General features: G+C 41.7%; 17 protein-coding genes, 2 long non-coding RNA genes and 1 pseudogene across 39 annotated transcripts; 13 read left to right on the top strand and 7 right to left on the bottom strand.

Moving 5' to 3' along the window:
* Nucleotides 1-15229: 15229 nt before the first annotated feature.
* On the bottom strand, nucleotides 15230-16534 carry LOC139630365 (uncharacterized). Its single transcript, XR_011693151.1, has 3 exons — nucleotides 16288-16534; nucleotides 15803-15911; nucleotides 15230-15690 (listed from the first exon to the last, which is right to left on the bottom strand). It is a non-coding gene; the product is annotated as an uncharacterized lncRNA (long non-coding RNA).
* Nucleotides 16535-53940: 37406 nt separating this feature from the next.
* On the top strand, nucleotides 53941-142027 carry LOC139631255 (plasma membrane calcium-transporting ATPase 1-like). Of its 5 annotated transcripts, none has more exons than XM_071495310.1 (22): nucleotides 53941-54677; nucleotides 85976-86206; nucleotides 97157-97354; nucleotides 97553-97810; nucleotides 98641-98766; nucleotides 99390-99515; nucleotides 102247-102282; nucleotides 108744-108917; nucleotides 111470-111684; nucleotides 111851-112093; nucleotides 112943-113184; nucleotides 113287-113524; nucleotides 116532-116711; nucleotides 117936-118023; nucleotides 118216-118322; nucleotides 120781-120972; nucleotides 123872-124085; nucleotides 124213-124424; nucleotides 124562-124669; nucleotides 126066-126248; nucleotides 130158-130368; nucleotides 133744-133879. In XM_071495310.1, exons 2-22 carry the CDS (start codon nucleotides 86011-86013, stop codon nucleotides 133746-133748), a joined length of 3552 nt encoding a protein of 1183 aa, XP_071351411.1. In that variant the 5' UTR covers nucleotides 53941-54677; nucleotides 85976-86010; the 3' UTR covers nucleotides 133749-133879. The 5 variants fall into 5 exon arrangements, with proteins under 5 accessions (XP_071351411.1, XP_071351412.1, XP_071351408.1 ...); XM_071495311.1 differs by having other exon boundaries at nucleotides 53942-54677; nucleotides 130158-130247; nucleotides 133744-142027; XM_071495307.1 differs by lacking the exon at nucleotides 130158-130368 and having other exon boundaries at nucleotides 53946-54677; nucleotides 133744-142027.
* A 5453-nt stretch (nucleotides 142028-147480) lies between these two features.
* Nucleotides 147481-151916, top strand: pth4 (parathyroid hormone 4). Of its 2 annotated transcripts, XM_071495313.1 has the most exons (3): nucleotides 147481-147568; nucleotides 149008-149096; nucleotides 149675-151916. In XM_071495313.1, exons 2-3 carry the CDS (start codon nucleotides 149011-149013, stop codon nucleotides 149943-149945), a joined length of 357 nt encoding a protein of 118 aa, XP_071351414.1. In that variant the 5' UTR covers nucleotides 147481-147568; nucleotides 149008-149010; the 3' UTR covers nucleotides 149946-151916. The 2 variants fall into 2 exon arrangements, with proteins under 2 accessions (XP_071351414.1, XP_071351413.1); XM_071495312.1 differs by lacking the exon at nucleotides 147481-147568 and having other exon boundaries at nucleotides 148946-149096.
* LOC139630006 (uncharacterized) lies at nucleotides 151323-153982 on the top strand (annotated as a pseudogene).
* A 418-nt stretch (nucleotides 153983-154400) lies between these two features.
* On the top strand, nucleotides 154401-166056 carry cept1b (choline/ethanolamine phosphotransferase 1b). 2 transcript variants are annotated; one of them, XM_071493556.1, is made up of 10 exons: nucleotides 154401-154598; nucleotides 156325-156627; nucleotides 157013-157187; nucleotides 159279-159426; nucleotides 159534-159675; nucleotides 161854-161938; nucleotides 162265-162396; nucleotides 162637-162795; nucleotides 163247-163372; nucleotides 163876-166056. In XM_071493556.1, the coding sequence occupies exons 2-10, from the start codon at nucleotides 156437-156439 to the stop codon at nucleotides 163996-163998; spliced, it is 1281 nt and encodes a 426-aa protein (XP_071349657.1). In that variant the 5' UTR covers nucleotides 154401-154598; nucleotides 156325-156436; the 3' UTR covers nucleotides 163999-166056. The 2 variants fall into 2 exon arrangements, with proteins under 2 accessions (XP_071349657.1, XP_071349658.1); XM_071493557.1 differs by lacking the exon at nucleotides 161854-161938 and adding an exon at nucleotides 160669-160753.
* A 2828-nt stretch (nucleotides 166057-168884) lies between these two features.
* On the top strand, nucleotides 168885-175041 carry dram2b (DNA-damage regulated autophagy modulator 2b). Of its 2 annotated transcripts, none has more exons than XM_071493559.1 (8): nucleotides 168885-169076; nucleotides 170488-170685; nucleotides 170931-170998; nucleotides 171661-171803; nucleotides 171898-172075; nucleotides 172415-172497; nucleotides 172636-172728; nucleotides 173200-175041. In XM_071493559.1, exons 2-8 carry the CDS (start codon nucleotides 170555-170557, stop codon nucleotides 173332-173334), a joined length of 831 nt encoding a protein of 276 aa, XP_071349660.1. In that variant the 5' UTR covers nucleotides 168885-169076; nucleotides 170488-170554; the 3' UTR covers nucleotides 173335-175041. The 2 variants fall into 2 exon arrangements, with proteins under 2 accessions (XP_071349660.1, XP_071349661.1); XM_071493560.1 differs by having other exon boundaries at nucleotides 168974-169080; nucleotides 170506-170685; nucleotides 173200-173472.
* A 1676-nt stretch (nucleotides 175042-176717) lies between these two features.
* On the bottom strand, nucleotides 176718-183773 carry cunh6orf89 (chromosome unknown C6orf89 homolog). 2 transcript variants are annotated; one of them, XM_071494582.1, is made up of 8 exons: nucleotides 183618-183773; nucleotides 181999-182229; nucleotides 181412-181577; nucleotides 180654-180802; nucleotides 179983-180134; nucleotides 179757-179892; nucleotides 179453-179576; nucleotides 176718-178768 (listed from the first exon to the last, which is right to left on the bottom strand). In XM_071494582.1, exons 2-8 carry the CDS (start codon nucleotides 182185-182187, stop codon nucleotides 178686-178688), a joined length of 999 nt encoding a protein of 332 aa, XP_071350683.1. In that variant the 5' UTR covers nucleotides 182188-182229; nucleotides 183618-183773; the 3' UTR covers nucleotides 176718-178685. The 2 variants fall into 2 exon arrangements, with proteins under 2 accessions (XP_071350683.1, XP_071350684.1); XM_071494583.1 differs by having other exon boundaries at nucleotides 183712-183773.
* A 1835-nt stretch (nucleotides 183774-185608) lies between these two features.
* nfs1 (NFS1 cysteine desulfurase) lies at nucleotides 185609-193466 on the top strand. The gene is made up of 13 exons (XM_071495063.1): nucleotides 185609-185949; nucleotides 187504-187580; nucleotides 187704-187820; nucleotides 188107-188190; nucleotides 188860-189012; nucleotides 189205-189298; nucleotides 189445-189579; nucleotides 189690-189847; nucleotides 190040-190145; nucleotides 190329-190410; nucleotides 190679-190762; nucleotides 191051-191140; nucleotides 191290-193466. The coding sequence occupies exons 1-13, from the start codon at nucleotides 185844-185846 to the stop codon at nucleotides 191351-191353; spliced, it is 1350 nt and encodes a 449-aa protein (XP_071351164.1). The 5' UTR covers nucleotides 185609-185843; the 3' UTR covers nucleotides 191354-193466.
* Nucleotides 193467-194946: 1480 nt separating this feature from the next.
* cpne1 (copine I) lies at nucleotides 194947-221148 on the top strand. Of its 4 annotated transcripts, none has more exons than XM_071495061.1 (16): nucleotides 194947-195066; nucleotides 212076-212204; nucleotides 212309-212488; nucleotides 212921-212995; nucleotides 213183-213254; nucleotides 213624-213707; nucleotides 214494-214583; nucleotides 214693-214791; nucleotides 214875-214961; nucleotides 215357-215416; nucleotides 215709-215842; nucleotides 216425-216479; nucleotides 216685-216739; nucleotides 217295-217428; nucleotides 217512-217748; nucleotides 218707-221148. In XM_071495061.1, exons 2-16 carry the CDS (start codon nucleotides 212076-212078, stop codon nucleotides 218821-218823), a joined length of 1608 nt encoding a protein of 535 aa, XP_071351162.1. In that variant the 5' UTR covers nucleotides 194947-195066; the 3' UTR covers nucleotides 218824-221148. The 4 variants fall into 4 exon arrangements, with proteins under 4 accessions (XP_071351162.1, XP_071351160.1, XP_071351161.1 ...); XM_071495062.1 differs by lacking the exon at nucleotides 194947-195066 and adding an exon at nucleotides 209674-209955; XM_071495060.1 differs by lacking the exons at nucleotides 212076-212204; nucleotides 212309-212488; nucleotides 212921-212995; ... (10 more) ...; nucleotides 217512-217748; nucleotides 218707-221148 and adding exons at nucleotides 199128-199196; nucleotides 200397-204344 and having other exon boundaries at nucleotides 194963-195066.
* Nucleotides 221149-223440: 2292 nt separating this feature from the next.
* Nucleotides 223441-225109, top strand: LOC139631193 (uncharacterized). The gene is made up of 4 exons (XR_011693323.1): nucleotides 223441-223735; nucleotides 224246-224462; nucleotides 224582-224747; nucleotides 224866-225109. It is a non-coding gene; the product is annotated as an uncharacterized lncRNA (long non-coding RNA).
* A 1629-nt stretch (nucleotides 225110-226738) lies between these two features.
* On the top strand, nucleotides 226739-256087 carry fer1l4 (fer-1 like family member 4). The gene is made up of 49 exons (XM_071495158.1): nucleotides 226739-226954; nucleotides 229069-229124; nucleotides 231452-231540; nucleotides 231642-231741; nucleotides 232675-232769; nucleotides 233547-233591; nucleotides 234045-234209; nucleotides 234339-234399; nucleotides 234774-234905; nucleotides 235100-235162; nucleotides 235271-235355; nucleotides 235436-235604; nucleotides 235718-235898; nucleotides 236551-236737; nucleotides 237162-237241; nucleotides 237633-237758; nucleotides 237848-237914; nucleotides 238619-238722; nucleotides 239390-239498; nucleotides 240585-240813; nucleotides 241204-241336; nucleotides 241436-241536; nucleotides 241697-241784; nucleotides 241861-241977; nucleotides 242090-242242; nucleotides 242723-242918; nucleotides 243118-243242; nucleotides 243700-243834; nucleotides 244029-244202; nucleotides 244796-244906; nucleotides 245074-245235; nucleotides 245353-245527; nucleotides 246373-246482; nucleotides 246609-246725; nucleotides 247224-247263; nucleotides 247719-247819; nucleotides 248318-248452; nucleotides 248539-248658; nucleotides 248947-249074; nucleotides 249165-249335; nucleotides 250212-250366; nucleotides 250562-250743; nucleotides 250851-250936; nucleotides 251025-251123; nucleotides 251274-251391; nucleotides 252089-252212; nucleotides 252959-253266; nucleotides 253794-253894; nucleotides 254129-256087. The coding sequence occupies exons 1-49, from the start codon at nucleotides 226876-226878 to the stop codon at nucleotides 254307-254309; spliced, it is 6168 nt and encodes a 2055-aa protein (XP_071351259.1). The 5' UTR covers nucleotides 226739-226875; the 3' UTR covers nucleotides 254310-256087.
* Nucleotides 256088-256212: 125 nt separating this feature from the next.
* Nucleotides 256213-280639, top strand: unm_sa1614 (un-named sa1614). Its single transcript, XM_071495159.1, has 28 exons — nucleotides 256213-257388; nucleotides 259062-259134; nucleotides 259215-259360; nucleotides 260369-260443; nucleotides 260707-260756; nucleotides 261027-261156; nucleotides 263591-263676; nucleotides 263789-263864; nucleotides 264496-264576; nucleotides 264707-264804; nucleotides 264931-265000; nucleotides 265213-265300; nucleotides 265415-265463; nucleotides 265598-265770; nucleotides 267157-267290; nucleotides 268047-268138; nucleotides 268227-268413; nucleotides 268737-268822; nucleotides 269264-269379; nucleotides 270005-270072; nucleotides 270174-270281; nucleotides 271081-271366; nucleotides 272464-272631; nucleotides 272750-272813; nucleotides 274359-274402; nucleotides 275421-275575; nucleotides 276211-276336; nucleotides 277458-280639. The coding sequence occupies exons 1-28, from the start codon at nucleotides 257263-257265 to the stop codon at nucleotides 277530-277532; spliced, it is 3030 nt and encodes a 1009-aa protein (XP_071351260.1). The 5' UTR covers nucleotides 256213-257262; the 3' UTR covers nucleotides 277533-280639.
* Nucleotides 280640-281221: 582 nt separating this feature from the next.
* On the bottom strand, nucleotides 281222-301336 carry st3gal8 (ST3 beta-galactoside alpha-2,3-sialyltransferase 8). 4 transcript variants are annotated; one of them, XM_071495164.1, is made up of 9 exons: nucleotides 301221-301336; nucleotides 287282-287648; nucleotides 286561-286690; nucleotides 286336-286474; nucleotides 284487-284680; nucleotides 284226-284405; nucleotides 283837-283882; nucleotides 282718-282837; nucleotides 281222-282356 (listed from the first exon to the last, which is right to left on the bottom strand). In XM_071495164.1, the coding sequence occupies exons 2-9, from the start codon at nucleotides 287430-287432 to the stop codon at nucleotides 282189-282191; spliced, it is 1128 nt and encodes a 375-aa protein (XP_071351265.1). In that variant the 5' UTR covers nucleotides 287433-287648; nucleotides 301221-301336; the 3' UTR covers nucleotides 281222-282188. The 4 variants fall into 4 exon arrangements, with proteins under 4 accessions (XP_071351265.1, XP_071351264.1, XP_071351262.1 ...); XM_071495163.1 differs by lacking the exon at nucleotides 301221-301336 and adding an exon at nucleotides 300824-300992; XM_071495161.1 differs by lacking the exon at nucleotides 301221-301336 and adding an exon at nucleotides 297726-297855.
* Nucleotides 301337-301850: 514 nt separating this feature from the next.
* LOC139631171 (protein SSUH2 homolog) lies at nucleotides 301851-317724 on the bottom strand. The gene is made up of 12 exons (XM_071495165.1): nucleotides 317597-317724; nucleotides 313095-313175; nucleotides 312940-313015; nucleotides 312622-312751; nucleotides 311000-311060; nucleotides 309657-309778; nucleotides 308542-308604; nucleotides 308238-308317; nucleotides 307859-307951; nucleotides 305859-305964; nucleotides 305488-305595; nucleotides 301851-304371 (listed from the first exon to the last, which is right to left on the bottom strand). Exons 1-12 carry the CDS (start codon nucleotides 317607-317609, stop codon nucleotides 304234-304236), a joined length of 1071 nt encoding a protein of 356 aa, XP_071351266.1. The 5' UTR covers nucleotides 317610-317724; the 3' UTR covers nucleotides 301851-304233.
* A 5063-nt stretch (nucleotides 317725-322787) lies between these two features.
* rem1 (RAS (RAD and GEM)-like GTP-binding 1) lies at nucleotides 322788-331250 on the bottom strand. Its single transcript, XM_071495155.1, has 5 exons — nucleotides 330909-331250; nucleotides 327451-327851; nucleotides 325146-325228; nucleotides 324809-325016; nucleotides 322788-324485 (listed from the first exon to the last, which is right to left on the bottom strand). Exons 2-5 carry the CDS (start codon nucleotides 327815-327817, stop codon nucleotides 324208-324210), a joined length of 936 nt encoding a protein of 311 aa, XP_071351256.1. The 5' UTR covers nucleotides 327818-327851; nucleotides 330909-331250; the 3' UTR covers nucleotides 322788-324207.
* Nucleotides 331251-340723: 9473 nt separating this feature from the next.
* Nucleotides 340724-346478, bottom strand: pnp4a (purine nucleoside phosphorylase 4a). Its single transcript, XM_071495225.1, has 7 exons — nucleotides 346213-346478; nucleotides 345171-345334; nucleotides 344271-344374; nucleotides 342936-343111; nucleotides 342494-342684; nucleotides 341661-341740; nucleotides 340724-341297 (listed from the first exon to the last, which is right to left on the bottom strand). The coding sequence occupies exons 1-7, from the start codon at nucleotides 346458-346460 to the stop codon at nucleotides 341145-341147; spliced, it is 1116 nt and encodes a 371-aa protein (XP_071351326.1). The 5' UTR covers nucleotides 346461-346478; the 3' UTR covers nucleotides 340724-341144.
* A 19928-nt stretch (nucleotides 346479-366406) lies between these two features.
* On the top strand, nucleotides 366407-374110 carry trib3 (tribbles pseudokinase 3). Of its 5 annotated transcripts, none has more exons than XM_071493811.1 (5): nucleotides 366407-366595; nucleotides 366749-366965; nucleotides 369660-369938; nucleotides 370116-370408; nucleotides 370959-374110. In XM_071493811.1, the coding sequence occupies exons 3-5, from the start codon at nucleotides 369672-369674 to the stop codon at nucleotides 371446-371448; spliced, it is 1050 nt and encodes a 349-aa protein (XP_071349912.1). In that variant the 5' UTR covers nucleotides 366407-366595; nucleotides 366749-366965; nucleotides 369660-369671; the 3' UTR covers nucleotides 371449-374110. The 5 variants fall into 5 exon arrangements, with proteins under 5 accessions (XP_071349912.1, XP_071349910.1, XP_071349911.1 ...); XM_071493809.1 differs by having other exon boundaries at nucleotides 366722-366965; XM_071493810.1 differs by having other exon boundaries at nucleotides 366407-366664.
* Nucleotides 374111-375610: 1500 nt separating this feature from the next.
* On the bottom strand, nucleotides 375611-389944 carry atrip (ATR interacting protein). Of its 2 annotated transcripts, none has more exons than XM_071493805.1 (18): nucleotides 389621-389944; nucleotides 388432-388766; nucleotides 387229-387311; nucleotides 385917-386087; nucleotides 385722-385831; nucleotides 384623-384789; nucleotides 384212-384313; nucleotides 382913-383018; nucleotides 382152-382316; nucleotides 380969-381233; nucleotides 380322-380375; nucleotides 379956-380134; nucleotides 378521-378657; nucleotides 378248-378339; nucleotides 377063-377149; nucleotides 376891-376969; nucleotides 376586-376807; nucleotides 375611-376168 (listed from the first exon to the last, which is right to left on the bottom strand). In XM_071493805.1, exons 2-18 carry the CDS (start codon nucleotides 388763-388765, stop codon nucleotides 376095-376097), a joined length of 2427 nt encoding a protein of 808 aa, XP_071349906.1. In that variant the 5' UTR covers nucleotide 388766; nucleotides 389621-389944; the 3' UTR covers nucleotides 375611-376094. The 2 variants fall into 2 exon arrangements, with proteins under 2 accessions (XP_071349906.1, XP_071349907.1); XM_071493806.1 differs by having other exon boundaries at nucleotides 384212-384310.
* A 3980-nt stretch (nucleotides 389945-393924) lies between these two features.
* Nucleotides 393925-407256, top strand: LOC139631045 (uncharacterized). Its single transcript, XM_071494986.1, has 6 exons — nucleotides 393925-394343; nucleotides 396380-396603; nucleotides 397747-397849; nucleotides 398462-398557; nucleotides 399175-399689; nucleotides 400784-407256. The coding sequence occupies exons 1-6, from the start codon at nucleotides 394302-394304 to the stop codon at nucleotides 402219-402221; spliced, it is 2418 nt and encodes an 805-aa protein (XP_071351087.1). The 5' UTR covers nucleotides 393925-394301; the 3' UTR covers nucleotides 402222-407256.
* A 4647-nt stretch (nucleotides 407257-411903) lies between these two features.
* LOC139630238 (V-set domain containing T-cell activation inhibitor 1-like) lies at nucleotides 411904-419661 on the top strand. 2 transcript variants are annotated; one of them, XM_071493483.1, is made up of 6 exons: nucleotides 411904-412242; nucleotides 413718-414056; nucleotides 415421-415456; nucleotides 417865-418143; nucleotides 418309-418443; nucleotides 419196-419661. In XM_071493483.1, exons 1-6 carry the CDS (start codon nucleotides 412170-412172, stop codon nucleotides 419258-419260), a joined length of 927 nt encoding a protein of 308 aa, XP_071349584.1. In that variant the 5' UTR covers nucleotides 411904-412169; the 3' UTR covers nucleotides 419261-419661. The 2 variants fall into 2 exon arrangements, with proteins under 2 accessions (XP_071349584.1, XP_071349587.1); XM_071493486.1 differs by lacking the exon at nucleotides 415421-415456.
* Nucleotides 419662-421786: the final 2125 nt, after the last annotated feature.

Genomic DNA, 421786 nt, shown 5'->3' with positions numbered 1-421786 from the left:
TGGGCTTCTTGTGTTTGACCCTCACTGTGTCGATGTCCAGGCCGAGCTCTGTGTGCTGTGACAGTTGTTTTATGAAACTCGTCTCGTTCTGCGTCCAGTCTCAGCGGGCTCAGGAAATACGCAGCACAATATCTGTTTCCAGCAGCCATTACCAAGACGACAGCTCAGTGCTAATCAGAAATGCTAACAGAGTTCTGTCCACAAATGAAACGCTCTGTGGACTTGATGCGGAGCCAGCACGAGGCATCAGATCACTGGCCGGTTGCTTAGGACCACGAAGAGACCAGGGGCCTCCTGCTGATTCTATATCAATATTAGAGGTATTAAAGGTAGATGCCATGATCTTATTGTTGTATCTTTTATTAGTGTCCAAGAAAATGCCTTCACATCTTATGATATTTTGAGATTTGGGGAAACCAGGGTTAATTCTAGCAGCTGGTTTCATTTTAGATCTGGTAATTTTAAACTAACCAGCTCCATCCACTGCTGAACTTAACTCACTGACACAGATATGAGCTGTGTCTCAGTCCTTTCAGCTCAGACTCAGTGAGAAAACCAATAATGTTTAAGAATATTAAATGAAAGTTTATCAATGAACAAACTAAATTGCATATATTTGAAACACAGAATAGATTATAGATTTAGAATCATTAAAAACGTTTCTGATTCCCAGACATGACAAGATAAAAGTTCACATTATTGCAAGATGAGTAAAATTTCCACATTCTGGAAATAAAGTTAGAACAAGGTTATTCTTGGTTAAAAAAATAATGTAGATGATAGCTGGATACATTAGCCATCTTCAGTCCAACACATACAGACTCAGAGATTCATCTCAACGCTTTTCTTCACTACATTTATTTTACGACTTAGTTTCTAGTAAATGTTGCAGATTAACGTTTTACTGTGCAAAATACCCCAGGATCCAGAGATGTATTTGCCCAGATATTTCAAACCATGACCCTAATATGATGAAATCTGGACTGGACTCGCTCTGATCACAGCATTGTAAGATGTCAGGTCAAAAAAATCTCCACATATGTTCCAGATATGATCTTGATTCTCGAGGGAACCTACAATGGATATCTCTGGACTCTTTAGGTTCTCGTTCAGTGTTTTACACACAAAAAACTATCAGCAAATAAAATATTATGCATATGTTAAAAGACCCAGCAGTATATTAAGTAATTCAACTTTGCTTCATTTCAAACACCTACAGCACTAAAATGCAGCTTACACATCGATCCATCAGTGATCGGATGAAATGATAAGATAAATAACTCTCTGAAGGGGCCGTTCTCCCTCATGAGTTTCATGTTTGACAGGTTAACATCATAATTGCTGCTCAGGCCTGTTCGTTTCATTGAGTCTGCCACCCTGTCCTGGTCTCCAGCCAGGTCTCCCATTCAGTTTGAATGATTCACATCCTGCCCACCACACCTTCACCTGCCAACACACCTGCCCATGATTTCCCCAGTCGACACACCAGCATATACACCTGCCCCTTCTCAGGGGTCACATTGTCAGAAGCTGCTACTGGTCTTTGTGCCTCAGCCACTTCTACCTGGACCTGTGTCTGTGCCCTGCCTGCACCTTTTCCCTGCTCCTCTGTAACCTGTGGATCTTTGGTCACTTCTGTTTGGTTCTGCTGCTTTAGGCTGCTGCTAAGTGTTGATCTCATCATTATTATCACTGATCTGTCGTCTGAATGTCTGGTTATCTGCATTCAGGTCCTTTTCACTGCTGCCTCAAACGCACTTTGTGATATTTATGTACATTTTGCTGAAAATACAAAACTTAACTCTGAGAGAGTCGTATTACTTGAGTGCATCTTCAAACCAATGGACGACAGAAGACTCGGTCCATCCCTGCTTGATGCTGGAGTCCTGCAGAGACTGTCGGGCTCTCAGTCTCTCATCAGGACCAGTGGTTCCGGATGCCTCCGTGTCCTCTGTCACCAGAACACAGAAGAGGTCCAGTTTTTTCACTTCCCTGTGAGACGACAGGCGGTGGAAGCTGACTGGAGCCCCAGCAGCAGGCTGGGGGGTGGCCTGACCAGACCATTTCCTCATTGAGCTCTTTAAGAGGACATGGGAAACATCAGTGAAGCCTACAAATAAACTGTGGGGGTCCCTTTCAGTCCTGAGCAAACAGAGCTTTCATTAACTTGGCAACACTCAGGGAGGGAAAGAAGCCAACGTCAAACAAAGGTTTAACCCAAGTTTGTTGATATGTCTGATTCTACCAGGGTTCAAATCACCTAAATCAGTTCCAATACTTCTAATTTCTAAAAGCTGCTAAGTGTCAGGATTTCTCTGGTGAATACAGCGTTATTAAAAGCTACTGGTAAATATATTTTTATTACCACAAAAAGATTTTTTAATGGTCTCTTTTACTTACTTAATATCTTTAATTACACTGATGTCATGTAAATCACAGGACAGGTTTGTGTTGCAGATAATTACTGTTTGTTTTGAATTGATCCTATTGATTCTCAGAATAAGACAAAGTATTGGTAGCTTTGATACTCTGGTATTGATCTGCCCACATCAGGATAAACAGGTATTTATGTGTTTATGTATGTACTGAAGCTGACAACAGGTATATTAATGTTAAAACCACTTCATCACTGTAAAACAAATAAAGTGTAATGATGCTTTGATGTGAGAAGTTCATGTTCAACATTGTCATGAGTTTATTGTGAGTTGCATGTCTTTCTTCAGCCACATGAGGCCAGTGCTGCTCTGTCAGAGGAGCGGACGTGATTCCTCCAGCTGTGCTGAAAATCCAGTCCAGTTATTACTTTGATTTAGACAGAAGACAAGTATAAGAGTAGAACATGAACAATCACTGCAACTGAATTTTTTGTTACGTGTATGTAAATTAAATTTCGGGCTTAAACAATATAAATATATTTTTTAAAACAAATGACAAAGTCTTATAATATTTCTGATAAAAAAATCAGTCACTGTCTTGTTTAAGATGCTGAAAAAAATCCTGAAACAAGCTGATTTATATAGAAACAGATTTTTGTTTTTTATTTCTTAAAAAAATTATTTTTAAATATATATATAAGATGGAAGTTTGTGCATCTCTCTAAAACATACAGTTCTGCCTCGATGAAGGTTAGATGTTCAGTTTTTGTTGAAACAGTTTCAGAGGTGTAGTTTGAGGCTGCAGTTTCTGTTGCTGTCTTGTGTTAAACTGTTTCTGGTGTTAGTGTTTTTTTTTTACTTTTACACATGAATGTCTCTCAGCTTTTCATTCAGACCTTTTGAAAGATGTTTTATTTTGAATTTCTCTGTAAAACATCTGCAGTTTCCTGATGGTCTGATACTTGTCATGAAGCAAGAATATATTTTTATTACAGACATTACTGCAGTGGATTTTCCATCAGGGAGTCCTAAACACTGTGTGTGTGTGTGTGTGTGTGTGTGTGTGTGTGTGTGTGTGTGTGTGTGTGTGTCTTGGCTCTAAAGACTGGATGTTTATACAGGAGGCCGACAGCCTCCTAACAAAGACCAGCTCACAACGTCCATATTTAGACTGTTAGCAGGTCAGACAGCTTCGCTTGTTTATGACTACGAGACTCAACACACAACCCAGCATTTCTTACCCGCATATGGAGTGTGTGTGTGTGTGTGTGTGTGTGTGTGTGTGTGTGTGTTGGCACAATCAGACAATGGGAACAAACTGTTGTAGGTTTCAGATTAGATTAGATTTGTTTCAGATTTCCGTTTGGTCAAACCTCCAGTGATAAACTTTAGGCCCATACGATGTCCTCACATGTACCAAAAACAAACGTGTGTTTGCTGTTTACTGAGATCTTCGTGAGAACCAGCTGGAGCTCTGACAGAAGGTGAAGTGGATTTTAGAGTTGGTGCAACTGCGTGTACAGAGATTCAATTAGATGTGAATTTGTCTTTGTCCAGAGCAAATAGGTGCTAAAAACACAAATTAATAACAATTTAATTAATGGATTTTGTAATTTCAACTGTTGTTCTTTCTCTTACTTTGATCATGCTTTACATTTTGGGGAATTCCCATGATTCCCATAATTTGGAATCTTTGGGGGAAACAAACAGGAAGCATGATTTTGCCTTGGAGTCAGTTAGCTGTGAGCTACAACTTGAGCCTTGTTTTATTTTTTAGCCCTGATTTTTCTTTGCAATGTACCACTGGATGTACAGACAGAGATCACCAGCTTACTGTGAGGATGAGGAGAAGTTAAAGTTACGAGGAGTTTTTAAGCAGATTCATGTGACGGACATTAGAGATAATCATATCCCAGAGATGTGTTTGTTACACTGCCGTGTGTCACAGCTGATGATGATGATGATGATGATGATGACCATGTTGATAAGCAGATCACATCACTGGGACAAACTTCAATAACTAACACACCAGTATTCCCCTCTCCACCTGCTTCACAGCTCTACCTCCACACCCAGCCTCCTCCTCAACTCGCTCGTCAGAGAGTTTGTAAATCTCAGGTTTAAGCAGCACTAACTCCATTAGTGAGCAGAGTAACGGAGGCGGGAGGAGGTGATATTGTGTGCACTCAGGTTTGCTTCTTTTCCATTAGCTCAGCTAAGGTGTTAACTTTGGTAACTTTACCTAGAAACTGCAGCTTTTGCAGAAATTGCAGTGCGATTGCTGCTTCTGCACAAGCTGAACTTTAACTGTGTGGCTGCCTTGAATTTGTATGAAGAAGAAGATGAAGTAAGACGAAGAGAAAGAAGAAAAGGGATGAAGAATACCAACTCCACTGTAAATCCAGATTCACTCACTCAACTTAAAGGTTTATTGGAAACAACCTCAACACAAAACTTGTTTACATGCAAACGACTGTGGAGGCAGTGGAAACCATGAGGCCATGGCTGCTGCACGACAAGACCCATCACAACAGAACCAACCTCAACACAGACCAGATATGTGAACTGCTGGACCTCTGCCTAAACATCACCCACCCCCAGTACAACGGGGGGGTCTACAGACAAAAGCATGGCGGTGCTGTGGGCTCCCCAGTCTCTCCTTGAGGTTGACCTCCACATGGAAGAAGCAGAGAGCAGGGTCCTGAACTGTTTCAGAAAAAACAGCACCGAGCCACTGGATGAGAGATGTGGACGACACAGGGGTCAAAACTCAAACCCAGGAACTGCGAGTCTTCACAGAACGCATCGACTCAGCGGACAGAAACAAGAGGATGTCAGAAAAAACTGTTTGGCCTTTTTTAAACTGTGCCATACACAGTGAAGACGGCAGGAGCCTCCACCTCGGAGTACACAGGAAACCCCCCCCCCAAAGACCAGTACCTGCTCTTTGACTCTCACCACCCACTGGAACACGGAGCTGACCATGTTCCAACAGGCCCAAGAGCAGGAACACAAACACCTGAAGGACTAGAGGCTGGGGGTCGGCCTGGGGGCGAGCTGCAGGCTAGATGCTGGGGGCAGCGGCGAGCTTGACCCCCCTCAGCCTGGCGCCCGAGGTATAAGCTAGCTGCTGGGGGAGCCCTGCGGCCTGAGCCCTGAACTCTCACAGACTTTACTGACGTCACCTGTTGTTAACACAAGCTCAACATTTTCACGTTTTATTCTACAACATAAAATATGTCAGTAAATACCCCGGACGTGGTTTCTTTAAGGTTTTACATCTCTTAAAAAACAACTGGCTTCATGAGACCTCAGAGGTTGTCAGGGATGTTCAATGTCATCATGAAATCTAATCTAATCTAATCTGCCAGTAGAAAAATCCCACTGGCTCTTTGTTGAGAGAACCAGGGTGATGCTGATTTCCAGGCTGGCGACAGAAATATGTCACCCCTGCAGTCTGCAGCCTCCACTCTCTCTGCACTCTGTTCAAACAGTGCAGCTACTGGTTCTGCTGAAGCTTTTAAACAGTGTCATAAAGCTGGAAAACTCAAAGCAGACTCATTTACAAATATAATTTGGCTCTAAATACATTTTTATCATGCAGGAAATAAAAGAGGTGCAGCACAGGTTTACTGTGGATGAAATGGAAATTTCATTTATCCTGGTTCATGCAGGCTAAATATTGTTTCACTGTCTGCATACTAACAACGTATTTAGAGCTGAATTACATTTATAAACTGATCTGTTTTGAGTCGTCCTGCTTTCTGAAGAGGTTCTGCTCATTAAAAAACTGATGAAATGAACATTAACTGTTTCATTTTTTTAACTTCAAAATTCAAAACTGAACATTGAACGTGAGAAAGTTCATTTTAATCTGTGTGAGCTTGCACAAAACTGTCTGTAACACATGTCTGAGCACTGCAGCTGCTGCATGACTGCTGTGTGCTGCACTGTACGCGACTTGTTTCTGGAAGCAGTAATCACAGGACTGTAGCGCTCGGCTGCACATCGCTACAGCTACAACAACGTGTGTGTGTTCGCGGAGGATAATGGCTCATGTTCTTGTTTTTGATTTGCAGGAATCAAACTGAGCAGCTGCTGTGAATCAGTGTCCAAACCTCCACAGAGCAGAGTCTCTCTCTCTCTCTCTCTCTCTCTCTGTCTGTCTGTCTTTCATTCATTCTGTCTGTCTCTCTACCTTTCTGTTTGAAGCTGAGCTGTATTTAATTCCCAGTTTCCCTCCCCCTCAGAGACTCAACACTCCATCCCATCCTGTCCTTCCCTTTGTTTCTCTCTCTTCCTCCTACACCTTCTCCCCCTCTTTCATTCCATCTCTCATCATCCGCCGCCTTCAGCTAACCAGCCTCCCAGCAGAGAATTATGAATAGAATTCAAATCAGTTGAGCTTTACTGTCTCCCACCCCCTCTCTACCTGCCCCCTCCACGTCTCTCTGTCTCTGCTTTCTAACTTTCTCCAACTGTTTCGTATTGATTATAGCCGTGACCTCACACCCACACCGCTCAGCCTCCTATACATTAACCCTTTCCTTCTCTTTCTGTCCTGTCTGCTTCCAGCGTCTCACTGAGCCTCGACCTCAGCCAGTGATTCACAAAAAACACCAGCCTGTGACTAAACGTGGTGATGAAGCTGAAGCGAAGGTGATGCTTTCTGAACGTCTGTGAGAATTATGAGGAGTCCAGCAGAACTGTGGTTAAAACTTCTTTAGAAATACACATCTTCACTTTCTTTTTTAAAGTCTGTCCTACAGCTGTAGTTTGGTTCATTTGGTCTTGATGATGATTTGCTGACTGTGTATAAAACTGGACGTAGACTCCGGGTCTGAAAAGTGAAGTCAGTGCTAAAGAGCCTTAAACCTTCATTCTATCTACTGACCATCAGGGGCGACTCCACTGGCTGTAAACAGAGTCTGATTGTATTGAAGTCTATGTGAAAATGTTTCTACTTCTCACTGATTTATCACCTCAGGAAACGTTTTCCTGATGAGTTTATGTCTCAGTCTCTAGTTTCAAGTCTTCTTCAACACAACATGATGTTCATTTTTTAAATGATGGTCCATTTAGAGGAAAATAGACCATAAAGCAGGGGATACATTAGGGCGGGGCTACTGTGTGATTGACAGACTGTACCACACAATCAGGACAGAGCAGGTCAGCTCCACCCTCACTCCTCCTCAGCTCCACCTTCTCCTCCAGATGTGGTTTCTTGTGTCAAACCAGGATGTTTTCATCAGTGACCGGCTACAGCAGCGTGATGACGTTATGTAGCTCGCTGTGGCTGAGATCATGAATGTGGCTAACTGCCAGCTTTGCTGTGGAGGATATCACAGCAGTGTTAGCGTGGGCTGATGGTTGTGGTCTGTTGTTGACTCCTGTACACAAGGTAACTTTATTCAGTTGTGTTTCTTGACGTGTGTTTACTGGCTGCTTCCCCTGAGATTCGTTAACCTTTCCGACTGAGAATGTGAAGGGTCGAGGCTGTGGCTGAACGGAGGCCTGAGGTGCGGCTGACGAAGCCTTTGTTTTGCTCTGAGATCCTGGCGGTCTAGAGGGACGTCTGGATCGTCTACAGAACCTTTAACAACTTTTATTACGTCAATAGAAAATTTAAAACAACTGTGTTCCCACAAAACGCTGTTGATCAGCTGTTGTTTCCTGACATGTCGACATCCTGAAGATGGTTTTACAGTAACACTTGAAACTGCACTGACTTCAGTGGAGTCTTTAATGTGTTTTTTTTATTTAATCTGCAACCACTGAACCAAGCGCTGTGTAGCAGCACTGTGCATTTTAATCATCAAACAAACTCCAACCAGAGCAACTCTGAAGAAAATTCTGTTCTTCAGTCTAGTTTCTAGTTTGTGTTTCTGTTCCTTCTGTTGAACCAAAGAACCAAATTTCTATCTTGTGTGTTGTTTCTTCCAAAACTTCATCAAATCTGTGTCTGTTTAATGACATCACACCATTGTTCCTCCACCTACCTCCTCCACATCTTATTTAGTGAATTATCTGAGTCAGCTGAGCCCCATTGTCTGACAGCAGGAGAATATGTGGATGAGAACAACTATATTGTGAATTCTGCTGCATTAAAACATAGAATAAGAGGCTGAATCGAGGTGTGACAGTTTGTCTCCCTTCGTTTTACTGCCAAACACAAAAAATAGTTTTTGGATATAAACTGAAACAGTTGAAATGCATCATTAACAATTCATTTTAAGTCATTAAGGGTGGGGGGTGACATGTTTGAAGCTTCCAGTGGGGAGTTTAACAGAAAAGGTTTGAGAGCTGACTATGCTTCATACAGACTAGTTCACATGAGATGAGATCCAATCACATCTGAAGTCAAAGTGTCTCTACCTGGTCTGACTGTCTGCAGTGAACGGTGGGCTGAAAATCCTGCAATCAGAGGCGGGGCAGGACCGTGAATCATACAAATGAGAACAGCTGTGCACAGTTTCAGACTCTCCTTTAAGATATTCATGGTGTAACTTTCACATTTCTGCAAATCCGGCCAATCGCTGCATGAAGTGGAACCGACCGTTTCAGAAAGTTACAGAAATTGACTCATGTCTTGATACTGAGCTGAGAGGACATTTCAGCAAAATGATGTGGTATAACAAAATCAGACTGTACCTTTATGGAAAAAATGATTAATTCCTCCATGTGGAGGCTGATCTGCTAGATTTAGAAGAACAGCCACCAGTTAATCAGTGTCACAGCTTGAGCACCATGGCTGCAGCACAGAGCTGGTTATATAATGTGTAACTGTGGGATTCCCAGACGCTCTGCCTCCTCCACTCGGCAGTCTGATGAGAGGAGGGGGGCTGCAGAATGGATGACAGCAGAGGGAGGAGGGTATTGATGTTTGGGATCGTGATCATGAGTGTGGAGGGCTCAGGTTGGCCACCAGCTCCTCCACTCTTCAATAATCCAATAATTACAGGCAGCATCTTGACGGGGATCCCTCTGTAGCTGTAGCCAGGCTGAATGCAAGTCACGTCCATATTGTACCACATTGTTCTATTTGTACTGAGTCTGAGCGCACAGTGTCAAAAATGTAGATACAAGACGTGCAACAGATTGAATGGCAACACGTCTCTCCGGGGAAGAGTGTCCCTGTTACTCTGCAAAGCCACAGGACACGTTGACAGTTTTCTTTGGGACTATTTTTTCAGTGCGAACTAAGCTCCCAGAACACAGTCGACAGTGTTCTGTGTGAATATAGTAGCTGTCAGGTGCTTCCTCCAGACTCAAGCCCACTGCCACAGTGTGCTGAGTCAGACGTCTTCTGCTGAACCTGCTGTACCATGACAACTTGTTTCTGTCTTGAAGGCATGAAATCTGCACAAGCGCTCATTGTTGCTAATGGAGAGAAACACAACAATGTGTCAGCAAAAGCCAGGGAAGGACGAGACTGCTCGCAAATGAAAACTATCAGAAATCATCCTTGGAAATGTTTTAATATATTCAGCACATTTGTTAAAGCTGAAGGCTTCTGGATATTCAATGCGTTTTGATGAGTAACTGGATGTAAACACAAACGCCACAAAGTACTTTTAAGTCTGGTTTTATCCTCTTTATTTCTTCAACGATCCCATGAAAAGACCCAATCCAGCAAAGTGTTAGACCAGGAGCTCACTGGATGTGTGGTGTGTGCGTGGAGGTTGCAGAACGTCTTGGTTTTCATTTCGGCGCCCACGTTAACAGGTTAGAGCGACGCATGTCTGCGTCTCGTGATCTGAAGAATCCGCGTCTCACCTATTTTTCACGCGTGAACTGACAACTTCCACTATAGTCTGTGTTTAGCCTGAAACTGAATCTATCACAGACATGAAAAAAATATATTTATTAATTTTTTTTTACCAGTTTTAGCAGTTGCATGTGGAGACAGTGGCATTTCAGTGACATTTTCTGTCAGAATAAATCAGAAATGAATTTATAATGGGAAGAAATCCAACATCCGTGCAGCCTGCGAACCCTCTGTAGAAAGACAGAGCTGGTGGTAACGACGCACACGCAATCCAGGCAGTGCGTTCCCATCGAAACACCGTCTCTCAAAACTTTCTGACCTGCCTACCGTGTCTGAGGTGTGTAGATCCAAACACATTCATTTTTAATGAAGACATAAAAATGCCTCACAAATATTTAGTTCAAATTTTTTCTTTAAAAAAGGCTCCGAAGTTTTCTGAAACACTCGGGCACTGTAGTTTCCAACAAATGTTACTCAAACTTAAAGAACTAATGCATTTGTTGGAACTATTTTCACCAGTGGATTAATACACATTTGATAGATGATTTCATTGTACTGAAGGAACAGGTTACCCAGTGCAAAGTTGTAGCTCTGTGATGTGATTGTTTTTTGACAACAATGGAGCTCGATGGTGCAGAGGAATAAGATATAACTTTGTATACAGAGACACTTCCTGTTAGTTGGATCAGGTCATTGTTGGTTTTGTTCTCTTCATGGGAAGAATACAGAATAGAACCGGAAATGTACTTTAAAGTTAAAATTAGGTTGGAGCCATGTTTGGGGTTGTACAGTAGTTACGAGGATTGTGTGCATATAAACATACATACTGCATGTTGAGTCCCTCCGTCTCTCAGAAATAGCAGGTTTGGTCAAATATGCATGGCTATAAGAGCAAAACCTTATATGACTTATACATTATTCACACAGTGACATCGGTTTCTCACAGAAGCCCAGAGCAGTTTAAAAATGACCGAACTCCCTGCTTGGTTTTCTGCAGCTCGTCTTCACTGTGATCCACAACATGTGACTCTACAAAGCTGTATAGGGCAGCCTTTTGTTTTCCCTCCACATTTTTACATTTTCCTCCATAATTTAACACAGACTGACGACAGGCTGGCAGCTCCAGTGGAAAGCAAAGTGCAAAACAGCAAAACAATTTCTGATTCGCTCTATTCTCAGAAATCTGAGGAAAACTGAGCACATCGAGTACTTTTTCAAAAACAGTAAGAACTTTTCTAATAACTATGTTTTGCACCTACAGCTGAACAATTACTGTATAATTTTACCCAGCGGTTAAATGTGACACAAACTGTACTTGGGAGTTACATGTTGTTTACTTTAGTCCTTGTATTTTATTTGTCTATACTTTAATTGCTCCACATTTCAGAGGGAAATATTGTACTTTAATCTCAGACTTATCAGACGTTTATCTGACAGCTGCAGTTAATTGTTACTTTGCAGATAAAGATTTCACATAAAACAAACATGAAAACATGCGTCTTTATAGATTAAACTACCCAGCAGTAAATGGACTGTTCATACAATGACTCTTCTAGTCTTATCGACCACACAAAGCATTTACAATACTCCCCACATTCACCCATTCATACACACACTCATCCACTGATGGAACAACCATCAGCCATCCTGCCCAAAACACTTTGACATGTGGACGACAGGAGCTGAAATCCTTCCATTCGTCCATTTATTCATCTGACAGGAGAATCGAACGCTCTGGTTCGTGGACGACTCGCTGTAAAGGCCTCTGGTGTATTTTAAATCAGCTCCATCTTTACCAACTGCAACAGGAAAAAAAATCTACATTCATGTTTTTGTAACAATAATCCAATAATATATCTATATAACAAATACTTTTATTTTTGAGACTTCAAGTACATTTTTCTAGTAATACTTCTGTACTGCTCAGATTTCTGAGGCAGGACTTTTACTTGTGAATTTCTGCTGTTGTATTTTTATTTTTACTTACTGTAAATAAAAGAGCTGAATTCTTCTTCCACCACAGTTTATAACGTGTTATCAGACACAGCCTGAGGACACCGAGCTGATTTGTTGGTGAATTTTATCACTGACTAAACGATCTCACCTCAAGGTCGAAGCTGTTCCGGAGCTTTCAGTGGTATCTTGAGATCTTCCTCCGTCCTGCTGTGATGGTTGTAGATGTTTAAATTTACATTTTTCTGAGGAGTTAATTTTGCAAACAGCAGAAAATGGAAATTTGAACGTCTACAGTTCAATGAAAACTGCACAAGCTCCATCTGCTGAGGAAGATCATGTGATACGATGCAAAGCTCCTGAACAGCTACTAAATGGACCTCAGGTGAGCCGTGTCTTTCTCACATTCTCACAGATCCCTTCAGTCCCAAATGAGGGTTTTAAGGATAAGAATCTTCTTCTTGTGTCAAGAGGATATTACAAACCTGTCTCCTACAAATTATATTTCTGCACAACTGAATAACAACTGCAGATACGTTTTGTAGGAAATGTTTTTTGAAAGAAGGGTTTGAAGCGACGACTGTCACACCAGAGACCAGGCTTCACTTCCTGAGTCCTGTCTGTGGTTTAGGCAACAGAGACACTTCGGTTAAGATCAGAAAGATGGTAAATGTGAGTAAACATGTTTTGTGTGAAGTCACTGTGAACTCTTATTAAGGTTCTGATTTAAGGTTCTATATTAAACCAGATCAGGATCTTTCCTGAAGCTGCACCGGTCAGAACTGCTGTAAGAGTCTAACAGATTTTTCTGATTCATTCAGTATCAACATATTAACAACTTACCAAATTAACATTATCATTACATTTTACATATTACACTATATATTATCACATTCAGTTGTATATAAATGTACTCTCTAGGGTTGTTTGCAGATTATCTCGAGCTCTTTGAAGGTTTGGCCCAAAGTGAGAAGCTTCTAAAACATATTCACTCTGCAACGATGGCGTCATCCCCGAGATCTAAAACTCAAAGACAGATATACAAGAGAACTCACACAGGAAGCCGTAAGAAACACAATAAGACGAGGATATTACCACAAAGCTGCCCCCCACCCCTCTCCAGTTTGACCTCCTTCCCCTCTTTCATCTCCATCTTCTCGGCTCTCCCTCTCTCCCTGATGACCCGTTTCCCTCTCTCTCTCTCTGCCTCTCTCACTCTCTCTCTCTCTCTCTCTCTGCCCTGCTGACTGATATAGCAGCTCGGTGCATTTTACTGGTCCATGGACAGACCATAAACTGTGGATTTACAGCCTCCTTCCCCTCCTCCCCTCTTGCTGTTTGTCTCAGTGTGAATGGACGTCAGGAGCTGGTAGAATATTTACAGCAGCCTTTAGAGTCTCAGCCTGCAAGAAAACAAACCGACTGAAGCTCGATTCTGAACATGTGTCAGGAAAAGAAAGAAAAGATCTAGGTTTTTATTTTTTCTATCTATCTATACATTCATCCATCCAATTAACTACCCACCCACCTTTCTGCCATCCATTCACCCATTTATGTATGCCGATATCTATCGATCCATTCATTTATTCATCATCCATCCATTCCTCCATCCAATCATCAGTCCCACCAATACATGTATCTATTAATTTATCCATCTATTTATGCATCCATCCATCCATGGATACTGTGCATACATTGATCCACTTATTTAACCCCGCATCCACCCATCCATCTGTCATCCAACTATCTATGAATCCTCCATCTATCCATTTATGTATTTGTCTATCCTTCCATTCATCCATTTATTCATGTGTTCATCCAACTATCCATCAGTGTGATGTATCCATTCATTCATCCACCCATTTAACACCTATTCACCTATTTATTCTGTCCATCATCCATTCATTTAACCATCCGTCCACCTGCCCACCCATTTATGTATCTATCCCTCCTTTATTCACATTTACTGTAACGTCCATCCATTCACGTATCACTCTGTCCATTTTAACCCATCTGTACATTCACTCATTTACTTATCCTGAAACTGTCACTTCCATTAAGGATCCATCCATTCATCCATCCATTTACCACCCATCCATCGATACACTAACCCATCAAACGATCTATCATCCTTATATAAGGTGGTGTTACCGTATAATATTATATAACAAACACACTGTATTCAGACTGAATACACACGTTTGGAAACAAAGACGTTGTCACAGTGAGACTCAGACACACAAACAGCAGCTGATGGACACAGCAGCTCTGAGTGTTTCTCTCCTGGGAGCTGTTTCCTCTCTACACCATGAATCAATGTGGATTATAGGAGCTCAGCCCTGACACATGCAGCAGCGTGCAGGGCTGATCGCATGACCGTGTGTTCTAACTATGTGTGTGTGTGTGTGTGTTTGGGGGAGGGTGGGTAAAAAGTGACTGCAGCACTTTGCTGAAGCTAAATGCTGCAATGGACACATAAATAAGTACTGCACCATTCTGTTGGTAGCACACACACACACACACACACACACTGGCAGGAATCCCCTCTGTGCAACACGTCCACAGTTCACTGAAGTGGTGGTGGGATGTGGACGGTGGTGTTGGGTCAGCGATGTGAAGGCTGACTGTTGCTCTGCAGCCTGTCAACAGGCAGCTCAAACAGCAGCAGTGAAACTCCATCAGTGACAGAAACTGGTCTTTTATGGCTGAAAATGGCCGAGTGTGATTGAATTTCAGCGCCACCCTCGCAGCCGAATCCCAAACTACGTGAGAGAATTTATGCTCTGCTCAGCTGCACAGCCGCGCTGTGTGACAAACTACTAAGTGACTTCAGATTTGTTGTCATGGCAACGTTACTGTAAGACTGTCTGCAAACAGTGTTACCTTTTTTTCCCATTTTTTACATTTGTGGCAGTGTTACTCACTTGTTAGCCTCTTGTTAGCTTCATGCAGCTCACCAAGCTTTATCCTGCAGCTCACATGGCAACAAATAATTATATGATAATGTGGCCAGAACAGATATATCACTCCTAAGACAATGAAATAAAACACTATAAAATATTTATAACAGCTACAGTACTCATACACAGGGAAGTAAACACCCAGCATCCTCACTGACTGTGGTGTTGCTGGGATCATTTAAATAATAAATATTGTGGGACTATAGGATAATGTGGAGTGATGATTTGAAATTAAAATAATCCAAAAGCCCATTCACTTGAATTCACTATAAAAAACACAATCATTTTATGTAAATTATATTATATTTTACTGAACTAAATAATGCCACTGAATTAAAGAGGGGGAAACTGTCACCAACATGGCAACAATCACATGTGCAGTGCAGTTACTTGTCTGGCTACAGCAGGGCCTCGTGAGAGCGAACATGAAGTGTACAAACAATAAAAGTGGATTTCTAATTGAACAAAGTCTCAGTGGAGAGAAACAAAGCCGTGTGGTGAGTGAGGACAACGAAGAGTCAGAGCAGCTGAAGATGACAATGAAGATGAAGATGACGATGAAGACGCTGCAGAGGGGACGAGCAGGAAGCCTGCAGGTGGTCAGAGTCAGAACAGATTACAGGCCTCTGTCCTACTGAAAAACATGACAAACCAAAGAATGGATGATGCTTCTACTGTCACAGGATTTTACTTTTAAATCATAAACAACAAATGTACTATGACAGCAACAGATTTTGAAAACTAACATGCAGAGGTCCACCAGGTGTTGTGTGGACTGGTGAGCAGTGCTCATCATGGTAGAGGGAATGAGGAGTCTGGCTGATGGTGGAGCGGAGCAGGTGGAGGATCCCGAACCTGAGGAGGACATAGAATTAGACAACGTAGAAACAAACATGACGATGTAGAAATACTAAACAAGAAAGAACTGGCCTTAGTTTTAGCACCACGATGGCAAACTGAACAATCTGGCTAGGAAATGTTTGGGTTTCAGCTGCGCAGCATAGGGAGGAAGGAGGAAGATCAGATAGCCACACCCAGCAGACGAACACAGACACACACCCACACACACACACACACGCAGACCTACAATAAGAGAAGCAAACTGGGGACAAACATGACACAGTAGGAAGAGGAAACAGTGGGAAAACTGAGTCATTCCCTGAGGAGAGGCGCAGCCTAACCATGACATCAGGTTAGTGTCAGCTGTTTTTATCTGCTCAGCACGACTCACTGGTTTTGTGTTAATGAAGAGAACAACAGTGGCCTGGTTTGTCAGGACAACAGGACGACGATAGGTCAGGCTGAGGGTGCATTTCACTGCTGCTGGAGTCCAAAGCTGGTGTGAACTTTAAATTCAAACAGATCGTTACAGATTAAATACTGAATTGTTTCCCATCTTCCATCTTCTTCCACATTATTTTACTAAATTTCAGGCTTATTTGCTCATTAAAGGAATAATTCAACATTTTTGGGAAATACTCTTATTCTCTTGACATGGTTAGCCTAGCTTAGCATAAAGACTGGAAGCAGAGGGAACATTTGGCTCTTCTTGAAGTGAGAAACACACCTACGAACACCTCTAAAGCTTAACCTGTTCTATCCTGTTTGTGTACACTAATGTGTGTATTAACGTGCACGTTCATGCTTTCATCTCTTGGGAGTTGAAAATGCTGCTGAAAGAACATTAGAGCAAATGTGGCGTCCTTCAGTAAGATAAACAGGAAATCCAACTATTACGTGTGACAGAAAATATTTCAGGTGATGAAGAGGTGGAGAGGAGGAGGAAGAGGAGAGAGAGTCACTCACCACATCACATTTAACATTTTAATTTTTCATGTGGAGCAGATGGAACTGAATTTACAAAAATGTTTTTCATATCACTGGGGGATACAGAAGATACAGAAGATACAGAATACACAAGAATTTGCCATATAGATTATCTCACACACACACACACACACACACACACAGACACACACACAGTGGAAGCCCTGGGAAAGCCCTGCCCTGATCCATCTAACAGCAGCGTCAGCAGATTTCAGTCGTGCTCTTTGTTGTGACCTGAGAGCAGCTGAAGGATTCGCTCTCACAGCCTGAAGAGTCATTTAGACAAAGGAAGGAGCAGCAACAACAAACTCCACTAAGGTGTGAAGTGTGTGAATGAGCCACTTATCCAGCAGAAGCACAGGAACAGAACAGTGATCACATTTAAAACTGCACAGTTACTGAGCTGAACACAGTCCTGACTCCAGCGCAGCCGACTGCAGCACATGGTGTAAAAACTGGCTTTGTTATTATTTATCACCTGTTTTAAAGAAGCAAACTGATCATTTCTGGGGCAAAGTTCTTAGTCTGACACATATTTGGTTGTATTTAGGTTGTACAATGGTTTTACTTTGAAACTTGTCCAGTCTGGTCTATGCAGTTAAAGTTATTTTCTTCATTAATCAATGAAAAGCTTGATCTATAAAATGTCAGAAAATGGTAAAGTCCAAAGTGACATCTCCAAATTCCTTGTTTCATTTAATCGTCTCCAAGGTGATCTGACAAATCTATCAGACACCCAGAAATCCTGACAATATTCACAATTAAAAAGCTGAAGCCAATGAATTTGTATAATTTTCCCAATGACTGAAATGATTAATGATTATTTTATATAGTAGATAATTAATTTTTTGTTCCGACTTACTGATTTGAGCTGAACTATTTGTTTCAGCTCTGGTGGTTATACTCCAAGTTTTGTATTTGTTTTTTCTTTTGCCAATTTTTTTTGTTTGTTTGTTTTTTGAGATTAACCATATATATCTGTTAGACAATGAAACCACTTGGTAAAGGTTAGGAAAAGAATGTGGTCTTGGTAAATAGCACATATACTGTAAACACACATTTTTGGAAATCAGGGCATCTTGTTGCAGCAGAGGCAGAGAGAATAGAAAGACTGTCGAGACAACTTCAGCAGAAAATCCTGGCAATACGTTTAGGTTGTTATACATTATAGGTTGTTTTCCTGGAAAGAATCATTTAGTTTGGTACAAACGTCGAAATAGAGACACAGTTCTGAGACTGTTATTTTAGTGAGTTCAGTGTGTTGTGTTAAGTTTATTATGACCTCTGCTCCATTTAAACACCAGTGAATATTACTCATTCGTTTATTATTAGAAAATTCATTATCCATATATGCTGAATTGTATTTTTTTTGTTAAACATTTGGGATGTTTAACTCACCTGCTGTCCTCCCAACAAAAACCTCAAGGTGCTAGTTTAGCATTTGGAAATAACCGGAAATGTTCCAACTGATTGCTTCTCTTCTACCTATGATTACTACTAATTTACACAGTTCTCTCCAGGAAGCTTCTTATCAGAGATTATTAGGAAACCAAAGTGGAATTCACAGACCTGTGAAGTAAAGCTTAATCAAAAGAGTCTCAGCTGAGTGTAGGATTGAATTCACTTTTTAATCCTTGAAGGGAATGTGTTCAAACTAAAACAGGATGTTAAGTTGCTCTTTAATGAATCCTCAGCCAATCAAATCATCACAAACTGAACTGGGGAGGGAAATGAGGGTGGATCCTGCTCTGTGTGTTAAAGGAGCAACAAATGAATGTGAAACTAAATCACCTGATTCTCAGCATCCACATCAATCCCCTGTTGTTTCCACTCATGTAGATACGACTTTGACTTAAGAGAGGGAGAGAGAGGAGCGACGAATGAAATGTGCCCCGCTGCTGGAAGAGTTATGGCTGCCAGTCAGCATTTCATCGCGGGCTGGAGTCAATGAGCAGAGAGGGAAACACACATCAACACACACACACACACACATTTCCAAGACCCTACATATTAAATATTTCCTCTCTCAGACCGGGTTTGGGATCAGCCTCTTCATTCCTGTTGACAACACGTTTATCAGCATGTGTCAATCCGTGGTGATGTTTCTGCAGAGTTATGCTTTGCTGGCGTGATCGCTCCCCTGTGGTCTATGACAGCACCAATATCATCACATCTACCGAAGCGTTACCAATTTAGCCGGTGACCTTGTATCTGCTCAGTAAAACTCCTCCCCTGGTGGTGGTAAAGAAGATCCTCAGCTCATTCGTCTCCCGGGGTCAATTTCTACATGAAGGTGATGACGTCTTCAGATATGAAGCTTCTTCATTTCCTCTGTGTTTGTTTCTCACACTTTTCTCTCATATCTGCTTCATCTGTAGAATCAGTAAATAAAACTCAGCCTGCAGATTTAGGCCTTCAGGGGATTCACACTCTAAATTGTGTAAATGCTTCGAAATGAAACAATTACTACTAAATTTGAATGTTTTTAACAAATGCTAACATGAAACATTAGTCAGCTCATGTTCTGTTGTATTTGGTGATTTTGTGTTTGTCATTGAAGTAACTGCAACATTAAACAATACCAAAAAAAATTCACCCAAATCAAACACGAGAGGGGCTAATCTTTCAGCTTTATTCCAGCAGATATCTCATAATGTCAGACTCAGTCTCACATGGTTGTGCAGCGCTAACAGCAGTGTTAGCTTCTCCACCTGGTTAGCATCACCTGCACTTTGTGGAGCACAACCAGGATGTATTTCTCCGATCGTTTAGCTCAGCATCTCCTTCATGTCTAACGCTCCACAAGAAAGGATATTGAGTTTGTTTTTCTCCTGACAGAAAACATATGTGAGGCTGCAGTGACACCCTCGTCCACTAGGTGTCTCCTGAAATAGCGTTTCTACGGCAGCAGACGTACGAGACCTTGGTTGCCATGGCTACAATAATAACAATCATGGCTTGGTTAGGTTCAGGCACAAAACTACTTGGTTAGGTTTAGGAAAACATCGTAATTTAGGTTATAATAACCACTTCCTTAACATTAGATGATCTTTGTTGTCATAGTTACAAAAAACAACAATGAGCAGTCTACTGTCACATGGGAATCGAACACCGCTCTCCTGGGTCATATTCATCCATCCACCCCAACCTCCTCCTGACGTGGACTTTGTCGCTCTATAAACTACGTCACCGCACTTTTCCCTTTGCTCCTGTCATCATCACTACGACCACTAGATGTCGCCTAGCAACAGAACCTAACTATGGGTCAATACCGTGCAGCATAAATGACCTATGGGCTCGTTTTTTACAGGACGGGCTCGGTGATAGATACCAGCTTTTCCTGTTTCCAAAATGGTTGCTAGGGTGTTTCTGGTAGTTTTTAGGGTGTTACAAGGTTTGATTGTTGAACTGCTCTTTCTCCAATAGGAGATTTTTTTGTATTTAGATAATTAAAATCAATAATGGGAAATAATAGAAGTTCTGTCAATATTTCATTTCAACAATAGATAAAATCAGAATTCAAGAATTCAGGGATAGACTGGAGATTTTTTTCACAACATTTTAGTGAGAGCTGAGAAACTCAAACCTGTTGTAGCTAAACCAATGTATACAGTGTATTTGCAATTTAGCCAATAATACCACAGCATTACAGTTACAATAAGGTCAACGAGGTCCTCTCAGTGTATTCTTATTTTAGAACAACAGACTAAATGGTGAGCCTGTGAATATTCTCATTTGTCCAGGTCATAGTATCTCAAAGGAGTTTTAAATTGAAAGCAGCTGGACTTGGTTATTTGTCTAGGAAGACGTTTCACCTCTCATCCAAGAGGCTTCATCAGTTCTTTCTCGCACCTGACCAGGCTGGGACTGGTCCAACTATCTGGTGTGGAGACCCAGGTATTTAACCTGTGGGAGGGGCTTTCACAAGACTGATGATGTCACTGGTTCCCTTTGTGCTCCATGTGCCAGCGACAGTCGTTAGAGTGACTGTCTTGGTGGAGAGTTGGTTTCGACTTCGTTAGGGCGCTATAGGGCTATAGTCGACAGGTTCAGATTGTTATTATAAGTGTCTGACAACATTATAGAAAGGATTTCTACACTGATGGGCCTTTTTGTTACAGAGTAAGATCTCTATTTTACCAGAAATGACCATTTTATCACATAGTGATACAAAAAAACGAACCTGGGAAAATAAGACCTTGATTTAAAAATGTCTGTGTTATCTTTCAAAGACTAATGATGAGCACAATTTGTTAAGTCAAGATAAAGAGATAAAGTTGTGACCTTGAGGTTGCATATCAGAATAACAGCCACTAACCCTTCTGAGGTTTTTATTTTATAAGTGATTAGTTTCAGTCACTTTGAAGGTTGTGCACTTCATGGTTTCTCTCCCCTCCTGCTTCTCTGCGCTGCTCTTTCCCTCAGTATTTTGTCTCTGTCACTAGAAAACATTCATTGCTGGTCATCTATTATTTAACAGCCTCAACATTTAATTATAAATGACGGTGTCCCTTTGGGAGTGCTAATGAATCCCCTCTCTCACAGCATATTCCCACCGGCTAATGTCGTTTTCCTGTCAGTCAAACTGTGTGCCCGCCCACCTAGAGTTAAAAAGCCTGGAATTATTATTATCATTGCTTATAATCCGTTAATAGTTTACTTACATAAAAAGTTGAGTGTAGTTAAAACGAATTAGCTTGTTTTCCGGGCCCATACTGCTGTGAGTTACCGTATAAAACTTCAGAGTCTTTGAACGTGGTTTCTAGTTATCCTAGAAAGCTGTTTTAAAAGCTGTTTTCCATGCATTCCTCATCACCCTTTGCTTTACTTCATGCAACTTAAGCACATGTTCTTTTGATGTAAAATCAATGTCCCTTTCAGTTTTATGTGTTTTTTTAAAGTTATTTTGGGGCATTTTTATGCCTTAATTTGACGGGACAGTGTAAAGACAGGAAATACAGGGACAGAGAGAAGGGGAATGACATCAAACCATGTGGCACCATAACCATCGGGTCACTTTGTTTTATGTGGTTTGAATGTAATAGACAACTGAGGATGAGAAAACTCAAAATGCTTCCATGTTTTTCACCCAACCATGTAGATGAGAATATCCATATTGGACAATTCTGCAAAACCCTGATTTGTGTTTTTAAATTCTTGTTATCTTCAGTATCATATACAGTATCATACAGCTTGTGAGTGGGAAACTAAAATAATTTGTTAAACTTAAAGACCTTTATTTTCCACCTTTCCAGATAAAGGACACACTACACTGAACATAGACAGTGTACGTAAATCATCAGGTGTAGAATCATCCAGTATGGACGTCACTCTCAGGATGCTGGGTTGAGAACGTTTCATAACCACAAATTCTTAAACAGAATCCAGATTTCAAACAATGGCTGAGTCTGAAATCACCAGACCTCTTGTTTTCTGTATTTTTTATTGCTGTTAAGCTACAATCCATGAAACTCGACAGATCTGCTGATGTTTCATAACCAAGGCCCATCAGGAAAGGGAGGGCTTGCGTCCACTGGGCAGCTTTTAATATGAAATATCTGCAGGAAGTGAAGAATTTCATAAAGCTTATCCATGACCTAAAAGACAAATAAACAAACAGTGAATTAAATCAGTATCAATGTGAGTGTGACATGAGTGTTGATAGAATAAATACTGGAAATGTGTAAGTAACAGAAAATTGGAACAGGAGCAGGTGAGAAAAGAGGGAGGCTTTTTACTGAAATATGAGGAAACCTATCTACTTATTAAACCGCTGAATAAGATTAGGTTTTCTCTGCAGTTCAGGTAAATAATTTAATTTAATTTACTGCAGTAATTCACTGTATTTATGTGGAATTTAAACAGTTTAGCTGCTAGAAAATGTGATTCAGAGTTTCATTAAATCTAATTTCTGTATTTATAAAGTCAAAACCTAACACCAGATTTAATTTGGGCTTCATTAGCAGCCATGAAAGTCTCCTCTCTGATGCAACTTCATGATTCAAGGCAGTGTGAACTGAAGTCTGAAGAGTTTTACATAAAAAATGTAACTTTAATATATCTGCAGCCATAGGAGGTATGATGGCATACTGAATACGTATGTCTGGAAGGGCCTTTTCTTCTATCTTTTCTTTATGCTGTTTTACAGCTTTTTCCGTCTTTTCACCCTCCTCTATTCCTCCCTCCTTCCTCACCCCCTCATCTCCCTTGATCTCTCTTTAGTCTCTCCTTTTCTTCATCCAGAGAGAATCATTAAAGCTCAGATATGATGGTTGGGATACATCAGAAGGAAGCTGTACCCCCACGTTCGGCAGCTTCACCTCTTCTTTTCAACTCTTCCTCTGCCTTTTCTAATCTCATTAACATTTGACATCTACATTCCCTCCTCATCCTCCGTCACCGAGCAGCTTTCTGCACCGTCCCATCTCACTCTCTGCGGATGAGCATGTGGGTTCATGAATCAAACAAAAACCTCAACAAACCTTTAAATCTAACAAGAATCACTGCATTGATTTTCACTAAGATTCCAGAAGAGAGTAAAACATACAAGTGCAGAAAGTTTTGAGCCTTTTCTAAGCTACAGCTACAGCTACAGCTACGGCTACAGCTATGCTGCATATTCAGTGATACAACATCAGAGTCTGAGATTATACATTGTACTGTTCCATCCATCCCTCCATCCATCCATCCTTCCATCCAGAGCTTTATCCATCCATCCATCCATCCATCCATCCTTCCATCCAGAGCTTTATCCATCCATCCATCCATCAATCCATCCATCCATCCATCCATCCATCCATCCATCCATCCATCCAGCCATCCATCCAGAGCTTTATCCATCCATCCATCCAGAGCTTTATCCATCCATCCATCCATCCATAAACATGGATATCATATTTCCATGAATCTACAGTTTTCCAGTGTTTAAACATCTGGTTCGATTTCTGCAGTGGTTTAATTATCGCCACCAACTGTGTATCTGGATACACCCATACAGCTGTGTAGAATATCGTAGTGGATGGACTCATGCATTAAGTCACATTTTCTTTCATTAATTTGGATGGAGACTCGAGTGGTGAGAGAGAGAGAGAGAGAGAGAGAGAGAGAGAGAGAGAGCAACGGCACAGGTTCAGGACCAGCTTCACCCTCCCATCCCTGCCCCCGTCCTCTTGTCATTCACATTGTCTCCCAGTTTCACTCTCAGTCTTCACAGAGCTCTTCATCTTCTTCCTCATTCTCATTCTGCTTCCTGCTTTGTCCCGTCATCTCTCTCTCTCTCTCTGTCACTGTCTATCTTTGTCTCTCACCCAGGCCTGCTCTCTCGTCCTCCCCTGCCTCTCTCTGTCTCTGACAGCTAATCAATAAGCAGGCAGCCGTGGAGAAGAGGCTTCGGCTGCATGGATTTCCAATGGGACTGTCGACCCAGTGATGGGGAGTGGGTGGGCAGTGCCCGAGTGTGCCACAGAGTACAAAATGTACCACGCTGTGTGTGCACATACACTCTCACACACACCCACAGTGTGTCAGGATCACTGACAACACACAAACACACACACACTTGAGAGGTTGTGTGACAGTGTGATGATTATTATGATATATTGTCTGTGTGTGTTAATGTTAGATGTGCAGCTACGTGATTTAAACCTGTTGTTTACAATCAGAGTTGGGGATTAAAGAACCCTCAGCTTGTATTTATCAAACTACTATGAATTACTAATAAGGAAGCTCTGACAGCCTAACGAGGGAGTAAAAAGTTGCTGATTAAGACACATTTATCAGGTGACCTGTTATAACTGATTTGATATATGTTCACAGTTGTTTACCACCAGAAAGCTAAGGGAGCCACACAGGTATTTCTTCTGCCAGCACCTGATCCCAGTGGAAGAAACCAACAGTGGTCAAGGTTTCATTTGTGCTGGAACATAGAAATGATGAATCTGGAGCTGAGTTACAAATATAAAGTCTCTTAACTGTGTTTTTTTATTATCATCAAACCTTCATCACCATCACTATGAATGACAGAACTCAATAAACAGGCTCAGTTTGTACATTAGAGAAAGTGTCATTTGCAGCTGCTCATGCAGAGATGCATCCTTGTTTTAAAATAAATTCAAGTGAGAGTTTGACTAAAGCAGAAACTGAAACAAAGTAGAGTCTAAATCAGTCAGTTCCCTCAGCTGAACATGTAGTGACATTCAGATGCACCTGAAAACACATCAGGAGGCTCTAGTGTCAGTGACACGGGTGAATATCACTGAGCCATGGTTCCAAAATAAGGTAACTGTGGTTTTTACAGTAACAAGGTCAACACGACGCACAACATGTCGGCTGATTTCCGGTGTAACCTAATTTCACTGAGTAATGTATGATGTATTAACTGATTAGTTTAGAGCCAAAACGGACCTTTATTTACGACATTAACAGTCTGTGTGGAGGCTGCACTGTTCATTTGAGCCTCGTTAGTGAAGCTTTTGACAGAAATAATGACACTGTGATGATCTAGCTCTTCTTACAGATGTGCAAACCAGCTGTGACTGAGTCAGTTTGTTTCCATTTCACCTGCTGGACATTCACACAGACCGAGCTGCAGCAGCTGCAGTCAATTAAAACTAATCAGTGAGCTGAGCGACGAGGACGATGCTGTTCCTGCAGGTTCTGCTCTTTTCTTTGTTGTTTTACTCCCCAGAGGAAAGAATCGTTCAGAAATAAGATCTCCTCTTTGTCTAGCCTATTTCTCCTCGACACAACTGAGCCCAATTTAAGATCAGTATAAGATTTTGACCATTTTTCTGTTGTATTTCTTCATCTCAGCTTCAAAGAACTGAAGATTTTGAAGTCTTTGTTTTTTTCTCTCACTGTTCTGATCTGAAATAATCAGACAACAGTAAGAATCAAAAGAAAACTCGGATTTAAATGAGCCTGCACAGCACCTGTTATTGTGATTTTGCTCACATGAAGGCCTGTGAGCACAACAGAAGATCTCCTGCTCTTCTTGTGTTTCTCCTGTTATTCTCAAACTGGACAGAATTGATTTCTCTGATCTTGATCTCTTCTTTTGTTCTTTATTTTTCTCCAAACAAGAGCTTATTTATTTCTGTGAGACAAAGAAAAGACAGACACATGTTCCTCTGGGTCAGTGTGAATGTGCAGTGCTTTACCTGCAGCGAACGGTGAGTGACTGATATTAAGTGACAGAATTATCAGGTTTTACTTGTCGTTTCACTGTTTAATGAGCCTGTGTCACTGATTAGCATCTTGTAATTCTGACTCCTTTACTGTGATCACAACTGAGATGTTATAGTTCAGTCATGTGGTGGTTTGGCTTCTGTCTGCTGAATGTTTAGATGCAGTTAATGGCTGAAACTGAAGCTTATTTCAGTCTCTAAGTAATTACACAGCACAGTCTTTGAATTTCCCCTCATGTAGAGGCACGTGCATGAAAATGTAGTTAAAGAGACTCTGTATGAAAAGAGTATGATCATATGTTATATTTCTGTCTGCTCTAACATAAGCTGCAAATGCTAGCACAGCTAGCTAACACGCCTAATTCCTATAGTATTAACCAATCATTAGAAAAATCCACCTTCAAGGCCAGAACATCTACTGTGAGTTTAGGCTAATGTTAGCAGCTCTGACTTGATAAAACAGATCACAAGTTAAACCAGACTTACTTCTGTAAATCTTGTTTACTGAAGTCTAACCCTTCGAAACCGGTCCGTCCACACTGCCAGGCCCAACAGCCCCTCAGGTTTCAAGTTTTACTGTGTGCTCAGACAGATCGTCAGGTCAGGTGAGGCTTCGAGGCGGGTAAAGGAAAGACAGACAGACACAAACTGGGTCTGACTGACGTGAATTCACACAAAGATCTGGATCTGGCTGCATGAGTTCAAAGCATTTTCACCTTTAGCAAACAGAGCTGTGCATATCCTGGGGCCTCGAGGGTGTAAAGAGAGGGAAAAAGGAGAGAGACTGGAAGCAGGGAAATAGAGTTTCAGGTGAGTTCAGTCAGAGATTCAACCCCCCAACACACACCACACACCACACACACACACACACACACACACTCTCTGACCAGCTCAGCAGCTGTAATCCTGTACGCACTGTGCATGTATGAATCTGTTGTCTGCTTCAGGTTGAATATTTTTTGAGATGTCAAAATACAGATCTCTCACTCTCTCATGTGCTTATAGTCCAGAAATATCAGGGCCAACAGAAACAGAGTGCACCCGGACCACTGTGGTTAAATATCAGAGTGAACTGCCGGTGCACCACAGCCTGTGGTTACTTTTATTAATAAAAGGCACCATACACGGATTTTCTCAAAGTCCATCAGTCTGCTGCTCATTGATAAACTTGTTTAACTAATTTAGTTTTACTGGACATTAGATTATTCACAGCAGGGATACGGGACTTATTGCAGCATTTATCTTCAAATACAGGATGATCCTGTGTTATGCGGAACAGGTGGCAGCCTCAGTGGAAACCTAAAGGTCGCCTACAAGCGGTGCATACCATGAACTATAATCCTGCTTACAACAACAGTTACAGTGACTGCACAGAGACCCTGACAGCCTTTTTAGACCAGGGGCTTTTGTCTGGGACTTGAGGGTGTATGTGTAGGGCTATTAATATCATTATAGTTCAGTCTGTGAAAGACATCCACAGAGGCATGGATTTAATGAGTCTGTGAGGGAAAGACACTATAAACTAATGATTTAACTTCCAACATTTGGGGATTTCACACTAATCAGGAGCATTAATGGACTCAATATGTTGGATGTAGAGGGAGATAAGATACAAGAGCAGGGACACACAGTTCTGTGTCGAGGGCAGTGACGACATGATAATGATTTGTTGTGGCACTCAGATTTAACAGGCGTGTTACCAGGCAGACGAGGCAGGATGTGGATCAGCTGCCCCTGGGAGACCTGAGCGGGAGGAGGTGGACTCGAGGTCATCCTTCACTGCGTGTAAGTCGTCGACGTGACGCGTCGCTGTGGCTGAACGTAAGAAGATGCTGAGTCAGCTCCTGAGCGTTTCAGTGCGGCGCTCAGGCCTGCAGAGCCCGATAGAGGTCGAAGGCTGTCTGATGTTCAACATGTCAACACCTTCGTCGTATTTCTGTAAGTGTGATGAAGCAGCTCACAGCTCTGTCTCACAGCTGACGGTGCTCTTCAAAAATACCCAGAAGTCAAAGACAAACAGGATTTGCTGTCGTAGAAGCAGCAGAAAGTGGGCGAGAAAATAATTTCTGCCGTTTGTGGGATTCTTCTTTTGTACAACTCTTTATCACCGAGATGACAAAGTAAAACACAAGTGTTGCTCGACCAGATGTTGCACACAAAGTGTTGGTGCTCATTAACACAACGAGAGGACGCTGAAGTCAGTTTGGGTGATGTGGAGGTTTTTGCACCGTGTTACTATGTGCAACTTTTAATCTGAGTGGAAAGTTGATGTGGAAAACGTTTGCTTGGATATTAAGAGAAGAACTCTGTGCACTTCAGAGCTGCAAGATGAACATGTGGTCAGAGAAAATGGAGTAAGTTGTGGTGGTTGTGACTCTCAGATCGACTTAATTACACAGGACCCACTTTCTTTGTTTCCTTGTTTGCATTTTTGTGGTGACATTTACGATAACACGAGACTTTAACAAATGCATCTGGAGATGATCAAACAGTGTAAATGTAAGTCTTCATTTCAGTCATTGCTTCAATGATCCAAATTTCCAGTTCCAGTTTTGTATTGATACTCTCAGAACTTCTTATTTAAATGATAAGTAAACAAGAACCAACAAAGCATCAGATGCAAACCTTCAGAATTTGACAGTCCTTGTTGCCAGCTGGGTTTATTTTTATGCCAGCGCAGGACAGGTGAACTGACATTTGCCTCAGACGCACTGAGGTTATTTCCTCCACTTCCTCCACCTCCGCCTGCTCGGAGCAGGTTGACAGCTTAGCACGCAAAAAAATACCTGTGGCCTCTATGTTGAGGGATGATGTGATGTCACTGGAAAGCCACAGTTTTGTGCCACCAGCTGAAGGCGGTTGCAGAATAACCTTCAAACTTTTTGGTCATGAATAATTATTCAGTATAGTTCTACTGTTCAGTCCAGAACTGTACTGTCCAGTTCCCTCATGGTGTCTCCACCATAAAACACCTGCAGGATAATCAGACAGTTTGATTAGAGAGTATGTGACGAGTATCAACCTGACCAACACAGGATCTTTAAGGCTGATGCTGATTTTGATACTTAAGGATTTTAAGGATTTACTGACATTTAATTTTTAAACAGATACACATGACATAAAAAAACTTCTGTGGTGAACTGGCCTCATGCAAATAAAATGGACTAAAACTGATTTGACCTGACTTGGCACAGCTCAAGCATCTTTTTTTTTGGCTTACAATTTCTTTGACTTTATTAATTTAAATCGGCCGATAAACGCAGAATTATTTATCTGTAATTAGGTTAAATCAGCTGATAAAATAAAAATGCTGATATATCTCTCTACTACCAACCTGGTCTATTCTCCAACTAAAAATCTATGATAAATACTGTGTACTACTTATGAGGAATAAAGTTATGTATGTATAATGTGAATAGTAATGGACCAAGTATTGACCCCTGTGGCACCTCATTAATGAAGGAACTGATGATTCAGCTTCAACTGTCCTGAGTTCAATCAGGAGAGACTGATAAGAGACCAAAAGAGTTTGAGAAATGAAATTTATTGTGAAAACGACCAACAGGTTTAAGGTCCAGGAATCTTTTAGATACAGGTGGTGGAGATGAGGAGTGGAGGTCAAGGATGGGAATGTCTTGATGAAGGGGAGACTGTTGTTTCTTAAATAGCGATGATGTGATGATGATGAAGGAAACTCTGCTGACGCCGTCTTGCTTGTATATAAAGAGGTTTATTACAAAGAAGTCCAGCATCAAATCAAGCACCATGGATTGCCTGAGAGAGGAGTCAGAGCCAATATGAATCTCCTCTGAATAACTGCTCTAACTACACACTTATAGAGGTTGAAGCTGAGACAAGATATATGGTCCATATCTAAATGGACCTCATTTCCTAAGACAAAGAAGCACTCATCTCCCATGTCCTTTTGACCTAGGGCCCCTAACTGAATGTACCAGACCCAGGAAGTCACATAACATATGGACACTACAAGTCTACTGTGGTTGGATTGGAGGAAGATGAGAATAAGTGGGTGGAGCTTATAGATATCAGGAAATGGTGTTTGTGAGTTAGAAGTCATGTTCGAGGATATAGTCTTCCTGACTTTCACTAAGCTTCATTTCCCCCAGTAACAACACTAAATGCTCAAAGTATTGAGGTTCAGTACTCAGCACTGATCATCGTCGTGTTGTCTGCTCTGTTCATCTCGGTCCTGACGTGGCTGTAATGAGCTCTGCTGCCTGTAGGAGGCGCCAGCAGGACTTCAGACTGGTCCTGCTGAGGCTTCACCTGACTCACTGCCCACAGGAGATGTTGCAGTGAATGAGACCCTGTAAAGTGAAAATGAATGCTGTTCAGTCTAGAAAGCTCACACACACACACACACACACACACACACACAGATACTGTCAGACTCTTGACAAACTTCCTTGTTGCTGCAGAGTGTAGATGGGCTTTCTCCAGGCTTCACTCTGCTGCCAGTTCCTCAGGCTGGAGATGGATCTGTGGGCGTCATCGATCGCAGCAGCATCATTACCCACACTGAGCAACATGTTCGCCAAAGGTCAACAAAGGTCACAGATTCAGCTGTGAACCCTGAATACTTTCTCTTTTTATTGACTTCAGCTCTTCTCTCTCACTGTTTCCAGTTTGTAGATTGTAAAATCTCGTGTTGTACTATCAGCAGCAGTCAGAGAGGAAATGACTCTGGAAATCTGGCTCACAGTATTGATAGATTAATGATCAAAAGGTCATTTAGCTACAACAACACACAGACTGTTTTGACTTTAACGCAGAGCTGTAGTACTTGTTACCAGTCACAGTCTCCAGACCAGTCTGGAGATATTATCTTGGCCCTGTGGATGTTTCGACTTGGACCTGTCTCCTGGGACTTGTCTCAGCCTTTATGGGTTTAACTTGGATGTGACTGTTTTTGTGTCACCTACCTTTATTGATTTTGAACATTGAACATCACTTTTCCAGAGTAGATTTTGTAGATATCTTTCAAGTCTTCATGGAAGAACTTCTCCTCTCTCTCCCTCTCAGCCCCTCCCCCATGAACTGATAACCATCAGCTTTCATGACAACAACAACACTGGTTAAGTCCCTAAAACATATAAACTTATATCAATACCTTTATATGTATATTTACATACATTTAAAAAATGTACAGTCTCATTTGGTAAGTGCCAAATTTTAGAAATTTGTTTGTTCTGTCTCAGTTTGATTCTGACTCCAGTCTTGTGGGTGTTTGAACCTGCACCTGTCTCGGCCTCAGGTCTTTTGGACCCGACCTCAGATGTTCAGTCTGACTCGATGACTTGGACGTGTCTCTGTAACATTGGTTTTCTCACTTGCACTTGTCTCGGTGTTGTAGTTGTAGTTGACTTTGACTTGTTCCAGTCTCATGAATCTTTTACCTCTGACTTGTTTCTGCTTTGGATTTGTCTTGGTCTCATGGGTATTTTGATTATGACTCGATGTTTAGGATGTGCCTTGGTCTTATCTCTTCCTTACCACAAAAAAAAAAAAAAAAATTCCCAGAAGAATAAAGGTCAAGAGCCACACAAAAATAAGGACAGATGGACGATAGCAGATTTTTGGCACGCCTCTTCCATTGTTTTTAAAATACAAAACAATAAATCAAACTGTAAAATGTGTGTTTTAGCTTCTTTCATCTGATGAGTCTTGACTGTTGCAGCTTTATAAAAACCTACTGAATACTTTAAATGCACTGAAGACTGTCGAACACTTTCCTCCTCTCTGCCGTTACTGCACCAGCATAAAAAGGTTGACTTGGAAAGGAAAAAAAAACATGTGTTAGGATTGGTAGACAGACTTATTCATATGCATATGCTATTATACAGCTGATGCTAAATCCCAGTGGCAAAACATTGAATATATTTTTTTTATATGTATTTTTATTTTTGAGCAGAGCTTTGATAAATTCTTCCTCAGCAGCAGTGAACTCTGTTGGAGAGCAGCTCCGGGCTGTGAAGAGGCAGCATCATGCGGATGGCTGTGGACTCCTGAGACGGTGAAAAGCAAGTGGCTGCAGAGACCGTCGGGCAAAATGTTGTTCGTAAACAAGCAAACAGCATAATCAGGCCAGCTCCCGGGGTCTGCACAAAGCAAAAGTGTTGGGGTGTTTGCAAAGTGTAAGATAATTATTCATTATTCCCTGGAAGCAGGTGAGTGTGTTTAACTGAATCCTCAGAAAAACAGGATTCACTTATGAAACACAGAAGTGGAAAACTGGTGTTTGGTAAAAATAATAAAATCTCTCTATTATCTGAGGAGAGGGAGCAGCAGAATAAAAATCACATAACTGTAGTGGTGTAAATAGAAGACTGAAGTCTGAACTCGGCATATTTCTGTACTGACAGAACAAACAGCTACTTATTTACAAGTCCTGCATTTATTTCATCAGTAGAATTTAAGTCCAACGTTCACTCTGTTTTAGCTCTGATTTTGGTCTCTACCGACTACTGAGGAAAAATCTGGCTCTTCAGCTGCTAAATGCTCCACACAAGGTGTTTGGAGCAGAGCAGGTAGTGAACTTTGCCCCTGAAGACTACGGTGGCCCTGAGAGCTCAATGCTCAACTGTCTCAGAGTTTTCACTTGATGCAAAGTTACTGTAGAAATATGGAGTATAGTTGCTGTGAGACTGTGCCCGTCCTGTGGTTTCTGCTCAGAACAAACAGGCTGAAGAATCGTGACTCTGTTATTTTGGACATTTCATAGATGAAGTGATCAGTTGAAGACATTCACAGAGAAAATCAGGACTCGTCTTCTGTTTGGGTCAAAGCCCAGAAACTGTTTAACACACTGAGTCATGCTGGGTCAGATTTTTACCTCTTTCCTAACATTTAATTAAATTTTCAGCAGTGATTAAGTCCCATCACTGTTTATGTGTACGGCTCGTTACACTGAAGGGGCACATTTAATCTGTGAATGAGAGGCTGACAAACAGTCCCAGTCTAAAGATAGAGAGGAATTTGGGTGATTGAGGGACGTTTGGACCCGAAAACAAAAACCAGAGTGTTGGAGCATTCTGTGACAGGAAGAAACACATGGTTGTGATTTAATTTCCATTTGTCACAGGGCTTTTTTCCATGTTTATAAAATACTTAAATATTTCTAGTTATCCTCGTCATTTAAAAAAAATGTATGGATGTGACAGCATCTGTTCCCCCTCACGCTGTTGGTGAGAGAGGAGCCAGGGTTTGAACCCCCCCCCCCCCCCCCTTCTCTCTCTTTACTGGTTACACAACTATTTCTGTCACTTTCCTGTGCTTTTCTGCAGCGACTGTGCAAAATGTGCCACGTTATCTCCATTTTTATGGGAAGATATTGAGACGATTGATTGAGACGATATGAAAAGCATGAAACAGGATGACCACACCTTGTCTCGTGCTTCAGCTGTGTCTTTTTTAACATTTAGAGCTTGTTGTTGAATACATTCAGTGTCTGTTCCAAAGCACATTTCTTTGCAAAACATTAGACCACAAAGTCGAAAGACTGCCAAATGAAAAATGCAGTGGATCTCAGGCAACAGGTTTAACAGGGTTAGGAAAACCCACAGAGCCGCAATCAGACTTTGTGATGCATCCACGGTTGAGTAGTTAACTATACCAGCATGATGGCAGAGGTGAAAGTTTACCTTGACGGTGTCTGAGCAGGTGTTTCAGGTACCTGTGAGACCTGAAGTTTGGCTCGTGGCCTTGATCAGGGTCATCACAAAACACATTACATTAACATTTAAATAGAATAATCATGAGAGAGAACAACTATTAACAAGCCAATCATAGGTATAAACATACGTATCTGCCAGCGGAGCTTTGGCAAAGATGGATTTGGCCCATGTTCATGTGGCTTTTGGCCAATTGTCTGAGGCTGGTCCAGAGACGACATGGGTGCCACCATATTTAGGTCATAGCCTGAGAAGTGCACGTAAAAGATGGTTCCAAAGATTTTTGAATGTGCTGGAGCTTTGATCTCTTCAGACCTATGATAGACTTAGAAATATGATACAGGAAGTCCAGTTTGATTGACAGACCCGTGACTTTGAAGGCTTATCAGGCGTCACAACACTGCACAGTCAACCACAGCACTTTGAGAAAGGATCTACAACTCTGGAAAGCTATTACAGTGGCAATATTTTTATCTCTCATTGTGACAAGCACAAGGTCAAAATAGAAATAGAAATATTATTTGTTACAAAAAATACCAGCTGGAATGGGCTTTGGCTGGTATTGGACTGGCCACTTCAACACCTTGGCTGATAATATCACAACCTGCTCTGCTACTGGGGTGAAGGACACTGAAAAAAGTGTTTGGTGGCAAATACAAATGATTGGTACTCAATAAAAAGTCTCAGTTTGAGTTTCATATGCAAAGCTTTTAATGTGAAAATGGAGCAGCTGTGAGTGATCGCTTCACGAATGACGAGTTAACAGAGCTGATACAGTCCTGATGACAGACGCTTTCTGATCAACTTGGATCAACAGGTCAATTGTGATCAATGACCAAGTGTCTCTGAATGGAGATCAGTTTGTGACGTAGTTTGACAATGAAGGACTTCAGCGTACATGTGTGTCCAGGAGAAACCGATGCATTTACACCTTCTCACCATCTGACTCTCAAACAGCTGATTCTCTTTCTGTCATCAAAACTTTAGGTTTAATATCAGACTGATTTCTGGAGATACATGAAGGGGCTAAATGTGGTCTGAGATCAGATCAGATCAGATCAGATCAGTTCAGATCAGATCAGATCAGATCAGATCAGATCAGATCAGTTCAGATCAGTTCAGATCAGATCAGATCAGATCAGTTCAGATCAGATCAGATCAGATCAGATCAGATCAGTTCAGATCAGTTCAGATCAGATCAGATCAGATCAGTTCAGATCAGATCAGATCAGATCAGATCAGTTCAGATCAGTTCAGATCAGATCAGATCAGATCAGATCAGCAGCAGCTCCTCTGGTGAGTCTGTGTCTGTCGTCGATCAGTTTGTCTTTAACTCTGAAACTCTGATCGTCTTTATGTAACCACACAGCTTTGTGTTGTTGCCATGGCGTCAATATCTGACACTCTGCTGCAGCGCCTACATGATTTAGGTGGCACAGTCACATCTGACACACACACACACACACACACACACACACACACACAGTATAACTGAAGTGTGTGTGTCTGTGAGGGAGGAAAGACAGAAAACAGTATCTTGTATCTTCTGCTTCTGTGAGCTGGCTGCATGTTAGATGGTTTACATGTGTACAGTAAATGTAGAAAAACACACACACACACACACACACACACACTGTGCTCTTGGTTTTATTAGCCTGTTTATTGCAGGTTGTTGTTGTACTCGGGTCAGTTGAGAAAGGAGCACAGTTTTAGCTGAGCGCTAACAGCTCAGTTTCAGAGTTACTGTCATCAAGCGAACGATTAAAGAGTTTTTTTGTCCTCCACTTTTGTCTCCTATCAAAATGATGGTGGCTGGTGACCAGCTATATGCTGTTTTAATGGACTGTGTTGCTATGGAAACACCTTGTTCACTTAGTGCCGGCCTTTGACAGCAGATTTACAAACATGTATAAAGTTGATGCATCTGTTTGAAACAGTAAAATGATCAACAGCGTACGTTCCCCACTGTCCTGTCACCACCAGTCAGATCTTCTTCTTACTCATTTAAAGTTCAACCTGATGTTATTCCAATGCTATTAACTTTATGAAAGAGTTTACTGTTATTTTTTTCATATCAGACATAGTGATCCAGAAATTCTCGATGAGCAGGTTTGGTCTTTTTTATTTTCAGAAAAACACAAAGGTTAACCTTCGTGCTGATCATGTGGAGCAGCAGAAGCTGAACTGTTCACTGCTCCTATTTTAAACACAGCTGCAAGATGGAAGAAGTTATTTCAGATGCGTCTGGTTCTGGAAGTAAAAGTCTCATTCATTTTCTCATAGACACTGTCTGTCACCGAGCCCAAAAGTCTGTCACATACACGCTAACGAATGAGGGGGAGAAAAAAGAAGAAAACGATGATGCGACTTGCAGCGGCGTTCTGATTTCAGCAGCTGTGGTGATGTGTTTATTTACAGATGAAACAACAAAGCGTTTTGAATTTACAGCTCTAATTTGCGCCTCTGGCTTCTTCACCGTAGCAACAGCTCATGAGTATTTTAGTATCTAAAGCCAACAGGCGAACAGACAGAGAAATCATGATTTCTCAGAAATAAAGTTGATGCAGAGTGGAAATGAACAGCTGGAACCAGTGGCTCCTTCCTCTCTTCCACGACTCAGTTCTCTGCTTCCAAACTGGTTTTTACAAACAGGTGATATTCAGGTGATCGAGCTGCTCAGCCCACTCAGGGTTTCATCCATCACCGTTCTCTCTCCCACGTCTTCTGTGGAGTCACGACAGAATACCAGGACAGAGCTGACCCTCCTCATCACTTCCTGTCTGCTGCTGAGGTGCAAACTACTGAGCACACGATGGCTGGAGTCTCACCAGTCGCACCGTGGAGACTCCAGAGGACCTCCATCTCCTGAGCAGCTGGAGTCTGACCTGTTATGTGCAGGACGTTAGTGTCGTCAGTCTGGTCCAGGCTGTTGTTGTGGTGAACACCTCGGGACTTGTATGACTGAACAACCTCTGTGTGCACTGCCCACATGTTCACTGCTGGAATCAGACTGTTTAATAATAATAATAATAATAATACATTTCATTTTCTTTTAAACTCCCTGTTTCTAAACAGGTTTTGTCACATGAAATGTTGATCTCATCATCAAATGCTGACAAAAAATCTTCATTGTCATTTTTAATGAGCAGTGCTGGGTAAACTACTAATAAATTACTTATTACCCATAACTCATACTGTCAACACACTAACATGCTAAGCTAAGGTAGTTAGCATGCTTACATTTAGCTCACATCCCTGCTGTGCATTAGTGCAGCCTCACAGAGCTGCTCATACATCCACAGACTCTCAGTCTTGTTTTTAAAGGCGGTGCTGGAGTTCTGGTTTTTCAGCGTCTGTTTTTATTTTCCATTTGCCATGATTTGTGATTTTAAAAATTCAAAAGTTTTTGTTTTTGTTTCCTTTTTCTCAGACATAGATTAGCTGGTTAACACAAACAGGAAACAGGATGTTTGACAGCATATTTTAATCAGATTAATGTGGATCCAGATGTTAGTGTTTGTTTTTTACAAAATGAAAAAGTAATCACATTACTAATTACTCATCAGCAAAAGGTGTTACATTACATTTATAAAATCAGATTTTGCAGCAGAAAAGTGTCTCTCATTTGACAGCTCTGTATCTAAACCTTCTGTGCTCTGATGCCAGCGGCATCACGTCACCGTCATCTAACTGCAGCTTCAGCAGGAAATGAATAAAACGTCTCCTGGTCTGGTTCCTGGTTGGCTGCAGACAAACCAGGAACCAGTGAGGAGCAGACTGTGTTCACTGTGACATCAGTGAGTGAAATCAGCCGTTACACTGGTTTGGTCATTAAACAATAAAAGAACATGCAACATGAAGACACACAAACACATGCAGTAACCAACAACACTCCAGTGACTGAGCTCTGTCTTATCTGCAGCTCCGGATCTGACATCATTAACAGAGCAGCTTCTCTGAACACGTCTGTTAATTAATGCACTCTGCTCCTGAGATGTTGGGAATGTGTAATTAGAAACTACCATCTGTGTTGGAGGTCCTGAGGTCAGTCACACGAGATAAGCATTTGACATGATTATCTGCAAACTGCAGGCTGCCTTGTTTTGTACTGGTTCCCATTATAACCAGCTTTATCCTGTTAGTGTGGGAGACTCTCAGTGGACTGCTATGACATGCACGATGAGCGTCCCAGGGGGTAGCGAAGCTAATCTGCTAGCATGTTTACGCCCAGCTGCCCACCACTGGCTGTGCATATGACAATATTATCAAAATCATAGTGGTTTGACAATATTTTTGTGTTTTCTTTTAAAAAACTGTCAAAGCCTGAAGTTTCAGGCCCGGTTGGCTCCAGTGTGTTTTACTTCCCGTTCCTCTGCTTGGTGAAGACAGTTTGTCGTCCTGCTGGCTGTGGAACAGTTTGGCTCAAAGGTCACGGAGGGTGATAGCTAGGTGGTAAAAATAACAGGCGTAAATTATAATAAAATGAAGACGTGTAGAAAACGGTGTAATGTAGTGTAATGTGTAAACCTGTGAGGGACCAGTGGTGAATAAAGGAGACGTCTCCTTCTCTGACAGGACATCAGCTCCTGAGGTCAGAGGTCAGAGTCAACTTGGACTGAATGAATGAAAACTATAAACTTACACATCTTGCATTTTGGTTGCAGACCGAGGGAGACGGGACCTTCTCTGTTCGGGCCCCCACCGTCAGAACAACCTCCACTGTCTCACTCTTCAGCCTCTTTTAAATCCTGTTTAAAGACATATTTTCACAGGCGTTGCCTTCTCAGAGCTCAGGGTCTGAATCTACCCTTAACTTCTTAAATCTACTGTTTTACATTTTATATCATATTTATATATTTATAAAATTATACACACATATATATATATTATACATTTTATAAATGTATATTTATATTCATATTACATTCTCCTGTTTCTTATTTTATGGCTTTATCATTTAAAAAATGTTTTACCTCATTTTTCTGTACCTCACTGTTGCACTTTTCTCTTATATCTCCTCCTCAATGTCGTAAAAGCCTTTGAACTGCTTTGAAATCTGTTTCAAAACAGTTTATTTTATCGTTTTTATTGTTTGTCCTCAATTTTGTCTTGTCCTGTAAAGAACTTTGTAACTGTGTTTTGAGAGGTGCTATATAAATATAGCTTATTATTCTAATTATTTTATTATCATTATCTATTGTGGAGTCTCAGTAATTAGTTTAACTGAACTACAGCACTGAATCTGTCCAAACTTGAACAACAGCAGGAATATTATTCACATGACTATGGGGCTTTTTCCACAAGAGGAAATTAACCCTTAACTTAACATGTAGCCGTTGTCACTGGTTCTGTTTTATTCTTATTATTTATTTTCCCAGAAATATTTAAGTGACAGTTATTTTCAAAGTCAGGTAATGTTTCTAGTGGTGAGCTGTTTTTATCCACTGCAGGTGCCGTCCTTTCTATCAGTTCAATCCAACTTTGTCTCAGAGAAATGACATTTATATACAAATAACGTGCTACCGTGAGAGAAGGGCTGAAAATGTAAATGTTGTGACCAGATTATGTTTTGTCTTAATGTAATGATGAAATATTCCCAAATCCTCTGATACTGAACGAAGCAGTTAAAGACAGCATATTTATTTTCTGCAAAAATATTGTGGTTTAGTTTAATGCAGGAAAAGTTCAGACACAACATGTTTATTTACATTTAACCAAAACCATGATTGAACCAAAGCCTAAACCCAACCTACTGTTTACTACTGTTAATAAATGTACAGCTTCATTTATTCATTGAGTCTAACTGGGAAAACAGTTTAATTGTATAAGAATATAATTTCTAGACTGGGTTGAATTAATCACACTGATGTTCAAAAGTCATTAGATGTAAACATGAGAAAAAATCTATATTTCTATATTTGTGCTACTCAGCTCTTCCTCTGCATATTTAAAAGGCTCCATTCATGTCTTTAAAGCTCAATAATATTCAGTATATAAGCAAAATATCAGTCAAGGGAAAAGGCCTGAAAGAGTCTTTATAGCACTAAACTATCCAACACAAAGTGGAGCAGACACGGTCAGTTAATATTAAATCATGGTGTCATTTCCAGCTTTACGTGACGTTCACAGGATTTGGACCCGTCAGAGTTTGATCCTCCACCTCAGCAGAAATCTACTGAAAAGGACACATTGGAAACATCTGGAATGTGCACATATGTATTAGTTTTTATAGCTTATTGATTTCCCCTTCCCACTGAGCAGCACAGTATCCGATACCTGCCCAGCAGCAGCTCTGAGCCTCTGATTACAGGTTGGGTCAAGTCATATATTAACAGGGTGGGTTGGGTCCAGAAGTGATGCGGAGATAATTGTGGGTTTGTGCTTGTTTGATTTGTGTTGAGTTTTGTGGGTGTGGATCAGGAACAGGTTTACAAACTGGACCTGTGCTGGCTGGGAGATAAAAATGTCATCATACTTCAGAACTGGTTTTAAAATGTTTTCAATGACTTGTTTTGTTTGGGGCATAAAGGCGGGCAGAGCCTATGAGGCTGTGGCTATTTCCTGGATACAGGAGTCTATGCAGCAGTGCAGAGGTGGAATATGCCAAAGATTTATTTGTTCGTTTTTGCTTCAGTCCCCATAGCCGCTGGGTGCAGTTACATTTTTGAGGAGGTGCAGGTCGGCTCTGGTGGAGGTTGCGGTGCAGCTACAGACGCTCCTGGACTCTGTTGCTACGCTGCAACCTCATAACACACAGGTTTAAATCCAGCTCAACACTCAGACTGAAGCTGCTGGAATCTGTGCTTTAGCAAGAAGAAAACATCCTGAACAGCTGAACTGGTTCTGCTGAGGAACAGACTGTGTGCAGGTTAACTGTGTGTGTGCTCAGGTGTGTGTGTGTGTGTGTGTGTGTGTGTGTGTGCAGTGCTCACACTGTGTGGGTTGCTAACTGTATGTGTGTGTCACTTATTGCGTGGGCTGAATGTCAAATGAATACATCTCATTGACATGTACAAAGTGCTATTTCTTCTACTGCTGCAATATATGAACTGTACTACATGGTCATAGTGTGACGCAGTGTATGTGTGTGTGTGTGTGTGTGTGTGTGTGTGTGTGTGGGAGCTGAGGTTGTGCTGCTGTTTGAAGTGAGCGATGGGGTGCAGCGCTGCAGCTGCTGTTTGCATGCTAATGCTGCGGCAGAGCTGGAGGACGTGGGAGAGGAGGGGAAAAGGCCAGAACCCGCCCACACACACACACACACACACACACACACACACACACAATCACAACCTGCCATTTCACACTTCTCCTGGTGGAGAATCAGAGAACAGGCTGGATGTGTTGATGTGTTGCTGCCTCACTGCAGAGCATCAAGAGGATCAAACACACAAACACATCAACACTTCGCTGGACCACAGCGTCTGCTGCACAAGAGGAAATGGAGTTTCTGAGTTTCTTCAACCTCTTGATAAACGTCTAACTGAAGACTTTCCTCCTGGAGGTCCCAGATCTGTGAGGTGAGGTATTAATAATAAGAATAAGAATAAGAAGAAATCTGACAAAAACAGATCACCTGCTGCTCCAAACAGCAATAAGTAAAATCTACTCCAACAAGGACGAAGCTTCACAATTCAAGAAAGACCTTCACGTCCAAGGAACTCCACCAACAGAAAATATGGCGACTACCATCATGGCCAGTAACTGCAGAAACCTGGGAGGACATGGTCATGTACAAGAGGAGACACAGAGTCTCACAACCAGATCCTATCGTCATTGCATCATCAACGATGGAACAGACCCACAATGCAGGATCGATGGAAAGTACCAAGAAACCGTTGACCACATTGTTCTGAAGCCCAGGAACTCAAAGAGGTTCATGCTCATCAACATAACAATACCATCCCGGAGAAATACCCCTGTGGGAGTCACAGAGGAGCTGACCTACAGAGACCTGCAGAGACTGAGTTAACACCAGTGAGTGGAAAAGTTCACCAACCACATCCCGGGCAACATCAACATCCACATACTACAGAGAGCACAAGTCACATCTTCCCTAAAGCTCCTCTGGGCCGTGGTTCTGACCCAACTCTACAGGATGTAAAACAGGAAGCACAATAGAAAACATAACAATAATAAAAATAACTATAATACAGCATTCTCAAGATATAACCTCAAGAGGTACATGGTTTAATAGAATGTAAATAAATGAGATAAACTGAAATAGACTTTCAGTTTTAGCCTGTTATCATGTCTGACTGTGAGGTTTCTGCAGTGAGGCTCAGCGGTCAGAGTCTGAGTGTGAGGAAATTTTATCCTCATCATTAGTTTCCACTTCTGTTTTCACCTGAAACACAGTGAAATGTCAGCTGCAGTCGGAAAACAGAACGTCAGCTCATCAAAACATCAGTGAGTGGTTAAAGGACTTTTATTGAGTTTGTAGTGTGAACCTGAAATGCTGATGAAAAAGATCTGTGTGCGTACAACAGGAACACACTGAGACCTGTTGTTGTTCTGTTTCATTTCCTGGTCAGCAGCGGGTCTCTGAACATGATGGTAGTGTTGCTTTTCACAAGGGGACAGTGAATTTGAGCGACCGGCACGGTGTTTGAAATAGGATCATAATGTTTTTGTTTGCACAGAGTCTTTGTTATGTACTGTGTGTATTCACCTTTATCTGATGGTTTTTGTTGTGATGCCGACCTCAGTCTGAGCTCATTGCTCACATCAGTCCCTGAATGGGGCTCAGCAGATGGTCGTTCGATCCCCGGCTCCGCTAGTCCACGTTCTTGGTCAAGATACTGAAACCCAGTGTGTCATCGATGTGGGTAAGGGTGTGTGTGTGTGTGTGTGTGTGGCTAGTAGTGTAAAAGTGTCATGAAATGTGCTATGTAAGTGCTGTCCATATAAATGAGCTGTGGGTCAGTGGAGAGACGATGACAACATCTCCCTTCATTAAATAGACACAGTTCACTGGATGCAGCTGTAACCACACAGAACATGAGGACACCTGTACATCAGTGTAGCTGGGCGAGAAGTTGGAGCGCCGGAGGTCAGCAAAACAAATGGTTTTTATACCTACAGTCAGTTACCAGTTTATATATATACATACACCTAACTCCCACTATGACAGCTCTGCAGTAAATTCTGTATTGTTCAGTTTTTGTTTTAAACAGTTTTAAAGGTGTTGGAGTGAAGATCATGAGGTTGTTGCAGGGCTGTTGTTGTAATTTTAGCTCGGTGTACCTACTAAACTCTGCTGGTGTTATACAGTATGTGTTTGCACTCACCATATATCCAGTAATGTAGGTCTGTTGTGTAATGGATACCTTTGCCAGTTCATTAGAGAAATGCCTGAAGTGTTCAGCTCAGCTCTCATAAAGAGGAAGGAGGAAACTTTTAACAAATTACTGCTCTGTATGAATTTGCTGACATCGTGACTCTGTTGAGAAGTGTAGATATTTCATTTAACAGTTTACAAACTGGTAACAAAACATGGAACAGTTCACTGTGCAAACAAACCAGTGAATCACTGTGCTGCGATAGCGGTGTCTGAGCCAAACCAGTGCATATATGATGATCCTATCCAGACACATACGTTCAAATTATTATGGAAATTAAGGAAATACAACTGAAGACTCAAGGGTTTAATAACAACAGACACACAACAGTTTTGTTTTAAAGACAGATGATTTAAAACAATGTGTGTGTGTCTGTATGACCGACCATCCTGTCCATACAGTAAACAGCAGCACAGTCCATCATGTATCCATCCAACACAACAAGTCAACGGGTTACTTAACTAGCAGACTGACTGTGTGAATTGACTCTGTGTGGGACAGTAAACGTGACGGCTGAAATTACTTCAGGAAATCAATTTGTCATGTTTTGAAGCTGTAAAAACTCCAGACTTTATTTGATTTTTGTTGGTTTTCTTTGGTAATGAGGGTCTACGACAGTCAAAAGTCCTGCAGAGACAGGAGTGTATTTATAGTCTTTAGCTGTATATAGGCTGTATCTGAGTATATGATGGGCTGTTGAAGGGAAAGCATCCCCTCTGAGTTAAGAGCTGGAGCTGCTGATGAAAAGTTAATGGTACCAGTAAGCAGCCCCTCCCCCCTGGGCAGCAGTAATGACGGGGTTGACTCCATGTCAGGGACCGCCAACAGAGCTGCAGGCCGGGAGGGAAGCCTCACTGTAACTGCCCAGGGCGGGGACTCCCCTGCCTGGGTGTCCATCAGCTGACAGCTGGCTGCGGGAGGCGTGGCACTCAGGATGATGGGAGATTCTCTGAGCAGGTGACAGGGATCGATGTTCGATCTGAAGCAACGCCGCCTCATATAGATTCTCTCCTGACCTTTCACCTTGGCTGTCGAAGGCCATATTTCTTCTTCGTCAACTGCAGGAACAGCTGAGGCCGTGATCAAGGCGCACACATTTGAATTTTCAATAAAATAATAACAAATTTCTGAGAGTGAGCTCAGTCAGAACAGTGATGTTCTGTGATGAACTGTGAGTTGGAGACTGTCCTGTAACTGTCTCATCCGACCCATAGTGACGTTTTATTCTTAGGTGACCTCCAGCAGCTGTGGTAGTTATGGCGGGAGCAAAGGAGGAAGTCAGGTGACGTAGTATAAGGAGCATGTCTGTGCCAGGAGGAGGGATCGGGTGGAAAAACACAGGAGAAACAGATGTTTTGTTTATCCACAGCCAGTGAAGATCCTCAGACCTCAGGGAAGAACTAACTCTAACCCAAACCAGGATATTTTCCTAAAACTGAAGTAGGTTTTATGCCTAAACATAACCATAAACAGTCCACAACCTTGACAGCCTGTTGATTATTGTTACCACGACGACCTGCTGGTACTCTCCTACAGGTTGTATCTGGGGGTGGGGACAGACGAGCTGTCAGCATCAGATGTTTGACCAGAGCTGCAACCAAAACAGTTTTAATCAGATTTAAGAAAAACAGAAGTGTCGTCTTCATTCATTAACTGTTTTATATATATGAATATTTGTAACTAATCTGAGAATTTGTCAATGAATACAAATAAAATAAAGTAAATAAGGTTTACTGTAATAATTTTGTGTGTGGGGGGACATAAAATACAGGAAAAGTTATTTTATTTTGAAAAAAAGGGGTAGTTCTAAATATAAAAATATAAACTGGAATGGACAGGGTGGAAACAAACCAACAGGTTATCAACATAATCTAAACCACTTCATCTGGAGGTGAACCTGAAAGGGACGACACACAGTAAATGCAGCGGGTCAAAGCTGAAGCAGGAAGTGGGTCTGTTTGGGCGGGGACAATATTGATTAAAATATTCCTGCAAAGGTAGTTATGCTCAAGTTCTGAAACTGTTTTATTAAAGTTCATAATTATTTATAGATGTTACTTCATTCTATATGGGAACACTGTGATTTATTTTCATGAATAAAAGCTGATTAGCATTCTTACTGTGCATACTGCATATTAGCATCTGGTTGATGCAGCCTCACTGAGCCACTGGAATGACCGTTGGCTCTTAGTCTTGTATAAAGGATCATTTCTCCTGCTCCATAGTAAAACGGTGGTGACGGATCTATGATAATCAACAGCACAGCAGCCAAACCCTCAAAATACCTGGAACTTGGTATCATCTATGTGTCGCGTTTGCCTAAATTTAGCTCCAGAGAACAGTGGAAACAAAAGTTAGGATGCGTGGAAAAGGTCTGAGCCTCATCACTCACATTCATATCTGCAGGTAACAAATGAAAATCCTATCACAGACATCAGACATCAGTTTACTGGACTCTGGTTTGTTCATACTGCTGATGATAAAAGCCTCACTCTGTGTAACTGAGCCTGTTGGGTTCCTTCACATATAGAACTGAATCTGTGTATATCACTATCATGTTAGCAGGAGGCTCAGGAGAAAAAACAGAAAAGCCTTTGTGATAAAAATAATACAGATTACGTGAGAAGGTAGCCATGGATACAACATCCAGTCACCCTTGTCAGTGCATATATGGAGAGATTTATGTGTTTCCACCTCAAGTAGTTGTCTAAATGCTGTGCTGTGTTGTCAGATAGCTGCAGTGTAGGTGGATCCTGACCCCAGGAAGTCACAGCAGTTACATAAGCCTGATGGATTTGAATCACAGCCTCCATTTCATAATTAACATTAACACTGAAAAGTTTCTCTGGAAAACTGCGCTGCATTCCAGCAGGGCTGCTGTTCAGCGATGTCACGATCAAATCAATGATTTCGAATGGTTCCTGCTCTTCAGCATTTCCACAATAAACTCCCACATACGAGACACAGTAGTAAAAGCCTCCAGTTGAAGAGTAAATATGATATTTTAAAAGTTAGACATTAAAATGCAACATTAAAAGACAATTCCGTTTTTTTCTTTTACAACCAGAGTTTTGGTTTCATCATTCTTCACTCATCCACCGTATCCAGTCAACTCCACCATTCACTCATCCACTCATCAGAAACACTCAGGAGTTCTTCAGTGAGCAGAGCTCGGACACTGTGAATCACCATCACTGACAGGAAGTGCATGGCATACACACAACTTTTCACCCCGTTGAAGGAGTCTTTGATGATACTGTAGTCCATTTACTTCCAAGAATTAGGAGACTGGAATAATAACAGGAACTAATAATGACGAGCCTGCTTTAATTGCTGAAGCCACCAGAGATTAGAATAATTACCTGAGTCCTTCAGTTCAGTTGTTATTTTATCTCTCAGCAGAGCGATTTCAAAACAGTTCTGGCTCATCATAAAGTCATATTGACGCGTACATGGGATCAAAAGCTCTTGACTTGAAAAGAAAGCCATGAGTCCACGCTGTCCATGACATGAGCTCAGTTTATTAAGACCCCCTCAGACCCTCCTCAGGCAAAATCCACACAGACACACAGCACCATGCGAGCAGCACCGTACGTATAAAGGCCTACAGGCTTTCACTGGGGAAATACCTGCCAATCAGAAGACACCAGTGACAGATTAAGGTAAATGAGCTCCTCAGATACAAAAATGAACATCTGTTAACTATGAAATCACTGTTCACACATGGTGATAGTTTACACTGATTGTGATCATCTGACTGTCTTCAGTTCAGTAGTCTGTTGCGGTTGTTCAGTTCACTGCAACACTCAACTTGTAAAGACCTGTTTATGAAGTTAATACAACATCGGCTGCAGAATTATGATCATGATTATGTCCGTGGAGTTTATGGTCTTTCAGTTAGCATTTAACCTGGAGGTAGTGTAGGTGCATCAGTGCTGAGCTGACGGTGGCAGTTCACTCTGTTAAGTTTTAAGACTCTGAGTTAAAGATTGTTTCATACATGAGTCCAACAGGGCAGAAACAGAATCAGACAATCAAACCTGTTCAAAGCCGCAGTTTATCCAGATCAGCTAAATCACTCTCTTTAAGGTGAAACTGAAAGAGAGCGCACCCAGAACTGAACAGAACAGCTGTTAGTGCACAGGGACAGCATGAAGAGTGTCTGAGAGCAGATTCTACACAAACAGCTGAGCTGAGCCAAACTGTGTTGTAACAGCTTAAAAACATGTTCAGCATCAGAGGAAATGTGCACATTTGAGTGTTAAATGATGAGTCAGTCCCGGGTCTGTGGATGAAGCACAGAGCTGGAGTTTGGCAGCTGGTCTGATTCCAACTACCTCAGTCAACATCATGCACTATTTTGCATGTGTGACATCATTACTTGCATCCATGTGTGATTTCAGAAGTTGGCTCAAACTAGTTTTATCATTAGCAAATATTAGTCAAGGTACTGTCATCTTCGTGCGTCTGAATCGACCTGTAATTTCAAAAACTCTAAATGATGCCTTTCATAGAGGCTGTGAGTATCTTTAACAGAGAGGATCCAGACTCTTCTGAAGCTGTTGTCCATTTATCTCATTAAAAAAAGCCAAAAAGAAGAGAGTTCCCACAGGCAAACGATGGGGATCAGTGATTGGTCGCGCACTGGTGCGCACGTTCACAGCTGATTCATGTTTCTGTTTGGCTGCTGATTGGTCGACTTATGTTACTTGCTGCTCTCTCCCACTCACTGAACACAGTCAGTTCAGAAAACTGCAGGATGAGAGCACATTCACTCAGGAGTGTTGGCACCTTTCTGCAAGCAGCACAAGCTGATGACTGACCAATGGGGCTCTGTATTTGTCGCAAGGCTTTTACAGAAGATGCTGAAGGAGTTTTAAAAGTTGACAACACTGCACATGGTGCACACACATTTTTATTGCATCTTAATTTTTGTAGCATGTCTGATTTATCCATACAGAGATAGTACTTGTGGGTCTAGCATCTGCCCTGCAGAGAGGAGGACAGAATGAATAATGGGCCACAAATTTCCAGGTGGCATCAGAGGTTGTCAAAAAAAAAACTGCAGGTGAGTCACTGCCCAGCCTGATCAGCCTGTCCAATCCACTGTAGGTCAAAGCTGAACCAGGAAGTCACTGTTGGGGTGTTACATGAAAACCCAGGTTTATCCTCTGAACAAGTGACACATTAAAAAAAGAATCCATCCAACAGTTATCAACACATTTAAATTCTAAACCAATGTGTTCAGAGCCACGCGGCTAAAAATAAAACAGAAAAAATAAAGTCAGGTTACCATGAAACACAGCTGCTCAGCGCTGCAGTGACTCTGAGCTGCAGGTGGAATCAGTCTCTGGTATCTGTGAAACTGCAGGGCAGAATCACCAATAACACATCACACAATGATGTATGACGCTATTACGCTGCAGACAACAAGATCAGTCAGCGGCACGCTTCAGTCTGTGCTGCTCCAAGCTTTCAACAAATACTGCGCACAATGGTTACTACCATCAACACCTTTCTTTAAAGAAATCGTTAATGCAAGACTAATGACAGCCTGATGAGGATGTTGGTGGTTTTGAAGGATGAGTGAAAGCTGCAAGTTTCATTTCCACTGAAGGAAGGAACTGAAAGCAACTAATGTAAAAGCAGAAAAGTGTAAAAAAAGACCGGATGAGGCAAACAGAGCCATGCAAGACTTTAATGGGACTGGTAACATTCACTGGTTAAATCAGCAATCACTGGGTGACAAGTGGTCCAGGAAAGTGGTCTGGGTTCCTGTCTGCTTTTTCATTACAGTCACTCACAAAACATCCATCTCAGAAAATGGATATGAAACCCAGCGATGTTGTGGCTACTGTGGCTGCCAAAAAGACATTTTGGGTGAGGTTCAAGTAACCAGTCTCCTCTGCACTGTGTGTGTGTGTGTGTGTGTGTGTGTGTGTGTGTGTGAGAGAGAGAGAGAGAGAGAGAGAGAGAGAGAGAGAGAGAGAGAGCGCTCCTGCTGTCTTTGCAGCCATGAACAGAAAGGTAACTTTTTTGCCCTGAACTGAGTCTCTCAGGACGTTTTCCCTCCAAGGCTCTGGAAGACCTCCAGCAAATAAATGAATGCTTTAGATGGTTTATGCTCTGGGTTGTGGGCTCTGTTCACAAAACATCAGTGGGTTAAAATTTGCAATCTGGTAAAGAAACTCCCAGTAGCCAGGTTAGTCCCAGGTAAGGTTTTATTGTAAACAGTGTCCTTGTTCTGATGATGTGACAGGAACTTTGCTCTCACCACAGGGGTGAGCTGCCAGGTCAGCTTGTTGACAAACCGTCCTGTTCACCTGCACACATCCGTTCGTTTTCATGTGTGAGGCTGAGGGCTGCTGGGTTACACTTAGCTGTGCTCAACCAGAGGACGTTTGCTTCTGTCATCATCATGTAAGAATAATAAAGAAAACTCAGTAAGATGGCCAATTAAAGCACCATGTAAAGCACCCTGAGGCAGATTTGCCATTTGTGAAATTGAGCCATGTAAATAAAACTGGATTGACTTAGTCCATAATCAGAACGGCCACAGTCATGAGACTAAGATGCTGTAGTTCTCTTTCAAGATGTTAGGTGGGATTCAAAAAGCATTTAAGCACCAAGACCAAGACCAGCTCCAGGTGTGGGCTGGGTTCTGATCACTGGTTACTTTTAGATCTGGTTCATGTTCAGCGAAATACCCAGATTCATTAAACTGTTGCCAACAAATGTCTTATTAAAGATTTTTTCTCTCCTTGGTCTTTGTGCAAAACATTCAGGTAACATTCAGGTAACATTAGCAGCTCCACACTCGTCTCTCATGTGTAGTCTTCCTCTTTCCAGGTCTTGGTGGACCTGTACCGACGGCACCTGGATGTTGCTTAACGTCGTCCTGGATCTTCAGACTGTTTCCACTTTATCCAACATCATCATTACTATTTTCCATAAAGTAATTTTACTGTTGTTTCTGTCTATTCTGTACACACATCTGTCCATTGTGGAGGAGGAATTCCTCCTGTGTTGCTCCTCCTGAGGTTTGTTATAAGATATGTTGAAAGGGTTTTTTAGAGGAGTTATGGTGTAAGGATACAGGGCGGTGTATGCTGTATAGACTGTGAAGCTGTTCAAGGCGAATGTGCTTTAGTTTTGTTGATTCTGTCGTGGTTTAAACTCAAACGTTTGGTGTCTCGTTAACTTGATCTGTGAGAAACCCTTATCTCTACTCAGCCAAAGTTTTAGTTATTTAAAACTTTTATTACTTGGAAATGTTGAGAGCTAAATCTAATTAGATTCGATTAGAGGATTCCAACGATAAATTGCTGTTGAACACCAGCCCGACTTCAAAGTCTGTGAAAAGTTAGAACAAGTGCAGGAGACGGCTGAGTGATTAAGACCTGCTCACAGTGAAGTGAGTCTGCTGCTGCTAACGCGCTTCATTCTGTCAGTGTTTTAGAAGATTATTAAAAGACTTTTGGAAAGGTTTCAGCTTTATTTTCACGGTGGTGGAGTTAGTACGTATGAAACGACTTCATCAGCAAATCCAGTAACATTAGAGATGAACGTTTGCTGAATTCTTCTACTATGACACTGCAAAATGCAGCCATGCAGCACAGGGGGAACTGGAGTATCTGCAAGAAATCACTACAATAGATAAATAAAAATAAAGCAGATTTCATGCAATAGATGGAACATAAAAAACAAACTGTCATCCAAATGTCTCCTCTTTAATTTTATCACGTCAAGTTTACATTAATTATGAGTTTTGGTGGACGTCCCTGTGTCTCTGTATTATCCTCGTCCTCACAGATGCTTGGCTCCGTGGACAGTGTCTCTTCAGATTAAATGCGCAGCTCCTCACCTGCCTGTCCTGTCTCAGACTGACTCTGCAGAATGTATTGACATTAGATACACAGGTATGTTGTGACAACAGTATGTTCGCGGGGGGTGGGGGCGTGGGGGGGGTCAGTGAATCTTGACACAGCACATTCCTCTGATCTGATTCACAGGAGGGTGGTGGGAGGGTTTCTCACCAAAACTGAAAAGTTACGTGACTGTAAAGAGAATCCAGACACACCATCTACAAACCTGCTCCCCTCATTTATTCGTTCCCTCCATCTTTTCAGTTTGACTAAAATATCACTGACTGTACAACTTCCAGCATCCAGATAAGAGACGACCTGACAGTTGATGAAAGTGTTCACAAGCTCATCTAGTTGTTTTGAATTGTTACCATACACTCACCTCTATTGGCTATACAAACAGCAGCGAATGCTTTACTGACTGGTTTTATCTTGTGTTTTGTATCTCATTTAGTGTCCTAACCACCCCCACCCCCCATGCTGCATTTTGATTTATCCTTAGGAGTCAGTCATCATTACATTCTGCTAAAAGACTCTTGAATTTAACTGCAGTCAAATGTAAAGGGAAGAAAAGACTGTGCAACAAACTGCACAGATGCAACATGTTAAACTGGGTATAATCAATGTGTTTATACTAACAATGAATCACATGACCATTTCCATGTGAAAGGGGTTTAATCACAGTGATGCACTCACAGAGCAGTATCACCCAAGTCTGCAGCTCTACAGAGCTTTTTAGCCCCTTTTACTTCACAATTTTGGTTTCATGGAACATATATGGTGCAGTGTCAGTGTTTCCAGCTGCAGCAAACAGCTGTTTTCAGCTAAAACGCTCTGATAAACCCACTGCACACGACCTGCTCAGCACCAAACAGCAGACAGACACAATCAGACACTAGCTGGTGAAGAAAGTCGAACATTTAGAGTTGGTGGAGACCAAACCGGAGCCAGAAAAGTAGACTGAATATTGGCTTTTCATTCATCGAGCGACCATAAACATGACTCCAAATGAATGTTGTTCTATTTGTGAATAGGTGACTAACTGACCTGTTTGCTAACAGGTTCACTATATCAACTTTATATGATGATACTATGTCAGCGTTGTGTTCATAACTTGTTTCCACTGCCCTCAAGTGGCTGCAGAATCAGTTAATGCAGTTTTAGGTATCACAATATTTCTATTAGTAGAACTAAATTATTTTATTAGCAGAGTTAGTGCAGTAATAATATAGTAAACTTTTTTGCCAGACTATTATTATTAACCCCTTTAATTCTTTCAGTCATAGTTGCTCTTTAAGACTTCAGTGTTTCCCTCTCACTTCGGAAACCAACTCATAAACATAATTTCTAGAAGAGAGAGTTGAACAGTGAAGTAAGTTAATATCTCATATAATCACTGCAGATACGATATACTACAAAGATCCTGTTTCGTGTATACAGTTACTGTGGAGTCTTTGGATGCAGCGCTGGTGGAGGAAGGTGACTGATGGCGACTTTAGGAACAGAGAACCAGTAGCTGTGCTTCATCTGCAGTCAGTGTTTTATTGAAAGTGGAGCAGTGCTGTGCTGTTAAATGGCAGCTTTAACCACCTCTCTGCCTCTCTGTCATTAGCATAGCGTAGGAGGCAGAGCTGATTGAGTGGCCAGTTGGCAGTTACAGAGAAATTTCTTTTCAGATTCTTTGTTCATGTTCCTGTGTTTGCACCAGAAAAATTCACCACACATAAACACAAACAGTGTACAGCTCCATATATATAACAATGTGATCTTTACATAACTGCACATATATACCAGATGGTCAGAGGCTTTAATTATATCAGAGGAGACGTTTTACAGATTTTCACCTGAACATGTCCATCATTACCCATGATGCCTTTGAAAGGACGAGCATCTGTTCCTCCTTGAAGGTTAAATACCTATCTGGACACATGATACAATAACAGCTCACTGCACAGATTCTTTGAGATTCAGTTCAAATCAAGCCCAGATTCAGGTTTAGACTTTTTAAATCAGACATAAAGCAGTGGTCCCCACCCCGACTCCTCCAGGGGCACAGTATAAATCTGTGATAACAGGAGGAGAAAAAATATATAATTCAGCTCCTCAAAATACTCTTCAGGTTGACTTTTGAGCATCTTTTTTACCCGTCTCAAAAAATACTTCAGATGAATTTTTAAATATTTTTTTTAATTTCTGTCTTGAAGTATTAGAACTTTATCCTTGAAATAGACTTTTATTTTGGAATTTTACAACTTTATTCATGTAATGTGACTTTGATCTTGAGATATCGCAGCTTTATAGGCCTACTTGAAATATTACTATTTTTATCTTGAAATATTACAACTTTATTCTGAAAATATTGTGTAATTATTCTTAAATTGTTGTTTTTTATATTTGAAAAATTACAAATTTGTCAAAATACTGTGACTTTTATCTCAAAATTATTTTACTATATTCTCGAAATATTACAACTTTCATCTAGAAATTGCAATTTTACTCTCAGAATATGAGGATTTTCTCTTGAAATATGACCCATTGTACATGTAATATCTGGACATATCCTAGATTTTTTTTTTTTTAAACAAAATATAACCCCCCCCCCAAGAAAAATATATATGATCACCTTTTTGATGAAATGTTAAAGCTTTTCTTTTGAAATAGTAAGGCTATAGTGCATATATTTTATGAAAATATTGTTTACTCTTTCAAAATATAACAAGTTCATTCTCAAAATACCACAGCCTTTTATTGTGGGGCTTATTCTAGAAATATTAACACTTTTTTAAATCAAAATATTGCAACTCTTTCCTGGTAATAGGCTAATGCGACTGTTTTTCTTGAAATATGAGAACTTTATTCTTGAGATTATAACTTAACGCCCCTGTTGATATTGTATCTTGGAAAAAATAACGTGCAATAACTGAAATGAGAGCATCTCATCACTGGATTTCTCTGCCTCCATGCATTGCTGCAGAATAGATCCAGATGTGGATCTGGAGGATGCTCCCTCTCAGGTTTCCAGGGCCGCAGCCAGGACCCTCTCCCCCGGCCTGATGTTGTCCATAGCTCGGCTCGGTGTCAGCTTCATTACCTCATTAATTCACGGAGCCACCTTAAAACGAGGATCATCCCGGGCTGGTTCCTCCCCCCTCCCTCCCTCTCTCACGGTCTCCAGCGCCGGATCACCTCCCTCTCTCAGTCCCCAGCTCACCAGGGAAAGGCGCCGGTCCGGACCTCGGGTCTCTTCTGCGGTCCTGCGTGAACGTGTCGGACCCCCCCTCACCCCTTCTCCCCCAGTCCCACCCACCGCTCTGCAACACACACACACACACACACACACACACACAGCCAGCGCTCATTTACTGGATCTGCTCTTTGTTTTCAGAGCATTTCCCTCCCCTGCTGTTTATTCCAGCAGAAAGGGGGCTTTTTTCCCTTCTGGCGGACTCTGGGTCTGGGCTCTCCTCCTCTGGGCCGCCGCTGCAGGGACCGGAGCCGCCGCTCCAGCCGGTGTTGTTAGTGTCAAATAAACTGGTTTAAACGCCGGAACAAAGGGACGCTGAAGCTTTTCCTCCCCCCCCCGGTGTGTCAGCCCTTTTCACCACTGCAGTTGTCAACTTGGAGCCCTGGCGGGAGATGGACAAACCCCTCTGAAGTGAAGCCGCCTCACCGACACCACCGCGGGACGCGCTCTGGACGAGGACCCGGAGCGGAGGTAAGCGCCGGTTCTCTCGGTCTTTTTAAACTTTACTGGCCGTGAGTCCGCTTTCTTCCTCTCCACTTGTGGCTCAAAGAGCAGGAACACGTTGCGGTGTGTTGGCCAGCGACCCGTGAAGTGGGATTTAACCGTGTTTTCCGCGGGTCTGTCGCGGTGTCCGCACCGCCGAGCATCCGGGTACCGCCGCCGTCGCTCCACCTTGACACCCGCTCATTAGCAACTACAGGCGAATTTGGGATTTTCCACAGGTGTGAAGGCACAACCATCCTGCCCAGGGACACCGCAACCTCTGTTATATTGTGTTCTGTGATATATATCTCAACGGCGTCTCCGGCCCCCCCACCCCCAGGCACGTCTTTTTTACCCGGTCCTTCTCGTCAAATGTCCCGACAGTTAGCTAGGTTACTGCCCCAGGATCCATTCAGAAAATGTGGACGTTAAACGGTGACTTATCGCTGTCTGACGGAGCAAACCCGCCGTTAAAGCGCGCGGTGTGGCACTGCGGGACGAAACACACCTGTAATTAATCGAATATCACTTATTTCTGACACCATAACAACTTTTCAGACTCGGTACGCAGCACGGAGACAAGCAAGGAGACAGTGAGTGCGTATCAGTTGTTTTAAGTTGTTGTTTTATTGAAATGAGATATTTTACGTGTATTGGAAGCATGCCGAATTCAAGAGCTGTTTCTATTGATTCTGAACAGGTTTTTGTGATGTGTTAAATCCTCGTGTTAACGACCTGACGGGGAAATTGATTTAAAATAGTGAGATTCTGAATGGCGCTGTTGTGGCGGGTCTCCCCGGGCGACGGCACGGCACGTATCGACTGTTGCAGTGGCTGCGCGGCAGGAATCAGACCGTATGCGGATGTTTCCGACCGTATGGAAACAGTTTGCTCATGGTCTCATTTTGATTTCCGAGTGATATTTCCCTCGGTAACCAAAACAACCCACTGCCGGCAGTAAAAGACTCGGTCTCTGAGAACTTGATAATGAGAACATGTGTTTTTCTCGGCGGACACTGGTTGCTGCGGCCGCGGCTCCGCGCTCACATGAGGCCGCCTCCGGAATGACTGGTGTCCCGCTCTGTTGTCATGAATGCGGCGCCTTCAGGGCGAGCTTGCTCGGCTTGTTGGAGTGGTTTCCCCACATTTAGCACACACTTTGTAAATAGTACTTCTGCTTTCCAGGCTGTCATAATGACGGGCACTGGTGAGAAACGAGGGCGGGGGTTTTATTTTTCTTTTGTTTTAATTAGCTCGCAATGAACCGTCCTTACGTCATTTGCTGAGATGGGCGGATGAGCAGGAGCAGCTCCACTTCTTTTTCCTCCTCTCCTCTCATTTCATCCACCCCCCCCCCCTCTCTATCTGGGTGTGTCCTGCCTTATTGCGTTAGGAAGGAGGGGGGATCCCGCATCTTGGCTCATGGTGACTCCTCCTCAGCTTGTGACCTCTAAACGAGGGCATTGCTTCTCCTGTTTTCCAGTGCAGCTATTTCACCTCACAGAAGCCCTGTAGAAAGGAAATCTGTAGAAAGGAAAACTTTGATGCCCGTTTAGAGAAGTAGGTTGAATTTCAGATGATAGTGAGGGGAGCGATGGCACAGCGACTGTGTTGTTTACTGGATCCTTCACAGAAAATGTCTACATTTGATCAAATATGCTTGTTTTTCACCAATGAATTCATGGTATTTCACCAGCTGTGGGACCACAGGTCTATAATTTGCTACCAAATCTTGCAAATTGCGTTATATCCACTTAAAATTAAAGGGGGAAAACACGTGATTTGTGATGCATTGATCTGATTTCTAGGATTTGTGTGGATGCTGAAACCAGACGGTGGCACATAACAACACAGTTTCATAAACAGTCTGATTATAATTACAACAAAGCTCTTGCACACCACAATATTTTACTGATTTTGGATCAAAAACTCTCAATGAACAAGTTCCACTCCTCAGTTCTTCATCACAATAAATTCATGGATTTGAATAAAGTCAGTGCAGCTGATCATCGATGAACAGAATGCTTTGGGTTTCTTCACAAGACAGTGTATTAAAATTTGCACAGTCCCATGACCGCTGCTCAGGACTTCCCTCATGAAATGGTTCAGCTGAGGTGGCCTGCCACTCAGACCCTGATGCATCTTGTCTTGCGATATAATTAGTTAATAGATGACGGCCTGAACAGCAGCTACACTAATGGCATTTGCTGTGTGAAATGGCACCTCTGCTCTTGTTCCCTGAAGGTTAACTGTTTCATTTTAATGAAAGTATATTTATTTTTTATGACGTTAGCAGGGGTGGTCCTGACTTGAGGTGAAGTGGTCTATGGCTGATTTTTTTCAAGCAAACATGTCAAACATTTAGCAGACATTCATCTTCTCCAGAGTGAGGATTCCCTGCGTTTCTCAGTTTTATATCACTGTAAACTGAATGGCTTTGGGTTGTGGATTGTTGGTCAAATAATACAAGACGTTAATTTAATGACATCACCTTGAGCTCTGGTTAAACTGACTGACATTTTTGATTACGCAGTTAAATGAGAAAGTAATGACCACAATAATTGATCATAAAAATAACTATCTCAGATAAAGCTAGAATTATTCCTCTGTTGAGATACACATACACGTCTTTGTGATAAGAACGTGTGGCGTGGACCTGCGTGTCAAGCAAATGGACTGGTTGATCCAGCATTGTGTTTGTGCACTGATCAGTCCAAATTCTTTGTGTTTGTTTCACAGATGTTAAGGCTTGTTTACACTTTAACTGAGGTGAAATTGATTTGTGTTCTTGACATTGTTGTTCACTAAACACGACACTGCCTCCCAGTGGACACGTATGTGATACCGTTAATCCATATCATATAACATCCACGAACGTGCTTGAACCCATGTATGCTTACTAACCTACGAGTTGTAACAAAAAACCAGTAAGTGAACGGTGCCACAGAGCTTTTCAAATTAAAGGAGGAAACACCTCAAACTTATCTAAGCACCTCAAAGACAGGCATCAGGACCTGTACGCAGAATTATGGGTGAGCGACGTCATCTTGTTTAGGTTAACAAAGCGACAGCTCATAGCGTGAGCTGGGTGCTCACAACATTTCATTACTGTTCAGCCTGTCAAAATATAACGCTGACATTATAATGAATATTTTCACACCACTGGTCTGTCACCATGTTAGTCAATTTAAACAACTGCTTGCACACCAACTATATGGAGGTGTGCGCATGTTTGTGTGTGTGTTAGCACACCGTACAGCAGCCTCTGTTGATTTCTGTTCTGTTCGGTTCCGAGAATCATGGAATATCTTCGGTATTGGCATCGACTACCAAATTTCTCGTGTCGTGAAATCACTCACAGGAAGTGCTGGATTTCATTATTTGTAGTGAAGCAATAATTGAGAAAAGCAGCATGGGAGTCCTGGACATTATTAGTGAATGAAAAGCAGTATTAGTGTTGAAAAGAGGGCGGTAAGTATGACATGTTATACTCAACTATAACTGCTGTGAAAGTGCATTTCGTACTGAATTTTCCACGTGAACCATGTTGTTGGCTACAGGTGATTCCACTCCTGAATCTTTTTACCAAACCTGTATTTGCTCATACTGGCCACACCCTAGCTGTTATTTGAGACTCTGCCATCATTTGAATACCAGTATTTCTATGAAAAGTTTACACAATAGAAGTCTCTCCTCTGATAGACTGGCAACCTGTCCAGGTGAACTGCCTTGTTCAGGATAATGGATAGGCATAGATCGTAAATGGATGGATGGAGCCAGCTATGGTCTGCAAATGAAATCGTCTAATGAATAATGTCTGAAAATATTATGCCTCAATCTCCTCCCAGATGAGGACACGGTCAGGTTTACCTGCAGACAGACGAGTGCCCTGTTTGTGTCTGAAGCTGCTGCTGAGGTCCTGATGACCACAGGAAGAGGCAGGTGCTGACTCAGTGTGCCTGTCCTCCTAACGTCCTGCAGGAGGCTCGGCTCCCTTCAGCAGCAAAAAGAAGAATCTATTTGATATTCTATTGTGAATTATTCTCAGAAATCAATCAGATTATTTACTGAAGAAGCTCTTTGTGATCACAGGTGTCACTCTCACCTCTGTTATTTGTTACCAACACTCCAGGCGGTGTTACTGGAGAGATAATAAAGTGTTGAGTTGTATTATTATGTATTATTTCTTTTAGAGTTTTCAATAATGTTAAAGAGATAATAGCTCCAAATATTTGTTTTTTTCACAGTAACAGCCAGGGCCATGAACAACTTAAGTCATTAAATGATCATTAGAATTGGAGGGGTTGGACCTGACTGGAGTTTGTTTGATATGACCAGCTGGACAAATGTTTCTGCATCGACGTGAAGTTAGCAGAGATTTTGATGCATAAGTGGTTTTCAGTGGAAGTGGGTCTGAAATGTTGACACCACAGACCAACTGCAAACAAGTGTGTTACTGTGATGTCAGTGGTTCAGACCTTCAGACCCCAGATGGAGTCCAAACCATCTGGGGCTTGATTTGCAGATTAAAATGATCAGTTTCTTCTCCCACTGCTGAACTCTGAACGTGAGTCTTCTGTCAGTCTGTGACTGTTCAACTGTTTAGTGATGATACTCATGCTGCTTTTTACAGTCTATTAAATTGTGAAAATGAAAATAAATAGTTTTTGATTTGATGAAGCCATCAGCAACCATGTGCAAAACCCCAAAAATATAATAGAAACCTGTCTTGTTTTATTTTGACTCTCTTAGATGCACTTGAGCAAACTGATCTTTTATTGCACTCAGGTTTTATGCTTTTGCCTTGATACTTTTATGTTCTGTCTGACAGTTTTATACACTAGTCCTGACAAAACAATATTTCATCTTTTTACAGCTGACAAACTTGAACTTGAGATTTTCTATCTGTAGTGAGTGAACACTATCCGTGCTGTTATTCAGCTAACTGCAGAACCACCTGAATCAGGGGTAGGTTGATGGGATGAAATCCTCCATCACATACAGTGGGATCCAAAAGTCTGTACAGGTGTCATTTTATACAGTGATATCAGTAAGAGCTAAAAGTGGTAAATGATTGAAAGGGAATTAATTTTCAACAATTATAACAACAGCAACAACAATATATACAATTTATACAGTTATATTATAGTACATTTTGTGCGAACTTGAAACCAAATAACCAGGCAGTATTTATCGATGGTTTTTGCAATGAATTTGCAAAAAACATTTCATCACCACTTCATCAAATAAATGCAAAAATCCAGTAAATACAGTTTGGACTTTTACAACTAGAGATATTAAAAGAATTGATACCTTGGTATAAACAATACGGCACAATCTCTCACAGCTGACAAATTTACACAATCTCACTGTAAATGTCGCCATATTTGCCAACCCTAGTCTGTTCCAGTCCAGTCCTTCACCTACAGAGCCTCAATCTCCTTTAACGGGCAGAGTACATTCACAACTGAGACCTAAGAAACCGACCAAACACACTGTCTGTTGCACGGTGTGGACGGAGGTTTTTAAAATTCAGTGAAACCCCTCTGCAGACGGAATCCCTGCCTGTGAACCAGATCCAGCAGCGCACACTTTGTCTCTTATGTAAGTCCACATCAATTATTAATGGATGCAGTGCAGCTGCGAGAAGCTCAGTCCTATATTTAAGATATGGATGGTCCCTGCTCAGCAGAGCCTCAGTATTCATGGTCGTAATAGAGTTGTTGGCCTTTATAATTATTTCATAATTCTACTGGCAGGAAAGAGTTTACTCCACTGTAATGGAGAACTACTGAAACACACCTGTGTGATGCTTTTATTATTAATTCAGTTTTTCATTTCACCGGTAAAGTCTCAATCTCTTTCAAGTCTCCTGGAAAAAATGAGTTACAGACAAACACCAAGTCAGATAACACGATGTGCCTCAAATGAGAATTAAACAGAATTGTAGCTATTAAAATATGAAACACAATGACTGTGAACATTTCAACATCATATCACATAGTTGATGCTTATCGTAACTGTAACTAATTATGATAATTATCAGCTAATTCTGTTCATTGATCGATGAATCCTTGAACTGTTAGTGGTAGACTGCAGGCTCATGTAAGGGTTTGTGTAATATTTGTGTCAAACACAGGCTTTTATTTGAAACAGGCCCATTTTGGAGACGGGTTGTTATTTCTGATCTCCAGTATTTTATAAATATATTTCATCATACTTGAGTTAGAGGCCTCTCTGTTTCCGATTTCCTGTTTTAATTTGGTATTAATGCAAACTCAACACTTTCTTTGTGTTGACCATTGCACAAAAACACAGTCATGTCCTACTCAGCACTCAGCTGAAACACTTTCTCTGTTAACAGTAATACCGGCCGACAGGCTGAAGGTTGCAGCCCAACCCGAGGCTGAATGGTTTGACAAATTTGGGCTGGTCCATCTTTCACATCTCACATGCACCAGCAGAACGTGCAGCACATGCAAATATCAGACCTGTTCAGTGCCCTCCAATGTATGTTAAAGTGCAGGTAACCATAGCAACAGTACTGATGCTTCTGGCTCTATTAGCAGTTAACTGACTGATGAAACTAACCGACCCGTGGTTTAAAGCCGACAACAGATAAGCCTCAGAGCGTGGTGGTGGATTCAGACAGAGCTGACCACTGGTCCTCTGGCCAGTGGAAATGGTAGAACAGACGAGCCTGTGAATATTCTCATTTGTCCAGGTCATAGTATCTCAAAGGAGTTTTAAATCGAAAGCAACTGGACTTGGTCATTTGTCTAGGAAGACGTTTCACCTCTCATTCAAGAGGCTTCATCAGTTCTTTCTCGCACCTGACCAGGCTGGGACTGGTCCGGACCAGTCCCAGCCTGGTCAGGTGCGCTTTCGATTTAAAACTCCTTTGAGGTAAAAGAGACAGTAATATACTCTAAGATGTCCACATAGAGACGATAATGGACTCCGATCATGGTGTTATCTGCCTCCTCAGTGGACACGACTGTCATGTGAACACTTCATTGCTGTGGGTCCACTCTGCACCTGCCTTTTAGAAATATCCACACAGACGTCGTGGAGGCGTCAAAAGGATTGATGATTGTAACTGGACCATCTGACAGTGTCCTCCTGACACATGCTTACATAACACCTCTGTGTGTGTGTGTGTGTGTGTGTGTGTGTGTGTGTGTGTGTGTGTGTGTGTGTGTGTGTGTGTGGTGGTTGGCAGGTGTTTTGTAGGTGGAAATGTGGGAGTTAGTGTGTGACAGACAGGAAGGTCTGAGCTGCATGGCGGACATTTAGCAACAGTATCTTCCTCAACGCTGTTGAAAAAAGATGAACTGAATCAAAGAGTCTCTCTCTGATCAAATCTAGTGAGGTTCACTGTTCATCATTTACAAGCAACTAAACGTATTAATAACTAAAATTACTGAGTTTTGATCTGTAATCACCTTGTTGGCTGAGACCATTCACATTACAGTTTTTATTTGTGGCCTAACCTGTACCTCTAACCTGAAAACGAGATGTACAGCACTAGAAATGAAATATTGATTGAATATGTATCGATCAAAAATCTTTAGGCCCTAATTCACAACAGTGACATTGTAAATGAAAACTGATATCATTGCTTAAAAGCTTGACTGCGGGATTCTCCTGAAATTGATGTGATGCAACAACACCACTCATGGTTACAGTGGTGTTACAGCGTGGTTTCTTTCGGAGTACAGACACCAGCTGCAGAGAACCTGTTAACCACCAGTTTAACTTTACCCGTTATTTCATTATAATTAACTGTGCAGTGCTGATCAAATCTGCTGCCAGTGACAGGGAAAGTGACCCTCACCACTGGCTGAAGCTGAGAAGCTGTTTGGTGCATTGCTCTTTGCTAATAAAATAGTGAGTAAAGGTAAAAGGTTTGATAAAGGATTAGCATATTTTATATATATTAGCAGATATTTTTGGGAACTGGAGAGTGACTGCAAACTTAAACTGGCTTTCAGAGCTCAGCCCTGTGTATGGAATATTTCCTGTAACTGCCAACAGAGCCCAGCTCATCACTGAGATACATGATTCAGTCAAATACAAAAATAGTCAAGTAAGTACAATCAACCAAAGTTACAATTTACAGCAGGTCAAGAAACAAACACAGGAAGAGGAGAGAAATACTATGAATAAAGTCATTAGATAGTCTTTGTTGTGTTGGCTCAATATGTTTGCTGCATTAATCACAGTCTGAGGACTCTGGACTGTGAGCCAACTGATGAGTTTAATATCTGGTTAGATGTCATTGGTATTTGGAGACGTTCTTGGTCTAATTATGAAGCATTTAGACTATTTACTGAAAATGATGAGCTTATATTTAGGACAGAAAGTAATTTGCAATGTCTGTAATTGGACACATTCAGTTTATTGTCCGGTCCTCCCCTCTGTTTGGATTCAGTGGTGCTGAACTTGGTGAAGATATGTTTTTATCAGTCTCTATTGTTAACTACCCTGATGATGGGACCTCATTTCCATTTCTCTTCATTATTCAGTCTGACAGGGGGTTCAGATTAGCTGTGTTCAGTTTGAAAGAGGCTGTTATTAAGAAATATGTCCATTCTGTAATTTAATGTACAACAACCTGTTACAGCTGCAAACGTCTCACAGCTACATGTAATTAAGTTCTACCACAGGAAGATGACGTTTTCAACCCCACCCACAAAAGACAGCAGCAGACCTGCTGGAAACACTAAAAGAAAATCAGATGTAGACAATAACAGGAGGTCTGGACCCGGGCTGCTGTTCACCAGCCTGTACGCCTCGGCTGGTATTTTGACACCGATGAAGGTCGAAGCAGCATGTACTGTTTTGTTTACCACATTCAAATGAAGCTTAACTCTGATTACGTGACATGATCTGGTTAAGTTCTCGGGTGTGAAAAAGAACATGAAGCCCAACTAGAGCTGTCAATTTAAGGGGAAATAATTATTCATTTTCAATAACAAACCATATAAAAGTAAGGCATGTTCTCGAAGGTGGCTCCCGGCTTCATGCATCCTCCAGCTATGATATGTGCCCAAGATACATATTGAGGTCATAAGAATAAAGTACATCAATGACCAACAGACTAAACGATGATTAAAAGATTAAACATGAAAACAATAAGAAATAAATAAAAAATAAGAATAACACCAGTAGACTAAATAATGACAGGGTTATAATGATGATCCATATTACAAAAGAATGTGAAAAATAAAACAATAAAAATATAACGCTGGAAAGAGTTGAGAACAATCTGAACTAACATTGACCTCTGAATTATCAGTATCTCAGTCTGTTGAGCTGCAGTCACGTACATCTACCATATTTACTGATGATCTGAAATTCAAAAGCACGATTTCTGGAATTTGTGTCTGTTTAGCTCCTTTTTCTGCCGTCGTGCTCTAACTTTAACTTTTCTCACCTCTGAAAGGTGAAGGAGCTGCTATGACACACTCAGAGGTGTGTGTGTGTGTGTGTGTGTGTGTGTGTGTGTGTGTGTGTGTGTGTGTGTGTGTGTGTGTGTGTGTGTGTGTGTGTGTGTGTGTGTGTGTGTGTGTGTGTGTGTTAATCCTGATGAAGCTGTCGGTGCAGAGAGGTGTTGAAGCTTGTTGTGAATGTGATGAGATGCAGTGAGCTGTGTGTGTGTGTGTGTGTGTGTGTGTGTGTGTGTGTGTGTGTGTGTGTGTGTTTAAAGCTGTATACTAACAGACACAGATATGTCTAAGTGGGAACGTTACATGTGAGTGTATTTGGTTTTACAGTGTTGTTGCGTATCAACTCTCGCTGTGAGGCTCAGTAATGATTGGTGTGCTGAGTTTTATCAGCTGATATTTAGTCTCTACAGATTGATCTGTCTGTGATTGATCTGCTGATGAGCCCCAATAATCCTTTACGTGACTGTTTTAAAAATATGTACTTATGTATTGTGTTAAAATGCAAATCTGAACGAACATCTAAATAATTTGTCGCTATGCTCATTGTCTGTACTACCTGTTATCTCCTCATGTTGAACAAAGTATAGATTTATCATAAATATTAATACACGAGAAGTACATTTTATATATTTATATATATATCATCATATACAATTGAGAAACATTTTATGGATAAAATAACCAGATGTCTGTTTTAGGTGAGTCAGACTAGAATCTGAGATACCAAAGACTGTGCTTTCATACAGCGAGCTGTTCAGATGGATTTATGCTTCTGCATTACACAGTGTAGTTTTGGAGCTGATGTAAGTAGCTGCTGTAGCTGATGTGGCCCCTTTTTGAAATTGTAACTACAAATTGGGGCCACAGAGATACCACTGAGAACCCAAAGAACTGTGACTGGCTGTGTTTTCAGGTTCTGGCAGAGATTGGTCAGAAATTGGTTGTGAATACAACATGAGCTTTGTTGGAAAATGGCTCATTTAACAAAGGCTTCTTCACTGCAAACCTTATGCTCACCACTCTCAATCACAGTGAACAAAACCATGTAAATACGGCGACTGCCTGGAACAGTCTTATTATTGAAACATGGCCGCCTTCCTCATATCTCAAAGGGAACACCACTATAACTACTGTGGGGAATAGAATGAAATGGACTCATCACATACGATGTAGCTGTTCAGTGTTTTGTTGGTCGTATCTGTGGGTGAAGTCCAATGTTGATCTGTAAATCAGACTAAATTAAACCTTAGTGTCAAGTTTAAATCCAGCTTAACATTTCCACCTCACCACATTGATTAGCTGGCGGGAGAGTAAAACTCTGCGTGGCCTCCTTGGATCCTGCGAATGACCTGTGCCCTTCGCTGCAGACTGTTGTTGTTGCCCTGCAGTAATCTTATCACACGGCCAAGGGAGAGGGCGGCTACCTCGCTGGCACCGCTACTGTCATGTTTACTTCAGAGGATGTTCAACTTTAGATAACTGATTCAGCTCCAGGACTGACCAGTGTTAATGCAGACCGTGAATGCTGGCAGCTCACTTGGCATCCCTCTGCAGCGTTGTAACAGCTGATAAAGATAAGAGAGTAAAGAGCGGGATGCTGCAGTGTATCAGAGAGCTTTCTACCAACAAGCTGCCAGAGCTGAAACACACACGACAGAGCTGCAAGTGAACGGACCCAGTGGGTCATTATTTCATCACTGTCTGAACTTTATAAACACTTGAAATTGTTTTAATCTCATTTGAATTCTGTCTCTCTCTCTTTCTCTTTCTCTCTTTGTGTATGCATGTTGTGTTTCATGTTGAACATTCATCTCTTTTCTGTGATCACTCCTTTAAAGCACTAAATGCTCGACAGATTGTCCTCAAAGTTAGTTTGTCAATGATCATCACAAACAGCCTGTATGTACAGGTGTGCCCCCGCCCCCACCTGTACTTGATGGAGACTGTCTGTGGTCCACATGTTGGCATTCATGTCCAAACTGAAGAAGATCTGGAGATGAACATCTTTCCTCATCATATTAAGATTACATGCAGTTTTATATCAATACATATTATTGTTATATTTGGAATTGGGAAAGTGTTTACTGAGAAAATAATTAATAATCAAGCAAATTAAAAGCTAATGTATTGAAACATTGTCACATTAATGTAAAAATTGTATAAAAATCACCACAAATGATCATCGATTTATAAGACTGTGTACAAGGACCTAGAGAGAGATATTAAAGGGAGAGATACCACAGTGTGAAATGCATTTTGGGTAAATTGACATATTACCCAATCATATGACATCCTGGAAAATGTGAGAAATTGCTGACTATTTCTTTTATATTATTGAAGTCAGAGACAGAGAAGATTGTAAAACATCAGTGATTTGAACACATCAAAAACAAAGATTTGTGTCCAACAGCAAAACCAAGTTCCACTAACACCTGTATGTGATCGTCTTTACAGTCTGTCACTCTTAGGTGTACTTATAGACTGTAGGGGGAGGTGTGTGTGTGTGTGTGTTTGCACTTGTTTGCGTCAGTGAGCGTGTCCTCCCAGAGACGGTCAGAACAAGGCGGTGGTCAGAGGAGGATGTGAGCAGATGGAGGGCGGATAGAGAGCCAACAGGAAGTGGAGGCTTGATGGTTTCCTCATGTTGTGTTGGCAACAGTTAGGATTTCACTTCCCTGTACTCACACAGCCAACAGGTGCTGTGAGTGTGTTTCTGTGTGTGTGTGTGTGTGTGTGTCACAGTCCAGTCCAGCTCTTCCTCTCCTCATTTATTATATTTCATACTTTTTCACCTCAAAGGAAAATCAGGACCTTGAGAAGAGTTAAAAGGCCAGTTTTGGTTTGGGGCTAAAAGCAGCAGAGGTGGAGTCAGGAAGGTCAAACTACATACACACAGAACCGATTCTCATTTCCGTCCAGCTATTATTTACAGATGTTAAGGTCCACTGTACTTTTTGTGAAAACATGAGTGGAACACAAGATAAGTTTATTCAGTTTTGGTCAGAATCCATTCTGACATTAGTCCTGTTGCTTTATTTAGAAGTTGTAATGCTGTTGAGGTGTTTGGTATAAACACAGCATTATTCTGTGTCATGTGCCTGGTCTTAAGAACTCCTGGCTGATAGCATCCTGACACATTGTGAATAACTTTGTTATAGAGAAGCAACTGTTTAAACCATCACCTAGCAACTGCATTGATAAAGAGATGATGATATATTGATTGTACATTGATGATACACAACTACAGATCCGACCGAAACGCTGTGTGAAATTCAGGCCACGGTGTCATAAAATCTGCCTTACCCACCACAAACCTCCAAGCGGCACATACGCTGACAGTTTCAGACAGGAACAGTCCACTGTTTCTCCCACTGGCCCCAGCTCCTCCAGGTAGCTAGAGTCATAAACTGTGTTATTTACGGGGAGATGGGTCCATACAGCGTTTTGGAAAATACTAAATTCAGTTGGATGATGTTGACTACCAGGCATTTTAGTGAAAATATCTTCCTCCTTGGAGACTGGTCACCCAGTGCATCACTGCCCATGTTTAGTGTTGTAGATGAGCCAGACATGATCGTCTTGGGCATTTCTCCTTCATTACCTAAAAATAAAAATGAAGGGAATATTTTATTTTAATTATTAATTTTTTATCCTCCAGTTACTTAGTGATACAGTTGAAGCTCTGATTCAATCTTCTCTTCAGGACTTAATCAATATGAATAATATCCTATATCATCAAATCTACTTATAATGGTAGCTGTATTGTATTGTTGATAATATATCTGCATAGTTTTTGTATCGGCTGGATCATTTATCTAGATATGTACTGAAGAGGACAGGAGACACACCCTTAAGGCTGACTCATTTCAAATACATTTTTGCAATGTTATGTATTATTCAGGGAACCTCCCCACCCCCATGAGTAGAAACCTTGTAACATAAAACACTTATAAAATAATTCCATATAAGCCAGTTATTTATTTATGTAAGCAGTTTGAGTATTGTTTAGGCTGCGTATCCAAGGCCACATTTTCCTACATATTTTTAAAACATTTCCAAAAGTGGTCACGAGATGAGATGAGTCAGGATCTGAGCAGTTGTGAGGGGAAACCCTGCTGACGTTCAGTCCTGGTTCCTGTTCAGACTGCAGACGCTGCAAAGAGTCTCTGCTGCGGTTTGTTTTCTGTCCTGACAGCAGGGAAGTCTGAGACACACACTCTCTCTCTGTGTCCCAGGTCTCAGTCCTGCTCAGATCTCATTCCTGGTGCTGGTCCTGCTCTGTGATCTGTGCAGGGGGAGCGGGCTCAGTGGAATGCAGTGTTTGTGTTGTAGATGCTGGGCGTGGCCCTGGTTGGCCGTGGTGGCTGAACAGTCAGCAAGCAGCCATTCATCACGGTGTGTATACATGGAAACACACAGCTCAGCTCAGATCTGAACACACACCCTGCCAAGACACTCTAAACTGGGACGAGATGAAAACTGTTAAAACATAAAAAACATCAGAGAGGAACAGGAACCTGCTCACTCCTCTGCTGTTTGGCTAAATCTCAGCCTTTTGAACAGAAATTGGTTTCTCGACTGTCAGCTTGAGTTTGTTGAGCTCTAAATGTCATTATTACTCAGTGACCTCTGACTCCGAAGTCCAGAATCAGACGTGCAGCTTTGTTCCTCTGACCTGTCGTTCTGTTTCAGTCTCAGTTCAGTCAGGGAGCCTTTGGCCTCGCCTCTGTGAGATCATGTGCTCAATGAAACTGAAGTGGCTTTTCATTTCAAAGTTCACCAGAAAAACATGAGCAGGAGAGGGTGGAGGAGAGGCGCATCAGAGCTGTGTGTGTGTGTGTGTGTGTGTGTGTGTGTCCATGCTGTATGGTTTCACACACCACATGTGTTCATGTGACTTTGAACGTGTCATCGTTGTGTTCTGCTTTTAACACCATCTGAAATGTCCAGAAGAAAATGGCGACTGTAGCTCAAGTGGCAAAACAGGTCGTGGATAAATGTCGGGGTTGGTGGTTTGATCTCCAGCTCCTCATGTCGAGGTGTTGAAGTGTCTCTATCTGCAACAAACTCCATTCATATACACTAATACTACTACTCCCCTGTTGTTTAATGGCAGTGCAGTTGGCAGGAGGTGGTTAGGATGGGTGGCGCATGTACGGGGTGCACAACTGTCACATCACAGACAGGTTTCACATCCAGAGTCTCACCAAACCTTACCGATTATCGGAATCATTATTTCTTTTAACCAGTGAAATAAATTAATAAAAAATGCAGCCGCCTGTCCAGCCGTTGAGCTGTGCTGCATTAAACAGAGGTGACTCGGTTATTAAGTCTACCCTTCATTGATATAAATGGAGTGGTCAAAATAATAGAAACACCTGGATGCCACGTTGGTTTGTGTTTTCATATCAGTCATCAGTCACCTTAATTACTAATAATCAGTATCAGAATCGGCCTTGAAAAAAACCCTATCAGTCGATCCCTAGTGTCTACGCTGCACTGAAGTAAATTCATTTGTTCATGTGAAGCGATTTTTTTAAACAGTTCTTTAAACCATGAGATGTGTTCCCTTGCACACTCCGACGTGCTGTCTTTATGTTGAACTTGCTGCTGATTCTGAAACTGAGTCAAAAAGTGATGACTGACTGTTTCCTGTCACCTCCTCACTTCACATTCCTCCCGTGAATACGGGCCTGTCACACACTCGGCTGCTCTCTGATTGGACTGCGAGATACACTCCTCCCTGCCGTTTACATGAATGGCAGCTTGTGTTTGCTGCATTCATGCATTCTCTCAGTTATTTTTCATAAAACTCAGGAATGTTTGGTGTCACATTGTCCAACTGGTTTTCAGCCCAACAAACAGCAGACTGTGAAGCTTTTTTTCCACTCTGCTCTCAGTCACAAGATGCTCCTCCAACAGTCATCTGAGGATGAATAATGTCTCTCTCTCTCTGCTCAGGGCTGGAACAGGCTGATGGCTGTTGGGGTTATTTTTCTGCTGAAAAATGTACAAATGCTGTGCACAACGGAGCTGATTAGGCCTCCACAATGTAGTGGTTGACTAAAGTTGTTGACTAGATTAGGTTTTTTGGTTCTGTTATATTATAAAACAACATGCTCATGAACATTTATGTATTTTCTTTTACAGGAACTTAACCTGTCCTGCACCTGTAACTGTACTTTTAGGGGTACGCACGTCTTCCTTCCATCTTTCTACTGTATTTAACAAACTGGGACATCATTAAAATGCAGCAGCAGTACAGACCATCCCAGTTGTTCCCGAACAACAGGGCGTTGTGACCAAGGCTGAATAAATGCATGTAGTAAGCAGCCGCTTCCTGGCCCTGGGATTTAAAGCACTGACCACAATGTCCCTAATTAGAGTCTGACCGGGGTTCTCTGTTATATGTCAGTCCCCATCTCTCTGTCTGTAAAGGCATAAAATACTTGTTTTTCTTTTCCTAGCATTGCAAAAAGCTGCTCTGATTAACACCTGTGAGGTGAACACACAATGTGATCGATCAGTCAATCACCCGCTGAGCTGAATCATCATCTCATGATTGATTTAGTTCTGAGATGATGTTGTTTGCCTCAGTAAATGTGTGGCCTTTCTGCCAGCTTACCGGCTGTCTGCAGATATTAGACTGATCAAGAAACACAAACAGCAGGAACAGATGAATTTCTGTGCTGAGTTTTCTGCTCTACCTGTGCTGAAACTTATTATTAAACTAGTTCTCCGTGCTCTACTTCATCTCAGCATCTGGTGCTGATCGTCCATAGCTGCACGTGGTAACCTGGATGTTGTGATTATGCATAACTACGACAGCCTTGCATGTGTTGCAGGTGTTTTATGATTCTCGCTCCACTGTCTTGCACACAAAGTGGACGTGAGGTAACAAGCAACAAGGATCCCAGGCCACGCTAACGCTACCAACCAGTGCCAAATGCCATCAGCCCCTGAAAGTATCTGGAACTTGGATTAACTATCATGTTCTCAGCAGAGCGAAAAATTAGTTCCAGGAGCTCATCCTCAAAGTGGACGAAGGCCAGTGGAAAAAAAATCAGATTCAGAGAAAATAGGTAAATGTTACCAGACGTTTTCAAACTGGAGAGCTGAAGGGGATGATGTGATGCAAAGATCCTGCGTGAGGTGAAAGGGGATCAGTATGAAAGTAATCCATTGACAGCTGCCTGTACATCCATGGGTGCTTTTTAAACAGGAACTGCTAATCGCTATTGGCATATCCTAATGGTGCCAACTTCAATAAGCCTGTGCAGCGGAGCTCTGAGAGAGAGGTTCCACTGCTGAGGTTGTGTTTTCTGCCTGAATCTCAGTTGCACTTCTGGACTGTGAGGACATTAAAGTAAAAGATGCTTGTGTGTGCAGTGTGAAGCTGTAGCAGAATCAATCAATTAGATGGACTCTCCATCCTCTTCCAGGACTCTCCTGAGATAGAGCCAGACGGACTGTACGGATAAATAATGGTCCTCATAACGACTTCCAGACCTTTCTAACTGGCACCTTTATTTATTCCTGTGATTGACAGGAAAAATGTTGATTTAAGTACATTTCTTACAGCCTGTACTGAATATGTGCAGCCTTTCCTCTGACTCTGTGTTTGTGCCGTTTCCTGCATTGCTCTGCAGCCACCGCCATCATTGTTTAGTCCAGTCCCACAGAAAACAACCTGCTGCTGTCTGACTGCTAGTTACCAGCAACACTGTCACCTGAATATCACTAACAGATAGTTGGAGTGGACAGTGGAGAGAGTTTCACAAAGATGGATGTACCACAGTGTGAGTTCCACTCAAGTGTCTGTTCAGTTCACAGTGGCTCAGCCTCCGTGTAGCGTCAGAAATGTTCTGAATACAGTTCCACAGCTGGCTCCATGAGGAGTCTACAGGAAGAAAACTGCATTTTTTTATTGATTGATTCATTGACTTTAGTTCCCTGCACGCAGCAGCTCTTCATGTCCACAATGAAACTAAAGGTCCATCATTGCAGGGGATAAATTCACAGCATATCAGCAGGAGAGCTGACCAGCTGCCTGTGGAGATTACACTAACTCAAACTTTACGCTGAGATCTTTAGGAGGACACATTTTATACGACTATTTAAACCCTGTTTTCAAACTCATGAACAAAACCGTGAGCCGTTCAGCAGAAAACAGTCAATCATTCAAACATCTTCTCTCTGCTCACTCCTCCGTTGTTCTCGCTCTTCTGACACTTTAATGGAAGATCGATGTGGTTTTTAATGCTTCGGGGCTTCAGTGTTTTCGACCTCTTCAGACTATTTCTCTTCTCCATGTTGTGCAAAAAATCCCTACTTTGTTCTCCATCTCCGTGATAAACATGGAGGTTACAGCTGCTGAGAAAATATGTTTCTTTATGTTCTGTATTTATGTCGGTGCCTGATGTGGCGTCTTTAATGAAACATGACTAACTTCAGTGTTTCCTGCAGGAAACAGATCAGCACAGGTGGAGAAGTTTTTCCTGACAGATTTCTACAGTTGTCTTGACTTTTCTCAAGTTTTGATATTATGGTTTGTGAAGGTGTTACTGGAGGAATTAATTTGACTTTATTTCTGCTGCTGTAAAACAATGAGGGAAACCCTGTATATATATATGTTTAAGTAGCTGTTGTCTGGTTTACTGGCTCTTTCAGTTTCAGAATTCATGCTGATGACAGCAGTTCAGACTTGGACAGACAGTTACGGTTCCTCGGCACTGAATATATGAGAAGACCTTTGTGTCAATAAAGTTTTGTGAAGAGGAGAGATGATCATGTCTGTTGGCTCAGCTGCAGTAACACCTGTGACCTGTAGGCTGTTAGGTGCAGCTGGTGGAGGCTGTGCACAGAGTGGAGCTTGTGTTTCTGTGAGAGTTTACACTCAGCTAATAAATGACAAATTACAAAGATGGGACTGAAAGCAAGAGTGAAGTGTTGGGCTGAACAATTAATCGAAATATTATCAAAATCGCAATGTGGAAAAGTGCAATATCCAAATTAGATGAGCTGCATTTTTTTGATTGGCAAAAAAATAAAGGTGGGAGAGTCCAGCCTACAAATCACATTCTGCAGATGTAAGGGAACATGCTTGTTTGGTACACACTCCAACAAAATCAAATCATCATCATTTTTGTATTTATTCTCAGTGATAATGGAAAAATGACCTTTCCAACTGAAATCATGACTCATATCACAATATCTGCCAAAAGAATTGCAATATGATTTTTTTTTTTTTTTTTTAATGCATATTTTTTCAGCCCCAGTGTGGAACATAAAACAAAGGGGAAGGAAAGAAACAATTGCTGCCCAAACAACTTAACACTTCCCTCTTGATAAGCAGCAAAAACACAGTGACTTTAGATCTGAGCTGCTGCAGCAGTCGACCACTGGATCAGAACAGGAACCTGCTCCCAGTGCTCCCAGTGCTCCCAGGACACTGGGTCTGGGGGCTTCTGGTCTTTGAATATGTTTAGGAAGTGAGACTAAAACAGGGCGTTCAGAGTCCAGTGGTTGAGATCAGCTGCTTCCATCAGCTGGTTAAGAACTGTACTTCCATGTTTATATGTAAAGCAGCTCACTGAGTCACACAGAAGATCACTTACATATTCATTCTCATTCAGTCATGTGCATATGTGCAGATCCTGACTCTGTTCGAACTGAACCATTTCACAGATGTTGACCCAAACAAGTTGTTTGTCTTTTTTAGTGTTGTTTTTCAGAGAGACATTTACACCATGTAACAATAAAATTCTCAAATCCACATTTATAATTTAGGGCAGCAGACACCACTGACATATGATGCACTGTAAAACACACACGCTGCGTTTGACTAAAAGAAACAGAAACATGATGTTAGACTGAATAATGAAGAGAAACTCAATGATTATTAGGATATTTTTACTGCTTCTGCATATTGGGATTTTCCAATCTGCACCAAATGATTGCTGATCAATTAATTAGGTGATCAATAGTGAATTTGTTGGCAGCTATTTTGATAATCAATTATATTTAGAAGCAAAAAAGCCTAAACTCCGTTGGTTTTTACATAAGACTTTTAAAGTTGTGACATTGGACTTTGGGAAACTGTGATGAACATGTGTCACAATTTTCTTACAGACCAAAGGATTTCTCCACTGATTGAGAAAATAATGAGATTAATTAATCTTTATTTGCTGCTCTGTTCCCTTCATGTATTCAGAGGTGAACTGTAAGTGCAGCTGTAGTTTTGGGAGTAAACCTGAATCAGATCCAAAATAACCTGTCGGATAAACAAATGAAGCTTCTGATGTTGTCATCTGATCTCTGCTGTAATATAATGTCACAAACTCAGGTGTGTTGTCTCTTTATGGTGTCATGTCGGGCTGTTTGCAGCCCTGCACTGTCATATTTTTAGCATCGTCTTCTTCGTGTTCTTCTTCTTCACTTACATCACGAGGGAAATGCTGGTGCGTCCCACCTGATGTGTCCTGTTTATCAACGAGCTGCAGACAGGAGCTGATATGCAGCATGTCAGAGACACGCTCCATGTCTGGTTGGCGTGCCTTGGCTGTTTGTCACACACTTCTGGTTATCTGCTTTGTGGTATTCGTAAAGGAGAGACCTGTCCATTCCTCTGTGGTTGTAATGTGAGGCCATTTCAGGCTCATTTTTACAGACACAACAAGCCTCTCTCAGTTAGTCCAAATTGAAATCCACATTCAGACGAGAATGTTTCACCAACAGAAGTGATGGTGCTCTGACCACTTCATTTGATGTGTAATATAACGTTCCCTGACTCAGGTAGAACAATGCCGACTGTTAAAATCTACTGCAAATCCTTCAGCACCTGAACCTAAAGAATGTGTACCACATCAGCTTTCAAGCAAAAATTACATTGCATTCAGTTCCAAGAAAGGATCTTGTGGTATGACCTCCCCCCAAACTGGCTGGGTATTGGAGAGCCTTGGTGCATGTAATATTTCAGTCTGATTGATGAGGTGGGGCCAATTCACAACCAGCAGGAACTACGTCGCTCACTGTTCCTCACAGAAATGAATGGGGACCCAAACCTGCGGCCACAGTGTGTTTTAGGCTACAGGAGCTTTGTTCAAATTAATTTGAAAGAATCACGTTAATTTAAATTTATACGAGTCAAATTAAAAAAATGAACATTCAAAGAACAGAAGTGAAATGGGCCAGTACTGATGGGGCTGTGTTAATGTGACCGACTGGTTTAGCCAACACACAGTAACTGTCATGACTCAGGACTGATGCTCAGTCTAAACTCCTTTGACTGAAGCCACACAAGGTTTTTAGTTTGGGGCTCCACCTGTTAGTTTCCAGCCCTGAGGAGGTCAGCTGGCTCCAACCCCAGCTGCAGGTACTGTGCCCTGCACCATATCAAAGGCAGGACGGCCCACCCCCGCAGCCCTGTGGAGCTCGTTAGCTGTTGGAGCTAATTGGGAGGGTCTTTATTGCACAGATGCTGACGCACTTCAAAGGAGTTCCCCTTCAAAGAGCACACAGGTCAGAGCGGGAATCGGAGGAGGAACATTAATATATTTATGATTTCATGTTAAATACTTTGACTCTGAGGTATTTCCTTATAGAACGCACTGAAGAACTGATCAACCAGGAGAGAGCGGCCTTTCAAAATGTTACTTTTGTTAAAGAGACAATAGACAAATTGTATGTTTTAACTTCTCATGATGAAGTAAATGTTGACTGCAGTGTGTAACGTTATCGTGACCGTCGGTATTTAGACTGGTTCCCTATGAGCTTGGCTTTCACTACGCAGTACTCTACCACAGGGTATGACATTTCTTGGAAGAATTAGGGCTCAGATGAGGGCACAAAGGAAGATGACTGCCACTGTGCAGCCAGAACAGAGAGAGGATAATGTTTTTGGGTTCCTCGGTAGCTTGGCAGTCGGTAGCGGTCGGCGGCTGAAAGCCCTGGAAGAACAAGCTGCCCATGTAATAAGAATGTTGTTTTCAAAATGGCAGGATATTTTTGTGAAAATCAAATCGTCTTTTCATCTTGCAGACGATGGATCGGACCTGTGGGTGAGCCACATGGACCTTACTGTTTGATGAAAAGCGCAAACATTAAAGGGACATGGCTCCAAATCTTTCAGCTTTAAGTGTTTTTGAATTTGCAGCCTGTTTCCCTTCATCTGCTGCAACAATCGAGGCTTTTATCAGACTGTTCCTGATACACACTCACACCTGGGGACTGACCAGCACCCAGTCTGATGTGTCCACATACACACACACACACACACACACAGGCTGCTGGAGATCTTGTCCTCTGTATGTGGGTTATGATGAGTGAGGATCAGGAGTCTCCAGTGATGAACAGGCTGAGCTCCGCAGCTTCAGTAAACAGGATTATTGAATCTCTGGACGCTCTCCAGATGTTGCTGCTTTGTTTGGTTCAGATCCTTCTTCTTCCATGTGCCGCTGTTTGGTCCAACAAAGATATGAAGGACATGTCCTTCCCTCCACTTGTTTGTCTCACTGCCTTCACTGCATCCACTCACTTCATCTAATGACACACACACACACACACACACACACACACACACACACACACAGACACAGCTAGGGATGGGTTCTGATTGGCAGATCCATTTTGTATCTGGGTTCGAGTTGGTAAAATATTCAGATTCGTTAATTTTCTGCAGCCAACAAATCCCGTATTGACTCTTTCCTTCATGTTGACTGTGTTTACCTCTGACACCACAGGCATCAGCGACAGATCTGGTGGACTGGACTTAAATGTTCCAAGTCAATGAAACATCCGCAAAATATAATATTTGTGGGGGAGTGTTCACTACAAAGGAGAGAAACAACAAGTCCTTTCTGTGAATTTCTGCTGTCCAACATGTTCAAGTGCTCGGCCTCAGCCTTCGGCTTTAATATTATTTTCACTGTGTTGTGTTTAATTTATCTTTGTTCTCTGCTCTGTTCAGCTTCAACACAGTGAGGTGCAAACACAGATTTCCCTCTCAGCAGCAGGAAAGATGAGTGAGGGGTGGGCTCACGAATATCGCAGCAGTGGTAAAATATACGGTGAAAGATCTACAACCCTTAAACACAGCAAAGCTGCAGTTTTTATTAGTCTCAAATTGGTAAACAAGAAGAAGCTGGAGTCTTAAATTTCATCATCTCCGTGTTTTGTAACACAAAAAGTTGAAACTTGTTTTGTTACTGTCCTGAGAGAATTGAAAAAGCACTCAGATGTCATCCCCCCCACTAAAGAAACTATTTTTAAAAATCTGATAAAGGACTCAGACGGAGTCTGAACTGGACTGAGATCAATAAAAAGCAATCAAACCTCATCCCTATACACAGCCTGTGTGGCTTATTGTCAGTATTATCACACAAGATCTTTACATCTCTGCACTCGGGCTGATGTTTCCGTCATCAATTAATCTCTTGGTTACTTTCTCCAATAATTGATTAATCATTTAGAAAATCCTTCAAGTGTCTTGTTCCGTCCAACCAAAGCCAAAGATGTTGAGTTTATTCTATAGAAGACGAAGAAAACCAGCAGCAGTGACATTCCTGACACTCGTTTAAAAACGATGCAAAATCACTGGAAGGAAGTGATGTTTTCCCAATCTTTTCATCTCTACTCTACTCACTGAATCTTATTACAATAAAATATTTAAATCTGGTTTCACTAAAAACAGGGAGCAAAGATTTTGATGCATCATTTCTCCAAAGCGTTCAGTCCAAAGAGAGTCGGCCTGGTAGCATCACACAGAGAGTGTTCTACATTGATTTTCTGCACAAGTGTGTGTGTTGATACGTCTCTTGTGTTGGTCCATGTGGTCGTGAAGTTTGGGTTTAGATGGGTGAAATGGATTGATAAAACATTCGGGGTGTTGTCTGAAAATGAAAACTAACTTCTGTGAAAAGACATAAAAACTCGGTGGTGACACACATGAGAAACCACAGGATTTGGGCCACCTGGCTTTCCATAGTTTGATGCTTTCCTGCGGAGAAGGAAGGACTACAGACAAGACAGTCAAGTAATCAGATGCACTGCACACACACACACACAGACACACACACACACAGCAGCAGATACACTGTGGGGCCTCGGTCAGGTTGTCTAAACTGTCCAGTCATCCAGTCAGTCAGGAATCCCAGGAATGAGCTTTCTGCAGGGAGCCACAGTGTCGCCTGTGTCACTGCAGAGATTAAATTCAGTTTCCACAGGTTTATCAGTCCACACAGCCTCCGACCACCTGGGTGGAAACACACTTTGCCCCATGGAGAGCTGATAGTGTGCCAGAGGCAGGCTCAGTGTTTTTTGACAAATCTGAAAGCGTACTGCAGCATTTTGGGCAAAAGGAAATATTCCAGCAAACTCCTTCTGTTTTTTTGTTGTCATAACATTTAGTGAACATTTCTGTAGTTAACTGGGGAGACCCCTCCCCCCTCTTCTTACGGACAGCAGAGAGCTGCCGTGACGTAGTGTTTTTATCAGCTCAGAGTTCAGGGTTTCTCAGTAAGCTGGGGTGGAGCCTCACTTGAAAGTGACCAGAGAGGGTTAAAAGAGTTCGAGTGCAGGTTGAAGTGAATGAGGAGACGAATGGGAAACACCTGACCTGTTTCCTGTGATGATGAGTCATTTACCAAGTGGTGCGTCTGTGGGTGTGTGGGTCTTATCTGTGTGCAAAACTGTGTTATGACCCCTGGTAATTGTCCATACTGTGTCATCATCTGAGAGCATTAACATACGGTGAACTGACACAAACAGCTGTGTGTGTGTGTGTTTGTGTCTGTGTGTCTGTGTGTAAACGTCCCAGAGATGATTCCTGGATAGTCCAGGCTTTGAGCTGTGTGTTTGTGTGGGTGTGTGATGCTCCACAGTGAGCCCAGACCTCTGCCTCGTCTCTCTGCAGTGTGGGGATTTCCTTTTTCCACTCTGGTCACATGACTGCAGATATGGGTGTGGTCTCCTGCATTCCTGGCCTCACTCTTTCTCTCTCAATCTCTTGTTACTCTGTCTGGCATGCTGCGACACTCTCTCCCTCAAACACACACACACACACACACACACACACACACACACATCGCTGTCTAGACCAGACCCGTATCGCCTCGGACTCGGCTGTTTGACGTGCCCTGCATGTGGAAATGTCTGTGTGAAGTCAATGTGACATGATTCAATGGGATTGTGTGTGTGTGTGTGTGTGTGTGAGAGTGTGTTAATGTGTGTGTGTGTGTGAGATCTGTTGCTGGGTGCAACAGGAAAAAAGTTCCTCTCTGTGTGGAGGGAGTGGCCAGCACTGTGTGTGTGTGTGTGTGTGTGTGTGTGTGTGTGTGTGTGTGTGTGTGTGTGTGGAGGAGGGCTGCTGCTTTAGTATGCAGAGCAGGTGTGTCTGCAGAGGCAGAGAGGAGGAAGAGGAGGGAGGATAACAGCAGCTGAACAGAGGGACACTCTGATGGAGGATAAAAAGAGAAGAATCAAACCTTTTTATGACCTGAAACTAATTGTGTGTGTGTGTGTGTGTGTGTGTGTGAGAGAGAGAGAGAGAGACATTTTGAATTCCCGTCAAATATTTTTTATCTGTACAGTCAGAGACAGAAACTGCAGCTGGACTGTGTTTTTTAAATCTAAGAGCTGATAAAAATATTCTTAAGTTGAATGTGGGGACTTCCTGACAAACTGAATTGTGGGGAAAAAAGTACCAGCACATGTAAACATTTCTGAAGCTGAAGCTGATGAATTGACCCGACTCATTCAGTTTGTGCAGAGCTGACCTCTGATTCAGGAAATAAGGTTTGCTCATATTCTTGTCTTGTAACTGCATGTTGCAATAATCCAAGCAGGAGAGGAGGAGGGAAGCTGATTGGCTGCAGTGAGTGTAAGGACAGAGATTAGCGACAGTTAAGTGTTTGATAAAAAGCTATATAATTTACAGCTGTGTGGAATGATGATGTTGGCTTGCCAGCACAGCACAGTGTGTCTATAACTCCCACGCTATTTCCTGCCACCCGCCCCGGTTTGGCCACACTGCACAAGTAAATTTCCTCTGGCAGCTTTAGGTCTCACTGCAGCTTAACTCTGCACAAACTGCTGGTTAATGGCTCTGACAGTGAGGATCCCATGTACCTACCAAAATAAAACTGATGAGCATTTTTATTTGGACTGGAACTAAACATAGATTGATCATCATTCTGCTCTTGAACTGTTGTTAAACTTTGATTTGCATTAGAGTCAATAATAAAGTATCAAACAGTTTTAAGTTGCAGGAGTGGAAATATGTGAATATGTTGAATTATATTGATGCTTGTATATTTATCTCTAAGTTCACTTTAAGAAAATAATAAGAAACTGAACTGACCTGATCTTTCCTCGGACATTTGCTCAATCGTGGTCAATGACCTTTGACCTCCTCCCAGCACATGCTATGAATTGTTTTGGTCTGGTGTTCAAAGACAGCTGTTAGTTTCATCTGTGTCTGTATCATGTGTTCACTCAGGCTCTTGCTCAGGCTCCTCACTGTTTTGCACCCAAGTCTTATAATAGTAGAGAAACTGGACACTGGAAAAAAAAACACATTTTATTGACATTTTTCTGCCTTTTTAACAAAAGAAAAATTTATTTCAAAATGTTTTAATGAAATGTTTTACATTAAAAGGTGAACTCAGTCCGCTGTGTTAATGTACATCTGATTTCCTAATAATAACGACTTGCTGATGGTAGTCAGTGTGAGTCATTCGGCTCCTTGGGTTTGTTTAGTTTACCCAAATATAATCCTGACAAGTGCGCAGTGCACTCTGCCAAAAAACACATCATGTCCTCACTGAGATGGATTATTTTTGTAAACTGTTTGAATGTGAACAGACGTGCCTACATGTTTATGTTTTCAGGTGTTTTTCAAAATCTTCTCTGTCTGCAATTAAAGAAAAACAGAAAAAAAGTGAAACCTCTTCCTTGACGTCTCCAGCAGCCTTTGCTCCACAGTTCATTAAACACTTTAGTCGTAAATATGGGAATCTTTCCATCTCCAGCAGTCATGTTGACACAGGGAGAGACAGGCTGCGTGTAGTTCTGTAGGTATGGAAAACAACATGTCTGTAAACCACACAGATAATCTGAGCGTGTGTTATCAGCCCTGTAAGACTGTAGTGTGTCCACAGACAGACCCAGACACATCTGGTCCACAACTGTCTCACACACACACACACACACACAGAGGCCTATCATATCTCACACACACATAAGCTGAGTGGCTGGCAACATGGTGGCTGCAGCATAATTTCATCTGGAGTCAATAACAAACAGATAAGATGGACAAAGAACAGACACGGTGTCTCTGTCTCACACACACACACACACACACACACACACACACACACACACACACACACACACACTGGCTGCAAAGATCATCTATATATATAGAGACAGCTAAAAGTCCTGACATCACTTCCTGTCGAGCTCTCGTTGAGTTTTTTTTTTCCTGGCTTAGTTCAGTCTGCAGCAAAGCTCAGATGCAGAGATATAATCAATAATTATCAAATGGAAAGTTCCAGTTTCACCTCTCTCCTTTCGTCCACAGGTACTGGGTGTGGGTGAAACTGTTGCTAGGAAACACCTATAGCATCATCCAATCCAATCAACCACAGTCAAGACTGAAGTATTTAGACACTTAGTGCATATTCAACACATTTAATCTGAATGAAATTAATGGAAACTACATTAAAGTGCCAAGTCTCAGCTTTAATTTGAGGATCAATATAGAAAGAACCATGTGGACAATACAGCTCTTTAAACACAAAGTGCACAATTTAAAGAATTCAAAAGCAAAAGATACACATGAAGTCAAACCAAATTGTCATATTTATTTTGTGGAGTCAGTGTCTGTGTGATGTCTTTGACCCAAAGAGGTTGGCAGCCACTCTGTGTCCTCCCTGGAGCTGCACTGCAGACGCCTGCAGCTGGAGGATATTCCACCTCTTCACCTTGAACAGCTCTTTGCTTGCTTTGGCTGTATGTGAAAGATTGTTGTCCTGTGATCACAGCCCAGTCATCGTGTGGTTGTACCTGCTCCGTCAGACTCACCTGTCGGACTGACTCACTGTTGAAGCTTCAGCTTCTTTCATCTGGGTTTTTGGTTTTTCATTCACTTCATTCAATTTTTCATTTCATTCATCTCATTCAGTGCTCGGCTGTTGCTGAGATCTGATGAACGCATCATCATTGTGGTGATATGTTGCGTGTCTTTTCAATCACTTTCCTTCTCTCTCTCTCTCTCTCTCTCTCTCTCTCTCTCTCTCTCTCTCTCTCTCTCTCTCTCACACTCTCACACTCTCACACTCTCACACACTCACACACTCACACACTCACACACACACACACACACACACACATCTGTATATGTAATGCTATGTGTTAAACAAAGTGCTAAGTGACAGTGTGGAGTAGCTGGTGATGTGTGTGTGTGTGTGTGTGTGTGTGTGTGTGTGTGTGTGTGTGTGTGTTATCACTGTGTCATTATCTTACGTTAATCAAACACTTGCTCATTAAAGCATCAGCCACACACACACTCAGCTACATGACAAGCAGGAAAAGGGGAATATGTGTGTATTAACTGTGCGTGTGTGTGTGTCAGCAGGTGTGTCATTAAGGTCTAAAAAAAGAACGCTTACCTTTAGACTGAAGTGGGTGTGGTGCTGTGGTTAACAAATGATAAAGGTGTGTGTGTGTGTGTGTGTGTGTGTGTGTGTGTGTGTGCCAATGGAAAATCTTAATTCTCTGATTATTGTGGCCAATAATATCATAGTAAACGTCATCATCATGGATCAGGATCATAAAACTTTCCTGAAATATACGATCTAACATAAAACCATGATCACCATGATTTTACAAACCATGAGCTGCATATTGAAGCTTTGCAGGTTACAGCCGTTAACTGGAAATTACTTCAAATGCACAGTTTGTCTTTTACATCCTATGAGACTCAGTATTTAGGTCTGTAGACTCTTACATTGTTTTCTATTCCAGGTAAAAATATCACAGCTTTAACATTTTTTATTGTCTCTCTGTTGCAGGAGTTGTATTTATGTCTGACTCTTGCATACAACAGTATGTACGACTTTTACACACAGCCTGTACAACCACTCACCTGCCTGCGCACAACCTCACCATTACCACCCACAGGCCAGAGTTAAAGCTGACCTGTGAGGCATAGCAGTGTGTGTGTGTGTGTGTGTGTGTGTGTGTGTGTGTGTGTGTGTGTGTGGATACAGGGAGTTTCCTCTTTATCACTCATGTAAAATGCATGCTCTCTCTCAGTAAAGGTCACAGCTCAGCACAGATAAAGTAGCTGCACCTCAGCAGGTTGACAAGCAGATATAAGCACAGTAACTCATGGCCAGAGGAGTTGGATCGAGACAGACAGACCTGGTTCTCTGCTCCTGCAGCGACTGCTCTGTGTTTGTTTGACTGGTAAAAAAGCCTCTGTTGTGACTAATGGCAGGAGCAATGTGCTGTGTAAACAGTTCCCTGTGGAAACAGTGGTAATCGAGGTATTAGAAATTGGTGGTGGTGGTGTTTCCATTAGAGTGTTTGACTGTGGTTTATACTGGGACATCTCTGGTCTGGTATCTGTGGCATCCCTCCTGGCCCTCACATGCATTTTCTCCCTGTGCTGACTAACTCCAGCACTGGTCACTTTTGGCAAATATTGCCTCTTTCTTTTCTTCTGCCTGAAGCTGAGTCAGAGGTCAGACCACAGTAACCAGGGTTTTCTTCACACAGAAAGTCACTTCCTTATGTAATCAGCATTGTGATTGTTTCCCTGAGTTTATATAGTGGCATTTAGAGAAGTGAGTCTGTCTCAGGGGTTATGACTCAGTTTTCCAAAGTGGAAAAAAAAAGTGAAGAGTGAAAAGAATTTTAATCCAAAAAAAGGAAAACAAATCAGAGTTTGAAGCGAAGCCAGGAAACTGCTATTTTACCTGAGATTACACAAACTAAAACTGCTATTAATACTTCTCTGGAAACTTAATGCTGTCTGAAAAATATTATTATTTCCATGGATCAGGCCGCACTAACTGATTTAATCTGAATAGATCATGTACAATTATCTACCTATTTGGTCTGTTGTAATGAAATAGTTGCCAATTTCCTCTTTGTTGAACCTGTTTAATTAAGTAACCTCTTTATCTGTAATTAGCATGTTTCATCACAATGATATCACGAATGACTTGTGTAATAAAGTACAACAAACATTAATGTGATGAGGTCTGTAGGCATTTCATTTCATTTCATTTCTCTCTTGTTTTATTGCAATAATGACTCGACTTCTGGTCTGGGAACAGACGGATAATTACTGAACCCGGAGAGAGGGCATCTGTCCTGATCTGTTTCATATAACACACAGATACTCACACTTGCTGACGGAGCTCTCTGTGAAACATCTAAAAGATTGTTTGGAACAGAAAACGAAGAGAAACTGAAGAAACTCGGAGGTGAACAGACACAAAAAGAAGATTTGGGTTCAAGTTTATCTGAACAGCAGTGTTTCTGTTTCCACCTCAACACAGCTTCACACAGGAGGCAACAGTAATGTAAGAAAACTGTCTAAATCAAAACTAATCCTCAGTCAAACATGATAATTATGAGAAGAATCAGAAGTTGCTCAGTCTTTTTTCTGACCTAGTGTGGATTTATGAATGTTTATGGATGAAGGACACTACTGTAAAGAACCTAGAAATTAAACAGTTGTGGAGTAATTTTCTGTCGAGTGATTAATTGTCACACTGTCGGCAGCTCATCACTTTCTCTTTTCTTCCCTGTCTGTGGATGGACGTGGCTGTGCTGCTGTCTCAGCTTGTACAGGTGTAGAAGTGATGCAGCCTGAGAGAAAACAGGAAACACTTCTCTGACTTCAGATCATTAAACTCATTAAATCAATGACACCGTGGTGACGCTGCTCGCTCCCTAAGTGTCCTGTCATGTCTGAAGGAGGCTGTAGGGAAGTCTCTTTGTCTGACTGACAGAAAGTCACACTCACTGTGTGATGAAGCCAGTGATGTGACTGATTCGATGAGCTTCAGATTCATTTGCTCTCTAAAATCCCCCCCCCCCAGTAAAGAACCACTGACCGAGGCAAGAGCCTGTGTCACCTCCTCCACAAACCACCACTCAGGAGAATCCTGCTCAGAGATGCATCAGCAGCACTTCTCTTACTGTGTGTGTGTGTGTGTGTGTGTGTGTGTGTGTGTGTGTGTGTGTGTGTGTGTGTGTGTGTGTGTGTGTGTGTGTGTGTTTGTCCATGACAAAACACTAAACAGTGAAAAATGGAGGGCAGCCTTTGATGTGCACTTACATAATCTGTGGTGATGGGCTGGAATGCAACACTTTGGACACGCACTCTTGACTCCATCTCTCTCTCTCTCTCTCTCTCTTTCACACACACACACACACACACACACACACACACACACACACACACACACACACACACACACACACACACGATAGCAACCGTGTTTTCAGCCCTGACCCCTGGTTCTTCATCAGCAGGACGTGAATGAATCCAGTTTCTTTCAGTCTTCGTCATCGTGTTTCTCATCTTGTTTTGATTTGTTATCACTAGAATTGAATGTGTTGCTCAGTGTTATACAGTTTTTACAGTTTCTCATTTGCTTCCAGTAATGAATTCAAAGGCCAGCTCCTGTGTTCAGCCTTTATTAGAAGCGTGTTTAGCTCGCTGTGTGTCTGTGCACGTACATGCACAGTAAGGCCAGAGGTGAGGGTCTGCAGGTTTACTCAGTTCTAGGTCACATGAGGTTCTGGTTTTTCTTTCAGGGATTTCTCTGTGAACTTCTGTGAAGAGGACCAACATGGCCAACAACACGGCAGACCACCCTCCGGGGAATTCGGTTGCCGAGGGCAACCATGACGGGGACTTTGGGATGGCCATGACGGATCTGAGGAGCCTGATGGAGCTGCGGAGCGCCGAGGCTGTCAACAAGATCCGGGACACGTACGGAGACGTGCAGGGCATCTGCCGCCGCCTGAAAACATCACCTATAGAAGGTCAGACATGGTCAACACAACTAACAGGACTGAACTTATGTGTTAAATTCCTGGGTTAATAAGGGTCAAAAATGCAGTTTATCACCAGGGAAGAACTGATCTGGAGCAGTTTAGATTCCATTTTTGGGAAAAAACATTAAAATTAAAAGTTCTAATGTTTGTATATTAAAAAAAGTCAAACATACATTTTTGACCTATGATCAGAGTTCTGTCAGATCTCTACCCTGACAGGGTCTGGCCTGTACAACCTGTTTAATTATTATTCACTGTTTTTGCTGAATCATATTGTTTTTGTGTCTGTGGCCCAGCACAGGACCACAGCCTTAGGGTTGGGAACCTCTGTTCTGAAGGATAAATCATTTAAACAAGATATTAATCAAAATGATTGTGGATGATTTAAATCATCATTCAGGAAGCTGTTAATTTGAATTTTATTCAGTTCAATAATTTGCAATAATAAACCAAAGATTATATCCGCCCTGGGGCCCCCAGACCCTCAGGGACTCCTAAAATCCAAGTCACTCTGCCTTCCCTTGCTTATTAAAAATCTAGCTTCCTCTCCTGAACTAAGATCAAACAGAACATTTTTACTCTGCGCCTCCAAAAGATTTTTTTCACTGCATCATTGCACAACAACAGCAACAGGCTCTGAAATCAAGCCTTGTCTCAAAAGGACCGAGCTGCAAACCTGACTGATGTGGAAATAAGTGTGTGATGGAAAAGCAGAGGAGCTGGAGGAGGATCTGGACCCTGGCTCCAGCTCCTCTACTGCCAAAATCAGTGTGATCAACTTATTGTTTAGGTTTAGTGTGGGTCCAGAAAAGTGTCTGTACTGATAACCAAGAGAAATCACTCAACTATTCAACGAGTTGGTGAGTCAGAGTAGATTTGGAAAACTCAGCCGAACACACAGATCAAGAGGTGTCAGCGTGTGAGTCATGAAACTGCAATAATTGATACAAACAGGCAACATTTCTGGTTGACACGCTTATTATTATTTTGTGGTGAATGATGATCAGTTTGGATTTCAGTCGATTCATGAGGCCAGAAAATGGCCGACAAGCTGCTGTTTGTTATTTCTCTCTGCCTGTCTCATCTTTTGATCCGTGTGTGTGTGTGCGTGTGCGTGTGCGTGTGCGTGTGTGTGTGTGTGTGTGTGTGTTTTCAGCCATTGGTCCATTCCAGGATTGAAATTAGTTCCAGCCCGTTCCCCTAATGGCTCCATAGATCATTGCTCTGTTCCATTTAGTAATCAGAGGACAGCTGTAGTCGCGTCCTCCACACAAGAAATTACTCACTTTAATGAAGAAAGCGTAATTATATTTTCAGTGTAGAGAGAGGGGGGCGGGCAGGGGGGGTAAACCTAAATACAAAATTGAGGGCAAACACACAACGATTGACTGTTACAGTTAACTAGGGTGAACTGGTGTCCGTCCAGTTTCAGGACAGATACTGTTTGCCGTCTGTTTATTGTCAGTAATGTGATGTAATGTCCTACATCAGCTTACTCACATTTAACATGACGGCAGTGATTCAGTCACTTGTATAAAGCAGCTCAGCATTAAAATATAGAGCAGCAGACTTTAAGATGTCTATTTATGCTGCGTTCATGCAGCGTCAGCAGAAAAACTCCGACTCATTCACACGTTATTCTGAGGTGTTCAGATCAAGAGCTAATGTTGAAGTCACGATTGAGAAGTAGCCTCCAGTAGCTGCTATTGTCGGGTCACATGTAGAATTGCAATGATTGGTTGATCAATCAATGGTTTATCGGAATAAAATTAATGGACGACTATTTATGAACATTTGCTGGTTCTAGGTTCTCTAATGAAAAGATCTGCTTTTTCTTTCTTTTCCTTATGACAATAAACTTCATATCTTTTGGGTTTTAGACTGTTGATTGGTCAAAACAGGTCCTTTAAAACAATATTAAAATGATTCTTATTACATTGGATTAATATTGGAAAGGCCACAGCAGCAGATGGTGGGTTTGCAGCTGTAATAACCGACATCAGCTCTGTTTCCTGTGAGAGTCTCGTGCACACTGAGGTGAACTGTCACTAACAATAAAAACAACTACATAGACTTATAATTACAGAATATAAATACATTGAAAGGCTGCTGCTGAAAAAATGTTGACCATAGATAATGAGAAACTTGAGGATTATAACCTGTTGTGTGCCAGTGCAGATCAGTGCTGTGTCTCTGCGACAGAAGGAAAACCTGCAGGACCCCTGAGTTTCACACAGAGGTTACCTGTTTCTCACCTTAGTCTCATTTCTCACATCAATCCGGTTTGTTTTGTGTCACTGATACGTTTCTCACGTCCAGGAACACAACAGAAAACCTGCCCGGCTGTCTGATAGCCGGACGACAGTTCGCTAACCCGATTAGCTCAGTAACAGAGATGTTTTGTTAGCAGTTAGAGACCTCACGCAGTTTCATTTAATTCTGTTTGCCTTTGATAATGAGATGTTTCTTCTTCAGCTGCTCTTACTTTCAGTCTGTAAAATCAGCTTCTGATTGGACATAGAGATGACTGTCATTGACGAGTTCAAACTGACCACACACACACACACACACACACACGTCTCAGCTGTAGCTGTGTGTCCTGCTGGTTAATGTGTATTGATGAATCAGTCTGTTGCCGCTCTGGAGGTCATTGATCGTCCTTCTCATCATTTTAAAAAATCAGTGTATTTCATGGTGAGAGGACTCGCTGCCTCTGAGCACGAGACACAGAGCTAGATGTAAACTTTATTTAAACGGGACCAGGGTAACAAAGACAAGGCTTCACAAAGAGACACATATGAACCTAAAAATAAACAACTACTTTAGGAAAATGCTAATGAACAGCGGCACGTTCTGTCAGGTGAGAAGAAGACAAGGTGATTTCTCTTTGAAGCTTTGCTTTTATTCCTTCCTGTAAAAGAGTTGGAGCTGAACCTGGCAAATGAAATTGATTTTAACAGACACTGACTGTGTCATCAGCTGATGATCAGATGTTCAGATTTTAGCTGATATCGGCCCCTCAGATCACAGCTACACAAAACATGTGATCAGACAAAACTGATCAGACAAATAGAGTTTCTGTTTCGGACGTAACTGACTGAACTATTTTCATTCATTATTAATTATTTGGGTTCATCAATAAAAGAACCCAATGACTCCCAACCAAAGGTTCTTGTGTTCTAGGAGGTTGTGTTAATCCTGTGTTTATTGTGATAATTTGTGTTTAGGAAGATAAATAGGACTACAAATTGTTTCAAGGCCGATCTGCAGCATATTGACTGCAGACATGATGACTGCACAGGACACGGCTCCAGTTTTAATGCCTGAACTCCAGCTCCTGCGATGTGTGAACACAAGTCAGCAAGAGACCAGAGTAATGGACAAATGTGTGATATTTACAGCTTCTGTCAAATGGTTGTATGAATATAAACCTGAGCAAATCTACCAAAGAAGAAACAAAACCTTAAAGGAGCTAGGTTCTGCTACATATCCACGTTAGCATTAACAGCTGTTTACTTACGAGTCTAGAAGAAATGTTACGTTACGTTCGGCATCAAACTTATTTTACCCCCGTAGACAGTATTGCTCCTGTTTTGTTTCCATTTCTATCTCCTTTTTTCTTTTACTGAAGTTACCATGCTAACCAGCTAACCCTGAAGATGTAGCGCTGCTCACAGGGCGTTTTATAACTTGCTGTTTCATAAATGCAATGATGACTGAAGCTGTTGCCAAGACTGGTAAATAAACAGCTAACGCTAAATAACAACAGCAAAACGTACAAATAGCTCCATTATTTGAGTTTTTTCAAAGGAGAATAAAACAGTTTTTGTACATAATTGTGGAAAAATCATATAAGCCCTCCTTTTTCTGTGGTGTGATGACATTTGAGATTTGAAAAAGAGGATATTTAGTTAACAATTATGTAAAACAGAAAAGCCTCACGCTGGAGAAGATGGGGTCAGAGGATGATTATTAAATTCTCACATATTGTCCAGCTTATATTAGAAATGGGTGTTTATTTCTAATTTCCCCTGTTCCCCAATGAATGCAAACTTCTTCCATGTTTTCCTGTTAACTTCACGATAATGTCCATTTCCACAGCACTGCAATGCTGACATTCAGCGGGCCTGAGAGGGGTTTCTCTTTGCCTCTTGCCTCCAAACAAAGCCAAGCTGCAATAAATGAAACTTAACACGTCCTCCAGACTTTTTAGATTAAACACCCAGGTTTCCCTTTGTAGGTGGGCTTTTAATATGGAAAAACATCAGGAAGTGTTGAGTTGTGTAGCTTAATTAGTCTGAAAACATGATTCCTGTTGAACAGAGAAACAGATTGTTGAGTATAAGGTGACTGATGTAAAGATGAGTTGCTGTGGAGACGGAGGTAACTCCTCCCTCCACCTTGCCTTTATCAGTGACTGGCTGTTATTTGAGACGCTGTCATCCTTTGAATTCCAGCTTTATATGAAAGTTTATAGTTGTTTCAGCACTAATTGTAACCATGCAGAGATCTCGAGCTGTGATTGGTCAGTTTGGGCTGCAGTGAGTTTCCACGGCCATGACTCTGCTCAGTCACAGTCACAGTGAAGACAGTTCACTTTTCACCGAGATATGTACTGAGCACGCGATTAATCTTCGGTCAGGGTTTAATCTGAGTTATACATAAATCAGTTCACACACTCACACTCACACATAAACACACACACACACAGTGCTAGTATTATCTAGGTTCAGAGGGTTCTGGGCCTGCTGGCATGTCAGATCTTTTCGAGCTCTGTGGCGTGAGAAGTCAGCAACCAGTCGAGATTCAGCTCGAGCTGCGTGACCCAAGTCCTATTCACTGCAACTGACACACACACACACACACACACACACACACACACACACACACAGCCTCAGGTCATCCAAGACTCTGCCAGTTGAAGCAGAATGCTCCTCTAAGCCATCACCAAGAGGGAGAAAGACTTCAAGACATGCGATGCTCTTCCTGTCTTTCTTTTTTTCTTTCTATCAGGTTTTTCATCCTTTCACATCTCTTATAATAAACTAAAATAAGCTGTTGTCTATAGTGTTTCTTGCCCATTGAAATTCTCTCTCCAGACTTTGAAAACAAATATAAAAATAACAGAGAAATAAAAATCTAAAATATACTCTGGAGCATTGTGTTGTCTGCAGGATTTCAGTTTAAAAAAAAAAAATAAAGTCTGAGGACTTATGAGGCTCAGTCATTGCATCATTCTGCAGCAGGGGATGTGAGTGTCTTTATTAAAGGCAGGTTTATTTCCTGTGGACCCCAGTCTGTGGACACTAAAGATAGAACATGCTCTCTGTGAGCCTGTGATTTAAACTCTTCTGTTAGGTCTGATTTTCCTTTATCAACCAAGATGCCTTTGTCTGTTCCTATGACAAAAAACAATAACATCCTATTCCACTTTATGACTATTAAAAATGAGGCTTTATCAGAGATGTTCCAGACAGCAGCAGTGGGTGAGTCTCAGTGATCACGTCAGCTGGCGTTTGAGGGCAGATGATGTTGAATCTTTATTGTAGGAGACACCATCTACTAACGTGAGTATGTAGTGTGTTCCAGCTGATAGCGTGTGGAAGTATGTACTAGATTAGCATGTATATCTTAGACATACTCGCATTGCATCTCTTCAGACTGCACAATGGCCGACACGTTGCAGCAGATTTACAAACAGGTGTTGGATAAACTGACCACACATTTGAAATCTACACGGTTACATTGCAGTACATGGAGTATGTATTAGGCAGTTTGTTAGTATGTGGTGAATTACTGACATTACTTAAAGGAAAAATGTCTTTCTGTTAGTGTCTGTTTACTCCCCCACCACACAAATCCAAGTTCTGTTTGTGGTTTTCAAATTCAGTTCACATTTCATTTTCTGAATTTGTGCCTCAGACTCTTGATAATCTTAAAATGGACCAGGAATTCTTTCTCCTGCAGGGAATAATGTTGATCCATAAGCTTCAGAGTAAGTGAAGTGTTTCTGCTCAAGATGAAACCTTTTTATTTCAGAGGGACGTGTCTTTGCCTTCATATATTTGGCCTTTGGGCAAACTTGCAACTGTTTGTGTCGACTCACATCTTTGCATTGATTTTATGTGCAGTCAGTTTGTTCCTGAAACTTTTTGCTTTGCTGTTGCCGGAACATAACTCAGCAGTTGGGTTTCATGCTTGAAATTGGCAACTGAAGCTCAAGCTGAAGAATAAACTTCACATCACACTGCAGACACAGAATCTATTTATTCATATGGTCTTGTATTGAGCAAAAAAATCTGCCAATGTTGCTTGACTAGAATCCTAGAAAACAGGATGGACAGAAAAACCTAAATTCAAGTAAATAGATCAACAAACTTGTTTGATAGGATTCTTGAATTGAGAAGTTGTACAAGTGTTTTTACTGTTAAAATAAGAAAAACAATCTTGTTCCTCTGCTGGGATATAATGTAAAACAGTGTTATGGCTTATTACTGGTTCAAATTAGCTCAATATTAGCTGGAATGTCTTATTAAGACATTATATATTATTATTATTATTATTTATTTCTTTTCAGACAAAAAATAAAACTACTTTTTGACTTTGAAATTCCTTTTTTACAGTGCACTTCTGTCTTATGTGTCTGTGTCACTCCAGCTGTGGGACGGCAGTGACAGAATAAAGCACTGCAGGGTGATGATAGGAAAGAAAAAGGGGCAAAGACAGAGCTGAAGTGCTGAGATGATGAAGGAAACTCCTCTCTCTTTGTAGTGGACATCAAAAAGTCTGAGCAATGAGACTGGACATTAATACACACTGCTGTAGTTGAATCTGTCAGAGGGAGATTGAATGAAAGTGAAAACTGTGCGTGGTAAAAGACGAAGCTGCGTGTTGGCTGATGAAGCTTTGTGAATTGGAAGAGACCTCTTTTTGGACCAATGAAGATCGTTTCTGCTGGAAGCTGAAAAGCATCAACATCTGTGACAGGCCAGTGTGCAGCAAACTGCTGGAACATCATCTCAGAGCTTTAATCTGCATCTCCAGGGGCACGTTCACCAACACAACAAGCTCCTGCCAGGCACCAGCTGAAACCCGCCTTCACAATCACAACATTTAACCAGGAAAAATAGACTCGTATCTATCAGGCCACCAGCGAAGAGGCTCTGTGATCCTTTGTTTCTTTATTTTAGTGTGTCAGGAGTTTTTGACATCAATGGCTGATCAGACCAAACTTTGAACTAAACATGGCTGATGACTTTGACAGGTGGTGTATTTTTAAAATCTCTGTGCACCAGCTCATCATGAAGCTGTTTCTGCTTCAGCTCTGAACCACAGAGATACTCAGTCAGACATGTGAGGAGGCTGTAGGTCGAATAAACTGAGGTATATTCACAGCACCGTGGTAATACAATAGCTTTTAAGTTTGTCTTATCTCATCTGCTCACCTTTATCTCACCTTGTCTCGTTTAATCTCACTTCACCTCAGTCTGTGTCCTCCAGCCTCACTTCACCTGCCTCCTTTTACCTCACCACACCTCATGTCACCTCCTCTCACTTTATCTGTTATAATATATTATTATATCTATTTATTCTTTATCTCACTCTGTCCCATATCTTCTCACCCAACAGTCCCTTTTACGTGCTCCAGAGCTGAAACGATGAGATGATTGACAAAAAATTCATCTTCAACAGTTTTGATTATCAATTTATTATGATTAAGTGTTGATTTAAAAAAAGTAAAAGATTCTCTAGTTTTCTACCATTTCATCACCTCTTCTCATCTTATCTATCACTTCATCTCATCTTTTCTCATCTCATCTCATCTCATCTCTTCTCCTGACGCCACACATCATTACACATCAGCTCGTATCTCCTCACATCAAACCACTGTATCTTATCTCATTTCATCTCATCTCATTTCAAATCACCTGATCTCTACTACGATCACTTTATCTCTGCTCTCATAACCCATCATCATCTCAGGTCACATCAGATGATCTCATATCACCTCGTCTCATCTCATCTCAAATAATCACTTCTCGATTGCCTCTCGATGATGTCTCTCATCTCATCTCCTTTCACATCACTGCTCATCATATCTTTGTCCGTCATTTCAGCTGGTCTCAGATCACCTCATCTAATCGTACATAATCTCATCTCTTATCTCCGTCAGACTCACCTTTCAGTTGTTAAATATTTCTGCCCTTGAAGCCACTAGTTAAGGTCATATGACATGAGAGATGAGGAAGCTAGTCCCGCTGTGTGGAGTGTGGATGCTCACTCCTCTGAAAGTAGATAAACCTTAAAATGGCAGAAACTATTATCCAGTTGTACCAGATAACTGCCTCCAAAAAAGGAGGCAGATGGAGAGAAGTCATGAGGAGGAAGGGGGGGGGGGGGAGAGAATAAGGAATAAGGGGCAATTATTAAAACATATAAAGACAGAAACATGTCTGAGCTCATGTTCGTGCTGACTTTCAGAGTCCTTCTCCGTGAGACATCCTGGCAGTGCGGTCTGTTGCCATTCAGATCACGTTCCACTGCACATCTGCCAACTCCACCAAGAATCCACAGCAGCCACGTTGATGCCCACTCGCTGCCATGCAGGGGAAGTCGCAGATTTTCAAGTTTAACTGAAAAAATACCAGATTCATTAAAAAGAAGCAGATGGTTTGAACTAACTGTCATTCAGACTTGTCCCTGTGTACCAGGAAGTCTCTGCGAAACAATACTGTTCACTAAAGTTAAAGTTAATGAGGTCCTGTGATGAGCAGATAAACACGACCTGCTGATTACCCTTCATTATTTAATGTAGCACAATAAATACACTGGAAATGGCCTTTTCAAAGTCAAGTTTTCACCCAGTGCAATAAAAACTAAAAGCACGGAGCTCTGAGGACGTAGCGCTGCTGGCCTCCTTCTCTGGAAGCGTTCGTGTCGACAGAGAAATCTTTTATTTTGATTGTCTTTATATGGAGAATGAATGAGCGCTTCGATGTGAGTCATGCTGGAAAATGACAGTCACAGCTCTGGAATCAATAACTCACACATATTGTTTGGTCTTCAGTGAGCAGAAGATTGTAAGAGATCTTTCTTCTCAGGGACAGGAAGCGAAACACCAGACACATTTTTCAGTGAACAGAACTAATCAATTAGCTGTAGACGTCTTGTGACCGATATTTAAAGAAGCCTGTAGACGAGGATAGTGCTACACTACAGTGCTCTTATCTCACTCCACTTATATGTATATGTCTAGTGTAGGGCGGCAACTAATGATTAATGATATTATTAATATTATTATTATGATTTCTAAATAAATCTTTTATCAGGGATCCTCGGCAGCTTCTTGTGAGCCAGCTGATCCAGACTGGCTCAGCCTGGTCAGGTGATGTTGTACTGACGTGGAACAGTTTGGCTCCGGTGAAGCAGCAGATTGTTTGTACAGTGGGGGGCGGGGTTCAGGTCAGTTCAGGCTGCCATGGTGGACTCATCACTAACACAAACACCCACCCATTGTCCTTAACCCAGGGGCGGGAACCCAGACAAGGGGCCACAGTATAAACCTGAAGGGTTGAAGGATGATTGACAGGAAGAGGAAACTTCTGATGTCTAAAATTATATTTATTTCTTTAGACTTCTCTCTCATACTTCAGCTCACCGGGCCTCTGAAAGTTATTAAAATGAAACCAGAATCTTTTCTCTTTGGTTGAGTGGATCACAACCAGCAGACAAACAGAGTCTGTGATGAGAGGATGTTGTGGAACCACTGCTGTATATGACAGACAAGTATCAGTGAAACCAAGAAAACTAAGCATCTACTTACTGTTGTTTACATCTCAAATCTGATGATGGGAATTATTTTTCCAACACTACTTTTCCTGCACCTAAACATACATTGGTTTGACCTTAAGTGTGTAAAATACTGTTTCTCCAGACAGAAAGGAGGAAAGGATGAACACTAAAATACATCATGTTTCTGGGTGGGACCAATCTGTTTTGATGAGGTGCCAAAAAAAAAAAAGATCTGTATATGGAAACACTGCAGTCTTTCCCTGCAACAAAAGTAGGTCATGATGCAAAACTTCTGTTCATCGAAACGTGTAAAATCTTTACTTTCCATAGCTGTGGTGCATTTTCTGCCCTCACCTTGTGTGTAGGTGCACAGCTGTATAACAAGCTAAACACACTCCCACTGAGGGTGGAGACAGGAGTTGGCCTTTTGATTCTTTATGAGAAGAACGAGTAAAAACAGTTGGACAACAAATTCAACAATAGTGATAAAAATATGAAAACAGTGAGATTAATAAACACGAGTCAGACTGAAAGAACTGTTCACAGTAACAAAAGGACTGTTAACAAGTCGTGGTCCTGATCAGCTCACGGCCTGTTAGCAGCCAAAGTTGGGAGGAGGTTCTAATATTTTCCGTCCCACAGGAGGCAAAATGCCCGTTAGTATGACACCTCCCAGCAGCACCCACTCCGACCTCGACAGTGAACATAAAGTAGAACTGCCACCTTTCTGTCAGAGATTATGAGCTTCATAAAGGAGGGGTCATGTCAGAGCTGCTGTGTTATGTTGTGCAGATGTGCATCATCAAGTGGCCAGTGAGTAAATACACACTGTGATTCTGTCAGCAGCAGCTTCCATCCACACACCTGAAACTCATTTGTGTCATATCTCGTGTTTGAGTTCGATGAAGGCTTCCAGCCAGATCAGGGTGGTGTCAGCTGTGCTTCATCTTTGAGTTTACCCAGAGGGCCTTGGGCTTTTCTTTCCAAAGAGCATTAGGTGTGACTGAAGTGCAACTTTTTTTTTGAACAAAATACTTTTTTTACTCTTTGTATGTAAAGCAAAGCCAGATTCCAGTTATTTCCTTTCTATAGTCAGGTTTTCTGTATTGATGGGAGTATTGACGTCTTGTCCTTTTGGGTCTGCAGGTCTGTCTGGTAATCCCGTCGATCTGGAGAAACGCCACAAGGCGTTTGGAAAAAACTTCATCCCCCCCAAGAAAGCCAAGACGTTCCTGCAGCTGGTGTGGGAGGCTCTCCAAGACGTCACGCTTATAATCCTGGAGATCGCTGCCATCATCTCGCTGGGCCTGTCCTTCTACCATCCACCAGGGGGTGACAGTGAAGGTGGGTGCAGTCAGACTTCTCACTGGCAGAAGAAAATTATTGCTCATGTTGAAATGTTTGTGATGAAAACATTGTTGCTAAAAGTATTTGAAGTGTTTGAAGAGTTTGAGTTTGACAGAGCTGCTCTGATCTGTTTGGACTTGATGTATTTATTTGGTAAAAGTGACTTTAATTCAACACGTCCTCGTCCTCTTGCAGCATGTGGCCAGGTCTCAGGGGGTGTGGAGGACGAGGGCGAGTCCCAGGCTGGCTGGATCGAGGGCGCCGCCATCCTGTTCTCTGTCATCATCGTGGTCCTGGTGACGGCCTTCAACGATTGGTCCAAGGAGAAGCAGTTCCGTGGACTGCAGAGTCGCATCGAGCAGGAGCAAAAGTTCACCGTCATCCGCAAAAGCCAGGTCATCCAGATCCCTGTGGCGGAGATCGTGGTGGGAGATATCGCACAGATCAAATACGGTACGAGGCTGCAGCCGCATGAATGAGACATCACACCTGTGACGTTAATAAAGTTTCGAGACAAACAGACACCTGAACATTTCAGCTGCATGTCACAGTAAAACATGTGTTTTTAAAACCATGGGCATTAATGTGCTGCTACGACACTGACTCCTCTGGGAAGGTTGTTACACAAACTCACTTCTTTGTTGACCTGGATTTTGTGCATTGGGGTCGTTATTATGCAGAAACAGGAAGGGGCCTTCCCCAAACTGCTGACACAAAGCTGGAAGCTCACTGTAGCTTAAAATATCATTGCATACCACTGCATTAAGATTTCCCTTCTTTGGAACTAGGGGTCCTAGACCAAACCAAGAAAAACAACCAGACACAAAACTATGTGGATAAGGCCATATAGTGTATGGCTGATGGGAAATCTTCACATACACACTCCAAGAAAGGCAGTTTTACATATCCTGCCTCCTTCATCTTGTTTAAACTCTGGTCTGAAGCATCAGTGACCAGAGTGTGCTGAGGATCTGTTTCACTGTCCTGACTCAATAACAGCTATAGAATGGGCAGATTCAGTTAAAGTCTCAATATTATTTTCTATTTTACAGTGGAACCTATTTAAAACATTAACAGGAGCTGAACAGTGGGTACTCAGTGTTTTTAATGTAATGTCCTGGTGTTCAGCCGTCAGAGTTTCAGGACTGAAGAAAAATCTCTGAACACTGAAGCTGAAGCTGAGAAATAAATTAAATATATAATGTATGTGTACATAAGATTGTATTCACTCCCCCGGGTGGATGGGAATAAGACCCGCTGACCTCTGACCTCTGTACTTGCAGGAGACCTGCTGCCTGCTGATGGGATCCTGATCCAAGGCAACGATCTGAAGATTGACGAGAGCTCTCTGACCGGAGAATCCGACCATGTCCGCAAGTCTCTGGAGAAAGACCCCATGCTGCTCTCCGGTGAGTGTTCAGTCACATGACACGGACCAGCACGGATGATTCTGGTCTGAAGTGATTTCACTAATAATTATTACCCTTGAACATAAACAAGTTTAATTCTTGTGAGGAAAGTCAAGGATCAAACATCAAATCTGTGAACAATCTCTGTGTCTGTTTTTCACCTCACAACTTGTAAAAGTTCGCTTGTAACCTTAAAACAATAATAATAACTGGAGTAAACAGAGTTTACAGGTAGAAGTTTAAATGTTCAGACCTTTACATTCAGTATCTGAAGTTACAGACCTTCATCAGGGTTTGCAGGTTCAAACCTAAATGTACAAAACTGCAGAACTAAGATCACGGGAACAAAACTCCAGTTTATGATGATCCGCAGCACCAGAGGTAACATGCTGTAGACTGGGTTGAAACCTTGTGGCCCTGAGATCAAACCTTGAGGAACTCCACAAGATGAAAACCTCAGCAAACTGTAACATCACTGAAACGCAACTTAAGTACTAACAAGTATTCAGTGATGCAGCTGAATAAAAAATTATACAGATAAAATCATGAATGATTTGATAAATGACAGTAACATATAAAACCCAGGTTTCAGTGGTGACTCGTTCCTTTGAATCTTTCCTCAGGAACCCACGTGATGGAGGGATCGGGCAGGATGGTGGTGTCAGCCGTCGGCCTCAACTCTCAAACCGGCATCATCTTTACTCTCCTGGGCGCCGGGGAGAACGACGAAGAGAAGAAGGTCAAGAAAAGTAAGACATGAGACAAAACCTGTAACATATGTCTCAGAAAACACGACTCAGGTCGAAGTGTTGAAGGTCGTACGAGGACAGTGTGTGAGGTGTTGGGAGGGAAGTTTGGTTAGACAGACGTCAGTCACCGTGTCAGCTCCTGAATATTTCTACTCTACTGTTTGAACAGCGCAGATTGGAAATATTTGCATGTTTATCAGCTGGTGTTGATTTGAAGTTTCTCCTGTCATACTGTCTGACTCCGTCAGCAGGTAGACCTCATCCAGTCTGGGCTGAGAACAGCAGCTGTTTGAAGGGTCTAACTGTAGCATCTCAGATTATTCAGCTTCAATCTGAACAGAAACCTGTTGTCAGTAAATAAATGAGACCATGGATGAGGTGACCTGTAGTTTTACACTGTGATCTCATCTGCACAAGTTCACAGGTCTTCACTAAACCCCTCCCCCAGACAGTGAATGACCAATCACAGCTTAGCAGCCATGATAAGGCAGATCTGTTAGTGTTTGAATTTCTCCTGTGTTCACTGTGTTTTATGAGAGGTTCTCTGCATCAAAAGAGTTTGTAGTGTGGTGTCACTGTAGTCAGCCTAAGCAGCTAACATTAGCTAAACAGCTGACAACCTGCAGTCGTGACCAAGGCTGAGTCTGACAGAATCGACCTGATCATACAGTAGCGATAAACAGCTGTTCTCTGCAAAACAAGCAAAACGTTGCTCCTGTATTTCCACGTCTTCTACATGAATCTTGAATCAGTCATGTCAAACAAGTGGAGACAGTTTTGAATCAACTCCAGAGAGTAACTAACTAACTAACTAGACAAATCTGCCAGTGACTTTTAAAAGTGAGAAGCTGTTTTTTTACCTTTGTCAGAAATCAAAGACTCATTGTTTTAAAAGCTTCATATTGTACATTTGGAGACATCACTGTGAACATTTCAGGCAGTTCACTGTGTGAACAGTGTTTCCACACACACCTTAAAAAGGTTTCAGCTGCTCCCCTGAATAGATACTACATCATGGTCTCATTTATTGGTGACAGTTTATGCCCATTATACTGAGGTATATGATGTAATGTTGGCTCCACATGTGAAACGTACCCGTTCCTGTTCACATACAGTTGCTTTTTGAAGTGGAACCCTTCAAAAGCCAGAGTCCAGATGATCCTCGTACTATCACAGAGCAGTTTGATGTAAACCAACAGGCTTCTGCAGTCGGTCTCTATTGCTTTTGATTTGCTTGTGATCATGCTAACCCCCTTTTACTCATGTCTTTTTCTTTAGTTTGTTTTTGTCTGATCATTTGTTTTATTTGCTGAAGTTTTATTTTGTCAGGCATTCATTGTGAACTGGCTGAATGTACCAGCTCAGCGGAGAGAGATGCTCACGTTTACATTTCGGTCACTAATTTTAAAAAAAACAAAGCAGTAATGAATTCCTAATGAGGAAAACCACAAGTCCTCAGATTCCTCACTGACATAATACAGTGATACCTCATTTTATAATAATAATCCTAAAACCAAGACTGAACCTTTAAAAAGCTGTTTGTAGGAGGGAGGACTGGACGAAATGGCCCCAACAACACTGTTGTGTGTCACACCCATTGGTTATCTTACAGGCATTCAGCCTCCAGTTTGTGCAAACACACACACACACACACACACACACACACACACACACACTTGCAGCACTTAAGTCTTAGTCATCAATCACAGAGCTGAAGAATTAAGAGTTTTGTGTGTGTGTGTGTGTGTGTGTGTGTGCGTGTGTGTGTGTGCATGTGTGTGTGTGTGTGTGTGTGTGTGTGTGGGTGTGTGTGGGTGTGTTCATGTTGGCTTTGACCTTGCCAAACCCTTCTTACCACATCAAGAGCAGAGAGCTCCATTTTAGGGCAACAGGAAGTTAATGTCCCTGTGGGGGGAAATGCACATTCACACTGTCACATGTCTGATCAATACACGATCACAAGGTGTTACAGACAGCTGCGAGGGATCAATAACAGATGTTTAGATCTGAGCATGTATGTTAACAACATCAGAGTTTAGATGTGTGCAGTGAAGAAACAAAACCAGACCCATCAGTTACAACCTGACCCCGCCCACACATCGTGCTCCAGTGTTCTCACGACCTGTGGTGAAGCTGGAAGAACTGTGCAGTTCAGAGCTGGTGTCAGTGGCTCATTCCAAATAAAATCAGACCTCAACCTGAAACATTCAACCTTTTGACAAACCACCTTTTGTCTTTATCAGAATCCGACAGTAGAGAGATGACAGGAAATGAAATGACAGACAGATGAGGAGAGGCGTTAAAGAAAGTTCCCTCCCAGCAACAAATCAGCAAGTAAACAAGACAAAGTGAAATATGATGCAAAGTTACAGACAGATGGGGACAAGTGAACACAGTTGTAAACACTGTCTTTGGTATTTAAGTTCATTATTTATCAGACAGTGATAACGTAAACACACTCAAACAGGAATCTTTCAATGGAATTTTATTAATTATTGATTAACTGATTAGCTTGGCTGTCAAACGTTGTGGCCGTTGGTTCTCCGCAGCAGGAAATCATGTGTCTCTCTCCTCTGATTGGTCCATTCCTGCTCACAACACACACACGACACACACACACCTGTGGGTTTTTATCAGTTTGAACTTTTGTGTTTTCCCTCAGTTTGATTTGATCTTATTTTTCCTTTGAGCCATCTTATCAGCATTCCGCCCTCTCTCTCTGTCCGAACAGGTAAAAAACAAGGACCCCCTGAAAATCGCAACAAAGGTAACCCCTCCATTCATCCATCTGTCCCTCTCTGTCCCTCCATCCTCCCTGTTACTCACCCCCTCCTCACCCTCCACCCAGCGGCAGGAGGGGAGGGTCCAGTCCATCTCTCTTTCTCTCTGCTGTAAAAAAAAAAAAAAAAAAAAGGGGGACGTTCTCTCGCCTTGCTTTACCTGTCAAAGGGTGCAACTCTCAACCTTCAGGTCTTTGACAGCCAATCAGTTGTCCACAGATGTCATGGCAACTGTCACAGGGTGACCATGGAGTTATAATTATGGCTCAATTCTGAGTGCATGGGACATACTGAGCCAGAAAAACTTTTTTTGCAAGTAGATGCATTATATTTTATATATTTTTCGAATTAAAACTGATGGAGAAAACAAAAATATCTTGTGCTCAATAAATGTATTTGCATGTTTGTCATTATCCACATTGATGCGCAACAATAGCCTCTCACTGTCTTTTACTCATCTGCTCTTTAATTAAGTTAGTTAACCTGGTGGTTACCAGCTACGCAGAAGGCTCTGAAATCATTCATGTAGGTCCATCAAAAAGCTTCAACTGTTCCGCTACGTTCAAATAAATCTAAAAAATTGTGCTGTGATGCATTTTTTTTAAAAGAACTGCCCGTTCTTTCATTTGTTCCATTTCCATTTCTGCCTTTATCTTCCGGTGGATGTTTCTGGCTATAGTGAATACAAGAGTCTCATCTTACTAAACATTTCCCAAGGTTTAGAATACATGTCCACATTCATGAGCCTCAATGCACCAAGAATATTAAAAATATTAAATATTAGAATATTATTATTAAAAAGATGATCCTCAGGCCTGAGGTCATAAGAAGTTCAGCTTTGCGTTCTGTGTGCTGCAGAAGCAGCTTGATGTGTCATGAAAAGGATTAAGAACTCTGATGCAGATAATTTATTCACATTATTTGCATCCTTCACAAAAAACAAAACATAAAAACAACACTGAAGCAGCTGATTTTTACTTTGTTGATCTGGAATTTGCTCTGTCTGTCCTTCATGCTGTACGTTATATGATAAAACCAGTAAGATATTTGTCAAAAATAACCGGTTCAAGTTCAGTATTATCAATGACTGCAAGGCATTGGCTACATAACTGGTAATGATCCAGTTCGCCAACTAGCCTCATTAGTTGCTGCTTTTCTGGAAGAAGTTCGGTAGCAAGCTACCAACACAACTTGATTGCAAGCTAATAAAATACACATTAAGTTTCAAGGTTCAACAAACTAGACCTGTAACTAAAACTGTAACTATTTTGTGTGCGAATGTGCCGAACAGATGTTGACAGAGATCAAATGAGTAAAACTGAATCTCAGAGGTTACAAGCAAATACATTTACTGATAAGAAAATATATAATATAATAATTTCTCTACAAAATATAATTCATATACTTGCAAATTTTCTTTTTCTGTCCTCAAAATGTTCTGTTGCACACTCAGAAATGAGACATGTATATCAGTCTAATCTAGCCTGACCTCTGAGGTGTCCTTGGTGTGTGACGCTGTGTTGACATCAAGTGCTCCTTTGGTGCCTTCAAATATTTAATATTTAATGGGTGTGTGTGTGTGTGTGTGTGTGTGTGGTAACGACGTCATCGCTCCAATCTCCAAACTCGACCAGCCAACCGTCCTCCATGTCCTGTGTGATCCAACACATGTCCAACTTCCTCTGCAAGCTGTCTCAACACACACACAGATTCATGCACACACATAGAGATAGAGCTCCCCTCCTCCCGACCTCCCATGGTTTGAGCATCTGCTGCAGGCAGAATGCTTTTTGATGTACACACACACACACACACACACACACACACACACACACACACACACACACACACTGCTCTCATCACAGTTTTCACACAGACAGTCAGAGCTGCAGTCACAGACGACCTCCACTAATAACACATCAAGATCAAAACATCTTCAGCCACATCTTCGTCTCTGTAGCTTTAGAGATCAACCAACTCTGCAGCTCCACTGAGCTTTTTAGCCTCTTTTAGCCCCTATCTTTGGTTTTATGGCAGATGAACTGTACGGCTCAGTTTCCAGCAGCAGGCAGCTGTTTTCACACGACTCCAAAGAGATGATGTTTCTTTGTTACTGCTGGATGCGGAAGCCGTTTGCACTTTGTAATTTTTTTGGGGCTGATGGAGCGGTTCTTTTGCCCCCTAGTGGTAGCGAAAATTGGGTAACAAACAATCACAGCCCCCCCTAGTTGGTGTTAAACACACCACAAGGTATTTCTGAGACTTTCAAAAGCTTCTACTTTGCTGTTTTTTCGATCACTGTAAAGCAACTGTTATTGAAACTCAACACTTCCTGCAGATGTTTCACTATAAAAGCCTATAAAGCCAATTAATTCTCTATCAATAGAGTCATTGATTAATCAACTGATTGCTTCAGTGCTTGGGGACAATTATGTCTTTTGAGCAAAAAAGTGTTTAAAGTGTAACATCTGTGTAGGAAGTTTAACTTTTAATGAAGTCATGTCATACTCACCACTTTGCTGCACCCACTTTATCTTTTTAACATTAATACTGTTTTCGTTCACTGATAAATTCCAGTTACTGCAGTGCTGAGGTAACGTCAGTGAAACTTGACACTTCCTGCAGATGTGTCACAATAAAAGTCGACGGGGCGACAGGGAGATTTGTCTCTGAAGCTGAGCTCATTGTATTTGAGAATTTATGGCGGATTTAAAATGCTACACGACCCGTTTTCCCACCACACGGTTATTTATTCTGTTCTAATGAATGCGACTTTCTGTCGACACCGGTGAGAAAAACAAACAGTGCCGTGATGTTTTTTGGCTGTTTCAGGGCTGTCAGTGTGTGTGGGAGTTGCACCCTTGCAGTATTAGTGGGCTGTGGGCTGTCGTCTGTTCTGTTTGTGTATCTTCAGTTTCTTTCTTTTTTTAAATTTTTTTTCGCCTTTGATTCCTCTCATTTCTCTGACTGTTGCCTCCTTGCAGGGTGTTGCTCAGGACTTCATGTTGTCTTGTAATCACTGTTTGACTCTCTCCCTCCTCTGTTATTTTTCTGTCTTGCTGAAGTCTCCTGCAGCCTCCACAGCTCTGCAGCCTCCTCTACCTCCTCCTGTCTCTCTCTGTCGTGGTTCTGCATCGCTGTCGTCTTTCGTTTTTTGGGGTGATCCTTTGAGTTTGTCTTCTGTTTGTTGACTTGCTTTCTTTTTGATTGTCAGACACCCCCTCCCCTCTGCCCGCCATGTGTTCTCCCATGGTTCAGTGCTGCGCCTGTTTACAGTTCTGTGGTTGGTCAGTGGGTCTCAGTCCTGTTCATGTGAAGCTGTGTCAGTTAGTTCTATGTTGTGGCTTGTCCTCAGAGTGGACCATGTGCATAAAGCTCCACAGCTTCCTGGTTTGACACCGACACATTCAGAATGTCTAAATGTCATGTTAAGGTCGAGCTGTCCTCAAATTACTTCTCTTTTAACGAAGTTCAGCGTTGGGAGCTTCTGATTATCAACCTAATGAAACTGAGCCCATGAGACTGACAGTGAAGGAGCTGTTTGGGATTTAAATGTCCAAACACGCATTTCTACACTTTAAAGATGCTCCCTTGCTTTGTGTGAACATCCCCAAATCTTTGAAGGTCCCTAAGCTCAGTGCGGATGTTTTCTACAAAATATCAAGAGCGAGCTGGGAGGAAATCTCTTTTTAGAGTCACTGAGCCTCGTGCAAGAACCTTATTTTATATTTTTATCCTACAGAGTTTGAACAAGTGTACAAACTTGTAAATTGCTAATTTTAACTTGATAAATGCCCATCAACAAGTGTATGTTAATGAGAATTGATCATCAGCATAATCAACACCTCCAAAAAGCTATAAAAGGCTACTATAAGTTTTATTCACAAACATCTCTCCGAAGAGTAAAAGGAACATCTTGACGCCACAGAGCTTGAAGTCCTGCTGCGAGAAATCAGCAGATGAAAACACACATTCAGCTGTAATGTTGGGGCTGAACCAAGAAAATGACAGGTATCACTGTAGCCGATAATCACAGAACCCAGAGAAGGATGAGTGGTACGACAAAAACAGTCTCACTCAAGCAAAGTATTTTATTCTCTGTAACATATTTAAACTCAGATTAAGGCGTCGTGATTCGTTTTGTAACTATAATATTTACACTGGTTTCCTCACCCTCCCCTGACACACCCGCTCTGAATTACTTCACTATGCAAGAATCCCCAGAATGATTATCACACCACACAAGTTGGAGTTACACAGGAAATGACAAGTCCATTTACAATGCATTAGCTTTATTAAACCAGTTTCATTCAAACAGTGACACAGGTTTTAGCGTCTTCATTAGCACCTCGTCCACGATCCCTGGAAACACCAACCAAAGAGTTCAAACATTTCCACTCACCTGTTAAATACATCTGTAAATGAAAAACCCCACAAACATAAAACTCAGCAGTCTGTTGATTTTCTCCTGCCACACCAACCTGGGAACAGTGTTTATACAATATATACATGGTGCAACACAACACAATGAGCCCAACTTTCAGCACAGGCCAAACCTTTCTTTTCGAATAGGCTGTATGCTTCTGTTGTTCCCTGGTGGAGAAAGACAGACTGTCTGCACGTGATTATTAATCATCCACAACTAAATCTGTGAGATTTAGACTCTGGTTCTTACATGAGGCTCAGGCAGTGAATTTATTTTAAAACGGTTGAATTTTAACTTTCTGCAGAAACGGCACGATATAGGAGTGTGTGCTTTCCACTCCCAAACTCTGCAGATCCTAACTCATTATTATTATTGACTTACTTTGCTTTTGCTGCTTCCAGTGAACGTTTCTCCAGCAGAAACTGGTACAGATTTGACAGAAACAGTCGTCTGCGCCGACCCAGCAGCCTTTATTATTTCACACCAGTCGATAATAAAAATGGAAGACGTTTTCCAACAGATGTGTTCCCCATTTCTTTTGAATTTTATTTAAATTTCATTAAACTTGCCTGGTTAGATTTTGGATAACCTGGGCAGAGTTTCTCAGCAGTGGACAGATGAAGTTTTTCTTGTCATTTAGAAACTTTTTACTGGTCATCCAGGAATCTAAACCTGCTTTATGTCCATGATCTGTTGGTATTGTTGGTTCCAGAAGTGATGTTGATATTGTTACCAGCAGTGACTCAGGAAAACACAGTTAGCTGATGGATGGAGTTTGAGTATTTGTGTATTATATTAATCAGACATTTCCAGTATTTAATGTGAATAACCCAACAAAGAAATTATGGGATTTGAAGATAAAATCATTCCAGGTTCAGTCAGTGTTGTCAGCTCAGTTGTTCATGAGGACAAACAGCACATCCAACCTGAGCGTGTCAGATTAACTGCAGATCTGTTCTGTTTCCATTCATCACCTGCTCACATTTCTTTGGTATGGAAATATGACAAACAGCAGTGGATGGAAAGAGTGCAGCTGAATTCAGTGTAAGCTCTTCAGCAGAGATCAAACAGATCAGAAAGCTGCACTTACAGCACCACAGTCCAAACAGGATCGCAGCTGATGAAGTGAAATGCAAATACACAGTTTGTTTATGCAAATGAGGAGCAGAGCTGCCGAGCAGGACGAGAAACCAGACGCCATGTCAGACTTCAGAGCGCAGCCTCGCTCCAACCTCTGAGCTCTGATGTGAAACAAACAGAGTGTGTGTGTGTGTGTGTGTGTGTGAGATTGACAGCCCCCCGTTAAATACTCTCTGTTGTACCTGCTGTTTTCTGTTCTGTCTGCTGCTCTTCATTATGACCTGCTGCTCCCAACTCGTCTGTGACACTCTCTTAAAGCTACCTGGACCTTTTCATGAATGTTCTGTGATCAAAAATGATGACATGCTGCTCTCTGCATTCAGCCAAAGGGTCACCATGTTAGTGATAAAGAGTCAGGGGTCTTTCTGATCTCTGAGATAACTCGTCTGGTCGTTTTCAGCTTTCCCTCCGACTGAATCTGTAACGTTTTCTCTGCCTCTCTACCCTTTATCCCCAAACCACTCCTGAACCCTCCTCCCTTCTTCATTTTGGTTTGTTTTGTAATTTGTTATTATTGATTTAATTCATTCACCTTTTATCGACCTGTCCTACCTTTCCTCATCCTCTACCCCCGAATCTTCTCCTCATCCTCATTCCAAAAAATCTATCTTCTATCTAAACATTGATCTTTTTCACTATGTTTTCTCCGTCCTATCTTCAATCTATCAAATAACTCCCTCTCATCCTCCTTCATCGTCTCCTCTTCATCACCACAAACCCTTTCTGACCTTAACCTCCTCCTCATCTCTCTTTACTCTCTGCCCCTGTTCTACCTTTCTACTCGCCCATTTGCCCCTTAAAAACCTGCCTCCTCCTCCTCCTCCTCCTCCTCCTCTTACCCTTCAACCACCACCGTATCCCTCCACACCCCTCCTCCTCCAGCCAAGACCCAGGACGGCATCGCCCTGGAGATACAGCCGCTGAAGAGCGAGGAGGCCGCCGAGTCGGACGAGAAGGAGGAGGTGAAACCGGTGAAGAAGGTCAATGTGACCAAGAAGGAGAAGTCAGTGCTGCAGGGCAAACTGACCAGACTGGCTGTACAGATTGGGAAAGCTGGTGAGGAGCGCACACACACACACACACACACACACAAAACATAAAACAGCTGGAACATAAATATGTGTCTCCTCATGAACATTTTATCGTGTTTAGCTTAGCTTAGCAACTCGAAAACTCAGAAACTGCTAGCCAAGCTTCATCAAGAGAAAAAAATTCACATTCCAACAAAACAAAATTCACGTCAACAATTGAATAAAAATAAATAAATAAATAAATAAATATTTTTAGGCAGTCTCTCTCCTGGTGCTCTACTCAGTTCTCATGAAAGTCACAAAACAAAATCACAGTGTGAAAGTCGGACCATCGGTTTCAGAAACTTACAGAAATGATCAGTCACGGATCCTCCAATCAGACTTCAGAAAGATGTGGTCCGACCATCAGGCAATCAGATTGGATGGTATAAAAACGAACCTGCAGCCATGCTACTGGCTACATGAGGCTGCGCTGCTTCAGCTGCGTGCTAACGTCAGCGTGCTATCATGCACACAGTCACAATGTTGACATCATCTTGTGTAACCTTCAACATCTGAGTTTAGATTTAACACCAAGTACAGCTGCAGATATTTGGTCATAAACCAAAGAAATATAATAACTGAAATTTTGACATGATGATGAAACATTAAGAGATCACTCGGCTACATTTCATGCCAATCAATTCAACAGCTGTCAAAATATTTCAGTGTGAAGTGACCGACATCGCCATCCACAGAGCCACACCCCGAGAACAGTCCAGTCCACAGCTGCCAAAAGTCCTTGTGTTTGATGACACCTGCTGGTCTGGGGACGCTGACGCCTCATGTAGGCGTGTACAGCGACATGTGCGTTAATGGTGAAGGTTGTCAGAGCGAAGCCGCCATGAGCAGCAGCTGTCGTTGCTCTGTGTGTCTCCTCAGCAAACAGGGAGTCTAGAGGTGCATGAAACACAGTCATGCTTCTTAGGGGATTAACTGTAGCTCATCCCTCCTTGTGTGTGTGTGTGTGTAAGTGCCAACACAGTCACAGCCCTGGTATCTGGAGTGGATAAGGTGATGTTACTGTTCACCAGCTCTGAATATCTAATGTTAGAGGAGCTCTGACTGCAGCACAGTTATTACAGGTTGATGTGTTTTGCTTACGGCCACAGAGGAGGAATAAATATTTTCACCATGTCTGGCAGCGTCTCTCCCCAGGCGTCGGTGGAGGTTCTTTAATATTATCAGTATGTTACAGCTGCCAGCCAAGCTGAATTCAGTCAGAGTCAGAGGCCTCTGCAGACAGAGGCTCTGACAAAGTGAAGGTACCAGAGCCACTTAAAACCGATAAGGACAAAGTCACCAGACACACCTTCATTGCTCTGCTTTAAACTGAGCACTTTGTTTTTCCTTGATGACGTGACTTAGTATAATCAGCCTCGTACACACAAGTGTGTGTGCTTGTTGAATCTTTTACATGGCTTGTTGAGCCCAGTTTTGTGCTAAGCTAGGCTAACACATCCTGAACCTGTCTCTTTACTGGAAGCCCAGAGATGAAGCTGGTGCTCATCTTCTCTCCTGACTCTGGAGAAGACAGAGAACAAATGTAGGCCTGTTCCTTTAATAGGACACAAAGAGCTCAGGTCAGGACGGAGAGGCTGAGGGTCAGCATGCACTCAGTTTTATTGGATGGATGTTTTATTGGGTACATGATTCATCCCGGAATTGAAGGTATTTTCTGTGTCATTTCAATTGACCTTAATACACTGAGGGGTTTTCAGGACAGTGTGGTGTAGGGGGGGGGGGGGGGGGGGGAGGAGGGGGGGGAGGACCATAGACCAGCTTCAGTAATAAACTGCCCCTCATTAGTGAACAGAAATAGAATTTGGGCCAAAACACTTTGACTGGAGGTGACTGACGGGAGAGGTGATGCGGAAAAACATAAGCAGTGGATTTTTGTGTTTTACCTGTTTCTGATGTTACATTCAGGATGTGTCTGAGTTACAGACAAACACAAGTTCTTCCCCTTTTGTGTTGTCCAGTGGAAAGGTTCCTGTTAGGCCTGAATTTATACTTTTATTCTGCATCAAGACCTTTGCTGAAATGTAAACCAGTAACCAGCGTTTTTCATAAGCATGATAAACTCATTCAGTGATCAGTCAAGTCAAATATAGTTTATTCAAGAGCATGAAAGTCACGCGAGCCTTTTCAACTATTTAATAGTTGATATTAGAGACAGAGAAAAGGTGATGACATAAACACAAGGTTACCAATCAGAATTGAACTGTTTGAGTTGAAGCAGTTAGTTATTGGACGTCTGATTGTTCTTGAATGCACCACAAGATGGCCACCATCTTTGAAAAGTGCTACCACAACAAAAACCAAGACATTTAACAGGAATGGAATATTTACAGTCTGTCACTGGTGTTTCACGCTGCAATAAAACAACCTGTGGCCTCGTGCAGGTTTTTCTTGCCCATATCAAGATAAAAGGATGTCGTGTGTTTTTCAGATTTTAAAGACGTCTGAGACAAAGTCTTGATTATAGCCTGTAGTCGACCTGAATACGACTTGTCCTCATCTGCTCGTTCCAACCAGGTCTGATCATGTCAGCTGTGACCGTCATCATCCTCATCCTCTACTTTGTGATCGACAACTTCGGGATCCAGGGTCGGTCCTGGGTGGCTGAGTGCACCCCCATCTACATCCAGTACTTCGTCAAGTTCTTCATTATTGGTGTGACAGTGCTGGTGGTGGCTGTTCCTGAGGGGCTGCCGCTCGCTGTCACCATCTCTCTGGCCTACTCTGTCAAGGTAAGCAGGGTGGAAAGCAAAGGGGATTATGGGAATTGGAATCATGTTTGTTGAGGATTTGATAACTGCACCTATCAAACGTCATTAACTTTAAGGACAGGTCAGGTTTTCATAACTCCTGTCTGAAAACAAACCTCAGCGTCAAACCTTGTTCTCCGTCTTGTAGAAAATGATGAAGGACAACAATCTGGTGCGTCACCTGGACGCCTGCGAGACCATGGGCAACGCCACGGCCATCTGCTCGGACAAGACGGGCACGCTGACCATGAACCGGATGACAGTGGTGCAGGCGTACATCGGCGACACGCACTACAAAACTGTCCCCGAACCTGATGCCATCAAACCAGAGACTCTGGAAAAGATGGTCAACAGCATCTCCATTAATTCAGCATACACCACCAAGATCCTGGTGAGACACGAACCCGAACTCAAGCCTGTTCCTAGTCCTACCCCTAACCCTGAAACCCTGAAACCCTGAAACCCCTTTGCATCGGGGGTAGGGTCAGGGCCCGTATGTTTCACAAGCAAAGCTCTTTCAGGATGAGAACTGGAAATGAATTTGCTAAATGTGACATTATCTCAGGTAATAAGTTTTTCTGCAGGTGCTGGAGTGAAAAGATCAGAACAGACAACGTGTTTACGACATTTCTCTCTTACTACAGATCCGTGTACAGCTCTTCAACATGTGAAGAGACTGACATGGTTACAGTTACCAAGCTATGATTGGACAACTGCTATTTGTCTGTGTTAATGTGAAATAGCTACAACTAGTTTAATCTGCCTTGAGCAACATTTATTTAACCAGGACAAGCCGTCTGAAAATGAGAACCCTGCCACGCCCCCCAGACAGAACAGCGGTCCTCTGAGCTCAGCACATTTGGATATTTGAGGTCATCAGAATCTGATCCAAAATGTTTCTGAGCTTCTCTCATGTTCTGCCTCAGACAAGTGAACTAAAACACATTAAAACCAATGAAACTAGAGGGGCACTCAGTGCTCAGACCTCCACCAAGGCCAGTGTCAAACAACATCCACCAGACTCCAGAGAAAAACAAAACACTTCAAGAAAAACAACAAAGTTCAGTGTAAATCGGTTCAGAGCTTTTGGCAAAATAAACAGATGTGGGTGAAAACTCAGCTGTCTGGGTGGAGGTTAGGTTAGTCTTGGTGTCCTCCCTCATTGCTTGTGATGACATGAAGCTGATGAAACTTAAAACTGTGATATCACATCACATCCAAACCTGTTTCCCTCCCTCAGCCTCCAGAGAAAGAAGGCGGCCTCCCTCGCCACGTAGGCAACAAGACCGAGTGTGCTCTGCTGGGCCTGGTGCTGGACCTCAAGAGGGATTACCAGCCAATCAGAGAGGAGGTGCCCGAAGAGAACCTCTACAAGGTTTACACCTTCAACTCCTCCCGCAAGTCCATGAGCACGGTGCTGAAGAACGCTGACGGAGGCTTCCGCATGTACAGCAAAGGAGCGTCAGAGATCGTCCTGAGGAAGTAAGACATGAGATCTATGGATGAAGTGATGGATCACTCGCTTCCTTCCTCCCTTATAATCTCCCTCCTCCTCTTCCGTCTTTCTCTTTCCTCCTCTTGTAGATGCTCCCGTATCTTGGATGTCCAGGGCCAGCCTCGCGTCTTCAAGCCGAAGGACCGTGACGAGATGGTGCGTAAGGTGATCGAGCCGATGGCGTGCGACGGGCTGAGGACCATCTGTGTGGCCTACAGGGACTTTCCCGCCGAGGCCGGAGAGCCCGACTGGGACAGTGAGAACGACATCCTGAACGAGCTCACCTGCATCGCTGTGGTCGGCATCGAGGACCCCGTCAGACCTGAGGTACAGAGTTAACCCCGCCCCCACACAGACATCCTGCAAACACGTCCTGTAATTATTATAAGAAGAAATCATGTGATCCAACTTTAAATCCTCCTGATGCTGATGTGAAGGACATTGAACGTGAGACTGGTTCTAAATGAGTAAAAACCTGCAGAACGTTGAAGGTCGGTTCCTCAGTGCTGAAGACTCTGGGGAGTCAGACCAGCAGAGCAGAAAACTTGTTGCTGATGTAATTTTTAGTCGTGAGTGTTGTGTTTGCACGAGGGCAGAGTCTGTGGCAGACAATATGAAACAGACACGAGTGCGGTCACACTGTACTTGAGTCCATGATATTGCTCATTAAGTGCAACAGAGCCGACCAATAAAGGAGCCAGTATGAGCTGTTCAGTGAACTCCTGCTGAACCAAGATAATATAAACTAGCAGAAATGTGACATCTTGGCTCCTGGACGGCTTCCATCTGCAGCCACAGCTGAGACAGTCACAGAGACCAAACTGTTACAACCAGGAAATATTAATCATGTGTTTTAAGTTTTAAGCCTCATTTGTCCCATATCTTTAAATCTGGCAGGTTGTTGTAGACAATGAGGCTGAAGGCTTCAGAACATTCAAACAAAATCACGTCTCGTTTCCCTTCATGCCTCCTCACTTACTGAAACTCATCCGTTTCCCCAAAGCATCTGAGGACGAAGATGATCTTAGTCCACAGACCTACAATAAAACTAAGATCATCCACCACAGTTTTTATCTCACACTCCTTTATTAGAAATCAGACACTGCATCACAACAACTCAGTTTTATACTGGGGTCAGCTCACTGTTACAGAGTGGAGTGTGCAAGGGTACGTCATGAATTTAAAAAAAAGACTACGAACAATAGCTCAACTGTGGATTCAGTGTGAGCTGACTCTTTAAAAAGTGGATCTGTATTAACTGTAGATCTGATAACAACAGAACTATAAAACAACTTTCAGCGTTCATCAGAGAGACTTTTCTTTATGATCTGTCATTAACCCTTTTAACCTGCATCATGCATCATATTACACTCGGTGAGAGGAGGAGGACCTGTTTCAGTTCAACACATTTTAATTATCCATCAGTGTCATTTCTAGTTTCTCACATGTAGCTGAAAACCCCAGTGCGTCGACAGAAACTACATTTCGATGTGTAATATATTCACATTATTTCCACTTTGCTTGAAAATTTTCTGAGAAGCCCACAGAGCTGTCAACCCCTGCAGACTGACAGCTGCTCCAGCTGTGCTGCCCTCATGTTTCTACGGAGGACTGATCAGAGAAAGGAAACTGAGGCTAAAGACAGGAGAAAGAAAAAAGGTGCAAGTGAGAGAAATGAGGACACAATTAATACAAAACCGGAAAAAAGAATCAGGTTTCTACATGTTCTGAATTTCCACAGTGGGAGGCAGGGTGAAAAATCTGCTGTCATGTCCTCCTCCAGGCTGCATCCCACCGCCGCCTCAGTCTCTCCCCTGTGTCTTTGGCTTTTTGTCTCGAGCCCATGAATCATATAAATAAGGAAAATGCTGCACAGTTTCGTACAGTCTCTCCTCAAGGATTGCACTCAGTTGTCGTGACAGAGGCAGTTTTCTTACTTTGACGAAGTGCAGTCAGAGCCTGCAGCTCACTGCTGTAGCATCTGTTACCTGCAGTATTACATCAGCTTTGGTCTGGTAACAGTGGATCTACAGTCCAACAATCAGTGCTTGTAGTCTGCAGATGTTTTCACTGACACAAGAATGAGTTCAGCTTAGTTTGAGATGTCCTGCAGGAACACAGCAGAGACACTGAGGCTCAGCTTATTCCTGAAAGATCATCGGAGAACAAAGACAAACTGAACATGAAGACTGGACCTAATCTGACAGGCTGCTCCTGATTATATTACACTGTTTGTGTTAAAGGGAAAAATCTCCCAACAATAAGTAGTGTGTGACAGAGTCGAGACAAATGAGCATTTTTTCCTAACATGAAGATGAGGTGAGTCCTGCTCAGGTGTGTCAGATTCAAACGCTCTAAAGTGTTAAATGAAGCCTGTAATGAAGCTCAGAAAGCATTAGTGCTGCTGCCTGCTGCTTTAATGTCAGAGCACAAAGATCACAGACAGGATGGAAATAACCTGAGAGCAGCAGGAGAGTCAGCAGCTCATCATTTATCTCCACACGACCTGTGACGGACACAGGACTCCTCTGACTATTTTAGCTTTCTGGCACAAACTTCTTCTTCTGTTCAAAGTCTGAAACATGGAACATGTATGTTACTGTGACCCGACTGTCTAGTCTGCTCTATAACTGTATAACAATCCAACTCTGCTATCAAAGAGCTGAACGCTCCTACTACCACTTGCAATTAGTGGTCAGTTCCTTCACGTAAAGGGCCGAGCACACTGGAGCATCCTGATGCTCATCATCATGACATCACACAAACACTTTCAAATTCCTGTAATTCACTAAAGCAAATCAGCAAAATCACAATTACTGAACGACTCGACTGTCCCGTTCCTCTATTCTATTCTATTCTGTTCTATTCTGTTCTATCCTCCATCCATTTTGCTGCAAATTTAGTTTCTTGCTGACTCATTTTAAAATAAGGTCCATGCAAAAACACTGAGGCAACAACTAACATGTCCCAGGCCAAAAGCCCATTTCCTCAACAATTAATTATTAATGTGGACGACATGAAAATAAAGAACCAGCATTGATCATTTATTGCAGGGAAGAGCTTGTTAGCCTTAGTGTTGTAGCTTAGTGTTACAAAGACTTTTATTATTTATTTATTATTTATAATATTCTACACTGAGGGTGCAGGACTACAGTATTATGGGTAATGTTGAAGGACAGAACTGATGTCGTTAACCTAAACTCTGTTACAGTCTTGTCCTGGACCGACTCAACATAATCTCTAAAGTGATGGGGACGAGTTTCTTAACATCTGCGCTCATCTTCATGTTTCATGTTGTTGAATCTTGCGTGTTTATTTTCTGACACTCTCTCAGGTACCTGAGGCTATTTCCAAGTGCCAGCGTGCAGGCATCACCGTGCGCATGGTCACTGGAGATAACATTAACACCGCTCGCGCCATTGCAACCAAGTGTGGCATCCTGCTGCCCGGGGAGGATTTCCTGTGTCTGGAGGGCAAAGAGTTCAACCAGCAGATCAGAAACGACAAGGGAGAGGTGAGACGACGGCCGAGATGTTCTACTGCAGTTTATTGTAATAAAAAATGAACCTAAAGCTGCGTGAAGCTTTGAAAGGAGGATGACTCCATAATTCACATCAACTGAGCCTTGATGTAATTTTGGCAGATCAAGTCCTTGAGCCTAACCTGTGAACAGAAACATCAACACATGCTTCCACATCCAGCAGACACGGAGTGAGAGTCCAGCTGTGGCGGCAGCTGTGTTTAAGTGAAAAACAGCTTAGTTTGATTGTAGTGTGGGAGCTCCACTATTAACTTAAAGACAGGTTGCACCATGCAAGTTAGTTACAGATTACCACCTTCCTGAGCTGCTGGAATAAAGACTTTGTTCTTGGTATCATGAAGTAGTTTTGGTGTTTTCTTCTGCAGAATCATTTACACCAAGATGAACATCCTCCATAGACTCGAAGAATTTAGACAGATTTATGATCATGTTTATGACATGATGCAGCCAAACTCACTGTAGCACAAAAATATTCATAGAAGCAACCGATAAGTGATTGTTGGATTATTAAACAGATCAGACACAAACACTATGATTCACATCTCAGCTAGTTCACACATTATCACATACATTACTTACCCTTTTCCAGTAAAGCTTTTACTCTCATTACTCGTCTTTTGTGTCTAAATGTGAATAAAAAGTCACTTTCAGAGACAATGTTTTGATTACAGCAGATTTAGCTCAGTTGTGGAACTAACTACTGTAGGTAGTAGCTAATATTAGTGTAACTGGGCCTTAATAAAACAAGATAACAAGAAATCCTCCAACAGTAATGTTTTCTACATTTATAAATAATCAGTCTTAATATGAATTTTTTTTAAGAATTGTGAGTGAGATAGTCACAATAGATATCGTTGACTACTGCCTACTGTCAGCCGGTTTGCTTCTCTCCTACTCTCTCTGCTCCCTTATACAGTGTTTTAGTTCAGCTGAATTCCCTGTTTCTGTTGTCAGGCAACAGAACAGGTTTGTAACAGTGACTGAATCACGGCTCATTAAGACGACAGGTTAACCAGATGTCACTTTCAAGCTGCTGCTCTGAAAACCCTGATCTTATAACCGTGACTTCATCTGACAGAATCACCACACACACAAATTACAGACAGATGTATTGTGATTACAGCTGTGTTTACTTGTGTGTCATATTGTTGTGTAAAAAGAATGAATAAAACCATTTTTCATGTTTCACATTTCCAGGTGGAGCAGGAGCGTCTGGACAAAGTTTGGCCCAAACTGCGCGTTCTGGCTCGTTCTTCACCCACAGACAAACATACTCTGGTCAAAGGTGGGATTCAGTTTTATATTGTAGGATGTTTATTAGTGGTTTGCGAAAATAAATGTAGTTTTAAAGCAGAGATGTTGCATGTTTTAAATTCTTCCACAGAAGGAGAGAATTCATTAGCTCTCCACATCTTTCTTGAAATATTGACTCTCAGTGAGATGGAGAATTGTTTCTTTGTTCCACTCTGTTGATCAGGCATCATTGACAGCACGGTGGGTGAAACCCGACAGGTGGTGGCAGTGACGGGAGACGGCACCAACGACGGGCCCGCCCTCAAAAAAGCTGATGTTGGCTTCGCCATGGTAACCACTTCTTCGTTTCTCTGTTCCCCAGCTCTTCACTGCTTCACTCATCGGCTGCTTCACTTAGCTCTGCATCATTACCAAAAGAAAAAAAAGTCCTTTGAGTTAATTACATTTCTAATGCGGCCATAAAATAGGTATTTGCTCGAAACATCATCCACATTAACGCCTGAGCTTAATGCCATGGAATTATAATATTGAGATAGCTGTAAAATTGAATAATTAATCAATAAATGTTGAGCTTGGATTCCTCGGCTTGTTTACATAGTGGGTCCCAGTCTGTCGCCATGTTTACTGCCTTTATTTTCCCCAGACCGACACACACAGAGGGACACAGACTGTCCTTTCATGTTATTGGCTTACACCTGTGTTACATACAGTAATAATGTCTCTGTCTTTCTGCACCGCACCAGTGATTTTTATATGTTTTATCCTATATAGAGTTTATATTTTACCCCAGATTTTTAGATGCATTCCTTGCTCATCAAATTGATTAACAGACTCACTAAACTTGTCACATAGTCACATTTTTGGTGTTGATGATACAGTTTCATTGCAAATTGTTCTGAAAAGTTGGTGATAGATTCCACAATTCAAGCAGGTTTCAAGAGTTTCGCATTTGAATTTAATATGGTTCTAGTGGCTGCAAGGAAATGAGAGAAAAATGCATCTGCATACAATTTTTTTCTTATTGCATTTTTTTCATTTACATGATTTGGAGCTAAAAACACTTGGAAAACACACTGATGTGATATTTATACCTGTGGGTTTGTATTAAGAACACATTTGCACACTGAGCTGAAATAATATAATCAGTGTAGTTTGCATCTTTGGCAGGTGAATAACTGGAAGGAAAATATACCCCATTTCATAGTGTTTTCTTTAGTGTGCTGTTGTTATATTTCACTGTGCTGAATTATCAAGACTCAGCCCTGGAAACCAGAGCTGTCTGTGCTCATGTGGAGCCCACAGATAACTGACTGACTCAGAAGAAACATTACACTCACCCACAGCATGATGGGAACTGTAGTGCCAAGATCTCAAAACATACATTGACCGAAACCTGAAGCAGTGTTTGTCATCAGTGGATGTGAATGAATCAGATTTATTTGATCATTAGACCATAAAAGATTCACAGGGAGGAGTTTTTCCAGTTGACATCAGAGCACAAAGAGCTTCACTGAAAATGATCAAGTGATACTAAAGTGGATACGTATCATTGGAAAGGCCTGAGGATGTGCTCAGTAACATCAGCTGAGCTTTGTATGTTGTTGTAACCTTTATTTACTGAGGAAAAGTCCTCTGAACACCAGTGTCTCCTGCAGGCTGCTGAGCAGCTGCTGTGCTGTCAAACAGCTCCCTGACAGTACTTACTGTTCCTAAACACATCACGAAGGCACTCTGGGGACTTGAACCAGTAACCTTTCAGTCACTAATGTTTCCCATTTGGAATCTTTTCAGTTTTCACCCAGTGTCCCTGTTTAATTATCACCTGTTCAGCTGGAAAACGGAGCGATTCACCTCCGTCTGTTCGGGAGAGTCTGACTCTGCAGCGAGGCTCAGATCGCAGCTTCTTCATGGTTACATGGTTACTGTTAACATGAGACTCATTCTTCTGCTTTATTTTTACCACTCTGTCACTTGACAGTATTCTCAGTTAAAGCCATCTACACTTGAGCTGCATCTTCCTCTAAATCAGGGATATCAAACGGAAATCACCTGGGTTTCACTGTGGTGGAAGAAATCCAGTATTCGTCAGTAGTAAATTCCAACTCTATCCCCTCTGAAGCTGAGCAGCTGGTGTTTCCTTCTCCTCTCCCCTGTATGTGTCGCTCTGCTGTGGAGGGACAGCTGAATGCTGGTGCTGGAGCTTTAAACCCATGAAGAGAGAGAGTTCAGAGAAAGTGGACAGAACAGTCAGTGACTGTAGTCATGAAAGGACAAATAACTTCAAACCTCAGGAAAGAAATATCTGAGTTTCTGAGAGACCAACGGCAAGACGACTGACAGTGCTGTTAAATTGAAAATAGAAAAATGATGATGATGTAGCCTGAAGTGTAATTTAGCTCAAATCTGCAGCACAGATGAGGTTGATGAGGCGACGGCACGACTGGACTCGGAAACAGCCTGCTGGTCTTCATGTCTCACATATTCCATGTGTCATGAGGAGAAAAGGGTCTCAAGTGTGTTTGATCGGTGGATCAGATCATCCTCCAATAAAATAATTGATATTATTTTTATTCTTGCAGCCACAGTGTTTGAGCTTTTGACAAGCAGATACTGGTTGATCCTGCAGCTCATGCTGTGATTTCTCCATTTATCTTGAAACAAAATGCAACATGTCATTAGTGTTGTTTTCTTACATCTAACTATCGTGTATCTCAGTAGGAAACTACCCTGTCTGTTTCTCTCAGACCCAATTTCCTGAAACAGATCTTGTCTCTCTGCTTCCTGTCAGGGAATCGCCGGCACAGACGTGGCGAAGGAGGCGTCTGACATCATATTAACCGACGACAACTTCACAAGCATCGTCAAGGCCGTCATGTGGGGGAGGAACGTGTACGACAGCATCTCCAAGTTCCTGCAGTTCCAGCTGACTGTCAACGTGGTGGCTGTGATCGTGGCCTTCACTGGCGCCTGCATCACACAGGTAGGCCCTGGGCTGAAGTTCATGTGTGGTCACAGACGCACCAGCATGAGTCAGACACTGTTCAACTTCATTTTCCATTTGTGTGCATATTGTGTTTGACCCTCTTTTAGTATGAAGAGTCCAACTCTGTTCATTCTCTAAAAACCATACTTTATTTTCACATAACTCTAGAAAGATCTAACCTAACTTTACTGATTCTGGACAGACAACAAATCAGAGTGATGTTTAATTTACACTGAACCGAGATCAAATCAGGACAAACATCAAATTAAATTTAAAGAATAAATTTTTTAAGTTTAGCTCTCACATTCAGTTCAGCTCAGTTTTAAAGGGTCCGTGTTACATTAGATTTAATTGTCATAATGAACCTGTTTTGCACAGTTTATATTTTGTTTTTCATTCTGACAGGAACTGTGTGTTTTCCAGCATCAAATTATTTGAAAATGTAGTTTTGTTATACAAATGCTCTGAACCTTCATATTTTACAGCCGCGTCAAGATTTTCCACATCTCCTGGATTATCATGAACTTTGCCTCAGACATTAGGATGAATCATAATAACTTCAGTGATCCCTCAACTTTTCCTCATCATCAGACCAAAGTTTCTACTTTGGGTTTTACTGATTGATTGAGTTTGGTCTTTAAGTAAAAAAAAAAAAAAACACGCAGAAAACAACAAAAGAAAGCAATAATGGTAATTAATTATGGACAGACACAGTACGTCCATACATGTGCAACAAATACTGCAAACATACCTACACACACACACATAGTTTAAAACTACGACAAGAAACACAGGTTATAGTATCGATTAAAAAGGTTTTATCTTGAATTTGCCATCACAAACACAATGTTCCACTTATCTGAACCTGTACAGACAGTGACTGCACAAGTAGTTATACATGTACATACACACTGATACACACATGGACGCTGTACATTCAATCAAAACATAATATCACATGCAGCGGTTTATCATATACACAAATTGTTATGGATATTTACCAGTGACAACAACATGTGGCTGTGTGTGTGTGTGTGTGTGTGTGTGTGTGTGTGTGTGTGTGGGTGGACAGATTTTTAGTTCATCACCTCTTTCATTGAAATAGATTCATTTTCATTTTTACCTGTAAACATTCCCATCAGGCTCAGCTATATCTGTGTTTTGAGCTAATTAGTAAATTAAACAATGCTAACAAGTGAAACTAAGATGATGAATATGTTGAAAAATGGAAACGGCATGTTAGCATCACTGTGCCTCACAGAGCTGCAGTGAGACTGTAGACTTTAAAAAAATCACTTCTACACATTTTAGAGACAAACATACTTTTAATTTTTGAACATCAGCAGATCTGTAGTGTTTTCTTCTATATTATTCTTCCCAAAGAAGAGTTGTTTTGGTTTGATTGTTGAACCTGAACTGAAGCTTGTTTTCTGATCGGTTAAGTTTTGAGGCTTGCTGTTGTGTTTGCAGCATCTGTTCTCACGCTCTGTAAACATCTGTAAATCATCTGTAAACCTCTGTCATCATTTCCAGAGAAAAGAGAAAAAGCAAATGCTTTGTGACTTTGATGTGGCCGTGTTGGTGCTGTGAGGAGGCGAGGCGACCGTGTCACTTTTTTATGTTTCATAATGTGCCTCTAATTATGAAAGTGAACTCCTGACACAATAAAAAAAAAAAAAAAGTAACTTCCGACTTTGTATTAATTGAAAGGCTCACAGCTGGCAGGACAGATAACTTCCCCATCTACAGAGCGGAGAAGAGAAAGTAGGCTAAGATACAGCCTGAAACCATGGCAACACGTCACCATCATAATCCTGAAATATAACAGGGACTCAGCAGGTCTGTGGTCTCTGTGCTGTGTTTATGCTCACTGATCATTCAGGCCACTGAACCGATGGTACAGATCATTAGAGGATGGTAAACTGATTTATGTCCTTATTGTTTATACAGAGGATGGATCCAGGGGGTGGGTTTGCTTTCAGAAGCTGACGTCTGTGTGTTTGTGTGTAAATGTTTATCCTGCTTTTATGTGCATTGGAATCTGAAGAATAGACAATAAGTCTGGATATATAGGATGGCCCCCGCTCCAGAGAGTAAATGGAAACAAGAGGTCAGGATCAATAACTCTCAGTCTTTGGTGTAAATTCAGTAGCAAAGCAAGCGTAGCACAGACATTTCTATTATCTGTACAGGAGGAAAATACACAGTGTAACAGTGCTGTGTAGAGAGGTGATCTACGAACGCCTGTGAACACCTGTCTTACGTATAGACAAAGGGATCTAAGCCGACCTTGCACAGATATAAATTCTCCTGCCTGTACATACAACACACACACACACACATAACACAATAATGTTCACAGTCTCACACACAGAGAAGCTGGTTTTCTAATCACCTTCAAATCTATCAACAACAACAACATTAACAGGACTGAACAACATGTATTGATGCTAACGCACTAGCATGTGATGTGTGTAATACAACGGACAGGACAGCAGGAAACGTTCAGTTGAGTCCGGCAGTGACCAGTGAGTCAGGATTCACGTCCCTGCCCAGTCCACTCTGTTACACACACCAAGTACGGGAGGGATAAGGAGCCGGCCACATTTAGTTTGGCAGCAGAAACTTTCTCCTCTTCTGACCACTAGTTGTTAATTAGTCAGCAGCGCTCCTGTGATTGGTCGCTTACACGCCTGCACATGCTCAGTCTCTGCAACGAGTCAGACCTGAGGTGAACCCCTCAACAGGATCAGTCCGACGGTGAAAAAGGTTCAGACGGATCCTGACAACACGCTGCTGTTCTGCTGCAGATCAAAACAAAATGGAGATGTGTTTGTGGTTGTTGATGATCATTTCCTATAATTATTAACTCCTCCTCCTCCTCTTCCTCCTGCAGGATTCCCCCTTGAAGGCCGTCCAGATGCTGTGGGTGAACCTCATCATGGACACTCTGGCGTCTCTTGCTCTGGCCACCGAGCCGCCCACCGAGTCTCTGCTGCTGCGTAAACCTTACGGCCGCAACAAGCCACTCATCTCCAGGACCATGATGAAGAACATCCTGGGCCACGCCGTGTACCAGCTCGTCATCATCTTCACCCTCCTCTTCGCTGGTGGGTTAAGCAATTAACGACATTCCACACAAACCAGAATCTCCCCACTCAGTTACCTGTGTTTGTTCTGTTGTGTGAGTTTTTTTTAATTAGTTTTCTGTCTGTCTTCTCCTGCGTTGTTTCTCAGGTGAGACGTTTTTCGACATCGACAGCGGCCGCAACGCTCCCCTGCACTCGCCGCCATCCGAGCACTACACCATCGTGTTTAACGTGTTTGTCATGATGCAGCTCTTCAATGAAATCAACGCCAGGAAGATCCACGGAGAGAGGAACGTGTTCGAGGGCATCTACAGGAACCCCATCTTCTGCAGCGTCGTACTGGGGACCTTCGCCCTGCAGGTACCTCGTCATCATCATCATCATCATGAAGAAGAAGATGCATTAGTCTTAGAGACACAGGCAGTGCAGGATCGATTCATTGCTGGTGATAAGTGCTGAACATCAGCAGCTGACATGTCCTGTGTTTTCCTCCTCAGATCATCATCGTTCAGTTCGGAGGGAAGCCGTTCTCCTGCACGGCTCTGACCATCGACCAGTGGCTGTGGTGTGTGTTCATCGGTGTGGGAGAGCTGCTGTGGGGACAGGTGAGTCCAGAACCAGGTCCACAGGTGCATCTAGTCTCGTCTAACAGAACTGAACTGAACACATGGACAGAGCGCTGAGAATGAACAACGTGTTCTGAGGAGAGGATGAAGAGGTGGATACATGAGCTTTGTGGCAGCAAACTGTTGCCTGTCACACTTGCGCTGCTGCAGCGTTGCCATCACGACCATCGCCATGGTAATGAACTCAGCACATGAAAGCAGCGCGACTCCTGTTTACGAGCACCGAGCGAAAAACAAACCCAGCGTGTCAGTCCCTCTGCGGTTACACACACGCACACACACACACACACACACGCTTAGAGAGCACATTACATTATACTGGAAAAAAGTTCCGCTGTAAGACGCCTGGTGGGTTCAGTTGAAGGGCAGAGACAGAAACACACTGATCTCAGGTCTGTGAGTTAAGAGAGCGAGAGGAGGGAAAAGGGGACGGGAATATAAAGAACTGATGTGCAGCTGCAGCAGGAGGCTGGGTGTGTCTGTCTTCTGCCTTTTTAATTAAACAATGAACAAACAACAAGGCAAAAACAGTAGAATAATACATGTAACACAGTGTGATATAAATTCATTTCACCTTCACACCTGATGTCTGTGTGATTCTGCATCGTTTACACACAGAAATAATCAACATGTTTTCAGTGGCTTCAGAACAGCTCTAAGGAATGTTTGCTTGTTAATAGTAGAAGAAAAATAGAAACAGAAATTAAGTTCTGAAACTTCCAGAGTATTTCAGGAAAAACTTTCTTCATGATATGGATCACTGCTCCTAAAGGTGCATTTCAGAAATGTAATATTACACCTCTATAAAACTGAAAAATGACTGAGACAGCAGAGGGCAAGATATTCGGATTTTCAGGCCTTAGTTTGGCTCAAGGGCCAAAGCTCTGGATCCTACATTTATAAACAACCAACCAAAACAATGATATTATAAATTGTACAATGGGGTCCAAAACACTGAGACCACTTTCCAGCCCTGTCAGGAGACGTGCTCCTGTAACTGGTTGTAACTGGAGAATCATTAATCTGACAACAAGTTCATTCACAATAATTACACAGAAACGCACAAAATAATACACAACAGCAGCCAATGAGCCATGATGCATAGAAATACCCTGCATATGTCGCGATCAATCAGGTGTTATTGACAGATAAAGTCACCACCGCAGGTTCATACATTTAAAGTAACCAGTGGCAGGACAATTTTAATTATGCTATTCATTGATTAGAAATTTCTGTCATCATTTATTGGATCATTAGAAATGTTCAGTCAGTTTTTGTGACAGCCCACTAAACAAAAAAATTATCAATCAATATGTAGTTTGTAATTCGGACGCTGAGTGGTCCTTTAACCAATCGTGTTTTCTGTCACGCTCAGCTGATCTCGGCCATCCCAACCCACCACCTGAAGTTCCTGAAGGAGGCGGGACACGGCATCACGAAGGAGGAGATCCACGAGGAGGAGCTGACAGAGGGCGCCGACGAGATCGACCACGCCGAGATGGAGCTGAGGAGAGGCCAGATCCTCTGGTTCAGAGGTCTGAACCGCATCCAGACGCAGGTACGACGGCTTCGCCTCGCCATCACACTCGCCACTCGCACTCCGTCACATCTGACTTCACCACTAACTCCACTTTTTGTTTTAAGGTTTTTCTGATGTAAAGTTTACAAGATGGTGTTTGTGCAGATAGTAACATGACTCAAACGCCTGTTCTGTCAGAGATGCGGAAAACGTCAGTTGCCGTGGTAACACAGGAAGAAAACAGATGACAGACTTATTTTTAAAAAATGTTTGTTTTTGTCAGTTGTTTTGTGACTTGTTGTTTAAACAAACTAAAATCTAAATTCAGCTGCTCCTCGTCACCAAACATCCGCTGAATCAAAGTGAGGTGGAGAAACTGTGTCTCATCAAGACAATGAGGAAACACTTTTCCTTCAGTTTCCATGAGCTGCAGTTTTCATCAAATCTGATTCACACTGGAGTTAGCGGTGAGACGTGACTGAAGCTAATTAGCTCTGCCTAATTAGCTCTGGGCTCATTTGGGTTGAGATTTTATGAGACAAGTTTTTTTTTTTTTTTTTTGAGGAACAGGATACATCCACAGTCACACACAGAGCCAGAGGTCAAGAGAGAAAAAACACACACAGTCTTCATACATAGACACTAAGCAGCTGATGAAATGTCTCCACTGAAAAGTAGAGACTGATGTTGAAAACGTGACTCATCTGAAATGTGTTCTCAATCACAGATTACCACTGAAGTGTTGATTCATTTTGGTGAACAGTGATAATTTTGATATCACGTATTTAATATTATAGAAAACTTCTCCACTCTGACCTGAGGTCAGATGTCAAACTGAGCCCAATAACTTTATATATTTTACATATTTAAGATGAAGAGAAGTTCACTGCAGCAGCAGATGGGACAAACTCTGCCACTTTTTTTATTGGACTGACATTAAAACACATTGGAGGGTAAAACTGGAAATTTAACACACACACACACACACACACACACACACACTGTTGTCCACTTAATTTCACACTTTGCTGCTGTGCTCAGTACAGAACCACTTCATTTAAATACAGTGGAATACAGAGTTTCATCAGATCTTCGTCCCAGAGCAATGAGGAGTTAATATATGAAACAAACATAAATGTCATATTTCCATCAGGTTTTCTACCTGGTTTTCTTTTGTTTGAGCTTCGGCACCTTTTTAATGACATCATCTTCTTGCGCCCTCGTCTTCTGCAATGGTTTAATGAAACCTGACTGGAGAATTAGCGCCATCAACTGTTGAACTCAACAAACTCAATAAAATTATATATTAAAATTTACACTAAATTCAGATGGAAACCTGACGAGTGTTGGAGTTAAACAGCAGCAACAGTGACTCATCTCACAGTCCAGGACTTTGCTCTGTGTGTGTGTGTGTGTGTGTGTGTGTGTGTGTGTGCGCGCGCGCACCTGTGTGTTTGTACCTGTGTGTGTGTTTCCTTCCTCCTACAAGATAGATCAACACTCACTGAGCATTAGCATGTCCATAGGCAGTCCCATTCAGTCCCAATGGGCTTCATTAGCCGCGATGCTAACACCCACCTATAGTAACAGGAGCCAACGCTCTGCTTCCACACCTTCACACACACCCACACACACACACTCAGACTCACAGAGGTCAGGTGTCCTTCTCTCATCATCGGACCAACTTACTGTGGCCAGAGGCTGAAAACATCTGAGTTAATCAAAACTAACATCTTCGTCTCCTTCATCGTTCACACTTTTTCTGAAGAGCCTCAAAACAACAGAAATAATATCAGGATTTTTATGTGTTTTAATGTTGTTTCAAACGTTTCCTTCCCAGAAACAACCGACCTTTTTATGAATGAAGGTTTTTATGAACTTAACCTTACTTTACTAAATCTCTCGTTTCATCGAATAAACCAAACCTTGGAAACAGTGGTTGAGAAAAACACCTTTAACAGCTGGATGCTAAGACCTTAAAGAAATCAAACTTTAAACGTCTACAGTTCCATGAAAACATGATAAAGTCCATGTGCAGATTAAGATCATGTGATACGATCAAAAGCTTGAGGACAGCTGCTGAATGTGCCGACAGGTGCGTGCACGTTTTCAGGTGAGGTGGGGTAACGCTCTGCAGTGTAACCTGTGTGACGGTAACCTTCACCCGGTCTTCATGAAGCCGTGGAGCGACAGGAAGGAAGGAAGTGAAGCGAAGCTCTCATCCTCTTCAGGCTCCACCGTCAGACACGCTGTAGAGAAAAGAGGAGGCTCTCTCTTCTCTCTTCATGTCTGTGTATCTGTAATATCAGTCTGTCATCCTCCTGGGATGGGAGGATGAGGGGATGGAGGGGGAGGCAACGAAAGGCTGCAAGCTAATTAGGTTCTTATCTTTCCATGCTCCTCTTCCTGTCCTCCTCCTCTCTAATCCTGGTGGGCAGCGTTGTGCCGCTCAACGCCTCGACAGTCAAGCACAGTGGGGGAATAATTGGTACAAGCAGCACTCACTGCTGAAACTTTATCAGTCATTCCGAGTGACACATTTTCTCCTCTTTCTCCTGTCTCCACTCAGAGTGCTTCAGAAGCTCTTTATTCATTGTTGTTTCTTCTTTCATCCCCTCGTTCTATCACAGCTTCTAATGGAATTTCACATTATGTCTTTCACTAACTAAATGAGCTTCTCTCTCTCTCTTTCTCTCTTTGTGCATTTTCTCTCAAACTTAACTCCTCTTCTCCTCACTCCCAAACCTCTCCTCCACCCTGATCTCTCCATCATCCTCCTCTTGATTTTGATTTATCTCATTGGAAGATGGGATGAAAAAAAAAAAGATGAGTCTTTTTTTAGTAAATGGGTTAAAATGGGTCAAAAACAGTGCAATAGTCCTTGAAAGAAAGAAGAATCTCTGCCTTTATTTCATGTTTCTTCTTCTGCCACAAAAGCTAATGAAGTCATGTGACTTGTAAGAACTGGAGGGTGAAGATACAGATAAAGTACAGTTTGGTTCTTTTTTCTATTCTAATATTTTCTATATATATATATATATATATTATAATAAATCAGCCAAACTTTTCAAGTGTATTTTTAAAGATTTTATCTAAAGCCACAATTCAAGAAACAGGAAGTCTAAAATAAAATCTGGAAATGTGACCTCATCTCCACCTGGTACAATTGATTAAATCTCCCAGAACACATCTGGAGGTGCTGTGTCCCACGTTGTGATCAGATCATAACATGTATAAATAACAACCATACATTTTTGACACAATCCAGAATTAACTCCACTCAATTGGTTGAAGATCACGTAGCTCCGCCTCTGTTCTCTGAAGCTGCCAGTCAGAAAGCTGCAGACAAGCTCGTCCTCTGCATCAGGAGGCTCCAGCGACGGCTGCGATGCACTGAAGCGTTCAATGTCAACTTTCAGTTGTGCAAAGACACATTTAAGCGTTTGTACCTCAACTCAGAGGTTTAAACCTCTGAGCTGAGGTTTGACACCCAGCATATGTGACCAGTGAAGAAACAAACGCCTTGTTAAAGGTTTGGCTGATCATTTATGAAGGCAACAGTGTTCACGGCTGTTGTTTTTCTACATTACATCCAAACACCCGGCAGCTTCTTGATGTCATCGTTAATATCTTGTTATCTTGGATTCTGCTGTCGTCTTCCATGAACACTGGTCACTTCTCTAAGAAAACAGTAATTTCATCACATTCACCAGCTGCTGCACCTGGACCACCTCCTCTGTCCGTCCACTGTTTGTTGCACTTTAGACATGAAACATGACAAATGACCTTTAAAACCAGAAACAACTGTTACCTTCCAGCCTCTGTAAAACCTCCTCTAACCTCTCCAGAAGTTTCCTCCTTTCCTTCCTTCTTGTTTCCTCTTTTCTGTCCTGTCTCCTTGCTCTGTCTCTGCTCTCTAACGGTGTGTTGTGGCTGTCCTTCCTTCAGATGGATGTGGTCTATACCTTCCAGACGGGCCAGGCGGCGGTGCCAGGTGCCCTGCGCCGCCAGCCGTCCGTCGTCAGCCAGCACAATGACGCCACTGCCGCCAAAACTCTCTCTAGCCCCACCCACGTAGGACTTAGCTCCTCCGCCTCTCTCACCAACTCGGCCGGGGCTCCACTCCCTGCTGCTGCTGCTTCTTCCTCCACTGCAGGCAGTGAGTCGGTGACCGGAGGCCAGCTAACACCACGCTTCACCCGGCTGGACTCTGTCTCTTCTTCTCTGTTTGAACTGCATGAAACACTGAGCGCTGCATGACTCACACGAGCCAATCAGGCTGCTTCTGTCACCAGCAGGTGTCTGCACGTCCGCGACTAATCTGACATCTTCATGATGATCTTCACTGTTACATTAAGATGGAACTGATGTGAAGTGTAGGTAGCAATAGTAAAGTGGACGTGGTTAGCCTAGCTTAGCATGAGGGAGAGGGAATCTACCAGCTCTGCTAAAGCTCAGTAACCAACACGTCGTATCTTATTTGTTTAATTCATACACAGACAGAAATGACTGAGTCTTCTTTTATAAATGAATCTGTGTATTTCTGAGTGTGTGACGCACACTGGAGGAGGAAGAACATCTAAAAACTTGAACTTGCAGACAACCTGATCTGTTTCCATCTGTAACTCTGCTCCATGTTCTTCCTGCTTCACCTTCCTCTGCTGTAGCTTTTCCTCCATCTTAATATCTCTGTTTTGTTTTTATTTTTATTCTTGTCATCACTCCCCTCTCCGCCTGCTGCTGCTCCGCCTGCATGTTGTGGACATGCATCTATTAACCCTGATGTGACTTGCTGCCTGACGAGTCGCTGACAGATAACAACCGTTGGCACATGTGGCCAGTGAGAAGAGAAAGAAGCTGTGAAGCCTTCTTATTCGTGACAGAGAAAAAAAAAATCCCTGTCCTATTTTCTTTGTTGTGTTTTTTTTTTTCTCTCTTCCTCGGAGGCGAGAGCCTGAGCACCAAGATAATTTTATGGGTTAATCCTGAGCAGGGTTAAATCTGTCAGGCTCAGCAAGTCTCTCATGGTTTCACAGCCAAGAGCTTTTTAACTTGTGAGCTGTGTGTGTGTGTGTGTGTGTGTGTGTCTGTGACTGTTGCATGTATGCTCTAAGCTGCAGTGCTCAGCCTGCAGCTCTCTGTGGTTCAGTAATAGAGAGCTTTGAACTGCAAGGTTATTAATTAAAATGAAGAGTGTCTGCTGGTGCGTATAAATCAGTGTGATCAGCTGCAGCCTCTGTGGATTCATCACGGAGGCTGTGACTTTAGGCAGAGAGAAGAGAGCAGCTAGAGGACACAATGATTCTGGCTCTGAATGTGATTATAAATACTTAACAGCGTGCATGTGTTTGTTGTTTTTCCCAAGTGTGTGTGTGTGTTATTGTTTCCTGGGGCAGGGTATTGTTTGGAGGTTCAGTGCTCAGACCTAGTGTTTGCTGGGTGTTCATTGCATTGTGGGGACATGGCCCTCACTGTGATCTGGCTGTGAATATGAAAAACATGTTCTTTTCACTAACTTTGACTCACTTTGAGAAAGTGTGATCATGTTTTTCTATAAAATCCAGTTTTTATTTGACAACTAAATTTTCAAATGTTAAATGTTGTCTGAAGACAGGCAGCTTGTCAAGAACTTTGTCTACAGTCTGAAATGTCCACTAGGAGCTATCTGATCAAAGAGGAAGTAAACAAGATGTTAAATCTGATTTGGCAATGTTTGGTTCTCTTGATGGTTTTTGATATTCATTTCATTTGGTCCCAAAAAGCACTGAAGTTCAGTACTGAGTCCTGCTGTTTGCTGGGTGCTCGTTGCATTATTGGGACACAAACCCGATTGCACACTCACCTCATGAGGACATGTGTCCCCTCTTAGGACAGTACTGCCCATTCTTGCAACCTCCTGGACTCCTTAAAGATCCAGGTTCACAGCCTGTCCGTTGTTGTGGTGTTTACACAGATTTATTTACACATAAAAATTCCATTCGTTGCAGATTTTTTGGTGAATCATCAAAGACAGATCCCGTCCTGTCATGTAGAGGGCCCCTGTGTTCCTAAATAAAGTTGTGTTTAGTCAAATTACCACAAACTAATCAACACAGAGAGGACCTGAGGTCAGGTAGTGTCAGCAGAGGAGAACTGCTTGGTCTCACACAGGGAGGGAAGTGAGGCTTTCAACAGGAGCCCAGCACCAAATTCTTGCCCTGAGGCCTCATCAAAAATTAATCTGGCCCTGAAAACCTGAGTTTCAACAGCAATACCCAGACAATACTTCTTTGATATCTTACTTTAAGAAATATAAACCGATGTTCTTCCATTTCCTCTGTGAGGTAATCAAATGTTAAATGTTGTCTAAACAGCAGTGAACTTTGTCTGAATAAAATAAAGTGTAAAACTTAGGACAGAGGAGTCTGAGCTTTTATTTTAGTCTCTAACATGACCATGATGTGAAAAGCATTCTGGGTAATGTAGGAAATCACTAATGAATGGACAAGTATGGTTGAGGGGAAAGTGTTTAACCTGCAATTATTGCATTAAGACAAAGACTTGTTATTTTTCAGTTTTAGTTTGAAAGAAAAATAGAAGAAAAATAAAACAACTTTCTTCACATCCTAAAGCAGTTTGAGTCTGGTTGTGTTTTATTTGGGTTCTTATTTCCAGTGAAAGGAAATCTTTATACTATCATGTTCTAGACAATAGCGTGTTTACAACTTTGTGGAAACAGTTTGGGGAAGGCCCTTTCCTGTGTCAACATAACGTTTCTCCAAGCACAAAACCAGATCCATTAAGAAACGGTTTTACCAGTTTGTTGTGGAAGAACTTCACCAGCCCGCTCAGAGCTCCGTCCTCACCCCACCCAGCACCTCTGGGATGAACTGGAATGCCGACTGTGAGCCAGAGCGTATCACCCAGCATCAGTGTTGGACCTCACTGATTCTCCCGGGGCTGAATGGGAGCAAATCCCTGCAGCAGGTCCAAAGAGAAGGTCTGAGAATCAGATGTTCCTCCATCACATCTGGATGTAATGTACAGGAATCTTCCTACTTTTGGACCCAGTCTGTCAGTGTGGAATTTAAATATTAAAAATTGGGATTATAAATATAAAATGGGATTATAAAAGTCAATCATTGCACAGGACATAACTCCCACCAAGGATATAAACAGGTGTGTGTTTGTGTGTGTGAGAGAGAGAGAGAAGTGTACGTGTGTGTTATAGCTGTTGTGTTTCGATGCCGCCTGTTTGTGGATTTTTAGTTGCAGTTTATCTTCCTGCTCTGACTTCCTGCCTCCAGTATCACGTTGACCTTTATTTTGACCCTTTGTGTTGATGTGTTGTGAATTTTTTCTTTTCAGTTCTCCCACCATGTTCTCATCCAGCCTCTTTCACTCGTCAACATTGTGTTTGGTGGTTTTTGCTCCTGCCCGCCCAGACTCAGTCACACCAACCATCAAGTGTCCCATCAGCCCCTGCTGCCTGTCTGACCTCACTCTTTGATTAAAGGTGTCATCCGCTGATGTTTCTCTTCTCTCTCTGTTTCAGATTAAGGTGGTGAACGCGTTCCGTAGCTCCCTGTACGAGGGGCTGGAGAGCCCAGAGTCCCGTAGCTCCATCCACAGCTTCATGGCCCATCCCGAGTTCGTCCCCCTGTCCGAGGAGGAGGAGGCTCGGATCCCCCCCATCGAGGAGACTGGAGATGAGATCGAACCCCTCCCCAGTGCCTCTTCTGGGGCGAGGGGAGGAGGAGAGCCACCCGGCGTCTTCCCCCACAGCCGCGACTCATCCATCTGAGCTCCTCCTCCCTCCTGCTCCTCCTCCTCCTCCTCCTCATTGCTCTTCATCAGCATCCTGTGTCTCATTCCACCAACTGAACTGTCGCACTGAGGGGGGAAGTCATCTCTCTGCTCATCCCTTCACCCTGCACGCACACATGCTTCACATCGTCTTCACCCCCCTCAGATTATTCCTGCCACGTTGTGTTTTTCATACTGACTGTGGCGTTGTTCTGCCTGTAAGTTTGGAAGGCCTGTCCTTTGTCCATCTGTGTATATTTTTTACTTGATAATCCTTTTGAAAAGCTTTTAAACCATTTTGGGTTCGATCTTTGTGGGACTCGCAGCAGCATGTCTTGTTCTGTACTCGCTTCATTCCTGCGCAACCTTCTCGAAAACAGCACCGAACTTTTCAAAGAGTGCAGTGATTCTCGTGTACATACGCTTCCGCTCTTCTACACAGCTAACAGCCGGGTTTGGTGATCAGAAGATTTTTAGGCAAATGCAAAAATGTAACCTGTTTTTTTTTTTTTCTTCTTTTTTTTTTGTTTTTTTTTTAGATGTTGAGCATTTGTTTGTTTTTAAAACCTCTAACGAATGTTAATTGATAGTTGATTCAATCTCCTGAGAATGTCTTGTGAGTGTGACACTACAGTCTTCAAGGTTCAACTGTTAAAAAGATGTTCATCCCTTTATCGTGTCTGTATGTGTTGGTTTTTCTTTTTTAGCTGCTGTGTTGCATGTGGAAAGACAGAATGTTTACTACTCAAAAATATCGAACATGGCGGCGTCCAGAGCGGGCTCGCTTTCTGCTCAGTGGGAGTCTGACCTCATCTCATCCAGTCAGGGTCCTGGTTCTCTCAGAGCCCCCCCCCCAGTGCGTCCACAGTGTTGATAGGAAACAGCAGTGTGGCTCATGTTCACCCTCTAGCAGGATGCATGTTATGTTTCATTCGTGTTGAGTCGCATGATAACTTAGGAATGAGTATTTGGGATTCTGTTTAGAAACCATGCGTGTGTTAGTCTGCAGCAGCGTCTGCTCTGAGCTCCATGAACTTCCTGTCTATAGGTCTGAACATCGCGTTTCCACAACAGCACTGAAGCAGAATCATCAGCAAACATAGAGGAAACTGAAGCCCTGTTCTACTTGACAGCAGGGCAGTGGGTGTCTGCATACATGCACGTGTTCCACACATTGACGCACTTGTAAACAAGAACAATCTGCCTACTGGTCATGTGGTCCTGAATCTTGCAGATCACAGCTAAGAGACCTGCTCACATTTATCCATGCAGGTTTGCAGAGCTGGTCCTCATCTGTGCTCTGAGCGAGTTCAACAAACACACTGACAGACACTAACTCAAATACTAAAGGGATGAGGACAATCATTCGTTCTCCATCTGTCTCAAACACTAGTTTTTTTCCTCTTTCCCTCTTCGTCTCTGTAGCATCTCCCTCCTGAGAGGCTCTTGTCAGATAAGACCCGCCATCTTGAAGAAATGACACATTCCAAACTGTGACCTTGACATTGTGAGAGCACCACGCTAGCCACTGCCCCACCTGCAGATCACAGGCATGTTTTCGCAGACCAGAGGGACTGGATGTTAATCCCACATCCTTCAGGTTTGGACCTGAACAACACTGCCACAGGATGAGGTGTGTTCCCCCTGCAGCCTTATTTATTCAACTCTCCATCTCCACCACTCATCCAGGACAGGGTTGCAGCAGCCCCAACCCACCTTGTCTTCCCCCCCAGTAATGTCCTTCAGCCCTCCCTGTTCTCAAGTGTCTCCAGACCAGGTGTAATGTTTAGTCCCTGCTGTGTCGTCCGCCCCCACAAAGGAGCAGCAGCTCTTCCTGCATGTCCCAGCTCCTCACCCTGTCTGAGGCCGAGGTCAGATGCTCTGCAGAGGAAACTCATTTCAGCTGCTTGTATCTGCACTTTCATTCTTTGAGTTCCAGCCTATAGCTGAGGGTTTGAATGTAGATCGACTGGTGAAGCATAAGCTACATTTTCAGGTCAGTTCCTCTTCACCATCCTTACTCTTTAATTATGATTGATCTCCAAACCCAACGTTTTATCATATTTTTATATTATCTTCGAGTTTCACTACTTTTCCTCTCACCTCTGTACATTCTCCAGATGAGGATGAATTTTTTCACTCAAGCTTGAATACGTCGGAGCTTCAGAGGCCTTTGCTTCAGTTTGCAGCATCTGGAGCAAGGTCACATCTAGTCACATCTACCTGCGTCTGTCCGTTCCCTTTGTGTGTCGTCCCACCACCTCTAAAATTAGACTCATGCTGAGCCTGAATGTGCATTAGAACAGGAAGGACAACAGTATCACTGAGTCCGTTTTGTGTCAGTGCAGGAAGTTCAGTTCAACCGACAGGAAGTGAATGGATCTCTGAACAGGGTCTGGACTGTCTGTCTGTGTGTTTAAGACAAATCTTAGTACCACCTCTGATTTCTGTTTCCCTTGTTTTCTGAGGTTTAATGAGCAGAGACTAAATCAGCTGTCGGTTCCATCCCACAGCCAGCAGCGGAGGAGGTGTTCGGTCATCGCCACCCCCCTCCGCTCCGCTGTGTTTGATTGACAGACGTCAGTGTGTGGCGGCCACGCTGAGGTTTATGTAGAGTTAAATCCACTGCGTGTCCCTGCTGCCGCTCAGTACTCCCTGCCTGCTGTTGTCCACAGATTACTGTCTTAAAAGAAGAAGGAATCATCCTCCAATCAGAAGCAGCAATGTGTCTAATCCCCTCTCTTAGTCTGACTAGCAGCCATCAACCGATCTACGATCTAGGACACGTTATTGAAGTAATGTGCTACTACTGCCATATTTCCAACTTTTTGTCATGACTAGGTTCTTCCTCTCCCCTCTGATGAGCTTTTTCTATGTAACTCAGAGCCATATTTTATAGGTTGTCTGTATTGTTTTTTATCTCATTGTTATTGAGGTTTCCTTTGGACTTTCTCACCCCTGACCCCTTCAACCCACCTCCTCTCCCCCTCCTCCCCCGGCCCTTTACTCCAAACATGACCAAAAAGCAAGGAGAAAATCTTCAGTCGTCACTGCCGAACCAAGTTTAAAGGACCTCTACAATGTTTACATGAAAAGCGAGTGGGTGGCAGTTCGCCTGCGCTTCTCTCATCCGACCACTTCCCTTTCATTCCCTTGCTTTCCTGAATCTTAGAGTTACTATTTAACTAAATGGGGAATCTTTCTTGCATGGTTTTCATATAAAATTCAATGTTTTGCTCATTTTTTTACAATTCTTCTGTATTTTTATATTAAGTACTTTTTAATATTTTGGAGATATATGAATATATATGTATAGGCTGAAGAGTTTGGTGACAGTACAGTACATGAATGAGATGAATCTACCGTGGACTCTGTCTTTTTACAGCTCTCTAAATATTTATGCCACGTGTGTCGTCTTGGTCACCTGATGTTAGGGCTCAGAAACCTGCAGTGACTTGTTTACTTCCTGTTGGCCGTTCAATTGGAATCTCAACAATCTAGTCTCATCAGCCCCCTTTTACATGAGTATATTCACTTTATCTACGATGTTGTGACGCACTACACGCTATGTGATTTCGCAGTTATCCAACTCCACTAGAGTAAAGCAGATGCAACGTGACTACAGCTAACTGTATCAAACATTAAATGGGAGTGTATAATTATTTATCCAACCTCTGGGTTTCTTTGTTTCTGTACTTTAAAGCTACTACAACTGATTTCTCTGACTGAGTGGCTTGATGCTGTTTACCAACTGGCTGTTGTTGGAGCTGACGACTTTTAAGAGAATCAAAGCTGTGTCCCATTTCAGGCTCCGCCTCCTGTCCCACGGAGGCGTGTCCTCACCTCAGACAGATCAAACCTGAGAAATTGAGCTGACGAGCGAAGCGGAGCCTCAGCACACGCTCGTAGCTCCTGTGCTACCTGCTCCACGGTGTCTTATACAGGTGGAGACAGACAAGGAATGTAGGGAGACAGTTCACCTGGCCAGGGGTCAACCTGGGGACTCACCTTTAAGATCATGTGAACCTTAGCCATTCAGCTACCAGTTCACCCCGAAGGATAAAATCATATTAATACCACTGGTCGTCTGTGGTCCTCGACTCAAAAGGGTCTCAGAGACAGTGAGACCCAGTCTGACGGGGTCCGGGGTCAGATCTTGGTTGTTGTTGCTAATTGGTTCCTCTGTTTATTTATTCGGTGTAATTTCAGCATCTAAAGATGTGATTTAATAACTGTGACCAGCAGCTGTGATAAGTTTACAGATTTTAGCGGTGCCTCACAAAATCATGGCGAGGTTCAGATCCGGTTGTGATTTTAAAGGTGTTTTCATGAAGTAATTTCATTGTGACAGATTGTAGTGAACTGTTGCTGAACATGTTTGCATACTGGAGGTTGAGGGGGGTCCGGGGGGTCTAATGTTGACTAGGGCCCTAGAAATGCTCAGGCCGGCGCTGGATCCCAGTTTGTGTCATACAGTTCAGGCTAAAGAAGGAAAAGACGCCACAGTTCTCAGCTTCACCCCTGAGTTTTAATTTGGTCCTGAAATCTGGACGCTGAAGGGGGCGGGGCCTGTGGGCGGGGCCTGTGGGCGGGACACAGCTGCAGCTGTAGATGTCATCACCTTTTTTTTTTTTTTTTTTTTTAACGACTGACAGCTTCAGAGACATTTCATCCCACGACGAGAGCAGGACTGGAAAAGTGCTGGTGACATCACTTCCTCTTCCTGCGTGTGTCCTTTGGCTGTAAACGAGACACACCTTCCAAACGATGACGCGTTTCCTCTTTGTTTTGTTCCACTGCTGAATCTGACAGAACGCCTGTGCTCCTGCCGTCAGTACCATGTAAATATTGTCATATAAGTGAACGAAGTGTAACCACTGTCTGTGTCCTGAGGGGACAGGAAGTGGGAGAGGGGGCAATCAGCCAATCATCACCCAGTGAAGGTTTAAGAGTGTTCTGCCAAAGTCCTTTTCTCTGTTCTTTACTTCTTCTGCACAAGTTTGTTTAGCCAGTTCACAGTCACATGACCCTCCCCACCCCCACCCCCACCCCTTCCCCCACCTGGATAAGATTGTCCCTCTGCTCTTGCCGTGGCCTCAGTGTGGCTGTGGCGGTCGTCTGTTGGACTGGTTGGACTGGTTGCCCTCACGTCTCATGCCCGGTGCACAGCCCCGCCATGAGAGACGCTCCAGACCTGTTTGTGCTTCTGGTTTCAGCCACGTCACAAATAAAAAAACAGTCGAGGACGAGACTCAGCATCGGACTGAAAATCTTCACCTGGTTTAAGTTTCCTGAAGGTTGATTTTTTTCTGGAGAATCTCAGATCTCAGTTTGCCACAGTTTTCCATTAGGACTTCAGTGTGGAGAAGGAACTCGCTTCTTATCCAGTCATTGTTGCATCCTGACTGCGTTGCTTCCTCCGCAAAGCGCCGCCTCTCAGAACAGCTTCCTGTAGTTGGATATTAGAGGAAATCTTTGGAGAACCTTCACATCCACTTCAAAATTCACAAATAAAAAAAAGGTTCAAACGAACTGGAATATTACAGATGGAAAAGTCATAACCACTCAACATATATATCTATATATTTATATAATGTATCTATACATTTATATCAAGTAGTAGTATATATATGTTATATATATATACATATATTGGATATAAATACATAGATATATATATATATGGGTTCTCAGTTGAACTTCATTGCAAAAAAGACTGAAAAAGATTTGTTTTCTGTAATTACTATGATACACAGTAATAGGCGTTGGTGTTATTTTTGTATAAACATAATATCATCTATGTGGCATGCATGACATATATACAAATTGGTGGTTTCAAGCAATATGTCCAACCTGGTGCGATTGGTTCCGTCGTGTTCTGTGTAGCCTAAAGCCACTTGAAAAGAGATATAAAAAAAAAGAGTAACTGCATTTGGATAAAACTAGCTGTTCAGTATATGTGTTCAATGTTCTGTGTTCTGCATGTTTTAGTATGGAATGAAACATCCCCAAATGTTGACGTGTTTCCAAATGAATCTCATACACGCCCCAGACACACACAACATAACGCAGACAGACACGCACACATGTATTTGCACTGTGAGGTGAAACACACTGAGGAAATTAAAACTGTGTGACTTCAGACGGACGATGATGAAAGATGAAGATTCTTCTTTTTGTTTCCATCATCTCACTCAGCCACAAACAAAATAGCGAACAGATGTGTCTGCTCATCCACCTCCCCAATGTGTCATCCCCCCGTCCCACCACACACACACACACAAACACACACTCAGATTTACAGATTTACAGATTTACATCAGTGCAGTGAGAGGAGGAGGGAGACGATGACAGTGAACAGGCCTGAGACATGCAGCATGTGGCTCAGGTAGCTTCTGCTCTGCAGGTGTCGTTACCTCAGCCCCCCACTGATCCGTGATCCTCCTGCTTCGCTCCCCAGGTCGGGGAGAAGGACGAGGATGATGGCGTCTGTTGCTCACCTGTAAAACGTCTGTGTCGATGTTAGAGCCCGACCGATACATCAGCCGATTCATCTCCTCACAGATGCATCAGTATCGACCAATTTCTTCTGATCTCACTGACAAGTTCATTTATCAACTGTAAAATGGAACAAAGGATTATTTTTTAATTGATCTTATTATTTTTGATTGATCAATGTATCATTTTGTCCATGTGTTCAGATTCCTCCGTCAGTAAATCACATCTGAGAGGCAGAGATCAGATGGTTTGACCCAATACTTGATCAACATTAAACTAAATCACTATTTTAAATGTCCTGCTCCTCGTTGGTCAGAGCTCTGTGATTGGTTTGATATTTTGCGTCAGTGTCAGTCGGGCTCCAGTCAGCGTCAGTGTCAGTCTGCTGGTTTGTTGTGATGACCTCTGCTCCCGAGTCTTTGTGCTGAGCTAAAGCTCCGGAGACGACGGAAAACAAGAGGATTTCATAAAATGTCAGAGTCCATGTTTAAGTCCTCGTCAACAAACACAACAGGAAGAAAGACGAGTGCTAATCCTCCAGATTGTATGTTTTACACACCTGCTCAGACTGTTTTTTATCAGGCCACCGTCACTAAATGTTGACGTCTACGTTTTACACTGATGTGGAGATGAGTGTTAAAGGTTGAGATGAACTGAGCTCATTGAAATCTCTCTTTCATTATGTGAATTTCTCCTTTTTTTTTTTTTTTTTTACTAATTTGGTTCATGTTGATCATTGTTGTGTATTTTCTGTAGATGTTCCCCAACATGAAGATCTAAACGCTGCCACCAATTCAGTTCCTGCAGGACATAGACTAAAACCTTTACTTATATGAATAATCACATTTACAAACTGTAGCTGGTGTGAGTCTAAAAGGATTCAGTCACTGTGCAACGCCAGTGTCGTATCAGAATCACCATAATGACCAGTTTCCGACTTCATGTAAACATCCAGGTCAAGATGACTCTGATTCACATCACTTGGCAACAGATTTTATGGGAACGTGACAGAGAAAATAAACAAACACGGACACATCATGTTTATCTTTGAGGTAATTGAAGCTGAAGTCGTGTTTCGATGCTGTGTTGTTAATGTGCAGGAGTCTCATCCTGGCGCAGGCTGAAACAGCTCCACATGATGAAACCTAATGACTCATGATCCTCTAACTTTTCCTTTAGCTCCACCAAGAGTTCATTCACATTTTGGGTTTCGAGTGAAATGACTCAACAACACACACTCGTGTCTTTGAGGATCCACACAACATCATCAGGTCCAGATTTAAATTCACCCACTATTTTGGTTTATAATCAAATATCTGCAGAAGAACATTCCCATCAGCCCCAGCTCACTGCGTGTTCAGGGCGTGTCAGTGAGCCATGGATAGCATCTTAGCTTGTTGAAAGCTCAGCTCGTTGCTGACGCAGGATGTGACCTCAGTGTCTCCGGCTGTACCTTCGCTCCTGTCTGGCAGATTGTGAGCCTCAGCAGTGATTTGTCTGTGAGCCAAAATAAAAACTTCCTGTGCTTCCCTGTATGTGTGTGTTGGTTTGTGTGTGTTGGTGATTCCTCAGTGTGTGTGTGTCACCTCCTCCTCCTCGCTCGCTCTCATCCCGCCTGTCTCTTCTAACATCCTCCTCCTGTTTGCTTCGATCTATGCAACAGAATCCTCCAGTCCGGCTCCAGTGGTTCATTTGGTTTCTCGCTCTCTCTCCCTCACACTCTCACTCTGTCTGCTCGTCTCCGTCTCTACCTGCTTTTTATTTTTCAGTTCTTTCCACAAACAGAACCACGACACCTGTACATCGATGTATGTGTGTGTGCACGTGCGCACACACATGTTGTTTTCTTTACTCTTTTGTAAGATATGATCCTGTGGAATGCCTTGGTCTTAGTGTCATGTCGTTTGAACTTAAGCTGAACAAAAGATGATAATCAAGCAACTGAGTAAAAGTTGTTACTTAAGTATATATATAATATATATAAATATATATAAATATATACAAATCTATATACATAAAATAAAGCCATTGGAATTTGAAATAAATCTGTGTCAATTTGTGATTCTTGAAAAAGATTCTTTTCATACAGATTTTTAAATTAATTTACAATTTAAATTAATTCTCATGACGTTTTGATGTTGGATCTAAACTGTGTCACACTGATGAGAAAAATAAACTCTCAGCTCAATAAATGTGATTAAATGTATTGTTGCACTTTAAACTGAAAATTACAGAAATCTAGGTGATTTTATGGTTTAAAAAAAACAACCTATCATTTCTAGTGTTTGGTTTTGTTGTTGTTTTGTGGTTGTTTTTGTTTGTATGCCTCTGCCCAGCGACAGCCAGGTCCGGAGAAACATCATGTTTTCATGTCTGTTTGTCCCGTTCTCGTGAACACGATATCTCAGTGACACCTTGAGGGAATTTCTTCAGATTTAATAGAAACATTCACTTGGACTCAAAGATGAACTGATTAGAGCTTGGTGGTCAGAGGTCAAAGGTCAAAGGTCACTGTGACTTCACAAAACACTTTTTAGCCATAACTCAAGATTTCACACAGCATGAATTATGACTAATTTCACACAGATGGTCGATATTTACATGACCCTGGATAAACAGGGACGTGATCTGATATGAGTCCGAGTGGTGGAGGGATATGGCCACAAAATTAAAAAAAAAAACTAGATTTTTCAAATATAAATAAATAAAATATAAACAAACGTAACTGGTAAGAAAACACCTTAAATGTCTTTATTTTGCAATAACATGTTCAACATATTCATCCAAAATACTTCTCGTCTCAGAACAGATCCAGAAACTGACCTTTGAAAAGCAGTGAAAACATGAACCTGAAAAATGTGTTTTCCTACAGTGGATAAAAATGGATTTTCAATTGTCGCTTTGTTTTTCTCCACATATATTAAAACACATGGAAACTCTAAACCATCCCACTGATGACACAGGTAACACATCCCTTCACAATAAAGCTCTGTCCTGAATGAGGAAACTGAATATGTTTTATTGCATTCAGCACAAGAATAACAAGGAGGAAAAACTGAATGACCCCTCAGATCTGAAGAGACTCAAATTTTCTCTCTCAATTGAAAAAACTAAACAAAAAAACCCTTCATTCATCAGAAGTAAAGACAGAGTCATAAAAAACCCTTTTCTCTGACCTGCAGGCTGGTTTCATGCAGGACGCTCTGACCCTCCAGGGATCTTGTTCTGATCTTATTTTATTTTCACAGAGTGGGAGTATACGGTGGATATAGTTACCATAGCGACCCAGCCGACCATTCATGTTGATAACGTGCAATAACGAGCGATGATATTCATGGAAACAGACCTGAGATCTGCAGAAACACAGTGAGACCCTCCCAACCTTGACTGGACTGAATGAACCCGACCAGACTCAGGTCTCTGCAGTGAAGGGCCCTCGTCTACGCTTCACCCAGGACACAGAGGAAGTTCACAGCAACATAAACAGATAAACTGAGGAGAACTGGACAGTTCACGGGGGAAGAAGAAACAACAGCAAAATGCAGAAATATCAAAAATATGTAGATACTGTATTTCCTCAAACAGAAACTAACAGGCCTGTGTTTGGGGCAGGGTTGTGTAGGAACAGAGCTGATTTCTGATTCCCTCTGTTTGATGTTGGTGTAATTGGTCATTTTTTATTAAAATCCACTTCAGTGGACAGAAACCCTATATTTCTTAACAGGGCTTTTATTGTGAAACTTTTGCAGGCATACCAGATGCAGCAAAAGTAAAGTGGAGCAGAATATATGAATCAAATTCTTTAGATGAGTAATCCAGTACAACAAAGTGCTGAAAAGAGCAAGATTACATTGTTGAATTTATCAAAAGCAGTAGAAATGTACATCATAGGCTGGCAGGCACATTTCAGGGGCAGGAGCCATGGGTTGATCCACCCCTGCCCAGCCTTCAGCCACACCCCTGACCTGACTTTTAATGACTCCTGATTGTTATTTGAGGAAATGTGGTACTTTACTCCATGATTATGGAATGCTATTTTAATCAATATTAAATAAATAAATAAATAATAAATACATAAGCGGATAAATACAGCTATCAAATAAATCCTGAAATCAATAAATTCTTTGTAATAAATGTAGAAATATATAAATAAATGTAACTATAAATCTAAAAATAATTCAATAAATAAATAAATACCTTAAGTGAATGAATAAATTTTGTAGCCGGGTTCAGTTCAGTTATATATTTATAATTACATTTATTTACACATTTCTACATGTATGACCTAATTTATTTATTTTAGGATTTATTTCATATCTGTATTTATTTATTTATTTGATATTGATTAAAATTACATTCCATACATGACAAAGTACCGTATGTTTAATTCCACTCACCTGACTGACATGACATGAAAATACAGTATCTGATATTCCTGCTCTCCAGAGGATGAACCCTCCAGGTTTGAATGAGCCTGGTCTTTTCTCCAGCGCCACCCTCAGCACAAGATCAGGCTGGAAGAATAAATAAATGCTCAAGCTGTTTGTTCACCCTCTGTGATAAGCTCTGCAGCCTCCGGGGGTCGCTGTCCTGACTCCCTGTGTGTCGCCTGCAGCTCCGGTGATGGGGACCCAGGACTTCCTGTCTGAGCTGCTCGGTGCAGCACTGCCGCCATGTGGCCCCCGGCCGCCTCACACCTCCTGCTGCAGAGACACAGGCTGCAGGAGGCTCTGCTGCACACAGAAACCAACAGATATGCACTTGATTCACAGTAAAACAGATGTTATTGATCTTTCAGAGCGAAGTCTGTGCTCTTTAAAATCATTTGAGGAGCACAAGTTCCTGATTTCAGGATAATGATCATGTGAATTTGCTGAATTCCCACCGTGTTCCTTGAAGAATGATTCTGCTCTGTTATCGATCAGTCTCTGGTTCAAGCTCTCTGCAGGTAACTGTCAGCGTCAGTGAGACGTCCTGTCCCCAGCATGGACCTTTTCTCACAGCAGAGATTTTCACAAGCACAGATGTTACTCACAGTGTTTATCTGTTTATTTATTTCATTTGAAAGGGAGCAAACACTTTATTTAAGAATGTTACTGTTTGATTTGCTGAACCAGAATTAGATTGGAGCAAATTTTCATCATGAGCACAGTGACAGAACAAGCTAGACAACACACACACACACACACACACACACACGTCGGCAACATTAACAATGGCTCTGTTCTATGTAAACCATGACAGTGTTGAGAGACCACCACCCTGAATTCATCATCATCATCATCTTTAGTTTTATCTTCTACATCTGTCACTTTCCGGCTGTGACAGGTCAAAATTTTACTCATTTTACAAAATGTGATTTCAAAGAAAAATGTGTAATATCAGTTTTGTGAAAAGTTAATTTTGTGTGTGTGAAATTCTCCAGTAGCAAGTTACATATGGAAAAAAATCAAATACATGTTTAGCACATACAGTTCATAGGGACGACATGAAGGGAAAGAACAACCGGAGAACAAACTGCAGCAGGAAAGAAATTACAATTAAAAAATATGTGGAAAGAACTGAAAAATAAAAATCTGATACTTTTACAATAAGAAATCAAATAATAAGTTCAGACAAGTGATTGCAAGAAGAAAAATCTAATTGAAAGCAGCTTTATTTTGTGTTGTGTCCCCTGATCAACATACAGAAAAGTGTTGTAACATCCCAACAAATTTAAACACTGAACTGAAACTACACAACTCCGGATTAAACATAGTGCTTCCGCTGATGTGTTATTGATTATAATTTGATCAGTCATTATAAACACAAGATTAACGACTCTGAACTTCACACACTTTCCTCTGCAGCTCTCAGAGAATCTCAAGGTGTAAAATTTTTGCTTTTTTTTCTTGGGTTTGTGTGGAGATGTTAAAGTGAAAGAATGTTATTTATCCCTCAGTAGCAGTTTAATAAATACAGGCCCTGATTTCTTCTGTAAAACACAACTTGAATATTGGTTCTCGAATGTGACAGAGACCGAACCAGACTCAGATCATCGTCTCTGCTTCCTGCTGTGAGAATCATTTACCTCCATCTGCTGATCCGTCGCTCCTCCTCCTCCTCCTCCTCCTCCTCCTCCTCTTCTTCTTCTTCTTTTCTTTCTTCTCTGTCCATCTCCATTCTCTTTGAATTTCTTCACACCACCATCATTTGCTCCTTAATGAATTAAATCACTTCTCCTCACTTCATCTCTCTGCCCACGAGCCTCTGACGGCGGCCTGCATTTCTCACTGAGGGAAACTCATCCTGGAAGGTGTTGTCAAGACAACTGCGTTTCTAACGGTAACTGTGTTGGCACCGCAGCAACTAGGGGACTCCAGTTTATTTGGGTTCATTAGTGTTGGGGGGTGGTGGATGCTGTAATGTCAAGAAGCTGGAGAAGAGCTCCAGGCAACAGGATTCTTCAGACTGAGCGTGTTCAGGAAAGTTTAGCCCTGAGCTGACGGAGAGTTTGCTGACGTGCACTTCACCAACCCTGACTCAGTCCTGTGTGTCTGCTCCCGCAACATCCAGAAAAACCTTCAGCCCCATTTTTCTAAATTCCTCTTTGTCAGACGCTTGAATCTCTCCAAGAGGAACGGGGAGGATTAGACCAGGAAATAGAAAAATAATAATCCCTGAATTGAATTTCATCCTCCTTTTCAAAACACCTGATTATGTAAAGAGTGTGTTAACCTCCTCCGCTGTCGCACTGAGACGCAGGAGGCTTTCTGGGATTGTTTCTACACAAATAACCTGGAAAATGTTTGAGGTTTTCTCTCCGCAGACACAAAAATCACATGTCAGAGAGATGACGGCGCTGACGTTTGTTTCATTGTCAAATCAAAGGCCCCACTTTCAATTTGTTGTGACTCTTAAGCCTGTGGGAGGTCTGAACAACGGGTGTGTGTGTGTGTGTGTGTGTGTGTGTGTGTGTGTGTGTGTGTGTGTGTGTGTGTGTGCGTCAGGGGGCTTTATAAAAGGTCTCGAGGTCGAACCTGAAGTCACTTTAGTGTCTGATCATTAGAGGAGCTGCTGTCACCAACAGGGACTATGTAAGTACAACGAAGCTAAAAGTGATAAAGTAGGTTGTTTTATTTTATTTCAACTAATTTTAATATTCATTTTTTAATTTTTTTTATTTTGTAACTTGTTTTTTCTTCTGTTCTCTTTAAAGTTACTTCCGTGAATGTGATGATTTGTTTAACTTGAGCAGATTTTCCTGCTCAGGTTAGAAAAGCATGATGTTGTAGTTCTGTCTGATTTATTTTATAATAGAATTTTGCTTTTTGCTTTGATTATTGTGACATTTTTTTTAAAAATGGAAAATTAAGGAGAAGAAAATCAGAGAAGTTTTCATGTCTGTCCATGTGGTGGATTGACTAAAGGCTGGGCTGAGGCGAACACACACACACACACACACACACACACACACACACACACACAGGTCACCTGGTGATGTTGTAACCTGTTTTTATCTTCCATTTTGAACCGGTGTCGGGGATTGGATAAAACAGTCGGCTCCTCTGGGAACCTGTGGTTACCCATAATGCCTTTCTCTGCGTAGAGCCTCTGATTACATCCTGCTGATGTCACCGTCAGTGATCAATAAAAAAGCTGTATTTTTAAAAACACCCACAGACACACGGAGCTGTGCGTGTCTGCAGGGCAGAGAGGTCGTGTCGTGTTGTTCTGAGACTTTCAGGGTTTCAGTTCAGTGTAGAGTTTATATTCTACTCTGAAAAACGTACATGTCGTTGGTTTTTTCAGCACTAAACAGTGAAACTGTGTTTGTCATTATTTACTGATGGAAGCTGATGTAATTATACACATATCGTTTAAAGGTGTGAGGATATTTAAAAAGCTGCAGTGATGATACTTTACAGCACTTTAAGGTTCCTCTTTCATGAGCTAGTAGCTATAATTTGATTTATTGTTGATATTTGTTGACTTTTTGCTGTATTGTTAAAAATCACTTGTGTTCGTGGATGGGCTGGTTAACCACGCCTGTCATCACTGAGCCTGTTGGTGTGTTTACTGTGATCTGACCGAGACTGAAATGTTTTGCAGGTGAAGTGGAGGAAAAGCAGCATCTGAACGTTGAGTTTTCAGATCATGAAATATGTGGAATGAGTTCCTGTAGTTTTTCATGCTTTATAATTCTGTAATTGAGTCAGTTTTCTAACTCAGTGGCTCTCAGCCTGGTGGTCAGGATCACAAGATAAATCTGATTGGTTGTAAGAAAAACTCGTCTCCGTCTTTCCTGACTCAAAAATCTGTGCTTTTCTTGTGAATTCAAGAATTTCACTTATTCAAAACTCAAAAAGTTATTTTAATTCAGTAAAAGCAAAGAAAACTTTAGTTTGAACTGGTCACAACCAATATATGATATGATATGAGGTCAGAAGTCAGAATGGTTGGGAACTAGTTGTTTGCCTAAATGCTCTTTTTTCTTTGAATGACTCGATGTGATGCTCTTGGTGTTTCATTCCAGAAGATGCAGATGTCCCACAGACCTGTGCAGTGGCTCACTGTCCTGCTCCTCGTCATCTTTGCAGCAGGCCGGTGTCAACAGAGCGAGAGGTGAGACGACTGTTTCTGCCAACAATCTCACATGATGATTTTTATTGCTTTGACATGATCAACACTATGCACTGAAAAAAACAGAGTAATTAAAAAAAGTAGTGGGAAAATGTTTGTGTGTATCGGATGTAGCTTCAGGGAGTAATCCACTGAAAATGATCTTTTCAATGACACAGACATCCAGAGTCACAGCAAAACAACAAAATATCCACAAAATCCAATTTCTTTCCTGCAAAATTACAGGTTCACAAGATGTTTTTAAAGGTGTATTTCATTAAAGTGTCCAGATTATAGAAGCTCATAGAAATTTGAGGATTCATCAGCCTCTATAACAAAATCAGGAATTGTTTCCCTGATTTAGTTTTTCAGTGAAATGTGATTTATAAATATCATCCTGCACGAGTGTGGATGTTCGATATATGTCTGGGGATGTTTTTGAAATTGCACAACTCAGATTGATGATTTTCAACTTTAAATATCATCTCATATGAATTTGTCTGATTCCTGAGTGTTGACTGAATAGTGAGGAGATGCACTGAGGATGTGCTGATCTCGCTCTCTCCTCCGTCTCCCTTCAGCCGCCGAGCTGTGACCGAGCACCAGCTGATGCACGACCGCGGCCGAAACATCCAGAGTCTCAAGAGACTCATCTGGCTGTCCAGCGCCATCGAGGGTCTCCACACCGCCCAGACCCGCTCTGCTGCTTTCAACCCCACAAAAGTCCTGAACCTGGACCTGAACCCGGCACTGGTCGCTGCCGCTGGGAGCCCCCAGGCCGCCCGGGTGCAGAGCCTCCTGAGAGACTTCTTCAGTCCCTACATGACTCAGCTGCCAGAGAGAGAGTCCTAACACTGACGGCACACTGAGGCACCAACGTGGAGCTGGGTTACACAGACATAAAAAATATATAATTAATTAATTAACTGTGTCCATCGTTTGAACAATAAAACAGGTTTGTCGATGGACTGAGCCATAAATACATTTATACATAGAAATATATATCTATATATATACATATATAGATATATATTCTTAATGTTCAGTCACATTACTTTTACATCAAGGGCTGAGTGATACAACCGAAAAATAAAACTTCACAATTTTGATAAAATTTGATTTTCCAACAAAATACAGCGAGACCAAAACATGACTGCAACATCAAATCTTTAGGTCCACGTGTGCTAAACTGTGCAGAACATTGTCGACCTTTTTCATGAAAGCTCAAATTTGAATTGCTTGAATTAATTCTATGTGCTACCCAGACCTAAATATGTTTGCTCTATCTCTCATGGTCTTCAGCTGGAGACACATCTTTCCTGTTCCCTGTGCGATCTCCTCCAGCAAACTCTATTGTTTACTTTATTATGTGCTTACCGTGACCTCACACCGTTTCCAGGGCTGAGTGCAGGGGAGGTTCACACAGCAGGAGGCTAATGTGCCTGTAACCGGCATCAGAGAAACACTAATGTTTCCTCCACACACTGCATGTCTTTGTTTAAACCGGTCTCCTAAAAATTACGTCAGAGTAGTTTTAATGAGCGCCGCGCCCACACGTCTCGAGAGGAACATAATGCCACTGAATCTCATGTTTTATCAGCATAATGAGGAAAACTCTTTAATGAATGAGTTTGCATAACAATGTAGTATATTAGATTTATTTGCTAAAATCCAACTGTCATTACAAAACTGCAAAACCACGTCCACACAGAGCAAATGAACGACGGTCTGTCCACCATCCACCATGACCACCTTCCTATGACTGTGTGTGGTGCAAGAAGTAGCATTTCCTGAAAAACACATTTCCCCTGAATCTAGACAGCAACTACATTTCCTTCAAACTGTATTTGGCAAATTAGAAATGTATTAATGTAATTTCAAAGTGTTTTTATTGTGTCACCAACCCAGAGAGCCAGATAAAGCTCTGCTGCCTACAGGAAAACTCTCCGAACCACAGATGCAGTTCATAAGACACAACAGAGGATGAGCAGTGTTCGCTCCACTGTACATCCACACTGCATCATAGGTTAGATGCAAAACAAAAAAACTGTGTAATATGAAGCAATAACACACAACAAGGCACATCAGAAAACACTATGACTCGGTGTCAGAAGTGACGACACATGCTAACTTCAGTAGAAGGAAATAAATGAAGGAAATAGAAGCAAAACAAGCTTGAACATTAGCATCACTTTTCACCACTGGAAAACAACTCTTGGTGATGGAGGAATGAAGTTTGACCGGTTAGTAAGCAGTTGCGGGGGCCGCGGCCCGGGGGACTGATGCAGGGGTGTGAACGAGGCAAATAAAAGGGGAAAATAAATCACTGTATGAATCCTCTAGATTTTAGTATTTGTGTTTGTATTTCATATTTTTTTATCATCACCATGGGGTCTTATGCAACTTTACACAGCTTCCAGCATGTCGAAAAATGTGCATGTTCGTTATTCTGTTCTCGGCTGAAGTTGTAACACTGCTTAGCGTCTGATGATAATCTGTGTGTAACAGAGAAAACTCGTTACAGCTGTTTCTCTACTGATCATTTGTTTTCATATCCTAAAAAACAACGATTATTAAGACTACTGTGCTAACTGTAATTAGTAGTGACTGAACTGTGTTTCCTCCTCTCCTAGAATGTAATATATACAGTGGTTCAGCCTGAACCGACAGACTGATCCACCCTCACTATATGGAATGACATTTATGAATTTCATGTGTCTGATTCTCTTTGTGCATGTAAGAGATGTGTGGTTGTGTAACAATGATTGAATGCCTGCAGGTTTATCTTGTGAACGTTTATATTAAACTTTGTGGATGCACGGACGTGGTTTCTGTTTCTGCATCAACTTTCTGTTTACATTTGGTATCTAACTGATCATTTGTTAAACCCCAGTTCAATAACATGGGAACTTAAACTTTACACTCTAACCCTGCCATGTTGCAGATTCCTCCATCAGCTGAAGCGCCTGCAGTTGTGTGCATGGGGCTGTAGCTAGAGAGATAATGTTATACAAAGAATTTGGAGGGGGCAGTCTTTTATTTTGAAATATTTTAATTGAGTTTTTATTCTAGGTCGACTGACTGGGTGTGAATATCCACGGGGAGGCTGTGAAACATTCAGGGTGTTCTCCTGTTTTCTGCCCGAAGGACCTGACTCACCTCTGTCTCAGGCAGAATCATTGCCAATTATTTTTCTGTCAGTCAAATACTTGACTAAACAACGTAATCATTTCAGCTTCAGAGAAGAGTTTTGTGTGTGTGGGGGAAATAATGAAACTGTCATGTACTCTCAGGCTGACAAGCATGTTTGAAACAAGGAGCTTTCATAAAGGAGCACTGCGACATTTTTGGAAACACACTTGTTTGTTTTCTTGCCAAAGATCTATATCACTGTATCTGTTGTTACACACAACAAGACCATATCTGAGAGAACGAATAGTGTTTGAAGAAATATAGTCTGAAACTCATAAATATGCTTTCAAGAGTCTGAAGCTGCCAAAAATCAGAAAAGTACACAGTCCAGATACAGGAGAGAGGTGGCTGACCTGCTGGTGCCAGATCGATCAACAATTCTCTCAACATTGATAAGACAAAGGAAATTGTTGTCGAGCTCAGAAAGAACACAGGCACCTTCCACAGCGCTCCTCTGATTCAGCTGTTGAGACAATGAGCAGCTTCAGGTCCTGTGTCCACCCTCCCCTGGTCCCTCAACTCAGAGAAAGCTCAGCAAAGACAAGTGGAGGCTGAGTTGGTGTTTGGGTCCCATATCACTTTTTTTTGACTCTGTTAACTCATTATTTTCATTATCTTTATTTTCTTTAGTTTTTATTTTCAGTTTTCATTCATAGTTAGGTTTAGGTAACAAAACTACTTGGTTCGCTTTAGGCACCAGAAGTGCTTGGTTGGGTTTATTCTCTGCTTGAGAGCCTCTGTGAGAGAAAACAGACACAAAACCTTCGTGGCAGATTTCTCACTTGTGCAAACCTTGGTGGAGGCTCAGTCTGGGCCTCCACCCTGAGCCTCCACCCTGGGCCTCCTGCCTGAGCTTCCACCCTGAGCCTCCACCCTGGGCCTCCACCCTGAGCCTCCACCTTGAGCCTCCACCCTGAGCCTCCCGCCTGAGCCTCCACCTTGAGCCTCCTGCCTGAGCTTCCACCCTGAGCCTCCACCCTGAGCCTCCACCTTGAGCCTCCACCCTGAGCCTCCCGCCTGAGCCTCCACCTTGAGCCTCCTGCCTGAGCTTCCACCCTGAGCCTCCACCCTGAGCCTCCACCTTGAGCCTCCACCCTGAGCCTCCCGCCTGAGCCTCCACCTTGAGCCTCCACCCTGAGCCTCCACCTTGAGCCTCCCGCCTGAGCCTCCAGCCTGAGCCTCCACCCTGAGCCTCCACCTTGAGCCTCCCGCCTGAGCCTCCACCTTGAGCCTCCACCCTGAGCCTCCAGCCTGAGCCTCCAGCCTGGGCCTCCACCCTGAGCCTCCACCCTGAGCCTCCACCTTGAGCCTCCACCCTGAGCCTCCCGCCTGAGCCTCCACCTTGAGCCTCCCGCCTGAGCCTCCACCTTGAGCCTCCACCCTGAGCCTCCAGCCTGAGCCTCCAGCCTGGGCCTCCACCTTGAGCCTCCCGCCTGAGCCTCCACCCTGAGCCTCCAGCCTGAGCCTCCAGCCTGGGCCTCCACCCTGAGTCTCCTGCCTGAGCCTCCACCCTGAGCCTCCCGCCTGAGCCTCCACCTTGAGCCTCCTGCCTGAGCTTCCACCCTGAGCCTCCACCCTGAGCCTCCACCTTGAGCCTCCACCCTGAGCCTCCCGCCTGAGCCTCCACCTTGAGCCTCCACCCTGAGCCTCCACCCTGAGCCTCCCGCCTGAGCCTCCAGCCTGAGCCTCCACCCTGAGCCTCCACCTTGAGCCTCCCGCCTGAGCCTCCACCTTGAGCCTCCACCCTGAGCCTCCAGCCTGAGCCTCCAGCCTGGGCCTCCACCCTGAGCCTCCACCCTGAGCCTCCACCTTGAGCCTCCACCCTGAGCCTCCCGCCTGAGCCTCCACCTTGAGCCTCCCGCCTGAGCCTCCACCTTGAGCCTCCACCCTGAGCCTCCAGCCTGAGCCTCCAGCCTGGGCCTCCACCTTGAGCCTCCCGCCTGAGCCTCCACCCTGAGCCTCCAGCCTGAGCCTCCAGCCTGGGCCTCCACCCTGAGTCTCCTGCCTGAGCCTCCACCCTGAGCTTCCACCCTGAGCCTCCCGCCTGTAAGACTGAACTCAGGGTAAAGTCTGCAAACGACAGCGCATCGCGAGATTTCCGTGACGGCTAACGTGAACTAGCTTCCCGTGCTGTGTTCACCACAGTGACACCGGTCGCGGTGATCCACCTACGGCTGCAAACGTGTCTCCGCTATTCCGGTTCTTAACGGGAAAACCAAAAACCAACCTCCCGCAGAGAAGTGCTGTCTGCCAGCGGGAAGCGCCGTCACCTCCCCTCGGACTGTCCGCGGCTCTCGTCCTTTAATCGGCCAGGTCAGTCGGTGTTACATCCGTCAGCTCTGTGGGTTAGCTAGTCAGGCTAGCTTCGGCTAGCGCGCAGGGAGGTGTCAGTAGCATATTCTGATTTATTTCAATGGTATCGGTGATATTTACAACAATATACGTACGAAGAGACGAGAACAAGCGAACAGAACAAGTTATAACCAGCTCAGCTAATGTTTATCTTCAACAGTATCATTATTAATGTGAGGTTAGCCGGCAGCACGTATGCTAGGTAGCGTTAGCAATCCGCCGAGGGAGGTCGGAGGAGGCTTCTCCGGGGTTCATGTGTCGCTGACGGGCACAAGAAGCGGCGGAGCGACGTCGACGCGGTCCGTCAGGTAGATGTGTGAAGCTGCCTTCGGTTCGATCCGGATGAGTTGGCGAGATGATGAAGCCTGTTGACACTGCGAGGCTGCTCATGTAATCAACAACACTACCATCAACACATGTGACAACAACACTTGTGACAGTTCAGGGCAGGTTCTGGCCATGTTGGTGATGTGACCCCAGCCCCACCTGTGTGTCTGGAAGTCTTGAGTCTTAAGTTTATTTATAGAATGAGTTATAAGGTAAAGAATTTCATCTTTAAAAAGTTTTCAATATTTTGTCTTGCTTGCTGTAGGCAGTAATGCTGGTTATATGTTTACCCTCCTATTGCTGGCTGTTGGGTGACATTATACATCCATTATTGTAAAGGTTGGACTGTTTCAGCAGTCAGGACCATCAGACCTGTCAAACACTGTCTCCACTGAGAGCTACAGCAGCTAAGAAGGTTATCTTATAATGGGCAATTGCTGAGCAAAAACCTAAATGAACCAAGTTGTTTTAATTTAATTAATGAGAAAATGTGTTTTCCATTGTACTTTCATATTTTGGAAAATATATGTGAACAATATATTAGATTGAATTTTCCGTGGTATTAAAAAGGTCTTAAAAAGTCTTCAATGTAATTAGCTGAACCCTGCAGAAGCCCTGTGGCTGGCAGCTCTGTTAAGAGTCTTAACATGGTTATAATCTCTGGATATGACATGACACTTAGGTAATCTAGTTATTCATCCTTTTCAGGAGTGTCTTTGACTCCTCCACATCCCACACAGGATCTGTTATCTCTGTGCTGAGGTGGATTTCACATGTTTCATGGTCCAGAATTTACACTATGCAGCCTATAAAATTACTTTCAGCATAAGGTCTAGATAGGATGTAGATACTCTTCATTCTCAGCAGAAGCAAAATACTTATGTTTTTAGCCAGAAGAGGCACTCGTGTGTGTGTGTGTGTGTGTGTGTGGGGAGAGCTAGTGTGATTAACCTGCAAAACTGGTTTCATAGCTCAAAAAAGCCTGGCAAACCTGCTCAAGAGAGCAAAAAATAACATCTGCTGTGCCAATAATAACGAGCTCACTCGGTAATGTTGTGAAACTCCTCTTATGATATTAATGAGTTATTTCTGACAGTGTTTTCATACTGGACTGAAGATTCACAGTGATACTGTTTAATGTCATTATGTCATTGTAAACTGATGTTGGCCGAACGAAACAAAACATTTGAAGGCATGACCTTTGACCCTGAGAAACTGTGATGGACATTTGTTCTAAGCTTTCTGACATAAATTGAGAAAATAGTCATGAGTTACATCCTGCTAATGCCTCCTGGGTGTGAAGCTGTTTTTATATCTTGTGATATTTTCACTTCATTGTGATACTGATTATTTTTCTCAGGTATCGTCCAGCCTCATCCAGCCCCACTGTGGATCTTTAGCCCCTCCGTCAGGACAGTGGCAGAGGCAGAGCCAGAGCCATCAGGGACCAGACCAGCGGGCAGCAGGGCTCCATGAGCACGACGGGGCAGCAGCAAGGGGGGGGCCTGCGCTCTCGCCGAGGCCTTGGCCGGGACAAGGACCCTGGGCAGGGCATGGGCATGGAGGCGGCCTGCTGGCTTGCCCCCGGAGTGCTGCGCAGGCTCATTGAGCTGCCTTCGCCCCCCCTGTCCCGACACCAGCTCAAGAGGCTGGAGGAGCACAGGTGAGTCTGTGTGGTCCGGGGGTGCAGCAGCGATGTCCAGTCAGTGGGTGCTGAGTACATGTTCATGCCTCTTCTTCAAAACCGTCTTTAGCCGTAAATGAGTCGTAAATTTAATCTGTTTTCATTGTAGCTGACAAAATCAGTGTCTGACATGTGTCACCTGATAATCACACTGATTATTGATATTTAGTTCTAATTCAAATTTCACTCTTTTAAATCACAATTTCAATATAAAGAACCAGTCATTGTTCAGCCCTAATAGAGGCCAATAAACAGTCATTATCACCCTGGCTACTTAAAAGCGTAGGTCTCACTGTTTCTGGTCCGTCCACGGTGTCGGCTCAGAGCCTTCAGCTTCTCACCCGGCTGTCGTCCGTCTCTACAGGTACAGCAGTGCTGGACGCTCCCTGCTGGAGCCTCTGATGCAGCGTTACTGGGAATGGTTGGTGGGGCGAGTCCCTTCCTGGATTGCCCCCAACCTCATCACCATCATCGGCCTCGCCACCAATGTCTTCACCACCCTTGTGCTCGTCTACTACTGCCCAACTGCCACTGAACAGGTGAGTTATTGTCAAACTACCTGTAAAATGCTAGAAGTTACTGTTTTCATTCATTAATTGACCCCAGTTGCTTCTTTGCTATGCGTTTTATTTTTATAATTAAACTACTGTGAATAAAACTCTTTCCTGCAGATGTTTGACATTAACAGATTATCAGGAGAGGGAGAGATTATGCTCTGAGCCACTGGAAGAATTCATGAATGAAAACAGTGTTAGTGTTAAAAAGAGAAAGTGTTTTCAGCCGTGTGATGAGCACGACCCGACTCTGTTGTTGTACTAACTGAATTAGTGCTGTGTGAAGGGAATCAGAAATAAAGGCTTGTTCTTATATAAGTGCGTTTCAAATCCAGGCGTGTTTCAACCTGCTGTTGAGAATTTTTTTTAGGAACCAGCTGAAATGTTAAGTTCAGCCAAACCATTAAAAACAGTCTCTCATTTACCCCTAGTTGTGTGTGTCCGTGGAGATATGATTGTAATTTCAGTTGTGGAGCTCAGTGCATTGGAAACATTAGACACAACATCCTGGAGCCTCCCATTCTGTCAACAGTTGTCCCATGTTGTCCCAATAAAATCTGTTGTCTGTGAAGTCTCATATGTGGACACTGAAAAATACAGAAGCTCTGAAAACCTCAGAATTTAATTTATGGGAGCCTCAAATGAATCCAATTAATTTTCAGTTTATTTATACTGTAAAGTGTGTTTGCATATGAAAATCTTTGCATTGAAATGTTGAAAAGGAGTTCAGTGAACAGGCAGCTGATTTATATCACCATGTGTTATAGTTGTTCAATCTATAGACTAATTTCTATAATTAAACCTGTGGTTCTGCTCCTTTTCTCTATTTGAAAAGTCAAATTTAAGTCATTAAAAGTGTTTCTACTGTTGGTTTCTCCCTGAGGTTGTTCTATCCTGTCTTATCCTGTTTTTTTTCCATTTTATCCTGCTTTCATTTTATATATTATAGTTTAGTTGTAAATTAAACACTTTGCCCATTGTCTTGCATTAATTGTGCTATTGAATGAAGTTTCACTATTATTAAAATAAAGTAAAACCCAGGGCTGCACCACAAGATTATTTTTTTATAAGTTATAAATCAGATTTTTTTCAGTGAACTATTTCATCTATAAAATGTAAACTGTGAAAAATTATTATTTTCAGTTTGTTCTTCCAATTTTTTCAAATCAGCAGTTTTAAAGCTAAAGATATTTAGTTTACTGTCAAAAGAAAGCAAGCAAAAAAAAATCCTCACATGTTAAAAGCCAATTTTGTTTAGCATTTTTGTTAGCATTTGGCTAACTTGATTTGCTGATTTATGTTCTGATTCAATTGATTAATAAATGAATCCAACTCACTAATTAACATGAACCAGTCCATATATAAAATATCAGTTCTTATTTAATGAATGTAAAAAATCAGTCAGTCAGTCCTTTTATCTCTAAATAAACAAAATGGGCCTTGGAGATTTGCTTAGATGAAATCTCTTCAAACAGCTCACCTGTGTGTAGAACAAGGTCAGTGACTGAAGTTATCCAGTTGTGTTGCTGTGATTAAAACACAGGATTTGTGGGTCAGTCTGAATCCTGTCACATCACTGAGGGTGTCTCTGCTCCACAGCATCACTGTGTTCAGCTGCTGTGGGCCCAGTGGGCAGATCTGGCCATGTTTGATTCTGGGGATCGGATCAGTTGATTCATCATTTTAGTCATTTTTAAGCAGAGATGCCAAATGTTCCTCGTTCCAGCCTCTCAAATGTCAAGATTTGAGGCTTTTTTTGTCAAACCACAGTAAAATCATTATCTTTCTGGGTTTTGGATTCCATATTAAAATCATTTTTCACATTTACAGACAAAACGAATAATCTTAAAAATAATGATCAGATGAATCAATAATGAAAATAATCATTCGTTTCAGTCGTAGATGGGTCTGAGCAGATCAGTTCTGAGGAACAGACATTTCACAGTTAACTCACTGGATGTAGATTGGGATGATATGTATCAATATGCATTGATCTGAAGTTGAAGCTCTGGTCGTCAGCTGACTGATCTTTTCTTTCAGCTCTGTGTTTGACTGAATGTGTGTGTGTGGTTGCAGGCTCCTCTCTGGGCGTACCTGTTGTGTGCGGTGGGCCTGTTTATCTACCAGTCACTGGACGCCATTGACGGGAAGCAGGCCAGACGCACCAACAGCAGTTCTCCGCTGGGGGAGCTGTTTGACCACGGCTGCGACTCCCTCTCCACCGGTTAGTTAGTCAGTTAGTTAGTTTCCTGTCCGGCTCCACCGTCCCTCAGTCAGTCTGAAGCCCTGTTTAAACAGCCTGTGTTGTTGTTGTTGACGTTGTCCTTGTAGTGTTTGTGGTGCTGGGAACCAGTATAGCAGTGCAGCTGGGCACCAACCCGGACTGGATGTTCTTCTGCTGCTTCGCCGGGATGTTTATGTTCTACTGCGCCCACTGGCAAACATACGTGTCAGGAACACTGCGGTTCGGCATGTGAGTCACCAAAAGCTGCTTGATTCTCTGTGTTTGTTGAGTTGGTTTGTTTCAAAGTAAGAACATGATTTCCAGCTGTTTATATATGAAATACTCGAGCATCTGGTGCATTACAGTTCGTCCTCAGTGAGTCTGAAGGTTGTTACTTAATAGTTAATGATAATAATACAATACTTTTTCATACCTCACTTACCTGAGCACAAACATGTGCTCAAACAAACAAAAAATAGTCAAGATACATATTAATTGCATCAGTGTTTATGTTGTTTAAACTGTTGTTTAAACTTATTTCTAAATAAAGCAAACAGAATAATAATTTAAATCAGGAAATATCTCATCATTGAATAAGTACATAAGACTTTTGATTTATTTCTAGGTAAGTCTTGGATTCATGTTGGATTGTTCCTGTACTCAGGCCAGTCACGTTTCAGTCCCCCAGACGAGGCTCAGCAGAATCACAGCTTGGTTCTGTCCTCGCTGTGTTTCTTGTTGCTGTAATTCAGCCTCATTAAGATGAGTTTTATTTTCCTCATTCTGCTTCTGTAAAACCAAGAATTCCTCCTCCTGTTCTTCCTAAAACAGTGAGATGCGCTCTTTTTTAAGTTAGGAAAATACATGTAAGCTTCATGGTGATTAACTGAAAATCAACTAACCCCAACACTATTTTATTATTTTTTTTATTTGGCTGTTTGTTCATTTGTTTGTGTCGGTCACTTTTTCTTTAAACTTGGCCTTGAACACCTGCTTTTATTGAGAGTTTGTGTTTGTGGTGCATCAATATTACACTGAAACATGGAGTTAAATATCGATCCATCTTTTTATAGCCTTGAAAGATCAGATTAATATATAATAGATGTAATAATATGTAATAAAAGTCCATAGTACTGAACAAGTTATTAAACAGTGGATCAGTCGGTTGTGTTTTAGGGTCATTTCATTAGGTTATAGTGGTTGTGGTTGAGCTGCAGTAAATGTGGATGTGTCTGTGTGTAGATTTGACATAACAGAGGTGCAGATCTGTCTAGCAGGATTACAGACGCTCACAGCCACTGTGGGTCCGTGCCTGTGGAACATGATGGTAAATCTCCTGGCTGCTGCTGCATGGCTCACTGCCGCCTGCTTCCACACTGACTGCTGACCTCCACAGAGGCACATGTGCATTTAAAATTCAGTCCGTTCGGTTGAAAGGTGCAGTCAGTAAATCACAGCTCTTCACTGACATCAGCTGAAGGAAACTAACTGTTGGGTTTGGACTTTACTAAATTAGACTCAGACAGACGTCCAGGTCTCTGAGCACAGACTGACACAGACTGACACAGGCCACTTGCTGCCAGCAGGAAACACTAACTTTACAAGACTAATATCATCTTTGCATTTAATTTCTAACACCGTGAAGACAAGGCACCAGAGAGACCCACTGGATTATACTCTGTCCCCTGGTTAGACCCCCCCCCCGCCCATGAAAACAGCAGGATTTGCTGCTTTTCTCTCTTTAATATCATTGTACACTGAATATATTTGGTTTCTGGACAGTTGGTCCAACATAACAGAACATTTGAATTTTCTAATGTCTTATACAATCAATCATAATCACTTTATTAAAAATGAACTGATAACGAAAGCATTAGTTAGTTGCAGCTTTGGGAAACACACACCCACAGAGAGGAGGTGTGTGTTCAGAACAGTTCACTATTTTGAGAATGACATTTTCTCTTTACTTTCAGGATGAAGTTAGCCTAGCTTAGCATAAGGACAGGAAGCAGGGGGAACTGCTTGCCTGTTCAAAAATACACCTACCAACTAATCTGAAGTTCAATGATTAACACGTATCTCATTTGTTTAATTAGTAAAAATGACAACTTGTAGTCTTAGGGAGAGTTATGAACTGTTGAGAGAACAGAGGAATGACTGAGTCGGCCACTAACACTATAACCACTGTGCTGTTACATTATCATCAAAAGAGCCAGTGAAACATTACTGGTTGCATCTGTGATGAAGCTCCTTCCCTGCTGAACCTTGAACCTCTACATGAAGCTGGTGTTGTGCAGAAGAACACAACAGCGTCCCATCAGCTCCACGTGCAGCAGTGTGTTGTGGAAGAAGGCTGCAGGGTGACTGTGTGCTGGTAGACGTCACTAATCCTCACTCTAAAACTTTCTGCTTTCTCCTCCCACTCAGCATTGATGTGACTGAGGTGCAAATCTTCATTATAATCATGTATTTGCTGGCCGCCGTGGGAGGATCTGCTTTGTGGCAGTCACTGGTAATTGTGATTGGTTCTAATTCCTACAGACTGAGATTAAAGAGAATGATGATTACGTAATAATGTTAATGTTGTTAATTCTTATATAATTATGATACTGCTCCAATATTTTAGTTTTGACTGTTTTACTGTTGTTAGAAATACTCTCTGAACGCTTTTGCCATTCTCTAACATTACTCATGATGCTTTCATTGTCGATGTAAAGGTGAATGTGCTCACACATATCTAGCTGGAAAATAACTGTATGATCAGCACATAGCTTAATGTAAACACCTGTGTTGTACTATCCTTTATTCATTTTAGTGTTTTAACGTCTCAATTCCCAGATTCCGGTCCTAAATATCCAGATGAAAATGGTTCCTGCCATCTGCACTTTTTTAGGAGCCATCTTCTCCTGCACCAATTACTTCAGAGTTATTTTTACAGGAGGTGTGGGCAAAAACGGATCCACAATAGCAGTAAGTCTGGAAACGTGTGAGCATGCAGTGATTTTATTTTAATAATGTGGTGAATAGTTTCAGTTCCTACAGGTTCACAGCTAGTAAATTGAGGAAACAGCTGTAAGGCTCAGTGATCTGGTTAATGTTCTTTTACAGTTTCAGTTTGGCACAAAAATGCAACATGTTCTTATTCATGTAATATTTCAGAGAAGAAGAAATCAGATTGACTTGTTGTCTTTTTGTCGCCTCTGTCCTCAGGGAACCAGCGTCCTCTCTCCAGTCTTACACATTGGTTCAGTTATTATACTGGCGGTGATGATATACAAGAAGTCTGCTGTCCAGCTCTTCGAGAAACATCCGTGTCTTTATATCCTGGCATTTGGCTTCGTCTCAGCCAAAATCACCAATAAATTAGTTGTAAGTCAAACACACTTTTTCATGAAAGAAAGGTTAAACTAGTCTCACATTATGGCACTACAGTTCTTTATGGAGGATTTAGACTTTTGGATGACCGTTGTTTTTATCATAGAAAATACAAGACAGTTGACAGTTAACACCGAGTGAAACATCTGGTTTGTTTTCTCCATTCCTGTTTTCATCTTTACTTTCAGTATACAAATACTAATAAAACCATCATATGAAAAACAACATTAAAATACACAAAATGTTAAATACATAATATAAAGTATAAAATATAAATAAAATATACATTTCAGCAGCAGTTGAATCAAACTGTGACACAGAAGGTTAGCACAGTTTCCACAGCTCACGTGTTTCCACCATTTTAGTATTGTTTGTTGCTGTGTGTGTGTGTGTGTGTGTGTGTGTGTGTGTGTGTGTGTGTGTGTGTGTGTGTGTGTGTCCACAGGTAGCGCATATGACAAAAAGTGAGATGCATCTTCACGATTTAGCCTTCCTCGGACCAGGACTGCTGTTCCTGGATCAGTATTTCAATAGTTTTATTGACGAGTACCTGGTGCTGTGGATTGCGTTGGTAAGTAGACGCATGATGCTGGTTATGAATAAATGTTTTCAGTAATAGTTGAGTGTACTCAGTAAAGGTCATGTGTCGTCAGTTGGGTTATTTTTAGACAGTGACACTGATATTTACTCTGGCATGTGTTGTGTGGAAGCTCAATTCTGCCAAAAAGAAAATAATACTTGAAATCTAAGGAATGACATAATAAAAATAGTCAAGGTGCATCAAAACTACGAGATACTATGTCAAAAGTAAGATGTAAGTCAGAAGTATGAGTCAAAATCATGAGTTACTACATCACAAGTATATCGCAGTAAATTAACAGAATGACATATGAAGTCAAAATTATGATGTATGGAATTAAGGGAAAATATGATTTCTAAAAGTCTGAATTGGGACTTATGACTTGATTTATTATCTACTCATATTTGTTTTCCTTGCTGGCAGTGATGTGTTTCCACACTGAGCCGAGTTCCTGGGTTCCTGTTTGAGTGACGGTGTTTCTCTCTCTCCTGCAGATCATTTCCTTCTTTGACTTGGTGCGTTACTGTGTCAGTGTTTGCAACCAGATTGCCTGCCATCTTCACATTTTTGTTTTCAAAATCAAGCCTTGTTCAGTCCTCAGCTCAGCTCCTCACTGAGGACATGCCGGCCATTACTGACTCTGTCCCTTCCTGTTAGTCGCACTCATCTTTTCTTCCCACTGTTTTCCACGTAGAGATGCAGGGGATGACGTGGTGTAAAGTATGTGCTTCTGCCAACTGAATGTGAGGACAAATAATATATATTAAGATACTGGAGTATTACTGTCATTGTTTCCTTTTCACCAGTGCAGAATTGAATTTACACCAGTTTCATCTTCTGCCCCAGTAACAATAATTCTCCTTCTGACAAACTCATGGTTACACAGAGCAAATATTTCAGAAGAGTACAGGTGCTACTGTTCGAGGAGAGAAACGCAAGTTTGTCTTTACTGTTTGTGCAAGAAAATGTATAGGAAATGAATCAAAACCTTTGCTTTTCATGATTATAATTTTTGTAATATTTGCATAACTTTACCTTTTGCTAATGTAAATACCAAACTGTTACGGTGTCTGTGCTTCTCTTTTAATTTAAGAATCCTGCTTTGACACATTTATAAAGCCTTCCTTCATGTACATGATTTTAAAAGAACGACATCTCCTGCACATTAAGCAAACCTGTGCCACTGTTTTACATCAGCAAAAACGCGGTTTTGGAGGAAACTTAATAGCGACTTTGTTACGTTTTTGTTACATTTTTCTTTGACGATTCCGAATATTCTTACTGAAGAAACCCTCATAATATCTACTGTCAATGTTTTTCATTTGGTTTGTCAACTGTTACCACGTGGTCAAATGTACACAGGGGTTTTGGATTCTGATTCAAGTCTGGGGAAGTATTTTTTGTGTAGTTATTATCATATGAAATATTATTTACTTAAATATTCATTTTTAAGCCAGTGGTTTTGTTAATGCTTCATGGGGTGAGTCTTCCTTTATGCGTCATTCTTTTTCACTGAAAGTAAATAAGCCACGCTGTGTGCACATGTAAGAAAACTATCTTAAGTCACTTTCTAACTTTGAGAGCTTTGTAAATGTGGATGAAAGCTCTGAAAGCGAGTAAGTGAACCTTTGAGGTCACAAATGAACTTTTATATTTAGATTTTCTCACATTCTGTTAAACATTTTAAAGTAGCTGCTTTGAATCAGTTGCTCACGTCAACTCTCACTGTGTTGTTGTTGTGTTATATATCACTCCGCTGTCATCACTCCTCTCCTTTATGTCAACCTGGTGTCATTGTTGTATATTTTCACTATTGTCAACAAATCCCATGAAATGTATTGGTCCCTCTCTCAGTGCTGTCTGACTTCCCTACACTGTCTGTGGCAACTGGTTCTCTCTGAAGGCATGAATCTTTAAAAATGCCTCACAAATATGTAGTTTCATTTTTTTAAAGGCCGCTCAAACAGGAGGAAATAGTGGATTTATATAAGAATATTTTCAGCAGCGGATGAATCCAGATGTTGCTGTAGTGAGTATGTCAGCCAGCAGGATGGTGTATGTGTGATCACGTCTCAATAATCTTGGTGTGTTGTCATGGAAATGAATGATTTGTGGACAACAGTGCAGCTCTGTGTATCAGGCAGTACATGCTAACACTTCATTTTAGTCCCATGTTTCCCAGCCTATTTCCTGGAAACTATTCTCATCATTTCCCAACATTAGCAGGTGTGTAGTTGATGAGAGAAATTCCAGGTAATAAGCTGGAAAATAAGGGAGCCATAAAATGAAGCGTTACCTGGTACTTGTTGGGATGAGCTCATCGCTGGTTGTAGTCTTTTCATGGGATTTAATGTCAATCAGAAATATACAGAATGTGACTGGGCTCCTCTTTAAGCTGAACAACCATCCCCTGCCATGACAGTTATCTATGTGAACACCACACTCCTTCCTGTGTTGTTGGTGGATGATGCTCGTTACCTGAACCACTGTTTTTAAAATGTGTTCATTAAGTTTCTCCCTCAAACCACACCTGCTGAAGCAGAACAGGTGTATAACGTGGACTGAATGTGTAGGCGAAGAGGTCACATGATGACATCACAGTTTTTAAGGTGGTGACTGATGAGAATCAGATCAAACTTTGTCCCTGACAGTAAATAAAAACCTGTTTATTTGAAGTGCGGCTGCTGCTCGTTCTGCCTCCACATCTACCACCATCACCTGACGCAGCTCCTCACACTGAGGCTGCGTCGACTGTTGCTGCTTCTGAGGAAAACCTGTAGTGATGCTCTGGTCCTGTTTTATTTCTATTTCACTGAACAGTTCCATCTACAGATCCGAACTAAAACTCTGTGCTTTGTTTAGAATGTTTAAGAAGATCTATAATGTTGACTGATTAATTTATTTATGTATGATAATGATATGTATGAGAAGTCATTGTCTTAACTGGATGAGTTCAGGTTCAAGCTGCTTTCGTCATAATCAACAGTTTTCTGAACATTGTCAAGAAGAAAAAACAAAAAAAATGTTGGTCGTTGCTTCATAGGAACAAATCTTTCACACAGAAATGTTAAAGGGTCATTTCACTCAAATCACAAAAACATTTGTCCTTAATGCTTTAAGATGGAAATTGACAGAATAAAATTGATTTCTAAAAAAAAAGATATTCTAAATCATCATATATCATGAGAATTAAGTCTTAATTTTGTGTTAAAGTAAATGTACCTGAAGAAAGTAACTAGAGTTGTGGTTTTACAAGAGAAAACCTGTTGTTTTAAAATGATAATTTAATGTATCATAATGGAATATGTTGTGAGTAAAGCTATTAGAGAAAAGAAATCTAATGTTTCAACAATAAAGACATAGAATCTGGAGGAGAAAAAAGGAGTAAAGTTATGAGAAAAAGTCAGACTCATTTTAAATATAAGTCAGAATAGTTTGAGGGGAAAATATTTTAACAATATTCAGAGTGAAAATTTATTATTATTTATTATTAGATTATATTACTAGAATAAAGATGTAATTTTTACAAAAACAAAGTTGCCATATTTCAATAGTGCAGTTGCAACAGTTTAAGAAAAGACATTTTGAGACAAGTCATAATTTTGAGAAATAAACCTTATGATGAAAGAAAACTGGTAACTTAAAAAAAGGAATCGAGTCAGAATTTTTATTGGGAAAAAAATCACAGTTGATATTGTAAAGGCACATTACTGAAAATAAATGTAATGTCATATTATAATTCTTGTTATTTAAGAAAGAAAAATGTTAAAAGGTAATTTTACCAAACAAAAGTTGAAATACTTAAAGTCATAACATAGATTTAAAAAGCATTATGTTAATATAGTTGTAAATTTGAGTAACTTAATATGAGAATAAAGTAATTTTGCGGTTGAGTTGCAATATTTCGCAAAGTTGTATATTTTAATAAATCATGATGACTTCTTTGAGCACCACAAACTAAATTGTATTTACCTATGATATTTGGACTGAAGGCCGAAATCTCAGCAGTGTAGATGTTAAGATCCCAAAACATAAAATTGAAACGGCCAGACTCTTAATGGGGTTTGGTAGGAAAATAGCTTTGTTGTAATTTGGGTGGAGAGAGTCCACACTCTCTTGAAGTACTAGTACATGGGTGTAAATGATTATGTCCTTCACTCATTAAATAACAGTGTTGAATACAGACACTCACATGTCAAATGTCACATTTAGATTTTTTATTTAAGCTTTATTTTCTACCCTGGATGTTTCTGTACAGTCATGTCTGTTCACACTGGGTGTTTTAGGAGAAAATGAGCTGAAGCCAGATCTGCATGTGTACTGGTTTGTACTATAGCTGGAGGATCTTTGTTTAACCCACAACTGGACGAGTTTTCATAGCATCAGCAGCCACAGCTCACGTGCGTAGAGTTTCTGATGTCAGACCAACTCTCTCATTGTTACTGGTAAAAGTTTGCCTTAAACAAGTTTGTTTTCTATTGTTTTGTACCAGATTAAGCCTTTCATGATGAGCATGTTGTCAGTGTGCGAGTCTCTCAAAAGGCTTGTGTAAAAGTTTGTCAGACTGCCAAGCTCAGGTATTTCACCAGTGTGCAGAGCCGTGTGTTCTTAGATGACTACAGTGAACAAGATCACCTGACAATCTCTCCTTCACCTGCCAATGCAAATAAATTTCATACTCCCACCTGGAACCAGGTTTCTACTCGTGTTTTACTGGAAACGAGCAAACTGACGGATTACCATCCACACCCAGTGTTTCTGCGTCATCCCTGGAAACCTCTCATTATGCCAGAGTACAGATGGGACATTTTGCAGCACAAAACAAAAAGAGAATACCAGGACTTACAGTTGTATGCAGATCAGCCTGAGAACAGGACCCTGTAAGAGCTCATCAATGGGCCGTTGTGATGGGAGCTACGGGGAAAGTTGTATGCAAAGGTTAAGGCAAATACATATTTTGTAGATTTTTGAAGTGGAAAGAAGTAAATATAACCCCTGCAGCAAACAGCATTAAAAATGGAACTTCTGTGCAGTGCTACTGTGTCTTTCATGAACTTATAACAAAGGCCTCACTGGGATTGGACCAGTGGAAATGTCACAGGAAGTGTTTGCAAGCTGCCACGATTACTGTTTTAGTCTTACTCAAACATGAGCTGTTGATAATTTAAGTTGTTCACCATTGTTGCTGTCTGCTTTAGTATTTATCAGCAGTGAAGATGTAAAAACAACTTGATCTGTCTTCACTTTTGTCCTAAGTTTAGATTGTCCCTTGTGATTCTGACCACAGTACCAAGTGCAAAATAATGTGTGCTGTTGACGCAGACTGCCTGCCGGGTGGTCATGTGACACGATGTCCAGGATGAAACTACATCTGAGCTTCCTCTGAACTGCAGTTCCCAGCGAGGCCACGGCCGCGCAGCGCGGCGCTGTTCCTGCAGGTTCGCCTGCGAGGCGCAGCTCAGGGCAGCACGTCCCGGCGGGCTGTCACTGACGGCGCATGCGTACTTCATCGTTGACAAATCGACAACACCGTGAAAACTTAAACAGTATTTTTAAATGGAAGTTCGGCACACGCGCCCGCAGCGATCGTTTACGTTTAACGGAAAAATAAACAGCGGATTCGTGTTTCGGTTAAAGAGACCCGAGTGATTTTCCCGCCGCGGCAGGATCATGGTCGCCGGAGGACTCCAATAACGTGAGTGTCATTATGTTGCTTCAGCCAACGTTGTTTCCTCAGTCTCACAGCTGGGGGGTCCGACCGGGTCCAACCGGGTCCAACCCGGTCCAACCGGGTCCACCCGGGTCCAACAGGGTCCAACCCGGGTCCAACACGGTCCATCCCGGTCCGACAGGGTCCACCCGACAGAAGCAACTCATTTAAAACGTCGATGAAAGCTAACGTAGCTAGCTAACGGTATCAAGCTAGTAACGATCCTTATAAGATTCGTCTTAATAAACGAATTATTAAAGCTGAATTATTATGTATGTATGTTCAGTGGAGGCGGTTATATGTGTCTTTTTGAGTCTGATATTTTCTTAGGAGGGAAACATGGTATTGTGTGATACGTGTAGCTTTGTTTTTGAAAAAGTGTTAAATTATGAGATTTTTGGGTGGAGTTTGGTTTGTGAGAACAACAGCGGAACAGTTCATTTTACATACTTGTACACTGTTTCACTTCCCCAGTGAGAAAACAAGGGGACTTTCCTAAACCGATCTTTGCTCAACCAGCAGTTTTATGACACAATAAATGAAGTTACACAGTGAATCAGCGTTGACTCCTTAACCCTCATTCATTTAACGACAGACATGTATCTAACAATTATTTTCAATTTGATTCATTCGTACATGATGTTCTTGAGTAATTAATTCATCACTGAAAAATGTCCAAGCTGACATTTCCAGATATTTAGGTTTGTCCAAACAGTCCAAAGAGACTCAGTTTACAGTGGTATAAAACAGAGCACAAGAAGAAATACACGGAACACATTACTGCCAGTGTTTAGCATTTGTGCTTGAAAAGTGAGTTATTCAATTATTTAATTGTAAAAATAATTGCTGACTTTCTATCAGTCAGTTTATCAAGTTATTAACTAATCAGCTCAGGTATATTAAATGATCTCACTCAGAAAGATCCCATCAGCCTCAAACTGCTTCACAGCTGCTAATAAAGATGTTCAAAACTCTGATCAATATTTTCACAATCACACACACACACAAAGGAAAAGTTTCCATCATTGTTCTGTCAGACACGAGTCTGGATTAACAACCAACCTCTGCACAGTTGCCTCAGACCTCCAGCTTTACTCCATATCATTTGCATCTGCATGATTAGATTATTGCTAATTTGTTAGAAATTTGCCTCCTGACGTAGAATATAAACTGACAGGTCCTCCATCTCGTAGCCTGGTGCTGTGGAGGCAAGTACCACACAGTCAAACTGCTGAAACAGAAAATAAACATTAATGTTTGCATCAATATTCAAAAGTAAACTGCATTTTTTTCTTGTACTTTTTTTATTTATGTCATGTTCTCAAGATGAAACTGCAGCACAGATGTTGTACTATATATATATCAGTGTGTGTCACTGTTTGTGTGTTGTGTACAGGACACAGTGAACCACCAGCACGCACACACACACACACACACACACACACACACTCGGTGAGGAGGCCATGTGGTGGTTCCAGCAGGGTCTGTGCTTCCTGCCTGCCGCCCTGGTCATCTGGACGGCGGCGTCCTTCGTCTTCGCTTACATCACGGCGGTGGTGCTGCGACATGTGGATCCTCTGGTGCCGTACATCAGGTGTGAGTCTGGACACACACGCAACACACACAAGTCTCCTCTGAGACCTGAACATCATTTCACACAGAAGTGGACAAAAGCAGCTTCTCATTTTTAAGGTGTCACCTGAACTGATTTTGCTGCTGACGCCAAAACACGTCACAGTTTTTTCAGCGACGACAACAACATAACAAATGTTTCTTTTCTTTTTTTCTCCTGTTTTACTCAATGACAAAATTTCTCTTTCTCTTTGTTGTGTGTTGCAGCGACACAGGAACGATGGCGCCAGAGAGGTGTGTGTTTGGCATCATGTTGGACGTGTCAGCCTTTTTAGGTAACACACACACACACACACAGACAGACACACACACACACACACACACACACACTGGTCTGTCTACAGTCATATGGACTCTCGTTGACATCCACTCCCCGGCCCCTTACTCTCACCTTAACTATCACAACTAAATGTCTCACACCAACCATATTCTACCCTTAACCCTAAAAACAATTTGTTCACCCTCAGACCAATCACAATGATGGTTTAGAGCTACAATTTGTCCACACAACCATATAAGGACAACTGTACACACACATATACACACAATGTCAAGCTACTTCCTGTTAGACAGTCTCATTACAGCCGTATCGTCCCAGACAGAGCTGTGGTGGGGGTGATAACGTTTGCTTCCTTCAGCGTGTTCAAGTTCTTAAATTTGTCTAATGCAGTAAAATCTACAGGCGTGGCAGTGGAGCAGGCGTCAGGCTTTCACAGTGTTCACAGTGAATGAAATGGGGCAGAAAGTACAAAGATCAGCAGACTCAGAGAGTAAAATGTAAACAGTGTGATTTAGTTACTTGTTACCACATTAATTCATTTTCAGAATAAATGAATAAGACAAGATGTTTGAATTTTCTCCATTTATCAGCATCGATCAATAGTTTCATAGTTTTAAAGCCGTGTTTTGATCGATTGCTGCTCCTGTGTGTTTGCAGGTATGGCGACGGTGTACGTGCGCTACAAACAGGTGCAGGCTCTGACAGGCTCCGACAGGCTCAGACTCCACAGACTGAACTGCTGCGGGCTGCTGCTCGGCTGGATCAGCTCCTTCGGGATGTGCGTGGTCGCCAACTTCCAGGTGAGAGCTGCAGGTCCTGGATCTGCTCACACCTGTACAGCACCTGTGTCCGAACGTGTCAGCAGTGAATTTGTGTGTGTGTGTGTCAGAGCAGAAGACCACACTGTTCTCCATGCACCTGGTGGGGGCGGTGCTGACCTTCGGGGTCGGAGCTCTCTACATCCTGGTTCAGACGCTGCTCTCGTTCAACATGCAGCCTCACGTGCACAGCAAGACCATCTACCTGGTCCGCCTCGGCCTCGGAGTCTGGACCATGTGCAGCATCATCAGCAGTATCCTTTAATCAGCTGTCAGGAAATGACTGATAACTACCACTGGTGCTCAGGTGTCAGCTGGAGAACAGGCTGCAGGATGCTGCGTAATCATTTCTGCCACTTCTCTTTTCAAGTGAAAATAACAAAATTAAGTGTTTGATCAAAAACATCACCACAAGAGACATGACACAGTTTTGAAAATACTAACACAACCTGAACGTCACAGAGAAATGTTGTTGAACAAAAACGTGTTGGATGGTCTTTAAATCTGAATTTCTCTTGTGAAACAGTTCATGTAGATTTTAGAGGTGTAGAGGTGTCTCTGAAGATAAGATGTGACCCTTAACAGTCCGTCAGTGTTCGTGTCGTCAGTCATCATGTACAGCAGTCTGCCAGGAGTGGACGTGTCTCACAAACTGCACTGGATTCCTGGAGAGACGGTCAGTAGACCTCCGTGTGTGTGTCTGTGTGTGTGTGTATGTGAACCAAGTTCTCACAGGTTTGATATTGAGACTGGATACACAGACCTTTACAGCATCACTGCAACATTTAAGTTTCCATTTTAATTTTTTTTCCAGGGTTACACGGCTCACATCGTCAGCACTGTGTCTGAATGGTCTCTGGCCTTTTCCTTCATCAGCTTCTTCCTCACCTACATAAGAGATTTCCAGGTATTTTTCACCCACAGCTTCAGTTGAAGGTCTGGTCCATTTAGTTTTGTCTCAGTTTCATCCTTACTGAAAACTAAGTGGTTGTGGTTTTATGCGGAGTCATGTACTGGACTATCTCTTGGGAGCAGTGACTTCCTGGAGTCAGCTCTGGTCAGTCTCTGCACCCAGCTGCCGTTCACCAAGAAATAGTTCCAGCTCCTCCAAACAACAAGTTTCCCTGTTTTTGTTGGGATTAAACAAACAAGCTACGTAATAAGAGCTTTCAAGGTGCTGGAAAGCGAGCTGCTTCCAGAGTTTATGCTAAGCTAGGCTAACGACTCTGACTTCATATTTAGTGTATGAACATAAGAGAAGTATCTTCTCATCCACCAGTGCCACATAAAGAGAAGAAGTCAACCTCTTCCTTTCAGCTCTTCTTAAGGATCTTAGTGCTGACAAACATTTCCTAACTGTTTTTTTTTCTCCATGAAGAAAATTCACTTGCGAGCAGAGGTGGCTTTGCAGAGCAGCCACCTGTACGACTGGCCACACGGGGGCGTCGTGGCGTCACATCATCTCAAACGTGGAGCCAACGAGTCCTCTCCACTGCTGGCAGGAGGAACGTGACCGGCAGCACAGCATCCTGCAACTGCTTTTACACCAACTTTCACTTTTTCCAATAATGGTTAGAAGCTTTTTAGAGAGCGTTTCTAAAAGCTGTGAGGGCTCTTTCTTAAAGGGTCAGTTCACCAGAACATATCCTCTATCCTTCCTCCAGTCGTGTCTATCAAGGCAGATAGTTGTGGATTTATTTGATATCTGACTTTGAGTTTTCTGCCCAGCCTTCACTATCATGGAGGTGAATGGAATTTAGTTTGAGATGCCCACAGCATTAAAAAAAAGTAAGTTTTCATAGTTCATTCTCCTCCAATGTACTGGGGTGCAGACATCTCCAAACCAGGACATCTAAAACCCAAACTATCTGATTTTGCTTCTAGAGGGAAGAGTTTTTATTATTTTGATGAATTAACCCTGTAAATCCAAATGTGATGCTTTTGCACTGTTCCCTTAAACTCTATCAGCCCTTCTCAGTGACCTTTTCCACCAGCTGCACTTTATATCACTGAGTTTTTTCTTGCTGTTATAAATAACATCTGCTTTGTCTTCTTTCACGTCTGTGAAGCCCACCGAGGTTCATTTGGTGGAAATGAAGCGATAATTTTAAAATAATTTTTAAATGTGAACTAATGGATTGATTAAGTGTGAGGGGGAAACACTCAGAGGACAGGGTGCTTTAATATTTTAACTGTTTCGGACACCAGTTATTAGTCTGTTTTTTATTCCTTGTATTAGGAGCGTCGTTTTTTAAGACTTACGCGTTCCCTCTTTTATTGAAGTCGGGTGTAGAACTGACAGAAGTGAACAGCGCTGCCTGCTGGAGGCGCCACATAAATGTGAGCCTGTTCTAACCTGAAGTGTCTGCCACCAGAATAATTAGACATTTTTACAGTGTTTTAATTAATACATTTTTAAAGAATAAATGTATTCACTTTGCACTGATATAATGCATAAATAAAAAAAAAATATATATATGTAAAAACCATATTATGTCATTTAACACTGAATTAATAACCAAATTTTAATATGGAATTGAAACATACATTTTAACGTTTTTAAAATTGTTCTAATTACCAATCATCTTTATTTTCTTTAACATTCAGTGTTTCTTACCAAAACTCATTGTGTGAATCTTTGAAGTCTGATTAACAAGACAGATATATTCCCCTCCCCATAAAACATCTACAAATCAGTTTTTTATTTCCACCCCTGCATTGTTTACATCTGTTAATGAGCTAACAGACCTTTTCTTCACTGGCACATCACTGCCAATATAAAACTAATGACAGGAACCTTTATCACGCTGCAACAGAACAAGAACCCATTCATAAAAAACTTTGCTCTATACTGTTAGAAAAGGTCAGAAACTCCACAGGGTACATCTAATTTAAATCAGCTGTTGAATTTGAAGAGGCGCGGCAGCGGAGCTCTCTGATTGGACAGATTCCTGTCGACACAGCAGCTGTGTTTTAATCATATTTAATTAACAGATAGAACTGTCTTTGTATTAAGCATTTTTTAATTTATAATCTATTGATTATCATTAAACAGTCTTTAATTTTCTGATGGCACACTTCAGACAGGACAGGACCTGCTGTCCTTTAACTGAGAACAACTATCTACAACATTAATATTTAATCAGATAAAAAAAACCTACATACTCTGAATTGTATACATTGTACTGTTTGCTGAATAAAGTTTTATTTCTTGTTTTTAGTTACTGGTCGTACTTTGTCTTCTGTAGCCCAGTTAAATATAAACATATGATCTCTTATTTATGTCACTTTAATTACACAAGTTAAGATCCATAAATCAATATTTAACAATAGATCAATTCAGTGATTTTTTTTTCCATTATATGTGATCGATCACTGCAATTTTATCTGAAATAATTCTCTTAAGCTCTGTGGATCTTTTTAGCCTCTTTTAGCTCCTAGTTTTGTTTATTGAGAGACCGGCTGTTGAACCCAGTGGAATAATTAGAAGCTAAAGAGACAGATACTCATGTCAGGAGATGATTGAGACCAGAGCTAAGAAGAGAGAAAACACATTCATCAGATGGACACAAATACAACTACAATGGGATGATTGTGTTGTTCTGTCTGCTGGACAAAGATTAGTTCACTGTATAAACTTTATAAGTTATTATATCAGTTGGTATATTTTCAGGCAGTTTTATTGGCCTCAAGTGGCCAAAGCCTTAACTGATGCAGCTTTGATTCAAAAACTATGAATCTAATTATCAGATTAAAGCTCAGTAAAAGTTTGATCTGATCCTGTTCAGCAGAAGCTGAGATGGACTCACAGTTCTCCAACAGGTTGAGGTTCTTCTGCCGCCAGTTTGTTTTCATCAGTTGTTTGTTCTGATCTGGAAACATTAAACACATATCCTGCTGCGTGTTAATCATAAATTCAAAATAATGAGAGTGTCTCCACTTACCAGAGTATCCAACCTCCTCTCAGGCTGTAGCATTATTGTAGAACTAATGAGGTCGAATGATATTAGTGATGAATTAGTACAAACTCAGCCATTCTCTGCAGTGTCTCTGGAACAATGATCATCAAGTTTGCAATTTCTGCATAAAATGACCAAATGCAGAATATAAAGCCTGGAAGGCCTCGTGGAGAAAAAACTAAAGGGTGGAAAAAAATGTAAGAATATAATTGAAGAATAGCACAAACTGCAGCCTCCAAAATCACCATTAAGTTGAATCAACCCCTCAGTTTCACCACCACTTCCTAATAAAGTGCCCACTAACTGTGCTGTGCTGTTGTCTTCTACACTCCTTTAATATGTTCAAATGTTGGCAAAATCATTTGTTCCAATTATTTCTGCCAATAAATTATTAATTAAACAGCACAAATTAAGATGCAATTCATTAACTGGCAACATTTGGACTTTAAGTCGCCTTATTTAGCATTAAACTTAAGACAATATAATAATATGATTGCGTGTTTGTTAATGTGCAGTATTTAACGACAATTATCCTGTAAAGATATTTTACTTTATTACAGCTGTTTTTACTGTATTGTTGATCATTATCTGTTTATACAGTAGCCTCCACTTACAGGTGCCAACAGGAGGAGTTATAATTGTTGGCAGAACATTAACGAAGACTTGAATTTTCTCAAAACTACATTATAATGTGTTTTCAAAGCTACTCAAGTTTTGCTCCATTTGTTAAATGCTGCAGATAAATCGGGGGATTTTAACTTGACTGCACCTCTTTCCTTTTCTGCTCTGATCCCTGCCGTGCTCCTTCCACTCAGGAGATCTTTGTAAAACTGTCAAGTTAAACAACCAGTTCAACACCTGTTCTCATTAAAATGAACCAAGCCATGTTTTCAACCACTCACATGTATCACACCTCAAAAATCAAACTCCCACACAGTTGGAAGCAAATAACATGACATGTTTTAATTTTCTCATAAAACTATGACATTTCTATGCAAAGCATGCATTTTTAAAAGATTCACCCCCTGATTTTTTTTGTAGCAGTGATTTTTGAGGAATTTTGAATCACTAAAAACAAAATTAGGGAGTGCACCTTTAAAACAATTCAAATTTGACAGACTTTTACTTTGGCAAACTGATCATGCACAAAATATATCCTCTACCTCTCAGCATCTGCGGAAGATGATCTGACGTTAACTTCTGTCTGCACTATGTACTGATAGTCACAAGTGATAATCAAAAGTATAATAATATTATTAACACATTATTATTAAAATTAATGGCTTGAACATATATACATACAATCGTAACAATAAATAATGACACTGAAATAGAGAAGTAGCTTTGTCCGTAAAATCTCAAAAAATCAAAATTTAAAACAAATCTGAAGCTGATAAACGACACGAAAGAGGAAAATAAACTAAAATATTTTCTGTGTCTGATGCTGTGTGGTAAGTTTCAGATGTAACTGGTTGTTTAAGGGTCAGTTCATCCATATCACCCAAATCACAAAAACATTCTCTCTTCCATCCTGTGGTTTTCTTCCAGGCAGTTTGGTGTTGATAGTTTTGATTGGGACCATTTCTTAATTCCAGTCAGAAGTGTTGACTGTGTTTTCTAGGTCTGTTTTCAAATCTCAGTTTAATATATTGCAGTTGTTCAGTGGCAAGAGTTGAGGTTTTAAAATAACTTCAAGCATTACGTCTTAGTGAGCTGCAAAAAGTTGACACAAGATTTATTCTTCAGTTTTAAACATAGCTGGTGGATTTACTCAGATGTAGTTCAGGAAATTCCCCGACTGCTGTCTGATTAATTACGTGCTGATGTCTGCGCTAAGATGATTTCCTCTCTGTCACATTTGCAGTGAGAATCTTTGTTTGTGTAACTGATGTAGTTCATCACGACTGTAGTTGAGTGAATGATTGACAGCTGACAGAGAAAGAACAGTGTTTAAAATCTCAGTTAAAATCTATAAACATGATGATGCCTCTGAAAGTCATGATTGCTAATGTTACTAATGCAACTAGGGCTACAACTAATAATTATTTTCATTATCTATTAATCTGCCAATTATTTTTCCAATCAATTGTTCTGAATAACCTCCCACAGAACCATAGTCACTAATCAATAATTAGACTAATTACTGCAGCTCTAAAAATAACATAAAAAATGGCCAAATTACTGATTTGTCTGTAGAAAACTTTGACTTTTCCTTTTATTTTTATGTAGAAGTTTGATCTTTTTTAACGATACGTAGAAAACCAACAGGCCTGGAGAGTTCATATAAACTATAATAATATAAATCAGAATAAGCTTGTAATTTAGTTCCAGTCCAAGTTCCAAGTCTGTTCTAGATCCCACCAGAGACAACTGAGGTTAAAGTCAGGTCATGTGGGTGAACTGGCCCTTTAACACAGAATCAGACAAATCAGTGGGCAGAGATTCAGATGTCTGACATCACACACTGCCTTCTCAAACAGAGACACACCCGGTGATTTCATGAAATCTATTCTGTTTTTTAATTGCTAGAGTTTTCCTTGAAGCTATGGCACGAGCACATCCAGAACATCTGAGAGCTGTTAGCAGAGTTTAGAGACTGACGACGCTCCGACGTTTTACACGAGGACAAAGTCATAAAGTCATTTGTCAAACCTCTGACCTCCACCCCTGAAAGCTGGAGGAAATCAAGTCGTGTGTGCAGTGGTTTCCAGTTCTCCGAGGACACTGGGAGGACTATCAGACGGGCGGGGTGGCAGAAAACAGACCGGAGGGTTATAAGGCATCAGTGGGCGGGGCCACAACAAGGCCGACAAGCTCCGAAACACATCAGCAGGAAGTCGAACATTCACAGCCGATCTGCACGTTCCCAGCCCTGAACTCTGTCCTCCTTCGCTCCACCTGAGCTTTAAAAGGCCGAGCCGTCGCAGATGATGTTCTGGCCTCGGCCCGGGAACAGCTCCATCTGCCAGTACCGAGGGTCAGCGTACACTACACAGGTCAAAGGTCAAAGGAAACAGGTGTCAACTGAATGTTCAGACCAGAGAGCTTCAACAGAGACGTTCAAATGTTCGATTTCAGAGATCAGGAGAACAGATACTGTCAGCAAACACCTCAGAGACTAATGGCTACAGCTTCTATGTTCACATATCAGATCAGATCAGTTTTAGTGCAGTTGTTTTTATGACTGGTTTTATGTGCTGTTGTAATCCACGAGCAACTCTCTAAATATTTATTTCATTCATTGTTAGCCCCCAAAGACATTTTTTGTACAAAAGAAAATGATTTGTGCTCATACTTTATCATCTCATATGCATGAGGCAGCAATTTACACAGAGAAGAAAACAACAGTGGGGAAAAATTCAATTTTTAAATTCCATAGAAACTCTTCTCAGTCTGCATAACAAACTAAAAACATTACTTTAATTCACAAATAATAATAATTTAAGAGCACAAGATAAAAAAAGACAGGGGCTCTGATTGCATTTAAACTTGCTTTCATTTATTCCTTGTGTAGTATTTGTAGCCTGCTGTGATAATTTGCTGGTAGTTTACGTGTTTGTTGGAGCTCATGGGTTTTTGGCTTTATTTTATTTGTACTGTCTGAAGTTGTTATTTTGTCTCGTCAACGCGTTCAATGTGTTTGTGGATAAAAACAGAAGCAGCAGGCGTTACCCATGTCTCCTGGTGACAGCCACAGGTTGAAGGAGCTGCAGTGTTTCTGACAGCGTTGAACAGGCAGAACTCGAACTGTCGGCAGCCCCTCGCCCACCACGAGCCAGCCCAGCACCCCGACACCCTGAGACACAGGCAGCGACTCAGACTTACAGCAAAGGCTGAGGGTACGTTTGTGGTGACTGATGGAGGACTACAGAACACAACCGACCGGCTGCACCTCTTTAGAAAATACACTTTTAACTAACGACTGCGATGCAACAGCAACTGGAACATCTGGACGTGTGAATTCAGCTGAACTCACCTTGCTCTGGGAGTTTGTGCTGTGGGTGACCAGGCAGCGCTGCAGGATGGTCCCAGCACTGTCCAGCAGGGGGCAGAGCTCAGCCTTCGGGAAGAGCCACCTCAACACCTTCTCCCTGGTTCCAGAGCTGAACCTCCTGCAGAAACAACACAACGCACAGCAGATCAAACATGTTATCTGCATGAATTGTCAGTGTAAGACCTTTACTTTGAAAATAATTGCGTACCAGAGCAGAGTGAAGTTGGCGGGTCCCTGTGGGAGGCCGAGGTTGTGGTTCTGCAGCCCGTCATCCTCCTCCAGCAGAATAGACATGGACCCTGAATGGGCCAAGTAGAGCTCCTCCAGCTGCTGCCGCTGGATGCTGAGAGACTCCCCACCCTGCAGAGACCAGTATGTACAAGCAAGGAATGGTTGGATGGGGATTTCAGCACTTTTCATACCATGTCATTGTTATGTGGCAACAGTGCAGATAGATTTAAAAAGTCTGCAGCAGCAATTCAACAGTAAAATCAGAAGTTTTTACAGAACTGACATGAACCAAACAGCGGCTCATAATGAGGGAAAATGCTCGGAGGGTGAGAAAGTGTCTGTCAGTGACATGAAGAATCGGAAATCCACTATTCAATCCTCTTATGTGAATCTGGACAATATGAAAATGTCTTTCCAAAAATGTTGCTCTGTTCTTTAGCAGTTTTTTGTCCCATTTACTCGACTTGAGACTGTAAAGCATTTACATTAAAAACGTGATAAAACATTCAGCAGTTTATCGGGATCAGTGTAGGATAAATGTTTTTTTGTTTGTTTTTTTTTAAGCTGCTTTTCTTTAAGTCTGCTCCCATGTGTGTGAAATGGAGAGGCCCTTCAGATGGCCAACTCATCTGAAAGGCGACCTCTGACCTTCAGCAGGACGAGCTGTGGCCCCCGCCGCAGAGTCACGGTCCCTCTGAGGCTCTCTGGGACTTCGAGCACTGAAGAGATCTCTGCACAGCCCGAACAGTTGACCAGGGTCTGCCTGAGAGAGCCGGCACTCCACCATTCATGGAAACCTACAACACACACACACACAATTAAACATAAAATACTAAACATACTAAACATATTATACTTTTTCATTTAACATGACACACTGTGGCCCTGCTCAGACCTGGTCTTAAATCAGCTGATCCGATCACAGGTGGACAGCTCTGTACAGACCACATTCAGAGGTGGTTCGTTCTTTTAGCAGCGTGAACGTAAATGTGTCCTGGTCACATTGAAGGAGCGCCTCCTCTACTGACGTCCTCTGACAGTCTAATTAGTCCCATCACAGTTTTATAATGAACCAAAATATAACTAGGCATACATTTATAATTACATATAAAGCGAGGAAGTGAGACCCAATCACAAGTGCTCACTGGAGACACGTGGAGACGCATTTTAAAGCCGGGTGTGAACAGATGTTCTTACAGCTGACCACTTGTGATCAGATCAGTGAAGACATGTTGATGCAGGTCTGACAGGGCCTGTGACTCACCAGTGTAACAGACCATTACATTTTTCATCCTTTAGAAACTTTTCATTTGTGAGAAACTGTGCTTGTGCTTTTCTCTGTGTGTTTGTGATAAATTTAGAAACAGAACTTCAGACAGAGACAGACTGTGTTCACATGTTCAGACCTTGCAGGTTGTACTTCTTGGCGATGGGCAGGGACAGCAGACGGACGTGGCTGAGGGGGGACGACCAGTTGTAACAGCCCAGGTTGACCAGACCCAGCTGAGGGGCGCTCTGGGGGTAGGTGAAGGCCAGCACAACCACCAGCAGGAAGCCCACTGCCACCACAAACTGCAAAGACCACAGAGGTATTACCAACACTGAGAGCTGTCTCTTTCCTCAGAGCACACAAAAGTATGAAGAAAACTTTACGCACGGTATACTCTACAACAAACAACTGGTATTTTCTATAAATAAATTTCTCTAGCAATTGAGTCATTGTTGTAATTATCCCTCCAGTCCACAACATATTCGCTACCTAGCATGATTTTGATAAAGAGAACTGGACAAAGAGAATTTCCACAGTGGAAACACAAGGGTCCTCTGAAAAACACTAAAAACTAATTTAAGTAAAAACAATAACAAGCTAGAAAAAGTAACCGAATCCATTTAAGAGGCAGTGATCTGCAGATGCTTTTACATGATGAGGGTTTTCAGTGAATAATTGATTATATTTTCTGTCAAGGGTTCAGGACTCTGATATCTGCCTGACCTTGATGGTGGCCCTCAGGATGGGGAACTGGGGAGGTTCTCTCCTGGGCTCGTTGGTCTCCAGGACCTGCTTGATGAACCTCTCGATCTCCCTCTCTGACATGCCGTAGCGGTAGCCCGACTGGCGGAGGATGTCGATGCTCTCCGACAGTTTGTCGTAGATACACGGCTCACTCATCGTCGTTCCCATGGCAGCAGCAGTAGTGATGGCGGCCTCTTGGTCAGGCACGACCTGTGAAGTCATCAGAGACGTTAACTGCAACTTCATCACTTCAACAACTGATAATTATCATCACCAGGGACTGAGTTTGATAGAATTTTATTGAACCTGAATCTAGTTTTGAATCAGCTTATCAAACCCTTTTAAATCCCTGATCAAATCTTCTTAGGTAGTTTGTTTGGCAGTGACTGAAGAACGAAGATAAAAGTATTTGTGTGTTTTCCAGATAATCAGATCGTTCAGAAGCAGAAGGACAGCATGAGCATGACAGCGTCTCAGAGGACATGAGCTTGACAGCAAACAGTGACAGCATGGACCACAGCACAAGTGCGTTTGATCGGTTCCTACTGACTAAGTTGTGCTTGGTAAAACATTTAAATGCAGTACGAGACCTAGAAGTAAGTACTATGTACTATATCTGTTCAATGAGGCCAACTGCAAGGTAAATTGTAGATGGGTATGTTAGAGTGTTTATTAGTGGAGTTGCTCTCAGAAGAGATAAGTCTTCACGAGACTCCTGAAGACAGAGAGGGATGCTCCTGCTCTGACAGTGTTTCGCCATCAGAAACAACAAATGAGGACAGTCTGGACTGCCGGACGACCTTCCTTAGGTTCTTTACTACTGGCTGCTGTGTAAAACTTCGGAGGGAAAGCAACACCACCATGGATAAGCAAGGCAACAGGTGCTGATGTGATGAGCGTCAAGCCCTTTTCTGGCTAAGCCCTACAATTACCATAAAGCACTGAGTGCACCAGTCTGACCATTAACACTTGCTGTTCGCTATTTGGCAAGAAATAAAAATGTTCTTTATTGTCATAGATATCAGTGGGAAAGAAAGCCTACGGTCAGTGACAGTGACAGTGAGATACTGTCTGATGTGGTTCACATAACAAACCAGCTGAGCCACAGGGAGAGGCACAGAGAGAGGGTCAGTGTGAGGCGTTCAGGGGCAAAAACACGTCCCACCGGCCCCGGTCTCTGTCTGTGGACTGCAGTGATACGCAGTTTGTGAGTCACTCAGAGCATCGACAGATCACAGTGGGTATTGGCATTTACTGATAATAATCGATGTATAACAGCTGAACGTGCGTAATACACCGTTTGCAAACGCCATTAGCCGGTCAAACGGCACTAAAGTGTCATTAGCTGATTACGTGACAACAAACTGGTAGTAAAGGTGACACGATATGAACTTCCGTCATCATTAGACTATAGAGATGAACGAAGTCTGAAATGTAGTAACGATTCTGAATTAGCGAAGGCAAACACCCGAAAGTCGCGGTTGAACGTTTCGGACTGTAAACAGTTGACTGACAGGTGGTCTGGTCTTTGCTAGCTGTAGTTCACATTTCCCGCTGACGTCCAGAAATAAAGTCCAGGAACAAACTGAAAACCTCACCTCAAAGTGAAACCCACCGCCGCAGTGCACAGCCTCTCATTTCTCACGATGCGCTCCGAAATACGGATAAATAGAGTTTTAAAGATAAACTTACTCGCTAGCTAATAGGCATGGCTACCACAAACGGACGGCCTTCTTCTTCGTCTTAATATTTCTGGCAGTTTTAACGCTGCCGGGCGGACTACTGCCCCCACAGGACGAAGAATGACACTACATCGATCACACATCTTATTTTGGAATGTAAATCATATGTAATAATATGTAATTATACTTATATAAATGTACATATATAGCAACATGTGTAATACACCGTTTACAAATGCCATTAACCAGTACATTGTTAGAACAAACAAAACAGTGTGTGTGTGTGTGTGTGTGTGTGTGTGTGTGTATAAAATATACAAAGTTTTAACATGAAAACAAGAAAGCCCTAAATATAATAGGCTAATTGATTTTACAGTATGTTCTTTTCAAAGTTTTATTATCTAAGTACCAAAAAATAGAACTCTGGGGTTGTATTTATTTCTTTACTTCAACAAAATAAGCAAATTTCTAACAAATCTGTGATTAATCAAATTATGTTCACTAAAATGATTTGGGGCAAAATTGGGGATTTTGGGGGCCTTTTTTAAGTGAATTGAATACCATGAACATACACCTCAACATTCTGGTTGCATTTATTATAAAGTTCTGTTTCTGTCATGGATTTTGTTTTCAATATGTATATTTTCTCTATTTGTTATGTTTTGTATCATATTATTATATATTGTTAGTGAGCTATGTTCTGCTGCATGGACAGTTCAGCCACACATTGTTTGACAGGGCTAATAAAAAGAGAATAAAAAAAAAAAAAGAAAGGCAGTGTAAGCACAATCGGCATCACAAGGTCAAGCAACAAAGAGAAATGAATGTGATTTTATGTAAAAACAGTGGAACTGAGAATTCTGCCCCATGTTTTCATTAACTTGATTTTCATTTGATAATTGTGCCAAAGCAACTCAGCAAATCATCTCTGAACACAAACTTTACACTGTATGTAACTGAACTTTCAGGGGGTTAAACCTTGGGTGTCTCATAATGCATCCACGGGTTGATGAACACACGTTTCATAAACTCCTGTTTGTAGCCAATTAAAGGACAGAGAAAACCGTTGGCCCCGCCTCCCATAGAACCAAAACAAGGCAAAGTGGCCAATGAGAGCGCAGAATGTCCGCAGGAAGTCCCACACCCCGTTTCCGTTTCTTGTGCAACCATGAAACAGCATCCACAGCAAGCTGCGTCAAGTTGCAGAAACAAGCTACAGAGAGAGCGAGATAGAGTAAAAATAAAATAAACTAAAATATTCATGGCGCTGTTTTTATTCAGTTTTTTGCGATTAGAACTTGGAAAACACAAGAGACAACATAAAGTATAATATTATAATAGGTACAATATATGATGCAAACCCATTATACATCATACAAGAGAGGTTTTAAACCAAATCAACAAAAAAGAAAACAGCAATGAGTAAAATTAAATAAAAATAACCGAACAAATACTACTCAAATAAATAAATAAAACAATATAAAATAAACAGTAACCTAAAGGGTTGACTATAATACCCTGGTCAATAAAAAAAGCTGGTGAACCTGCGGAGGGTCTGTCAGTCTTCTGTCCATTCTGTCTCCATAATCAAGCGCAAACAGTGTCAACATCACGACAACTTACTCATCTCTCCGTTTCTGGTTTGATGACAGTTGTTTATAAAAGGGAATTTACCCTCCCGTTACTTTTCTAATCTAATTTACATGGGTAGAGGCTGCTGTCTGCTTCCAGGTAATTAAAATAATCTACGTGCCAGACTAAAAGATGTTATAACAAACTAATTTTAACACGTTCTTTACATTTGAAAGTTATTTACTCGGGTAGTTGTTTACGTTTATACTCGTCTTTTATTTTGAAAGTCGTGGTCGGAAGTGACCGGGGTCACCGTGTGCGCCTTGACGCAGGCGGACTCCACTCTGACCTGGATGTAACTGACAAGCGGCAGCGTCTCTCAAACCAAACACAGTTTCACTCACGTTTTATTTTTTTTTCCTCAAATCGTGAATCTTCCTAATTCTTCTCCACAGAAACCACCTGGTTAAACTGGTTCAGACCGGTTTACACTGCTGTTTCGGTTGCGGTCCGCTGGTTGTTGTTACCGGAGGTCAGCGGGTTTCCAGGTGAAACCAGCCCGCCGTCGAGATGCTTTCCTCGGGCAGGACCATCTCCTCCCGGCTGCTCAGGCCGGTGCCGTGGCTCCCCCTCCGACCTGGCTCTGACGGGAGGGCTGCCAGCTCTCTGCGGAAAGGTAACAGCAGTCCGGGGCGAGTTAGCCTGTTCGCGAACCTCGGAGCAGCTAGCATGAAGCTAATCTCAAAGTGACGCAGTTTAGTAAGGAGATTGGAACTTGATGGGACCATGAAGCGAGTGATGAAACGTTGGGTAATGACATGTGAGAGACTAGAAAAATACAATACGACTATAAAATCACTTAAAACATTAAATCCTCAGGACAGACTGAAAATAAATTATTACCAAGTTTTATAATTCATTAATAATGTTTGTAATTTATCAAACAAGTGTCTAACATGCTATGGCACCACTTCTGCTTATATATTTTTTATTGTTTTATTGCCTTAATTCAGTTTTTTATTTTTTAAACATTCTTTGTATTTCAAAAACGTGTTTTTCTTTACATTTGAAAAACGTGTTTTCTCTGAATATGATTCATTCTCTGGGTTTCAGACTGTTGTTCAAACACAACAATACATTTGCATTTTTTATAGAGATATACAACACTGCACAAGCTGTAGGCCCTAAAAATAAAGTGAATATTTCCATGAATTTTGTTTATTAGTTAACTTTTTACAGAGCGCAGTAAAAATACAATGAAACTAAATCAAATCAATATTTGGGGAGATCATCCTTTGCCCTTAAAACAGCATCGGTTCTCCTCAGTTTTTCCAGGTACCTGGCAGGTAGATTGATCCAGCATGTTGGAGAACTTGCCACAGTTCCTCTGTGGATTTAAGCCGTCCCAGTTTCTTCAGTCTCTTCATGTGATCCCAGACTGACTCTGTGATGTTGGTATAACACTCTGTGGGGCCGAACCACCTGTTGCAGGACTTCTTGTTCTTGTCTCTGAAGATAGTTTTATAACTCTGGTTTTATGTTTAGGCTCATTGACCTGAATGATAATAGTACTGTGTGATGGAAAAGAGGTGCTTTTAACATATATAGATATGTTTGAGATCATTTAGAGGCTCCTCCATTACAATACACACAATTAGTAGTTTATTAGGTACACTTAATGCAGTCGAATAAAACAGCTCTGTAATAAATGCCCTCCTCCTCCCGACGGTATTAATGTTCAGTATCTGTTGAAACTGTTTTATTGGTCTTGATTAAACTTTATGATAATTTTGGAGGAGTTAGTTTATTTCATTATACAGAGAGGTGTGTCTGTAAATGCAATACAGGTCAACAGCACCACAAACTGCAGCCTCAAGAATGACCATACAGTTTAAGCAGCACCTCTCTGAAATAGTTTCAATAAATACTGAACATTGGAACCCTGGTGGGAAGATTGTATTTTTGTATTTTTGTATTTTTTTCCTGCTAAATGATGAAATGAGTAACTATAATACTGCTCCAATAAAGTGTTGCCAGACATATGAGAATGTCCATTCTTTTCATTAACTCTATTAGAATTGACAAAATAGAGTAAATATACATGGACAATGTAATAATAATAATACATACGTACTCAGTACTACTCAGTTTAAGTCCAGGATCATACAGATCTGGTTTAACTTTGTCTAAAACCAGCTGACTGTCGGCCTGTTGTTGTTTTGTGCTGCAGAGTTGATAAAGAAACATGAACTGGAGAAAGATGAGCTCCGCCCCCTCTACATGGACTTCCAGGCCACGACACCCATGGTAACCGTTATTAACCATGTTGTCATGGTTACAGGCTTTACCAGCTGATGTCAAAGTTAGTGATAGAGTTTTTTACACTTGTACTCACCTGCACTTACAGTTGAACGTGTGTTGTGTGTGTAGGACCCCCGTGTGCTGGATGCCATGTTGCCCTACCAGGTGAATTACTATGGTAACCCTCACTCCAGGACACACGCCTATGGCTGGGAGAGCGAGACCGCCATGGAGACCGCCAGAAAGGTAGAGAGACACTCAATCTATTCAGAGAGTGAAAGAATGTTTTTAAAAAGCTTAAGGATATCTCAACTTACATATATATTCATTTGTCTCCTTCTATTACAGTGCATTGAGTTGTAATGTTGAAACAGTTCGTTGCCTTTCTTCTTAAAAGTGCAAAATTTTTATGTCTGTTTTGTAAACACTGATAGCCTGCTGTGTATTCTGTTCTGTCCATCACAACATTAAGTGTGAATTTGAGAGAGAGACATTGACTCTATGTTCTCTCTCTCTCTCTCTCTCTGAGCAGCAGGTGGCTGATCTGATTGGAGCTGATCCCAGAGAGATCATCTTCACCAGCGGAGCCACCGAGTCCAACAACATGGCCATCAAGGTCTCACTCTGAACTTCCTCTTCATCACTTCTCCCTTCTCTTCTTAACCACCTTCCCTCCCCCTCCTCTCATCACTATGTCCTCCTCTTGTTTTGATTCTTAGTGAGAACCGATCAAGAGCAGACGGAGAAAGTGTTAAGAACAGATGAGAACGCAGTGTAAAAACTAAACAAGAACAAATTAAGGAAGGAACAAGAACTGAACAAAAACAGAATGAGAACACAGTTAGAACATAACAAGAACAGAATGAGCACGCAGAGGAGTGAGAACGCAGCAAAAATAACGTAAGAACAGAATAAGAACACAATGAGAACACAGTAAGAATGTGAACACATTACATTAAAAATTAAAAACACAATGAGAACATATGAGAACTTACTAAGAACAGAACAGGAAGTAAGAACAGTATTTGAATGAGTAAGAGGAGAATTACAACACATCAAAAACTAACTGAGAACATAATGATAACACACTGAGAACACATGAACAGAATGAAAATGTAGTAGGAACACACTGAGAATACATGTGAGAACTCAGTAAAAACAGAACAATAACACAGTGAGAGGTAGAACAGTAAGAACAGTCAAAAGAAACAGTACAGTAATAACACAGAGTTAGAGCCCAGTTTCTGTGAGACCAGTAGTGACCCCGCCCCTCCCTCTCCTGCAGGGCGTGGCCAGGTTCTACCAGGCCAAGAAGCGTCATGTGATCACCACACAGACAGAACATAAATGTGTTCTGGACTCGTGTCGAGTTCTGGAGGCCGAAGGATTCGACATCACGTACCTCCCAGTCCAGCAGAACGGGTTGGTGGATCTAGAGGTACACACACAGAACATACACACAGTTACACACAGGTCACACAAGAGAAAGTGGAGAGGGAATACAGCATGTACGAACAACATACAAAACATACAAAAATCATTTTGTGTGTGTGTGTGTGTGTGTGTGTGTGTGTGTGTGTGTGTGTGTGTGTGTGTGTGTGTGTGTGTGTGTGTGTGTGTGTGTGTTCAGCTGCTGGAGGCCACCATTCGTCCCGACACCTCTCTGGTGTCAGTGATGTCCGTCAACAACGAGATCGGAGTCAAGCAGCCTATCAAGGAAATCGGTAACCATGACGATGCAAACATGTTATTTACTTGTTTACTCATTTCATTTAGTTTCATCCATGTGTCCACAGGGACGAGGCCTCTGATGTCATTTAATGTCCTGATTGAAACTATTGATTGACAGCTTTACCCTTCCTGTCCACAGGTAAGATCTGTCGTTCTAAAGGAGTCTTTCTCCACACGGACGCTGCTCAGGCTGTTGGGAAGATTCCCATCAACGTCACTGACGAGAAGATCGACCTGATGTCCATCAGCGGTCATAAGATCTATGGACCCAAAGGTTAGACCAAGCATTAGCACGTAACTGACCTGAAGAAGCTGAAGAAGATCTACCTGGGGAGGGCGGGCTGACCTGCTGGTACATTACCCTGCCAATGTGTGTGTGTACAGGTGTGGGGGCTTTGTACGTGCGTCGCCGACCCCGGGTGCGTTTGGAGCCACTGCAGAACGGCGGTGGGCAGGAGAGGGGGCTGCGCTCCGGCACCGTCCCCACCCCACTGGCTGTTGGGCTGGGAGCCGCCTGCAGCATCGCCCAGCAGGAAATGGAGGTAAAACAAGCGCATCCGAAGACTCAACAAATACAAATACACCTAAACATCCTGGCACTTAATGTGTGTGTGTGTGTGTGTGTGTGTGTGTGTGTGTGTGTGTGTGTGTGTGTGTGTGTGTGTGTGTGTGTTGTGTGTGTGTGTGTGTGTGTGTGTGTGTTGTGTGTGTGTGTGTGTGTTTTGTGTGTGCAGTATGATCATCACAGAGTGTCCATGCTGGCAAATCGTCTGGTCCAGAAGATCATGTCTGAGATTCCTGACGTCATAATGAACGGAGATCCAAATCAACGCTACCCTGGTACACACACACTCACACACACACACACACACACACACACACAGAAGTGAAACTCACACCATTGTCATGTTTTTCAAATTCAACAAACATAACATTGAAAGTCAGAGTGTGTGGGGGGTGGGGTGGGGGGATTCTCACTGCACTAGGTGAGGCCGATGGACTTATCTATTGTGTGTTTTTCAGGTTGTGTCAACTTGTCCTTTGCGTATGTGGAGGGAGAAAGTTTGCTGATGGCGCTGAAGGATGTGGCTCTGTCATCTGGCAGGTCAGACACAGACTCTTGTTAAAACCTGAAATCCACTTGCTGGTTCTCCTGATGAGTTAAACAGATATGACTGTAAATTGTTTTATGAGGAAGAAAATGCTTTCAACATGTTTTTAGACTGAGGATACACATAGTGAGTTGTAAAAGTAAAGTCAACAGGGAATCTTTAGTTTAAAAGAAATAAAATTGTAGAGCAGGCCTTTAATGATTAATGAGTATTGTGTGTGTGTGTGTGTGTGTGTGTGTGTGTGTGCGCGCGCGCGCCCAGTGCATGTACGTCTGCATCTCTGGAGCCCTCATACGTCCTCAGAGCGATCGGCGCAGATGAAGACCTGGCTCACTCTTCCATCAGGTACATCTTCACTGTCATCCAGATGCAGATCATAATCCTGATAATAATTATAGTAATAATAATCCAGATTAAAGTCTTGATAACTTGATAACTGATAACATACTGATTTTAATCAACTTTAATGGTAACTTAATTTGTCACTGAAAGTAATTTGATTCAAACTGAATTTCTCTCAGTGACTGACCGAACAACAACAGAGACTCAGACAGGAAGAAGTTTTTTATTTCTTTTCTGGTTTGATGTCAGTTGAAGCACATGTAGATTAATGTGAACCTGTTTGTCTCTCAGGTTTGGTATTGGCAGGTTCACCACAGAAGAAGAGGTGGACTACACAGCAGAGAAGTGCATCCAACAGGTCCGCAGGCTCAGAGAGATGAGGTGAGTTCAGCTGGGTTCTAACGTCTTATTTTTCTATCTGTAATAATAACATGGCACTAAACTGAGATCTGTGAACTAAATCTCTAAAATATTATGGTAATATTGTTCTGGTGAACACTCAACAACCTGTCTGTCTGTTTGTCCTTCAGTCCCCTGTGGGAGATGGTTCAGGAAGGCATCGACCTGAAGAGCATCAAGTGGACGCAGCACTAGACTCCTCCCACTACTTGCCCGCTTCCTAGCTGATGACGATGATGATCGTTCCTAGGGGGATAATTCTGGGAACGGACCAGCTTCTTCTTCCTGTACACAAACACGCACAAACTTCCTGTCTGACTTGAAGTCTGTTTGTAGCTGTAGCTCTGTAGATGCTCCTGTAGATGCTCTCTCAGGAGATATTGCTCAGAGAGTTGACCAACACATGGCAACCTCTGCTTGTTGTAATAATTCTGTTGTACAGCCTGACCAAAAAGTTGTCCAAGGCTGTGACACCTGAGTCCTGTATCACGAGCCCCGTTCTTCTTCACTGGGTTACCTGACATCAGTGATCCTGATGATGGTATTATGAAGCTGGTTTTTGTCTGGCTCTGTTAGCTCAGACTTCTCTAATCAATCTCTAAGCATTTTCACGTGAGAGAGGAGGGATTCTTGACAAGATATGACATGAAACAGTGATACCTTTATGTACATTATGTTACTGAGGAGGCAACAAGTGAAATTTAGGGCGGTGATAGTAACGCAACTAGAATAAAATAAGAAACTATAGTAACGATAGCATCCAGATGTTGAAAGTCAGGCTTTCCATATTATGGCTGTAAAGCAGTATGTGATTTATCACGTAGGCTTTTTAAATGTGATCACATGTTCAGAAAAGGGACGACATTTTTTTGTCTTGTGATTAAACTATAAAAATTTCTGATACATGTAAAGTAAAGCTGGGTTGTTTTTTCTGCCAAAGCAGAGGGACGAACTACAGATACAAGGTCTAAAGAAAAGAAGCATGTTGAATTTATAATTAACATAATTTCTTGAACCAATCATTTTGACATAATTATAGACATAAAAGTGATTCTTCTGTTACATAGATGTCTTTTCGCCCCTTATTATTACTCATTACTTAATTGTAAATTAAGTGTTTTGGTCTATGTCAGGATATAGGGATGATGCCTCCATTCAGCTGATTGATCAGTAGTCAGGCAGTTGTCTGGTTTCTGATTCTCTTAAGTTAACCTGTGGCCGGTTTCGATCAATTCGCAACATGCAAGCTGCAACTTGAGATTATTTCCTCTCCTCTGCTAATTTTAACATGTTAAACTAATCACCACAACAAACATCATGTTTACAGCTCATCCATGAGCATGTGAGAGGGCCATAGGACAAAGGCAAATTTATCAGTGGTTTGCAAGTGACTTTTATTTTTCGTGAATATGATAAACTAGTGGTTGCAAATCACTTTTGTAACATGGGCGTCTTCTCCAGAGCAGGATAGCCCTGCAGCGTAGGTTACCATGGTGATCTACTCCGGTCAAAAGTGAGCCAGCGTCATGACACTAGAAAAACCAAAGTTAAACAGAAAGATGGCTGGTAAAACTGCCAATCTCGCTTCGTGATACAGGCTCTCGTCAAGGTGTCAAGCCACCAAGATGGATGATGACCCCTGTGATAAGAAAGAAAATGGCCATAAAGATTAATTAATAGAGCGAAGTTACGGATGGCAACTGAAAGCAGCAGATTTAAATTCACTGAGTCATCTGAAGATTTGATGATTCACTAAAAAGTTGTAAGTTTTCACTTGATTCACAGATTTTTCCTGCTCTATTCACAGGTGATACAGTGTCCTGTCTCTGTCTCCTCCCACATCAGTTTCAATGAACAGCAGCTTCATGTCAGTGCATCACAGCGGTTCTTAGTGAATATCCAATCACACAGTATTAGCAGCTGCAGTTTTCTCTATTGTGTTTAAGTCTGGAACACTCTACAAGACTGAAGCTGTGACCACAACAGCTCATTTTAACATGGCTCCTGAAAAAGCTCCAGTCTAGTTCATCACATACTTACTGGGCGTCACACTTGTGTTACATCCACGTGTCTGAGGTTGACAGGAATCTTATGGTGATCCTGAGAGTGTGAACACAAAAAAACTGAGGAATTAATTTGATAAATGTCTGAGATGATTTAAATTCTTGTATTGTGTTCCTGGATATAGTCAGCTGAGCCTCGAATTCATATTTATAGACTCCAGCATTTACTGACTTTTACTGTTGCTCTCATCCTTTACAGTATATTGTTTTCCAATAAAGTACTGCTTCATGATTATACAATGAAACTTTGTTTTATTTTTATTTCATGTTTGTTTTTATACGGACCAATGGTACAAACTGCTGCATTTACAATACAGCCTGAGCTAGTTAGCTGCATTAGTCCATAGTTACACACAATTTAAAAAACAAAATACATGAAAAATACCATAATGAAATAATGATTCATGAAATAAAATAATGTAACTAAATCATCTGATTTATTATAAATGATTATTTAAGTGGTATTATTTAAAAATATGACTCTTTGACTGATGACTACTGCCCACTGAACACCAGCAAAAGGCAAGGTAGGTTTACTTGTATAGCACCATTCACACACAAGACGGTTCAAAGTGCTTTTCAGGGAAAAGTAAATATATAAAAACAGCATTAAAAACAAAGAAATTTGACTAAATCATTTCACAAGAAGTGCTGCAGTGATAAAAAAAGCAATGTACTTAAAAAGACTACATAAAGCAGCACATGAGCACAGAAGTCTGTAAAGAGTTACCTCATTTTTATTTTATTTATACTGATAATCATTCTAACATTGTACAGCACACACATACACAAGTATACTACTAATATTGGTACAGTAAGTCAGTGTAGTATAGTGTACTGTTCCCCTAATATTTGTCAGGACCCAATCTTATTAATTTGACCCTTGTAAAAGTACTCATGAGGTCATACATGGTTAAAAGCACCTTGTTGTTTTACCTGAGCCTGTCACCATGAAGTTAACCAAAATTAATTTATGCATAGAAACTTAAATAATGAAAATCTTAAGCCAGATTTGTCACAGGACTTGTAATGAAGACATAATGAGATATAATAATAAAAATGATATTGATCATTATCACCAGTTAAACCTGGCTGCAGGGATTTTCTCCCATTCAGCCATAAGAGCTTTAGTGAGATTCAACACTAATGCTGGGTGAAAAGGCTTGGCTCACAATCAGGGCTGGATTTACTCCTGTGCAGGAATTTGCTGTGGGCCCCCACTGAGCCCTCGCCTACCGCCCTCTGAATATGTTACCCTGCTGCATAGGCAACAGCATGGGAGAGCATGGGAAACACTGGACTTTCCTTTAGGAAAGGAGAAAATGCCGTTCCACAATTCGTTTACTTTTAAAGCAACGCAACCTATGGATGTATATGGTGCACAAAAACCCAGCTGACCCACATAAATGTAGAAACAAAAGAGGAGCTGCTTATGTTTGAGACATGATCCAAAATAACTGAAATCCTTGTCTTAGCTCCAAATCCATAAATGTAGATTTCTTCTCTTTAAATCTGTCCAGATTTCCAGTTAACAACAACATCATCATAACAAAATACCATACACATAAATGTAGTTTTACTAAACCCCCTCCCATTGTGTAAAGCAATAAAACTCCATGTTCTCCACTTAATGTGTAAACGTATAAACTTAGTTCAGCCGGCAGGGGGCGTTACCGCTCTGACGTCAGGAAAACGATGGCCGCGTAATCTCGCGTCAACACGTCCGTTATCGCGGTGTTTACGCCGACATTTCGTGCAGAAGCAGCCTGCAGAAAGACGAGCACAGAAGAAAAGACCCAGCGTTCATGAGCTAAACCTCAGTGTGTTTGTTGAACAGATTTCTCGGTAAGAATCCAGCAGCGGCAGCCCGCTCAGTGCCGCACTCACACCGGGAGGAGCCGTTAAAAGCGCGCATCCTGCCCGCTGCTCCGCTCCGACACACAAAGCGAGGCTCACGACCAGCTAGGTGGCTAACGTTAGCCTGCTCATGCAGCCAAACCAGCAACATTCAGCTAGTTAGCTATGGCTGCTAGGGCCTCATTGTCGAGATTTCATGTCTGATATCTGTTTAAAACAACGACTGCTTGGTTAAAACATTCAGGCAGTTTTTTAAAATCAAAATTGTATTCTCCGAAGCCGCTCGCCACTGTTAGCTAGCTAGCTAGCCAGCAGATATAATGTTATCATGTGTTTTCCTGCGCGGCTCAGCTCAGTTTCTTGTGTCTCCACGGTGGGGGCTGCGAAGGAGGCAGGAGGTTTGTGAGTTTGATCTCTGACCAGTTGTGTCTGCATCTCAGCGTCGGGTCCGCTGTCCGGCTGCTGACCGTAGGCCACGCCCCTGGCTTGTGACGTCACACCCATCACAACGACATCACCTGTTGAGATGCGCAGGTAGACCGCTGTTGAAGATGAGTGACGGTTGTCATGGAGGCAGTCTCGGTTTCTGTCAGCCTGTGGTTACACACGATGTTGGTTCAGGCATTTTAGCCCTTTTCAGACGTCTGCCAAAACAAACGGTTGTTGGTAGGAGCAGAGTTGTTCCAGGGGAGCGCTGCTGTAGTTTCCTCAAGCTTTCTGTGTAAAAGCTTCACCGGGAGGAGGCAGGAGTGACATGGAAACAGCAGCAGATAAACACCGGCTTGAGTGGCCTGCTCCTGATGGTTTTATAGCAAAACAGAAAACTGCTGGCAACTATTTAGGCTCAACTTTACTCTTCTATGTGTTGAACATTTGTGGATCTCCTGGTTTCTGGAGCAAGCTCCCTATCAGTGGCTGTTTGCAACCAAAAAAGGTATTTGTTACAGAAATAGTTAATGGTAATAACTGCATAGTTCTGTTAAATCACAATAGAACCAGCACAGATAGAGCTGCGCTGCTCTCAAGAGGGAGCAGATGCATATCAAGTGATGGACTTGAAAATGGCTCCTGCAGTTGAATGGCTGTTTATCACTGTTATTCCATTAAAGCCCAGACATGAAGTCAACCACAAGCAGTACTGTGCAAAAGTTTTAGGTACTAAAATTACAGTTAGCACTCTCTAAAAAACAATGCCACGACCATGTATTTATTAAAAAGCTAAATACCAAGTGCATTAAAAAGAGAAACTTTTGGTATATTTGATGTGACCACCCTTTGCTTTTGAAACAACAGCTACCTCCAAACATCTTGGGGAACCTGCCACAGTTCTTCTGTCTCAGTGTCTTATCATGTAATCCCAGATTGACTCCATGATTTAGAGATCAGGGCTGCGTGGGGGCCAGACCATCTGTTGCAGGACTCCTTGTTCTTCTTGTCTCTGAAGATAGTTCTATATGAGTCTGGCTTTATGTTTGTTCTCGTCCTGCTGCAAAATGAATTCAGTTCAAGCATTTGAAGTACCAAAAACGTTTGCACAGTACTGCATGTCAGTCGATAAATGACAGGAGATTGAAGTACATAAATGCCAAAGATATGTTTTGAAGCAGCGCCACCATTTAAAAGTTTCTCCCCTGTAGAGTCGTGAGTCGGTTTATTTTGCAAATGTAAAATGTTTTGCTCAGTTCATTTCTTGGTCACATTTGTAAAAATAGAAAAACAAATTTAAGGGAATCTTTTAAAAATGTTTATATGTTTAATCTACCCTGCAGATCTGTTAATAAATTGTAACTTGAATTTCATTATTTCTTGAATAATATATAGAAGACTGTGTGATGTGTTTAGCAAATGCTTTATTTATTCTTTTGATTGATCTAATTTATTGTTAGACAGATGTGACAGATCCAACCTCAGATTGTAGAAGTGACTTTTACAGAAAAGCAACTGGAGTTTATTCAAACACAAGACTGACATATAAAGTTGTCTGTACACTGAGGTAACCAAGTGCATGTCTGAAAGGGGCTATAGTTGAGTCAGTGAATGTTTCTCATGGTGAATTTGATTGTTTGGTACAGTTTTCTGTTCTGGTGTTTCTGTTTTTGTTCTGTCTGGGGCAAAGTGCAGGATGTCCAGGTCAGTGGATCTCTACCAGCAGAACCAGAGATTTTATTGGACACGTGTGAAATGGATGGACAGAAAGTGTCTGGAGCACACAGCTGTAGGTGAAGTGTTTCATAAGATGTAGGGAAAAGGCCGTGTGCTCCAAACCTGGAGGATGGCGTTCCACTCTTCTTGTTCAGTTACTCTGTGTTTGCTGCGTGTTGAGGTTGACAACAGCATGTGGACAGTCATGTATTACAGCTTCTAACTGAGAAATCAAGGTGGTCTTTTGCTCTTTATTCCTGGATTTGCTGCATTAGATTTTTTCATTTTTCTGTCAGTGAGGGAGGTTCCTTTCAGTCTCCTATCAGCTTCATCGTGAGTCTTTCTTCATGCGAGTGCAAACTGCAGCTTCAGTCAAACCATTTTACCTCTCTTTGGGTACCCTGGTTGACTCTCTGACTTTATTAGCTGTTGCCGTTTACTTTCTTGCTGTGTTTGTTCCTCTTGCTGCTGTTGCTGTTGTTTGACAAGGACTTTTAGCAGGCTGACACTCAGAAGAGAGGAATGGATGTCCCGATTAAAAACAACATCTCTTGAAGAATCATTGGATGAACTGCCAATCATACATCAGTGTTGGTGTGATTTGTCTGTGCTGAGGTTGAGCGCTGCATTCGTTGATGATGATGTTGACGTCGTCAGGCATCGTGTTGAAAGGTGTGGTGAGCTACAATGTTTTTCAGGAATTAATTTTATGAGCCATACAGAGGCGTAAATATCAGTTTAGTGAGCTATCCATCCAGAACCATGACGTACAGTCTGATGATCCAGGATCATGGTTAGTTAGAGCACAGAAACCTGAGGATGTTGTCTGAGGATCCAGAGATGGTTGTGAAACGGGATTGCTCAGTTGGACGTGTTTTCATCAGTGTCAGCCGACCTGTTGCTCTGCACCTCTCTTCTGTTTGCTTTCTCTTCTGATCAGCTGCTGTCTTTGGTGCTGTGCTGGCAATCAGTTTCTGATGTTGCTCTGGTTTGTATAATGCTAATGTTGCTCTGGTTGATATAATGCTAATGTTGCTCTGGTTGACATGATGCTCATGTTGCTCTGGTTTACATGTACCTGACATTGCTTTTGTTAAAATGTTCCTCTTGCTCTTGTTGACAAGTTACTGCTGTTGCCTCTGTTGACATGACGCTAATGTTTGTTGACAATGTATTGCAGAGTTGCTGGTTGACACCTGGCTCATGTGGTGGTGTTTTACAGCCGGTTGCCGAAATGCTGCTGGTCGATTTGATGCTGCTTGAGGACTCAAGAAGCAGCGGGATCAGTCTTGCTCACCTGTGTGTTGTTGCCTGTGTGCTGCATAGGTGTTGGTTTGTGGTTTGTTGTTTGCAGAGTGTTGCTGGCTGGTTTCCATATGTTTGCTGGCTGGTTGTTGAGATCAGTGGAACCCCTGTAGCTCAGCATGTCCTATTTTCAGTGTACTACTTTTCTTGTTCTGAGGAAAGTTTGAGTCTAGTTTGATTTGATGTTCTCTGCCAGCTTCACTCATGATGGGTTTTGGTTTTGGACAGGTGTGTGTCTCTGTTGTCAGGTAGAGAAGCTGCAACAGTCTGAGTCTGAGATTTGTTTTCCTGCTGCTGGTTTTTTAAAGGCTCTTGTGGTTGTTGCCATTGTTGAGTTTATTTTCAGTGTTATGTTGAGGTTAAAGACAACGTTGCAGTAGTAAGACTGAAATTATACATCACACAATGCTTTAATATTCAGCACTTTGTTGAGTTTTAATCAGAGCTAGCTATTGAGCACAGCCTGATTAAGCACAACATGCCAACTGTTGAAAACACCAACAGATGTCACTGGAAGCTAATCTAAAAGTCACAGTCAGTCTGTTCTGTAAACACTCACAATGTCTTGAACAAGAATGTTTGTTTTCTGACTTTTTCACCAGGTTTCAGTGTCCTACAGAAATCCTCTGTCTGGTATACAGTGAAACTATTCATACAACTTAGTTGCATTGGTGAGTTGCAAGTTGCATGAGCTATATGAAGGTATACTGTTGCACGAAATATTTCACTCAGCCAAAAATAAAAGTAACATCTTTGTACTGCATGGTAGAAACAGTAAAGGTTTCTTTTAAAAAACAACTTAAATCCAACATTTCCTTCTATTTCAAGTCCTAAAAATTGCATATTCTCCCTTTGGAAATGGGTTTTCACATGATATTAGATGATCCAACAAGCACTTAGTTTGAAGCGTATTGTAGACTTTGATTTCCAGTAAAATAAGCTGCATGAAAAGGTTTCCTGTGTAAGCCTGGCTTACTTGTTGGGTAAAACTGAAACTCTGAGAGTCATCAGTTAACAAACTAGTCGGAATTCTCTGGGAGGAGTTATAAAATGGGACTTGGCCCTGGTGCATGCTTGCTTCAGAAAAAGGAAATTGGTGTACTTATCAAACTGGCAAAAGGTTTTGCGCACTCAACAATAAATTATATTACAGATGACATTTTTTCAGTCTGTTTTGCACTTTGGAACATATAACCCTGTTTAAATTTCATATAATTTGCAATACAAAACATCAAAGACAGCTGAGACAAAAATGTACTATGTGTCAGTGCAGGATCAGCTCTGTCAGTGTTTTGCTCCTCTGCAGACTGTCTCCTCTTTGAGGTTTTTCCTTTTTGTGTCCTCTCAAAGATTTTAGCTTATTATGTAAATAATTGCCAGTTGACATAAATGCCTTTCCTTAATTCTTTTATCTTTTATCATGTATTTATTTTACACTACTTGAAAAATTGATGAGCAGTGAAGCTATTTTAATGCTTAAGGTTGCTTTTGTTGGGGTCTAACAAAAAGTCTGATGTGCAGCATGATCTCATAATTTTCAGAGCGCAAGAACAAGTTCATTAAACTAAAATTAAAAGGTGCAGTTGGTTGGAGACTGTTTCATTTTAGGGTTTTTTTGCCATTTCTTTTTAACCCACATCCCTCAAACCTCTTCCAAACACCAGTGGTTTCCAAATGTCAGGACCCAAAACAGGTGCAATATAAAAATTGGTCTTTGGTTATTCTGAAGAAACTGAAATGCAAGCAGTGTTGGCTAAGCTTTTATTGGCCTTCAGGCTCAGTTACATTTGAGTTCCTGAGAAACTATCTGGAAACCACTGGTTCTCCCTCTTTCAGCTCTTCATCTGACAGTAGTGTTGCTTTCTCCCCAGGTTGTAGGGCTGTTGTTTAGCAGTCAGTATGGCGGTAGTCATCAGGCTGCAGGGTCTGCCCATAGTGGCCGGCACCATGGACATCAGGCACTTCTTCTCTGGCCTCACCATCCCTGACGGGGGAGTGCACATCGTTGGGGGTGAGCATGGCGAGGCCTTCATCGTCTTTGCCACTGATGAGGATGCTCGGCTGGGGATGATGCGTACAGGCGGGTCCATTAAGGGCTCTAAAGTGTCGCTGTTGCTTAGCAGTAAGACAGAAATGCAGAACATGATTGAACTCAGCCGCCGCAGGTTTGAGGCTGGGGCGGGTGCTGTTGAGGCAGCTGCACCTACAGCAGGAAATGCTAACCGACAAGCAGGCGCTGCCCCTATACCCACAGTGCAGCCAGGGGCAGGGGGGAGAAGTGGTAGCCATGGAAACCAGGGTTTCGGTAACCCCTCAGCCTCAGTGACGGCAGCAAGCTCAACTCAGGAGTCCCCGAGCAACAAGGCAGTAGCAAGCTTGGCCAGTGTGGTGCCCTGCTTCCCCAACAGCTACAGCTCCACACCCACAATCACCACAGCTCTCGCATCACTCAATGCAGGCCCTCCACCCATCCCTCCACTTCCTAGCATGCCTTCCATGCCCCCCATGCCCACACTTCCCACGATTCCAGTTCCCCCTCCAGTGTCCTCCCTCCCCCCTCTCCCTACTGTCTCTCCCCTTTCCCAAGGACCTCCAGGGCCTCCTATGTCCCACCTCCCTCACATGTCCTCCCTGCCTCCCTTCAATCCCTCCCTACCTCCCCCAGCAGGACTGGGCTCCGGCCTCCCTCTTGGAACGCCCAATCCCATGCTATTTAATCCTCTCTCCCCTTTGGCCTCTCTTGGTCTTCAGGCTCATATGAAGGTTGCCGCTGCTGCAGCCACTGGAGCAGGAGTAGCCAATCCTGATGAGTTGTTTGTCCTCCTGCAGAACCTCCCATTCTCCTGCTCAGAGGTTGAGGTCAGGGAATTTTTTCGTGGTCTGGGGGTGGATGGGGTTCGCCTTTTGAGAGATGGGCAGGGTCGGCCAACTGGCAGGGCCATGGTCAAGTTCTTCTCAGCCCAGGACAGTTTTGAAGCTGTGAAGCGGGGGGGTGGTATGATGGGCCAAAGATTCATTGAGATCACCCCAGCCTCTGAGCGGCAATGGGCCAGCCTCGGTGACAGCGTGGTAGGCCATGTTCCTCACAATATCAGCAAATCAAATAACAGCAACGAATCACAGGACCAGCAGCACCGCCGCGGTAATGCTGGATCAGGAGGCAGGGATCAGCGGGGAAGGTCACGATCTCCACACCGGCAGGAGTTCTGTGTCTACCTGAAGGGCCTTCCCTACGAAGCTGACAAGAAACAGATTAAGGACTTCTTTAAGAATTTGGCCATCGTGGAGGACACCATCTACATTGCGTATGGGCCCAATGGGCGAGCCACAGGAGAGGGCTTCCTTGAGTTCAAATCAGAACAGGACTACAAGACTGCTCTGGGTGCTCACATGCAGTACATGGGCACCCGTTTCATCCAGGTCCACCCAATCAGCCGGAAGGGAATGCTTGAAAAGATTGATGCCATCCGCAAACGAGAAGCAGCACAGGGTGACGGCAAAAATCAGGATGGCTTAAAAGTTCCCCGGAACTGTGCCCACATCACCAACATCCCTTACAACGTCTCCAAGAAGGATGTTCGAGCCTTCCTGGAGGGTGTGGGGCTCTACGAGGACACCCTAAAGGTTCTGACAGATAGCCATGGCAACGGTTTAGGGCAAGCTATCTTCCAGCTGCGGACTGAGGAGGACGCCCGCAAAGCTGAAAGACTGCACCGTCAAAAACTCAATGGCCGTGATGCGTTTGTCCACCTGGTGACATTTGATCAGATGAAGGAAATTGAGAGGAATCCACCTCCTCAGAACAAGAGGGGGCAACGCAACCAGAACCAGCACCAGCAGAACCAAAATCAGATTCAGCACCAGCAAACCCAGCCCAGCCCCCAGCAGCCCCAGATCAACCCATTTGCTGGGATTAGTGGGGAGGAGTTTAACTTTCTCAGAAACACCATGGGGAACCTCAACAGTGCCCCCTTTGTGACTCCATTTGCAGCTCCCGGAAATGGGCTGGCAGGCCCTCCTCCTCTGCCTCCTCTGGCTGCTGGGCTAGGTGACGTGAATTTGGGTGTTGCTCCTCCACTAGTTGCCGGTCTTCCTGGAGCTCCAATCCTAGAGCCCCCAGGCTTCCGACCCGGAGCTGCGGGAGGAGCGTTCAGTCAGGATGGGCTGAGAGGCTTGGTGCCCTTTGATAATGCCAACAGAAAAGGAGGTGGAGGAGGACAGAACCGAGGGGGGGGGGCTAACAACAATCAAGGACGTCCAGGGGGCGGGGCTACTGGTGGACAGCAGGGGTTCACTCCAGGAGCTGATGGTCTCCGTAACCAGCCAGCACCCGGAGGACCCAACAATCCCAATAGTCAACGAGGTGCCGCTGGCCCGACTATTGTAAAACTTCAGAACATGCCATTCACTGTAACTGTGGACGAGATCATGGACTTCTTCTACGGCTACCAGGTGCTGCCGGGCTCAGTTTGCCTGCAGTTCAGTGAGAAAGGTCTGCCAACTGGCGAGGCCATGGTGGCGTTTCAGAACCCAGAGGAGGCAGCTGCTGCTGTTATGGACCTCAATGACAGACCTATTGGAGCCCGCAAGGTCAAGATAAGCCTGGGTTAAAGCCTCACTGAAGATAGACTGACTGTAGATAAAACGTGACCTGGACCAGCCAACACAAACCATACCTGATTCTGGACTCAAAACTCAACTTTCAAGTGTTGCCCAATTTAGACCTTACCCTGTCCCGTGCGTAGATAATGGCAGGTAAGCCCCGCCCCCCTGCAGTCTGTCCAGTATGAAAACTCTGATCCAGACTTTGCTCTTTTCTTAGAGCTCCTCCTCTGACTCTAGTAGCACAAACTGATGATGATGATGACGATAGTACAGTGGGATTTTGGTCTTTTATGTTACCCTGTTTTCATGACAGTGCAGCTTTTTGTGAAATAATGTCCAGAGTTGACACACTGAACATACTCACCTGTTTTGTTGCTATGGTAACATGATGATTATAATAAGGCACTGTTGCAGTGTGTGCTGAAATATGCTGTGTTGCTGTGGTTTAAAATTGACATGCTCTTTTGTTATGGTAAAATCTTTACATGCTCTGTTGCCATGGTAAAATTAAGATGAAAAGCCAAAGTATGTTGCCATGATAGAATGTTTATGCTCTGTTGCTATGGTAAAATCTTTTCACGCCCTATTGCTACGGTAAAATCTTTATATGCTCTGTTGCTATGGTAAAATCTGTTGTTATGGTAAAACATGCTGTAGATGAAAAGCTTTCCCACCACAGTGAAATGTCGGTGCTCTGTTGCAATGGTAAGGTCTTCACATTCTCTGTTGCTATGGTAAAATTATGATACAAAGCTGTGTTGCCATGATAAAATGTTTATGCTCTGTTGCTGTGGTGAAATGTTGACATGCCCCGTTGCTACGGTAAAAATTACACTCAAGCTCTGTCGTAAAAGGCTGTCACTCTGTTGCTATGGTAACATTTCTATGGATACATTTCTGTGTTACAACAGCGCTCTCTGGATGCGGGATGGACAGATTGCTGATGCGTGTTTTATTTTGTAAATAATGACTTTGGACTCCTGAATCCTATCAACTCCCCACCCCCTTTCCACAGCACATGCTCAGTAGGTGTTTGGACTGTAGAGCGCTGAGATAAAGTCTAGCATTTTTAGTTGGGTAGCTTTTTGTTCTATGTATGTTTAATTTTTCTTCTATTGTCAGTGTGAACAAACTTGTATGATCGTATAACCATAGATGATGTGGGGTCTCCTTTGCTTTGGCTAATAAAAGGACATTCCTGATGCACAACTGCTCACCTGCGATCAGCTCTCTCTGATTGTTTGCTCTTCACTGTCTGATGATGGAAACTTACCTGATTCATGGGTTAGTGGGTCAATTGTTTTTATTTATTTTGATAAACTTGAATTAAAGATTGGGATGGTTTTGTTTGGAATACAGCTGAACTTCACGTCGACATTTTCGACACATTGAAGTACACAAAATTAAATTTTGTGCCTGAAGTAATCATTGTTCTGATATCTGCAACTTAGCTGCATATTCTTATCAACAATATCAAATGATCATCTCTGTTAGCAGCTAGGCCCAATGTTTACACAGTGACAGTGGCGATCTGGATCAGGATCATGAATCTGGACAGAAGCTTTTATGCATTTCCACAATGACAATAAACCAAACCAGTAGGTTTCTGTTGTGTCCAGTCCTGGTGTATCACCAGCCCTATGGAGCAGTTCTACCTGCACTGTCTCCCAGCATTTGTAACCACCTCCATATTGATGTTAACAGCTAGAGCTAGGCCACTGCACAGAGTAATAGTTACACTAGCAGGGAAGCTAGCACATTTTCATTGGGTTAATTTGGCATGATTTAGTGTTTTGTATGTCAGAAAACTGCACTTAAAAGTATTCCTGGTGCTCATGCTACAGCTGACAGCTGCGGTTGCTAATAAGTTATTTACATCCTTTGTGAAGGATGTAAATAAAGGAAGGAAATAGAAATTCGTTTCTGAGCTACCTTTGATTTCCTTCGCAAAACTTGAATATTTTCTTGCAGTACTTGTGCACTAGCTCGTCTTGTGATCACAGCAAGTGGCTATTACCCCTGTCGAAGCTCGGGCTTCCCTAAGAAATATCAGAGGCAATAGTGTGAGGTATGGCAAGCAAAAGCACTGCAAGTGAAGAGTAGTTCACTGAAACCTTATTGATAAAATAAATCATCCAGTTTTCTAAAGACAGCGCTCACGTAAATAGTTCTTAAGTCACAAATCCTGAGGGAAGGATTTAATGAACAGGTTTAGGTAAACAAGGTTTAATGATTGTTGGCACAAAACCACTGTCGTGATCTAAGAATAACAGGTTTCTCAGTCAGTTGAAGTGGGTTCATTGAGGAGTCTTAACTCGCCTCAGAACAAAAAGAACAAATCAAAAGTGACAGAAGAGAGAGAAGAAGGGATTTATACAATGTAACTTACCAACATCATTTAATCACAGATGGACATGAGAAGATATTAAAACAATTCAGTTTTGATTTCAACATTAATGGCCCAAACCTTATTAGTCATCTCAGCTGCTCTCAGCTTCTGTGATGTGCAGATTTGAAATAAAAACCTTATTAGAGTCATTTCTATTTAGTTCACACATGCAGTCTTTAATGTTGATTTTGTAGTATTGGAGCTCAAGCAGAAAGCATCAGTAGAGGTGGTTTTGTCTGAAGAGGAAACGCCTGCTGCTTTCAGGAAATGGTTAACCTCCAGCCTGGTACACTGATACCAATGCACCAGCTGTGCATACAATGTTGAAGTGTGTTTGTGTGTGTGGGCATTAATAAAGTGAAATGAAACACTGTCTGATGACTGTGTCTGTGTTGTGGAGAAAAGGGAGTAGAAAAGATGAGAATAAAAGAAAAATCCTGATGAGAGACTTGGCTTCTGCAAAGGATGCGAGTGTGAACAGTGAGTGTGAGGGATGGAGGTAAAGTTATTGCTGAATGACTGACACTGAACTGTCAATCATTCACCTGCTGAGCCCCCCCCCCCCCCCCCCCCCCCCCCCCCCCCCCCCCCCACTGATCAATAGACAGAAAGCAGAACTTACAGGTGAGTGACGGACACGAGATCCACTCAAAACATGAGAAAAATGATAAGACAGCATTTCAACAAAGGCCTTTAAATGTCCAGTTGTGGCCTGTAGATCATCATCAACAGTCTTAGATTCACCTTGAACTGAGTAAATCTTCATTTATGATGATGCTGAGTTGGTAGGTGAAACCCTTTACATGGTGGATAATGCTCAGTAGCTTCTGCATGTTAATTAGTGGATCAGGGTCTTTAGATGGTAGCGTTTAATTGGTAAGTAGCCTGTAGAGAGTGCAGAGCAGCAGAGGTGATACAGTCAAATACATTTTATGTCAACAGATTGTTCTGTTGTTCCACAGTGCATTTACAGAACCTAAGAAACAACCTTCTGAATGCACTGACTGTTTAATTGTGCAAACACAATTAAATCAACAAAGCGACAGCCACTGTTGTGGTAAACATATAAAATGAAAGCAATGTCTCCATTTCTAAAGTTTCAAACATACTCGAGATAAAGCCATCGGTGCTTTGGTGAAGAATCTTCTGCCAAGTCTGAACTGAGCTTTTCAAAAATGACTGAAAGCATAGGAGTTGGCTGTGATTGGTTTCTGACGAACCTGTGACGAACAGCGTATGGTCTGTCGTATTTCTGGAAATAAAATAAAATTCATTCAGCTGACTAACAGCTTTGCTTCACCAGTAACCAGCGCTTCATAGACATGTAGTGGAGTCAGGAGCACTGTGCAATATTTGTCTTTTAGTGTAGTGGAGTCAAAGTCGTAGACTTCTAAAAGTATACTTAAGTAAAAATACTCAAGTAGAAGTACTTTGTTACTGTCCACCCCTGCAGAAGTCAGTAGCCTGTACCTGGCAGCGCAGAGATGTTTGAAGCATGTAGATGGTAAATAGCAGCCTGAAGGTGGTGGCGGCCTGTAGATGGTACATGGTGGCGTCAAGGACCAGTTTCTACAGCATTGTTTACTGGGGGCCATGCAGGATTGTGGAGATACAGTCCTGTGCATTTTACAAGTTCTGTTCGACAATTTATTTCCAAACAAATGTTCAATACATTTATAAATCTTTGGTCTGATTTAAATTTCTTCTAATCATAGCTTGAGTGCAGGTTCTGGCCTGTGCAGTAGCCTGTGTGTAATCCAGACCTGTAGCTTGTGATTTTCCAACTAATTGTTTGCAGTTGTGAAATTTGATTTTGTGTGAATTAGATTATTTGACAGTTAAAGTGATGTAATATTGTTGAACTTTCTCATCCATGGGTCGTCCACTCAGTCTGACTCAGTGCAGGATAAAGCACAGGAGGAGATGTTCTCCACATTATAGGCCATTGAGATCATTACATGATAAATTCATAGCATTGTCTTTGGTATCTACCTAAATATTTTTCCGTGGCCTATTTTTGAGGAAAATTTCTGATTGAACTGAGGGAACAAATTATGATGAATTACTACTCTGCTGGCTGCTGGCTTTGAAGATGTTGTGGTTGCTAATGGACCATATGATATGATTGATAATTGCCGTCTTTTCTGCAGCCTACTTAATGCAGTTATGATGCACTTGTCCTGTAGTTCTCCTTTCTGTCTGACTTTTCCTTCCCTTCATTTATCAGACAGATTGATGATTATATGAAAAACATCGGATAAGACAATAAATATGAAGAACTGAATAACACCCAGCTTACCTCTAAATTTCCACTTAACAAGCTTAAGGTTGTTAAAATCATCTTATTCCGCTCTTTCTGACAGTGTCATATATTGTTGCAGTTCTCCAGTGAAGCTATATGATGTTTTAAAGCTCAAAGGGTGAATCCCACCCCCACCCCCCCCCTTTTCGATGCTCCTGTACCTAACACATTTGGATGTGTGGATATCTTCATCAAGACACATTTTCCCAAAAGTCAGTGTCACAGATTAGAGCTGTTTGGAAAGTTTGGTGTCTTCACTGTAATTTTAGACAAAATTCTATGGGTTTAAAGAAGGTTTAGACAAACGGTGTGAGTTGGTAAAGATGGAGACAGGAAAGTTCTTTCAGGGAGATGGATCTAACGATTCTTGAGATTAGGATGATGATGATGCCAAAGATGCCACGTGTGTGTGTGTGTGTGTGTGTGTGTGTGTGTGTGTGTGTGTGTGTGTGTCGGTGTGTGGGTTTCAGGGTTTAACAATTGTACTTTCTTCTATGTTTTGCTCTTTCCTGTCCTGTTTCTTATTTGTGATGTGATGCTCTGCAGCCTTTTCTGATTCCACAGTGGCTTTCCTGCAAAGAATGAATAAAATGAAACTGAAATGATCTCTATGAGGATGTTGGCTTGTGCTGTGTTGCGTTTGTTCATGTTCTCAATTATACTTTGGAGACTTTTCTGTTTTCTGTCTGATGACTCAGTACAGCCCATCAGACACAGTTCTGCTGCAGCAACAGTACTTCCTGACATTGAGAGCAGCAGGTTTCTCCTAAAGATGTTTTAACTCAGGAGCCAGTCTCAGCTGGTATTAGGCAAGTAGAGAAGGGTCTCATGATACAAGTACATAAAGATTCAGAATATACAAGATTTCATTTTGTACATGTGAAAGTTTTACATCATAGGCTTGAAATCATCCAGTCAGTACAGTGTCTAAATTGAACACAGTACAGTTTATTTTTTATTGTTAATGTACAACTCAAAGGTCCAAACGCTACTGTTTATACTATATCATTAAACTACTGTACCTCATAAAGCTGTGGCAGACATGAATCATTTGTCAGAATCAAAGTGTGTTTGCTCAGTGACAAGATTGAAAGTCTCATCTAGGACTGAAAATCATGTCATTGCTGTCATTGGTTAAACAAATCATATTATTTAACTGTAAATCACCAAAACTTACAGGCTTTAAATAAGAATAATCGCTTAAAGCCTCTTTAGTTTTTCAGACGGGTGAGAACAGTCTCAGTTTTACAAGAGAGAATGAAAGACTGGAGGGACCACAGATTTAATAGTGTCATTAAAAAAATCTGATAGTTTGATCCTACTTCCTTTGGGCCTTTTCTATTTTTCCCTTTTCTTGTTGCTCTCCTCTTTGTGTTATTGGTTTTATGGCCCCAGTAGCTTCCTTTGCTTTGTCGTAGACAGCATTCCTAAATCAGGGGCTAATGAAGGAAGTTGTAGACATACTGATGTGTAAGGTTGGTGGAATCCAGCTGTCCTCTCTTTGCCCCTGCTGTTGCACCCACACTAACTCCAACTTCCAACATATATATTTGAATCTTCTGTGTTAAGGATCATTTACTGTGTGATTTATTTTATATATGTGTTTTATAAATGGCCATTTGTCTTCCTAAAAGTCGAAAAGCACAAGCTGGTTTATTACAGGCAATCGTTTCAATCGTGTCAGTTTGTTGTGATGCTGCTTTTATTCTGAAGGAGACCGGTCGGAAGTGTTATTTTTGCTGCTGCTAGCTTTGAAAAGCGAGCTAACGTCAACCAGTCTATTGACCCAGAGAGTGTGACTGACAGTCGTCTGGTCCAATCAAGACGCAGTTGTACAACCGCCTGTCCAATCAGAGTGCAGTCTCCTGGGTGCCGCTCCCTGTTAGCTAAAGCTGCTGAACGGTGACCAACGGCGGTTTTCTGCCTCAGAAACACTAAAGTTACACAGTTCAGCTGTGGTTAACGTTTGTGTTGGGTCTAACAGAGTGGCCAGGTAAAGGTTCGCGCTCTCTCAGGTGTGTTCGCTCAGACTGAAGAGGTGTCGTTCTCCTCCCGGACTGTGTGAGCTGTTGTCCCCCGCCCTGGTGTTCGGTCCTGCGGTCTGAAGGAGATCAAATACAGCGACTCTGATAAGGTGATCTACACGGTTTATATTGGCACAGGGCTGTGTGTGTGTGTGTGTGTGTGTGTGTGTGTGTGTGTGTGTGTGTGTGTGTGTGTGTGTGTGTGTGTGTGTGTGTGTGTGTGTGTGTGTGTGTGTGTGTGTGTGTGTGTGTGTGTGTGTGTGTGTGTGGCTGACTTGTTTTACAGCTTCAGTTAATCTTCAGTCTCACGGTGGTGTTGCGTTCAGGTGCTGCTCGCTCAGCTCGTTCAGTCTGAGCAGAAACCCGGTGCAGGGCCGACAGCAGCACCTTTTCAGCGGCTCTTCCGGTGGCAAAGGCATCTGACAGCATCTGAAATTGGTTTGGTCGGTGAACAGCCAGGTGTACTTCACGGTCCCAACAGAGCTCTTGGCAGAAAATAGGAAGTTTGGGTTAAGGTTTGTGATTAAAGGTTCAGTGATGGCTGTTCTTATCAGGGATGGTTATGGTTTGCTGGTGGTTGGGTGTGGCTCGGATTACTTTGTTAAATTCTTCTTTTCTTTTTACTAAAGTGATTTACACTTTCAATGTCTTGCTCAAGGACACTTAATGGAAAGAAGAATTGATCATTGATTATCACATGTACAGTTTGGTGGATTATTTACCTTCATAACAATGTGTTGTAGGTTTTTATGTGCAGAGTATTTGAGTAAATGCACATTTTAACAGTAAATTAACTTCAGGTGATTGTCTTTATGTTCAATCACAAAACACAATAATATTCCAGTTGTTACATCTTTAACAGTATGTGACAGAATAAGGCCTAAATGTAATTTTAAAAGTTAAATTCCTGAAATTTTACAACAAATGCTCTATGTTAATATCTCATCTTTGTGTTTTCCATCTCTGATTTTGATCAAATTTAACTCGTTCTTATTTAAACATGAGAACACTGACTCCATCATGTCTCGATATGAGAGTTTATTTGCCATAACGTCATATAGAGAGCACAGTCCTGGTTTATAGCTGCTGTCAAAAGGAGACTCTCTGAGGCGGCAGCTGTGTCTGTTGGAGGATCAGTCGCCACCTTTGCATGTGGAGAAGATACATTTGTGTAATTATACAGCGTTATCATAACAGGCTGTCAGAGAGAGTGTGTGACGCATCATAATATGAGGTGAACTCTGTAAAAGAACAAGATAAATGGGAGGAAGTTGACAGCAGATCAACATTTTCTACCTCTCTACTCTATGATTTTATCACTGTGGAGCAACAGTGAAGAAACTGTGGAATGAATTGGTTTAGTGCAGACTGAAGTTTGAAGAAACATAAATAAGTTTTGTTGAGCAGGTCACACTGTGCAGGTCTGTGGCTGTAGTTCTTGGTTAGTAAATGTTCTTAGAGATTAAACATTCACTGGGTCCGACCTCTCAAATATGCTTTTCTCTGTCATATATATAAATCTTGACCTGTTTGTTTCTGTCTCCACCTGATGTCGCTCATGTGGTTGCACATGGTGGTTTGTGTTGGCTGCTGCTGCTGCTGCTGCTGCTGTTGTGTCATGACGACACATTTTCTTAACCAGTCGCTGTTTGCACAATGTGAAAGTACCAGGATGTAGTTTCACCTGAGCAGAGCAACAAGCTGTGTCTCAGCTCACTGAGTATTGGTATTAGTTATTAATTGATTCATTTTTAATGTTATGCCTTGTACTTTTTACTGTGTTTTGAAAGGAGTCTGAGTGCATCGAAAGGCGCCTATAAATAATAATAATATTATTGTGTTCACTCTGGAGAAATTAGAAAATAAAGGGTTCTCAAAACAGTTAGTGTGCAGATTAAAATCACTTAATTTCTGAGCGTGTTGTTGATGAGCATTGTTTTCCTGCAGCGCACAAAGGAAATGTTTGTGAGCATGCAATGCTTAGATACATTACATCATTTCCTGTCAGTATTTATACAAGCACAAGCACTTTTTCCTTGTGCACTAATTTCAATAACAATACTATTACAACTAGTCGCTGCAGAGATTAAAGGAGACAAAACAGTAGCAGTGTCACCCATTTGTTTTTCAGCTCCAGATATCAGAAGGCTGTGACATGACTAAATCTACAATCTGTTGGAAGTTAATCTCGTGAATCCTAATTCAAAGGTCTGTCTCTGTCCCCTCTCAGATGGCGGACTGCGTCACGAAGGTGGAGCTGAGCATCTCCTGCTCTGACCTGCTGGATAAAGATGTCGGATCCAAGTCTGATCCTCTGTGTGTGCTGCTGCAGAACACAGGAGCAGACAGCTGGATTGAGGTAACATGGCAGTCACTCTACAGCACACATGGGTCTTAATATTACTTTTTAGAGAAATAAACCCCCCCCCCCCCTCTCTGTCTGTCTGTCTGTCTGTCTCTCAGCTGGGTCGCACTGAGCGGCTGAAGAACACCTCCAGTCCGTCCTTCAGTCAGCGCCTCAGAGTGGATTATCACTTTGAGACGGTTCAGAATCTGAAGCTCGGGGTCTACGACATTGACAACTCCTCCGTTGACCTCGGTGACGATGACTTCCTGGGAGGGGTCGAGTTAACGCTGGGACAGGTATGCGCCAAACCAGACCATGTGTAATCTGTGGTGTGGCCAGTCCGAGATCTCGGTGTGAAACACATCCACCGACGGGACCAAAGACAACCTGCCGTGAAATTCAGGCATCGTCCGAAATTTAGGATCAAATTCTCACAGTCTGCTGCTACGACCCACAACTGCCAAGCAGCCAATCAGCATACAACATGAAATGAGGCAAAATACGCTGGTTTGACAGAGATCCCTCAAAAATGGTTAATTACAGAAATGTCTCTCAGGTCCACTGTTATAAAGTCCACACTGCCCCCTGCTGGACAAACAGTGTCATCACTGTCCCTCTATATAATGCTTTTATCCAGAGCACCTTTGCCACTGTCAACACAGGACTGACACAGGATGGGAGTCTGTTGTCATGGATATGGCTGAAGAAAAATCTCCTGTGTGTTTCAGATAGTTTCCAGTAAAACCTTGACCAGACCTCTGCAGCTGAAGAAAGGCAAACCTGCAGGGAAAGGAACCATCACTGTATGTTGTGTGTGTGTGTGTGTGTGTGTGTGTGTGCGTGTGTGCGTGCGTGTGTGCGTGCGCGCAGTTGCAGAGAGCCTCAATAGAAATTAAATATGTGTATTGAAATTAATGACCATTTTTTTATTGTTAACATGTATATGATCAAAACCACTCTGTGTGTGTGTGTGTGTGTGTGTGTGTGTAGGTCACAGCAGAGGAGATAAAGGACAACAGAGCCATTGAGTTGGAGCTGGAGGCTAAAAACCTTGACAAGAAGGTAACTGTGCTTCTCCTCATCCTCCTCAGCTTCTAACTTTTCTTCATCTTCTCCATCCCTACCTCCACCTCCACCTCTTCAGGGCTGTCGCACCAGCTCTCCATAAATCCATCATTAAGATGATGTGTAATGTAATTTATAGGAACAAGTGTATCACCACTTGTCATAACATAACATCACATCCTTTATTGGAGCAGAGTGCAGAGATTTCACTGATGTTACTATACTTTTCCTGTACATGTGTTCTCATTTACCTGTTCACATGGTCACATGGTCACCTGGTCCTGAAACCTGATTACAGAAACCAGGTGTCTCGTTTACATGATGTTAAAGAGTGAGACGGCAGCATGTTGTCTTTTGTCTGCTCAGGACATGTTTGGGAAGTCTGATCCGTTCCTGGAGATTTTTAAACAAGGAGACGGTGGAAAGTGGCAGCTGGTCCACAGGACAGAGGTACACACACACACACACACACACACACACACACACACACACACACACACTCTCCTTCTGTTCACTTTGATAGTGTCTTTGTTGGTTACACTGCGGGGAATCCACACTCAACTACACACTTTCCCATTCACGTGACCCCACTGTATGTAGGCTTGAAGGACGTATGAGTTATGCTTGTGCACAGTGTATTTTTATACAGACTGGCTTGCACAACTGGAAGCTTTAAATACGATGTGAACTTTGTCTTAGTCTGTAAGCTCTAAATGATGATAAATGATGAATGTGCTGAAACATCAGCTAATCAAATAGTCTGTGCTACATTATTCAGTGTGATTGTATAGTTAGTAAAGAAATATAATAACTTTCTGAAGGAACAATGTGTAATGAGAAGATAAACAAGCCTGTTTCTCCAGTGGATGATCTCTTTCACAGCCTGTTTACATTCACCATTGAATCATGCAGATATCCGCTCAACAGCACACACACAACTTAGTCTGGACCTGCACAGCAGTGTCAGCGATGCAGTTTGTTTAGGGCTGCAGAAAAGACAAAACTGGTGCCGCAGCAAGTTCTGCTTCATTTTAAAGTTTGCGTCTGCAGCCAGACGACAATAATAAAGTTCAGAGGTGATCAATGCTGTTTGCTAATATAACTGCAAAGTGTCTGATAAGGTTGTTTTTGAGCTCACACAAACAGGATGATGTCATTGCGATGAAGATGAAGATGATGATGATGATGATGATGGTGGTGATGGTGATGATGATGTGCGTGTGTGTAACTTTGCAGGTGGTGAAGAACAATCTCAATCCCAGCTGGAAGAAGTTCTGTGTTCCTCTGCAGACGTTCTGCTCCAGTGACCTCGACAGGCCATTGAAGGTTCCACCAATCAGAGCCATCTATTCATCTATTCAAAAGAACCAATCATAATCCACCTCCAGCACATAACAACCAATCAAATCTTCAATTAAATCCTCTCCTCCTGCAGGTGGATTGCTCGGATCATGACAGTGATGGATCTCATGATCTGATTGGTTCTTTCACCACTAAAGTCTCTGAGCTGCAGAAAGCTGCACATGGTTCACCGGTGAGCTCACTCGTAATCAAATGTCTGAGGTTTTCACTCAGCTGGTCGGAGGTTATTTAACTGTACGATGTGTTGTCCTCCAGGTGCAGTTTGACTGCATCCACCCCGAGAAACAGAAGAAGAAGAAGAGCTACAAGAACTCTGGAGTCGTCTCTGTGAAGAACTGCAAGGTAAAGACTATGTTACCCAGAGTTCCCTGCTGGGAGTTGCTGCTTTGTAAACCATAATGCTCAAGAATTTGTGTCAGGGTTTGTGCTTTGAAGTCCAGGTTTTTCAAAAGACAGTGTCAGGTGCATTTGGGAAATTAAAATTCCCATTCATAGAACAATTGCCTGCACACTGAGTAAAATATAAAACTCTCACTGTGGTCACACAAGCTGCACGGAGCAGAACATTTCATAATTATGTCTCTGGAATTATACGGTCTGAGATGTGTTAACAACAGTCCTTTAACTGAAACATTCACTTTAGGCAGTGAAACCATAAACTCATAACTGTGATTGTGAATCGTTAAACACACAAAGACGTCAGTGATGTTTTTATTTACCTGTGTTTCTGTTTGTAGCTGGTGACTCAGCACACCTTCCTGGACTATGTGATGGGCGGCTGCCAGATCAACTTCACAGTGAGTCAACACACACACACACACACACACACACACACACACACACACACACACACACACACACACACACACACACACACACACACACACACACACGAGTTGATTGATGTTTTGTAGTTGATACACAGAGACTTTTCAACTATTATTCATAACCAATTAATTAATTGATGCATTAAAAACACAATTTTTGAACTGGTTAAATTTATATGTGAATGGTTTATTTGAAATATGAATGAATGAATGTTTGTAGGTGGAGATTGATAAATGAATGAATGTTGTGTGAATTCTGTAGGTGGGGATTGACTTCACCGGCTCTAACGGTGATCCTCGCTCGCCCAACTCTCTCCACTACATGAGTCCAGACGGTCTGAACCAGTACCTGTCTGCTCTGTGGTCTGTGGGTCAGGTGGTCCAGGACTATGACACGTTAGTACACACACACACACACACACAGATTACACAAGTAGACCTTCAAAACCACACACCAAATCCTAAACCATGCAGACACGGGCTCAACATCATAAACCCTGTAACCTAAACTGTAGTTCCTACACCCTAATGCCTGTAACCTACATTATATTACTCATTTTTCACACCCTAAACCCTATGTCCTAAACTCTCTACCTGAATTCTATAACCTAAATCCTCGTCCCTTAACTCTTTATTCCTACACACCAAATCTTAACCATACAATCACAGCCCCTGCACCCTTAACCCCACACCTAAGACTTTGGACAGTTTAAACCTAAACCTCACTTCCTACACCCTAAACCCTACAAACTAAACCCTTAATCCTACAACCTAAACCCTGGACCTATACCTTAAACCCTAAATTCCACATCTTGGATTTTACCCACTTATCTTAAACCTTACGCCCTAATTCTCAATCCTGTAATCCTTCTGCATGAACTTGAAACTCTGCACTCTGAACCTTCATAGTGAGTAGAAATAGTGCTTTTATTTTTGTGGCTGTAACAGTGGTTTTATTTAGATTTTTTTCTGTTTCAGGGATAAACTCTTCCCAGCATTTGGTTTTGGAGCCAAACTACCTCCAGACTACCAGGTCAGCTCTCTAACCAACCAATTACTAAAATATTCTCTGCAGGTTTTACTGGACTCTCAAGTATGACATAGTTTTTAGCCCTGACCCAGCTCTGAGGTTTAATATGATCTTGTAATTTTTAGTGACCCTTTAGAAAATCTGAAAGTTGAAGTGACACCAATTTGAATGTCAGGTTCATTGAACTGTTGTGTTGTTTTTCTTGCAGGCTGCAAACCATGAGTTCGCCCTCAACTTCAACCCCACTAACCCCTACTGCCAAGGTACACACACACACACACACACACACACCCACACACACCCACACCCACCTACCCCTTCAAAATCTGACTCAAGTATAAGTTCTGAAGGAAAAATACTGATTATATGTGATACTATTGGATTGTTAATAGTGATGCATTAATGTATAAGCTGCATTTTACTGTTGTAGCTGGTTGAGTGGAGACAGTTTTAACTACTTTATATATGATTTGGTAGTTTAGCCCCCACTCTAGTAGTTTAGTAGTTTAGATCCAGTTAAATAAAAACCTTTTAAGATTTGATCTATGACAGTTGTGTGGTTGTGTTACTGAGGGTTGGAGAGGGAGTCTGTGCTTCGTATGATCATCTTTAACATGTGAACACTCAGGATCACACAAGCAAACACATTATAAAGCTTCTGTATTTTTTATTTTCCTTCACAGGAAACTGGATCAGTTTGTTAATAATAAACCATAATGTGAAGACCTGTTTTTTATTTTCACATTTTCCTGGATTGTTTCAGCAGCTCAACGTGTAAATATTTTCATCTGTCACTGCTTCCCCTCTGTGTGTCTCAGGTATTCAGGGGATCGTTGAAGCCTACAGGATGGTTCTGCCTCAGCTCAGACTGTCTGGACCCACAAACTTCTCTCCTATCATCACCCACGTCGCTTCCATCGCCGCCGGCGCCGCACAGGCCAACAACGCCGCTGTGAGGACACACACAGAAACACATGGTGACACTAACCAGAAACACACACGCAGAGTTTGACCTACGTCTGTGTCTGTCTGCAGCAATACTTCGTCCTCCTCATCCTCACTGACGGTGAGATCACTGACTTCGACCAGACCCGGGACGCCATCGTCCGGGCGTCACGGCTGCCGCTGTCAATCATCATTGTGGGGGTGGGGCCAGCTGACTTTAAGGCTATGGAGCTTTTGGATGGAGACGACGGTGTGCTGAGGTCGACAGTGGGGGAGGCCGTCACCAGAGACATCGTCCAGTTTGTCCCATACAGACAGTTCAAAGACGTAAGGCTCCATGTGTGCTCGCAGTTCTTTCCCGCTCCAAGTGCACTGTCAGTAACTGTCACCTTCTCACATTTCCACACAAGAACCCAGCTCTGGGTCGTCCTGGTCTTTACTCACTGTGGAGACTCTGGTGGTTGGGTTGGATGTGATCTGCTGAGTGATTGATGGTTGTTTCCTCAGTGTAAACACCCTCAGTCTCTGTGTTGGACTTATGGCTGCAGAGAGGTTTACAGAGGGTCAAAGCTGGAATAGTCTGCTGCTGGGGTGGTGAGGATTCAGTATTATACCAGCTCTGGATCTGCATCTTCTGCTGTGTGAGTCTAGCAGAGTAGGGAATGTAGATCAGATGGTAAATCACTCTTTGAGGGGCTCTAGGGTCTTGAGCAGAACAGTTAGACCAGTTCATGTTGTCCCTTGTTAGGATGCTGCCCACAGTGACAGAGTAGAGGGTCTATAGAGAACATCCTAACCTGTCTGAGGTGTGACTTTGGTTGCCTGCTGATGATGCCTGGTTGTTGTATGGTCACATCTACTGTGAAGGTAGAACATCAGAAGAACAGCGAAGCGGGTTCCTGTTAGGTCTGAGTTAAAGGAGAAACAACAGTCAGGTTCCCATAAGAACAGTGGAACAGTTGTAATCATTCCTCCTGTTCATACTCTTTTAAAGATCCCTAATGTGGGATGACATGTTGCAGTTATGGAAATATCTCAGATTGCTGAAGAGTCATATTAAATTAAGATGAACTTCAGAAAATACATCTTACTCAGATCGAGGTCTGTGGATTTTATCCCCGTTACTTACATTGAAAGCAAAATATCTGTTAGTGTCCAGAATGATCAGGAGGAATAATACTATGTAAAACCTGTCTCCATGTTCACATAGACACCTGACTGTCTAACATCTCTCTCTCTCTCTCTCTCTCTCGCTCTCGCTCTCTCTCTCCCCCCCTCTCTCTAGGCTCCCCAGTCGGCTCTGGCTCAGTCTGTCCTTGCTGAGGTTCCCAACCAGTTGGTCTCTTACTTCAAAATGAGAGGCCTCGAACCACCCAAACCTAAAGATGCTGCCAAATCCTAAACCCAGCCCCACCTGACCTACACTCCGCCCCCTGCATGCCCCAGACGCCCCAGACGCCCACCCTGATTTCATTCCAGGCTCAGACCATCATGCATCCTCTACCCTGCCCCCCCACTCACAAAGTCGACCATTCTTCAGGGACCAACCAAATGTAATGTGTTACTGGAATCTCATCCAATCACAAAGCAGCTGTCAGCCAATCAGGATGCCACGGGGCAACCCCCACTTTTTTTTTTTAATCAGTTGTATAATCACATTCTTCTCTCTGATAATAATGTAGAAAAGATTATGGATTATAGATTCCTCCTGCTGCTTCCACGCTAACTATGCAGATCACGTGTTTACCAACGTGTTAAAAAGTCACAGAGCCACACACACACACACAGAAAAGGTTTCAACTGTCATCCAGTTTTAGCTCCACATTCTCTGTTATTGTTTCCATAGTAACAGAAGAAGGTCACTGATCTGCTCAGAGCTGAACTGGATTGACATTTGGGAGTTTTCCATTCACATCAGTTTTACCACAGAGGAACTGCCACAGGTACCTCACCACGACCAGATGTTTTCTTTACCATTCGTTACCATGGTGACTCTATGCACACAGGCCAAGCTCTGAGCGTGTGTGTGTGTGTGTGTGGCTCTGATTAGCTTTGATAATCAAGTATCAATACTTAGCACTTTGCTGTTGCTCTAAATGCTGGAAAGATGTTTTATGAATGAAATGCTCTCTAACATAGCTTTATATATAACTCTACTATAGCCTTATAGAAAACTTTACTCTAGCCTTAGACTTCAGTGTAGCCTGGATGTCGCTGCTTCAGCCTGAACATTTCTGGACTGTTCAGTCATGACTCTCAGTGGTTTTTTGATGCTGCCCTCTGTGCTCCCAGTCATTTCCACCATTGACCATCAGTCTGTGTTCACTGAAATGGGGCCGACCCTGTTTGACGAGATAACCTCTTATCAACCAATTGTGTGACTGTAGTAAAAGTCCATGAAGGTCACCAGACAGCGCTGTAGTATCCGTCTGAACTCAGATTGTCTTCAGTCAGATTATCTGATAAAGTCCTGAAACAGATGCTCACATGTCTGATTATACGACACTAGGTGCCTCCATATATGGACGTTCACACATTTGGCGGTCAAATGTATGACACCACATGGACCCTCACTGCCGGGCAGACACAGAAAGTATAATTTGATCTCACTGCAGGAGGTAAACACTAAACATCATTCAGAAAAACAGCATTAAAGGACAAGATAAAAATTAAAGATAACAATAATAAAAGAATCATTAAGAGTAAAGTCTGCTGAGGATAGGTTGGTAGTAGACGAGGTAGATTCTCACAGCAAAGGTAAAGAGGTAGAAGAGGAGAGACTGAGCGGCTGCACAATTACACACAGTTTGTTGTGTTGTTGCTCGCTGGCTGCAGCACATTGGCTGTAAACAGTTCATCAGGTGGAATATTACTTCACATTGAGTCTCAACACACTTTAAGATGTGACGTGAGTGCCAGGGAGTTGTAACCACGGTAACTCTCCATCCCACATGACGGAGCAGCATCACTCTGAGAGTCTGTTTGAACATGTCCTCTGTTTATGTACCAAAGATCCTGTGATTGACGTGGCCCCTGCAGCCTGGAATACTAGTGAACGCAAAGAAACGCACACAAACATTCACACACTTTTACACACACAGTGTTTAAACAGGTCAAAACCCATGTTTACTGCAGCGAAGCCACAGTTAATGTTGTGAAAGTGCTGCCAACACTTTGAATCACATTAGAATAATGAGTTGTTTTTGTGCCTTTATCACAGACAGCAGAGAAGAGACAGTTTAAACTTGAACGTTGCAGTTTGTGGTTGATATTGTAGCCAACTCAGAAATGATTTTAACTCACCTTTTAACCACTAAAGTTGACCAGTTGTGCTGTGGATGTTGAAATGACAGAATTAACATTCAATGTTTTAGTCAGAGTAAGAAGTAAATATTTTAGAGGCCTCTTCTTTCTCCTTTTTGTCAAATGCTGAGGGACATTTTGGGACTTTTCTTTAGGGTCCACTTTATATAAGTGAAATATCTGAATTTGATATTATTTGTAGCTCTGAGGTTTGGGAACAGTCAGTCTAACAAAATAATCAAACCTCAAAGGTCCACTTGCTGTTTTTTGTAGCTTACAAATGGTCTTCATCAGTAAATGGAGCTGCATCAGCTGGAAGATGTGGTTGAAAGCTCTGCAAAAAGCCAGTAAGTTCAGATTATTTTGTTGACCCTATCAGTTGTGTATTTTTTGATAAAGCAGTGCAACTGTGTCTGTTGCTTCAGACAGTGTTTGGTTGTTTTTGGATCAAACTGGTTAAAGTTTTCTGTCCAAGAAAACAATGGAAACATCACCTGCTCAGGTTTAGATTATATTCTACCTTCTCAACCTGTAATTTTTCAACACTCCTGAGTTTTGTTTTTAGGTTTTGACAAAATGTCCAGATCAGTTTCCCAGAAAGTAGAGAGGGTTTTATTGTTGTATTTGAATAAATATCAGGAGCACATGAAGACACAAAAAGCTAAGATTATATAAAAGTAGATCATAGATTTTTTTTAAAACACGGTTTTGCTATTGATTATCTCATGACCCCTCAGATGTTTACCCCCCTTGTGGGGGTTGGGGGGTTACTTCTCTACTTTCTGGGAAGAATTTCAGACCTGCAGCTTTTTGTCAAAACATTTAACAAACTTTTAAAAAATCTTTATTATTTCATCTCCTGTAGAAGCCCTATGAACTACTGTCTGAAGTTGGTTCAGTGAGTTCTGGCTGAGCGTGAACTCCATGAAAAAAGGAGATTGACCAAAAATGAATGAATGAATAAATAAATAATCAGTGGATGATTCTGCTGATGAAGACAGTGGGACAATGCACATGAAAGCTTGTTCAGATTTTTTTGTGTTGTTTTGATGCTAAAAAGCAGCAGATACTCAAGAGGAAGTTTGTCCCTGTCAGGCTGCCGTGATGTACTGTTTTTTTTTTGTTGTTGCCAAACACTTGATTTGTATCTGTGTTCTAATCAAAGGGAGTCTCTGTCTTCACAGGCCGGTTGAAGTGTTTAGCTCCATGTTTGAAATATCAGCCAAATTAATTATGTGCAATTTTAATTTCAAACATGAAGAAAAAGTGAATGTTAAGAGAAAATCATAATGGAAATCTGATCTGAGTTCAGCTGAACATGCCATATTATCGCTATAACCATGGCTGCATGGTCACATGATGCTGTGCTGTCATGAAATGACAGAGAAACTGGGGCCAAATTTGTCTCTCAAACCATCGCAGGAGTGATAAAATCTGCCAAACTTATCTTAATGAAGACCTACGCCTCCCATAATGCTTTGCTCCACTCTGCTACTCTCTGTGATCAAACATTTTTTATCCCGGTTCACACTTGTAGCTCTTCAGTCTTCTTCACTTCACTGTTTGTTAAACTGATTGATCCACAGCATTGTGTGACCAGCTCCTCTGCTAACAGCTCACCACTATTAACTAACCAGTGTAACTAAACCAGTATGACCAGTACCATCATGTCTGTATGAATGCTTACTGTTGGAATACAACAATAAAACAATTTGGGAAAGTAAAAAAAAAAAAGTTTTTTTATTGTGTTACAATGAAAAGAGCTGCAGCTGTATGATATGTAACTTTTCTGCATTTAAATGTTGAAAAATTACTAAACCTGTGTTTACCTATATTTTGTTTGAGTGTATTTACATTATTCCAAATGATTCCAAGTTTCCAACAATTTTCAAACTCAGAGAAATTTTTTTTTTTCTTCTATTTTAAATAAACACTTTTATTGAAAATGCACAAAAACAAGAATGGCAATATTACCATTCTACAAGTATAGAGAAGTGTTATAAATGCCACAGGGAACGTAATTATAGCAATTGATTATAAACATCTCACAATGCAATGCCATATACAGAGAAAGTGATTTTAATAAGTTCTGAACAGAATGTAATCAAAAAAATAAAGATAAAAAGAAAAGATAAACCACGGGGGACATACAGTTTTATCTCCGTTATCTTATTTGGTTGAGGGTGGGGTTTGGAATATACAACTTTTGTGCTTAGAAAAAAAAATAAAATCAAATAATAATATGGGGGATAATTTCAGGATAATTTAAGGATAATTTCAGGATTCCAGTCGTAAATAGGAAAACTTTTGCCAGACATGTAATTACAATACAACAGAGTTCATCCTTTATTGTCTTTATGCCAAATAATTTATTGTCCATAGATATAGAAGTTGGGAATTTGATTTTTTTGTTTTATTTGAATGAGAATGTGTGTATTACAATACGTTATTAATATTATTATTATTATTATTATATTAGTAGTAGAAGTATAAGGTCTTATAATAACTACATCCATGGTGGTGCCTCGTCAAGTATCTTAGAATAACTAATGTGACTGAGAGGACGTGAGGGTTTATTTATTTATTTCTGTATTTATTTAAATAGGAATATGTGGGGACGAGACTCTGAGCCACTCTCCAGTTGGTGGCGCTAATGCACCAAGTCGTTGTTTGCCAACCGCAAATTAACTCCAGCGAAGAAGAAAACCCGCCTAGAACACCGGAAGAAGCGTCACAGTGCGGGAAGAAGAAGCGGAACTTGTCAGTCCCGCAGTTCGTGTGTTCCCTGTGTGTTTGTGTTTCTCTCCCATGGTGGATCACAGCTACTCTCCGCCGTGTACGGCCGGTCCTGCCGCCGTAAAGCGCAAACCCGCCGGTAAACCGGAAGAGCCCCGACGGCGCTGGGACAAGATGCGGGCGAAAACAAGAGTAAACATCGGAGAGGCGTTTCCAAGATGGAGAGATCTTCCAGACAGGCTGGGGTCACAGCTCGCCTGTGTTCCGCCGGACAGGTGAACAAACACCCGAAATATTAATGATCACATGTTGTTTGTTATTGTTTTGACACTGATAGAAGCCTAGTGGGTCAGCTAACGTTAGCTAGCTAGCATCCGTAGCGGTGATGGGATGAGACTGATGGCTAACGTTAGCTAACGTTAGCTCGCCTTAATGTCGACAGTACAACGATATTGTAAGAAGGTAGTGAGACTTCTTGTGAGATCGGTTTGTTTTCATGAGTTAGAAAGAGGGAAGACACCGCAGTACCGACCAGAGTTTCCTCTCACTGAAGACACAGACGGGCTGATGTTAAAAATAAAATGCTCTCACATGTTGGCACATCCTGTCTGTGCTAACAGTCGGAAGTAAAGTTTCCTATCCACAATGTTTCTCAAGCCTCATGGCTAAAGTTAGACTGAGTGTGAGCTTGAGGAAATGTTGAGCTCAGAGTAGAGTTTAAATTTATTATCAAGTCGTGGCACATGAGGAATAACATTTCTAAACACCCTTTTTTTATTTAACAGTTACTTTTAGGTGGGACCTTGAACTACAGGCAGGAGATCTAGAAAGAGGCCGGTTCTCACCTTCACCTTCTCGCCGTTGCTGAGGACCCTCCTGTCGTCCCTGGATCTCCTCCTCAAACAGCAGCCACAGCGGAGCAGAGACGCAGAGAGATGTGAGATGAACACACTGTCCCACAGGCACCAGGCGGCAGACAATTAAAGTCCTTCACTCAGAAATGTATGTAGGCCTACTGATGTTAATTTATGGTTTTTCACTTTTTGCTGAACTCTTAATTTGAAACCTCAAAGAATTATGTACATATATAAACAGAGACTTCTTTGTGTCAACAATACCAGAAAGAATCCAGGAAATGGACTTTCTTTGCTGAAGTCGTGAAAAACGACAGCGACGTCCCGGATCGGTGGGCTGCCTTTTTGCTGAGGAGACGTTTTTCACATATGAGGATGCAAAGATGAAGAAGAGGACACTTGGTCTCCACATGTCTCATCAGCTGAGGCCGAGGTACGGACATCTGAAAGTGTTCCAAGGGTTTATCTTCTGCAAACAAACGTCTCACTGGATCTTAATAGAGGATGGTGATGATAACAGGTGGTAAATGATCATGTCTTTCACCTCACAGGCGACGGCTCTACGAACAAAGAGACAAGCACTGGACGAGAACCTTGTTTATCTGAACCCCAGTGTTCTGAACTCTGAACCAGCCGGACTGCTTCTTATAATTTGTTTTTCATTTATTAGGACTTCATCCACCAAACCCTTATTGAAGGCAAAAGTCCTACTTCAAAGTAAAATTTATTTTTGATTCAAATCTAAATAAAGGTCTTCAAATGTATATACAAATAACTTTGCTTCTGTCTGTAGTTATTCTTACTATTACTATAGCACACAATGCTTTATAATGAAGGCCTCCACCCCAGAGAGCCCCTCCCTCTGGCTTCCTGTCTTCCTCTTGTTGTCCCGCTCCACTGGAATCAGCTCTTGAACTCACGATGTTTCTTTTAGACCAATAAGAAGATGGCTGTTAATGCTAACGTTGGCTATGTAGCAATAGCAAAACCTAAATAGCACCTTTAACAGTCGATTCAAGTTAAGATATTAAGTTTATTAAACTTATTTTCTCAAGTTAAGTTAACTCAGTTTTACATTTTCTAAACTCATAAAACAGCACAGGAACGTGTTTCTAAGTTGAACCAACTTCAAATGATTTACAGTGAGTGTGGGTTCAGTAGGAGGTTAATTATTAGAGGTATAATTAGAGAGGAAACCAAAAAGTATATTAGAATAAATCTGATATTTTTTTAATGACACTTTGCTGCACACTCAGGGCTGACTGACTCATGCTGCCATCAAAGCTCTCAGGACCGTGTTGCTGACTTGATTCCAGCTTTTATTTTGAAAAGAGTTGGTGTTAATCAGCGGTGGAGGAAGAATTCAGATCTTTTAAAAAAATAAAAATAGAAAATGATAAACAATAATAATAAAATAATTAACTAAAATAGAAGAACTAACACCACACTGTAAAAATACTCCATTACAAATAAAAGTCCTTAGATTATTATCACTGATGCATAATGTGTAAACAGCAGTTACTGCTACTTACACACTCAAAGTGGAGCAAGTCTTGAACTGTGAGCTTGTAAATGATGATTATTTCCATTACAGATGAAGCTGTTGATTATTTTGTTTGTAAAAATTAATAAAATAAATGTGAAATGCCCCCCACAACTGCCCAGAGCCCAAAGTGACACCTTCACATGCTTGTTTTGTCTAATTGTAATTAAAATAATTACAGGGAACATGTAGGAAAGAAGAAGCTGGAAAGATTAAACTTTTGGCATCTTTACATGAAAAGTGACTTAAACAATTATCAAAATAGTTTCCAGTTAATTCTCTGTGAATTAACAAATCGATTAATCAACAAATGGTTTCAGCTCTAATTAAATATCCTGCTTCATTGTTTGATCTACAAGGAAGCATCACATTTTATAAAAGCTCTCGTAATAAAAAGAACAATCTTCACCTCTGTGATATCTGAAAAGTCTCATCTCTCTGGCTGCGTTCTCTGTTCTGGACCAGATATAATCAGACTTTATAAGCTCCAATAAAACTGATGGGACAGGTTTGGAACATTAAATGAATAAAATTAGTTTAAATTATTAACAATTAGTTGTGTTTTCTGGTTTTTGTTTTCATAAAGAAAATGACTTTTGCTTCTAGCTTGGCTGTTTTTTTAAACACAAAAACCAGATTTCATGGAAGAAAGAGACTTTAATTTGAACTTAAATTAACTTTGCTGCTTTTGGTTTTCAGTGTAGAAACTGAAATTAATAATTAGGAACTTTTACATTGTTTCACTGAAGTGAAGGCGTTGAGTACTGTCAGTGTGTGTGTGTGTGTGTGTTTTCTAAGGAGGAAACTAGTTGAGCAACTCTATTTGCTTTCTCAAACATTAGAAAGGACCTGCCCACACACACACACCTCCCATCACCCTGTTGAACAGAAAACACACACGGCAGTTAGTTTCCAACTGCTGCAGAGAGAAGACAGAGGAGAGCAGATGAGACGTCTCCAGAGGGACAGGATGTAGACGAGCAGGTGAACACACAGGTGAACAGGTAAGAGGATCATCATGTCCATCATCGTGACCCTGAGGAGGATCTCCAACCTGCCGGGACGATCGGACAGAAAGGTCGAGCTCAGCTTCAGAGGTCAGTGACACACACCGACTTGTCTTTATACACTGTGGACTCTCCTCTGATCTAACGTCTTCTGTTATTAACTGGGACCTAAAGTATGTGTCCAGAAGTATGTGGACTACTTTAGGTCTGTTTATCCTTGTTTGAGCCTCCATAATGTTACATATACAATCATACTTCAGACAGTAATGAGCTTCCAGCTTTGTGCCGACAATGACAGAGATGTAAGAATCATTCAGATCCTTCACTTGAGAAAAAAATGTAGAACTGCAACAATTATTAGTTTAACTGATTAGTTGATTGACAGGAAATTAAATGGCAACTATTTCATCTACTGAATAATCGCAATTTAAAAAAAAAAAAGCCAAAACGTTTCTGTCTCCAGCTCCTCAATTATGAGAATTTGATAGTTTTGGTTTTTCTTTGTCATATGTGATTGAAAACTGAATATCTGTGGATTTTTATACTGAATGTGGAAAAAAAAGACATCTAGAAAACTAAATGAGGACTTTTCACTATTTTTTGACCTAACTCTAACAGACTAACCCTATAACCTTTACTTGGTTTATCGAAATCACTATCACCAGATTAACCAACAATAATTATTAGTTGCAGTCCTAAAAAGAAGAAATACCACAGTGTAAAAACACTTCAATGTCCTTAAGGGAAACAACAGAAGCATTAAAGACTCAAAGTACAGAATGCCTCCATATAGAGTTTTATAATTTTATAATATTAGTAGATTACTGTTATTGATACAGTCACATGTAATTAACATTTTAATGGTGTAGCTTAACAATGTTGAGCTGATTTTTACTGCTTTATATTCTATTAGTTTAAAGAATAAGTCCACAGTTTTTTACTCACTTGCGTCCCGTTCATGCTGGTCTTTAAAGGATCTCGTCCTAAGATGGGACCAAAATCCACAGTCACTGTATTTTAAACTGAATTAACTCCAGAGTCAATATGAGGCGTCAGCAGACCAGGTTAGGTAAATGAAGCAGGCCTACAGTCTTTGTTCTTCTGTCCCTCCACTGCAGCTCAGCATGGAGCAGATACTCACTTGATTTGATGGCAGGAATGATCACAGCAAGTGTGCATATGAGCATGTGAGAGGAGTGTTAAGACAGACTTAAAAACATGAGCCTGTGTTTCAGTCAGTGAGTTAAATATGTGAGGGGTGACCTGACGGCCGAGTGGTTAGAGCCCCACTGCATGTCACTCCTCCACTCTCTCTCCATTTTCCCTGTCAAATAAAGGCATAAAAAAGCCCAAACAACAATAATTTAAAAAAAGATCTGTGAGACAATCATATGTTTTTTGAGTAATTAGTAAATCCGGTATCAGATCAATGCAGTGCAGTGGAGCTGCACAAGGAAATACTTCCTTTTTTCAACATGACAGTAACACTGTGCACAAAACCAGGTCCATGAAGAAATTATATTTTTTTTTGTTGTCTAACCTGCACAACAACAAATTCCTGCACCTTTGGGATGAACTTGAACACAGACTGTGAACCGGACCACATGACCCAGCACCAGTGTTGGACCTCACGAATGTTCTGTTCCCTGTATCCAGGTTCATCATCTGTCTGGACTGATATACAGTGCTGTGCAAAGGTTTTAGACGCTAAGAGTAAAGGGAGGATGCTGAATAGTTTTTATTTATCAGTTAACTTTATACAAAGCGCAGTAAACAGAAAAAAACTGTGACCGTCCTTTAAAACAGCACCAGTTCTGCTCAGTACACCTGCACAGTTTTCCCAGGTATTTGGCTCAGCTGTGAGCTAAATAACAGAAACATCTCTCTTTAATCCAACAGTTCAACTGCAGCACAGAGTCGCTAAATGACCATGTAGTTGAATCGGTGTCTCACTAAAATATTTCAATGTTGTACTTTAAATTGGTATCCTCATACATTTGCCCATATACTGTACTTTTATCGTGTGTCCAAATACTTTTGGCCACATATAGTATTTGTACTTTGAATGAGTGTCTATATGTTTTTTGCCATAATATGCATTTTGATTGGGTGTTTGTGGACAGTTTAACCCATGATTAGATTGGTGTCACCATCATCAGTACTGTTGCTATAGTAACCCGTCAGTCGGTCTGTCTGTCCCCCAGGTTTCACTCATAAAACCAGAGTCCTGCAGTGTGAGAACGTGGCCATCTTCAACGAGGTCAGTGAACCCGGTCGCTGATGTGATCTCTGTCTCTGTCTCAGCTCCTCTAACGTCCACCGTGATGAAACTGTGACTGTGCTGAAGTGAACGGGAAAAAAAACACAACTTTCCTGCACGAACACAAAGTCAGAACATGTTCGTACACAATATGTTCAGCTCTCAGCAGATCAGTGAGCTCCTCCTGATGTCGGGCTGGAGATTACAGACGACTCGTTTCAGGTAGAAGCAGCTGTGAGGACGGTGAGCTGCTGAGATTTCAGATCACATGACCTTCATCATATTTGTCCTGAGTGTGTGTGTGTGTGTGTGTGTGTGACAGCAGGTAGCTGCAGTTTTTGTCCGCTTCAGACTGAAACTATTTTAATGGGGCTGATAGTAAAGTGTACCACTCCTATAGTGCAAACACACACACACCTACAGTGGACGTGACTCTATTTTATTCTACTGCTCTCTATAGAGAAAGAAATATAATGCCCCTGGATTAATAGTGTTTCTGCAGGAGTTATCACCACGCCACCGGTTGAATGGCTCAGTGGATGGTAGTGTCAGCTGGTCGTGACTGAAACATCTCAACAGCTGCTGGAAACATCATGATTATATCTTGTACAAACATTCATGGTTCATGGCTGAAGGACTCCGACGTCCTCTGACTTTCCTCTAGTCTTAACTTTTTGTTCTTGAGTGAAATGTCTGTCTGTCTGCTGTATGGCCCCAAGGAAGAATCTGAATAACTTTAATGGTCCGTTGACTTTGAGCTAATGTTATCAGGTCCATGTTTTAAATTGTCCAGTATTTTGGTTCATGATTAAACATCTGCAAAATGACACAACATTCCCATCAGCCTCAGCTGTACCTTGTGTTTAGTGCTAATCAACACTAATATATAAAATAAACTAATATATAAAATAGTGAACATTATACCTGATAAACAGTCCAACAATCAATATGTTGTGTCTGTGTCTATACAACTAAACTATAACGGCAAATACATTTTGTAGGAAACATGATTGCTTCCTGGATTTTGATCAGAGGAAACGTTTATGTGAGAGGATCAACACGTCATGGACTCTACTTTTTTTGTTCTACTGGAGGAATTTTTGACGACACTGAAGAGTAAATAAATTTCACAGCCAGAATTCAGACACAAATAAAATGATAGACAGTAAATGTAAACCACTGGATACTGCACGTGAAATGATTTGGACACAGCCCAAGTCTTGTTAAGTAAGACTACAGTAGATGGACAGTGAAGGCACCACCAGAGTCACCACCATTCATCCTGAGGGGAACATGGATGTCTGCACCAGATTTCCATTATAATCCATCCAGTAGCTGTTAGAATATTTCAGTCTGAACCAAAGTGGTGGACCCCACAACTAGAGGTTGAGTTTTGCAGAAGTTTCTACAGAAATAACTTTAATTTTAAACCTCAGACTCATAAAGACTCATGGGTACTGTAGTGCTTAGAGCAACACTTTCATTTCTTGCTGATGACAAAAACAGGAGATTCTGTGTGGTTCAGGTTTTACAAAAAGAGAAAATGTTTTTTTGTTGAACCGAAGCCTCGGCCCACTTCATGACATCATTGTCAGGTAGTACAGTAACCTCTGGGGGACATAAACACAACAGTGACTTCTGGGTTTCTCTGTGCAGCTACTGAGTCAGGCTGTATTTGTTCTTCAGGTGTGACCAGGTGTGTGTGTGCGTACCTAACACCAGCACATGCTGATTCATGGTTGAAGGGGAACAAATCCACAGAGACAGTCTCTTCCTTCTTGCTCCAGTTTGTCATTGTTGTAAACACAAGTTAGCAGTTTGCTTTATTGAGCAAGACACTTAGTCCCAAATTGCTGCATGTTTGTGTGTGTGTGTGTGTGTGTGTGTGTGTGTGTGTGTGTGTAGTGAAAAATGTCATAGCTATTTCTGGGTCTTTCTATCTTATCCCATGGCCTCCTGAATTGAAAACCCATTTTCAGGTCCTCCAGTGCAGAACAGATGCTGATAACAGTGGTGAGGATTCAGAACATCAACAGAGGTGATAGTTATAGAAGCAAAACACAAGCTTTGACCACCAGCTGACTGGGAAGGGTCAAAAAGGGTCAAAAAGGGTCAAAGTTCATCAACCAGAATAAACCATAGACACACAACTGTTGTCATGTGACTGGAGAAGTTGGTGAGATGTGGTTGAAAGCTCTTAAAAACAAAATATTGACCTTTGAACCCCTGAAGTTTAAGAATGAACTTGTTTGTGTAATTTTACAGTAAAGGTAACCTGTGTGTGTGTGTGTGTGTGTGTGTGTGTGTGTGTGTGTGCGCGCGCACAGCATTTCCGTTGGCCTTACTATGGTAAATGGGTCAGAGATGAAGTGTTGTCCATCAGCGTTTACAACTGCAGTAAAGTCTTCTCCAACAGGTAACACACACACACACACACACACACACACACACATATATTTTAAATTTGCCTGTTAGACAATAATGTGTTTATGTGTATGTCTGTGTGTGTTTACATAGACTGCTCGGCAAACTTGTTGTCAGTCTCCAGCATGTTGTTACCACGGGGAGGCTGTTGCTACGAGAACCACTCACTGATGTCAACTACGGCCTGACTGATGTAAGGTCACACACACACACACACACACACACACACACAACCTCGTACCTACATGACCACACAGGTCATTTGTCTCTAACCTCTGATCAACTGGTGTTGACCCACATTGAACAACCAAATGTTTTCTTCCGGTGCCTTTGTGAGTTCGATATGAGTCAAACTTACACTGGTACACTACACTACCTCCAGGAAATAGTCATATGCCTGTTTTCTAAGTCCCACACTGAAAACATCTCGTCTTCTTGGCTTTTACACGCTACCACACCAGCCAGCCGTTCAAATGAAACCATTACAGCGATAAATAGTGTTAAAAACCTCCCTGAGTACTCACCTGATAAAGGTTTGCTTCAAGCTGTGCAGATAGTTTAGGGAAACATCATCATTGGGTTAAATTAAGTTCTTAGTTAAAGTGAAAATTGTTGTAATTATAAGAGAAATGTAGTTCACATTCTAAAATAATTGTGGTCATGGTTAAAACAAACGTTAACTATTGGATTGATATGGGAAACAAACAACGGTCTCCTGTCCTAAAGTAAAATGTTTCATTGAAACCGTGCGTCCACCGCGGCCTCCACCCCTACGCAGACGATGTGGCTCTATTACATCATCAACTGACTTCCTCCTTTGCTCCCGCCTGCCGCCACTAGAGGCCTTTGTCAATAGAACCTAAACATGTCATTATGAGGCATTAGCTGATGCTGTCTCACACAACCACTTCATGCTGCTTAACAATAAAACTTTGGGTTGTGATTAGCTACATACACACACGCACAACCTGTGTTACCCTGTGAAATGCCCTGAGATACAATAATGTACATTGTGATTTGGAACTATAAGAATAAAATTGAATTGAATTGAACTGGTTGTTTTTAATGCAAGGACAGTCTGACACAGACGTTTCTGCTCTCTCTTTGGTTTATTCTCTCTCTGCAGATCTATATAGAGGTGGATATTCGTTATCAGCCAGTTGAGGGAACTGCAGGAAGCTGGGACGGACTCGACTTCCTGAGGGTTGAAGACAATGATGAGTAAGATCAGGTCCACGCTGGAGCAGATACTTCTGAAAACACATTTCTCCCACTAAACCATAAAATACAGTCTCGGTGTGGATGAGAGACACAAAACTTTTAGTTCTTATTTGCTGTGATAGAGAAACACTTTAATTAAATCCTCTTATTCTCTGTTGTCACAGAGGATCTGTGTCCAGTGCAGATATGTTAATACGATCCCGAGTAACAAAGTCTTACACCTGTGACACTACATCATCATATGTTTGTTGAATATATTTTCTATTATTGATTTGAATGTGATAATTAACTGACTAAAGTTGTCAGATAAATGCAGTAGACTAAAAAGTACAATATTTGACTCTGACCTGTATAGATATAGAAGTATAAAGTAATAGATAAAATAGAAATAAACTGTATAGTTATCTAAGTGCAGTACTTCCACTCCACAGCTTATTTTAATCTTATAAACTGAGCCAAACTACCCCACATGCTAACTCACAACTAAAAGCCACGTTTCCATGGTAAGTATCAGTGACAGTGAGTGGTTGTTTGGTCGGCCATGTTTTTTATTCTAAAGTTTTAATTTACCCACAATAACTGGAAAATTAGTCAGGACGGTCAGGAATGAGGCAGCTTTATGCAACGATTGAATTTTAGATCTGACCATTAGTTTAATTGGGGCGGCTTAAGTCCAGCTAATGGTGCAGACCTTCAGATCAACACAGGAAGCAATGACCAGACTGAACAAATGATTCTCTCATTTTATTTAGTTTCTCTTCCTTCCTTCATCCTCAGATCAGCTCTGGTCATCAGGAATGAAGGATTCGACGACCCCGACAGGTGAGAGTTTACACGACTCACATTTCAATTCTCAGCCAAGTCTGATACTTAATACTGATACTGAGATACCTGTGAAACCATAATAAACAACACTTAGGGAACAATTGCGATCACGTTTAATAGAGACAGAGATAGAGGCAGAGATAGAGATAGAGAGAGCACTTTGTCAATTGAACGTAAAAACATGTCATGTGGGTCACTTGCTGAAACAGCTGATTCTGTTGATTTTCTTGGGACAGTCTTCTTCACTAACACTCACTAGTGAAACAGGATGTATGGACATAATAAAGTATTAACTCTCTGCATCGTCAGCCTCACACCACAGCACAGAAACCTGAATGCCTCAATGCCTCCTGCACACCAGTAGTGTAGGAGACATTTACACATTAAACCGTTTATAAATCCTGTCCTTCTACTACCGACTTCTCTCTCTCTCTCTCTCTCTCCTGACAGGCAGAAGACTGTTGGTCGCCCAGATCAGCTGGAGAGAGAGGCTCGTCGTCTGGGGCGAAGCCTGGTCCGATCCGGGAATGAAGACGACGACGATGATGACGAGGATTATGATGATGACCTGATGGACATGGAGGCTTCCAATATAATCTTCACTCCTCTGCTGAGGTCTGCTCACCTGACTGACTGTCCACCTGAGTTTTATCAACTCGTCTGTGTTATCAACTCACTGTGTGTGTGTGTGTGTGTGTGTGTGTGTGTGTGTGTGTGTGTGTGTGTGTGTGTGTGTGTGTGTAGTCGTTGCAGACCGCTGTCCAGAAGTGTTGTTGCAGGGACGCCCAAAGTCCAGAGCTTCCAGGTGAGTTCATTCATCTATTTTGACCTTTGTTGGTAGATGATGTGTTATATAAGCAGCATCACTCGTCGGGATGAACCTGCAGAGAATTATCACCTGAATCTGCAGCTTCCTTCAGCTTCAAGTGCTTTTAGCTCATAGTTTTTCTGTCTGAGTGAATATCGGACTTATATTCATCTTCACATTTGAATTTCAAACCGTTCAGTCATTTATAGCTGAGATACTCAGAGAACCATGAGGTGTTTTTAATCACTGAGGTGTGTGTGTGTGTGTGTGTGTGTGTGTGTGTGTGTGTGTGTGTGTGTGTGTGTGTGTGTGTGTGCGTGTGTGTGCGTGTGTGTGTGTGTGTGTGTGTGTGTGTGTGCGTGCGCTCGCAGGTAAATGTGAACATCCTGGAGGCTCAGAAACTGGTCGGAGTGAACATCAGTCCTGCAGTTTTCATCAGAGTGGGAGATCAGAAAAAACACACTGCAACACAGAAATCTACCAACTGCCCCTTCTACAATGAGGTACAGTAGAATACAGTACAGTAGAATACACTACAGTACAGTACAGTGGGGTACAGTAGGATAAAGTGCAGTGCAGTAGAATACAGTGCAGTAAAATACAGTACAGTGCAGTACAGTAGAATACAGTACAATGGAGTACAGTAGAATACAGTGCAGTAGAGTAAATGCAGCTGTTTACCTTCTCTCGATTCCAGAACTTCCAGTTTGAGTTTCTGGAGGCTCCTCAGATCCTCTTTGATAAAGTCATAGAGATAAAGGTAAGTTCAACTGCTTTGTTTTATTTCCACTTCTGTTTGCATTGCCGTTGCCATGGTGACATACCTGGGTGAGGCCAACTGAACACCTGTGATGTCACCTCCTCTCAGGTGTTCCACAGGCGTACTCTGGCCTTCCTGATGACCCACATTGGAACCTTTAAGATTGACATCTCCACTGTGTACAACCAGCCAGGTACCAGTACTGTTCCAGTCACAGTACTCTGATTAAAATACTGCAGTACTCACTGACCTCTGACCTCTCTGCGTCTACAGACCACCGCTTCTACCAGAAGTGGGCTCCTCTCACGGACCCGGCAGACACCAGGTCAGGGGTCAAAGGTTATGTTAAGGCTAGCCTCAGTGTGCTGATGAAGGGAGACGCTCTGAGCATGCCCAGTCTGCCTCCGACCTCCACGTCCGGAGCCAGTGAGGACATAGAAAAGTCAGTGAGAATAACAATAAAACCTCCACTCACATTAAAACGAGGCTGATAAATTTGAATTTGAGAACATCTGGTGGGAACAGCTGTGGGTTCTGATGTTGTTATTCCTGCAGGAACCTGCTGCTTCCTCGTGGTATGACCTCTGAGCGTCCATGGGCTCGGTTCCGTGTCCGGGTCTACAAGGCCGAGGGTCTGCCCACCATGGAGGCAGGTCTAATGGCCAAGATGTCAAAGGTCACTGACCGGACAGTCTTCATTGACCCCTATATACAAGTGACCTTTGCAGGACAACAGGTACTCAGACATATATATATATATATATATACACAAAAAATAACACGTGTATATATATATATATATATATATATATATATATATATATATATATATATATATATATATATATACACGTGTTATTTTTTGAAGAGGCAGAAGTGTGCACTGCTGTAAACCACAATTAGGAACCAAGAACTGAGGAAAACAAATTTTCGATCCTGTAAGATACCTCCAGGCACCAAAATAGTCCTTGCACCTGGGGGGTTTATGATTGTCTGATTGTCCAAGAACTTTTAAGGTAGAGTTTGCAGAGCAGATTGTCACTGATTGTTAGAGGACAGATCCAGCAGCTGCGTCAGCTTGTGTAGTGCTTCATTTGCAAAATAAGAAAGTACTGGATGACTCTGGTGTTAATCTCTGGATGAAAGGTGGACATTTCCTTTCACCATTACAGGTGGAATTAGCTTCTGTTAAAGACTTCCCAGCTAGTTTTAAAAAGTTTGCGATAAAGAGAGAGGGAGCTGTGGTTGAGAGAAGTGGTCAGAAGGTTCAGAAGCAAGAACAAGTTTGCACAAAAGTGACATTTGAAAAGTGACACAGTTGAGTTTCTCTGGCTCCACAGTTCCTGAAACATTTTGGTTAAAAAGGTTTTGTGTGTTTGTGTTTCCAGGGGGAGACGTCGGTCGCCAGCGCCACCAGCTGTCCAGTTTGGAACGAAGAGATCTCCTTTATTGAGCAGTTTCCTCCTCTAGCTCAGCGAATCAGAGTCCAGGTCCTTGATGATGCCAAGATGGGAGACATTGCCCTGGCAACGCACTTCCTGGACCTGCAGCAGATTTCTGACCCCACGAGGAATGGTATGACCAGCAGCAAACACATGCCCAGTGATACAGTGTAAGACCTCACCTGTGGAGTGAACCAGCTGTTTACATGACACAGGCTTACATCAGAGACGAGAGTTTATTTCTGAAGTATATTTGATCATATTTTAGTAAGAGGTCTTCTTATTTTCTGATCTGTTCCTGTTTAATTTGGTGTTGATGGAAAAAATGTACTCTTGTTGAATTTAGTTGCTGCTGCATAGCTGTTTTTTTAATCACTGATAAGCTACTGTGAACAAAACTCAGCACTTCCTGCACACGTACTTCACATTAAAAGCTTTCAGTTGCTCAAATGAGATGTTCCAACCATTCTCTGGTAGACTTTTATTGTGAAACCTTTGCAGCTTTCATATGAGAATTTAAAGTCACGGGGAAATATCTGTCTGTCTTTTGTCTGCAGGGTTTAACCCCACCTTTGGTCCATGTTGGGTCAACCTGTATGGTTCTCCGCAGAACTCCACCCTCGGAGACGTCCACCAGGTAAACTAAACACAACATTTAAAGCAACAGTACCAGATTTTAGGAGATACATTTATTTACTTTCTCAATGAGAGTTACAAACAAGATACAACATGTTTATCAGTGAGTTTATAGGTGTTGACAGGCAGATTTTATTACTTCTGGACAGAGCCAGGTAGCTGTCTCTCCTGTCTCCTGGCTTTATGCTAAGCTACGCTAACAGCTGCTGGCTACAGCCTTATATTTATCCTTTAGAAATTAGATCAATCTTTTTCTGCTAGCTCATAGCAAGAAAGCAAATTACTACATTATTAAAGTATTTCCCAAGATACTGAACAAGTCATTGATAACCTGTAGGCTGTGCAGGATGAAAAATGACTAATCCAGACTAACACTCCTCTTCCCTCTTGAGGCTTTGAACCAGGGTCTGGGTGAAGGAATCTTTTATCGTGGTCGAATCCTACTCGCCCTCTCCGTGGAGGTTTACGCCTCCCCCTCCGCTGTCACTACAGAAACAGCCTCAGTCGCCATTGGAAAGGTACCTCTATGAACACTCCTAAAGTCACTGTGATGGTGTGTTAAAACAGTTTATCAGCAGCTATTTCCTGTTATTTGTGTGTTCTAAAGGTGAAAGGAGCGCTAGGGAAGCTGGGACTGAGGAAGAAGAGGAGCAGCAAGAAGGAGAAGACGGAAGGTCAGTCGGCTGAGGAGGAGGAAGGGAAAGGATAAACTACAAGGGGGAGAGTGTAGCTTCCAATCATCATTTAAGAGTTACTGTATTATCCCGAATATAAAATTATTTTCCAAAGTGTTTTTGAGAAAAAGAATTTGAGGATGAAACAGATTTTCACACTGGTCCTGTTTGGAAAGTTTCCTTCAGATACTATTAACTCAAGGAGAAAAGCATCATCAGACTCAACATCATCACTGAAACATTTTCTCTCCTATCTGTGAAATATGAAACACAGTTACACATAACAGCCACATCAGACACACTCTCCCCCGTCGGGCTCTTTAATAAGTCAAAATCATTTTTCAGACTTAAGTCTGTTTGAGCTACAAATAACCCATAATGCAACACCCTCTGAAGAGGACCATGTTATACTGTTAAAAAGAATATCTGCTGTTGTGAACATGTAATCGTCTTGTTCTTGGGTATAAATGGTCTCCACTTTTTCATATCTAATGTGCAGAAAATACAGGTTATTACAGTAGTTTAAGGAGCTCAGAAATTCAATAGCTCCAAGCTGTCTGATTTACATGCTGTAAAGGAGCGAGACTTTTTCATGTTAAAAAGATGGAACGAAGCTGTGCTACAGAACAAATTTATTTCAGCTACCTACTGCAGAATGAAATAATCCTGTGAGCAGAAACAGTAAATGTTTGTTGTTGTCGTAGCATCTGTGGCTGTCAGGGGAGTGGCTGAGGAGTCAGGGGATGCGGGAGTCGAGGTACCTGAGGCTGTTACCGTGGAGATTGAGGAGATCCATCCACTCCCTGAGGTCAGTGGCTGTCAGTCTTTCCATGTCCATGCTTTTCCTGCCTGTCTTTTTGTCTTTGTTCCCGTCTGTACTTTTTTTTCCGCTTATCTATTCACTTTTTTTCCCAGTTTCTACGTCTCCTTCCTTCTGTCTCAGTGATGCCTCTCGCTTCTCTTCTTTACCTTCTATACTTTCATGTCCAAAGAGAAGAACTGATGTTTGTGGATATATTATTTTAATTTTTGACCATGAGTCACTCAGCAGAAGTTGACTATGGAAAGGAGAAAAATGTTCAAAATAATTTTAACATGCAGGTTCTTCACAGAGGTTGTTAGAAAACATGAGATATTATTTGTGCTGCTGGGGCAAAAAGTTCTGTTTTATCAGCACAGAATTGATGGAAATGATCTGCCATACATTTTACATTAGAATTTAGGAGGTGTAACAAAATAAACAACAATTTCAGACTTAAACATGTATAATTTTACAACAACGTATAATTGAATATCATCTGCATAGCAAGTACAAGACATACCTTTATAACTACAGATTATAAGCCTAAGAGGATGGATATACAAAATAAGGCAAATAAAAGAGGCAGAGTTGAAGAGGAAGAGTTGCTGATGAGAAGGTTTCTGGGTAGAAAAAACAGTGACATCGTTTTTTTCTTCGTGTTTTTCATCCTCAGGGTTTCCTGGGGGAGAGGGAGGACTTTCTGCTGTTCGCGTCTCTGTTTGAAGTCTCTATGATAGACCCATCTGTGGGAACCAGACCGTTGTCCTTTGAACTCTCCATAGGTAAAGAGTGTGTTATATGCCCTGGACTCATCCACAGGCACACCTGTGCTACAGCTGACACCAACAATAATTTGTATTATCAGTTAATCTGTCCAACCAAAACCGACAGATATTGAACACTGTCGCATACTGACATCAGACAAAAGCAGCAAACCCTCATGATTCAGACGCTGGGACTGAAGAAAGTTTGACAATAATTCATTCAAAATGTGTTCATTTATAATCAAAATAGTTGTCAGTTCATTTTCTGTAGTTGACTATTTGATAAATCAACTATTCATTTCAGTTTTAATCTGTACAGCTGAAGGACTGTTTCCCTGTTTTCTGCTCCAGATGTCATTGGTTTAATTAATTACATGTTGAATTGGTTAAATGTTGTTTCTCATCATTTATAATCCTGCAGAGCAAAACTTCACTGACACCTTCAGATTGTAGAAACTGACCTTCAGCTTCTCACAGGGCATAATAAACGTAGTCTAACAGGGCATCCAGACTTTCAAACAACATCACACTGAAGTTGGTAAAAGCTACAAAACATACAAAGCATCCACACACAAAAAAAAGCATTTCAATATTTTTCTTTCAATTTTAAATGAGGTGGAAGAGGAATTCATGAGCACTAGCATAGATACTAACTGTAATGGTAGAATTAACGATCAGGTTTCATCATGTAAAATATCTTATATTTGTTCCAAAAATCATGTTTTTTGCCGACCTCAGCTCATCACCTTTCTGCAGTGATGTGCAGGTGACATTGCTCTTTTGTGTGGCTGCAGGTACAAGAAAGCACATTTACAACCACACTCACCCACAGGAGAAATAGGCTGGAAACTTGCAACCAGAGAAGGCAGCAAAACACTGCTCTTCAGCCTGGTGTTGAGTTACTCTAAAGTATAAATGTTATGACATATCTGTAGCAGCAGCTGGAATTTAATCTTTAAAATAACGTCTTTGAAATTGAACCGGGACAAAGTTGATGCTGTTGTCAAGAAGAAATCAGGTTACCAGCCAAGCTGTGCGATTCTTTTCAATTTCTTTTCCCAAAATCAAACCCCTGAGTTTTACTGGCTGTTCTGACTGTCACAGGGAATTATGGGAAGGCGGTGGGGGTTGGCAGATCCAAGAAGAGTCAGAGCAGGGAGGAGCTGAGGAGGAGCAGGGAGGAGCTGAGGAGGAGCAGGGAGGAGCTGAATGAAGAGGTGCAGGGTCTCCTGGAGTCAGAGGAGGAGCTGGACAGAGAGGAGGTGCTGAGTCCTGAACCTGAGAACAGATCAGTGTCTGCTGTCATGAGACCCCAGCCCACTGAATATGACAGGTAAACACACCTACACAGATAACTGGTCCACAGTCCACCCATGAAGGGGCAGCAGTAATGTAGCCTCGACATCCTTCTCTTCTCTCCAGCCACCTCCTCCAGAGGGGATAGATAGGATCCACAGGGCGGCCACAGAATCCCTAATCCAGGCAAAGAAGAACTTGATTCTTGATTTTTGAAATGCTCCTAGCTTCGCCCCTCAGCCGGCACCATGTTGCCTTTAGCAACCCTGTCAGGTGTTTAGCCCTGGCTGTAAACATGTTAGTAAAGTTGAGCATTTTAATGTAGGAATCTATGGGGAGCCCTGAAGGTTTCCACTTGGTACCACCACACCAACACTGGCCACTTCCTGTCTGTCCGATCCACCGTCTCTCTGTGTCTATCACTCAGGTCGTACCAGTGTCTCCCCCTCCAGCCCCCCTCCGTGAAACAGAAGCCTTGTCTGTTTGTCTGGAGTCAGTTTGAAGATCACAGCTTTCGTCTCTATCAGGCAAACTGGCTCAGCAAGATGGCCGACAGGCTGGTGAGCGTCAAGTGATCTTTAAGATCAGTTTTATGAACACAACAGTGTCTACAAACTGTGCTCATGTCTTGTCTCCTCTGCTGTCCACTCCCTGTTCAGGAGATTGGACTTGAACAGGTGGAGCGTCTCCTGAGGAGGCCGAGGAGTAACGCGAAGGAGCGTTTGGTGGAGGTGCTGCTGGAGCTGGTCGCTTCCTGCAAGTCAGTTTCCGCTTGGAAATTAGAGTAGAATAGATTTAGTTTGATTTGTTTTGATTTGCACCAGTAACGATCTCCTTGTCTGTCCTGCTGTCTGTCTCTTTTTCTGTCTGTCTCTCTGTCCTTCTCTCTGTCTGTCTTCTGTCCTTCCGTCTCTCTGCAGACAGTTTAGTGTTTTCTCAGACAGGAGGTCTCAGTCTCGTCCCAACAACCTGGACAGATGCAGGAGGGAGTTTATCAAGAAGAATTTGGTGAGTCTGTTCTCACCTGTGTCTCTCTCACCTGGTCTCTGTCCACCTGTGTGACTGGATGTCTGCCTGTCTCCAGGTGCTGCTGGCCAGACAGGCAGTGAGGGCCAGGCGGAGGATCACCAGGCGGACGGCCAAACAGCGGCTGATGGACAGCAGGAAACTCCTGAAGAAACTCCGCCTTCTGGCTAAAGAGGTCAGAGGTCATAGAGCGATCACCATAGGTCATCACAAAGATACCACAGTTGGCAGTTTGTACAGTATGTCTGAGATCGGACACCCCCCCTCACACGCTACACTCTCTGCAGCCCCAGACTACCATCCCGGATGCGTTTCTATGGTTATTGAGCGGAAGCAAGCGTTTGGCTTATGTCAGGATCCCCGCCCACTCCATCCTGTTCTCATTGGCGGAGGAGCAGAGGGGGCGGGACTGTGGTAAAGTCACCACCCTCTACATGAAGGTAACTATTCTGTTTGCTGTTTATTCTCTAAAATCACTGCTCCGTCATCATCCATCCATGATACACATAGTTTTGTTTCTAAAATCATTGATGGCCTCCGTCTCCAAAACTGATGCTCAACACTTTTTGAAATCGCCACCAAATAATCAATGACATTCACCGTTCTGTCTCTAATCTATAATCATCGATAAAACTCATCGTTTGTTTTCTAAAATCACTGATGAGCGTCACTGTCCTGTCTCTAAAATCATCCCACATGCACAGGTCTGTCTCTAAAATGATTGAGGACAGTTGCTGTTTGTCGTTTCATATCTAAAGTCACAGATGGCGCTCGGCATTCCGTCTTTAAAATCCTCAGACACTCTCCGTTCATCCGTTCATGCTCATCGTTCTGTCTCTAAGATCTTTGTTGGCTGTGTCTCTAAAATCATCAGTGACGCTCACGTTTCCATCTCTGAAATCTTCTGTCTGTCTTCCCAGTCTCCAGGAGGTTCAGCAAGTGAGATCTTTGTGAAACTGGAGGTGTATCTGTGGCTCGGTTTGGCCAAGTACAGTAAAGAGGCCACCAACTGCTTGCCGGAGGACTTCCTGCCGGTCATTGAGGAGGAGGAGGAGGAGCAGAGGAGGCTGCTCCCCGTGGGGCACAGGAAGCTTCCAGTTAGTCTGTCCTGTCAGGGTGAGTCAGCTGATCTCCTCCAGCAGGATGATTGCTCAGGACTTCCTGTCTGTTAGAATGAATAGAGATAAGTCTGTATTTCAAAGTAAAAGCCCCATGATTAGTTTTATTTCCCTCCTGGACAATGAGGCTTCAGCTGAACTCGTCAGCAAACTGTCCTGTCATGGTCAGATGAACGGAGATTTTACTCTCTCTGCAGACAGCAGATACTTCCAGCTACGATGTCACCTGTACCAGGCGCGTGGCCTGAAGGCAGCTGATGACAACGGCCTATCAGATCCCTTCGCCAAGGTCCTTTTCTCTACCCAGTGCCAGGTCACCAGGGTAGGTACCATGTCCCACTGGTAACAAGACTCAGTTGTTAATTCATTGCACAGACACGCTGATTTCGTATTCTGATAATTCACATACATCGTCCCGCTCCAAGAAATCAACAGAGCCTTTAAAAAAACACAACTGTGATTACTGCTGAGGCTAAAACATGAAGGAATTAGGTTTCAACATGAGATATTCATTTTTCAGATCTCACTTTACATTTGTTTTTGACAGATAGTGTTCAGTGTTTTGTTTTATTTCACAAAATGAGTATTTATGTCTTTTAAAATAAAATGAAGCTTGTTTTTAACCGATCAAACAATTAATCAATTGAGATATTTTTACTTTTAGTTCTTAGTATTTGTGAAGAAAAACACTAGATCCGACATTTGAATACCACCTACCATGACCAGTAAACTGAGTTTGATATATATTATCTATGTTTGTGTGTCTGTGTTGTGTTCAGGTGTTGACTGGCACGCTCTCTCCAGCCTGGTGCGAGTGTTTGGTGTTTGACAGAGTCTTGCTGGAAGGAACAAGGGAGGAGCTCCAACAAGACCCACCCCTCATCATCATCAGCATATTTGACTACGATGCAATGGTAACGCTGACATTCTTCTTCTTATTATGTTATAATAATAATAGTAATAGTAATAAGAATGATAATAATAATAACCCATTTATTCAGGAAATGATGTCATAACAGCCTGTGTGTGTGTGTGTGTGTGTGTGTGTGTGTGTGTGTGTGTGTGTGTGTGTGTGTGTGTGTGTGTGTGTGTGTGTGTGTGTGCGCAGGGCAGTCCGAAGCCTCTGGGTCGGGCGTTTGCTGAGCCTGAGTTTAAAATCGTGGAGCAGGTCTACCAGAAGCCCCGCCTCCATTTCTATGACATCAGCATGGGCAGGGCCCCCGCTGGTGAGCTGTTGGCAGCCTTCGAGCTCATTGAGCTGGACTACTCTGGGTTTGGAGAGGTGACACCTGTTAATCAATCAATAAATCAATCCAATTAATCTGTGTCCAACCAGCCAGATGTGCAGAGCTGAGAACAGAGGCAGGGGTTATATTTCCCTCACATCCAGAGGTTTGCAGGTTTAAATGCTGCTCTGATGTTTGGACCTTTTGTTGTTAATTTGTTTGAATACATTCCCAGTTTTTAATGAAATGAGTGCAGTTGACTGGGAAGTGAATCTAATGTGAGTCAAGTGACCTGAGCTGTCAGATGATTGAACAGGTTGGAAACAAACCTCCAGGTTAAACAAGTTATTTGGAACAAAAAACACAGGTAGATAATAAAATTATTACTTCAACTGTTGAACCATTGAAAACATTTACAGACCCACCTCCAGCGTCAAATTTGATCTGCTGTTCTGACCATTTTTGTGTTCATCCAGTATTCCTGTGCAATGACCAACATTTCAAATGCGCTCACTTTACTGATAGAAATGGATGAAACTACTGAAACGAGCTCAAAGTTGTTATAAACTGTAACTGTCCTTTAAGAAAAAACACAATATGCATGAATTCGTTTTGGACAGTGAACTGGAATATGATCTGGTCCCTGCAGCCCTGCCTCCCCAGCAGTGTGGACCCTCAGGAGCTGAGCTACATGGAGGAGCAGAGATGTTACAACATCCCAGACGGAGTCCGACCTGTTCTGAGGACCTTCAGGATCGAGGTCTCACACACACACACACACACACACACACACACACACACACACACACACACACACACACACACACACACACACACTCAGTGTTGACAGGTTGCCGTTGTGTTCAGGTGTTTATGGGACTCCAGGCTTATGAGACGCTGCCTGTGTGTGTCCGTGTGTGTGCTCAGGTGCTGTTCTGGGGTCTGCGGGAGCTGAAGAGGGTGCAGCTGTTCGAGGTGGAGCGCCCCATGTTGAGGGTGGAGTGTGCAGGACAACAGCTGGAGTCTGAAGAGATCGTGAGCTACAAGACTCACCCCAACTTCAAAGAGGTGGTCCGCTACATCGACGTGGTCAGTTTCTGTCATCACTGATGCTTCCGGGTATCAGTCAACACATCTGGCTTAAAGCTAACACAGCTAACACACAGCTAACGTCCTCCCTCCTGTTTTCCTGTCTGGTCCAATCAGGAGCTGCCGGAGCAGGCCTACCTCCACCCTCCTCTGACATTGTTCGTGGTGGAGCAACGAGCCTTCGGTCGGCTCGCGCTGGTCGGGTCCCATGTGGTCCAGAGCCTCATGGACTACGCCCCACCTGAGCTGGGGGGGGAGCCTGAAGAGGAAGAGGAGGAGCCTAAAACAAAAGGTAAGAGCTACCAAAGAAGTGAAGGAGGTAGTTTTCGGTTTTTAGTTTAGAATACGTTGTTGTACAGGTACTAAAAATATTAAGCGATTTTTTTACATTGACCATTCTTTAAGCCCCACCCCCTTTACTGTTACCATGCCAGTCATGTATCCAGCCTATTCTCATACGGCATATAGGGTTTACAATAATAACAGTGGAAGGTTCACCATCAAAATGACTGGGAATATTTGAAACAGTGGGTCTTTAAGGTTCTTATTGTACTTGTATTGTAGGAGATTAGTCTTGGTATTATTGTACATATTTGTACATTTTCATATTTTCTTGAGGAGGAGTAATAAAGGTGCTTTCAGTCCGTGAGCAGTTGCCGCTGTGTCTGCCACCAGGAAACACTGATGGTCTCTGATATGAACCGCTGACTTCTTTTCAACATAACCTGTGACCCTGTAATTTAGCGAGCGATGAAATGCTAACTGTTTCCTTCAAAGTACCGCTCTCTCTTGCTAGTACGCTACTTAGCCAGGCATGCTAGTGTTAGCAGCTTGAGTCTGAGGACAAACACTTTATTCAACATGTGCCTACTTATGGCTGCAAATACAATTGATTGGACAACTGCTGACTGAAGTTTCTCTTGAGTTTAATTTATCTAAAATTCAAATATGAACTAAGTAAAATTTGGAAACTCGTCCAATGACTTCTACAAAGATCAGTCTCTAACTTCCTCCCGCCATCATCATGACAGCTGGTGTGCACTGATTGGATGTTTTTCACAGCAGTGTCCTCTGGGAGTCGTAGTTGATTTCTCCTCTAAAGTTTTTAAGACGCATTTTCTTTGTGTGTTTCTCCAGTGAAGCAGAAAGAAGTGATCAACACGCTGATATCAGTGAAGGACATCGGCCTCAGCGGCCTGTCAATCAAACAGTCAAAGATTCCCATCAACCCCATGAAGCTGGTTAATGTACGTATGTTAATCTCCACTTTCTGTTCTGCTTGTTAAACACACAACATCAGAACCGTTCAGACAAATTTAAACCAAATAAGAGTGAAGACAGGGTTGGTGCTGACGTTTGTGCTGCCTCTTCAGGCTCCTCTGAAGAAGCTGATGAAGAATGGGGAGGAGCTGGAGGAGGAGCCGCCAGAGGTGGAGGAGTTGGACTGGTGGTCCAAATATTACGCTTCAATGGAGGAGCTGGAGAGACAGGTGAGACTCACTTTTGTCCATTATCATTTAATCTGCCTTTCTGCAATAATGAAGTGCAGCAGTATATCTTTAAATAATAAAAGTAGGAAATGATTATAAAAATGAATTACGTTTCCTTGTAGACTGGGATCCTTTAAAACTCAGACTGAAACGGTTTTTAAACAGGGATCAGTCATGTAGTCATGAATTATCTGGTTCTTGTCATTCTATGATATTTCTATTGTATTATTGTAAATTGTGGCTTGTGCTGTTATGCTGTTTGTATTTCATTGTTTAGCTTTATGTGTTTTAAAGGCCCATCTAGGGACAGAAAATACCAGAACATTGTCTAAAGATGATCAAATATGAGATTGCTTTCAGAAACAGCCCACACATTAAAATGGAGTTTCTTTACACAGAGCATGTGTAAATTTACATGTCTCATCTTTAAAGATGGTAATTTAAATAATTACACTAATTAATCAGGTCTTTACTCAGCATGTATTGATGTGTCTGCAGGTTGCTGAGGAGGAGGAGATGGAGGAACAAGCAGAGACAGGTAAAGGTCAACTCTGTTGTTTTAGACATAATAATGTATATTTATCTATGTTTGTCTATTTATAAAAGAAATGAAAATATTTAAACAGTAATGAGAAGCAGCACATACAGCTGTTATTTCCAGTCGGACTGAAGTGTGCTCTGCTGCTGTTCCTCTGACGTCCACTAGAAACTCTCACTCGACTGAAGTGAATGGGAAACTTCAACTTTTCTCTACAAATAAAAAGACAATAGTTTTTGCAAAGGGACATCAGTGAGGTCCAACACTGGCATCCCAGTTCATCTTATTGTCAACAGCAGTAGGACACACTCTGAGAAACCAAAACATAAATAAATATGAATCATAAGATAAGCGTACTACAACATGACACATCAGCACAAAAATAAATGAAAAACAATGGTAACAGAACCGAGTTGTGTTTGTTAGTGTTGCTGAAATTTTCCTTTTTTGTTCAGATGGAGCCAATCTGACCATGGCAAACATCGAAGAGGAGGAGGAGGAAGTTGTGGTGGTGGAGATTGAGCCTCCCAAACGCAAGAAGATCGCCACACTGAAGGTGTGAGATCATTGTGAAAGACAGTTTACAGTCCAGTCCACGCTGAATCAGATGTGTAGATGCGAATGCAATGTGTCTCTTTGGGGGGATACTCACATTACACAGACACAACACATTACTCACAGGCACATGTGGGCTACCCAAACCCAATATACTCAAATTTATTTATTCTTTTATGAAAGAGCCCTCAGTACAGCCAGACCCCAGCATAATTAGGCCCTATCCAAAAAGTGGTGGACTTGAACAGACTTGAATCCACTAGAGAGACCAGCAGCTACATACAGGGACCCTACCAGACCTGAATATTCTGCATAAGGTTTGGATCCAGCCCTGCTCCATCAGGTCTGGATACTAGGAGCCCAGATGGACCCATAAAGACCTTCAGTTTAAGAGACTGAATCACGATGCTGGTTCACTGAGAAGTGAAGTCAAACTAGATTTAGAGCAACTGTAGATCTTATTAAATTTCTGTCTCTGTGTGTTTGTATGTGTGCTCAGCTGTACGGAGGTGATCTGGAATCAGAGTTCAGTCAGTTTCAGGATTGGCTGCAGATCTTCCCGCTGAACAAAGGCAGAGCGAGCGCTGAGGATGAGGACGAGGATGAAGAGGAGAGGTTTATGGGAAAGTTCAAGGTACGGTGGATGGAGAGCTGTTTTCCTGTCTGGCTGTGCGTTACTCTGCTGAGAAGAGTTAATTACTCTACGCTCTCTCTCCTCAGGGCTCCTTCCTGGTTTATCCCATTGATTCAGGAAATGAGGAAGACGTCAAGTGTCAGATCGTCAATGGAATCCCCAAAAATTCACCGATCAAAGTTTTAGTCCGAGTCTACATCGTCAAGGTACCTGTCTCACTGTCCGTCCACAGCCTGTCTTCGTCTTACTTACTTGAACAGTCCAACATAATATAAAACCTTCTTTACACTGTTGTATTCAAGACATTTAACGACGCTCAGACATCATATGAGAGCTGTTGGATACAAAGACGCTGTTTTCATGCAAGAAACGACCAGATTCATGTTCTCACTTTCACCACTATATGTTGGGTTTATATTTGTTTATATCCAGCTGGTACAGTGTATTCTACTGTGAGTTCTACTTTGTGTTCTACTGTCTCTGTTTGTGTCCAGGCCACCAGTCTGGCTCCCACGGACCCGAATGGTAAAGCCGACCCGTACCTGGTGGTGCGAGTTGGAGAGCAGAGTCTAGACACCAAAGATCGATACATCCCCAAACAGCTCAACCCCACGTTTGGAGAGTCAGTACCTGCCTGCTCAACCTGTACCTGTCCACCTGTCTCCCACTGCCTACCTGTCTGACTGTCTGTTTGTCTGACTGCGTCCCTCAGGGTGTTTGAACTCACGGTGTCTTTCCCGCTGGAGACGGATCTGGTTGTCACGGTGTTGGACCACGATCTTGTGGGGTCTGACGACGTCATTGGCGAGACACGTGTTGACCTGGAGAACCGGTTCTACAGCCGCCACAGAGCCTGCTGCGGTCTGGCTCTTTACTACGACACGTTAGTACTAGAACTCAATCATGTCAGTCTATGACACAACCCGGTTAAAGGCTGGACATACATGAGTTGGAACTAAAAATAAGTTTATTTTACAAAAGTGAAAAAGGAAATTAACATATAGACAAACAAAATACAACAAAACCAAACAGGGTGGAAGTCAGGGGCCACCAGTTTAACCAGTGACAGGCTCGACCACGGAGGCTCGTCACAACCAGTACTACAACAAAGCAGTACCAGTACTAGGACACGTTACCACCTGGGTTCGAATTACAGGGGGGATGGGGGGGTCTCACCCCCCTGATTAAGACTTGGATCCCCCCAAAAGAGGTAAAAACAACAGGTCGGGGAGGTTAAAACATGAATATATCCGCCTCACCTGTAATTGTAAATATTACAGTATAATTCCCATATTCATGCCTGGAAGAATCTTGTAATACGATTTCAGACACCCCTAAAGTGGACCGTACCATCTCTTGACCCTGACGTCAGCTGAATGTCTCGTCTTCCTGCCTCACTCCATCAGTGGCTCTCAGGGTTAAATTGGGCTGGAACCCGTAGTAGTCGAGCTCCGTCTCCTTGAATATCATATCATCATATCACACTCGTATTTTTTTTAATCTCCCAGAAAGTTTCCATCAAAGCAAAGTGAGAAATACCATGAGAAATATTATGAGACTTAAGTTCCACATGTTTGAACAGTATTATGGTACAAATACACATTAGTACCAGTAATACAACACATCAATTCCAGAAATGATAAAATATTAGTACATAAACTACTGTGAGTGTTATGTACTTTGTCGGTAGAGCACCTGTCCCTTTTCATGTTTACCTGTCCACCTGCCTGTCCCGCTACCTGTCTCTCTCTCTCTATAGTGATGGTTACAATATGTGGCGTGATGCGAAGAAGCCATCCGCCATCTTGGCTGAGCTCTGCAGGAAGAATGGCATCCCGTCTCCAGAGTACAGAACATCTGAGGTCAAAGTGCTCAACAAGATCTTCAAAATCCCACCAGAGGCCGTACCTGAAGGTAGCACAGACTGACAGGTGGAGAGACACCGACCTACTAGCTACTAATACACCACAATGACTACTCTGCTTCTGCTACAGGCTCCAGCTTTACAAGCTCTACCAGTTGTAACAAGAATAACTAACCACAGTAAACCAGTATGAACAGCTCTAACAGGACTGTTGTTGTTGTTGTTGTTGTTGTCGTCGTCGTCAGGTCTGCTGAAGAAGAACCAGCCGTCTCCAGAGGACAAGGCAGAGATGGAGGAGCACGCAGCCCTGAGCGTGCTGCGGCGCTGGGGGGAGATGAACGAGTTCCTTCATGGAGCCCTCCCCCTGGTCCCAGAGCACGTGGAGATCCGGTCCCTGCTGAACCCGGACAAACCCGGAATGCCGCAGGTAACCGCAACAACACAAACAACAACAACACAAACAGCCACAACAACAGTGACAAGAACATCATGATGCTGGTAGATATCAGCTGTTTGTGGACGGACATGTTGCAGGGTTACCTTCACATGTGGGTGGACATGTTTCCTAATGACGTCCCGGCCCCGCCCCCTGTCAACATCAAGCCCCGCCTACCTGAACAGTAGGTCAACACACTTGTTGGATGCAATAGAACAGAATAGAGAAGGAGTTAGATTGTGTAACCTTTGTTGTTGTTTCCATGGCGACAGGTACGAGCTGCGTGTAATCATCTGGAACACTGACGACGTGTTTCTGGACGATGTGAACCCGTTCACCGGTGACCCGTCCTCCGACATCTACGTTAAAGGGTTAGGTTCTGTCAGTCTCTGGGTTTCTCCGCATGTTGAAGCGATGTGCATGGAGCTGTATGAAGGGAGTTCAGAGGGCTGGGGGGCGGAGCCAGGTTAATGGTCGTTTTTCTTTGATTGGCTCAGTGTTGTGTTGTGTTGTCTGTGCAGGTGGATAAAGGGACTGGAAGGAGACAAACAGGAGACGGACGTCCACTTCAACTCTCTGACTGGAGAAGGAAACTTCAACTGGAGATTTGTGTTCCGCTTCGACTACCTTCCTACTGAGGTAGAAACACACAGATGTGTTTCCCCCGACCTAAACCTAAACCTTATCCCTAAAACCAAGTCTTAACCCTCAGCCATTTGAAGGTGTGTCAGACAGTGAGGACCGGCCAAAATGTCCCCACTCCCAACATAAACCTCAGACTGGTCCTCACACAGATACACACACACACCTGGTTACACCTTGACCCTTGAACCCTTGAAGATCTCTTGACCTTCACTCCTCTGCCTTCAGGGCTACAACCAATCATTAATTTTCTTCTTAATTAATCTGTCCATTGTTTTTATGATTAATTGTTTGTCTATAAGTCCCAAAATAACAAAGATATTCAGTTTATAAAGATACAAAACCAAGAAAAGCAGCAAATCATCATATGGGACATGTTGGAGTTTTAATTAATGATTGGTGATTTATCATTTAATAGAATTGTCAAAATTGAGTGAAATCAGTGATTATTTTGTTGTTCAGCTTATGAGCTGTGTCAACATCAGGATCACATGTATCCATTGTTTACAACAACTGCTCCCCAGAGGATGAACCCAGGTCTGAATGACCCTGCGATCTTTCCTCCAGCTTTACACTTTACCTTTATATTTTCATCCCCACCACTGCTGAGGCTCTAAATGATCAGGACGTGCTTGTTAACGCTGGGAAGTCTCTTCGTTAGTGGAAACACAGTGAATCTCCTCTCATCCTGCAGAAAGAGGTGGTTTATAAAAAGAAGGAGTCCATCTTCTCTCTGGAGGAGTCAGAGTTTCGACAGCCGGCTGTTCTGACGCTGCAGGTGTGGGACTACGACCGCATCGCTGCCAACGACTTCCTGGGTGAGGCACAGACAGACTCAAGACTTCTTCCACATTTACCTTTTATCATCATAAATTCAATATAATGTCCATTTTTATATCACTGATGTTGTTGTGATGATGTCCACCTCTCTCAGAAACACGGTTTTCATTCACCGTTTTTAATTCAAATCACTTCTACTTTGCTGTTTTTTTGTTTGTTTTCAGTATTAAGCTGCAGTCAGTGAACACAACACTTCCTACATATTTTCAAATTAAAAGCATTTGAAAGTGGATTTTGTCTTCCATTCCTGACAAACTTTTAATCTGCAGCATCTGCAGATTTGTGTTTTACTGAATGTAACTTAATAACATCACAAAAACAACAAAGTAGAGTCGACTGGATTTAAGTCAATCAATGAGTCATTTGAGATTTAACCATCTCTTTATATAAGAGTTAAGATTATAATCCATAAATGTCACTGTCAACAATTTAACTTTATCTACTCTCTGTTTTCTACTGAATGAAAGACTTTTTAAATTTATTTTTCAACCATTGTGAGGAGCACAAACTAAATTTCTAAACCTGATTTTTTTTTTTTATTGTGTGTGAATTTAAATGAAATATTTAATTGATGGTTTAATGTGGACATGAGTTGTTTTCATGCAGCCTTTTCATTTAAGATTCAGGGGATAAAACAGCTTCACCAAAAACATTTTATACTAGAGCAAAGACTAACTGTACTAACATTCTCCTCCTCTTCATTCCTCTGCACCTCCTCTCTCAGGCTCCATAGAGCTGCGTCTCAGTGACATGGTGCGAGCAGCGAAGTCGTCCAGTAAGTGTACGATTGAGATGGCGAAGGATCGGGCCAGCCCTCGATTCTCCATCTTTCGTGCCAAGAAGATGAAGGGCTGGTGGCCACTGACCCGCCTGAAGACGGCCGAGGACTTCGAGAAGGAGGAGAAGGAGAAGGAGCGGGCCAAGAAGAAGGGAGGCAAGAAGAAGAAGAAGAAGAGCAAGGACAAGAGGAGCAAGCTGAGACAGGAGGACATCCAGTACACCGACAGCAGCGGCAACACTTTCCTGTTAATGGTAAAAAAAAAAAAAGAACATTCATATTCTCTAAAGCTCAGTCTGACTTTTAGACATATTTTTAACAATATGAAAGGATTTATGTATCATTTACACAACTGCTGCAACTAAACTGTGGTTTAATCTGTATTTTGGTGACTTTTACTCTTTTTTCTGTGTTTAAATTTGGATGGGATGAGAAGGGGAGATTGGAGCCCCTGGGAATTTGAAAATAGGCTGTTTTTTTTATTCATCATGTAGATACCTTTGTTATATTTCAAAGTAAAAAAAAAGTTAAGTCTGAACAGCGATCAGAGCAATATTAGTGAATATTAGCATCGAGAAGTGTTGATGATGTATGAAGGTGTTACAGTACTAACATTAATGCAAATGTAAATATTAATTCTGATTTAAATTTACTACTATTAATACTGTTGACACTGAAACTGTGAGTGTGTATGTGTGTGTGTGTGTGTGTGTGTGTGTGTGTGTGTGTGTGTGTGTGTGTGTGTGTGTGTGTGTGTGTGTGTGTGTGTGTGTGTGTGAAGGGGAAGGTGGAGGCCGAGCTTCAGCTGGTGGCACTGGAGCAGGCGGAGGCCAATCCTGTGGGGCGGGGCCGCAAGGAGCCAGAGCCTCTGGACAAACCAAAGTATGACACACACACACACACACACACACACACACACACACTGTTGAACTATGGTCAGGTCTCCATATGAACACTGAAACAGGTTTTTCTTGCTGTGGACATTCAAAGATTCTTCACTGTTTTTTTTCACTGTGATATTGATTATTTTAAAAATCTGGTGTGATCAGTCATAAAGTCTATTGACGAGTGGTCCAGGTGTAAAAAGGTGTAAACAGTCTCCCGTCGTCCCTCCAGCCGTCCCACCACCAGCTTCACCTGGTTCGTCAACCCAATGAAGACCTTCATCTTCCTCATCTGGAAGAAGTTCAAGAAGTTCATCATCGCTTTTGTCATCCTCGCCATCCTCGCGCTCTTCCTCGCCCTCATTCTCTACACGCTGCCACAGCAAATCTCAGCCCTCATCATCAAAGGATGAAGACACCTGTGGGGAGTCTTCATCGCCTCCTGCTGGATGTCCCAGCCTGTCTCAGGCTTCTGAACCTGAACTGATGCAGTTTATGATTCACTGACCTCATATTTACTCCTCAGCCTGATTTCTGTGGAATTCAATCAGTAAAGTTCAGGATTTTATATATTTAACATGGACTGCACTACATTACCCAGCATCCCTGTTGATGTAACCACGACCTGGGTGATGGGAGGAATAATCAGGGATGTGTTTTACTGTTGGATTCATCCGTCACCAGAGGAAATTACTGGACTCTTGTCATGTTAATGTTGTGTAATTTAAATCCTGTTTGACTGTAAAACTGTATAGTAGCACATATCTGATGTGATAAATCAGCACCTTTCCTAAACTAAAACATAACTGTATATTGTTATAAGTCAAATTTTGTTGATTAAAATAGTTGTTTTCTCAAATTTTTATTTTGAGAGCGAATAAGTCAGTAAAAAAATTAAGTACATTCATTTTTTGTTTAATTTTGTACTGACTCAGAACTGAAGTTGATATTCTCATTTATACCAGTTTCAGAATGACAGATCTGAATGTTAGCAGCTACTTCTGAGTAAATAAACCAGTATTTATATCAGTCACAAAAACCTAAAACACTCAGTTCCATCATTATTAAAAAAAAAAGAACTAAGGTGAATTATTTCACAAATTCTGTAACAAATTGATTCCAAATTAATTTTATATATATATTTTTTAATAATATTTGGGTTAAATTAACTTTTGTGAGTGGATTTCGTGCCTTAATACCAAAGCACAATGGATGAGCCTCCATTTAAATGCATTGATTGTTGGAGTGGAGGTTGTTAATTCATGTCAGAAACCCCAGAACCACATGTGACCGCTGACAGATTCACATGTGTGTTAATGTGTTAAAATTAATAATAAAAAGAAGTTTAATAAATAAACTAAATAAAAAAACATATTGTACATGTATAAACACTAATGGTCATCTTCAATTCTGCTGTAAATACTAAACTATGGATGAGACATATCAATGAATATCATGTTTCTTCACCTGACAAACTGATTTAATAAAAAACTTCCGCACAAATTAAAAAGCAAACACAAAAAGTTTTTTTTAAAGATTTAATACTTTGTTCTCAGTTATTTTGTGTTCATTAAATCATGAATATGAACAAACAACATCCTGATGGTTTATCTGCTCTGAGGGAGGTGCAGGAGGACAGGTCACAGGAGTCGGTTAGAGTCTAAAGGGATCGTCCTCTGGGGAGCAGGAGTGAGATCCATGATGGCCTGTCCGGCAGATGACGAGATGACCAATCAGCTGCGTCAGGAGGAACAGGAACCTCATTAAGTGGAGCTGACTCTGTCTGGATCACAGAAACTGTTTTTGTTTTTTCATAATGAGATTCTTGAATATGATGATGAGGAAACCACAGACTGACTCACAAAGAGGAATGAAAATCAGGATTGAGGATTCAGATCCGTCCTCGTCTTCAGTGTGGACTACAGGAAGTCAGAATGGTTTGTTTACACACGCTCAGTCTGATTGTTTCCTCTGGGATGTGATGTGTGGTTGTGTCAGAGACTGGAGGGGAAGTGATGTCTGATGTTGACGTTAGACAAGTTTTTTTTACCATATCAGCAGAATGATAATGTCGCTCCACCGCTGTGGTCCAGACTGAAACATCTCAACTACTGCTGGATGCATTACCATGAAACTTTGTACCAACGTTCATGGTTCACAGATGATGAATCCTGCTGAGTTTGAGGATCCTCCGACTTTTCTTTGAAAACCACTGTGAGATAGATATTTATGGTTCTGGGTGAAATAATTACTGGAAGGACTGGAAGGGAACAGGATGAATTGTGATGAGTTTGATGATCCTTTAAATTTAAAATTAAGGCCATCGACAATTAAACATTTCTATGTGTCCAATACTTAGTTGTGTGATTAAATACCTGCTAAACTAATGACATTACTACCAGCCTTAGCTGTACTTTGTGTTGAATTTCAGCTTAACAAATGTTAGCGTGTTAAATACAGCCTCAGTGTTTATGAATAAAAAACAAGAGATTTTCTGATTATCATAGTTTTAGTGGAAAGTAGTATCTTGATTTTCTCTTTTTTTGTTTTTTTTTTTTTTAAGGAAAAACTGGTTTAGAAAAAAACTAACAGCAGTTTAAACCCAGTTGAAGTCTCTAAATGCAGGTTGGTCAGACAGACTGGTGTGAGCTGGTAAGTCTCTGTGTTTCCCAGTGAACCTCTGTGCGCGCTCGGCGGTGCGCGCCCCCGCGGCAGTGGGCTCCGCCGCCGTGCACCGTGGACGCGCCTCTCCATGCGGTTTGGATAAAGAAGGAGAAGCAGAAAGAATCAGTTGATGGTGAGAAAGACATGAAGCCGACACCGAGGCGGAGAGCACAGCCCGGCTTTACCCCCTCCTCCGAGCCCGGTCCCGGTGCACCGGGGTCCGGTCCTCGCCTCCGCGCCGCCGCTCTTTGTCAGCCGCCTCACGCACGGACACCGGGCGGGTGTGCGGGTTTGCTCTGAATGAAGACGCTCAGCCGGAGCGACCTCGTTAGTTTAACGCGTTGATGATCTTCTGCGGAATCAGCGGTGGCAGGGTTTTATCTCCCGCAGGATCTGACCACCTTTGTTCGGAGGAAGAAGCGACCGATGCTGCGGAGTCTCAGTGACCGAGGAGCCACCGGATCCGGTTCAATCACCGCTTCATCAGCCTGCTCGTGCGGGGGGAGCGTGGCCCCGCGCTGATGGGCTTATTTCACCTTTGCAGTGTGGATTCTTCTTCTTTTTATTATTATTATCATCATTGATATTTATTAGTAGTATTATTATTGGCTTTGTGCTCCGCCTGGTTTCCTCTGTCTTTTGTGTGGAACCGGTCTGTCGGGCCCCGTCAGGGTCCCGGTGTGAGCCGGACTGAGGAGCACCATGCCGGAGTGTGTGTCGGTGTCAGAGTTCGTGCAGGAGGTCCAGGAGGACTGGAGCTCCCCCACCACCTCCTCCTTCACCTCCAAGATGCTCAGCTGCAGGAACACCGTCTTCCTGCTGGAGGAGGTCAGTACTACCGGGGGGGTGGGGGGTGATGGGAGCAGCGGGGGGGGGGGGGGGGGGGGGGGGGGGGGGTGGACTGAAGATGCGCTGTCTCTCATTCAGCAGCAGCAGAGTGATTATTTCTCCTCTGTCTTACAGTCAGGGCCGGACTAGACTGCTGGGGGCCCCACATTGATAATTAGCTGCTGTGGCCCCCATGGACCCCCCCCCTCCATTCTGTGTGTTGTGTACAGTCTTTCCATTTTCAACACTGTCTCATAGAAATCTTATCTCACACATCAGTCGTCAATGTAATGATAAACGCAGCCGGTGAGAGACCAGCTGGTGACTGAAGAAAATAATCATCAATACATCTCCTTCTGTTCCCCAGTCAGCGGAGTCAGTACCACCAGCAGTCAGCTCGCCCGGCAAATACATGAGACATGTTCATATACAGTAAATATACAAATACGTGTGTCATACTGTATCCTCATTGTTTCTATAATATCAGTGTTTTACATATCTCAGTTTTCATGTGCAGTGATGTAAACCTGTTGGCTGTGGAGCATCTTCACGGTCCAACCCCCCCTCCGGCAGCACCTCCTGCTCACAGCTGCGTAACAGTCGTGTCCTGAGTTAAAGTTATTAAAATACCTTGAGCTAACAGCGGGACCAAACTTCTCACACTTCCTCACAACTCAGGGAGTTTCTGGCTTGTTAGAGCTGACCCCCCCCCCCCCCCCCCCGCCCCCCCTCTCTCTCACACACACACACACACACACACACACACACACACACACACACACTCTGCTGGTCATCAGAGTCATTGACCCGGAGACTTAAGGTCCTTGACCGGCCTGAAAACCAGACGCTCAAACTGCCCCCCCCCCGTTTAACCCCAGCAGAGTTGGCATATGTTACCACAGCAACAGGTTAATCCTCATTAGTATTCATTGTTATTGTTATTTAATGAGGAGGAGCCAGTGAGATGACTGTTAATGGGGACAAGAGTTAATCCGCAGCCTGCACAATGATGCTGCGTTCAAGGGAGGATGGGAAGAAAACTGAAAATTACAACCTTTGTGAATGAAACACCTGTTTATTCATTAACATGGACATACAGTAAAGTGGACCTGGAGTGGATCTACACTGTGTGGTCTGTGGTTCCTAATGCATCATGAGGAATTTTTCCTGGTAATCCGTCAGAATAGCAAATATACTGAAATAACAGATCGCCGTGCACAGAGCAGACAGGGGGCACGGGGCTGTTTCACAGAGACTCACACAAACACAACGCCACAGTCAACCATGTCAGCATAACTGACAGACTGTCAGCTGTCGCTCGCAGAGACGTGTCAGAAATCATCAGAAATCATGTCTGTGAGGACGAAGCTACAGTTAATGACTTTATTTCATCTTGTGTCTCTGCTTCATGTGGAGGTTTACACCAATGAGAAACAGGAATGTAGCTGTTGGCTGTCAGAACAAAGCTTGTCCTCTGTGTGTGTGTTGAGTCAGCAGGTGAATTACTGCCCCCCCCCCCATGTGAACACACACATTCAGCAGATTCAGATGGATAATTACAACACGACTGAGGTCTGAATGCAAGTATTTAATATGTGTGTGTGTGTGTGTGTGTGTGTGTGTGTGTGTGTGTGTGTGTGTGTGTGTGTGTGTGTGTGTGTGTGTGTGTTCAGGTTCTGGACAGTGACCGACTGGTGTTACAGAAGATGAAGAAAGCTGCTAAAGCCAAATACACATCAGGACAAGGTGAAGACACACACACACACACACACACACACACACACACACACTCTAATCCCTGCACTAACACGGTTTCCCTCCGTCAGACCACGTGTCTCACCTGGAGCAGTACATTAACTCGATGGAGAAGCTGTCGGTCAACTGTCACTCAAACGGAGAGACGGAGGTCGGCTCTGCCTTCTGCCGTCTGGCCGACTTCTCTAAAGAGCTCGTGTCTCCAATGAAGAACCTGGTAAGTGCCACAGTATGACATCACAGAGGTCAAAGGTCCTGGACACCTGGACCTGATAAGAGTCACTGCCTGAAGGTGGTCAGAAGCTGGATTCTTCTCTCCCTCCATTACTATTTTCATTTATTCTTAACCAGCTTAACTGGTCACACCAAACTTCTATTTGAAAAACAGCCATTTAATGAAGATTAACTTGTTCATTCCAAACTTCCCTGAGAAATCCTCTAAACTTCTGATTCAGTCTTTAATGGTCATTTCAAATTTCATTTGGGAAAACCTCTGATTAAAACCATTAGGATCTTAACTGTTGCATTCAAAACATCTATCATCAAACAATTTTCTTTTAGTCTGTCCATTCACAACTACCTTTAAAAACATCTCATGGTCTGATTGGCTCAAAACTGGTTCATTCCAAACTTCACTGGAAAAACTTCTCAGCCACTGAAAACCCATCAGCTCTCAGCTGGTTGATTTCACCTTCAACTGAAACACCATCTAATTAAAAACCCTTTATTTCTGTTGGCTCTTCTGTGTCTCACCTAGTCCCCCCCAGACTTCTCAGAGAAATCCTCCTAATATAAAACATACAGTTTTTAAACTGGTCCGTCCCAAACTCCATTGAAAAAAATACTCAAATTAAAAACCTATGATTTTAGTTACCTTGTCCTTCCAGTGGAAAAAACCTGGAACATAGACGAGTTAACTCTTATCGGGTCCAGTCCAGACTTCAAATGGAAAAACGTATAATTAAATAGTGACTGGGTTTTAGCTGTGTCAACCGTCACAGAGAAACTTGGATATTAACCTTCACTGATACCTGTAATATGTATTTTTTTTAATTACTTCAATTGTATTTTTTGAAGCAGCTGTGCAACATTTTAAAAATGTGAATTAATTTTCTCCACAAGAGCTGACGTGTGTGTGTGTGTGTGTGTGTGTGTGTGTGTGTGTGTGTGTGTGTGTGTGTGTGTGTGTGTGTGTGTGTGTGTGTGTGTGTGTGTGTGTGTGTAGTTAAAGAGCATGCTCCACAACATCAACTTCTTCCTGGACTCTCTGGTGAAAGGAGACCTGAGGGAGGTGAAGGGGGTGAGAACTTCATCTGTATTTTCTGTTTTCTCATCACCTGTGTGATTCACATGAACTGTAACAGTGACAGACCTCATCGATTCACAAGTTATCACTATCGTATCTGGTCCACGTGGCCTCCGGGGGGCGCTGTCTGTCAGCTGACTGAGAGTTTTCAGCTGTGGGATGTTTACATTCTGTCATGAAGCTCAGTGAGAGTCCAGAGTAGAGAGGGAAGGTGTCAGTGAGTCTAAAGGCTGGTTTCTCTGACCGTCTCTCTGCAGGATCTGAAGAAGCCCTTTGACAGAGCGTGGAGGGACTATGAGAGCAGATTGTGAGTGATGATTACACAGATTTGGGGTTTGCTTGGTTTGACTGTTGATGGTTTGACACAACTCTGGATTTTCTGGTTCTTGAAATCTGAATCTTTTGTTCATGTTGAATTGTTGAAAGGTGAGAGAGAGAAGATGTTACTGACATTTAAAATAATACATTTTAACTCTGTGGTTCTCCTTCTACAAACAGCTGGAAAAAAAAATGACGGCTTTAAAGTCAACTAAAGTATAAGAGATTTTTATTAGTGTGTGTGTGTGTGTGTGTGTAGTAAGCAGGTGGAGAAGGAGAAGAGGGAGCTGGCTCGTCAGTATGGGATGGTGAGGAGCGAGGTGAGCGGAGGAGAGATCGCTGAGGAGCTTGAGAAGGAGCGACGCTCCTTCCAACTGAGCATGTGTGAGGTCAGTGACATCACCGCCCTTTGTGACCCCGCCTCCTCCTGCTCATCACCTTTACCTGGGGAACGTCCCAATTCTCTTATTTGAGCCCTGAGCGAGGACACACGACCATCCTCCACATCTGCCCGTCTGTTAGGGATCAAACACTGGAGCTGTGGACAAGTAGAAGAGTCAATAGATTAAATTATTACTCCCAGTTTTTAGCTCCTGTGTGTAACAGGTGGATCTGTAGGGCTGATTAGTAAAAATACCAAAAACAAATTTCTTTATTCATTAGAAAAAGTTTCCCTGTGTGATCTGTTATTTCCCCTTTTGATCTGTATCATAGATAATGATCTGAGAGGAGGAGAGTCTGACCTTGTGCAGAAATCATTATGTTTTACTTGTCTGTCATAATTTTTTATAAATTTATATAGTTTGATGTTAGATATTTTAATTTCTAGTTTCCCTAAAACATTTGGAGCCTAATTAATAATTTCTTCAAATTCTAAAACATTCTAATCACAATCTGGATTATGAAATAATGAATTTACACACAGAATATCAATACATTTTGATGCAAATAATCGTTAAACTAAAAAAAACAGGTTGGTGCTAGTGGACATGTTTCATGTGCAGTGTCCATAAAGTGAAGGGAACTGTTGTGAGCTGCAGAAGAGGAGTTCACCAGGAGTTCAGTCAGGCTGAAGTGTTTATGGAAAGCTTGATGAGGATCAACAAGTGAATCAGAGAAATACCACACCTGGAGAAGTCACGTCCTCCAGGTTCTCTGCCGACCTCCAGCTCCTGCAGGAGTTCTGGGAGAAAACATGGCTTCATGATTTCACGTCTCGATCTTGTTTCTGCCCGTCAGCGGCCGACTGAGCGTTTTGGTGTGATTAGGTAAAACCCTTCAGTAAACGCTGCTGCTCCACAGTTTTACTCAGCGTTACATCAGCAGTGGTGATTCTTAAACTTTTTAAGACAAAAAACTTCTTTTTCGCCTGAGTCTACTCTTCTTTTATTAAATGGCTCCTTGGCTCTGAGGCAGACAACACTACAGAACAATGCACCACAGGTACTGATACCACCGGGGTCAGGCTCCTTCATCTGCCCCAGAACGTTTCTCTCTCTGGGTTTTAATCTGCTCCAGGCACAACCTGAAGAAATAAGCAGCCTCTTCAGTGGTAACACAGACACACAGCCTTCTGAATTTATCATCCCCCCACTGACATCAACACTTAAGTTAGCAGATTTAAATCCTATAAGCTTAAACCACTTTGAATCAAAACATGTCACAGCTCATCTCCTGCTTCACTTTTAGCTCTTTTCTTCTCGTCAAACGCAGACAAAAGCAAAGAAAAGCTTTAAATTTGCTCTTACTGTCCTGTTTTTTTCTTTTTCCTGTCAACTTGGTGGAAATCTTTGGGAGCTAGAGAAAAGGAGTTCACCAGGAGTTCAGATGTGTCAGAAAGTATTTACTGAAAGCTTGATAGCTTTCCGTACCATTCCCAAATACGGCTCTTCTATAGTTCTGACCTGCCTGTGCAAAGACTCTATTGGTCACTTAAACCTGGAAACAGTCACGTCTTCTCTACCGACTGCTGCCTCACTTCACTCAGTCTCCTCTAAGTTTTGCTTTTCCCTGCATCCTGATCTGTAAGACCTCAGGTACCCCAGCTACAGAGGGTAGAGGTGGCTCCATCCAAACACCAACAGTCAGAACAGAAGCTGAACACTGAACCACTGTTTAACACTGAGGCCTGTGAGGTCTGTCGCTCTGGGAGTGAAGATAATTCCTTCATACATGCAAACACAAATTCATGTTTTTAATAAATTTGCTGTTTCACAAACGTATGATGTATGTCATACTGCTTTTTACATGGAAACATGCAGAGAGACTGTTGTGATGAGGGTTAGGGTGGCAGGAACTGTGCACCTTTTTTTTTTTTTAATATGGACAAAGCATATATACTAATCGGATGTGGTTCAATTCCCAGCTCCTTCTTTCTGCATGTCGAAGTGTCCTTGAGCGAGATGCTGAACCCCAAATTGTCCCTGATGTTTGTGAATGTGTGTGTGGGGTAGAAAAGATTTGTATGTGCAGACTCACATGTTGTGCTATATAAGAGCAGTCCATTTATCAGGAGGTGATGTTCAAAGAAAAGGACCTTTTCATTTCTCTAAACGTGTTTCCTTCACCTCTCTCTCTCTTGCATCTTTTCCTTGCATCTCTCCTTGAGTCTTAAATGGGAGGGGCTAAGCTGCAAGGGACAGACAAAAGTAAGGGAAGCCTGGATGCAAGTACAGGAACTAGAAAGTATCTGCTTCCTCCCTCCTCCTGCTGCTTCTCAACAACTCAGAAACTCTGAAACTCATCCATCACTTAGAAAATGTGCAGCAGCCTCCTCTCTGTCCTTTCTAACCCCCCCCCCCCCACCCCCCCTTCTCTTCTCAGTATCTGATTAAAGTCAACGAGATAAAGACGAAGAGAGGAGTCGACCTGCTGCAGAACCTCATCAAACACTACCACAGCCACAACAAGTAAGCGCACACACACACACACACACACACACACACCTTCACAATGTCCTTTTTTCGCATGCAGGCTTGTTAATGTGTGTGTGTGTGTGTGTGTGTGTGTGTGTGTGTGTAGTTTCCTGCAGGAGTGTGTCTCCACCACTCAGAGGCTGAAGCAGTACATGGAGGAGCTGAACGGCGTCCTGACCACAGTACGACAACAGATAACAGCCTGTACACAACAGGCCCCAAACACAGAGACATGAACTCATTATAAAACATCAAATTAAACATTTCACATATTTCATTTGAACATTAACATTTAGTAATTGTTCTTTAATCCTTAGTACAACCTGCATTTATATGGTTAATTCAGTCTAACACTGTCTGTGTGCAGCTAAATCTGTTTAACCTGTTCATCAATCACACACTAACTGCATCAACTTTAAAAAACTACTTGTATGAATAATGGAAATAATAATAATTTCTTCCTTACACACCTGCCTCAATCCAATGATCAACACTCTACACGTGTTGCCTTGTTTTCAAAATAAGAGCGCACTGGTTTTCAAGATGATGTAATGTAGCAGCATGTTAGCCTGGAGTAGTATTAATAATTAAAAAAAAATAATAAAATAATAATAATTTATTTATAAAACACAATAAAAGCTGCCTCACAAAGTGCTTGACAAAGACAACAAAAATAAAATCAGTTAAATTAATAGATTTCAAAGGGAAGAAAAACAGATTAAAAAGGTGAGCTGCTCAGGTGAGCTGCTCAGGTGAGCTGCTCAGGTGAGCTGCTCAGGTGAGCTGCTCAGGTGAGCTGTTGTGTGTCTGCAGGTGAAGCAGCGTCAGGAAGAGGAGAAGAAGCAGCTGTGTGCGCTCAGAGATCAGCTGAGGCCGGTCGTCCACACAGATCAGGTCAGAGACACAAACGCTGAGGTTTACTGACATTATCACACTGTTCAACAGGTCAGTAAAGAGTGTGTGTGTGTGTGTGTGTGTGTGTGTGTGTGTGTGTGTGTGTGTGTGTGTGTGTGTGTGTGTGTAGGACACTCTACCTAAGCAGGTGTACAGTATGCATCAGCTGCTGGGAGACAAACAGTACGGAACAGAAAGAACAGGATTTCTCTACAAGAAGAGCGACGGGTAAACACTCACTCACACACACACACACACACACACACACACACACACACACACACACACACGCACACTGAAACACTGTTGACAGTCAGTGTTAGTAACATGACTCAACCTGTGTCTGTGTTTCAGGTTGAGGAAAATGTGGCAGAAAAGGAAATGTTCAGTTCACAACTGTTACCTGACCATCGCTCACGCTACTGTAAGCTCACTTGTGTGTGTGTGTGTGTGTGTGTGTGTGTGTGTGTGTGTGTGTGTGTGTGTGTGTGTGTATTATCAGCTGTGACCTCTGACCTTTAATTATCAAGAAATTTAATTTGTATTGACTTGTTACTTTTTTCAGTCAACTGTAAATACTCAGACCTGCACTCACCTGTATTACCTTATTGCCCCCCCCCCCCCCACCCCCCACAGCCCAATAAACCTCCCACCAGACTCAACCTGCTCACCTGTCAGGTCAAACCCAGTGTGGAGGACAAGAAATGCTTTGACCTCATCTCTCGTAAGACACACACACACACACACACACACACACAATCAGATACACACAACGTCTTCACAGTTTAACACTGGGTCATTATTGTAGTGCAACATATCACAACACTCTGTCCTCCAGATAATCGGACCTACCACTTCCTGGCTGAAGATGAAGCTGAGTGTGTGGCGTGAGTAACAAACACATTTCCTGATACTGGCGTCATCTTTGTCTATTGTCACAAAAATGAAAAGTATTCAAGTGTGTGTGTGTGTGTGTGTGTGTGTGTGTGTGTGTGTGTGTGTGTGTGTGTGTGTGGTTCAGCTGGATCTCGGTGCTCAGTAACAGTAAGCAGGAGGCTCTGAGCATGGCTCTGGATGGGGGGAGGAGAGGGGGAGGAGGAGGTGAGAGCAGCGTGGAGGATCTGACCCGGGCCATCACTGATGACATCAGACGGATGCCAGGAAACAACAGGTGCTGCGACTGTGGAGCTCCAGGTAATCAATCAATCAATCAATCAATCAGTCAGTGTTTCCCCCCCCCTCATCTCCATCCTGCTTTAACCAAACATTAACATTGTATCGAGAGACCTGAGAAAAAAAACTGAGACAACTAACAAACAAGAGACATATTATTGTGAGTCAAACAGAACATCAGTTTATTATTTATATATCTATTAATGAAGTAAAGAAAATGAATCTGCAACAATTCTGCTCGTCTTTAAAAAACAAATTCACCTTCTAACTTCTCAAATGTATTTTCTGATACGTTTAATCTTCTGTGATAAACTGGATCATTCAAACTGTGATGTTCATTTTTCATTATTTTCTAACATCTACTAAAAAAAAATTGATGAAATAACTGGTCAGATTGTTCTATAATTAAACAAATTGTTAATTGCAGCTGTAATAAGATGATAAAGTTTTTAAAATACCTACATGGAATGAGGAGCTATTTACAGTCACCTGAATGCACCGGGGATTTCAACAGTTTAGTGATCGTTGGACATTGTAGTTCCAAGACGTGAAGGAGGGAAACAGATGAAACGTATTCTGTAGTTTGAAACATGAAACATTAGCTGGTTTTCAAATTATGGCTCAGGTGTGAAGAAATAAAGCTCAGTCTCTAATAAAGAAAAACACTGTACTATTGCATTTCACTTTGTGTATCATTTATTTATTTGTTTGTTTGTTTCTTTATGCAGGAACGCTGCACTTTGATCAACGTCACTGTAAATGCTGCAGTGTTAAATCAGCTATTAAAACAACAATAAAACCACATGTAAAATCATGTGCTTTTTAATGCATATGACAGTGACTATAAACAAAAACAACTGAGATCAAATCATCCTATAATCCTAACAAAACAGTTCAGTAGAAAATGATGAAAGATCATTTTTCTGTGGCTACAACTTAATGCAACTACTTTTTTTTGGTAATTAAACGGAATATTTAATGTCAAAGGTCACATCAAAGTTTACACTATGTCTACCATAGTAATGCCAACAGGTTGTTCTGATCATATATTTTTATATTTGTCCATCAAATTATTTAAAACATGTTTAATTTTCAGCTCCTAACTGCAACTGTTCCATAAATTCCTCCCATTTAACAGAAATACAGTGACTGTTGTTTTCTTTTTTTTTTTTTTTACATTAGTCTTGATGCTTTGTTTCTTAAACGTGTGTATTCTTCTTAAAATTACATTTTTGACTCATATTCTCTCATTTTAAACACGTTTCAGATGATTTCAGGGAGTAACTTGTTTTGTGTCGATTTAAAATCTACCACCTCTCTGTGTTTTAGAGCCTTTAACATAATAAACTTAGTTGGTTCTTGATAAGATTTAACTTGAACTCTTTCTCTCTCTCTGTCTCTCTGTAGATCCTGGATGGCTCTCGACCAACCTGGGTATCCTGACCTGTATCGAGTGTTCGGGGATCCACAGAGAGATGGGGGTCCACGTCTCCAGGATCCAGTCTCTGAGTCTGGACAGTCTGGGGACCTCAGACCTGCTGGTGGGTCAGACTTGTAAACTAACAAGCTAATTGGTCAGCAGTCCCTCCTGTAGTGAGCTGTAGGTTTGTTTGACTGGACACGAGTTCAGTGTTTTTATTTATAACGTTGTTTCTGAGAGATGATGTTCAGTCAGTTTGTTGGACGACGGCTCAGCTGATGTTTTGTCTTTAAAGTCGTGAACAAAAGTTGCTGAATGCATGTAACAGAATTATTTGAAGCTCTGTGATTGGATGTTTCTTACTGAAATGCACCTTGGGAGTCATAGTTGACTTTTCACCTAATGTTTTTATATCTACAATCTTTTCCTTTGATTTAAAAAAATAATAATAATAATAATAACAATCAAATAATACGTTTGTTCATCTGCTGCACTAATGATTCAACCAGGAGAGTCGCTCGTCCATCCAGCTGCAGCCGCCAGTCACCAACATTTGTACTTTAACCTCAGGAACCACAGACGTCGACGATACCTCCTTCTGCTTTTGTTATCCAGACTCCAGTTAACTAAACCCAGCTGAACACAGGATGGGTTGGTGATGAATTAGCTTGTTGACCATCAAAATAAAACCTCAAATCACAGTCTTGAAATTGTTGCACAGAGGATTTTTTCTCTCCTGATGTGCTGTCAGGACTCTGAGGTTTATTTCAGACCTTGAATGTAATTTTTCACATGGCCCAAATGTAATTTTTTTTCTATCTATACTGAAGTGCAGGTAACGAGAAAACTCTTCGTTCTTTGTCTGTCTCTCTCCCAGTTGGCCAGGAATGTTGGTAACTCTGGTTTTAATGAAATTCTGGAGGCGAACCTGTTGAGTCCGTCACTGAAGCCTTCGCAACACAGCCACATGTAAGAGAAACACACACAGGTGTATGTTCTGCCAGTGGGAAATATTTCATTTGTACAAATACTGATTGTGTGTGTTTGTGGTCTGCAGGCCGGAGCGTAAGGACTTCATCCTGTCCAAGTATCAGGACGTTCATTTCGTCAGGCGGACTCACGGCTCCACCGTGGCGCTGCGAGTCGGCCTGCAGGAGGCGACTAAGAGCTGCGACATCTACAGTCTGATCCAGCTGTACGCTCAGAGGGCGGAGCTGAGCCAGCCGCTGCACGCACACATACAGGTACTTCTATCTTTGTGAGGACACTCATTGACATAATGCATTCCCTAGCCCCTTACCCTAACCTTAACCATCACACCTGAGAGCCTAACCCTGACCCTGACCCTAACCTTAACCATCACACCTGAATGCCTAACCCTGACCCTGACCCTAACCTTAACCTAAACCTAATTCTAACCATAACTCTAAAACCAAGTCTTAACCCTCAACATGTGATTTGAAGGTGTCTCAAAAATGTCCTCACATTCCCAAAATGTCCTCACTCTGTTATTAAAATACTTTTAAAATTTAAACACACACTCACAAGTGTGTTTCCATGCCAACAGGAGAAGGGGGAGACCGCTCTCCATCTAGCCGTCCTATTGGCTGACAGGACATCGTTGCACATCCTGGACTTCCTGGCTCAGAACTGGTCAGTGTGACCTCATGATGTTTACTGATGAGTTATTACGCTGTAGTGCAGTGGCTCCTCAACCTGTGGGCCGGGGACCACTGAAGGACCATAAAGGTTTTGCAAGTGGGCCGAAAAATCAGTTCAATTTTTGGTGAAAATATGTCATTGCCTTTAAAAAATAAATAAAAGATATTAAAAACATTTAATAATAATTTTAAATGTGTTAAAAAAAAACATTAAAATGTTAAAAAGCTCCAGAGCATCTACATGGATAGCTGGTCAGCAGCAGCGAGACTTAAAGAACAAATTATTTGATTGTTAGTGTTAAAGGTTCGTATGTGGGTCACCAATATTTCTGGGGTTTTCAAGTTGGCTGTGAGTTGGAAAATGTTGGGAACCACTGCTTTAGTGTGTGTTAATGTGTGCACCTGTGTGTTTACCTGTGTGTGTTTTTTACAGCTCCAATGTCGACATGCAGACGTCAGCGGGGAACACGGCGCTGCACTACAGCTGTCTGCACAACAAGAGTGACTGTGTGAAACTGCTGCTGAGAGCCAGAGCCAACACACACATCAGTAACACAACCACACACTCATGTTATTGTATTTGTGAGGAGTCTTGGTTAGGACTGACTGACTGACTGACTGACTGACTACGTTTGAAAGTTAGGATGTGTTTCCAAAGTGAAGGAAATTTTATAAAATGAAGACGTTTTTACTAAAATAAGGACATTCTTGGAGAGTGAGGACATTTATGTGAAGTGAGGGAGTGTTTGCAAAGTTTTTTTTAGTAAGTGGGGACATTTTGGAAATTGAATATGTTTGGAAAAGAGGACATTAAAGGAAACAAGTGACTTTTTTTCTCTTTGGAAAGTCATGTGATTTTGTGAAAATGGGAATATTTGACATTTTAAAGGAGCGGACATTTTCTGAGAAATGAATTTTTGGAAATGAAGATATTTATGTAAAGTGAGGACATTTATGGACAGTGGGCATATGTTTCAAAAGATAAGGACAGTTACAAAAAATCAGGACATTCTTGGAAAGTGGAGACATTTTTAGGAAAATGGAACAATTTTGAAAGTGAGGACATATTTGTAAATGTCCTCAGAGACAGAAGTGAATGAACATGTTTCCTGTTGTTGATTTTGTCGACACTGGAAATCTTAGTAACGTTAACATTTTGTTTGTGTGTGAACAGAGAACGAGTTGGGAGAGACGGCTCTGGACGTGAGCCGCAGGTTGAAGCACAGTCACTGCGAGGCGCTGGTGAGCGGACGCCTCCCATCACCGTCACACTTCTTCACACGTTTGTGTCGACTGACTGCACCTCTGCATGTGTGTTTGTGTGTTTGTGTGTGTGTGTGCAGCTGCAGCAGGCCCAGTCCAACCATTTTGACCATCACGTCCACGTGGAGTACGAGTGGAGGCTTCGTCATGACGATCTCTATGACAGTGACGACGACTTTGACGACAGGGTAACTATGGCAACAGAAAGCCTACTGATTTGTCTCTGTTGCATAATGAATAAAGAAAAAAGAAAACAAGTGTGCAGGTTTGGATTCAGAAAAAAAGCTAATGACAACAAAAACATTTGTAACCATGATTAAAATCATTATTATCTTCCTTTATTGATCCGTGATACATTATAATAGATGATTTTCATATTTCCATCTTTAGTTCAAGGATGACTGCGCTTCACGAACTTATTTCGACAGATGTAGCAGGCGTTAATTTTAGCTGCCACACAAACCTCCAGCCACAAGGCAGAGCACCCTGTATTTAGCCTACGAGGCAAAACCCAGGGCACAAAAAGCTCTTTCTACTTGCTTCAAGGCCAGAATTACTGAAGGTGACACTGACAAATGAGACAAGATCTTTATCAGCCCAGATCTTCTCTCACCTGGACTGTGGTGGCCGGACTTTAGAGACAATGTTCAGAGAAAGAAAATCAACCTGGACTCATAAAGCAGGACTTTGGTTAAAGAGGAGACGTGTCAGGAGACAGAATATTAATTTTCTTAATGACACTTTGATAAAGATTTTTTTAAATTGGAGACTGTAGTTATTGTTCTTTTTGTATTTTTATATTTTCATCACCTTCTTGTATTCAGAGGAATTAGTCTTGGTTGTTGAGGTTTGTATTATTCACCTTTATATAGTTGAGGATATGATTTATTTTGGCTCCAGTGTCTTTGTGCATTGAACCATTTGTTGGCTTTAAACCTTTTATTGCAACATTAAGGCCCATGATTAAATAAATTTTTCCTGTTTCAGAACGGTCCAGTGAAAAAGGAGCGAACTTCCTCCTCCTCGTCCTCCTCCTTCACCTCCTCCTTCTCCTTCACCTCCCGTCCCTTCAGCTTCAGCCAGTCCATGTCCTCCTCCATCACCCCGCCTTCCTCCGCAGCCGCAGGAGGAGGAGCAGGAGGAGGTCTGCTCAGTGTGGGGAGGAGGCTCGCCATGGCCATGGAGCTCCACAGCCGGCCCACTGGTTCTGCCCCAAGCCCCCCTCCACCTCCCCCGTCCTCTCCTGCACCCCCGCTGCCCCCCAGGGTCAAAGGTGAGCTTAGATTCAGATACTGTGATCAGTACGGTACATCATCTGCTGAAATATTTTAACAATAATATTGTTTTCATTCACTTAAAGTCTCTAGTTTGATGTTTTTTGATCACATCACTATTTAGCAATGAATTCAACACATCCTGCAGATATTTCACAATAAAAGCATGCTCAAAGGACTCGGTCTCAATTTATCTTGGTGGACTTTTAATGTGAAACATGTGCAAGAAGTGTTGAGAAACCAGCCAAGTAGAAAATCATTATGTTGTTTATTGTACCAAACACATATAACTGGTCTTATAAGACACAAAAACTGGAGTGAAACATTTGTCACATAAGAACATAAAACATTTACATTGCAAATAAAGAACCTTGTCTCCTCTGCTAAGCTTCATAAATAAAATCCACATTTTTATCGTTGATGATCCTCTGACTTTTCATTTAGGGCCACAATCATTTCATAAATCTAATTTGTCTGACACAGCAACAAAACTGAGTACAACACAATATCAACGAAATGTTAAATGATACAAAACTGTCATCTTGTATTACCGGTAGTTGTATTATTTTTATGGGGAAGTGTCGCGTATTTGAGTTTATGTATAATTAAAAACAAACAGCTGAGGTAAACTACAAAAAAAACAGGGGCCCAAAACAAGTGGAAACACCTGTGGTTCCAGTTAAATTCTATTTTTTTATTTATATAGTACTTTTCTTAACAATGTTAGCAAGTGTTTTACAGAAAGGAGAAAAAAAAAACAGCAATTAAAAACAAGAAACACATAAAACATAAAAGTTACACAAAAACATAAATTGTCTGTGTCGTGTGAAAATAAAACACACAACATATCAAACATTCATTTTAATTAAAGCCTAATTGTATGAACAAGGTCATAAAATAACCTGTGAGCACCTTGGTTTCTGCAGGAATGTGTCACATTGTACTGATTGAATTCGTGCTGTTGAGTTAATGTAGTTAATTAAAACAACACAAACATGGAGGAAGACCTGAGATTTTTAATGGAAACGGGAGCAGATCATAAACAGAGTTAGAGGCTTCGACACCTGTTTCTCACCTCTGCTCTGTCGTCCCCCAGCTCCCAGTGTTCCCCCTCCTCCACCTCCTGCTGGGGGGGAGGGAATGGGTGGGGAGGAGGAGGAGGAGGGGGAGGTCTTCTTCTCCCTGACAGGAAACAGAAAATCAACCCCTCCCCCTCCCATCGCCGTCCGTCACAAGAGGAGCTGTTCCGAGTCCAGCAAGAACGGTAACGTCAGAGAGACACTCTGCAATTAATCTGTCTGAGGGAGGCTGTGTAATTAACTGTGTGTGTGTGTGTGTGTGTGTGTGTGTGTGTGTGTGTGTGTGTGTGTGCGCGCGCGCAGATTACGGGTTTCCGACCAGTCCCAGGATCTACAGCGGTCCAGATTCGTCCTTTAAGAAGTGTGTGTGAGTATCTGAGGAGACACAAACACACTGAAACTCACAGTGTATCACAATAAACACAAGCAAGAGAACAAGGCCTCTGATTGGATCACTTGTGGAATGATGTCACGATGGCCCAGGTACCAACAGGCAGGATTTTACATGTTTTATAGACAACGAACTAAAACGTCCTCATGAGCTTTAGTTGAAGTAGATGATGCTTTCTACTCCCACACCTCCGACCTGGTCACCTGAAGACGTTCAGTGTTTATATCATAAGATGAAAACAGCTGTTTGTTTTTATGGTTTTAATGTTCTTATGCTGCCTTCATGGTCCGGAGGCTGATGGTTGACGGTTCAATAGAGAAAACTCATCCCCTCTGTCGTCCTGTTGGAGAGAAGCTGTAGTGACATAACGTGGGTTTTTAACCAAGTTTCAATTTCAAGAAATCCTGCAGAAGAAAACGTGAATTAATGCACGTTTCCATCTGAATGAGATGCACAACTGGTGGCTGTTAAAACCACTGCAGAAGAAGATGGTGCAACAAGATGTAATTAAAAGAGAACCAGTCAAACTAGTAATAATACTGGTGTTTGTTTCTTTCATGTATCGACTGAAGGAGAGTAACAGCCTCATTATTGGTCCACACAGATGAGATGTTTTCTTCTGTCGCTATTTTTAATCTTTTCACTGGAGACAGTTTTACTGATTGTTACAGTCACATGCTGCACGTACGTCATGGTGTATTTGTCTGTCTCCAGTGCACTTTTTTTGCTCATTTTTTGTGATATTTCAAGATTATTTTTTGATTTAGCTGGATTTCCACTTTTTTTTATTCACAAAGTGAAAGTGCAGATAAAATCAGGTGGATGGAACCCCCCCCTATAGAGGGTTTATCTGTTCAGATTGACTGTGGAGTAAAAACATCAAGTGCCCAAAAAACATGAGGGGAATAAACAGTGTCAACTCCAAACCTACTAAAATCAGCTAGAAGAAGCTGATGGCAAAAACTTGCAGCCTTGTAAAAAACCTTGTTTGCAGATAAAAATGCAAAAATTAAAAGTCACCTTCTGGAAACATGATTCCACTGTCACCACTGGTGGTGCATTAAATCATCACAGTCCAAGTGAAGTTAGTCAGAGCTCTACCAGGTGTTGAAATAAATATGTGAATACTTTTATGTGTGATCTTATGTATGAAAAAAAAAATGTTTTAAACTAATCAGATCCCAAAGTGTCCACAGGTACCAGATGTGTCTGGTTGAATCTGTGTCTAAAATGAAGCAGCAGATGTGGAATATTTCCATCTGATGAAAAGGTTGAGCCATAAAAAACATCACAGAGCTTCAGTGAAGAGCTGCAACAGCACGATACACAAAATGCTCTTCCTCTGCATTTAAATGAAGTGAAGATGATGTAGTCAGAGGCATCAGTGTTTACTGAAGCAGCTCCTGTGCACATGAACTGAGACTGCGCTGTCCTCTGGTGGACTGAAGCTGACTTACAGGATGTTTAATGGAAACTCTACAGATAACGAACCCGTCCCTCTCTCTGTGTCTCTCTCTCCAGTCCAGCTTCTCCTCTCAGCTCGCTGACTGAGCGACCAGACAGAGGTAGGATCCAGCGTCCACGTCTGTTCTATCTGTCTGGAGTCTGTTGAATCCATCATGTGTACCTGATAAATGTTAGCTCACAGTTCAGGCCCAGTGTCCTCAACCAGGGGTCAGTAGGAGACGGATAAGATTCTAAATTGTAGTTTTTAATCCAGTACTTAACAGTAGTTTACATGTACTTTTATTAATTTATTGTATTTTGTTTGTTTTTCATACTGAACCAACTGTTGTGTCCCTGAAGTGTCTTAAAGAGACTGAAACTACAACTTGTGGATTTCAATGAGTTTCTTTGCAAAAAAAAAATAGAACACTGCAGAATATTAATAGCATTTGTAGATAAAGACATGTTCCAGGCAGTTTTCCAAGGGACCCGTCTATCCTATTATTCCGAGTTTGTACTTCCTGTTTCCACACAGCTAACGTCATGGTCACTCTCACACACTCACGCCTTGTTAAAGTAAATGTTTGTCAGTTTCGAACAAAGATGCCAAAAATTTAAAGGTTAAGGGGCTGTGAATATTCTCATTTGTCCAGGTCATAGTATCTCAAAGGAGTTTTAAATCGAAAGCAACTGGACTTGGTTATTTGTCTAGGAAGACGTTTCACCTCTCATCCAAGAGGCTTCATCAGTTCTTTCTTGCACCTGACTGGACCAGTCGCAGCCTGGTGAAACGTCTCCCTAGACAAATAACCAAGTCCAGTTGCTTTCGATTTAAAACTCCTTTGAGATTTAAAGGTTAAGGTTTCTCTGATGTGAGGATTTAATTCTCTTCCTCATTTTACATAATAGTGAGTGGATCATCTTTTAGTTTGGACCCAGTGGCTCCGCAAAACAACAAAGGACAACAAAACAAAAACACAACTCTAAGACTTTGTTTTGTACTTTGGGAAACTCTAATGAACTTTATCTGTATTTTTAATTTGATTTTATTTAAACACAAACAGTTAATCTTGTTGCCTTTTATTATCTTACTGTTCCTCTATGAAATATTTACATGACTGTATTAATCTCTTTGAGGTTTTCGGAGGGCGGACAGTGATGGAAGCTCCTCCCACTTCCTGCAGCCTGCCAATAAAGCTCCACCCAACGGGTCCCCCACCAGTCAGCGCTCTCAGAGCTTTGAGAGCGACAGCAGAGGCCCCGCCCCTCAGCCACTTCCTCGCAGATCATTGGTCAGTTCCTCAAAAACAAACATAAAAAAACACCTTTAATGTTTAGTTTTACTATAAGGCGACAACGAAACATTTCATCTTTGCATCAGGAGTTAGAATCTTTACTTCACAGTCTTTACTCTGACGGCTTTAAATGCATTTTCTGAGTCAAACAAAAACTAAACCTGCCAGAAATCTGAAAACAGTTAAATTCTTCAATCTGTGTTTGAACTATCAGGCTCAGAAATCAGCTCTTTATCTTACTGACACTCTCATCAAGACATTTTTAACTCTGCAGTTTTATGGAGACAAAGCTTTGCATGACAATGTCTTTTTTTAATATTTGCATTAAACACTAATTTCAATATGAAGCATTTTTACAGAATAAAAGCTGAGAAAATATATTTAGTACATTTCATCCCAGAGAAGGAATAAATTAGTTTGTTTTCATTTAAATGTCATGAGAAATACTGTGAAAGAGTCTTGTTGTTAATCCTGTCGTGTATTACAGCTCTAAATGTTTTCTTTACATGCTATTTTTACTGCCTTTTACTAACAGGTGTACCTCTGTTACTGCCTCTGTGACTGCTGCTAATGTATTTCATAATATAATATTATTACTAACATTTTCAGAATTATTTGCTTATGTCCATCAGCCTCGAGGGACGACTAGTCGGCGGGCCCAGGCGCTGTATGACTGCCAGGCCGACCACCATGACGAGCTCAGCTTCTGTGAGGGACAGGTGCTGGTGGTCCTGGGACAGGAGGACAGTGATTGGTGGGTACGTATCATCCTGCACTCTGATTGGTGCTGATGTGGCCTCAGCTGACCTGCGAGTCCACGTTCACCGGACTCTGTTTGAGCCTCAGTGGGCAGCAGGCTCCATTTCATTAATGAAAACTGTGAAAAATAATATCAGCTGTCGCCTATTTTTTTACATGATGAAGATGAGACTGAAGAAAAAAGAACAGAACAAAAGCTTGAAATGAATGTATCACAAAATTCATCAAGGGGTGAATAAATGGACAAATAACTTAATTACTAATAAAACTTTAATCCCTTTAAAAAAGTCTGACTCAGCAACTTTCATCAATCTGCAAAATCACACACTGTAGCTCCTCATTACTTTCTTTAATGTTGCTATCAGTGCAGGATGTCGACCAAAGGAAAATGACTGTCTTGGCCCGGGCAGTGATGCCTGCTGCAGTGAGCAGGAGACTGAAAAATAACTGGATTTACAGAGAGAGGAGAGTCGGTCTGCTCCAGCTAAATCAATAGAAATCAATTCATTACATGAGAACGACACCCGTAACCATGGTAACGGCCACAAAGATGGTGAAAGCTGTAGACTCTGCTGCTTGGAAGACAGTGCAAGACAAAAATGAGTCTAAATTTCCCGATGAAAACGAGTCTCTGGTTTTTATTGACTAAAACTAACATTAACGATAATTACGGCCTCACGGTACGATCAGTCTGTTCCTGAGTTACAGGGTTGATTAACGTTATGATGTCACATTGAAGCTGACCTTTGACTTCGGCATTTCTACTGCCCTGTGTTCTGTTCCTGTCCTATCAGACCTTGGTGTTAAATTATGTCTTTATTAGAGGCGACCTGGTTCGCTCTAAAGCAGGCGAGTCCCCGGTTTGACGGCTGGACTCCAGGTCAGTCTCTTCTCTCTGCCCCGTGTCCTGTCACTCTACCCTGTCCAAAAATAACTTACAAAACAATGATGTCATTATTAGTGTATGGGTGACTATTTAAAACCAGCGTACATTATTTATCAGGACTAAAACTAATGCTGACTCAAGATCAGGCGACCAAATTACCAGTGGTGGGTGGAGTCTATGTTCAGGCTTCTTTAAATGTACAGTAAATATATGTGTGTGTGTGTGTGTGTGCAGCACGGCTACATCGAGGACGAACCAGACCAGAGGGGCTTGTTTCCATCTTCCTTCGTCCAGCTGTTCTCAGACTGACGTGAACCTGGACCAGCATCGGACCCAACCGGACCCTGAACCAGAACACATCCAAACCACAACAGAGCCAGGTGAACTGAACCGGACCAGTACTGAGCAGCAGAGGCTAAACCCCTGATCTTCGATGGACCGGGTCAGGGATCTGGTTCTGAGCAGCTCCAGCATCCTGTGAGTTCACACGATCACGGTCCAGCCTCATCATCAGCCGAGCTGTTTCTGTTGCCATGGAAACGTCACAGATGACCTTTCGGTGAAGAATCTAGACTGGACTAGATCCTCATGTGGTCATGTGGTAAGGTTGCTATGGAGACCGCCTCGCACAGACTGATCAGTGATGATTCATGGTTGATGTTGACAATACTTATTTATTTATTTAATTTTAAATTAAAAGCACACATGTAAGGGCAGGACACTGGACAATCCACTGGACTTTTATTTTGAAGTTCATCTGTATTTAAAGTTATTGATTCTGTGGCAGCGACGCCACACGAGCTGCTTCTGCCCCATTTTAGGCTTCTGATGTGGGAGGGGCAGAACCTGAGGAGCTGCCTCCTTTAATGGACCAGATCTGAAATGAGACACTGAAGACCAAAGGATAAAAACCAGATGTCTGCTCTAAATTCAGGTAAAATCAGTCTTTGGAACATGATCCTACCTTGTTGACCCATTATCAAGGATTTCGTCTGTGAACTTGGACGTCAGACGAGATGAAGCCTGAAATGAGACACATCTGACGCTTCCAGCTGCCTTCGATGTCCCAAGATATCACAACGCCTCAGTGAGGAAGTACCACAGCGTGTCACTGCCACTATTACAAAATAAAATGACTTGGTTTCTTGTTAAAAGATGAAAATTTTCTCCATCTCCCAAAATAACATTTTTCATACTATTAGAGCTGAAGAAATGTCGCCACGTCCGCCTCAGTGGAGTCTCTCATTCAATGTTTCTTTCCTTTAAAAAAAATTGACCTTTTACTTTTGCATTTGCTTTAAGAAACTGAGACCTTTGTTCCTCTTCATCAAAAAAACTACATCTACGTTAAACTAGTTTCAAATGTCAGTGAGATTTTAAATTAGTGTTGTATTTTTTTTAACTTTTTGAACCAAACCCTGAAGCTAATGTTTTCTCATCACTACGTCCCAAACGTTCACCTTTCAACAAGAAGCTTTTATAACATATTGTTATAACAACAAACTTAATTACACATCACTTTATATAACAATGTAGATTCACTTTGTGTTAATACCAAGAAAAGATCAGAGTAAAAGAAATTATCTGGTTATAACAAGAAAACTGAGTCTTTTTTTTGTGATAGTGGCCGTAAGTTCGAACCGTTCTCATCTGGGTTTGATCGTTTCAACTTTTACCTCCAGAGTTTTTGGGACTTTTTGATAGAAAAAAAAATTGAATTCTGTTTTTTAATTTTTTTTTTTTATTCCATTCAAAGTGACAACAGTGGGTTTGTTGTTTTGTTTTTGCTGAAATCACAGTGCTTCTGGCATCTATGAATGAATGAATGAATGAATGAACAGATGAACAGATGATCAGTAGGTTGTTGAAGTGAAACTGACGTTTGTTTGATCAGACAGAGTCACAGTTTAAACATGATGCGCTGAATTAAAGCTATGGTAACTGAACAGACGTCATGCACACATCTTGTTTGGTCAGTGGATGTCACCGTTGTACATTTACAGATCACATACAACTGATTATGTTGGAATTACAAGCAACTGATTGGTTGATTGAGTTAATCTGCACTTTCCTGCGTCCCTGATGGAAATAACCTCTGTCATTTCCAGACTGCAGGAAATCTAATAAGCACAACTTTGGATTTATACTCACAACAAACATTTTTTTTTTTTTATGTGTGAGGAAGTAAATCTGTTTACAGCAACTTCGCCTGCTTGCATCCAGATGGTAAGTCCAGCTCAGGACTCTGCTGCTCTGACATTTAGTGGCTGTACTCAGGTTTATGGCACATTCAGGCATTTGCTCGTCTACTTTCTGAGTTTACTGGCAGGAAGTTTTCCTGGAGAGGCCAACAAAGTGTTAAATCTCAGCTTTGAATGAAAACTTTTAAAACAAGCAGCAGATGTTTTAAATTAAAACCACAGCGTCTGATGACTCAGCACTCGGCTTTAAGAGACTACGTGACTTGTTCCAGACAAACAGCGTTAAAGCAAAACCAAGCTCCATACTGCAGCTAACGACAGAGCAGCAGCCTCCAGATGATGATTCAGCATTCATGATTATTTATAAGGCCTCAGTCAGCTTCAAACACAGTGCTTGGCGGATTGTTGAACAGTGTCTGAAACATTCCTTTCTGACAACTGCATCCAGCAACAGTGACTGAGCAGGTGTGCAGACCAACGTCTTTCTCACTTTCACTCTACTCACAACAACTTCTGTCACTTTTTATGTGAACACCACCATGAACGCACAGTTTTCCTCTGTGTCGAGAAACAAAAGGAACAGTTCTGTGAGACGCTGGTGCAGCCACGAGGAGATGACTCCAGGCTTTCCCCCCTGCCTCCACAGTGGAGGTTAGAAGTGGGTGGAAATATCCTGAAGTCAGACCATATGTTGTACTAACAAACGTCTTTGAAGCCGACTGAGATGTTCACTGAGCATCAGCCTCAGGGCGAGTTCACACTGGATTTGTGGGGTAGAAATAACACAAGGACAAATGTACAGTTTAATGTGAGAATGTAAGAGGGAAGAGCAGATTCTGAATTTAACCATCTCAGTGTGAAAACATCCTGAAACGCTTCATAGTGCAAACAAAGCCACAAACATTTAGACGACCGCGATTGATAATATGCAACAGCTTTTGTACATTCACAGTGCAGGTGTGAAACAGCCCTCAGTACGCCGTGTTCTCCCTTTAACAGGAAGTCCAGCAGTCAGCTGACTGACTCCTCTGCTACCTGCTGGACTGGCCAGTCTCTCCTCATTCATATGGTTGGTTATTTTTGGTTGGACTTCAGATTTTGTTCTTTAAAAAGTACATTGCACTGCATCCATGCACAGCTCTGATTTGTAAGGTTACTGATTGTTTGATTCTGTCCTTGTTAAGTTTTCTTTAATAAATCTTTAGTTAAAAGTCGTGCACAGTCTCCTCGTCTCTGTCCCTCCCATCAGCTGCACTGTGGCTCAGAGGAGTTGGATCTGTCTGTGAAGTGTTCCTGATGTTCAGCAGTCCGCAGCTTTACTGGCTGACTCGCGTCTTTAGCTCTGATCAGTTAACACTTAACATGAACCTCGTTAGCTACTGCCGGCAGAAAACCATCGTTAAAAATGAGACCATCACTAAATGTCGGACTATTCCTTTAAAACGCATCAAACACTGATAAAATGTTCCTGTTTTGGACAATCAGTGATTTTTAGCTAAAAACCTGCAGACTGCTGAATCATCGTAACCACAGGCTGAGAACCTCACACAGGCTCCTCCCCCTCACTGCTTCCATTTATGGTCAGGACAGGAAGTGATGCTGGTTTAGGTTAACATAACGTGTAAAACTTAAAAACTGTCGTCCTGTTTCCAGTTCCAGTCTAATCAGATCAGATCCTCTAGATCAGGACGGTTTGCGTTAAGATAAGAATAAATGGATGGATTATAAATGAAATTATAAGTGTTCTGACATGGCCTCTTCATGCCATTTCTTCTTCAGGGCAAAGTGCTTTGATTAAAAAAAAAAAAAAAAAAAGAGGTTATCCCTGTATAATGTCTATAAAATCCCATAAAAAAGATAGAAAAAGTCTGTGGTTGTTTCCCGCTCAGAGCAAAACTTGTGTGGTCGATCCACGCAGTCGTAGACGGCAGGACGGTTTTCTGTGTGAACAGTGGAGAGTCCCCAAAAACAGTATTTGTTCAAGTTGAGCTGGAACTCATTTAAACCAGCAGGAGTCTGCACAGGGAGGGTATCTGAGCCCAACCCCCCCAACCAGCTGGAGGTGGCAGGCTTAGCTCCTCCCACTCCAAATAGCTCCGTCCACTGAAAATGCCTCGGCCCAACAGCAGCCTCAATCCAGCAAACCTGGAGGTCTAATGTCAGTCCAGTAGTCAGTAGGTCTGTAGTTCTGTTTCACGGTGAGTCAACAGGTCTGTAGTTCAACAGGTCTTGAAGGTCTGTCTGTAGGTCTGCAGGTCTGTCTCCTGGTCTGTCTCCTGGTCTGTCTGTAGGTCTGTCTGTAGGTCTGTCTGTAGGTCTGTCTGCAGGTTTATCTGTAGGTCTGTCTGCAGGTTTATCTGTAGGTCTGTCTGTAGGTCTGTCTGTAGGTCTGTCTGTAGGTCTGTCTGCAGGTCTGTCTGTAGGTCTGTCTGTAGGTCTGCAGGTCTGTCTCCTGGTCTGTCTCCTGGTCTGTCTGTAGGTCTGTCTGTAGGTCTGTCTGTAGGTCTGTCTGCAGGTTTGTCTGCAGGTCTGTCTGTAGGTCTGTCTGTAGGTCTGTCTGTAGGTTTATCTGTAGGTCTGTCTGTAGGTCTGTCTGTAGGTCTGTCTGCAGGTTTATCTGTAGGTCTGTCTGCAGGTTTATCTGTAGGTCTGTCTGTAGGTCTGTCTGCAGGTCTGTCTGTAGGTTTATCTGTAGGTCTGTCTGTAGGTCTGTCTGCAGGTTTGTCTGCAGGTCTGTCTGTAGGTTAGCAGGCCAGTTCTTGTGTCACAGGTGCAGACTGATCTTGCCTTCCTTGGCGAGATGGTGAATGATCTGCGTCTCGAAGTCGGCGCTGTGGACGCCGGTCTTCCTGAAGGCTCCAGCGTAACGATTCTCTTCCCAGTAGTGATGCCAGTTCCCCTGCTTGTCAGCACCGTAACCGAACACCGACACCTGGAAACAGACAGGAAGTGATGTCATGACATTCTGCAACACAATATACAGTGACGCTCGACATAACCAGGTATGACCTGCGTTTGTCCATTTCACAGAAAGACTTTTAATATGTTACAACCTTCATCTTTCTGTCAGTTTTGGAAAACTCTCCCTAGTTTTCTCCTTAGTGGTGCATTCAGGGACAATTCAACACAAGAATGTGAATTTGGTCTTTGAAATGTTTGGGTGTTTCTGAATGTACCAAGTTTTCTCAGCAGGCGTTACTCTCCACCGCATTACGACAGTAAATGATAAGTTGAAAAAAGTAAAGTTGATCAAATGTTGTACTGAATGTGGGTGTTGGGCTCCTCCCTCCTACCTGGTCACAGGTGTGCAGAGCAAAGATAATGGCTAGCATGCCGGTGGAAGGGTAGCGGCCATGATGCTCTGTCCATTTATCGTGAACGTATTTAAAGAACACTGGGTTCACCACCAGAACCTACACACACACACACACACACACACACACACACAACGGTCAAATGTTTAACGTGTCAGTGTTCATTGGCTCTCAGTTCATGTGTTACTATAAGCACTTGATAAACACCTAAACACCTGAAACAAAACAAATAAATCATCTGAAAACAGCTGAACCCTCCTGTGCTTTCGAACAAGAATCAAACTTATTAAGTCGATACAAACATTAAAACCAGAACTGAAAAATCTCAGAGGAGACTGAAGCAGAAACTTTCCTAAAGCAAAAAAAAAAACTGATAAACTAGAATCACCGCCTCATGTTTGTTTGCCTCCACCAACCAGCCAAGTTACAGGAAACATCGTTACAGGGTTTTAATGATGTCACTGTGAAGTCGACCTTTGACTACGTGGACATGAAGTATCATCACGTCATTTAATCCTATTAGACATTTGTGTTAAAATGTGTCATAATTAGCGAATTAATGTGCGAGTTATGGCCAAATACACGTTTTGTGAGGTTACAGTGACCTTTGACTGTTGCCAATCAAAAACTATTGAATTCATCTTTGATTCCGAATGAATTTTTGTGCCAAATCTGAAGAAAGTCCCTCAAGACGGTTTTGAGACATCACATTCAACAGGTTCTTAAAAACCATTTTTTATAGACTCGCTTTCATGTGATGCCATCTTTTTTATCATCCTTTCATTTTATTGCTCGTGCTTTTATTATTTTTATATGGCATCTACTCTAATTATTTTAGAGTACTATATTGACGTACAATATGCGTATGTAAAATTTGTGCAGTGACTTTGACGACCAAATTCTTATCAGTTCATCTTTGAGTTCAGGGCATTACTGATATCACTGTCATGAGAATGGGACAGGTGGATGGACAGACAACGTAAAAAGATAACACTTTTGTGACAGCGGTAGCCAAAGCCAGAGGCAGTAAAAACTGATGCTCATGGCAGAAATAACATCAGCGGACTTTAAACAGTGATGCCCTGACATTTATTTTACCTTGTCTTTATCGGCCTCCACCCTCTCCTTAACCCTCATGTAGGTCCTGAACACACACACACACACACACACACAGAACAACTGGTCATTTCTTCAAGTACCGTCTATTAGAAAATACAGTATTTCATGTTTCTCTATCTATATAAATAAATACACTCCATGTATAAATTCACATTTTGTTTTGTCTGATTTAAATATTAATTTGCACATAAACATAAACAAATGTGTATATGACTGTAAATATACTGTGCAGGTACAGACTCAGTCATTTTATGCTTATGTATGTGATATGTGTACTTGTTATTTCTAATATATGTACATAAGTACACACTGTATATTTAGAATATATTTCTCTCCATATTTTGCGGATGTGTGTGTAACACTCATACATCTTGATCAGGCCGGTGGACAGCGCGCTGGTCAGCCACTCCAGGTCTCTCAGTTTGAACGGCAGCAGGACGAGGCTGACTCCTTGTGCAACATCTACCGCGCTCTCCGGGTACAGGAAGTGATGCGTGGTCCGGTTGCCGACGTCTTTCTCGAACCCTCGAGTCACCGCCTTGTTCATTCTGAGGAGGAGGAAGATGAGGTGAGGAAGATGAGGAGAAAGGGTGAGATGTGTGTGTGTGTGTGTTTGTTGATGTGCGTACCGGATCACGGAGTTGTGGGAGTCGATCAAGTTGCCAAGTCCGGAATCTCGCAGGTTGCCAGAGTTGCCGACCACGGCACAGAGACGGCAAAGTGAGGGGTGGGGCCTGTGGTCCACAGTGGGCGGGGAAATGACCTGGAACATCTTTGACATCACCTCCTCTAGAGTGTGGTCGTTCCCCGACCGCTGGAGACCCTGTGGAGGAGTGAAGCATCCAGATATTTGAAGATGTCACTTTTAGTTATGGGAAACTGTGATGGACATTTTTCACTATTTTTTGACATTTTTGTTTACAATCCTTGTTTAATTGATCCATTAAGTTCCATTAATTAAGTAAATTTCAGATCAAGTGATGATGAAAATAACAGCCATACATTTTTTAAAAATTATAGTGTTGCTACAGCATGTGGCTGTGATTTGTTTTAGCTCAGTCAGACACACACACACACACACACACACAGAATATACAGTATACTGCAAACTGTAGATCAGACTGATGTCAGCAGCATTACCCCTCCCTCCTTTTAATCTACTAATGGTTTCTGCTGCAGGACTTAATCTATAAATGCAGGAAAAAGACTCAGACGTTCGTCTCCTCATCCAGACTCCTGCCAGCGTCCACAAAGACAAATCTAAGACATCTGACATTTCAGTTTTTAATCAAAACACAGATCTTCATTAAAGGTCCTGACAATTTACTGAAACTCACGTGGACAACGTGCAGTTTATTACACTTCCTTCTCTGACCGCCTAATAAATCCTGTTTAAAACCACACCTGTTTTCTTGCCTTTTGACACGAGTTGTTGCAGAGTCTTCTGTCTTGATTAAACTTTAAATGTAGGATGTCGTTGCTTTATGTATTTTATTGTTAGTTTTTAGTTATTTGTTTTAGTGTTAGTTTTCATTGTTTTAATGCTTTATTTAGTTTTTATTGTTTCATTGTTTTAATTGTTTTGCATGGATTTTTTATTCTTTATTTGTTGTTGTGTTTATTTTATTCTATATTATTTGTTATTTATTTTGCTGTTACTCTACAGCACTTTGGTCAACTGGATTGTTTTAAATGTGCAATATAAATAAAGTGGATTGGATAATAACAAATCTTCGTTCTGCGATTCTGATAATTTACTTTATTTTATTAATGTTATCATCAATTCAAAACTATCAGGTCACTTCCAGCATGTAAATATTTTCTTTAATAGGACTCAGACTTTATCACTGTTTTACCATGATCAGTTAGTAAAGACAGATTTTTTTTTAAAAAAAGGAAACCTGAAAATCTTTTTGTGATTTACTTAATACTTAATTTTCGACATTGATATTATAGTTATCTGCAGTTTATTTAACAATTGTGGTATAAATTGATGTGAGGTGTAAGAAATCATAGAATTTAGGTGTGCAATGATTTAATCTGATGGTGATTTGCGTTTCCTTTTAATACTTGAAGTAAAGTTGCTGTGCGCCATAAAATCTCACACTCTGCCTACAGCCTGATTTACTTTATGTTGATTGATTTGCAAAAAGCATAACAGCTCTGTGATTGTAAATTGTTTAAGTGACTGAAGTGAATTCTGTTACAGTGATAAAACATGTGGTTCTGGACCAACACACTGGTCCAAAGAGTGACTTTTACTTTGAAGGACAAACTTGCAAACTAAGAAGAAAGAAGCCTGGACTCATTATTTCAGTGAACAAAACCTTAATTATAATTGTGAAAATTATTCTTTTAGTCCAACTTGACTTTTTAAATCAGATTTCAAACTTCACACTGATAAAATCATCATGCAGGCAAATGTGTTCCTCTAACATAGGGACAGAGCCAGCAACTGTTCCCACGGTTTGTCCTTACCAGCCACCATCTGAGTGCGTCTTGGTCAAAGTTGTTATTGGTGTCTCGGAGGATCGGCTGCTGCCTGGGGTCGTAGCGTTGGCTGAACCAGTCTGATGACGTCACATCTGAAATGCAGTCTTTAGGACACCCACAAGACCTGCAGGAGGGCGACACAGCTGAGTCAGACACACACAGAGAAGGGAATCATGGGATACACAGAGGTCATGACCTCCTGCGTATTACCTCGAGTCATACTGGGAGTCGTCTGCAGGCCCCCTCTGGAACTTAGCCTTGTTCATGATGGGAGGAGGAGTGTGTGGTTTCCCAGGGGGGTCAGGGGTCAGGTCAGCAGGAGGTGCTGTGAGTTCAACCACTGCAAACACAAACAGACTGAGGGTCAGAGAACAGTGCAATCACAGCACGACTACCTCTCCTGCTGCTGTTATACAACAACCACTACAACAACAACATCAACAACTGGTCAGGGCTCGATCACAAACCAGGCGACGCAGGAAAAAGTTACAGCTCCATCATCAGGCTGTTTATGGTCATTTCCTCCTCTGAGGACGTTAAGACTTTAAAGTCTAACCTCACCCTGAGTGAGTATCTCAAATCTCAAATAACGTTCGGCATTAAGCAGGCAACACATTTCTTCATTTGGCTAAATAAACAAAAAAAGATTACTGCTGCCGGCACCACTGAGGCAGAGGGTCAGGGGTCACAGGGGAGACTGATTAACCGCTGCTCACTGGACCGTGGATGTAGCCCTGGTGGTCAGAGCTAATTAGCCACGAGCAGTTACTGTCACACTGGGCTTCTCTGCTGGGAGTCTGGTGGATTATAATCACACTTCTGGTCCAGTATCGTAGCTGAGCTAGCTGCTCTGTTGTGTGTCTGCGACTGTAACAAAAAAATAAAGGACCCCCCCCCGCTTCTCGTGATGATGATGACACCAGCTCCTCACCTGTGTCCATGTTGGCGGGTGTGGCCCGGAAGGTGGGTGGGGATAACGACTGAGGCAGGAAATGTCTCTTCTGGCTGTTCTGACTGGCGAGCATGAGGAAGAGGATGGCAACGATCAACACGGCAACCCACACCTTCCTCCTGAACAACATGGCTGGACGGAGAGCGGGTGGGCGACGGCAGGGGGAAGGATGCGTTGTTGAGAAGTCGATCAGCCGTTCATCCTGCTATGTCGGCACAGTTAGACTGTGTCATCTGGACTTTTTCCTCTGTTCTGTCGTCGTTCCACTCAGCTTCATCTCCATGGAGCCTGAGACTTGTGCACAACGCTGCCTTCCTATTGGTGGAGACAGGACCTATGTTCACACCTGAGTCAGACAGAAAAACAAAGCAACATCAGCATCTTCAATAATAAACTGATTTTCTCTTTTATAACAAACTGATCTTTATTATGAACTATTTCAAACTATTTAACCATCACAAACGATTTAAAACCATTCATAATAATCAATAACAAACAGCAACAGCTGATCACAGCTTCTCCTCAGAAACAGCAACAACAGTCAAAGTTCAGCACAGAGAACATGTTGGTGTAAGTTGTGTCGTTGCTGATGATGATGATGATGATGATGAATGAAAAGTGTTTTTCTAGGATGACATCATCAAAAACAACAGTCACTCTCTTCAACCTTGAAAAACAAAAGGAAGGAAGGGGGAGGGGCTTTTGGTTTTTGCTGATGACTGGAGTCAACCCCTCCCTCCTCTTCCTCCCCTTCCTCCCCCTCCTCACCTCCTCTCTCCTCCTGCAGGAATGTCTCCATGCAGTAAGACTCGGTCTCTGCATACCAATCAGATCTGGCTTCAGTTCAGCTTCTCCTGTTTCAGCTCTCACTCTCGTCCTGTCTGCTTCAATGTCTCTCTCTCGCTGTGTGTGTGTGTGTGTGTGTGTGTGTGTGTGGTCTACATCAGCTGACCTGCATGTGTGCTCCTTCATTACCGTGTTGTGTAACTGATAGCTATAACTGTTTATTTCATAACGTTTGATGTAACTGGCTCAAAACACACACACACACACACACACACACACACACACACACACACACACACACACACACACACACACACACACACACACACAGTTAATAGTATTACTTTTTTCTTCTACTAACAGAACTAAAGCTCCTTTCAAACCTTCGAGTTACATGAATGTGGTGATAAAGGATAATTACTGTATTTTTACTGAACTGTATTTATGGAACATTTCATTTCAATAACTGTTCAGTGAGTAAAATGGTTCAAAAACTTACAGATTTGCTTTGATATTTCATACCTCATTAATCATCTCACAACCCCCCAGATTTATCTCACCAATTATCCACTTTTTACTCCACTAAATTTATCTGACAGCAGCAAGTACGACTTTTAAAATTTTACATAAAAATATATGACAACCTCATAAAACATGATTCATTTCAAGTGTCTCTGCCCCAAAACAACCTGTTATTTTTTTAACTTTTTGACTTTAGAGCTGCATTAATTGGTCAATTAATCAATCAGTCGATTGACAGAAGATTAAATGGTAACTATTTTGGTAAACGATTAGTGATTTTGAGCCAGTTTTTAGGAAGAAATGACAAATTTCTCTGGTGTCATCTTCTCTAATGTGCAGATTGGTTTTATTTTCCTTTATCTCGATTTTGGTTTATTGGTCGGACCAAAATAGACACTTTATGGTGTCACTTTGGACTCTGGGAATGTTTTACAGATTAAATAAACCCAGATCGACAGGTTAATGGAGGCTAAGCTGGGTATAAACATTAAATACTGTTTTAAAACCGACCAAAATCTGCCTGTAACACGGACTATCTTCAAAAGTCAAGCGCTTCAAGTATTTCTGGTCAGATAATCTTGTTGAGCTGTTTTAAACAGATTTTATTCTGTTAAAGTTCATGTACACCTGCTTGTGTTTAGACAACATTAAAAATACATCGGCTCAATGAAAAACCTGTTTCTTTTCCTCAGAGTAAGATACTGACATACCTACAGCTAAAGATCCTCTTGAATATTAATGTTATATTTTGATTAGGGCCGTCAAACGATTATTTTTTTCTCAATCGCAATTAATTCCTGAATTTCATATTTCATCACATGATTAAAATGTTATTATTTTGCATTTCTCTTGCTTGACAACACTAACCGTCAGTCTGTCTGAGCTAGAAGCTAACGTTAGCATGTCTGACAGTAACAGCAGCGGTGACGGTGTAAAATAAAGAATCTTTGGTGGCATGAGATTAACATGATTTTAAAAAAAATAACATGTTATGCTCAGTCCTTAATCTCATCACGATTAACGCATTAATGCTGACAGCCCTAATTTTGATACATACCGTATGTTCAGCTTCACTTTGCATCACCAAAGTCTTACGATGCTTTCACTGCATACAGGTCTTTAAATTTTCAGATTTTGTGTCAAGCAAAGCTCGATACTTTGACCTCGAGGGTAGTTTTTAGACAGGTCAACTCTGTCAGTTTGTCCTCTGACCAGTTACCACGAAACACAGGGGTCAAAACCCAAAATGTCTGAGAGATTTTGAGAAGATCAACACAAGAAGTTGTTTTTGTGTCAAAACTGTAGGACAAATCTAAAGAGCCGAAAACGTTCAATGTCTCAAGGGGGACAGTTTCCTGTGAGTTTAAGTTGTTGAGTAGTCTCCTCAACTCAGATCAGACCAAAAAAGGAAACATGTCCAAAAAAAATAAATAAAAATCCTACAAACAGCAACAACATTCATTTATTTCTCACTGGAGTCAGAACAGACAACGCTGCCCGAAAAACAAAAAGAGAGTTTTAAGACAGACTCCACAACCACTGGTAGTATCCCAGTAATTACACCATACTTCTATGACAGTAATCGTTATATTGTAAGAACAGGACCGGAGGAGGCGAGTCAGGACAGATACTGATTAAGAAATATGTGTGTGTTGATATGGTGCAGTATCTGTTACAGTTATCTGTATCCTCTGTGGGCGGGAGAGAGCGAGGCTGGGAAAAATTCCTGAGATACAGCAAAACTGCTGGATTAGCATCTGCAATAGCATGTTAGCGTAGAGTCTCACTGTGTGCTATGTTGACTATGCAAACTTGTCCTGGTTCAAAGGGCTTTAGCAACAGGAGCGGCTCAGAACAAACCAATCAGATGGATATTTGGTGTGGATCTGAATGTCCACACAGAAAGCAGATCAATATCCGTTAAAAATTAATCAAATGAATAACTATTCACACATTAATGGTGAACAGAGAAGTGTTATTTCAGTTATTTTCCTCTTGAGTCTTTTTCAAACTTCACACTAATGACTTTCAGACTTGCATATTTAACACTGTTAATCTGAGCGCGCTCAGTCCAGACATGCATAACACAGCAGAGGCTCAGAAGCAGCTTTTTTTTCCCCACAGTGCTGTTCAGTTGAACCCTGTGCACAGGTTCTCTGTACAATACACAAAACAATACACGGACCAGTCATTCGCTGATCTGACACGAAATCCTAGCACAATAATCACACAGAGGCACAGAAAGCAGGGCTCGAGCCGTGATACAGGAAAACACCCTGCACATGTTCAGATCAATCATGTTACACTCGGTCTTGGCAGATATAAAGTGAGCTGCACTGACCGCATACATTCTAAATTAGAGATATCACAACATCAGATTTTAAGCATTTCTTAAATCATTATTGCAGCTTAGAAAAGTTACTTTCTGACAGCAAACTAAACTTTAGATGTTGTTGCTTCTGAGGGAGCAAACGGCTTCACCCCATAATTCTACCTCAGAGCCATTCAACAAACTATCGGAAAAAACTGATTTATCAGACACAAAGCTGAAATAATTCAAACTGATGGTCAGATCATAAACCTATAGTACGGTTACATTATCCAGGAGACTCTCGACTTTCTCTCTTGAGGAACATTGGGGAGGGGAAACTGTGAAATGGGGATTTATAGTGGAGAAAATGACGTGGTGAACAATTCAGACACATTGTTGAGTTCAAGCCATGTTGGCTGAATGAGATAATGTGGCCAGACCGAGCTCGTCCTCACAGCGTGGCTGAGACTGAAATAGATTTCTACAGGGTCCTTTGTGCTGTTATCTTTTCACCCACACACTCTGCCGTTACTTTCCCCGGTCTTTGACATGTGCGTGTTAAGAGCTTATCGGATCAGAAACCCAGCGGCCGGTGCAGCGTGCAGAGATATCAGATGAGTGAAAACATGTCGGGAGTGAAGAGGACGGTGGAGGGTTAATGACTATCAGCTGAGTCACAGTGTCTTGTATGTTATTTCAGGGTTTGGAGGGTGGGGGAGGGGGTTTGGCAGGTTTAGGGGTCACATGGTTCCCTGTGCTGAGAAAACCACGCGACAGCACTCCTTCCTGTCTCTCTCTGTGACCTCTGACCTCAGTGTTGACACCAGGATGGAAACCAGCTGCTCTGGCTGCGAGAGCAGCGACTGAATGGAAAATAATGCCACCACAGGAAGACGGCTGATGTTCTCACACAGGCCGCCGGAGTCACGAAGACTAGAACAACTTTTTGTGCTGTTTCACAGCTCGACCGCCCACAGAGGAGAGAGAACGATCTGACTCTGCTGCCTGTTTCACTGTGGTTGTCTCTGTCTGTGGTGGACAGGAGAGAGGGGACATGAAACAAACGTCCCTGTCGTTGGTGAAACTTCTTTCTCTATGTGAGGGAGTTTTTTTTCCTCCTTTGTTTCCTCCCATTACAAGAAACATGTCTACAATTTAAAATGCTCTCATTCACTGTGTTTTAATTCAACAGTGGTTTACAAACACTCAAAGGGCCACTTCAGTCAAATTACAAAGAAAAGTGGCGTCAGATACGTCAGATAGTTTGGTTTGCTTTGTTTCAGAGATTTCCAGTGTCTCCGCCCCAAAACAACCTGTTATTTTTTTAACTTTTTGACTTTAGAGCTGCATTGATTGGTCAATTAATCAATCAGTTGATTGACAGAAGATTAAATGGTAACTATTTTGGTAAACGATTAGTGATTTTGAGCCAGTTTTTAAGAAGAAATGACACATTTCTCTGGTAGACACTTTATGGTGTCACTTTGGACTCCGGGAATGTTTTACAGATTAAATAAACCCAGATCGACAGGTTAATGGAGGCTAAACTGGGAATAAACAGTAATTACTGTTTTAAAACCGACCATAATCTGCCTGTAACACGGACTATCTTCAAAAGTCAAGTGCTTCAAGTATTTCTGGTCAGATAATCTTGTTGAGCTGTTTTAAACAGATTTTATTTTGTTAAAGTTCATGTACACCTGCTTGTGTTTAGACAACATTAAAAATACATCGGCTCAATGAAAAACCTGTTTCTTTTCCTCAGAGTAAGATACTGAAAGATGTATTGTTATGATATAAACACTGAAACTCAGGATTGGAGCGAGAAATGAGAAGAATATCAAATGATGTTCAGCCCTGAAGTGTTTTAGCTTCAGTGTGTTACTGAATAGAATAAAACAAACGTTTCCACACTGGGCTGTGAAGGACGTCCTGACGAACAACTCAGCGTCTTTTAGTCACACCATGTTTACTTCCACCGCGGAGGAGTCGTCCCTCTGCTCCTCACAGTCACTGTGGGATTCCGGATTAACATAAATATCTCTCCTGGTTTCCTGAGACACATAAATATGGGCCATGATGCTGACATGTTAATCACAAACATCGGAGATAGATCCTTACACTCTACAGTCTTGTCTGTTAGGAAAAAAGGAAGTAACAACCAAAACAAACAAAACAAAAAAAACACAAAAAAACAAACTGAAATATGTTTGAATCAATTTTGACTTTGATTTTACAAACTGTTTGCTGAAAAAACACTGAGAAATAAATTATGAGAACTGTTGAACTGGACTGAATGAAAACTGTGTTTTTTTCTCTTTCAGTGAAATTAAAGGAACATAACAGAGGTCTTTTTAAAAAAACTGGGGAATCTTTAAATAAAAGATAAATAAAATAAATCCCACTTTCCCCACTTATTTCTCTATCGTCTCCGGTAAGTGACCAGTGCTGTAAAGGCTAGAAAAGCTGCGCTGATTAAAGCAGAATCGCTCCCTCAAAATGTAATAATTCACAATAATTTACAAGGTATATTTATCAATTATGAACCCATGTAGAGAAAAACCGACCATAAAGATGGGGACGCATTAGGGCGGGGCTACGGTGTGATTGACAGACTGTAATTCCAAATTCAAACCAAACCACACAGCGGATCATAAAACGTGTTTTTGGCTGCAGTCACAATATAATACGCAGATGTAGCCTTCTCATTTCAGCCTTCAATCTGTTTGAACTCTGATTTGCAGACTCCTGTGGCTCTCCGGTCTGACAGAGAGTGGGACTGACCACAGGAAACACTGACTGTTTATGTCGTAGTTTGTAGAACTGCAGGTGAAATAACAGAAGTGGTGGAGGAGGAGGGCGAGCTGACGGCTGCAGAGAGCTAGAGCAGTGACGCAAGTTAACAAGTGTTTGTGTTTCTTTCAGAACTTTATGGACCGCTGTTGCTAACACGCTAACCCTGCTAGCTCTCACAGCTGCTCACAACCCAGCCCGTGCTGTTTTCTAGTCGTGCTCAGGGCAAAATCTAATCTTACACAGCAGACGGGTGTAATTAATAAAGGGCAAACTTCAAACTTTGCTCCTGTTGAGGTGGTGTTCAGGTTTAATTCCCAGCCCTACATGAACGCTCCAGTTTCCAGGAAGACGCCGTTATTTCCGCTCAGAGTCACTGACCAGCAGCAGGGTGGAAAATTAGTCGAGCTCAAGAGTGTGGCTCAGAAAGACGACCAGAAGAAACACACACACACACACACACACACACACACACACACACACACACACACACACACACACACACTTGTCCTTCCATCTTTGTGAGGACACTCATTGACATAATGCATTCCCTAGCCCCTTACCCCAAGCTTAACCATCACATCTGAGAGCCTAACCCTAACCCTGACCCTAACCTTAACCTAAACCTAATTCTAACCATAACTCTGAAACCAAGTTCTAACCCTCAACATGTGATTTGAAGGTGTCTCAAAAAGTGAGGACCGGCCAAAATGTCCTCACATTCCCAAAATGTCCTAACTCTGTCCTCACAAGTACACACACACACACACACACACACACACACACACACACACAGTGAGATAATTTTAAATGGTGACTTCAGGAACAGTTCAGAAAAAACAACACTGCCCAGACACACTCTCTTCCTGTTGACTGTGCTGACTCACAGACCAGAGACTCATGGTGGGTTCAGACCACAGCACATGAGCCTGACAACAGCCTGACCTCTCTTATTTTAGGCTTCTGCAAACATTACACAGAATTTCTAGTACTACTGAAGTCGCAATTACACTTTTTATTTTAATTTGAAATGACAGATACAGTGGAGGCATGTCGAGGTGAGAGAGAGAGAGATAAAGAAGAGAAAAAGAGAAAGCAGATTTATTTTGCTAATATTAGGTTAGTTTGATTTTTATTGCCTATTAATATTCAATCCAACCACCAGCATACTATGTGTGCACGTCACCCACGTATAAAAACACCCTCGTAGTTGCACTAACAAAGTTTTACGAGCCCTGTTGTGTCAGTCTCTCTGTGTGCCTGTAGTCCAGGGTGCACATGAGAGCGTAGAGAGACGTAGGTGTGATGCTACCTGCAACAAGTCTCCACCACTTTTTTCTCCAAGTGAGGAAGTAGAATATTCACAGTTCACACTGTCTGGCTGGAAGTCATATTCATAAATTTAAAAAAAAAGATTAATCATTACTAAAGCGTACGTCATGCAAGAGCCAATAAAAAGTAATGCAATGGTAAAAGTTATCATATTGACATTTAAAGTGTATTGAACGATTCACGGTCCTGGTAGTCTCTGAGCGGCACAGTGAATTCAATTATTTTTCTCTACCTAGCTATTATCAACTAGTAAAGATTAAAAGGCAGCAGAACATCCTTTCATTCATTCATCGTTCCCTCCTCTGACAGCTTACAAAGCCAGCCTATTAAACTCAGACAGCTTGTGCCTCCTGGAAATAAAATAATATTGTCAACATGACGAAACTATTCATAAAGTCAGTCTAACATTTGATCGCGGGCTCAGTTACAGTTGACTAATGTATGTAAACCTGCCACCGTAGGAGCAGTAACTACATAACCTTTGAAATCAGCCACAATTTAAGATAGTTTTCATATTGCAAATACAATACCTCACCTCACCCCGTCTTCCTGTCCGATCCCACCACTGTTGACACACTTTTTCTTGCCAATGTATGTTTATATTTATCCGTCTCACTCTCCAGTCTGCTGTCTGCTCTATGAAGATGACACTTATTTCTTGTCTATCCTGAAAGAGCGCTCCTTCCTCTGCTACTTTATATATATATATATATATAAAAAAGGTGTCATATGTTGGACGTAGCTTAGAGACCTCTGAGAAATCTGTCTATCTGAGCTGTAGAAATAAAACTGCGTTGGGACAGACAGTCGGTTGGGTCTGTAACCATCTGTTTCTGTAGTTCAGATTTAGAATCAAGCCTCTATAATTACATATACAGAGGACGTTTGAGTCACAGACCACACAAGCCTTCTCTGTCTATGATTATGTCTTTCGACATCCTCATTTACACTAACACACCCAGAGAGGTAATACACAAATATTATAATTCGTTCTTCATTCACTTAACATTTCTAAATAAATACTAAACGACACAAAACAAAGTAACCATAAAAAGGTCATTATAAAGCAAAACAGTATTATACACAGACAAAATGACAAAAGGGTTGATAAAGCACCGTATGAGAACATCGTTGGCATTTTATGGGAAAAAACATGTAGAACCAAGGTGAAGGAGTGTCTGCGATAAGAGACACGGAGTGGAGATGTGTTGTTCGGCTGTAAAAGTTGTATCACATATTATCTGTAATATGATTTTAAAAATTTTTTAATCTCAAATGTAAAACTGCAATAAAATCTGTACAGCAAACAGACAGTATCTCAGGAATGTAATCAGATTACTTAGGAAACATAGAAATGCGTCAAATTTATTATAACCATACTGTGATTATTTATTACCTGGCTGTGCTCTGTGGTGTTGTGGTGATAACCTAACCAAGAGCAATAAAGCTTTATTTTATCTTTTCTTATCTGGGGATTAATAAATGATCCTATTTTTAACTAAAACAGTACACGGCAGGAAGTGAAAGCTGACGACAGCAAGATAACTACAGGGTACCAGCAGATGAGCATTACAGGGATACCGAACAACAAACTAGTGTTATGGTTAAACTCAGTTCATACAGGAAGCCGTAGGAGACATTACAATGAAGGAGGCGCACAATGAGATAACTACAGGCCAACTGTGGTAATAGTGGCTGAGATGTTTTGAGTCTCGTACAGTAAAGTAAAATAGACCAAAAGAGTACTACAGACGCAACCAGAATTATAACCTTACAGACACACTGTTTGTCTTTGTATGGTGCAGTAAATATTGTTTATTATAGGAGATTACAGTGATGGCAACTATTTTTATATCAATTTATTATAATCGTTTTGAGTCTTTGGTTTCAGCCTCTGAAATGTTAATATTAATTAATCGACTAATTCAGACAAAAATAATCGGATGAACTGATAATAATAATAAAAACAAGGCTTAGTTAAAGCTCTGAACATCATAATAACCCTCAGGGAGGGAGAAGCAGATACACTGGCGGCTGAGTGTGTGCATGGTCTACACATGCAGTGCTGCAGGAGACAGAGCTGTAGTCATGTGGGTTGAGTGTAACAGTGGAGACCCGGAGACATAACGGTGCAGGACGGGCTCCATTACAACTACTGTCGGGTTATCACATGAAGCTACACTCACATCCCACAAACTGCAGAACACCAAGCACATCAGAGGAATTTGTTAAAGAAAGTAAAAACCAAAGTCTGAAGGAGGCCACCCCCCCTCACCCCCCCGACCCCCCCACCCCTTTTCCCTCTGTGTCTCTATCGGTTTCACGCTCCTTCACTTTTACCCGCTTACACACCAAACTACAGCAAACAAACAACCGCACAAACAACCGCACAAACAACCGCACAGAGGGCGTCAACGTGAGTGGAATCAAGCCGCGGCAAAATTAGCTGAAAACTGCACGAAGTTTGGTGGGAACTTTCCGAAGTTTCCACCGCGCTGCAACACACACACACACACACACACACACACACACACACACACACACACACACACACACACACACACACACACACACACACAGCTGTTCTAGGGCCCGGATACACACTGACGGCCCCGGTAAACAGCCGGTAAACAGCCGGTAAACCCCCCAGAGCCCCGCTGGAGACGGGGGGAGACTCACATGCAGCGGCGGCGGAGAGCGGACGGTTCTGCTTCTTCTCATTGTGTGAAGCTGCGGAGCGCAGAGGCCCCGCTGATGCAGAGCGAGGCCCCGCCCGTCGGGGAGGACCTGGAGGGGAGGGGGGGTACTCTTTTTGTTTTTTTGTTTTTTATAATATGCGGTTTTGGTGTGTGGGTGTGTATAATTATGTCTGACACAACTCCAAAATCCATTTAAATGTCGCTGAGCTTCTGCACTTCACCATAAAACATATAAAACTGTCAATCAACTGAAAAATCAGGGAAAATAATGAAATAAAACACAAACATATCATCACCGGCTGAGTTTTAATTAGAACCACAAAAACTAATTACAGCAGTAATCTCATTCATACCTGACTTATTGTCTTGTGTGTGTTTTGTCTGTTGATTTAAGATGCTTAAGTTATTTTTACAGTGTGCTGTGATGTAGGCAGCAATGCAGAGCCAATGATATTTTTAGGTTTTTTGATTACAGCTGAAAATAAGCAATGAGTCACAATCAAGTCTATGATACGTGCAGCATGATAATCTTCACAAATAAACACTATTTTTAGATTTTTGAAGTAAAAACTGACTTCAACATCACCACCACTAAACTAGTTTCATTTACTTCTACAGAAGCCTTAACTCTTGCAAAGTGCAATAGGCTGCAAAAGTGTGAGTATAAACATAGTAAGGCTGTAAAGTAGAACTGGTGAGATCAGGGTTTTTTGGGCGTTTTTGGTGGTTAGCAAACACTTGTTGCCACATCGAAGACACAACAGCTTTGTCATCCCATCTGAGTTATGTTTGTATCCACCTGATACAAGTCCAGTGTCGCTCTCTAGCTCTCGTATTATCTACACTAAAGTGTGTTGTGTGATGAACCTTCAGAGAATTATCACCTCAATCTGTTGCTCTCTGGTTTCAGCAGAACTAAAAAAAACCCTGGGAAACTACCTGCTGCGGACAGACACAGTTACTAGATGGTAAACATGGAACATTTAGATATTGAGATATTTCTAGTAAGAGTTTAATCATATCAACTTAAAACATGTTGACATGCCATTGCTGTGCTCACAACCTGCTGCTGTCCCTTCCCACGGCCCCAAAGTGGCCAATAAAAGAAGTTATCACAGGTTTAAATATTGATTAGTGCAGCTTTAAATATTGATTTTTTATCCGTTAGCGTTCCTGTGTTTGTTTTTATTGTTAATTTGTCCAACCTTTCAGACACTGATCAGCTGAAACAGTTTGACCAGGAGAACCACCTTTATTCAGGTGGGATTCAAACTCACAACTTCACAGGCCCACGTGACAACAGGTGATGCTCATTAGCCACCAGCAGAGACTCACTTTAAACTGAATCATGTTAAAGGGAAAATACAGTTGATATCAAGCTTAAAGACTGAAGCTGAAGCCTGAAGGTCCCAGGTGAAGAGTTGACATGTAGAAGAAAGAAATCTATTGTTATTTGATACTAGCACAGCCCTGTCTGGGTGCTCGTATGATTCACCTTTAATGTAACAGGAGAAAAGTTTTGAGGATGACAACTAAAATAACTGAGGTGGTGCTGGTTTTGGTTGCACAAGTGTGAACTTCCCCATATCTAAAAAGATAGAAAGGGCAGAGCTTCTACATTTATTGAAGTATGACACTTTTCCTGTCTGTACTCACTGTCAAGTTAATTATTATTTTTTAAATCAAATAGAAAATGATTCTGTATGTCACTGAATAATTTCAGACTCAAGTAAATCAGTCAGTGTGATCTGTGGACGCCCTTATTTATCTGACAAATCTGAACATGTTAAAACGCCTCAGATCAGCAGAGACACATGTTTATATGGCAGATGTGAGACAGAAAGTGAGGTCAACCGTTCACCTGGAGTCACACAGGAAATACTACACAGGAAGGAGACTACCACAATGATAGCAGAGAAGAAGAGCAGAGGAGAAATGTTGTGTAGTTTATCTTCAGCTGACGTTGTTGTTTTGTTGCTGCAGATGTTAGATTTGATCTGACAACGACATCAGCAGGAGGTTAGACTGCACGGAGAGATGTGATTGGTGGAATATGAGTGACAGAAACAGAACCAGCTCATCTTAAAACCCTCTTCTCCACTGTTTCTACATATTTTCACTACATGTTCACAGAGCCACTTTCACATGACACAGAGTCATTCGATCCACAGTTGTTAAAAATATATGGATAAGTACAACTTAAAGGGTGAATCCTGGATGTTTCAGTTTAGGTGGATCTGGTGGCACCTTGTGGTAACTGCTGCTCAAATTAGATTTCTAAATTTTGTGCAGTTCTCAGACACAATACAGGCATTAAAAGACAATAAAAATAACAACAAATAAAACAACAAGTGAAAACACAAAAGCAAACATATAACCCTGCAACAACCCCCAAACACACCTACTACACCTGTCACCTGTAACATCTGCACAAATCTTATTACAGAAATAAAACCAATAAACTGCTGTTGCTGCAAAAAACAAGAACAAAAACATTGATGAAACATTAAAGTTAAAATAGTCAAAAAGAAGAACAAGTACATTTTTTCTGTACAAATGATTAATTCCACAAAACAGAGCAGCATCTTAAGTTTGTCTAAGTGAGTATGATGATCAAAATGGAAAAAAAAAAACATGGATTAAATATGGATTGAACTGTTAAAAGAACCATAGACCTGTTACACCTGTTATTTCTGAAGATGCAAACCACTTTTTTATAGTTTATTATTTGGGCAATTTTAATTTGACCAGGACAGTGAGAGAGAGGGAGTGACATTGGCAGAGGGCCCAGGCTGGATTCAACCCAGGCTGCTGCGGTAAGGACTCAGCCTAAATGGTATGAGCTCTACCAGGTGTGTCACAGTTGCGCCCCCTTGATGATGCAAAACACTTTAATCCGGTTGAGTAAAATGAAGCCTGAAACATGACATACTTCACTAAAGAAAAGCGTAACCTCACTTTTGTGCAGCTGATTTGAGTATCATGCTCACACAGTCTTGTGTCAGGCTGTAGCTGCAAACAGTTAAAACAGTTTTCTGTGGCTGTTATTTTTCAGACTCTCTTCGAGCTTCTCCTTACCTGTGAAGATGATTCAGTTTCTGGTCCAGTTCTTAAGAAAATGAAGGCACAACCCGTCCTTGCGTAGCAGTAAAGCACATTAAAAGAAACTGTGCCTACTAAACACTTTTGGGGTTGACTAACTCTAATAGGAAGTATAACGCCTGTCAACATTAGGGCTACAAACAACACATATTGCAACACTCACTGTGGGAGCTGGTTTTCATCAGCCCTCGCTCAACTTAAAACGAATACCCTGTGTTGTGAAACTACATATCCCAACATGGATCAGTCTGAACAGGTTCCCTGGTTCTTAGTTAAGAGTCCTGGGTTTTAAACTCACATAAATGATAAGTAAAAACATGACTTTTTGGATATGATAAATTAAAAAAAAGGATCCCAAACCTCTCAAACTTACCTTTTGTTTCTCATTGAGAGGAGACTGAACTGCTGAGCTCTGTGCAACCCAACGCAACGATCCTCTGCACTTCCTCATTCTCCATTAGTTGATTATTTTCAGTTTCCTCTTCAAATCAGCACTTTGAATCATGTTTAAGCCTCTGGATTAAGTTCATTTCAGCGTGAACTCTGTCTTATCGTCACTCCGTGCACAAACAGTATCACTTCACATTTTTTCTTCTGCTGTTTCTAACCACAGCTGACAGCTCACACACTGATTTGTGGCCATACATGTAAAGTATATTTACAATATTCTATAAAAGCTGGTTCCACGTTATTGTTGTGAGGTAACGGTGCTATACACTGTGTGTGAGCAGGATTTTGGTCCATGGTCATTAGCTTTAGCGCCAATATACTGTCAGTGAATGCATTGGGCAGCTATTTTCTGATGCTAACAAAATTAGCCAGCTAACACAACTTTAAAATTCACAGATAGCAAAATGAGTTAAAATAGCTACGTTAGAGAAAGATAATAACAGAGTAAAATAAATAGGTTTTAATTTAGGTCATGAGGCAAGTTATTTGTCATTTCTCAGGTTTGGGGCTCCACACTGTGATTGTGGTTGTAAACAGATGTGACAGAAGCAGGTGAGTCTGTACGTTTATTTTCAACAGTAACATACATCTGATTATTTACTGTAACAGTGGTTCCCAACCTTTTACAACTCATTGCCCACTTGAAAATCTCAAAAATGTTGGTGGCCCACATCCAACCCCGTAACAACACAGAGGCCAAATAATGCCGCCTCGCACTCACAGTTAATCTGATGTTGTACGATGTTGTCCAGCAGCAAAGTGGCCCGGCCTGTGTCAATATAAAAGTCCCCATCACTGGTTTATCACAGTGATCGGCCTTAATAAGGGAATAAAGTGAAAAGAGTTTTTAAACATTTTCAAAGTTTATATTTTTTTTATAATTACATCTTTTCACCAAAATTTTATTGATTTGCAAATGATTTGTTGGCCCACTGACAATACCTTCACGGCCCACCAGTGGGCCCCGACCCACAGTTTGGGAACCACTGTACTACAACAATAGCATAATTACTGAGTACTAATAGAGTAATAACATTGGTTTCAGGTGAGTAACAGACATGTTTGTCACAGTATTACTTTAAGGCATTTAGACCGCAGATAAAGGTGAAGCACCACTTCAGTTTCAGATGATAAACACCAAAGTTAGGTTCATGCTGTGTTTAGAGGATTCAAGCATGCTCGAGCATCAGAGAATTAACAGTCAGCTGCTGCGATAGGTAACACTGACATTAAAAAAAGACTTCACATACTCAACCCCAGAACATAAACAATAAGCAAGATGGATATTAAACAGCTGTGATAAACATCAGGTAGATTATTTATACAGATATATTTCTATACTGAAAAGTAAGGATATAATGCCATTTAGCCAATCCAGGTGGTACAGTGAGAGCAGCTGTAAGTGACCCCAGTTAAATATTCCTCAGAGAAACAAATGGTTACCTCTGTGGTGTGCTCGTACAAGAGCGGCACAAACTGGGCTGGTTAGCAGTTAACTCACTGCCTCCAGAGCCCTGTGAGCAGTCAATATGCCACCAAGCTTTGAGGATGAACTATTTACACAGATAATGCAATTGAATTTTGCTTCGACACTTTCTGGCACGACAAGGCTTTGTTTCTGGAGTCAGAAAATCCTGACCTGTCAGTGAAACAGTAAAGTGGTTTCGACCCTTGAACCACAGAACAAAGACACAAATAGAAACCAAATGAACTGCTTCTGTTGTTCACCTCCTCCATCATGTAATAACAAAAGGAATTACATAGCAGATTATACATATCCATCTCTGTCAGATTAAAACCTAATACACCCATTTTTTTCTTTGCTTCTTGTGTTTTACCTACTTTTTACTCATTTCTCACATTTCATCTATTTGTTCTCCTCCTTAAAACTCCTACTTGTTCTCGAAACAGCAACATTTTGGAACTGAACTCTGTTTCCATTCAATAGTGAGGACATGAATTGGCACATACTGGCACCTGATTTAGGTCAAAGTTCAGTACAATAGCTTGTTAACAGACAAATATCTTTGGTAAGTGATCATGGCATCAGACTCATGAGGGTAAACACTGATGTCCACACAGAGACGACAATAGACTCTGAGGAAGCTGATTTCACCAGAAGATTTTTTTTTCCTCTATATTTTTGAGAGATTTTTAATTCTGAATATCAGCAATTCAGTTGTAGATGTCAAAGACTAAAGACAAGACTAAATGCACTGTAAACGTCCTGAGAGGAGGCAGAGGCTGAGAGTCAGAGCTGAGCAGGAAGTTCAGGAAGCACAAAAACAAAAAGACAAATCCAGTCGCTCCAGGATCATTTGTCAGTGAGGAGCACTGAAGTTAGCAGGGACGGCCTACAATCAGTCTTTATATGACACTGTGGGAAGTAACAGTAAAAATTTTTATGTTCACTGTGAATTTAAAAGAAATAATTAAGACAAATAATTCTAATTTAAACGAGGACAAAATGTCAGAAAAGGCTGTTGTGGTTTTACTTTTGATGCCCACAGTGAGAAAATCACTTGCTACTCTCCCTTTTCTACTTTAGTTTCAGCTTTTGCTTTATCATAGTATTCTAACTGTCTTCTTTCCAGGTGGTCACAGTAAACAATGAGTGTGTGTTAATGTGCATGTGTGTGTACGTTTATCTGCAATAACTGGACCGGACAGAGAAGTTTCACACCCCTGGATTTACCTGTTAGACCTGAGCTCCAAACAGCAGCTCTGAATGGACGATCATAACTGGAAACATCATTCTGATTGGCCACAACGATTCTTTTAATCTGACCATTTTTGTGGAGAAATCTTTATGATCTATGCAGTGATTGGCCAAGATTTGTCCTGGGGGGAGGGGTTAATCATGAGAATTAATTGTCTTGGATAGCTGTGTGTGTGTGTGTGTGTGTGTGTGTGTGTGTGTGTGTGTGTGTGTGTGTCTACTGGATGACACAGCAGCAGGTTGCCGGGTAGTCAGCGCTGACTTGGTGCTCGTTGCCATAGACGAAGTAGACGTGAGGGTCGCCTTTCCATTTGTAGTTCACCTTAGTGATGGGGATCAACTCGACCGTCTGCCTCTGGGGGGGGGGGAGAGAGTGTAGTGAGTTAACTAAGAGTCAGGATATGATAAGCCTAGCTTAGCATAATCACTGGAAGCAGGGGGAAACAGCTAGCCCGACTCTATCTGTTCTGAACAAACACTATATACTCAATCAGCCATTTTCTAGTGCTGTTCCAATGTTCAACATTTGTACGGAAGCTGTACGCTACATCGATCAAGCTAGACCATCATGCATTGTGGCGTTTCTCGTGAAAGTGTGGGAGAATAATTTGTCCAGCTAACACAACAGGTTAGGCACTAATGTTAGCTGCAAGTGCCTGGCAGGCATAATACTCCTCAGACATCCTGACTGTGCAGAGGCTCGTCTCCTCCTCTACCTGAGCTGCAGGATTTCAAAAATTATCATTAAAACACCTTTTGGGACCATGTTTGAGAAACTTTAGAATATATGCTGATAAGTTGTTAAGTAATGTCTTCTTGAAATACCTGTATGTGAGCTATAACAACAATGGGTTTATTGTTGCTTTAAATGTGATTTTAATTTAAGATAAGATATACTTTATTGTCCTCAAGGGGAAATTTGCCTCTGGCATTAGTGTGATTCATACAGACTGAACCACTTAAAACAACAAACTGACAAAAATAGAATAAATGTTACTTTGAAGACACAATAATAAATAAAAGACGTGTACAAATTGCACATCGTGTAGGATTTTGCCTCAAACACGTGATGCAGCATCTCTGGTGAAATGTACCAACTGCAGCCTGCACTGATCCCCCAGTCAGTCTTCTGTGTATCAGACACTTTACAGTGGGTGGATGGGTGAGTGGAACAACCTGCAAACTACCTTGAAAAACTGTGAGTGAGTGTACTGAGGAGAACTGGTGCTGTCACAGTAAAAACTGATTTGATTTATTTTCTTTTCTGTCAACTGCACTTTGCATGAAGTAAAATAATAAATAAAAACTGTTCACAGCATTATTATTGAAAGCATCCTCACCTCACCTTCAGTGTCTAAAATCTTTGCACAGTAATACATATCGCCTCCCCTTAAATTCCTTAAATATTTTTAGGAGCTATAAAAATGTCGTTTTCAGCTTTGGTTTTCTCTGGAGCGTTCTGCTGGTTTACCTGCTGCAGGATCCTGGAGGTCTGAGAGTACCTGCTCTGATGGTCTTTGATCAGACGGTCAGAGGCCTCAGCGATGGCCGGGTTTGGGAACCCGAGCAGTGGGTAGAGCTGAGGGGAGACAGACAGAGAGACTAACACACAGTACTGACAAAAACACAAATAACTATCCTATCCTTTAAGTACCCCATGTTTTGCTGGTCCTCACACCCTCAGGGGGCTGTTCGATGGTTTTAAGATTAAGGTTAGAGTTAGGTTTAGGGTTAGGGCTGGAGTTAGGCATGTATTTCTGATGGTTAAGGTTAGGGAAATGATCTAGGAAATGCATTAACATACATACATGTGCATGTGTGCATTTTAGTGTGTGCACGTACCAGGTACTGGTTGTTCTTGAACAGCTCCTTTCCACTCACTGACTGAAGTTCATCGACCTTCAGACCAGAGTTCTGCTCCACCACGTGGTCCTCCACATGGTTGGTCCTGAGCACAGAGATACACAAATATACACACACATCAACACGTTTAATCACATATATACACACATGGACGTGGCCAAATGTGTTGGCTCTCATCCACTATTCTTGATTCCACATTTAATAGATTTTCAATGTAACATATCATTTCAAATAAAACAAAAACAGAAAATCATGGACAAAAATATCAAGGCCTTTACCCTCATATGCTGTAGATTCCCCTTCTGGGACACTCACTGCAGTAAAGCTGTTGATGAGACCTCTACACTTCTCAGCTGGGTCATTATCCCGACCCGGGACTCAGGCAGAACTGTGTGACACTGGGCAGCTTTTATCTGTTTTTCTATATTCCCCGTTTCTCTTTTCACCACTTAAACTATTACTCTCGCAATCATAAAACTGAAGACACCTGAAGGCAACAGTCTGCCGCAATCCACTTATTTATCACCACTTTTACGTGGCACCAATCATTTGTCCAGGTCATTTTTTTTATCTTCGAGGAATGAACAAGGAAATTGGAAGGAATTCAGCTCATTTCACAGACAAAAGAGCTTTTAAATTCAACACTTTTCAGGAAGAATAATGGGTAAGGCTACCACGCAAAGATACTGATATGCACAATTTCATCAGTAAAAAAAACAGTAAACAGTGTACAGTGTGTATGTTTATACATACTGTTCTCTGCACTGCCACTTTGCTGCTGTAACACTGTGAATTTCCCCACTGTGGGACTAATAAAAGCGAGCTTATCTTATCTTATCTCACCTTATCAATTTAAATTCCCATCATGCAGTTTTATTTTTATGCCACCAGAGGGACCCACAGTGTCATCAACGATAACACTGTCCACCTGATTCATTTAGTATCTGCCTCAGTGTGTCTTTCAGCCCACGAGGTCTGATCTGTGATCAGAGGTGGTGCCGATTGTAGAACACCCTCAAGAACCATCTGTGATCTTCAGTGACTTCTGTGACCTCTTCAAGGACTCCCAGAACCTCCTCAATGACCTTGGAACACCTTCTATGACTACTGTTACAGATGAAGCTGTGTAACGCCCCTCACATCATCTTCAAGGACTCAGGGAACCTCCTCAATGCCTTCTAGTACCCTGTCAAAAAACCATTAAAAACCTCTCATAAAGGACGACTGCAAAATCTTCAATGACCTCTGGAATCCCAACAACCCCTGATAGCTCCTTTAAGGCCCCATGAAATCATCAGCGAATCATTGGTAAAGTTCACTTTGTTATGCAGAAGAGAACAAACTGTTATCGGAGGAAGAGAAACTTTCTGTGAATATTTCCAAAGAACAACTAAAACTCACACCGTCTTTCAGTTCCCCATGTTCTGGTGCAGTGTTCCTGAATCCTGAGTGACAGGACTGCTCAGGTACTCACTCTAGGCTTTGCAAGATAAGTCAGACATCCAGGGAACATTTAAAGTTGACAAAAGCCATGTTGTCCTTCAAACTGGATCTCATGAGTCCAGGACTGCTGACATTTCTCCAAGGCCCCCAGAAACTCCTCAGTGACCACAGGAACATCCTCAGTGACCACAAGAACTTCCTCAAGGACTAATGAAACCTCTTCGAGGAACCACCTTAAGGGCCCCTTTAAACCTACACTAGAACCCCAGAACCTCATTAAGGACTAGACCAGCTTCCAGGCCCACGGAAACATATTCAAGGACTGAGGGAATCTTGTCAAAGACCATTTGAACCTTCTCAGGGCCCTTGACAGGATCACTGAAATCAAGACCCCAGGAACCTTTTCAATCCCTATATCTTTAAGGACTTCTGTAACTTGTTCAAGGATGCCTGGAAGCTCTTCAAGACCCCACAGAACCTCCTCAAGCACCATATGAACTTGTTCAAGGACCCACAGTTGTAACATCAGTGCTCACCACTCCACTTTGAGCTGGATGAACGTCAGCAGCTGTCGTTTTCCTTCACAGGTTGTGCACTTCTTCGTTCCCTGAGCATCGCACCTTGTGCACCTGCACACACACACACACACACACACACACACACACACACACACACACACACACACACACACACACACAGGTCAGAAAGGTTAATTCAGTTGTCAGATCCAAGTGTTTAAAGTGTTTAAATTTAAAGGACCATATCGCTGTCAAGGGTCGCTGAGAAGGCTGCATAGATTTACTTATCTATGTCTCTAAGATCTATTCAAAGGACACAAATTGAACATTACAGGATGTGAGTTGACTTAGATTAATTAAAAAAAAAAAAAAAACCTCCCCCACACCTGTACACTACCTGTCTCTGCCAGTACCATCACATCGAGAGCATGCGCCACTATTCTGTGTCCCAGAGCCATTACACACCCAGCACGATTTCTACAGAGAGAGAGAGAGAGACAGAGAGAGAGACAGAGAGAGAGAGAGAGAGAGTCTTTAATTGTAAATCCACATGTAATTAGTTCTATCTGCTGATCAGTTTCTAATTTCATATCCACACCAAACTTTTCCTGCCTTTAATTTTGCTTCATAGTTGTTAAGTAAACAAAATTATTATGTAGTTTATTATTACTGATTAACTGACTGACGGACAGTTTACTTACGTATCCATCTCCATGGCACTCATCACACGGCATCGTTCCTGTGCCATGACAGGTGTGGCAGTCCTGCACGCACACACACACACACGCACACACACACACACACACACACACACACACTGCTAGATCAGGTCAACAGTTAAACCTCTGTTCTAAATCAGATCATTAGCAGCTAACTCAAGAAGCTCTTCAAAGACCCCTCAATCATCTCAAACTGGAATTTCCAGATCTATCAAAAGAGGATCTTGACTCCTGGAACCTCTTCAAGAACTTCTTGTGCTTTAATCTCAGGGACCTCTGGAGGTTCCACAAGGATCCCTGGGAACCTCAACAAGCACCTCAAGCACCTGCCCTAAGCACCTGAAGATCCACATGACTTCAGAAACCTCTTCAAGGACCCCCAGAACATCTTCAGGGACTTCTGGAACTGTTTCAAGAACCCCTGGAGCCCTGGAAACAAGGGCTGTTATAACAGTTGTAAGGACTCTTAAGGGACCCTGGAAGATTTTCAAGCCCTATGGAACCTTCTTAAGAACTTAAGGAAACCATCACATGTCAGATTTATTATATAAGGATAAGCCCCTTCAAATGAATCACCCTATTTTCAGTGTGGTCCCAAAATAAACATCTTCAAGGACTGGAACCTCCTCTATGACGACTGGAACCCTTTCAAGGATCTCTAGTACACCCCCTGAAACCTCTTAAATGATCCATAAAACATCTTAAATGACTTTTGAATCTCACTAAGGACAATTTGAACTGTCCCAAACACCCTGGAAACCCCCTCAAGAGCTGGTAATACATCTTCAAGAAATTCTGAAATCCTGAGGGGATTCTGACCCATGAAAGCCCCTCGAGGTCCTTTAGATTCTCCTCAAAGAGCATTTGAACTGGTATCAGGACCCATGGAACTTCCTCAATGTCCCTGGACCTCTTCAAGGATCACTAGAACTTCCTCACAGACCTTCTCTAACCTTCTCAAGGTCTCCCCCATAATTCAGACTCTATACTAAATTTACCCCAGCAACAGCAAATCGTGCTTTCTGATTGGTTTTCAGGTCAACATTTAAACCTCTGGTCTAAATCATTAAACAGCAGGTAACCATGGCAACACAGACCTTGATGGATGAGGTGAAGGGCACCCGAATCTCCTGCTTGTGATTGGTGAAGAGGCTGGGGGCCGTGGCCTGGACCTCCCAGGGCCGGGGGGCAGTCTGGGTGTAGAAGTCAGCCGGCTCACCTGTCAGTCACACAAAAGAGACTTACCCACCTGTCAATCAAAAATGTTATTGAAACGTACCTGAAACCTGCTGCTATAGTGACATCACAGTGATGTCATAGTGATGTCATTTGAGCTTGGGTTTGAAGGCTTCAGATTTATAACAAAAAGCATGTGTCACAAAGTGGAGATTGAAAGACATGGGTGGCAGGGCGGGTCTAATAAAAGATGCTACCAAGCTGCATTATGGGAAATGTAGGATCTGGCATTTTTGGAGTTTGATCTATGTTAGGGACTAAAACTCAGGTCATCAATGAAAAGCAGCTGTTTTAATAAGAGAAACAATGAAAATCACAGAAATATTTCATGAAATGTTGAGTGTTTTGAGGACTGTTTGTCTTCTGGTTTGATGTTCTGACAGTAAAGGCTTTATATTGTATGTCACACCTTCCTTAGTAACAAACCCTGATCTCACCTCTTTATATTAAACTAGATATCTAGATAATTTAGTAATGTTTGTGAGAAACAGTTTGAGACTTGAAGGCACTAATGGAGCATAAAAATCTGGGCCCAGTGGATATGGAGCTGAAGTGGTGGAAAGCAATCTTACCCTGGCTCCTTCACTGAGAAAGGATTACTATTATTATTACTGCTTTTCATGATAAAACACTGCAGAATAAAACTTCACTGGTGCCATCTATCATCTGCAGAATTATGGTGAATTAGGTCCCAACAAGTGCAGACTTGTCACTTGCAACACAAGAGTAGCATGTGATTGTGGGTGATGTGGGGGAGGGAGGAAGTGAGGGCCTCTGCTAATGTTTTAGATGCTTTAAATAGCCTGTCTAACTATTTATTTAGGTCACATACTTTACTAAAAATGCTAATGATATAAAATTTCTTTTTCAAAGGGCGTTTGAAGGTTCAGACTTGGTTTAGGGTCAAAGACTCTTAAACATTGTGTAAAACTGTAAATCAGAAGTGCACGAGATGCACTAACGTTTCCACAAACTGTGCACAAACCCCACCTTTCAGTCTGTCCCACAGGATCAAAAATCAGCAACTGCACATTATACTTCACTAAACTTCCAAGAATTGAAAAACATTATGGAAAGCAACGATACCTCTTTAATGGAGCTGTTAATTTCAGAATAAAGTGTGTGTGTGTGTGTGTGTGTGTGTGTGTGTGTGTGTGTGTGTGTGTGTGTGTGTGTGTATGTGTGTGTGTGTGTATGTGTGTACCTTCATAAGGTTTGTGGGCCCACTCAGTTGACCTTGACTCAGTGAATGTCTCCAGTCGGTACTACAGAACAGATCCAGATCAAGTCATTCAGCAAATAAACAGCTGGTCAGTATGACTGGGTGACGCTGGGAGAGGATGAGCTAACACAGGATTTTTGAGGATTATTTCTGGACAAATCAGAGTTTTGTTTGTCTACAGTGTAAACTCTGGTTCTGAATCCGATGCACTGTATTTTGGTAGTGCTCAGCGCCGATTACACAAATCACTGTTGTTATGCATGTAAAACATAAGAAAATACACTTTCCACAAGTGAAAACATATGCTTCAGGCTGCAGCTATGTATGTATAGCACAAGTGAAACATGAGCTGTTGCATGGCCTGTGTAGACAGCTGTACCAGTTAAACCCCCCTGTGAGTCAGACTGAACATGTCCCGTCACAGGAAAGTCTCTGAGGTCACATGACAGTCATGAGAGAGTCAGTTTTTATTTTTATAGTTTTTATAAACTCGTGTGAAATTATCTGAGGTCACAGATTCTCTTTCAAATGTTCCTCTCAGTGTGGACACATCCCGTCCTTCACATGTAGAGCAAGGACGAACAGAGGAGTCAGCAGGTGGGTCAATCGCCATCTCCACCTGGTATGAACTTGTATCTGGACCAGGAAAAACTCCTATCACTGCAGGTGTAAATGCAGCAAAATGTGATCAGGTCATCCAGAGCACATCTGGAGGTTGAGCTGGTTCATGATTGTGATCAACCAGATCACCAAACTCTGACTCAAAAAGCCTAAGGTAGCAGATATTTTCCCAAAACTTCATTGAAAAAGGCCAAGAGTCTGAGGTCACACCAGCAGCTCTGTAGAGCTACGCTAAATGCAAACGTCAACATCCTAACTCAAGTAAAACTTGCTACAGAAATCATCCAGTTGATATAGACATCGACAAACAGATGACATAACAGGGGCTGGAGAAAAGCTGGCTGTAATTTAGGAATTGCATTATCTGTAAAACCAGTTGTGCACCACTTGGGGTAATTGTCAGTGTTTCTTAAAGAGTAACTCAACACAAAAATCCACTCTTCTAAGTTAGGAAATTACATTTACAGTCACTTTATTACACTATCTAATGAGCCTGGTCCTATTTTTTTTAATTTTGTTTATTGCAAAAGAATTTATTTATCCAGTAATTCTGTTTTGCAGAGATCCCAATTTTTTTTGTTGTGCTCAGGGAGGCTGCAAAAACTGACAACACAACAGTGAGTTAACGTACGTCCCATGTTTGTACCCTACTGCGTTGTGTATGAACAGTACAGATGTTTTGAGTATTTTAGGAACTGTGTGTATTTGCTGCTTTATTATATAATTAGTTGCTGCTATGTAAGTTACTGATTCAAGCTTGGCTGAGATAAGACATCCAGACACAGAACACAGGTCAGTACCAGGTGGACATGAAGCAAACTGTCAGCTTCAGAGGGCGATTAAAGAGAAGCTTTCTGTAGAATAAACTGGGACCAATCAGTGATCTGTATTTGATCAGCTGATGGTACGGACAGAACCTCACTGGAGCGTCTTTCAGTAAAAAAAAAGACACCACCAGTGAAACGGTGTGAACATCAGCTCACCCTGAAGGTGTTGTATGGCTCCATGCTGGTGATGACTCCATCTTCGGCCGGAGAGCTACTGTAGCAGCAATGAGACGACGCAAAGCTCTTAAACGCCCCACGAGCCACATCCTCTGTCAGTGATGGGATGCTGCAGGAGGCACACACACACACACACACACGCGCGCGCACACGCACGCACACACACACACACACACACACACACACACACACACACACACACACACACACACACACACAGAAACATGAGCATCCCACTGGCTGTGACTGGAGGAGGTTGATGAGCAGCTCAGTGATGCAGTTGATGTCAGGTCTTACCTCCAGTTGTCAGGTACAGGGCCGGGTTGTGGGGGGGCCACAGGCTCCAAGGGCATGGGAGGGGGCAGATAACCACCTGCAGCAACAGCAACACATTTTAGCAACTGCAACAACATGAACATTCTGTGAAGACTTGTGGTTTGGACACCACTTACCTCCTCCTGCCACAGTGCCCTCATACCCGGGCACGCTGTTGAACATGTTGGCCGGGGGGGCGGTGGGAGGGGGGTACACAGCTGACATAAACAACAAAAGGAAATAGCTGTTACTCCACCAGCAGCAGTTCCTGTGGTTCTGATATTTCCAAGAAGCTGCAGCAGCTATGGTTTGGTCATTTAAAGTGACAATAGACAACTTTTTTGTTTTAACTTATCATTATGACATAAATGTTGACTGCACAATGTAATCGCTACAGAACAGTGACACCATCAGCATTTAGACGGGTTCCCTATAAGCCTCAGTTTCACTTTGCAATTCTTTCTGCCATTAGGGGCAAAGTTTTGCAGAACAATGAAGGCATGATTTATGGCACAATGGGGTGGGGGTGGGGGTTAGGGTTAAGCTCATGCCTTTCCACAGGTAGTGGAACAACCGGAGTAACTCTGGAAAGTCTACCTGCGAAAAGTAAAAGAGCCCCGTTGTCAGAGGAGGCAAGAGGGGGTGTGACTGAAACCGAGGTAAAACAAGACTGAGGGACTGGGACAGTAATCCAGCCCTGCACGTCTCCACTGGGGCTGACTTACTGTCCACCAACACACTTATGTGGCAGCTCACCAGGCTTTGTCCCGGTGTTCCCTACAGAGATAGCTCAGGGACTTCAAAACCAACATGCAGCTGGGATTATTTCTACCAGATCAGGGAGTAACAAAACCTGCCTTCTTATTACTTCAAACTGGGTGTTTTACTCTGCTTTTATCATCACGGCACTGAGATCAGGCTTCTAGTTCAATCAGGATTCCTACGGCTGTTTGTTGATTTGGACAGTAGCCAGGCTGATAGCGATAACACTACTGCTGGCAGCCAGAAAGAAACGATTCATTATCCGCTGGATAATCTCAACAAATAACACTTTCATGGCTGTGACCTGTTTAAAATGAGCAGTGGTGAAACATGCTACATTCTTCTTTGCAACAGCAGCACAAACATTAATACCACTTAAAACATAAGAGGGAAAAGTTGCCTATTGCCACTTTGATGCAGAAACTTAAATTCAGACATAATTACAGTTCAGTGTTTGTACAGATTAAACAAACGAGCTAAATGAGTGAGCTTCAGAGTTATCATCTAACTCTTGGCAAGAAAGCAAGTAAGTGCATTCTCCAGAATTTAAAACCAGTTATCTTGAGGTATTTTCCATTGCTCTTGTTACAGGGTCATTTAGGGGTTATCCTTTCTGTAAAGTGGGAAATACCACAAGCAAACTCTTACAGAGAGAAATGACAGGTGATTTCCAGTGACTGTGACTGTTTTTTGTTTCATTTTAAAGATAAACATTCAAAAATTAAATCAAGTTTTTATGCGAGTCTCCAAAAAATGTAAAATTCATTCTCCTGCTTAACTCAATTAACCCCTTACTACCTTTAAGGGGCCTGTCATTAGTTAAGCAGAGATGATACATATACAAACCTGTGTGAGGTTATTGGAAGAAAGATGTTAGTGACAGAAACACTGAGCTAAACTGAATGAAAACCTCTTTTACACATCACAGTTTGGCTGAGATTGAGTAAACTTTGCAGAGTAGAGGACAAGAGGGAAGCTGACGGTTACCTGACTCATCCTCTCTACGTGGAGCTGGGGTGGCCCAGGAGCCTGTTCAGACTCATCCAGCCACGCATCTCAAGCCTCTGATGGGGGGCTCCCTCCGTGCCATCAGGCCACAGCACCCGATACCCCCCCCTGAGGCCGAGACTCTCGACCAGTCACAGTTAAACCATCTCCACCACAGACATGAGCCACACACGTGAGAATGACATGTCTATACACATAGGGTTTTTTTTATTGCATGTATTATTCATATTTTACTTTATTTCTTACTCATGCATCACTGTTTATGCTAATTACTTTCTTTGATGTTAGTTTCATTCCTTTGTGCTGCTGTGTCCAACTGAATTTCCCCCACAGGCGTCAGTGTAAGTTACAGCTCATTCTGTCTTTTATCTGTTGGACGTCTTTGCTCTTGAGAAAGTTTTCTTCACATGGTACAATTTCATCACATTGCAAAATTGGTGAAATACAGAATAGAAGCAACATGCTGAAATCTATTTACCGCAACTTAAACTGAGTGTTGGGAATTCCCCAGGATTGTGACACACCTCCTACACTCCCCTGACATTATAGTCAGGCTGTAATGTTGGTGTTGGTGGTGGTCGGTTAACATGAAACCACACACACGAAGTGAGGAGAGGTGGGGAAGCTCTGCTCTCAGGAAACACAGTCTGATCGATGTTTGTGTTCAGGGTGACTCACAGCAACACTGAAGAAACATTTTCTCCTATGAATTTCATTTGAAAACAATCGTCACGATCACAGGATTTGGGGCTGACTTCAATCCTCACTTCCACAAAGAAACCCTCACTTTGTGTAAGACGCTGCCTGGTGAAATTTCAGGAAGTTCACAGCGCCCACACATCCGAGGTTTAACTGTCCAACATCTACCCTGACACCACCCCCACCTGTGACTACTGCACCTAGATTCACCACCCCGCGATTGTCTGCCTCCACCAACCAGCCAAGTTACAGTGTTGAAGAATGGCCAGACGTGTTTTTGCTGAACATTATGATGTCACAGAGAAGCTGACCTTTGACCACTTGAATATAAGATCATCACTTCATCATTTTATCCTATTAGACATTTCTGTCATAATTAGTGTGTGAATTTATGAGTTATGGACAAAAAAAAAAGGGTTTGTGAGGTCACAGTGACCTTTGACCTTTGACCACTAAATTCCTTGAGGTGAATCCCTTGACCACCTTTGACTCCAGGTGAATGTCTGTGTCAAATTCCCTCCATTCCCGTGTTCACAGTAATGGGATGGATGTACAGACATACACACACTGACGTTCAGTTCAAGGACAACCCGTAAACGTAAACGACGCTACCCTCCACATCTTCTGGCCAAGCCCTCACTTACAAAAACTCTGGAAGGTCGTCATCGTACCCTATCCGCCTTTTTAAGGTGGAATCCTGTCCCCCACCCTTTGCTAGCTCTGTTTGGTGTTCCTGAAGGAGAGGATCCTTATTGGAGTGCTGCTCAGACGGGAGGACGCTCATACTTCAGTCACCAGTTTCGACAGATACAGTCCTGCCTTAAATGAGACATCTCACTTTATTACTGTCATTAAAATTAAAGAAAAATTCTGTCCTACCTTGAAAACTCTTATCAAAAACGTTTGAACTTTTTTGAAAGGACAAAGTCAAATTTTTTATTTTGCTTATGACCACAAATCTAAAAAAAAAAAAAAAAAAAAAAAAAAAAACTCATGACATTTCCATCAGCCTCATTTGCATTTTCTGTTTGCAAATGTAAGCACTTATCTAAATATACCACTGTACCTCAGAACAGCTTCACAGAGCCACTAACATGGCTGCAGCCATTAGTTTCTGCACAGTGTGAAAATCACTTCGCAGACTGTTAAAACTTCAACTGTGGAATCTATCACAGTGATGAAGTGAGAGTCACATCAGCGCCCCGGGCCGAGCATCACGCCCCCCTCGGCCTCTGGATGAGGAGGCCGTGGTCCACCTCAGTCAGGACTCCTCTGTTTGCTGGAATAAAGTCCAGACTGAAGTCGGGACAGCAGAGGCACAGCAGGCTGACAACCACTTCTTAAACTACACCACATGCTAACACTCAGTGCTGACTCATTTCCCTCAATCACATTCCTTCAGAATCAGAGGAAAATAATCAAAAAGGAGGAGAAGAAAGGGGAAAGAGAAGAGGAGGGAATGGAGAGGAGGATTTTTTTTTTTTCCAGTCATTTCTTATTTTGAACAATATTCTGTTCCAGGTCCACTTTTAATTACTTTTTCTTTTCTAATATTTAACTACATTATACTTTATCTTTTGCATTACATTATCAATACTCAGTTTTTATGTCAATAATTTGTTTCTCCAATATGGACAGTCAGTCACTGTGCAGACCTGAACTGTTTGTTTAATTGATTTGTTGTGTATGGAACTGTCACAATCCAGATCAGAAAAAATCTGTCAATATAACAAAATAAACCTGCACAGGAGGCATCACAAATCCCTCAATTATTAGAAAATTCATCAGTAAATCCATTAAACCCGCGATACAGCTGGTTATTTATTGTTCCAGATAATAAAAGTGTCTTAAATCGGTTTAAAAGCTGCGACAAGTCTGCGAATCACCCGTTTTCCTGAGCGCACACCTTCTGTGAGTGCAGCAGGTTTTAGTTTAGACCAGATCAGGTCTGAACTAAAACAGAACTTAAACCTGAATTTCAGTTGCACTGACAGACCACGACAGGGTTAAACCGTGCAGAGGCTTTTAATAGCAGTGTGAGCCTGAGGTCCCGGCGGGGTGCGGCCCCCCCGCTGCCCAGCCTGCGGCCTGCAGCGGGGGGGCTGCGGTCGGTGCGGCCCCCTGTCAGCTTGTGCCCGGTGGTGTGCGTCGGTCTGAGGGCAGTTCCTACCTGCGCTGCTCATCCTGCCGCTGCTCGCTCACACTGCCTTCAGCTCGGCGTCGGTAAATCCACACGGACTCCCCCCGTTGGCTTCACGCCGTTTTACACTGCAGCAGCAGTAAGGGTGGGGGGGCGGGGCGGCTAACCTTCAAAATAAAGCTCAAATGACAGCTCAAGATGCTCAATAAAGATTATACAATTTTATTTTGCCTTTTTTCTTAGGTGCACAGTGCACCCATCCAGAGGGCAGTTTATTGCTCTCTCTGTACCGGACCACCAGGCACGGATCGAGTTTTGTAACAATGCCAGGCTTTTAAATTGAAGGATGCAAACAGGAAATTGTTGCAGGAATGTCGGCCACGCCCCCTCTGGAGTCAATTAAAGAACAGATCAGATAATATGAGGAAAAATACAGATGGTGGTAGACACAATAACAAGAACACCTCCAGACATCAGAAGCCTGCTGCTGCTGACACTTCTGCGTCTCCACCTGTTCAGTACTGTGTTTTCAGCAGCTCATGCCCTCATGGTGATGTCACCACATCTGATGTGACTCTGGCAGAGAAATATTTGATCAAATGTCAGGCTGTTCTTTTATTCTTTGTCAGTGAAACAGGTCTGGAGCCGCTTTCCCCCCCTGACAAGCTCAGGCAGTTTCTGTGCCCTGGGGCCACATATTTCTCAGGTCAGCTGGAAGCAGCCGCTCGGGTCCTGGCAGCTGGGCCCTGTTTCAGAAAGGGTTAGTGAAAACTGAGTTTGTCACCCCTGAGATGAGGGAAACTGTTTTTATTCCATTTAGGAAATTAAAGTCTGCTAAATAAATTGGTCTAGTGGGCTATGCTGAATAAAATGTAAGTGTACAAACTTATTGACTCTTTTCTCCAACTCTGTCTCTGCTTTTTTTTAAGATAAATGTTGTATAACAACATGTTCATCTCTTTTTCTCCACTGGGTTAAAATGGAGGTTCGCTCTTTATTTTCCATTGCAAAGGGGAATCGCAGTATCGGAGCTCCATTGATGATGGGTTTTTTTTTTATTCACATACGTGCTGAGTTTCCCATCTCAGGGTTCATCAACTCAAGTCCAGGATTTGGTTCAGAGTTTGTTAATCTGGCCTTTTGAAACAGGGCCCTGATGAGCTGGTCTGGTTCTAACACAGACTGTGTATTAAAATGAACATAGACTCCGGGTCTAAAAAGTGAAGCCAATGCAGAAGAGCCTTAAAGCTGTGTTCTATCTACTGACCATCAGGGGGCGACTCCACTGGTGATTGTATTGAAGTCTATGTGAAAGTGTCTCTATTTCTCACTGATTTATTACCTCAGTGAAGGTTTCCTGATGAGTTTATGGTCTCAATCATTAGTTTCAAGTCTTCTTCAACACAACATGATGCTCATTTTTAAAATTATGCTCCATGTAGAGGAAAATAGACGATACAGCAGGGTATGCATTAGGGCGGGGCTACCGTGTGATTGACAGATTGAACCACCACACATGGATAGGGTCAGGATAAAGTCCAGAGCAGGTCAGATCCACCCCCCACTCCTCCTCAGCTCCACCTTCTCGTCCAAATCTAGTTTGTTCTGGTTTCAAAAAACTAAGATGGCGACATCCAAGCGTATGTTTCAAGAATCAGTGAGGAGTGGGGGGCCTCTTTTCCTTCAGGTTTGAACATTTCCTCCACCCTTAATGTTAATCCAGCCCTGTCCATATGCTCCAGGACAGGATCCCACCTTAAAGCTCTTATGAGGTCAGGACCCCACCTTAAGGCTCTTGTCAGGTCAGGTAATGCTGTGCTGTAGCAAAGTGCATTTTCCAGCATTAGTGCAAACCAGCTGAGGCAGCAGACTGGACTCCACTACACTGATGACACAATTCAAATTTTGTTCTTTAGAAATGAAGTATGTTACATTTCGATTGCAGACTAGCTTAGGCTATAAACGCTGTGGCCCTCTGCAGAGTGCAAAATGATGTCATACTTTACATGATGCATTTATTGCTCATTATTCCTCCACCTACACTCAGGAAATCACACGATACAAAATCAACCCACCTGTCAGTTCATATGTTCATACGTCGCCCATGAAGCTATTTGTAACGACACCTGCTGTGAGTGATTTTTTGGGTCACTGTGAACACAGTACCGGTAAATGTAGGTCACCAGCTGTAAAAAATAAAGACACTGAGCTGAGAGCATCAAGCCAGCAGGGGGAGCCAGAGTCTCAAACATCTGACACCCACACACACACACACACACACACACACACACACACACACAGTTGAGCACACACTGTTAGTGCTGGCTGAGTGTCTTCAGTTTACATTCCTGTAGTTCTTGGCAGAGTCTGAGTGTGAGTGAGTGTGTGAATTAAGAGGCAGAGTTACAGTACTGAGGTCTGACGACTGAACCGCAGACACAGAGACAGAAAGAGAGGAAACTGTACAGTTTAAATAAACACACAGGGGTGTTTGATTTTCTGTGTTCTCTCGTCTGTGTCAGTAAATCAAACGCACCTCAAAAGGGCTGAGATGTTTGAAATGTCCTTTAGAATAATGGTCACTGACGGCGCGTTGAGACGCAGATACTGCAGAGTTTCTCTCACTAAGTCTGAAGCTTTCAGGTTCGTTTGCAGCTCAGCATTTAGCTGAATATAATGTTTTCTGATGTCACTGCGAGGAGGAGAGAGTTGGTCAGCCATGTTGTTTACTGCACTTGAAAAGTCAGTTAATGTTTTTTGATGTTTTGTATGAAAAACTTACTTTGCAACTTCTTTACCTGAGTTCACAGAGTTGTTACCACAAAAAAACATTATTATAATTTCTTATTCATCATTTCAAATTTACCAAATCTGACCCAACTAATTTAGAACTTTCACTGAGTCTATTTAAACGTATTAATAAGAAATATGTGCACATTTCCTGCATTTAAAGAAGTTGAATGTAGAATCCCTTTTATTTTATTTAATCTTTTAATTCTTGATTTTATTATCATTATTATCATCTATTTATTTATTTATTGGTATGGACCCACCATGGGAAATCAGATTCTGGTGACAGACAGCACCGTACTTTACCGACTTATATGAGTATATTTGAGCTTCTCTGGGTCACAAAGAGCTCGTGGAGAAGCGTCTGATTATGAGCACAGACAGCAGCAATAAGCTTCAGGAGCAGCTGCCTTAAAGAGCGATGGGCAGAGCACAGCACACCTCTGGTCGATCGCCTTTTCAATTTCTCATTGATCACAGAAAAACCCACACTCACATGTATGTTACCATGGTGAGCAAATAATCTTTTACAAATACAGGCAGTGGATCATGACATAAATCTTAGATGAATACATTAGAGAGCTGTTGGACTGCTATTTTGAAATTCCCCAAGGGATCAATAAAATACTAAAATAGATCTATCTATCTATCTATCTATCTATCTATCTATCTATCTATCTATCTATCTATCTATCTATCTATCTATCAATCACAATCAGCAAATGATTTAATTGTAGTTTTTTTAGTTTAGGCTAAAAAAACATAAAATCTTGTGGTAGGCTCCATAAACTGCAATATGTCCTGTTTGCTCTTTGCCTGGGACTTAAGTTACATTTCATTCCCCATTCCTCTCTCCCCCAGTCATCTCTCTACTGTTCACTATCAAATTAAGTGGTTGTTTAATCCAGAGTTCAAGAGACGGCTTTTAGGCCAGCTCAAACAAACCTTCATAAATGAGCAAATACAGCAGAGTTCTTTTGAACCAAACCAAACAGGTAAAGGTCTCCTGTTAGCTTTGAGCTAAAATACTACAACAGGAACAGTAATCCACCACATTGTCGGGAATGTAGGCAAAATCAGCTTTTTTATTGTGCTACATATTGGTTTGTTAACCAGTGGTATCTGCCAGATGTGTAGCTGTGAAGAGACAAGCAGTGTGGTGTCAGCGCAGCTGCAGGCGTTTATATAACGCTGCCCACGTCCATACTAAACCTCTGTTAGCCATCAGCTCATATCCCTCATTAGCCTTACAGCTGCTGAATGCTTGAGTTTCATCTACACTGCTGGAAATTAAACAACAGAAGAGCAAGAAGAAGGTCCAGCAGGTCCAGCTGTAAAAAATCAGCCTTTCACACCCAGAGAAGAAACATGGAGGCAAGTTTTTCTGATGCTGTGATCTGATCTGTTCATGATGGATTCAGGAGGGGGCTGAACTCACAGCTCTGAACCTCTGGTCCTCCTCCACTGAGAGGATGTTTACACACCACTGTATGTTCATGTGTGTGTGTGTGTGTGTGTGTGTGTGTGTGTCATCCGGGTTGAGCAGAGTCATGCATTCTTTCCATTACCCTCATCAAATCAATGTTCAACACTCCTCCTCCATCTACTGTCCCTGTACAACCACAGTGTGTGTGAGTGTGTCACCAAAATGCCTGATCAATAAACAGATAGGATATTTGATCAGTAAAAACTGGGACAACCAGTCTCATTGATGCAGTTTCCAGATAAGCTTCTGCCGAGTTAAACCAGTTTGTTGTTACTTCACAGTAGCCTGGCTCCACTTCTGTTCACTTCATATGAAAATAAAGAATAAATGTCTGGTTCAGTGATGACCTGATTTTCCCTCTAGCGCCACCAGCAGGCTGACATTTGTGGTTTTAAATGAATTTCTTAACAATTATTGGCTGGATTGTTATGAAATTTGAGCCTGACATTCATGTCCATCTACAGATGAATTATAAAAACATCTAGTGCCATTATGAAGTCAGCATTTTAATTTTTTCCATTACTTTTATTTATGACTTGATACCTGCAAAACTATTGACATTCCCATCATTGATTGAGCCCTGTGGCCGGTCAGGCTGCGTGCGGTTCCGAGCAGACTGGGACTGTGCGCAGCCTGAGGGGTTAAACTCAGGGCAGAAAAGTCCCACTGTGAGACACTGTCCCATCCATCAGCCAAACACTCAGCCTGTTTTCTCTCAACCACACAGAGGTATCAGCGTGCAACCATCACGACGGCTGCTGTGCCTCTTCTTCGACTGTGGTGAACGGTTGGTCCGCAGGTCACCATGGCAGCAGTAAACATCCAGGAGGCCTGGGGTTGCGTGGTGGTCTGAGAGTGTTTATGTGAAGTGACTCACAGTGGTTTGATCCCTGCAGCTCCTGCAGACAGGAGACTACAACTAAATAAAACAAACAAAACAGATGAGAAGTTTAAATTAATAATTTAAGATTAAATCAAATGATTAAAAAAAAAACTAAATGAAATAATAAAAAAAGTGAGCACAGAGATAAATCAAATCTGAGTAAACCACATAAATACAACCAACAAACTATGAAAACAATATGAATCCAATAAAAACACAAAGAAATGTAAATTAAAACAAAGGTAATACTTTAAAACTAAGTAAAATTAATTAAATTAGAAAAAAGACAATTGACCGTTCACTAAGCCTCGACTCCTAGTTACAGGCCCGTCAAGCTTTCCTTGCTCACATGGCACATACGCAGATTACAGTGACAAACAGCCCATTGTGAAGTGAACGGTTGTCAGTTTTACTGGACCACTACGGCTGATTTCATCAATGGGAATTAATTGGTTAAAAACTCTGACTAGTGAAAATGACAACACTGCAGGAGCGTGTTAAAAATGGACAGTAGTCTGATATCATCCAGGACTGACTGCAACACAGTGGGTGTTATCCCACAAATGAATGTAGTTAGCTTGTCATATGCTAACTTTTGGCTTTGCATCTAATGTTAGGTAACTACTGTTGGTAGTAAGCTAGTTAGCTGGACATGCTAACATCAGCAGTCTCCGTTAGAGACGACAAACACACTGTCATCCATCTGTTGTACTTCTGCTCTTGTGTTTTTGGTTTTGGAAACCCTAAAAAAGACACCACCCTCCCCACTAGTATCTCTCTGACTACACCTTCAGAGAGTGACACACCTGCTGAGCCCAGTCACAGTTTCTAGGCTATGATTGAACGATCGCTGTTCAGAGGAGGGGGTTAGTGAAAGGTTGGTTATAGATAATAAGAACAAACTGAACTAAACTAAAAAGCACAATAATGAAATCAATGTAAATGAAATCAATATATATATCACAGTGGTGGCCAACTGTATTAGACGTCTGTAAAAACATCGTTTTGAGATGACTGCTCCTTTAAACTTTATTCTGCACAGCGTTGAACTGAAAACAGTAGAAACTTCAGGAGAACAGCACAGTGGGAACTGCAGGACATCTTCCATGACCGGGAATTAAAGTTACCTGTTCTCACACACACACACACACACACACACACACACTCTGATACTGATCACTCATCCTCTCTGTAACTCTACAGAGATGATCCTGTACAGTCGTCTGGTATCTTTATATTTAGGTCATCTGGATGAAAAGTCACAGAAATGTTTAGACCAAAAGGTCAAACAGGAAAGACGTTGGTCACACTGATCACAGTGGAAATGTTAAAATCCACCGACTCTGTTCGCTGCTGATTGTTTTTGTCTGAGGGGTTTTCAGGCGGCTGAACGTGATCTTCACCGCCAGCAAAATCCTCCACAGCATCACAACCACCGAGAACTTCAACAAGTCAAAAAACAACCTCAGTGGACACGTGTCTTCAGAGGACGGCGAGGTCATGGCAGCTCTTGGACCGCACTTTGACCGCCATGCGCTGGTTGTTGCGCGCCACCAATCGGTCCAAGAATCGCCGAGCCTTCTGGGTAAGGCTCTCTTTGCGTTTGTAGATGGAGCGTCGGTGCTGAACGGCCTCACTGCCATCCCGACGGAGACGGATCTGTCGGACCACGCCCTCAAACAGCTCGGCCACATTGTGCTGCAGAGACGCAGACGTCTCTATGAACTTACAGTCAAACACCACCGCACACGCTCTGCCCTCTGGGAAAAAAGACACATGATTTGTTAGAGTGGCATCAGACCATGTTCACCTGTTTGAAGCCATTTTGTTTATTTGCATTTGGATAAGAGCTTCAGGAAATATTCAGATCCCTTCACTTTTTGATTTTTTTTTAATCAACGCTCAGGAAAAAAAAAATTTTTCTAAATATTTGCTAATTTATTAAAAATCAAGAACTGAAATCTGTCATTTATGAAAGTATTCAGACACTTAATACAGGAAACTTCAAGTCTTGCTGAATGTGAAGGGGTCTGAATACTTTCTGAAGCCACTGTATGTATCCCCTGTGACCTTTGACCCCCACCTTCCACAGCGACCTCTCTGGACCGTACCAGGTCGCTCTTGTTGCCCACAAGGATGATGGGAAGGTTTTCGGCCTGACGGGCGCGTCGCAGTGTGATGCGGAGCTCAGCGGCGGAGTCGAAGGTGGAGCGGTCGGTGACGGAGTAGACGATGACATAAGCACTCCCCACTTTCAGACAGTCGTCCTGAGAGGAGCCGCCCTCCCCCTCCTGACAGGCAGAGACACACAGAAGGCATTTTGTGATCTCAGCATGTGACACCCATGTTCTTAAGATTACAGATTCACAAATTTCACGCTTTGTACTTCATCAACACACAGACACAGACACACACTGTACCAGTTTGTCGTTCTCCCATGTGTCCATGACAATGAGTGTGGTTTTCTCTCCATCTACTGTCAGCGTCCGCTCGTATGTGTCCTCTGTAACAAACAATAAATACAAGCAATGAATAGCATGACCAAGAATCTGCTGGCTCTACTGTACTGTGAGGATGTACTTACAGGAGCTATTTGTAAGTTTTGTTATAACTACATAGCCAACATTAGCATTAGCATTAACATCTGTTTGCTTAGTTCAGCATCAAACTTCATTCTTTTACTCGCCAAGAGAGCTGTCTCCAGCACTTTAGTTTTGCTCTTATCTACTGAACTTAGCAAGCTAGCTAGCTAGCCCTAGCCCGGTTGGCTCTTCACATCACTTTCCAATACCGAGTCACTGTAGTGTTCAGTCTGCCCTGAAGAAGAAACAGCTGTGCTTTTATCTATGCTAATGTCAGCATAATTTTCATGTTCATAATGACAATAACATGTTGATGTGTAATTGTAACATAAACATTAAAAGTTAGAATGCTAATATTTTCTAAATAGGACTAAACACAAGGTATATCTGAAGCTGATGGGAATGTCAGGTTTTGCAGGTCATGTACTAAAGAATAAACACATCAAAGCTTTCAAAAGTTTGGGATCACCATATTTGTAACATTCACAAACTTCATGACAATTTATCCAATAGTTGTTGAGATATTTCAGTTTGTACTAAAGTGTGGGACTGCCCCAAAGATTTCATCCCAAAACTCACATCCCTAGTGTGGGTAAAAACAATACGCAACATGAAGGACCAACAAGAAATCATAGCCACTTTGTCTGTCTGTTGTCAAACAGAGACAAACAACCACCTGGTAAACAATCAAACAACAAGCGACACAGTTAATAACCTAAAGCAAACAACATCATCAGGACTGATCATACAACATGAACAATAACAACATCTAGAACTAAGAGACTGTGACCAGTCAACCTGAAAACAGCAGACAGGCTCTGCCCTCTCACACCATGTCAGACTATCACTGGATCAATACAGGCTGTCAATCATGGCCTCAGGCCAATCAACACGTGACACAGGAGCGGATCAATCGTGTCAGGTCAGTCAAGGTTGTGATGTGAGAACAAAGTCAGAGACAGAAACTGAGCACTGAACTTCTGAGGACTGAGTTCGAGCATAAAAGTTACAGCACAATAATAAAACATTGTAGACAACATGGGAGAAAGGTTCTCCAAACTTGCTGAACTAAGAAACAGCAGAAGTCACAGGCTGAGAAGAACTAACCATGACTAATAAATTGGTCTTAATGTGAAAAATCACTATAGTGCTTTTTAATACATTCATGATTTAGATTCTTAAAGGAAAAAATCTGGGAATTTTGGGAAATGTTCTTCTTTGTTTTCTTGCCACAAGTTAGATTAGAAGATCAATAGCACTCTGCTGTCTGTACTAATTACCATGATCTATCTTGTTTGTTTAGAAATAGTCTGACACATAACACCTAATGAAATGTGTCGTTTTTTGCAGATTTTTTTTCTTACCTTTGGACAGAGACAGGCAAGATGTTTCCCCCTGATTGATATGGTGTAGTGATATTTTTGTTGGCCGACCCAGAAGTTAGCATCAATGGGATTTTTCCATTGGCTTTTAAATTATTGCAGAACGTAAGACAAACAAAAGTTTAAGATTCTTACACTTTTTGTTCAAAAAGATTATCTTCACAAGTGAAAACCTTTTTTTTTTTTGATTCTTGAAGCCTAAATACAATCGCCAGAAATAAAAAGATAATGTTGGACTAAACACCATTGTCGAATGGTTGCTCACCACCACTAAGCTTCCAACTTGTCATTTGGTTAAGCATTATCTCTTCTACAAAAGCCTTTTATTTTATAAAGTTAGTAATAGTTGGATTGTTAAGAAGATTAGTTTCCGTGTTCGGCGTGATGATGTTTAACTTCCCCAACAACCTTTGCACTCTAATTTAGCTATTTGTTATCAACTGCCTTTTTTAATCCTGAAAAAAACTTTAAAAAATCAGGGCTGGGGTGTTTATTTATGTATTTTATGTCCTACAACAAAACATGAAAATGTCTAGAGCTTGTGCTAAAGACAGACCTTATTTAATGTGTCCGACCAAAAACCCCCCAAAAAAACCCCATTGACTTCGGGACAAGGGAACTGTAAGTGCAAAAAAGCAAACTAATTTCTGAGGTTTAGGACTCATTCCTGCGGCGCTCTATGAGAAAAAGTCTAAGTGAGAACATTAAGGACCAACAGATTCATTAGTTTAACAATCAGACAACAAAGAGTTAAGTCCCACCTCCAGGTTGTTCATCTTTCTCCGTGATCCCGGCAAAGATTCCTGCTAGGCTGGTCTTTCCAACACCATGGTCGCCTAGCAACACAACTCTGTAAACACAGTCCGAGTCACTCTGCGAGTCATCATCTGAGTCTGAACTCCAGTGGGCGCGGTAGTGGAGGGACTTGTCTCCAGGGTGGTAGGAGGCTGATTGTCCAAGAGGAGGGTGTCTGCGCTGGGGACAGGGCTGCTCCAGGTCTTGCTGGGTGCTGCTGGGGAGCCGGGGGTCCCGAGTCCAGGACGGGTGCTGGTAAAAGTGGGCGGGAGGAATCGGCGTGCTGCCTCGCCGCTGCAGGGGCTCCTTTTCTCTCTGGGTGTTGAGGGTCATGTTGCTACGGTAATGGCATCAGGACAGGACGGACCTGAAGGAGAGGACAGGTCGAGTCAGGTTTCAGAATAAAGTCTGGTCCACTATGGTCTTTAAAATGTTTAAGCCTTCAGTAACAGATTTTTTGGCCACTTGGGGGCAGCAGAAACAAACTGCGAACGTAACATGTGTCATGATTTTTTAAGTTTATGTGGTTAACTTGGATATGGAAATACATTTGCGTTCATTTGGAGTTGTTTTTCTGGCCACCTGATGAATATAATTCCAATTTTTACTCTCTTTTAGCTCTGTTTTTGGTCTCTACCAACTCCTTTAAGAAATAGCTGTAAATGCTTCTCTATGTTCACCAGCTACTCTCTAACTGTTAGGTGATGAGCAGGTGGTGTGCAGTGGGGTTTTACAGCTTTTTCTCTAAAAACATCTGCCTGCTGCAGCTGAATTGACGTTATAAGAGCAGTGACAGTGAAATAAAACATTAAAGATGTAGTTGGAGAGTTAAATAATTATGAAACTCATTATAAAGCCCCATTAAGCTGAGAAGATCGAGCTGCAGATTCAGGTGATAACTCTCTGTAGGTTCATCTTTACGAGCCACCACTTTCACATTTCCACACTGTTTTCATGTTGTCATTTGAATTTTGTCATAAAAGTACTGATTATAGTCACTTTAAGATTCTAGAGAGGTCACCTAACCAGTGGTTTAGCTTCTTATCTTGCTATAGTGATGTAGAAGTGTACTCCTGAGTGTGTCAGCACACTGTGACAGCACCTTTAGGTGTGGTTGCAGGTGCTACAGACTGGAAAATTTCAACCAGAGAGGGCAGTGAAACACTTGAACTCACAGGAATTTTACACGAAAACTTCTCATATCACTGCTATGCAGATGACACCCCACTATACCTATTATTCCTGCCAGACAACCCCACAGTCTCTGTGTGGTTCTTGGCCTGTGTCTCTTGGGTCATCAGTCTCTATTGTCAAAAATCTCTTGAAGACCTATCCCTTCTGAGAGCACCTCCTCTCCTAACACAATCCTTATTACCCAAACATGTGTAACTAGCACTGTGCACTTCAGTGCACTTCTCTGCTTGATCTCCTTGCACTTATCCAGTAGATTGTAAATACACTTGTAAAAGTCACTTTGGATAAAAAGCATTTGAGTAAATGTAATGTAAAAAGCAGAGGTACAACACTACGCACAGCAAGGCCATTACTGTTACTCTGTGTGAATTTTGCGAGTTTGTGTAACTACCCTGTCATTTTGGCCAAGTCTTTCTTATAAAATAGATAATATATCTCAAGAGAGTTCTTTGTTAAATAAAGATTAAATTAAAAAAAGAATAAATTAAATTGTTTCCAGTGGAGAGAGCAGCTATGTTTCTGCCTGGTTCTACCTCCACAACTTGTGTCCAGATCTGTGTCTGGCACTGATGGAAGGAGGAAGATATGGTGGAAACAATTTTACTGTGGAGAAGAACTGAGGAAAAGTTCACTTTCATCTCTCATTTCATCTGAATTCTCTGAGTTCTGTTACTCTGCTCTCTGATCTGTGACCTGAGAAAAAGATCTCAAGCCTGACAGAAAACAATATGATTGTTTACATTTTAGAGGTGAGTTCATGTATGAAACAAATCTTTCACACAGAATATTCAAAGTGAACCGACTGTACTGAATCACCAATTTAACTGACTGAATCAGCGGCTGTTAGCATTTGAGCTCCACTTACTGGTGACTGAAAATGCAGATGTCTGCTCATCTGTGACACACAGTACATTACTCTTTGGTAAAAAAAAAAAATGTTTAAAAGTACTAAAAGAATAAAGGTCATAAATCTGTGGTGGGCAGATGGCTGCTATTAACCTTACAGACAGCGAATGTAACAGCTTCATGCAGCAATAGACGATGTCAATGTCGATGAAAAGTGATGTGTTTACTTACAAAAACACATCAGTGATGTGAACAGTGAGTAGTGTTGAGACCATTTAGCTTATTAAAAAAGAAAACAAACTACATACTGTGTTCTGTGAGTCAAAGGACCAGAGAAAATCAGAAAAATGAGTTGTGATTTACACCTTTATTAAATTCTGATGTCTGCAGCTGCTTTGCAGGATTATGTGCTGTCTCAAGCAATCTATGCACTTTTGTTTGTTTTGTGTCAAACTGGCATTTCTCTTTAAACAGCAACCAAAAAAACTACATGAAGTCAGTGTGATGTTTCCTCAAAAAAGAACTAAAAAAAAAACTCTTAAAAGTTAAAACCCCATTATAAAAATACAATTTTCGAACCTGGTAACTCTGAATGGAACGTAATGAAGACCTCTAGTATACATAAGAGAGCACAGACACAACAAACCACCTACAATAAATAATTCAAGTATTAAAAGGTGCCAAGTACGATAGTCAGTGATGATGAAGGCAAGTCAGACCAGGTCAAAGCTCCTTTGGTGGTAGTAATTAAAAACTAATTACAGTAACTTATTTTTGGTGAACAGTGACACCTTCATATCCTGCAAAAGTTGATGTTCATCATCAGTAATTATATTTTAATTTTCTGCTTATTCATACACAACAGAACTTCAAGCACCAGGCATTCCTGATCTCACAGGTCACAGGTCCCTCATCTTAAATGTCTCCTAAATTCTGCTTGGTAGCTCCCTACATCAACTGCTTTCTGTTAAATCGAAGCCCCTTATTAAAAAAAAAAAAAAAAACACAAGAAAATTATGTTTTACTTATCAGGATGACGCTTTCTATGTCAAATGTGTACATCTGCTTATATGATCAATTATTTCATGTGAAACGTCAAGTGAAAAATCTGAAATACAGTTCTCATCTTCATCTTCATACCTTTAAAATCACACGTGCTGATATAATGTGATTTTCTTTTAGGACATTTCACAGAAAAGGACAATTAATGTGAAAAAACATTAGTTTCAAACATGATTTTTTTTGTAAGAAAATGCTAAAAAAAGTTAAAAGACATAAAAATAGTATAACACGCAATGATTGATAGATAGATAGATAGATAGATAGATAGATAGATAGATAGATAGATAGATAGATAGATAGATAGATAGATAGATAAACTTACCGTGCACCCCATGAACAGTCTGCCTCTGTCCAGCCTCAGTAAACAACAGGACTGAGCTGAAACCTGTCTCTCTGTCTCTGTCAGTGTAACAGTACCCTGGTGCCACAGTAACCCGCCTGGAAAAAAAAAGTTCCACAACAGCGTTAAAAATTCAGCAGTGGAATCACAGAGTTATCTACCTCCCTCTGTGTGTGTGTCGGAGCGACAGCAGAGGAGAAACAGATATCTGAGGAGGGAGTGAGTGTGTGTGTGCATGTGTGTGTGTGTGTGTGTGTGTGTGTGTGTGTGTGCGCGCGAGTGTGTTTCATCAGTATGGAGGGTGAGTTGGTTTAGGAAACATTTTGGTCACTTCCTGTTTGATCCAAAAGATCCAGTGTGACTTCATTAAACAGTTCAGTCAGGATAGACTAGTTTACATTTAAACATTAGAATAATAAAATGCTTTTTCCCCCTGAGGCTCAGAAGTCAGATTAAGGAAGAGCTTTATAGTCATCAACATAAACCCCAAAAAATAAAGAAAACACAATTGGATAAAAGCTTTTAATATACTCATATTACTTATTATATACTTATAATATACTTATATATACTATATTTATTCACCAACTTCATTATTTATTCACTAGAAATTCTAGTTATTTAGCAATGAAGTTGTTAAATCATATAGAATAAGTTTCCTCTTTTAAATTACATAGGAAAAGTTTCTTCCTTTAAATTATGTAGAACATGTTTAAACACATACTGATGATAATCTTCAGGGAGCACAGTTGGCTAACGAAGACAAAGTTTACCAACTGGCTATTAAGTAAAGGGTTAGTGTTAGCTGATGCATTTTCCTGACCAATAAAGCACCAGCAATACAAAGGACCAATTAACTAACTGTTTACTACTTAGCTCATTGATGAAGGACTAGTTTGTTAACTTGCTGGTTGATGAAGGACAGACTGTTAGCTGCCATTTTAGCGGACGAAGGACTGAATCAAACACCAGTTTACTGACTAGCTGGTTGATGATTAGTAATTAGTAAAATGAAGCTGTGCCAGTTTAAACCAGTGTAATATTATAGAAACAGATCAGATTGAAGAAAAACTGTTAACATCTTATTTTGCTGCCATTTAATGTTTTTTATTTTTAGTTACCTCTTACTCCTTTTGTTAGCGAGGAATTCTAGGAAGAAAGAAAAACCTTTTCGACCTGTTTTCTGGCAGCAGTATTCATCTTCAAAGTACAACTAAGGATTATCATCATTATCCAGATCTATAAAATGTCAGTTACTCAGTTTCCCCAGTTTAAGGTGATGTTTTCAGGTGTCGAAGATATTTTATTCTTATGTATAAAACAGAGAAAAGCAGCACATCCTCACACTGTAGAAGCTGAAAACAGCAAATGATATTTCTGATTAAAAAATTAAGTAATATATTAATAGATTATCAAAATAATTGCAGAATAATTTGAGTTTGATTAATTAACTATTTGTTTCAGATCTACCTTAAAGGTATCTCAGAGGTGTTTATTGTTTACAGAGGATGAAAATCTTTGCTCAACCAACCAACACTTACATCCAGTTTTTCCAGACATAATGTAAATTTCTTAGAGTGAAGAAAAAACATGGCCATGTTTTTAGTGCTGCTGCTGAAAAGCTGTTTGGATGGACACGTATAACGCTCAGATCAGACAGGACAGACTGAACCTGAGTCATAGGTGGAGACGCTCCAGTGTAATTACTCATCACATCATGTATCTAAACCATTGATCAGCAGCTGAGAGTTGATATCAGAGCTGAAATGTGTGCAGCCGCAGCGCTATTATAAAAAAAAAAATATATATTATATATTATAAAAAATATCTAACTAGAGTTATTAGCAGGTGTGGTTAAAGAGGTTGCTACTTGGAATATTAAAGGGCCATTACACTAATCTTACACATGAAGGTCATGTCATGTTCAGTTCTAGACTGTGACAGAACAGACAGCCTGTGTTACAGATAGAGTTGTTGTTTAATCGAGCTGGGAGAGTCCAATGAACGACTGTTATTATGGGTAATGTAGTCCAATGTTTTTGGAGCTTGACCCATATCATGTACTACTGTTGGAGGTTTCTTCCTGTTAAAGGGAGTTTTTCCTCCCCCCTGTCACCAAGTGCTGCTCTTTATGGGAACTGTTGGGTTTTTCTCTTTAACAAAGTAAGGTCTTGACCTTACCCTGCAAAGTGCCTTGAGATAATGTATATTATGATTTGGCGCTATACAAATAAAATTGAATTGAATTTTATTTAATTAAAACTCTCCAACTAAAACTGCTGCACATATTTGGCCATTTTTTGTAAAATCCCCTTAAAGTACACATTGAAGTCTGTATATCTCAATCTCATAGTATCTCATAGTATCTCAATATTATGAAATAATATAATTTATAAAAAGTCCAAATTATGACACAGTCAGTCAAAATAATGACTTACTACTATTTGGACTTATCACGAGTGTATTTACATTCTCATATTATCCTTAAATCCTTATAGTTTTTTTTGCTGGCAGAAATGGGTTTCCATAGTTTACACATGAGCTGAGATGGAAAATTTGATTACACTGGAGAAACACACATCACTTCCTCTGTGTCAGAGCGAGGGCTCTCAGTGAAGCTCAGCTCAGCACAGATGTTTAGATTTTATCCACCCCCTCAGTTTAAAAGTTTAAAATGTAAGAGGAGGGGTTTCCTCCTGGATCACCATCACCTAATCCAATCCAGTGAGCCAAAAATACACTTTCCTTCAGTTACAAGCAGAGAAGCCAATCACTGATGATCAATCCTTTTATCAGTCCAATCCAAAAAACTTTCCTAAATCCAATAAAAAGCAGGACAGAGATGCTAAGGTTAGTTTAAACTCTGATGGACCACCCAGTGGATGCGTCATGAATGGTTTTTTAAGGAAACCTGTAATTTCAGAACTTAATGTCGTGAGTTAAGAGTAAACTGCTTGTAATGTAAGCTTGCTGCTGTAAACCAGTGCACCAAACATGCTAACCTCTGAAGCTCATGTTAGGGCGGACAAACACTCTGTTTGATCCACTTTTGTTCTTGTGTTTTTGCTTTTGGAAAAACAGAGAAAGACACCGCCCCACAAGCTCTTACACAAAGCAGCTCTTCTTGCTGCAGCTCCACGGACACCACTTCAACATGTGGAGAAGATCCAAAACCTGACAGGTCCGCTGCATCTCGTCGCCGTGGCGAAGCTCCAGGATAATTGTTGTCCAGGGGAGGGGTTTGGTAAACAGTCAACTGATGTTTCAAACATCTGTCCCAGAATGTGCAGTAAAACAATGTATGTACACAAAGGGCAACATGCATGAAGACACAAGTTCACATTATCTCACATTTAGCTTACACCACCTTATTAGCTAATCCAATATAAACTCCCCAAGCACTTTATTAGGTACACCATGTTAGCCTCACTTTGCCCTCAGGCGGTAGCAGGGTTTCCACAAGATGTTGGAAACTTCCCTTAAATTTTCTGCTCCATGTTCACATGATCGCATCACATTATTTCTGCAGATTTTTCCAGTTGCACATCCATGCTGCCAATCTCCCGTTCTACCACAGCCCAAAGGCGCTGTACTGGATTCAGGTCTGGTGACTGGGGCGACCACTGAAGTTCACTGAACTCATTATCATGAAACTGATATTTCATGTGAACATCAGACCTGTATCTAAATGAGTTTTGCATTGTACTTCTGCCAGATGATTGGTTGATTGGGGAATTGCATGAATAAGCAGGCGTCTCTAGTAAAGTACTTGGTGACCCTGTATAAAACCTGATACAGTACGCTGATATGTATTCCTCTGAATGACTTGGCTCACAATGACAATAAAGCTCTCCTCAGTCTCTTGTCTTTTTGAGAAATATCACATCCATAAAAATAATCTAATTTTAAACTTTTCTCAACTGATGTAAAAAAAAAAGCATTTATGAATCTTTTAAAATATCTGTCACAGCAAAGCACATAAAACTACTTCAGACATAATGAAGCAAATCTGATGGTTTGTGTTGTTGTTTCATTTGTACTGTTCCTGATTTGTATATTTATGCCTGTTATGTGTTTTGTATGTACGCTATACTTCTTTTCTGCCTCGTTTATCAAACTGACAGTACTATTAGAACTAGTTGACCTGTATGCACCTGTGGTAACGACTGTAGAGTTTGTAGAAATAATGGCAGCATGTGGAATATTGACTCCTGCTGCCCCCACATGGTCACTAAAGGAAATGCAACACACCACTGCTGCAGTGGAACCAACTGCTCAGTTTTCATGGAGAATTAGTTTTCTCAATAATAAATGATAATCACTTACAATAAGCAATGAAACTGACATAGTTAAGTGTCAGTTTCATTGATTTCATTGTTTTTGCATTGATTCAGTCAGTGATCAAAACGTGAACTACAATGTGTAAAACCAGGGAACTGGAAGCTGCATATACAACAACAACTGTAGACAACAACTAAGATTAAGGTATTTTTTTTAAACACAGAAGGAAAAGAAGAAGTAACATCTTACATCATTTTTACTGCTACATAAGTTTATACAAATGTTTATGTATCTTGTTTATATATATATATATATATATATATGGATAGATTTGGTTCATCCTGCAGCGCCAGTTCTGCTTACCAAAAGTGAACCACTAGGTGGGTCTATATATATATATATATATATATATATATATATATATATATTCTATTAAATCAAGATAACAAAGCTCCTTTTCTTGAGATACCAACATATTGGTGGGAGAAAACATCTTTTTGTCATCGCGAGATTACGAGATATTATCAGGAGAGAAGGATTTTTTGTTTTGTCGACAGAATAATTATCCCGTAACCTCAATAAAACAAAAAATCCTTTTCTCTAATAATATCTCATTGTTTCGAGATAACAATTTGCAAGCGTGGCCTTTCTTACCTTCCGTACAAAGGCTTTTGATGCAACCATACATTTTTGATTTTTTATATTTTGTTAACTGTTTCATCAGTTTTTACACTTTATGGTATTTTATTTCAGACATTTTTATTCTATTTGTAGTGACAAATAAACAAAATAAACTTAACCTCGAAAGCAGGTTGATATTTTAGATTCTGATCATCTAACACTGAAAACAAGGACTTTTGATGTGCACATATCTATAATATGGTCAATGATTGTGTCTGCATGAACTGAGAGTAACATAAATTAAAATTAATATTAACACAATCATAATATGATTAATGAACAGATTGACAACATAATTAAATCTGAGATAGGTCTGAGTTTTTCAAATCTGAGGTTTTCTAGCAGAGTGATTAACACCTTTACAGTATATTCAGCATTTTATAAACATTATCTGACAATTTCATCTTTCAGAAGTTAGTCTGTATTTATTTAGGTGGTATTTTATATTAAACAGGGCTCCTCACAGGAACTACAGTTTACTCATTTATTTCTCTCTAAGGTTGTGACTCATCACATTGCTGTTTCTCCTCTGCACTGCAGGAAGCACCCTGAGAGGAGAGAGAGGCATGCTGGGATGCATCCACCCCCTGAGGGCAGAGGTCAGTGGTTTGATCCCAATCAGTGGGAGAAGGTTGAGGCGAAGAAGAAGAAGAAGCAGAAGAAGAAGCTGGAGTGGAGTACATCATTATGAAATTAATTACATTCATTCAACACCTTATAGAAAATAAAAGAATTACAGAATAATAGTACTATAAATATAATATACTATACTATAAATTCAAATAATAACATCAGAAAGTAATGAAGTAATTTTTTAAAAATAAATTCATTTTATTCATTATAGTTATTGTATTTATCATTTAATTTGTAATGTCTTATATAGATTTAAAAAAAAAAAATCAAATTCCAATGCTTAATTCTAATAACAATGATCATTTTAAGTAAATAAATTATTAAAGTTAACAAACTTTTATTCTTGTTTATTCTTGTGTGTTAGTGGGTTTTGAAAGCCTAAAAGAGACAACACCATAAAAACTCTTATGCAAAGCATCTCTATTTCTGGAGCTAGTTTAATTTTATAATAATACCCCACCTGTCGATCATTTCACTGGGTATCTATTTAGTAATTGGAGTTTATGTAAAAGTCATTTTTTCTCACCTGGTGAAGGAATTGCAAATGTGACCCATTTCCTGACCTTGTTTTGAAGAGCGTTACCTGCTGCAGGATAGAAAAAATACATATACTATAAGATTTTCTCTTCTCTTGCTCTGTTTCTCTTTGTGTTATTCAGTAGATTTTTGTCACATTATCACCTTATTGATATGTGTTTATATTTAGTGTCTGTGCACCAAGTACTACACAAGAACTGACAGGTTTTGGTTCAATAACACTTACGTCTGCTAGGAAAAGAAGCTGCTTTTGAAACTCCTGGATCTGATCCAGAATCTGAATCACATTCTTCTCCATGTTCCTCTCCAGGTTCTGCTCGAGATTGTCCTCCAGATTCTGGTTTGAGTTCTCCCTGGAGAAAGACTCGGTCCAGCAGGTGGTCCAGCAACTGGTGTGCGTGGTCTGGCTCTGTTCTGATGGTCAGGGTACGAGCTGGTCGTCCTGCTGAGATGTGCAGCTCTGTGAGGTTTCTGAGGAACCAGAACCCACAGAGATGTTTCAAAACTGAACCACAACACACATCAGCTCTATCCAAGTGTAACACAAATCTTTACAAAGTTTTGAGAATATCTGCAAAAGAAAATGTGAATTATTACACATTTCAATCCACTATCATGTAAATACTGGGAGTTGTCCATATTGAGATAAACAGTTGGTGAGATAAACCACTGTAGAAGAAGACGGGGCAACAAGATGGTGCAATTAAACAGGCACCAGTTAAACAGATGGAAACCCACATAAAAACATGATGGAAATATGACATTTATGTTCTTTTCATATAGAAAAAAATTCAAGCAAAAATTTAAAAAAGTTATTGCAGTTGTATACCTCCACCAATCAGCTAAGTATGGCTGCATGAAATATGGTCACAATCCTCCCTTCCTGAGTTACAGCACTGAATAATGACCAGAGGTGTGTGGGCAGAACATTATGATGTCACAGTGAAGTTGACCTTTGACCATGTGGAAATAAAATATGATCACTTCATTTTATCCTATCAGACATCCGAGTTAAATTGTCTCATAATTAGTGTATGAATATGTGACTTATGTCCAAAAACATCTTTTGTGAATTCACAGTGACCTTAACCTTTGACCTTTTACCGCCAAATTCTAAGCAGTTCATTTTTGAGTCTAGGTGGAGATTTAAGCCAAATTTGAAGAGATTCCCTGAAGGATTTACTGAGATACTGCATTCCAAAGGCCAAAACTGTGCTATGTGAGGTCATTGCTGCCTTGACCTTTGACCTTTGACCACCACAATCTAATCAGTTCATCCAAATGAATGTTTGTGCCAAAGTCTCGCAGGTTCCCTCAGGCATTACTGAGATATCGCATCCATGACGGACGGACGGACGGACGAGATGCCTCTGTACCAGCGGCAGTAAACACAGAGAGGAGGTTGTTTCCTCTGGACGCGTGTGAACTTCTATGAAACAGCTTCACATATTGTTGCCTCCTTTAGCATGCAACTATTTAGCCAGTGAACCGGTCAAATCCTGAAGGGTCAAGGGGCCAATTCACTTTGTTGCTGGTTTGATTCATTCTCTGGTCAGCTGTTGATTGTGTTCATCCACACTCCACATATGCAACGTGTGCCTGGCTGCAGGAGCCGGTGAACTCAACCTTGCAGTGTTCGCCTTGTAACAGGATCAGTTTGAGGTTGGATCACATCAAATACACTGCACCAGAATTCATTACAGACCCGACTGAGACCAGCTGCTTATGTGTTCACATCTGTCCGACCAAATCATTACAAACCAGATTCAACCACAGGTTTGAAAATGTCTTTAATGCAGAAGATCAAATGAAAATGATCCAAAGTCGGCAAAATGTGAAAACCTCTGGAACAATGATTAGAAGATTTGAAGTGATGATGATGTTTGTTCTCACCCTATTTTACTGCGTCTGAGGATCCAGAAGAGAAACAACAGAACCAGCAGAACCAGCAGAAGGCCCACTAGGGACACGAAGAAGAGGTCAAGGGTCACCTCCTGACTCATCGTCACACTGATACTGAACAGGGGGCGGTGATGGTTCTCTGCTCCTCAACACTACACACCTGAAAAAAGTAGATTAACATAAAGGTCTTGTGTTTATTATTGAACTTGGAAACAACAGCTGAAATGTTACCACACAGTCAGTTTAGTAGCTGTTCTGGAGCTTTCAACTGTATCACACAGTCTTCCTCAACAGATGGACCTCAACTTTTAAGCTTCCATGGATGAGAACTCCTAAAAGTGCTGAGGGAAAAAAATGGTATTTAAATAGAGAAAACTGAGAAAACTCCACCTGCTGAGGAAGACCATGTTTTACGACTGAAAACTCCAGAGCAGCTAATAAATGGACCTTGTTTAACATTGATTTACATTGTTCTTGACACAAACATGTTCTGTTTAAGGAACTTTTCCTTCTCATTCCTTTGTTGTGGGAAGAATGTACCAAATAATGAAAAATACAAACAAAACAACAACAGAAAATCGTAATACTTTGATGGTGAGAAAAACAACATCAAGCAGGTGAAAAGTAACAAAATTCATTTCCTGTTCTCCAGAGGATGAACCCTATAGATCTAACACTGCCCTCAGGACAACTGTACACTTTCAGCTCCAGGTGAGGCTAATCGACGCGATGTTGTTCGTTCATAGTAACTGTAATGAACAGCACTTCTTCAGCATTGGTTTAACACAAAGTCACAGTAATATGTACAACAAACCGTCACTAAAACAATCTTCTTCAAGCATGTATTGATTTTATGTTAAAATACCTGCCTGTCCTGTCGGGATCCTGCAGTTTGTAGAAAATCAGCCTGAAATCAGCTGAAAGGTTAAACTCCGTCATTCTGAGGAAGTTAAAAAAAAACATTCTGCTCTGTTGTAATTTCTCAAACAAACCAGAATTTTCAGGAAACAGATGGTGATCAGGAAACCTTTCTGTTCCAGCAGCATCTTCAAGAAGAACGGGTAACTCAACCCTAAATCCACTGTTTTCAGTCAGTAAATTTTACAGTATGTTTAAACTATCAGCTGATTCTGGTTCATGTCTATAAATTCATTTCAATGTTGAAACCTTGAAATATTTGGCACACTACAGATTTTATTGGGACATAATAGATAATGTTTGTACACGAAAATATATTTTAATTTTTATCCATTATACAAATATTTTAATTATTTTTCTCCCAAAGTTCAGTGTATCAGTTTTTTGCGCCACTTCACTGTGTTGTATTTTGTTTTGAGTGGAGTACACCAGGGTGATGTGAGCTGTGGCTGCTTCTTGAAAAAAAAAAAAACCTAATACATAAAATATACAAACATCACCAAGCAGAAGACGGAGTCCTGCCTATTTCAGAGCACAACAGCAACAGCAGCTCGTTGTCTTTTCCAGTGAAAATCCAGTGACTCTGTCCTCTCGACCCAAAGCGATCACTTTGGTCTGGACCGAACAGGCCAGCAGCTCAACTATTGTTTGGATTACTGTTCAATTTGAAACAGATATTTTAAATCCTACTGATGAAGATGATCCAAATTTGGTAAATTATTCATGGTTCCACCTTGTTCACATTTTTCCTGAAATGTCTCAACTATCAACACGCTAACATGCTAACATGCTAACATGCTAAGCTATGATAGATTAGCTGGTTAACACAAACAGGAAACGGGATGTTTGGCAGCATATTTTAATCAGATTAATATGGATCAAAACTTCAGTGTTTTTTTACAAAAAGAAATTTCAATAATTCAACAGGAACAATGTACAAAAGAAGACAAAAAAAATCTTTGTCATATCTTTTTTATATTAAAGCACCATCAAACACAGTGGTCAACATTATATTAATCTTAATTTTAGGATTAATAAAATATCACAAAAGAATACTTACATTCAGATTTACCCTGATAGAGAATTATTAGGCACCATGGTGATATAAATAAAGTTTTATAACAGCTGAGATAAAAAATAAGGATGATAAACAAAAACAGGAAGAAGCTCTAAAAATGCTGAAAATACAATTATCAAATATATACACAATATTTGTGTGTGTGTGTGTGTGTGTGTGTGTGTGTGTGTGTGTGTGTGTGTGTGTGCTCAGACAGTATTAGTGATGGCATTGTTGTTATTGATCTCCATCTTGCTGATCAGTTCGGTGACCAGCTGCTGCACAGTGTGAGAGCGCAGCCGGCCGACCTCCAGGACGCCCTCATGGTTCACGCTTTCAGAGTCCTCGTAACTCTTCACCACCTGACACACATTAATCAATCAGTAACTAATCAATCAATCAATCAATCAACATATCACATTGTCTGAGTCCTTGTAGCTCTTCACCACCTGATATAGATCAAACAATCAATACCTAATTGATACTTAAGTGATAATTAATTAATACTCAGACTGTCAAAGTCCTCATAACTCCCCACCATCTGACTGATTAATCAATCCATATATCAATAAATCAATCACACTATCAGTCCTCAAAACTCTTCACCAACTGACACAGACCCCTGCATGTACAGTATATCGTTACAACTTTGTTATTTGTCTTCAATCCACCAAACTAATTCAAACGATCAATTTATTGATTAGTGTGTTAACTGTGGTGTTTACCTTGTTGGTGATCAGAGAGAGACCAAAGACTCTCAGACCGCAGTGAGTTGCCACGACGACCTCAGGAGCCGTACTCATACCTGTAACCACACAACACCTGAGGTTACTGAGGCAGGTCCCAACACCACTGACAATACTGACGAGAATACTGTGAATAATACTACTTGTACTGTTAGTACTTCTAAGAAGCCAGTAGCTGTCGTCGCCCTGAACGAAGCAGCTCGTCACCTACAGCACAAATGTGAGCGTCTGCTTTTAAGAAGAACTGGTGGTGGGATGTTGTTATGAAGCAAACTGATTCAGGAAAGATTAGCAAAGATAATTGCAGATTTAACATGGAGAGGTCCTCCAGGAAAAAAGTGTCTAACGAGCTGGTGAAAGAACAAAGAAAGCACTTCTGTTATTCAGAGGGGACGGTTCCGGGTCAAGACCAGGCTGCATCTGTATCCAAGCATTTTAGCACATTTGGATGATTTGTGAACATGAAAGACACAAGCGTCATCTAGAGAGTTCGGTTAAAGTTCGGTTTGTTGGCAGAGTGAAAATAGCTTCCCAGACTGACAGTGCATAGAAACAGGGAACTGAGCAGCATAACCAGGTAAAGGTAGAGCTAGAACAGGTGTGTGCTCAGTGGGATGTGAGATAAACACTGCAAAGTGTAAAACTGTGTAACTCTCTGGTTTTGTGTATTTTCAGAGTAGCAGTTATTCCACCCGTCCTTCTGTGGCGTAATGAAAACTGCAGCCTCAGGGTGTCACGAGCAAGACTTTACACTGTAATGCTGGTTTCTGTGTGTGTGTGTGTGTGTGTGTGTGTGTGTGTGTGTGTCGCACCGACAGCATCCACCCCCAGTCGATGCAGCAGTCTGGCCTCAGCGATGGTTTCAAAGTTTGGCCCGCCCACCATGGCGTACACGCCCTCCTGCATGAGCTCCTCCACGCCGTGCTGCTTGGCAATCTCCATCAATAGGCAACGCAGGCCTTTGTCATAGCAACCTGACATGGCTGGGAAACGGGGACCGAATCTGTAAACAACAAACGATAAACAACACCATCAACAACCTGAAACACAACGATCAAAAACAATAAAACAGCAGTATCAATATGTGTTTCCATGACAACAAAGCTTGAACACAACCATATAACATCAAAATATGATCACAACAAACAACGTGATCGAGACAAATGATCAAATAATCAAACAAGAAACAATGAATTTCAAACAGAATAAAACAAAGACAGGACACGGTGATGAGAACACATAACCGGGTCTTACTTGTCGTCGTTGGGTCCGTTCAGCGGGTTCAGACCGGCCAATCCGGGGAAGTTAACGTGGTCTTTGATGACCATGATGTCACCAGGCCGCAGACCGTCAGCCAATGAGCCGGCAGCATTTGTCACAATCAGGGTCTCCACCCCCAACAGCTTGAAGACTCGAACTGGAAACGTCGTCTGACAGATGAAGAGACGAGATGAAGGTTATTTCATCACAACCTTCAGAATCAGACCTAAACTCTGACCACTGCACCAGCCGCAAACTGTAATCAGATTACAAATAAAATGGAAAATCTTCGGATTTGTCAGAGGTTTCAAATCAGGGATCAAGAAAGAAGAACACTTCCTGAGTCTGTGTTAACGAAGAGGTTTAATAAATGACTGAGTCTTCTTTATTCATTTTTAAAAAGGAAACTACATGTTTGTGAGCTCCTTTTAAAGATTTTTTTTCTTCTGCTCTGGTGATTATCAAATTTTATTGATGATCAAATCAACTTTTTGCTGTGAAGTTTTTAAGTTCTTAAAGATTTAATGAGGGTTTGCACTTTATTGTTGTTCCAGCGCCTCAGTCAGATACAAGTTCATATAGTTCATGTTTCTGATAAGAGAATGTTTTTAATGTTTTTTAAATTCTTTTTTTTGTGACTTTAAATTTTATTCAACAATTGTTGTTGTTCGTTCAGCAGTTTTGTTGTGGAGGAGCTCCTATACAGCACCACCTGTGTGTGTGTGTGTGTGTGTGTGTGTGTGTGTGTTATATAGACAGAAACAATAGCAGCATTGAACAGTCTACTAAAAGTCTGCATGTGACCAAACCCGTGTATGACCTGAACTGGGTTCATACACACACACACACACACACACACACACACACACACACACACACATCATGAACAGGTTCAGTCTCATGCTGCTGATTATAGTCATATGTGTGCTGTACCCAGGTTCCATGACTAAGCTGCTTTGATTAGCTCACTGTAAGTGTGTGTGTGTGTGTGTGTATTGTTTCCCATATGAAGGCTTTATTTGGTGTGGACATGGTGCATTCATGGCAGTTTTGCTGTTTAGGAAAATGAAGTTGGTTTGTGAACGTAACACAGTTTCATAAATTTTGTTTCCAAACACAAAAAACCAAAAGAACAAAAACTGAGCTTTAGTCTTTGAGAGTGAGAAAATCTTTCATAAAGTCTGGTCCTCACTTCTTCAAAGAGCTGTTTGACTGTTCAGACTCAATCAGAAATTGATTTGGTCAGTGAGGGTTCTCACTAGTACAGTACAGACATATTGTGTGTGTGTGTGTGTGTGTGTGTGTGTGTGTGTGTGTGTGTGTGTGTACCTTGCAGAGTGAGTGTCCTTCATACATGTGGAAGCGTCCCTGCATGCACACACATGTCTTCCCCTTCAGTTCCCCGAAAACCAGTCGACCTGCGTGACCCTGCACTGCAACACACACACAGTGCAGCGATGGTAGTGAACACACAGAATGTTTACAGCCGGCAGGTACATCCACCTGTCCATCAGACACCTCTGGAGACGCTGCAAAGTGGAACTTGTTTCTCTTTTTATGTTTCTACGGTGGCCCTGGAGGTTCAACAGCAACTTAAGAAACTTATGCAAATAGACAAAACATAAACAAATTCAGAAAACATCTTCATCAATTTGACAACACATGATGTAAATTCTCACAACACAAGCAAATACACAAACGTGCTTCAGACAACACAACAGAAATGTTACCAGGGGACACAAAACAGTGATGAACGCAGCTGTGAGGCATCTGCATCCATGCACAAGTAATTTGCATCATGTGTTGTCAAATCAATGAAGACGTTTTCTCAGTTTTGTCTATTTACATGTGTTTTTAAAGTTGCAGTGTGTTGCGCTCTCAGGGCCACTGTAAGATTCCAGTCTTTGTAGTTCTACATCTCTCAGGCTTCTCTCTGGAGCTCTAGTAACATCAGGTCAGTGAGTAATTGAATTAACATATAGCAGATTTCAGGTAAACACTCATGGCGTGGCTGAGAGCAGTGAGTGCTTTATTGTGACATCACAAAGTTCCAGAAGTCCTGACGGCTGGTTTTAAGGCTCAGTGTCTGAATACAGGCTGTGAGCATTTCTCTGTGGACTGAGGCTTTGATACTTTACTTTCCCTTTTTCTGCTTTATAATAATCTCAGATCTCACTTTGTACAATATGGGACCTTAGATATTAGAATGAAACTTTCTATCCAGGGTACCTGTGCTCTGAGGGAAGCCTGGTATGTCGGAATAAGCGAAGGAGTCCTGACACTTGAGGGTGTCAGCGAGCATGCCCAGTCCGGACCCGCAGATGATCGCCACCTGGGGGCGGTGCTTCGTCTGAGACATCAACCAGTCAGCTGTTTTCTGGTACTCATCATGACTGCAGACAAGAATAAGACAGGAGGGAATTACTTTAGATTATTTAAGAACTTATTTACGATTAAGTGACATATGTCGCTGCTGTTTTTCTGCTCATTCATTCTGAAGGCTGCTGAGGCTTGTGGGTACTATAGTATTTAGAGCTTTTCACCAAATTGACAGAAAAAAACCCCAGATTTCTCAGATACGAAGCTGAGATAATTCAAACTGAAACATAAGCTTATAGCAGGCTTAAATGATCTGGGAGACTCCTGAGTTTCTGTGTCAAACATTGATGAAATCAGTTTTTGCAATGGACAAAAATACTTGAATCATGAAGGATAGCTCTGCAGAATGGGTACAAAAATCAAAGTGGTATAATTTATTTCTCCTGTCTTGTAAAATACATAGTTGTTATTCCATTTGTCTTATTTTCTTTCACTGTACCTACATGTAAATACCAGTGGGAACCATTTCAGATATTCACACTAGATTACACTCTAAATTCCAGGCTGTTTTATAAAGTGCTGCAGGGAGTCAGTGTAGTCCTGGGGTCAGTCCTCCAACAAGGAGATGTAAGATAAATCTGATGGGTGACAGGCTGATCAACAGGACAGGAAGGCAGAAAATAACGAACTATCATAATTAGAACTGTTTTTCAAACTCTCCTCTTGATTTTGTTTCTTGTGAATTACTGAATAATTAACTTTTTTTTAGGCTTCTGGATATGAGTCAAATAAAGACAACGTTTTCTTGAAATAGTCACAGCAGAAATATCCAATGACGAGGGGTCACAAATTACAGAGTACAGAGAAAGACGTTTATATTAGAAATAACACAACAGCACAACAATAAACCTAATATTTGTCCTAAAACACATAAGAATAGGTGTTTTCTTACCTGATCTGTTCTTTGCTGTGCATGGTGGATGGATGACAGAAGGCTGATGATGATGATGATGGTGATGAAGATAAAGCAGAATTGATGTGTGTGTTTCGGTGAGCAGCCTCGGTCACCAGCTGTGTGGGAGTGTCTTTGTATAAGTTTGCGTGTGTGACAGAGGAACAGTCAAGAGTGCAGCCAGCTGATGCTGATCGGCCTAGATATTCACTGGTCACATGATCCTGATTGGTCAACAACTCGTCCATTCAGCAGCAGCAGCCAATGGAGCCACAGCGTTGTAGGAATGTGTGGGTGTGTGGTGGGGTGTGTGGTGGGGTGTGTGTCTACACAGGACTCTGGGAGTTTCTTTTCTTTTTTTGGTTACGTAAGCAGGACCTGGTTTTACGTCACGCCCCCGCTGACAGTAACGTGATTTTACTTCAGTGTTAATTCACTCTAACTCTGATCCTGAGGCCCAACACACACACACACACACACACACACACACACACAGTCAGCTGGGGTTCGACCTCCAAACACACACTGATACAGCCTGACTTCAGCTGTATGAATATGGATGGACAGCTAATATTTACATGCACACACAGGCTGCAGTGCTCATTTCAGCCATAATGAAGGTGTTGATAAAATTAACACAGGTAAACACATTATCACACAAAGTTAAGAGTTAAGTAGACGCTATTTCAGGTCAGTCTTTAATTCACTCAGGCAACAGTGAAAGATGAATTAGCATCGAGCTTACAAGCAACCATTTTCCTCTTTCTTCTTCTTTTTTTAATGATGTGAAATCTGAACAGTTTTTTGGTTTTTTTTGGGCTTTGGTGCCTTTATTACAGGACGGTGGAGACTGACAGGAAAGGGGGTAGAGAGAGGGGAATGACATGCAGGAAAGAGTCGGGCCGGTCGGGCGTTGAACCGGTGACTGTCGCCCCGAAATCTGAACAGTTTGAGGGAATTTTCAGTGAAATAAACTCCAGTCCTGTATTTATGGTCAATTATTAAATGTGACAGATTTGTATCGAGCAATCTCCTTATTAAAATATTACATTATTAGTATATTTAAACCTGCAATAACTGATGTTTTTGGCTACTTGGTGGCTGCAAAAGCCAGCAGTGAGCAGACCAACTGCTAACAAACAGTGGCTTATTTACGCAGAGCTAAACTGTCATCATTCATTTGGAGTCATGTTTCTGGGCACCTGATGAATGAATCAATCAATATTCACTCTTCTTCTAGTGTTTTTGGTCGTCAAAGTTGCAGCTGAAACTCACTATGAAGCTCTGTAAATTCATTTTCTTGCCAAGAGGAAGATGAGAAACTGCATCACTTTTATGACTGAGGTGAATATAAGGCCCCAGCCAGCAGCCATCAGTGTAAAAACGAAAAATTCCAGTTTTATGTGCCAGACTTTCTAGATCAGAAGCGATAGATAACCTAACTTGTTTCAAGTGTTAGCTTGCTTTGCTTCCTAGTGATTCATTGTTAGCTTGTAAAGCAGTTATCAATCAGTTATCAATGCTACGTTTACCTGTAGTTTCAACTGAGCCTATCTGACTGATCCAGGGATGAACCCGCAGCTAGCTGACCTGCTTCAAATGAGCAAAATAACATTAGCATAGCTCATTTATGTTATGTTTTATTCTCACAAACACCATAAAAAAATGTTTAAATTAAATTTGTCAGACTCAGAGCTGGGTTTAACCCATCACAGTGAAGATCTGAGAGTCTAACGAGCAGCCACGTTGTGTCTCATGACCACTAACACGCTTCACATGTTCCCCTGCTGCCGCTCTGATCAGCTGCTGCTAATGAGGCTCATGAGGATCTGATGGACGAGGACCAGAGCCGGGCCCTGGAACTGGACGGACCAGGACTACTACTAGGAAGTGAGCTTTAATGGTTTCGTGAGAGCAGGGAGACCACAGACCATCACAATGAAAACCTGAACCAGAACTGCGTCTGTCTCCACCTGCAGAGACGAAAACAGATCGAACAATCAACAGATCACGTTCTGTCACATGACAGCGATGTTCTCCTGTCTGTAAATAAAACCAATGTATCTGTGTTTCCTTTATTCAGTCTATTGTCTTTTGGTTTGACACGTGCCAGTGTGTGAGTGAGTGTGTGTGTGTGTGAGTGTGTGTGAGTGTGTGTGTGTGAGTGTGAGTGTGAGTGTGTTCTTTAACAGGAGCCATGTGGAAGCTGGTTAGCAGGTTAATGAATAGAGCAGAGCTGGTGATTAGAGACAGACAGATGTCAGGTTATATTGAAGAAAAATTTACCTAACACTGGTGCGTACTGTAAATACACACACACACACAAACACACACACACACACACACACACACGCTCACTCTCTCTCACACACACACACACACACACACACACACACGCTCACTCTCTCACACACACACACAAACACACATTGTCTTGTATATATTTGATAATTGCATTTCTATAGTTTTCTCCTATTTTTGTTTATCAGCATTATCTTTTCTTTTTTTTTTTTATCTCTGCTGTAATCAAAACTTTATTTCTATCACCATGATGCCTAATGATTCTCTATCAGAGTAACTCTGAATGTAAGTATTGATTTGTGATATTTTATCAATACGAAAGATTAATGTAATGTTGACCACTGTGTTTGATTTTGCTTTAATATAAAACAATGTTTGTTTTTTTTGTCTTCTCTTGTACATTGTTCCTGTTGAATTATTGAATTTTATTTTGTAAAAATAAATAAATAAATAAAAATCTTTGATCCATACTGTACATGCACACACACACACACACACAGCAAAACTAAGAAGCTGGTGTTATCATTTAGTGAATTAAAAAAAACTTTTTTTTAAGCCATGTGAGCAGGACAGTATGGCTCTGTCTGACTGTCACTTTGGTCCACACTTAAATATCTCAACACACACATCATGAAGAAGCCAGAGTCCAAAACCTGTGTGTGTGTGTGTGTGTGTGTGTATGTGTGTGTGTGTGTGTGTGTGTGTGTGTGTGTGTGTGTGTGGTGGACTGCTCCTCATGATTTAAAAGAACATTTAATGAGTGCTTCCTAATATGTAAATATCTCAATGATGATTTGATGGATTGTAAATGGATGGATTGTCCTTAAATTTTCATTAAGTGCCATCATCAGGTCAAACTTCCACTTCCACCACTGGAGCTGCTGCTGCTAACATGCAGTTTGAATTAAGGATCTACTGTATCTGAAATCTGATCAGCGTTAAGTGATCTTTTTTTTTCTGTCCAAGTCTTTAACAGATAAATTTGTGTCATTTGACTTTAGGTTTTACTGTCACATGTTGCATTTACTGATCTATTCCAGTTTTAGTTTCCTGTGCTGCGCTCTGTTCTGGATGCTGCTGCCTGTGTGTGTTTAATGCTCAGCTGAACGTTCAACATTACTGCGATCCTGCACCGCAGTCAGAATGTGATCAATGTGACCACATCCATTAAAATGTCATTCGCATGTTTGGCATTCTTGGACCTATGTGACGTGTAAGTCGTCTGCCACGTCCTGCTCATTCTTTATTCCTGCTGCTTCAACTCCATCAGGCCACTAAATGTGCAACAGGTTTTCCACACAACATAGTAAAAATATCAGGAGCTTTGACACTTAACTGTGGTTTAGAAAGGTCTGATGGTGAGATTAGATAACCAGCACATGTGAGCAGCATGTGAGCAGCTCTGATGGTAATACCTCGTCTCCTGTTCCACCACCTCAGCCTGGAATACCTCAACAATTGTTGCATGAACTGCCATGAAATTTTATGATCCCCTGACTTTAAGTCAATCACCATCATGATGTGTAATTGTACAACTGCACAGATTACTATGTAAATTAGTTACAGACATTAGTGATCTCTGGACCCCCTAATCTTGTTCCATCATCAGATGAGATTAATGATGATGTTTAAACTGTGCATTAATGACGACCAGTTCTGAAAGGGCTTTGTTTTCATATTTTTGCTCAAACCACACAGGAAATATCTCCTTACAAGTGACTTAAATGATTGGTTCCCAGTTTTTAAATTGGTCTGAGAACAGTTCTGTATATGTATATATTTTATTATATTATTATCTATTATTTATCTTTTCTTAAATATTTGTATTTGTTACTCACATTTGCAGTTTTTCCTCCTGTACTGTCAACTTTGCTGTTTTAATACTAAAGATTTCTCCACTTTTGGACAAATAAAGGCTATTTGAATTTTAATCTTAGTCTTAATCTTAGTCTTAATCTTAAAACAATAGTCTGGTTCCCCAGTGAACAGTTGCTGTAATCATTCCTCTTCTTAATTTGCTTCCATTGGAGGTGATGAGGGACCAAATCTACAGAAATCTTACAATTATCCAGAGTCTAATCCTCTTCCACCAGGTCACATTTAGATTCAACTTCAACTTCAGTTTCACCATCAGCTTGTTTTTTGTTTGCAGTCACCCACAAAACGCACAAATCTAATTTCTGTAGTTTCTGTAGTGTCCACCAGATTAAATTTAATTTAAGAGGAACTTTGTCACTGTCATAAACAAACAATAAGACCCACACTTGTTTATTAAGTACATGAATTTATTTCAGATTTTTGTCAGTCCTTCCCAGCTGTATATGACAGTAATTTGTCATCAGTTTACGTGACCTCGACCTATTTATTATTATTTTTTTAAATCTAAAGACAGTTAAAACTATCCCAAAGAGACACAAGACAACAACAAGCTATGAGGCTGTGTTGTTTGTAGGCATTTCGTAAATATTCTTAAAATAAAATTAAAAAATAATAATGATTTTTTTAATCAAATTTTTTGTAAAATGGACATTTATGAGATCCTTCCTAGTAACTGCTTCATGATTGCTAAAATATCTAACAAATGTTACAGTCCACAGCAGGTGAGAAAAAATATTCAAGACTTTGTAAATCAAATTCAACAGTTTTTATTACCTTCTAGGACCTTTGTGAATTCAGTGCTTTATTAGACTTTTAAAGACCTGCTGCAGAAAACAGCATCAATCTTTAGCCCAAATCCAACCAATGTATATTTAAAAAGTTATGATTCAGTCTTATTTCACAGATTGAAAGCTTTTATTTCTCTCGCTGACAGAGAGATAAGATTTTCTGTCTGTGAAAGTAGGACAAACAGTCAAACTCTCCACACACTGACGTGTGTCTCTAAAAACAAAACGAGCGTGTAAAATCCTGAACACGTCAGAGAATATTTCAGATTCTTCGTGAGCTGACTCAGGCCGTCTGCACACCGATGGAAGAAGGAGGGTTTTATTTTGTTCCTGAGTTTGTGTCTCTGCCCAAAGTCATGATACAAACAGTTTGTGTATTTTTTTCTGTCAGTGCAGCGTCTGAATGACACAGCAGGAGCAGAGAGAGAAGACATCTGGTAGGTGTCACAGAAGGGAAAAGAATTTCTATAATTCAAATGATATTGTACAGTAACTAATCTTAATTTAATAACTATTTTTAAAATTGTGTGACATTTTAAGAGAATAGTGTCCTGCGCAAAAATCAGCGACATACAAATCTTCAGCAGGAGTGAAGACAAACTGTCTGTTGTGTAATTTAATGTTCACATGTCTCCACTCGTGTTTTTATTCCTCTCGTGTGTCTGTTAATAAGAAGCAGGTTGTCACTTATTTGACTTGAAGAGTCCCAGAAATACATTAAATCCTTTCTGTCTGTGCGTGCGTGTGAACAGAGAGGGGTCGGAGGTCGAAGCTCAGAGGTCAAAACATGATGGTGAGTCACAAAATTTCTGTATCACCCAATTAGTTCCACTGATGATCAGTGGGTGTGTCGCTGTCATGTGGACAGCCTGGAAGCCCAGAGGACGCATATGATCCAACATGTCCTCCAACCCAACTGACCATATCGGTGGGTCGCCCCCACCCTTGGAGTAACTATGAGTGGCACAGACGACCTATGGGCTCGTTTTGCCGCAGTCTCGACGGTGTCCGGTGTTTAGAGCCGACACAGGAAGTCATGTGCCCTCTATGGAAAGAGGTGGAGCACATGTGTCTGGAGGTCAGTCAGGTCAGGGTGGGGGTTTCACATGTAACACGCAAATTGTGCTGGACGGGGAAAAGTGCTAAGTCATACATTTAACACGCCATTTGGGAAGAACTGTTTCTTACAGTTGCTGTTGGGATTCAGTTTTCCTCAGAACCGTGCAGCAACTTTAGATGGAACAGAGGAGTCGGCCTCTTCATCGATGATGTGGTTCACTGGGGCAGCACTTAAGGGGAACATGACAAAAGATTATGCAGGTTTGTCGATCAAGCAAAAAAAAATCAGGTCTGACACTGAATAAACACAAGTGCTTAATAGGGGTGAGGGCCATTACTTACCTGGGAGAGAGGAGGGGAGAGGCCGTGGGTGTGGCTAAAGAACAGCTTAACTAAAGAGCCAGTGCTGAAGTCCAGTGGCCAAGACAAACTGAAAGCATCCACTGATGCATCTGCAGCTGACCCCCAAAAGCACGACAAGTCGTATCCAGTAGTGTGAGCATCACCCACTGTGACAGCTGTGGAAAAAAACTATGCACAAATAGAAAAGGACTGGAGACGCTGGAGGATAGAGCTGCAGGGATGATGTTAGCATCACCCTGGTTCCCTCGACAAAAAGCCAAAGGGATTTTTACAAGGGCTTTTGGACTATTACAGAAAATAAAGGTTTATCAGCAGGATAATCTTCACTGATGACACCACTTTTATGATTTTTGAAGCCTAAATACAATCACTAGAGCTACAACAATAATGTTAGGCTATAAGCCAATTATACCACAGTCACATGACTTCAGTGTCACCACCACTAAACTCCAACTTTTGGTTTAGCATGCATAAAGTCTTTCCTCTAACAAAGTTAGTAGTAGTTTGCAAAAGCACAAGTATAAGCACAGCGAGGCTGTAAAGGTGAAGATCCATTTCAGGTTCAGTGAGATGTTTAACGTCCCTGACGACCCCAATACTCTCATTTACTCACTTGTTGGCAGCCGTCCTTTTCTGAGAGACTTAAAAGCTTAAAGAAATCAGGACAGGAGGATTTACTGACGTATTTTATGTTGTAGAATAACAAAAACACATTCAAAAAACCCATAGACTTTGGGACAAGGAAACTAGCTAAAATGCTAATTCACCTCTGGGTTTTAGGACTCATTCCTGTGGCGCTCCAGCTGTTCTCAACTTCCAGAAACAACTTCACACACCCCTCACCAGCAGCAGACGCCTGCAGCTTTTCACTGAAGTCACACACAGAGTTATCTCTGCAGATGACTTGTGACCATCAGCTCACAGCCACAAGCTGGGTGCCAGCAGGCCTCAGTGAGCGCCACAGGGTTTCAAATAACCTGTTTATTGCCTTCAGTATGTGAAATTATTACTGCAACAAAGATAAAACAATATCTCAACACATACAGTGTGTATGATAAAGGATTGTAAGGTTGAGGTAAATTGAGTTATTTTGAGAAAACTGCAGCTATTTCTTGATTACTGAGGAACAATCACAAGACAACAACAACAGGGGATGGAAAGAGTGGAGACATTTTTAGAGAGGGAAGACATATTTGTAGAGTGAGGACATTTTTAAGTAAAATTAGGTCATTTTAAAAATTAAGGACATTTTTGTAGATTAATAATTTTTTTGAAAGCGAGTTGTTGTTTAAACATAATTGCTTTTTCATATTAATGTTTAATATAAAAAATACAAGGTATCTTTACTCAACTTGTTAAATATTACTCGACACTCAAACTTTAATTTTGTCAAAGTTTAGCAGTTTTATTGTGAGGATGCTTTTATTGTGAAGAAACTGCAGCTAATGGAGAATTTTGACTTAAGTGGTGATAAATTCAAATTCTTTAATATAAGTTGTTAAAATAAAAAAAATAAAAAAATGAAGACAGGAAGAGAGAATCAAACAGCACAGACCTGAGAGCTGCTGGTGTTTGTCTCCCTCTGGTGGCTGGAAGCTGCTTCCAGATCACCGGTCCTGATGAATCAGCTGGTGACAGAGACAAACACTGACTGATCAATAATCACTAACCTGCCTCCTCGTTGTCAGTAGCTGATCAGAGTTTACATGAATCTGACGAATCAACTCCTTCCTGATGTCACTGAACAGTTTGAGTCAGTTCTTCATGTTTGAACGTCTTAATCAGGAATTCTGCACAGATGCATCACCAAAGTGTGTGTGTGTGTGTGTGTGTATTATTGATGATTGTGTATGTGTTGCATCATGCTGACACACAGATCCCAATGGTATGCATGCACACACACGTTTCCTAAAGCTGAGAGGACACACACACACACACACACACACACACACACACACACACACACACACACACACACACACACACAGGATCCAGCAGGTATGAGACTGGTTTCATTACAGAAACACTATAAAAAAATGAATAACTGGTTATTCATCAATAATTCAGAGTTCAAACTTCCTCTGACTCGAAACCTTCAGCAGCTGAAATGTTTCCTCAAACTCTTAATGTGAAACGGATCACACACCGATCAGCCGCATGTTTCTGTTTCTCTGCAGAGAAATGTCAGGTGACTGCTGGAAATCTGTACAGCAAGTAATCAGATGAATATTTATTTTAAAGTAAATTCAGAATTTGTTGTTTTTATTTATTTATTGTATTCAAAAAATATGTTTATTTGCTCCTGTAATGTGGTTATTGTGCAGTGTATCGTGTGGTGTTGTTTAACCTGAATTTAAAAGACCAACCAGAGGCTGCAGTTTGCGTCTGTTGTGTTTATCTGTATCGACAGATCAGGCCTTTAATGGTGATGGAGGATTTTAATGTCGACCTTCTGTGTTCCAACTGGAATTAGCTGCTGGCTAAAAATGCTAAAATAACATTTACCACCATCTGGCTGCTATAAAAATCTCTGTGTGTGCAGATGTGATTAAGTTTCAACTGTGAAGAAAGTTCTGAGGTTATTATGAATCATACACATCAAAAAAAAAAACCTGGAAACATTTTATTTATTGAAATAATAATGAATAATATTTATCAGTTAATTGTCTCTTATCTGTAAATCTTAATGATCCAAGGTGGAGCATCAAGATTTAGCTTCAGTGTCTTCAGGAGAAGAAAAACTTTTTGTTTTTGTTGGTCAAAAAGGAATCACACAATAGTGATAATTATTAAAAATTATTAAAAATGTCTGATTGATGTTTTTTCTGTATATATGTTAAAAACATAAACTTGTGTAGACATGAAGGCTGCTGCTGTTAATGCAACTGTTATAGATATGACATCATGGCAGTATGAGGTCAACACACACACACACACACACACACACACACACACACACACAGGAACAAGTCAACACCCTGTAACTCTTCTGCAATCAGAGGCTGACTTCATCCTTCAACCAGCAGTGTGTGTGTGTGTGTGTGTGTATGTATGTATGTATGTGTGTGTGTGTGTGTGTGTGTGTGTGTGTTGGTCAGCGTTGCGTGTTGATTGCACCTCGTTACGGCAGAAAGCAGCCGGATGGTGATGGAGGGAGTGTGTGTTTGTTTGTTTTGTTTGTTCCAGTCGGAGATGGGCGAGGGTGTGCGTGAGAGTGTGTGTGCGTGTGAGAGTGTGTGTGTGTTTTTGTGTGTGTTTGTGAGTGAGTGTATATATGTGTGAGTGTGTGTGCATATGTATGTAGGGTATTGCCTCAAGTTGCATTTGATGGTTGCACAGGAGAGCAATGAAACCATGGACACACACACACACACACACACACACACACACACTATTAACATTTCACGTTTTTTCTATATTTACATTGTTTAGGTTTTTACTGTCGTGGTTTTTATTTTGTCTTGATGCAGAAAACTTTTTTTCTCGTCTGGAACATTTTGACACTTCAAACATTTTATTTATCATTTATTTTTTATATTAAAACTTTAACTGTTTTTTATTTAAACACTTGAACATTTGGAAGTCAGAGTCTGAGCTGAACTACGTGCAGCTCTGACACAACAACGAGTCAGTGAGCACAAGTTTCAACTTCAGTACTTGAGTTTGTGGTTTTTCTTTGACAGCTGTTCTCACCAGTGACCAGATATGATTCATTATTACAGATTAAAGCTCTGCTGAGCTGACCTGAGGTCAGCAGTGAGAATGATAAAGCTGTAAACAGAGCTGCAGTGATTAGTTCATTAAGTAATTAGTAAATCAACAGAATATTAATCTGCAATTATTTTGATCATTGTCTAATTGTTTCAGTCATTTTGAAGCCAGAATGTCATTATATGGAAATATGTGAGACTGAAATTGAGACATTTATATTTGAATTTGTATTTTTAACTTGAAATTACATTTATTAGTTTGGAGCTGAACTGAATTCATCTGATCTGTAAATGTATTTGATCCTCACCAAAAATTCATCTCTCTGTAAATGTCCATATTCTGTTGTATAACGGAAACTCCTGTTGTAATCATGTGTTCATGGTTTGTCACATGATCTACTCAATATTACAGTGTTTAATGATCTTCACCCACACACACACACACACACACACACACACACGCACACAAATTAAAGTAATCTGAAAACCTACCAACAAATGAGCTCAGTGTTTTTATGTCTTTTAAAAGATGTGATGGAGACAGAAGTAGAGTAAATCTGGAGATCTGGGTTTTTAATCCAACCTGTTGTCAATATTTCATGTTGTCATGTTCATACTTCTATGAGTTATGGATCATTTTCAGAGTGAAATTCGGGGACGTTTCCTCCCCAGGCCAACTGTCTGGAAGGTCTGCAGAAAGTCTGCACAAGGCTCCATGTGGACTTGATGAACTGTGGATCTGAACAGACCTCGACTCTCAGACTTCCTGTCTATGTGCCTGTGAAGTCTGTGGGTGTGGGGAAATCTGGACATTTGGATTCAGGCTACTGTTGTGTCAAGTTACATAAGATTCAGACTTGTAAACAACATCAACATCAACATCCAAATCGTGATATCTTACTTGACGCTTACTAATATGAAACTACTTTAGAAACCAAACCTGAGTGGATGTGGAGGTTTTATTGTCAGTGAACAGTTTTTAATTCTCATATGACCAACTGTGTATTTACAGAGCCACCTCGATAACACAGGAAACTTTTAAATCTCTACCATCCATCCAAAGTCACCTGAACACAACACGTCTGCAGATCTTTAACCATCAGTCTGGTTTGATGACCAAGTCTCCCCCTCTGCTGTTATACTTAGTGTTTCGTTTTGGTAAATGAGGGGGAGATTAAAGGGTCTCAGGAGGAGGAAGAGTCGGACTCTTAATTAGCTGCTGATGCAACACACCTGAGGAGTTGTGGCGAAGACGATCCTCAGAGGACGGTGTGTTTAATACAGAAATCCTCTACTGCATGAAGGAAACATCAGGCTGGTTCAAAACCACAGGAGGCCCACAACCCAGAGCAGCCGGCACCACCCGGAGCAGCCGGCACCACCCGGAGCAGCTGGCACCACCTCGGGCCTCGAGGCAGAGGAGGTCCGCTGAGTCAAGGGACCTCAGGGAGGTCAAGTCAAGGAAACAGAGCAAACTGGTGAGAGGAAGACGGGAGCATCATCAGGTTAATCTGCAGCAGCAGCAGCACAGCTCTCAGGGGGGTGTATTTTCAGATCCTGACGTCAGAGGTGGAAACACAACCATGTACATTTACTCAAACACTGTACCTAACTGCAGTTTTTATGTACTTGTACTTGACTCTTACTTCTCCAGTACATTTAAGAAGAAACATTGTTCTTTTGTGTTGACTACAATATCTGACAGCTACTTATCAAATTGACATAGTTTATAAAATACAACACATTGTTATATATTAAACCAGCAGTTCTCAATCTTTTTGGCGTGTGATCCCTTATAAAAAAAGAAAAACTTGGCTCCTTTAACATTTCAGATGTGTTTGAGTTGTTAGCAGCTCAAACAGAGAAAGATTTCCCCTTTAAACTGCTCAGATGTTTTCATTTAGATCTGTTTGAGGCTCAAAGAGGAAAAATGATCCATTATTTAACAAAGAACAAGAAATATAAAAGAGAAATAAGCTAAAAGATTTTCAACTTGTTTTATATTATTTCTCTTTTCCCACTAATCGTCTCAGCACGCCTCAGATTTATCCCGTAACTCTGGACTAAACCAGCAGCACTTCATATTCAATCAGCCAATCGTGTGGCAGCAGTGCAACACAGAGACTCATCAGATACGGGTCAGAGCTTCAGCTAAAGTTCACATCAAACATGAGAGTGAGGGGGAAATGGGATCTCAGTGATTTTAACTGCACGGTTGTTGTTGCATGACGAGCTGGTTTCAGTGTTTCTGAACCAGCTGATCTGATTCTGACGGTCTCAAGAGTTTTATTCACAATGATGAGAAAAACTAAAACTAAAAACATGAGTCCATCAGTACCAACCATCACCTGAACGTCAGAGTCTATCTGGATATTGTTGACCATGTTCATCCCTTCATGGCCACAGTTCACATCTTCGAACGGCTCCTTCCAACATGATGATGCTCCAGCTCACAAAGCAAACATCTCAAACTGGTGTCGTGAACGTGCCCCCCCCCCAGTCTCCAGATCTGAATCCAGTAGACCACCTCTGGGACGTGGTAGAACAGGAGACCTGCAGCCTGAATGTGCAGCTGATAAATCTGCAGAAATGATGCGAAGCAGTCGTGTCAACACAGAGCAGAGTCTCAGAGGAACATTTCCAACCTTTTATGGAATCAATGACACGGAGCAGAGGGAGGAGCAGCCCAGTATTAGTACGTTGTGCCTGATGAAGTGCTCAGCGAGTGTAAAAACCTCAAGCTGCAACAACAGTAAAACGCTGCTTTTACACTGATTCATCAGAACAAAGTACTAATGTCATAATTATATAACATTTTACTGTAGTAAAGTACTTTCAGTGTTTGTACTTTACGTACATTTTGCTGATGATACTTCTGTATTTTTGCTCAAGTAGGATTTTGATCACAGGACTTTCATGTTCTGGAGCATATGTAGGTTTTTGTCATGCTTCTTTTACTTTAGTGAAAGTTTAAATACTTCCTGCTCCCTACAGAATTATTATGAAGTTTGACTCTGAGAAATAAGACAATGAATATCTGAGATAAATGTGTAATCTCCTCCTTCTCTCTGATTTAACATGTTCATGAAAAGTGGTTTATTTGAAGCACACACAAGAGTCAAGGAGGTTAAACGACGATGAAAGACACAAGATTTAGGTGATTAAGAAAAACAAGAGGAAAACGACAGACGGCAGCTGATGGGGGGTCAGAACAACTAATAGTGAAAATCAAAATTTTAAATAAAGTTTCCAAAAGAAAACCTGGTTGTTTTATTCTAATGTGAATATCATGATTTTATATGTATAATCATAATTATGTAATTATATCATTTTGAGACCTAGGGCTCTAGAACAAATTCCAGGTCTTTCTTGAACAGACACAGTGAAGAGGTCAAAGGTCAGACTCCCATGCACACACATGCACGCACATACACATGCGTGCACACACAAACACACACACACGCACACATGTCACATTGGATGGAGTCGTCATGCCAACAGCAGACATTACTGCCGGTTTCATCACAGAGACAATCCCAGGCTGGCCTCAGCGTGTGTTTATAGAGAGATCTACCCCCTTCACACACACACACACACACACACACACACACACACACACACTCAGAGGTCACCAGGGATGATGCAAAACTGAGACAAGAAGACACTTAAATACTGTATGTGTGTGTGTGTGTGTGTGTGTGTGTGTGTGTGTGTGTGTGTGTATGGGGGGGGGGGGGGATTACAGAGGAGACTGTACTGAAGAGGCTGCAACAAGATCTGGTTTCATGAGATGAGAGTGACAGACAAAAGAACAAAACTATGATCAATATAAGAACTAATAGTAACATAATTGCCTGTTGTGAGGCTGCACATCCTCTGATGGAACGATTAATACATTTGCTGATCGACAGAAAATTAACTGCCAACTATTCTGGTAATTGATGAGTAGTTTTTTTTTTGGTGAACTATTTTCTATTGAATCATGTCGACAAAACAAACAACATAAGATGAGGATGTGTACGTATGCACACATGCTTCTTATATAAATCAACATAAAATTCATTCATGATAAATTGTACCAATCTATAAACTTAAGTACTATGCAAATGAAAATGTACAAGCATGCATACTGTACTTTAGCTCTGTACGTGTGCACAGGTTTACCTGCAGCCTCCTAATTCAGATACATCCTTGTGTTCATTAACACAAATGCACAGACACAACTAAAGCCAACAGGTAACAATAATCACCCTTCGTTTCCCTCCCCAGCGAGTGATCAACCTGTCAAAATGTGAATACTTTCTGGTTCCTTCGTCTTCTGTGACAGTGAATTTAATATTCTGGGTTTTGCACTGTTGCACAAAACAAGACCGAACTTCCATGTCCACGCTCGCTGCCCCACGACTGTGTGCTCAGATCAACATCAGGATGCATCAGGAACACACAGGTATAATGTTTAGCATGTTTCCTGTCTCAGTGTAGCTGTTAAACTTATGTCACTTCATGTTCATACTTAAATATGGACGCTGCAGACACACGTGTTTACACATACACCACAACCTAAAGTCAGCGACTCATCCCACAAACTGAAAAACAAGTAGGTGACCTCACCAAAGCGAGAGAAGAGCTTGTTTGTGCAGCAGCTGACGTGGAAAAACACAGAAGGAGCACAGTTTGCTTTCAGACACAGCGTGTACAGTCTGCGTGGTCGCAGGTGTTTCGGAAATGAGCAGGTGACAAAAGTTACATCATGCTGAACGTCTCAGCATCGCACATCTGCTCCAACATCTGTCTACTTCAGGGTCAACACGAGGTCCATTTAGCAGCTGTTTTGCAGCTTTTGATCACACGTAATGATCTTCAGCAGAAGACTGAGTTTGCACAGTTGCGGTGCAATTAAAGATGTTTAAGTCTCAGTTTGTCTGATAAAAAGTCTTTAAATTGTGATGCAGATTCGAACGTCTAAACTTTCCATAACAACTGAGCAAACTGTTGATGAAGATCATGTGACGTGACAGAAAGAACCAGAACAGCTTCTTGTTTTAATGTTTTTAAAGCCTTTTATTTTGTTGCTTTTGTTCTTTAAATCTCCAGTGTTTGTGTGCATGAGGCTCCAGCTGTTGCAGTAATTATATTCATCCTCGTTATTCAGCTCGTCAATCATCTGATGGTGCTGTAAAGTCTGCCTGATAAACAGACCTAATGAACTGGCAGCAGCGTCTATAAAGCAGCTTTTTATTTGATTTGATTTGATTTATTTTGTATAAACCAAGAATGCGTCTCAATAAGAAGAATATTGCCTCTTTACTGTTTGGACTCATAATGTTTAGTTTTTGTTGATATTGTCAGAAATGTGTTTATCCATAAATATGTTTATTATTGAGTCAATAGTTAAAGGTGTTATCCTGAGCTCCATTACACTGACGTGTTTCTACTTATTGAATATTAAGAATATCAGTTAATGAAATCTTAAATTACAGGCATTATAAAAGCAGACTTTACAGCTGGACGGTTACATTGGTGTTCCTAATAAAGTGATGACTGTGTGTAGATATACAGCAGTGTTCTCGTCCACATCACACCTCATGTCCTAACTCTGGTTTTCTACAGAGGCCATTAGCAGGATCAGCAGTTTGTGCTTTATTATTTTTCTGTATTTAATCTCATTTTATTTTACATGCACTGTGGATAGAGCAGGATGAAGTGAATTCGGTGTAATTTACAGTAATTTGTGTTATGTTTGGATTTGAATGCAAGTTTAACAGTTTTTAAAATTGTTATCTGGTGCAAAAAGTTTTTTTGGTGGTGGTGAATGAAATTTAAAAGACGTGGTCAGTGAATGTGTCGTTTAGTCGACAGACGGTTGTTGTGTTGCCTGTGTGAACTGTTCAGTACTGTGACACTGCTCTAATGATGGGTAACAAGCAGGTGAACACAGCTCAGCCTGTTTACAGGAACCAGCAGGATGAGTTTACTTCTGTAATGAAACCAACAGAAAATGTTAATGTGAATATGTAAATAATGTTGATTTGATCTGCACTTAGCAGAGACCACCGGCTGCAGCGGCTCAGGCGAGGAACACGCTGGGGGGTATTTTATCATCTAACCACCCCGAGGCTTTAGCTGTTTCTTAAAGCTCCCGCTGTTAGCCTGATCTTAAACTCAGCGTGAGCCCTCCACCCCTCCACTCCCCACCACCCGAGGCCTGACAGATCAGGATGCCCTGGAGCGAGAGAGAGAGAGGGAGAGAGAGATGGAGGGAGAGAGAGATGGAGGGAGAGAGAGAGGGAGGGAGACCACCGGAACAAAGCTAGGAGATCAGACAGCAGGTCTACACACAGGAAGTGGATTTAAAGCTGTCGCACACACACTCACTCACACACACACACACACACACACACAGTAACAGACTGCAGCTCGGCTCAGGTGGAGATCAAAACCTCAGCGTCACAGCAGCACAGGTGTTAGACAGGTGATAATCCTGAGAACGAGGCCAGTGTGTGTTATTTATGTGTGTGTGTGTGTGTGTGTATGTGTGTGTTGTGAGTTCTCAGTCTGTGTGTGTTCGCGTTCTTCTTGTGGCGGCCGTAGTTGAGTCAGACACTTGGCCTCTGATTTCATCACGTCGGTTATAAAAGAGACAGTAATATTTAACATACACACATACACACACACACACACACACACACACACACAGAGACACACACACAAACACACACTGCTTCTCTGTTTCTTCAATATTTCATCATGTGGCGTAAAAACACACTAACCATGTGGAGATAACCTGCTATATGTGTGTGTGTGTGTACGTGTGTGTGTGTGTGTGTGTGTGTGTGTAACCAGGTCAGACAGCCTCAGTACCTGTTGCTTGGACTCTGTCCAATCAGAGCAGAGCTGGCTACACACACACACACACACAGGTAATCTACATAATGAAGATTTCCTGTGCAGCAGCAGGCGTCCTGTCCGTTTCCTGCAGGGATTAATCACATGCATCCGTACGAACATGGGAAGAGCTGCTGTGTGTAATCGTTCCTCTTGTTCATGCGTCCAACACAACTGCACATAATCTGTGTTTGAATTAGTTAAACAAACCAAATCCAGATCTTTCATATTCTCTCTCTGTGCTCATTTCCACTTTTGACCTGTATGACAGAAAATATTATAGTCAGGGAAAGAACTGTGTTTTTTGTTTTTGATTTTTTAACAATAAGCACATTTAATTATCTGTCGCCATCATTTCCATTAAATCACACGAGACTGTGGGTCAGGGAGATGAAGGAGACACAACAGGCCTCAGTGCTGTTTGTTTTGTGCTGATGTACAGTAGATGTAGTAAGTGTCAGTTTAATTTACAGTCATTTTGTGAATGTCAGGTTTGGAATATAAATTTAACAGTTTTTATAACAGTCTACTAAACAGATTGTAAACACACAGACTTCTGGTGTTTGAGTGAGAAAACAGAAACATGTGGTAACTGAATGCATTTTGTGCCAGAGCAATAAAAAGTGATGCACAGTTCGGCCCCGATCCACAGCTGTTGTGCTGAATGTGTACAGAGTTTTGAATAAGTGATGAAAAATACATGTAAAAAACAAAAGAACAAAAACTGTAACGTATCTATAATCATTGATCAAGGCTCCCAGTATGATTATGGGTTGGCATTAGATTATGAGGTGTTGTGTTTAAGTCCTTTTCCCCTTAAATCAACCTGATCACAGTTACCTCTGTCTACATCTGAGCCCTGGAGTCTCATCTCTGCTGTGACTGAGAGCTCAGACGGACAGACGGACGTGCAGATGGCTGAAAGGTGGTTGGAGTCCGTGTGGATTGTTTGTTTCCATTTTTGGTTTTACATCATCAGCCCTGTAAACAAACTGTTTCCATCACACCAATAAAACTAATTTGAAATGAAGAGATTGAAGCTGCGTCATGTGGAAATCTGCATAGTGAAGAGATTAAAATCTCTTTTTCTAGAGAGACCTGAGTCACAAGACACTATCAACACAACTACACAACACAGGAGACTAGGAAACATTAATAATTAAGAGTGAGATTTACATTAGTCATAAAATGCATCAAATAATAAAGCTCCTGGGGGAGATGTTAAGAGTCTAGTTTAAGGGCAGTTTGCAGTTTATTCCATTTAAAAGGTTCATAAACCTGAAACCAGTTCTGCTGATGTCAGTGTGAACAGGAGGATGGATCCTGTTCTGTGCAGAATGAGAGGCTTCGACAGTGGAGGTTTTTAAATGAACAACACGGTCGAGCTCTGGACTCGCTGGCTGCGGTTTTCTGTATGAAACAAGCAGCTGTTGATTAAAATTACCCCCCACCCCCCACCCCCACCCCCCGTACTGTAACAGATACACAAAGAGAAGTTTCATCTCAAACATCTCGGAAAGAACAAAAACTTTGTTGATACAATCAAACAAAAAACCACAGTGAAACTGTGAGTTACTGTCAGCCTCGTTTAGTTCCCTATAAAAAAACATCATTTTTCGGTTTCACGTAGTGAACTCAGCTCAGTTTCACATCATAGGGAACAACATGTCAATTTCCCATTCGGGGCTCTGCTACGAGAACTAAAAGAGGAACCTTTTAAAACCTATTTGACAAAAACAGTGAACAGTATCTGTGAGTCTAAGCTGTGACGCAACTGATGTTACTGACACACAATAAACACCGACCTGCTGTTGACTGAAAGTGCTGCTGTTGCTGCTTTAGGGGGAAACTGTCATCAGCACATTTGTTGACTGACAACTGTTTGTCTGTGAGACACAAATATGCAACAGATTTAAAAAGTTTTGTTTGATTTAGATGAAATTAATGATATTATGTCTCTGGGCTGTTTACTTTACTTCATTATGCTTTTATAAGGGGGTGTAATGTTTTTGTTGTTCCATCTGACACAATGCTGGTTCTTATTCTTCACTCAGGCCGACACAGTTCATGTCCAGACTTTCTGATATGAAACCAGGTCCTGCAGCTTCTTGCAGTTAAACAAACGTCTCCACTGGCGCTCGCTCTCATTCTCATAAACAATTTAACTGTCAAAATGTATAATTTGTGTTGTAAGCAGACAGTCTTTAACTTCAGTAGTGTAATTGTGTGTGTCTTCCCGCCCTCAGAGGTGTGTTCAATGTGTCATGTAAACTATAGATATGTTCAACAGAAACATCAACATACGCTCAGCTGGCAGCTGTATGTTAAATCCTACACTCATGAGGCTGAGGTTGGTATATAATCTCTGTCATTGTGTGTGTGTGTGTGTGTGTGTGTGTGTGTGTGTGTGTGTGTGTGTGTACAGTAAATGTGAAACTGAAATCTTCTGTGACGCAGGAAAAAGATCGTATGTGTTTCACATGTTGAACTTTCATTATCTTGATTTCATTGAATTTATATAAACCAGGTTCTTCTTGGTCTTATTTTAAGTGACTCACACAGTAATTCTCTTCCTCCACAGGTGAAATCAGAGGACAAACATGAGCGAACAGGACGAAGCTCAGCAGTGAAGGCGTGTGGAGCCTTTCTCAAGAAAATAAAGTTCCCTGCGGTGATCAATCAGGTGTCAATAACCTGGTCAGTTTTACTGTCACACTGTAACAGCTGTTACTTTCAGCCAACCATTAAATGTTGGCTTCTCAGTGCAACAACACAGTAATGAGATTTGACAGGTTTCTACAGTCGGCCTCAAATATGCAACAAGTGTGGATATGCTTGTCAGAGATATCTGCAGAGGATCTGAAGGCCTGAGGGCTGCAGTTTTCCCTACAGCCACAGACACATGGACACTGACTTTATGCAGCTTCCAACACTAATGCAATCTAATGCCACAGCCCTGATAACTCCTGCTGTCATTCAGTCTGTTTTAGTCTGTCTGTGTTTTCATGCAACAGAATTCAACAGCACCTCAAACTGCAGCCTCCGAAATGACCACAAAGCTGAATAAACTCCTAATAGACGAACGGCTGTTCCTAATAAACCGGCACCGGCCGTGAATCTGCAGGTTGCCTCAGTTTTCTGACGACTGGTCGCTCCGGAGTTGCAACATCGAGGCCCCGCCCCCTGGATGACGACATCGCGGGAGGAAACAGCGTAAGCAAACATCCCGGGATCCGGAGGGTCCGGTCCCAGTCCCGCAGGAAGTCCTGGAGGCGAGCAGGGCCAGAGGAGACCGAGCCCGACCGAGCCCGACCGGGACCAGCCTGGATCTACACGACCCGACACACGGGGAGCATTTTTACTTCAACTCGGGGACGAACAGAAAGACCTGAGGACTCGGTTTGTTTCGGCTTTGTTCGCCTCAACTCCGGATATACATTAAAAAAAAATTTAAAAAAGGAAAAAAAAGTATTATTTTATTTTTTAAATAAAAAGTTTCGGCTTTTTTTTTTTTTTTTGTCCCAGTCTTCATTGAGTCTGTGTTTGATTCAGACTGAAGCCACCGACAGCTGACTGACCGGCGACAGGTTGCGCAACCGAGACAATAAGAAGAAGAAGAAGACAAAGACGTCACCGCCGGTCCTCCCGGTGCCGGTCCCCCCGGTCCCCCCGGTGCCGGTCCCCCCGGTCCCCCCGGTGCCGGACTCCAGCCCGCGGCCCCACCGGTTTCCTGTCGCCCCGCCACCCGGACCAGAGTGAAGAGCACACGGTAAGAAAACAGCCGAGGCCAGCGGGGGAAGAAGTCCTCTGTCCTTTAACAGCAGTGAAGCGATAACACATTTAAATGTAATAAAAATAAAAAGCGTAATAATCAATATAAAAAAAGGTGTAAAGCTCATTCTGAAGTTCTCTTTATGCACAAAGGCGAAACTAAGAGTGAAACTAGGAGAAACAGTTCACAGTGAATTATTGTTGAACTGCAGCCTGTCGAGGTGGAGCTCACTGCCACGACTTCACTTAGGTTTTGGTAGTTTATAGAAATTATTATGTGTTTTAAGTTGATCATATATGTTGTTATGTTTAATGTGAAAGTACCGAGTCACCACAGCTGTCAGATAAATATAGTGGAAGTGAAAATACAGTATTTCCTGAGTACAGTATAGAAACTCTAAAAGGTCACTAGAAGTCAGAGGAGTTCATTTGGGATTAAAACTGGTTCAACTTTAGGGGTCAAAGTTCATTCTTAACCTTTAAAATTAGAGTTTGACGAACCAGTCTTCAACTCAGGGTCAACCTGCGAGCTCTCAGACAAACTGCACGGCCCCCAGCAGCTGTTTGCTCTGGACTTCTGAAAGTCTGAAAAATAGCTCTGATTTGATGAAGATGATGAAAACTTTATTCTGAGAATCTGCTCCACGCTGTCATGGCTGCAGCACATCGGTCAGCTGCACATTCATACTAGAAATCTGCAGTTTAACCACATCCCAGAGGTGGTCGGGTGACGGGGCCACTGAGGAGCAGGAGTCTGAGTTTTGACTGTGCCTCTGCTGGAAGTAGCAGCCTGAAGGTGGTGAACTGTGGCCACAGAGGGATTCACATGCTCAGCAACAAAACTCAGACGGGCTGTGACATTCAAATGAGTGAGTGGTTGGACAGTGAGGCAAGAAAAAATTCCCATTCCCACCACCACCACCACCTCCACCACCACCTTCAGCCTGGACACAAAGCAGGTTTGGTTCACTGATTCATGCTGATGCCAAACTCTGAGCCGGCAGATCGATCAGACCAGGCTACATTAACCCAGTCTCTCCCGGTGCAGTGTTGATGAGCCTGTTCCTCCTGCAGCCTCGGGTTTCCGCTCTTGGCTGACAGCAGGGGAACCTGTCGAGGTCTTCTGCTGTTGTAGATCATCCACCTGGATGTTGGCCGTGTGCGCTCAGAGATGCTTTCCTGCCCCCACAGCTGTGAAGAGGGATTATCAATCAGCCGATCAGGCCAATCTGTTCGAACCTCTCTCATCGACACGCGGTCTCCATCTGTAGCACTGCTGCTTATTGGATCAATACATCCAGTCATGACGTGAAGCCATGCTGCCACATGATTGGCTGATTGAATAACTTCTTGGATAAGCAGGTGTACAGGTGTGCACATAACTTCCAGAATATCTCATTCAAAATCCCACTGTGATTTGTGACAACTAAATAAACTAACTCAGACAGAGCCTTTCTCAACAGTATGAGTGTCGGTGCTGTTCACTCAATATGATTTAATAAGAGAAAGTATCTAATAACTTTCTTTAGTCAAGATTTAAGTATTTTAACAAACATAATTTCCCATAAGCCTCTAAATCTTTGGCTAAACATCAAGGCTCGAGAGAGGAGACGAGCCCACGGATGAGAGGAGGAGGTTACAGTCAGCTCAGACATGTCTAAGACGAGAGACACGTCTGTCTTAGACTTCAGCTGTGAAGTAAAACTGAGACACTTTAGAAGAGAACTTGGGTCAATATTATAAACGTGGAGAAACCACAGAGTAATCACGGGTAGAGGATCCCGATTTGTCTCGTATGGAAAATAAAACCCGGAACATGCTTCATCTTTCAGATAGACCAATGACAGGAATGCAGGATGAGAGCTCGCTCTGAGCCGCAGCCAAGTTTCAGCACGAAACAGTTTGTTTCTTTAGTTGTTTGTTCACAGTCTGATCCCTGATTTTGAAACTGCAGCAGAAAGTCAAGGAGAAATCCTCCACGGAGCCGAGGAGATGAGACATCAAACAGCGCAGATTCACTGGGTGTGTGCATGTGTGTTGGAGGATGACGTTGCCACGGTGACGGTGTGACTCAGGTTGTTTCACCAGAGTAAAAGCAGAGTTGGCCAACATCAGATTTCCACACAGTGTCAGCACGACGGCTACAGGCTCTGAAAAACTTTATTTAAAACACTCTCTCACTGTGTGTGTGTGTGTTGACTGTATTTAAAGCCTGTTTAAACTATAAACTGTTGTGCTCTGATGCAACGATCTGAAAGCTGAGGCGTCTGTCAGCTTACAGGAAGTTGCATCATGAAGCCTATAGACACGTTAACAGTAATGTGAGCAGCAGGGGAAGCAGAACACAGCGAGATGTGATACTAATATAACTGATGAATGTATGTGAAAACATCACCGAGGGGGGGGGGGCTCAGCTGTGGTTACACCTGCAGAGGGCGCCGCAGAGAGGAAATGAAACAGCTCGTTTGTGGAGTGGCTCACCTGACAGGTCAGACAGAAATCAGACAACTTTTAACATTCAGTGAGGAGTTCTTCTACACTGTGAAAATATCAACTGAGCTAGAAAGAAAGAGCAGAAGACTGAGACTTAAGTTACTTACGTCCAGACAGATGATTCTCAGGTGAGCAGCAAAGCTTCAGTGCACTTAGATTCCCTGAACCTGATGATGTCACTTGTCTCCTCCAATCACAGAGGAGTGAGGGCATGGCCACAGCCAGGTCTCATCTGTGTCTGAAGAGGTTACTGGACGAGCCCCAGGATGCTTTACTGAAATGTAAACGAGCCCGTCTGGCTCCGCCTCCTCCGGCACCCGGCCCACCTCCCTGCCTCAGTCCCAGAAGCCCCGCCCCCAAGTCAAGCCAAAGCCAATCGCCATCCAGAGTTGGACCGTACCTCCTGTTTGAACGCTGTGAGGGGGAGGAGACTTACCGGGCCGTGCACACACAGACACAACAGCAGTACACCTGCCAGGTAACACACACACACACAGAGGACAGATATTGCAAATAATACTACTGATCCTGCTTAAAATACTACTGATACTGCTGCAAATACTCATGATACTGTAAAAAATACATACACAATACAGTTTTTAACTGTGGCAGCTGTTACCAAGTTACCCTGACTGTCCGGTCACCGTGGTTACAGGTGCTCCCTCTGCGTGGTTACCAGGGGCAGTTGGCTGCCTACGCCCGCATTGGTCCCCATGACAACATCTGCGGCCTGCTGGACGTGGTGATTGGCCAGGACAGTGTGTACATCTTCCTGCCCGGTCACCATGGCGACATGCACGCGTATGTGCGCAGCAGGAAGCGTCTGGGAGAGGAGGAGGCGGTGATTCTTTTCACTCAGATGCTGAACGCCGTGATGCACTGTCATCGCCACGGAGTCGTCCTGAGAGACCTGAAGCTCCGCAGGTTCGTCTTCACCGACAGATACAGGTGAGACTCAGAGACAGGTACTCTGAAAATACTACTAATACTACTGATACTGCATACTACAACAAATACAGAGACAGGTACTAGACTGTAATAATGAAACCTACAGCTTTAGAAAATCTGATACTGCAGAAAATATGACTAAAAATTACTTCTGTTACTTTAATACTACTACTGATAGTACTGAAAATACCATTCCTATGAATCCTACTGATACTGCATAACAAACTGTTAATATAATTAATATTACCACTGGTACTGCAAAGAAATACTTCATAATGCTGCTGACACTGCAAAAAATATTACTGATGCTGCTGAAAATACTACTGGTACTTATCTAACTTCTAATACTGCTAAAATACACTAAATCTGCTGGTACTGCTAAGGGTACTATGGATACTATTGACATTAATAATAATACTGCTTACATCAACAGTATCAGAAGTATTAGCAGTAGCAGCAATTTAGTACTGGTGACAAGGTACCAGTACCACAGATACTACGCTGCTGCTGCATTAAGACTAAACTGTGACCTGTGGTTTTCCTCCTGCAGGACTCACCTCGCCCTGCTCGGCCTTGACGACTGTGTCCTTCTGCACGGTAGCCATGACGATGACTCTCTGACGGACAGACACGGCTGCCCCGCCTACGTCGGCCCTGAGCTGCTGACCAATGGGAACGGGTCTTACTCGGGCCGCGCTGCGGACATCTGGAGCCTGGGCGTGTCTCTGTACACCATGCTGATTGGACGATACCCGTTTCAGGACACGCAGCCCGCCGTGCTGTTTGCAAAGATCCGCCGCGGGACCTTCAGCCTGCCTGATTGGCTGTCGCCGCGGGCCAAGTGTCTGATTGGCTGCATGCTGAGGAAGTCTCCTGCTGAAAGACTGGAGGCGTCTGAGCTGCTGATGCACCCATGGCTGACCAATCCCTGCACGCCACATCACAACGTGCATAAGACGCATCACAGTTCACACACGACACCACAGAGCAAACAAGAGGACGATGACCAGGTGGTGCCAACATGGACTCAAAAACACTAACACACACACTTACACACACATTTGTACTTCTATACTTGTGAGGACCCTCATCCCCAACCCCCTCAAACTAACCATCACAGCTGAACGACCCCAGGACTCTTAACTGACCTTTAGCCTAACTTCAACCCTAATGGTCCTTTCACACTAACCTGCTGGTTCAGTTAACATGAGCTCTGCTGCATCTGACTGTTTAGTTTGTGTCGTTCGGACCGAACAGCTGAACCCTGGCGCAAACTAAACAACCAGACCCAGACGTCCTGAGAGGGAAAGTCTCAGGCTGCTTCCATGCAAACACACCACAAGCTGTAATTTATTTAAGGTGTGAAAACAAAGGGACCAACCACAGGATGTTACGACAGCTGATCATTAAGTCAGAGCGTCTCTATAAGCAGTTCGTGTCAGTAATTTAATAGTCTAATAATACTAAGAATGCTCATGCTCTGCTACTTTTTTTGAGCTCTTTTTTAAAATGTGTGAATGTAAACTGGACCAGAAGTAAAAGACAAAAACTAATCATTTTGAACTGAACCACAGGTGTGAGAGCGACCTGAAAACAGGTGAGGACCCAACAAAATGTCCTCACAGTCAAAACTCTAACTGGTCCTCACAAAGATAGACATACAAGAACATACAAACACTACAGAGACAGTGTGATCCTGGATTACCGTACTTGACCCTCAGGTGCCTTCCTCTCTCTCTCTCTAGCTGTGTCTCACTTCTAGCTCCGCCTCCTCAGAGGTGACCACACCTTTAGGCCTGAACTTGCTCCTCGTCTTCCACAAATCATCTGAACTGCAACTGAGTCACCAGTTCCACCTGTACCTGACACAAACCAGCACTAATGGTGTGTTCAGGTGCTCCTTGTCAACTCCTAAAAACTAAAGAGTTAAACTGGGAGCGTCTGAGCTTCTGTCAGTGGTTACATGCACAATAACAGTAACACTGGTTATATTCTACATTTTTATTGTTGTCAACAAATCCTGTAAAAAGACCAAAGCCAATAATAAATTAATTATAATAGCCAAGCCTGATGTTTTTCAGGTCCTGAGGCAGAGCTCCATCGTTGAACTACTAAAAATAGTAAAAGTATTTACATTGTCACTAGGAACCAACAGGCTACAGGGTAAAAAAAATCAGGAAGTACTAACTTTGTGTTAGTACTTCCTGATTTTTTTTGCTTTTTTCATGGGATTTGTTGAAAATCATAAAAACACAGGTTACAGTTTTGTTTCTCCAGTAAATGAGACACCAGGTTTCTATAATTAGAGCCTGATTTCCTCAGCTACAGCAGCCGTCTTCTGGAGAAACCCTGTACACAGGTAACCAGGTTTCCAGTTTTATTTACAAGCATGCATGTGCATGGCAAAGACTTTAAACAGTGGTAGTAATGAAGTGGGTGAATCAAAGTAGAAATTACATATTATTATTATTATTATTATTATTATTATTATTATAAGTCATTTGCTTGTATTCAAAATAACTCACTCAGAAGTCTGACTGAGACTGAAACCATCAAGTTGCCAGTTAAAATAGTTAAAATAAGAAATCCACGCTTTCAAAATAAAGTCAGGGGGAGGAAAGAAATGAGTTCACTGAGCCGCTGCATGTGTCCACAGTTTGCATGTGAATGCGTTTCCTGATTACCTGTTTAACCTGATTTCTCAGAGTAACCTGGTGACCTCAGTGCATGTAAATACACTGTGTCCTGATCCTGTGTGTAAAGGAGTTTCACAGCCTCCTTGTACTGCAGTGATGATGAACCAGGTCTGATGACAACATGCAGCTGTGCTTTTAACACAGCTGGTTAGATGACTGTGTCTGATTGAAGGAGTTGATGAAGGCTGCCTGGACACACCACTGGTTTTAATAGGGTGGACTTTGAAGGAGTCTAAAATGGGACACAGCTTAATTCTCTCAGTGTTTACCCTCCCTAGGATTATAAGAGGAAGGTCAGAGTTGTTTGTTAAATCTAATAATGTCAGCACAAAGTGGACGACAATGACAAGCTGTTTAAATTCAGCTTCAGTCTGACATTAAAATATCAAAGTATCCTGTCGTCCTCCGATGATCCTGATTTAACTCCTCTGACATGAGACACAACAGTTGTCAGGCCTGTTATCTCAGGATTAAAGCTTCACTTGCAAACGTTCTTGCAGGAACAGTTATCCTTAAATAACAATTAACTATTTTTTTTTTTGTTTTGTTTTGTTTTATTGCAACATAACCTCTAATTGTGTCCTGAGAACAAACATGTGCATCACTGTAATAATAATTAAATATGGGCCGGCTTATTTCAGGAACCCCTCTTGTTCTGATGAAACTGACTCGGACTGAGCATCATCCTAAAATAACAATACAGTTCATGAGATCATAAGACAACTGCTGCTGATATGTGAACCCGACAGTATAATTAGATCTCAGGACAACAGGGTAACGGCTTCAACACAAGAACCTCACTGTGTCAAATCATAAGAAAATAATTGTAATCATGAGAAAACTGGACTAAAATTATTCCTTAAAGTCGAGTCTTGTTTCCTTTGACTAAAGCTGGATAATCACCAACCAACAGACCTGCAGCAGCCAGTAGGATGCCTTATACTGATATACTGTGTGACTCAGACCTCAGTTACTGCTGGAGAATAAATAAAGGTATTTCACAAAGGTTCTGGTCCTGCACTGGTTTTTCTTTGGTGTCTGTTGTGTTCTGAACCTACATCAACAGTCAGTGTGAAACCTGTCTGAGATGTCTGCTGTCAGCTTTCAGCTTTTCTACAAATCTAACATTTTCTGATGTGATTACAACTTTTCAGATGTGACTAGAGATCTGGAAAGTTTTATTAAAGAGGTGATCTGATTCAATGTGACAACATAACTGCAGGATCTGAACGTGTCACAGGTTTTCTCCTCCAGTCACACAGCAGTTAGTTAAAGTCATTTCTCATTAGATAAATTACATCTCCAACATGTGAACTTCCACAGTAGCTACAGAGAAGATTAAATGTGGAGTATAATGAAAATGTTAAATACAAATTGAACTAAATATGCATTAAAATGATGCAGAAAAAATAAATTACAGTTAAGAAATTTAAGTTTTTTAATTAAACCACAAAAACCATTTTAAAGTGGCTCTGAACAAACTTACTGCTCTGTACAGCCCTGTTCAACATATAGACTTTTAGAAATGCAACGTCTTAAAGTCCCACTTTCATTTTCATCCACAGTCTGTATGTTTTACTCAGACATCAAGACCGACTGGTTATGAAAAGCTAAAAACAAACACCAGCTCTATGTTACTGTTTGTCCAAATTAGCCACATGCTAATGATTCCTGTAGGTTTGTCTCCAAAGTTGACGACTTGCTGAGTGTTTGATGGTTTATATTTATTTCCGTTTTAAAACTTAACTGTGATGAAACTATTAGTAAATAGTTTGATTTCTTTTCTTCACTTGCTCGACACTCCCTCCCTCCCTCCCTCCCTCTTTCATTCACATCTGCTCAGCGTCACCCATCCCCTCCATAAAACTCTGGACAAACTTAAGAGCACATACAGCCACAGACTCATACGACTCGGCTGCGTCAGGGAACGTTATAGGAAGTCATTCCTGCCCGGTGCAATCAGACTCTGTAATGCATCTTTATGATTCACAGAAAAACCCCTTGCACATTGGTCCATATACATATACCTACTTATTTATATCTATCTGCTACTTATTTCCATTTTATACTTCTGGAATTTCTGTGTATTTTTATCTTTGTCTGTTTGTATTTTATTTTACTGTCATTCAGCTGCTATGACATTTTTATTTCCCTCCGGAGATCAATCAATCAATCCATCCATAAAACAGGAGATGTGCACCACTCATTCTAATACTAGTATTACAGTGGACCAGTTGTAGTAGCCACGAGGTCTGTGTTTGACCAATGAACAATGGCCATCCCTGCAAACTCCACCCCAAAAGTTCCTGAACCATCAGAAAATCTCTTGCAGGTTTAGTTTTTGAGTTTCTCAAAATGTGGAGCCTCTCCTCCGTCTAACGGTGAGTTTCCCCAAATTTATGTTCATTCAGTTCTTAGATTCTTCTTTTCCTGCACATAATTAAAAGGAGGTGATGAACTGTATCAGAAAGAGTATCGATAAAATCCTGAAAATACCATCAAAGAGTAATTGCGTCATAACATTTTTATTTTTGAAAAACAATGATTTAAAAGTTAGGCTGAAATTTTTTTATGTTTGTACAGAGCAGTACAAAAAATAGTCTTGTTTTCAAAGCACTGGTGCAGGTACAGACATTAATGACTTTGGAACGAGGGCTAATCCTGTTAGCAAGTATGTCCACGAGAAGCAGCCGCCCTGACTGTTACAGAGGAGTACAGACAGGTGAGACAGGAGGTGGTGAAGACAGACAGAAAACACAGCAGGTGAACATGAGCACTGTTGTTCTCACCTTCATGTTTTATTGTTAAATCCCATCAGTCAGCAGATTAAATCTGTGACTGTTCATCACCTCAGTTCAGACCGCTGACCTCTCTCTAGTCCCTCATTTCCCTTCAACATCCACTTCATGTCAGAAAAGTTCATCTAAAAACAGATTCAGCCTCAGTCTGAGGTTTCTCTCATGTCTGTTCATTGGTCACTGATGGAGGCGTCAGGATCCAGTGTCAGTGTCCATGTCATCAGTGTCGTCGCCCTCCGAGCGGCAGATCTCTTCCAATGCCAGCTCTGATAGACAGGAAACAGGAAGCACAAAACAAAGGACCATTACAAAGTCATTTAGTGACTGAAGTTACCAGAGGGTGATACTGGTCATCTCATGAATCTGAGAGGAAAAAGAGTGATCGATCAAATAGCCCCACAGCTCTGCCTCTGTCTGAAAAGATCTGGTGTTTTCAGGCAAACACCCACATTATGTCCATTTATACCACGTTTTAGTGAAACTCAGTTCAGTCTGAGCCGAACTTGAACTGGCAGAGCTGCTGCAGCTGCGTCGTATCACAGAGAGGCTGCAGGTTTAGACAGGACAACAACAAACCTAAACAAACTTTGTTCCATCACGGTCTAAGTGGAACAGAAGTCACAAGATGAAAGTTTACAACATTTTTTCAGCACATAACATTGTGTGTGTGTGTGTGTGTGTACCCTCGCTCTCGCTCAGCTCGGGGATCTTCCTCAGCGTCTCTCGGACAGCGGGGATCACCTGGTCGTACATGTGCAGCAGCGGCCTGCAGCTCTCTGAGAAGCTGCCGTGATGCAGCAGCAGCCAGTGCAGCAGCAGCAAACACTCCCTGAGCAGAGACGCCGCCGGGCTGCGCCACCACGGCAGCGAGGGGGCGGGGCACAGTGGTGGCGGTCGGGACGGGCCTGAAGCAACGGTCACAGCTTGTTTTAGAGACGAAACGGTGCATTTTTCTAGTCTCAGGCTTTAAATCTGAAATGTGACTGACCTGTCGAGTCTGACGGCTCCTGAGAACCACGAAGATCCAACCACTGACGATGGAAAACAATCACCACCGTCTGAACCAACTGAGAGAGACAGACAGAGAGACTCGAGTTCAAAACTAAGAAACAAAGTTTGGTGTCAGTATCTAAAGACTCAGAGCAGAGGGTCGTTTTTACCTCAGTGTAACACTGACAGCTGCTGTGCAGGTTTGTGGTCCAGCTTTCTGCTCTCTGAGTCATCAGTCTAGTCAACAAACGAACCACCTGAGACACAGAAACAACATCAACAGGTCAGACTGTTCATTCTCAAGTCTCAAGGTGTTGTCAGGAAAACAAAGAGTGAGGTTTTATCAGGCTGGTACTTCACGCCTGAAGTCACCTGTACTGTCACAGTTCACATCATACATTCAATACAAAGCATGTTTCCACATCATTACATCAGAGTCGTGTCTTACTCACCACTCTGCTTCTTTCACTTTCTCTTCTCTAAAACTGTTTTCTTTAATAAATCAACTTCTACTTTGTCATTTCGTTCAGTTGCTGTCAATAAAGTTTATCAAAACAAAGAGTAAACATGAAGCACATCAGAAAACAAAAAGGCTTCTTACTGAAATATCAGCGAATACACTTAAAACAGGGGAAACTAGAATTAAATTTAAAATATTTCTTAGTGCAGCTTTGAATCCAGGTCGCTGCTTCAGTGACTTTAGGACTAGAGTTTAATGATAAATACTGTAGATATGGTCTGATGAACTATTGTGTTTTATTCTGTCTCTGTTTGCTGTTATTCAGGAGTATATTCAGTGTGTTGCTCTCAGGTGAACAGGTCGCACTGACCTGCTCAGGGAATGTGAAAATAAAGGAATCCAAGCAAAAGATACATTTAAACAAATTTAATTTATCAAACTCAACTCGATTACTTGATAATGAAAATAACTGGCAGTCACAGCTCTAACACACATGTGGCCCAGATGTTATGGCCCAGATAAACTGAGACAACTGACTGTCGACTGTGAAGCTGATTTTCAGCTGAGCTCAGTCAGGACACTCAACTATACACAGTGGGAGAGATGTGACCAGGCTTCAGTTGAAATGCTTGTTGGATCTTAACAGCATCTTTTTTTTTTTATGACTCGTGGGAAGCAGCCAGGAGGCGTCACTCCCCTTTTCACTCCCCTTCAGTGAGGAGATTCAGGCAGAAACACTTTGTCTTTGGATGTAAACTGTCTGCATAAAAACATTCTCTCAAAACATTTCAGACCATAACCCTGCTGCTTGTCATACACACCTCGTGTAGGACTAGAATACGTCTCTGCAGTGTGTGTGTGTGTGTGTGTGTGTGTGTGTGTGTGTGTGTGTTACCTGCAGGTCCAGTAGAATCCAGTCTGTGTGAGTTGCCTGGTTGTCTGGTCTGGTTCTCATGTACTGGAGTAACTTAAGGAAAACACAGGGGTCTAAAGAAAACAAACACAGTTCTTAAGTTCAGTCACAGTAAATCTGTTTATTCAAAGTGAAGCAAAAACTTCAACAACTGACAGAATATTTAGAGATAAAAACATTACACAAAACATTATTAGTATACAGATGATATTAAACTACAGATGAGTTAAAGTCAGTGCAGTAACAGAGCCTCACCATGCTGAGAGCAGAGCTGCTGAGCCAGAGTCTGGAGGTCGGACATCGATGTGAGGATGGACACACACTCTAAAATCATCTGCAACTTATTGTCTGCTGATAAACACGCACACACCACCTGCAAAACACACTGCAACCTGAGAGAGAGAGACAGAGAGACAAAGAGAGAGAGAGAGAGGTAACATTAGGCAAACTAAAAAAATGCTCCAGAAGCTGCAGGTTCATGAATCTCTGTTGTTGATGAGCCTGAAGAAAGTGATGAATCACTGAGAACTAAAGTCGGCCCAACGTGTACCAGCTTCAAAAACAAATAACAATATAATGGCTGATATTCTTGGAGAGATGGAATATGCATTATGAAAGGTTAAATCAAACCCTGGTTCGTTTTCCCCCTTGGTGCAATTCATTTGGGCAGGTGTGTGAACAGTAATCGCACTCAGGTGTGGACCGAAACAACCACACCCAGACCCTTTCGAGAAGGTGGTCTTTAGTTCTGAACTCAATCCGACCCCACTAGCAGGTGAACTCACAGGTTTGAGCTAAACAGTTAGACATGACGTGAGCACGTCTTTGTACATCCTCAACATTAGCTCCACTATGATGACACACCGAAGCGTTTGTAGGTAAACTGCCCCGATCTATGTTGCGTAAGACGTCACAGTCCAGAGTGCAGGACCTTCTTCCAGTTTTTACTTCCTGCTCCCGTCAGACAATCTGACCAATGAACAGAGTTAATGTTCTCATGTGGTTTGTCGTGATGCGTTTTGGTTCACTTTAATTTTTCTCTTTGTGAAATCAAACTGAACCAGTTTACAAACCTTATCAACTGAATCAGAGCAGAGCAAACTAATTTCCGGTGTGAAAACACCCTAAAAGGTGGTGTTTTTTTTTTTTCAGGACACTGATGGCATGAAAGTCTTTATATTCAGAAGTGACTCAGTTCTGTTTTTCTTTTCTTTATAAATCAGCAGATAATGTCCAGAAACTTGCAGCCGTGTTTATCTGCTGCAGATTTCTCGTCAGTTATTTCTACTTTCTGTCACATGTTGACTGGAAATACCTGCAGGTACTTTACAGTCACATGTTACATAACCACTGACAGTCAGTGGAAAGTGTTACACACACACACACACACACACACACATACACATACACTCCCTGGTCAACCACTCCTCTGTCTCCTGCAGTGTCCCACCCAGCTGGGTGTTGCATCATGTTTGTGCATGTGTTATCCTGCAAATTTCCCAATGGTTTAATATAAAGCATTAAAGCAGAGTGTGAGTGTGTGGAGTGGGTGAAGTGTCACTGCAGCTCTCACACAGTTAAGATAGAAGACAGAAAAAGTTAATCAATTGTACAATTATTAATTCAATAAGTATAAATTAAAATGAAAATTATGTTGACAAATAATTTCAGTGTGAGTGTGTGTGTGTACCTGTCAGTGTGTGTTTGTGGCGTCCTTTCAATGAGGACACACAGCGTCTTCATGGCGCTGAGGACGAGCTCCTCCCTCTGTGAGCTGCTCCCGCCAAGTCCTTCTTCACACAGCCGTAACACTGACTGCAGCAAGGCATTCTGGGAGCTCAGACACACACCTGCAGCAGATGGCTCAGCCTGCAATCAGAGGGAGGAAGGGAGGAGGCCTTCACTGAAATACATCTCTTTTAGGGGAAATTCAAGTGAACAATCTCTGTCCAGGAAATTAGCTCATCGTGTTATGAAGACGTAGCTGATATTTTGATATCACCTCCTCCTCTGTAACGATGGTGAGGAAATACAGTAACAGAGTTACAGTTTGTACCTTGTTTTCTGTAGCTCTGCATCGACTCTCTTTTGACAACACAGCCTCCACCACCTAAGGAGCAGCAAAAATTTTCAAATTTTCAAAAAGGCACATGATCATTATCTCTATAAGCTGTGCACAAACAACTGAACATTACTAAGCTCCATTCAGATAAAACTTTATTGATGATTTATGGTTTGGTATTATGGTTATTCTTGATAGTTGAATAATCATTTTTATTATTCAATCTTTTTTTTTTTTTTTAAATGTAAAAACACTGAAATGCTGATTCCAGCTTCTCCACACTTTTCTTTCTGTTTTAGGTTTGACAAAATAAGAGATTTGACGACATGGGCTAAGACATTAGAACATTCTTTCACTATTACCTAACAATTTATAAACAAAACTTTAAATTAACTTAAACTTAAATTTATGAAGAATATAATTGGTAGATCAATGAATAACAAAAATGTTGAAACTGTTGCAAACTGTTTCTGCAAAGCCTAAAACCAAAAAAGGAAAAGAAGCCTTTGAAGAATTGCACAGTGTTGTAATTCAAGGGTTTGTTTATGAGGATAAAACCACTGAGATGAATCATATGGTTTGTAAGTCATATGTTTGCTTTGTCATTACAAGTGTCTTTCCTGTAACTGTCGTGTCATCACCTCGTCACTGTGGGCCAGCAGCAGGTAGAGGAGTCGCAGAGCAGCCAAGCCAGTGTCCTCCACGCTGAAACCAGACAAACCAGTCTCCTCAAGTCTTCCCAGTCCAGCAGTGGGAGCAGCCCGGTCCGCTGGGAGCGAGCTGGCAGCTGTAGAGTCTGAACCACTGCCGCGAGCAGAGTCCGACCGGAGCGAGTCCAGATCCTGACGGAGTCGAGACAGGTGGAGGTCCAACAGAGGGAGGAGAAGGACGGCGCCAGGACATGACCTAAACACAAATTGAGATTTTTGTTTTTCTTTATTTGACTTCAGATAAATGTAGTCGATCACACAAAATCTGGATCAGTGGTTCCTAAACACCATTTAGGGAATCTTTTTTCACAGCACGTCCCACACCAACCCCCCAAACATGTACAACCCGTTAAGCTAAAAATAATAGCTATGATATCTGTTTCATTCATCTGTTGATCACTTGTTTCAGCTTTTATTTTAGCTCCTTTTGCAATAACAAATCTTTCCATCACTACTCACAGTCTCCATTTCTAACTGATTTTCACAAACCGTAAAATATGTTAAATTAATATAACAACCAACTACTGTGAGCTGTTCTGTCATTAGTTGCCACTAGTTTAAGTTTATTGCTCATTACTTTTACATGATGAAAAGATATTAAGTTATTAACAATGTACAGCATAAAAATGGAAAAGAAGACCCGTCCTCAAGTCACCCACTCAGGGAACCACAGGTCTTTATTATGTTACACAATGTATGAGCTCTTTGTGAAAACAGTGTTTCAAATATGATGAAACGGTAAATCCCAGTGTTGAGCAGGTCTCATAGCCTGAAACTATAAGCTATCAGTGAAAATGTAACATACAGTTTACAGGGATTCAGTAAATCTTTGGTAATTATCTACAAAAACACACAACCTCATGATGGTGTTTTACCATGTGGTCATTTCACTGCTGCTGTTTTGGCCACAAGAGGGTACTGCTGTCCACAGAACTGTTCTGCTTTTTCCCTTAAACTACACGCCAAAACAAGATTTTACCACATAAACAAAATTGATCGGGAATGGTTAACGGAATAGATAAAGAAACTGGCATCAATAAAACCTTCATCTCTTGTGTACAAGTTTGTAAAGTGTCAGCAGAGTAGCAGCTGTGTCCTCAGACACCCTGCCTACCTGTTGTTCCTGCTGCTGGCTGCGACTGCTGTTCGGCTTTGACTGAGCATGCTCAATCCAGTCACGGCCAGACTCTGGACCGGACTCAAAGCAGCTCTGGGAGCACCACCTCCGCTGACACTTGCTGCTGCACCAGAGTGGAGCAGAAAATCTGCTGAGAGGCCACTGAACACATGATGTACGACACAACACACAAAACAACAACACACCAGTTAGTTTTTTACATCAGTTCAGCTCGTCTGTGCAAGAGCTGGGACGTGAGCGACTAGTAGCACAACCACCAATAATACTGTTATTACAACTACCATCATCAAAAAAATTAAAGATCTTTTTGAGATTAGTTTTGGTGGATTCAGTGACACCGTGGTGACTGTGGGGTACGTGCTGAAGTGATCACAGCACTAACATTTCATTAACAGTCTCACTTTATTTTTATTGTCCTCCGTGTATTTTTGGTGAGTGAGTGATGTCGACTTAAATGCAAGCTTTTCAGAGGGAGTCTGGTGTGTTGGCTTTAGAAACAAATGCGATCATATTTGTTTAACACTGATCATGATGTTTTTAATCCTCAACTTTACTGAACCAGGGTCACAGACAGTGAACGTGAATCCTTTTTGTGTGATTTGTTGGTGACCGTTAAATGTTTTACTCAAAGGTTCTTCAGTGGCAGTAACGAGGGAGGAGAAAGTGCTGCTTTTTCACTTTTTGACTTGCACTCCATTACCACCCAGGTTGTCATGGTTACAGTGCAGGGTGTTTACCTGGATGTCAGGTGGATGTCTGTCAGGCTCATAGACAGCAGGTGAGAGAGGCTGAGGCTGCTGGGAGACAGAGGCTGCTGCAGCAACAACCCCAGCAGGACGCCACCTGGAGGACAATGCAGAACACACACGAACACACACGAACACGAACACACACGAACACACACACACACGAACACACACACGAACACACACACACACACACACACACACACACACACACACACACACACACACACACACACACACACACACACACACACACACACACACACACACACACACACACACACACACACACACACAAGTTTTATTTGTTTCATGGGGAACCACTGACATAATGCATTCCCGAGCCCCTTACACTTAACCATCACAAATGACCCTTCCCCTAAAACAAAGTACAGCCATTTATACTCGTGGGGTCTTGTTTTGGTCCTGACAAGGCAACAAGACCCCACAAGAATAGTGGGCTTCTGGTTTTTGGACGCCACGAATGCTGTCAACCAACTGTTAAAAAGTTTAACTGTAAAAATCTGTGTATTAACCCTTTAATCGCCTCTTCTTGTTTAGGATCAGCTGTTCGGTAAACTGATCTCATCAGATATCAGGGTCCACATAATGATCCTGAAACTGTTTACCAGTGAACCTGAACTGAAAACAAAAAACTCACAGACTCTTTATGCATTTAATGTCTGTATCTGTAATGTATTAAATGTGTTATTGAAGTATGAGTGGGCTGAGTCCGTTGGTGCTTGAAAATGAGAAACATTTAAATGTGCAGGACAGAGGTGCTAAAAACTGCAGTTCTTCTGTGAATGAACATTTGAGGGTGGTTCTAAAAACAAGTCAGTCCCCATAGACTCCCATGTTAAAATGTCCAACCTAACAGCAGAAATAAACATGTTTAGCCTGGTACAAAAAACAGTTTTGCTCTTTAGAGCTGATTTCCTCCTTCAGGACAGCTGCACAGGGAGTTAATCTTTTTATAACACACCCGATTAAAAGGCTCAAAGTTCTGAATAATTGAGGGCGTGGCCACAGTGAGTGACAGGTTGGTGAGCATGTGCTTGCCACAAACTGACATGCACCGAAATCTCGCTCCACACGTGCTGAGTTAGGGGGAGTCGGGCATTGGCAAGAAGACGACGGCGGAGCAGCTCTCACCCATCTCAGAACCGCTCTTCAGAAACGTATGGATGATGTCACTGAGGCTACGTCCATCTTTATTACAGCCTATGGTTGCAGGTTATGTATTTACATTAACCCTTTTGAGGAGGTGCTGCAGACTGATAAACTGACCTCGATGCTGTAGATGTGCAGGTCTGACAGTCAAGAAGGGGTCTGGGCGAGACACTTCTTGCCTGTTGTCGCCAGATCTGCTGCTGGACGTCCCTCTGTCTACTGAAACACACACACGTTCACTTTTGTCACTTTTGGGGAAATTACATAGACTTGCTTTAATTTCCTGGAGATTTAGCTAAACCACTACTTGCCAAAACCTAAACCTAACCCTTAGCTTAACTACACACACACACACACACACACACACACACACACACACACACACACACCAAACACACACACACACACACACACACACACACACACACACACACACACACACACACACACACACCAAACACACCAAACACACCAAACACATCACCCCCACAACTGTCAAGATCTTCATGACATCATCATGTGACACACCGTCTCTCCGTGTCTTCATCGGTGTCTTCATCGGTGTCTTCACCGGTGTCTTTCTGGACGGGACCTGGGCGCCAAACGTCTCCTTGGTGATGAAACCATTTCCTGGAGAAGAGGAGCTGCTTCCGCTCCCATGATGCAACTGGCCGAGAGAGCTCAGCACTTTGGGACTGAAAGCAGAGAGGAAGAGGAAACATCTTCTCAGATTAGAGATGAGCAGATGACAGTCACTGTGATATTGTGTGATAAATCGATTTTAATCACGCGGTCAGTCATCCTGGTTAGTTCAGAACCTGCAAACTGTTTCATCTACTACAGTGTAACCTGTGACCTTTGACCCCTTAACTATTGACTGCACTATAAGAAGAGTTAAACAGTTTCTGTCTTGGTAGCCTAAGAGGAGTTAATACCAGGATTCCCTCAGTCTCAGACATCACATTTATGGACTTTCAATAAAAGATTAAACTTCTATTAAACAATGAAAAATACCAACATTTTATGTGTAGAATTGATGTTTAGACAAAAATACAGTTGAACATACAGGAAAAATAGATCAAAGCTCATGATACTTATCAGTAAGACATTTGCATTATGAACTGTAAGTTAACACTAACAAGCCACTCACACGGCTCAATAATAAATTTATGTTTAATTTAAAATATTAGATTATATAAGATTTTCAAAAAAAAGCTAAGTGTCATCTTTATTTCCAGATTTATGAACACAAAATAAAAAATTTCACTGACTGAAAAAAGAGATGAACAAAAGTACAACGAACTGGGAAACAACTGTAAACACACAATGTTAGACATTTTCTGCAGGTCTTGTTTTACCTTCATCTCCAAAACTCTCAGGAAATTTCACTAATTTCACAACTATGACTGAACCTGTTGAGTTTGATTAGTTTACTGAGTCCAAGGCGACGTTTTCCTGCATCTCCAACCAAAAGTTCAAAACCCAAGATATTCCGTTTACAATGATATAGAAACAGAAAAAAATAGGACATCCTCAATGAGAGAATGACCGGAGTTTGTGCTGATAAATAACACATAATATTTCACTGACAATCTAAACTGTTGTTAGTTGTATGATGGTGACTGACCTGTTTCTAGGCAGTGGAGAGGCCTTGTTTTTTTCTGAACTGTGCAGTTTGGTCTTCATCTCATTGATCTCTGCTTCTTTAAACTGCAGCTCAGACTGCAGAGACTGAACCTGCACACAGACAACATGTCACTGTCACGTTATTCTGAGGAACATACTGTATGTGCTGTGGATGCCTGTCATTTAGCTCCTTTACCTTCCTGTTGAGCTCCTTCTCCCTGTCACTCTGCTCACTCTGCCTCCGAGTCTCCAGCAGGATCTGGTTCTGTCTCTGAGTCTCCTTCTCCTGCTGAGCTGCTTTCAGGGAGTCCCTCAGGACACGGATCTCCCCGCTCTTCAAAACAATCTCATCCTCCACCTCCTTCAGCTAACAACGTGTACACACACAAAAACATAGACAAAGGCACTTTTTATCCAGCATCGCTTCTTAGCTGGTACAAGAACCTCCTGAATTCTAAATTAAACCAAACCGATATTAAATCTCACATTACTCCTATTCTTGATGATCTTTGCATCATTCGACCAGGTCCGGGTATCAAACCTGGACTTTTTCTTCAGTGCAGACTGAAATGTGTCGCAGCACCATCAAAAACTGTGAGGCACTGGAAGCTGACATTAAATGACTGCTAAGATTCAAAGTGTTGAATATGTTTAAAGACTAAAGAAAGATTTATAAATTGTTAAGAGTCAGATGAAAGATCAAGTTATTCATTGTTTAAAAACCTTTTAACAAGCAGTGAGGTGCTAGTGGGTCAGTCATTACAAAGTTATGTTGAGCAGCCAAACTTCATGTTTAAATCTACACCACTTTATCTAAAATAAATATAAAGTCAAGTTTAAAAAACCACCAACTATGTCTGTAAATGAAGCACAAGATATGTAGAATATTTCCATCTGATGGAATAGTGGTTAGTTTGTGGTTGTAATATTTCACAAAGTGTCTATACAGCAGCTTCAAATAAGAGTTGGAACTATCTGATACAGAATACAGTGTGTGTGATATTGACAAACAACAAACTTACAGTAACTTGAGGGGACATAAAAGGAAAGACGCTGTATATAAAGGGTTGTAGGAAAAGTGCACAATCATAAACATTGTTGTAAATGTGCCAGAATTAGGTGAAAGACAATTTATCATTGGTCGTCTCTGGCCAGGTGTCACAAGGTCGCCCTACAGGGAATATAATGTATTTAAGGTGAATATCTAACAGCAATTTTATGGATATTGAGCAGTTTATTATGTGTTCTGCTACTGGTGTGTTGCTCTCAGGGGGTTGGTTTAAAGACACTTCATAAGCCCATTAAACAAAAATATTAAGTAACAGAAAACTTAGAAACAACAATGTGAAATTTTATGTGCAAATATAATATCAGATGCACTGTTATGGCTGTGAGCACTGATTATATAGTTTTACTCACTGTCCTTCTGTATGATTTCCAACAGCTGCTTTCTCTGCCTTCCTGATCCTGTGCTGTCTCTCTGTAAACTTTTATAAAGTGAGTCTCACCTTCCTCTTCAGCTCTGCATGCTGAGCCTCCAGCAGACTGTAGGAGTCCTCTCTGTCCGATCCAAACTGCTGCTGCCTGTTACCTGAACACACAAAACAACAGACCTGTCAACATGTTCAATACAAAAACTAACATACACTGAGCCAGCTGTTTGACCTTCACTTGAAAGCTGCTTGATAAATGATGCTGCAGTATTTCTGCATGTTTTAACACAGTATCAAGGTGTATCAATGCATCTTGATGCAGTATACAAATATACACCAATATGCACAAGTTCCCAGCTGAGTATGTACATTTACGACACACAACTGAGTTACAACAGATTTACAATCTTAATTTTTTTATTTTTGCTCTTGTTCAGCTCCTATCTCTATTTTTTTTACACTTCTGGATTCATACAACTCACTGATTTTTATTTTCAACTTCAACAGATGAGTCTAAACCTCCACTCTGGTGTAGATCTTCATTTATTTCCCTTTTCCAACCTTTTCCATTGACTGTGCAAATTATACTTCTAAACATTACTTCACACTGATGCCACTGAGCTGCTGTTTCAACAGGATTATTTTGTGAATCCAAACAACATATATATCGATTAACTTCATGATAACTTTCTCATCAAGTCATTTTTCATTGTTCAAAATACTATGAAAATTATCATCACGCATTATAGAGGCTGAAGAAAAAATGTACAAGTAATGTAAATGTGTGTTTGTGAATTCTATCACCCAAAGAACAAAACACTGCTACCTGAGCTATTAACATTTGTACATTTAAAAACCAAATTGGCTCTTGGTTACAATCAGAGTAAAAGACTCTGTACCAGACAAAGAGCCAAGATACTGCGCTTTTCTTAATCTGATGAGGAAGAAATTTAACAGGATCAGATGAGAAGGAATTCACAGTTAGAATTTTCTGGACTCAGACCTAAACAGATATATTTGCATGAGTTTTCCCACTGATTCTTTAAATTCCTAAATTAGCACATTTGATTCCAGTGAAGAATAAATAAATAATCTTCTCAGTTTGTTTTTGCTGCTGATTCAATCTACAAAAACAACATAAATGAAATTAAATCAACGGCCGCCTGTTAGGATGTAAATCTTAAAACTAATTAATGATTTGAAAAATTATCATCAGGATTTTAATGTATATGATAATACACGATTAAATATATTTAACTGGTTCTTCTCTAAACTCACCAAGAGGCTCTCTACTTGGTATCCCAGAATTCCCTCTGTAGCTGCTGCTGAACCCAAACGTGTTCTCTCTGCTCTGCTTCATCGTGGCTCTGCTCAGAGATTTGCTCTGCCCTGCACTCGGTGGCCAGGTCGACTCCACTGGTTTGTTTTCTGGTTTAGACCCAAGCCCCACCACTGCAGGGGCCGAGGTGTTGGCCTGCGAGGCGATGATGTCGATCTCATCCAAGTCGTCTTGGGTGAAGTCCTCATCATCTCCAAATGGATCATCCAAGGCCACTGCTGTCCTAACTTCGTGGTTCAGGCCTCGGAGGCGCTTGGTGGGAGGGCAGTTCATGCTGTGAGGGAGGAAGAGAAGAAGGGCAGGCAAGTTAACCAGCTGACAGCTCTGACCTTTGACCTCCAAACAATTGTTGGTCCACAATATTGTTGGCCAGAGTAAGAATACTTCTGATATTTAGGATACCATGGGGGTGTCCTCTCCACCATCCAACTCTCAATAAGTCCATCAGTTATTTTAAATGATAAAGCAATTTGCATGAAAGCAGCCTGTCTCATGTCTTCAGCTGGTGGTGGTACATGAATGAATATGTGAATTACCCAAACAACTGTAAGAGAAATAAATGTTTGGTTTATTACATAAGAAATCATTGGTTGTGACAAAATCACCACTATTGCATTTGTTGCAAGTTGCATTTGTGGCCAAAAGAGAGGGTCACAAAAACCTTCAGCAGAGGCAGTGAGCACTGTACCGTTCAATAAGCTCATTGTCATTAAATGCTCCCAAAGTGATCTGTCCTCCAACAGATTTGTGTACAGGTCCCAACAGATAATTATTTCTCTGGAGTTCCCCTAAATATCAGCCTAGACAGGAGGCATATAACTACTTTCTGCCAAGAACTGCTTGATTCATTAGTCACATTTGAGGATAAACTGGTCCGGACACGTCTTATACATAGTGACTCTGCACTTTATTCAGCTGTAGGTGCTGAGTGAGCAAGTGTACAGTCTTAACTTATAGTTTATTAGCTAATAAGTGGTGGTTCCAACAGCGGTGTGGTCCACCTCTGTCCAAGCAGCAACAAACATGCGTTCGCCTCTTTAGTAAAGAAACTTTCAAACGAGCCAAAAAGCCGGTTAAAAACATTAAAAGTAGTTCAGGTGCTACTTTCCCCTGGGTCTCCTGTGTTACCTTGTCTGTCGGTGCTGCAGCTGTGGCTCCTGAAAGCTGAAAGCTAACAGATAGCGCTAAATAACTAGCTGTGATTCCAAAGGGAAATTAGCCCGCTAAGCTAACACAGCTCACTCCGTCACAGCAGCATTTAAATGTCAGGAAACACTTCATGAAAAATGTGTTAGAGGTGTCTGATAGCAGCGCTTCTTCACACTGTCCCTCGGCACCAAATCAAACCAAGAAATTAATCGTTTAACAGTTAACCAGCCATAAAACACGAAGTTAAAACTGTCAGGACAACAGTGTGTTATTGCGCCCGCTTTGGTGCCGCTGATAATCCAACCAATCACAACGCTGCTCTGACAATCCGACCAATCACCAGCGACCATGCGCTGAACGGGTTGCTCTACGGGTTCCTGTTCGGGACAAACTGTACTAAAGGCGCAGTTGAAAATACACACACAAAAAAACACTGGTTTTTAAAGGATTAAGGCGACAATTTGAGTAAGGCACACCTGTGGACAGGGCCAGGGCAGGTAACAGTACCTGCCTAGCAACATCTCTACAGCCCACTAATTAAAATGTCATATATTTTTCTTTATTACATACAATAAATAAATAAAGAGTAAAAATGACAGGCTGTGGCTCTATGGGGGGTAGGTGTGGGACTGTTTCTCGGCCAGACCCAGTGCCTTGTTGGGGTCTCTGCTGGTTGCCGAGCTTGAAATATGAAGCCTCCGAACTTAGTACAAAACGTGGAAACAGCCAGTCGGGCTGTGTACAAAGGTAACAACACCCACCAGTACCTCTAAAGCTACCTCTTGTTTGTTTAGTCTGTATAACCACGATTTGCCAGAGACGGATGAGTCTGTCAACATCTTACCAGCCCCTCTTTTCTCTCATCTGGGTTTTGGCAGCTGGATTGGCAGATCACACAGGTTGGAGAGATTTCAGAGAGGAAATAAGAACACAGCCTGTGATTTACAGGGATTTATTAATGAGTGAAGTAATAACAAGGTATGTGGGCTGTAACATTACACTGGCTGCCCCACTTTTCCTCTTTACACAATAAGACCAAGGTTTTTCCCAAACTTCAGTTTCGTCACCCACCACTGTCAGTGTACCCAGTATTTACAAAAATACATATGGTATAATTTATTTCTCCTCTCCTCTAAAACGCCCCATTGTTACTCCCTTGTTCAATAGAGTCTTTTTGTCTTCCACTGTATCTACTTTTTCACTAAAAGTGCCAAAGTAAGTAAATATGAACCGGTTTTATTTCACTGGTGCCTGACTCATACAGAGAAAATACAGCGTAAGTGACTGACTCTAATATAGTGAGGGAGGCATGTCCCTCTGTCCCCAGTGGAAATTACCTTGGACGTATTAAGAAAAATGAAAATTAATTAATTAAATTATGCCCCTTGTAACTCCCACCATGTTGGCGAGCAATCTGACATTAGCTGCCACAGCTTTTATCCACACCTTGTTTCAAAGGCTGGTGGGTGTGAATATGAATCCCTGAATGTCCACAGTCTTCATATAGAAGCTTCTCGTGGCTTCTCAGCAACAGCAAGTGTGTTTTCCATTTTTAGACACAGACAGGTCTGTGTGTCGTATCTGAGGCTCTACAGTGTGTGTGTATGTGTGTGTGTGTGTGTGAATGTAACTCTGACACATGCTCAGTCTCTCACTCTCTCTCTCTCTCTCTCTCTCTCTCTCCGCCTCCGTTAATTTCAGAAATGGCAGAGCTCAGGCATCCAGATGCACCCGTCATCATCATCACCATCATCAGGGAGCACACACACACACACACACACACACACACACGATCTTCACTAACATCTGCACTGACACTGTATCACCAGCACCGTGCACCGTGACAGGTTTCCTCTGCACAGATTCCACTCTTCACATCTTAGAAATGTAATTCAGCGAATCAGCAAAGCCCCACACACACACATATATATACATATTTGGCAGGCGAACTGGTTACCATAACAACCAAACAGTCAAAGCAGGGTCACTGCGAGTGAATCAGATGAAATGAAGCCTACATACATGTGCATGTGTGAGCAGAGGCTGTAACTCTGACACAGATGACGTTTTCTGATTCGGTGGATCTGAAACATCTTCGACTGTCCTCTCCCGCAGCGTCCTCTCAGGAGACATCAGTCTCAATCAGAGCGCGAGCTGTGTTCACATCAAGGTGGGAAGGATCTCCCTTGTTCCCTCTGATATTCTGTGTTTGAACTGGAGAACTCCCAAGAACAGGAGAACGCAACATGCTAAACTGACCATTTGTTAATCCCCCTTACAGCGTTAGATTGTAGAGAGAGAGATAGAGTGAAAAAAAGACAGTCAAGTTCAGAGGACAAACTTTAGTCACCTTAAACGTTATCTTAAATACTAATATACCTGAACACACCACAGAGCTGCTGCCAATGACCTGGATTCATGTTGATTTTGTTAGACAATAATGTCATATTACAATAAAGCTTTTATCAACAGCTGTGGAATGACTGCTGCTTAACATGTTGTGTTCATGAGCCGCCATGAAATCACTATTTCAAACTCATCCCACTGCGTCCACGTCCCAGCAAAAGAAAAACATGCAAAGGACTGTATCAGGAATCCGGTCACACTATAACACAGTACAGGGACAACAGAGAGCTGCAACAGGCTGTCACTCAGAGTAATAACAGGCTGTGTTTTTGGACAAGTCGCTGTTTGAAGGAGACAACTTTCTGTCATCAAAAACCTCGTCTGCAATCAACGTCAAAATATGTTGTGACCCAGCACAGCGGTTATGTAATCCTGCTGGTTTCACCCATCTGTTCATGATTCACACAGACTGGAGGTGACATTTACAGAAGAAGTCGCATGTGCAGCAATATTTGGCAGCTGATGGAAAAGACAGAGAGCAGCAGTGAGTTAAAATGATTCAGTATGATAGGAAGGTTTTGTGTTTGCTCATAGGCTGCTGTTGTTTGTTGTTGTCACATTATCCTTCAACTACCAGGTGACCAGATGTGCCACACCAAAGGAGAGAGGAGGAGGAGAAAACACTGTACACAATCTGATACTAAGAGAATGAATGAGTAATTTGTGAGCAGAAATCATTAACTTGAGAGCACATTAGTAAACTGTGCACGCTCATTAATGAACTAAATAATTTGTTTTAATTTTGGATGGAATAAAACAGAGGGGCAGGTTAATTAACGTGACTGTCTGTGACTGACTGATGGAGGTGCACCATTGGTCAGCCCAGGGCCAGTTTCCTCATTGGTTGTTGCTCTTTCAAAATGATTCATAAGCTGTGTTGCCACTTTTTTTTTTTCAAAAAAGGATCTTTTTGGGCAACTTCCCACAGAAGATCGGGCTTTCCCTCCGCAGACACACACCTATCTATGCTTGTGGGCCATGTACTAGGTTCTGACCTCACCTGTTCTCCGTGACACCTTTCAGGCTCCATAACGTTATTTTGAGGTGTAATGAGTTTGAGTTTTCTGTGAATTGAACTTATAAATGAATAAATAAACTTAGAGCTGAGTTACAAGTGATTTCATTAGTTTTTTTCTGAACAGTTTTGGTCACATTTTTTAGAAGCTGTTACAAGTTAAACTTCATACAGGTTTTTATTTTAATTTATCAAACCTTCATCAAAATTACCAAGAAGCCCAGGGGTCAGGACCATTTCAAGTGGTTGAACCATAGAGCGCAGTGGACAATACAGCAACATTGAAGTTTACTTCACTATAATAGATTAGTGTTATTTTACAGAATTACAGAAACTAGCATTTCCAGCCATTAAGATTTTTTGTCCTTTTTTTTTTTGCATATGCAGTTTTTTGCTTTTGTGTGCATGTACACTTTCAGTATGATCCTACGGCCTGTTTGATAAATGAGGCTCCAGGTCTGACTGACTGATTTTTCCACACTGGGTTTAGGTAGATTCTCCGATATTTTTTTACCCAATCAACAGAAAGAGAAGACCTCTGACATCACACGGGGGGACCTACATCTCCCAGCATGCCTTGAGCAGCATCTAGTGGAAGCTCCTGGATGAACAGCTAGAAGATGGATGGTTGGATGGTGTATTTCCTCTGTTACTGTGCGTACTGCTGCAGTACAGGCTGCCTCCTGCACATGTCGAGGCTTCGCTGAGGAGTTTCAGTCAGAGAGGAAGACATCCAGAGGGAGACCACTGCATCTGATTGGCTGATGACCCTTAAAAGACCACCAATCAGACACCACCCTCACTGTGTGACTGCGTGTGTTTCCCTCTCCATCTCTGAACGCACCGTGTCAGCTTGCGCATATTTTTATGTTTGCAGCACTGCATGCATCCATGAGCATGTGAGTGTGTGTGAGTGTGTGTGAGTGCGTGTGTGTGTGCAGGATGCTAAAATCAGGAGCTGTGAAGGAGGGGGAGGGGCAAGGATAGAGATACTGAAGAAATACATGAAAATAGAAAGAAAGAGGGATCTATAGAAGAGAAGAAGAAGGAGAAGGAGCGAGGAGGACAGTAAGGAGAGGACAGATGTTGGGGAGAGAGGGGTAGTGAAAGGCACACTGAGCAGAGATCAACAGAGAGAGTGAGGAGGAGGAGGAGGAGGAAGAGACGATCTGCTGTAGGAAGCAGCAGCGTCGTTGATTTTCACAGGAACCAAGGCAGCTGTCCTCTGTTGCCGTGACGATGGGCTGCTGGCTCTCTGGACCATGGATGGGCGACCAAACGGTGAGCAGCCAAAGACCTGCCTCGGTGTTATCAGTGATGCTGTGTGTGTTTCATGATGATGCATTTAAGAAGATGGAAACAAGCTCTGTGAGACCTGTTCAGGTGTGTGTGTGCGTGTGTAGATGCAGATGAAAATGGCATCATTACATGATTTCTGCAGGACTCTGCATATGTGTGGATAATAAACCTAATCTGTGTGTTTAAATCTCAAACATTTTTAAATTAATCATTTTTCTGTAAATATGTAGAACTTGAATCTTGTGTGTAAAGATGTGGTTCACGTTTGTCATCTTCCTCTGCTGAAGGCTCACAGTCGTTCTGCTGCTGTCCTCTGTCTCTACACACAGGTGCCATTTTGTGCTTCTCAGCTCATGCTGTGTGTGCGTGTGTGTACGTGTGTACGTGTGTGTACGTGTGTACATGTGTGTGTGTGTGTGTGTGTGTGTGTGTGCGTGTCTGGTTGAGTGTAGCGGAGGGTGACTCATGGTTGTGATGTGCTGGAGTTAACAATACTGTTCATGCGTCTAATTCGATGGTTGCTGAGCTGCATGTGTGTGTGTGTGTGTGTGTGTGTGTAGGCGTGCATGAGTGTGTGCAGCGGGATGAGGTTCATGTTGGCTTGTAACTGTTAACCCTTTGGTGCAAACATGGACACTGTGTCCATGTTCACTATATTTGACTTCAATCACAGAAAAGCTGCGGTTTGTTTGTCATACTCATATAAATCCACCATCTGTCTGCAGGCAGAGCTGAGTCCTGTGACCCGGCTGCAGGATGTCGACAGATTCTGAGTTTTCAGTCTGAAGTGTGTTCAGATTGTAAAAATACACACCAGATTAAGTGTAGTTAAAATGGCAGCGTGGAGATTGATTGTGGTTTTGATGGATGCTGTTTTCCCACAGTGCATGGCTGGATTAAAGCATTCCTCCAGTGATTCAGTCCGTCAGTTCCATAAAGTTGCTGTGAGACACAGATTAATAAAAGAACAGTGCAGCAGAGGCCGAGATGTGCTGACATTTACTCCCTAGTGTGGGTCAAACTCCTAAAATACTGGATCCTACCTTTCCCATGATGCAACTGGACAGCGTCATTAAACCCTACCTGCCTGGTTAACAGACACTACTGCAGGCTTTCTGTCATACATCTGTAGTCTCCCAATCAGGCTGACACGACCCTGATGACATCACTATAACATCATCAGGATTAAGTATCTTAAACTTGACCAAACAGACCAAGAGCCACAGGAGACATATTGTTCTCACAGGCCGAGTCCCTGTAATCTGTTATGAGGCCCAGGGCTAAAACTTGCTGTTAGGCTCCAATTTAATTAAACTCACCTTCACTGGGAAAATAAACACAATATATGCTAAAATAATTAAAAAGTAATTTAGGCCAGTTGATCCTGGTCTTTGTAACAGCAGTTCTTCATCTATTTCCACCACGCCTCCAAAATTAGATTCAGTGAAATTGACTCAACTGATTCAAAAAAGCCTATAAATTTAAATATTGTCATAAATTAGTTCAGCTCATTGATTTATAACAGACAGAAATGGAGAGAGATTGACTGTACATTTCTTACACTGACCAATCTGAACCAACAGTCATGTTAATGATGCTCGAGGCTGCAGGATGCACATTCAGAGGCAGAGCGCTGCTGCACAGATCAATGATAGAAACATAATTATTGAACATTTCGTAAATTGTTTGATATAAAATGACTACCATTAAATAAATCCCTACACTTGTCTTCTGAAAGCTGATTTTTTTCTGTATTTGGGACTGAGATGGTTTTCACATTATAATCAGATGCTTTGACAGAACTGAAAGATATGGAACCAATCAACTGATCAATATTTTTACATAAACACTGAATCTATTGAGTGTTTGATAGTAAAGTGTCTCAGGTAACTTTGCACTTATGGGCACTAACATGGCTCCAATGAGATAATCATGTCGCGCTGTGTCTGCTGGCTGTGGGCATCGGCTGGTGTTTGCTAATGTCACTTTCCTTCAATACCTGTGTGTGCCTGTCTCAGATGAGTGGGCGGAGTCTCGCACACCTGAGCCAGCGGGATGCTCTGCGAATCCTGGCAGCCAGTCAACGTCCAATCACCATGCAGATCAAGGCTCAGAGGGGGTGTGGCACTGAGGCAGAGCGGGGAACCTGGGAGCCCCTCCCCCTCAATCTGCAGCACCTCAACCTGCCCCTCCCAGTGAGGGGGGCGGGACTAAACGCCTCCAGCCCCTCCTACCAAGAAAGGTAAACATCATATAGACAATATGATGAGGTCTCTACAGGCTGGAAATAGTCTGATTTCTGTGGAGAGCTGTCAGCTGCTGTTTAACACCACCCAACTAACAACATCAACATACTGTCCTTAAACACCAATGAGTCTCAATGACGATTATTATTATAGATGATGATTGGTTTGCAGATTTATACTGGGTGAGATTAATTTATCTGACAACGACATTGAGAGTAATGTTATTGGATATTTACAAAACAACACACTTCCTTCTCAGTCAGCAGTGAACCCAAAATGTTCACAGCTACAAAAGATACATGAAGTCACAGGTGGACGGAATCTGGCCCAACAACATCAGTGTAAGAAACCGATGTCTCATAAAGTTGTCATGCTCAGTAGGAATGATGGAAAACTACTTTATTCAAACAGTAATTAGGTGACACAGGACAGAGAGCAGCATTTTCAAAAAGTACTATATTTTCATCAACACCCTTATGTGAGACTATTTTTACATTAATAGATTTAGGTAAATGAAAGTTCTGGATAAAAATAATTTTCATGGATGGAAAAATGCAGGTTTAGTTTGGTTTAGAGGACAAAACAAAGACACAGATCTGTGCAGGTCTGTGCACTTTAAAACTGCTGAGAGGTACATGCACATCATAAATGATAGAAAACTATCATATATTTCAGTTTAATGGCATCTGTGGAGAATTAACAGAAAAATAGAGATAATCGTGTTCTGATTCTGCTTTTCTTGTTCATATTTTCGTTTTCTATTTTACATATTATATAAAAAATAATACACAGTTTAAATCTGTTTAAATCTGTGTGTGGTCAAAGTTGTGTGTTTATTCATTCAACGGTTAAATAATTCTCCTGATTGAACTGTATTTAGTAATGATGACACTCATGACATAATATCTTCAGCCTTAAGCTCAAATTTCACATCTGCATGACATAAATTTAGTCACTTACCTGTGTCTCTGAGGGTCCACAAATATTTCAATGCGCAGACTGAACACAGCGACTGCACATGTGGAAATACCTACACCTGTGTGGTATAAAAGAACTGTGTCCGTGTCAGGTTTGGAGAACATCATGGTCTTTGTAACAGGATTTTAAAATGTCTGAATTCTTCTTATCATGTGTTATAGACATTATTACGGCCACCTGTCTCTGCCACAAGATCACTGTGATGGAGGACGGTACAGTTACCTGTCCAGCTCCCCACGGGACACTGTGGACATCGGTCATCAGGTAACACTGAGAAAACATTGGTGCTATGAGGTGTAACTCTGGCTTCAGCAACAACCAGAACATATCACAGTCCCTTACATGACTCATATGTTCATGAAATGCAGCTCAGCAGCTCAGTCATGTGGTTTGTTGGTTTGTTTTGGGACCAACAGACTGGACACTAGCATTACCCACGCTGCATTTCTCAAGCAGGGCTGAAAAAGGATGGAGATTTTAAACTTACTACCAATTACAAACTAGAAAATCAGACTATATTTTGAAACCCCACACAGCTGTGATTGAACACTTGAAATGTTTAAAACCTGGTAAAACTTTATTGTTCTGCAGGAACAAAAAACAAAGCGATAAACTGGGTGTTTGTAGAAACTTCAAAAAAAAAATTGTCAATTCTAATCTACTTCTTTAGAGTCCATCTTTATGATCAGAAACAACCTTTATTTTTCACGGACTCATTCTTTATGTGTTTATGTCACAAGCAGGTTCATGGTGTTTTCACACTGGAAGTTTAGTCCAGATTTGACTAAGAATTCCTTCCTTGAGTAGATCACAGTAAATGGACCTAAGCTTTGTGCCGTTTTTCATTTTCTTTGTTTCTCATCATGAATCCTTCAGGATCCAGAACTTACCGGTCGTCGACCAAAGGGACAGAACTGCCTGATGGGATGTTGCAATTCCAACTTAGAAGAACCTAATGGCTGCCACAGTCAGGTATTCAAACTGTGATGTGAAGCTTCTAGCTAGAGCTGCATACCATCACTTTTCAGCACCTGTACCAACAAGATACAGTTTCAGTACTGATACCGAAATAAAATATTTTTGTGCAATTAACTGCAACTGATCCTTTAACAAAAACGACAAATATCAGGGAAAAAAGAAAGAAACTGAGATCAATTATCAAAACAAATATTTATTATGTCATTCAAATGATCCTCATAAGACTACAGTTGCCACTTCACAGACAAATGTATTTCAGTGATCCTGCTGACACTATGTTTGTGATTCAAGATTCAAGGGCTTCATGTCTAATGTGCAGAGGTGGTACAGGATTTCATCCTGAGTGCATGAGGAATGAAGTGGCTATTGGAGAGAATTTTGATCCATTTTCTACAGAAAACTTTAAGAGCTTTGACTGAATAAATTCAAGTATTTCAACATGGAAATATCTGACCAAGAATTCACTATGAGAGAGTTTCTCTTTGCTGCAGACATTCAGCGAGAGCTCAGAAGATAGTGAGAGATAAATATGAAAACATGTAATTATTTATAGTGTTCTGGTGTGTGTATCTGTGTAATGACCTTGTGACTGAGGATACCTGTTGTTGCAGACTGATGATGAGGACTTTATGCTGGAGAAGCCGCTGGGCTTCCTGCCTCTCCACCATGAGCTGGACAGCGGTCTGGGCTGGACTGATGGCTCTCTCCACCAGGGCGACCTCTCAGGGCTGGAGACTGAGGAGGGAGGCCTGGAGGACTGCCATTCACACGGGGCCCATGCCCCAGGGGGGTGTGGGGGCTATGGAGGTGGTGGCTCTCCTTCCTCTGAGTCTTTTATCTCCTCGGAGCTCAGCGACTCCGGCTTCTACAGTGTTAGCACCGGTGAGTTCAGGCACTTCCAGAGGCTGCTGGAGAAGCGAATGCGGCTGTACAACGCCAGGCTGCAACATCAGGGCGAACCCTGTGAGAGGCGGGAGCGGCGTGACAGCTGCCCTAAGAGCCACCGTGAGCTGCTGGAGGCCATCCCCGAGGCGCTGACCGTGCAGCCACAGTGTCCGCGCCTGCAGCTCGGGATGGAGGAGGGCGCTGGGCCAGTGATGGACCTCCCACCCCGAGGACTGTTCAGGTAGCAGCTGAGACTGTCAGACTGGTGTAGAGTTAGGTCAGTCTTAGTTTCACTTTCAGACATGCCTAATACCAGCTTAATAAGATATCACTCATCAGTATCATCAGTGGTTTACTAACAATGTTGAGGAGTTAGAAGTAAGACTGTACTAAACGTTTGGAACATGTAAAGACTGTTTTCTGTATAAGTTTCACTTATAATTCTATCTTCCTAAAGTAAAAGATTAAACCAGTTTTGACACTTTTAAAACCAGTCTAAATTAACAATATGTTCCTAGTTTAAACCATTTTACATCAATATATCCCACATCTGGAATATACATGAGGCTGTATATGGTTTCACATTTGGCTGAAACCAGTTTATTCCTTGTTAAAAATCATTTAAAGCCATTTAACATCAGACTAAACCCATTTAAAACCTGTTGAAAAAGCTCATTTTGTTTCAAGTAATTAAAAACATGTTTAGAGCTGTAGGTTTAAATGATTTAGGGGGATCTGTTGGAAGAAATGGGATATAATATTCTTCATTAAACTTCATTAAAGAATTGTTGTGTTTTTATTAGCTTAGAATGAGCCCTTTATATCTACACTGGGAGCAGGTCCTCCTCCACAGAGCTCAGAACAAACACCAAACACTGGCTCTAGAGAGGGACTGTCGCTTTTTCACATTACCATAGTTTCTCTTACACATCTGGAAAGAGAGGGATGAGGGGAGGGTTATTCAGTTGGTTGCAATCTGCAAACTCACCACTAGATGCCACTATGTCTTACAAACCGTCCTTTTAATCAGTTCATCTCTCTGGTGCATGTCAACCACAGTTTAAGCCTATTTTGAAACAGTTATTCAGTGGTCCAAAAACAGTTTAAACAAGATTGTCTAAAATAGTTTAAACCTATGTAACAGACATTTTCTGGACTTAGCTCAGCAGTTCAAATATTTGTAGTTAAAGATTTTGTTAATTTCTTCTATGGTTTGTGCAATAGATTAATATCTGGCCTTAATATCTGTCTGTTTCTTATGAAACCACCCTCTGACTCCAGAACATCTACGTTTCAATGCTGTTTGTTTGCTGACTTGAATGTTTGCATTTCCAGGGTTTCGTCAGTCCAGTTCCATAAAGCTGACCGACCCTGTCTGAACCGTCACAGCTCCAGTAGTGGAGCCCTCTTCAACCCTTCTCACGCCCATGCTGCTGTCTCTCGAATGACTGCCCCAGTCCTCTCCACCTGCAGCACACCCTCAAGCCACAGGAGACCACTAGTGCCCATGCAGCAGCACCACCAAGGCTCCAGTTCAGTGGGGATGCTGAGGAGAAGCCGAACGCTGCACCATCGCCCTCCTCCACAGGAGTACCGCCGCAGGGCTAGCCACCCAGCCTCCCCCTCCTACGGCGCAGCAACCCTGCACCACTGCGGAGGTGTTGCGCCACATAACATCCTGCCACCAGGTCTACCAGAGGAGGGGGAGCTAGAGGCCGGAGTGATGTCTTCCCACCCAGCAGCCCTGGCCCTCTCACCCCAGCAGCACCCCAGCGCTCTGGGGCACATGAGGCCTGCCAACAGCCATGAGCGATGCTACGATAACAACTCTAACAGCCAGATTGCTCACCATGACTGGTGGCACTCACAAGAAAGAACCTTGATTCCTGAGCCAATGCTGACAGAAAGAGAGATCGAGAGGGAACTGGAACAGAAAAGACAAATGCAAAAGGAGAAAGAGCTGGAGAGGGAGAGGGAGGCACAGATTCAGGAGGAGATGGACAGAGAGCGGCAGCAGGAGCTGGAGAGGAGCCGGGCCAGAGAGCATCAGCACCTCCAGAGTTTGGTCCACTCTACTCAGGCTGGAGACGTCAACGACACCTGGCCGAAACCAGCCAGCCGGCAGTCCCAGGGCGGTGGGGGAGGCAGAGGACTCTACAGCACCCTGGAGGGCCACATAGGCTCTGGTCCTGCTGCTGGGTGGGATTCAAAGAAAGGACATATGAATGCAAGTTCAAGCCCTAATCCCAATTCTGGTCTGCAGCCAAAACCTAATCCAATCTCCAAACCCAACACAACCTCACGGATCTCCAGGAACCAGCTCCTGAGAGACCGGGCGTCTCAGCTGGCAGATGAACGCAGCGGGATGAGCACTGATGAGGAGACCAGCACCGACATGTTGATGGGTCGGTACTGGAGTCGAACAGAGAGGAGGGAACACTTCCTGTTGGCTCGTGAGCAGAGGCAGCAGCTGCTGCAGGCCAGAGGAGGGACTGTACGAGACGCTGTGAGCAGGGGAGGAGCAGCCACAGGAGCAGGAGGAGCCTCTCTTGGAGACGGAGGTGTGCTGGACAGCAGAGGAGTTGGTGCTTTTGCAGAGGGACGGTGTAACACAGTCCTGGAGCTGAGTCAGAAGAAGCTGAGTCGTCTGAGGAACAGGAAGCTGTTGGATGACTGGACAACAGTAGAGGAGCTGCTGACTCATGGAACCAGGTTGGACAACCAGGAGGACATGCTGTGTCCCAGCTCCCTGCTGACAGTCACCACAGTCTAACTGCATGGACACCACATCTAACTGTAACTGTGTGTGTGAGTGTGTGATGTTAAGATAAATAACGACATTTTTGTAAATCCACATGTTCTGTTGTTTCCAGAGTAAAAAGAGAAGATGGATACCAGTTTCATCTTTAGAACATGTTCAGCTTAGCTTAGTAAAAAGATTGGAAGCAGGGCGAAACTGCTAACCTCCCTCCATCGAAAGAGAGAGAGACAAAAAAAAAAATCAACCTTTCAACCTCGAAGATGTTTGATTTAAAAAAAATTGCTTTAACCCTCCCCCCAGCCACCAGGGCCTAAACAAATTGAATTTTTTTAAAAATCACAGTTGGACTGAATTGTTAATATTCCAATAAGTTATTTTATATAAATTATACATTTAGCATCAGCATAACCACAAGGGTCTGTATGACGTAAATTTTGTCATGAAGTTAACTCAAGCCCAAATTATACTTCATGCACCTGCAAAGCTACATGGGTCTGAAAGGGTCTGAGAGATGTGTGCAAGTCATATCCTATTTCTGACTGTGCAAACTGAATGCACCTATAACACAGGCTTAGGGTTTGCCATCCGATCTTCTTTGTGTCCTTTGGTGTTGTAGGGACCTCAGATAAAGCACAGGGTCCTCTTCATCTCTATACTTAGAGTTAAAAGATAAAACTAATATTCATCTTCTCATATAACTCTGTGCAAGACAGAGATCGACAGGATTTACGTAAATGTCAGACTGTTCCTTTAATGAATGTCTGCGAGAGAGGGAACCTCACTGTCATCGCTGTACATCACCTCAACTGATAGCTTTATGTGTGGGTGTGTCACCACTGTACAGCACTCCTGACAAAATGTGTGTGTCAGTGCATGACGCTTGTAATGACAAACAACTGAACAAGGTCAGATGAGTGCATTTGCATCATGTCTTTCATGCAACATTTTATGCGCCATTTATTTCACAGAATCTTACAAATTACAAAAAATTTGGGTTTGGACCCAAATCCTCACACTGACCATGAGATTTTGGGGAGCAATACTGTCCTGCGTGATGTACCTGGCTGTGCACTAACAATCGATCACACACAACTACTTTTACATCAGGGCCACAGAACACATCAACTGTAGCAATGCAGACAATGACAACTGAGATTTGATACCAAATCCTGAATGGTTTTTTATAGAAACTCTGTTTACAATTAAAATATCAACCGGTGGGAGCTTTTGTAACTCAGTGATTAAAAAAAAAAAAGATTTGACTCACTTGCTTGTGCAACACTAGTCATACTGTGATGATCACGAATGCGGAACAATGTGCCACAGAGGTTCAAGTCACAGCTTTAATCTGTAAAATCAGCTGCTGTAGTGTTTCAGGTGGAGTTTATGCTGCATTCATGAATTATTTTCAGACCGCACTTACATGCAGCAGAGTTGAAATGTGAAGAAATGTCAAAAAAAAGGATTGTTGCAAAGTCACTGGCAATTACATTTAAATAAAATTTACTAATAAAATTGATATAATTGATTACGATGATCAAAAAGGAGCAACTAGGAAGAAATATACTTTGCAAATTTGTTGCTCTTCAAAGATTGATCATCCAGTCTGGGCTTCTAAATAATGTTTTTGACATTAGTTAGCTAAACGTGTAATTTTAATTGTGTCATATTTCTCAATATTATATTTCCAGCTCCAACCCATTCTGTTCAGCCATGGAATCAGGTTAGAGTAGTTGGACAGCAGAGGCGTGATTGACGGTAACCAGCCAACAGCTTCGTGCTGACAACCAGCCTTGTGTGGACACACCTGCTTAGGAAGACGGCACCACGCTAATGTTAGCTAGCTTAACACACATCAAATAAATTAACTGAACACAAACATGGTGAATTTAATCCAAAACAAATAATATTCACCCCAACCAAGCTAGCTCCACTTTGATTGACTTTTTCACTTCATAAACATTATTTTGTCCACGGGCACTCGTTACCTCGTCGCTCTGAGGATTACCCATAATCCTTTGCTCCTTGACGCAGGTACACATTTACAACAGTAGGTGAAGTGGTAGATTTAACCTGAACCTTTTTAACCCTGTTACAAACGCAGGATAATGTATGAATGTCACACAGTCTTGATAACAGGAGGTTTCCCCATTCTTTCTGCTGTCATGGCGTGAATGCAGCATAAGCTCTTCGGCCCTTCATGGTTCATAGCTCCCTGTTCCTGCTGGTGTCTTCACTGTTGGCAGGATGTTTACAGATCTACCTACCCAGGTATCAGCTTATGCATGTTTACTGTAATCTGCAGTGATGTGTTGACTGTATGGAGACGATTTTAAAGAGAAGATGATTCAACTCCAATCAACTTTACCTTAGGTTGTCCCCACTGCTGCAGCGCTGCACAGTCTGGACAGATGGCGCTCCAGGCAGCGTCACTCACATTCCAATACAAGCAGGTACAGTGTGAGTAAACCTGAAATCAGCTGATTCCAGGTCTGCAGTTCGGGAAAATGTGCAATAATACCTCAAGCTAGTTTTAATATGACAATGACAGTGTTGTGTGCGCTACCTGTCGGCTTTCCATCGAATGCAGTAACAAATTTTGAATCAAACACATGCACAAAAGTGTCCAGCCACTACAAGTGCAGAGTAATCCTAGAATCTAAAATAGCGAGAGCAAAGGTTATGTAGATATTTACATTATTTCTCTACATTGTTTTCCATGAACGGGACCTAAGAAAACAACTTTTTGCACATCATTTTTTATACCTAAAGTTTTCCCTACCTTTCTGTACCAGGGACGAGGCCAGTTGAACGACTGTAGATAGAGCGACAGTGTGTGTTGATGTTTTCTTTATAAACTATCATAGTGATTTATGGAGGAGAAAAAAAAATCAGTTTATTGTCATTGTGTTGAACATATTTCAATATTTTTCTTGTGATGGTTACAAAACCGATGTGAACAGTTTTCATGATCTTTAAAATCTTTAAAATCTACTTAATTTATTTAAAAGCTGGTGAAACATTGATTTACCATTTTCAAAGAGTGGACACAAAATGTGAATATTATTGTCTCTTTAAATGGCTAAATTGAATTTTACTGTTGTTTTGTGTCATTATGACATGTACATATTGATTTTGTTAAAAGGTGCAGATGAGGTTGGAGTAACAGGACACGCTGATGCCATCAGACGCCTCCAGTGGTTTATCATGTGATACTGTAGGTTTATAGCTGTGTTATGGAGGCTGTATATACAGCACAGAGATTTACATTGTAGTATTAGTATGTTTAACACTCACAATATCGTCAAAATTCATAGAAAGTGGTTCAGTTTGTTCTGAATGTTACATGTGGCATCCATAAATTATGAGTAAGTAACTGACACTAATTGTTAAAGGAACACTACGACATTTCAGCTTAGACTTCTTGTTCTTGGTCTTCTCCAGAGTCACATGCTTCAGATGGACACCAGTTTCATTTGTCAATTAAAGACGTGGGTCTGGGACATGTTTAGCCTGGCTTAGCCCAAATACTGGAAGCAAAAGAAAAAAAAATCTTCAAACAACTCCAAAACTGTCCAATTTAAAAGTTTAACATTTTTATTGAACGGACAGTGAAATGTAAAAACATGAAGTGTTTAGCTTGTCTGGCACAAAGACTGGAACCAGTGGGAAACTGCTTGTTTAGTTCCATCAAGAACTAAACAATGCTAACAGAATTTTTAGCCACATGCTAACTGCTTACAGTGACAGCATTTATGTGGTGATGTCCAGCAGGTAATATCAACTATAGTTACCATCTTACTTTAAAGTATTAGCATGCTAACGTACATGCAAATATAATGCTAAGACTGATGGGAATGTCATTAGTTATGGAGGTATTGATGAAGAGGTTGTCTTGATAATCGTTATGATTCACGAGTCCATGGATATCAATCCAATACAGCAGTTGTTGACCAAAATGATATTAGCATCTCTTTAGGCAAATGTAGAGAAATGCTAACAAGCTAGTCATGCAATGCAACACAATAGGCCTTTTTCTTGAACGACATTTGGACATCACAGCCCTGAAAAGCACAGGTATAAATAATAAAATAAGGAATGGCTGAAATTCACAGCATCTGAGGGCCCTGATATTCTGGTTAACTGTCATACTGTCACGGCCTATTGGGACACTTGAATAAAACAGAGCTACTCTCCTTTCCCTGCTGTGACAAGCCAAATGTCCTCTGTAAAAAAAAAAGACAACAGAAAGTCAAAGTGAAACCAGAACCAGGGATCTAATCTGCAAGAAAGACAATCCAATTCAAAATCCCAGTGACATTTGTAATGAGGTAAATGAATACAATCCAGAATTACAGAAGCTGCATTAGGAGCAGTTATCTTAACATTTGTCATTGTGATTGATAAAGTATGTTGATTTAAGAGCTGTTAATGCTTTAAATCGACTCACAAAAACCTGTGCAACTGCAAACATCTCATTCATTCTTGACAACATTTTCGTGTTAATTTTTCTTACCACTTCCCGTCTGTAATCCCGCCCACACACAGAGATGAAACTGATATCCATCTGAAACATCTGGCTCTGGACAAGACATAGATCATGAAGATTCACTGAAAGGTCAGACTGTTTTTAAACGCTTTAAACGCTGAGACGCAGAGAGAAAAGGAATCAAACCTCCACCAGGTTTGTTTCCATGTTTTCCCCCTCTCTCAGCTATGACTCAAACAGTTTGAATAATGGATGACGAAGAGAGAATTTTTTCTTCCCACCCGACCCCCATCACTCTCTTTGCTTACGTTACACAAGGACACAGAGAGCTGAAAATAGCGCTGCTGTCCTCATGTGATGTGAAATTAAAAGCACACTGGAGCGAGACGCTTGCTGCTGGGGAACTCTACACTCGTTTTACTCCATTTGACAATCCCTACATCCAGCCTGCAACACCACCTCCATCTGTCTGTGCAAGGGTACTTTTCACCACAGCAAGCTTTTTGGAATATGATGATGTACATGTGATTGTAATAAAGAGATTTTAATTAGCTATGACGTTGTGGTTTGGTGTTTTCACTCGTGTGTTGACAACAAATTCCTGAAATGTGGGAAATGCTTATGGTCAGACATGAGCAGTAAACTCTGAGTTGCTTTGGTCATTCAGTTATTCATAACTGGTTTGAACAGGTGAATTAATGTATTACTGTGATTAATCATTAATTGAGAGCTATTTACAGATTACCAGTCCCTTCTTCAGTTATTGGTCAGGACCCACATGACTTCAGTATACAAAACACATTAAAATACACGTTGATATATGGTGGGTCATTCTTCTTTTTAACCATTAAATAAATATAACATGGATCAAGTGTTGCCAAGGTTCAGATGGTTGATATCAATAATCCATGTGAAGAAAATGGGTCGTCTCTCTCCTGTATATACAGTCAGTGCTGAGAGTATTTGATTATGTTAAATGGGTGCAGATGGCATTCATTAAAAAAGTAGCATATTTCTACCAGATACTCAGCTTCTCCTCTGCAGCTCAGAATTAAAGATAAAAAACTAACTTAGAATCTAATCAGTTCATGTCATTTTATATTGAAATATCTGGAAAACCTAAAAGTTTATCTTGTGTTAAATGTAATTAAATTTACATTAAATGAAATAACCAGTAATAATATTAATCATTTCATAACATGCCTATATTATTTGAAATCTAAAACCAGTTTGATTGGATTTATGGCATTTGATGAGCTAAATTAGTCCAAATCAGCCTTTGATGTGGATCATTATTAACAAACTCAATTGGCAAATTTTCAATGTGTCTCTGAGAATATTTAGATGAAAAAAAAGTGTTTGGACTTTCAGCTCCAGGTCTTGTAAGAGAGAATAGTTTATTTAAACATTTCTCTTTTCAAAAGGCCACACTGCAGCCAATGTGATTCTTATTGAGACACACTTGTGTTGATCCTTCAGTAAAAGCAGTGAAGGGGAAAGTTAGAGAAACCAGAGGAAAGTGACTCCCAGAGTCCCGTGGGACAAAAGATCAAGGCCTCTGCCCTGGAGACACAGGCTGAGAGGGAACGTGATGGTATCACAGTGTGAACCTGCTCATATGTTTCACAAATAATATTCTGTAATAGTGGACACCAATAGGTCTGCACCAGAAATAAGAGATGAAACGTCTTTTAATATAAGACTATATAGTCTCAACAACAAAAGACATACAATAATAAGATGTATTTGAGTGAATGTTTCTGGTGAAGTACAATTTTTAATGATGTTTGTCATGTGCAATATTTCATGATATTCAACAGTTTGGGATATTTTTGATGCCTCTACACTGCCGCTCCCTGGGATAATTAAGTTACACCAAAAATTTCAATGAGTATTTTAGCTTCCATGGACACACTACCTCCTCCCATTTACTACTACAGATCGGGACAATTTATTGCTATATTGCACATGTACAGAACAGCCTCCATTACACTGTATATTGGTATTGTACACAGTATTTCTGTTTTATCATATTTATCTCAGATTCTAATGCAAATGATTTCTTTCTCTTTGCGCTGATGCTCTTTTGTGCTGCTGTGTCAATTTGAATTTCCTCTACAGGGGATCAATAAAGGTACATCTTATCTTATCTTGTCTTATCTTGTCTTGTCTTGTCTTACTGTAAGTAGGTTCTACAGTCTGATGCACGTGTCATTGTCACTGGCCCATTTCTCCACCTGTTCCCTGGAGATCTAACCATTGTCCACACAGCAATAACAGCATTCAGCATGTTGCATGTTTTATTGTCTCATCAAGCTCTCTGATTGGCTCAGACTGTGAGAAACTTTTGTTAGACCAAGACCCACATGTGGGACTATAAATAGGAGGGATGAAGCCAGCAGAGACAACAGAGACCTCTACAGCACAGAGATCCAGCCAGGGCACCTACAATCACTGCAGCAATGACCAACTCTCTGGAGCATCTGGCCCCAATGAGCTAAACTAGATTCAAGGAGACATAATCTTTATTCATGACTAGTTGTCTTTGTTCATGCTAACACTTTACTCCAGAAGAACTCCAGAAGCCTCCGGTGGAGAAGTTAAGCAACAACAGTTCCTCAAACAGCAGCCAGACTCCAAGCTGGAGAAAGCAGACATCCTGGAGATGACAGTTTGCTTCCTGACACAGCTGCAGCAGCAGAATCAACAGCAGAGAAGACCCCTGAAGCACGTCAACAAGCTGCAGTCTTCCTCTGATAACAACCTGAGGGAGGCTGACTTCTCTCTCCTGAGCTCCACAGTCCACACCAGCATCACCAAAGACAAGAGTCCAGTCAACAGCGCCCTCTGGAGGCCGTGGTAGACACCTACAGGCTGGACTTACTACCAGACAGACTCAGATGACCATGTTGGTCAAAGATTGCTGGAACTGAATTGTATGAAATTTAATGACTTGTTCTTCTGTGAGAATAGAAAGTTGTATTTTGTGTTGTATTTGTGTTTTTTTTTTGCGTAAGATCAGATTTCTTAAAGGAAATGACGGCAACAATATCTTTCAAGTTAAGAAAGAGAACATGTTGTCATGCATGTTGCATGATTACATCAGCAATTATTATAATACTTCACTGCACTTCATGTATTGATGGTGTATAGTGCCATGGTAACGTTTATTATCTTCTGATTGATATTGATCAATGTGATTAAAAAATAATATTGAAATGTTCTTTTTCACTCTTCTTTGTCCTTCAGTCGTCTGAGTAGCTGTTAGTCTTTTAACATTGTTTTGTTCAGCTAACTGAGTCTTAACTTGTGATATTCAGAATACTTCAGTGAATACTTATTGTTTAATTTTAAGATCTTTTACCTTTTGCTTACTGACTTTGGATGTTTGAGCTTCATGACTTTAAGGAGGGAGCCAGAATCACAGAGAGGTGATCTTTACATGGATGAGGATGGAAAAAAACGTGTTAGAAGTAGATATTAAACATTTTATTATACCTTCTGAAAATTACTATAATTCAGATAAGATAAAAGACACCGGAAGTAAAAACAGGAATGGAGTTTAAAAGGATTAATGAGTACTTCAAGGATCCCGGGAACTGAGAAAACTGTTGATGGGTCATATCGTTACATAATAAATCATACAGTAATATTGTGGTTTGTTTTTAACCAGAGTGCAGATAATTTAATGTCATGAATCTACACCATCCCATACAACAGGTGGCAGACCAGAGAGCCACACAGACAATTACTATTACTATCTTGAATGACAAGTTATTAACTCATGTACAACGACTGTTCAGGCTCATTTTGTACTGAACTGAATCTAATATTTTTTTAAATAGATGTATCACTTAATACTAACACAAAGTCTCTTACTGCACCGAAGCTTTAGTAAAAAGCGACTGACAAATGAGTAAATGTAAATGTTCTCACTAAATGCTGTGATGTGTTTACTTAAAATTGTACTGTAACAGTGACACCTTCACCTACAGTTGTACTCACAAAAGTGCATATTAACTGTGATGTGTTCACATGCTGCTGTATTTCAATAGTGGCGCGTTCAGAATCCTGTTACAGACATATAGATGGGATATGTGAAGTGAATGAATAGGAAGAAATAACAGAAGCTAGAGATAATTTCCCAGTGTTTTGTTATTTTTTATTGCTAAGAAATGGTGACTAGTGACAATTTGGGAAAATTGTTATTTATTATTGTAAAGTGATGACAGGTTAAAATTCTTATGAGAATGAAATAAATAGATAGATATGAGATGATACTGAAGAAGTTAAAAAACTTTAAAATTGCAGACAGTATACACACACACACACACACACACACACACACACATATATATATATATAATACTGTATCAGAACCAGTGTTGGCAAACCAAATTAACTGTGTCATATTTGGTAATTTTCTTTTTTTTAAACAGCAGAAGCACATGTAGGAACACTTAGTTTATATACTTAAATGTCCTTTTTATTTACTTAATATTGGTACAAACAAAACAACATTTGAAAACTATTATTTAATTCAGAATCATAAGAAATCTCCAGTAGATTAACCAGACATTTCAGTTCTCATAATCATTATGTACATAAACCTTAGTTTTTTGAACAAAAAAAGTCTCAACAAAGAGTGTGAAGAATTATATTTTCTCCAATGTCTATTCATCCGTGAGTACGATTACACAAAAAGTACTGGACTAATTTGCAATGACCTTGGTGGAGGGAAGGGGCATGGACCAGGAAAGAAGCTATTTAATTTAGACGCTCAAGTGCTTTATATGAAGTTCATTTTGTCGTTGCAACTTATTCTCTGGATAAAAACACAACCTTTTGGCCATGCAGTTTCTGTATAGTCAAGTATAGCAAGTGTTGCTAGTTTGCACTCTGATGAAGTGCATCCTCTCCACAGCAGGGGAAACCTCAGTAAAGACTGGGGAAAGCATTCACTGTGCTTTGGCTTCATTGTCATTTTCATTAGTGTGAAACATGTTTAGCAGAGCACAGATTTGAAGTCTGAGAATAAGGTTTATTATTATTTATTTGAGACGAAGTGGAATGATAATGTTCATGTAGCTTTACAGGACTCTGGGCCGCCCTCCCACACACCCTCTGTCTCTCTCTATATAAGTAGTATATATAGTATAAGTCTTATAATACATCCATGGTTTGGGGTGTAACCGGATGGGACGTCACAAACCAATGGTGACGTCACGGTGGACCGGGGGATAAACTGAACTTCCGGGCGACTTCGCGTCGAAAGGCTGCTGCAGCAAAGTGTTTGTTTTTGTCGTCTGTGGTCCACTCCCGTTAAATACTCATTAACGTGCTGGTTTTCGACAGGTCAAGTATAGCAGTGCTCAGTTATACGAGTGTTAAGTTTGTTAACGTTGGTTGCAGGTAGCAGCTAGTTAGCTAGTTAGCTTTGAAGCGCTAGCATCGAGACCAGGGTTAACCCAATGACTCCGACGCCTCTGTACGCCTTCATCTGTCTCCTGTCTTTGACTGGGACGACAAGGGGGCATGGACACGGTAAGACAGGAGTGTCAACAAGCTCAAATCTTAGCAGGTAGCTAATTTAGCGGCCTTTGAGTTACCGCGGCCGCAGCCATTGCTAAGTAGTTTTACATTAACGGCTAGCTGGCGGAGTCTGCTTGTGAGATGTCTTAGTTCATAGTAGGACTGAACAATTAATCGAAATGGTATCAGAACTGCAGTATGGTTAAATCAAATTAAAATCACATTCTTTACATGTTCAGGAAGCTGCTTGTTTGGTACAGAGCTCGGTGTGTACACATACACCTAGCTAGTACCGGGTTGGACCCCTTTTAGCATAGATTCAACAAGGTGCTGGAAACTTTCCTCAGAGATTTTGGTCCATATTGACATGACAGCATCAGATTTGTTGGCTGCTCATCCACGATGCAACTCAACCCAATTCCACCATTTCCCAAAGGTGCTCTATTGGATTGAGGTCTGGTGACTGTGGAGGTCGTCTGAGGACAGTGAACTCACCTGTTAGGTTTAAGAAACCAGTTTAAAATGGTTTGAGGTCATGAAGGGATGGACATGGTCAGCAACAATACTCAGGTCGGCTGTGGCGTTTAAATGATGCTCAGTTGGTACTAACAGGCCCAAAGTGTGACAAGAAAATATCCCCCACATCATTACACCACCAGCCTGAACTGTTGATACAAGGCAGGATGGATCCATGCTTTCATGTTGTTGACCTCTGACCCTACCATCTGAATGTCGCAGCAGAAATTGAGACTCATCAGACCAGGCAACGTTTTTCTAATCTTCTGTTGTCCAGTTTTGTTGAGCCTGCGTGAACTGTAGCCTCAGTTTCCTGTTCTCAGCTGACAGGAGTGGCCGCTGTGGTCTCCTGCTGCTGTAGCTCATCTGCTTCAAGGTTCGACATGTTGTGCGTTCAGAGATGCTCTTCTGCGTTCCTTGGTTGTAACGAGTGGTTATTTGAGTTACCGTTGCCTTCCTATCAGCTCGAAGCAGTCTGGCCATTCTCCTCTGACCTCCGGCATTAACAAGACATTTTCTCCCATAGAACTGCTGCTCACTGGATATTTCCTCTTTTTCAGACCATTCTCTGTAAATCCTAGAGATGGTTGTGTGGGAAAATCCCAGTTGATCAGCAGTTTCTGAAATACTCAGACTAGTCTGTCTGGCATGTTCAAAGTCACTTAAATGTGACTTTGAACATGCCATGTGATTGGCTGATTAGATATTTGCGCTAACCAGCAGTTGAACAGGTGTACCTAATAAAGTGGCCGGTGAGTGTATATACGGTTCAGTTGAAATTGTTGTGAGCAAACTAGCATGTTCCTTTACGTCTGGAGAACATGATTTGCAGGCAGAGACATCTTTGTCGCACCACAAAACTTATGGTGCTAACAACACACAACATTGTTGTGATAAACTAGTGTTTCAGAGTAAATGTTAGTGGATGTTTTGCTACTTTATTTACACACAAAATACTCTTCTTCTTTCAGGGATGGATGTCATCAAAGTGGTTGTAGCAGAAGGGAATGATGCCATCTTACCCTGCTCTCCAAGTACCAAGGAGAACATGGAGGCAAAACTGTTCGACTGGAAAAAAGATGGTCAGAAGGAGGTGTTCATGTACGATGCCGGCCAGCATTACAACAATGACCTTTCAGGTCAGGATGAGCAGTTCAGTGGACGGATCTCACATTTCCAAGAACAACTGAAGTTTGGCAACACCTCCATAATTATCCAAAACACAACGATGGCCGACAGCGGAAACTACACCTGTGCTTTTCCACGTCTTAAGCCAAAGGCAGAGACGTTTTACATTGAGCTTGTTGTTGGTGAGTACTTTAATAAAATAGTTCACAAATGTGGAGAACGCGTATTAAAAGAGAGAGAGCAGGAGACTTTAGTTACACGTGTATACAGGAGTGAAAGGTGTGTGTATGTGTGTGTGTGTGTGTGTGTTACAGACAGAACTAACGTGTCATGTTATCTGCCATGATGATCATATTTATATCACTTTATTGTGAGGATTAATATGTTGGCAGATCCAGATTATTAATGAGGCATTTTTTGTGTGTTTGATTGTGTAATCTGAGTCTGGACTATGGTTTTCTGTTAGGTGAATAATTTAGGTCAATTTGGCCAATTAATGAAGAGTTGATATGGTCACCTGGTCAATACACTGTGTACTGCAGTACTCCAGAAAAGACTATGGTACTGATGATGTCCTCATCCAGTGTGTTGTCTGAGGTTACATCATGTTTAACTTGGTAACAAACAGACTGAAAGAAGGGAACCTGTGATGCTCATTTCCCACACACTAGAGCAAATTCTAACTTTTCTATCTTTTCCTCCTTTACCTCTCTGTGGATTTTCTTCCCATATGAACAGTCACATGTGAGTCGGTGCCTCATGTGTTATCCTGCTGCCTGTAACATCTTTGTCTCTGCATCCTGTGGGAATTCTGCTGTTTGCTCCTGCTTACTACTCGACCACCTGACTTAAGATTGCATGCAAACAAAATTGCAGTTTTTACATCCATGTTTACTAGTTTGCAGTCTTTTTCTCTCCTGCATTGTGGTGTATCCTTGTGTGTGTTACCACCACCTGTAGATGTGTGGAATAGTGTGAAACCATTGGTAGGACTGTGTATGCCATCACTTGTGCATGTTTATCCTCTGACAGACGCAAGAGACAAATGAAACTGCACAGGGAGGTTTGAGGTGTGTACCATGGCCAGCAGATGGTGTTTTCAGTCCTTATGCTGAACTTGTATAACTGCCTGCTGGCTGTAGCTGTAGCATTATATTTACTGCACATACAGGCTCAGACTCTTGTCTCCTGATCAATTTAGTTATGAGATGATTTTCTCAACACATTTAATAAATGGCTTTTGCTGTGTGAACTAGCACCTCTGCTCACAGTTTTCCCCAACCCATTTTAGATTTTTATGTCCCACCACCAAGGTAATCTGTGACTCTGTAAACACAATAAGTCAAGAATGAAACGTGGTAGAAATGTCATTCTAAACATAGTACATAATCTTTTTAGCGTTCTTGATGACAAACAACATGCAGTGTGAGCACACATGCTCAGTTTTTCATCATGATGGACATAAGACAATCCATGTGTCTTTAATCATGAACTTATGTCACTAACGTGCATTGGGCAAAAACTAATTTTAATCTTTGCCTTTCAGAACTTACCCTTAAAGACAGAGCTGGTGTCGTGTCAGGTCAGTGATGATTTCACAGATCTTTATCCGTAATGTGTGTACCTCCATGTTCAGTTTCAGAAGAGAGGCTCTGAGCCTTCTTATTGGCTGACTTTTTTCTCCAATAGAGCAGATTTCAGCTAAACACTCAGAGAAACCAAATCCAGCAGGGTTAGATGGTGGGCTTGGGTGGGCGGGGTCTGGGGTATACTGAGAGCAGTGACTGCTTTGTTGTGACATCACTAAGTTCCAGAGAGTTTTAAGGCTCAGTTTCTGAATACAGGCTGTGTGCATTTCTCTGTGGACTGAGGCTTTGATACTTTAACAGTATTAATATAGAACCTAGACCTGCTTTATAATCACAAACACATGGACATCTACCTTTAGACTGGATGGAGCTTTTAAAGCACTTTTACCTCCTACCAAAAATGCACAGCAGGTCCTATGTTCAAGTTCAGTTCCTCTTGACAATAAATACCAATTAATCTTAGTCGTAATTATGAGATTTTAATTTTGAGATCTAATTTTAATATAAGAATTGTTTTTTTTAAAAATATCTATTAGAGTTACAGTGCTGTATTGTAAATACAAACAAAGTTCTGACTTTGTCATCTATTTCTACATCTACCTTTATCATCTGTCGGAGGTTGTTTGGGCACAGAAACACAATGTTCACTCGACTCTCCTCGACTAGACAGTATCACTGTTTCAAACAGAAATATTACACGTGTTACACAGACCTGTAATGTTTCCATTTCCATAGCAATTACAGTGAAACTGCCTGTAGACACCAGGAACATTATTTTGACTGTTTTCCAAATGCTGATGTGATGAGTCAACGTTAAGGCTCAATATAAAAAAAAAAAACAAACCAAAAACCCAAAAACCCAACCCCAAATTATCGTTTTGGCAGCAGTTGTGATATAAGTCACGATTTCAGTTGGAATGGTCATTTTTGCATTTAATTTCCACTGAAAAAAAACATAATAGCAGCACCACAATGGTTCATTGCTTCATTTATGGTATGTTGTGACACATTCTACCATTATCAGAAAAATTCCTGTGATTTGAATGTTGCACTTCATGTTGCTATTTTGATAATATTTTGATTGTTTAGCTTTAGTCAGTATTATGGTTTAACTGCAGTAGGTCAAACCCTCTGATAATAACACCAACAACCTGTTCCTGTCAGTCTACCATTGTTTTCAGGGGGCACAATTAACACAGCACATACACTCAGTGTATCTCTGCCATGATTTGCTATGCTTCAAATTAGCTAGCCAAACTCCTAGATTGGTCAACATCCTAAAGAACCTGGAACATTGATGAGATATGAATATGTTCATAGAATAATCCACCAACAGCAGCTACAGGACAATACCTGTGTATAAGTGAAGTTTCAGTGTCTAAATATTTGATTAATATTCAGCCTCTGAGTGACAGAGTTATTGCACACATTACAGATGTACATTGGATTGACATCATTAAAAATCAGGACTCACCTTTGATTTCACCTGATCTTTTAACATTTTGATAATAATAATGTGTCAACCTTTGGCCCGGCTCATCACACAGTTGATTACGCTCAACGATGCAGGGTTGCTCTCTAAGAAAAGTTTAATCTGTATAGCTCTCGTCAGGACACACACACGGTTCTGTTCTTACTGGCATTTAATTTTGTTTCTTCTTCATCATTCATGTCGTTATGCCTTTTGCATTTATTCCCTTATGCCTTGTGCATTCATGCCATCATGCCGTGAGAACTGTTAATACAAATATGCAAATATATCAGCTCACAACAATAAAATCATAATCAGTAAATAAAATCATAAATGTTGTGTTGTGTAAACATAAACAAAATGCATCACTAACACAAAGAAAAATACCTCGTTAGCCGCTGGTCATGAAGAGAGGTTCTTGACACGCTTTAGGCCATGCTTAGCAGTCTAGCATTACAGTGCTGCGTCAATTAAGTCTGCCGTGGCGGCACACAAGTAATGAACATTGATTCCGGGCCGAAACACAACAGCTCCGATAGAAACAAACTTATTAAATACATTATGAAATTAACTCATGTTTTTAACACATGAATTTACTTATTTAACATTTTATCTAAATTATTTAACTACATGAAATTATGAATGATTATCTTAACACAGATACAACAGCACTTACAATCTGGTTCAGGTTTTTCTGCAAAACACTGTGGCATCGTCCTGCAGTGCGCTGTGTTGGCCAATCACACAATCATCCTGTTATCTGTGTCACAACTAAAGATAGAACAGTGTTTATCTGCCTTTGTGATAAACTTAGTGAACAGTCGCTAAAAACCTGGAAGGTAAAAAGAGAGATGAACACATGAATGTGGAAAAATTTTGATTTATGATGTAACTGTCCTTTGTAAATTATTCTTGATCCTGTGTTCACAGGTGCATCTCCAAGGCCGTATGTCTCCATCTGTAACATCACAGACGACGGGGTGCAGCTGAAGTGTGAGCTTCACGGTGCTTTTCCAGAGCCGATGGTCCAGTGGCAGGACAGTGATGGAAATACTCTTCGTGCTGAGGAGCCAGTCGTGTCAGTAAGAGGAGGTCGTTACAGCGTTATCCTCAGAACTACTGTGAGCACGACCAGGACCAACTGTTTCCACTGTGTAGCCAAGCAGGAGAAGATCGGCCACGCTGTTGATGCTGAGATCACTGTGCCAAGTGAGATTCCCCTCAGTGGTGGTTTTAATCTGCATGTTGTCGTTTTATTTTTCATGGAGCAGGGACACTGTAGTTGTGCATTTGTAGGTTATAACCAGTGTGTTGTACACAATGTTACATACACGTCCATTCTGAGCGTCACACCAGGTTTTCATTCTGTTTCAGAGAAACTCTTCGAGGACAAGCCCTGTCATGTTACCAGTGTGTTCATAGGTGGCTGGTTTTCTGGAGTTCTAACTCTCGCTGCAGCTCAAGCTCTATTTGTTGGTGTGAGGTACATCATCAATCGCAGGAAGAAAGGTACGTTTAAAAGATTGATTCTATCAACATATTCATAACATGCTGACATCAATACAACAGATACTTTGATCTGTGTCGTCAGCTCTTTTGTCTCCTGAGACATAAACTGTTCTGTTTTTATTAACATCCAATACAAGAACCAGTGCACTCTGAGGCCTCTGGTTTAACGCTGATTTCAGGAAGTGAGGCCTGAAGTTTTTCCCTCCAAAACTGGTTTTGTGAAAGTAAACTGCAACTGTTGACTATCACATAACATAAGCACTTTTAATACTGAAGCTGGTCGATTAAGTGATTAGTCCACTCACAGAAAATTAAAACACCAGCCGTTATTAAAATTGATTAATTATTAAAGTATCAAACCAAAAAGCCAAACATGGTCTGGTTCCTGTGCAGCAGGTGTTGGCCAAAAATATGGCATTTGTGCAACAGATTGTTTAACCATTTTAAGACATTTAATGAACATATAATTGATTATTGAAAAAAGGCAATAGATCATTTTAAGAAACAACTATTTAGGATTACAATTATTTTCGTTGTCAGTGTCAGTTTCAATTAGATTTTGTTTAATAATTCTGTTCTGGTTGAAACTCAAATGGTCACATGATTAAATGTGATGCAGTGATTTCACAGGTGTAGGATGTGCAGTGTTCGATGGTCGGCTCCAGTGTCAGTGTCTGGAAAACACAATGAGATCATTAAACTGAAACAACTGAATCTCCTCTGTTAACTGTTTGTCTGTTTCTTTTCTGTAGATCCTGATCAGAAGAGTTCCTCCTCCTGTCCCTCAGCGAAACCACTTAACTCAAATAGTGTTTAATGGCTTCACCAGGGGTGGACAGAATACTCTGAATTTTACTCAAGTTGAAGCAAAAATGTTCTCAAGATACAAGTACAAAGAGTACTTGAGTACTTGAGATAAATGTACTGAAAAGTACTGAAAAAAGTACTCTCGAGATACAAGTACAAAGAGAAAGTACTCTTTATGAATGTACCGAGAGAAAAGTACTGTTGAGATAAACGTACTGGAAAAAAAAGTACTCTCGACATACAAGTACAAAGAGAAAGTACTCTTGATAAATGTACCGAGAGAAAAGCACTGTTGAGATAAAAGTACTGAAAAAAGTACTCTCGACATACAAGTACAAAGAGAAAGTACTCTTGATGAATGTACCGAGAGAAAAGTACTGTTGAGATAAACGTACTGGAAAAAAAAGTACTCTCGACATACAAGTACAAAGAGAAAGTACTCTTGATAAATGTACCGAGAGAAAAGTACTGTTGAGATAAACGTACTGGAAAAAAAAGTACTCTCGACATACAAGTACAAAGAGAAAGTACTCTTGATAAATGTACTGAGAGAAAAGTACTGTTTAGATCAGCGTACTGGAAAAAAAAGTACTCTCGACATACAAGTACAAAGAGAAAGTACTCTTGATAAATGTACCGAGAGAAAAGTACTGTTTAGATCAACGTACTGGAAAAAAAAGTACTCTCGACATACAAGTACAAAGAGAAAGTACTCTTGATAAATGTACAGAGAGAAAAGCACTGTTGAGATAAAAGTACTGAAAAAAGTACTCTTGACATACAAGTACAAAGAGAAAGTACTCTTGATAAATGTACCGAGAGAAAAGTACTGTTGAGATCAACGTACTGGAAAAAAAAGTACTCTCGACATACAAGTACAAAGAGAAAGTACTCTTGATAAATGTACCGAGAGAAAAGTACTGTTTAGATCAACGTACTGGAAAAAAAAGTACTCTCGACATACAAGTACAAAGAGAAAGTACTCTTGATAAATGTACAGAGAGAAAAGCACTGTTGAGATAAAAGTACTGAAAAAAGTACTCTCGACATACAAGTACAAAGAGAAAGTACTCTTGATGAATGTACCGAGAGAAAAGTACTGTTGAGATAAACGTACTGGAAAAAAAAGTACTCTCGACATACAGGTACAAAGAGAAAGTACTCTTGATAAATGTACCGAGAGAAAAGTACTGTTTAGATAAACGTACTGGGAAAAAAAAGTACTCTCGACATACAAGTACAAAGAGAAAGTACTCTTGATAAATGTACCGAGAGAAAAGTACTGTTTAGATCAGCGTACTGGAAAAAAAAGTACTCTCGAGATACAAGTACAAAGAGAAAGTACTCTTGATAAATGTACCGTGAGGAAAGTACTTGAGAGAAAAGTACTTTTGAGATAAAAGTACTGAAAAAAGTACTCTTGAGATACAAGTACAGAGAGAAAACCCCCTAAGATAAACACACTGTAAAAAGAACTTGAGGTAAATGTACTGTGAAAAGTACTTGAGATAAACGTACTGGAAAAAAAAGTACTCTCGACATACAAGTACAAAGAGAAAGTACTCTTGATAAATGTACCGAGAGAAAAGTACTGTTGAGATAAACGTACTTTTGAGATAAAAGTACAGAAAAAAGTACTCTCGACATACAAGTACAAAGAGAAAGTACTCTTGATAAATGTACCGAGAGAAAAGTACTGTTGAGATAAACGTACTTTTGAGATAAAAGTACAGAAAAAAGTACTCTCGACATACAAGTACAAAGAGAAAGTACTCTTGATAAATGTACCACAAGGAAAGTACTTGAGAGAAAAGTACTTTTGAGATAAAAGTACTGAAAAAAGTACTCTCGACATACAAGTACAGAGAGAAAACCCCCTAAGATAAACACACTGTAAAAAGAACTTGAGGTAAATGTACTGTGAAAAGTACTCAAGATAAATGTGCAAGTGTTAAAGTAAAAGTGCTGAGAGGTGAACTTAAGTTGAAGTAAATTTAAGTAAAGTACTTCATAAAATTACACAGTAAGTAAAACTGGCTGAGTCAACGTTCCTGTTTCATCTGAAGTGGCAGGATCACGGGAGAGAAGCAGCTCGGTTGGTGAGCTGCTGCTAACGAGCAGCGAGTGATCAAACTGTGCCATAAAAACATGATAAAATAACAGTGGTTAAACTAAACTTATAGTGAAGAGGTTTTAACTGAGAGATGCTACAGCCACTAACCCGCTGTAGGGATGGGTATCGTGGTGGGTTTATCTGTATCTTACCCATAACATTATTGATCCAGCTCAGACTGATCGTCTTTACTGAAGATTTGTCTTATTAAAAAAAGTTCAGACAGAATGAAGAACGCAGACATCAGTGTCGCTCGCTCCTCTTCCTGCAGGTGGCGCAGGTAGACGGGGGCGCTGGTTCGTCTCAGCCAGCGGCTCAGTTTACAGCGATCTGCCACAATTTCAGATTCATAGCAAACTGAGATAATCAGACTACAAGCAGCTTTCATATCAGCTTCACAACAATTCACTGTATCTTAACCAG

The sequence above is a fragment of the Trachinotus anak genome, unplaced genomic scaffold (assembly GCF_046630095.1).
Source record: "Trachinotus anak isolate AG129_WGS33_773 ecotype Australia unplaced genomic scaffold, CSIRO_AGI_Tana_v1 ptg000013l, whole genome shotgun sequence".
Taxonomy (NCBI): domain Eukaryota; kingdom Metazoa; phylum Chordata; class Actinopteri; order Carangiformes; family Carangidae; genus Trachinotus; species Trachinotus anak.
Note: the sequence above shows the minus strand (reverse complement) of the source record. Positions and strands in the feature narration are given on the sequence as shown.

What these genes read in the sequence shown, in the direction of transcription:
- LOC139631045 (XM_071494986.1), top strand. Translation starts at nt 394,302, where the DNA reads ATGGGCTGCTGGCTCTCTGGACCATGGATGGGCGACCAAACG. An exon ending in CATGGATGGGCGACCAAACG is followed by an intron (nt 394,344 to 396,379) that starts GTGAGCAGCCAA and finishes TGCCTGTCTCAG; the next exon opens with ATGAGTGGGCGGAGTCTCGC. An exon ending in CTGTGGACATCGGTCATCAG is followed by an intron (nt 397,850 to 398,461) that starts GTAACACTGAGA and finishes TGAATCCTTCAG; the next exon opens with GATCCAGAACTTACCGGTCG.
- cunh6orf89 (XM_071494582.1), bottom strand. Translation starts at nt 182,187, where the DNA reads ATGGGAACGACGATGAGTGAGCCGTGTATCTACGACAAACTGTCGGAG. An exon ending in GCCAACTTCACTCTGCTCTG is followed by an intron (nt 179,893 to 179,982) that starts GTACGCAATTAT and finishes TTGTTTCTGCAG; the next exon opens with GAGGTTCAGCTCTGGAACCA. An exon ending in GCACAAACTCCCAGAGCAAG is followed by an intron (nt 179,577 to 179,756) that starts GTGAGTTCAGCT and finishes CCTGTGTCTCAG; the next exon opens with GGTGTCGGGGTGCTGGGCTG.
- dram2b (XM_071493559.1), top strand. Translation starts at nt 170,555, where the DNA reads ATGTGGTGGTTCCAGCAGGGTCTGTGCTTCCTGCCTGCCGCCCTGGTC. An exon ending in GCGTGGTCGCCAACTTCCAG is followed by an intron (nt 171,804 to 171,897) that starts GTGAGAGCTGCA and finishes GTGTCAGAGCAG; the next exon opens with AAGACCACACTGTTCTCCAT. An exon ending in CCTACATAAGAGATTTCCAG is followed by an intron (nt 172,729 to 173,199) that starts GTATTTTTCACC and finishes TTCTCCATGAAG; the next exon opens with AAAATTCACTTGCGAGCAGA.
- LOC139630238 (XM_071493483.1), top strand. Translation starts at nt 412,170, where the DNA reads ATGACTCCGACGCCTCTGTACGCCTTCATCTGTCTCCTGTCTTTGACT. An exon ending in CAGAGCTGGTGTCGTGTCAG is followed by an intron (nt 415,457 to 417,864) that starts GTCAGTGATGAT and finishes CTGTGTTCACAG; the next exon opens with GTGCATCTCCAAGGCCGTAT. An exon ending in TGCTGAGATCACTGTGCCAA is followed by an intron (nt 418,144 to 418,308) that starts GTGAGATTCCCC and finishes ATTCTGTTTCAG; the next exon opens with AGAAACTCTTCGAGGACAAG.
- st3gal8 (XM_071495164.1), bottom strand. Translation starts at nt 287,432, where the DNA reads ATGTTGTTCAGGAGGAAGGTGTGGGTTGCCGTGTTGATCGTTGCCATC. An exon ending in ACGCACTCAGATGGTGGCTG is followed by an intron (nt 284,681 to 286,335) that starts GTAAGGACAAAC and finishes ACTCCTCCACAG; the next exon opens with GGTCTCCAGCGGTCGGGGAA. An exon ending in CTCTGCACACCTGTGACCAG is followed by an intron (nt 282,357 to 282,717) that starts GTAGGAGGGAGG and finishes GTCTGTTTCCAG; the next exon opens with GTGTCGGTGTTCGGTTACGG.
- cpne1 (XM_071495059.1), top strand. Translation starts at nt 200,425, where the DNA reads ATGGCGGTAGTCATCAGGCTGCAGGGTCTGCCCATAGTGGCCGGCACC.
- rem1 (XM_071495155.1), bottom strand. Translation starts at nt 327,817, where the DNA reads ATGACCCTCAACACCCAGAGAGAAAAGGAGCCCCTGCAGCGGCGAGGC. An exon ending in GAAAGATGAACAACCTGGAG is followed by an intron (nt 325,229 to 327,450) that starts GTGGGACTTAAC and finishes TGTTTGTTACAG; the next exon opens with AGGACACATACGAGCGGACG. An exon ending in CATGGGAGAACGACAAACTG is followed by an intron (nt 325,017 to 325,145) that starts GTACAGTGTGTG and finishes TCTGCCTGTCAG; the next exon opens with GAGGGGGAGGGCGGCTCCTC.
- nfs1 (XM_071495063.1), top strand. Translation starts at nt 185,844, where the DNA reads ATGCTTTCCTCGGGCAGGACCATCTCCTCCCGGCTGCTCAGGCCGGTG. An exon ending in CCATGGAGACCGCCAGAAAG is followed by an intron (nt 187,821 to 188,106) that starts GTAGAGAGACAC and finishes CTCTCTGAGCAG; the next exon opens with CAGGTGGCTGATCTGATTGG. An exon ending in TCGCCCAGCAGGAAATGGAG is followed by an intron (nt 189,848 to 190,039) that starts GTAAAACAAGCG and finishes TTGTGTGTGCAG; the next exon opens with TATGATCATCACAGAGTGTC.
- LOC139631255 (XM_071495311.1), top strand. Translation starts at nt 86,011, where the DNA reads ATGGCCAACAACACGGCAGACCACCCTCCGGGGAATTCGGTTGCCGAG. An exon ending in AGACCCCATGCTGCTCTCCG is followed by an intron (nt 98,767 to 99,389) that starts GTGAGTGTTCAG and finishes ATCTTTCCTCAG; the next exon opens with GAACCCACGTGATGGAGGGA. An exon ending in TGAACCGCATCCAGACGCAG is followed by an intron (nt 126,249 to 130,157) that starts GTACGACGGCTT and finishes TCCTTCCTTCAG; the next exon opens with ATGGATGTGGTCTATACCTT.
- trib3 (XM_071493811.1), top strand. Translation starts at nt 369,672, where the DNA reads ATGGCCACAGCCAGGTCTCATCTGTGTCTGAAGAGGTTACTGGACGAG. An exon ending in AACAGCAGTACACCTGCCAG is followed by an intron (nt 369,939 to 370,115) that starts GTAACACACACA and finishes CCGTGGTTACAG; the next exon opens with GTGCTCCCTCTGCGTGGTTA. An exon ending in GTCTTCACCGACAGATACAG is followed by an intron (nt 370,409 to 370,958) that starts GTGAGACTCAGA and finishes TTCCTCCTGCAG; the next exon opens with GACTCACCTCGCCCTGCTCG.
- fer1l4 (XM_071495158.1), top strand. Translation starts at nt 226,876, where the DNA reads ATGTCCATCATCGTGACCCTGAGGAGGATCTCCAACCTGCCGGGACGA. An exon ending in GGTCGAGCTCAGCTTCAGAG is followed by an intron (nt 226,955 to 229,068) that starts GTCAGTGACACA and finishes TCTGTCCCCCAG; the next exon opens with GTTTCACTCATAAAACCAGA. An exon ending in TCAACTACGGCCTGACTGAT is followed by an intron (nt 231,742 to 232,674) that starts GTAAGGTCACAC and finishes CTCTCTCTGCAG; the next exon opens with ATCTATATAGAGGTGGATAT.
- atrip (XM_071493805.1), bottom strand. Translation starts at nt 388,765, where the DNA reads ATGAACTGCCCTCCCACCAAGCGCCTCCGAGGCCTGAACCACGAAGTT. An exon ending in ATGCAGAGCTGAAGAGGAAG is followed by an intron (nt 386,088 to 387,228) that starts GTGAGACTCACT and finishes ACACGTTGTTAG; the next exon opens with CTGAAGGAGGTGGAGGATGA. An exon ending in GCAGCTCTGCTCTCAGCATG is followed by an intron (nt 378,340 to 378,520) that starts GTGAGGCTCTGT and finishes TGTTTTCTTTAG; the next exon opens with ACCCCTGTGTTTTCCTTAAG.
- LOC139631171 (XM_071495165.1), bottom strand. An exon ending in AGTGCCATGGAGATGGATAC is followed by an intron (nt 308,318 to 308,541) that starts GTAAGTAAACTG and finishes CTCTCTCTGTAG; the next exon opens with AAATCGTGCTGGGTGTGTAA. An exon ending in CCTCCAGGATCCTGCAGCAG is followed by an intron (nt 304,372 to 305,487) that starts GTAAACCAGCAG and finishes CCCCCCCCCCAG; the next exon opens with AGGCAGACGGTCGAGTTGAT.
- unm_sa1614 (XM_071495159.1), top strand. Translation starts at nt 257,263, where the DNA reads ATGCCGGAGTGTGTGTCGGTGTCAGAGTTCGTGCAGGAGGTCCAGGAG. An exon ending in CTCTACAAGAAGAGCGACGG is followed by an intron (nt 264,805 to 264,930) that starts GTAAACACTCAC and finishes TCTGTGTTTCAG; the next exon opens with GTTGAGGAAAATGTGGCAGA. An exon ending in GATGAAGCTGAGTGTGTGGC is followed by an intron (nt 265,464 to 265,597) that starts GTGAGTAACAAA and finishes TGTGTGGTTCAG; the next exon opens with CTGGATCTCGGTGCTCAGTA.
- pth4 (XM_071495312.1), top strand. Translation starts at nt 148,972, where the DNA reads ATGACTCGATGTGATGCTCTTGGTGTTTCATTCCAGAAGATGCAGATG. An exon ending in CGGTGTCAACAGAGCGAGAG is followed by an intron (nt 149,097 to 149,674) that starts GTGAGACGACTG and finishes GTCTCCCTTCAG; the next exon opens with CCGCCGAGCTGTGACCGAGC.
- cept1b (XM_071493556.1), top strand. Translation starts at nt 156,437, where the DNA reads ATGAGCACGACGGGGCAGCAGCAAGGGGGGGGCCTGCGCTCTCGCCGA. An exon ending in AAGAGGCTGGAGGAGCACAG is followed by an intron (nt 156,628 to 157,012) that starts GTGAGTCTGTGT and finishes CCGTCTCTACAG; the next exon opens with GTACAGCAGTGCTGGACGCT. An exon ending in GGAACACTGCGGTTCGGCAT is followed by an intron (nt 159,676 to 161,853) that starts GTGAGTCACCAA and finishes CCTCCCACTCAG; the next exon opens with CATTGATGTGACTGAGGTGC.
- pnp4a (XM_071495225.1), bottom strand. Translation starts at nt 346,460, where the DNA reads ATGGACGAGTTGTTGACCAATCAGGATCATGTGACCAGTGAATATCTA. An exon ending in CACAGCAAAGAACAGATCAG is followed by an intron (nt 345,335 to 346,212) that starts GTAAGAAAACAC and finishes TCTTGTCTGCAG; the next exon opens with TCATGATGAGTACCAGAAAA. An exon ending in AGGCTTCCCTCAGAGCACAG is followed by an intron (nt 344,375 to 345,170) that starts GTACCCTGGATA and finishes TGTGTGTTGCAG; the next exon opens with TGCAGGGTCACGCAGGTCGA.